The sequence below is a fragment of the Nipponia nippon genome, unplaced genomic scaffold (assembly GCF_047370975.1).
Source record: "Nipponia nippon isolate SJK-2023a ecotype South Korea unplaced genomic scaffold, ASM4737097v1 scaffold_12, whole genome shotgun sequence".
Classification (NCBI taxonomy): domain Eukaryota; kingdom Metazoa; phylum Chordata; class Aves; order Pelecaniformes; family Threskiornithidae; genus Nipponia; species Nipponia nippon.
The window spans coordinates 3,042,354-3,619,069 of NW_028262313.1; the positions used below are offsets into that span (position 1 = coordinate 3,042,354).

General features: G+C 42.9%; 10 protein-coding genes, 3 long non-coding RNA genes and 1 other non-coding gene across 41 annotated transcripts; 8 read left to right on the forward strand and 6 right to left on the reverse strand.

Moving 5' to 3' along the window:
- Positions 1-6,358: 6,358 nt before the first annotated feature.
- LOC104023538 (uracil phosphoribosyltransferase homolog) lies at positions 6,359-25,128 on the forward strand. The gene is made up of 7 exons (XM_087748394.1): positions 6,359-6,839; positions 13,699-13,741; positions 19,674-19,743; positions 22,005-22,067; positions 22,819-22,980; positions 23,761-23,859; positions 24,730-25,128. The coding sequence occupies exons 1-7, from the start codon at positions 6,535-6,537 to the stop codon at positions 24,834-24,836; spliced, it is 849 nt and encodes a 282-aa protein (XP_087604520.1). The 5' UTR covers positions 6,359-6,534; the 3' UTR covers positions 24,837-25,128.
- Positions 25,129-25,259: 131 nt separating this feature from the next.
- ZDHHC15 (zDHHC palmitoyltransferase 15) lies at positions 25,260-56,156 on the reverse strand. Of its 4 annotated transcripts, none has more exons than XR_015702523.1 (12): positions 55,924-56,156; positions 52,243-52,269; positions 49,676-49,770; positions 47,978-48,098; positions 47,052-47,121; positions 46,393-46,425; positions 45,170-45,290; positions 43,705-43,837; positions 42,403-42,529; positions 40,748-40,862; positions 34,487-34,569; positions 25,260-26,066 (listed from the first exon to the last, which is right to left on the reverse strand). XR_015702523.1 is itself a non-coding variant. In XM_087748393.1 (12 exons), the coding sequence occupies exons 1-11, from the start codon at positions 56,039-56,041 to the stop codon at positions 34,526-34,528; spliced, it is 999 nt and encodes a 332-aa protein (XP_087604519.1). In that variant the 5' UTR covers positions 56,042-56,152; the 3' UTR covers positions 25,260-26,066; positions 34,487-34,525. The 4 variants fall into 4 exon arrangements, 2 of the variants coding, with proteins under 2 accessions (XP_087604519.1, XP_087604518.1); XM_087748393.1 differs by having other exon boundaries at positions 40,753-40,862; positions 55,924-56,152; XR_015702522.1 differs by lacking the exon at positions 25,260-26,066 and adding an exon at positions 31,911-33,441 and having other exon boundaries at positions 55,924-56,155.
- Positions 56,157-70,171: 14,015 nt separating this feature from the next.
- LOC148056647 (uncharacterized) lies at positions 70,172-260,272 on the reverse strand. Of its 3 annotated transcripts, none has more exons than XM_087748396.1 (11): positions 260,086-260,272; positions 255,494-255,650; positions 245,855-245,989; positions 228,668-228,752; positions 184,197-184,363; positions 182,902-183,061; positions 181,957-182,065; positions 176,122-176,267; positions 144,180-144,251; positions 78,881-78,951; positions 70,172-71,416 (listed from the first exon to the last, which is right to left on the reverse strand). In XM_087748396.1, exons 6-9 carry the CDS (start codon positions 182,996-182,998, stop codon positions 144,238-144,240), a joined length of 366 nt encoding a protein of 121 aa, XP_087604522.1. In that variant the 5' UTR covers positions 182,999-183,061; positions 184,197-184,363; positions 228,668-228,752; positions 245,855-245,989; positions 255,494-255,650; positions 260,086-260,272; the 3' UTR covers positions 70,172-71,416; positions 78,881-78,951; positions 144,180-144,237. The 3 variants fall into 3 exon arrangements, with proteins under 3 accessions (XP_087604522.1, XP_087604523.1, XP_087604524.1); XM_087748397.1 differs by lacking the exon at positions 260,086-260,272 and adding an exon at positions 257,895-257,964; XM_087748398.1 differs by lacking the exons at positions 70,172-71,416; positions 78,881-78,951 and adding an exon at positions 106,853-106,922.
- Positions 259,918-271,399, forward strand: FGF16 (fibroblast growth factor 16). The gene is made up of 3 exons (XM_087748395.1): positions 259,918-260,194; positions 266,679-266,782; positions 271,143-271,399. The coding sequence occupies exons 1-3, from the start codon at positions 259,918-259,920 to the stop codon at positions 271,386-271,388; spliced, it is 627 nt and encodes a 208-aa protein (XP_087604521.1). The 3' UTR covers positions 271,389-271,399.
- Positions 269,295-271,441, reverse strand: LOC148056648 (uncharacterized). Its single transcript, XR_015702524.1, has 3 exons — positions 271,327-271,441; positions 270,881-271,042; positions 269,295-269,705 (listed from the first exon to the last, which is right to left on the reverse strand). It is a non-coding gene; the product is annotated as an uncharacterized LOC148056648 (long non-coding RNA).
- A 7,072-nt stretch (positions 271,442-278,513) lies between these two features.
- Positions 278,514-367,570, reverse strand: ATRX (ATRX chromatin remodeler). Of its 16 annotated transcripts, none has more exons than XM_087748405.1 (36): positions 367,358-367,566; positions 366,693-366,746; positions 354,421-354,533; positions 351,207-351,262; positions 349,329-349,381; positions 347,555-347,679; positions 346,128-346,247; positions 342,356-342,465; positions 339,251-339,318; positions 335,375-338,304; positions 331,771-331,849; positions 325,070-325,200; positions 324,370-324,546; positions 322,580-322,673; positions 321,936-322,044; positions 321,093-321,272; positions 320,580-320,721; positions 319,198-319,307; positions 314,403-314,549; positions 314,037-314,214; positions 309,745-309,882; positions 308,624-308,799; positions 306,684-306,801; positions 302,795-302,925; positions 302,413-302,501; positions 302,071-302,243; positions 298,978-299,131; positions 298,579-298,682; positions 296,359-296,467; positions 295,076-295,253; positions 293,483-293,677; positions 285,377-285,526; positions 284,062-284,187; positions 283,014-283,109; positions 282,318-282,446; positions 278,514-281,474 (listed from the first exon to the last, which is right to left on the reverse strand). In XM_087748405.1, exons 1-36 carry the CDS (start codon positions 367,375-367,377, stop codon positions 281,196-281,198), a joined length of 7,341 nt encoding a protein of 2,446 aa, XP_087604531.1. In that variant the 5' UTR covers positions 367,378-367,566; the 3' UTR covers positions 278,514-281,195. The 16 variants fall into 16 exon arrangements, 12 of the variants coding, with proteins under 12 accessions (XP_087604531.1, XP_087604530.1, XP_087604535.1 ...); XM_087748404.1 differs by having other exon boundaries at positions 324,370-324,549; XM_087748409.1 differs by having other exon boundaries at positions 324,370-324,549; positions 366,693-366,793.
- On the forward strand, positions 306,814-335,362 carry LOC148056649 (uncharacterized). The gene is made up of 3 exons (XR_015702531.1): positions 306,814-307,615; positions 332,415-332,609; positions 334,151-335,362. It is a non-coding gene; the product is annotated as an uncharacterized LOC148056649 (long non-coding RNA).
- Positions 367,571-372,498: 4,928 nt separating the features above from the next.
- MAGT1 (magnesium transporter 1) lies at positions 372,499-384,605 on the reverse strand. Of its 2 annotated transcripts, XM_087748420.1 has the most exons (10): positions 384,463-384,605; positions 383,192-383,361; positions 382,216-382,333; positions 381,015-381,155; positions 380,386-380,526; positions 379,965-380,054; positions 377,490-377,553; positions 375,368-375,442; positions 374,812-374,902; positions 372,499-374,023 (listed from the first exon to the last, which is right to left on the reverse strand). In XM_087748420.1, exons 1-10 carry the CDS (start codon positions 384,541-384,543, stop codon positions 374,008-374,010), a joined length of 987 nt encoding a protein of 328 aa, XP_087604546.1. In that variant the 5' UTR covers positions 384,544-384,605; the 3' UTR covers positions 372,499-374,007. The 2 variants fall into 2 exon arrangements, with proteins under 2 accessions (XP_087604546.1, XP_087604547.1); XM_087748421.1 differs by lacking the exons at positions 372,499-374,023; positions 374,812-374,902 and having other exon boundaries at positions 375,441-375,461; positions 377,464-377,553.
- Positions 384,606-385,380: 775 nt separating this feature from the next.
- Positions 385,381-385,496, reverse strand: TRNAL-CAA (transfer RNA leucine (anticodon CAA)). Its single transcript has 2 exons — positions 385,459-385,496; positions 385,381-385,426 (listed from the first exon to the last, which is right to left on the reverse strand). It is a non-coding gene; the product is annotated as a tRNA-Leu (tRNA).
- On the forward strand, positions 385,423-388,157 carry COX7B (cytochrome c oxidase subunit 7B). Its single transcript, XM_009476992.2, has 3 exons — positions 385,423-385,858; positions 387,281-387,405; positions 387,958-388,157. The coding sequence occupies exons 1-3, from the start codon at positions 385,822-385,824 to the stop codon at positions 388,030-388,032; spliced, it is 237 nt and encodes a 78-aa protein (XP_009475267.1). The 5' UTR covers positions 385,423-385,821; the 3' UTR covers positions 388,033-388,157.
- A 947-nt stretch (positions 388,158-389,104) lies between these two features.
- ATP7A (ATPase copper transporting alpha) lies at positions 389,105-420,876 on the forward strand. Of its 3 annotated transcripts, none has more exons than XM_087748416.1 (23): positions 389,105-389,215; positions 398,295-398,431; positions 401,471-401,960; positions 402,698-403,432; positions 405,220-405,426; positions 406,474-406,637; positions 407,104-407,265; positions 407,904-407,980; positions 408,152-408,377; positions 408,833-409,066; positions 409,366-409,457; positions 409,879-410,006; positions 410,183-410,337; positions 410,646-410,780; positions 411,643-411,837; positions 412,048-412,230; positions 412,550-412,763; positions 413,412-413,558; positions 414,002-414,144; positions 414,486-414,689; positions 415,297-415,414; positions 415,945-416,047; positions 416,887-420,876. In XM_087748416.1, the coding sequence occupies exons 2-23, from the start codon at positions 398,324-398,326 to the stop codon at positions 417,161-417,163; spliced, it is 4,497 nt and encodes a 1,498-aa protein (XP_087604542.1). In that variant the 5' UTR covers positions 389,105-389,215; positions 398,295-398,323; the 3' UTR covers positions 417,164-420,876. The 3 variants fall into 3 exon arrangements, with proteins under 3 accessions (XP_087604542.1, XP_087604544.1, XP_087604543.1); XM_087748417.1 differs by lacking the exon at positions 389,105-389,215 and adding an exon at positions 389,544-390,099; XM_087748418.1 differs by lacking the exons at positions 415,945-416,047; positions 416,887-420,876 and having other exon boundaries at positions 414,486-414,588; positions 415,297-415,404.
- A 61-nt stretch (positions 420,877-420,937) lies between these two features.
- LOC148056651 (uncharacterized) lies at positions 420,938-428,855 on the forward strand. Its single transcript, XR_015702532.1, has 5 exons — positions 420,938-421,928; positions 422,148-422,459; positions 422,937-423,117; positions 424,407-424,788; positions 427,912-428,855. It is a non-coding gene; the product is annotated as an uncharacterized LOC148056651 (long non-coding RNA).
- Positions 428,856-429,251: 396 nt separating this feature from the next.
- Positions 429,252-442,822, forward strand: PGK1 (phosphoglycerate kinase 1). The gene is made up of 11 exons (XM_087748419.1): positions 429,252-429,411; positions 432,201-432,251; positions 433,292-433,447; positions 433,566-433,710; positions 435,897-436,000; positions 436,487-436,606; positions 439,128-439,242; positions 439,546-439,725; positions 440,137-440,314; positions 440,584-440,682; positions 442,353-442,822. Exons 1-11 carry the CDS (start codon positions 429,347-429,349, stop codon positions 442,391-442,393), a joined length of 1,254 nt encoding a protein of 417 aa, XP_087604545.1. The 5' UTR covers positions 429,252-429,346; the 3' UTR covers positions 442,394-442,822.
- Positions 442,823-446,072: 3,250 nt separating this feature from the next.
- On the forward strand, positions 446,073-510,358 carry AMOT (angiomotin). 5 transcript variants are annotated; one of them, XM_087748429.1, is made up of 14 exons: positions 446,073-446,242; positions 447,412-447,523; positions 472,616-472,781; positions 474,220-475,138; positions 481,637-482,090; positions 483,904-484,048; positions 485,443-485,535; positions 488,211-488,356; positions 498,858-499,007; positions 500,803-500,993; positions 503,261-503,383; positions 504,064-504,296; positions 505,154-505,378; positions 506,423-510,358. In XM_087748429.1, exons 4-14 carry the CDS (start codon positions 474,267-474,269, stop codon positions 506,521-506,523), a joined length of 2,733 nt encoding a protein of 910 aa, XP_087604555.1. In that variant the 5' UTR covers positions 446,073-446,242; positions 447,412-447,523; positions 472,616-472,781; positions 474,220-474,266; the 3' UTR covers positions 506,524-510,358. The 5 variants fall into 5 exon arrangements, with proteins under 5 accessions (XP_087604555.1, XP_087604554.1, XP_087604553.1 ...); XM_087748427.1 differs by lacking the exons at positions 446,073-446,242; positions 447,412-447,523 and adding exons at positions 458,096-458,301; positions 458,735-459,032; XM_087748428.1 differs by lacking the exon at positions 447,412-447,523.
- Positions 510,359-576,716: the final 66,358 nt, after the last annotated feature.

A 576,716-nucleotide genomic window follows, 5' to 3' on the forward strand; every position in this document is an offset into this window, starting at 1 on the left:
AAATTGGGTTGTATAATCAAGAGGCTTCATAACACCAAAAAAAAAAAAGCAGTATTCGTTGTGTTAGAACCGTGTGCTGTACATATCCTGACTTCACCTTTGCTTTTGTTCTCTAGGGTGAATAACTGCATTGGATTTTCTAACTACAAATTCTTTCTGCTGTTCTTAGCCTATTCTTTGTTGTATTGCTTGTATATTGCTGCAACGGTCTTCAAGTATTTCATTAAGTATTGGACAGTAAGTCGTGAAATCTGGTTACTTTTTCATATCCTCTGAGTCTGGTGGGGCTGAGTCACTCTTGTTACGGTTCTGCTTTCAGTCAGTGGAGGGTCTGCATTTCGTCCGTAAGGTATTTTCCTGTGCCCTTTTTGGAGCGTAACTCCCACTGTATGTCTGAGATGCACAAAGCGAGAAGCAAAGAGCCTTCAGGAATTTCAAACTGTAGAGTTAGCTTCTGGCAAAGAAGTGATGTCCTTTTCCTGTTCTTGTGTTTGCATGTACGTACCTCAGAATCTTTGGAAACTTACCACTAGTTTCTTAGCTTGGAAAAGTCAAATGTCGTTCAAAAGAAGATACACTTCACTGAAAAAGACCCAGGATTGCTGTTCACAAAAATGTTCTGCTGCTTTTTCAATGCATATTAGCATATATCGTGACTCATAGCACTGAAATTAGAGGTGTTAGAGAGGGATAAACACCGCTTGAGTTAGGTCAGGCTCTTGGACATAAATGTGGTTAATCTTCCCAACTCCAAATCCAGCTCCTACTGTCTGGCCATATCTCCGTACTTAAATGCCCAAATTTCTACCGATTATGGAAATAATTGTCTTCTAAGTAGAAATTCTTAGCTGTCAACATTTGATGCTTTTAAAGTGGTTGCAGGAATACCTCCTACGTGTTTCAGTCACATTACAGGAAACCATTAATTGTGGGTGGGTGGTTTTCTTTTATGTTGCTTCCTGAACTGCCCGGGCATTTTTTTTTTCAACTTTCTCTGTATGGGTGTTTTAAAGATTAGGTCCCTTGCACTTAGGGCGAGCGAGCAAATAAGGGAAGGCACAGAGTGCAGATCGTGGGGTTGCTACCCTACCGGTTACTGTAACTGATTAATAGTTTCCAAAATCTTAATTTCTTGAAAAGTATCTGCTGCCTTCTCTCCTCTGGTATCAAAGTGTAACATCCTGACACTGATCTGTTCATATTTACTGAAAAGAAAAAAAAAGGTCAAAAAAAGGTGTTCATTTTCTAATCCCCATGTGACTCCTCTCTCAATTTAAAAGTTGACTGAAATAAAGTATGCTTCTTATTCGGTTATTGATTATCGTTCATATGGAAGCAATGGAGTTTATGTCCCCTCTGCTGCTAACTCCGTATGACTGTGTTGAAGTAACTTCACTTTGCTGTGCTAATTTATTAAATTTCTGTTGGCTGAATGGCTAATCACCTACATAAAATGCCTCCTGAGCTGCTCATGGGACACCAGCAGGAATTGTCTCGTAGGTTACAAGAGAGGCACAGAGACCAGAGCTCTGTGGCTGCGCATACGGGGCGTGCAACGGCTGAGAAGTCATTGTTGTACTTTGAGGCCCCCACGGCCTGGCTGCGGATGGATGCTCATGAGGATCTCTGGCACTCGGCTCTGCTGCTGCAGAAGGAAATAAGTGTTTCTTCTGCTTGTAGGATCCCGCTTGGCTTTTAAACTCCTCCAAACCACCTGTGCTCAGTTCTAATGCTGCCCGATTGCTGTAGCTACGGAGGCCAGGTTTCCTTGGCACGCCGTATATTGCAAGAGGTGCAGAATTTTCGTATATGGACAGGCAACGCGAACAGTCAGCAGAACGTGAGCAGGGCTTCAGGAGCTTGTGCCTGCTTGTTTCCCTGTGGGCACAGGCTGTGCACGTTGCTTGTGCCCAGGTGGGAAGCTATGATTGCACGGGCTCTGTTACAGACAAAAAGGTAGTAGCAAAACCCCACTCTTTCTGCTTTGGTTACGGGAGGGGAAGTGAACCAGATCATTTCTTTGTCTCCTCCTGCTTTTTATAGTAAGGTGTGACTTTTGCGTATACAAGTTTGAGAACTCCAGATAGGAGTTGTAGAGGATCTCTTTCTTTTCTCTAGGAACAAAGAATTTCCAGCTTTCATTTGTTCCTATCACTTGTTCTGTGTTGCTTTTCTTTCCAGGGTGAACTGACCAATGGACGTTCCAAATTTCACGTCCTCTTCCTTCTCTTTGTGGTGGTCGTGTTCTTCATTAACATGGCGGTAAGGACCGGGGCAGCGGGGCGGGCAGTGCACGGGGAGGCCACGCGGTGCCGACAGCAGGAATCATGGGCTGGGGCTGAGGGGCAATCGCCGCCCTTCCCTCAGGGAGCCACCGACGTGAGGGCTGAGGGAGTCCGAAGATGTAATTGGGGATTTCTCCTAATGAGTTGGGAAGCCTGACTTAATCAGTGCAATGTGTCTAGCAGTCAAACCAGAAAGACGCTCTCTCCATAGTACAGGACTATCAGCAGTTGTACGCTAGGTGCAGTATTATTTATAAAATGACTGGTTTATCGCATCAACAAGCTGATTTATTCATCTCCATCTTTGTGACGTTCATACAGACAGGTCAGTTGAGTTTTATTTTTTTAATTCTCTTTTGTCTTTAGGCTTGTTAACTGCCAAGGGTCCCATTCCACACTCCTGCGAATTGTGCGGTATCCTAGTTACTGTTCTCTGAGTGCTTATTTTTAACCAAGTACTGAAACTTCCACAATTCACACTGTTAATTGGCTGACACTGCCTGGCCAGTGAGAAATGTCTTAGATCAGACTTTAACTGTCTGCTTCGTATTTAAAGCTAATACTTGTAGTCCCCTGAGGACAAGAAAAGGAGAAGGGAAGCAAGACAACACAGAGATGGGGTCAGTTAAGAAAAGGTGGGAAGACAAATCCATTTATGCTACAGGCAAATACAACAACCAAAAAGCTCCTAAACCTTTTCTTCAGTATTGCCCCCTCCTCTCTGAAAGTCATTTCTTAGTGCAGTACGGACGGATGAAGTGCATGGTGCAGACAAAGTGTACTCGTTCTTAGTGCAGTAATTCCTTCGGTACAGGCACTAAACCAGTCTGCTTGCAAAGAAAGAGTTACACCCTCTGTGCTGTCACTCGTTCTCAGTCGTTTCCTTGGACGGAGTGAGCTGGAACCATCTTCTGTCCGTACAATAAATGGGATTTCTCCATAGTTCCTCCGGTCCTTCAGCAGAACGCGGTCACAGACCCGTCAGCACTGCACCTGCGAGCTGTTAGCAACGCTCCTCCACTTGGGCACGTTCTTTGCACGGTGAAGCCGGTTTCACATCAGCACGTCCGTTGCCAGCTCTGCTCCTTACCAGGCTATAAATAAGCAGGTGGCTTCTTGCTATTTCTTGATCAGGATTAAACACGCTCATAATCAGACATCTTTGGGATGAGAATGGGCTTCTAAGGACCAACATCAACCTTGGCTTTGAGGATTCTGTGATAAAAACTGATGCTTCAAAAGGCCTGAATTAATACACCTATGGGAATCACCTGAGCCCATTTTTATAGCTTTTTATAAAACCCCTTGGTTTACTGCAGTTCGTTCTTTCATTCTGCCCTGTATTTCACAGTTCACCTCCGTCTGCAAATGTCATTTTTTTGGTCCATTCTGGCTGCGTTTTCCCCCATTCATCTCTTTTGAAATAAACAGAATAAATTCATCCCAGTTCATTGCCTCTGAAATGCCTTGATTTTATGAGGCCTGTGGTACCGCCACACCGGGCTGGCTGTGCTTCCGCACTACCCCCTGATGTACGGCTCCTACAGGAAAAAGCTATCCAAGTCCCCACTATCAGTATCTTTAATCAGCCAGGTGATGCCTTCAAAGTGTTGAGGGAACGTGAGGAAATGAGCCTTTGTGCCAACACCCCGCAGGTCAGGGGTGCCTTTGTTTTTTGTCTTCGTGTTGCTGTTGGGGACAGCGAGACACCCCCGACGCAGCCGTACAGCGGGCTGGGGTACCGCGGGCTGTCGTTCCGCACGCTGACCTCGTTCTCCAGCCCTGGCTGCCGTCTGCCCGGCTCGGGGAAGGACGGGTGGCCCTGCTCCAGAGTCACCCCGGGCACCCCTCCGATTAGTGCAACAGTAGTCTGCCCCAGTATTTTAGCATTTAATATTTTTGTGTTCTGGCACTGGCAGCAGAGTATTTCATGGTGCTTTGGGAGGTGGTGCGGAAAAAGTCCAGACTAGATCCCTTTTAGGATTCCATTCGCAGATCTCCTCTGTGGTGAGCTATTTCCCTTCCCAGAGCATCTGATTCTTCTACCCAGCTGCTTCTGTCGTCTTTTCTGACTGCCAGCTCTGGAGCGTGCCGTGGTTTCTGCCTGGCTTATCCAAGGAGATCCTCTGCTTCTACAGCTAAGTCTGCAGAGAAACAGTGGGGTTTTTTTTCCCTTTGCGGCAAGCTACTTTAAACAGCGTAAGTTTACAAAACTCGCCGGTTAGCTTTCTGTGTCTGTAGCAGGAGCTTTGCTCTCCTGGTTAGTTGGCTTTGAGCGAAGGGGCTGTCGCGTTTCTGACCGTACGGGTGCGCGGCCTCTCTTCCTTTCTGTGTCTCTCTCGGGGTTTGTGCAGCGCCGTGTGCCGCCATCGATAATCTGGTGTCATGTAAATAAGCTGGCATCCAAAGGAGAAAGGGAAGAGTGGAACTGGAAAAAAGACTGGACTAGTCGGGGAGGAAATGAAACCAGCAGCACTGGGGAGTTACTGGAGAAGGAAGAGCAGGCAAAGGCAAAATTGGCAGGGAAAATATTAAGATCAAATCGATTAAGTACCTTATTAGCCTTAGACATGCAGAGAAAAGAAAATGATACGCATTAGCAGAAAACATGGAAATTCTGAGTTTTTGCTCAGTTCCTGCTAACGGCACATTAAAATGATTAATTATGAATTTTTCCATCAAATACCACGTAGCCGTTGGATCTTGTAAGTGTCTAGGTATATATGTAACGGCAGATTTTTCGGTGCAGAAAACGTTCTCCTGCCGTAGCCATTTTAATTCTAAAGAGCTGAAATGAGGGGATGCCAACTATCCTAGCCCGTTTCCGCTATGACAATTATTTGCTACATCTTTATCCGTAGCTTTCCGGTATTTAATTTGATCCCATTACTTCCAGTCCTCCTTCCTTCTATCTTCATTAATAATTTCTCGCCCTTCTTAAATGTTTACAGCACGGGGCACGGTCACCCCTTAGTTATCTGTAAACTAAGCCGCCAGCATTTAGCGCTCTTAATCCCTTCTTCAAAATTAATCGCCTCCTCGCCGCCCGTCTGCTGATGGGCTTTTTCAGTGCTAGAGGAGTGACAGAACGTCATTTTCAGTATTCCCCCAGAACACTAACCATCGCTCTTTGCATTTCATGGGAGGAATGTATTTCTTTCTTACGCAGTTGGTGCTTGCTTCAGAACTCGAAAACTATGTTAGGCAAAAAACCTGTCTGTCCTGAGGAGTCTGAACGGAGGGATCCAGCGCGTGTTTTCCACCTTCAGTTGTAGGCCCTTACTGGAAGCGCGTGACAGCTTCTGTCACAGCGTCCAGGCGTCGGGCAGCTGCTCTTCTCTCCGTATTTGCCAAAGAGACTGTAATAATGCAGTTGCCTCAGAACGGAGAGTTGTGAGGTTTAGCAATAGGTGTTTGTGGAGTGCTTTTGTAAATCTCCATCTGAGAGGCCGTGGAGCCTTGTCAGAGCTGCGCTACCACAGGTCAGGGTTCTTTTACCCACAGGCAGGATATTGTGTGTAGCGCCCACCCAAAGAGCTTGACACGGTGGAAATACTGGACACACGTCGTACGGCCGAGAGCCGGTGCTGCAGGGCTGAGCCATCCAGAAGGTCCCTGCACACATACACACAGATCTGACAACTGGGCATTTGTATTCAGGGGAAGTTCACGATTACATATTTGGACTTCCTTGAATCCTACCTCCTCTGAACCTGCACGAACGCTATCTCTATTACAGTGTCCAGTGTCTTGAAAGGTCCCCAAACCCAACCAAAACCCCCAAACACAGCCAAAACCCCGCAGCACAGCTTCTGTGCCATGCGGTGGGGCGAGAGGCGGCACGCGGCCCCTTCACGGAGGGGCCCCGCAGCTGACAGGGGCTCTGCGGGGAAAACCTACCGGGAAGCCGGTGGCGGCGGGAGGCGGCCGGGGCGAGGCTGCCGCCGCCTCAGGGGACCCTGAGGGGCCGAGGGAGAGACGCGAAGCGAGGGGGAGCGGCGGGGCGCGACGTCACCGCGGCGGGAGGCGCCGGCAGGAACGCCCCGCCCCGGCCCGGCCCGGCCCGCCCCGGCCGCCTGCCGTGCCTGCGCTCCCGCCGCGGCCTTGAGTGGCGGCGCCGGCAGCCAATAGAGCGAGGCCGTGCCAGCGCGCTCCCCCGGCCCCCCCCCGCGGCGGCGGCGCAAGCGGGGCCGGCGCGGCGCGTGGCGGCGGCAGGGGCCGGCGCGGGGGGGCGGGGGCGCCCCGGCGCATGGAGGCGATGCCCTGCCAGAACCAGCGCCTCGGCCCGCGGCCGCAGGAGGAGCAGCCGGCGGCGGCCACGGTCACAGCGGGCGGCGGCTCGCGGCTGATCCGCTTCGCGGAGCCCGGCGAGGACAGCGGCTGCCCCAGCCCCGACAGCAGCAGCAGCAACAGCAGCAGCAACGGGGCCGCGGCGGCGGCGGTGCCGGTGCCGGTCCCGGCGGGGGCGGGCGTCGCGGCGGCGATGGGGCCGCAGCTGAAGCTGCTGCCCATGAACGACCAGCTGCGGGAGCTGCAGACCATCATCAGGGACAAGTGAGCTCGCGGGGCGGGCAGCGCGCGGGGAGGCCGCGCGGGCTGGGGAGGGGCCGGGCGGGGCGGGGGCTGAGGGGCGATCGCCGGGTCCCGCCGCTCCCGCTCTCGGCCGGCCTCGGTGCCGGCTCCCTGCTCGGCGCAGCCTCCTGAGGGACGCGGCGGCGGACGCTGCCCGCCCGCGGGCTCCCGGCGCGGCTGCCGTCAGCCGCGGGGCCCCCGCCGAGGCCGGTAGCCGAGCCCGGGGGTGGCGGGCGGGCCCGCGGCGGGGCGCGCTCCCCCGCCGGGCTCAGCGCCAGCGCCTCCGCGCCGCGGCGGAGCGGCCATTGCTGCTGACGCGTGGCCGCGGGGGCGGGGCCGCCCTGCGCGCGGCCCGCCCGCCCCTCGCCTCGCCTCGCCTCGCCTCGCCTCGCCTCGCCTCGCCTCGCCTCGCCTCAGCGGGGCCGCGCTCCGCCCCGCGGCCCTCGGTGACAAAGACCCGGCTTGGGCGGCTCTTAACGCCTCTTGACGTGGGGTTTTTGCGTAGCTCCGCACCGCTTGCTTGCCGCATCGTCATCACGGGAGGAAGGGGTTTAAAACCCTGGAGAAAGGAAGGTGCAGCTGCTCGTCACGGCGTCGTGCTCCGGCGGGAGCTGGGCGTCGTTGCCACGCTCTGGAGATCCTGTGCCGTAGGCAGGACGGGGCGGGTGTAGGAGCACAGGCTGGATTGAAACGTTGGCGAAGGACAGGTGCTGGGTTTGGGAATAAATGGCGGGAAGTCAGGCGAGTTTGCTGAAGATTGGGATTACCACAGAATCATAGAATCGTTAAGGTTGGAAAAGACCCTTAAGATCATCAAGTCCAGCCGTTAACCCAGCACTGCCAAGGCCACCACTAAACCGTGTCCCCAAGCACCACATCTCCCCGGCTTTTAATACCTCCAGGGATGGGGACTGAACTCCTGCCCTGGGCAGCCTGTGCCAGGGGCCGACAGCCCTTTTGGCGAAGAAGTTTTTCCTAATATCCAACCTAAACCTGCCCACGTTAAGGAAAATGTAAGGGCCGAGTCCTTGCAGTCTGTATTGGTGTGTGTGGGCGCTAAGGATTTTGGGACAAGGATGGCCAGAAGAAAACAGATCACAAGGGCAGCCTGAGAGAGCTGGAAATAAGAAAAGGATTGGAGAAAAGTGAGACTAGCTGAAATGGAGTCTGGTGTTTGAGGAGCAGGGGCTGGAATAAATTAGGGAAAAAGAATAGTTTTGGAACACAAAGTTGGGGATAGAGCATGGTGGGCTGGCAGGAATGGGAGAGAGGCAGTGTTAAGGAGGGAGGCAGACAAGGAGAGAACAAGTTTTTTACTTTGGGTACGTTACCTGAAAGGAGACTGCCTGTTTTGAAGGCGTTATTTTCCATTGTTGTCACCTCATGTCACCAAGAGTCCTTGCTGCCTCCGTACCTTGTGAGACATGAAGGTGTTATTCCAGTTTTACAAATCTTAAACTGAAATGCAGAAGTCCATGCAAAATTGCGCCCCACTGCTGAACATCCAATGTGAGATACTTCGGACCGAATGTTTTGTTATGCCTTACATAGCATCGCAGATTTTGAAAGCATACCTCCCACTGATCACATTTGTAGCTTTGATTGTTCAGCACTTGGAAGGTGATATTATAAGGTATTAAATGTACCATGCAACATGACAAACGTAAGCCATGGCCATCTATTAAGAGCACAATTTACCTACTGTGATGTGAGAACACCAGCAGCCACAGAGGTGTGAAATCAAGTTTACCAACAGGGTGATCAGGTTCTGAATAAAACCTTCTCTTCCTGCAACACATTGGCTTCCTAACACCTGCAATAACTAGCACGTAGCACAGACACGGTTCTTCCCCTTGTTTCATATCTGTCCATCTGCATAGTCTACGTTTTGGTATTTCCTGGTTCCTGAGTGCTTAATGTTGTAACTAATAACACTAACACATTTTTATGCAAAAGTAATCATCTCTCAAAGACAATACCTACGTTAATTTTATTAGCTTACATGAGCCTTGTTACCTTAAATTAGTTGTGGTTTTTTTTTTTTTTTTTAATCTTCAAAGCATTGTGAGGAAAATATAATCTCATTGCAGGCAGGAGCACACGGACGTAGCGCAGCCTCGATGTAAGGAGGGCAATTGTGGCAAGACCACACAAAAGATCTCTGCAGGCGAGCATGTCTGCCTGGCAGCTTCCCTGCAGAGCAGAAAGGGAAGCTGTCAGTGGGCTGCGCAGAGAGAGAGGGGGAGGAAATCCAAACTAGGCTTGGTGATGGCTTATAAAAGGTTTTGAGGTTAGTGAAAAGGAAATAGCATATAGTTCCGATATCTAGGCGAATGCTAGCAATGTGGTTACTGTACCCAGCTAGGTTTTTTTTATTGTTGTTGTAAGGTTTTGAACTTTTGCAAATTCGTTTAATAAGTTTCTGGTTATAGTGAGCTTATCCAGAAACCAGCAGCTGATATTTTAACTTCGAAGAGATTTTTTTAGAAGTGCATCAGCCTCATTGCACATGACTTTGGTAAGGGGAAGTACAGAATAAGACTTGTAAATAATAAATCACTCATAACAGCTGCCGTGATAGCAAACTGCGCTTTATTCTGAGCATGACACTGCCCTGGCAGTGGAGATGTAACTGTCCCTTTCCAACCAGTGAGGAAAACTGGACAACAGGCTGCTCAGAAAGGCAGGTGTAGGCTTTGTATAAAAGGACAGTAGGGAAACATTATTTTTACGTTCTGTCCCAGAAAGTCAGCTGCATCTCAGTAAATAAGAGACCTCGGACTGGCCTGTTTTAGTGCCTGTCATTCAGAAAGATGCCAAAAAGTGCTCAGGTGCAAGGGTGAGAGGATTTCTTACGCACTGGTTAGAAACTGTTGCAGTAACCTTTCCCTGGGCAGGTGTAATCTGCCTTAAGACGACTGTATGACCACTGTAGCGTCCAAACCAAGTGCTAAAAGCAAATCCTCAGAAGTATCCTATTTGTGAATAAGGAGCTATACGGCTCAGAGGAGCTATTGGTCAAAAAATCCGATTTAAACTGACAAAAGGATATGTTCAGATACACTGCTTGGGGGAGAGGGAAAAGCTGTGTCATCTACAGGGCAATTAGATACCTATCACTTAATCTTTCTTTCTGGATTAAAAAAAGAACAGGTAACACCAGAGCTGCCTTAACTCAAGGAGGCTATTTGGATTACTTAATACTGCAGAAGATTGATGTTCCAGGTACAGCAGTCACCTGAAAAGGTCATGAAAAGGGCAGAAATTAAAAGGCAAGCTGGGGGGAGAGAAACAGGACAAAAGTAGGGAAAAACCAGTCAGTTTAGGACTTATTACTGTGATGTAAGGGAAGGATAGATACTTCCAGTGCAATGCAAGTTAGAATCAGGCATGCTTACGTGGAGCTAAGGATGCTCGGGCCAGGTGCAGAAGACCTCGGGGACTCTGTTTTGTCCACAGCGTGAGCTGCTGAGAAAAGTGGAAAGCTCTTCCCTTGTTCCTGAGAGGATTCAGAGAAAGAAATCACGGCCTTTCAGTTGGAGTAACTATCCAGTTTATAAAGGGAAAACCCACCTTCCTGTGGCTGGTCATCATGTCCTGTGGCAGGTTCAGAGACAGCTGGCTCAATCAGTAACAGCCGTCTGATAGACTAGAATGACCATGTATTTCTTTTCCTTTGTTAAAGTTAACAAGAACGAGGTCTGCGTGCCAGAATGGGGGAGATGGATGGATCACCTCAACTTGAGCGTGCGTGGGTTTGCTCATTTTTCCTCAGGCTTGTTCACTTTTCCATCTAGCAAATGCTTAATGGGTGGGCAGATGCCTTTTACGCTGTGTGTTGGATAGGAATTCTGAGTCCTCTAATGGGATGTGAGCTGATGCGTTTAAGTATTGAACGTTTGGGAACAAAGAGTCACGGCCCCTTTCTGAGGAGGGTATCATCCCGAAGTCATTGCTGGCCTGCACAGATGGAACCAGGGATCTGGAGGCTGAAATGAGCAGTGCGGCAGTTTGTAATGTAGAGCTCTGGTTTCTGTAGAAGCAAATTCATTAGCTCAGATTGGTAGTGTCATTTTAACCCCTGATTTAACAACAGACATAATTTAAATATAGGTATTTAAAGGCTATTGCATCTGTTACGTGAGATAATTCTGTTGTGTTCTGCTAAGGCTTCTTATTCCCTAGGGGCTGAGTGAACAATACAGGAATGAAGACAGTGAAGTGGTAGGACACGCAGTCCCGACTGCTGTACAGAGTAGGGTGATTCAGGAGCGTGTAACTCGCCTGTGACGAGCAAAGACTGCTGCAGGCAGGGAGGGTGGGATCCCTTTCACATACCACGGCCCCAGCCCAGGCACTGAAAAGAAATTAAGTCCTGAAGTACATTAAGTACTGAAATGCTACAGGTAGAACATGGTCCCGTTTCCCAGCTACATCATCTCCCCTTAATGGCAACAGTTCATCCAGTGCCTTACGTTTTCTTATAAAGGCCTTTTACAAATTCTGTTTAGGGAAGCGGCTCTTTGTCAGTCTGGCCTTCACAGTACCCTGGGTGCCTCTCAAGAAGTTCTTCCGTGAGGTAACTAGAGAAACAGGAATTACTAAAGCACATCAGACCACGACCCGCAGAGCTTGCGGCCGTGTCAGTGGTAGTAACTGGTACCAAGTGCTAAAGCAGGAAGAAACCCTGCAGTTAGTTTGGATTACGGTACACTCCCAAAAAACATTTCTTCTCAACTCCTAAGTCACACAATTGTACATCAGCCGTGCTTCCATACCTTCAGAAACAAAATGAAACTAATTTATATTGTTTAACACGATGTTCGTGGTGTTAGCCGTGTGCTACAACAGTAAGGTTTTAATGCCTCACTTTTTTAGATGTTGTCTTGTAACTTGATTAAGAAGCTGAAAAAGTTTCTAGTCTGCCATCGATCATTACGCTCTATACTTCTGTCTGGTATTTAAGGTGAATTACAGTGTTTTCACATAAGCCTTTTTTTCTGGCCCCTAGCAATTCTCATACGATGTGGGGCTTGAAATCTGGTCACAACTTCCCAGCTGCCGGTGTACAAGAGGTCTGTCATTTTCAGTGTTATTTGTCTCTCATTTTTATGCACCGTTGTTTTCCGTTGTCCTCCTCCCCTCAAAAAACAGCCATAACTGACTAAGAGTGCTCAGTGAACTGCGCATAAAAACATCTGTGTCTCTCTGCAAGGACAGAGTAGTTAATGGAAAGCCTAGTAATCTCTATTAATAACTCATATTCACTCTAAGCATGTATCGCTTTGAAGTCAAAACCGCAGTCTTGACATCGTTGGGTTTGTCTTACCACCCGTTCATGAAATACGGCTAAGTTTTCTGAAATGCCATAGTCTAGTTGGGAAGAACCCCGACGTGCCGCCTACACATTTTCCTACTTCCCTTTTTAAAAAAATATTATACACACCACAGGTGGAAATATGAACCCCTTCAAAAATCTTAATAAAATCAGTTGGTATTGATTGCAGGCGTTTGGGGGTTGGTTTTTGCTGTTTTGGGATTGGGGTTTTTTTGAGCATTGCCTTTCTGGTTAATGTCAAAGTAGCAGAAAGTTATGAATATCCTGTTATTGCCAGAAAGAAGGAAAAGCCAAAAACAAACAGCGTTCTCCATAATGTGTTATCAGCACAAGGAAAGAAATTAGATTAGGCTGACGCTCTTTTTAAAACACCTTTTTTTAGTGTGGCTAAGTTACCAGTTGCCCAGGAGATAAGCCAACGCAAACCGCTTGACTTTCACCCATGTAAACGTAAGATGTTGCAGAATCTTGGGGGTTAAATGCCAAACTCTCTTTATGGTATTTAAGGAGCCATCCAGGGTATCGTGGTTTGAAAGTGAGAGTGGGGTATGCCTGCGGTGATTAATAGAAAATTTCACTAAAAAGTACCTGCTTGTGGTGGTGATGCTTTGTCTGAGTGTTTTTAAGGCTAGCATACTGTAAGCGGTGGCTCCTTAATGGGAAATTTGTCCTACTCTTGTGTAGTGAGAGTTGGCCTTGACACGGGAAGCAAGGTGGTAAAATCTGCTTTTAAAATTCGGGCTTTTAACATGGAGTACTCACGCAGCACGGAGGAGGAGGAGGAGGAGGAAGCGAGCTTATTCTGTCATCTGAATGGGCCAAAGGCTGTGCAGTCACGTGAGCAAAAAGTTGCACCCAAGCTAATAAGACGACAGAGAGGTGTTTTCATGGGAATACTCGTTAATCCCTGCTCATTTTAGTCTCAAGATCACTAATCTAGTCACACTGTGAATGAATTCCAGATAAGATATATATCCTGCTTATCAGGTGTGTTAACTGGGTCGCAGATAAGATATATATCCTGCTTATCAGGTGTGTTAACTGGGTCACAGGGCTAGGGATCTGCGTTATCCTTGTCCCACGGTTTCCCATTGACTTAAGAACGGGCGGAGCAAAGCTCTCTTGCTCAGGGCTGTAGGCAACGTAGCAGGGTGGTGCACATCCGAGCTTGTGAGGTGTTTTGGAACTGAGCTGCAGTGGCAGTCCGACGGAAAACCTACAGAATATCATCCTTGTACTTTCATGCTTTAATTGCTGCGGGTGCAGTGCAGCGACATTGCCCGTAATAAGAGGCGAACCCCGGCGTTAGCTCACTGCATCTCAGTCTTCGCCACCAAGCAGGAAACCCATGAAGCAGAACCTCTGTGGGATAAATTTTGTATATGGTAGGAGACTTTTCTCTGAACTGCCTTTAGAATATATTGTGCTTGAATTAATATTATATTTAAGCAATGTTCTTAAAATTATTCCCCAAGTTAAAGTATAAATTATTACCTTTTTCAGGAAATCCAGTAGAGGAGACTTCGTATTTTCTGCTGATCGCCTGGTAGGTGAAGAATTTCTTCTTCTTGATATTGTACTTTGTAACTCTTCCTTAAAATGGGTCTTTCAGGCTAGAGTAATGGTGGTGTGAGAACAACTTTTCTACACAACAGAAGCTGCTGTTTGACGGCAACTTTCTGCATAGGGATTTCTGTTCTTCTGCTTTCATCTCAACGGGTTCCAGAAACCATGTTATTATCAAACACAACTACTTTGAGACAGAGAGCGGTAGTAATAAGAGAATACTGTTTAAAACCAGATGCACAGAGGCTAGAGATAATTCAGTTTTACTTTGAAACAGTACTTTTGATCTTGTGAACAGAGCTGTACAATTTCTTACAGTCTAGATGTTAACAGTTGCTCGCATGCAGAAGTGCCTCCTGCACTTGTTGTGTATTAGATTAGTAGCTCTGGGTGCATCCACACTGGGAATTTGTTTTTAGCCATACGGTAGTTACTAGCAGGGACAGAGCAATTTGAAATCTTCACACGTGTTAGTAAGTCAGAACAAAGACTGTCAGGGATGCAACATTTATCTCATTTAAATGCCATGCTTAAAGAAAACCACAACGCTCACGCCCGCACGTATACTTCCTTGTATTCGTGAGGGTGCTTGCCTTTGCAAATCCACGCTCATTAACAAGGGAAGCCTGTCTTTCCCCCTCTAGCAAAGAGAAGCCCAGAGGCCATTCAGTTACCAGCAGCGTTAGCTACAGCAGGCAGGTTGCCTGTGATGAGCCCAGTCTTAATCCATGCCTGATCCAGGCTTGCTCAGGGCTTAGATATGACCACAGCCTAAGACTGTGACTGCAGGGCTTTTTATCGTTGCAGCTTTTCCACTTTCCCCCTGCTTTTGCCTTCTTGAGGATGTTTCTTGCATTCCCATTCACCAAGAACAGTAAAGGCCCAAGCCAACAAATCCCACCACTCGTAACTCGTAGATCGAGTGACTGACCGGCGTGCCTTCTTTGCCAATAGTCCTTCATAACGGACAGGCAGAAAGTCGCAGCCCCAGCTTCGTTCTGTGCCAGCAGTTCTCAGCAGATACCATTTAAATCGACACATGTCCTTTACAGGTCATTGGACGAGTAGGAGCAGCCCAGGAAACATCCACCACCTGCGAAAGACTAGCTCAACTATGTGTTGCTCTTCCTGGGTTTTGTGGTTTCAGGTTCTTCACATGCTTAAATGTGCACATAGGATTCAGGAAGCCAGCAAAGGTCAGCACCAGCAACCCCACACATTTACGGGGTACAGGGCTCCAGGTCAGGCCCCTTCCCCGCCAGTGCTCCTTTCACAGGAAGGGTTTCTGGTTAACATTCTCATTTTACCTTGTTTCAGGTTCCCATCATGCTGCACCCTTTAAGGAGCATTCATTCCTGCCAACTCCTTTGAATTAAAGAGAAGCCACTATATTCCTAATCTGTATTTTTAAAAAGAGATAAACGATGACTATTCTAATACTGACAGGAAAACCCTTAACAGTCTTGACTGTACCTTATCGTCATTAATTAGCGCGAAGGACGTGTCCCACTTACCTTCTCACTTGCCTTGGATGTCCTGCGTCATTCTGAGGGAAGCACTGGTTTTTTCCCCTTTCATTGCCAGAAACTGCAGCTTCCAGGCAGCGAGCTAAGTGCAGGCCCTTGTACCAGCTCTTCTGTGGGCTGGCCAGCACTGGTACAGACAGGGAGCTGCTCTTCACAGAAACGCCTCTGTTTGCTGGTCATGCAGATGTTTGCTGCAGAACCTGCTAGTCTGTTTTCCATGTTGTAGGAGGAATTTTATGCAAAACAATATGTAGGACTATCTCATTTTCTGTATGTTATTCCTAGGTGTGGTGAAGAACAGTTACAAGTTCATGTGGAACATGGTCTCTACTAAACTCAGCGGGGTGCAAACATAGTTAAGACTTGCTGTGTTTTCCACCCGGTTAGCCAACAGAGCTTAATGGCAAGATGCAATACGTGAAGAGAAGGAACATATGCATGGGATTGCAGGGTAACAAAATACATCTCGTTGCAGAGAGAAAAGGTGAATGCAGTTAAGCTTGCTACTGGCTTGGCAGGTGTTAGCGGCAGTATCTCATACGGTCACTGTAGGAAGAGGTCCTAAGGAGGGATTCTAAAGATGATGAATTTCTGGCGGTACAGTTTTTCCTTCTGGCAGTTTGTTTCACACAGAAGGGGATGACACAAGTGTTCAAAGGTTCTTGTGAGAGAAGGGAGTTAACAGGCGGTACAGGTTAGCAGGGAGTTTCTGAAAGCCACTGCCAGTGCTGTGATCATGAAGCTGAAAGATGTGGGGTTAAAGTCATGAGGATGAAGACAACTCACCTTGTGTTTGTGAAGGAGGAGAGGCAGCTGTGGGAAGTAAGCCTCTAACACAGGAGATGATCAATCATTGACTGGAGGTAGTAGATCTCTGGACAGGTAGACCTCAAAGCGGTAGTGAGACCAATTTGAGAAGCGCTGGCAGAAAACTCTTCTCAGTGCAAGACGCTCACGCTGAACCCTTGGATCTGTGCTGCCCAGCACCCGTGCACTGCGGAAGCGTTTAATTGATGTCACCTTGCAGGATTGCTGTAGCACAAAGCCCACCGCATTTTTGCTGAGGCCACCTGAGAATTTTGTCCCAAGGCCTGCTCAGCAGGAGGTACACAATAAGCTAGGTCCAGCCCTGTGAAGTTAAGCTGGTGCCGCACACCAGCTGAGCGGTGTGGTGGTGTGGGCTAAGAGACCAGGCGAGTAACAGGAAGAGGTGGCATCTCCCAGCGGCACAGAGGACGTTGCGTATCTAGTTTTGGCAAGGACCAAGCAAAATCAACTTGCAGCCTGGATTCAGGCAGATGTTTGCTGTTTACACGGGGCTGACCTACAGCCTCGGTTCACAAGCACAGTGGTGCTTCTCAGGAGAAGATATATTTTGTGGTTTGACTGGAGGTCTGAGGTAGAGGAATTAATTAGTTTCTCAGCCCTACCAGCAACTCCCTGCGTAACGCTGAGCAGGTCACTTCACCTTTCTGCCCACCTGCCTCTCTTTCGGGGGGTGATGATGCATACTTTAACAGTGGTTTGAAATCCTGAGGTGCAAAGAGCTGTATAGAGGCAAAGTATGGCTGACAGCCCCTCTATCCTGCCTTCCCTTCAGCTTCCAAGAAAAGCTACAACACACTGGGTTAGAGGATCCCCCTAGGAATTACGTGGTCTTGGAAATTAGGTGATGCGTGACTATCAAATAAAATACAGTTAGATTACTGTTTTCCCACAAATAGGGGAAGATAATAATGGTCACTCCAGAATTTATTTAAATTCTGGTTTCTTGGCATTTAAATGCTTTACCTTTTTCCAAATTGCAGGCAGGCGGAAGAGTTGCTGAGGATCACAGATACCTTTTGGGGTGGCTCTAAAAGGGCACCCATTTTTCCAGTTTTGCCTGGTCAGAGCAGCAGCACCTCTGATTGCACCCTGGCTGGTTTCCCTGTTTAGGGATTACACCTCTTCTAAATGAGAGTACTGTCAGCCTGCTTTCTGTAGTTGCCTATATCCCATTTCTCTGTTCACGGACTCTGAGGAACTGGTCAAACCTGATTTTCTTCAGTGGTATTTGAGTGTGGTAAGGAGACTTTATTCATGTGCTTAATTGGCTGAGAAAAGGTAGATTTCACTAATATTTTCATATCCCTGCCTGAAATGTTTATGTGGTAGTTAGCTAAAACTCCTTGGACCTCTATTAACTCCTGGTTTTGCTAGCAGATCTAACGGATCTTGTACTAATGAAGGTTCAAAGCAAACGGTATTTCCCTTTGCTTACAGCAAAGGCTCTGGGGTAAATCTTAAACGTAGAACTGTAATAAATGAGCACGTTGACATATAATTTTGTGTATCAGCATTAAATGCTTAATCTAAAACTTCAGCATAACTCTGTAAGCCTTGACAGTTTAACTAGGCCTGCTAGAATGTAACATCCCTTTTACCTTTTTTTTTTTTTTTCCCCAATTAAAAATAGACTTTATTTTTGTTATTGATAACTTTAACTCATGGTTTGAATTTCTGGTCAAACTTTTCTACTTTGGGACCAAAGCTTTACTTCCCTGCTTCGGGTGGGGCCATAATAATGCCTGGTTTAGCTTCCGAGCGATGGCAACCACCTCTCTGGGAGAGGAGCAGGGCTGCTGGTTCTCAGGGCCAGAGAGAAAAGAGGTGGAAATTATAATCCCTGAGCGTGGGGCGGCAGAAAGCATAGTGCAAAAATAAATGTTTTATCAACACTGCAAGTTTATAGAAGAATCCTTTCCAGCTGCTGTACAAATCATTGATAGGTGTAGTAAAACCAAGGAGGTTATTTGACTCTAGACCTTCACTGGTTTACTCTAAGCTTTTGGCAGATAATGTGGAGCAATGCTAACCCTGGCAACATGACAGCAGTATGAAAAAAAGCGTTTCTTCCAAACCTGGCTCATAAGCTGGCTTTTTTTGGTGAAATAACTTTAAAAAATAAAATAAAATTGTGTACAGATGTCCTAGAAACCTAAAATTAATTCAAGGATTTCTTGGCTTGTTTACGTGAGAAGATGTGTCTTTCAGTAGAAGACTGGTGCCTTCAGTTTCAGGATTAAAGTGACTGAGTCAAACACCCTACTTGCAGAGAGACAGGAGGAAGAAGAGGAGGAGGAGGAAGGGAGCAGTGCTGGCTTCTCTACAAATGTCAGCCTTTCGCTCCCGTTCTATGTCAGTGGCACCCTTTGACCCCTTCGCTGCTTGAGTCTGACCACCGCCTCTGAATATGGCTGCCATAAACCCAACTCTAGGAAAAAATCGTCGTACTGAAATGACTAAAAATATCTTGAAAGAGGGATTGTAAATGTAAGGGACTCTTTCGAATTCCTAGTAGAGGCTGCCTGTGTGCTAGGAACTAGGGCAGAACGGAAGAACAGAAAAAAATCTTCCAGTCTGCTCTGCCCTGTTTCTGAAATCAGAAACGTCTGAAGCGAGCTTGCTTGCTCAGTCCCGGGGGCAATCACCTCATTTCTGCCATCATAGGGTGACTTTTGCTTAACAGGTTTCATCTTTGGCTTGGCAGTAGCTTTCCTTGAGCAGTTCTGGCCCGTGAATCTTTGGCTCACTAGCAGAGAGAATCTTTACATCTTTAATACCCAGAGCACCTTTCGTGGGCAATCGTTCTGGGTTCAGATACATACGTTTCGGTAACGTTGCCTGGGGTGCAGCTGCAGGGCCAGCACCAGGGGAGAGCTGGAGGTTTTCGGGCACTCGGGGCTGCGGGCGTGCGGCTTACGAGCGGCCCCGCCAGTAGAGGTGTCCCTGCTGAACTGGGCCATCTGTACCGCCTGAAAGCCCAGGTGCTCGGCAGAGCGTTCCCTAGTAACCACAGCTGGCAGGTGCCAGAAGAAGGAGGTGATAAAGAGGTTTCTAGATCTACTGACCTGTCTGTGGGCGCTCGGTGGTGCAGCTCCTGTGGCTGTTCTGGCAGCCCCGCGGCAGTTTGGTCATAGAAATAGAGATGTGAGAACAGACCTCAGGGCCTAGCTGATGGGGAACTGAGAAAGGGTGAATTTTCCCTTTTTCTCACTAGTATTTTGTCAGCAAAATGAAGTTCATTGGTGCTTCACTCATTTGTTGAGAAAAATTTGTCTGTGATGCCTATGCCAGATGTAAATAAAGTCGGTTTTATGATTGCCGATGAACCCTCCCCTTCCCCTTTTTTGTTTTGTAACGCCTTCATTTGATTTGTGACAAAACGTAGGCATCACCCCCAAAAGGTCTCTAAATTCAGTCTCTAACTGCTGTTAAAGAGACCCTTTTAGACCCTTCAGGCTGTTCAGTGTTCACCTAGTACTTGTGAAAACTACTGCCGTTAGTATCTTATCCCCACAGATAACAGATCCTTTAGGCTGACCGATCTCCTTGGTTCTACAGATCAGACTTGTGGTTGAAGAGGGACTGAATCAACTGCCGTACACAGAATGTACCGTGACCACGCCGACAGGTACGTGGGACGTGACTCCTCCCCTAGGCAGGGCTGGAAGCGGAGGCTTAACTAATGTAAAAAAAATACAGAACGGTTACAAGAATCATAGAATGGAAGGGACCCGTAAGGATCATCGAGTCCTCGCAGGGCCGCCTAAAACTGAACCACGTGACCAAGAGCATCTCCCCGACGCTGCTTGAGCTCTGTCGGGCTTGGTGCCGTGACCGCTGCCCTGGGGAGCCTGAGGCCGAAACAGTTTAACGTTCAGGGTGGAGTACAGACTTACGGTCCCTTCCGGTGTTTAAAAAGCTAGAAGGTGCGTAACAACGCAATTCAACAAAACATACAGTCATGTAGTTGTCATTTCACTAAGGTTTTAAATTGGTCTTGGAAAACTGTGATGGAAATTTAGCAGTGTATGCGCAAGATCAGTTTACTTGCCCATACTGCAGTGTTGAATTAAAACTGATGACATTTCACATGCCCATTAAAGAAAAAGTACTCGGCACAAGCAGTTTGGCCACGCCAGCCTAAATCCGTCTCTGTTTGCCACTGGGGGCCAGCCGGGAGCGATGATGAGCAGGAAATAAAAAGTGGCTGTGCTGACGCTAGAGGAAACCCATTGCAGTAATTTTGGTTTGCTCCTATTAACTGGAACGATACGTAAGGTTGCATGCACTGCTCGGAGGTCGCTGCTTAGTGCGTCAGCAGCTTCTCGGGAACTGCTCGAGTACGCGCTGTGCACCCACAGCACACTGCAAGGCACCCACAGCCCAGTCCTCTTCCCCCTGAGAATTTCATTTGCGCTTCTGCAGGGTGAGAGCAGCTCTGTACCTTCACACCCTCCTCCCCTCTGCCCTTCGCAGTAAATCATTTGTATGTCTTTACTTTTAGTTAGAGAAAAGATGGACTGAAAACACTCAATTCTGACACTAGGCAGCGTTCAGGAAGGCACTCGGGAGGCGCAATCGCTTACCTTTGTTCCTTTTTCAACAAAACGGCAGCTACTTCACTCCTGGAGCACTGGCGTCACAGCTGTTCCAGGTCAGTCGGTGACGGACAGATTGATGACCGTCTTCTCTCTGCTTCGCACAATTTCACTGGCAGGGCCCCTGCAAGTAACATCTCTTGGGAGCCCTGCAGCTCTCCCTGAGTGGGCCACTGCCCTGGCCGCGGGCAGGGAGAGTCTCGGACCTTCCCCTCCGAGCACACGCTGCCTTGGTGAAAAGGCTTGGTTCCCCGCCCTCACTCCTGGCCCCGCTGTAGAGTCTTACTGCCCGACGCTGCCTTAGCTCCGCAGTCAGCGTGTTTGCCCTTGCGCTCCAACCCCTGTGCCCAGCGAGGGAGCTGAAATGGCCTCAGCTGAGCCCTTCCCGGAGGAAGCGTCCCTTGAGAACTCGGGTGCTTCTGCATGAATTCCCGCGTATCTGCACTCAGCTCCTTCCCTCCAAGCATTTGTAAGACGCCATAAGCACGGGCGATTCCTGCTCTTCTGGGCTCAGAGCAGAACACCCCTCAAGGACAGCAGCGAAACACCCTACTCTTCCTCCTTCAAGGGAGCCTTTGGACTTTTTTCAGTCAGGCAGAGGAATACACAACGCCTGTAAGGACATCACCACGGGTTCTTCCCAGCAGCGCTGCTGGGCAAGCTCGTTACCAGCTTCTGGGGTTAGATCTGAAGAACTGCGACTGGGACAGTCTTGCTTTGCTGGTTTTATTTTGGAATTAACAAGGGCCCTGAGCTCACAGTACTGATCATCCTGTCTTTCTCATACGCATACCATTGCCCACTCTTTTCTTTCCCTGATCAAGAACACGGCGACAGTAGCGTTGTACGATCATATTTCAGTTCTAACACTTCCACCTGCAGCGCTGGGCTGCATTTTCCCGGCTTCTTAGGGGACACGCTGTTTACCTTTATTTTGCGTAGTGTCCTTCATTTAAAATAATCACAGAATACCTGTTATGAGACACACACTTGGGAACTTCTGTGACGCTTTTCGTGTCAGACTTTTAAAGGTAAAAAAAGCACCAGCTCTCACCCGTTACGGTTTCGGCCCTGTTCCCATTGCCTGTTTGCGGGCTGCAGGATGCGGTGCGCAGGTCGGTTCATGCCGCGGGCTGAGAGATGTGGAGCTCGCTGCTGTCCCCTGGGTACTGGGAGATCTCGGTTCCATTCCCACCAAGGTCACTTAAACCAGCGTCCCCCAAAGGGGCACTGAGGTGAGGCAGAAGATAGCGGTGGCTGCCACTGACGTCTGCTTTCTTTCCTCCCACAGGACACAAGTACGAAGGAGTCAGATTTGAAAAGGGAAACTGCGGAGTCAGCATAATGAGAAGCGGTAGGCAGTTACTGGTTGTTGAATGAGCGCGAATTAAACCAACTGTAAGCAGCTCCCTTTCAAAAATGTGCACCAACACTTCTCCACAGCAAAGTTTTACCCAAACCTGCCAGTTGTTGTTCCTTCTTAGGTATCCTTGATCACAGAACGTCAAGCACTGCGTTTCATTAACTTCTTAGGAGACAAATAGCTGCAACAGGTTCCGTCTGGCCTCTCCTCTAGCGACTGCTGACTGTGAGAGGCCAGGCCAGCCGTCCTCCCCTGTTTGCCGCTACCCACTGCTCAGAGACAGCTCTCCAGATACACCCCGCTCGGGCGGGCACTCACTGCCATTCTGCCCAACGCTGCGGGAGCCTTTGTATCTGGGAGGTGAAATCCAGTGGCTCCGCAGCTTCCCGCACGACATTTTGCACCGTGGTGTCTCTGGGCAGAGCTCAAAGACGTTCTCCAAACCCCAAACCTTTGTTTTGACGTTTCCAGCTCTCGCCTTTGAGAGCTCAGCACTGGTGTGCGGGGACACCAACACCCAGGAGCTAAGTAACGCCAAGGAGACCGGTTTTTCTGTCTAAGCAGGGAAAAAAGGAAAATAGCTTCAAGTGTTTTTAACAGGCAGAACCGAGGAAAAAACGATCTTCTTTTTGAAACTCTTTGCCAGTATTGGGACTGCCTATTTAATCGTAGCATCTTGCACTTGTGCCGTTTCTTAGCGTGTAACAATGCGTTGTTGGGTTTTTTTGCTGCTCATTTTGAGGAGAGGCAATGGAACAAGGCTTACGAGACTGCTGTAGATCAATCCGCATAGGAAAAATCCTGATACAGAGCGACGAGGAGACTCAAAGAGCGAAAGTGTACTACGCTAAGTTTCCACCCGACATTTACAGGAGAAAAGTTCTTCTGATGTACCCAATACTAAGTAAGTGCCTTTCATCAGTGTGTACCGCTAGACTCATCTGAACAGTGAGCTCGGCGCTGAGTTTAAAGGACAATGGCCACCGTTCAGGGGCTTTGCTCAGGTTTTTTGCTTGGTCTAGGTGACACAGTAGGGAATTTATCGGGCTGTGCCAGAACGCGTATTAGTCGGCCTGCGCCACCACGAACGCAGAGCAAATCATTCGGGCATGCCTGCGTTGGTGAGAAAGGCTGAAGCATTCACACTTGATATAAATCTAATTTTTTAAATTTTGCCATGAGAAGAGACTCAAACGGTATTTTTCTCATGCTACTAAAAGACATTTTGGGATTAATATTACAATCCTAGAAGTAAATTATTTTAAAATTAAATACAGTTAATGCTACCAAAAACCAAAAATAAATCTGGTAAGCGTGGTAAGGAGTTTGTCAGGATGAAGTAACTTTTCCAGTCTAAGATTTAATGCTGGTTCTACACATGGAGCTCTTAATTGCCATTGTACTATTTCAGATGAGCTTTCTTGCCTCGGGGCTTTAATAAAATCCACCGACTTCAGTGCTTAAAAGCTGGCAGAGTTGGCTGTGTCAGAGTAGAGATGAAGTTCCTTCATCAGGAGACCAAAGTTTTGTACAACTCATGCCTGCAGTGGTGACAGTTTTCCAGTGGGAAAGGACAGCATCACCATTCAGTCACACACCAGTGTTAACACAGACATTCTCGGGTGGCCTGGGACAAGTTCTTCAACCGGGGGGGGAAAAAAAATCTCCCTTTTTCCCCTTTTAGGTACTGGTAATACTGTCATCGAGGCTGTCAAAGTTCTTGTAGAACATGGCGTACAACCCAGTGTCATTATCCTGCTGAGCCTATTCTCCACACCGCACGGTGAGTGGAGGGGGTGCGAGGGGGGCAGAGGAGCGAGCGCAGGGGCCTGCAACGGGGAGGAGGTGCATCAGTCGCGCGCGGCTCCTTTGCAAACAGCGATAGCGGCACCGCTTTGCTCAGAACAGGGTTGGGTATGGTTTTTTTTCTGAATTGTAAAACAGAGTGAACAGCGAGGTGTTTGGCGTGGGCAGTGGAGGGGGCTAGCGGAGAGGAAAAGGCCCTATTACACCTAACGGCAAACCTGCAAATGGTCCAGTATTCCTAAAAGCAGGAATTTGCAGTGCTGGCAGGTACGCAAAACGCTTCAGCGGCTCACAAAGCACCGCCGGCCCTGCTGTTGCTCTGGGCTGTAGCAGCCCGCGGAGGGCGTTGAGCTGGTCCGCCAACCAGGAGAACGCCAGTTCTGTCAGGGGCGCGAGGGAAGCGAAGGTACAGAACTGCCCCGTCTGCACGTTAGAGAGCGTAACCTGTACGAGGGGATCCAAAAAAGGAACATCTGTTTCTGTGAGGTAGGAGAAGGGATCTTGTGTGTTCTTTTAAAAATTGGCCATGGCAGAAATCACGATCAAAAAAGCCAGCTGAACTGCAGGGAGCTATTCCTGGCAGCCCGTAACCACTTTGGTGATTAGACTGGGAGTATACGTGTATGGTAAAGAAAAGACAAATCCAAATAAGAAAACCCAGCAAAGCAATCCACTGAATGCAGGAAGTTTTTCCTCACAGCCAGTCAGCTAAGGCAGAAACATGAAGCGCAGATGGACGAACCGAGCCTGACTTACCTAGGGAATTGTGCTAATCATGCTTTAACACCTGGTGCTGAAATACAGCTGCAGGGCTGTAGTCATTGTTGCCTTTGCCTTCTCTCAAAAGGTGCCAAATCCATCATCCAGGAATTCCCAGAGATCACGATTTTAACTACAGAAGTTCATCCTGTCGCACCAACGCACTTCGGACAGAAGTATTTTGGAACAGACTGACACACTCGGAACAGACGGATAGGACTATAGGATGTTACAAGAGGTTTTTTTCTACGTTTTATTATTGTCGAGTTGGTTGAGGGCATGTTTAAAAATCTTTTTGGCCAAAGGGGGAAACGCTTGGCTTAGATGAGCTCTGGTCAGTCACTGCCTGAGCACGGGCCTTGCAGAGTCCAGCATCTCAATGCTGGGGTTCTGTAAACGGCGACACTCTCTGCTTTAACTTATTTATTCTTCTATAGCCTGCCTTGTGGCTGCTTGCAAGAGGAAAATAAAACGACTGAATCACAAAGGTGTGCGCTTCATTTCTAGAAGTAATGCTTCCGTTGCTGCAGGTCAGAGGTACAGCCCCTCCTAACGCTCCCCAGGCGACGGGTGCACGGGGAACTCGATGTCACTCTTAGCAGCCGCACTGAATTTTTGGCAGAATTTTCAGTCTCTGGATGGCGGCCAAGAACTAAAGATACAGCTCTCTGAATTTTGCTCTGCATAGGTTATTCTCAAATACTAAACCATCCACAGCTGTCTTGCTCAGTGGTACCGAATAAAGCAGCTTCCTACTGCAGCGCGCGGGCCCTGGCAGACGGGGCGGGCAGCGAGGGTGGGAGCAGCGCTGCCTACCGCCATTCCACACAAACACTGCCTGAGTTTTGTCTTTTAAAGCCTCTGCGGTTGAGTCGCTGTCGCTAGCGCTTCTACAGAAAGGAAAGCTCTGGCGAAAAGTTGGACTCAAGTTCTAGCTCAGTTCACAGAGAAACGGGGCTTGAAGTCAAAAGCCAGCCCTGGCCCTCAGGCTTAGCACCCCGTCCAACACCCGCCGCAGTCACTGCATCGATCAGATCAAACATAAAGCTGCAGCCAAATACTTGGCTTTGGCTTTAACCCCCCCGGCACCAGGCACACAAAGTCCAACGCTTAAACTCGCTAGGATCTTACCTTACTGTGACTTGGAGAAAATGTATCTATAAAGACAATCTAGTCCATTATTATTATTTAAATTATCCATATTCTAAGAAGTGCAGGACCACAAACGTCATCGCAGGCGGAGCGCTCCGTACCTCGTCAGGTGAGCAGAACGCAAGGGCCTGGGCTCTGCGAGGCCTCGAAGACGAGGGGCAGCGGTCAGCCGGTCCTTTCTGCGCCACGTGAACCTTCCCCGCTCCGAGCAGTGATTCCAATTCATTACAGCTGTGTAAGGCTCCCAGAGAGAATGTTCAGCCTGAGCGTAGGCTAAGTCACAGGAAAGAACCATTCACCAGTATAACAAATTAGCCAAAAACGGTTTTAATGCAGTCCTTGCCCGCAGCGCGGTATAAACCGTGCAGGCTTTCTAGTATAAACCGTAATAGAAAACGACAAAGCAGAAGGTACGGGATATTCAGCGGTAGAAACCATACAAACACTCAAAAATGCCAGGGAAACGTACACAAAGCATTTGTAATAAAGTCGGAATGTTTGTCGGACGGTAAAAAGGAGCATCCACGGCTTTTGTAAAAACCCATTTGAGATCCCAAGTCTCGATGCCGGCAGCAGCATTAAACTGAACCCGACAAAACGCCCCAAACGTCGTCGGCAGCCGTCCGTGACACTCGCTGGAGAATGTTTACTTCCTAGTAAATGAAGGGCTGAGAAATCGGTATTAAACAACGTAGCTCTGAGCGGCACGCCCGTAGCTGAGCAGAGCGGCGTGGATCGACACAAGATACTCGGAAATAGCACCAGCGGGCCAGAGGGGCTAGCTAAAAGGCAGCTGAACGTGACAACAAATCCATACCGTGACGTTTATGTTACCGTTCGCAAGGATTTAGCAGCTGTTGGCCCAGAGCCCGCTAAGGCAGCCTGCCGCCACGGGGCAAGGGCCTTGCGCTCCGGCGGTTTGCGGGGCCGGGAGCTCTCGGGTCCCCGGCGGGAGAGGGAGCGGGTCGGGTCCCCCGCGGGGCCTCCTGCCCCCAGAACAGCTCTGGCGGGCGGCGTCCACTCCCCCCGCGCCTCCCTGCCTTGGCAAAGCACCAGCGAGTGACGGCACTCGCTTCACCTCGAAGCAAGGTAAAAAAACCCTAACGCTGAATTCCAGCACACGGATGGCGCCGCGATTATCTCATCCTGAGACTTAATTCAGTTTTATTTTTGAGGGACCCATTTTCACAACAAACAATGAGTCACCTTCCGATGAAAAACAGCTGACTGACAGATAGAATAATTTACAAAATAACACGACCTTTTCTATTTCCTACGTCACTAGCAAAAGGGGAGCCGGTAGGAGTTCCCTGCTCCAGCAATCTGGAATGACTGCGGGACAGCTCCTGCTCGGACCGTCGGGGAGCTGGGCAGGCAGCCACGCGCTAACGTCACGGCTGCAGACGCGGGACGCCCGCGCGCGGAGCGGGCTCAGACCAGCACACCACCTCCCGCCTCCCTCCTCGCGCAAGCTCGTGGCCATAAACCCCGTATTCCTCCTCGGGGGAGGCCGAGGGCCATCGCACCGTCAGGATGCCAGGCGCTGATGCGAGGCATTTCTCTCTCCCACACATCCTAGAGGCTCCTGGATCCTCCAGAAAACATCCGGGGCGGGGGGAACACAGCAACGCTTCCAAGAATCCACTGGATTTTCCTTTCTCTTCCAAAGGGAAGTGCTGATCCGAGGAGGTGCCGCACGCACCTTCCCCGCTTTAGAAAGGGGATAGGGAGGACGATTTTGTTTACAGGCTTTGCGGGGGATTTAGCCCAAGGTTTAGCTCCAGAAAAGTTCAAGTCTAATAAAGTACCGAACCAGCAGGAACGCCTTCTAAAACAAGGCCTCATAAAATACCCGTGTGCTCTCTGAGCTGTTTGATACCGGCATTTGATGCAAGCAGCATTTCTTTTTAAGCGGAACTGGAATAAGAAGCAAAGATCCCTTTGGTTGGGTTTTTTGGGTTGTTTTTTTTTTCCTCCCTAACATAACTCTTCTACTTTTTCTTTTAACAGTAGCTGTTATCCACTCACGTTTTACAAATGCTGCTGTAAATCTTAAAACCTCATACAGAAAAAAAAAAATACCTTGAGCAGCATGAAAGCATAACCAACTTACAGGCTCACGTTGGAAATGTAAACTTACACTTTATTTCACAAGGTTTACATTCCAAACTGAAGCTAGAAAATGAAGAAAAAAGATTTTCAGGGAAGAGAGAAAAGCAACGCAGGGAAGTTGGGTCCCACTGCAAAAGCAAAAGCAAAAGCAAAGCAAGCTGAGCCTGAGCGATGAGAATGACAAACATGAAGGTTCATTACAAATCAAATACCTGGCACGACTGCTTCAAATGACACCTGCTCACCTTCATAGTAACCAAAAAACTGGCACAAGCAGAGGAAAGCTGATAATATTTTAACTATATATTCAGGAGGACGAGGAAAGACTCGCAAAGGGAGACGGAATAAGGACAACAGGAATAAAACTGCGTGACAGCGGGTGCGATCTCCACGTTCATTACCAGCAAAGGAACTAAAGCGTTAAGCCGGACGAGGACGTGGCAATGCCGGGACCGTGCCACGCTCGTCGCTGCCAAGCTGGCTGACAGACCATTACTTGTAACCAGAAAAGCCACTCTACCGTGTAAATGCTTTAACTGACGGTTTCAGACCAAGTTTATTTTTGCGAGTGTTCTGGAACAAAACAGCAGCTGACAGGATTGGAAAAACGGCACTAAAAGCAAGGTATTTTCAAGTACTATGGATCAACTTCGAAAATTTGTACCACAGGAGTCACTGAAATGAAAACGTGACCCTTCGAGTTAATTAACTCTGGCTTAACGACGAGGGTCAGCAGTACCTCCTCAGCCTGCTCATTCACCGCTGTCCTGAACGAGCCAGCTACGCAGTCAGTCTGTCTGTCCTGCGGCCTAACGACCACGCGGGAGGCGGCAGGTCCCTGAATACATCTTTGCACATCATTCTTTATATCTGAGGTAAAGTCTTTTTTTTTTTTCCCTGACACTTTACATTCATATTACGTTACAGACTTTATGCATCAGGTTCGGTAACTAATACGAAGCTGTGCTTTCAGTCCACGCCAGCAGAGAGAACTAAAAAGCTACAGCTAGCACAGACTTTGCTGAACCCCATTTCTGGTTTGAGCCAGGAAGCAAACACTCGGTGCCAGAGCGCTCTTCGGAAGCTTCCCGGTTCCTTCAGCGCCAGCACACCGCAGGCACTGGGTGCAGCCTGCTGCAGACACACAGTGCTGCTCCCCGCTAAAGGAATACCGTCTTACGCTGCTCCAACAACCCGCCGTACCAACTCAGCAAGAGACAAAACAAAACTGCGGTGCAGTGAGGCTTACGGAGTCCGAGCTCGTCGGACAGGACTCGCTGGCCAAGGAGAGGACTTACCACAATACAATCCATAGAAACATCCATATGATGTTTCGTCTATTTTTTCTTTTTTAAAGAGTACAGTGTACCTGAACGGAAATGGGAGAGAAGGGGGAGAGGTGAGGCGGCGGTGGTTAGCGGTCAGGTATTTTGGGGCATCAGTCCAGGAGGAGGGGGATGAAAGCGAGCAGCTCCAGCAGGAGCGTTCGTTCTCCCACACAATGACATCCACTTGGAGAAGTCGCTCGTAGCCGAGAAAGTCCCCGCTCACATGAAGGGCGTGAAACGCGTTGGTGACGTGCTGACGTACAACCAACCAACGGGCCAAAGGGAAGGTAGAAGATGCTGCACCTGGGTTGAACTCTCACACTTCTGTGCCCCGATTTAAGCTAACAAAACCATGGCTGTGTTCAGCCCTTTCAGAGATGCTGCTGGTGACACCTGCAACGCTGGCTGTCACGCAAGCCATACACATTGCTACCCGATGACTGCTGGCAGAATTACAGCCGGCGTCCGGCAGTCCTATTCCAGCTTCCACAGTCTCGTCGGATCCACCTCCCTTGGCTACATTAAGCTAAGCCAACAAAATTGTTCTCTAAATACAGGTGCTTCTACACCTCGAGCTCTATGGGCAGTATGAGATCCACTACGGACAACGGCTGCTTCTGACCCCGAGCTGAAAACCACTTCTTTTCTGCTTTATTCTCTAGCGTAGATCTGATGCTAAGCCAGAGAAAACGGCCCCTTGCGTGGGGTCAAGACAGTTGCCTTGCTGCTTCCACACTGCACCAGGCTGCAGTTCGACCGCTTAACAAGCGCTACAGTCGCACAACTTCAATCAGCATCCGGGTGAGGGTTGGGGGGTGGAAAACAAAGGAGATGCTGTAGTGGGTGTACCCCTTTATTTGCGCGTTAAAAAAACTACCACGTGCTTGGCCGAGTACCTTCTCTCTTCTGTTACCTGCAGCAGTGACTACAGACAGCCTGAGGAATTTCTGTCTTCCAGTGCATTCACGCAGCACATTCGACAGAACTTTACGCATCCTGCATTTATCACATTCTTTGTGTGCAACTTTCTTTCAGAAGCAAAGGACAAAAAAGTCAATTTAAAAAGTAAATAGCAGCCCAGCTTTAAAAGCACAGGTAGCAGGGGGCGCAGTCAAATTACTGCTTTTACGCTGCCCAGATCTCTAGTTAGCAGCCTTTTCAAAGGCCAAAAATACTAATTGGAAAAACCGTGTTCTCCTTAGTAGGCCATCTGCAATTATGTTTGCGGCATCAGCTGCAATACCGCACCGAGCAAAAGGATCTCAGCATCGGTATTTCAAGAAACACCAAGTTTCCCCACAGGGATCTGACTGCTCATCTCCGTGCTGCCTGGGAGAACACAGATGCGTAATGTCTTCGGCCAACGCCACGCTGTCGCTGTATTCCTGGACACCCACCTCTCACTGCAGCTTTCTGCCCTCAGCTTTCACCCCGGGATGCAGAGGAACCCGCCCGGCGATTCCGCGGCTCTGGAAGGCAGCACAAACAGCACAAATGCCAGGCGCAGCAGAAGGATCTCTCCTTTAAGTAAGCAGGAGAGACCAACGTGGAGCTTGTTCGGTCACTCAGGCACGCGTGCTCTCCACATCTTGTTCTGCCTCATTTTCACACAACTTTTGTGTTTGCTTCATGTCTCATTCTGAGGCTTCCAAAAATCTGACGTGTGAATGCTGACCCGAAGCGGTTCTGAAGCTATCAAACGATTTATTGCTTCTACCTGGCCAGGAGTTTGTTATAACCAAGTGAGGCTGAGCTGCTTTTAAGGAAAGGGAAAAATCGGCCATAACTCACGACAAGAGAAGTTACTGAATAAGAGCGAGTTACTTGGAAACCTTTAAAGCTGTTTGTAAATCTGAGCTGGAGAGCTGCGTTACCATAAAGACATCTGTTTTAATAAGAAGAAGAGGACAAAAATCGATTTTATGCGCTACCTAACGCACGGCGCTGCAGGCAGACAGCAGGCAGGGGCACTGCCTGCAGATCCTGCAGGGAGCTCTGCTGCTGCTGCTGCTGCTCGGCAGAGAAGCGGCGCTGGAGGAAGGGCCCGGCTGTGAACAGGGCCGAAGCCAGAACGGGCACAAGAACCTGCTCAGAAAACGCCCGTAGAGCCCCACGGCTTCAGACACAGCTCGGATACTCCCATCTTCAGAATGCGCTTCGGCTGACGGAGTGGAACAGAAGGTCACCAAATCATCTCCCTGGCCGTCTATACAAGGAATTCAGAGTTTTAAAAGGCACAAATAGCACCTCTGCTGGTGCTGAGTTCCTACACATTTCCCGTTGTGTGCAGCTGCCATCCTCCTCTCAAGATCCCCCTCCAGAACACATTTTGCCGGAAATGAGGTGATTAATTCTACTGCCACCTTTCATCAAACACAGCTTCAAGTCCACCATGAGATTTACATTGGAAATGCAAGTTTAGATTGACAGGAAAAATCGTTTCAGCACTCGACAGCCCTTTGAGGACAGAACCACCCAACAGACGTGGCTGAAGTGGCTGAAGCAGAACATGCAGAGTGTTCAGAGAGCGGTGGCTCTCAGGAGAAGAGAGAGTAACCTGCACTAAGCCTGGGAGAGCCCATCCTGACTCCTAACAACTACACTTCAGCAACAAGCCATTCTACAGAGGTCTCTGCCTGCTCTACACCAGACTACAGAGGCTGATGTACACGACATCTGTCCGCAGGGCAGAGTTTTATACCAGGTAGTCAAACGTCTACTCTTATGGAAAGAGAATCTCTGCAAGACCCTCTTCTGCCTCACAAACACATTTCCACTGGTAGCAGTGGCAGAGTAAACAGCGGAAAAAAGGGATTTAGTATGTAGGCAAGGCCTTTGTCACCAAAGAGATACTTATCAGGTAATATGACATGCACAACTGCTTCGTAGTCACTGTCAACACAAATGAGCTGATAAACAAACACAAAAACGAGATAGGAAATGGTAATGAATGACCTTAGACGCAGTATACTAATACTTTAAGCATGCACCTAATTCAAACATGAGTAATGGAATTGCCAGGTCTGAATCATGCAGATAAAAAAAGACTCAGGTCTAGAAAAATGCATATAATCCTGCCAGCAAATTCGCAGTTCCATTCCACAGAATCAAACTGGCGATACATTCCTTTGACTGCAAATGGAGCAAAATGAAGAAAAAATGTGATCACCTCTTAGGGCTGAAAAACCGTTAAACCACCAGTCAATGAGTTTACTTAGGAAGAAGTTTGAAAAAATTCAAGACATCAATTCTCTCTTCAGCATTACGGGACTAAAACCACCTTTGTGGCACGTAAACTCCAAACACACAGAGTTGGAGCTAAACTTTTCAGTGCACGTCTCCAACTCATGTTTTGAATTTACATCTTCCTTTCTGACTCCATAAACACACACATTTCCATCAAACACTGATGCAGGAATGAGTTGATCTTTTAGCCCTAGGAATTAATGCAAACTGCACTGTCTCAAGTTCTCTTTTGCATTTTAGGTGCCTGCAAGTAGGACTGGGCTTAAAGGGCACTATAACTCAAACTCTAAGACAATTATACCCTCCTAAAAAAGCGTTAAAAAAAATCTATGGCCACAATATCCTTGAATCTTGATACTGGCAATGCGAGTATTTTATTTTCACCCACAGCTGCACATGTATATATGCATGTTCAGCACTTTTTCTTTCGACACACTTACATCCAACTATCAATTTAGTGCCAAATTTAAGTGGGTCTGTCTCTCACTGAGTTGAACTCACTCAGACAGAACTTTAAAAACGGTAGAAAATGCCACTTGTCAGAGAAGGTTGGAGAATCAGTCTCAAAATAAATACCACCCCTAAGCATATTATGGCTTGGAAGAATTTCAAGAACTCGAGTCCCTGATGTTTGCAAAATGAAAAGGCCTTTGGAAATGCCCTTGCATCAATACTTTTTACCTATTTGAATAAAAAATATATATTATTTATAAAATAAAGAGAGCAGGCCAAAGAAGATTGGCCAGAATCATTCTATAAAACTGTTCTGTTCACTCCGTAACTTAAACTTATAAAGCCTTGAAACATCTGGGTAGCAGGATTTCTGGAGAAGCACTCTAGAATGCAGATTTCAATCAGACGATACTTCATGATGTTTTCTCATCTTGAAGATCCACTTGTTTTCTGCCCCTCAAAACTGAAGTCCATGCCAAGAGAAGGGATGTTGACTCCTGAGAGGGAAGCTGAAATTTAAATAAAGAAAAATGTGCAACAATAAGCACTGATCTGATGAGCCACAGATGGCTGTCTAATCTTGACTTTGAGCATCGTTTTAAAGCCATGTAGAACGACAGGGAAAATGCTGCTTTTTCACTCCCTCAGTAGAATGGCAGTAAGCAATCCTCACTGACTATCTCCCTAAGTAGAAAAAAGATTTTGGGGTTTTTCTTCTCAGAGGGAGAAAATGGCATCGCATCTACCGTATGCAAGAAGCCCATTTATAAAAATCTCGAGTTGCCCTATTCGTGTGCAGACCTGGGCAGTAGGTTACAGTGCTTTGCCGCACAATACAGTTATTCGACACCCGCCAAAAAGAGAGGGGCAAATTCTATCTGACTATTCCACCTCCCCCAAAACGTATGACCTGTTGTTGTACCCGAGTTTCTCCAGGGTGAAAAAAAACTAGATAAGCAAGTAAAGGCTGACATGGGCATTTACAAGTTACTTCCATTTATTCCTAACTGCAACTTGGCTGTTCTCAACTTCAGTTTCTTTCAAGACTGTATCTGCACCTTCCCAGACCTTTCATGAATCACTGAACAGACTTCCAGTCTTGTAATTGTACAAGTTAGTGGCAAGAGTCGTTCCTGCCACGTTTAGCAGAGGAGCTGCGGGGTTTGGATCCTCCCCCACAAACCGTGCTTTCGGCTCCTGTGTTAACTGTGCCAACATCCAGCCCAGGGCCACGGGGTAGCCACTGTTTTCTTTCAGGTTCTCTTAATATATTTCTGGACAAGATGGAGAAACACTGGTGAAATACTACCCTGCACAGACGCACCAACACAATACTCTGGTGAGAGGGTCTCTGCCCCCGATGGCGTGCCGCTATCACAGCTGCACCACTCCAAAGCCAGCGTGAAGGCCTGCACCCCGCAGCCTTCAGCACGAGGATGACTCTGCCCGAGCACCGTGGGGTGTGCTGCTGGTAAAGTCAAAACCCTCTAACATTACCCACCAACTTCCCTGCAAAGCGGCTGTTTCGAAGGTAATGAAGAAAGAAATACTGACCTTTCTGAGCAAGCTTTACACTGCTGCATTTTCAAACTGCTATGTCTCCCTTTCTATGGCAAGGGATGAAGCTTCACCGGCATCTATAGAATGAAAAACAAAGTAGTTAGAGGTCAGTAAATCTGTTTTTCTCACTGAGAATATATTTTTCACTAAGTGTGGGAGTGTGGTTTTAAGAAGCATTCCAAATAAAAATAAACAACCAACGACTTGTCAGAGCTAACTGAACAGCAGCTTTTTAAACTGAGATTACTCTATTATTAGCTTTATCAATTTTACAACTATGTCACCAGCTTTAAAGCCAGAAAGACAAATAAAGATCTTTCAATTTTAATGGACCATTACGGGCCTTTCTGCTTAGAAAATTATACTGGTTTGCTTCCATTGTGTAAGTTGGAGTCTGAAAACTCTAAGCTTAGAGCACTTCATTTGCTAATGCCTTACAAAAAAGAAAAACAGTGGTGAGAAAGCAAGGAAGAGTAAAACATCATTTGTGCCTCCAACGCAGTCTCCTAAAACCCTTCTGTCAGACGGGAGCCAGGGTGCCAAAGCTTAACGAACCAGGGAATCGCGTTCTCTGAATACCGTTGGGTTAATACAGCCATGGTAGAAATACACGGTAATACATTTCCTGCACTCGTGGTAAGTTTATTCCTAAACATTTTCACTTGCAAAATAAAAACGTCATTTTTCTATGAAGACACACAGTTTCAGCCCAAATCTTGGGAAACGGAAAGCTGTGGAGGTCAGACTTAAGCCCTATATATGCAGCACAGAAATTTCTACTTTAAACCTATGTAGAGAGGTTGAGGCAGTTGGGCTTGTTTCACCTGGTGAAGAGGAAGCTTGAGGTCAATCTAACAGCAGTCTACAACTACGCGGAAACTGTTTAAAATGACAACTGGCCTGAAAGCAGCTCATACCTCATATTCAATGGAAACAGCATCCTGCTGATCGTAGGCAACAACACTTCTGCTCTACTGTAGAACTGTATTATTACAGTAACTAATACCGAAGAAACTCAAAACAATTTATATGCATAAATCTATCTTCATAACCTGCCTGAGAGACGGGAAGGTTATCATGCTGTATTTCTCCCCACCTGCAAAACATTGTTAAGTGAAACACTGTCCTATTAAAAAAAAATAAATCTGTGGCAGCTATAGGAATAAGATCTAATTCCTAAATTCATACTTCTAGAGTTGTTCCCACGCCTGCCAAAAACAGGATTTCAAAACTATATTGCTCTGTAGACATACTGATCTCCCACTGTTCAGTTTTAAAATCCAGAGTTCGCTGTAAGACATGATGGTCAAAATGCACAAACGGCATCAAGCAGCGTCAGAAATCAATTTGCCACAGACCTTTCCTTAATTTTCTCCAAATGAATTTTCTTTGTGAAGGTAAAGAAAGAAAAACAAAAAGCAAACACTTGCCCCTTACTGCTCAGATACATACACAATAAATAAATTTGCCTAGGGTTCTTGTTTCCTTCTTATGCATAAAAAGAATCAGTGCTATTTCCATTATGAGGTTATTTTCCTGTTTATTAGCATAGACATCTATTTTACCATGCAAAATCTAATCCATTTATTCAGATGGGAAGTTCCAGAGAACAGCCCTTTATTCCGCATAGCTTTAGGACAGCATACGATCTGAATGTCAAAGGGAACTGATAAAAGGATATATTAGACCTGCCGGCTCTGGGACATTAGTCTCACTGAAATTTCACTACCAGCTTGTTATGGAATATCTTTTTTCATCTAATTGATTTAGCAGCTGCAGGTCTGATCCACATACAAACCATGTTGGTTTTACTAAATATATTTACCAATTAGTTTAGTCGAACTGATGAAGATTCCTACACAGGTATCCCTCCGTTGTTTCAAAACTGATTATAAGGCAGTCGTCGATGCAGGGTTTCGCACTGCTTTAACTTAATCTTTTTCTGTCAGACACAATTTAACCATTTACATCGTGCCTAAAATCCAGAGATGCAAACCTAGCCTTTTGTCTCAGTTTACTGAAGTGGCCAAGACGCCGTTGTACTGTCTGAGCAATCTCTGCTCACTTCTGACATCGAAGCAGCTTTTTAAATGTCTCAACGGATAGAAATTCAATCCCTTCAGTCGCAACAGATGACTTCTCTACTCGAAGGACTGCTATGCCAAATTAGCTGGTATCTCAGGACAGGAAGCTCCTTTAATTAGACTCCTACCGATTTGAATTTAAATTCAAATCGCATGCCTTCCGACACCTGAAGCTTCATCACACCAACAGAGATAGCGAATTCCACCTATTACTCAGGATACACTGGTTTCTGCTGGAAAGATGTTACTTAGTACAGATGACAAATTTTTGAAGATGAGAACAATCTGGGAAAGATTTGATTCATACTGAAGCCTTTTGTACAGCTTTAAATGAAACACATGTTTAAACTAATAAATCAATCTAAGATTGATGTTGCTATAAATGTAGAGAAATGGCTGTCCTGTCCCAGGCTCCACAAGACAAAGAGTGGAAGCATTCACAGTACCGACACACCCACGACCAGCATGGCAAATACATCCTACGTGAGTCCTTTGAAAAAACGGATAACCTTATAAGCTGCCAGCATGTGATTCGGGGTAGCTCTCTGGCTAGACAGATTAAACAGATGCCTATGAATAAGGGATGAGCATTAATAAATCTGAAAAAAAATCCAAATTACCATTTGGAAGCAAGTGTTTTCAGTCTCTGGCTAAGAAATGAAACTACAGGCTCCCCACAATATTTATCTCCCTACATGAAACAACAAAAGCCTTAGCAAGGCCAGGATTAAGGAAAAAAAAAAAATCCAACCAGGAAGGGCACATTTAAACATCCATATCACAGAAAAAAGGACAACCCTGTGGATAAGGTGACTGAGAAGATGGCCTGCACACTCCTGGGACCTAGACAAAGCTGCCTCCTCTCCTTGCTTTCAGTTGGCTTTGTTGGCCTCATGAATCTCCCAGTCCCCGTAATGCTCATCTCCCCCAGTATCCACGTGTGAGCTGATTTTGCAATTGTGGGGGCTTAAAAATGCCCTGCTTTCTGCAGATACGGAATAATCAGGGTGGAAGCAAAAGACTGCAATAATGCAGTTAGGCACAATAACGTTACACAAAGAAACGTTTCATCAAGCTCCTCCTTTTTGCGTTATTTCTGTGGTGTTTCTCTCCCTTCTGCACGAGGAGACCCCTCATTACCCCTGCTGCATAACCCAAGTGCACGAGCAATTACAGGTGCAACTCCAGGAGGTGAGAGACCCCACTTAAATACAAAAGGACAGTTGTTATTCGGATCTTGGTGCAGCTGGCAGTGCCATCTCCTCAGGCTGCAGGACTGAAAAATCTGAACTTTCGTGTTTCCTCAACTCCTGCTTTGCTGAACGTCCAGGTAATAGAAAAAAGGACCAACCTGGTACCTTTTCTTATACAACTCCCTCTCCCCCAGCATCTTTCGTGTTAATCAAAAATGACAGAGAGGCATTTGTTATTTGTGCTAGCAGAATGGTACAGTCAAGAGCTTAGAGAAAAATGCTCCACAAGATGGATTTTTGCTGTATCACAAAACTACTTACTCAAAAATATTTTACGTGTTATACGGTTGGACTCGATCATCTTAAAGGTCTTTTCCAGTCTGAATGATTCTATGATTCCTGAATCAATCGTGACCCTACCTGGTGGTCATGCGGAGCCACAGAACTTGTAGAGTGCAAGATTCAGGCAACCCTGCCTGTTGTGGAGCTTTTTGATGCAAGCTCCGTGCATCGCTCTGCTCGCGAAACTGGATCGGCGGCAGGGCTGAAAGCTGCACTACAAGCGTCAGCTGCCCTCAGTCCTGCAGCGCCGGCCGCAGAAGCATCCAGGGAAGGGTGTCAGCTTCCTCCCCTCCCAACCACATGCGCTCCCCCCAGTCTCCATGTGGGATTTCATCTTGCAAAATTCCGACATTCAGACTGAGAGCTGAGAGGAGGATTTGCCTGTTTGTAAGAAAAATAAAGGGAAGTGGATTTCCCCCAACATTTGCTCTAGCAGCTGAAGTCCAGTTCCACGTCACGGATTTGTAGACATAAAAAGGACACAATCTCCTTATCTAGGGCATTCTTTTATTTGCAGTTCTCACCTTTACCTCACAGCCACTGCAGAACAACTAACACTTCTCCAATCGTGGAGCAAGAGCTGCATACTAACAGCTAGCCGCCTACTCACAACGTGTGTTCAGCCTGTTTTTTCACTTTGGTCTATAACTTTGTACAGGCTCAGTTTGGCTTTTATATTACAGTAAGACGTTCTAATTTTACCAATATTACAGTTCTACAGCTTCTTGGAATAAGGTTGCAAACTATTTTTTTCACTGAGAAAGACTAATAGAATAGAACAGAATATTTCAGCTGGCAGGGACCTCCAACAATCACCTAGTTTAACTGCCTGTAAATGTCCTTTATTTTATAAGCACTATAAATTGTGGGACTTCATATAAGCTACAGATTCAGATTCTGGGGTCTGATCTGGCCAAAAATCATCTCACGGTCAAATGTTTTCATACTTAAGAATTAATTTTTTATTCAGGGAATTCATACTTTGTAAAAGTTGGAAGAAGTTCCAACTGATTTCTAAAGGAGTCATTTTAAGCATCATAAGAAATAAACAGAGATGCCGTATTTGGTTATTTTTAAAGCCAATTTGTGTTACCTTATAACTGCCAAAATGTACAGAACAAAACAGGAAGAGCAGGTAGTTTTCTAACACACAAACACGAACTAATTAAAGCAGTTAATCTGAACAAAAGCTGAAATGAGCCTCTTCAGCCCTACTGACAAAATCCTGGATACTATGTTTTCCCAGCAGCATGTGAAGTGTGCCTTGGAAAAAACACAGACTGTTTATTTTCCAGTGGAATAACTTGAACACACAGCTGCAGGTAAGACCTAACCAGAGACTGAACAGCAAATACTGGGCTGTTAGGATTCAAGAGCTCATTGCACAGTACGTTGTACACGTATAGAAACGTTGACATGAAAAGTTTCCCCCTTTAACTAAGACTACAGTCTTCCTCACAGGTTTCCAAACATACATGGTGCACCTATGACTAAAATGCATACCCTGAAAGGGAACATTATCAGCCAAGTATCTGAAAACTATTCTGAGGCAATAAAGAGTGCAACTATGGAAATCACGTCTCTGAACAATAAGGCAGTGGTATTTGGTTTTCCAAGTATACTTGCTTGATCCACTAATTATAGTAATCGGAGAATTACCTAACACTTTTACCATTCCTTAAAGGGAAAAGAAGAATGAGAATATCGTATTTCTTTTAAAGGGAACCTGTGGATGGAATCCTTGCTCCACAGGAGAAAATATGAGCCCATGCTTAACTGACTGACAGGACTTCCGAACCCTCGGACATGGTAACTGGGGTCTCTGACATGAACCCTGATATTTGGATACATACTGTACTCCCCAAGAGCAAAGCTTGGAGGTAAATATGCAAGGAAAAAATCAAGTTCAAACAGAGAAATGTAACAGTAAAGAATGATTAAACTAATTTTGGATCCATCTAACAAAAATCAAAGAATGGATTTACATATAAAGTCTCTTTTCTAATAGGACACCCATAGTATAAAAGGCATGCTTACGTTTCAGGAACTGATCAAATCTATTGTACAAACACGCCACTTCACCTAGAATTGCTCTCAGCACGTACGTTTCTTCCATGGAGATTAGTGCCTGGCTAGGCAAGCATCAAAACCAAATGAACTTCTTTACTCTTGTAATTAAGCAGAATAAAGAAAGTGTAAAGTAGCTTCCTGAAAGTATCACTGCATTCAGGTGTCTGCATGCATGTTTTCACAAACTCTCAGAGCATAAATGCACTTTAAAAAAAAACAACCCAGTCTTTTCATTTTTACAGGCACGACTTCATGTCTCCAATAACTGTGCTGCATGCAGCAACATTTACATATAAATACACTCAGTCTGCGGAAATCTCAATTTCTCTCTGCAACTTGTAACCACCTCTCTGTTCATTTACTTGCAAGTAGAAAGCTACTTAAAAAAAAAAAAAAAAAAAAAAGATCTGACTCCAAAAAGTAGGGCTTATTTTTAGTCTGTGTTCATTAGTCAGGTCAGAGCGGCCCAGTGACTTAGCCAACACAATTTTTTTATTTGATTAGCTCTTATAATTCATCCATTAGTCAGTGTAGGCCAAGACACAACTGATTTCCTTTAGCGTTACCTTACCATGAGGCTCTTCATCTATTCCATCATCTTCCCACTGCTCTTCGTTTGCTAGGAGAGGATTCTGAGCTTCACAGAAAGCTCTCATTGGGAAAAAATGGCCATCGCCCTGGCTGCATGGAAAAAGGCAGAGAAAGACACTGTAGAAAGCAGCAAGTGACTCTGATGGATGACGATTTCTGCACGTTTTATCTGCAAACAAAGTTTTCTGTTCCCTGTACTTCTGATGTTTACTTAAAATTATTTTTAAGTTTTGAAAAATACTGTGATTATTTTTTCTGGCAGCTCAGATACCAAGTTTTACTGGCGAGTAGTTTTGGTCCTCAATTCCTTCAAGCTCTCTGGAGAATAAAAGTTCAAACCTATAGCCTGGAACGCAGTAATTTTAGCAGAACTTAAATGTGCCTAACTTGGTCAAGTCGTTTGGATACAGAAAAAAAAAAAACAGAAAAAAATTAACTTATGGACAGCTAGAAGTGAGGGGGGAACTAAGGAAAACATTTATGTAGAAGGACCAATTTATACCATAGATTATTTATACCACAGATTTATTTATACCATAGATTTTTATTTATTTATACCACAGATAAATTTTATCAATTTATACCATAGATTCTTAAGGGCAGAAATTACCCTTCTGTGTTTGAACAACTCAATAGAAGATGGCCCCAATCTTAGTTAGATGTTACTGAACAGCAAATAAAAGACGCACTTTCCTGTAACCTAAACCTGTACATAAAATGGGGGAAGAAAACACACTCTGCAAAGATCTAAAGTTGCAAAAGCTTTTTTTGCTTTACTACTGCCCGAATAGAAACGTGTATCTGGATCCCAAACAAGAGCTTGAGAGTATGTTCAAATTCATGTAATGTAAACTCACAGAGTTAAAAAGTAGATGTTCCAGCTTGGTCTGCACCCCACTGTATCCCGTAACACCCAGGAGCAGAGACAGAGGAACTGTAAACTAGCTGAAGTGCCTTTTTCCTCTGCTGATTTATCTTTGTGGAAGGAAAATAACCCGACCGCTCTCCCTGCGATGACTATACACACTGGTAACGCGCCGCTGACTAGCACTTCAGTGCTAGGAACGGTAAGGCTTTCTGTGCTGATCTCTTCCCTTTAACTATACTTAAGAGTGGAAAGCAGATGGCAGGGGGGATGCAACTGGGCCTGAGACTTATACATTGCTACTTGAAAACGTTGTGAACTGCTGTGCCAGGAAGTTATTTTAAATTGTGCCCAATTACCAAAGGAATTAAATTCCACTGTACTTTACTACTGGTCTACTCAGGGCCAAAACAACATTTTCCCCTACGTTAAGAAACAAACTCTCTTTCAGGCAGAGGAGTCTGACAGATGGAGAAAGCGGCATTTTTGAAGCGAACCCCCATCCACACACGTGCCACAGGAGCCCAGGAAGAGTTCAGACACCCTGTGCAGTGCATTCAGCCCTCAAAAACCTTTCCCTTCCAGACTTCTGGCGAACAGGATTAACACAGATAATGTTTGTTGGTGCATTTACAATGAAGCAGGAGAGTAGCTAGCCAAGCCACCCAGTAATAGGTGTAATACATGAGGCTGTAGCAGATATTTATAAGTCAGTCCCTTCAGTTAATTGTATCAGCTTTTAGCACAGGCTTGATTATTACTTACCTAGAGGCAATAGGTAGTAACCAGAGCTTTTTTTCTTCTCCAAACACTTGCTGAAGATTCTTTACAAAGCCAAGATTGAATCCATTTTTATCTGGGCCATTTTGAAACACTGGAGCTGAGAAAGCCTCTACACACAGATGCAATTAGAGTGAAAAAAATGAAAATCAATGCCAAATACTCTGAAACAGGATTATGCATATTGTAGCCATCTAAAGACAACATGATTTAACAGATTATGAACTAGGATTACGAAGATATAAAGTTTGAAAAGAATAGTTTTTTCATTTTGCAAGCCTGTAAAGACTTTTGAACTGAAGGTAGGAATTTGGTCTTGCAACTGAACCGTATGGAACAGTCAAACCAAACTAAAACCGGTTTGTTTAATCTAGAGAATAGAGTTAAGAGACCTTTGCGTGAGACTTGTTGAAATTCAGTGGGTAGAAATTTCTAAGTAAAAAAATCTGCAGAATTAAGTAGGCTGGTCTTCAGTGCGTATTTCAGAGGTGGCACTGGAGATTTAAATTGCCTCATTCATTAATGATATAATTAACAGCATTAGGAACAAACATATGCAAATAGACCCTCTGTTATGGTGAGACATAAAATTGAGCAAAAAGAGGGGAGGAGAACCTAGAGTGCACTAGAAACAATTTTATCTACCTTCTAAGCTGCTGCAGAGGTCTGATGTTTTGGGATAGATGAGCTTCAGTGCCAAAGTTTCAAAGTTAATAACTGTGCAAAATCTGAATACGTGCTCACACTCTTGACACTGTGTGTTTTGTTATAAAACTATCCAAAAAGCTTTAAAAATTGAACAACATTTATCTGAAGAAAGACAAAGAAATCACTCGACAAAATCATACTGTTTCAGATTTTCATTTCATTGGTTTTACAGTCGTAACTTCTTTGCCGTTGTCAATGAAGACGGACACTGTTTTTCCCAACATTACTAAGCTGTTTTAGGATGCGCTCCAGCACATGAGCATAAAGAACCATTATTCCTGGAAAGCTGCACTCATTTCACAGCAAATGTAGTTATACATATGCATAACATTTTTATAATTGGACTTTTACACTTTAAGGCTCTCGTTTCCCTAACAAAGCTTTTGTCACACCAGCTAATAAATGCAGCCTATTTGAAGTGACAAATTTCTGCAGCATTGTGCCAAGATCGTAAATCTTCCTCCCCTCATAAGCCAGCAGGAATGTATAGGAGCAGAACATAAATGCCTTTTTTTTTCTTTTTGTCTTACAGCGCTTTTGGTGTGTCTTACTTAAAGAAGTAAAACACAAGAGCCTTACCTAAAGTAGATCTGTTTCTACTAACGAGCCAGCAATGGTAGCCAAACAGGAACATAAGGCTTACGAAGAACATGACCGCCACAAAGAGAAGGAAGAGGACGTGAAATTTGGAACGTCCATTGGTCAGTTCACCCTGGAAAGAAAAGCAACACAGAACAAGTGATAGGAACAAATGAAAGCTGGAAATTCTTTGTTCCTAGAGAAAAGAAAGAGATCCTCTACAACTCCTATCTGGAGTTCTCAAACTTGTATATGCAAAAGTCACACCTTACTATAAAAAGCAGGAGGAGACAAAGAAATGATCTGGTTCACTTCCCCTCCCGTAACCAAAGCAGAAAGAGTGGGGTTTTGCTACTACCTTTTTGTCTGTAACAGAGCCCGTGCAATCATAGCTTCCCACCTGGGCACAAGCAACGTGCACAGCCTGTGCCCACAGGGAAACAAGCAGGCACAAGCTCCTGAAGCCCTGCTCATGTTCTGCTGACTGTTCGCGTTGCCTGTCCATATACGAAAATTCTGCACCTCTTGCAATATACGGCGTGCCAAGGAAACCTGGCCTCCGTAGCTACAGCAATCGGGCAGCATTAGAACTGAGCACAGGTGGTTTGGAGGAGTTTAAAAGCCAAGCGGGATCCTACAAGCAGAAGAAACACTTATTTCCTTCTGCAGCAGCAGAGCCGAGTGCCAGAGATCCTCATGAGCATCCATCCGCAGCCAGGCCGTGGGGGCCTCAAAGTACAACAATGACTTCTCAGCCGTTGCACGCCCCGTATGCGCAGCCACAGAGCTCTGGTCTCTGTGCCTCTCTTGTAACCTACGAGACAATTCCTGCTGGTGTCCCATGAGCAGCTCAGGAGGCATTTTATGTAGGTGATTAGCCATTCAGCCAACAGAAATTTAATAAATTAGCACAGCAAAGTGAAGTTACTTCAACACAGTCATACGGAGTTAGCAGCAGAGGGGACATAAAGAAAATGGAGACAAAAGGCCAGTCTATTCCTGGAGCTGTCAGTTGGCATTGCTTGCATATGAACGATAACTGATAATTGAATAAGAAACATAGTTTCTTTCAGTTAACTTTTAAATTGAGAGAGGAGTCATGTGGGGATTAGAAAATGAACAAGGTTTTTGATATTGTTCAGTAAATATGAACAGATCAATGCCAGGATATTACACTTTGATACCAAAGATTCTGAGGTACGTACATGCAAACACAAGAACAGGAAAAGGACATCACTTCTTTGCCAGAAGCTAACTCTACAGTTTGAAATTCCTGAAGGCTCTTTGCTTCTCGCTTTGTGCATCTCAGACATACAGTGGGAGTTACGCTCCAAAAAGGGCACAGGAAAATACCTTACGGACGAAATGCAGACCCTCCACTGACTGAAAGCAGAACCGTAACAAGAGTGACTCAGCCCCACCAGACTCAGAGGATATGAAAAAGTAACCAGATTTCATGACTTACTGTCCAATACTTAATGAAATACTTGAAGACCGTTGCAGCAATATACAAGCAATACAACAAAGAATAGGCTAAGAACAGCAGAAAGAATTTGTAGTTAGAAAATCCAATGCAGTTATTCACCCTAGAGAACAAAAGCAAAGGTGAAGTCAGGATATGTACAGCACACGGTTCTAACACAACGAATACTGCTTTTTTTTTTTGGTGTTATGAAGCCTCTTGATTATACAACCCAATTTCGTCAATAAATAGCTCCCCTTAGTGGTCAGACTGAAAAGTAAAGGCTTTTTGCTTTTCACTTGGGGACTTCTTGCCATGCCGAGTAAAAGGACACTTCCCATGTGTGGAATCTGCTTTAAAGTTGGCACCACTGCTACGTTTGTCACGGGGCAGGCTCCCATTACTCAGTGCCTGCCTCTCGCCTGCAAAGGTAATCAGAGCCGGGATTTCTGGGTTACTTCATTCATTTGCAAAACTCCGGAGCCAGGCTGACCACTGCTTGTTTGTTTACATACAAAACAAACAAACCCCAGTGTGATGATAGTTCTCCATGCACAGGCCAACTCCAAAAAGGAACAAGGGAACGCAGAAAATCAGTAGGTCTTTGCCTCCAAGCTCAGGTTTGAAAAATCCTCTACAGTTTAGGATTACCAGGGAGGGTCAGGTAGGGAAATGTTTGTGTTGCTTCTGATTTCTGAAATCCAACTTTTTTTAAAAAAAGGAGTTTAAGAAATTTAGCGGCAGCAATTCTCAAAAAGGATAAAGCTGAACTCATCCATGCACCATCCCACACAACCTGTCTCTGACCATGCACGGGTGGCAGGCATCATTTCAGAAACAATCTGCATGCAAATATTATTACTGAAAGCAACCACCAGCTGCATGCTGAAAGGGTTATATGCCCAAAACTAAAGGCTAAGGTGAAGTCCCGTTAAAATCTGAGTAATAGTCCAAGAGTGAAGTAGCAGTTGGTACTACTACTACTACTACTAGCTAGCGCTATGACAGCTTTTTTACACATAGTTTATGGAACAAACACGAACAATCTGTCTTTCCAAATATCAAACATTTCAGGCAATTTCAAAGCGTAATCATTTTATAAATTTCCCAACATAAAGCGGTGCGTGGTCTAAAATGAAAGAGGCATACAGGCACTATTCTGTGGAAGAAATGTATTTAAACCCCCTCTCTTTTCGGAAAACTACAAGCCAGTATCTAGGACATACCATGGACAGTGATGATCCATTTTTAGCACGCATCTGCAAAAGGACAAGAAAGGAAAATGGAAGGTTTTTACTTGGTACTTAATTGCCAACTGCAGAGCAATAGCAAACGCCTCTGGTTTTTGTGAGATTTCTACATGACACAAACTCAAGAGGATACTGTCCCTTTGAACTTTTTAAGGTAGGTATCATTTTAAGATGGAACATTTATCCCTTTTTCAAGATCAACCAATGCCCTTGGTACTCTGCAAGAGAAAAAGAAATGAAAATGGTTTCTGCCCTAGAGGGCTTAAAACTTTTGCAAAACACCACAGCTAAAGGCCTGGAATATTTAAAAAAAAAAAAAAAAAAAAAAAAAAAAAGTCAAAATCACTTTATTTTAACCTGCCTACGTTAATCAGTTAATTTTCACTAGATGGCATGCCTTCTACCAATTTAGTGCTGATACACTTGTAGGTGTGGGAACTGCAAACACTTCAGGGCCACAAACAGCAGAAGTGCAAATGCTAATGCTGTCACACACGAACATACGCTGTTGACTGCGGCTGGAACAGAGGTACTTGGGTACCCTTACGTGTAAAAAGGCACGTGAAGGACCAGCCCATCCCCATAACTTAGTGGTGACCGTATTCACTTCAGTGAAAAACAATCCGGTAACTTACATGGCACAAACGGAACAATGGTGACATCGATCAGGTTTTATTAGCTGGCATCTATCACAGAATCGAACACCTGAAATTAAAGACACATTAATACCAAGTTCTTTTTTTCACGTTAGTTAATATTCTGCTCATTTCCTAACTATTCATATTCTTTCCTCTATCACTTCAAAAGATGAGTGCATTTGCAGCTGATTTTTGCTGCCAGGTCATAATCAGATAAGCGATGCTCATCATTCTTCTGGAGACTTGCAGATGCGGGGAACAATCCTCACTGCAAAGCATACATCCAGCTTAAAAGCGATAAAACAGAACTGTACACCTCCCTCTGGCTTCCACATTTACTGAGACTTTACATACATTCCATTTTGATAATAGCCTCTATCGCGGTTCTTTACTTCAGAATTCTTTGCCTTGTATGACAGAAATGAACGGGTCAGAGCCTCCAATATGAACGTGGATTTCATTTAAGCTTTGAAAAGAGTGCAGTACGCATTTAATCACAGAACGAGGTCCAAAAATCTGTTCACAGAATTATGTCCCGCATGTCTAAGCTAGACTCCATTTTAAGTAAAAATGACTACAGAGTTTGTCATTCTGTTACTATTACTAAATGCGGACAATGTAAGTAGGCTTTTGAATTGTAATTACAAAGGGTAGCATATTGCTTCTCAAAGGCAGCACCTGGTACTCCACTGAAGATGAAGGTACTCCACTGAAGATGAACAGAAGTGTTCAAGGCTTTTTTGTTTTCCCAAACATAAAACCCAAGAGAAAAGGCATTAAAATGATTCGCACAAGAGTTACTCAGTGCATACAGTGGCATTAGGAACGCTCTGTTGGTCGGCAGCATCATCTGGATTGCCAGCATACGCTACTTTAGCATGCTTGATTAGATTTAGAGAAACAAAGCTCTCGGCTTAGCTGACCTCCATTCCCCGTTCTTGTGTACACCGGCAACTTCCTTGCGATTTCAGCGAGAATTTGCCTCTGCACCTCCGGCCTTTCTTCATTTTCATAGCGTTCTTTGTCAGCATAGGATATATGGTACTAGAAGCAGAAGTCACGAGAGGAGCAGTTACCCATGGGCAGCAGAGATAATATTTCAAATACAGGCAAGTTTGGAAACGTTTTTACCTCCCGCTCCTTCTAATGAGATTAATCTAATGTGCAAATGTGTTTGTTAAGAAGACAAAGAGAGATAGGAAGTGCTGGACAGCCAGATTACTGTGCGATACGTCAACAAGAAACGCAAAAGTGAAATTAAGGATCACAAAACAACATACTAGAATTGGTACTAATGCTGCCTTAGATTACTATTTTTCATGAAGAACATTACTAACCATGATAAGGACACTTTAAGCACTTCCCTTGTGAGCAAGAACCTGTCCCCAGCCACAGTTTTATATTTCTAAAACTGGGATTAGTTGTTATTTCTGAATTTACATTCTTGTAATTAGTATCCGATTACAGCCATGTATATTTGGAGTGCACACAAACATCATCCTCATTCTATTTCTCCAAACATAGTGTTTTATTAGTATTTCATAAAGAGGTAAAACAAAATGCAAAAAAAAAATCCACCAATCCAAGCAACATGAAAAAGTAAATATTTGGTAGAAAAAGAATTGAAACTAATGTCTGCCTCTGACTGTCCTGTGCTCAAACCACTAAATCATACTCTTGTCCTAAAATAAGCCACCCACGTTAAAAAAACAATACCAAACCCTTACCTAAAGTATTATTAGTTAAACAACCTACTTTTGGCACAGTAAACCCCAGTTTCTCTTTACCATAGCGTATTGTGACATCTTTCACGATGCTGCTGACCAGGGAAGTACAAGCACTGGAGCTACTGGAGCCACGTGTACACCCAGCACCAAATGAAAAGCCACGTGCTATGCACATCGCCACAGTCCTCACTGCCACAGACAAGCGACAGCAGAATCTCAGCATCTTTAAAAGGAAAATGATTCTTCTATCCCTCACTACCACAAGAAAGTCTGACAAATGAAGCAAACTGAACGACTACGGAGAGGCCTACTCCAGCCAGCAAAGGCTGCCAGCGGAGCAGGCAGCACCGGGCTTTGGTGGGACACCAAATGTTCACACACGCACCACGACAGCCTGGCTCAAGAGATCAAGAAGCCCCACTACCATTACAAATGCACCCGTTTCCACCTGCACTCTCACATCTTCCGTGAAGAGTGAAAACCAAAACTGAAGGTCCTTACTCAGGAGACTCCAGTAAGCCTAGGTTAAGGAAGGTCCTCAGGATTCGGCTTGCAACTTGCTAAATGCTTAGAGATCAATGACACTGTAAATATGTACATTAATAATCATCAATCCTATTCTTCTCAAAATGAAAAATCCTATCAACTCCTGGAACGCCTGAAAAGGCAGCTTCAAAAGTTAACACCATCTCTGATTTCAACCATGCTCTTTGGGGAGTTAAAGGATTCTCAGAATGGAAAATTATTCAGTTTTTATGGACAACTCTGGGTCACTTTCCATCTCTTTAGGAAATCCAATCAGTTGTCCAGATCAACTAGGTTGACGGATTTTTGAGTTGTCTTTAGCATCCCTGCTTTCATTCTGCAATGAATGAAAAGTGCTTGGACTCTTACCTTTTTGCCTGGCTGCACCGGGAGAGTAAAAATAGACTTCCAATACGTCCACACAAAGAGCACAAAGAGAATATGGAATATTATAAGATAGGCCACTAAAAAAAAAAACAAACAAACAAAACAAAAAACAGAAGCAGAACAATGACTTCTTAAGCAAAAGTTTCATTCGTGATGGGCATAATTCCAATCTTTCACAATGAAAAAAAAAGGGGAGGGGGGAGGGAAAGATTTACAGTACCAACCAGTATTGCGATAGAGCTAAACCTTATGGTCAAAGGGTCAGTAGAATTTCAGAGATCTGTGGCAGATTTAGGGGTTACCTATCTCACGAGCCTCCCCTTCTCCACCCGATCCAATTCTGTGGGTGAGTAAGAACACAGCTGTAAGAGACTTCACCCACCGGGCAGGTGACAACCCTGTATCACTGGGAGTGACAGGATTCCCGTCTCTTCCCCGTATCCTAGGCACAGGCAAAGCAGAACTGGCTGGTGCTGAGCAGCATAACGGTTAATACTGCAATACTCCAGCACCTCCAGATTTTGGGTCCAGTTGCTACTAAATGCACTTAGAACCACGGTACCATAGTATCCGCTGTAAGACTGTCCGTGCAGTACCATACTGTCCACTTGTGCAATGCATTCTTCACCACTTGTGAGAGTTGAGAGAAATAACATGCTCTAGCAGAGCTTTACATCACCAGAAAAAATATCAAATCTCTTACTAAACATCTTTTAGAGTTGCCACAATAAAACAAATCAGGAAAACATCCCTCAAATTGAGCAAAACAGGTCTTGTGATTACTGAGAAAGAATTGTAATCCACTAGACACAACATTATCCCATGAAATCCAGCATATGTCAGAGTGATCTTATTTCAATACACAAACTTTATTTCAAAGCCTTTGGGCATAAGCAGGCATACTGCGGTTCAGAAAGCCAAAGGACAGCTATCCTTCAGCTATACAAACTATTTGATTGTTATTTCTTTAATACTCAACTCACTAAGACATTATCAAAGAGTTACAAGACGGTTTTATTTAAACATACCATTTAATCATAATAATAAAACCTCTTTTTCCCCGTTTCATTTAAGCTTCAAATTCTAGAAACTAAGATTAAAGTAACTACTACTAGTAGAAAGAGAAGTCTAAAATCCAAACTCCTCCTGACTTCTCAGGCAAGACTGACTCTGTGAAAATGTACTTGGTAAAGAGGCCAAACACAGCGCTGAGACTTTCTAATGAGAGGGCAAATGATCTGATACACCTCACAAGAACGTGACGGATTGTGTGAATCATCTGTGAATCAATGATAATGCATTATTATGCTCTTAAGTTTGAGATGTTATCCTTGTACTACATGCAGGTGGAGCTCAGTCATTTTTAAATTAATATGTAAGGAGATAAATCTTGCAACAGGTTTAATTTTGTCAATAAAGCAATACAGCAGCATATTAGAGGAAGCTGACCTGGAGATGTACTAATAGATGAGGCAACCAATAACTTTCTTCTGCTGAATAATCACTAATATCATGCTTTCTGTAGTTTCTCTGTAACAGTTTCAAATATTGGGACAGCTCTATAGTGGAAAGAGAATTTACTTGACGCAGCAATCTGAAGAATCTTTAAAGTATCAGCCAGCATTGTTCTTCATGGAACAATTTGCCAGCTGAAAACTGCTACACCTACTTCTATCCTTCATAACCCTGGAAGAAGAAATGAAGGTAAGAGGCCATCTGTATTAGCCAAACGCCTCCATAGCACCTCCAGGAAAGAAGAGAAGGAATACTACAATGGCCACTAACCCCTTGTACTTAGAACACGACTGTGGCCTCCAACAACGCACCAGTGGAAACGGTCTCGTCAAGTGATCCTGCTGCTCTGCCCGACTCATTCAGCGACCTCACGATGCTGCGCCAGGGACCTCAGAACAACGTCTGTCAGCCTGTACTACCAAACGAGTCTGAGAAGTGTTCGAGGCAAATAGTAATGAGACTGAAACCTTTGCTCTAACTCATTTGTGGTAGTAACTGAAAGTTACTGTGTTACCACTCCATGTATGGTTAGTGGTCAACAGAACCAAGCAAAAAATCTTTCGCAAAAGCCTCCCCACAAAAAAACATTAAAAATAGCTTTCACTGAAAGATGAAATAAAACAGTGGAAAAAAAATAGGCAGGCCACAGAACAGAACTAGTCTTTTCTGTTTAGGTTGTAAAATCAGCTCTGAAAACATAAAACAGAAAGGCAGAAAAGGTATGTGGGTGTATACAGATAGATATACATAGTTTTTTCTGAAAGAGTAAAAGGGATCAAAGCCTTTTCATGTTCTTCTGCTTATACTGCGACTAAACGGGGGTATTTCCAATAGTTATAGCATCCAAATAGTTATAGCATGTCTAACAACGGATGCTGTATACTTCACGAACGTGTAATTACAGGAAGGAAACACTGAAAGAGTATGTAAGTTTAAAAAAATTGATGGAAATTATTTTTGATATTTTAACCAGAACATTTGTGAATCTTTTTACACAAGGACAGAATGTCAAATAGTAAATTGAATGCACATACCTTTTTCCACAGGGTTGCTCAGAGTCACTGAAAAAGAAAAAAAAACATATGTCTACAGAACAAATAGGATTCCCAGAAAAGTTTGTGACAAATAACATTTCTATTTGAAACAGCCATTTTAGGAAAAAAAAGGTCAAATTCAACAGACAAAAAGAGAGCCCACAGTTTAGCATCAAATCAAAAGCATCCATAACAATTCCTTGTTTACTCATGCAAATCACACCCACAACAAGATGTTCAAGAACTGTTACTTACGCTGTATTTTCCCTTGTTATAAAATATATGTTGTATATTTGCAATAAGAAATATGAAAAAAATAATCCACTGGTGACAGTGATGTGAGAAGATTACCAGGGCTCCTCTAGCAACCGTCCAAGCAGCATCTCCATGCGTGTACTCATCAGCCTGTACTAGTAGCCTGCTGTGTACTAGTCTAGGTGGTCTTGATCCTCCACCGAGCCATGCCCTAATGCATTTCTGCAGCAGCATAAATAAAAAATTACAAATTGGCTCGGCTTTGGCCTAGTCAGCAACAAAGGATACACTGTAATGACTCAATTATTTTAACACTTCCTAGTAGCAGAGTTTTTACAACCCTTCCTTACTTTACCACAATCATAGGAACAGTCCCTACTAACAGAACCACTTAGAGCAACCAGCAAAGGGTACACTGCTCAGCGTCTACCTCTACTGATTAAAATCCATTTTAAAAGCCATCATCCAAGTTTAATAGAAAAGATAAAGACATCTTTCTTTAATTGAAAACAGAGCCGTTCTATGATATCGTGACAGAATACTGCTTGGAAGACAGAAGTTGTTCATGGGATGGGAGCCCCTTATATCGAGTCCAAAGCCTTGAATCTAATGGTTGCAACTGAAATGTGTTGCTCCTTGGAGGAACAGAGGAATGAAAGGAAACTAGTGGCCACAAATCATCTCCCAGAGGCACAGTAATCTTACAAAAATAAGATCATGTTGTTGGATGACTCAAAGACTTGAGAGGTTGCGCGTACCAGCGGTGACCCCTTCAGTAACTCTGTTAGACTGCACAGAAAAAGAAGCGATGGAGGGATCAGAGCCTTTTACTTCTAGCCTACAGCCAGCGCCTGGAGAGAGACTCTGCTCTTCAAGACTCACTCTATCATCTTACTTGAACAACAAACTTGGAGAATGTAAATCAGAGTAGGAACCAAGAGGTCCTGCTTTTACTAATGAAAGTAGCTTTTCTTAAGACCATGCTAACAAACAACTTTGATCTGCAAGCTCTATGATACACAACAATTAGATGAAACAAGAGACCAAATGTTTGCTGTGTCTCTGCACACTCAATTTCAGACGAACAAGACTGTTAGGAAAACTTGAGTTTTTCCTTTGGTTTGCTGCAAATCAAACTATGAAGAGTACATCAGCTTTTCACAAACACTGCTTGGTTCCCTCCTGAAGTACATGTCACGCTTGCAGCACGGCCTTTCTAAGGATTTTACTTGAGAAAAGAGAAAACTCCTAAATAAAGATTATATAAAAGGTTTTACCGCAGGACACTGGGTCATTGTTCTCACTGTGGCAGCAACCACCAACCAGACGTGAAATCAAAGCCTCCTCTGGAGTAGGACTTGTTGGCCATACCAGTCATTGAAAGTTTAAAACCCAGTGTCATGAGGTATCTCTAGGACATCACCCCCACACTATTTTCAGTCCTCAGCAGTATGCACAACTGAAGATGAAAATCAAGAATCCAAACAGAGCATCTACTATTTACATGCTTGCAACGGCTGAAATGGCAATACAAAATGGAAACCTGAAAAAAAAGAAGCCAACACATAAAGCCTTGCTCTGTTAGAAATCTGGAAGAGAGAGAAAGTCGTGAGAGCTGGTTTTCAAGTAACTACAGTTAATGTTCAAATCCTAACATAATTAATTTAGTCATTTCAACTTCTGTATAGATAACCTCCTCCACACACAAATAAAATGCATGAGAGAGAAAGATGGGGCAAAATAAAATAGACGGGTGTGGGCAAAGGAGCGATTTTAAGCTGTGATTCTAGGCAGCAAGATGAGCTCCTGCCAGCTTAACCAGCATTTGCAGAATAACACAGGCCCAATCCAACCCCACTTAAATCAGCAGAGTCTTTTCTAATAGCTGCACTGAGACTTAGAATCAACGAGTGTTAAATGTTACTGAATTTGTACAGCACAAAGCATATTTCAAAAGACTGACAGCATTTCAGGAAAATAAATTTTTTGTCACACGGTCTAATCGACAGTTACATGCACCTTGGAGATATTGCTCCATGTGAATTCTTGAAAGAAACAGCCCACATCTCAGAGATGGAATAAAATGTCATGAAGTATTTTGGGGTTTTGCCCAGCTGCCAATTAAAAGAGATCAAAGAAGCTGCATTTCACTTTAGTCCCCATCGAGAAAACACAATAGGTCTTACTGCATTGGGAACCCTAACAAAAACCTGATTTAGATTTGCTGTGCAGTACCCGAAGGCAGCTCTTTTCACAGACACATCTCAAACCACCATTCTGAGAACTCCGGCTTCCTCTATCTGGCTTACCCTGTCCTGAAGAGAAAGAGCGACATGCTCCTCCTCACAACTTCTGAAGTCCAAGCTTTTCTCTCCACCTCCACCAGACCTAGCAATCCTCTTCCAGTAGCAGGTTTCTGCACACACACTAAACCAGAACATAATAAACACAAGAACGCTTGCAACTTACTACGTTGGTAAATTTCTACATTAAGCTATACAATTACTAGCCAGTACCAAAAATTTCCTAAAATTTAGTGTTTTCTATGCTACTGTAACAATTAATCTGACTCACAAATGTGATTTAATGTAACCTATTTTTTTTTTCCTTTTCAGAATCTTAAAAAAAATGACTGCAACGCAGGTCGTATACTGATTTTTTTTACTGCTTAAACCAGAAACCACATCTGAACATTATCGTAGGGCAACAATATGGACTTTCACTGTGGCTATACATCTCACAGCCTTCACAAACGTCACTTCCCCTGGCTGACGTGAGGACATACAATACACGGACTCATGACTAAGTAAAAGGACTCGCAACACCTAGCCGGCCCAGCGAGGATACAAATCTTACGGAAAAGCAGGTCAGCCCACCATAAAAATCCCACTAATTAACCCCACCATGGACTTGACTAGTACTGAAGTGTTTCTTCCTAGCCACCTGGTCGCTTTTGGGTGGCTCTGCTGCAGCTACAGCTGCGTCGAGAGCATGTGGAAGCACTCCCAGCTCACAGTCCTGCTCGGGCTGCAGCCCCGGCAGGTTCAGGCACCGGCAGCACCTGAGCGGGCCCGCCCGGCGCCGGCCAAGCTGGCGGTAACACCTCGTCCTGCGGCGCCGGCAGAGAGCGGGAAGAGGGGCAGGAGGAGCAGCAGCCCGCCAAGCTCCGGAGCTGTGCAGGGGCCCGCCCGGTCACCCGGCCAAGCCCGGCCCCCGCCGCCGGGACCCTCAGGGCCCAGCACCCAGCAGCGGGAGGGCAGCGCCGCCCCCAGGGAACGCGGGGAGCCGCGGCCGGCAGAGCCCGGGGCCGTGCCGGCGCTGAGGCGCGGCCCGGGGGCGGGACGGGGCCCCGCTCCCCCCCGACAGCGGCCCGGCCCGGCCCCGCCTCACGCACCCTCCCGCCCCCGGCCCGGCCGGGGCGCTCACCCAGGCACAGCTCGCAGACGTAGGCGTAGTAGGACCAGAGGACGACGAGGGCGATGATGAGGACGGGCAGCCAGGCGAACGCCCGCTGGCAGCACCGCAGCCCCCGCGACAGAGCCATCTTTCACCTCAGCGCGCCCGCATCGGGCATCGGCTGAGCGGGGCTGAGCGGCGAGGGTGAGGGGGGGAGGAGCTCGGAGCTCGGCTGAGCGGCCTGGCGGGCAGCGGCGGGGCTGGGCGCGGCGCTGCGGCGCCCCCTGGCGGGGCGGGCGTGAGGAGGGGCGCGGCCTCGAGCCGCAAGATGGCGGGCGGCGGCCGTCCCTCAGCGGGCTGCGGCCGCGGAAGGCTGCTGCAGAGCTCGGGCTTCCCCGGGGCTTCGGGCGCTTCTACATCCAGTCACGGCCCGCGTGTAGCCAGGGGGTGCGGCCCTGCTGTTGGAGATACGCGAGAAATGAGACAAAGGATGTTAAGGCAGAGGATGTTAATCCACCTCTGTGAACAGTTACCAAGACCTGGCCCGAGAGAGGAAACAGGAGGACACCACAGAACAGTCCAGCAAGGAGACACCACGATAAGCACGAGAAAACAAGGCCACCGATAAAGCCGAAGGGAGAATCGCTTGAACCATGAGTGAACTATCCTAATTAACACAGGGTGTTATTCGGCTCTTTGCACACCGGGTACAAGAACCCTGGCTTTTTGGGACAACGCTGCCGTGGTCCTACCAAAACCGCTTCCAGGAGGCGGTCGCAAAGTCATCCCATCCCCTCTCCACCACCGCCCGATTAAGCGGAACAAACTGCTTTTCTGAGACGGATCTGTCTGCGTGAAATAGAGTCACGATGCTCCTAGAATTCCCAGTCACGTAGGCACAAGCCCTGATACCTCGTTACTTGCCCTAATTTAAGTTCATCTGTGGTGTTCAGACTCCGATACCTGTCCCTGGCACGCCGGGACTCGGCTGTCCTCACCTCTGCTAGAAATACCCTACAGAGAGCCCACCTCAGCCTCTGCTTCCACGCTAGCATCCCTGTGGCAGTTTACATGGCTAACGTCCTCAGATGTCTTTCCTCTGCATTCTCTCTGACTGAAATCTTTATATTAAAAGCTCTTTTTATCGGTAATCATACAATTTTGTACTTTGTTCTATTAAGCTTCTCTTGTTTTTCTTGTAGGGCGATCTTGTCCTCTGCACTGACAACACCAGCTTTGTATCGCTCTCAAATTTCCTAAGCACAAACCTAGGTTACTTGTGAATATACATGGGAAGATCAGATTCAAGACAACCTGTGGAACAAAACGAGTATCCCCCCTCCAACAACCTGATAACGTGGCATTTAATGTAAAAAAAGAAGGAAAAAAAAAAAAAGACCACCCCACTCCCCCAGTCTGCTCCACAACCCCCTTTGAAATCCTGTAGGAATCCCCCTCATTTCCACATTCACTAATGCGTTTTGAATTAAGGCTTCAGTTAATTAAATCCACTATATTGCCTCTGTTAAGGAAATTAGTTTTCTCATCAAGAGAGTGATTTATCTAACAGCATGTTCTTCTGATAAAACCCTGGTGTAATTTACCACACTTCCCAGTCACTTCTTTGTTCATCAGTTTTTTCTCTCAGAATTTCTTCCAAAACTTTCCTTGTTGTTGGTATCAAACTTGCAGGCTGTACTGCCTCTAGCAACTTTTCTCCCTTTTTGGGTATAGGTACCACATTTGCCATTCTCCTACCCAAATCCCTGAATTTAGACATCACCTATAAATCCGTAGACCACACTTGTAATTCTGTATTTATTTCTTTCAATATTTTAAGATAGAGATGATCTACAACCTCTGACTTTATAAAAAAAATTGTTCAGTAATGAGGGGACAGCTGTCTTAACTTCTTCTCTACCCTGCTCACAGTCTATACAGTCACTATTCTCCTCTTCTTCAGGCTACTAAACTCTTTCTTTAATACAAAACCTGAACTTTTTGGCACTTGTTTTAATTTTCTGTGTGTGGTCCAGCTTAACCAAGCTTTTGGATAGTCCCTGCTGCAGCAAAAGTGCTTTACAGATACCATAACATATGTTGGCCTGAGCGGCATGTAACCCTAAACACGAAATCTCACACATCTGACTCAGACTGTGAAATCCACAGTCAATGTTTTATATATATATATATATATATATATATATATATATATATATATAGTCAATGGAAAGAGAAACGCCCCCTTCCGCAGCATTCAGGGAGGGTATTCAGGACACGTACACTCGATGTTTTGAGGATTTGGAAGAGGCAGATGTCAATGCCCGCTTGCTTTCTCCTCCTTCCCTACACTGCCTAGAGCTGAGAAGCCAACAATTTTGCCAGCAATATGTTTTACAAACAGTAAGATTTAAAAATCATTCTTGTGAGTTAAATTGCTACCTGAAGCAACTCGCAGAATATCCTCTCCTAAAATCTCAAAACTGCTAATCCCATAGACGGGAGGCACGGCACCTCCATGATATGTTTTTCCTGTGTGTGTGTATATAAAGTAGGAAGGCAACCTCTCTGACAGCCAGCAATGGAACACTGTAGAAGTGAGCAGACATTTTCAGATAATGCCTCTGTAAATAAAGTTAAGATTATTTTTTTTGTTCAACAGCCAGTTTTTCTATGTGTTCTAAGATCCACATGGATTATCCTCAAAATTCTTTTGTTTCATGGGCTTCCAGGGGAGACTTAGTCATATAAACATGAGCTCATCTGAGGTAAGAGATTCCCAAATACAGCTCTTTAAAACAAAAATAATCATGCGACCTTGAAATCTTGTGATTCTTATAATGTATTTTTCGCACTTGTGGTTCAAATGGTAGCTCCCCATTTGAAATTGCCAGCTGGAGTTAGATATAACTGGTATAAGGTACCTTGTGCCCTTTTCAGAAATCAACGCGACAGATGTTATTCAAAATAAATGTTGAATCGAAAGTTAAGCTTCAGCTTAACAAAGTAAAGAAAGTCCTCCCTGGCTTCCACAGCAACCATCAGTTGCAAGTAGCCTGATTTAAGAGGGTGGTTTAGGAAGCCGTGGGATTATCCTAAGGAATATCGATATCTTTAAGTGTCATTCTGACCATGAGCGGTTCCCTGCTAATGCACCTCACCCACAACTCTTTAAGCAAAGAAGCAAACTTGTGCAGAGGTCGGAAAGCTGTGATTTCATCCACATGTGTAACGAGACTGCTTACAACTACTGTCAGAGACTGCAGCACAGGAAGGCAGATAAGAAAATCAAGTACTAGCAGCTTTAGGGTAATTTAAATAAGGCTTATCATCATCGACTTCTTCTTGAAAAACATAACTTTTTGGGTGCTTAAAGAAAGGAAGGTGGTGGTGACTCACCAGTGCCATAGAGACTCTGGGCATCAGAAAACATCGTTATAAAAAGCTGTAGTCTGAAGACTAGAGTGAGACTGACACCAGCTAAGATGGCACTGGCTTTGTCACTGGTCCAAAAAAATACCTAAAATACATCAGGAAACAATATAAACTCGGGAAACAAATGCCAGTTTTTACAACAATTTACCTATTGCAGAAAAACCCAAAGGACCACATGTACCAATTTCACCAAAATGCTGTCTTTCGTATGAGGAAAAGCTCTTGAAAAATTACACGTGGTAGAAAATGCTTAATTGTATTGTCCTGTAGAAAAACACAACTGGGAAACGCAGTTTATATTTTCAGTGTTGAACGTGAAACTGTGCACAGACTACAGTATGCGTTTTGAAATTACGTTCTAATCCAGACAAATCAAAGTTGTACAAGTTACTTTCCCCACTGTTCATTTTAAAATCTTGCTTAAGCTTGTAATATATGCAAGCCCTGAAGGTATGTGGAGAGATAGCTACGAAGCGGTTGTAAACAGTAATGAGCCAAACCTTTGAAGATATAAATTTTCAAACTGCTTTTGGCCTAGTGTGTTTAAAATAAAGGTGTAACGTTTTTTATTGTCAGACGTATTTATATCTGGGTAGGTTACACATGGTTTTGCTTATCAGTGACAGAAATATCCAAGAAGATGTGATAATCCATGACCTAAAAAGGGAACCAAAGACGACACCGTCTGGCAGCTGAGAGCCCTGGCTTCTGACCTCCCTGCTGATCTGAAAAAGGCTTGTGGGCCTAAAGGCTGGTCCGTTTTATCATTTATTGCAGGAAAACACAGCAACCCTCCCTACCTTGGTGGTATCTTGGACTATCACATACCTCACTTGTAGGTAAGTAGACAAATCTTACAACACACGCTAAATCTAATCCTATCAGATTTGGGCTTCGTATCAAAAATGCTGTACCCCAGCTCATGCAGAGGAGTTAGACCACGCTTTTCCAGAAAAATGGAAATTAAACAGCTGATTGCAGAGATAAGAAAGAGAGCTGGTCCAGAGATTGGCCAGGCAGAGCTCCCTAACCACTGAGTAATATCGTGGCTGTCATCCAGCCTGTTGTGTGCAGTTATCGCAGCATGACCTGCAGCTTACACAGCTTCCAACAGCAGTGGCAGTTTTTGCTGTAGCTGGAGTTTTTCGGTGGCCGTCACGGTTAGTTTCAAACAGGCCAGGATTCAGCAATTTTGTTTGATTGCTGTCGTATCAGAAAGTTCACAGGACTAATGGGCCAAAGAATCAGGATTACGGAATACTTTTAAAAAGAAAACGTAGATGCAACGGATCATCTTCAGACTTCAGGAGAGATCCTGTTATTTTTACTGGTGACTTCTCAGAGAGAGTCCTATTTTATACAAGCTTTCCCTTCTCTTCCCCATTTTTCCAGCGCAGTACTGGGAGATGGTGAAGGTATAATGAGGATTGACTGGTACTAATCTATCAGCAAGCTGTGCTTTTGTTATATTCAGTAAGCACTCTCCACTACGTGTGATAAGCTGCCACATTTACACATTAACGCCTTCCCAGAAACCCCAGGAATACCTATTTTTTGTTACTTTTGGCAGGACTTTGCAGCTCTGTACTGGGACTCCTGCATTTCACATGAGTTTGTGCACACATACAACGGTCCTGTCGTACATTTATCCACATAATCTGTATACAACATCACGATACTATCTCGCAGTGGATAAAGTAAACTAAGGAAACCGCTAGAACGTCCTCGATGTAAATCAGCAGAGCTCTAACGAAGCGAGTAGAGCTGTGTTTGTACGTACCAGTTTTAAGATCTCTCTCTACAGCTCTAGGACAAAAGTTAGATTTAGACAATTATCCTGCCACTAATATTGAAAACGAAGTGGATTGACTTTCCCCCCCAGCTTTCTTTGTCCTGTGCGGTAGCACCTGCCTTGCCTTTGACTGTGAGCTGCAGGCACGGTGTCGTTGCTCTCAGTCATCACCTGCTTCCCGCTCTCGCAGCTTTCTCAGTCCTCCCATCCCCCATTTTAAAATTTTATCATAACTTTATGTGGATATATGGGCAGGGTAGGCAGAGCATGTCACAAGGTCTGTCAGCACAGATTGCAAGTAAAGCTGTTTAAAATACTACAAAACTTTTAATTGCCAGCAAGTGAAAAAGTGGCCATTTGCAGCAAAATTTGTCTCGTTATTACAAATGCAGTCATTTGTTTGTAAGTGTACAGGAACATGGGGTGAGCGAGTGCTCGCACCATTAGAGGGTGCTGGAGTCCAGGCAATCCTGATCTGCACTCCAGTCCATCCAGCTCAAGAGCTGCTCCTTCTCCACAGGGACACGAGACTGACCTACGCCAGTCTCAGTGCTGGGAACCACAGAAAGATAAATCACTGGGGATGAAAAATCATAATCTTCTTTTGTCACATTTATAGCCTTGCCCAAATGTTGTTCAAAATATTTCCCCACAACTATTGTCTTCACATGCTCCAGAGAGACTGGAAATCCGATCAAACGCATTTATAGTACAGATTTAGGTTAAAAGTCACATGAAGCACCACAAACGTGACATTTTCTGTTTTCTGAGTTCTTAATTTTGCACCCTAAATAACATCCTTTTAATTAGAGAGTTGATATATAGCTTTCCCTATCTTTTAAAGGCAAAACATTAAACCAAATTTCACTCTATATACCTATAGCAAACCTGTCTTCCCCGTCCCTCTTCCTCCCCTGCAATTATCAAGTGAATCCTGAACTTCTGTCGCAGACATTTGCTATTTGACGCTGGACTAACTACAGTAGTTTGCAGTAACTGAGTCTACTAACCTAACGGATGGGCCTTTTTCTCTTGGTTCTGCAAAGCAGAGGGGGCCTTCCCCATATAGCGCCTTCAGAGAAGAACAGATGGGGAGAGAACCATGCTACAGCCCGGGAGATGCTTCTGTGGTGTCTTAAATCTCTGTATCTTTTCAGCAAATGGAGCCCTTGGCCCAGGTGGCACCCTCAGAGGAGGGGATGGGACGCTGGGGACAGACCCTGGGTAAGAACCTGTTGGGACCGCAATCCCACGTGCAGCACGTGCTGCTGCTTCTTCGGCACCACACAAACCTCAGTCTTCGAAATGTACAGGCGCATAATAGTTGCAGCACAGAAAATTTCACGAGGAGAATACAAATAAGAGAAAATGCTGCTTTCCAGTGGTTTAAATCAGCTAAGTGTCGGTGCAGGTCTCTCAACCAGAAGCATTTCCCAAGCCAAAAGGCTTCACCAACCCAGAGCCCCACTGCAAACAGTGAACGTGCTCAGAAGGTTTCAGAAGAGCATCCCATGGCCTCTTCTAATGGACTGGCCCACGCGACCCTGGCTAGCAGCCCTATGCATCCGAGCCCAATTCTGTCCCCTGACATGCAGACAGAAGCGGGAACAACGTCCGATAGAGCAGATCTCTGATAGAAGCATGGTCTTTTTGATCCCTGGTTCTTACGTGGGTCCAGGTCTTACGCTTACGCGAGTACTGTAGCAGGATACACAGTTTCTGGTTTCTAAAATAGCTGTATTCTGTGATTACTTTTTAAAAAAATCTATGTCCTTTTCAATCGCTCTCCAGTATCTTTTTTCCCTCACACTAGTGACCTTTGAAACCAGATAAACGCACTTCTAGCCAATTCATTATTTCCTTATCTTTTAAAACAACATATTGTGGAGCTTTGAGTCCTCTGACCATGCTGAAGCTTCAGCAAAACTCAGGATTTTTTTAAGTCTATGCCACCTTTCAAGAATGAGATGTACACAATTATGTGATGCTTTAGAGTTTTGTTTTAAACCATAAAAATAAGTATGTAGTCTGAGAGATGCACAGAAGAGAATGACATTTTTGTAATCTCACCAGATTTTGCAGATTGATTTTTTGCACATCAAGTTACTTGATTTTCTTTGTACCTGGTGGACATGATTTCAGAGCTGAACAGCAGTGCTGAGTGTAGGCAGGCAGCATACACCACGCGTAATTTTTTAATTTCCTGGTAGCAGCAATTCTTACAGGCACAATAGCAGGTTTGTTTATTTTTTGTTCTTCATCAGACCTTTTATTAACATTCTGTTAGATCTCTTGACTGCACCTGGTTTGTTAGTGACTGAGTATAATGGCATCTTTGCCCCGGGCTGCTGGAGACGGTGCATATGGATGGGGAAGGCAACAGATAATATGGATGCAAATTTCAAATTACTGGTTTCATCCCCGAGGCACTTAAAGAGGACAAATCTCAAGGAAACAGGGAGAACAGCATGACTGTGCTTTTAGTTCCTACTGAAGGTATAGACTTGAAAACACTGCTCATGGTCCTTGCAGCGTTTTCCTTTGCAAAATAACGGAACATACATTTCTTTCAGTCAGGAGTACCCGTACTCTCTTGATGAAAGCTTAGTCCAGGGGCAGGTCATCAAGAGCACTGTGTTTAGCAGCCAGTGCGTGAAGAAGAGCCTGGCACTTGCACAGGATCGGGATACCAGAAATCCACCATGATGCTCTTTCTGAGGAGCAGCCGTTAAGGATCACTGGCACAGAATAACACACTGCTTTGGACTAATCACTGCAAGGAGCGGTCTTTAATGAACTGAGAGGGAGGCATTTTCAGCATTCAAGTCAATGTTCTCTTGCCTACAGAACCATTCATATGGAAAAAGAACTGTCTTTTTCTATTAGGTAATTTTGTCTGTCTTACTGGAGGTTTTTTTTTCTTTTTTTTTCTTTTAAATGGTTTCATACTGATAAAAGCCCTACATACCCCACAGAACAGATCTGGTGTGACCCCAGCAGTGCACTGGTATTCAGCCTCTGAAAGTAAAACGCAAACTGAACCTTCTGAGCTGGAAAGATTTATCAGGTTTTGCACTTCCCGAGACAGAGCCCTCTTGAGCAGTAGCGTACGTACGTCTTCAGCTAACTGCCTCAAATCTTCCACTGCGTTCAAATACGTGATAAATACCAGCGCTGCAGAAGTCTCTCAAACATACCGCTACCTCCTCCACAAACTGCCAAGGGAGGCTTTGTAAGAAAAATGAGCTTCGTTTTTAGGTATTTTTTAAAATCAGTGCCATAATTACCGACTTGATGTATTTTCTCACTCTTCTCTCCACTGATGCATACCCATCTCCTGGAGGATGCTCCGGTCTCATTTACATCTGAGATTTCTTCCAGACTTCAGAGCCTGTGTCAGTCTGGTAATTAGTTTGAAGACAGAATTAATTAAATTGGATTGCTAGAATGAATTCCTTAATACCCTGGGAAGCCTGATATTTGTAATCAGCTATGTAACTGTTGCTAGGATACTGGAATTGTTTATTTTTTGGAAAAAAGATCTATTAAAATATTTGCTTTTCTAATGCTACAAATCCAAGATACACAAAAGTTTAGTTGGTCCTATGAACAATTTTTTGGGTACTTTCACATGTAAGTAATATATTAACTCTTAACTCAGAAAACATATGGAAAAACCCACAAGAATCTACTAGTGTATCTGTCAGATATATTCCTAAAAAGCAGCATGTTATAGCTGACGAGTGTTTACTTCCACGATGTTTTTCCTCTGTTAGCCTACCTGAGCTGCACACGCACAGAAAGCGTGGCACACACAGAAGACTATAAACATCTATTAAGTACCTTAGATGCCGTTTGTACATCTGACAATGACGGATCATCCTCTACAGCATAAAAAAGATCTATAACATTGAAATATAAAGGACTCAGTGATGAAGCTTGTACCACCTTCACCAGAAGGACTGGACCAAATCTGAGTTTTTCCCCTCAGGTTCTTTTTCTCCGTTTCCTACCTGCAGCCCCATAGAAAATACTGAGTAGTTCTGCTCCCTCTCTGGAGCTCAACTTTAATTACTTTTAGAAGGTTTTCTCATCCTTAATTGTCATTTATCCAAGTTACAATTATTTAATCCTTTAATCTCTTCTCAAAAGTCCATCATGAGCTCTTCCCTACTGTTTTTCTTTTCACAGCGTTCAACCACCTCAGCAGTGACAGACTCCGGCGTAATTGTGGTACACGCAGGGCATCATTTTCTAGTGGTAATCGTCTAGAGCTGCGTCTTCTCGACTGGCCTTAACAGACTCCTCCTGTTCACTGCATTGCTCTCCACATAGTATTCTAATGGATAAAATTGTTAATTTTACTGTGTTTTAGAGATAATGTCCATTTTCTTCATGATTATCTTGCCTTCAATTCCAGCGTACATTTCCTTTGCTTTCATTATCTGATAGAGACTTTGGGGTAGAGATGCTGGGGGCATAGAGGAGTCTCTAACTGATGAGATGTAATTAAAGCAATCAGAAGAAAAGACCATGTTATCCACATGGCTTTATTCCTAAACTTATTTTCAACTGCCAAAATGTTGGTGAAGGTCTGGTTGCACTGACATGGATTTCCAAAATCATGATTGAATTCTTCACCTCTGTTTCTCCATCAGTTTTTTTTCTTGTTGATATTCCATTAATCAGAGAGTAAAGAAGATTTGGTGGGTATGGTGTAATTCAAGGTGTTCTCTATTCCTAGCAGAGACGATTTCTCTCTTCTAATCTGGCACGTACTCTATTTTAGCTTCAGCTCTGAGTAACAGCAAATTCTATTCACTGGGATACAACCGAGTCCATCAGGGATGAATGTTCTGTTCGCATTGTTATGAATTTGCAATAAATCCATTTCATATAAAACTAGGACACTTTAAAATATCTGCAATTGTCGCTTTTAGTCTTCCATGTACAAAAAAAAAACCAACAGTGTAGCGACTGCTGCTGGTTAAACTCGCTTTTGACAGTCCACGTCCGTTTTCTCTTGCCTTCTACAAGCTTCAGCTAGTCTAGGTTCTGACTGCTACGGGTGTAATGGGTGTTGTGAATTATAGCTGATGACCCTGAGAAAAATGCAATTTATTGTCAGTTGTCCATTATAATCTGTGGGAAAAACAAAATACTTTTCTTGAAATGCTGTGTGAAAAACAAGTTTTGGCCCCAAATTTTCGGAACATAATATAACCACTAGATTCACTCTTCTCTTGTAATGCCGATGAGCCCCAAGAGTACTTATAAATATTGGCAGACTGAAGTAGGTAGTATTTTGCCAGTTTTTTTCCTGCTAAATTGTAGTTAGTGTTTTTAACATAGTGAAACATAACAACGCCCTTAATGCTATTCCTTGGAACTTCGTCCTAAAATTCTGTTTCAACTCGCTTGTAGATCAGCTAGCGATATTGCTGCCAAAAAATAGTTAATGAATTTGCTGATAGACCCCAAGAAGGGGAGGTCTGCATTTCAAACAGCTGCGTTTCAACTGTAGCAGGAGGAAGAAAACTAATTTTTGTACTTCCAAGTTTTATTCACTTTTGTTCCACGTATATCAGTGAGACTTTCATTTAAACGTAGCATTCAAGGTATCCTATTTCTAAAATTGTTATAAACCCATTTGTTGTGTCTGTACCAAGCTCTATTCATACCGAGGTGTACGTGGAAGAAGGCAGCTGAAGCACACCGTAGACGTATCCTCCTAAGACTTCACGTGAGCCTAGGAGCCTGTTGCTTTTCTTCCAATAATTAGTTCACAGCCAGTTCATTATTATGTTGAGATCTAAAACGTCATTTCAACTTGACTGGTATCAGCCTCTTTATCTGCACACTCTCTAGATTAACACTGTCACGGTATTTCAACAGAAGTCTTGTGAATGAAGAAATGAAATGAAAGTGGGGATATATAACTCATTTATTACCATGGCTTTGTTACTTACAGCTTCTGGCCTGCTGGTTTCCCAGTAATGCATTTTATTTGTCAAGTCTGCTCCTGACGTTTGTATCAGTGGACTGTTTGCGTCTTTACAGTTTCTGCTAGGATACCAACATATTTGGGAATACTTGTAGAGAACCGTATACAGAGCGAGTGGCCACATTGCACCAGGGATGACAGATCCATTATTAGCGCATTGAGCGTAATTAAGTTTGTGAGATGCTGGCTACTGTGGAAATGGCACAATATCACAGCTGAGGCCCGGGCAGCAAACACAGACCTGCCCGGGTCCTTAGCACGTTGAATCACAAGTCGTACGCTTAAAGTATCGGACTTCTCATGGTTGCTGTTTTGTTCAGGACAACAGCCCACACATGGAGTATTATCCTGTTTTTCAGCCTTCTAGTTTGGTTGAAGTTCTTTCTCCCTGACAAAACCTTCATCCCAAATTGAAACCATGGCTAGCGCAGCCTTCTGAACCACTAATGAGATGTGGCTGTGGGAATCCTCAAGACCAGTAAGTTTGAATCTTAAAAGATATTTGTGTTTATGTAGTGGAAATATGAGAAAGCATATTTTGACTAATGGTATCACCCTAGAGAGAAACATACTTGTTATAAATATGTTCCATTGCAATTGCTGGAAATCTAACAAAATTGCCATAAACAGGACTTACATCAATGTTTCTGCTTGACCTTTCTGGGAGAATAAAAGTACCTTCTGGGAATGCAAAACAAATGAATTTTTTGGAAACAAAATGAGTAACACAGCCCTTCCTCTTTATAAAATGGAGCCCCGATATAGCCGCTGCTGCTTAGTAACAGTTCCTCAACACGATTCATAAAAGCACCAGATGTAAAGGTGCGCACGTGTGTTTCTTAACTCCAGGCTCTGATGCAAAACTCAGAAACACTCATGCTGTGGGTGTAAGAATTTGAGATTTTAGATGAATGGCATTTTCAAAATGAAAACCATATCCTTCTAGACACGGATAAGCTATGCAACCGACTCCCCTGACATTCCTGCTTCTGCCAGTTGCTGTGTTGCTGGAGCTGCAATAGCTGTTCCATGCCGTTTCCTGGTGCTTCCCTGCAACAGCTAGCTCTCTTCTACATTTTCCCCTTAGGAGAAAGATATCCTGTCTAGCACAGAAAACTTGCTAGAAATAGTGTGATAAACCCCACAATTTTTGGGAACTTGGGTAACCTACAAAAATACTATCAGCACCGCTCCAGTTGAGTATATTTAATAGGACCAGAAGGGTACCGAGACACTTAAGGCAAATAACAGTTAGTGTTTCCGCCCGTAATGAAATATTATAGATAAATGTAAATGCAGAACGGAACTAGCACTAAGCAAATTGCATTTTTTCCACTCAGACATTATTCCAAATGACCCATTAGTTTGGATTAATTATCACAATCCAAATTAAAGGATTTCATAATATCATATACAAATAGCCAAAAAGACTATTTAGTACTGCTGCTAAACCCCATTTTTTTTTATACATTCCTAATAGCAGATGCTATAATAATAAGGAATATTATTAGCCTAAACATAAAGTGTAACAAAGCTCCTAGAAACAGCCTCATCTCTTGCAGCCAGTGACCGCTGAAGCAGTTTGATCCCTTACCCAGCTCCTCAAGTCGGTGAAGTAAGAAACATGAAGCCCTCATTGCAACATAACAGTTCCCTCATACAGTTTCTTTTAAAGAGAGAAAATAATTTAAAGCCAATTAGAATTTCTGATGCATTTATTACCCAACAATCACACCCCCCCAAAAGAAAATCACCGTGTTTGTCTTGCAGAGCCTGATAAAGCAAAGCGAGCGACTCCCCACCCCGCTCCCAAACCACGCGGAGCAGAGCTCTGCTTTGGCAAGGCAGGTTTAAAACCAGCCAGGAGCCCTGCCAGCAAAAGTACAGAACCAGCGCATTTCTAGATTGGCTCTTCTTCCGTGGCCTCTGCCAACTGGCTCCCCTCACCACGGCAGAGCAGAGGCTGAGCTCCTCTGCTTAACCCTCTGCTACAACCAGGCAGAGTCGAAAGGCTGACGCTCGCCGTCTTGATAGGAAAATCTCATCTGTCATAAACAGTCGTGGACTGGAGCGTGTGGGTTGCACAGCAGCATTCGTGCAATCGTTAGCAAATACACGCTGTTCCGATTTCAGAAGACATCAGTAGATAGAGTTATTCCTGCTCACCCCATCCTACAACTCTCCTCTCCTTCCTCTCTCTCCACACATCCGCATGTTAAAATTAAGTGGGTCTTAACAGATCTGTAAGTGGGATATACCCAAGTGTTTCCAATTTACCCTCAGTGAACTTGAATGAAAAACATTTGAAAATGAAATTCTGGGTGAAATCTTACAGCATTGCTACAGCATATGGAGCTAATTTCAAATAGCACTTTGATAATGTCATCATCTGTTAGAAAGTGTTCACCTTATACCAATGATATTATAAACTCACTTGCCTCACTCAGTCTATGTTCATCTTACAATCCATAAGAAAGCTATTTAGTGGATTGTGAAATACGAACTTTGGCCAGAGCTAATTTAGAAGGATCGTTATACTATGGATGGTGCAGCTTGTTTCTTCTGTGAGTTTCGTATTATTCAACTGTTCACAGCTAGTAAATTCACATCTAATAAGCTGCAAAAGTTATCAGATGAAACACAGCCCATTGTAATCCCCACGTGAAGTAAATAACTGATGAAAAATTAGCTCCAGCACGTGTAACAAATATTTTTGCAAACAGCATCTGATAAAGGAATTGGCTTTATTAACAACTAACTTATTCACACAATGGAGAAAATGCAAAAATCTGTTCTATCTCTGCAGGCCACAGCATTTCTCAAATGCTTACCCAGGAAAGAAAACGACTTAACTGGAAACAAACGCACATACAGACCACATCTCCTGGCAGGCACGTAACTTGGCACTGGGAACGCAGTGGTAGAAATATGTTGAAGTAGAAGGGATTTGCAGGATGTGAAACACAGGCGAAAAGGCACTTGCGCAAATGAAAGCCTTGTTGTGGGGCTGCTGTAGGATGCCCTGACACCACCGAGGAGGCCATATTCGTAAGTCCGGACAAACCATTCATTGCTCTGCATTTAAGGTCAAAGAAAGTAGTAAATTTACACCCCACTTCTGGAGACAAAACAAGGGCCAGCAACTCCTACCGTGAATCCAACTACCTTCTGGTTCTTCTAAACCCAGACAGGCAGTAGGGTCACCCAAAGGGCTGGTCCAGCAACCAGGGCAAATGTAAACGCAAGAAGGAATTTGGGCTTGCGTTGGGCCTTCCCCTCTGCCGTTGGCAGGAAGGCGGGTGGGGGGAGGCTGGCTGGGACAGATTCCTGCTCCTCAGAAGATCCCCAATCTGTAGGCAGTTCTTAAGAGCCTCTTGACCCCATATGCAATACAGGGTGAGAGTCTAAAAATCCTCGGGTTCTCCCTAGAACAGTAAGTTTTCAGGCACTACAAATTGTGTTTTCAGAAGCACTGCTTCAAATCTGGAGCACTCTCAGAAATCTACTTCTTTGCAACACACCAAAAGGAAGCCGGTTGCTGAATTTGTTTGCTCCGTAATACTTGAGACATCACCCGAGGTCCCCAATGTGACAGCAAGCCTCCTGCCGTTTCCCTTCAGCAAGGTTCCAATGAACAATACGTGAGCGAACAGTAACAACCAGGAGCTTACACCATGGTTCGGGTATGACGCACCAGAAAGGATGCTCAAGAGTCGACTGGATAAAAATCGAACAAACTATTCAGAAGAGCAGGGAGCTCAAGCAGTTGTTTGGGGCTAAAGGTGTTATAGAAACGTCCTCCCAACGTAGTGGTTGCTCCAAGGACTGAGGAGTCCACTGCAGGGTTGAGGTGGAAGGCACCAGGTACATGTGGAAGCAGGTAGATGTGCTGACATGAGAAGGAGCACTAAACTGAACAGAAATCTCATGTCGCTAAGTGCCGAGTCCCGGGAACTTCACTCCCTTTTTCTCTTGCTTTCACAAACTTCCACTACTGTTAGAAACAGCTGGAGTAAGAATTAAGAAAGGTCTTTCAAGATTTAACCCTCGGAAAATCAGTGTTAAGCCTTGTACTAGGGACCACCTCCTACACCAGAGATGGTAGAAGTTTTGTTCAGTTGTGACAGATTTTCTTCTTTTCCCGTCTTTAAGTCAGTCCCTCAGCCTGCAGCAACGCTCCTCCCGACCAGGCCGGGGTTTCTCGGGTACTGGCAGGAACAGCCCCTTTCCTCTGCCTCCTTTCTCCTTTACTCCAGCGGCAATTCCTCTGCCTCTGCAGTCCGTCACCTCCTCTTGCCAAAGAGAAAGGAATGACAAAAGCATTCAAAGAAAAAGAAGAACAGAGAAATCCCAAGCCTCGTGTGTGACACAAAGAAAACAATTCACATGATCTTTATTTTTGTAACCCTCGTCCTCCTCTCACCCCCATGCCTGTTGTTATCACTCACCATGTTATTGTTATTACTTGAAATTTGTTTTTAAAAGTGCCTGTCCAGCCCTGGAGGTGCTTGAATACACACTGAAAATATACAAAACATATGTCTAACTTAGACCCTGTGTTCCCGGAGGAAGGGCTGCTATCCTCTGTAGCGCGCTCAGCGCACTTAGGGCATGAACAAATTATAAACAATAATAATAAAGAATAACTTGTGCCTATTTATCTGTTTGGTCTATGAAACTGATCTGTCAATGACCCTGAAAACTCTCGGTGACACACACTGCGGTTGAGTTAAAACCAAGCTGCTCTTTCCATTATTTTTTTTCCGAATAGCTTGAGTCAAAATCCCAGGGTAGGTGACACAGAGCGACCCTCCTGCTTTTGATGTGAATGGGAAAGGATTTGTCTTTTTATATCAAAGCTAGCTGGGAAGAGGAGGTGGGTGGCCATGAAAGGGAAAAGCCACGAAATTATCTCCATTGGTTTATAAGAAACAGCCATTCGATGGGATTTTGGGAGGGGGAAACCTTCTGAAAAATGTGCTCGTGTGATTCCTCTAGAGGCCAGCCCATCTGAGCCAAGCGCTCGTGTGGAGGGGGGCAGGAGAAGTTCTTCACTTAATTGAGAACACACTTGTTTGCCGAGTTCAATGTCGGGAACTCCAACATTGTTTTTAAAAGACAGAGTATTGTGTAGGTGTCGGAATTCAGAAGAGGCAAAACAAAAACGGATGGAAAAAGGCAGCTGTGATGATTTAACTCTCCGAACACCTTTAGCCGTTTCCCTTCCTGTGCCCCACCAACTGGATCTCGCTCTCCTCTCTTGGCTGCTGCTAAGAGAAGCAAGCCCGTCCCCTCTGACCCTCTCCCTGCTCGCCTCTCCAGCGTGTTCTTCCTCCAGCAGCCGCCTCCTGCCTACACCCAGCCCTCCTTCCCTGCCGCCGCCAAGCCGGAGCAAGGCTGCCTGCGCGACGTACCCGCACCTCCTGGTGCTGGTCCTGGCTTGAGAGAGGATCGGCGGCACCCAAAGGGCTCGTGCAGGACTGGCAGTCAGAAAAGGAGACAAATTTCTGGCGGGTGACGTTCAGGTCAACAGTGGCACGCTAGCTTAGCGGGCAGGAGCCAGCCTTCCCCGGACAGCAATCTTTGGCGCCGCAAGATACTTAAAATGTACACAGTTCTCACGAGTCAACTTGGGAATTAGATACGCTTCACACAGTCAAACCCAAATGGTATCTTCTTGCTGCGCAGAGCCTATAGCCTGCATCTCTGATGTTCTTCCTACCTTAGGGGTCTTCTGAGCACAGAAGTAAAAGGGCACACTGACGCCTATCTCATCTGCCAGTGCTAACAGAATACGAACCCAAAAGACACATCACTAAACCCCCCCAAATCCTTTACAAACCCTGATCATTTTTCATTACTAGGGCAAAGTTTCTGTATATTAGAGGGAGTCCTGTCTAAATACAGACAATCCATAGAAAAAGGCTGAAGATAATTTGCATCCTCACGTGTTGCAGAACTCGATTGCTGCTGGTCTGACGCAATGACGGTTTTGTACTCCTGCTTTTGAGATTGACAAGTGAAGACAGGGTAGTTCCGCACAGCTCAAATCAGGTTAAATTTACCTAAATATCACTCTTATCTGCTAGGTGATGCCTTGGTCCTTTTAAATGCATTGCAAAACTGGATCAGAGTAAACACATTGTAAGGTATGAGTCTTTTTCTCAAGGGTTATAATATTCCTAGTCCTAATCAATAAACAAATTGACCTATGTTAAGGTGATGAACTAGGATTCATTTTAGTTAGAAATAATTAATCATTATTGAAAGCCACTTATAATGCCTAGGTAAGGCCAGCTGTAACGACTAGGTATGGTTGAAGCAACTGAACTAATGTAGCAACCACCATATAATTCTGATCAAAATATTCTGTATAATATTTATTTTTCTAAAATATGTAATTTTGCCTGTTCAGCAGTTACTTTCTCTTTACACAAAGCAAGCTATCTTTCGTCACAGCTGACCTGGCAGCAGAACAGCGATATAGTACTTCTGACTTCAAAAAGATAAGGAGAGACAAGCAGGTACCAATGTGGTAAAGGAGTGAGAATAGAAGACACAAGGCAGAAAGCCAGATTCAGGTTGATGTAATGTATTCTTCTGTGTGAGTCCTTTTATCTCACCCTTTATATCTTGGCTGCCTTTCTGGTAACAAATGTGGCTCCTCCTTCCATCATCGTATAGTTTAAACTGATGTACCACTGCTATTTTATCAGAGGAATTTTGCCAAGAGAGAGAGAAGAGGAAGGCGAACATTCTGAATTTGAAGATAATTAGCACAGTTTTATATAATAAATTAAATGACTAAAGCTTTTGAAAGTCTCAGTTAAAAGGTGACCCAGCAGAATACTCAGTGCTCAGTGGCAGGCAGTTTTGCTTACAATAACACTGGAGGACAAGAATGGGTAAATCTCTCCGTGTTTTAATCACACTCTTTAAATCACAACAGGCAACTGGAGCTGTATCGTGGACGAATACCTCTGCATAAACACTTTTTCCCATACAGTGCATATACTTCTTGCCAACTCAAGACAGGCAGGATATATTGCCACCAAAAACCGCTTTCATTTAATTATTATAATAATAATAATGTGAATCTTACAATTCATGAGAAGATTTTTTTTTGTTTTATCTTAAACGTTGATGCGCAGGAAGGGGAAATACTGCGGTACCCCAAAGAGAGATGTTACAACCTGCTCTCGCCTAATGTCATCGCGATACAAATATTAATTGTTACGGAAATCCAAATAGTGAGGATAAAGGGTTGGAGTCTTTAGTTAAATGCAGCTTCTGGTCTTATCTTGTGGTTGGCTTGGTTTGGAATCAAATTAGTTTTTCAAACTAGAAAACCTTTAAGTTTCAGTCCAAAAGTTGACAGTCTATTTGCCCATGTCTTGCAACCAGTAATTTATTTTTTATCAGTTTAAGGGCCAGAGTGGAAACAAGTTCTATGATTTTCTTAGATTTCATTTAAAAGCAGGAAACAATGTTTTTGTAGGCAGCTCAGTAATATTTAGCAGAACTGCCAGCTTCAAACAATGCATTAAAATAATGGAAAAAAATAGGAAGAAATTGCATTTATGCATAGACCGATTGCAAATGCTATTGTTATGCTCAGGTATAACTATCAGATATAGATATTGCTCATATTAACATTTATTAAGAGATTATCAGTATAACCAGAATATGGAGAGATGGGTTGAAATAAAAAACCTGAATCTAAACTTGTGGTATTTCAGTTCAGAATTTTTCATCCCCTTAGGGGTGAGGCTGAAGGATATGGAATCTGGACCTAGTTCTTAATTTTGTGGCTTGGTCTCTTTTCCAGTTCCCGCAGAAGCGTGTTCATCAGCATCTCCTGACATTTCTCTGCATTTTTTATTTCTTTCAGTGATAATTTGAAGCAAGCCCTGCCCTTTTCCCCCTAACATTCTGCTTTTTACATGACTGCAGCATGTAAACACTAAAAAATGCAAGCATAGCAACTCTGTGAAATACATAGAAACAACCGTTAACAGAACAGCGTTTTCCACGTTTTTATAGGGGTCCCGCAGACCTGGGATTGCACACGCGAACCAGAGCAGAGGTACACATAAACCAGAGCGTTCCTGTCCTGGGCGAACAAACCGACTGTGACTCTACGGATGAAGATTAAGGATATGAGATGTCAGTCCTGGCCTGCCAAGGAATCATTTTGCAACGGCAGGTCTGTGTGTAATACTAAGATTATAGAAGCCAATGCCTTGGGAACGTAGGTAAAAGCTTCACAGAAATGGGTAGTTTGACTCTTAAAAGATTACCAGCACTTAAAAATTGTTCCAGTAAATGGAAAATACGGGCTAAAAAATGGGCTTCCTTCCAAAAGATGAAATCAAAGCCCTGATACTTTTTATCGCTGTTTCATCATAGCTAATAAAATTGCCGTAATTATCTGGGGACACTGAAGCCTTTTATCTGTGATGAGCGACACAGCATTGTGTGTCTTGAGTTAGTAAGGTAAATACAATACAGGCCTGTGACAGCATCGCAAGAAAGAAAAATAAACAGAGATCCAGTTACAGGTGAATACTAGCATAATCCTGAAATGGTTATTTCCCCCTCCGTGCTGTGCACCTTCCCAGCCTCCAAAATGACTATTGACCTGCTTGCTTTTTCGTGTGCTTTAATAGCTGTCTACTTTAGCCCAAGCTTCTGCAGAAAGCGGCCCCCAAAATACCCTTTTTTGTTTAATCGCTGAAAGTAGCCTCATCATTTAATCAAAAGCCTCTGCTTTCATCAGCGATCTCCTTCCACTCTAGGCTTACGAGGAACAGAGGGCATTCTTCTATAACCAGCCTCTGCTCCTGAAAAATGAGGGATTGTGTAGACACTGAAGGCTGAAACTCTCCCAGTTGGCCCCAAAGGGTGCCAGGCGCAGCTCAGAGAAGTACAAGGGGAACCTGTTCTTGCTGCTTTTCAACTGTGGCCCTACTTAAATTGCCACGGGGGTTTCGCATTTCATTCTCCTAAGGTTACTGTCTCAGGCTTTTCTGTAGAAAACATTAAGGATGTAGGCCTTGCTTTAAACCGCCTTCCCTGGGAATAAGACTGGGCTCATAATCTTACAGTAACTAACAACTCACATGTTTGGTATTGTCTGTTTTTCATGCGTGAATCAACCAGCCAGATATTTAGAAAGAGCTCCTAATTTAATCTGTTGATATATATACACACATAAACACACATGCAATGGAAAGGAGGTAAAGTCAAATAAAACCAGCACTTTATACTTCCCAAAGGCTTATTGTCTGAAAATTTCATGTTCTTTTTTGACATTCGATTAAAATTCTCACTACAATCTTAGAAGGCACAAGTCAGTAACAGATATTATGCAGGAGGATCCCTTGATCTGCCGTTAAAATGCTGCCACTTCAGAGTGGAACAGAGCATCTGTTTTACACATTATAATAGTTTGGGACACGAAATGAAGGTTCTTATAACCACCTGAAGCTGTAAAGGAAAATGTAGGTAAAAGGAATTTTAATTAGCTGAATCGCTACAGCCAGAGCCCTGGGAATGCTGATGAATAAAGCTGGTAAGGTTCTGTTGCTGATGTTTTGACGCTTCTGACAAGCCCCCAAATCATTTCACATTGCCTCTAAAGGATGTTCTCACTTACCTCACCTTAAATTAAGACCAAGTCTACTAAAGCTGTAGAATCATGCCAGATTTAAGCCGGGGCAAATGACAGCAGGACTGTATCTGGCAACCGCGGCATTTACCATAGCTCTTAGCTGCATCCCAGCCGCAGCCGAGGGACGTCGTGGCTGCACCGCACTCTCTGGCGGCCAGCACGGTACAGAGTCAAAACAGAAAGGCGATTCCTGCCCAGGGGAGCAGCAGTAATTTTAGAGTACGCCTACACAGACAGGTGCAGACAGATGAGAGCTCCTCCGTCCGCTCTCTGGGCTGGCTGTAGGCAAGCCCGCTTCAGCCTCAAAACCCGAGTAGCCGTGCTGGCACGTTGCCATGTTATCGGGCCTGGAGCGGGCTCGTGTCTGGCCAGCTCCAAGCACGGAGAGAAGAGCTCGTGTCTGCACCTACCAACACAGACCCGTCTTCACCGCTGGTGCCCCGCTTGTTGACAGTGGTTAAGAACTGACAAGGAAGGGTACTATTTACTGAATTTCATTAATTTATATTAATTGTGGCACTGAAGGAAGAGGGACTGAATGAAGTAGGAGGCCTTTTCTAGTCTGTCTCTTTTTTAAAAAAAATTTAAGCACTTGTGAGAGAGAAAAAAAAAAAGAGAAAACTGATTTTCAAGGGTAGATAAAGTGCAGATACTCTTGTCTTCCCTTTCCTCCCTCCTCCGCTTTTGACAGACCTAATCTTTCTCCCCCTGAACATAACGATCCCATAACGGATCCCGTACCTCCAATTGGAAAAGGCTGTCGTTTCCAGCATGTGAGAAGATGAAGAAAAAATTACACCACAGCCTGCTCTGTCACAGCGCAAAGACAATAAATTGTGGATGGGATGATTTGAGACATTTAATATGGTTTCCAACAAATTCAACTGGATCCCTGGGTTCTCATTGGCACTAGCAACGTGCAATAGCCAAATAAACAGAATATTGCCAACACGTCCTCTCACCCAACAGATGTGCGGTTCTTGTTCTTATTGCTAGCGAAGATACAATATAATACATATGCAGAAGATGACTACAATTTAATTTACACCAGTTGTAGTATAGAAATACAAGCCACCACACAGAGCTGAAATCACGGGGATGGTGCCATCTGTATGTAATTGTTAGGGTTACGTTTTCCATTACGTTTTCTTCTGGAGGAAGGGGAGGATATGCAACTGGGTAGCAATCATAACAATCAGGCCTTACAGAGTATCAGTCAGAAATCGCACTTGCATTCGCTAAAGAGGTGATTTGCATTTCATTCTGACACATAAGAATGGTCTATTTCTAAACAATGTCACAGAAAATTATATGAAATTAAATTTTTATTCCAAATATTGTAAAGCAATAGGCCAAACAGATGGACAGGTATGGCATGACTTCATCTGTGGCATGCTAAGCTTGGCTAAGGGCCTACGGAGTACAAATGTTTCAGCAGTCCTTAGGGGTTAACAGGCATTACATTCAGCGAGGCCCAGAATTAAAAGAGCTGGCAATTGTTGCTTTTTGTTTTAACCCTGGAAGAGGCTGATAGACTGGGAAAATAGCTAGCTAGGCTAATCGGCTTGTCATTTTTAAAGGAAAACTTAAGAAAATTTAATTGCAATGACTGAAAACCAACCCAAAATACATTAAGCTTATTTGTTCTGTTGCATATATTTTCTTGGAAAGCAAATACTTAAAAAGACCCCGAATACTCCTTATAGATCTATGAATATTATAGAAAGACTCTGCCAAGTCTTTAATCTGTTTGCATCTTCCTCAAGAATTCACTAGTAGCGTACAACTAGAAACTGAGGGTGCAGTTCCATAAATATTTTCTGCAGCAGCAAAGCCACTTAAAAAAGCTCCTGATGCCCTCCACACCAGCTTCCCCTTCGCAGCCTGCGCCCGCCCATGCTCTGCAGTTGGCCTCCGTCTCGGCAGTGTCGACAGAACCATCTGCAGGCCCGATCCGTAAGCTCAAACCATGATCTGAGGGGATGGAGAAGCCTGGCACTAAACAGGCTGTTTGAGCGGAGATTATGTGTGTGGAACGATACTCTGAAGCACCAAGCCCCCCAAGTCTCTGCTAAAGACTAACCTGGAACACAGTGATTTCCTTCCAAAATCCCTGATGGCATCAGCTGCTGCAAGGGAGTCCTACGCAGGGCTCTGTAGCAGGAGACAGAAATAATTTTTATTTTAAGTATACTTTTGCTGTGTGTATTTATCTAACAGTTCTGGGTTATGCCAGTGGAGCCAATAATTTTTCAGTCCCCTCTAAAGTTTGCCCAGGTTTTGTGAGGACAATTTTTTTCCTGTGAGCACTTTTCTGTGAAACCTCAGATTTGCATGTGCTATTTGCATTCGTAGCCAGAAAAGGGGAAAAAGGGATAACTACCCAACTGCACAAACTGTGCACCACAAAATGTCTGTGCCGTTTCACATAAAGACTCTTGGATAGGCCAAAACAGGGATTAATTTCTTTGAAACTCTGACCCCTGGCAATCCCCGATGGGTCTGGAAATACAAACACTCTAGGAGAGCAAAGTTCTGCAAAGCATTCACACCTCCGATACGACAATATACCTGTCGGCGTAGGGCCATCTCCGACATCTTTCAAGATGAGCATTGCAGCCAACATGCTCTTTTACCAAGAAATAGTTAGAAAAATCTACCTTAAACAGTTTTACCAATGTTTGCCCATCCATCATTCTTTGGAAGAAAATCTCTGGCAAACCTGCTGTAGACCAAGACTTTGATGGATGGAGACTGGATGCCCTTCCAGTGAAAACCAAGAACTTCAGTTTAATTGTTTTAACTGTTAAAAGTGGCTTTTTTAGCAAGTGATGCTTGTGAGACAGTACAGTAAAAAAATTTTTGTCATGGTTAGGTTAAAAATGTCTTAAAACCCCTTCTAGACCTGTATATACACGTTCAAAAAAATTCAGGCCTGCAGAATGTAAGGGTTGAGCTTCTGTCCCCTTCATGTTAAAGTGTTAAATGTTTCCAGAGTGCCTGGAACTACAACTGGGCAGTGTGCACTTTAAGCTAACTGGCAAAGAAGTGTTGCTTTAGGCTTAGAAACACTGTCTTTTCACTTCTGGGGCCTGGATTTATTCCAGCTTAATCCAACTACAAATTGTTGTCTTGAAAAGCCTGCAGCTTCTTTTAAATGCTTCCCCCCCTCCTTGTAGCATACAATTACCCAGCAATTAACATTCTTGTTTACCAGTGGTGATTTCTGAGTTGTGTCAGTACGTGTGTGTTTATGTAAGAGATAGAGCCTTTATTAGAAGCTACATGAACTGACCCAATGCTCTTGGGAAGGATAAGACAAATTGGTGTGGAAAACTGAAAGAACTTAATGATCCAAAGGGGAGTTGAGTATTAAGACAAAGCACAAAAATAAAATATCTAATTTGTTTTTGCTTTGTTTCTTTGAAAGACCTACCACAGAGTTGTTTCCCCTACCTGATGTAAATAATTGCTTCTACAACATTCAATCACTCAGAGACTGTTGTGTTAGAACAGTTGCAGGATGATAAAGTACTTTGGAGATACGTTTACATAAAGAGAAATTAGACCTATCCTGCCAAAACAGTGACTCAGCCTAATGTGCTAGTTTATAGGCTGCCCTGGTCTTGAAAATCATGGTTCAAGTCCTGGCAACAAGGACCAGGTGAACATTGCGTTCTTCACACGGAGCATCAAGTTTCTGGGGCTTTGGCTGTCTGGCACGTGTGCTCGGAGAGAGGTGCTACTGCACGGTCAATTAAACAGTCTCACTGCCTTAAGCAGCAAACCCCATCTGCTGAGTTTCTGTGCAATTAGGTCCATTCAGCAGCAGCAAAGATCCTTCAGAAAGAACCACAGACTTTAACAACGTGCAGTATTTTCTAGGAGTATTATGCTCCGGTCTGCAAGAGGACCTGAGAGCATATAGGACCATCGCCGGATGGGATGCAGCATAGGCTGAGGCTGTCTCTAACACATACCCAGCAAGATTAAACGGAATGGGCCGGCTGCATGAGTCACAGCTCCAGAGAGAGCAAAGGAGAACGCGATGAGAGCCCCAGCGTGAATCCGAGAGGAACTGACTGGCAGCTGATTGGCATCGCGAGCACGCTGGGGAAGCCCGCTCATAACCTCTCGCTGTGAACCAGTGAAACGTTAGCACAGGACGGCGCGAGACCAGATGCTGTAGTGCACGCAGCAGTGCTGTTGATGCTTGTGACACGCTCACAAACCTGTTTTCTTAGCGAGAGTGCTGGTTCATAGATTTTCTGTTGTCTGAGATATTAAAATGTGCCCTCTGCTCACGCCTCAGCATCTACTGCACGCCAGCAGGGTGACTTCCATGTCAAGAAGGAAACCAGGCAGTGACAGAAGGGAATTCTCAAACGAATGAGTAGAAGAAGGTGAAGAAGAAACACATTCTTTTCTGCTTTGTGACTTTATATCCGCCGCATATTTAAGCTCCTGATAATACACCCTATGTCTTTCAAATAACAAACCAGAGGCCAATGAAACCATTTCAGGATGTGGCAATAAATTGCTTTCCATAACAGTTTCTATGTTGAGTTTTTACCTGTCTGTAGAATCTCAGTACCTGAGACCCCAGAACTCTGTGGTGACCGAGAAAAGAGGGAATAAATCCTGTAACATGTAACTGAAGCCAGTATACACAGTACATGAAATTAGGGCCCAAACAGCTCCCCACCGCCCACTAATGGTCCAGGTACCTGGGGAAGCGTTCTGCAGCTCTCCAATGGAGTGGTATTACCCTTGGTGCGTTTTCAATATGAAGTGTAACAGTGTGTGTGTGCGTGGCAGTCTAAAAGAAACGTTGAGGTTTGACAACAGCCCACTCTTGCAAGAAAAAGGTATCCCTGATAAGAGTAAAGTAGAAAGAGCAATGATGGAAGAATTATTGCAGCTTGTTAGCCAGTTCAAAGGATTTGTTTAACTCTGATGACTGCTAGCTGGCTTCAGCCAAATAAAAGCAACCCGATATCAACCTGCGTTCTTCCCACTCACGGTTCCTCCCTTCTGTGCCGCTGACTTCACAAGTGTCGTGGCAAATGAAATGTATGAGAGTATTTATCAGAAGAATGTTTTCTTTGCTTAACTCCTGCTAGATGCATTGGCCCGCTGACATTCACTTGTATCTTCCTATGCCTGGCATCTAGTAGCTATTCTGACTCTTTCTTCTAAAAACATATGCTGTGGGCCTACAAAATGCAGTCGGGGTAATCCCACTTGTGCATCACAACCAGCTACCGACAACTGCAGAATACCGTGATGACGCTGCAATGCTAGAAGGACATGAAAGTTATTTTAGCTGTTTTATTTAAAAATAAATACAGGTGGCAAACTATGGGAAGCCACATTTAACAACTGTCTGTTCCTGCGGGTGTCTGGACACTGCCCCAGACAGAGGTAACGCGAGAACTCCGGTTCATCCATCTCTGTCCTCCACCAGCCGCTGCCACTCCCTGCCCTGCTTTGTGCCCCCAGCTGCGTTCTTCCCCCCCTGCCGCATTGTTGGTGGCGGCACTGTGATGCTCAGGCCCATCTGCAGCCATTGGCACCTCTCTGGCCTCAATCTATTCCTTTTTTTCCTTTAATTCCCTTCTTCCTAAAGGCCTAGGAACCCTTTCTCCCATGCTGCTCTGCCCCTGCTTCTCCTGGAAAAGAAAATAATAAATCGGACTTCAGTGAACTGAAGAAATACTTTCCTTAGAAACTCCATGAGAAACCTGTAATTTCTCTAACATATTCATTCATGCTGGTTTTCCTATTTTCCTTCCCTTTCTCCTCGCCTATCAGCTACGCGTAGGCTTGCCAGGACCAGTTATTTAAACTCATCTGAGCAAGCTTCCATAAGTACAGTGACGGCTCCCGCCAGCTCCTTCAGCTGGAGGATCCCAAATGAAAGCAGCTAAACCTCCCCTCTGATGGTGATTAACGCCCACCCTGAGAACCAGTGAGCTATTTTACCATGTTAGTCTATGTTATCAATAATAACATTTATTTTAAATTTACAGTATTCCAGAAAAAAAAAAACAAAACAAACCCTCACGTCACTTTAACGTACGTGACAAAATAAAACCACACAAAATGAGAGAGAGAAACGTAGTATCGTAGAGCCTGCTTCAACACCCTTTGCTCACATTAGATAAGGCTTATTTGCCAGAATAGCTTACATGTTTAAGCAGTCAGGTTGTAAAGCCTTTTGAAAAGTTTAAATCTTTGCAAAAGCTTTTTTGCATTTGCTAAAAATTTTGAATTAAGCTGCGCATTATGCCCACACCAAAGACTTACCACGGATTTACAAGTCCATGAGAATTCCTTTGTCCATTCTTATTTCTACTTGTCTTAAAGCACTATCAAAGCTGAGTTCTAGATGATGACACAATATTTATCTAAAGCTTGGTTTGGGCTTTGAGCCATAACAGTATTTGTTTTCAGACACGGAGGTATAAAGAAGGCTCTGAAGACAATACTTCGCTCAAGTCATAAGCTGCGATAGATAACGTAATGGGCTTACAAATTTAGTGCTGCAATTTAAAGCTTAGAAGAATCTAGCTGCAAGGCATTCACTGAAACAACAACAACAACAACAATAATAATAATAAAACAATGACAAAGACCTGCATTTCTACCAATTTGAGTGCAAGTTTGCATGTAGGAAAACATTACCAAGCCAGGGAGTAGCAAACAAAAAATTTGAAACAGAAGAAGAAAAAAAGCTCTAGATCTGTAGCAACATTTGGCAAGTAGAATTTGGCACTTTGGAATCAACATGCTTTTCTAGTTAAGAGAGCAAACTATACTATTTGTACCAGAGAAGGATGAATCTTCTGGATGCAGCTGGAAGGAGTAAGAATCTCTTGAGCAGCCATATGGGTTTTCAAGTCTGCCTCAAAAAAAACCTTTTCCTGTAACTTAAATCATCTCATCTCCCCCGCCCCTGCCCCTCATTAATGAACCTTCCCTACTCTTGTTTTTCTCTCGACTAAAGGAGAACCGTTGGTGTACGTTAGAGGTGACAGCTTATCCCAGCTGTTGTCACTAAGGCCACTTAGCCATTCACAGAGCCGCAGTGCCTTTCAGACAACTCCTCTTTAAAAGCACAGGTTGCTGTTAGCTCAGCGGATGGAGAAACGTTATGGGTAGCGCAGCACCTTTCTCACCCAGACTCATCAGCTGCTGTCCATCTTTCAGAGGGCAGTATCAGCTACGGCCATGAAAACAACCCACGTTCCACTGCCTAAGTAGCCCAGAACTGTGTTTTTGCTTTTTGAGCTTAAGTACATTAAAGGTTGTACAGAGCTTTTTCAGCTGTGGGTGGAAGATGCACTAGGAGGTGAAATGATTATGTTCTTCAAGTGTGGGGTGCAGGTGAATCCAATTACAAAGCAGAAAATGCAGCTGTGATTTAGTCATTAGGAACCTCTATTGCAAATGCAGATGAGGGTACTCATCAGCATTGTGGTGAAAGCATGAAACACCCCAAGAAACAAACTGGGAAACCGCTCCAATCGTACAAAGGAAAAACCTAACAAGAATTTAATAAAATAACATAATCTCAGCAGCGAAATGACTGAGGTGTTTCATAGGCGAATGTAATGCTAAAACCACCCTTCCACAGCCTCAAGAAAAACTGTGCACTACAGCAATGATGAGAACTTGATGCAGTGTATTTTCCAAAGCGCAAAGAGCCAAGAATAATATAACATCACCAAGCAGACTTCAAAGCCCGGTTCCTCCACTCACTCTTTGCTCCTGTGCATCCCTCCGATGCCAAAGCACACATGGATCGGAGGGCTCTGCTCAGCAGCTGCTCGGGATGTTTGACAGATTTCCCAAAGTCTTACAGCACTTGTAAAAGAAGTTTCCAATAGAGGCAGCGATTTGACTGTAGCATTTACAAGAACCAAAGATAAAAAGAAAAAAGAGGTTTGTTTATTGATTGACTGACAGAATTTGCGCTTATTTCCTGGAAAAATGCATCACTGTAATTGTGCAGAATATTTTCCTGTGGGACTGCAGATGCTTGCAGAAGTACATGGAAAGACCTGTTGCTCTAGAAGGGAGTAAAGTCATTTTGGGAACCATCTACGGATAATGACAACAAAGACTTGTCAATTCAGCGCATTAATTACCTTACTCTATGAACTATCATAAGGTGACAAAGCTGAATAAGAACTACTGTATTTTCAGTGCCAATAAATTCATACTCCATCTACAAAGACTTTTTAAGAAGTGAGAACACTTGATATCAGACTGTATAAAAAGCATATTTGGCAGAATAAAGATTTACAAACAAAACTGAAAAACAAAACTCAGGAGTGTTAGCTGAAAGCCTCCCAAGTACCATGCTAGTCACGAGTAATAAATTTTCCTGAGGTTTAATGGCATGCTTCTGCTCTCGCACAGCGTGGGATACGGAGGGCTGGAGAAAGGGTGGAAGTGGCCCTGCAGAACACGCTGCAGAGCTCCGGGCTCCTGCCCTGGCAGCGGCGGCGGCCAGGATCTCGGAGCGAGATCACCGGTGGGAGCTCTGCAGACACACCAGTGCACAGGTCTTAATTTCCAGATTTTTAATGAAGCCCGAAACCTAAAGCAGATATGGGTCAAGATCATAAATTTCCATCTGGGTTGTTATTATTGTTATTTATAATTTATTGAGTTTTAGAAGTGTGTCTGAAACTGTACGGAAAGGAAAAATGATAGGACCCCTGACCTAAAAAATGTACTGTGAGCACTCCGAGAGCCAACTGGTTGTTTGGCTAGCTCCTGTGGCGACCGAGTGAACTAGGGCTGAATTCACAATTGGTAGCAAATCTCAAAACCAGGTGACTGCCATAGAGTTTGGATGAACAAAACGTTCACCCTCATCATCCCCAACACCCACCCCAAATATCCCACTTCACTGCCCACTCAGATAATTGGATGGGAAGTGGTTTCCGTTAGTCTCAAGCTAATTTTTGTTCCAGTTTAATAAAAAATAGCATCAAAAACTCGTTCTCACCCGCAAATACCACACATAGCCAGCAGCATGATCTGGCAAGGATACTGGAGCTTAGTTGTGCTCCCTACAAGACAACATTTCCAAATATTCCATTAAGGTCAGATCAGTCCCTATGTTCCCTGACAACAAAACCGGGGTGAGGAAGACTGACCTTGGCCATCGCTTTGCTTGTTGTTGGTTGTTTTGCCCGTTTTCATAGGGGTTTATAACTTGGCCATAATCTTGTGAGCTCTGGGTTGCATGTAAAAGATTGAAGGCAGAAAGCACATTTGCTAAACAGAAGTTCACCAGAAAAAAATTCTTTTCATATTAAAGCCACTGATAAAAAAGTGAAATGCTTGAAATAATAGAAGCCATATGAGCTGAGGGAAAGAACAGGGGACTTGAAGGTACCCTGATGTTCTACGCTCCAGAGTTTTCCCATCAGCTCTGCCACTGGTGTACTTTATTCATCCGTTTCCCTCCGCTGTAAAACAGAGAAAGTGGGACTCATGCTATGAAACTGTTCTGCATTTAATAGCCTACCGTTTTTAAAATGCTTTAAACATGTAAGCCATATACATACACCGCTGAGGCGGTTTCAGTTTTAAATAGACAATAAGCGACATTAGTTTAATGTCTGACAATTTATATTGGCATTTTAGAAAAACCAAACCGCTGAAGGCATCAAGCCTTGGAAAATAACCAAAAGCTTATAGCATGAACCAGCGTTACTAGGAATAAGCATCCGGCCTCTGCTATGTTGTTAAAATACTTTTTTTTTTTTTTGAGAACAAGCACAAGACAACATAGTTGTGTGGCTAAAATGCATACGGATCCTTCAGCTTGCTTGGACAAATGACCGTCCATGTCCTGTTTGCAGCTACTGCTTCTGAAAGACCTTTGAACGACCTGCTCAAGTGCTAAAATGTTTTCCGTTCACATCAGGAGGGCAATAGAAGAGGGTCAGCTCCAGACAAGATGCTTTTGAACGTTAGAACATGCCTTCAAAAAACACTGTAGCTATGATCGTCCTTTCCTATGACTGGGACCACAAGACTGCAGCAGTAGGGTGTCCTCACACAGTGACCCTGTTCTTTCCATGCTCTCTGTAATCTCCTCCTCTTCACCTTCAAATCTCAGAACGGCTGTAACCTTGCTCTCAGTCTAACAAATAACTCCAAGTGATCCCAGGACTCTTCACACTTGTCCTTTATGATCTTTCATTTTCTTTAGGCACTTTGGAGTTGGTAACTTCTAGCTTTCTGTTACGTAAACACCCCAGAGGTATTTAACTTCTCTATTTTTTCAACCTCACCTCCTCTGCAGCGTGTTTTTGTTCAGATTCCTTCAACAACGACACATTAGTGCTTTGTGTTTAGATAAAGAATGATTTTACTTCAAAGAGAAAATTCAATCAGATTCAAATCCTGGTATACTTGAGATACAACTTGCCCTAAAATTAATTACCTACACATGTCCAGCTGGAATTTTATTTTTTTCACACGGTATGTTTAAGCATAATAGGCACTATAACAATTATTTATACCACAGACTGGAATGGCTTGGGTAGAACAATGAGAATCTTTTAAAAAACATGTTTTTAAAGATAAAGCCAACTGGTTTTTCGGCTTGAAATTTAGGTTTTGCAATAAAAGACATTCTACAAAACATTATACCATTGGAAGTGCTTTAAAGAAATAAATTGAATTTAGAAAGTTCATAGTTATTTTTGTGAAGGGAAATGTGGTGGGGAGTTTGGATTCAAGATCGCACGACATCATAAGTCTTGGAATACTTGGAATTCTTGAAAGACAGTGGAATTTCCAGAGGACTAAAAGCAAGCTGATGGTGTGCCAGTTTTCTGAAAAGGATAAGTTGGACAGCCTGGCCAAATACAGCCTGGTCAGCCTCGCTTCCTAGACAAGAAAGTATAGTGATAATAGCAAGCACGGTGATTCAACCCATGCAGCTCAATTAAAGAGCGTTTATACTAATCCAAATCAATACAGGTTTACAGAAAACTATTCTGGCTGAACTTCAGCAAGAGCTGTTCATTGAGAAGCCAGAAAGACAAAAAAATCAACATGGTAGATATTAAGAGGATTTAAAATTAATGAAATGACAGTTCTCTGCATTTAAAGGAGGAGTCAGAAATACACTTGCCTGCTGATAATCACAAAGTGATTTTGAGACTACATTAAAAGGTTTTCTTGGTGACCGGGAAGAAACATAAAATCAATATTGACCAAGGATGATTGTAAAAAACATTGTGGGAGCAGAAAATAGAAAGAGCTTGGTCACTGATAAAGACTGATCTGCATCACATGGTAAGCTGGCCAACAATTTCAACTTCAGCATAGCCAAATATAATGTCATATGTTTAGCCTGCAGCCTTACTGCAGGGGCTGTCATTTGCTCAACAGCGACTCCCAACCCTTTTCAGGGATCCCAGTGGATAAGCAGTTAAACAAGAACCCCCAAATGCAAGAGCACAAGCAGACGTGGAATATCCAACATGGGAAGTGTGGTTACATCATCTCTGGGTATGGCACCGGTGCAGCTCCTACCCCAACACTGTTACAGATTTGGTATCGACAAATTCTGACTTGACCTTATTCAGTTTGGTTCAGGATTAATAACTCGGTATGTTCTGGGTAAAGGTGTCTAGGAGCTACATTGGTTTAACTTATTCAGCAGAGGATTCCACACTAACTTTGTAAGTACCTAAAAGAAAAAGAGAAATCTGAGAAACATTTTGGTCTAGAGAGAAGAATGCTTTCAAGTCTAGTGGGTAAAAGGTACACAAATACAGGCTAGGAGTTCGGGAGCAAATTTAAACACTCTGGTTACCAACTGTTGGAAGAAGTGAAGAGAGACTGTGATGAATCAGTGGAAACTGTAAGATCAGGGTTCTTCTAGTTCAACAGGGATTAATCCCTTGATCCATAACTGTTCTACATGACCACCGTAGCCCGCTTTTGACTATAATCTTTATGATCTACAAATCACCGGAATATATCACCTTCCCAAAACCAACACATGGGAGAAATGCACAATCTAGCCACATCAAAGAAGCAGGGTAAACAGCACAGGCATCGAGGCTGGCACGGTTGTATTGTGTTTATTCATATGTAGTCTGGTTTGCGCCTCACTGTGTCTCTGCGGCACTGTTCTGTGCCATTCAGGCATCTCCTATAGGAGGATCAAAGTAAACCCAGTCAGATCCGGTTTTGTTGTTAACATTTGAGCAAAACAGAATTCGGCATTACCTTCAAGAAAAAATCACGTTACGTGATTTAAATATTCAGATTTTAATAATAGAGAATGTTTTTATTACTAACACATGCAAAGAAAATATTGCAACGTGAAGTTTATGTGAACGTCACATGCTTTTATAAACTGTGATAGAAGTTCATATTTGTATTCATTCTTGTCTGTAGAACACATCTCCTATGACCTTTCTGGGATGCAGACTATTTTAGATTAATTTTTTTAAAGTTCATAGTTACCTAACAGCTTTGAGCTGGTATGAAGGCATGTGATGCAGAACATGGACTTTATAAATTTTTACGAAAGATCAAAAGAAAAGAGGAAAGCAGCCAGCATCAAACAGGCACACACATAATAACAAGTAACAAGGATAAAACTTTTGTGACCAATACTAACCCAAGGGCTTGGATGTTGAACTCTTAGTCTGAGTGCCCAGAAAGGATGGAGTGAGGACCCTAACTTGGAATTTCCTGGCTGTCGTCAATTCTGTCACAACCGTAACGTGTTTCAACATGTTTTCAGCTTTTAAATTTTTTCCCTCCTCTTTAATATAGTCTAAACTAGACATAAAATGGAAAAAATGTACTATTTCCACTGAGCACTGATGCCTTTGACATCTGCTTCCAAGTGTTATTCATCACCACACAGTGTAACAATCTGAGAGCAAGTACAATGTACCTTTTGGAAAAAGTGAGTCTCTGTGATTGCTTCTCATAACAAAGCCTGCCCTTTCCCCTGGTAATTAAAGCTCTATGTATGTTCATAAAAGAAAAGTACAACGGCCCACCTACACGTCCTAGCAAGCAGTAGCATTTGCATTGTTTCTTTTTAGGGTCAAACACCCCACCTCACAGATGGCAAAAGGGATGTCCCATACTCCCTTTTTTCATGCATAATTTCCAATACTTTTTTTTTTTTAATCTACTCCCATCCCACAGTGGCATAATTTTATGCTCACGACAAATTTTAAGTACAGAGCAAGGAAAGCACCCAACAGAATTTCTGAAAGGACAAAGGTCCTGATGAGCGTCTGCGCCATGGAGTGGGCTAAAATAGATGGCCCTGGGAAATGCACTTCGTGTTTCTGCAACAGGCAGCACCAAGGTTGCAAATACTGCAGAAGACAGAATGCAAATTCACCATCAACATGTTGGAAAGATGATCCAAAATCAATGCGCGACGTTCAACAGAGGTTCACGGTGATGTCTGTAGGAAGGAATAAATTCATGTGTATACCTGCAAAGTGTGCTGGGATGCTACTGATCACACAATTAGCATGATTCGAAGGCATGATTGCAAACAATGCACCCTAGGGTGCGATTGGCTTTGGCAGCATCCTATGTATGACATGGAAAGTCGTTTTTCTGCTCTGTTTTGCACCGGTGAATCTTCAGCTGGGAGACAGAGTCCAGTTTTAGTCACTATATTCAAAGATAGATAAATCTCGAAGAGAAGAGAACTCAGAGGACAGCCAAAAGATGATCCAAGAAAAAAATAAACAAGGTGGACCTCTTTAGAAAAAAAGAAGAGAGGGCACAGATGAAAAGAGCGTTGTAGTGTACAAAAGACTGTCCACTATCTGTACAATAAGAGACTACCAGTTGAACTTGCATTGAAAACACTAGAGACTGGGTGTTAGAAAATTCTTTCTGTGATATGGATAGTGAAACACTGAAACCAAATACCAAGTGAATAACGTAAAATTTCCTTTACTAGAGGTTTTTATGACTTGGTTAGATGAGCCTGTCAGGTTTCAGAAATCTCCCTTTTGGTTCTAGACTTCTATGGTTATGAGTTTGGTTTCCATATCTGTGAAAAAGGGTTACCAATACATTTTCTACAGCGTCAACCTCTTTACTTAGAAAGTACTGAAGAAAATGCAAAAAGAAAAAAATTTCTGAGCCAAATCTCACCAGCAAGTTCCCATCCAAATCAATGGCCTGAGTTACAAAGACTTCAGAAAACTGCCATGCTATTGCTGTTACGACACACAAAATGTAAAGGGAACGCTAGAAAAGTTTAAAGTCTTTTGACTAATCGCTAACATTTTTAGTTGGGCAATGTTCAGCTGTGCCTTTACTATGCAGCCTATATGCAAGTGATGACAGTACTGACTGCAGTAACTGATTCCCCACCTTATTTTCGCATATCACAAACAGCATTTTGTGATGGAAATACACGTAACAGATAAGACAGTATCATTCCTCATTCCAAATACAGAATTAATGCATAACACTCTGAAGTGTGCTCTGTTCACATAGACAGGCATTGCCTGTCAAGTCTAATCCCTTAATTATAATTTGAAGTCTATTTAACTTAACAACGGGACACTGTTCCACACAGTGACATCTGGGTTCAGCTCTTTTCAGGGTGCCACTGCAGTTCCAAGCTTCAGTCTAGTCTAATTGTCCTTCCATCGTTTCATACATTAAAATTTAAAGTGACTGTGTCCCCTATGTATTCGGGAATTTTCTTGACAGGCTAATTGTAAAATGATTTTAAATTTCTCTTCTCCATATGTTTGCTAAACACGTGGCTGGAAACCAAACCTTCATTACAAGTCCATCCTCAGCACTAAGAGTTCCGAAGTCACATACTGGCATGCACAACAGGCAAAGAACAAACATCAAGTGCATGCCTTGGACCTTTGATATGTAACCCTATCTTTTTACCCAAAGAAACCCAGGTTACACTTGGTCACAAATGAAATAAGTTGGTGACTGGAAGCCAGAAGATGAGTGTCCAGAATCTAAACTTTAACGAATGAAAGGAATATTGAGAAGGCCACTAATGCACCTTCTTTATACAGTGCAGTGAAGAAGAACAGAAACTTATCCAAAACCACGTTATAAATCTAATAGATAATACCCTTTTTCTTCCAACTATTTTTACTTATAAGCATCTTTTATCCTGAAGGTAGACTTGAAAAAAAAAGCACTTGATTTGACTTTTTTCTCCATCTGTTCAGTTTTAGATAAGGTCATGTTAGATATATGAGCGGATCTGTTCTTAGCAACTCAGGCTTCTCTCTGTGGTGAGTAATAGTAATAATTCAGAGGCTTTGTGTTTTGCATAGATAAATTTGAAACAACTTGCAGCTGGAATCGGCTACTGCAGATATCGGTCCATCACAGCTCCATCAAGAAGTGCTTCGGCAAGAAGGAGGTGCGTATAGCTAACGCTCTTCTCCCTTTGAAATCTCCTCAGTGTTTCCACACAAACTGAATTGTCCTTGGTTGAATGCAGGCAATTAAGGATGATCCATATAAAAAAGCAAGATCTGACTCTGCACAGTTATCTTCTCCCTTCAAGATAATACTTGCTTGCATCTTAGTTCTAAGCATCATTCTAAAGGGGTAAATGACAGGAAAATTAAACAAAGGTTACAGCAGCGATGTTTGTCATGGATTTTTACTCTCTGTAGGGAATTGTCGTTCAATTCATTACATGAAGTCTCTGGCTTCATGTGTTTGACAGCAAAACCAGAGAAGTGTGGGAATAAATGTGGATCTCCTTTGTCATATATAGCACACTGAAAAGAATGAAGTGCCAGGTAAGGATTTTTTTTTTTTTATTTTAAATACAAAGTATTAGAAACAAGTGATGGCAATTACCACTGGTAATTTAGTAAATCTTAACTTGCTGATGTGTACAGCAGTAAGATGAATTTGGACAATTTCTGTGACTAGTCATAAGTCAAAAAACAAAGTCTGTGAACAGCTCGCTGCTATGATTTCTCATTGGCCTTGCATAGGACACTCACATGCATTGTGTTGCCAAGATCTTAATACAGATCTTAGCCAAGGTCTACAGAAATCCAGAAAGTTATGCTCAATGTCACTCTTTTGAAAGAATCTGGGCTCTGACCTGGGGTGCAAATTAACTTCAGCATACTCTTTTACAAAGTGTTGACATGGAGACATTACTTAATTCTTGTACAGCAAGGGTGACTTGTATGGATCATTTAGGACTGTCAAAACAAGACTGTTCTGTGACTAAGGACTTGCTCCATGCGAGCTCTGTTTGCAGTATCAAATTGTTGGGGAAGAAACCACGAGCCTATTGCTCATACATTTGGGGAGCAGGTCAATTTAAAATCCTCTAACGCAAAAATAATGTTCTTTGAAAGAAGAAAATATTTCATTGAAATACTACAAAAAAAAAAAGTGAGGGTGTTGTAACAAAAAAATTTTAGTTGCAGTCTGTAGCAAACACCCTGGTCAAACAAAAGAACAACAACTAGCTACGCCAGTGCTCATTTTAGGGATTCATTTTCCTTTGCATTAATTTTGAAATGAAGCATTTCATTTATCCATATTTGATCTTCACCCAGGAATAACGACCCGCTGTGCTGGTAAATCCAAATAGATTCCATTAGGTCTGATGCTATTGTAAAAGCTACTGACAGAGTGACTAAATTCAGAATAAGGTGTAGGGAATGGACATGTACTTTAGAGCAAATATTAGACACCAAAAACTTTTATACTTCTTAAAGGGCAGAAAAAGGATAATTTAATTGTTTGCAGTTTGCCTATGTGAGGAAAATAGCTGTAAAGAAATGGCTTAACGTATACCAATGTGTCTTACAAACGAGCAGGCACTGCCGTCGCTGTGCCCTGTAGCTGGCCAGTGCTCCGTGACAGCAACTGGAAAGCACAGGCAGGAAGCTGTTCTCCCCTCCCATGGCGAACACACAGCTCTCCTGCCAACAGTTTCCAGGCAAACGCACATGAGCAAAGGCTCTTTTTGAAGTATAGATAGAATATTTTTGTTTGAAGAGCTTACCAGGTTTTAACATAAGAAAGGAGGTGCTTGGCAAAGTGACTAAAAGTGGCAGTGCACAGAACGCACTGGGAATTGGCATGTTTTCTTTACTGAATATCAGCAAAAATTTTGGATCTAAAAACTCCTCCTTTCCACTAAATCCAAATAACTAACTTTGGCCCAGGGCACATTTTAGGGAGTAGGGACAAAATTAAAAATAAATTAAAAAAATCTCATCTTTCAGGTGAAAAGAAGAAAAGCTGCAGTCTCTTATACACTGTTGTGGATGTAGCAGCCCTATTTGCTTTCTCTCACCTCCTCTGTGGGACCCAGCAATAACGACATCATGAACAAACTCATCAGCCCCATCATAACCTCCCTGAAGCTGCTCCCCATCATGCCAGTACCTTATGCTTCTTTAAAGCAACATCACAAAGTTGGACTCTGGTACAAAATTAACTTCTGGAATGAAACACAAATGACGTGGCACAAACATACAAAAGAAATGTTTTCCTTCTGAAGACAAAAGTCCTATCTAGCTCTTTGCTGGATCTCATGATCTTCCAGACCTCAAATCACTCGTGAGAGAAGGTCACCGTGCCTGTTGGAGTAACTTATCTCCCAGACCAATGACAAAGTTGGGAACAGGACTGAAACTTCCTGACTCTCAATCCAGCAGTCTAACATACAGACATGTTATCCTTAAGATATCCACATCTATTGCATAGATTGCTAACACCCAGATGCGAAGCTCAAACAACTCCGTCTACACAATTTTTGATAGATGTTTATCCCAACTGTATTTTGCAATCTACAACGATAGAGATTCTCCTTACGTAATCTATTCCAGTGAATAACTATCAGCATTTTAGAAAGTCTTAAAAATTTCTAAATCTGGAATTCTCTTACCTCTTTTTCTTGTTCTGTTTGTTTGCTTAGAGCAGTAGATTCACTGCCTTGCTCTTATAAACACTTACGCCGCTGGTATTGTCTCCCCTCAGTCATCACTTCTCTAGACTAGACATCCCACGATACTTCAGAAGTTCCTCACAGAAGTCACTGACTTCCAGATTTCTAATCTGTATTCTTCTCAGGACTCTGGCTGGTCCCTGTTTTTTGTGACAGATCTCTCTCAAAATTGGCGACAGGACTCTGTCAAAGACCAATGTCAGATACGGCAGTGAAATATCCTGCATGTGTGTTAGATGACTCTACTGTTGATAGATCCCCAGTTTAATGTGCTCCTTTCTTGCAATAGGCTCAGGATCATTTGATTTGCATGAATCAGTGTCTTACTACCATCCTTTCTGTCTTTGCTTCTTGCTTTGTTAGGGAACTGCAAGCTCTCCATCAGTCACTGTCTTCCTTAAATTCGTTGCTCATGGAAGCTTAGCTATTCAAATAGAATTAATAAAATTCTGAGGTTTTGAGCCCTACTCTCTTAAGGTTTACTTTCTTGTTCTCCTGTCTATCACAAAATCTCTTCACAATAACCCTTTCCTTCTCTCCATCTTCAAATGCTCTGTCAGTTCTTCCTAACATGTCACAGTCAAATCAAGAACTGCAAATCAACTTCTAAGATGCAAGTCCACAGAAGTACTAAACATTTTGCTTGTTGCTCACAAGCGGCCCTATTCACCCACTCTTTGTTTTAGTGGTTAATGCCTCAATGGGCTGCATCCCTGCTGTCCCCCTTCCTCCCCTTTTGTCATCTTCAGCTAATGTACCTGCCTCTGATCTACATCTCGGAGCGAGTCAGCTCACCCGTGATACACCAACGTTGATTTCAACACCTGCCAGATTCAGAAGTAGTATTAAGCCAGGCAGCTGCCTGCAAGTCATTCCCTGCCTCCGGCATTCTGGCGGAGCTGCCTGGCTAGTCACCCTTCTCCAAACCGCATCTTCTTTTCACTCTTGAATATGGTATCAAAAAGAGCACTAGGACCAAAAGTGACCATTGCACCTCATCCCCACAGTCCCAATCACACGTAGCAGGTCTCCAGAGACCAAAACCAAACGAGGTGTCTATTTTTCATGCAGCTAATGGTAATTCTGCTAGTCTCTTACTCGTGGCTCCAAAATGGTGCTCCATAAACCACAAGTGCATCAAAAAGGACCTTAGGATGTTTGTGAACTATGATGCCAAGGACTGAGTTTCTTTGCTTTTGAAAAGTCCTGTGAAATGAAGAACAGGAGAACTACTGTCTAGTTTAGTCATCTAAACCATTTCCAAAGTTTTCTGAACAGTGTTGTTCTATCTTTAAGGGGCGAGGGGAGGGGGAGAAGCAAAAGAAAGAATTTCGCTGTTCCTTTGCCTAGCTACATAGTGTGAGCATTATGAGCGTTGTTGTATTTCTGTTCCCTTCCCCTGGAGTGGACACAGCAACATCATGAGATGCAAAAAGGGAAAACCAAGCATGTAATTTCAGCTGTACCTATCCACTGCTGCTAGATACCAAAAAATCCTCTGTTGAGAGAGAGAAGTCGAGGTTCTGTTTGGCATGGCATTAGAGGGATAAACAAAAGGCAAAACATCCCAAAGTGCAGCTGAACAGCTCTATTAAACTGATGGTGTAGCCATTGAATCAGAAAACAGCTGGGATGGAAAATCTGATATTTCTTGGCAGTCTGTGTAACATTTTCTTCTCACTGGTGAAAAGTATGATCCCGAGGGTTTATAATTAGGCAATAATTAATCAGGCATACAAGCACCTCAGCAAATGACACAAAGCTTCAACATCTCTGAACATTCCTTCACTTCTTTCTGTTTTATCCAAAACACACTGTGAAAATCAAACTCCAACGTTAAAGACTGAGAGGCTGCCAGGTGGGCCGAGGAACTTCATAGCACCAGTCAACAATAACACTGAAACATGTGAGCATTTCTGCTCCACAGCTAATCCAGACAGGGAAGATCCACACACATGCTATGGCTTAGTAAGATTTTGCAGTTTGAAGGAGGCTATGTCAAGGACGCATACAAAGAGAGGTGCTCCAGTGACTAAGTTTGAGTCCAGATTCAAATGGGACATCCTACTTCAAGCTTCAATTTAGTCTGCGATGAAGGGAGAGCTACCTACACAGTCTGGACCCGAACCTTTGCAGAGATCAAAAGGGCCCAGAAGTCGATTTTTAGTTATAGCTCTTGGAATGAGCTACAGTACCTTGCATTGTGCTTGTGTCAAGAGATAACGTTCAAAAGCTAAATGGCAGTAATGGCTTTTCTGTAGTTGTCTGTTCCATCCCATTTTCAGTACTTTCTCAGCACTCGAGAGACCACCCCAAAGGTAATTGCCAACATTGCTCACACTCTGTCAGCTTGCATAAAAGAAATATTTTCTTTTAAGATTGCACCAGTGAAAAATACGCCTGTCAAATCAGCTCCAAAGTACAAAAGAGGATGAAGGGATAGACTACAACTGTCATTGAAGAGAATGACAAAAGATCAGGAAATTAAACTTCATCTTTTGACTTAAAGGATAACTGTTGCTTGGGATGACAAAATATTCAAACTATTCAAAACCCCTTCTCGCTTTGCTGGCTCCGTATCTCCCTTCCACTTAGAGCTGTAGCAGATGGAACTTTTTTGTAGCATTGTCTTTTCTACCTTTCTTTATAACATTTTCATGTTACCTTTTACAAGAAAGAGACCCACAGACAGAGGAGGAGAGTGCAGATGGGATTAAAACCTCCATGGCTGTGTTGTACAGGTAATTTCCACTACCTCTAACTTCCATTGGTCTGCAGTAAAAACGACCAGGCACGGTGGGAACGGGCAGGCTGACAGCCAGAGAGGTGGCCTAGGGTTAGGCTGCTTTCAAGTACAAAGTCAAGAAGGAGGCTTTGAAGATCTTTCCTAGCAATTGCTGTTTCTAACCACTAAATGGCTTTTGCCACCACTCCGAAGTTTTGGTGATGTCTTCTGGTGACAGGCAGGTGTCCTTTGATTTGCTTATGATTTCGGTGCTTTCTTTTAGGGGGTGAGGACATGTAGCCTGAACTAAACAAATTTCATTCTTGAGTCCGCAGGAGATTTGAAATCACAGAAAGACAGATAGCGATTTGGATTTCAGCCTTTGCAAGGAACTTCTGTACTGCCATTTGCACCCCAAGAGAAGCAGCTGGGAAACAGAAGTGACAGAGATTGTGCTTGTTCTGGTAACCGTATTTTCTGGCTCCAACACAGCCTGAAAGCAGGCTCTTAAATTAGTTGGCACCCAGCAAAAATGGTTTAAGATTTCTCTGCCTTGCTGGCAGTTTATCAGTGAAATGTTGACAATTACAGACCTTCATCTACAAGCTTTATGTCTGTAACTACCCATCCTTAGTAATCAGCTCTAATGCTGGTGTGCTCGCTCTCCTTCATTCACAGTAATAGAGAGACCACGGTCAGCACAGCTGTCCCCGTTACATACTAGATGCCAGTGCAAAGGTAGAAGGAGAGACATCCCAGTGAAAGCTGCGACTACAAAAAACATTCAATGAAAAAATCTGTTGGCTCATGTTCGTGTGATAAGTATCATCCAGCAAAGTGCAGTGGAAAACATCTCTGGAGGCAGAAATATCTACTGTAAAATACTGTACCTACAGAACAGGTAAAGCATAGGGCACTGATAACCAGCTTCCCTTTTCGGCCTCTTGGACTATCACGTTTCGAACCAGACACAGAAATGTCAGCTGTTGGGATTGTCAGCTAAAACTAAGAAGTTTGAAAATGAAACTTTTCCTTCATCTACAGGTGTCACAGAGCAATCCAGCCAAAACAAAGAGGATCAGGCAAGCTTTCTTGTAACGCCTTGATAACCCCCCTCCCAACTCAAACAAACACTTAAACCGCACTATTTCCTCACCAGTACTGCCTTTAGCAAGACAACGTGTGTGACATACGAAGCTTGCTACAGACTGCATCAGAAACAATTGCTACAGAATATTTAAAGAAAATGCCTTCATCTTTATCTAAGTCTGGTGGCATAAGAATAGCTTTGCTAAAACTCAGATTGTCTTTGTCAAAACAGATATAAAAATTCTAGTTCCAGGCAGGCAAAACCCAGCACACGTTGCTTCACATTGCTGAAACGTTACAAATTACAGAGGCATATAAAATGCCTTTGCATTTACCACGAGTGAGTGTGAACTAGCAATAACCATACTCCCAAACAAGTAGATGACTAATTTGACTGGTGTCAAAAATCTTGTTTTTATACGAAGCATTTCATTCCAACACTCACAAATGACTACGGTGCCACTGAAAGAGAACCACTTTTGTGGCAGACAGTGGCAACTGAAAACACATCATACAACGTTTGAGGGAAATAAAATGTTGGCAAAGATAATGTTGTCAAAACTCCACTTCTGTGAAAATGGCTCTGGGAACTTTCAAGTGCATTTCAAGTACATGCAAGTATTTTCAATTTATGTAGTTTCAACTACATAAAGCAGAGACAAGACCTCAAGATTATATTTTAAATTTTCTTCTTCACTCCTCATCCTCACAAACCACTCTTTCTTAGAATAAACTGAAAAATACTCAATTTATACTTCGTCTTCTCCAATTCACTGTTAAGACCACCTGCTATACATAAAGCCAAGGAGGAACTAAAAGTATTTTCTAAACATTTGCTTAACTGCGGGCAGGATTTGACCCAGAGGTGGAAATAACAAAGTTGTTCCTCGTTCACTGATGTGAATTTGCATGGCAGGAGTGCTGGAACAGTCGTGCGCAATCACCGTTTTGGGCCAAGCTCTGACATAAGTCAATAGAACTTGCACACTGAAGTGCATACATAAATGAAAATATAATCTTGCCATTTGAAAATTAATCAAAGTACATAGTTATTCTATAACCCGAATCTGGAAAAAGGTTTAGAAGCAAATAGTAAATTGGCTGAAAGATGCATCTTTAAAGGAAAGGAGGAAGGAGTGTCAGGATAACAAAAGAAAGTATTTTGACTTTTTATTGTCAAACATACTTTTGCTTTGAGCTTGACGTAAAAAGGATTATGTCACTTAAGAATATAGCAAAATTTATTGCAAGTTTATTGCAAAACAACTGGCGATGCCCAAGAATTCTTCAATTCTTCGATCATTCCACCCACTGCACTCGGTGGAGTCAAATCTGGTTATCAAGGAGCACATCTGTGGCTAATACTTAGTGAAAAATTCTCTTTTTAGCTAGAAAAAAAACTGCCGACAAAGCCTTTTGGAGAATATGGAAAAGAGGAATGAATACTCACCAAGTAAAAATCTTAATGCACATTCTGTTGGAACGAGTAATGTTGAATAATTATTTCTACTTGGTCACAAAAAAGCATAAACAAACCCCGAACAGACTCCAGGAAACAAGATCACTAGTTTTCCATATGCTATATGCGTTGGTATTGTACTCGGGCTGCTTCTTTTTACAGCTGCTAATGCTTTGCAGAAGGGCTGCGACTTCTCACTCTGAGCTATTGTCTTCCTGCTCTGCACACATGGGCTCTGCGGTGATTAGGCCTGAACAGGACAGCAGACTGTGTTCAAAAATGTTTCTTTGGGGAAACTGGTATCTGCTGAAGATATCAAATATGAACAACATTTAAAGCCATTACAATGTCTCTCTTGGAACTTCAGCGTTATCCAGTTTCACCAAGTTGCCAAGAAACGCTATTAAAATTTGGCAGCAGCAGCGAAGAAGCACTATAGTGCCATGAGTGCAACGGGCCTCCTTCTGATCTTGCTTACGATGACAGAAATCCAGTAACATCGGTGGAATTCCTCCTGGTGTGCACCCATCTAAACAAGTCAAAACAGGCTTAACTTTACACCAAAAGATATGCTTAAAGCTACTTTGCTACTTTCTAGGGTGGGATCACCCCTTCTGAAGTTCTGTTGATTACCTTGAAGAACTGTTAGAACTGGAAAACTCAAGTCCCCTAATGCAAAATGGGGTGCTACCAGCAGTCGTCGTCTTTTTTTTTTTTTTTCTTTTTGTAAAATCTAGTGGATTTAAAAATGTTGAATGGCACAGGTGCAGGTCACAGCAGACACTCAGAGACCTGACAAGCATAAGAAGTGTGTTCCCCCACCCATTTGCAGGCTTTCTGATGACTGAGCTGTGGTCAAAGATTTTGACAAGAGCCCACATGTAAGCTAACAGCAACAATGAAGGTGACAGGTATAAAGTAAACAGAAATTTGTGTTTAAAAACCCAAAGAGAGGAAATTATATCTAAATAAATTTTCTAATCAGTTCAAGACTTAACGACAGATATGCTAGACTAGGAATTAAATGCTGCTGGTGAAAAGGTGTGTTTTTCTATAGCTAAAATCAAGAAGTTTTCAGTGAAATCAAGGTATAGCTACTTATTTGCAGGAAATAACTCCTATAAAGCAAGACATAAGAATTACAATATAGCAAGTTGACACAATAAAACCACAAAACTACAGGAACACAGATGATGGCAACAGATACACAGATTCAGCTCAAAATAGTGAAAAAGTAACCATAAAACACCCAGCATGTAATAAAAGATGCAATCAGAAGTCGTCAAAAGAAAAAGGGACGAGATGATGAATTTGTAAGAGTTAAAAATCTTGGTATTAGAGGTAAAAGAACCGCAAGCACACACTTGAAAGTTGGTAATTTGGAAGGGAAAAAATATTCCTCATGATATAATATCTACCTGGTGGTTTGCTTGTATGATGGAAGCTTAGTTAAAAGATCACTAAATTCGTGAAAACAATACAGATGCGTTTTACTGGATTTATATAATGTTATTATTAAACCAGATAGACTTCATTAAAATGTGAAAGTTAAAAGTCTACAAGTAATAGAATCTATTTCTCCTGCTGAATTTCTCTGCTGTGCCTCCCAGGACCTGATCGTTTCTTGTGACTAGTCAAACAGGAGGTAACGTGTCCTATAAATATATACATTTACAGGTCAGTGTTAGCTAATTGCTGAGTCTTATACAAATGAACTTATGGCATCTTGAAAATTGTTTTATTCCTTAACAAGGAGTAAGTTGATATGAGAACAAATCCAGACAAAATGCTCAGAAAAGGTGACACGGCTGTTTTAAAGGTTGAATAACGGTATGATCTCAGAAACAAATCTGTGATACATGCATCAGAAATTTCTCTAGAAATAACGATTTAAAACCTGGTAAATAAAACACTAGACTATTTCCTTTCTCATCACTTTTGCTGGTGGGATTATCAGTCCTCTAATACCCTCTGCCACCAATTTCCTTCTTTATGCTTCTATTTACTTCAGTAACTTAAGCAGGGAAACACTGAGGACTCCAGGACATTTTTATCAGCCAGCTGGGCACACGATCATATGTGTCAGCAGAATTAACAGCAACATCTCCATTGCACAGAATAATTCGTAAAAGGTGTGTGAAGACTCTGGTGCTCCTGCTTACACCTGTGTACGTTCTTAACCAGAAAACAGGGATCTACAACAAAAGAACACGAAGCTCACTGTAATTCTAAACTTTGTCGAAGTTGGTCAAACCTACGAGAGATCTACAACAATAACTGAGAAGCAGCATAATCCATGAGCTGAAACATCAGTTCCAAGGCCTTTTGGTAAGCGTGTTTTTCTGGAATATCCCCTTAGAAATGTTTTCTTTAAGTTTGTTAAAACAAGTGAGGCCTGCTCACTCTCTTATGTCTTGTTTGATTGGTTTCTTTCCAAGTATGACATGATTCCAGTCCATATGGCTTAAATTAGGGTGAGGCGCTTTGCAATGCTGTGACAAAAAAGAGTAAGTCATAACAAAGCCAACCAACGGCATTAACATGTTTAGCAAGACCACAGTTATGATTGCTTAATTCTACAGACCAGAGCCATGTGAAACACAGCCACGGATCAGACGCAGCGATGGCTAGTGCAAGTTTTTCCTCCCCCACCTCAGCACCATCCAGGATATTCCTTTGCTGCCGTCGATGGTATCATTTGCCTCCCCAGTCATTTAACTTCCAATTTACACTCAGATTTGGTAAACATCTTTGATGCAGCCTCTTAGTCAGTGAAACACCAAATGGTCTGGCAAGACCTAACGATGATTAGGCACTTCTGTACTGTAATTACCCTCCACACTACCTCAGCTTTCATGTCTCAAGGTCTGAACTCATTAAGTAAGTTACTGATACCTTTTACAGACGACTCCAAGTTCACATGAACTGAAATTAAGAAGTGTTACAACTTTGGCAGCCAGGCCGTGTAGAGCAGCACAGAAATTAGTACATCCAATGAATTTAATATTGTCTCAAGACATTAGCAATAGCAATTGCAGAATAATTTGAAAACTTGGTTATAACAGAATAAAAGAAACACTCCCCCCGCCAAGTATCCAAAAACCCCAGGTCCCCAAACGCAACCGCCATAGGCTGAATTCTCATGTAAGCCTGTGGCAAACTTGAATTGCAAGGGAATGGGAACGTTCTCCAAAAGCACAACTTCTCTGAGCATGGCTTCACAGAAAAGCAGAAATTTCTCAGCAATATTTACACTGTCATCATATCACTAAGTATCTGAGATGGACAGTAAATGGTCCTCAGATTGATTCAGGAGTCTTTATCATAACTGAAGAGAGGCTACCAGCATTCGTGCAGCGAGGGGAGCTCTCAGAAGTCAGCTGGTGTTGGGCTCTGCCTCTGCACAATCTGTCAACCACCAACTTCCCAGGCAGCAAGGTACCTAATAAACAGGAGCTATAGGCTGATCAGTGGACTTGACTTCTTGTTTACTCCATTATAATACAAACCTAGCAGTTGTTGTTTACTATTCAGCCTATCACATTAAGGTAGCTGGTCTCTGTTGTCTATTCTTCCAAACCGGGCTCCTGTCCTGCTTGCTTTCTGCTCTAAGTGCCCAATCAAGCTTATACCGGCTTCCCTCCACGCGTTGTTCTGTCTGCTGTATGGATTTCCTGGTTTCCCGATCTCCGGGCAACTGCTCGCAATGCTCCTGGGAAATCACAGTTTGGTGCAGACATCAATACCTTTGGTTCCTAGTGGTTGCTCTTCTTCCTTAGGGTATGTGCCTCCCAGTCTTTTGCCAGATGCCCTGTCTTTCACTGTTTGCCTTTACAGAACATCATCAAGCATTTCCATGAAACCGTACTGCAACAGCAACGGCATTTATAGTGGTTTGAATGAGCACAACAGAGTAACTGAAAACACCATCACTAGACAGCTCAGCAGCTTGTCAATAGGTTTAACCACATCACAGACCCAGAGTCTGTTTTTACACTGCCAGCAAAACTACGTGTGACTTTTCTAAGGGGCCAGATACAAGCACTGGAATGGATCTTTACAGCTTGGCATTGCTGCTGCCCTCTGAGGAAGAACAGTATGATGAGGTGGGAGAACAGCACCGCAGCCTCTTTCGGTCTAATGGATAAAAAATGCAGGCAAACTATTTTTAGATGAAAGCATTCTGCTTGAATTAAACTCAGAACCAACTTGAAAAAGCAAGAAGAGATGCAAAAATACTTTTAGTAGAAAAATATATTTAAAATTCTCTAAAAAGAGTTTGGAAGATGCACTTCCTTGCAGACTTACACAAAGTTTAAAAATGAACCGAAAATTACCACTCTAACCTCCAAACTCCTTGAGGCTGTCTGCGCTCCCACAGGAGTTTTGAGAATGCTTTGAATGAGCACAGCGATGGCATGGAGCAGCATCCACATGTTGGCAAACTGGAGTAAATCAGTGCAAAGAAAGGACAGTCACAGCAAGAGGCTTTTCAAGAATGGTCATTTTAAAGACCCCATGCTCCTTTTACATCCTTTCAATTATCCTTTGTCAGCTACAATCCTTTCTTCTTGTACATATTCCTAGGCTTTAATCAGAGTAAAGGTCTTAAAACCTGAAGCTGGGCAGCAGAGCAGAGAGGGGAGGGCTGAAAGGCAGCCAGCCCGTGACTTCTCCCACGGGTTCCAGGCCAAACCAATCGGTTGTGCCAGGGATCACCCCCCCGCCAAGTCAGCTCTGTTCTGACACCTCAAACTGAGTTTCGGATTGACATAACTTAGAGATAAAACTTTTATTTAAGAAAAAAAAAGATGCCTGCATTACACTCTGCAGAGACAAAGGCTGATAAACTGCACGATGTGAGTTTAAAGTACTTAGTAATTGTTAGGGCTATATTACTTATCCATAGATACTTTGTTTAAATAATGCTACTTTTTTAGCACAGAAGGTGTAACAGTGCTACTATTTCATCCTATGCAAGATTCTTCTCATGAAAAATATGCTTGCAGACCTGTTTTCAGGAGAAAATACAGTAGCAGTCTGAACATACCAGGTTCATCTCCAGGCTATTCAAAGCTACACGAGTACCAACACCAGGTCATGCATCACCAGCTCACCCAATAGCACAGTTTGATCCGGATCAGGTGTGGGCACGTGATCACGTTTTTCTAAAATTAGCCAGAGCCCCCAAAGTGGAGATTATGCCAGCTTTACGTGGCTTCCTGCCAGCAGCAGGCCACCAGACAATATCGCACCTAGCGTAAAAGCACACCGCTACCATAGAGAAAACCTGAACCAGAATAAACTTAATCAGTGCGAATTTAATCTGCTTAAGCTATTATGAATACATCACGGCGAATTTATACTAGAAGAATACTTTCTTCTTATCAGGTACCAGGAATCTTAAAAACAGACAGTGTATTTTTAAGCTATGGCGCAAGTGCAAAGTGGAAGGGCCAAACTGAAAACCATCTGTTTTGGTGTTTCGCGCTAGCTGGAAACAAAATATGCAGCAGGAATGGAAACGCAGCTTAGCAGAGAAAGCAATTAACAGAAAGCTGTAATAGAGCAGAGCTTCCCATCACAAAGCGCTGCTCCTCATATCCACACAATTCCTGGAAAGAGGACAATCTGTTAAGCCAGAGGGAATTACACTCTGTATAATGAGGCCAGTTATGCTTATTTTACACACTACCAAGTGTGTAAAATTTAGTCTGAGTTAAGAAGTGTTAGTAGCGACACAGGTTGTCTGACAAATAAAGCTGATGCAGAAAACTGCCACTTGGGACAGGCTGCTGCAGTGAGGTCGGGGGCGGTTTGCCTTCCCTCGCCCTGGACCTTTCACTCCCAACCTCATTTGCAACGGAACAGGAGCTTCTCACGCTGAGGCAATGAACGTTCATTGGGAAAGTGAGAAAAATTATCCTTATTTTTGAAGCAAAAGGAATTTTTTTGACAGCTGTAATTCCATCACACAAGTACAGGGAGAGTATAATAAGAAGTACCATTTTGTTCTTATGTTCTTCCCTAGGCACTGCCTTTTGGCCCCTGGACATAGCGTCTGACGTACTGAGCTCTGATGAAATATATATACACTACACGTAGCCCCAGGATAAAAGCGACAGCATCTCTAGAGGCAGGAATCTGGTTCATCTGTCATGCAGAAAGGAATACCTTTCAATTGCTTTAGTGTCACTTAGCCACATCTTGGAGTGCTGGCTTCTTACCCGCCGGTGCTTGCCTTTAAATGGCTGGCTGGTGCATCAGCATCAGGAGTTAAGTTTACAGAAAGCAGCCTCGTGCAGCGAGATGGACAGAAGTAGGTTATAGGCAGGAATAACGTAAAGCTCTCAGCTCTGGCTAGAGAGCTCATGAAAATAGCCTGCATTTTCTTCTAGTGAGTTTTGAATTAAAGTTTTGCTTTCTTTTTTCTTTCCTTAAATCTGTTTTCAATAACTATGGAGCTAAAAAATATGAAGATAATTATAGCTGTCTGTGCAAAACAGAAATGTCAGACCTCACGTTTCCCAACTGACCTTTCATCAGATGAAAATTCCCACAGCAACCTTCTCCAATCACAGAGCTGGGAATTGTGAAAATTTGCAAAACAGCATTCTGTCCAAAAACCTTGTTCACATTGCAGATGCACAGGTGGGTGTTAGTATGATTTACATAGGAGGAATAGCATTAAGGTAGTAAAAAAGCAATCAAACTTCAAAAGCTGTTCTATAAGAAAGCCTACTCTGAATAATCAGAGAACAGCCTTGCTGAGGTACTGGTGGTGAAATCTGGTACGCTGGTCTTCTGGCTGCAGGAAAACGAACGACAGAAGCTGCCGAGAAAGTCTGAAATAACAAGGAAAATGGTATATTTTTACAACATGGCTTGCCTGGCTCCTTCCATTCATTCTGAAGTGCTGCACTGAAAGTCACCTGCAAGGAGAACACCCCCAAGAAGGAACAAGGGAAAAGGATCTCGGTACCTAATATTGTGATAGGAGACTTGCCTTGGGTCAATAAAAAATGAGAGAAAGCCACACAAAATCTCAGTCTAGCTGGAAGCAGCCTAGTACTGGATATCATAAAAAGAAATTATTTTTTTTCCCCAAAGTACTCTGTTGGCTAGATGTGCAAATATCACATAATTCATGTACAGAGGGAACAGAGAAATGTATGTATGTATTTTCAGTTGGCTTGGGAAGAGATTTAGTAACTCCAAGTTCTTATTTCATACCTGACTACAACTCACACTGCAGCCACAGCTCTATCATCCCATTTAGTTCTCCCAGGTGTATACAGGTTTCTCTCCATAAACTGCTCTGGGAAGGAATCGGACACAGCTACAGTCCCTTCTCCCTAGAGCATGTTCAAACACCCACACCAGTTTAGATAACTGTCGCGTGTGTCAAGCCGTCCTTCGACACCCCTGTGCTCACTCACACAGCAGCAAACCCAAGTGGCTGACTGCAGAGCTGACCGCTCACTGCCACGTCCCAAAGGCTGCTGTGAATGTCTGATCGCCACTCACGCGGGCATGCCCCGAGGAGGCTGAGCACTCTGCACTGCCCTCCGTTTTCATATGGCTCGTATCACGCTCCAGCCTGACCGAGAAGACCGGGGAGCAGTTTACAGGAAACTCAGAACTCGTTTCAGTCCTATAGTCATTACAATATCTGTTATCCATTGATTCTTTACGAGAGGACTGTGGCAATTACTAAGTCTTTTTCTTGTTGTAACAGATTCTCAGCTGTTATGAATTGACATAACTTCACTGATTTAAAGGCAGCTATAATGATTTACAGCTGAGCATTGGGCCCATTTTATAAGGACAATGCTTCCTGACTTCCCCTAAGAATTAGTCTTCAGATACAGAATTCTTTTTCCTATTTACTGTAGAAGAAATTAAGATCTGTTAGGTACGGTGTAACTACAGCAGTCCAGTCTGAAGGACCACAGGCTTCCCCCCATCCTACTTCATACCAAAACCTGACTTGTCCTACAGTCACCGTTCAGCGGTAATACAGCCCGGCACTCACGGGCTCTACCACAGACAGAGCTCCTTAAAATTCCAGTAACCAATGTAGGTGGGTTTGATCTTTCCACACATGGTTACATGCTTTTGATGCTCTTAAATTTTTAATTTAAAATAGTGTACGTAAACTGGATGTGTATTGTTCCGCCTGTAAAATGCAGATGCTGCTCTCAAGAGAATTACCGTCTCTTTTATGGAAGTGTTTGGCTTTCATTTCATCATGGGTTATGAGAGAAATGTTGTTCATGAATTTGCCTTACAGAGTTAAAAGACAAGATTTATTCCAACAAAATGGGCCAGATCTAGAGAGAAGTGGATCAGGTCAGAAAAAGTAAGAACAAAAGAAAGTTAATTCCTCTCACTCTCTCTTGGAAGGCAAGAATACGGTTGAAGACAAGTGTTGTTTTTCTTCGTTTTAGATTTTGCACGAGCTTATCCAGTCATTATCTTTCTAAGGGTAGCAAATCACATTTTAATTATTATTTCTTACGCTTTATTTGTATTTTCATAGTGTCTAAAAAGTATTTTCATACAACAGAGCAGGAAGATAAAGTAAGGTGCGTATTGGGTTTGAAAGAAGAAATATTAAAAAATATTAAGTCACCATTATCAGATTTGCCCGCCACACTCACAAACATCCCAACAACGCTTTGTAACACTTCCCAGCCTGTTTTCAGGTAAATCGCAAGCCTAGGAAGATTCTGAAAGCAGAATGTAAAATCCAGGCTTCAAGTGTAGTAACTACAGCTGCCCAAGACCGCACTTTCTATCCATGTCTTTCTAACTGATTTTGATTAATCACATTCCTAAAGGCAACCCACTGAACTCAAATGGAGCATTTGCCCAGATCTGTTGCCTGAAAATAACAAAAGCAAAATGGAGCATTTACTACTTCTCTTAGTAGTCAAACTTTTCCCTCACAATTCTGACAGAGCGATGTAATTTCCAATGAAAAAAAACAATTAATTTTTCAAATATGGCTTTCAACAAAGTGTTGAGTTCTGGAAAAATTTTGCTGTTAAAGAAAAAGTTCTGTCAAAATGTTGTGGCTGACAGCTGCGGTTAAGGAAAAATGGGCTGCTTAATTTTTTGCCAGACTGACAAAATTTTAGAATTCCTGCCATTTTCTGACAATTGTGGTGAAAACTTTTACCATTTTTCAGCAAACATATTTTGATAAAAGTGTCATATAGCTCATATGAGTATTCCTTGGGGAAAGTAACCACCGTGGGAGTCAGCGGATGCCCGCCTTGACGTTTAGTGTTACCCATGTTCACGCATATGAACGTGTGATGGCTGGTTCTAAACCTAGAACACCACTTTTTCCTGTGTTATATTTTTATCCAGAAGTCTCAAAGCATTTATAAACTCTCTCACCCACACGATTCTCCTCCTTCCTTGTCACTGGAATGCCGAGCATGACCGGGGCTCGATTTACTCTTATAAACCCTGGAGAGCAGCACACCAGTGCAAAGGAAACCAGTTCTTCTGAGGTCCTCCATCACAGGTCTTTTGGCATAAAATGGATAAAACAGACCACTAGGCCTTTGACTCATTTTCTTTGGTACAGGAGAACTGTAAGTTCTATCTGCTGTTAGGTAAAATACTGTGACAGATGTCATTCCAGTAGGTTTTCTTAAGTCCATAAAGCAGTTACATAGCACTAAACGTGGGCTACCTTAGAAACAATCATGGCAGCACAATAATAATTTTTAAAAATAACGCACTTGCCCACTTGCGTATTGCTGTTTACATTAGATGAGGTACAAATCTGTTTGGAAGTATCCAAAAGAAAAGGTGATAGAGGATGGAGATAAAAACAAATAAGGGCCTTAACCTCTGACTGGGGTTCCTAATGCTCCGTCATCCTTGCCAACAGTGCAAGTCTTAATCATCACATGGCTGTGATTTATCATCAGTGTAGGGCTACATTCTGAAGAAAATCCCAGGGGGTCTGTAAACTGCAGGTGTAATCACAGATCAATGCTCATAATCCCTGGTAAAAACTCTGCAATAACACTTCTATAGCCTGCAGAAGTTCTCCCACTAATATTCCTAATCCTTTCCCATTGGACTTCATGATACTTCTGCGATTTTCAGGCAGTCCAGTAGGGGCTAAACAATATTTATGGTTTAACTCTGCTGGTTTTCATTTCCAGACTAGAAGATTTTTTTAATTTTATTTTAAGTTACACCCACACACATAAATACTACCTCTTATATACCCAGGAAATGACAAAAAAAAGATAAGAAAAAAGAAGATGCCTGCACATCCTTTATTGCCTCTCCTACCATCGCATAGCCATTTAGAAACTTGTATTTCTTGTCAGACACTTGAAACCAGACCTGGGAGCACTGGCGACCTTCCACGGCTACTACTTCAGCATCACACCTTCAACTCCATACTCGCAAAGAGCAAACGGGGGGCAGGACAGATGGAAGGAAGGAAGGGCCTTCTGTTTTTTTCCCTTTTCATTACATCATACTTAGTCTTATTCTTTCTTCTAAGACTGAAAAGCTGCCAGTTTTCAAGTGTCCCTCATTAACTTTTAAAACTCTGCTAAAGAGGAGTTATTGGTTTTTTCCTGGCACTGCCTGAAATTGCAGTACCCATATAAGAGCCCTAAATCGTAATAGCTACTCAAGGCAAACCAGAAAATACTGCTTAATGCGAGATGGGAAATTGAATATTTGTACACAATAGGTTTTAATGTGCAGGAATTGTAGCTGTAGGTGATTAGGTATGCTTTTAGAAAGATAAATGACCAAGCTATTTTGAAAGAAAAACACCTTTTAAAATTCAAAGCATTGGAAAAAATATAGTAAATAAATAACATTTCTGTGCTGCTTAAGGGAGACGATTGGCTTATACAGATAGGCAGAGGTGAACTTCTGGTTGTCCTTAGTCAGCCGAACCCTGGTAGCCCCACGTCCAGTCCACACCATACATTGCAATCTGCACCAAAATCGTTCGAATCCCACTTCATACTCTGGGGAATGGTTCTAAAACTTACGTCAGAGAACCGCCTGTCTTTCCTTCTGGTGCCACCTCTATGTACTTTAAAAATGGGAAGAAGCAGGAAAGGTTCAGAATTCAGCAGCTGCCCTGTAGGACTGTTGTAGGTAGGTCCCTGTGCTCACGAGCTTTACAGCCAGATAAAGCCCCAACACCCTGCAGAAAAACACTGGCTGCAAGGCAAGCAGGGGAGGGATAAGTTTCATACTAGAAACTGGCTGAACTAAGGGGTTTGCAGTATTGATGGCTGGCAAACACAGGGTTGAAAATATCTGTAAGGTGAACCCTAAATAGCAATAAACATAAGCAGAATGTCACAGCTAGATTCTGTTCCTCCACAAATCACTGAAATACTCTGCACTTCCTCGGTTGACATCTGTACTCTCATACTCTATCAGGATTCTGGGCTTTAATTAATAATTGTTTGGGGGATCAAAGTGAAAGATGCTAAGTCAAATATATTTAAATCTCATTTTGACATAATGTAAGACCAAAAGATTCTAAAAATTTCCACCAGAAAAACCTACTTATTTGCTCTTCCTTTCAGAGTGGAATTACAGCCACATAAGCTCAGACTTTTGATATATACACATTTGTAGTTTCAGTGTACCAAGAACATAAAATCCCAATAGGAAGTTTTGTAACCAGCTTGTTTTGAAGGTGCAATAATGTATTTAAAATTTCCAGGAATCACGTGGATTTCAGAATTTTCACTTCAATTTACTGTTTTCTCACAGCTCTGCTGAGCTAGACAACAAAAAACCCCAAATTTCTATTGTACAAATATTCCATCAGCAGCACAATAATGCTGTCCCTGCATTTGGGGGAAAAAAAAATCCCACGAACACTGCCTTCAGGGAAACTGCAGCTACAGTCTGCGCTTGGTTACATCACGGTAACTCAGCTGATTTAAAGGGGATTATTCAGGATTTACACCATTATAATGGAGCAGGGCATTACAATTTGAATTTCCACTTTAGTCTCGATGAAACAGGATGGGGGGAGAGCTAGAGCTAGGGCAGGGGGTCAGTTCCGTGTAACGGAACTTGCACTGGGGCTCTGTACCATATACTCGGCATTCTGTTCATCTCTTGAATTGTTCATCTCTAGGGTCTGGAGCACAAGTCTTATGAAGAGCAACCGAGGGAGCTGGGGTTGTTTAGTCTGGAGAAGAGGAGGCTGAGGGGAGACCTTATTGCTCTCTACAACTGCCTGAAAGGAGGCTGTAGAGAGGTGGGGGTCGGTCTCTTCTCCCCAGTAACAAGCGATAGAACAAGAGGAAAACGGCCTCAAGCTGGGCCGGGGAGGTTTAGGTTGGATATTAGGAAAAACTTCTTCACCAAAAGGGCTGTCAGGCACTGGCACAGGCTGCCCAGGGAAGGGGTTGAGTCTCCATCCCTGGAGGTATTTAAAGGATGGACAGACGTGGTGCTCGACGACATGGTTTAGTGGTGGCCTTGGCAGTGATAGGTTAACGGTTGGACTCGATGATCTTAAGGGTCTTTTCCAACCTTAACGATTCTATGATTCTTTTCAGTTGATGGGGGTAGGATCCTCAAGCAAAGAGAAGGTGACCTTGCTCTGACTCACCAGCATGATATATACTCACTTAGTGAACAACCTTGATTTTATAATAAAACTATATGTTTAAAGGAGAACCTGTCAGACTGGTTAGGTTCTGTGAATGTGATGATTTGTTTCAGAAGCTAAAAAATAAACAGAGTATATTGTTTATTTTTTGTTAAATTTCCTGTTATGATAAGTATCACTCAGTACTATTTACGGGACAAACAGTAACAATAACATAGCCAAATAATGTTTGCATAGATTTATCTTTAGGCAACTGAACTCAGCTCTGGTCCAAAGCACTGTGGATCAGTGTCTAAGCCTCAGGTTTTATTTTGTCCTAGACCTGTCCAGACAGCAGATAATACTCAAGGTTTCCAAATGCCCTTCCTTTATTCTTCTGTCTCTGCACTAAATTGATTGGGTTTTGAAAGCAGAAAGAGGAAATATTAGGGAACATATACAAAGTGTTTTGAAATTGAGGAAAAAACAAACAAAGAACTTTTTTTGCAGAGGCACGGAGTCAACAGATCTGAAAGCCATTTGCGAGCCGAACTTCAGATGGATGCATTTACCTCTCTTACACCCAAGCTGTTTAACTCGCACTTGGTGAGAAATGGAATGGCAATATTTATTTACTGGACTGACTTTCACATGAGCAAAGCACGATGAGGAGACGCACCGCCACTCTCAACCCACCGTGTTCAGGGCTTGAGTTATCCTTAAATTTTGTAACTAGGAGGTAACTGAGTACCAAGATGCTGGTCTTGAGCACCAGCCAGACATTCCTGAACCCAAGTTCTGTGATTTGGCCCATCTGAACTCGCTTTGTGTAGACTAAAGATTTCTCTACACCATCAGCTTATACAGGCTGGTGTAAGGTATTTATAAGGTTTTAGGCTAGTCTCGCTTTCCTACCTAATGGAACACAGACAGCAAGCAGCATAAACATCAGCAGAAAAAGTGATGTTTTCGAATTAAAGGTCTGGCCATCAGCTTTTTAAGAAACTGTACCTCATTAAAGTCAACCATCTCCACTCCTTGTGCTTGTAAATGTCAGCATGTGTACATGCATCTCGTGAATAACTACTGTGCTGGTGATGAAAATAACTTCTGTGGCTATCGTGCTTTTCTTCAGTTAGAAGGCGGCTGTTAAAGTGTGCAGCCAAAGAATGACCATGCTGAAAGGTAGTTACCCACCTTCCACCCAGTCGTGGAGAATAACATCAAGACAGACTTGCAAAGGATCTATTGAAAACCAAACTATTAGAGTCCAACTTCTAAAAATCCCGGAATTCATGATGCTGTTGGAATGAAGTCACAGAAATAATTCAGCATTGATAGGACTTCAGACCTTCCCAGATGTACTGAACCTGATAGAAAAATGAACTCTAGCACCTGATTTTTACTTTCAAAAAAGTAATGTATCTTTTTCCTTCCTTTCCTCCTTAAATTGATTCTCTTTCCTTCCTTTTACTAAAGTGGTGAACTGCCAAACTTCCTGGAGTGAACTCCTAGATCAATATTCTACAACCAATTCCCTGGGAGTGACGTCCTTAAGCAGGAGAAGGAAGGATATCTTCTAGATGCTCACAGCCGCTTTCACAGTGCTTTCATCTCAGAGATAGGCTCCTGAAGCCTGTAGCACAGAAGCCTTCTGACTAAGTTAGATCCAAACACACCCTTCTGAGCACCTGCCAATATGAAGATGTGTTCTTAAGTTCAGGAGAAAGCTGGGGATATTTAAGAAAATAAGAGGTAAGCTGAATGCCTCAAAATGCCTCCTACAACACTTACATTTCACACTTCTCCCTGTGATGCCTGCTACGTAAGGGAGGTAGGAAGATTCATGAGCACCCAGACAGAAACTTGGAATTGCAAGAAAATACAGGATGTTCTTGGAGAATTACCTTGGGTTTAGATCTGTGGCACAGTCAGTAGCAGCACAGATGAAACAGCAGAGTTCTGCACAACGCCGGCCAGGGAGTTGCCCTTTCAAACACTGTTTGCAACGTACAAATAGATCCCAAGCAGTTACCTAACTTGCTGCCCTGCGCTGAGTCGCACACACACGTGTGCATACACGCACACTTTATATTAATAGGTTTTATTTCTGGAAAGTTGCTTGAGAAGCTGAGTGCCTAACTGGGTGTGCTGGCAAACTGCGAACCACAGGATCGTTAGGCTTGGAAGGAATCTCAGCTGGGTCAACCCCATCCAACATTCCGCTTCATAGCGGAAATGATCTCACTATCCCTAAACTATCCCCAAAAGATGGGTGTCAGGCTTAGCTTTGAATATCTCAACTGATGGGACTGGTCACCTCCCTTGGAACCCTCCTGCATTGACTAACTCTTCTTAGACAGTTTTTCCTAAGTCTTCTCTGTTCTGGCCTCATTGCCTAATCAAAATAATTGGTCCCTGTCCTCTTCATAACAGTACTTAAATATGTTTGCAGATGTTTATGTTTCCCAACAGTTTTCTTTTGGTCTAGACTGAACGTGACCCTTGAATTTTCCACAGAGATCTGAATGGTTGATGATCTCCCAGGGGCTGGGACTGGGGCCTGGCCATGGCAGGTAACACAGCTGTGAGGAGGACTCTACCATGCGTTTGAATAAGCTATCGACATAATTCTGTCACTCACAGAAACAGGTTCAAACATTCCTCTCTTTCACCACATTATGGCAAAATTTCAGTTTCTCCAGACGACCCACAATCATAGCTTATTTATGGCTGCTTTGCCTTTTGAAGCAGTCTGCTCTTAAAGAAAAGTAACTTTGGTTCTGCTCTAATATGTGGGCTAGAAAGCTGCCTACTGCGGCTAAGTGCAAGAAGCTGGTCCAGCACCCATGTTTAAAAAGGAGTTTTAACAATTAAAGAGAAAAGCCTCAGGGAAATATACCTAATAAAAGACCTGAAAGAACCTGACCTATTCAGTTTACCACAGAAAAAAAATAATGTAAGAAACAGTTTGAACGCAGTCTTTCAGAATTACTTCTATAAGGAAAAGATAAGACGTCTTGAACTTAGCAAAGGTATAACAAGATCAAATCCTGGAAGTCAGCTATATTCAAACTAGAAACAAGACGGAAATTTTTAACGGTGAAGGCAGGTTACCAAGGAACGCGTCCAAGTCTCCATCACACAGGGTTCTTCAGTCAAGACCAAGGTCTTTCTAAAAGAGGCCAGTTCAACCACATGTGGAATTCTAAGGACTGTATTATACACAATAGATCATAATATTAATTTCTGGGAATCAAGTCCCTATTAGACAATTTGCAGGTTTCCTTATGGGAAATCAGCTACAGAATATTTGAAGACAGACTAGACTGCTGAGCTGTGAGTTAGCTTCGAATGAAACAGCAAATAGCAATTCCATAAAAATTTATGAAAGGTACTGCGATCTTTTCTTCCCTCGTTGGTAAACAAGCATACTGCAGTTCTGGTAGGCAGACAGAAAATGGAGGAGATGAAAAGTAGGTGGTTTAGCCTGAAAGCAAAAAAGCCCATGGCATATTCAGAAACCTTCCCCGAATCTTTTTGTTTCCTTTTTCTCCCCTAGGTTTGCTTTACTCCTTGAGGAGGGCCTGCCGGAACATCTCCTATTCCCATTTCCCTATCAGCACAGAAATTATGCACTAATTATAACTCTCATCTGATTAAGCACAAGAGCTCCCACTTCCCTTCTGTTGCTTTGTTTCACTTTGTCTCTTCTTCCCCTCAGACCTGCTCCTCTCTCCCATCCAGCCTCCTCTTTTCCTCTCTAAATATCTGCCCTTCGGTTTTATGGGCCGCTGGTTGGCAATCACACGTTTCTGTTATTAGGAAGGTTTTCCCAGTTCTTGAATGAACACTTCAGGCAATGGAATTCCTTCCTTAACCTTATTAATGTCAAGTAGTACAGTTGCTGTGGTAATCATAAGGTAAATTAAATCAGTTTTTTTTGGGATCTAAAATTGGATTATAGACTAAGTATCTGTTAGCAATGGGAGCAATAAATAAATAAATAAATAAGGCCCCATGGCTGTAGTAATTTACAAAACATAATAGGGAAATATTGGCCTTCACTGTTTGAAATCAAAGTTTTAAAAGCGTGTCATACTGCAAAAGGTTAAGGCCTATTAAAACCTTTAATGTTATTAGTATTTTCCACTTGATGTTGCCAGATAATAACTAACAGCGGACAGCAAACGCTCTGCCTTTACTGTCAAGTATGTGTAGAAAATATCCTCCAGCTTTAAAAAAAAAAAAAAAAAAAAAGAAATTCCCTACGTGGAAGGTTGGGGTCCCCAGCGGGACCGAGTGGTGAAGGTGCCATTTTCTAGCTGCAGTAATAACGCAAGAGTTGCCCCACGCAAACAGGTGCTGCTCAGAAGCGCTCCTTCCCCCAGACAGGCAGGCAGGCACTATAAACTATGCCTCATTTTGTCTTGTCGAGCATAATTCTGGTGGCGTCGTCAGTCAAAGAACACCGGGATGGATTTCAAAGTTAAACAATAATCAATAGTGTGACGTCTGGCAGTTGGGATTATTTTTTTTCCTTGAAAAGATCTCACATTTACCCTCACCTTTAATTGGAAGCTGGCTTCAGGCTCCCATTTAGCTCACACACTGCTCCATCAGCTAGGAAATAATGTGGATAAATGTTCTTCCTAAAGTTCAACCAGAGAGCAGAGGAATGACAGATATCCCACCAGCCAGGATATCTGAGCAACATACACTGCAGCAGTCCTCTGAGAAGTTTGCTAACCAGAAAAACCGACAGCTTCAAATTTTAAGAGGTTATTCCTAGTGCCTTGGAACGCACCTTCATCAGCCCTTGTGCTCAGAGCTGTAGGACAGGCAAGGCACAACGTATGGAGTCATCGCCATGGCAAAGGCCTTGATAGAGTCAACACTCAACACCGTCTAAGGAGGACCCACCCAGTGTGCCTACACGGCCTCCCACCACGCCTGCTGTCACCGGTATTTGGCTTTATTCAAAAGAGCCCCGGTCTCAAGGCTCCACTGTACCTGTACCTCCATGCATCAGGTGAAGCCCCTGCAGGAGCTAAGCATTTTGTACTCCATCAAAGGACCCTTCTGCTGGATCACAAGACTACGTTGCAGTTTAGGTAAAGAATTGGTGAAGCTATTCACATTACTGACATCTAGTAAATGAGAATAGAGCAGCAGTTCCCAAAGAAAGTGAGATATGTAAAGAAATCTATGAAAAAAGTCTTTCTATATTTACTGAGATTTTGCATTTATGTTCTTTCTTCACACAGTTTTCTGAATCCTTTCACAGATACTTAAAGTCCACAACATCCCCAGAAGATGGAAATATTTATCATGGGAAAACTGAGATAGTTGTTTAAACAATATCAAGGACTAATGGAAAAAAAAAAGTTGAGCCCGTGCTGTGCTCTAACCACTAGGCAATGTCGCCTCTGTATTAGATGGATCGAGCTGCTGCAGCACTTGATAGGGAGGGGCTGTTCCTTGGCAGGAAAAGGCAGCAGAGGGTGTAATGCTCAGGAACTCCACTATCCCTTGCCCAGCACAACACTATAGTTGAGAGAAAAATAAAAAAAAAGATGGAAAAACAGGGCAAGAAAAGATGATCTTGGCTGAGCACGTAATGGGTATCTTGAATAACTGATATTTAAGTCATGTTCTTGTTTATTCTTTTAAGCATACTTGTGGTGAGCAATCATTCACCTGCTATAAATTACAAGCAACTGATAAGTCTCCATTTATGAGTCTCCAGTCAACAGCACTCACACTAAAAATAAGCGCAAAAGAAAAGCCATCCATAACCAACAGCTTTTTTCCAGAGCTGGACCACATAGAGAAGTTTCCAAAGCAGATCTGTGGCAGATTTCTTGAAAATTTAGCCCCTCAAAAAAGAGTCCCAAAGGGTTAGGCAGTTCAAGATAATGAATTTCACTCTCCATCCATTAGGTTGTAGTTCTTTGCTAGATGTAACTTTAATATTAAAAAAAGATTAATCTGTATGCTTGAAGCCTGTTCTTTTTAATCTTAATGAGTTTTGATTTTTACAATGTAGAACCTTATCCAGAATAGCTTTAAAAATTGAAAGAAATAAGATCAGAGAGTTGAGAATATGAAGTGGGGTTTTATCCAATGTATGACTAGATGTTTCCAACTAGTACGCCGTGTTAAGGAGAGGAAAACGAGCCATTAAAAAAAGAAGTATTTTTATAGGAGATCTTCACAAACATGTTACCTCTGCTGACCTTTAGATAAAGGTAAAAAGGGTAATACAATAATTTGGAAATTCTTAGCCTGAAAAAGGACCAATGACCCTCTCAGGGTTGTTCCCAGATTTCACCAGCATAGCTTGTAATTCCTGGGAGATCATTTGAGCCATGCAGAGACCTTACTTAGTCAGAGTCAAAATATTTTTCTGCCTTTGTAGTGGCTCTCTGAATACATAAAATGTGGAGTTTCCTTTTGTTCCACCTCCACACCCCTAGCTGGGGAGGGTGCCAGAGTAGGCTTTCATTCATGGGACTACAGATTTTCCAGCCATATTCTGTACCGGAAAGAATAACAATTGGGATTGACTTCTCCCTAATATATCCTCTCCAATTTTAAGGGTTTGATCATTGAACCATCAGTTTCCTCAGTGCATCAAACTATGCAAATTCATTTTACCCATTTACATCATAGCTCAATTTGGCCGACAGTTTCCTCTCCCCTGTTTTAAATCATGACGGTATTGATAATGCAGACCTAAATGAAGAATGCAGAAGAAATTCAGAGTTCTGGGTTCTTTCCCAGCTCCTTCATTAACTTGAAATCCGGCCTGGGCGAACAATTGGATTTCTTCATGCCACAATTTACTTTTAAGTTGGTGTCAAGCAGTAAAATATCTCTAGGATAGATGCGAGTCTCAGACACATTTACAAAAAACCCTTTAGAAGTTGGAATAGGTAGTGCTAGCTGTAAAGAAACATGGAATGACACCTGAACGAGGGAAACTTCAAAGCAGGACCTTCAGCAAGGCCCAGAATACTAATTTTAATCAGAAATTCCTCACAATTTCAGCCCCTTAGTTTTTCAGATGTAGATTCTCCTAAACCCAATTTCTGTCAATTTGTCTTTCTGCAAAACACACGAATATGAACTCCAAGAGAGAAGACAAGAAAAATTTGCTGTGCTACTACAACACACAGTCTACTCATGACTTAGCAGGAGTTCTACCGCTGAGGTTCAAGCTATTTTGTACTCCCCTCTGGAACATATGCCACATTTAATTCAAGGTTACATACTCTGGAGACAGGAAATTAAAAGAAATAAAATTAAAAGCTTATGTGATATCAAAAAATGCAAATTTGTAGCACTTAATACCCATAATAAATTAGAAGTCTAGGTTAAGAACACATCACTAGTAATACTTTCACAGATAGTTCATGATCAGTATATCTTATTTAAATTTTTATAAGGGATACCTTAAGAAAGGTACGAAAGACGATTTTTGGTTTTCTGATGTCACTTTGCTTACTATTTTACGTTTCTGAGATAAGACTACTTTCTGAGAACCATACTGACTTTTTAATATTATACTATTATTAAGCTTCTTTTTTTCCATGCACAAACAGGGTAGCTGTAGGCAGTCTAAGTTTGATTTGTATTTCTACAGTAAAACGCAATGGAATAATTTCTGACCAGGTGTGTAATTCATTAAAACAAGTGACTGCAATGCTTCTCTTGCTGATGAGCTTTTCCCTCATTAAAAAAAGGCACTTGTTGCTAAAGTTTTGAAAGAAGAAAAAGGAGCTGGATGAGAGAGCAAGCAGGAGAGAATGCGCAAGCGTGACTGATGACCGACTGATTTTATTCACTGATTAACCTCACTCCTAGGTTAAGGGCTACAACGGCAGGAGTGAGAAGTCATGCGCTCTTACTCTCTCTGACTCAATGAATCTTGAATTCTCCATAAGCCATTGGCTTGTGGCCTGCCTTCCCCATATACAAGGGAGAACGGGAACTTCACAGGCAGCTTTTGGTAGCTCACTTCAAACCCCCAGGCGCAGCTGCTCTGTTTTTGGGCAGCGTGGCTGCTTAACACACACTCCACTGCCTCTATTCTTCTCCTGCCTCCCCACTGTCTGGAAAGAAACTGGACTTCAGCTCTCAATCCATGACTGTATGCAGTCTGATTCTATGACGGAGCCTGTCAATACTCACAAGGTAATTGTTAGGAAGGGATAGGCAGAGTGCACCGGAGCAGAGCGAGGGAAGCAGGGCAGGACAGTCACCCATTCAAAACAGCAGCCCCTTGACAGACTTTCACAATATCTTTGAAAAAAAATGCCAGAATTAGACTTCTGACTGACACAAGTCAGGCACTGCACAGACCAGCCAGCTATCACTCTAGGCTCCTTGAGAGCTCAGTCAGCACTTGCATTCATTCATATTTAGTCCACGTGTCCAGCCCTAGAAATGTAAATTTCCTTTAAAATAAAACCTAATGTATAGCAGTATAGCTACAGATAGCATATAGAGTATATATGCAGTGTGCATTTTGCAGACACAACAATTGACAGAATCTGGATGTAGCAGAATCTACTTCTGAAAGAACAGGGGGCTGCCGATGATTTATTTATCACACTGTCTTGTTACAGCAGGAGAACTGTTTCTTGGTTTCTAACATGGAAGAGCAGTGCCAGTAACCCAGCAAAGTCACAGGCTCCTGTCAGCCTTTCATAAAGTTTTCCTGCTGATGCTGTCCTTTTCACCAGTAGCTAGCTGAACGCTGAGGCCAGGATCAAGCCCAGTACTCTGCCAGCCATACTAAGTGAAAGCCCAGGAGTCCTGACTAAAGCTGCAAGCAGCACCGTCTAGAAATTAGACGCGCTAATAAGACTACATGTTGACATATACAGCAACTTCAAGGAGCTCAGATTATTTCTTTGCTCTCCCCCTCCTCTCTACAGATGTAACTACCAGTATTAACCACAGTTCACTAGACTATATACGTTTGGTGTAATAGTGCAAACTATTTTCAACCTGAGCTTAGTTAAAAAGGCAAATGGTATCTCAAGGAGCAAGCTGACCCCATTATCAGACCCTTAGGGAGTTAAGACAGCAGCCAGCAGTGGAGCCAGCCAAAATGCCTTAGCTGAGGCCAGCTAAGAAGCCAGCCAGGCAAATCCAAAGCTGCTGGAAAAATACATTCTGGAGCACGGTGTCTGGGACCCTGAGCTACTATGCACACCCTGCTGCAGTGGATATGGGTGTTGGCTTGCCTACAAGCAGCGGAGAAGAGAGGGTGACCAGGGAAAGCAAGTTCGACTGGACTTACATAAGAGACCTACTGACTTTTTAATAACTTTGTTATTTGGAAGTAGCAGGTATGTTTACCAGAACATAATCTCCTACTTTACAGTAAAAGGTTTTTACAAGGAAAGGACATGTAAAAAGGGATCTTACAATATACCCTTACAGAAGTATAGAGGGCTAGAACAGGCAGCACAAATAAAGTGTGATGTACCTGTCTACTTAAAGTCTTTACAAGCTTTGGAAAGTGTATTTTTCAGTCACAGTTGAGCAAAACTGCTCTTTAAAGCCAACAGACAGAAGGACTTAGGAAAAACATGGCCTTCACCACCAAACGCAGTAGAAAGCAAGAAGATTTAATAGGATCACTAACTGTTACTCAGTCACTTCCAGATCTTTATTGAAATAATAAAGCAAGTTATTTATGAATTTGAAAACAAAGTGTAGATGACAGGAGACAAGATAATCCAGAGACACAGGATCTGTTCTCCCACTGATTATGGGACTGACCTGTATTTCGAGTGACTTCTGTTGGTGGGATCACTGCTTTAAGCTTCGCCAAATAACAGGACAGCATCATTTCGACATCTGTGACCAGTGTGGAAGAGCATGTCAGTCAAACATCAGAAGTCGATATCTAACCACGTTCGCTACCAGTGGATTAATCACTTATGTCATTATACTGAAGGGCTGACCTGTTCTCGAGAAGATAAGACTACCTAATGCATAAAGCTTGGAAACGCCTAAGCAATTACTGATGAAATTAAAAAGTCACAATCCTAGATCACAGTAAAGCTATTTATAAAAATCCTGTTCTGTTTTTACCTCTCCCATCAGGCCTCAGCTCATCACTAGAAAGCAGCATTTCCATGGGATGCCAAAGGTCTTGAAAAATCTTTGTTCCAAGGATCCCTGCTCCCTTGGCTGGGGAAGCATTTTACTGGAACCCTAAGTAGGAGGAAAAAAAACCTATGCCCACAGCAGCTACAAAATGAGAATGCAATAAGAATCTTGGGAAACTGAAAATTAGATGGAAACGTCTGATACAGCTTGGGATCAAAACACGGTGTTATGTCCATAGCCACTTTTAAGAGTATATAGCTTTTCACTCTTGTGCCATCTGAAGCTCCAGGCATAACGCCTGTCCAAGAATTCAGCCTGAGTTTTGGACCCAGCTCCCCTTCTAAGGGAACAGAAGACCATTAAGACACAAGACAGCGGGCCTGCAAGCAGAAGGAAAACAGACCGAGTTAGAAGCCTGCGGCAGAAGAGAAGAAACGGTGGTTAGAAATGTTTTCAAAGGATTGTCAGCAGTTGCAGTGCTTCAGGTTGGTGTGAATCAGTATAGATCAGGTGAAGTAGACTGTCACACCCTTGTAAAAGTTTGCCAAAACCATCACAGATTTATGTAAGATTATTAATGTCTTCATTACAAATGAACATTAACAATAATTAATGTAACAGCAGTACAGAGAGCAATCTGACATTGCTAAGACTAAGAACGGTGATAAACAGCCATGACCCTATCAAAAATGGGAAATGGGGCTTGGGGAATATTAGAGATTTCAGTTTCCCATGAGAACATAGGCAAAAATATTTTACTCAGTTACACTGAGGTAACGTGTTTGTCCCGAGATGGCCATCACCCCTGTTTGCTAGCCAGTGATAGAAGACCCACAATTTTCAGCTCCGATGGCATTTTATTCTCCTCAGCAGAAGTCAAGAAATCTCACTGAGCCAGGGTCTCCTAGTGCTTCTCCGTACAAACAGAAGTACATTTTTAAGAATCCTGTCACCAGAGTTTGTTTCTGTTAGGAGTCCCAGGTAACTGTAAATCAGATACATAAAATATAGTATAACTTGTGTAAAGGGAGAAATGGAACAGAAAACTTTCCTGCTGTCAGAAATGCTCTTTCTAATCATTAGTACTTTGGCAACAAAACATATGTGCACATACAGACAAGTTTAACGTTTACTCTGGAACTCAGATCTCTTGTACTTTAGACCAAATGAAAAACAAAGAGCAGGCCAAATTCTGACGAGAATCTGCACCAAAGTTAAGTTGATCTGTAGTGTTGAAAGACCATAGCTATTTAAAACAAATCATTTACAAGGCAATGAAATAAACTTTGGGTAAACATGGGCAACTGTTGCTTTGGCATAGAAGAGACTAACATGGCTTAGAAACATTACTGCTCTTTTCTGCTCACAAGACCAAGGAGAGAACACCACCAGTCGAAGGCACTGAGGGTTCTGACAGGAGAGCGATGGGTCTGTCAGAGCAGAGTAACAGCAGCCTGAAACGAGCAGGAGGACAACAGGCAACTGGAGAGATGGTCTTCTCTTAGCAAAAGTCATCAAGACCCTCTACCATTGGAGACCGAATATTGCTGCTTTACCTGGGGGATAAAGCATGTAGAACCGAAAGGAAAGATGGGGATGTTTCATGTGACAGCTGGTGGAGTACCACAGAGGGTTGGAAGCCTTACAATCCTGGAAGAGTATCTGGGAAAGCAGCAATCCTGTCAGGGAGCACATCACTGATTTATGCACATTTATGCTATTTCGCACATAGAACGCACTAGCATTGTTTGCAGGTTTTTACTACTAAAAAGGCGGGGTATCAGACCTGTCTCCAATTTCTAAGTTCCTCATTTATGGTAACACTCAAAAGTGGAAAAATCTCCATAAAGATACAGAGTGAACTGGAGCAATGGAGGTATAATCACAAATTTCCTTCGCTGAAGTGATAACCTCTGGCCAAAAGACAGCACAGAGACCCAGGTGCAATGCCTTCTAATCCTTTGCTGAAAAATTTCCCATTATTTAATTCGCTAAAGCCTTGAAAGTGACTTTGCAATGGCCCTCCAGGCATATATGGGAGGTTTCAGTGTTCAAGAGAACCCACTTTTAGCTGAGAACTTCCAGTAAGAGAACATATTTGCTTGGCATTGAACACGTATGCTTCCCATAGCATCGCGCTATGCTGTCCGGTTCAACGTACTTGAGAAGCAAGGCAGAGCGCTGGTTTTTCACTTAATCATGATGAAAAAAATCAAATCAGAAAGTGTTTCACATAGGGCACATTCATTCACATGGAAAATGTGGTTAATCTCTGCAGTAGTTACTTTGATAAAATTATACATTTAAATAAGACGACAGCAAAGAAGACAGTAAAGCTATTTTTTAAAGTTTAAATCTTCCTCATGGAATGCCAAAAGTCACAGATGATTACTGCTTGTCTCTTACCTTTTTTTATTTGGAGGTTACTATTGACAACGGACAGTTAAATCAAGAACTGGATAAGCGTTTTTCTAACTTTAAAACCAAACAGAAATACACTCAAAGAAGTGTAGTTCGCCTGTCTATTACTGCAAGGAATAAAACACAAGAGGCTTCCAAGTCGCATGCTGAGGCAATCAGATGTCAAAAGGGCATTTATCAGCATAACTTTTCAGGCTGATAACAACTTCAGAGCCACAGTGTAACAAATTTTAGGTCAAAGATAAGCAGCTTGTATTTGTTGATGCTATTTGCAACAGAGAATAAACATAAGGTATTTACTTTTATGAAAACATAATCCATGTACTTAACCATAAACCAACCCTTTTACTTGTTTCATTTTTTCTCACTGTGGCTGACCAAAAATTGAACAGCAACATCATCATACATCAATATCTTCCATTTCAGCCAAAGCAAATGGACACATCTCTGCCTTCCACATACATTTTCAAATTTATATCTAAACCAAAACATACATAGACAGGTCTGGAACAAACAAAAAGAAAATTTTTCATGGAAGAGGTAAGTAATGGATTTTCTAACCAGCCATATATTTTCAAGTTGGGACTCCAACACTGGAACTAGAATGGGCAGACACAGATCTTTTTGAAAGGACTATAGCAGACACATGAAGTTAGGCTAAATACACGTTTAAGTAAAAAGGGATCGGTTACTGAATCAGGGCCACAGAAAAGTGACCATGAACTTCTTAGCTAATCACATTCTGAAAAGAACTCCAAAGCCTCTCTGGCCACACTGGATTTTATTATCAAATCATTTACAGTTGTGCAAGACGTGAGTCAATATGAAAACACTGGTGTAAAAGCAGATAAAAGGAGCTATTTATTACAGATTATAGTGTTTCAGCTTGCTTTCATTGATCCTAGTGATCGCTAAGTGTGTCAGAAAAGGAAACATTCTCTTACATGTTTCCCAGAAAATCAAATGCCACCTATAAGTAGTCCTACGTGCAGTAGTAGAATATCACCAGTTCTACCTTCCTTTAAAGGTTTTTTTTCCACATTTCAATGTACACCTAATTATCCTGCTTCAACAACAACAACAAAATATCGGAAGACTCCACTCTCTTGCAAGGAAGCTGCAATTGTGTGTTGAACCATCAGGATAGCTTTGGATGTTCATCTGGCTCAACTGCACGTAGACTGCACACCCGTCCAGCTGTACAAAGCAATCATGGAAAACTAAAGATACGCCCGAACACGTACACTAGCAATGAATGGGCCCTGAAGGATTTGATGAATGAAAAATACTCGGTATTGTGAACTTACGTTGGATTTCCACTGTTTAGGGAATAAGGCTGACCTTTTGGTTACCATGCAACCTAGGAAAATGGGAACTGAGAAAGTGTGTGTCACCCTAACGAAGGGCTTGAGTCAGCTATTGCTCAGCATCTTATGGACCATCTGCTGTCTGGATACATGTCCTGATTTAAAACTGGTCCCCTGCCAAGGAAATAAAATGAAGTCTGAACTATTTCTTCCTGAAAATAGGATTAAGGAACTTTAAAAGAAAGGAAACATTTTATCATCTTGATACACCACTATAAAAATCAGCTAAAAGCCAGGAAATAATACTTAGACTAACAGAGACAAATGAACTGTAAGTACAAAGGCCCTACAGAGAACGGGTTTCTCCAGGGGATGAATTCCCATCAAAATTCAAGAATCAGAGCCTGATATAAAACAAGAAATGTCGATTGAGCTTTATAAACCCACCAAGATGAAAAACTGAGATATTTCATCATACACAAAAGCTAGTTATTTTATACGCAACAAAACAATCGAGACAGAAAATACACATTCCAAAATTCTGCAAACTACTATATGTTGTGCTGTCTCTCTTTTTCCTTATGAAGGTAAAAAGACAACTGAACCTCTTTATGGCTGCAGTAAGAACTTCCAAGCAAACAGTCAATCCATGCAGAGAACTCGTGTAGGAGGAAGTTATACAAGATGGATGCAAATCTGCATTTCCAATTGACCTCTATTCTGTTTGCTAAGTATATGAGTAAATCCATAAGGTTCTTTGTACGCACATTTTCACAAAGGTGGCCTTATCAAGCTTTGCTAAATTTTTTATCTGCATGTACACACTGCACTTGCAAATGGAGCTGCTAGGAGCAGTACTAGATACTCATGCTACGCACTCAGCCCAGAAAGCTGCTAATAAGGTTATCCCTTTAGCTGAGGGGTCTGTTGCCAAGACTTCATTTCTTAAAAGCAGCTCAATGCCTGTGGGCGTTCCCATTACCTGCAAAGACACAGAAGTTCTGGAGAGAGCACAGAGCGATCAGCAATGTTGAAGAGGCACAGAGAACACAGAGTGATTAGTGCTGAAGGAATTAACTGCCCTTTTTGTAACCAAAGGAAACCCTGTTAAGTGTAATTTAGGCAGAACCTACAATTCATATCAACATTTATCATTTGAAATTTCGTGCTCAGGGTAAACACTGTGCTCCTCCTAACAAGGAGTGGTTACCCACCTTGGGCTTTGATGTCAAGACAGTGGTCACTTTCCTTACGTATTACTTCAGGCTTTGCAACTGATTTGCCCTGCCTTAAGGCCACTTCTGCTAAATACATCTTTCTCCTTTTGCAGGCCTCTGAGACTTTATCACAAAATAGGGGGTTTGCTGAAACTAGATAGCAAATTTATAAGGTTGAGCTTCTGCAGCTCTTAAAAATACCTGCAAAGTTAAGTTCAAACATTGCTTTCTAATATAATGAGTTACAATGGGTGCAACACCACAGTTCAGTTCAGCAAGGATATGTTGGCCTAATCCTAATTTGACAAGAGTTTTCTGTCTTTCAAAACTAATTAACATTAATTACATTGATATGAGACATGCAACAACTCTACAGTGCCGAGACAAGGTGCAGAGCCTATCAGGGAGGACAGCTGTTGTGCTGTACCTAACTGCCAAAGTTAAGAGAGATGTCACAAAAATGGCAAAAATTGGGGAATTGCTCAGAAAGTGAGCTTTAGTATCAAAAGAAAGATGTTCAGCTTTTTTCTTCTTTAATGAGCAAACTAAATTTAAACCTTTGGCTGCAAAGGCTCTTATGACTTTTTCCTGAACCAGTTTCTACAGTCCCAGTATCAGGTTTATATTTGTAAAGGTAAAACGCAAAGGTAAATAGGCTGGAATAAAGGCATCTATGGGGAAGGGAAAGAAGAGGAGAAAAAGAAAGTTCTATTGAAATAAATACTTAAACAGAACAGAAACTGAACACTGACAAGTGATGTATAATGCAAGCTTCACCTGCAAAGCTATACACACCGTGTGCATCACGGAAAACCTGAACCCTGTTTGAGGCTGTGGTCTGAAGTCAGTGCTGCATGTATACAAAGAAACCGATACATAACGATTCTTTTTGTTATCTATCATCACAGACGTGAGCTTATTGATGTCCCATATGACACAATTCTTATTTCTCTAACGCTCAGTGTGACAGACATCCCAGAACAAAGTAAGGAAGAATAGAGCTTTCAGGAGTTTCCAGTAGATCTCCAAGATGAAGTATGATTTGTCAGAATCATAGAAGGACTGTTGCCTTCCAGTCTAATTGCTTTCAAATAATCCACGAAAGATCTGAGAAAGGATATTGTGCCAAAAGATAAATCTCACAGGTGTTTTTCTCCCCCCAGCACATACTATTTGTCCTGCATCCCTCCCTCTCATTTCCCTGAAGAAATTCCCACACTTTTCTTCCTCCCTCTTGGAAGAAGAGAAGGCATTTTTCCCTATTAAAAATCTGTAAAGAAAAAAAAGAAGGAAGGGAAACCTGAATGCTGTGTAATTAAAAATACTCATTCTGCTGTTCTCAAAGAGAGGAGTTGGCTGGACAGATGAAGTAGATTCCTGTTCAAGCATCATCATAAAGATGGGACCACCTCGTTTTGTTCTCAATTGTACCTTAGTTTTCCCTTTCAGTCAGACTAAGCATCCCTGACTCATTGATACTTTGGGTTATCACTATAGTATCAAAACACCTTAAAAACATTTATGAATTCATCTTCCTTGCAGCTGATGGACAACAAAGACACAGAGCATTAGGACCCTTACCCAAAACAGTGGGGGAACACTAGGCGCAGCAAAGGACTCAGTCCTCTAATCCACAGTGAAATGACTATCGAATATTTCTCTCTCATGCCCATGTTTTCACCTTCATGCTTTCATCCACACCATCCCTGCACTTCTTTCAGTCCAGTAAACACCACCCATTCTCCTATAACTCTCTTAACTGACATTTCTATTATGATCCACTGAAATGTTACACTCCACAAAAAGAAGCATTGGTAACCAGTTGCTCCGTCTACTCTGCACCATCCAGGCTGTTGAAGAAGAAGAGATTATGCCATCCATCTCAATGGAGACTGTGTCTTCCATCCTCACAGAGGAGTGTGCTGACAGCACATAAAAAGGCACCATGACTTCCAGCCAGCCAGCTTCACAGCTGGCACTATCCCATACACAACGGACACACAAAATTGCGTGGCAGGGACCAGAAAAGGATTTGTATGCTCTCGCTCAAAACCGCCCAGTTCCATAGCCTTCAGATAAAATACAATCCCTGGCAGCACTTTATGGCTCGGGCTGTGCAGCATGGCAACCCTGTTGCTCCAGAAAGAGGCAGCAGGAAATAGAACTCTGAAGTGGATAAACCTATGACTTCGTTTTGCTGTTAACATCGCAGTTTTGCACAAATACGTTCATGAAAGTAACGTACCCATATTTCTTTTCCCTTTGCTTTGAGCTGTACAAACTTTTAGCAAAATACCATTGTTGTATGCCTGAGTGGCATTTCTTATGCTGAATGTACGCTTTATGCTTTGACAGGTCTCGCAGTTACTTTTGATGCATAATTTTTATTATACACGTTTTTGGTGATGTAGAAATTCATATTCAATATTACTTTTTTTCATTCCTACCTAGTGGTTTCCTGCGGGAAACAGAATTTTCAGTGGCCTTTATCTTTTCATAGTCACATCCATTTCTTAGATTATCAGCCAGTTTTAAGCAAAATTGTCTTTAATCAGAAATGATTCCATTATATCACTTCATTTTTCCAACTGTTCCATCCACAATTCAGTTGTATTACATAGATATGTAACATTATGGTCAAGTGGTCCCAATCTAGCACTTGTCCCCACAAGAGAAGAACATCCTTCTCAGGCGGAATTCTTTCTGAATGATACAGAAACGAATGATAGTATGGCAACAGTATTTACATTTATACGTAATTATACGGCCTTGCAATACAATGCAACTTATATATATGTGTGTGTGTGTGTATACGTCACACATCATTAACAAGAACATCGCTGTATTGCCTTTTCAAAGACAATTCTAATTAATGGCTTAGATTTTACAGTTTCTTTTCAGAAAAACAGTATATTTAAGAATTATTTGTGCACTAGCATATATAGGAAATAATTAGATTTAGATTAATGGGTAATAGTTATAAGTTAATGAAAAATGGATTTTAAGGTGTTTTCAACTTACTGCAACTCCACTGGAATTCTCTCCTCCATTTTTTTGTGTAGCAAAAACAATCAGCGCCAAAAAATAACCCAGTACAAAAAAATCAGATGCAATTCCAAAGTAGCCAATGTCTTCAGCTAGGCAAACATCACTCATGGTATTAAAATGCAATTTTTAAATAAAAAAGCATTCCTTTTTAGTAGCTACTTCACTTCAAAAGCTACTTGACTTGCAAATAAACGTGTAAAACAGTGAAAGACTTCAGGAGAATCTCCAATACTAATTGTCAACTTTTTGGCAATTCAGCTGAATTTCAGCATTTGGTATCCTCAAGCAGGAGAACAGGATCTTAGCCAGAAGCCTCTAAATAGTACAAACATTTGTGCGCTTTTACAAGGCAGGTAAAGACCTAAATTATGTTGCTAATTAATTTTATATTTCCTTTGGCTACTCAAAGAAACCTGGAGCTGTTCAGCATCCATTGAATGATGGGGTTTTGCCAAGTATTCAGGTATGCTATTAACAGAACAAGCCAAAAGAACTGAGATCATGCTTTCTATAATACCTACAGGGAAAAAAGTCAAATTCAAAGCAAGTACATGCAAAGCAGATACATACATACACGAGGCAGAAAGGGAGAAAGGAGTACCAAAGCACCTAAGGCATTTAAAAACACGTGAAAAACTTAAAACTAACGTTAGTCCAGAACTAAGACAACAAACCCAAGACTATAGTTCAACGACAGCAAGTACCAACCTACTCCAAAGAAAAACATTTAAAAGAAATAGAGAACAAAACGCTAACCTGATCAACTTGCAAAAGATATAAGATGTGGTTTGTGCTATGCACACACTGTCCAAAGAGATTACATAAGACTTAATTGATTTTTGTAATTGAGCACGGCACAATAAGCCAAACGTTCCTACATACCTACACTGTGTAGGTGTGAAGCCCTGGAGAGAAACAGACAGATGCAGTGAGTACAGGCAGGACATTAAACAGAATATTTTTACCTTCAAAGCTGCTTCCCTGTCTCCTTTTAACCTGCACAGTCTTTTTTGTTTTTCTTAAAAAGATCTTGTAGTTCAATTGAAGAACATCTGTGTTCATATACACTTTAAAGATAGTTAAACCCTGATTACCACACACAAGTATTCACTTCCCTCTTCACCGATCAGCACAAAGCAACAGCATCTCTTACTTGGTTCTCAGGACACAAATGAAAGCCAGCACTGTTTTCTTCTTAGCCAGTGAACAAGTTAATCTGTTCCATTGATATTAAACAGGTATCACTTATTAACCACAATACGAGTTATCAAATATCAAACTAGTTTTTCTCCCCCACAAAGACTTAAATAACTGGTCCTCTTATTTGTCTATGCAGCTTTTCTCATCACAAGATGATACTGCAGAACTATACAGCGAACCCGTGCACTTCAGTGCACAGTTGTCTGTGGAGAGCAGTGAAGGGTGGATCTGTACTGCTGTCATATGAAGAGATTACCAAAACTTAGGTAAGTGCATTGACGTCTGTGAGTTTTTTCCTACATATTTTGTTTCAGGCTTTGGAACTGGAAATTTCCTATTCTGACTAGTATCAGGCAGCTTCAATTACACTTTAAAAAAACAAACAAACCAACCCCAAACAAAACACCACCACATTCTCATGCTGTTTCTTTGACCATAACAGGTTCCTGTTCATGTCACTTCATTTTAACCTGTACTTTCCACCCAAACTCAATATAAACTTACAGAATGTCACTGAAGTTTGTCATCAGGATGGCCCAAATCTATTTGCCTCTCACTTCAGGTAAAGAATGTTTATGATGCAAATACATCACAGATGCAGAGCCAACTGTAGTTTTACCTGTTAACTTCTGATGACACACCTGCTGGAGTAAGGATTTGCTGGGCTGCTCTTTTTAAGGCTACTTCAATGAAGCAAACACTGCTTAGAAGAAGTGGACTCAGATGTTGTTTAGCCAAGAACCATTATGTTTGAGGTTATTCAAAATAACAGATCTTTATTTACAGCTTCAGCTTGCCTGTCAGAAATCTGATCAAGAATTGCAGTCAAGTTTTCCTCTAGTCACAGGAGACATACTCATTCTTTTCACCTGTTCATACGATCCCATGTTAAGTAAAAAAAGCCATGCCTTGACTGTATTAGAGACATAAAGCTACCTAAGAAACTGCCATGGGGATCTATTGCTTATAAAGGCATATCCTTACTAAAGAGATTTCCAACTTTTCCATCCTAAATCACTTCCAAAATGATTCTCAGAGTCAATGCTCTCTTCTCATCTCATCATTGACCATGGTAATTTTGACATCAGCTCATTACCACACTATAGAGAACATCCCTACCAGCAGTGCAGCAGGACTACCACAGGGATCTGCACAGAAAAGTGCTAGAACAGAGCTTTTGCTTTCTTCAGCAACCAAGGAAATCCTTGCAGATGCAGATATACAGGTAGCAATTTTGTTCATAGTTCAGCAACCAGTTCTCCTTACTGTGTTGGGAAGTAGATTAAGATATAGCAAATCCACCTCACCACTTAATTCTTTTTAAAAAGGGTCAAAGTTTTAAGTTGCTTTCTTTAAGGCAAAATTTAACAATTTATCCCAATCACTGTTGCAGTATTTTCATAAATGCCTCTGCTACACCCTTCAAAGGAAAAGACGACCCCAAACACCTTGCTCCAACCGACTCTTCAATATTTGAATTTCAAAGGTTTTGGCCTCTGAAATGTAAGCAATTCAAGAATTAGCATCTTATCCAGCCAAACATTTTGAGTCACCATTTTAAAATCTTAATTGATCTTATATTGTTGGAATTGTCTTTAACTGGTATAATTCCATTCAGCTGAAAGAACTTAATTTCTGTTTAGATAATGTGCAGGTTCAACTATCTTCGTTTCGAAGTTTTACGAACTAAAAAAATCTCTCTTAATTGCTAAGAAACTGGATGCAGGAATGAGGTTCCATATGTCTCTGTTATATCCTGCATACTCTGCCGTTGTTCAAGCCTTACGTGTAGCAGTTCCAGACTTTAAATGAGAGGGCCAATGTTAACAAGATGCAATCCAACTACACATGTTCGGAGACATGAATAACCATCTGAGACAAATGGCCTTGAAATTACATGCTTACGGGAAACAGTTAAGCTGTATATTAAAACATACAAAATCCTGCTTTATGGTCCCTGAAGAAATGGATATAAATGTGCAAGTGCACAGAACATTTGCATCGTTCTCCTGCCCATGATCTGTTACGCTGCAACACAAGTCTGGGCTTGAGGCAACTGTGTTCCCATGCCAAAATTGTATGGAATGCACAGAAAGGTCAAGGCTAGGAATTTATGTGTTTCGCAGTTATTTAGAAATTACGGGAAAGAGAACTTGGCTATACTCCTGGCATCGCACAGGTGTAGTTAACTGAGAGCCTTCTGTGGGTCAGACTTTTTCAATCAAAATTCCACTTTATCAGAAGCAATGGCCCTGTGCATGTGACTATTACAACTCAAAAGATAGCTCAATCCGGGGAGAGAAACTAAGGGATCACCTTCAAAATTCTTTCTTTGCACCATATTTCCATCAGTAAAGTCTAGACTTTATGTTAGAGGATCATTATCTGAAAAAGATAATTAATGATAAAATATTTAGTCTATGTATGTGGAAAAAACCTCAGAATATTACTCTAAGTTTTCATTTGGTTATGCTCTTCAGTGAAAAAAAAAATAATCATCAAAATCACTCAAAAATCATGACAGGAAGCATCATTTGAACTCCTAACTGTATAATGAGTAAAATGTTTCAGAAGCTAAACGGGAGAGCTCACTGGCCATTCTACCCATAAGCAAACCTGAACTCTCAAACTTTTAAAGTGTACGTCGTTATTATTATTATTGTAAGCAGATAGTAAATGGATAGTGTCCTCTAACTGTAGCAATGTATCTGGAAACAATTAAACAATTAAAATAGCTGTGTGTCTGAATAAAAATTCGTAGACCTAATGGTGTTGGAATGACCATCAAGTGAATGCTGAGCCTGTACGTAGTGTAAGAGAAGTAGGCTCACCACAACTGCTTCAATTTGTTTAAACAAACAGATGAGATGTAGCAGCAGTTTTAAAGTGCTGAGGCTGCCCGACCAACAGAAGTCAGCTGAAAACAGTGTTGTTCTAGAGAAGGGGGCTTCATCTTACCCGAGATTTAAATGAACATGAAGAGCTATGGCCTCTACTGCTAATGAGGTGTTACGGGTAGAAGACAGTGTAGCTCCTGGCCAAAGCGTGTTAGCACAACCACGTACGCTCATGTACCACCTAGGGACTACCTAGCAAAGGTTCACGCATCAAAACAGAAGCTATTCTGTACATACAAGATTTGTCAAAAAAGGGACAGGAAGACAAGAACGGGAGATGACACAAGAAGCAGCGAAACGGATGATAGATGGAATGAAGGAAACGTGAGAACACGCAGTAGGAAAAAGGAAAAATGAGAAGAAACAACCTCGGCAATTCTCAAAGATAAGCATTAGGCTGACTCTGAACATCTGTCAGCTACACAGGACTGTAATTATTTGTGCTCTCAATATTGTATCTGTGAAAAACACTACTCCGCATTCTTACTGTTTCTTGGGAATTAAACACAGTAACAAATGCAACAGCATTCAAATTAAGGAATGAATTTTTCCTTTTGAACAAAATAAGTGCCTAAGAAATCCTTCAGGATTAGCGGCAGCTCATGAAAAGAGTGTCCCAACAACAGCTTTCCAAAGCAACGCATTCAGCTTTGTTTGTGGGCAAAGCAGCAGTCTTTCCGCAATACGGAGTGTGCTACTCAAGTAGTAATCTGTCAATGCATGGAAAGTTAAGAGTGTCTGGACAGCACAGCGGTGGGTAATGCAATACAGATGATTTCACCTTTAGGTCTCCAGTTCAAAAAAATTCAGCCCAAAAAGTGTCATCACCTGATAGTTTTTACTACTTCTATTTACAGTACAAAATTTCCCAGAGGGCCAAACTGAGATCAAAATTTCTCTCTACTCCCTCCCTCCTTGTGCTAGGCATTGTGTCTGGACTAAGGAACAGACCTTCTCTACAGATCCCATATTGTAAACAGACTACAGATATGAAGGAAAAAACCACGGGAGACTGAAACGCGTTGTCGAAATTCAGTGAGTCAGACATAAAAGCGATTCCAGCTCCCAAGCTGATGACATTCTTACTGGTGCTTTTTGTGTGTTAGGATAGCTTCTCCCCCCTGCCCCCTGAAGGCAAAGTGCACATATGTGCAGCAAGATCCGAGCTCCAAGATGCATCAACCTTGCTAGACGAGTGCATATTTTCCTTTTAGCCCACATGGAATAGGGCCGATACCTCCCAGGAGTGCTGGGCTCACCGTACATAGGCTGCAGAGATGATCTGTCCACACAGGGAGCACACCCAGGATTCCCAGACATCCAGCAACCTGGACGGAGCTCTGAATGTCCAGGAATCCTGGGCAAAGGTTTAAAAAAAACCCAAAGCTCATTTTTACTTAGACAAAGCATCCATATCCAAGATAGAACAATCTGAGAAAGGAGTCTTTTTCAACAATGTGATTAAAAGGAGCAGGAATCCGTGCTCCCACTCTGCTCTTCCAATAACAGAACCACCTGTGGTTGTAATTATACATAACATCAGTAAAAAAGCCCTTGCATGAATTCTCTTCTAACTCTAAAGATGGCCTTTCCAGGTCAAGCTGGCAGGGCGGGCAGGAATCCTGCTGAAGCTTAGATCATAGTATCCACCAAGCACTCCTCATGGACGCCAAACTCACTCGTTCTAGACAGTGACACTCTTTTCTCAGTGAAATGATAATAAAAAAAGTATTAGAAAAAACTGAAAGCCTCAAAAATGAGGGAGCCCATCCAGAATAAAGCATCAAAGAGCTCTGGGTTCTCTCTCCATACATATATATCTCGCCATATTACGTCTCCATATAATCAACTGCCTCATCTCACCACTCCGCAATAACAAGCAGTAATTCTCTCACTACAATTCTATTTCCACTGTAAATCATTTCAATTCTGACATCTTCACTGAGGACTAAATAACACGTGACCTTATCTAACTTAAATGTGGTATTAATTTTAACAAGAAAAAAAGTGGTTTATGAAATTCAGGAGCTTAGGGTAACTGGGGGGATATAGGTCTGCCTCAGGGGGTAGCATATGGATTTAATTTTCCCTACATTTTTCACCAAATTCTAAGAACTACAGTGATGTTTTGCTATAGGGTGGTACAAAATCATAAGTCCAAACCTTGCCTGGAAGAATCAGGAGTCTGAATGATGCACTGGGCAAGAGAAATTCAGAACCGTTGAAGAACAATTGCAAAACCTTACATAGACTCGATTTCTTTCCAAGCTTTTTCATGTAACTTGCAGAACCTTTAAAAAAAAAAAAATTGCCTTCTTGTTTGAAAAATAGGAATATCCTCCTATTATGAAATATAGATAAAGCCCAATTCTGCTTCCAGTTGTGCTGTTGAAGTGTGGAATGAAGTTCAAGAAGTTAAGCTGCTATGACCGTAAGTCTAAAAAGTAATCCTTTGAGACCTTTGAGATAATTTGTCAAAAAACTTTCTGATTCTTCAACAGGAACTTTCTGAACTTCAACAGGAAGGACACACCCCCCACACCCCCCATTCTAAAGAAAGATCTTCCTGTCTTTCTATACATACAGTTTTCTCTCTTCTGTTGTTTTCTCCTTAAACATTTTCATGCCACCTAGCAGAGACTGCTGCATACTCATACCTTCCAAAAAAAGGGAAGTCTTGACTTGAATTAGCACTAGCGCATATGGTAAGGACAACCTGGACACACACACACGCACACACACTCTGCTACACATTTTATAGGTACATTAATCAGAAACACCTCATTTATTCCATTGCTTTTACTTGTGCTGTTGGAAAAAACATCTTCATTGTCTCATTTTAGGAAGTTTTCAAATAAATTGTCTGAAAAGCACTTATTTTTGTTTATCTTAACACCTTACCTATTAATTTTATTGCATTTCCCCTAACTCTTGTACTGTGAAAAAACCCCAGGGAATAATCCTTTCCTGCTTGCCTGTAACATGCTCCTCCCTGCGCTCCCTCCAACCACCCGTCCCAGTCCGGACAGTCTGAGGCTTCTCCAGCTCTCCTCCATCCTGCACCTCTCATTATCCTTGGCCTTTTTAAAGATTTTCTACTTCTGTTACATCCCAAGTCAGAGGAAACTAGAATCTGGTAGAGATACGAGTGTAACTGGGATTTACATAATAGATTGTGTTGCTTTCATGCTATGCTCCAATTCCTTTCGCTACAATTCTTAATGTGCCATTTGTGGTTTTGATGACTGTACTGCTAAGCACTAAACCAATATTTTCATAGACTTTACCAAATCACGCCTATTTGGTACTAAGGAATTAAGAATATATCCCTCTGTATATACATACTGGCATTTTTTTTCCATCAAATTTGCACCAAATTTATCAACACTGATGAAAACAAAAGCTGAATTTCACTTAGTGAGCACTGCAAGTTAGATGTGACTATTTCTGCTGTTTGACTGAAGTGCTTTATGAATCCATCACACTGGGATTTAATAGAATGACCCTAACTTGTATCCTTAGTAGAACATTCACAAAAAGCTTGTATCGAAGTCAGTCTACCTGCAGTGGGCAGGATACAGCCAACGAGCCCAAATTCACACTACGGTTACTCCACCGATGGCAATGAGGTACATCACAGACAGATCTGGCTTCGAACATGCATCAGTCAAGAGAGTAAACTCTAGAGGACATTGTGGTGCCAGGTATACAAACCAAAAGTAGGTTCTCCCTTTGTCCTGACAACGTAAGGCACAAAATAACACATCGATATAGGACAGGTGACCAGAAGCAAATAGACTGAGACCATCTGATCACCATGACAGGTGGTCATTTAAACTGCTTTGTGGGAACAAGAGAAAGAACTTTAAAATAACAAAGTTTGGTCTGCAGGTCTTTTCATACACCTCCTTCTGTACAGCAGGTGCAACACTTAAGAAAGTCTGACTATAGGACTTCAAAAGTGTAACGAGTGTGTGAAAAAAAATAATAATAAAAAAATTCACTAGACAAATTCATCAACAACTTTAAGATGAGATCTTTCAGTAAAAAGGTGTTTTAAAAATAAGAGGCTATTACTGTGTTTACTAAATCTGGGTAGAAACAAGGTAGAGAGTTTGCATTCTTCCTTCCCGCTAAGAAGGTTGTATGTCATTCTGCAGCCGGTTTCATCAGCTGCCATAGAAGCAGCTGTGACCACTTCCATCAGGGAGCTGAGCTGTCTCCAAGAGCATGGTTTTCCATGGGTAGGAAAAATGATGAGACCTGGAGCACCTCAACTCCCACAAAAAAATCCTGTGCCATGTCAAAGCCAAGACAAGCACTTTGTCCTACTGAAAGCAGACGCGTCTCTCCTTCAATTCATGATATAGCAAAAACTCAGCTCAAAACAATACCAAACATAGTAACACAAAGGCTTATAGAAGGTAGGGCTCCTTACACATCATCTCTCCCCTGTGCCCACCAAAAAAAAAACCCCAAAAAACCCAGACAAGTGCAGGAAAGGCATCCTGCTGGACTATTAAAGAGCTTGGAGCCAACAGTCAACACATTAGGTAACCTCATTATCCACTGCCTAGTGCCAAAGGCAAAACAGGTGCAAGGATACCAAAGCATGAGGAAAGCACAACCTGTTAATAGAAATCTGCAATTTTAAGGGCATTAAAATATTTCCAAATGTTCAGAGAAAAGCCTCACAGTGGAGCAGACGTTTATTAATGGAAAAGTAGAAGAAAAATGTGAATTGCTGGAAAGATGCATCATACTTAAGACACAGTTTGTTTTTCCCCTTTTTGGGCTCAGACTGTTAACACTAAGACTTAAGGGCTTGAGCTTCATTTTGTTCCCCACAGTGAGGAAGAGGAAAGAACAGTCGCTGTCTTTTTTGTGTCACATTATTAAGTTTATCGTTTCGGGGGAATGGAACACTCTTGCCTTTTTCAAACTCGATAAATAAGATTGTTCAACAGGAGAGGTCATATCACAATTGCCACCTTGCCCCTTCAGCTTCCACTAATCTACCATTTCCCGTTCAGATCTGGAAATAACTGCTATCAGAAATAACTACTAACCAGTAGCAAATTCTGGTGAAGTTCGTGAAGTTACACAGCTGCAGAGTCAAAGTAAGAATCAAGCCTTTTTCTTGAGCAACCGCTACAATCAGGTCCTGGAATTGGTACCTTGTGTATCAAAATACCTGGGCAAGAAATTAAAGACTAGTAGAGTTCCAAAAGTCATGGTTTTACAACATCACTTTGATCCTCCGATACATTTTCTCAGACATTTAATGTCATTTAATTTAGTTTTGTGCATTCCCTCAGTCCCCACACTCGAATTATGCAATGCCCTTCCATTTGCTACAAGGCACAGAAACACCTTAACATTGCTCTTAATGAGCAACATTCTTATGAGACTGAAAGCCTCAGATTTTTATTGTTATTAATAACCACTTTCAAGATAAAAGACATCAAGTTCCAGAATTGCCATGTAAAAATAGTCTTCTATTTCAGTTTTGTATTCAAAATACAACTTATTTTCAACAAAACTTACTTCCACAGGCCACCTGCAGATGCTGCAGGACACTGATGGAATTTCAATTTCAAAGGAAACCTGATGTTCAGAGCTTGTAGTATGAAGACCACAGTTGTTTTATTTATAAATTTTATTTATTTATTTCAGTGAAGCCATCGGATTTGCAGACTGAACTTCTACTGGAGGGAATGCATGTATGTGAAGGGAACATTGTGCCACCTGAGGGTCAAAAATCTCGTAAGAATTATTTACTAGCACTTTAGATACTTTTTCACATTCAAAACACAATAATTCTGTCTAATTAGTCTTTAACAGCCATGATAAATTGGTTGGCAAGTACATACATACAGAAAGTGTAGGACATAAGGTGGGGGGGAAGGATAGCTTTAACAGTTCAGACCAAAAGCCTGTCTACCCCAGCATCCAGTCTGTCCTAACTGATGGTCGAGGGAAAAAGAAACAGGAATAGGACCAGAGAGCAAGTGTGTGAATGATTAACAGTGAACCGCAGAAGTTCTCAGCCTAACAGCTGATATTTATACCCAGGACTCTCAGTCTTTCCAGTGCTTGCTTTCCAATAGATCACAAGCTCCTGAATCATTTCGTGAGCACACCGTGGGTTGTGCAGTCCGTGTCATCTCTGTGCTCTGACCAGCCACCTCACCCTCAGTGAGCACAAAGCAGGATCGACATTTCAATACCCCTCTCAGTTAAAATAACGTGAAAGATGTCTAATCATGCAGATTCCCAGATTAAATCGGGAAGCTCTAGGGCAGGAAACTATTAACCACATACTTGCTCTCTTACATGTGTATATCTGCCCTTTTCAAATAGGGCCAGAGCTCTTCAAAAATTCACAGAATATTTTTCCCTCTTCTGGCAAAATTCCAGGTAATTTAATTTGCTTGGTTCATCTGTTGCTCTTCCCTATATCATAAATGGACTCACACTGTGCTTCCTATAATGCAGAATACCGAATTCTAACATACTACTTGTTAGCTTTCTTCAGGAGTATGGCTTAGTGGCTTAAATGGAAAACTGAGAACAACGAAGCCTAGTTCCTGACCTCAGCCATGTAACTGTTTGCCGCGGTTGGGTTTCTTGGGATTGTTTGCCGAAATAATTTAGAAACGCATTTTGCACATTCTTTCCTTGCCTGTGAAAAACGTGAAAGAAATTTTGGAAGTTTCATTACCTACTTATAAATACTTAAATTCACTGGTGGAAAAAGCTGTGCTAAAACAAAGCGAGTACTTCTTGTTACATGCTGTTCAGCTGCGCTGGGGGTTCTTACACAACCATTTGTGAAAAAGTTTTACCTTGGAAGGAAATACTTTTTGAGCTTCTGATTCCTGACTGCCGATCTCCTCACGGAACTATTTCCAGTAGGTACATCTGCTATTTAACAGGCAACCTTTAACCCTTCCACTATCAATCTACTCTGGCACAAACCTATGTGTCATTATTTCCACAGAGTCGTGTAGACTGCTTTATTGGGGGGGGGGGGGGGGGGGGGGGAAATCTTTTCGGAAGTTTTTGTTGAAACATCACTTTGAAGACTGTCTACGTACAACTCGGAAATGCCACATTTGGTTTTTTTCAGCTGTCGCTGTATTTCCCCCAGCTTTTAAGAACTCATGAACATTCTTCCAATTAAAACTCCTTGCATCCAACCCGGTCAATCCAGAAAAGTGCCAACTATAGATTCTCAAGAAGCATCTCAAGCAAATTCTATGTTTCCAATGATGTTAACCTTTATTTCAGTGTGTTTCAGAACAGCTCCTTCAGAAGCCGCAAAATCATGAAATAAAAAAACGAGATAAAAGCCAGCAGTGCTTTTGACTGAGGAAAGAAGAATCATCTCTGTGTATCAAGCTTTCTCACATGGATTTAGTGTAACGAATCAACAACTCCTGTTACCCCTGCTGCACAAAGGGTGGAGAGATTGCAATGGATGAGATGAGAACTTTGAAAGGGACCATCAAAAGACAGTACAGGCAGCAATGTCCTAACAGCACGACTATACGCACGGCTCTTGACATCCTGGCAACCTGCATGCTAAATAATGCTAGCTAAGCCCAAACTGGAGCTGAGAGTCGTTTACGAGGAAATTCTATCAAAACAGAAAGTGCAATGGAAATCACAGACGAACAAAATCACTGTAAGTAAATCCTGGCAGTGAGTCTCCACTTCATACACACGTTTCTCTAATGTTTCTCTTGACTGACTGTTGTGCTGAAATAAGTTCATATGACAAGTCTGATTTTTTTCCTCTACAGATCACCATACTTTTCCAGCACAAAAACCCCCGAGTATAAATCATATACTTGCTGAAATGCTTAGATTGGCATGTTATCTCATGTAAGAGCAAGGTACCAAGATCTCAGTTGTAGAGATGTGGTATTTTTTTTTGTTAGGCAAATTGGACTGATTTTTTCTTTATATAATGCTTCTGTAGTATATTCAACATTTTTCCCTCCTCTGAGAAGAGATACAGACTGATAACTCAGTATGTGTATAGTGTTCCTCACTCATGTATTTCAAAATACAGATAATTATCACCACTTTAATAATGAAAATCCTGATACAAAGATCTCTCTCTTCTCATTCCAGCAGTAGAACATGGAACAAAACTTGTGAGTCCGAGTGCTCGGTCCAATATGTTCTCCAAATAATTTACCTCCCATTATAAAATAATTAGACTGGCTCAGACTACAAAATGACCTTAAGGAAAGTTCAGGAATTTTGGGTCCTAGGATGTGTACCAGACTCCCACGCCTGCTCAAAACAAGTCTTAACATCAACAGTTCAGCGAACGTTGAAACTAAAAAATTCTGTTCTCCTTTAGTCCTATTCCCTCCACCACAATAATCTCAGCATTTATTTTCTCCAAGATAGTCCTTGTTTCAGCATCCCCTTTCCTTCCTTCCCCCACTCACGTCTCCCAAGCTCTCCAGCTCCCACCCACGCTGCTTTCCTATCAGTCTGGATAAGAGGCAGCATGTGCAACATTTACACTGGCTGACCAGCTAGCTATTGTGAGCCAGCTCGTTGGCAAGACGATGCCTCAGAATGGGTAACATTTGAATTCTGCATACATGCCTTTTTGTAAGAGCACCGATTCACACATCCTTCCTTTATTCAACTCCTCGTTTCCCAAAAAACTTACAGAAACTTAATTCCCTTGAGATAGCAAGCTGAAAAAGAGTATATGATATCACACTGTCTAGAGACAGGGGTGGAGGTAGATAGGGTAACTGTCTTTAGATATATCACTGGGCTGCTGCAAAAAGGATGAGTATTCAATGAGTAGGGTGAGAAGAAAGAGGATCGAGTTTCATCACAAAATATTCAGATTAGACATGTAAGAAATGATCCAACAGTTCTAGCTTAATTAGCTAAATTGCTGATAGAATGCTGGAAGGGCATCACTGAGGCTTTCAAGAACAGGGGAGTTGAAAGTGCTGGAAGAAAACCAGGTGTAGTTTAGTTCTACTTACTTGGTGGGCAAAATGTCTTAAGAACCCATCCATCCATATTTGCTGAGATTCAGTTCACATTAAGAGAACAGGATACACAGAAAGGTGGGGTATAAAACCACCATCAGGCATAGCATGAATTTCTTTGTAACAATCCGTAGTGAACCAAACAAAATGAACTAAACCCTGTCATCATTTCTGGTGGATTATGAGTTAAAGCATAAAGAAACAAACAGTTGTAAGAACACAGAACTCACCACAGTGATTCTCTGTGGGTTCAACATCTTTAGCTCTGTCTGACTCCAAGTAAAAAGGTTAAAAACCCAAATCTGTAGGGAAGAAAAAAATCAGTTATAAATAGGTTCTGAAAATCAGCTCGGTTCATGTCTTGTATTCTTTATTCAGAACTGTCCACCTTATTTCTCATTGGCCTATCTTACCCCAAGCCATTAAATATTCAGGCAGGGGTTTCTTTTGTTACTTTACTAGTACTATGGTTTTTCTCCCCACTTGGATAAAATTATTAAATGAATCAGTTTCCCTTTAAGAGCTGGATGGCCCTGCCAGCTTAGCCAACATGAAGCATTTCCAAAGAAGTTTCTTGCTCATCACAGTAAGGAACGAAATATTTTAAAACCCCAAACTTCAAAATCCCAGATGGTCTTGAAGTCCTTTTTAAATAAACTGCGTGAGTTTACAGTCAAATCTGCCCAAGAAAACCTTCTAATGGAGACTGAAAACTATAAATGTTCTCAGTTTATTAAAAAATGATTTGACACCAGCAAAGACTATTTCAATTTTTCCCCCCTCACATTGCAGAGCTAGACACACTTCTCAAAATATTTGCTTTCAATAAAGTGACAGCAGCCCCTCAAGAAGTGTTATGTAAGAGCCAGTATTTGATTTTTTCGTTATATTTCATATTATATTGTCTGTTGAATAAAATGCTTTAAAAACATTAACGTAATATAGAATTTCAGACTCTTAATCATTTTGACAGGTTTTCTGAAACTCTTCAGAGCAATGTTTGAGTAAAACCCCCACGTAATTCACAGCACTGAAATAGGTGCAGAACTGGGGGGAAGGGGAGAGAAGGGCTAGAAAGGTCGCCGCTCCAACACACACGCATTCATTAGAAGAGAAAAATGCTTAGAAATTTGGCACAAGGAAGAGTGCTTAAATGAAGTCTGCCTGAGGGGATAGCCCTGACTTGCACTCTTACCAACTGGATGGATATCATGTGACCGTTAACAAGTATTACGTACCAGGTAAAAAAATCTCTCTGTAAGAAGCCACACCACCGTGCAACGCTATGTACAGCTTCAGGGACACCACTTTCCGAAGGGGAAATGTTTCTAGACTGATGCACAGTCTACACACAAAGACATCCAGACAAAAACAGCAATAAGGCGAAACCAAAACGCACTATATGCTGTGCTTTTAGGATGTTCGTTAAAGGTGAATTTGAATCATAGAATCATGGAATACCAGGTTGGAAGGGACCTCAAGGATCATCTGGTCCAACCTTTCATTTGGATTTGGATCCAAACTTAATTACAAATAGTCAGGGTTTCAGGTCAGCTTATTTTGAATGCTGATTATTTTACACCTTAACTCCGTTTTTTCAGTCCGTGTCTTCATCCCAATGTATACTTTAACTTTTAGACCTACGTTCAAGTTGTCCTCATCTCGCGTCTTAGCTCTCTGAAAGGACTATTTAATCATTTAAATGCCAGAGTCCACGTGCCAATTTATGTGCTCTCATCTGAAAATCAAATCCACAGTCGAAACACAGCAATGGACTCAATGCGTACTTGATTTTCCAAACCACAATTATTCAAAAAATACCTCGGAACCAAAACAAAGCAGCCTTCGTTCGCACTAGAGAAAATTCTTGTACTGGCCTGAAGCCCTCGGTATTCATTGTCCCCCATAATGCATGAGTAACTGATTTCAAATATCTATAAATAAAACACATCATCTTTCATACACGGATCTACTATAGTTCAAACACTATAACAGGGGACATACATGTAGCTGTCAAATGGAAGTGCTTTATAACTTTTTGTTTTATATACTTCCCCTTTTGGAGAAAGTTTGAATGAGAAGAACCTCATGTGTTGCTTTTCAAAGCATTACAGTTAGCAAAATAAACTAAAATTTCAGCATACATTTTGTAAGTATACATTGCAATGTCAATATCACATTCAGATGGAGACAACTCCCTAACAAACTACTGACAAGTTAACTAGCCACCTTCGCCCATTTTTCTTTTAACTTATGATAGAAATGAATATTCCATATGAGCTGCTTCCCCCAGAAAATTCAGCTCTGATTCAGCATCTGGAGGCTGATGAAGTATTGCTTTTGCCCATTTTCACAGCTGCAGCTAACTAGCAAGAGAAGGTCGAGTGATTAACCTGAGGTCACCGAGTGAGTCAGAGCAACAGGATTACAATCATTAACACTCCTGGCTGCCAGTCTCAACCCTTGTTCTTCTACTACACGGCCTTTACCAGCTTTAGCACACAAAAATGATGGACTAGTTAATGCCAGACAGAGAGAGAAAGGGCAATTTTCCCTGTACGCAGCGATGTCAATCCACTCAGTCTTGATCTGTAAACACTCTTCGATTCCAGCTCAGCTCTGCCAATACATCTCACTTTGGGCCCGTCAAACACTGGTATTCGTGCCGTGGGCCCCTGTTGAACAGCGACTGCCTGCTGAGCCAGATGGAGAGGTGGCTGTGGAACTAGACAATTAATTGGAAAATTCAACACCAACTTGCACCTGCATCCAGCAGTTCACTGACACCACAGAAAGCAAAAAGAGTCTGATCAGAGTAATACAGATGCAGACCTCATCGCTAGGCTGGAGACACTAATGTTAAACAGTATTCTGTTGCACGGTATTTTTACAACAGTTAAAATGGCATTACCTAAGTCATAAACAAAACCAATCACTGTCAATTAGCACCAGTGCTATAGTATATGCAAGCCAAACCAGAAATAGATGGTACATTCATATCCTGCACGCAGCAATACCTGACTGTAAATACCCATGTATACCATAGCTAGAATGACAAATACAGCTTCATGTAAAGGTTGCTTCCTCAGTGGAGATTACAGCAACTCCAGATTAAGGTTCTGACAATCTTATTTTCTTAAATCAAAGTTAAGTCATAAATACAGCTCTGACTGCAGTGCCTCTTGACCTGCACCAGCTAGCTTTAATCAAATTGGTATCATCATTCATGAAAACAGGGTTGCAGAGGCTTTGCTCACTGAGACCACTGACGACGCATCCATGCTGCTCTGGATTCGTGGCTGTTGGTGACCATGGCCTGCAGACTGAAGTTTGCTCGGTTGTGTCTATGTGGGATCACAGGCAAGGCTCACAATACTTTGAATCCAAAGTTGCATGAAAAATGTTCTCCTTGTAACCCAGTTTTGTACATCCAAGAGGCCTGGACAGTCCTGGAACTGTCATCTTTTGTCAGATTTGAGAGCACTTATCTGAAACAAAACTCTGAAGCATCTGTGGCTCACCTCCTGATGCTTTGTAATATCATTAATCAATCACATCTGATACACTAGACTTCCTCCATGAAAACTAGAATCAATTTCACTGCATTGATTCACTGCCAAAATCCTTCAACTGGTGTCATAGGGTAGTGGCGTTTGTCAGGCGACAGCACTGTGCAGGATACAGCTTTAACAGTCAACTTATGCTGCTCTTCAGCCAATGGCATGGGATCATGTGGAAAGATTCAAGAACTGAAAACAGATGGGAAAGACATCTAACTCTTGAAAGGATAACACGTTTATCCTATACCAGTGCTCAATTTATTTTAGGTTTTCCTAAGGGCATTACAGGTACAGCTCAGAACAAATTATACCTGCTTAGATGCAAATATAGAAATTCTATGTTTTCGCATCAATTATAAATGAAAATATTTTAATAGTTATTAATTACACACACTAGTGCTATGCAGCTACCATTAATTGGTTTTGATCCTGGGATGAAGGAAGAGAGAGAGAGAAACTGAAGACTATGTATATGGCAGCAGTGGATAACTTTTGCAGTTATGAGATAAGCTTAGGATGAACGGGGGACACAGGACTTAGCTCAAAGGAAAATAAAAGCAACTCTCTTGAGCCTTCTACACACAGATCGACCCTCTCTTTTTCTCTGCCAAGCAGCTTGACACACTAAGCACTGCCTGCCTTTTTCAGTATCACCTCTCAGAATCCTGGCCAGGTACAAGCAGCAAAGCGGGAAAGAGTCAGATGCAGGCCAAGAGAGCCAGCAGATTCACCCGTAGGTACCCTGAGGGCAAAGGCCACTGCTTCTCTTCACTCTCATGTACGCTCTCTTTTGATGGTGGTACTTTCCAAAGTGACATCATCTTCATTTCTGCTGCTGCTTCAAGGAATAGTATCTCCAGAGAGTTCAGATCTCAAACAAACGAAAGCCCAGGCAGCTAAGCACGTACAAAACAAATGAGAATAGTAGTACTTGTATAGCACCTTTTATCCTAAGATCCTACGATAAAAAATACCAAATAAACCAAATAGTGCCTTTAATTTGAAGGCAGTTCCTTCAATTCGATCATTAAAAGAATAATAGAAGAACAACAAAAATTCCATTAGCACAGTGCACAGGTCCTTATTTACAAGTCATCTGTCCCCATTCCAGTCCTGGGGTTGGTCTTTTAAGCCAGACACACCTGCCTCCAACTGGCAAGTATTCTGAATTCTTCAGTTCCCAAGCATTCAGGACTTCAGCAGTACAGTAGTCACTAGAGCTCTTAAAATTCAAACCGCACGCCAGTGCTTGATCACATCTACAAACTATATGTTCCTTCTCTCAGCCATCCCCACTGGAGGGTGTTCTGCACGGGAAAGAGAACAAAGTACAGCCTTGTAAGCAGGAGGACTGCTTCACCAAAGTAGAAACATGACCATCCAACTCTTAACCAGCACCGGATCAAAGAAACACTCCCAGGAACTGATCTCATTCCCATCTAACAGAACATGTACAACAAAGCCCTTAGTTCTTAATTAGCATTTGTATTAGGAAGATCCTAAATCAACTGCTTAGATGTCAGTGAAAGACGGGTGTACGTTTGTAATAACAGGTTTTTTACAGAAGAAAAGCCAAAGGGTTTTCTGTAAGTTGCACAAAGAGCAGACATTTCACCTGCTCCCATGTTACAGCAGTAACCCAACCCATTGCCACGCAAGGTACCCCATGCCCAGTCACTTCAGCCTCCTGTTTGAGAGGAGGGCTGAGCCCTACTCAGTCATGATGGAGAGCACCTAGGGCAGAAGCAAACACCTTGCACCTCTCTGCTGTAACTAATTTGGACATATGGAAGGAGGCAGCGATGCCTGTGTTCTTTTTGGCCTAGGAAATACCATCTGCAGCTGTGAAATTCACACGAGCACCAAGTTGGTTAAGAAAACAGATGGCAAACAGAAGCAAACGGTTAAAATGTTCCCTCCACTGCAACACATGTGAAATCCCTTATTCCAATGGGCTGCAATAAACCTACGACTGTCAGTGCACATATAACATGCTGAAGAATTTTTCTTCACAGGGAAATAAATCTGATTTTTATCTAAGCTGGCAGTAAACAGGGTCAAATATTTAACTGTTTCTGTGGCAACTTCCCTATTGTTTTTCAATTTTTAGGTTTTGGTTTTTTGTTGGTTTTTTTTTTTTTAATAATGCTAACAAAGTCAGAATGCTGCATAGCTACAGATCACAAGGATGTCAACAAAGGTGAAGAGGGTCTGTGGCAAACACCAACTGTCAAATGAGGAAAGTAAATGTTTATCGTAAAGAGCAAACTGTGGTGCCAGACAGAGGAACTTAGCTTCACCAACACTGGATTTGTTGTGCATGGTTTAGTCAAGTGATTTATATGGATTACACCACATTTTCCCTTTTTGTAGCTTGCCTTGATAATCAAAAAATCTTTTTGTAATTTACATTAATAGCTCTGCAACATTGTGGAAAATATTAAAAAAGACCTTTATATTTTTGGCACCTCCTACTGCAGAGGACTGCACACAATCAGCGCTCTTTTGAACTGTTCCAAAGGGTTTGGCAAGAAGTTGAGGTACACCCAAAATGTCATGAAAGACCCTGTACTGAAACCTCAGAAAAGCTGGTCAGTGAACGTCCAGGTCAATAGTTTTCTTAGGTCCAAGTCCGCAGCACGCCTCTGCCAGCAAGAAAAAACATTACATTTACAAGTCACTTCCATTATCTTAACTCCGTGGGTTTTAATAATAATACACATTATAGAAGTGTTATTTCCACGGTCAGTGCATCCCAAGTTGGGGAATACTTTCAGACCATAAAAGGACGTCACCACAGAAGACTTTAGAATGAAATCAATTAAGAACCAGGCTTTTTCAGCACATGTTGCTGCCTCAACCGCACAAGTAAAACAAAGCACAGCAAAGGGCAATATAGTAACCCAAGAATGGAATTCAGAGAAGCCTGAGTTTTTGATCGTAACTACTGTTCTGACCTTGAACAAGAGTTCTTTTATTTTCCTATTTACATTTTCTTCTCAATAAAAAACCTCCTATCTCAGAGTAGGGTTGAGTGAGAGAGTGAAAGGAAAAAATGGAAGGTTTTGTAAATTCAAAGAAGTTAGCCCTTATGGAAATCATATGGATGCACCATGCAGTGCTGGTAGTGTTCGGTAACACACTCACAGCTTAACCTACCGAGAACTACTGTAAAATTGCCATCAAGACCGGTATGCTGGAAAGAAAACAAGAAAAAAAAAAAAGAAAACACCCACAAAATTGAAAGAACGTTAATAAAAGCTGGATGGTTTTGATCCATCTTACCTGTCAATTCATAAAATGGTACTTAAGTACCCATCCAAAGAAATGCATAAAATGTAGGATGAAATGCATGGTGGGTAAGAATGGGAAGTGTGTGAAGCTCAGTTCACGGCCCCGCATTCCACCTGAACTGAAGGCAAACTTTTTCCAAAACTTCCCATCAGGATTATGTGGCTTTATCACTTCTGTAAATGCAAATATCTTGCTTTTCTTTCACCTCTCTTGCTTCTTCTTTGGGAGCTTCAGGAAAATCTGAATCAAAACAAGATCTGTGCCAGTCTTGGGCACTAAGCAGACACCAAAAGGTATCTGCCCATACACTGTATATTTGGAACTGTTTAACAAATTGTAAAGATATATTTTACTCCCTATTTGTTTTTACTAGTAGAAGAGAATGTAAATATAATGACTAATGTAAAATGCACCAGGATGTACTCAAAAAAAATGCTGGTCCACAGAAGAATCTGTTATTTCCCATGTCATTCTCAAACTAGCAAGAGGGCTTTGGAGCACTGGTTGAGTTTCCTAAAGAAGATTAACTGAGAAGTGCCACTCAGAAACATCTTTCTGGTGGAAAACACTGCTCCAGAAGTGCTCCTCCACGCTCTGCCAGGGCTGTTCACACGCCACGAGGAGGACGAGGCGGAACTTGAAGCAAATATTTGCTGTCACTAAGGTATCAGGCCTATGGGCTACACGAAGCCAACGCCTAAACTTTCTGATTTAAGAACATAAAATTTAAGCTTTCATTGTTAAGCTAGAGCCAAATCTTGTTCCAAAGATACACAAGACCTATAGCAGCTTCTCCCAGGGCCAGAAATCAGTAACTCTAGTAGAAAGCTAGGGACACCTATAATTTCCCTGTATACATATTTCTTTTTACATGCAGTGAATCATCCTAGAAAAACTCCTTCCAAACACTTTGAGACTAGCTGGATACATGATATTTGAATAACGTAGTATTTGAACATAATGGAATAAGAGGAACAAAACTGACTTTTACAGACTGACCCAGAAAGGAGAAAAATCTCAAACAAACAACAACCCTTAGTATCTTAGAGGTATCTCTTTCTCACGTATTGAATATTAAGGAGAAATAATCAGGTGGAGAATAGGTCTACATGTTTAAAAATAAAGCCATAGGCATCAGTTCCCCTCATGAAGTGTAACAGTGATCAGATCTGTTCACTGCACGCATCAGATAAAAGCTGTGATGAATTAGCACCAAAGAACCAGGCACTGAATTTTCTCTGGTTCTCACTGTTCTGGATCGTTGGGATTCCAGGAGTTAGCCAAAATCTAACTACATATGAACAGGACTGACTTCCAAATTTTTGCAACTATTAAGATACCAGTTACTGTTAACATCTGGATCAGTCCAGCTTCAGAATCCACCCAAGGCTAAGCTAATTCCATATTTAATCATAATAATTCCAAGCTCAACAGTGACAATATGTAAACCTTGTCCACATGCTGAACAAGAAGACGACAGAAATTTCTCTCTTAAAATAAAATACCAGCGATTAATAAATCACATGTTTATATCTCTTTGGAGGAATACTTCTAATACAAAGCAATTCCAGCCAGAGCATTCCATGCCAAATCAAATACTCATATGAAAAGAAAAGGCAATTTCTGCCAGTTCCTATGTCCAAAAAAGCTTTAAAAATTGGAAAAATGAAAGCATTTGCCCTCTTTCCATGAAAACCCAGAGTGCTGGGCACCAGGAAACAATGTTCCCACTGATCTCCAGTAACAGAGGTGAATAATAATAATTTCAGTGTTATGGGAAGTAATTTGATGCATTCCACTGTGTTAAAAAAAAATAAAAAGCAACTCCTTTTGATACTGTAGAGACTTCCCTAGAAGATAACTGCATTGTATAAGAATTCAGATTTCTTTCCCCCCCCTGTATTGTCCAACTGAAGATAAGATGCTTATCCCCCCAGTTACAGAGGATTTGGGAAAGCTGTCAGAACCACAACAAAAAGAAGGCAGAAGCAAATTAATATTTCTTTTTGAAAAAAAAAAAAAAAAAAAAAAACACCCACCAAACTTGGGTATCATTTTCCCTTACTTGATGGGAAGCTTATCAAGATGATCAGCTTACAAAGCTCAATTTCAGAAACCAGTCAGTTCCAGGGAAGAAGAAAAGCAGTAGTTGCAGAAACATTTTAGTCAAAGTACTAACACAGAGCTGAATACTAGTGGAAATGGTATCTTTCCCCCCCGATAAAACAAAACAAACAAGTATTCTCCAGAAATACTAGAGCAACTTTGGGAAGTCTATGCTTTTCAAGTAAATTTGAAACTTAAACAAAGCAAACCAAACAGCCGACAACAATTAAAAAAACCCAACAAAGAAAAAAGCCACCCACAAACAAAACCAAGCAACAATTAAAAATAAAATGTACCATAACTGACAACCAGTACTTTTCGTTCTGTCTCCATTTCTCACCAACCTTACAAACTGCAAACCCATTTCCTTTTTCACATAAATGAAGAGAATATTGATAAGGACAGCCTCGACAAAGAATATGACAAGTTTAGGGGCTTTTCGGTGAGAGTCAGATTCAGCTCCACATGCTGGTGAAGCAAAGGAGTCTGGAATACACATCTTATGTTTTTTAGAGCATCTCCAGAGATAAAATTTATTTAAAACTTTGTTTTTCCATCTAAAGTTTCATAGCCCTCTGTTTAGGTACTCACATGTCCATGCTTTACCTTACGGTATAACTGCAGCAACAGCAGCAGTCCATACACATCTGGGGAGCCGTTCCAAAATAACTCTTCTGATTTTGGTGACTTGGAAAGAGATGCAAACACCTCCTATTTTTTCTTTTGCAATCAAGGAAAGTAATTTTCCTGAAAAACCACTTCCCAACATACTGGATCTCAGACAACTTTCAGCAGTCATGGGAATCTGAGATATTTCAAAGTTGCCTTTGCTCTCCAAAGATCAGTTTATCAAACAACATGGCCCCAGCTATAGCCCATTCTTCACCCACTGGCTTGACCCTGCTTCTCAGTGTTTTTCTCTACCTATCTTTCTTTCATTATGACAACTTTGAGTTTCTAATCTCCATTTTGATAACAGAAGTACGTATCACACTCAAAAACTAAAACAATCCCAGGTTGAATACCCAACTAGTGAAGGTTAGGCTCCTGACAATATCATTCAATTAAGACAAACCTGGCTTTTTAGACTAAGCAATTTTGAACAGATGACATGCCAAAATATTCAACTGATAAACACTAGAAGTCACACCATTTTTTTTTTTTAAAATGTTCCCTTGCCTAACTTCAAGTTCTCTAGAAAAAAAATCCACCATGCCATAAGCTCCACTGTACGAAACGTGAGCCATATTGAGTCAGTTCTGCTAAAATCTGTAGGAAATGCCAAGAATAAGTTTTGTTGGAAATGTTGTTTAACAGAATTACTGAAAAAACACTGATAATATTCATCTCTAATGGCACAGAGGAAGGCCAAAGAGAGTTAAGAAAATGCTATTATTTCCTCTCCATTGTTAAGGCTTTAGATTCTGCTGTAGCAGAAGAGTCAGGTGCTCTGCTGAAAGCATCACTTCAAAGGTAAAGACAACCAAAGAGAGCTGGCATTTTTCCTCTGATCTTGAAAAAGCCAGCTGGAAATGACACCTGCAATAGGAAGACCTTTTCTTTACCAGTATCTCTTCTAGATGTGTTCTGCTTACCTATCTGCCCATGGTGGCCTGTGGTGCAGACAGTGTAGCAGAGAGCTGGGTATTTTTTGAGTATCTGTGGAGGCAGATCAACTGTGATCATTCGACTGGAGCAGAAGGGTTTTTTTATGCACTCTACACAGCTGTAAATGATGATATAGGCAGAACCGAGAAGAGAAACACATTTAAGATTGCACATTAGATCAGCTCAAAGGTCCATCCAGCCTATCTCAAATAATTGTCTTAATTGGATATCTAGTAAGGAATGAAATCAAGGTAAGTATATCACACTTCCCTTCTTTCCCAGCCTTGACCTATTTTCAACTCCAAGTTAATAATCTTCAATAGGCTTCTCTTTCATGAGGTTGCTCTGTCTCTTCCAAAACCTCCATAAGCTTGTAGCAGCCACAACGTCCTTTGGCAAGTTCTACAAGTCTCCTACCCATCATGTGAAGAACCTCCTTTTCTCCCACTTTGAATGGGCCCCTATTAGCTTCATATGATATCACTTAGTATTATATCAGAAGTAATAAACACTTGAACCCCTCTGTGCCACGAACAACCATGCAAATATCCACCATTTTATTTCCTTCCAGACTGAAGAGCTCATTCATTTCTAATACTGATGCTGTTCCACTCTTTTTTCCCCACCTTTTTTTGTCCCTCCCTGTTACATTTTCACTTCTTTCATGTCCTTTTAGAGATACAGGTAGTAGTCAGGAAGAAGTAGGCAAGTCACAGACTTATCTCTAATCCAATACTACCAATTCACAATAATTGATTTACTTTCTTCCCCCAACCGTTGCCCGGTACTGAGAAGATCTTTCCATGGAACTGTTGTCATCGCCCCCAAGACCTTGCTTTTACGTGGTAGGGATCACATTTTACACGTGAAGGTAGCGTTATCATTTCCCCACATGCATAACTTTGTGCGGCATTTATTTATGCTAAATTGCATCAGCCATGGCTAAGTCAGTCTCAAAGTCTGTCTTAAATTTGTCATAATCTATGTTATTTCTCTCGTAACACGTTAAGATGGCACATAATCCTATACACTGTGACACAGGCTTGAAATTTTCAGGACCAGGTTTATCTGGGGTGATTGAGTATATTTTTAGAAAGATATTACAATGAATTATTTGAGAGAGAGAAAGGTTTATTGCAGGAGGATATTCAATTCTACTTGCTACTAGAAAAACACATCATGATACAAACTTCCAAGAGTTCTCAGAGGTTCATTGCTTTATTTCAAAAGCAAGTCACCCACAACTCCCCTTCCCACTGCACACACACATCTTTTTTTCCCCTGTAGAACAGTGTTAAAATAGCTGTACAGGAAACTGCAGCAGAAAGCTTTGAATCCCTCTCTCCTACCCCCCCTAAGGCAGTCAAACGAGCCTCGTAACTGAACACAAATGGTGCGGCTAGCAGGGGCTGGAACGCCCAGCTCGCCTCACACGAGAGCCCAGTGGCAAAACCAGAGACTCAGTCACTCTACCTTTACGCAACACAGGGAACCTTCATTTTTTATGCAAAGTGGAGCAGCTTTAACAGGCGAGAAAACAGTTCTCTCACTTTTCCCATATTCCACGTATAAGAGGGAAGAACAGATGCTTTTCCTGGTTTACTTATAACAAAGACACAAGGGTTAACGAAACAGTTTGTCCACGGCTAACTCTTATAAATGTTCTCTCAGTATGGCTATAGGTCAAAAAAAAACAACCCCAAAGTCTCAGAATACTTCGTTTATGGCTCCCAAGACAGCTCACGCAAAAAGAGCATCAGGGTTCTCAACTTGCCAAAAAGTTCTTCCAGCGTGCTCAGAAACAGGAATTTAGGCTCCTGTTAAAAATATTGATACGTCTGAATTTTACACAGCTCCTCGGTTTCACAGTACACAACCTACAGTTAAGCAGTGGAACACTTCGCTACAAGACACTGTCTATGCTAAAAGTTTACAGAGGTTCAAAGGAAGATCAGAGAAGTTAACGAAAGACATTCAGAGGGTTTTACAGTACAATCTGTCTGAAGCAGTTCTTGAACCCCAAATTCTTGGGAGAAAGTTTGGCAGAAGTATCCCTAAAGTAATATTGTAATATTTTTCCCTAGGCATTTGCTTTTTGCTGGATAAAACGAGGTCCTATGCTATAAGACCTCACACCTTATCTAGAGTAATTAATAATTCCCGTGTCAGCACCAAGGCAGATAAAGAACGTAGAGGCTCCCGTGCCAGCCCGTGCCATTTCCATCCACGAGCAAGCAATGCAGCCTGGAAGATGCCTTGGAATTCAGGTCTTGCAGCTCACTGGTTGGACCAATCTGCTTTATCAGCCTGCAGGAATCAGGCTGGACAGTTATCTGCTGGTGATTACAGAAAGACCGTGGAATGTCTAGGTTGCTTTCCCAACTTTATCCCAACAGTTACGTGCTTTACAGAACAAGCCAGTTCACTTCTTTATGACTAACTTTCCCCATTGGGGTAAGCTCTCACCTTTACTTTAAAGCAGTTGTGCATTAAAATACAAAAAAGTTGCAATCATAACACATAATCTTTTTTCTTTAGTTATGAAAGCAGACGGATGTCTTTTCTCCCTGTGTTATTCTGGATTCTTCTTTAACAGCTCTGAAAATTTAAAGCCATCTGGTAGCAGCTGTGTCTTGACTGCACACCTGTGCTTGAGCTGAAGTGGGGAAAAGTTCAATAAGGATTATACTGTAGGTGCCAGAACGTCTCATTCATTCCAGAAATATCGCACAGATTTAATATTCCCTCCGCTTCCCCCTTAACTGGTTTGTGCTTTACTCAGAACGTACAGATAAGAAAGACAAAGCAATTTCTGGAGAGCACAAAGCCTTTGCTGCTAGGCGTATACCAAAAGTTTCCATGAATCTCTGTTGATCCTGGACCCGCACTTGCAAAGCTATATTGATTCAGGACAAAAATAAGTCTTTGGCTGGGCACCGTGGCTTTCCATAGATATCTCCTCATCAGCAAGCCAAAGCAAACTGTACTAACAGTGAAAAAACACCATTCTGAGCAACTAGACAATACCAAGCTTGGTAACGTCTGCAGCTGCAGCAACCATACAGTCAAGTGCAATTAGGGAGCACTCTCAGGACAGTGTCTCTGATTATTTCCTTACCTACCCCCTTCCTTTAAATTCAAGAAGAGAAAGCTGTGTATGCAGAACACACAAAGAAGAACCTACCAACCTGCAGAAGTTCAGAACAGGACAAGCTAAGTAGGTCACTAATGATTCTTTTTGTATAGCACGGCACCACTTCACAGCTGCTGATTCGCTGACTTTAGTCGTCCTTGCACGGACACACGTTCCTGTAAGCGCTCTCTGAAGTTAAGCAGTCTAAAATACGGGATCTCCCCCATACTTTAATCTTATTACGCTAGGGCTGCTTGCCATAATCTAGCACTGGCTTTATGCCATTGACTGTAGCTTAAATCCCTCCCCAGAGCAGTTCTCATCTTGTTCCCACCTCTTCTTTATCAATGCAATGCCCTGCAGTTTCTCCTCCAACCCAGTGCTCAGCCAATGCCCTAGCATGGTTCTAAGAATGCTATGTTGTTAAAGGTATTATGATTTTAATTCAAAATAACCCCCAAACTAGCTGTAGATAATTATTACTGACCCCATGGCATCTCTGCTCCATCCATCTTTTCACTGCCACCATCATCAGTAAGGCTTTGAAATAAGCAGCATTCTCTCAAACAACAAAACACAGAAGCTGAGCGAAACCCCAAGCATTTTTTCAAGGAGTAGGACTATAAATGTAAAACCTAGCAACATTTCAAGTTAGGTAACTATATTCCCTTTTATGGTATCTTTGATTCTTGTGGTTAATAACTGTATAGATCTCATGAGCGTTCAACAGCTGGCACAAAGTGCCGTGGGATTTTTCAGCATTAAACAATCTGCGTGAGATACAATTTCCTTCTAAGCCCCTCATCTCTTTATTAATCCATCAAAATGAAGGAATGCAATATCTAATCTAAGTTTAGCTGCTCTCAAAGTCCTTCTCTAGAAGACACTAGGCACACTTAGATGCCCTCTCTCTTTAAAATCCATGGGCACTTCCATTCTAGCTGGTAGTGATAATGTGTCACCTGCAAGAGTAAAGTAAAAAGTATTTCCCAGTAAGAACATAATCTCTTTAATACAATGTGGCTTTCCAGAGGTGGAAAAAAACCAAATCTTTTTCTTCCAAAAAACCAACATATAACCAAGAACAAGTTTCAATATGTATAGCAATTTTCATCAGAAAGTTGTGTAATCCAAAATTCACCGTTTCCTTGTCTCCCATGAAAATCTTTTAGCGCAGCAATTGAATTCAGAAAGCAAAAGGAAGGAGGTTAGGTATTTCTCATAATGAAATTTAAACTAAGCAAGAGTCTTGGGTTTGGGCAAAGATGAAGACAAGAAAGAAAAGTAGGCTCTTCCTTGAAGGACAGAATGCATCATATGAACTTCCAAGAAAATCAGATGGGGTTTCCATTCCTTGTTAAACAGGAGTATTCTATTCATCAATCCCATCCTGAAATGAACACTGCAACGTTATAAATGCTTCTCATTATATACAGAAGGAGCCCAGGCCAAAACCCCAGACTCTTGCTTGTTAGAAGATTGGTTAAAATCCAAAACCAGACTTCCAAGCTGCCTGTGTTTAAATGGCCAGCTCTCCAGGCAACATCACTGAGCTCTGGGGTGGCTGAAGCAGACCAATTTTTCAGTTTCAGCAAGGTCACTGCCATGTAGAGCTCTAAATCTCAGACTTTATTGTTCCACCTACCTAACTTTCAGCTAACCGGTCATTTGCATGAGAAAATTTGCCAGAGCTCAGTTTCCATTTTCCACTGAAAACTACCACCCGAGAGCAAATTTAAAAAAAAAAAAAAAAAGATGTACTTGGGCAACTTCGGGGTGTGCTGAGCTGGGATGTTAATCAACCCAAGCACCCACTACAATTAAGGTTTCTTCACAGCTGGGTGCTATGAAGAAAAGGAGTTTTGATACACCTTTGGTGTAGCTCTGATGAGATTACCACCACCACCACCCCCAATTAACTACATATTCACTTACAAAACAGCTTGGCTTGTAACACATCACAAAACCCTGTCACAGAGGGCTACTTCATCATCGTCCCTGGCCTGACTCGAACCGAAAATGGGGACTACAGGAACAGGCGTTCACAATACACTTGGCATTCAGTTGGTTCATCTCCTTCATAGCACTCTTCTTCCCCACAAGGCTGTGTTCTCAGAATGACCTGATGATACAGCTCAAAGACCACATTTAATAAGCTTCTACTGATAAGTCCTTCTCCAGTGTCAAGATCTCCTCTGCCATACTCACACTGAAAAAAGATTGCTGTGTAGACCTCCATGCCGCAGTCTTCATTAGACCTACACTATTATTTCTGAGCTACACAGTGGCTGCCCCACGTAGCAGGGTATAGCACTGAAGACAATCTCATACTTAGGTTGAATGTTACAAAATTAAATCCTTTTGACTTAAGTTAATAGCCAAATGGGTTGAGCAGCACTCCAAAGCCCTCACTCATTCAGTGTTTCCTTCATTTCCCTTCTTTTGATGAGAATGTCTGTTCATGAGAATGAACCTTGGTTCAACCTTGATTTTCATAGCCTTCAGTAACTTGCTCCAAAAGAATTGTTATCCGAAAACAGTATCCATGTACTTCTTGAAGGTTATGCAATGCCACAAGTGATTCAAACAGATGAAAAATCTGGCTGTTCATTGGGGGCAGGATGTTAAACAAATCATAACTATCTGTGATATATTCATCACCACAGAACGTAAGCATCCTTCACTTTAAAGTATGTGAGATCTTCTACAGTAGAAGTTTAAACCAAAACTACTTCATATGCATTATTTCATTCTATTCCAATTAATTTTGACGACGCTCCATCATGACATCGGAGTATGAAGTCCCATACTAGCACTGACAAAGGCAGCACTACCTTCAGTGCGGTAACTGGGTTGTGGTAGCACTTTGGGACTGAGTGTAGAATCGTGCCCCTGCTGTGCTAGCTATTGTAGAATGGAACAAAACACAGGACTCGTACCAAATAAATTATCATCCAAGTACTGTAATTCCTATTTTGCATTTGTGAGAAGCGATTCACTTGTAATCACTCAGTAAGTTAATACGGAGTGGGATTCAGCCAAGCTACAGGGCTTAATTCACTAGTGCTTATAAGATACTTTGAGATCCTGTAATAGGAAATTTCTAAGAGGGACAAGAGATTAAAGTAAAAGCTTTAAGACTGTCAAAATGCAACAGTTGCCATTTGCTTCCACACAGATCTACTTGGGAAACGGTTCCAGAGCCAGTACTTTAATGGCTTACATACTGTATTTTTTTCAAAAGCCATTAGGGCCTTAGAAATCCCATAGTGGTTATTTGGCATGACTGGAGAACTTCTATGCCAGAAAAACATTCTGCTCGCCAGGATGAGGTAGGGGAGGCTCCTCTTTAATTGGGTTGGTGACCAGTTCTCTTAAGGAAGGGCTTTTACTTCGTTATTCGAAACCACTTCCTTGAGGATAACAAGGAGAAAACTTAGCATGTGAGCAGCCCAGTCAAAAAGCAAACACGCAGAAACATGCACTATCAGATCAGAGGGAAGCTTCCAATCTGGGTTTCAGAGACCATCAGAATAGATAAGGGGAAACCAGTTTTGGATGTTTTTTTTTTTTTAAAAAAAAAAAAAAAACAAAACACAACAAAAACCAACAAACACTTAAAAAGAGGTAAAAAAATACATTGAAGAGATGTCAAAGGTACTTACAGATTTTTCTTCCATTTTAATGTCCTTTCAACCTTTCAAAAAGAATAAGTTAACTTCATTGTACAGAAAGAAAAGGTTGTGCTCATATTTATAAAGTTGTTCACAAGATTCTGCTTTAAATGCACATCTTCACTCCCAGTTCCAACATCACCAACAGTGGTGTTAATTAAAAAAAGTTCAAAGGTCACTGAAATCAGTGTTATCACAGTGACATCACATCCTGATAAAGATCAAAACTGACATCTCTCTGATTATTTAATTCCAGCTGCTTCTGTTGTACCATTAAATCATATTTAGCCATTCGCTTAAAAAAAGAAAAAAGGTGAAGCAGTGTATACAAATTTAAACAGTTGCTAAACTCACATCAACCTGTGATGCACTCAAAGTTTAATAAAAAAAACAAAAAAAAAATCTGTTACTTTTTTCATTTTCCCAATTCAGTAGGTTTTTTTCATGGAGCTCATGGACAGAGCCACCGAAACACCGAGCAAAGTTGCAAAACTTGGAAGTCTGGATTATACTGAAGAGTCAAGAGATTCCTCTAGCTTGGATTAGCTCGCAAACTCCTAGATGCTCATTTTAATTGAAGCATGATGGTTTTTTTCCTCTTTTTACTCACACTGCTTTTGCATCAATACACATATCCCAATCTCTTAATTTTCAAACAACATTACGAGGTAAAGAATCAGATCCTTTAAGTTCAACCTGTCGTGACTTCTCGTGTATATTTTGCATATTCTCCTTGCAACTCAAGTCCAGGATTTCACAGTAATTCTCTCAAATCATGTAAAGTTTAGGGGAAAATGGTTTCATCTTTCTCTTCCATCCCATTCCGCAGCACTTCGAGTCAGCAGAAGGCGGCTCATTCACCATCAATTAATTACCTTCAGAACTTGCAATAGGCTTTTTAAGCAAGCCCTTCGCGAACAGGCATAACAGAGCTGCAGAAACCGGGAGGCTGCAGTAGATGTGTTGATTAATGAAGCACTAGATGGCACCCTCGCATTCAGCTCTTAAGAGGTTTTTACAGCCCTTTTCTCAGCCAGATTTGAAAAGAATACAGGTATCTGAATTTTATTCAGGTCAAGAATAAGGATTTTTAATTCTTTACGTGGGAATGCGTCTTAGGAAATACCATCTAATATAGTAATGCCAGATTACAAATACAAAAATTAAATCGTTATTCTACTCTACATAGGCAAATATTAGTTCTCCTAAATAAGAAAATTTTAGAAATTAATAAGCAATTCCATTACTGCAAGCAGTTTAAGAGCAGCCTTCAGATTATAGAAAAATATTATGTTGGCATCTTTCTTTTCTTCTTGCCACTAAGCAGTCAAGAGAAAAGTTGTAATTAATTTCTAAAAATCCACCTGAGTGCCTCTGTAAATGCTGGACAAGTCAGCAGAGTTGATGGTATGCAAAGATTTAGTCGTCCTGAAACAACAGGGTCTTTTTGTGCTTTGCCAAACAAATTGGCATGCACCTATTTCCAGTGCTATCAGGATGCAAGAAGGCACTGTTATCTCTAGACAGCACAGCGGTAAGAAAATTCAGGCTTCGAGTAATTAAGTGATATGGTCAAAACCACAGAGGAAATCTGTGTCAGAGCAAGGAAATGAAGCCATTCCAGGTCAGTGACTTACCCAGGAGACAGTCTCTCCCTCTTGCTCCCAGCAAGTCTTGGGACTTGCTTAAAGTGCCTGTCAAACAACCGGTGGCAGGCAAATTCCATTCAGGACTCATACAGAGCATCAAAGGATTTGAAATAAGGTAGCTGGCCTGCAGGTGGATCATGGCATCCTTTTCAGAACTCTCTCATACAACCAATACTCTCCTTTTCTGAAGCAAGGACAAAACAGAATGTTCTATCTTGTCTCTGAATTATTGCCATGACACTTCATTATGGCAGAGAAAGCAATACCAAGAAGATGAGCACAGAATTTTAGGTATATTCTAGATCACTGAAAGAATAAAAGACCGCGGCAGCCAGTCAACACAGAATGCTATTTTATGGTGGCATTATGGAAAACAAGACTAGTAGATAGAGAATGGCTTAGGAAGCAGAGAAACTGGAAGGAAAAAAAATTATACAAGCAACAAGAAATGTGCTATGGTATTATTTAAAATAATAAAAAGCAGAGAGATCTAGGCCTTGTTAAAGTTTAAATTAGATGATTGAAATTGATTTTACAAAAACCACTTAAGTTACACCAGGGTACATGAGGTCAGAATTGGACCCAAAGAACCTAATCTCTCACCATATCAACAAGTTAGCAGGTGGTCAAGACAGTCCAGCTGGAGAATGGGCTCAAATTTTCAGTGAGCTAATACACACTAATCTTTCACTTCTGCGGACCTGGATTCAAAACTTAAGATCATGAACTAAAATTAGTCCGCTGGTTCCATTCTAGTCCCCATTTGTACACGGCACAAAACCACCATAAAAAGTGTCATGACTGGCAACCTCCCTAAGACAGGCCCAGTTCTGGAACAGCAGGAAATGTTGTAAGTTAGGACTGAAGCACACTGGCACAGCTGTGTATGGAATTTTATACTCCCTGCCCACATAATGCTTGCCAAAGCCAAATGTTTTTTCTCCTTGACTTCTGCAAGTGCCACATTCATGCTGAAAAAATAAAAAGAGAGAAAGGAAAGAAAAGAAATACAGAATGAATCATTGCAGTCACTGGAACCAACACCGTACTGATTCACCCTCTGTACATCTGCAGTAAAGGCAGTGATATTGCATAGGGTATAAATTTACACAGAGTTTATTTTCGGTATCTAGTTTTGGGTTTGGTTATTTTGGGTTGGTTTGTTGGTTTTGTTTTTTTTTTCTTTAACATAGTACATAGCTTCTTTTTGTCCCATAATAATGGTGCATGTTGCTAAAACTGGGTCTATAACTTTTGAACTGGACTAAGTCAAAGTACTGTAAAACCAGAAGATTCTCCCACTCAGGTGACTGTCCCAGCTTAGCTGACTAGTGACCCAACCTGGAAACATGCTTGAATTTATTAACATAAAATATTCACAGTTATTCACGACAGTTCACTGGACAAACTCCAGCCACATAAAACAAAGATAATCAGCCACATGTCAATAAGGAAAAATCACATCCAACTCCTAAGTCCGATATAACATCATTTATTAATACAGGCAGTCACCTTCAATAGTTAGAATTGAAAAGAAGGGCTCCTGAACTACTCCCTGAACTACACCCTATCCCTCTCAAACCATTTAGTACCGAGACATGATTTTTGCAAGTAAAATTTCTCCCATGCATCATGAAACTTCCAGCCAAAACGGGCAGTGAAAATAAGGTCTTCAGTAACACATAAGGTAATATAAAAATGAGCAGTTTCAGGCAGTTAGGAGATCTTTAAGATAGCAATGAAGGAATGCACAAGACTGAGTTAAAAGGAAATAAGAAGGAAGCAGCTGATACAGGAGCTTAATGAATTGTTCTATTTGACAATTATCAGCCATAAATAACATGACTCCACTGCATCACAGAATTGAATTAGACTAGCTGACTGCAATTAAATAAAGCAGGACCGTAACTTTTGCCAGCAAAAATACAAAAGCCAGATAACAGTAGCAGCAGTAGCTGCTGTTAATCCCAGGAAACAGTTTCTCTCCTTTTGCCAAAGCAGCCATTTTCCCCAAGAGCAATTCTCATTCCGAGGCCAAGGTGGTGCTCAAATATAGAAAGTAACAACCACCTTCCGCAGAAGCTATCTGCTTCAACCCTGCCCTTCCAACGCACTCAAGCGGGGAAAGAACCAAAACCATTTCCTCTCCAAAGGAGGAGGACTTGGACTTTTGTGCAATGGAGCTCACACACATAGCTACTAACGTAAAAATGTGCATGGTCAAAACTAGCAGATTAAAAATTAAATGTTCTACGAATACAGATTATATTTTCTAAAAAAGCTCTATGTTCCTCATCTGGACTAGATTTTGAGAATAGCTTCTATTTAAGAAAGTTTTGTTAACTGCTAGATAAACAGGACAATCTCTCCAACTAAGTTTTGGGTCCTCACTTGCAGTTTTTTGGTCTTTATATCGCTAGAGTTTGCTTCAGTTTCAGAGATCCCAGAAAAGGTGTTCAACAAACACCAACAAGAAACCTGGAATTTCCCTCCCATTAATGTATTAATACACTGCATAGTCCTTATTAACGGGGTGGGCTTCACTGGCTATTGGTATGTCTTGTAGGCTCCATGCCTCTAGAAACTTATCTCTCAGGAAGAGGAAAGCCTAAGGTAGACGCGTAGGACTGCAAAGCAGAAAGAGACCAGTTCTATTTGCGCAGCTACAAAACCCAAGAAATAAATAACAAATAGAACCTGAAAGTGGCCACAGAACTGAGATGTTTAAGCTGTGCATTTGCAACATGCTCACTCTCTTGCCATTTAACTTTCTTCCTTAAGTCATACTCCTAGAAAATCTGGAAATAAAAATATCCTTTCTGTGGATTGAGCAGGTTTGACAGCGGAACATGATTTTTCTGTGGCCCTATCTAAATGAGCACAGATAACGCTTTGTTTCTCAGAAATGTTTCCAAGTGAAAAGTCAAGAGCTTTTTTGATATATCTGAAAGTAAAACTTGCAATGATAAAAATGGACAACCCCATTCTGGAAAGCTCAGTTTTTACTTCAAGTTCACAGTTGTTAATTGTCTTGTATTGATGCAACACATGAATATATAAAAGCAACAAAGCCTCCAAGAACAGAAGCCAAGGAGTTCTGCTGATATCCTAATTAGACAACGTAATAAAAATCCCACATAACTCTCTAGAAAAAGCCCCAAATACACACAACACTGTCAAAGTGAAAAACCAGAGATCTAGATTTTAAAAACTATTTTTAGTTTATATGGCAGGAAACCCTTCCCAGTAGCAGCTCCCTCCTCCGTCACCTCGGTGCATAACAGTTTTAGCTGAGCAGCTTTTGGCTAATTCACACCATTCTACCTCAAATGCTTACACAGGTGTGAGCTGCTGAACCTGGCTCTTTTGCAGACAGCTGTGGCAGGAAACGAAAAATACGCTCGGACTACAGACCAAAAGCAAAGTAGGGAAGAAAGGAAAAAATCAATTGACTTCTGCTACCAAGTAAAAACTTTACAGCTGTTTTAAAAAGGTACTGAGCTACCAATTTGCTTTTCTATCACACCAGTTATTAGGCACACTCCTGGCTTTAATAACCATTTTCTGCTCCAACCATTTGTGTAATACAAAGAGGAACACAGGGCAAGCAAAACTTGTTTAATTAGAAATGCTGTTTGCTAAGCATTCAGAGGAAGCTACAGAATTGTGTGTTTCACCATAATGATATTTAATCTAATGAAAATTTTCTTAAAATAGGATTTGTTTCCCTTACATGACATGAACATGTTGTTCATGCTAATTACAGCCGATTCACACAATAAAGCAGCTACCATAAAATTAAAACACGGATATGTGAACAAGTTAGCACAGGGTAAACTAGGTTATGAACCTTTAGGGTACATCACCTGTGCTGTGGTAACGCCGTGTAAATGTTTTCATCCCATGGTAAATTAAAAGTAGCTGATCCTTATTCAAAGAGCTGTTGAAAGAATTTCTTCTCCTTTGCCAGCTAGTCCTCTGGCTTTGAACAGATGTGGTCAGAAACCATATGAGACCAAGTCCTGGCAGGAACTACAAATCAAGATACTACCATTAAGCAAGAAGCAAATACCAACCCTACTTAAAACGCTGTAAACCCTATCACAGGCTTCAGCGAAAACACAATTTTGCCTGCTCTTTCTGGGTTTGTTTCTTAGAAACTACTTATTCAACATCTAGAAAAGTGACCTGGCCATTAAACCGACATTTGTGTGGTTGCAACGCAACAGACATGTCAAAAAACTTCGGTCTGAGAGAGTGCTTTAACTCAAATTGTTTCTTTACAAACATCTTGACATATGGAGAACATTATCCTGGCGGCTCACGATGACCTATGGTCTACATGACTAGCGCTGTTATAACAGCAAGAAACATGTATGTAGTTAGAAAGGAAAAGTGAAGAGCAGGTTGAGTGTGTACACAGATATACGGATAAAGTTTCCATCACTCTCTAAGGAATTTTGACATACAATATACCTCTCTTACTCATTCTAATAGTTTATCTGAATCTTCCTAGATTACCCTATAAATGTTTTTCCTCACATGCGTAACATTTTGGATAATAGCAGTAGTACTTACCGGAATGAAGCGTTACTTCTGTAAGCTTGGGATTGTGTCTAATATAACTAAATATGAAGTCTCTGGAACAAGCCTTCTGATAACCCAACCAGAATATTACTACTTACTATTGATCCAAGAACTGAGCTGAAATTTGGAAATTTGAATTATTTCAGTTAGAATGGAAAATATTTTAACTTCCACAGCTATGATTACAGATTTCAAAATAAGCTTCAGATATTCCCTTTATCTTTTCTCAGAAGCAACAGTTATACTACTATTATCCCTTGTGCCCTTTGAAACACAATAATTTATCAACACAAAATACAACCTAAAAAACCAATCCCCTACAAATCACCTCCTTCATCTGAGCCACGTTATTGAAGCTTTTAATGCCTGAATATACCTGGAATTTTTATGAAGATATTAGTCATAATAATATACCAGTTCATTCATTCATTTTCATAGCTACCAAGATTTCTTTTTAAATTCCAGAAATCCATTTGAAAACCAGTTCAAGTGTTGGATGGGCATAAGTCCCCAGACAGTGCCTTTATCTGAAGCCAATTAGATAGATAACTCAGTTTTGGAACTTCTCTTCAGTAGTATTGGATGCTCCAGCCTAGTAACTCTTGCTGAACTAGTACCATATAGAGCAAAGATCTCATTATACATTCAGAGTTTAACCCTCAGTGATGGTATTTAACTGGCCACTTAACTAAAGGTATTGGTACTGGTATCTCAGAATTTTGCTTTCTGAGCTTCATTGCTGTCTTTTCATTGAGCTGGGAGAGGGCTGCATGTTTGTGACACTTTGCTCTGCCTCACTCTGTATTTGTAGAAGTCCTTGTTCTAGTAATCCATTTTTCCCACAGGTATAGCATCTAACTGACCTGTTCCCTTCCATTTTTTGCATGACTGATACTTTTCCTTGTTTTCACAAACAATAGATTATTTCTGTAAATCTTCACATGCATCATGAGCTGGATTAGGATCAGGTATGAAAAGACAAAGTCGTACAAAAATAGTTTCCAGCTTCCATCACCCTCATTAACGACAATTTCTTCTAACTTCTCCAAGGAACGGTTAAAATCCAGTGGCAAGTTCTACGGTCTCCTGGGGGCACCTTTTGTGTCCCCTTCCTGATCTTGCTCTGGAAGTCAAAACGCAACTGAGCAACAGCAGCTAGACACCTATTCCCTAGAAAGGAAGGTGGCAAGATGGGAAGTTCTCAAGCTGCAAGATACTGAATCAGACCTAACCAGCTGGTCTCCCACTTCTCTTGCTAGTATTTAGCTATGTTGAAATTGACGGCTGACCTCAAAACCCATAGCCAGTGCCGGCATTACATGGCACAAGCCTTTTCACAGAGTAAATTCTGCAGCATTGCTTGACTTGGGTGACTCTGTCCAGCCATTCAACTGAGATATGATACAGGTTAGAATCAAATACATTAAGTCAGTTTTGCATTATTTGGACTTGACCAATTTGACCTCTCCCCCTTGGAAATCCCCTCGTTACCAAAACAGTTCAATAAATGTTCCATCCCATTTAAGTTCTTTTACTTCCTTAGCCCTTTGACATAGCTAATCTCTCCTGAGAAGTCTCTGGTCTCCTGTTTGCCACTGAACTTCTTTACTAACAGGAGGAACCACAGATCTGTCCCCAACATTTCGCACTGATGCATTATAGCTGGGTTTCGCCATCTATCCAGACACTGCAACAAGCACTCTGTGGTCCTTTCTGGGAAAACTTTACTCATTATTCTACTTCTCCTCATGAAATCTCCAAGTTTAGTCATAATACTTTCTGGAAATTTTTGAGCTTCTCAAGCATCTCCTGATTATCATTTCTTCTTTGTGACCTAAATAAGTTGGCAGACTTCAGGGTCTTAGACATCTGAGTGAATCAAGACAGGAAATCGTTGATAGAGCCAAGTATCTTTACTGCACACCCTCCCCACTCGTAAAGATCATATGAAGTTGTGTATTCCTACATGCAGCAGGAATAAAGAGTAGTTGTCTGTTCACCAACTCCAGCGTCTTTCTAGGTAGCATTCGCTCCCAGGCACTCCTTCCTTCTCAGCTTTCCCTTCTTACCTACCAGAGCTCTTATGACTACATCCGTTGTCTCCCTTCTGCCACTTCCCTCCATCCTCTTCCTCACTTTCACCTTCAAACAATGACATTCTGCTGCCCATAGCTGCATTCCACACGCATTTGCTTTGCAGGCTTGTGTTTGGAGGGGAAGCCTCTAATGCTCTGGTTCTCCTATTTAGTTTCATAAAGGGAAATCTGCTGAAAGCCATCCCCATACACTTTGGTACCCACCTATGACAGCCTTCAAGCACGCTCATGTTCACTTGCCACAGCTCAGCCAATTGACAGTAGGCTGGTAAGCTACAGTAAGTTAATTATAGTCCTGATCTGAGAGAACGAAGCTCTGTCTTTGTGTCCTCTCTTCTTCTGGAACTAACAGTAGCACTGGTTAGCACCAACCTGAATGCTGGCTTTTGTCACTGCAGCATTAGTCCACAGGAACCAAGCCAAGCAGAGAGACCATCTTTTTGTGTTTGAAACTAATGATTGGAGAGTTCGATCCCAAAGCACCTACTCTAATTAATTAAACTGTAGCAACCCCATTACGACAGTAAGACAAAACATGTTAACTCGCTTCTTTCACAAGAGTTTAACCAAAGGCATTGCGTACCTTGCATTTCTGACACTCTACATCCATGGACGTTGTTGGGTTCATTGCTCATACGACAAGCAACGACTTGATCAAATTTACTTGGCTTGACATGTGCCCCACAACTATGTCTTTTATGAACTATACTGTCGGGTTCCTGAGGAGGAAAAAGAATACAGTACTCCTCCCTCTGCTGTTTAGACTGAACATCATGTCCCCAGGTCTGGCCAAGAGCATCCCAGCAGTGCATAACGTTCTGTACTAGACTCAGCTTCACTCAATGGGAAAATTAAGAACGGAGACTAAAAATAAAACAATTTTTTTTCTTTTAAGTGCTTGAGAAAGTGAGCATCTCTTTAGCTGTCAGCTCAATTATTTCTGTTAGGAATTAATTTGCTGATGTTTCCACAACTACAGCTTTCCAAAGCCCACACAAGAACAAATTACAGGGGGGAGGGGGAAGGGGAGAGGGGGGGAAGATTTTTTCAGATTATTTACAGTAGGGGTCAACAACTGGGAAACATGGATTGTACAAGAACTACTGCAAAATGACAACCATTAACATGTTATTCTATAGAACGTTTAGATACTATGAGTATTAGATTTAGATACTATGAGTATTTTCCAGCTGAAATCCAGCCAGGTTTTCTTCTATCCAGTGCTCCGTGTTTAGTCCAGGAACATCAATGATGAAAATCTAGACAGCGTTACATTGTGTGAACTATTAGATGTACACCGATGATACTTGATTTTATATTGCCTTTGGCCTAGTCAGTTCATAGAATTTAAATGATCTGAATTCTGGCTAGCATCCGCTGTCGAATGAGTAAACAGTAAATCAAACTTCAGACTTCATTAGAGAGTTGAAAGTCTGTTTTCCTACAGACCTGGTATACCACATGATGCAATCAAACACATTGTTATCTGTCAAGCATCCAAAAATGAACTAAATGACTCATAAAAGCAATAAATAAGATACGGTCTCTGCCCCTGAAATACCTTACATTGTGAAATTAAAACAAGACCCCCAGAAAGACTAAATCCTGGGGAACCAAGTTAGTCCTGTAATGGAAAGGAAGAACATGGGTTGCACAATATGGTAAAACACACAGACACACTTCTACAAGGGAGTAAGGGTGGACCTTCAACTGCCCACAGCTGCATTAGGCTAATAGCCCCTGTGCACGTTTCCTCCCCGCAGAAAATGTGAGTTACCTTATTCAGTAATTCTGTTAAGACGTTTTCACACTGTTCGTATTTCCTTGGGCAGTAGATTCCAGTTTTTCCCCTGGCTGAAGGTGTGTCTACGTCCCCACTTTTAGTGTAATAACCTACAAATCCCTGAGGTTGTCGTACGACACTCCCGAGTTTAACTGGGTCTTTGTTAGATAGCAATCAACAGGCATTTCCAGCAAATCAGTGCTAATATCTCTTCTGACTACCAGTTGTTCACATACAAATAGCTCAATACAGTTGAACTTTGAAAGCTTTAACTTTAAAGCAAAAAAAAAAAAAAAAAAAAAAATCCTAGTTCTGTTCAGCAATAACCAAAAAAATCATAACTGCAGAGCGTACTCAGCAGGCATCCCTATGATTTACAATACAGCCTAATAAAATTATGCCTCATGGAGAAAAGGGAAGAATCTTACTCTACCCCACCATGCCTGGCTTGCGCGACAGCCAGCAGCTGCTACTGAGATAATTTGCAGAAGGCAGAGTGTATTTCAAGAATGCATTGAAACATTCAGACACGTCGTACATATATATGACCATACACATGAAAAGAAATACATGAAATAATTACAGACGCCTCCATTATACTTACTGTTTACATTTTGCGATTAGGTACTAAGCCTTTTATATTTCAAATATACATGGATTTATTTTTTATTAGGAAGGTCTAGCAGTTGTAACATAAACAATGCTTTCCCATTCTGTTAATTCAGACTTGCTGAGGTTAATCACATTTAAAAAGTATAGGTATTTGGACAACACCAGGCACAGAGCTCCAAACTTCTACTTTGGTAATAACAGCCAAGGAGTACTCCCGTGGCACTGGGAACTGACCCTGCTGGTAGGGACTTGTCCCTTACTAAATCACACCCTCAGCACCTGACAAGTATATCCAACGTTAAATGGCTCACGGTACCAAAGAAGAGTATTGATAACTACTTTGAAACAGAATCAGCTAAAATTTTGCACTGTTATGAAGTCCGAAACTTTCACTATTGCCAAAACCATTTTTGCATTTATAGCCATTTTTAAACATTATTTAAAATTATCCGAGAACCATTCTTTATCCAGGACTCAAATGGAGGATGTGAAGAACAACTATTCAAATTTTTGTCTTATCTCCATTGTTCAAGTCTTGACATAGACTTCCTCTGCTGTAATCTGTCTGAAGTCTTCCCTCAGGACAAAAATCAATGTCCTGATACGCTTTGCACCATTATAGAAGGATTCCCTACGCCTTCCACCACATATGCTTCATGTACCCTAATTAATCTTCATAACCACTTCACTTAAATGAGTGATACTTTCAAACAAGACACTGAAGCATAGCAAGGTCAAAAATGTTCAGCAGTTTTAATGAACTGATTCAAGATGCCCAGGACCATATTTTTCAGAGTACCTACATATCAAAAACATAGCTCCTGTTGATTTGCTCTAGTCAGACTTGTACACCTTTCTTAGCACTTGTATGTGGCAGCCTCAAATCACGTACCTAGAAAGCCACCACCACGCAAATTCTGACAGCCCAACCACTTTGCTTTGTACGCCTCACCTAGCGACACAAAACACCACGATGGTCGGCATCAGCACGGAATTGATTTCTTGATGACAGTGTTCATCCCGCTACCAAGAGATGATCCCTGTTCTGCAGCCCCCGTCAGGCCTATCCATCAATTCTAACAGCTGCCAAAAGCGAGGCAAGGACCCTGCAGAAAACTAAGCTCTTCAATATCTGCACAGTCTCTTCCTCAAAGCAGGCCCCTCAGGGGCACCTTAACGAGCATCAGTCATGGAAGAAAAAAAAAAAAAAAAGGTAGATTGAATGTATGTACGCCAAAAAGCACACATACGTACAAGGGGACGGGAAGATGTTTTGTTTAGCATTTTATAACTTTTATGTGCTCTAATCTGCAACCTTAATGTTTTTTCAATGTTATATTCTGAAAAAAAAAAACCAAAACAAAACAAAAACAAAGTCTCCCACGTGGCATCGTACTGGCACCTGCACGATTCATCATCAGCTACAGCCTTTACATCTACCACACAGACCTCTGCCATTTGAGCTGAGTACCTGATAGTAACAGTATAGAGCCATCCCTGATGTATAGCGCTACGAAAGGGGACAACACACACTTACAGCTTGGCCAAGTATCTGCAGATTTTCACTGAGAAGGAAAGGTTACATCTCTAACACAAAAGCAAATGTCAGCTTTCTATATCAGAACAAAGAACTGCTAGAATTTAAAAACAAAAACATGAGGGGGGGAAACAAACAAAAAAACCCCAGAACACACTAGAATTTTTTAGCACTAAATAAATAACATTTTTCTTTAGTCTTGGGCACAGAACTGGCAGACCTGTTTTTGCTTACGCTTTAAAAATACAAAAAAAGAAAAAAAAAATCAGAGTCGAATGGACAACTAGCATGCAAAATGTCAGCCCAAATAGTTAATATTTGGAAATATATTAAGCAGCTGAAAACATCTTCTGATGGTATGTGTCAGGCAAACTTAATAATAGGCAGCTGAGCCACGTGTGCCTATAATAAAATTGCTATTCTTTTGTGATTCCACAGCCAAAGAGTTAGTGTAATTTGCCTACAGACACAAATCTTCCAAAATAGTCTTTTCAGTATTAGTATCAGGACCAACCAACTTATCTTAAGAATACATAACATTATATAAATGCCATTTTTAAAGTAAGAAGTGTCCACCAAGCTTAGAACAAGTAATACTCTGTTAACAGCAATAAGACTTCATAAGACTTCATAAAACTTCAGAGGCTTTAATGGATTTCCTTTCCAGACATTAATCAAACAGATTTTCCTTAGTGGATGTAGAAAGCCCCTGCACCACTAGGTACCAAATCAATACTTTCACGCTAGTAAACAAGAATAAGAAATAAACCTGGTCAGAAGACAGTAGACACCGAAATCTCAATTAATAAAACGTTATTTTAATATATTCCTAGAAACAAAAGACTTAACTTAGACTATCGCAGTGGTATTTCTCACCAGAAGTAAAATGCAAAAGGAAAAGAATCTAAGTGAAAGGTACTCAGCATTTTTTCTTTCAGATGCAATAATCGTAAGGCCAGTCTAATTTATCCCAAGTGATGTGTTATTCCCTTGGCAGTCCAAAAAATTTCTCCAGAATCAGGCCCCGGGTATTCTCTGCTACTAGCCGTATTCTTTACAATTTTGTTTTAAAGTACCTATACTACATGACTAGGCTCAGCGGTCCAAATAGATGGGATAGAGCAGGTGGTATCATAAAAGGAGTCACATAAAGTCTAACAAATAGAAATACTCCCTTATGTTAGCACACGAGTGAACTACATTTATTGGCCCTTAACAGGACAATCCTTAAACCCTCCAAAGACCACCCGATTCATGCTCCCTCTTGGATAATTTCAACAGAACCTAATCCTTTTACTACTGAATGCTTTACATACAGTACAGCTCTTTGCAGTTTACCAACGGTTTGCACTCAAGTTAGCGTGGTTCAGAGCCGAGACCTATTTTCACTCATGAAAAAGCAAACGTACACTGAACTGGAGCTACTCTGATATCCTATTGACTGAGTATTAGCAAGCATCTGGGGAGAAACAGCAAGGAATTGTCACCTCACAAGGAACTGGCAGTAGGGGGGGGCGGGAAGGAAAAAGGCTCTCCCTGCCTTCCCAAATGCAAGTCTACTTTTAGTGTTCTCATCTGCCAGAACCCAGTACAGAAGGCAACGAATACTCCACACTAGCAATGAGCGTATCTTCAGCCAAGAGGTAAACCCACACAATAAATAGTGTGCAGAAGACTTCAAGCATATATAGATACATATATGTGTGTGTATATATATGAAAAAAGCCTTTCAGCCCCGTATTTAAAAGCGTACATGGTTTATTACCATCAAACGAGGTGTAAAAAAGCACAGATCTTGGCTGGCTAAAGTTGAGAGCAACACTAAGTGCCCATAGACTCTGCCTGCCTTGAGAAATCAGTTCCTGCTGTAAAATAACAGACTTTAGCACATTCTGTAGAATGACATCACCCAAAGCGGCCTGCCAAAAATCTTACTTTTACATTTCTTCAACAAGAAGATTTCCTTTCACCACTCTTTTTTTTGAGTTAGTCAATCGTTCAAAAATACAAAAGTTCTAAGTATTTCCAGGCCTATAGATTAGCAGCTTTCAATACAGGCAAGTGACTATGCCTTTTAAAAATGTTGTGTATATATATGTATCTTTTTGCTGGTTCTTTTTAGTAGATTTATATTTGCAACCGTGCTGAGCTAAAATAATACAAGTTGATGTAATTTCCATACTGAAATGATTTTTTCCTTTTGATTTATCACTATCCCACTGAAGAATACTCCATTTTATGTGAACAGTGAAAGTATGTCTACCCATTTAGCAAGTTGCAAGTAATCCACTGGAAATTACTGAACACAAACAATAAAATAAAGCAGTCAAACGAGAAAACTTTTGCATTTTCAAGGAAGCTGTTTAGAGCTCACTGGATGACAACTACAAGTAATGCATTCTACCCTTCCAAATAGTATAAACAAACAAACAAAAAAGTCACTAAGTTAGTTGCAGAAATTATGGTTCTTTCACTGAAATGTTCAAGATAAGCTCTTCACTTTTTCACTTCTGATGAGGGATTTGCATCTTACCTTTGTAGAAGCCACAGCTGAAGTACGCAGTAGTTTTGTTTCTTTGGTACTCATTATTCTCAGGTGCTACTACTTTCTCCATCAGTAAGTTGTAAAAAGTCAACACCCTCACTGCAGAAATTGTGTCTTCATTACTAGGTTTGAACCTAAATAAGATAATTCAATATTAGTTAATGCCGTAAAGGCTGGGATACTTTCCCTTTTGAAAACCTTACAAAGGAGAAAAAAAAAAAAAAAAACAACCTGCAGGGTGTTCAGGCTACGAGTGCAAGTTCTGTCACATATGCAACCCAATGCTATTTCTTTGGCTTATAAAAATAAAAACTTTCTCTTTTGTAGTTCTTGTTTTTAAGCAAATGAATAGAAAACTACTGAAATCCAGAATTTTTTTTGGACAGGAGCTGAACTAGTCATAGTCCTGAAATTGAAGCACTTCTGTATGGTACAGAAAATAAAGCAACTTCAGAGAACAATTCAGTGTTATCAAGGGGAGAGACAAGATAGTCCAATGCAATTTTTTAGTGTTTTAATCCAATGCTGCAATGTCTTAAACATTGCCAAAATTCTCATACTCCTAACAAATAGTTACATCTTGTATATGTGCACAACATCTTTCAAAGACAGAACTTTGGAGGAAACAATATTCATTAGTTATTTTTCTCATTTTCCACAATGACTTTTTAATACAGATTGATTACATTAGGAAAAAGTAGAGCAGATAATGAATGCAACTGTTTTGGTTTTATTGTAAAGTAGCTCATATCTAATGTTCTCCAAGAACATATGTTGCAGTGCTCATGCAAGAAGTATTTTAAAAGGTTACTTTTTATTTATTTCTTTATTGTTAAAGAGTCTAGGCAATAGTAAATTAAGAACTCCAAATTTGCACTGAATTAATTGGTCATCTATGACCACTTTTTAATGTGAACCTTGAGAAACTTCCACAGTTACTTTGAGTTATGAGTAAGTGAAGAAGAAGAAGGTTTTAAGAGTCTAATTTCATGATGTGCAGCTCTTCCTTCTGTATGCCATCCAATTACAATTACCCTAGGCATGCTTTCTATTGCCTGTCTTCAGATGATTGATAAAAGGCTGATACCATGAAACCAGCTTTCTGTTTTCTTGTGACAAGGAAAAAAAGCATGAATTCACATCATATTCAAAAACACTGATCCCAGTACGGCTCAGTGAAGCGAATGGAGTCTTACATAGGCATAAAATGAACTCTCATTTGTTCTATTAGCTCCGCAGTTCCAGGCAACAGAGGATCAATTTAGATTAAGTATGTTTATACAATGGAAGGTATTTTTGAAATACAGAGGAAAAAAAACCACATGGGTCTATAGCACAGAGAATGGAAGCTTTGATTCAGTTCTGTATATGATATAATATTTAGTAGAATTACAGTCGCTTTTGAAGTTAAAACAACATCCTTGCATTTACAGTGGCTTTACTTGCAGATTGTAGTCCTCTATCTTGAATGGGCATCACGGCAAGGTAAGATTAAAGACAAACTTTATAAAACACCATTTTGTGGTATTAACTGTAGAAAAAAGAGGAACTTTTCCCTTCAATACTTGTCAAGGCTGCTATAAGAACTTCAGTGCTAACTGCTCAGGTTACACATAATCCTCCAGCTGCGAGGCGACAATTAGCACCAAAATCTCTAGAAAAGCTTTCAGCTCTCAACAGGTGCCTCACCATTGTGTTCAGGTTTAAATCAAAATCTGCCAGAGTGAATGTCCCACCTCCTGCCACCCCTCCCCTTTGAAACAACTCTTATTACAGCCCCTATCAGAGCGGCTCCACTCTCATTTTCTCCAAAAAGACCAAACATGACTTTCACTCTTTTGTTTGAGTGCTTTTTTCCATTATCCTTCTCCATCTCTCTGACTGAGAGATCTGAAGGCAGGAAGTGGAATTTATTTGTTGTGTATTGTGAGTCTACCACTTGTCTCCTGACTGGTGAAAACAGGAGCAAATCCTTTGAGAGCCGTATAATTATACTGACAAAAATCAGAAAGTCTTTCCATTTCTCTAGGCAGTTTCAGAAATGACAGTCCAGAAAAACCTCAGAAGTACCTCAGTCTGTAACATTAATATTGTATCTGTATTAAAGTGTGAATTACAGATCTGAATTTCTCTGTAATATTGTGCATTATAAAATTTCCTTCCCTATCAAAAACCATAAATATTCTTTAGATTAAAATTTGTTTCTGTCCTTCAGAACACTTCTCAGAAATTTTCTCTTTTTTTCCAATGGAAAGGCGCGCTCTATCCAGAAGGAAAATTTACTGGGAAGAATTCCCTCCTTACTAGCCAGTCAAGCTTTTCTGATCCAGTAACAAACACTTTTTGGCAAAACGAGCAATTTATAATGAAGAAAAAGAAAATGGTTATGAGACATATCAAAAGATGTAGTAAAACATGATGGCACTTAAAAGAATAAAAAATCTTGACATTTGATCTGACTTGTTTCCATTTGGAGACTAAGATTGATAATACAAACCAGATATTTCTTTGGTGCAATTCAGTTTATAAAGTCAAGTTTCCACAACACAATGAGAAAACAGCAAGTAGATTAATCATACACGATTTCCAGTTTTGCTTTCTGCCCTGCATCTTGCGGAGTCCTTTTGCCATTACCTTTCCGGGCCATGCTCTTGACTGCTCCTCCCAGTTTTTTGGCTGCTTTCTGATTTCTTTCCGCTTCCTGTGGACAGATCCCAGCAGTTCCCACCCTGCCCCTGGCAATCAGTCCCCAGGGAACTCAGCTCCCAAGACTCACGGCCGATGAACTGTAATTTATATCTCTGCAAAAACCCCACGCTGAAGGTTGCATGCGTGCGAACACTAGCCATGTTGCTGGTACAACAGCACTCAGTTCTGGATCCTACTCTAACCCAATGACCAAGTGGTACAGGGGATTTGGATCACGGGGTTATACAGATCTGGAATAATCAGCATGCAGTCTGGACCTACTGCAGGACAGCACACCCTCCTGGAGCTGAGACTTGCAACCTGTTTACCATGATTGTTGTCTAAAGTATTTCTGCTCAGGAGAGTCTCAGACAGTATTGGACTCTGAAAAAACCTAACGATGTGACAGTTACTTGGAGAGAATGGTATCTAAATAGTGTGCTTGTACTTGCTAAGCCTTTAATACCAATTTTGTATTATTTTTTTCTCCATCAATTTAAATTTAGTAATAATTAATTCCTAATTGTGCATTTCTTTTTTCCCCACCTTGGATCTGAAGCCTCCCCTGGATCAGAAGTGATGAATACCATGGGAGGGAGGGTCACATAAACATCATATGGCCACAGCTTCAGTTGCATGTGGAAGGTACACTACCTATCATAGCAGCCATTATCTCACGGTCATAACATGGAAGTAGCTCCCAGTTATGCTGCAATTTCCTGCCACTCCTTTAGGATGGCTATAATTCATCTCCTGTATTGAAGCTGGTAGCTAAAATAACGGCAATCTTCAAAGTCAGTACACTGTGGACATGGCCTTACCCAAAGCAAAAAAAGACAGAGAGGTCTGCTTGGAACAAGGGACAGCTTTGGTAAAGCAGCTTTTGAAAAGAGGTGCAGATGAGACAAATCAGTCTGAGAATATCAAAACAGAAGACCAGAACAGAGAAGAAAAATCGATGTCGCTGACAGTTTCCCATTGGCAGGAATAAGCTCCTGTACTGAAAGAAGTATATTCACGTAACTGCAGCAAATCTAGTTTTCGCCACTCTGTTTAGTAGAATTCATAAGATCCAGTTCTACTAAGTAGCAGAATTAAACTTTTTCTTATTAAAAAAAAACAAAACAAAATTCAAAGTCTTAAATTTTCATAGCTCAAAATTGACTCAAACAAAAATGGCATAAATACTTAAATGTAAACAGCATATTCTCTGTAATTGCCTTGGTGCAACTAGTATCACTTTCAAGAGGAAGGCTTGGAGTCTTTCATTCTGGAAACAGCTAGAATGATCATGGACGACTTCATTTTTTTTTTTTTTCTCCACATTATTTTAAAGGTAGTAAATTCATTGACACTGATCTCCTCCTGTAACATCCTTAGGTTTCCACAAAGCAGCAAATTCATACTGAAAAGAAAATCTTCACCTAGATGTTTCCAACCTGCTTTCCCAGAGAGAGGTTTTGTGAATAACTTGACATGGTTGCAGGATGACACAGAGAGATTGCCCTGCCTTCTTACTTCATTAGGCAGGTAATCAGCAGAACACACGCAAAGCCAAAAAGATAGGATTTTGACTCCCAGCCATCCTAGCTTTCATGCCAATTACAAAGATTAGTGGACAACCTGAAGTCATCAGTATATGTTTCATTGGTAAATACTTATCTTTTTTAGGGATTCACACTGGCTGTAGCACACACCCTATACAGGAAGACGAATTTCACTTTGCTGAATTGTTATCAACAGCTTAGGATTCACTAGGAGCCTTAAGTACAAGCCAAGATTTAATTGTCCTAGTTCTTCAGTAATTGTAATAAAAAGTCAGGTCTCTGATCCAAATTGCTTACAATCTAAACAAGAATGAAAACAGCAAGGAAACACTGAACAAGTATTGACCGCTATAGACAGAAGTAATCTCAGGAAACCAGAAGCTTATTGCTGTTGACTTTTTGTGCAAGTGAAAGAAGAAAGTTAGATTTATTTTGGGGTGCTTCTAAGGCGCCTCTCCAAAACAAAACGTAAAGGAAGCAAAAGGGAGAACAAAGGTACTTTATCTGGAAACGCATTGAACAAGTGACAGGGTCATGGCTCAGCACTGAAAGAGGGGTAAAAAAATAAGGAAAAGACAATAGAAGTAAAGACATCAGAAAGAGAAAGGAAGAAATCAGAAAGAATCTATCTAGGGAAAGAAGTGGACAAAGGACCAAAGCAAGTTTAAGGAGTGAACTGAAAGCGGTGCAAGGATTGCTGGACTTCAGGTGTGCAATTCCACTAGTTTACAGAACTTCAGCTGTTTCGCTGAGGAGAGAGCAGAAGTGATGGATGCCGCCCAGTGTAGGATAATCCTAAAGTCAGAGAACATATGCTTTGAGTTTAATCCAACTGCAGAATCTGGCAAACACGCTGCATTTATACAGGCAAATACATCAACTTTAACTTTTTAGCAGCTGTGCTACCCTTTAATTTCTTGTACCCTGAAGTGTACAATTGTACCCCTTTCGCTTACCTCTAAAAAGCGGATCACTTAGAACAGCCCAGCCTTTCTATCTGAAACCAACTAACAGCTCTTGCCCACTGGAATTTTCTTTGGGATGTACTGTTATTTTCCACTTGTTCTGCCCATTTTCTTCTTAATCAAATGCACATTGAAGTGTCTTCCTAGGAAGGCTGAGCCATACCAGCAGGAACCAGGATTCTCTAGCTCAGCTGGCAAGCTTCTCCCTAGGAATCCCAAATTATCCCAGATCCAGAAAGCCTCCTCTCTTTCACAATTCAAGCTTCTCCTCCCAGACCCACCAGCTCTCCTAGCTCTGCTCTAATACCTCCATGCATTTCAGCATTAACTCTACTCAGTATATCAGAGCCGACTGCCATCAGCAACAGTAAAAGACCACCACTAATTGCACTTTTCCTTCCAGCCCTCAGCTGAGGATTTTACTCACACACCTCAGGTCCCTGCTCTGGAACTCTCTCCAGCAAAGCCAAGCTGCCAGGCCTCTTTACAGAGTTCAGCAGGAGGCAATATCTACACCTCTCCCCCCAAACCCAATCAGGCCTTCACACCAATTAAGCTTATTGACACCAGGTTTTATACATTCCTTCCCAATGACGGCACACGCTTTCTTAAAGCGAACAAACCTTTTAACGTGGGAGCACAGCACAAGGTCCCAAAAGGTAAAGCAGTCAGCTCTGGCACAGCAGCCCAGTTCCCTTAAGCCAACGGGCAGAAAAGGATGTTGCAACAATGCTGTAAAAAAGGAGAAAGCGTTAATTTTACACCTGTTGTTGTTTTCTTCCCCTGGCAGCTGAGGGACAGGAGGAGCTGCATGGAGGTGAGGAGTGCAGAAGTGGGAACCCGCGTTTGAAGGCCGCTGGGGGCAGGAGAAGGGCATTTGCCGGGGGCAGCAAGTACAGAGGAAGGTGAAGCCAGCTCCACTCCTGGCCCCTTGCTCCAGGGCCCCTCCGGCTGCCCACCCCGAGCCCTGCTGCTGCAGGGGGTAGGGAGGAGTGTCCCACAGGTGACAGGAAGGGAAAATTCCCCCAGCGTCGTTTAAAAGAGGAGCGTGGGCCCACCACCACTACACATGAACGAGCTGAGAGGCGACACTGCCTGCTTCCTGTGCCTCAGGTTTCCATTTTACAGACGCCACTAGTAATACCTCGCTGTGGCAAAGCTCTTCTGTAAGCATCAGCTGGCTGGTGGTAGTTCTGATTACGGAGGCATTTCCCAGGCCAGCTTCTTTTACAAATGCATTTATTCTCTAGATCATACAGGAATAAGCTGCTGTACATACGCTGCAGGCACCTGTAAATCATACCTGCAGAAAGCTATTACCTGCAGGCCTGGTTTTTTGTTGTTTGTTTGTTTTTACAACTCTTGAACTTACACAAACCCCACTGACACGGGGCTCAGTGCCCCTGAACACCAGAGCACAGGTAAAACTCAGCCAGCTCCTCATTAGTTAAAAAGCAGGTGTCCCCTGGCAGTGTCCCACGGACTCATCGATGCAAGTGATGCCTTTGGAGCACAGACCGATCTTGCATCAGAGGCACATCTTGTGAATGCAGCACATTTCTGCCTACCTCCAGCACACGGAGGAAATTCATCTGGCGGAGAGCGTCGGAAATGGTCTTTGTGCAGCACGTCAAACAGGCTTCCAGTATTGCTGCACTGAGACATTAATTTCAATCTTGTTTGTTCAGAAATGACTACCGCCTGGTGTTGCCAAGAAAACCCGGCTCTCTGAAACGTACAAGCTCTCATTATTTATTAAGATATTTTTTGGCGCCTCTCAAGCTTTGCATTTTGTTTTCATTTATCAGACTGAGCACTGGTTGGCTGTATACTGAATGAGACCATGACCCCTGATTCACTCTTCCACCAATTCTCTTCATATCTCTTAATTGTCTTGATATAGCCAGACTTCTGCATGGTAATTAATGTAACTGTGAACTTCAACACTGGAAATCCTAAAATGATTAGATTTCTGGAGGGTGAATGAACCAGTATCTGCAAATGTAATGGTATGTAGTGGTCTGAGCGCAGAACTTTAGACTGTGAACCACTGACTTCAAAACCTGGGTCTACCTTGCTATTCCATCTCTGTCCTTCTCTTGGCAGTAGAAGGAGAATCTATCTCTTTATTTACCTACCTCCCAAATTAGGGGAATAAATCTTGAATGTGACATACGTGCTAACACCGTAATTAGCAGGAAAGACTTTCCTTGTTCATCTCAACATATTCAACAACAGATGCCTATCACTTTAAAAAGACCAATCAAAATTTAAAAACATATATTCTGGGCAGAATATTTTTAAAACATAAAGTATTCAAGATGGAATTGTCTTGACAGTGCCTGCTGTAGAAAGACTGAGGCCAGCTCATTTTGTTTTAAAAATTTAAATGGAAAGCTTGTAGGACTTGCTTTTGTATTTTTCTGTTATACAATAATAAAAAAAAAAAACTGTTATAAACAAAGAGTTTTCTTAGTGCTGGTAAATTAAGCCATCATTTGTAATGCCCACGAGGGGGAAACTTGGGATTTACTGCTTTTGGATCCAAAGTGCCATGGAGCATTAAGAAGAATCCTGCAAAGCTGCCTGACCTCGGGCTTTGTGGAATTCCCTGTCTCACAGCATAACGAGGCTACAGCCCCGCTTCGGCCTTGTAGCAGTACCTTGAAATAGGTCCCACGGGATTTTGGCCCACAGAGGGTAGAAAGGTGGCCGCTGTTTCGATCAGCTAATCTCTAGTTATTGTACAGTGAAACGTTAATTTATGCAGAAGAGGCGAAAGACAAAGATAATTGCCAAAGCAAATCAGGATGAATGTTTTCTGTAAAATACACAGACAGAGCACATATAGAGAAGTACAAACCTGAAGCTCTTACATGATTTCCAAGGTAAATTCCAACAAGCTTCTAGGGAAAGCAGAAAATAGCCCATCATGTTGCCATAGCAAAAGTGAAATTGTCCGAGTTTTGCTCCAAACATTTAACATCATCAGGATTTATTTTCTGTGTGTTGTGAGACCGCAGATGCAGGCTGTAAGACAAGAAATATTCCACAACAGGAAAAATAACTATTCCATAGCATCCTATTCCAAGAGAAAGATATTTCAAAATTCAGGCTTATTTCAGTCTTACTTTAAAAATAAAATATAAAGAGAATCTGGATATTTTATGAATACATATGTTGGAGCCAGGCTAAAAATGTTGGTTTTCTTGTTCTTCAGACTTTCAGTTTCAAGCAAACAACTAAACAGCACTTGCATATGCCACAAGCGTCAGCCTTTCTTTCAAAGCTTAACAAGAACAGAGCTGGATCTCATCCATCGTTTTCCAAGAGATTAGGTCCCAAAATCCCAGTATCACATCTTGTAGAGTTACTGATATAATGAAAACCCAAAATTTTCCATCCATAAATACGTTAACACCCAGCTCTGCCAAAACATCGACTTTCTCAGTCGAGGAGTGTTAAATGATGCATGAGCATAGTTTTATACTCAGACAGATACATGAAATAAAATCATAAAATGTTTTAAGGTCATCCTAGGAAAATGATAGCAAACATGACTGGAAAGTACAGACCGATTCCTTGAGAAATTATCAACTAATTTTTAATCTTTTCATGACCATTATGGAAAGAGCTGTCTGCAGAGTCGGTCAGGATGGTTTGTCACTGTAAGAACCTGTGCTGCTATTTTATGTTGCTACTAAAGAGCAAGTCTGCAGGACCAAAACTTTTAAGACACCTGGTCTCTCAGCCACCCCTCTGACTATATGGTAGTGATTTTTTGACAACTGAAAACCAGCAATTACCATGCCAGCTATCTGTGAAGGAAAAAAAATATTTGCGATTCGGGCAAATCATTAGTCACATGAAGAATATTTTAATTTTATAACTTGACTCCCTATGTCAAGTAGGTAAAAGTAGAGACAGTAAGTCAAATGTTGTTTGATTTTTAGAAAATATTCAACAGTTCTAAGGTTTCATCTTTAAAGTGGTAATAAGATCTACTGGTTTACAAAGTGTAGCTAGTATGCATGCGATTCATTTCAGATAGAAACAGTTATATGAGGGCCAGGTCTTGAGGAAACAAACGAGTTACAGAATTGATAATTTGCCAGTTCTTCGGGGTTCAAGCCCTAGGTGAAGTGGGAACGTAAATATGTCACAATATAAATTTTCTGCTGGTGTATATGAAATCACTTTAGCAATCACAGAACAGTTTCTGGTGAACAAGCCCCTGCCGTACAAAACCATACTGCTGGCTTTGAATGTCCTTTTTGCTAACAGTCTTGGCAGCGAAAGCGAGGACTCACTGATAAGAAGGGACTCTTATCTCCAGAGGTGGTCCTCAGGTCAGAGTTGAGGAATGTTGGCTGGATAGCATGGTGAGCATGTGCTGCCGCTGCTGCCTAGCATATGTTTATCTGTTTCTTCCATGAGCACCTAATGCTCCGTGACATAATTAGGACCAACAGTATAGCTATATACAAAAAGAACCAAATATTTCAGCAACACCAACATCAAGAACTACACTACTAAGAAATAAAACATTTTTGAACCTCAGGAGAAGAATTAGAATGGAAATAAACTCTCAGACATGAATTTTGAATTCATTTTAATTCAAATTAATTTAATTAATAATGGGAGAGTTTTTCTGAAACTAGCAACTGTCATATTTCTTGCACCTTTTTCCCACTATTGGAGGCAGAGTGCCAGCCTAGATGAACAAAGGCAATTCCTACGCCATTGCCAAAACTCACACGCACCTGTAAGAAGCTTATACCTGGAGATCATTCTTAAGTTTCTAACTGTCAGAGTTATTTGAGCAGCAGAAAGCAAATGCGGTCACTAAGCAATTGCAAACCCCGTTTAATCCAGAAAGACAGAACAAGCAAACCCAAGTTCTTTTTAATCAAAGGCTGAGCCATCCAGCGTGACCATCTGAGTGCCATGCAAGTGACAGGAGGTGGCGGGGTCAGAAGCAGAAACCCCCTCAACAGTGACTGTGCTTACGGCACAACGGGTTGCACAGGTAGCCGTCGGGACGTTACCTGGAGATTGCCACTTTATTAGCAGCAACGGTGCGTGAGGAATGACCTGCGTAGCCCTTGGGCCCTAGGGAAAAAAGTATCCCAGTAGCTAGAAAACAATTTTCTTGTTTTTTACATCTGATGTGAGGTCACTCAGACAAAATATACCTAACTGTAGAAATTTGTACGTCTCTTGTTTTAAGTCATCTGTAGAAAATCTAAACTGAAATCGTCATGATTTTTAAGCACTTGGCAATATTGCTTCTCTCTTTTTCTCCTTCACTGAGCAGAAACTAACATACCACTGTGTCGATTAAGGTCAGGCTTATCTGAACAGTCTCTGAACTACTAATTTTTCTCTCTCCCACATGTGAAATCCAAACCTGTTGAAACTGGCCTCTCTTTCCACAAAACAGGATGTGAAATGAGGGCTGGTAGCCCTGAAAGCAATGAGAAAACTCAGAAGTTTGCTTTTGTTATGGTGTTAACAGTCGAAATATCACAACAGATTTTTAATATACCAAATAGTCACGGAATATTACAAGATAATACAAATCCAGGACATAAAAAATCAGAAATTTATATCTGTGACAAATGATGTACTTATATACAATTTACACATGCATATACATATACAAATGTAGTGTGTTTGTGTGTGTATCAGGAACTAGTTGTATCTACCTGCATATATGTGAGCTGTTTTCTTTGCTTAATATCTTTTGTGCACAAAAATAACCAGCTGTCAGGTCCTTAGAAGAAACTGCCACAAAAGGATAGTATTTAACAAAAGTATTCTTACCATACAGCCATCAACTTATATCAGGGTCCAACTATGAAAATAATTATTAGACATGTAGTAGGGCTTTGATAATGGCTTTTAGAATGTGACTGTAAAATTAATTTATGGTTTGGTATACCATACTTACCACAGTCATTAAAATGCAAAAAAATCAACATATTATGCATACCTTATGTTTATGTGAAGGAAAAGGCTAACAGAATGTATATCTATAATTTTCTATGCCTGTGTCCTCTTGTATATTCCTCTGTTCCAGTGTTTGCTACTTGATCAACAACAAAAATGTTTATTAAGTCACTTTCAAAGAAGTACATGAGTACGCTTACAAATACAGTGCTCTGTTTGTATATCACATGCATACAAGCTTCTGCATGTATTTAGCATATACGTATGTGAAAACATACACAGTGATGGTTTCAGACATACACATCACGCGCAAGTCATTTCATGCACACAGCTAAAAAATTCGGAACAAACAGCTGCAGTGTCAAGGTGCTGCTTGCTACTTGCCCAGCCTTGATACATTTTGCAAACTTCTTGCGTGTTTCCAGGATGTTCCTACTAATCCTATTGAAAATAAATGATCACAAATAACCAACATGACCTTTAAAATGAGATGACCAATATTTTTAACTATTTAAACATGTTCTATTCTGCACTTCAGACAATTCATCAGTTAACTTTTGCAGGCCATCATGGTAGTTTGTGATCCAATTATGTAAATACTTTTTTAAATTTTTCTGTTGTGGATTTCTGAGTTATGCGGGCTGTTTACATCTGTACAATACTAGCTTTCCTCCAGAGGGACAGTCTGGGTGTCTCTTAAAGGGAATGCCTGTTGTCTTATTCAGAATCAGACATCACAGACAAGCAAAGACACCATCGTTTTGGACATAGAACATGAAGTGATGATTAATCTTTTCCCTGTGCATTCTTGTCAAATGCTTACTTCACCTCTCACTTTATTCAGTTCTCAAAAACAAACCATCTGGTCTACAGGTTTGTTTTGTTTTGTTTTGTTTTTTTAATATGTTGCCTAATTTTTGTTAGTCATGAAGAAAAGCTGAAACCAATGGTGATGTGACTGCACCAGGTGCCTGACATTGCATCATGCTAGACATTATCTTGCAAAACAGTCAAATACTTATTTTGGCTGAAGGTTTTTTTTTTCCAGAGTAGGAGTGGATATTCTTACACACACACATACACGTATTATTTTCTATTCTACTAGACAGAGGGCCATGAAATTAAAGAGAATGATGCTTAATAAACAAATAGAAAAATGTGTTCTCCAGAAAATGTAAATATCAGTCTTTCACTTGTACTTTCCTGTATCAAAATTATGTAAGGAATTCCCTAATTCTGTACATAATATACATAGTCCTCAGTCTACATAAACTGCTCATCGACATAATCGGATATCTTACATAATGACAGGCACAAGCACGGTTCAAGGTAGGAAAGAATAAATGGGTAATATTATGTCAAAAAAAAACCCCAGCGCTTACAAAGAAAGACTGTCTTGAAGCTCTTAAGCACACTAAGCCATCTGGCCAAAGATGAGAAGCACTGCCTTTCAGGAAAAGCAACACTTTGCTTTGATATATGGACTTGTCCCACAGTTAAAATTTTATTCATTACGCAGATGTTGAGTTAAATCATTACAAATAAACAAGCCCATTTCCCTATCTGGGCATTCTTCTACCAAATAAAAAATGGTTTTCTTTGTCTCAGGTGAAGTCCCCTCCAAAGTGACATGTCCAGATAACAGTGTTTACTTGAATGATTTTACCATGCAATTATGCTGTTGTACGTTCACAGCTTAGCTAAGAGATCCAAGATCATTCTGTTGCCATTGGACTATGATGTTGGACAGGCACTTGCAAAGGAAACTTCATCTAACCAGGGCGCTACATCTTGATTATCTCAGCCATCTCTCTCATGGTGTGATGGATCATCTCTGTCTTTCCTTTTTGGCTACACAGGGAACCTAGACAAACAGATATCTAATTTTTGTCTGAAACTCAGGTTAAGTGTCCGATCCCTTTTTAAATTGGCTGCTGGAAAAGCAGTCCTTCTCTGAAAAAAATGTTAAAAAGTATCAGCAGGAATTACATTCAAAGTGCCAGGACCTTTTGTTTGCAAATAAAAGCTCTTGGCCCTCTCTTTTTTGAGACCTCCAATAGGTTTGTATGTTCGTGTTGCACATTTTCATTAAATTCTAAATCAATGCTTCTGCTTCTAGGACTGTATAGAAGTTGAGACACCCTTCTTGTTCTTTTGTTCTCCTTCACAACAAACAATCAGCTAAATGATTAAATTATGCCCAAGCCCACACATTTTTGTTAGCCAATAGTTTTTGGTATTAACTGTCACAGTACGTACACTGCTTTTATAGCCTTATTTTTATGTACTCTCTTGAAATTATATGTCTCTTTGGTTCTAAATCAGTGATTAAACTCTTAGCACTATTAAACACCTTTAGTGAAGGCAACTTTCAAAGGACTATGCAGTGACAGTATAATGTTTCACTGTGAAATTTGGGACTGTGGAGCCATGACAGACACTGTTACACAGTAAGTTTGACCCTAAATGGCAATCCAGGACAGATAAAAATAAATCCTTCCTCTATCTTTCTTCACCTTCTTTCTCCCCTTTTCTTATTTTTCAGGTTTATAATGACCTGCATCATACATAAAAACAGATTATTCCACTTTCTCACAAATGTTACTGGATTTGTACTATACCGCTATTAGAAGAGACATTGATTTCAGGACTTTCCAAACACAGTGTAAAATGAGAAAGTAGCCCCAACTCTGTGAAACTAATTCCTAAACAAAGAATAAATGAATAAAATTAAAATACATGTAGCAAAAAGAACTATTATAAAAATTACAGATTTACAGCAACAGTTTGTGATCAAAGGTTTCTAAGTTGGTATTGCATGAAAGCTCTGCTATGCTGTTGAAGAACATTACAGCTCTTCTATTGTTCTCAAACACAGCACAGGTCACAGAAGTAGCATAACAAATCAATTAATGTCCTACCTGCCTCCTTCACTAATTAGAGACTCAGTCTCTCTCTCTCTCTCTCTGCTCTTGATATTTGAAACTTCTCAGAAGGTGAAGATTAAAGTAGCAGCTCTCAAACTTTTCCAGAGGGTTTCCTTTTTAAGCCTTACCTTCCCTGACAAGTATGGATTCAGTTGAGGTGAAAGAGCATTAGGAAATTTTCCCATTTCTGGTGCTTTTATTTATTTTTATTCACCCCTATAAACACAGTCTGTATAAACACTTCCACAAAGGAATCTCCTTATTATCTTTCCTCCGATTTGAGTTCTAAAAATATTGAGATAATCGAGAATACTAATTATTCATGTTCCTCCATGTTCCAGGAAATACGGCCACAGTACACACACAACAAATGCCCTATCAGTATCTCTGGTTTCGTAATCATCCTTCAGATAGAAACCAGCATTGCCTTTCCTTTTTTTCCATAAGAGAAATTCTTCAGTACATGTGTCTGAATTCACACCTGATCTTTTAGATACATGTTTTCTACTCTCCTTCCTCGTCATTCCACTCTGAACAGCTAGGGCTACTATGTCCTATCGTTATTTGGCTGCCTATACTTTCCCTACCTTCAAGTCTCACTTGGCAAACCAGGACAAATTAACCTTTACCGTAAGTACTTTGCTGGACGCTGCACGGCTGATCACGTGGAGGGGAGCAGCTATGTGGTGCACAGCCTTCTCCACCTATGCAGGCAGTGGCTGGACGCAGCCCTGTTAGAAGCTACCTGTTCCAGTCCCATGGACTGAGCTGCAACTTCTTTCTCCACGCTCCCCTGCCCATTACGTAAGACAGCAGACCAAGCAGAACCTTGACATCTGGACACAAGGCAAAACTGAATACGAGCTTCAAATCTCACTCATCATCTGAATAAAGCATATACAACCATTTCCATCCAACTTATTCTAAGAATACCAAGACCTTTCAGATCATCAAGTCCAACCATTAACCCAGCACTGCCAAGGCCACCACTAAACCATGTCCCTACGCACTACATCTCCCTGTCTTATAAATATCTCCAGGTATGGGAACTCAACCACTTCCCTGGGCAGCCTGTGCCTGTGCCTGACAGCCCTTTGGGTGAAGAATTTTTTCCTAGTATCCAATCTAAACCTCCCCTGGTGCAACTTGAGGCTGTTTCCTCTTGATGCCATTGGCCCTCTTGGCCACCTGGGCACACCGCTGGCTCATATTCAGCTGGCTGTCGACCAACACTCCCAGGTCCTTTTCTGCCAGGCAGCTCTCCAGCCACTCTTCCCCCAGCCTGTAGCGTTGCATGGGGTTGTTGTGACCCAAGTGCAGGACCCGGCCCTGAGCCTTGTTGAACCTCATACAGTTGGCCTCAGCCCATTGATCCAGCCTGTCCAGGTCCCTCTGTAGAGCCTTGCTACCCTCCAGCAGGTCAACACTCCAGCCCAACTTGGTGTCATCTGCAAACATCTTGAGGGTGCACTCGATCCCCTTGTCCAGATCATTGATAAAGATATTAATCAGAACTGGCCCCAGTACTGAGCCCTGGGGAACACCAGTTGTGACTGGCTGCCAACTGGATTTAACTCCATTCACCACCACTCTTTGGGCCCGGCCCTCCAGCCACGGGGTTTTTTTGTGCATTTTTGTCCCTGTCTCTGCCTAGAGACAAGCAAGAGTGTTTATGCACCTGATTTAGTGGCTTCATTCCCTAGCTTGTGTCAATACAGCCTGCATACTGCAGCAAAAAGCTTGCTTTGTGACTTCAGTATTGCCGCAACATTTTAAGGAGCAAAACGTGTAAGAAGAGAGTATTGCAAGGCAGTCTCGTATGACCCTCTATCTCCCCCCCCCATCTTTGTCCCTCATATATTATACTCTTGGTTAACTACAGTGTTCCTCTTTATAACAAAACAACAACATGGCTCCTCAAAATGTTCTACAATAACAGAAGATCTATGAAAACAAAATGCATTTGCTAAAATGTAAAGTTACCACACATGTGAGATGTCACCGCATGGACCAGACTACTACTCATCTCTTGCCAGGCTAGAATGCGAAAGGATGGGCACGCCCATTTCCCTTGAACACATCTTTCGTGCCAAGAGAATCATCAGTCCGTACCAGCTGATCTCATAAGCTCCATGAAAAGGTTACTTGTCTTTTCTTAAAATCAAAACCCAGTCTTTTTTTTTTTAATCTGTGTTGCCAACATTAGAGCACAGGGATCTAATCCAACCTAATTATCAAGTTAGGGTTTTGTTTCCATTACACAACTTTTCTATGTGTAATATAAGAATTTGTTCTTTGTTGATACAGATTCTTGGACAAGTACAGAATTTGCATATGTACACACAATCAAATGCAACACAGGGCTGAACCCTGCGCACGCACGTATCGCACAGGAGTAAGGGCTTCTCTGCACATGAAAACTGTTTCGGAGTGATGCAGAGAATGATGACACCTAAGTAAATGCCTGTATATACAAACCCGAGACAATAAAGTAGGAGCGCTTTTGCAGGAATTCTGGGTTTGGAAGGGTTAATCCAGAGCTTCACTATCCTTTGAACACAGCACTTATGAACCACAGAGGCTCTGTGCACTTGCAGCATTCACTGAAGCCAGTGGGAGTCATGGCTTCTTCCAGGAGTGAGCCATACACACATAAACTAAGTTAAAATATATTGTTTACATACTGCAAACCTAATAATTCACAGAATCCCTGGCATCGTACCGCAGGATTTTCCTTCAGACACAGCCACTTCTCCAGAGCTAGTTTTTCACGTCTTGGTAGCAGTTGACCCTAGAACCATTTTCAGACATAAGTCAGTGTTTTCTTAACCTGCCAGTGCCCTACTGTAAGCACGTTCATCATGCAGCTGCGCTCTTAGTCAAAGCCCCTTGGGAAGGAACCGCAATTGCTGAAGAGTTTCACTAGTGGGATTGCAGCAATGTTAGTGCAGTGCACCCTGCTGGGCTGCACAGAGACTCCTGCACGCCGCACCCGCCTGCGACTGGGGAATACAGCCCCGTCCGAAAAACGCATCCAGCACATCCCAGATGGGACCAGAGCTTGCCCTTTCACTATTCGACTGCACTCACAATTTTCACGTGTTTATCATGAAGCTAAGCAGATACATGCAAGAATATAAATAGCAAGCAGAGCACAGCAATGCTAGCATTATTTCTGACGAGTCTCAAATGAGCTACTTTATTTTTATTTTTTCTCAGTTCAGATGATTTTTTTTTCCCTATGGGTTTATTCATTCCTTCCTAATTCAAACTATCATAGAAGTTAAAAACTGAAAAAGTATGTTAGATCAAGTTAATCCCCCTAAAATTTATCTCAGCCTCAAATATCTTAACAGATACTAATTACAGTATTAGTTGATTATTAGTTTTATTTTAACTAGACCCTTACTCATGGCAACCTCTCACATAATGGTCCAAATTCATTTCAAATGTATCAGCTCCTAGCTGGAATAGTAGTTTTGAGAAACCAGTGGAGAGTTCATCCATTAAACCAGCGTTATGGACCAGTTAGCGAGGGCTTCTATTACTCAATATTTAAGGTGAGTGATGTAATTCCACCATAAGTTAATAAAAAAATGGGTATCTAGAGGGAAATTCTGACATCATTCTCAAAAGAGCAAGTCTGTTTAGTTATCTTTTTCTATGAGCAACTTTTAGACAGAAAAGTGACCTTTAATTCTAACTTTTCCTAAATCTCTCTTAGATGACACCTCTAACAGTACAAAATGTTTTAATAGAAAACAAGTAACTTGAGCACGATGATTGTATAATTATAAAATATTCTGATTTTCCAAAAGCAGATGGAAAAAGCTTACGTTGACAGACATTTTTCAGGAAATGTTAGAAACATCTTTTCTATGGATTGAAACAGAAAATGATATAATAAGAAAGGACAGAATCCAATTATTCTAACATTTTATTCCTGTCAGAAGCCAATTTTAGGCATTCCAGTGAAAGGCAAAAAAACAATTCTGAACCATACAGAGGCTCAATGGAAGAAGTTAAAAACCGGAGCAGGTGTTGGAAAATTGTATCTGCCCTTTTTTCTGTTTGTTATCCAAAAATGCAAATTGCTTTTTACCAGAAACCTTCCAGCTACACTTTAGCTTGAGAAAATCTAGCATCTATTCATGCTAGTGCTGAGAGAGAAAGCCATAAATGTCAGCACACAGCAGTCTGATTTTGTAATCACATGTCTCTCAACATCCTTCTACATAATGCACAGGACTAGGTAATTACAGAACAATTAAAAAAAATCTCATAATTAAATAAAATTAGGATAGAAAAAATAGAGAAGCAAGGAAATTTATGAATTGGGGCTGCCAAATACTTGTAATTGGCCCCATTTTCTTTAGTAACTGCAATATGTAAATACCAAAACTACAAGAAATCAAAAATTTACACTCACATATAAGATCCTTTAAAGTTAAAAAGCATATCGGCTTTGTTAATGGCATAAAGAGTCAGAGCTACTATGTCTAGGAGCCTAACATGCAAAATTCACACTTCCATGGTCATGAGCAGAATCCCTTCCTTGTTACAGACCCCCCCACCCCAGTCCTCAAACTTAAAACAGCACGATTTTCTCCGTTCCTAGGTCTAGCCAGTGTTGTTAAAAGTGCGGTTTTCTCTTTAAAACTTGTTGTTACTGCAGGATGGGTCTATTTATTGAGAAGGGGAGCAAGTGAGCCGCTTACACTAAGCAGAGTTTGACCTAAGGTTTCATGCAGCACCCATCAATCCACCATAGCTCCACTGACATCAGCGGCCCACCCCTGCGTCCCTGTGTCATGCATCCTTCTGGCAGATAGCTGTGCCCGTGAGCCACAGTCTCAGCCTGAAGTACACCCTCAGAGACCCGTACAGACTTTGACTAATCTCACAACGCCCCTTAATGGGCTGGGCAAATAAGACTACATAGTCCCGAGCACTCATATCCTTCCACAAACACATTCCACTCCTGACCTTCAGTACCTGCATGCCATTTCAATCACGGGTGGTCTTCCAGCACATTGCAAGTCAGACCCACAGCATCCACTGAAATTTCTGTTCTGGGCCTCATTTAAAAGCGGCACTCTTTTTATTACTCAGATGAGTAAGAGATGAAGAATGAAACTACTGAACTCCCATCCTTCAGTACCTTTCCAAAGGTCTTTGTCGCACCTGATCCCTTCACCCTGTATTAACTGGCCTTTGTTCTCTTTTGCTTTAGTGCATTTTAAATACCTAGCAGAGGGCTCTGAAGTATTCACACAAGCATGTGATGTAGCTTTGTATCTAAATAAATAAGTGAAAGGAAACCAGGGCTACCAGAGGTGCAAGACTAGCATAAATCTCAGTGGACCACCAACTTCCTCTCTTTCTTTCTTTAACTATGAAATAAGCGGTATTTCTATAATCTAGCATTAGCTTAAGGTTGTTGCATTGTATGCTTTGACATATTTTAATATGTCATCTGGAGATAATTTCAAAAAGATACAAAGTTTGCTGCCCTACAGATTACCCATGTATCTCAAAAGAAGGAAGCGTACTCATTCTCCCATATATGATGTTGAGGCTTTTTCTTGCTAGTCTGTTAAACATACATTTTCAATTCTGGGTGCTTTATTTTACTTCCAGAGCTGGACAGTCTTGGTTATCCACAATATCTTGCATCCGTTCGGGAATTGCTTGCACAAGATTCCCTTGATGACAGTTCCCATTAGCACACATTCATTTACACATACTTTTTTTGCATTTGTGAAATTCCTTTCTTCAAGTGGATATGAAAGATTATTCCTTTAATAGTCCCTTCCCTACAGGTAGATAAGTCTCCTTCGGGGAAGCTGTCGCTCACCATGACCGCTAGATCAAAGGGGCTCCAGCAGAAAGACTATCTCTGAATCTGTGAAGGGTCACTTGTCCTCTAAGCCCTGGCTGGCATTCTCATCAAATGATGGTGCAAGTCCATCCCACCTGTTTTAACATTGCAGCGTGGCTGGAAGAGTGGTATTTTCAGTAATGCTGCTTCAGGCCAGTTTACATACTAATCAGTTACTTCATAAAATAATGCAAAATTTGTTTGATCAGTGTATCTTCCTTCTGCTTCTGGGCACTAAAACACAAAGAAAACCTTGGCTAGTCGAAGGTTGCTCTATGGCCAACCAGCATACCTTAAACCAGAAGTGATTTCTGGTCCCTCTGAAGATCGAGTGCTGACGTTTAACTGAAGGCAGACCCTTCCTAGAAAGGCTATGCTACAGGAGTTGTGGCAACTGGAGCATGGTCTTTGGCAGAAGGGAAGTTCCGGGTCCTAACTTCTGTGAGAAGGAATATCCCATCAAGGTGTTCACTTCAAACCTGTGCGAATCTCATTGGAAGTCATGAAAGTGGGAAGACAAAGAGTTATCCTGAAATCTTTGTGCAACTCCACAGGGCATCTTCAATGGTCGGTGTCCTCACTCCATCCACATGATAGGTTTCCTTTTTCTCCCAAGCTGAAGGAAGTGTGCGTCCAGAACATAAAGAGGTGATTGGTGACAGCCCACATGGCTTCACTAAGAGCGAATCGTGCCTGATAAATTTGGTGCCCTTCTACAACATGGTTACAGTATTGGTGGATAAGGGAAGAGCAACTGACGTCATCTACCTGGACTTGTGCAAAGCATTTGACACTGTCCCGCACTGTCCCTAAATTGGAGAGACATGGATTCGATGGATGGACCACGGGGTGGATAAGGAATTGGCTGGATGGTCGCACTCAAAGAGTTGCGGTCAATGGCTCAACTTATAAAAAACATAGCATGATAAATTTTTACTTTGAACCTGCTACATTTACAAGATGGAAGCAAAACAAATACAGCAAAAAAAATAAATTATGAGCCAGGATATGCCTTCCTGTTTGTCAGTTCCTCCACTTCTAGGATGTTGTTCTATTCATTCCTCCATAGCCCTCTGCAATAGGGAGAAAATGGAGGTTGCAATCACTCAGCAGAATTTGAAGTCTCAATGAAAACAGAAATGTTGCTCACGAATATGCATGGGACTTAGACATGATTATGAAAAAAAATTAAATCTAAAGTTCTGAATTTTTTGCAAATAAAAAAGCCACGCAGAAAGGAAAGCTGGTTGAGCTGGGCCCTGCTGATACAGGAAAAAATCCTGAAAAGGAACTTCAGAAGGCAAGGTTGGCACCAGTGACTAAAAGGTGTTTCTGCTCCCAAGTGACAAGCGGGCTGAAAAAATCATGAGCATGTCCAAAATGTCAATTTCTTAGCCCACATAGAAGTCAAAAAGATTAGCAGTTCCCAGGTTCTGAGAGAGGCAAAACGTTCAATTTTTAAGTTTTTGAAATTTTCCTTACTGACTTTGCAGCAAATTTGCAAAATCAATAAAATTAAACAGCTGAAAAATCCCCATCCTCAAATATAGTAATAAGTAAAAATCAATTCTAGGTTCGCCCCCAAACTTTTATATTTTTGCCATTGGAAAGTTTCCAAAGAGCAGAGGAATACACAGGACTTGGTTCAGTTGTAGCCCCTTGCACAATTTTAGATTCAGTCCAGCAAACAGCCATCCAACTAACTAGCTTTAAAAAAAGGAACACTACTGAGAAGCAAGTTGAGAATAAGTTTAGAATAACATTGTTTGACTCAGACAATCTTATGCAGTTATTCTTTCAATTCTTCAGTTTGGAAATTTTCGGGAATTCAGAAGAGCCAAGCGGTATTTTTTAATCACAATGAATTTACTTTTTCCTCACTCTTTATATTAAAACCATATATTACACTTACAGGACACTTTCATCCTGAAGGACTGCTAAGGTCTTCACAGATTTTCTGACTTTTGAATCTCCATCAGACATACAAAAAGCTTTCTCACATTTTTACTTGGAGCAGAGCAGACACAACAGAACCTAATTCCATCTACATTTACAGCAGCAAACACCTGTTCATACACCTCTAGCAACCAGCTAAAACCAGACATATTTTAAAAAAATATTTTTGTATCATAGGTGCACTTTTGTGAATGGGATCTGAACACACTGACATCTGTGGAGTTTTGTCTGAGTGAAAGACAACAGTTTTAGCCTTTCTGTATTATTTGTATTAATATGTAGTGAAAACAAGTGGTATCTGAAAGGTGGAACAGGGACAAAAAGGCCTAGTAACTACTAGTTCACAGATAAGGGTAAAGAATACACTGAATTTCATTCATGAGCCCCTCCATGGTTAACAAAGTTCGAATCCTTACCTTTATTAGAAGGTCACAACAGTTATAAAGCCACAAGAAGAGGAAAAAAAAAAAAAAAAAAAAAAAAAAAAAAAAAAAGCTTTAACAGCAGCAATATTTACTGCTCCCTTTCTGTTCCAAATTATCAGAGAGCTGAGTCCACTTATGAAATGCAGGATCCTGCCTCTGGAAAGAACAGTTTGTAAGACTGATGCCAGATGGACAGCCCTAGCCACTGTTGTCTTTTCTTGATCGCTAGACAGGTTCTCCCATTGACTTTAGACAGAAAAGACGATGCTTGGAACATCTTAAAAAGTCCTTAGCATACAGCAGAATTAGGACCAGTTAGACACTGTTGCACTCATTATTTACTGTTATTCTAATTCTCGAAAAAGTCCATCAAGTACTAGGCAGCCGGAGTAGACAATTCAATTGCCCAATTTGCCTGTAGTTTTCTTCTTTCTCTTTCTACAGTTGAGCCTGAGCTGGGAATTCAGCTGCAAGCATTTCAACATTGATGATTCACTGCTTGAAGGACCTCCAGGGAAGTCCTACAGTACCTCCAGACAAAGTTCTCGCCTCTGGCTTTTCTTGGCTTGCAGGTTTATTACCCACTCGAGAGTTTAGACTTATAATACATCCAAATACAACTTAAATTCCAGGCTCATACATGTGCTGATGGACCCTGGAGCTCCTAATTATAATTACATATTCATATCAGCTGAATGAGATGCTAAATTACAGCCTTGATCCCGCACTGTGCCTCTGCACAAAGGCACAGCTGATGTTGATCCTCAACTGAAAAAATGGGAGGGGGCACTGGAAGATCCAGCTGTTGCTCATTTGACTCAAGAAAGAAAGCGTTTACTTTCTGACGTGAAAAATGATGAGAATAAAATAATGTGAGCAAAATAACATTCCCCACCCTGTCATTTACAAAAAAATAGCTAATGTTTTCAAACCTAAGGCTGTAACAAAAGGACAATGGCATAGAATAATGGGAAATATTGCTTAAAAGTAAGCCTTTTTTTCAGTCAATGCACATTTTTATACTTTGTTTCCTCCTTGAAAGTTTGGCCAAAACAAATCTTCCTAAAGTTAATTTCTCTCAGGAGTAATAGGGTCGATGCAGCATTACACATTCATGCTCTGGATTCCCATAAAAAAAGTTGTTACCATAGCAAGAAGTATTGTTGCAAAGACAACACACACAATGTAAGATTAAAGAAAAAAATCTCCAAAAATATTTCCAATGCTCGACAATAACATAGGATATTTTCTCCTAAGTACATAAAGATGAGAGTGTGCTACTGCTTTGATAATCCCACTGTGATGAAACAGACTGGCTCCTTTAAGACTCATTTTTCAAAATGCAAATTTCTAATTTTTTTTTTTTCGAAGTCACATCAATTATTGTTAACATTATGTATATCATGCTGCTGCCTGAGACCAGTCAAAGATTGGAGAGAGATATACTGTGCAAGGTACTGTACATAAATTGGAAAAAAGGTAGGGCATACCTTATAATCTGGGTTAATTTCAGAAAAAAGAGGAATAAAGGGGGGAAAAGGGTGAGTTGGGGTAGTAGGAATGGAATGACAAGGCAGCAGTGATCTGAATACCGATGCTCATATAGTTTGGCATGCCACTACCTGGTCAGCCAGCATTGTTCAGTAAGCATTGCGATAGAAGCTAGTTTTAAGAAAAGTTTTACAAGAATAATAAACTTTTAGCTTTGTAGGCTTTCTTAGACACCTCACAACATGAGAGAAAGCATGGAAATGATTGCAGGAGTAGACTATCGTGGGAAAAGCTTGCATTGCTGGAAAGCGAAGACAGCTGTAAGGAATGATGCAGTACCATCTGAGACATAGAACAAGGTGAAAGTGGAAGAGAGAAGAGCAAGACAGCCGAACATGGGAAACAGGATGAAGAGCCAGGAAAATGATCTACGCAGCAGAGTTTGAATGGACTCTGCAAGGGCGAGGTTGCAGAAAGCAAGACCAGAGAGGAGGACTTTGCTTTAACAAAACACAAACTGAAAGGAGCCCAGAAAGGCCTTGGCATGTGAGTGTCCATGTTTCTGTAAAGGGCAGGTTCTCTGCATGCCGTGCTGGAAGAGACAGAGAGATTTACCCACAGATTTACCCTGTGTGAGTCTACAGCAGAGAAGGCCAGGCTAAAAAAGAAACCAAGATACGGCCTTTGGCAATAGGAGAATGCTGCGTCTGTTCACGGTGGTGAAAGGAAAAGAGACTGCAAAAGAAAGTGCAAAAGTAGGGACTAGGATTTGAGGGAGATGATCTGAAAAGAGAAATGAAAAATTAACATGCAGAATAAGGGCACATGAGGGGAGAAGAGTAGCAAAGAAGTTCAGTGAAGAGGGCAGCGATAAGAAGGAAGATGGGAGCATGTGATGTAGGAGAGGCACATGGTGAAAGCTGTAGGTGAATGGCAAATGGACATAAGTGAACAGTTACACCCCACAAGCTATTAAAATAACGTTTATGTTCTTAATTAACCATCATAAGACCTTTGACTTCACACTGTAAACATTATTTTAATAGTTTGTAGAGGGAAGAAGGGTATTTATTGACTTGACTAAATTCTTTAAAATGCTTACGCTGGAAATCAAATGTCATCAGGTAGAATTCCACCACACTGGGTGGTCAGCCTACCCAAGATACACAACATACTCTGCTTGACTTCGCCACTGGAAAGAGACAGAGAAACAAACCATGTCTTTGGGTTTCAAGTGCAGAGGTGTAGTGGTTATGAAGCACTTCTGTCCCTGTTTCTCTACACTCTCTCCAGAGCACCCTTTCCAATTTTTCACTACTAATTTTTTTCCACTGTTTTGATATCCTTGCCTCCCTAAGTTCTTCTTCTTTCCTCTTACCTCTGTGCTGTTGCCCTGCCATTCTTTCCCTCACCTGCTGTCCTTCACCTTTTGCACTACAGTAAGGCAGACTCCTGCTTTTCTCCACTGCCTATAGCACCAGTCAGGAGGAGCACAGAGAACTTGGGAAAGTTGGTCATTCCTGTTTTCTCATCTTCTGTCCAGACTTACGACAGCTACAGTGCAACCACGGGGATGCAACTGCTTGCTAAGTCCCCTTCAGCCCCTGCTCAGTTTACCTGCCAAGTGGACTGCATGCATGCTCTTTCCATGTTGGGGCTCTCTGGTGGCATCTCCCAATAACATACTTGGCAAATTCAAGACTTCTCCCCTGAGCAGGTTAAAATTGTCATTTTCCAGATTAAAATAAAAAAAAAATTTGGCCAAATTTCAAGTCCTCACTACAGACCATGGAAGCATTAATATTTCTCAAAAAGACAGAGTTTCTTATTTATACATAACATATGGGCATATATGCATGCATACCTACACATATCCCTGTAAACATGGGCAAAACAATATCTTCCCCCCCACCCCAACCCCAGTTGGAGAAATGGCCGAGCATTTTAGAGTAAACTTTCAAAAATATTTGCCCAGGGCAGACAGCATGGAAAATTTTGGCCCAAATGATTTAAGTTTGGCAAAGTTATAAGCAACAGAAACCAGGATCTTATAATAGAAAGCGCTGGGCAGCCTTACGGCAGACATCACTATTTGTGCTGCTTGTAAGACTTCATTTTCCCTAATAGGAGCTGCATGGCAGGGCTGTAATACCCTGGGGCTTCCTGTCTTTAATTTCCTTTGAATATAATCTTGGTCTTAAGCCTTCCTTCCTAAATAACCTCTGTCTTTAATTATTTTTTTAAGCAAATTACAACTTAACAAGCACACATTCTCTTAAGACAGAGCCTCTAATTATCAAAATGACAGTGCTGCTTAGAATCTGAATTTCACAGTAATTCAGTGACCAATTCGATAGGTCAGTAAATAATTATACACCATCACTGCCAAAAAATAATTAAATAGGATGTTATAATAAGTCGTTGTGTATACCTACACCTTGCATTACTCAGTCACCTGGATGATTCTTGCAGAGGAATATTCATAAAGTCAGCAGCAGGGAGGTATATATGCGCAGTCTCAAGTGGTTGCACAGTTAACGAATATTTGGAAGCCGTATTAAATTATTTGGGGATAAATTCTGAAAGTGTTTCTCAGTCCTTATTTAGGCAAGACTGTCACAAGTACACCTAAGAGGCATCAGGATGTGGCTCACCACCGTTGGACACATTAGATAAAATTATTCTGCTAGAAGTAATTTTATATTAATTGTCTTGCTGGGAATAACTTTTAGATCCTTAGAAAGGATGGTCTCTTTTTGTAGGACTGGCTTCGCAGATTCTCTAGACTCACAGTACTGATATGTTGCTTCATCCTCTGATGTGACATAAAATAGTCATTGTTTATGAAGCCAGGGTCTTTTAAATCTAAGCCAAGTGTGCTGCAGAGTCCTTAACTCCAAAATCTTCCGGGGCTGCACGTTTTAAGCTAGAATATAGCATTTTGAGTGCCTGTCAGTTGCTTTGGGGCTCTATTGTAGCATTAGTGCTCAGAAATTTCAGCATAATTTCCTTATGCTGCTTAAAGAAATGTGCCCAGCTCCATCTCTAAACCACCATCATTATTAATCCATGCGTTTCAAACAATTATTACATAAATCACACAGTCATACCCAAGCGGATGAGACTTAAACAGTGAACCAAATAAAAGTGGGTACTATCTAAACTGTTGGGTATTTAGGAAAGAAATTCACTCTGGCTACTTCTGAGATCAGTTACCTCCCATGATCTACCGTCCCCTCTCCAATTTTTCTCTTTGCTACTGCACACATGCAAATACATACTTGATTTAGTCTAAGAGGAAAACAGCCATTTTAGTGGCATGCCCCCTTTGCAGAGGCTGTCAAGAAGGTTTTCATTTGTTGTTCTGGATGCGGACTGCCTGGGGTGGCTGCAGGCTGACTCCTGAAACCCTCCTAACACTCCTCTTAGTGGCTAGCAATGTTTAGTAGTTAACAACTTCGGACCAACGTGACCAGTTGAGCTAGAATTGAAAACTTCTGCATTCCTATACCAGATTTCCCTGAGTTATTCATACAACTCCTCTACAATGTATTTTTAAAGTTATTCTTCATGTGATATTAGGGGCTTCTGTACATAAAAAAAAAAAGTAGCTTCCCTTTAGTGACTAACAAAATCATACAGCAATATCCTTAGAAAAACAATTGCCAGGTGTTTCAAGTACTTATTCAGAGTGAAAATGAGCCAAAAATCTGAAATCTTTCCTTTAATTAATCTGCAAAATTATCGATCAAACTTTTTAATCCTCGGTTTGAATATGAATGAAAATTCCTGAAATACTTGAGTTGCCTTATTCAAGGTAAAGACCTGACTCAAGGAAAATTGATCCATCTTGAAAGCAAACTAGAAAATAAGGGCTACACACATCTTCATGTGTGTTATGCTAGTCTAAGTAAAAAGATGACTAACATCACCCTAGATTCAACTTTCCACAGCAATTAGCTAAAGTATCTCAATTTATCTTTCCCTGACAGTTTATGATTTTAAGGAAATTTGAGATGTTTGGGTTGTTGGTTTTTTTTCCTTTTAATGGACATTTTAGCACCATCTGCTGGTGTTAAAACTTGCTCTGGAAACTAAACAGCAGCTACCTGCTTCATTTTAACTTCCTTAAGACCTACTTCTGGCTCTTATTAGGAAAGGTTAATTGCTTGCTTTTCTGCTACAGATCCCAGGATTGGATAAGTAATTTATCTGAATGAATCACGCATCCAGATGGAGTATACCTTCTGGAGGCCATATATCATTAGCAATACACTATTAAAGAAATACCTCATTTACAGCTACATGCAAGAGTAGATGCGATTGTTTTTTACCGTGTAAAAACAAACAAAACCCCCCTTCATTCCTTAAAGGGTAATAGAAAATTTTTCCCCTGATTTATTCTGAGTTGATAGTGGTATTTAGACTAAAGAATTATGCTGTGATATTGGAAATTTAATGTCTGGTGCACAGTCAAAAACTGACCTGCTAAAATTACCTCTGACTGTATCCAGTTATATAATTATATGACTTATCCCATCTAATTAATCCAGTTGCTTTTTTATTTCCTAAGATTGCTTCTGGCTCAGGACCAGTTCTTTCCTGTTGCAGAACCTCTTGGGGCACAGATAGTCTGAAAGCACTTTAGGAAATGGTCACACTAGGTCTCAGCTGCCTTTCTACAGCACCTGTCCTGAATACGCGAAACATCTCCCACCTTCACTACAAGTTTGATCTCTGCCTTGGCTAAACCAAGCTCACAGAATTCCTCTCTACAAGACTTGCCAAATGCCTGGGTTTGACTGACAACATCACAGAGCGCTGAGAAACCTGCCACAGACTTCATGGACTCCCCAGAGGGAAAGGTTAGTATCAAGGCGTTTGAGTTCAGGCAGCTCTAGCAAGTAAATATGCCAGGGAAAAGTTGTTCTGTTGTGGCTGTTCTTCATGTCAATGACTCCTATGACATGAAAAACCAGGAATGGACCTGGGGACCACTTTTTCAGTCCTGCCTTTCAATACTCAGCATTAATCTTTGTGGCCCATGCTTCAGTCTCAGTTCCATCCTGATGATCTCCCACCCACTATCATCACAGCCCTGTCTGCACATCTTTCATGTACCCCTTACTCTAAGGAATACACTCCTCCCTCCCTCAGGTCTCTTCTGCAGTCATTAGTCCTCTTCTCAGTTGACCCTTCTTTGTGTTAGAAACTCCTCCATGCAGAACACCTATGGTTTAAAGCTGAAATTCAGTTGTCTGAACCTTAATAGGACAGAGAGAAACAATCTCTCCAAAAAATACATTCCAGATTGCTGTAAAAAGCTGATGTAAAAGCAGCAGACAGGATGAAATGTCAGTTTAACAGCATGGTGTGTCAAGATGTTATGGGCTAGCAACAGCGCTGGGAAATGAGTTCCTTGTACTGCAGTAAGGGTATGTGCATCCCTTCTACTATAGACATAAGTAGGCTCCAGTATAACAGTACCCTGCCATGGTCAACTTAGGCAGCAGTTGCCCCAAGGAAGCTAAATAGCCATGAGACAATCAATTATTTTTTGCTTTCCTTCCAGCCATACAGATAAGGTTAAGCAAAGCCCAAACCCTGCTTGCCCATAAATTCTCTATCCTAAAGAGTGGTGACTGAAGACTTTACAGATAGATGTTCTCGGGTAAGTTTTCAAAGTCGTGCTCAAAAGGGTCAAGTCAAAAAATAAATCCCGTTATTTGTTAGAAAGATTTGTGTGTACACCTCCCACATTCACTGCTTTGAAATGGACCCCTTAATGTCTGGAGGGGATACAAAGACTATGGCTCTTCTAAGGTTTCAGAAGGAGGAAGAAAGGCCATGACCTTTAATAAAGATTATTCTGCAGAAATAGGACTACTTGCCTTTGCATAATCTTTTACAAAATAAGCTTGACGAAAGGTGCAATGCAGTAATCTAAAACAATTCCTTAAGAGCTGTAAACAACCAAGGAGGACCTTGAACATATTACATGCATTGATGGAAAAACCATCATCAAGAGGTTTAGGCCAGAGATGGTTCCACTCGCAGTACCTAGCTTCTCTGGATTGCAAAATAAAGAGGCATATTTAGTACAATTAGCCCAATTATGTCTGCCAACACTGGTGAATGTCAATTCAAACTCATTTCTCAATTGCTTCTTTCCACATGAATATAATTCATATCTAATTTCCATCAAGATCACTGAGACTCAGAAAAAGGTTTATCAAAAAGAGATAATTTGGGCGGGGAGGGGTGAGAAAACTCTTTGCTGTTTCAGCAAAACAGAAACCGTTGAAGCAAATTAATTTGGGCAAATTTCCCATTAAAACAAAGCCAAAACCTTTTGGAACTCTCCAAATGTCCTTTGCAAAATATTTTGAACAAATGAGTTCCTTTGAATTACAATTTACTTCTGCTTTTCAAAATTAAATGAATGTATATTCAAATGAAAGGTCAAAGTTGAAATGAAAACTTTCAAAATTTAATAAAATTAATTGCCCTGATCTCACAGATAGCATTAGTGACAGGAAGCCACCCTGTGCCTTGGGAACGCATTGTGCACGGAGACTCAGAGAGCAGGGATCTCCTGAGCTCCACCGCACTTTCTTCCAGCGGCTGCAGGTACATGGGAAGTGAGAGTGCGATACACTGCTAGAGATGTCCTGTAAGGTCATGTAGAAAGTTAAGTGAGACTGACAATAACTGCATTAGAAGACTGCCAGGTGCATTCAGAAAACTGGAGTGGCTTTCAGTAAGAGTAGGAAAGCATCTGAATTACATGCAGCAAATTTATCCAAGGAGAAATGTTTCTCATTACATTTGCCTACTAACAGACATTTACATTAGAAAGTATACATAATTTAGCAAATTTTTTTAATATCTGAATGTGGCTTCTATAAGTCCATTGAGAAAGTAGGTAACTGAAATACATATAGAATTCCCAGTTATTCATCTAGAGTTCCGATTCTGTATTTCTGATGTCTTGAGACAGAGGATGGGATATTGCTAACAATACGTGGTACAAGAGATATAATAGATTATTTGTTTCATTAAACTACCTGACTGGTCAATTATGGAACACATTTTGCATTTTAGAAGTAGTAACATTTTAATTATGTGAAAAGAACAGACGTTAGATGAAACTAAATTAAAGACTTATTTTATGTGTGTTTCTCATTTCTTGTCTCATGCTATAGGCAGAAGTAAGAGATTTCAGAATAATGGCTGTGTGTACTGAAAATCCCCAAACATCCCTCAGCCCTGATCCTCTATCTCAGAGAAAGGAACAAGACTTACTATTTGGGTTGTCAGAGGTCTTGAAGCAGTTCCACATCAGCCCACGTCCTGTCAGTGTTTGGTTTCAGGTGTGGTCACTTTGTGAAAAAGAAATGCCATACTTGCACATCTGATGGGTTCTTTCACGTTATGGAAAAGAAGAAAGAAATTTTTTTCCATGTATCAAATAATTTAATGAAAAACTTCTGGCTTAATTGCAATTTTTTCTACTCCAAGTAGTGCAGACTTGCAAGGCATTAGGATTTTCAGAGGCCACACAGAAGAACTTCAAATTGCAGTAAAGACTATTTCTAAATCTGATAGGTTCTCCTCCATCCATGGCTTCTCCTGCCCTATCTTTTGGGGCTTTGTGCTAGCTCAGTCCCCTTATCCTTACATTAGGCTACACAATGTACTCACATAAATAGAACAAAACAGTTTAGGTGGTTGAAGCATATAGTTTTCAATCAGTCTTGCCAAAGGATAGGTTTCACTGAGTGAACAGAGATAGTGTTGGATCAATTGCCAAATACAAATATGCCATTTTGTGGTTATTCACTTTCCACTGTTGATTATTAGCAAGTAATTACTCATCTTTATCTGTCACCTAACTCGGGCACTCATCTTCCATGGGTATCTTTGCTGCTACTGGAAGAACACTAATAGTCTCCCATTCAACTTTGATATGATAAACTACATGTTTCCTCTTGGAACTAATCCAGCTTCCACTGGAGGCAACACAAAAAAAGACCATTAATAAGTTATGAGAGCCTTTAACATGTAACGAGTATTGCCCTGGAACTTTTATAAGTTCAATTCCTAACCAGCACTATTGTTCAGGTAACTCCTGGCCCTCCAACCTGACACAACAAAACTAACATTTCACCAAGCTGTTAGTTAGTTAGTTAGCTCGTTAGACAGACAGACAGACAGACAGACAGACAGATATTTTGACTGAGAGAACATCCAAATGTCCCTTTCACAGCTGGAGGTCCCTGTTCCTTACATGGAAATCCTGAGTTTGGTCCCCAGTAGTTACCATGGTAGCCATATTCCTAGGTTACTGTGCATGGATAGAAGATGCTACATGAGAGCAATATATTGTCATCCTGGTTCAGAACTTACAGGCAAAGTGAGCTGGTAAATGTTAACAGGTAATATTAGCATTTCACATCAGTAAAACTGTATACACTATGACAAAATTGAATAGCAACAAACCCCTACTTCCAAATATGTTCCTTAACGTAAAAGTATTTCTTAAGTTGCATTTAAATCAAAACGTAGTTGCAAAACTTAAAACTGGATTTCAAACTCTTTAAGTTCATGGAGAATGTATAGATGGCACTTCTCCTTCCAAAAAGTACCCTTTGACTGTGATCAGAAGAGGAAAAGCAAGGCAAAGCTCAAGTATGAGGTGTACACAGAAATAAAAAAAAGGAACTACTAGTACCTTGCAGTGAAGCCATGCTTAAGGTGACAATGAATTCAGCAGCAGCAGAATATTACTTTCATAAAGGTTTTTATTAACACAATATAACCTGATAGCAGAAAAAGAGGGCCCCCTCACCCCCGGTCATCATGCAGGTGAAAAAAATTAAAATCTTGAGCAGAAATCCCTTCAAACCATCATGAAAAGGTCTATGCGCAGCCTTGGTATAGTGCAATGAAATTAAAAAAGATGTCATGTAGCCATGTCAGCCACATCTGTGACCCATATGGTGCATGTAACAAGAGCATATGTCTATACCTAAAGAGAACATTATATGCTGTATAAGGCTAGGGCAAATGTAAAAGTGAAGTAGAACACCTTCACATTACAAACACAGTTTGTTATTTGTGTCACATCAAAGAAAGAGTCTCTAGGAATTATTGGCCTCTGAAGTCATTTAATTATGATTAAGTGAACTAAGAACTAATGTAAATGGTATTTTATACCCCAGTGAATTAAAGTATGAGATCTAGTCAAGGTGAATAAGATTTACAGCCAAAACTCATGCAACCTTACAGTAATTTCATGACACTTTTACTACTAGCCTAGACATTTCAGTTCTTGAAATAATTAAAAGTACACAAGCAAATTTTATTCTTTGGACGCTTATAATAAACCACGGACAGAAAATAGAATAGGTTGCTTCTCAAGTGATTTATGCACTTCTACTGTTATTAGAAAAGGGACAAAGACAATGCAGGGCAAATACAACCTCCAGAGTTTACAACAACAACAAAAAAAAAAGATAAAAAGAAAAGTAAGCATAGTAAGATGCCCACAAACCTCTCTCATTTGGACTAAATCTGACCCAGATTAAAGTCTCAAGACTCATCTTTGGCTAATCCCAAATACCTGTCTGCTAAAGAACACATTTGTTATGTTGAGACCCCAAGCAAGTAAAGTCAGCCAACTCACTCTAAAGATACTAAGGGTCTTCTCACAGATTTTTAACTCTAAGGAAAACTATTCCCAGGTATTTGTCTTCAAATAGAATTAAGAGTGTCCAAGAAGAAACGTATAACATATCAATGAATAGTTATATTTCACAGCTTTTCCAGCTGGAAGTAAACTCATTTTCCAGTGACAACTGTTAATCCACTCTCTTCTAGAGTCTCTGTTTGAAAGGCTCCAGGTAAAGAACAGAAACTTGGCTGACAGAAGAAAGTACCAGATGGCTGCTAGGATGGGAAAAAAATTGAAGAGAAGAAAACAGTGAAATGTGAGTTGTAGAAATAAGGGTTGAATCACAATCAAAATGTAAGTAGAGAACCAGAGCCTTCGGATTTTAACAGGAGCCATGTTAGCAACACAGCATCTACCCAAGTGGTAAACCTGACCGCCTCAAGAGGCCCTTAAAATGCAACGCAGCATTAACAAATTGCATAAATTATATGTATAAAGAGTCTCTTTTGGCTGATGTGGCCATACACATTTGCACAAACCTATCTCCTCATACCTGAGATGTGTAAACCTGAATACTCAGGCCATACCAGCATGTGTCTTTTACACAGAAACTGTGCATTTTTCAGTCTTTAAAAAAAGAAACGTTTAAAATTCCCAATAATCTATCTGGGAATCAAAGGGATCAAAATTCATATACTAAAAAAGCACTAGTATAAATGTTCATTCTGTGGTAGTAGACATTATCTTTAGTAGAGAATAGTGTGGAAGAAAAGGAACTCTGGGACCAAAATTTAGCTCTAAAGATAAAACATGTAACTGCCTTCAGAACACAAATGAGAGTCTGGGTTACAAAATACACATTCTTGACGTATTGATCGCCTCCTTCTAGCTCTGACACTAAAGTTAGTAACACTTTTTTTTAAAAATCTGTCTCATTTTAGCTTTCCTTCAGAAATACTGTCCTAAAGGAAGCTACTAGTACTGCATTAACATTCACGAGTATCCAGATTTGTATCAAATTTTGCATATTTGTAGAGTGCCCCCCAGTTGGGGACAAGCATGGTGACTGTGTGACACAATCCACTTAAAGAACAGGGCCACCACTGTCAGCTGTGCTGGGTGACAATACCTCAGGCATCCATTTTATATCCATCCTGAAAAATTATTGTTTGAGGGGGATTTTTTCCAAATAGTTAGGCTTACAGCTAATGCTGTTTATGAAATAACAAGTGCTGCATATCATATAGCAAGGACGGTAACAAAATGGTTGTTCTTGGCTAGCTCAGGCACCCGGACTCGTCACACCCATTCTGAGGTACACCCTTCTGCCACCTCTTCCTAGACACAGCACTGTAGAACAGCCTTCCAGAATATCCCCGTTTTCCCTTGCCTTTCTTCATTTGCCTTGTCCTTCCATCAGATGATCCTCAGCCCGAGTGGTATGAGAGACTTCATTAAAAAATTCCAGTTGAACCGAACTAGCTGATTCTTACTGCCAATGAAATTGCTTTTGCTAAGAAGTCTGTGTAAAAGACTAGCACCTGGAGACACTAGATCACTCAAGGGATTGGTAACAGGCTACAGAATATTTAGCCTCTAGGGTATTGGCTTAAATCCAGAGTCAGGACCAAACTTGAAGCATCAGTCTCTTGGGCAGGCTGCCACATGACACCTTTAAAAATTATACCCCTTCACTCAGGAGAGCCCCTACCAATCGTCTGCGGAGAAACCTTCTCCTCTCTCCAGTCTGAAACTTACAGCTGAGAGCACTACAAGTTGGAAGGCTATAATTTAGAAATGTGCAAAATGTTATGCCAACACAAAATAAAAGCTTTAGTGCGAATCTATGAGCAACCCTATGAACTAGATTTAGTGGTCTTTCAGAGAACTGACGTGTAGACTCATGAATTTGCTGCCAATACATACTATAACACAACAGACAAATGATAGAACTTCTCTATGCTCAGAGCACAGAGACTACATGCAATTATGCCAAGTCTTCTATTTCCTCCATACTGAATCTTTATGGATCAAAAATACAACTAAAAATTCATAATAATTAATAAACACAAAAAGAAGAAAAATATTTTAAATGGAAATTAAAAGGTAATACGGGTAGAAACCATCAAAACTAAAAAACACTTAAAGCCAAACAACACAATGGCAGTTTAGTCTGTTTTAAACAAAAGACATTCCCCTGCACCTTTTCCCATACACAGCAGCAGCAGCTGTCTGCTCCTTCTCTGTGATGGTGTTGGAAAGAAAATTCCTATGCCACTCCCTTCCCTCCTTCTGTGTTATCGTTGTCCACAGCAGATTTCTTCACACCCTTCATTAAGCCTGATCCTCTTACTCTTTGAGCAAAGACAAAATTATTTCCATTTGATGTTTTGTATCACTGTTCATCTCAATGAAAATACAGTAACTCCCTCTATTAGTGACTCCCAACTTAGCAGGTCTGTGACTGTACAGTATCAGTGAAAGCACAGCTGGAGAAATAAAACCCATGTAAATAGCTGAAAAGATAGGTAAAAGTCTGGGCAGTTATCCAAAAACACTAAACTACAGACTCCCAACATCTGGTTCAGGGTGGATTCCAAGAAAGACAGAAAGACAGAAAAAGAAAGACAGAAAGAAAGGATTGATTTCTCTGTATATTTTTTACATAAGGTTTTCGTTTATTTTTTTAATTCATCAAAAATTTTACTCAATTATTGTGGTTTCATTTCTTCACCTTACTGCATCCTGTTGCTTCACTGTTTTAGCCATATTAATCAGAAGGAAGCAGAGCCTTGGACAGGAGTTATAAGCAGCACTCAGTTTCATACTCGCATATTTCATGTGATAAAAGCAAATTACAGATAAAAACCTCTAAACCTTATTATCCAGCCTCTCTCTCTTTTTAGCTAGGACTCGGCTTATGACACATGCATGAGAAGCCTATATCGATTTCCTGATCTTTCAGGCAAATGGTTGCAACAGAGCTAACCCTGCCAGTTACTCAGCCTGTCTGAGCACTACAGACCCCAGAGCGAAACCCACACTGCAAAGGACCAACATGAGGCACCCGTGACTCTACCACTTTGACCACCACCGTATGAAGAGTAATCTTCTGCTTTGAACAGTTTTATTAGCTGAGAGCTTCTGCTGAGGAGTTCAGAGACAACATAATTTTCAAAAGCTCATACATGACTTAAAATCATAAAAGCCCTCTGGTTTTCAGGGATATTTCTGCCCTTAAGGTACCTGAGCGCTTTTCAAACTCCTGCCTCACCATGTTAAATGAGCGTATCGTGTATTCCACGTATGACTGCCTCTTCTGGCCATACAGAATACCCCAGGCTATCAGCACGTAATGTCTACCAACGATACATTCAGATCATCCTTACCCCACCTTGCTCAACAGAGAGCTCAAGATGCTGTTCTGACAGATGGCTTGCCTCTCTAGAAAAGTCCTACTGCTTTAAGGACTCTCTCCCAAGCAGAGAGCACTCTGCCTTGTCTGGGTGTCTTTAATCAACAGGGGGGTTTGCTTTGCGTTAAGTGACTGGGAGCAGACGTGTTGCTGGGCTTCCACGCTGCTCGCACGCCAGCTTTTGTTTACCAGGACTCCTTCTCCGGGGTACCAAGCCACCTCGCGGCTGTGCGGCCGTGTTGCAGGTAGGGGTCTGTCCCTCTAACCGCTGCCAGCGGCATCCACACCTCAAAAACTCTTGATGTGTGCACTCACAATAATCATTAAACGCACAAATGAGACAATGAGAAGCTCTGAAAAGCCTCCAAACAATTTCAGATTTGCCTACTTTGTGCTTCAACGCTGCCTCACTCGGAGCTGAGCCACGAGTGCTTGTGTGCTTTCCAAGTGTTACTATATGCATACAAACAGAAAAAAATTCACATGGGGTAATTGTGTGCCCAAAGACTAATTCCCCCCCTACACCTAGGCAAGGCATGCATTTTCTTACTTTCTCCTCTCTCAAAGCAGAAAGAAGGTTCGGGACAGCGTTCAGGACTTGGCACCGAGCAAGTGCACAGCCAGGCTGGACACAACCGCCTCACCTCTTTGCCAGTGCTGTGCCCTAGCCAGGGGCACCAAAGAATTTATTTCCATCAGAAGACCTTTTATGCAACAAGCTAGTGGCTTCCAGGTAGTATACACTGCCAGTAAAATGGCAATAGGCCACTACTCGTGTCTCGTAATCCGCGATGAGCTTTCCACTTACGAAAGGAGGCAATGACATTACTGAAATGGGAATCCCATTAGGGCATTGACAGGTAATAAAAGGAGACGAATTCTGTCCCTCGGAAACAAAGTCCCTGAGAAATAAGGAAGCTACCGTTCTTGAAGATCTGTGCTATTTATTCTTTAAGATTGCAGCCTAAGGGGAGTAATTACATATGCATATTATTCAAACCTGAATTCTTTTCTTGAAACTCTCTTTATAAATTATGCCAGTTTGCAAGACTATCTTTTCTACCTGCTCATAGCTTGCTGCCACAGAAAGATCAGCTTTCTCCCCTAGCCTGCCCTCCTCCTGCCCATGCCATCTCACTTCGCCCTTTGCATCAGTCCTGGCTTTGAACTGACCCTTTAGCAAGCACACTCAGCTCTCTAGACCACCAGAAAACAACTGGCTTTCACTCTGGAAATACTTGACTGATGTTCCACTGCCCCAGGCAGAAGAAAGAGAATAAAGCAGCTTGCTGCATAGTTGACAAAGCATGAGTGCTTTGAAAAATGACTGATAGGCCCTCCACCCCATACCTTTGTGCTGCCCACATCAGTCTGAGTGCATACGTTCACACCCGGGCACCGAGATCACACACTGAACTAAAGGAACGGTCACAAATGAGAGAGGTAATTTTAAATCAAACAGAATTTCCTTCTGAGTTACACTAACAACACTTTATAATGAAAGCGACAGAGAAGATGCATGAAAATTCCCTGATCCAATCCAGTGCCTTTTACCCCATCTCCTGCAGTTATTAGACTCTTCTGCAATCGAGTGATCTGGCAGAAAGCTAACCCCAAAAGACAGGACAGGACAGAAAGTTTTCACCTGAATTTCTTTCCAATGAGCTTGGAACTGTCGGATTGGTTTGGAGATCGCAGGTACGAGCTGATATGCAGGTTGTGGGTTAAAAACGGGGGGAAGGAGGAGAGGGGAAATGTCTAAATACAGCCTCCATGACTCGCCTTGTCAGGCAGAATTAATTGAAGCATTTCACAAATATTTACATTAGACTAGGTAAAATTCTAGCATTATACAGAATGTATTTTTGCAGTCCATGAGCCACTTGAAAAGATGAATCATGACAGTCAAAAGCACATCTATATCCTTCCTTTACAAGGTTCTTGCTTTACAGGCAGGTTTATACACAAACAGGCCAAAGCGCTAGCCGAGACAGCACGGCTTCATCCTGTACAAGGAAGGCAACGCACCAAGTCAGTGAAGCTTAAAGGAAGTCACTTTTTTCTAAATCTCAGCCCTCTGGCTTTTCACCACCTGGACACCAGTTCTAAAACGATGACCTCATCATTTATCATTTTACCTTTCAGTGCTTTACTTAATACATGACCTGCTCAGTAAAATATTTGCAGACTTGGTACTCTGGTACTTTATCCCATTACAAAGGCACGCATAACATTTCACATCTCTCTCATGCAGGTGGTCCTCTGTTCTAACTCAAGGCCAAACAGAATATAAAGTTAGGCCAGTTCAGCAGTATAGGTGAAGGCATCTGAACCGAGGGGAGGGAGTACGGTAACTGCAGATGCCAAGTGTGGCTATACATTTCAAAGATAGTGCTAATTTATTTATTTGGCTTACAGTGACCGAATCCATCTGTCCAGTACAGATGATCAACCACAAGACATCTAAGAATCACTATGAATCAACATTTTTTTATTAAAATTGTTCACATATGTACCAAGGAGCCACAGAAAGGTGTATTAAAAATGGTCTCGTTCTTTCAGGCAATTCCACTCCATTAAATTTTATGCGTACACATGTCTGAGAAGGAGAAGAAGAGAGGAAAAGGAAAAAAAAAAAAAGTATGTATCAGATACTTTTATGTTCTCAGTTTATTTTTAGAATGTTTAACAGTGCAAAATGTAATGCCTTTTTAGTCCATTACTCAATTTTTTTTCCTCCATTCCAATAAAATATTTCCCATACTAGATGATCTCTCTCTCTCTCTCTCTCTCTCTCTCTCTCGTTTTATACTGGATGATCTAGTTGCAAATATCTTCAGACACAGTGATTTAGATTTACAGCCAGCAAATAGAAGGTATCAGTGGAAGTATCTAGACAGCGGAGTTACAGTACATACAGGCAGGAGGCATTTCTTTTCAGCTTACTTACAGAACGCGTTTGCACAACTGGTTTTGATTTCTATTTATATTCCTCACTAAGGAGATAGATGTGAAATTTGGTGCTTATGGCACTCAGCGCTGATAGGTACTGGGAATGTTGCCACCTTCAAAGATGACACTGTAAACTGTGGGGACTCAGTCCCACACAGGTCTCTCCCAAAGGCAGCCTGCCCTTTCAAAAAAGAAACGCAGCAGAGAAGAGTCAGGAAGCAGATTTCCTCTGCAGTCTAGCTTTCTGTAACACAGCCCTTCAATTCTGGTACAGAGCTTGCCTGAGCAAAGACTGTCACAAGAGCAAGAGGGCAGATCCAAAGACACACAGGTGACAGAGTCTACGAGTGAAAAGTACTTTACACAGCCCTTTATTATGAAAGGTTGCTAAGGCAATTGTTGGGTCCACAGTGACTTACTATTCTTTCTCTTTTTTTCAAAGACTCAGCTATTGTGCTCTCAAATTAAGATTTGGCTTCGGCTTTTAGAAAGACATGAATAATACTGAAACCATATTGCTGCACATATGACTTATGATTGCGGAGCTCTCTGGGTTATATACAGAGGAAATGTCTGAAAAGGCACTGGCTGACACTTATCATAGAATTTGGAAATGGAAATTACAGCAAAAGAAAGTAAATTAGCCAAGAACTTTAAAAGAAACAGGATATAATGATCAAATAGATGACATCAAATTAAAACCCCAGATCAGGAACCAATGCAAGAAACCTCAGGAAGACATGCTTTCAAGCTGGTGACATCATATTTATGTATGTCCTATGTCATTCAGACATATTCTGGTGGTTTCATTAAAGATACAAAGCATATGATTTTGAACTCCTGTGTTTTTTCTCTGTTGTATATTATCAGCTTTCCAGGGCTTTGCAGACTAGTGAAGTCAGTCAGTCCCCATTCATAATTCTGTTGCTCCAATTCTACTTACAGCCAATGTTGGAAGGTAGTGCTTTCCAGTAGCATGCTTATTGTGAAGAAAGAGTACAGCATTTTTCAAGACATGAGTTAATGAGTCATACTGTTTGTGTTTCCCAAATAAATTAATAACAACAACTAACAATTCATTCCTAAAGTTCCTGCATGCCCAAAATTCCAACTGACTGCAGCGGGAGCCAGAAATGCTCTGCAGCTTTGAAAACGAAAGCCGTCCTCTGTGTTCCAGCAGAAATTTCTACAGGTGAATCTGATGATGGTTAAAGGTGACACTTAAGATCTTTGGAAACTAAATTTTAAAATTAAAAATCCTAAACCAGTAAAACACAGTAAGCTTATTATAGAAAACAGTCTTTTGAGACTATTACTCCCTTTACCTGTGCAACCTGCCATTGAGTAGCAGATTCTATATTTACTAATGTTATTGGCATTGACAACAACATCATTACAATCACTTATGACCAATTATTCCTGACAGATTATTGACAGCATTGGTAGAGCAATCCAAATAGAAAAATGTTCTCTTTTATGAAATCACCAGCACCTGGCAAGAAAAGCTGAAACCTAAACTCATGTCCTGGATGAATCTATTTTAATGACACTATTTTAAATGCGTGTAGGTACACTTTGTCCCTAAAGCACATCTTTGTGCAAGAATCTCAGAGGTTTGCTGTTTGGGCATTTGTTTGTTTAGGGTTTTGGGTTTTTTTAAAAAGTTGGGTGTTAGCATTCCTTCCACGTGGAAAGAGAAGAGGTGGCTCAGGATGGTGCGCAGGTTTGCCCAGCACAAGGCATTTCAATGAAAACAGCAGCAGCAGCCTCATATGCTGGGCTGCAGCCTGCAACCTTCCATCGCCCATATTGCTGACCGGGACTGCTACGCAGTTCTTCTGGGTGACCAGTTTTTAAGGTTTCAATTCAGGAAAATACAGTAACATACAAAGTCACCTTGGCTTCTGCAGCTACTAGATAACTGCCTTAGCTCTTGCCCTGAAAAGGAATACCCCAAGACTGAGAGTCTCAGTGTTTAGCTGTTAGAAACAAGAGAAATGGAACCAGAAATGAAGATTGACTTGTGTACAGTAAGCCTGGATGGTGGGTGAGGACGGCGGTGCTGTTTAAGTGAGGGCAGCTGGCAGTTCACCTATGTGGGGAGAGGAAGGTAGCGCAGCGAGGGTTGTGTAAGCAAAGTCACTTGTGGAATGTGCAGAATGTACACAGAGGGTGTGCCCGGAGCGAGGGCAGCACCGGAGCAGGGGGTGCAGGGGAGAGCCTCCCAACCCACGTGTAACAGGTTGCCTGACAAAAGGCGTTTCCAAAATGCAGCCCATGTTCTCTGCCCTTGGACTCAAAGCCTCAAAAGTCATCAGATACTAGCGTGGACAATACAGTGCGTTACTTAATGCTACTAAGATAATCATAAATGAAATAGTCAACATTTCTCCAGTGCCCTCATCCTCCTTCCTGAAACAAGCAAGACTTCTGCAGTTGTTGGCAACAAAGTGCAGGCAAGATATACAATCAAAGGTAAAGTAAAAACTTCATACCATTTCTGGAGCAGCCTGGTTTTTTTGCTCTTGCTGCTTTGGATTTTTTCCATGACTAATTAACTACCCCCCCCCCACCCCACCCCCGCCAAACCTAGCCAAAACCCCAAGCAAATAAAGGGAAAAAAGAGAATATTTCAATTTTCAATAAGTCTGCTCTAACCACTGTAATGCTCCGTTTGTTTTCCTCTTCAGATGCCACTTGAAACAATCAAATCCAACTGGCAAAGGTATTGAAAGTAAGTCCACTTTAAATTTACAGATGTTTGTAAAGCAAGTTCTCATGAAATCATGGAATAAAACCTCGTCCAGCTGAGAGACAGATTTATCTAGCTAACGCACAAACCCAAGGATCTGTGGAAATTTGTGTGTTCAATGCATTTGCTAAGTACTTGACCACCAGCTTTGTGGACCTGCTATGGGCATACAAAAGCGTGCATGAGTATCCTCTGACTTCAGTACGAAAGCAGTTAGGGGCAGAATTCCACTCCTTCCCGCACAGTACAGGAGCGCATCCTGTCAGTGTTTTGTGACTGCCAACAAGAAAACCAAATTAAACTACCTACAGTGGTACTTGAACCAGCTCGACTGATCAGAACTACCTATAAGAAAAGTTCACACGTTGAATGTCAAAGATGAATCCACAGAGGAAACATAACGCATGAAACACATGTTCCAGACATGCTGTTCAAAACAAATCTGAAAAAAAATAAGGTCAAGGGACCTGGAGTATTTCTGACACAGATTCTGCAAGCTAAGTAGTGAAATGGCATTAAATAAATTACATGGTTTCAAATTACTCGCTATGCAACTACAAACTGCAGAAGAATATGGCTCTTCAGGAGCACCCTGCCTATAGCAGGACAAATGTGTCTGGAGAAATATGCAAAGAAGAGCAGAAACTATCAGATACTGTTTAACTGTTGGCCAGGACTGTTCTGTCCCGTAAACATCGACCCACCTCTTCTTCAGGAGCAGGATTGTGGATGGACTCACTAAGCAGTTCTGCGCTGAGAAATTGCGAAGACAACCGTTAGCAGGCACCGAGAACAATACCTACAGATCGCCTCATTGTACACAGGCCCCCAGCAGCAAATGGGCACAGACATGCAGACCCACAGGCATCTCTGAAGCCTTGTCACGCTGGCTCTGGGCAGACCTCAGTACAGGATTGGGGCGCGAAGTACATTTAATTTAGAACCAGATGTAGTTCACAGCATTTTGTTAATTTTGCACGTCCAAAACTGCACACAAGACCACCATTTCCAGAGATAGCATCGATTTTTTTCAAAAAGGATTGTTCACCGTGCATTCAACTTCTGTTAGAAAAGGGATTCCCACTTCTTCTGGAAATTCCATATTCTCAAGTGCCATTTTTCATAGAAATGGCCTCATTTTTGAGTTCATAGAAAGCAGAAAAAGCAATAAAACCTTTAGATGGCGAGGTGATTTTTCACCTTGCTAGAAATACTTTAGCACAATTCTAATTCACCATCATCCCACGAAAGGCTGCCTGTAATACACTGAAAGCCAGCTTGGGCTTTAAGCCAGCAAAGCACTTCTCAGCACGATTTCAGCTTTAAGCTCAGGCACTGTACCACTGACTTCAGTGAGATGACTTAAAAATCATTACAATTAAAAAGCTTAAATGGCTTGCTAGTTTAGAGCCTTGGCGTGAACTTCCTATAACGAGTATGGTAGCACACAGCTATACCATTTGGAGTTTATAATGCCCTACCACGTGACCCAACCTGAATAAGGCCCTACAGATGAGCTCCAGGTGAAATTTGATGGGAGTGGACAATACTTGCAAAAGACGTTCAGGAGAGGCCTTTGTATTCAAGAGTCTCTTATCCCAGCATAGGTGAGAGTATACTTTATACATCCCAGGAGGAAAATAACTTAGTCAGAGAGCTCTCAAAGAACGATAAAGAGTACAGACAGGAAAGCTATTGTGCATAAATCCAGGTGGAATCATAAGTCTTTCTCAAAATGCTGAAAGAATAAATCCCCCCTCCCACAAACTACATAAGAAGATGTGGTTCCCATTCACAACTGAGTGGCAAAGCAACTTCCCACATAGTCACATCTGCCTCCTTTTTCCTCTGTTCCATCGCTTAAATTCTGTCATGAAAGTAAACGCAAGAGGGGGCAGGGGCTGTATACGCACATCGTTAGGGGAAGGAAAAAAGGAGGGAAGAGGATTTGTACCTTAGATGTTTGCATATGAATTTGGCTTCAGCCTTCATCGCGTTTACATGCCTTTGAACACTTTCTGTTTCTTTCTGCATTCTTCACTGCTCCGTTTTATTTATTTTCACCTCCTGCTTCTCAGATCTTCTGCCAGACTGCTTATTTAATTCTACTTGTTGCACTAAAAACACCATTGTTGTCATCCAAATTACTCCCTGAACATAATAAAAACCTCAAAATAACTCAGATGACCAGTTTTCCATCCTTTGGTCTCACTTGAAGTACAGTATAAAAGCCAGTACTTGGGAGCTCTGAGAGTTTACACAGGACCAGTCCTAGGTACATGGCATTTTAGTAGGCAGGGGAGTTTTTTTCCTTCCCTACCCATCTTCTCCTTCCATCAGTTAAGACTGCTCAGAGTCCCCCCCATCTCCAGCCCAGTTAGCCCCTCTTCCAGTGTAATCCATTGCAAGACTTAATGTTTTTTAAATAAACTCAGTACTTCTCAAATATTGAGGTGGCCTTCTGTCACAGGTTAGCTGAGAAGCAAGATAAACTAAGATCACCTTTACTTTTAGGGATGAGGGAAGAAAACTATCTCCCTAAGAGTCTGTGGTGAAGCAGTAGGGCACGCTGGCTACAGATTTCCCATTAAGTCTCCTATGTTCCTCTCCATTCAAACTGCACAGGGGAAAAATAGGAAAAAAAAAAAAAAAAGATAAGAAAGGAAAAGAAACACACACGATAGGACCAGTATTTTGCCCAAACCTGTTTTGCCATTATCTGCCCTCATTCTCAGCTCTTTCCCGTGAAGGCTTCCCAGAGATGAGAAGGGCTCTGAAAAGACCAAACATTCTTTTGCTGCAGATCAAATATCCATCCTTTTACCAGTTGATCAGGATGGAAGGGAGCTAAAGCGAATGAACACAGCAGTCCATGCCACTAACCCCATCAAGTATTCATTTCATGCATCATGGGGAACAAAAGGGCAACGTTGTTCTGTTTGAGGAGCTGGACAGTCCTCAATCGAAAGCTTCTGGTGCCAACTGTGCATCGGGGTACTCTGCAGCATAATGAATAAGAGCACCGGCAGATGAAGACACCCAGCAGATGAGACAACATGATCACAGGAGGGGACCTGGTCAGCCTGTCAAATTTATAATTTTTAAATACTATTTTTTGTGTGTTGTTTTTAGGGAGAAGAAGAACAAGAAAGTGGCAGATGCTGAAGGAAGGAATTGCCAGAGGAAGGAATGACAGTATCTAAAGCACTCAGAAAGCAGTACAGACTCTACTTAGTTTTCTTACAAACTTCAATCTCGCAACCTCTCAACAATAACAAAAATTCTGAAACTGCAAAAAAAGAATTAATCTTTTCTTGCTGGCTTTGTCCAGTCTGTCAGTACTGTATTTTTTCAAGGGTAGCTCACTGATTACCCTTCAGTCTTTTTCATTTCCTTGATTTGAACTAGATGGCAAATAAATATCATAAGGTGAGTTTAAACAGCTCATCAGTGAGAAAAATATTCACTTGAAATATAAGCAAAACACTTCAACTGGGACTATAATAATTTTTGAAGCTGTTCTAGCTTTTAAAGGACTGCTTTGGACCTTTTCTTACAGTCTCAAGGACTCCCATTTTATTTTTTTCACATAGAATTTACAATTATTCCTACCATTTATGTCATCCAGTAGTGCTTCTAAATTAGAAAACCAGACTGGAACTTCAACAGCCTGTCTGAGTATTAACCAGCCTCAGCTCCTCCACTCTGACAGAGCCCTGGCTGAGAGATAAAAAAGAAACACATACCTGCTTGTTAAGAGCTACTCATGCCAACTCTTCCTTCCCCTTGCTACTATGCACTAATCACAAATTGGAAAGCATTTTAATATTGTCAACACAAAGGGCTTATGCAAAGAGAGAAATAAATCAGAAAAGTAACAAAATCTTTGAACTTATGTTTATGCTGCTTTAGCAAAGAACTAATTGACTAGAATATACTCAGGCTGCTTTCTAGTCTGTAGATACATAAGATGCTATTGTAGCAAACAGTGTAGTTTTAAAAGTAGGTCCTTAATAATAAAAATTGTGATTATGCCCAAAACATTTTAAGCATTCACTTTTTACGTTCAGGATCCCACTTGATTTTGCCATTCGCCGATTTGGTGAAGCCAAATTGTAGTTTTCTGCTTCATTTTCTGTTCATACCAGGTCACTTTTTAGCCCTGACACTAAACACAGCAGGATCGAGTTTAAATTAAAATATGCAGTTTCCAGTGGTCTTGTGGATGTATTTTCCAACTCACAGATATTCCCACACATATCAGACTCTGTAAAAAGAAAAACAAAAAGCAAAGTCTAACCTGCATTTTAGTCCTAAGATATCTGCCAGTAGTCCTTTAATCCTGAAAGATAAAAGCACAATAAGATCACTACATTTATGAAGAGCAAAAAGCCCTGAAGAGCAAAAATAAAACCATAAAACTGTGGGGTTTTCTCCTGAGTATTTTATCATGCACTGAAATAGCCGATTGCATCAGAATGTCTGAGACACGAGCAAAAGCTGTTTTGACATTGACATTTCCAGCCTCAGCAGAAAAATTATCCTGTCATTTGAAAAAGTATTTACCACCCTGTAGCTGCTCTTTCCCATGCCAGTGTTTCTGCCCTCTCAGAACCGAGGAGGGATGCCTCTTCCTTATTTTAACTTATCTGCCATCAATAAGGGGTGACCGATAGAGAAGAAGAAAGTAATGTACATAGCTGCCTCTCCACATCTCTGAAATCCTTTGAACTAGAAGCCTCTCAAAGCTTTCACTGAAAGGCAGGTTTTTGCACTTGGACCGGGGCTGATATCCCTGAACCATAATATTTACATTCTTTCTCTTTTATATTGCTTTTCCTTAGCACTTCCATGAGACACTTAAAAATTGAAGGTGAGACACTATAACTAGACAGAAGGCTACTTAGTGGCATAGTGCTCCCCGTGGCTTGTCCATGCCTATTCCTTTTTGATGAGTAGGGGAAATACCTACTAGGTCAATTGCTGCATCTCTTCCTGCTCCTGCCAGTGCAAGATTACTACATCGCACCCCTCCACGCTGGCTCGCGCCCAAGAGACTACAGTATCACTTGCACAGGTTATGTAACGAAGGCTGCCAAGAGCTTTATGTAGCTTGCTGACTTGGAAAACTGAATTGACTCTTCTCACCGAGGATCTATTTCAGGTGCTTCCTCACTTTATCTGACTTTCATGTCACTTTGTCTGCTGTCCATGACTGTTCTGGGAGGTTATCTGGCATTGCAGCACTTCAGCAAAATTTTAGGAATTTGCTCTTTCCTAATTCATGTTGTCACTATTTTTCAAGTAAATTTAGTTGTCTTTTCAATGTCACTTTCCTAAGGTCTCCTCATAGTAACTAATCTCTTGAATACCTAAGTCTAATACAGAAATAATAAAAAGTTTCATTCTATCTAAGGCCTTTCATCCCGGAAAGCTTCCTGCATATGTGATCTGCTTCGCATGGGGCATCTCCAAACTCTAACTAGTGTGGGAAGAGCGAGACCTGTCAGCCTTCTTGCTGCCTTTTCACCTTTCTTAACAAGTTGCTAATACTATGACACAACTAATCTCTGTGCAGTGTCAGAATGAGGTCATATCTTAATACTGCTCTGAAGAATTACTTTTATTTGGCGCACAATTTATATGCACATGTTTACGGTGCCAAGGCTGCATCACATACATGCATTTCAGTTAGGGCAAGGTAATTCAAACTCTGCACAGCTGAAACACAAACCCATGCTATAACTAGAAAAAGAATGAAAAATAATACTGTCTCCAGCTGAAGGATAATACACAGAAGAAACGGTTCTTGAAATTACTAATATCACTCATCATTTCTTCATAAACCTGCATTTACACAGCTTAGAAAGCAGCAATGTTAAAATGCATCTGATGCTTTTTCATTCCAAATGCATTTTTTTCTATAAATAATGTTTAAATGTGTTTAACTGTATTTCAGCTGTGAAAAGGTAAAAGTGACCAAATGGTTTAACTAATTTTGCTAACTTGATTTTAAAAATCCAGATATTGGCCTAGTTTTTCACATTTTCAAAAATCATAGCTAAAATGATTCTTCTAAGAAGTTTTCCATTCAGCTACCAGTGCAGAGGTTTTTGTTTCTTCATACTCTCTTTCTTACAGAAACCAGCAGAGCCATCTCTACTCACACTTTCCAAGACCATTTGTGTGTTTTTTGTAACATACAAAACAAATGAAACACATCTTGGAACAGAAAAAAGAATAATAAAAACTTCCTATCATGAAAACAAAACTTGCACTTATTATTAATTACACTCTACAGTCTAGAATATTTAAGGACTTAAAAAGAATGGCTTACCACGATTAAAAAAAAATCTGTTCTATGTAAAGTATTATACATAAGTATACATACACAATAGAAACACATAAATTATAGTTTCTTACCTGAAAGAAGACTGTATAGTATGCTAGAGTCATTAATTATGACATTTATGCTGTTTCCGTTACAGTTTCACCATAAATATATAAATGTATGCATGCATGTGCACACGCACATGTATATTTATCAGCGTTGGCTGGTGATCGCGGTTCTGGGTCAGTGAAACAAACCTTGTTGCAGTTCACCCTTCAGTCATGTTTACGATGACTGCAGTTTTCCACTGCTTCCCATGCACATTTATTTATTCCACGAAAGCAGAACATGCCTATGCTCAGAAGCTTTTCCAAATGATTTTGAGAGTATGGTATAAACAACAGTGAAATCAAAATAGTTCCACTACAAAATATCTCAGGTACTCAGTGGACCCAATACGCTGACAGCTAAAACATTGCAGGCACAGTTGCTGATTGTGCCCATGGGACCACTACAATTTCTGCAGACCCGTATGAACACGAACGGCAAGGGCTGCATAGTTTAAAATGCTGAAGACCCAACGCCATTTAAGCATCCCCTCGCATTAACAAAATTAGCAAGAGCTGCATGTGGCTCACAACTTGAACACTTAGTGTCACAATGATATCCTGCATCTGCAGTACATGGCTAATGAATTCCCACTATTAGCTATCAGTCTTTCTGATATCCCTTACAGGGTCCAGGTATCCTTGGTTTCATTTCCACTTCTATTTCTTATGGTCTTCCCATTTCTCCCTCCTTAAGTTTGCTTCTTCCTTGCTTTATTTTGTGACTGAGTTTTTGCTGCTCTTTATGCTTGATTAGTCTTTGATTTTGTCTGCCAAATGCCCTCTCAATTTAGATTCCTCCTCAAAACCATTAATTTCTCCACCTCTACCCTTTCCTTTAAACGTAACCAATGGCTTGTCTCTTTTAGGCTGCAAATCTTTTCACTAGGGCTTACGCTTTCAGTGTTTATTTGTACAATATCTGATTAATTTGTAATCCTTTGAAAATTCTTACTCACATTTTAGTAGGTTTTTTCCCCTCACACTTAGGAAGTGATACAGTGTTTGTCTTTTCTGAAGCCAGAGAGATAAAATGGTCATCCATAACTAGATGTACAAAGCACAGTGGAAAAATTAGGTGGTTTCAGCCAGAAAAACTAACAATCAAGAACCTTCTGGCAGGTCTGAATTTTAACTTAAAGCTGCAAAATACATCATTTGAGACAGTTTCAAGTCTTGACCAAATCTTTACTGGAAATTACAGTAGCAAAACAAAGCAGAGTCTCCTGAGACACCCTCACATCTCAGCAAACATTGTTAATCACCTGGCAGCTTACAAGCATTTATTTCACATAAGAGGGAATGTTCCAGATGATTCTGGAATTTGATGGAAAAGGTTGTTGAATTCAATAATATTAAAAACTCTGGCAGCACTAGTCAATGTCAAACTTGCTGGGCCCAAAATATGATTTCCCTTAAAGTATTATTTCCTTCTCGTAGCATTTAAGTGCCGTAAGGCTCCAACTTACACTTGTTCTTTGCAAGACCAACTGGCTAGAAATTTTACAGACAAAACCCAAACAATTCACTGTGGGGCCCCACCATAAACAAAGTCATATACGAATGCTATTTTTATTACAAAAGCTGTAAAGGTTTCCTGGAAGCTCATCTGTGAAGTGGCTGAATACTACATACCTAACCAAGGTTTCCATGATACTGCCTCCAACTCTATGGACTTTCCAGAAGACAGGGAGATTTTGAATATCCTTCTTCTGTTCCAGTAGAAGTGCTCAGGTTGGAGGAGAGTATCGTTAGCCAGTCTCTTAGGAATTTCTGATTCTGATTAAGCATTCATTTTTTCTTCTGGAGACGGCAGTAGCATCCATGCACAGATCACTTAATTGCCTTTCTGACTTTTCATTTCTGAGTTTTCATTTGAGTGGCCAGAGAGAACAATATTGCCTTTAATAAGTGGAAGATGTGACAGAGAGAGACATTTTTGCACTATGTGACAAACCAGTTTCATTCTCTCTCCTCCCCATCTTACATCCTCAGCATGAGGAGTTTCCATTTCTTCTCCGGTCTGTTTTGCAATTGCAACTGCTGTCAGTCACACTTTCACATATAGGTCACCAGCCCTGAAAAACAGTGGGGGCACACAATAATCCAACTCTCATGAAGCCGACCTTTCCAAATAAGTTGATTTTATTTTTCCAGACCAAGCTTGTATCAACAATATCCCACCAAATAAGTATAGTTGAGGAAATAAAGAGCCCAAACGCTATATGGGCAAGCTGCAACAATGCCATTAATCTGCTCACCTGCCTGTCTTGCCTCCTCCCACCCCAGCCCCACATCAAGTCAAGATCTTTCAGATGTCTTTAGTGTTTAGTTAAACAAAGAAGGTCTTTTCCTCTGTTCCAAGTCTTAGCTTTCAGTTACTTGCCTAAATAGTTAGAAGTGACAGTTTTTAGCATATAGCCTTTTGTCTCCTTTCTAGCATTATGCAGACCACCCAACATTTCAGCTCCTTTACCCTCCCTTCTCCTCCTACAGCTTGCTGCATCTTGGGTTGAAATTTCTCAGAGGATCAACAACACAACATGTTCAACTTGTAATAGATTCAGCATGCCATAGATGAAGCCCTGATCCTTACTGGTCCTTGGATGCTATCATAATACAAAGTGACACCATATATTTTTGGTTTTAAAATAAGCTTCTGATTCATGCTCCCCTGTTATTGGCAAGACCACGTGAGCGTGACAGAAATAAACTGTGTGACCTCCGTATCAGCAGGGGATCTGTTTTAGGTTGTACTCAGAGAGCAGAAATGGGAGAAGGGGGAGCCAACAAGCAGCACTTCAGTCTTCAATCTTCCTCCCCCCCACCTTACTGTATACCTTAGTCTATTGCAGGGCTATGCTACCACCCTCCAGGGCTTCCTTCTGGCTTAAACTTCTGTTTGTTTCACAGTGTCATCTCTCAACACATTTCCAAATTCTACAAAACAAACAGCATTAGTCTATTATTTCTTACAATCTAAAGATGAGTCTCAGAGAGCAAGCTACTGTCAAGTGGGCGAGCTCTAAATGTCTTTCTAAACAGAGATTACTTTGTTGAATAAAAAGCATTTCAGAGCCAAGGAATGATCATGTTTATTTTCTTATATCTCCTTGATGAAATAGAACTAATTTCTCTTACGTTCAAAGAGATTTTGCTCAGAGAGCTCAGTTTTTAGAACTGCAACTCTTAGCATTCCCATTAGGTTCTCCTTGCAGTTTAAACTTTTGCCAGCAAAAGACAGAGGAACCTGCTGGGTGTGGTCTGATGCATGTCCAGGAGGTCTCTCAAACCACATGTTTCTGATGGTTCTAATCTACGATTCAATCCATCTAAAGGAACAAAAGCTGTGTGAAAGGAGAAAAGAACTTTATCTAGAAATGAAAGAAAATTCAATCAAGTGTCATTTTCCGAGACATTTAAAAGGTGCTGCATCTGCCAGCAGGTGCTAAACACAGGAGAGCCTTACCCAGTGATCAGTGCCTTCCCTCCAGTGTACAGATCATCGGGTTCTGGTCCTCATCCACAAACCACAAGACCGGTGAGCAGCTTTTCTAGCAGAAAACATAAAAGCATTTGCCTTTAAAAAAAAACAAAAACCACCAAGACAAGACAAAAAAGACCATTCCACAAAAACCCCTCTTGTCCTTCAGAACCATTTAGGAATCCACTTGTTAGTCTTTTCTTCATATTTCCAATGGTAGAAATGTTAAGAATTACAGGGCAATAGGCATGTTTGAAGGGTTTGTATGACATGATGCACTCATTTGTGCAGAGCTGCAGGTTAACTTACACAGGGAGGTACACAATTTGTAATGACGGTATCACAACATTTTAGGGGGATTCAATAATACGCCACTACTGTACCTCAAGTACTTGAGATTAAACCTGTTCAAACCAGTAAATACAATTTTCAGAATAACCATGTTTACAATAAAAAAATTACATACTGGATTGTTCCATAGTGGCCCCAAATTACAGTGTCCAAATTTTGGGATCCCACAGAAAATATCCTACACCAGGCACTCGTAACAAGAGAGTAAATTCACAGCTGAGCCACCTGCCTGGACACTCTGCACTAGTGCCCCATCTCTCTGCCAACCCAACCTCCCCTGGCTCAGGCAGCTCTTTTCCATGATACCACACGCCTTTTGTCTGGCTCTGCGTTGGGTCTACACCGCTCTACTCTCCACGTCAGGTACAGCAGGGTTTTGTGGCCCTTCCTCTTGGCTGTAGCGGACTGAGGACACTGCTGTTCTGTGTGCACCAGAACAGGAGAGTGCCTGATCATCGCAGACAGGCACCATTAAACGCCCAGGGAGAAAAGCAGGTCTGTCGGTTCCCCTGTGCTGTGAGCCTCTCCCTGCTGCATCCCCTGAGACGCCAGGCTCAGTCTAACCAGGGAGGTGGATGAAAAGGATCACTAGCTTATTTTGCTACATCACAGCACATTCCTAGGACCCCAGCCCTTAGGGGCTTTACTGAACTTGCTGTGTATTACACTCAGTTGGCTGTCTCATTAAACACTACATTTGGCAAATTATACCTACCTTAGGCCATGTCTACACTGTAAAGCTTTGCCAAAGTTATGCACACCCAAGGTCAGCTCAGGGCATGGAAAATGCACATCCTGTAGCTGACACTGGTACGTTGGTGAGACTCCAGGGACTGATATATCTGTGCTAGCAACAGAGCCCACGTCAGCGTACCTTCTACTGTTTAGGAAGGTGAAGTCCCTAAACCAGCATAAAACCTTCTGACAGTATATACTGTGCCTCCACGAGGTAGTCTGTCTTGTAGCCACAGCAGAATAAATAGTTTTTGCTGGGTGCACAAGACCTACTAATTGCAAGTTCTACTTTGTACATTCCTATCTGGCTTCTCTTTGTTCACTTTCTCTTCCTTATACACCATATAGCTCCCTAGTCTTTACTTTGGAAAAGACTCACACAGTTGCCTCGGGATGTAACAGAAATTCTCTGTGAATTTTTCATGTTGTGTTTACAAAATACACAGGTTAAAACATGCTTTTGGAGCTCAGTTTCTTGCAGATATCAATTATATGAAGGCTCTTTTTGTTAAAAATATTATCAACATTTCACTGGGGGAGACGTGTTCAATACCAAGAATGCAAACTGATGGGAGCCAAGGGAGTCAGTGATACGCAAAGAGGGCAACACCAGGTCTTTTGGATTGTCACTGACACATCATGACAAACATTCCCAAACATGTTCTGTGCAAAATAAACTGTGCCCTTTCTCCTTAAAATAAACATCCTTGATATACTTACTGAAACCAGGAATGTGCCATTACTAATGATAATGTAGTGCAGGAGACAGCTTTTCTTAAGGTTACCCAAAATATTTTTGCTGCTTCATCAGACGTATTGTTAGAGCTCACCAAACCCAGAGCTGTGGTGCACCTGTTTTCTCTCAGACACATCTTATTTTTCTTCCTTGGAAGTCCCAGCTGGCGTCCAGGTTTTCTTAAATTGCTACCAGAGCTAATTGCTAAATTGCTACCAGAGCAATGCCCCAGAAGATGGGGAATTGCTTTCTGTGGTGAAAGGTGAACAAATAGGTGGACTCGGTTGACCAGAATGGCCAACGAGATGGAAAGAGCTGGTGCTAACATCAGTGTGGGAGGGAAGGGGGGGATGTAGCAGCTGTAGCCAGGCAGGCAACCACAGTAGTTTCAGGGGCTTTGACTTGGGGGTGCTTGAAGCAGGAAAATTTTAGGGAGGCTCAGGGGACAAAGGAGTAGCTTGGGGCTGGTAAAAAGCTGGCAAACAGGTGGTTCTGTTGGGAGTCGCTCAGCTATGAAATCACAAACTGAGGGAAAATATTTACTGAAGCCCAGATTTGCTCCACCTGAAGGCACAGAAGGCAGTCTGTTTTCTTCATTTGTTTTTTATTTCTTTTGCTTGTTTGGATGCTCTGTGATATTATTCCAATATTATTTTTGAGAGGTTTCTCATTTAAGTAGATACTGAATTCAGCCTAATGGAATGGCTTCTCAGCCTGTGACTGGACTTTCAAGCACTGCTTCAGTAACAGAAAAATTAATCTCACACTAGTAACTGCAGCAAACCCAGCAACAGAAATAGCAAATGGCAAAAGCTAAGAATAGGCAATGGTTTTGAACTTGCAGCCAGTTAGGGAAGAGAAACACTATTCAACTCACTCAGCAAACTCACAACTTGGTAACAGCTTTGTTGAAACACTTGCAAGGAAATTATTGACCACAACACCATGTATCTTGTTAAAAACAACAACAACAAAGAATACCAGCACTAAAACCCTGTTCTAAGGAGCCTATAATACTAAAATAATGACAATTTAAAAATTTAAGTAAATCTGGGCAATTGTATGCACATGCAATAGAAAAGACTGCTTCCCTGTGGTAATCATCTTAAGAGGCTATATCAACATTTTCACACTCTGGCTTCAGGAACCGCATCAGGAAATCAAACAAATATTATCCCATGTGTGCAGTGAACTTCTTTCTTCTGGCAACAAGCAAACAAGAATTATTTTCTTAGCAAACATACAACAGACAAAAGCGCTACTGAGAAAGACCATAAGACTAAGAAAAAAAAATAGTGATACCGATGAAAACAAAAGTTTGGGGAGAGGTAATTGAATGCTTTCTTCCTTCCAGTCACAAGTGGCTGGAATTTACACACGCCAGTTATTATGGCTGGTGTTGCACAGAGGCAGCTTTGCAAGGTGCTACGTGAATGGGACTCGGATCACCTCCATGGAAACGGCGATGAGCACTTCATGCTGCTGGGGGGACCTTGTAATAAAGAGGAACAAATAGATGATGCAACCAGACATCTATAAGCTCAAAATGCCCAGTCAAGGCTAGATAGGGCTTCTCTTCAGGGATCTGATCTCAAGAAAACAGCTCTGCATGAGAAAACTTCTAGACTGATAAATACCAAGACTTGGTATTTTTCAGCAAATACACTGCTCGAGGGATTTCAAGGAGTATCATTATAAAGCCTGCACTGCAGGGCATGCTCCCTGCATGCACACTTGCAAAGCATGTTAAAAGGTAATGTGTATTATAAGGGACAAAACTTGATGAAAGCCTCAGTCCCACCACACTGAACATCGATCGTTACCTCTAAGAACATGAGCACAGTCAAGTCATGTTAAACTTTGCCTGCATCATGTTCCCATGGATTTTACACATGAAAGAGAGGTTGGGACATTGCGCTAGCAGGCAAGGAAAACAGCGGTAGAAATGGGTTAAAAAGTTATTTTAGGGTGGGTTCTTTCCTTAAAAGTCTTCAATCCGAAGACCATTAGTTGCTACCAAACTAAACCACCCTGAAAAAAGCATAGGGCATTTGTTGCATTTCTCTAAACAGCCCAGCATCTCTAGATTTGTGTTTGCCAGTTTCCCTTCCCGTATTACCTCCCGTATGTTAGGGAATGGAGTCCTCAACAAGCAGGATTAGTCTCCTGTGAGGGTAGTTACATTACCAACAGTAATAAACAAGCAGTACGCATTTTAAACTTAGGAAGATTTAAAATAAGATTCAGCGAAATGCTCATTCCCTGCCTTCATTTTCAGGAAAAGGGAAAAAAAATATCTCCAGGGGAATTAAGGGGGAGGGGGCAATTCTTCCCTAGAGGTTCAAATATATCTCCCAGGCAGCACAAAAAAAATGCTGGTATTCTGTACCACCCAGTGCCTGCCCACTTCTATGCCTGATTACCCCAATAAATCAGAAAACCTGTTTGTTACAGGCTCTCCTTCCATTACAGCTGTTGCTCTGGTTAACATCTTCTGAATCATCCAATTCATCAGGATCACATACATGGGGTTTTAATCCTTTGATTTTTTAAGTTACTTTGTTCTGAATTTTTCGCTTCATCCCCTTACTGACAGAGGAACTGGATAAAGATAAATAAGTCAGAGTAGCATTGTTTTTCTCCCCTGCTTTTTATTTTGCAAGGAGAAGGGGGGGGACGGGGACAGGGTAGCTCTCCATTTCACAGTTCTTTAGTGGTATCACTCAGCATTGATGATGCAGCCTGAAATTCGAAGAGTCTGAAAACCAGTGCTGAACTTCTGAAGCACAGTTAGCCCTATTGTGTTCTCCCAGTCATTAAAATGCTATCTTTGAAAAATGTATATTAAACAGACAAATAGCTTGGTGGTTATTCCAAGCCCTCCATCACTACGAAGCCTTTCAGTACTAATTTCTGTAAAAGGAACAAAACCAGGAATTGAGTTACAACTGAAGTGTAATTGCCACATAAATTATACGGAGTGTCAAAGCTGGAAAGGGAAATGGGGAACATAGTAGGTCAAATGCTTGCTAATGGGCTATGGAGTCATTCACCTGCTCAAATCAAAATCAGACATGAGTACGCCCATGGAAGGACACAAGAGAACACACTCTCTAACACTGTTTCTCTCGGCATGATTTTAGGATTAATGCACAGAAACAAACACCCACCGTATTCGTTCACATGCCGTCAGAAGTCACTCTCAACATGTTTGTAGGCTAACCCATTTAGTTAGGTCAACTTGCTAGGTTACTGGCAAGCAAAGAATATGAGGAGACCAGACTGCTTTGAGAACAGTGACAATAAGAACCTGCACCCCGTTGGGGGACTTCAGCAGCAAGGCCACCTCCTCCTCAGGGAGGGCTGAAGCAAGCTCATACTAAGTCCTCACTGAAGAAAGTAACTTCATCCTCTGCCTGCCCAGTGCCCAGCATGCAGGAATCCCGGTCTCTCGGCACCTCCGCAATATAATAAATCATAATAACAGCCCGTAACTAAAGGGAAGACACCAATCTTTAATGGTGTTAGTTCATTTTCACAAAATAGCACATGTGCATGCAAAAATATGAGAAAAGGGGAACGATGACTAAACCTCAGATTGTTCCGTGATTTTACTATTGATCTGACACCCTTTGTTTTGAAAATCAGACTGCGTATTTCTTTGTAAAAATGAGCTCTACAGAGATTCCTGAGACTGAGTTGTTCCAAGTCTTAGCTACCTTCAGGATAAAGGATTTCAAACCCAAATATAGACTATTTATAAGAGCAAAAAAAATGAACTTTGATAGAGAGGGAACCTCTCTAATATTTTACATACCTCATGTTGGATAAGATTTGCACCAGCGTTTAAAAATTCTTTAAGAATAAAATATCACAGCCTTCCTTTTCTATTCTCCTCACCTGCTTTTTTCCATCTATTTTTTCCCCTTTCAATAATGGCAAAACCTTATGGCATTACAAGAAAGTATTTTATTGACCAGTATAATGGATTCAAGATCTGAATCCAAGGTTACTAAATGAAAAAATACCTGTCTAGCCATATTATGTCAGAAGGAACGAGTCTTTAATTATCGAGTTCCTGTAACTATGATCAAGGATTTTGCTTCTGATTCTTTTCCCAAGAGCCATTAGGAATATATGGATCAAAAAAGAAACGTCTATGGCACCAACAAAAGTACAATTTCTGGCCTCTCATATTTAAGGTAGAGAAAGACAGACAAAGAAAACATGAAGAAAAGAAAAAAATAAAGCACATACATACACAAGGCTTCCTTGAAAAATCTGTCTGGTATTTGCTGCAGAAAGATTTAAATAGCTGCTTTTGATTGAATTTATCTCGTGTATTAAGCACTCATAGAAAATATTTTGTACTAAAGACTTCGAGCTCTTGCGCTGATTGGACACAGTTGCACAGTATAAATCTCACTTGTAGTGGAAAACCATGAAATAACAAACCAAACTTGAACAGAAAGAATTTTGTAAAGATCCTCAGAATCAAAGAAAGCAGTTTTTCCACAGACTGTCTCCTACAAGGAGGGGCTCAACAAGCAATATATCCGGGTTATCAGTAACAAACTGTAGGCCCAGTCCTGCATGAAGCTGAAGTTAACAGAGCTGCTCAAGAAAGACATTTAAGACTTTTCAGGAATGCACCTGTATTCCACAAATGACAGAGTGAGAATAATCTCCTCGAACAAATTAAATCAGTCATCTCCTGAGTTAAAAACACTGTCATTAGGAAAACACATGAGAGAGTAATGAATAAAAGCAGCAACGCACACCATTTCCCCCATAATACTTTCATTTAATCTTGTAGTCTTTCAACAAAAGACTCACAAATACTGAGAATATATTGCAAAGGCAGGTTCTTCTGCCTGACGACACTGTTATTCACATAGCATTATATCCATTTGTATAATGGATAAACTCAGGCACAAAATAGTTGATGTGTTTTCAAACACAGCTTTAGGTTAGTAACCTACGTTCCAGCAGCGCTAAGGACCCAGAGCTTTCACTGAATTAAACAGATTGACAGCACAGGTAGCTGCATTAAGACTATTAGAAATATGTAAATAAAAAGCAACATTTTCACTCTCAAACTCCAAATGGCTGACTGAGAAGACAATACTGGTATCGAGAGAAGAGAGAGTACCCTCCCTTTACCAGAAAATACCACCTGCTTGTTAGTGTAGGAAAATTCCCTCAAACAGAAAAGAAAGATTCAAAAGTAGCAGTACCATGCAACATCCACCTCCAGCTGGGGAAGACAAACATAGGCCAGGGCCAAATAGCATACCGTAAGAATAAAAAGACAAGACCCACACCAAGGGAGACAAAAATGCGGCCCATAGAAAGGTAACATAAATAGTCCAGCAGGAACATTTATCAGACTGTGATGAAGCTTGGGCTGAGAAACAGAAATGGCATTGCTCAGAAAACAGGTTGGAAAAGATGACACTGTTTTTTAGAATCACTTGTTGAAAAGAAAGAAGAAAAAAAAAAGCCAAATAGCAACACGTCCCTGAATATCCGACTTCAAAAATAGAGATTGGACTTGGTAAAGGTCACTATTATTCTTTATAAAACAGGAAAGACTTTTTACTTTTAAGTCTATAATTAGACTTCAATGGAAAGTTACATTGTAAGCTCAAGAAAATTGCCAAACTTTCAACCTAATTTGAAGAATAGTACAATCTTTATTCAAGTCTGGTCTGGACACGTGTTATATTTTAACAAGTACTTTGCATTGGAAAAGTTCTCAGTCACAGCAAATTTTTAGTACCATTGGAACCAGATATTTCAAAATATGTAGAGAAACAGATCATTGTAAAAGAGACCTCAAAAGTTTTACCTTGAAGCTCTCCAGGGCATCCAGGTATAGTGGGGATAAGAATAATAAAGGCCTACTGCCTACCTCCATGCCCCCCACCCTGTGGGATTGCTTATTTTGCAGTCCTCCAGCAACGTCATTGGCTCATGGAGGCCTCGGTGGACGATGGGTCCTCATCACATCATCATCATAACTTTGTACAGTTGGCAGTCTTTCTTCCAAGGAAGTCAGAACACACTTAGCTCAGATATTGAATTTCCCTTCACCTCTCCAGAGTCTGGTCTTTCCAACTCAGGGTTAAGCTTGTTTGCAATTCATGGGGAAAGGGATTGCTGCTATTGCTGTTGTCTGCACTGCGCATGGCTTATGAACAAAGAATTCTGGTTTCTAGGGCTCTTGCAACTCTTTAAACAGTCACTCCCTAAACGAAAATTTCCTGAAATCCGACCCTCCGATCTGAACCTCTTGAAAACTAGGGGATGAACAGTCTGGATTTAAATCCTCAAAACCAAGTATCATGCTTCTTTGTTTTTAATTTATCCAGACCTCAATTCAGAAGAAACCCAGATTGTAGCATGGCCAAACCAGAGTTGTCTTAACAAATCTCATCCCAAGCTGACAGGACCATCCGTGAAGGAGAAAGTTACTCCTGCAAGATTTCTGCCATCTTCTACTCAAATCTTGCAAGATCGAAGGCAAGATTTCAGCAGCCAATAATCTCAGACTCAGCCAGATCAGCCCAAACATGCAGACCCAAGCTAAACACCACCACTTCAGGAACTCTGCAGTCCCACAGCACAGGGAGCTGGACACTCCTGCAATCAACAAAGCCATAAGCGCTTCATTAAAAATTGCGGTATCTTCCCCCTTGCTTGAACATAATAGTACTAATGTTAACATGTACTTTACTACTGTGTACTATTACATTCCATAAACATCTAATACTACTCAAAAGACCTTTATTAAAGTTTAAATATAGCTGCCACTCTCTGCTACTTTCCAACAGGCAAAGAGACTCTTCAGAGGCGGTTTTGATTTTGCAGACAGCCGGGGTCTACAGTGGTCCACAGCGGTCAGACAAGAAACTGAACTTTGGGAGCTCTGCAGTAGTCCCTCCAGTCATCATAAAACAGCTTTGATGGGATCAAAAGGAAGTTGTATCAGATGGGACTCATGGGAAGTTACATCAGACCTTTATTTGCCCAAAGAAGGTCAGCAAGTCAGAGGGTTCAGAAACAGCACGCAAACCATGGCACACATTGCAGGGCGTGGATAAAGAGGAAGGATCTTTCAAAAGAAAGAAAAATAATTGACATGGCATATTTCATCTGACTACAATTTTTCTCTATTTCCTGGAGAAACCAAAGCACGCAAAGAGATAACAATTTGCACACATTCATGCATAGCGAGTGTATCAGAACACATATCTCTTGGTTTGCAGGACACATCCTCTCTCTCTCCTAACATGCTGTTTCTCCATTGCCTGGAAGTGAATGCACTGGAGACTCTGTACTTCTAAATCTCCTGCTTTACGTGTTACCGTGTTTATGTTTGTTACCCTATTGCTGGAAAACTGAAGCGTTTCTAACTGCTGGTCTTTTTATTCACAATTCTGTTCGGTTCCAACTAGCTGTGAATGTATTTACACCCTGGAGTTTATTCGTTGGTCAGAGATCCACAGGAGACTGTGGTGTGAAAGCAGCAGGCCTCCTGGCTGACTTCCCAAGAAAGAGGTGGATCCCCTGTTCTGGCACACCCAACACCTGTTGAGGGACACTGAGCTCATAGGGTAGGGGGTGCTGGCCCAGCTCCTCCTGACACTCTGTACGGAGATGGCCACGTTACAGATTTGAAAGCACTAGCAAGTGCAACATCTATTTCAACTTCTTTGCAGAAACTCACTACTAAAAAGTGCAAGGTCCTGCACCTCGGTCGGGGCAACCCCCAGTATCAACACAGGCTGGGGGATGAAGGGATTGAGAGCAGCTCTGCCGAGAAGGACTTGGGGCACTGGTGGGTGAAAAGCTTTCAGTACTTAAGGGGGGCCTATAAGAAAGATGGGGACAAACTTTTTAACAGGACCTGTTGTGATAGGACAAGAGGTAATGGTTTTAAACTAAAAGAGGGTAGATTCAGACTAGATATAAGGAAGAAATGTTTTACGATGAGGGTGGTGAAACACTGGCACAGGTTGCCCAGAGAGGTGGTAGATGCCCCATCCCTGAACACTTCCAAGGCCCGGCTGGATGGGGCTCTGAGCATCCTGCTCTAGTTGGTGATGTCCCTGCTCACTGCAGGGGGTTGGACTAGGTGACCTTTAAAGGTCCCTTCCAACCCAAACTGTTCTACGATTCTATAAAAAAAAAAAAAAAAAAGAAATCTGAACAAGAGATGGCAGTCTGCAGGTAACAGCATTAACTGTGTTTGACAATGGAAGTGAGAATGAATTACAATTTATTATTTGCAGCAAGGTATCATCTTTGCCAGTTTTTCTGCTTGCAAGATGAGATTTCTATACACTGTCAACACACACCAGGGTTCTAATCTGCCTAAATACTTGATCAAGACTAATTGGCAATAATGAAAGAGCTAAGCATATTTTCACAGTACAGCAGAAGCCACCCAATAGTCCTGCACACAACTGCCAGGAGTGAATTCTGGGGGCAAATGCTCCCCCGAGCAGTCCAAGAAGAGCAGGACCCATGAACTGCACTGGTCCCTTCAGCCTCAGATCAACACCCTCTGGTTGCTGTGGAGAAACCGAGCTCAGCATCCCTGTCCTTTCAACTCTTCCACCTCCCCACTGAAACTGCCAATAAAATGGGCTTGTTATTTACAGGCAGTACCACAGTAACAACAAAAATCACTCAAGAAACCCCTTCTATTGGTCTCCCAGAAAACAAGCGTTCACCAGTTCTTTTCGCGTCAGTTACTATAACACAGTATGGTGTTTTTTTCAGCCAAGAGTTTGGATGGACGTTCACTAGGGTGAAGACTCCCACTGTTACTTAATAACCTCTCCAGAGTTTGAAGGTCTTCCTCCTTTCCTATCTCAATATCTTTAAAATCCCGTATAATGTATATAAGCTCAAATTCTCATACCACTAGGAAAGCATAGCTCAGGTTTAGAGAGACCTATTTAAAATGAGAGATGAATGCACCAGAAATTCTATTCTGCTGTTGAAAGGCACACTGACCTTGAGGCTTGCAATAATGTCCAGAATTAGCTTGTCAGCAGCCCGGAGATCCAATCTCAGTTTTCATGGAACTGTTCCCACAGCAGGTAGATAATGCCCAATCTTCAAAGTAACTATGTCTCAAGTTTATCAAACAAGCAGAAAAAAAATGACACACCAAAGGGCCTATTCACTAAACAGTGGCTAACATGAATCAGCCAAGCATGAGAAGATCTATTTTTCTTGCTTGGGTGACAGAAATGTTGCACTACAAAGGGCAAGAATACAACTTGCCAGTAGATTAGGTGGGTTCAGCATGGACAGAATGAATTATTTCAGCCCAATCGCAAATCTACTTTGAACATCAGAGTTTAGAATTTGATTCAAGTATTAAGTTCAGATTTGATTAGCAGAGACCAAGAAAAGGAAAACTAGAAAAAAAAAAAGAAAAAAGCTAATGAAAAATGTACACAGTCTCAGCAGCTCAAGAAAAACAAATTCCCTTAAGCCAGTGTAACACATGCTGGACGTTTCTAATCCATGAATGAAAAACTAGATGCTTCCGGACTTATTTAAACAAAATTCAACCCCCCTTGAAGAAACAAAAAAACTACAGCATAGGCTTGACGCCCATGAAACAGGCATAAGGCCCCATAGTTTGGTGGGTCTGTAAAAACAACACAAAACCCCCTAAAAGTTCTCCGATGCAAAGAAGACTTTGTCTACACTTCAGCTGAAGCCTGGATGCATTTGGAGCACAGAATGATTAACAGCCATCATCTCGAGCAGGGGTGGCTAAGCCATCCTTAGCACAAAATTAGTATCTGTATTCCTGAAACAAGCAATGAGGACAAACCCTGACTCCTGCCAAAGCTTCTTCTGTCCACAAAGGAACGGATCTTCCAAACCCGTGCATGATTTTATGTGGATTGCTGATGCTTTGTCCCCACACAAGATTCTCTTATTGCTAAATCTTTAGCAAAAACTTCTGTATTTATGTTCCAAGGAAGGTGAGTTTACGCCTCAATCCTCATAGCTTTTGCAACATACGTTTTATTCACTGATGCCACTGCAGATCACCACACAGGCTTCATACACTAGATGCAGTTTTCAAGTAACTTACTGTTTCTAAAGTCTTCATGAGGAATATTGTAATCCTCACATATTTTGTTCATCTCAAAGCATCGTTCAAGATAGTTTTCAGCCCTTGGTCCCACTCCTAGACTTATCAGTCTGCCAGTCCGGGAGGCTCCTGCCTCTTCTCTTCCTCTTCTTAGCTGTCCAGCATGTACATGGTGTCAGAGAAGATCAGCTTCTTGTCCCATAGCTGAGACAGCAGTAGCAGCTCTTTGCAAGCAGATGGAGATGCTGCATAGCAATCCCCGCTCAGTCCACAAAGGATGCATGGCCAAATTCACAACACAAGCACGGAGGGCCAAAAAAAGGCCAGTACTTTGACAGTGGCTGATCAAAATCCTTTTGCACTTTTAGGTTTAGGGAATAGGAGAGATTATGAAGGGGTTACACTTTCTCTCTGCCAGGGATGAGGGAGGGTGTCTGTAGTGAGAGGTAAAGCTTTGATGTTAAGCAACACGCAAGTATTTGCCATAGCCTCTGAGCCTGACACTAAGCTGACCAAAGTAACCCACTGAAATCAATTAAATGACATCAGTGTAAAATCACCACAAGTGAAAAATAAAGTCCACGGGCTCTTCAGCCTTATTGAAGAGATTTGCCAACAGTGTAGAGACATGTTTAATGTCTTCTGTGCATATCTAACTCGTTTTGGTGTCAAGTCAGCTAGGAAGAAATAAACAGTAAAAGAAAGCAAGAAATCTGTGAAGGCATGATGGGAACACGTCATAACGTTTTCATTAACAAAGGTAAGGGAAAAGGTAAAAGGCACATCTGGTGCTCAAAGCCAGAGATTGAAGCCTTTAAATCATTCCAGGGCAATACAGACAGAAGTTTCAGTGCTGGGAGAGATGCACTACAGGAAGCACATTCTTGCCATTCATTCTTTCACAAATTTTCCAAAACCTAATTGTTTCAAAACCAGAATTAAAAAGCCTTTACACACACATTTAACATTGTAAAGGGACTAAAAGTTCAGTTAGGCTGATAACAACCTGGAACAGCTCTGTTAATCTCAAGTGGTGGAGCAGATGGCCAAATGTTGACCTCCCATTTGAGGGCCAAAATCTCGCTGGTGAGCGTACCTCTGTCCAGTCTCAACTATGGCTCCATTTCAGTCCTGAACCTTAAAACATTCTCCTGGTTCAATCCAGATCTAGACACTGCATCCCTCAACACATCTTGCTTGATAAACAGAAAGTACTTTTTGCTAAGAATACACCAATACTCAGATAGAAGTTACAACATGCAAAGTAATGAGATGCTATATAGTAGGCATCAGGCAGATGATGCTTGCCCTAATATGTTGGCAGTGTGAAAACCAAGACAGAGAAGACAGACAAAGAAGACCAGAGGGAGAAGCTAAGTTAAAATAATTTAACTTACTGCAGCTTACTGATTCTGAGTGTGGCCAAAGATGTGAATTTAAAGGAGGTTTCTGAACAAGAGAAGTGATGGTTTAGGAAAGTACAATGAAAAAGGGGACTAGCATTGAGATAGGAATGGGAGGACAACAGCCTGTAATACAGAAGCTGGGTGAGAGGAGAATGTAGAAGAGATCTGACAGGAGACAGCACAGGAAGAAAATCAAGAGCTTAATGCATGTTAACCACTTATTCAAAACACAGTTTTGTCCCCCGTCTCTCAAGGGCTAACTTTTTTTTCTAAAGCTTAACAGAATTTAAATTCTAAAAGAAGTAACACAAGGAAATATATACATGTTTTCATCTAGATTGAACTCTCAAAGATCACAATTCAATGAAGGTACAGTAGAGAGGAAACAAATGATCTTGCAGTTACACTAACATGGGATTATTTAGGGGAAAAAAACCTTCACTCTCCTTTATAATTCAAAAACTTAGAAAACTGATTCGGTTCTATAGTTGGGTCATGCTATTTCCTGCTGTTCCCATTCGGCATAATCAGAAATACTGCCACCGAGAGAAAAAAAACACACAACACAATTCATGCTAACAAATACCAATGCAAAAAAGCTGAAAAACAGATTGGGTCAAACCTGCAGCCTGAATGCATTTGTTTCTATCCATAACTAATGATTACTATTATGGCAACACCCTGTATTGAGGATATAAAAACAACATCCTCTCCCAAGAAATGACTCAATGTCTTCACTCTCAACTATCTGTGAGATTCCTTGGAAAGAATTTGAGATCCTCAATGCACAACTCTATTTCATCCCCAAAAGATGTCGGACTTCGCAGAGCTGCAGGGGAGTGCTTCATCACAGTCTCACACCTGTCCCTGCACCTTATGGTAGCCACTGCAGCTTTGTAGCAGAGAAAACACCTCTCAGTTTCAGGTTAGGCTCCCAATATTTCTAAGCATCTTCACTGCGAATGACATACATAGATAGAAATTTCAGAACATTAAAAGACAAGTCAAATGAACCGTGATTCTGAGCCAACACCCATTGCACTCTACTGGAAAGCTCTGCGTTAACTTTCTTGTCTTCATGGTTCATCTGTTTGCACTCTTTTCCAGGATTATCTAGAAATACAGAGGTACAGGACTAAGTGCTACCTTGTTTCAACACTCACTCTTTTTTAAAATTTTATATAACTTCAGTTATATTAACCAGAACTTTCTTCTTATGCACATTTTACAAGAAAGAGTAGTTTAGAAAAGGCTATAGCACCATCTTTTAGCTCAATTAACTGCCTATAAAATAGAAAGCCCGTGGCTCATTCCTTTTAATCTGAAGTTTTGCTCTTTACATCAGAGAAAGTCTACTGTCTTCCCCATTCCATCTTCAGATATCATCTTAATTCAGATCTGCCAATGAGTCTTCAGGTAAAGAATCAGAGAGAAATACACAAATGCAGTAGAACCTGACCTCTACCACACTGAGGCTGAGAACCCCTTTCTGCTAAAGCAATTCTTCTGGGCTTGTGAAAAGATACACAAAATGCTGCAAAATCTGCTACAACAGTCATTCAGAAAAGTGCATATGTTTCAAATGCAGTTCCTGGGATATATCCCTAGAAATAAAAGCTTTTCTTAGGCTTGGCAGGTCTTATTTGCACAGACCCAGGGTTCAGACCGTGGCTCCAATCATGCCCAACTGGCCTCCATCCCTCAACATTTACTTCACTTAGTGCATGGCACCTACTACCCCACTGGAGAAATCAAACTGAAAACAGCATTTAAAAAAAAAAAAAAAAAAAAAAAAGTGTTTGGCTCTCAATTTGGGCATAAAGTATAACATTTGGGAGCCAAACGGATTATGCTGCATATGCACAGAGTGAATAGTTGAAAGGCTTTCTAGCCTGAAAGTTCTCAGATGAGGTAGGTAGTTCAAAGGAATGCGCAGTAGCTATTGAGCCTGCCCTGTAGCCAGCCAGGATGCAAGTCCAAGCTTTGGCAGAAATCTGAAAGGAGATGGTGCGGGGGGGAAGACAGCATATGCGAGAGTTTCCCTTTGTAAAGGGCTTTTTTTTTTTTTTTTGTAAGCACAGCCGAAAACTCAGAAGGAGCACAGACTATTTCTGAGAGCAGGATTATGCCTGCAAACATCACAGGAGGAATGAGAGGACATTAATGCACTGAGCAGGAAAGTGGATTGGGGGAAGAAAACTGAATTTAGGGAAAAAAAGGCGGGGATAAATGGGTAAACAGTGGAATTTGAGGGAAGAAGTGACGGAAGAATGGGCACATATTGCACAACGAGTATTAGAGGCTTCCTGTACCCTCTTTCCATATGAGTTGAGGGGGGTAAGTGTCTTTCTCCAAATGAGACAGCTTCTGAGGAGCCCATGGCTGGAATCAGTGCATGAGAAAACTCTGGCCATAGCGGGTTTTTTGTATCTTTTCCCATCCTTACTTCCAGGCCAGGGCATTGGTGTGGTCTTTGAATTTAAGCGCAGAAAAACAAGTAAATACATAATACACATGCCAGGAATCTATGTGATTTAGCAGAGAAATACTTTTTCTATTTTTCCTTATATTAGGAAGCATTTTAGACGCTGACATAAACCAAAAAGCAAATGAATAGACCTTCTGAATTTGCCTCTGAAATACCACATTTGTCAGCTGAGTACTCAGCTGAAATTTACTTTCCAGGTAGGTTCTTATCTGCCAGACTAACAGTTCCAGAACCCAGAGGACCCCTTACTGTCTTGAGTAAATAATTAGTGTATAGCTTAATTTCAAGGTAGAAAGTTGAGTTAATTCCTTTCCAAATACCATCTTCAATGTGGAAACATACTTAGAAGGATACAAAGTCAAAGCAAAATGGATTCCCTGAAACTGCCCGAGGATAAACTACACCTAATATTCATTCGCTCAAGAAAGATGCCATCTGGCTTCTAGGCTTCAGAGCAAACATACAGCTGAAGGCACGAGCACAGCGTATCACGTGCTCCACAAACAGCATTCCCATGTTCCTCTGATTACAGTACCCAGAACACCTACTGCTCAAAACTGTCTTATGCACTTAGTCTCTTCAAGCATGTCATTCCTTGAAGGTGGGCTGTAATTCACATTTTAGCCTACGTTGACTTTAGTGACTTTCCATCAGACGGGTATCTGTTTCCCCAGGTTTGATATAAACTCTGAGTACCCTGAAGTTCAGGGTGTTCAAGCTTTGCTTACTATTGAAATTCTCAAAAAAAAAAAAAAAAAGGTCAAAGAGAAAACATCAGGGGCAGTCATACTTTTATCCATTCACGAATTTTGTTACTTGAATACATAGGCCAAATTCTGCAAAACATCTTTATGGCCATCTCTTCAAATTACAGAACCCTATGTCAGCTGCAGCAATTGAAAATGCAACTGAGACTAGAGCTGTTTTAAGGCCAGCCAAGTTGATATTTCATGTAATCTTTCACAGTGATGAGATCATATTCTACTACCGAGCTAATTCTATAATCAAGATAAGTCCCTGTTTTAGAGGGGCCATGACTGACACATTCCTTCCTTCTGCCTTAAGGCACAATCCTGCTTCTACAGCAATCAAGCGTCCAAAGTTTTTTCTATCATTTCTTCAGATTTTAGAAAAAGAAATACTTATTTTGCCATTACATATAAAAATAGCAGAACCAGCTAATTTAATGAATAAAATATCCTTGAAATCCCAGGTCAGATTTTAACTTGTGTAAATTTAGCTAATTTCCACAGTGGCCCACACTCCGCTTAACTCCGCACGCATTGCTGCTTCAATATACAGAAAAGGCTTTTTAAGTGCAGGCTACCTTACTGCCTTCCAGGTGAGGCTCTTCTCAGGCAGCCTCTAAAGAACTTGCACTGCAGATCTTTGCACCGCAGATCTTTGCACCTTCTTTGCAAGCGCTCCAGCCAGGTTCACCCAAGTATATTTAGTTGTTGATCTGCAAAAAGGCAAATGTGTTTGTAATTAACAGAGTCCTTAGTTTACTGTATATAAATCAGAAAAAGGGAAAGATACTGTTAAATGAAGAGAGCTAACAAAGGAATTATTTTGCTTCCAATTAGGTTCATAAGGAAAAAGCCTTTTCAATGACTGGTTTCCGTTGGATCTAACTAGATGCTCTCATTTGTTTTGCAGGGGTCCAAAGATTAGCCCTTCATTAGGGCAAAGTTAAGTGAAATGGCTAATTTAAAACTCATTCCCCTACTCCATAGATTTTTGTCTTCCTTTTAACTGAGAAGATTTGCTGGTAGGTCATTTATCTTCTCTGACAGATGCTGCTGTTTAGCTTCTGATCACTTTGTAAAGTGCACACACACTCAAAACCAAAAGATTTCAAGGAAATTTTATGACATGGAAACAAGAAAAAATGGCAGCTTCATAATGGTGTTGATTTTTCCAAGACATTATCCTGCCACAGTAATTAGCTAGCTATATTCTGTTTGTTACAAACTCTTCCTTCACTTTACTTTTTTTCCTGTCTGTTTTATATTTCAGACATAACTAAGCAATCACTCGGATCAAATAGGTACAGTCAGTATTTGACAAGGTAGACAGACTTCCAAAAAGCTCTTAAGAAGCACTCTGGAAACTCACATAGGTAGACTGGACACACAACAAACTTGCCTTTCAAAAAGTATTAAATAAAAGCATTGCTAAAAGTACCGTTTTTAAGGACAAGTACAAAACAGTAACTCTCACCATTTGTGGCCCTTAATATAATTTTTTCTTACTTTTTTGTGCAAACTATGTTTCAGAAGGCTTCAATAAGGAAGAAAGCAGCTCCTTCCACAATCACACATGAAGGAAGAGAAATGCTGCCCTGCCCTAATTAAATTCTACTAGAATTACTTCCACCTTCTCAGACTTGTCCCATCTCACTGCAGTTTCTAGTTCACTTCCTGGCCGAAACAGCTAAAGCCTAGGTGCTTTGGTAAACCACTCCTTCATTAACCCTACGGAGGCAGTGGCAGTACCCAGGCAGTTAGAAGAAAGATCTTGCTTCAGGATGTAAAGTTCTCGGGCATCATTCTAGGTAAAGCATGCCGTTATTCATTGCATTAATGAACACAGCCAGTGTTAGTCACTTACTCTCGCTACACAATAAGGCCCTTAACAGCATACAATCACACATTACCTCTCTTCTCTGAACTATGATACTGAGAGGGTCTCCCTTACCCAAAGGAAAGCTGAGTAGAAACACGCTGATGTTGTTTTGCAGCCCTGTGTTATTTGATTAAATCCCCATTTGTTGTGTTCTTTTGCCACTGCTTTTCTCAAGGCTGTATCTATCACACAGCTGTTCCACATTGAGTTGGGGAATTCATTTGGAGACTCAGGAAAGCAATAGCTTGGCAATTCCAGCACGGCAAAGGCAAAGCTGAAATGCCTTTATGCAGCACCTGCTGAGGGGACCTTTTACTGCTTTCATAATATGGAACAGGAGTTTGGCCCCAAGGGGAGGATCTCACTATACACAGGCAAAACCCCAGGTTCTGCCTCATTATAGTTATTGGCCTACCAATTAACTTGCTTCCTGTGAGAGCTGGGAGGAAGGCATTTTGTTCATTGAGATATGCAGGCTCTACAGTTTGTGAAGCTTTTTACTTTAAGGACTGTGTATGTCCCTAATTGGCATTTGTCACTAGCCATTCAAAACACTCTTCCTAGGCCAGATGCTATACAAAGCATCACACCCCACTTTTTACAGATGGGTAAACCAAGGCACAGGACAGGACATCTGACCACGGTGACGCAGCGCGTCCATAACCCAACCCAGTTCTCAAGACTCGAGGCACTGTGTGCCATCTGCCTCCACACAGCTTCTCTGATTGCCCAGGCATCAGATAACTATTTGTACGTGGTTTTAATAAGGAGTGTCAGAAATACTCATTCCTGGAAGTGTTCTGCGTTTGACAATATATCTGGGACGCCCAGTCCTCTGTGAGTATAATTTAGAGCATTTAAAATGTCTTTCTGGTACATCATTCAGAGTCATCCATTGGCAATACCATCTGCAACAATAAGACATTCTGTTTGTAATGACTGTAAGAGTGGAAAAAAAACATTAACAAATGTAAAAATGCCTGAAATAAAAGTTCTCCTCTAAATAAGCTGTGTAATACTTGCAGACTATTTAATATAAGCAGCACATACGATGTAGCACATACCTAGAAAGTGTTAAACTGTGCTACTGTAGTAAAACTGTCAGCCTTGATTATTTAAAAGGTGTCTACCTGTAGGCTTCGCTTTCATTCACTGTTGTTATTAGTACATCCCCCATGTCTGATCAGACTGGCCAACGCTCTGCTCTGTTCATATTACACTTGGCCCCTGCTCCTGATTTATCAGCCACAGAGACAAAAGTCTGGCTTACCCTTTCTGAACAACAAAGATTTATTCTTGATGGCATCCCTCTGCAGTCAAATAAAATTCATGTACACACATCTCAACAAATCCACGCTAATGCCATAAACATACATCAGCATTGCAGCCGAGACAATGACTACCTGTTGTGATAAAAGATGGCTATCACGCAAGTGTGGCAGTTGATTTTAACATATAATACAGTTGACAGTGCATGAGCCATAGTTTCCAAGCTCGCTTGTTCCTTCCTGCCCACCACTTTTCTTCAGGTTTTTTTCAGCTCCATCTGCAGGCCCCATCTCATTCTCCACATCTGCAACTCCCATTTGAACTCAAGTCTAGCCCATATTCATTCCATGCATCACTGACAACAGGAATACTATCTAGTCAATCTCTACACCGGAGTTAAACAATTTATACTGCCTTCACACCATGACAGAAAGAACGTTTATGCAATCTTTGTGTTTCTATTAAACATTAACATGCTAATATGGGCTAGATTCTAAGCTACATTAACAAGTAATATGGGCTAGATTTGAAGCTCACTGTCCCTGGTGGACATGGGGAGTAAAATACTTGTCTTTAATGGAATTACTCCAGAATCTGTCCTTTCACAAACACTACAATAATTTTAAAGTTTAAGGGGAGCTTTGCGTGATTCAGAAGCTTTTAGCAAGAGCTTTTTTAAACCAAAACATGCTTTAAAATAAATACGGTCTAGATTATCTTTGATGTGAACCCATAGCTGAGATTTGCATTGCTTACCAGATTAATTAGACTAGCCCAAATTTTTAATACCATTTTGCATGCCTCAGAGAGACAGAAAGATAAAGATTTACTTTTCTATGAATGGGCCATTACTGACTGTGAAATTGCTTGCTGTTATCTACAGCAAAGCTCTTTGTGGTCTAGCTGTATTTGTTCTGCATAATGAACAGAATGCCAGTGGTTTCCATCTACATACAGCTCTTCACTCAGGGCACTTTACAGAGACGGCTGACTACCTTTACTAGTTAAAAATGGAGTTACCAGAGGCAAAGAAGATTTGGCGGTCAAAAACCAAGTCTGTGGCAGAGTCAAGAATAGAACTTAGAGCTTCTAAACTATTCCCAAAGGCCTGTTTTAACCACTACACAGCACTATGCTAGCAGGGTGCAACCACAGGTCGAGTTCTGCGCCAAAGGGAGAAGCTGCCTATAGGGTTGTCGGCTCCACTGTAGCTATGTATGCGCGCGCACGCTGCCGAGCATGTGTACACGCACATTTCCTTCCCATCCCCCAAATCTTTACGGAGCTTTTTTTATGTGTCACAAGAGAATAAATGCCTGAGACATTATCTGCCCATTCCAAGAGTTCAGAGAATGTGTATGACATCATGGGCATGACTCCCCCACTAATCACATTATATGCTGTTTAACTTAACACTGCTAAGCTTTGTCTGATAACATTGTAAATACCATTTTATTGTAAATTAGATTACACAAACCTCCTCAGAGTTTAGGTCAGTTCTTGTGTGAGGTCCTTGTTCCCCCTCCTCTCTACTACCCCAAACTGAATCTTTTTGGTGTCTAAGCCAGGGCATTTCTACAGAAGGAAGCACAAGAAGAAAAGAAAGCTAAGCCATTATCTGTTTCTAAGTCAGCACTGCAGATTGCAGTAAGTGGACAGAAGACTCCATACATCTGTTCTTTTTCTCTTTCTTCCCTTGGAATAAAATCAATAGGTTTTGTTTTTCTCTGGATGCTGGCTGGATTTCATTATAATCTTCCTGTGAGGTAGCATATACTTGAGACCTATCATTTCCTTCTATCAAGCCTAAGCTGAGTTATTCCAGTTGGTAGCCACTGTGTTCTTATCCAGGCCTTAAGGTTTCTGATTTGTTTACAAAGAAAGCTGCAGAAGTATTATTATATTTTCATTTTTGCATTTGATTCTCTTTTCTCTAATGAAAGAACCAGGCTCTGACTACAGTAAACCATAGCCCCAGCATCAGCAAGATCTTCAGAGCGACTGACACACTGATGCTTCCCACTTTCTGAGAAGGATATTTTAATTTTAACATTTTGCCACATTTGTTGCTGAGGGAGATATCCAAGAAGTTTCTAATCTTTTGGAAAACCTCAGCAACAGGATTTCCCAACATTTTTAGACTACTGCATGAGAAGATGCTCCTCATCTCTCTTCCCTAACTTTATCAAGGCCATAAATGTCCCATGCTATTAAAGCAGAGGTTTGAGAATCCAGACTTCTGAGGTCTCGTCTCAGCTGTGCTCAGCTCTGTGTTTCTGTCATCACTACAGTCAACACCGGCTCTTAGTGTCAACCTGAATTCTGCTTCCCATCCATAGGCAAAACTGAGGCTGGTGATGCTTCAGGCAGAGCTATACCACCCAGGACCAGAACTACCAGCTCTCAACACCAGAACAAGGCTTTCATTTTTGATGTTGGAACCACTTCTCAGGAAGGATGCAGACCAAGCCTTCGTGCCTTCCCCACCTCCCATACTTAGGACAGATAAATCCTATCACAATTAACTGAGAAAGAAAACATAAGTGAGGCTCATCCTTCCTCAGCACAAAGCACCACATGATGCAGTTGTCTTTCACTTATAGGATCCCCAGATGAAAAAGGCTTTGTAGCCAGCTCAACCTGTGCTTGTTGCTCAGGGCCCTATACATCCTTAGGGTAACTTTCTTGCAAGACGTAGTATTAAGAAATGCTAGCAGCTCACCAAGGGAATGCAACACAATCCAGGTGACTGCTCAGACCAAAGCACAGCTGCCACAAGTGTTAGTAAGGTACCAGTTAACTGCACTGAAGACAGATTCTCATGTCCTTGAGCAAACCACCTGCCTTTTGCATTCCTACATGTTCCCATCTGGAGAAGGGCAACAGCAATGCTATACAAACACAGCAAAGGATGCTGTAAAATAAACATTTTGAGATCTCACATGAAACTCAGTCTACCTGAACCGTGATTACTATATACTGCATTTGTATAAGGTTAATGCTATAGAAACTGGATTCTGTTAACTCCTGATTTCTCATGACAGATTCTAATGAAACTCATGTTACGAAACTCAAGTAGCTGTCCTGAAAAGAAACACATCTCATCCCGAAGGAGGTTAATGCACATTTCAGTGGGTGTCAATCAGATGCAAGCAAGGCTGTGCTCTCTTGGATATGTCCTCCCTGTCCTTTGTTCGCTTGCAGAACTCATCAAAAATACGCCTTTACAGTGGTTTTCATAACCAATTAGTTCCTCTCTCCACAGAGATATACTGATGAAGCAACATGATTTGTAGGGCAGTTGGTTGCTTGATCATGGAATTCTCATACAATTAACATTTAACTAGTCAAGTTTGCAAAGTACCTGGCTGCTTTTTTGACAACAGAAAAATAATGCTGTATTTTAATTAACTAATTCATTAGAGAAAAGAACAAACCTAGTAAGGTATAAAGAATTTATATACAGAAAAGAATAATTACAGAATAAATAGCAGATCAGGTTATTTACATTTTAAAACATTTTCTATGTGTTTCCTTATAAGCATACTGTACAAGTTAGTACCAGTACTATATAAATGAACTTGAGCAATGTTACTCATGTGAACCATTAGCAGTTAAGCTGAAAAGCTTCAGTCATCAAAAATGCCAAAACTGTAGCCTTTTAGCATAATTAGGAATTTTCTTTTTTAATTTATTTTATTTTTCCCTTTTCTGTCCCTCTGTTCTTTATTTTAGGATGTCCCATCTAATCACCCACTTCCAGAACAACTTTGAGCTCAGACTTCCTCACTCCACCTCACACACTAACATATTTCAGTTTTAGTTCTCCAGCGAGAGAACCGGTGTCATTACCCTTAAAGAGGGATACAGACAAGTTCAGCTACTGGGCCAAAAATCCCAAAGCAACTTGACCACAGAAAAATACAGAACTCTGTTCCAATGTGTAAATCTGTGCCTCAGTCTGAACAGTTCACAGCACCAGGAGTTGACTGAGGTATTTAAAAAACGGTCCCAGGTGATAAGGCGATAGCAAGAAAGCTCAATTCATCTTTGTATCTATGTTTAATACAGAAACCTACAGCCTTTTTGCAAGGATAGTGAATTTAAGGCAGCAGCACAGATGAAAATAACAAAATGATATGAGGATTAACTGATAATCCCCACAGGTACCACATGGGAAATTGCCAGACTATTAACTATGGTATGAAATATGGTATGAAATTCTTGGGCTCAATGATCTTGGGGGTCTTTTCCAACCTAAATGATTCCATGATTCGAAATCTAGCTCATAAACGAGCCTTACTGCAAGACGAATGAAAGAGAGAATAAGTGACATGACGGGTGATAAGATCATAACCAAGAGAAACAGGAGTTCAACGTCAGTGATGCAGGGGGCTTCCCCAGCGGCCTCTGAGTAGGGTCTGTGACGTTACTGCTGCTGTTTCATATTCCATAAATGATCTGGAAATGCCATAGGTGGGTGGCTGATGATACAAAGCCATTCCCAAAAACGAAACCTACAATTTATTCAGTGAGTGGGTGTTAAAATAATAAATTTAATTCAAAGTTCATAAATGAGAAATAATGCATGAGTAAAAAGGTATTCTCGCTGTGCTTTAAATCAGCTATTACCAGTCATGAAAGAAATCCTGGAGAAGTGGATAGTTCTCTGAAAAGATTGGCACAGTGTCAGCAGTTGGGAAAAACCGTCCTGTTAGGAATTTTTAGGAGAAGAATGAGAACAAAGCACGAAATGGCATTATTACTCTGTATAAATCCATAGTATGCCCATCTCTTCGATACTGAGTGCAGTTCCAGTAATTGTGGAAATAGAAAGTTACAGAAAGGGCAAGAACAACGGTGTACCAAAGCCGCACAAGAGATGTTGGAAAGCCTTAGCATAGGGAAAACTTAAGCAAGCCAGAGCCTTTCAACCTGGAAAACAAGGAGAATAACAATTAAGTTCTAGACAAGCTGTTACAGCATGGAAAAGGTAAACAGCAATGATTATTTTAAAGTAGTCTTAACAGAAAAAATAGGGCACCAACTCAAACTGGCAGGCAGCAAGCGGGTTCAAAAGCAAACAAAAGGAAGTTCATTTTCACACAATGCCTAATGATGTTGTGGAACTCATTGCCACGGGATGTTATGGCAGCCAAAAATACAAGTGGGTTTCAAAAAAACGATTAGACAATTTTATGGAAAAATGTCCATCAAGGAATATCAAAAACAATGATACAGCTGCAGCCTCCAGCTCAGGAAGGTCTCTAAACCAGAAACCACTGGACGCTGGGAGGGTTTACCAAAGGAAGTATCACTCCATACTCATCCTGTTTTCCATACACAAGTTATTAGCCATTATCAAGAGGCAGGATATGGGGCTAGACAGACCTTTGCTGTGACTCTTTTTCATATTTGACCAATCCTAACTGATGCAGATATAAACACATACCCCTCCATGGTCACGGACAATTCTGTAAAAGGCTGCTATAGTTAAAAGGCACGCACTTAGAAGAGTAGCATAATAAATGACAGCATTTTTTGAGTAGGACTAGAACTGGCTTTTGTGTTGCCCTAGGTATGTTCTGAGCCTATGCTTTCCAGAGAGGAGTTACGATGTTATCCTCCTTTTTATTACCTAACTACAGCAAAAGAGACAAATCCAGTAGAAAACTAGCTCCAAATTTCAGCTGTAAGCCACACAATGACTTACATCCTGGTGACTGAGCGTTTCTTAGCTTAAGAAACTCTGGAGAACTCCTGAAGTAACTGCCTATCAAGTTTGTTGAATACGGCCACGCCGCACAAGTGCTTTACAACACAGATTAAAACTTCCAGTCATGCTCTAGGTCTAGGATAGAATTTGAAGCCACGGTACGCCTGCAACAGTAGAGTGAAACAGTCCTTTAAGATCTTGGTCCTTACAGACTCCATTACCCTGAACATGCTTTGCAACTGGAACGGCCTCCTTATCGTCTCCTTCTCCATCAGCGAAAACAGAGAAGGAAGTGACTCACTGGTAACTCGGCACCCCACCACCCCTTAGCAGCCATGAGCCTATGAATCAGATGACAAGCCTGCTACAACACATTACTTACCACTCTTTTCTTAATTGTTAACCAAACCATGGTTGAAAAAAAAAAAAATTTAAAAAGACGACAACAATGAAGGGATTTTACCAGGATACCCTTATTCTAACTTGTATCATGCCTCTTGGTTCAACAGCTGGGAAGGAAATGCTGCTGTCTTGGTATGAAGTTACAGCATAAACTACAACACAAAAGGTACATGCAAGACACAAACACTGTGGAGAGAAAAATTGTGCATCAATCAGTAGCCACATGGCAAGTTGCATTGGTGTGTAATGTACCGAGGGGTAGAATTACACAGGTACATATTCTCTGGTACACCTGGCCAAATACCGAAGGCCTAATGACTCAGTAGTCCTGTAATTCTAGCCCAAATCCCAAGAAAAAAGATTACAAATGGAGACAACTGCATTATGCACTATTTGACGCCAATAAAAAAGCCTTCCCCATTCCTCATTCAGCATCTAGTACTTGGAGATGTATTACTGTGAATAATTTGAGTCAGGACTCAAACCTGTGCTTAGCCATGCAAGGAAAGGTGTAATTTTTCAGGGATAATAAGTACCCGCGATTTTCAAATGGGACAGACCCAAAGCAAAACTGCGCACGAGAGTCAACAAAGCTTGGACGTTTGTTTGCACGTGCTTGTCCATATCTTGTTCCCCTAAGGAATACAGATCTTAGTTACAGCAATTCTCTCCAAATGGGGGTTCTTGTGAGTCAGAGGTGAGCCAGAACGATTCTGCTTCCTACTTGTTAATCCATACTGGGATTCCTAAAACCAGCAGATCCATGTTTGACACTGAAATAAACAATAACTGGAAAAGGTGGGTACTTCCTCTTTTGAAAAGCCTGTCATTTATTTAGGCACCTGATCCCAAGACCCAGGTAGGCAAGTCTGGACTTCTATCCTTAGACTCCTACCTTCATTCTGCCACCAATTCTAAACTTGTCACAAAAATATATACGTACTTCTATACCTTGACTGAAATTGTGTTGCCTCATTCATGTTGCCTTCCATTAGAAATCCTTCCACAAAACAGAGCGGTGAGATTCCTCTGGTCAAGGACTCTGGTTCGTTACGCATTTCTTAATGCAGTATCCAGCACAAACAGGGCCTAGGGCCTGGAAGTGGTACTACAAAAGATAATAATGATACTAGCTTAAGTAAAAACAATCAAAGATAAAAACCAATAAACCATCCTCTGCTCCCCTTAAGAAAATTTGTTTATACGCCCCCCCCCAAAGGAGGCTGCCCTATTTATCTGCCAGGAAACCTCAGACATTCCTTGCATGTGCGGCACAGATGGTCGCCACACAACAAAAGGCAGAAGGGCTCCCCGCACTTGCACGGTGGACGTGTCTGGTTTCTGGATATACAGAAGCTTCGTCAGAGCCACTGCTCCAGCAGAGCTGCTATGCATCCAAAACCCCAAACAAATACAGAAAGCCATCAATATCCTTTGAACAACATCTCTTAGTGGAAAAAGAGACTGTCTGGGAAAAAGGAGATGCACAGTGACCTTGGTTGTGAGTCTTAATTCACTTAATTCATCAGCGTACATAAATTGTTTTGAGATCCCGAGGTGGGAAGTGCTAAGGAAGCAGAAGTATTATTTATTAAAGCTCAAGGCTCTGTTGTTTCTTTATCCTCAGATATTCTTCACATCTGATTTTTCATTCATGGCCATTGCTACTTCACATTTTTTTCAGCCATCTTGATCTCTCCTATACCAAATGGAATTGCCCCAGGCAGAGGATATGCAGTATCTAGATTTGCTCATTGCATTTATTTATCTTACTCTTTTTTAATTAATTTACTGCTTTGACCCCAGTCCTGCTCTTCCTTTGACTTTATAGTCAGATATCAAATGTGACTGCTCTCCATGAATAACAATTATTTTGCAAAAAAATGCCATTAATATTTTTACTACCTTGCTAAACATACACATCTACAGTGTATGGGAAGGGGTCTGCAAGGTCCATTTTAGCAAACTGAGTATAAATATCATTGCTAATTCTTCTGTAAACTGAAAGGCAGAGGAGTTTGGCAGTAACCATTTCAGTTCCCAAGGTAGACAACACAAGCTGTAATCAAAGAATAAACCTGGGGGAACTGCATGAACTGACACAAAGCGGAGCAGAAAATTAATTCTGTAACACATTATGTCCTGTGACACCAATTATATACAAGTTTCTCTCCTCCTTCAAGAAATTACTGAGTGCAGAACTGTATTCTATGTGATACATGAAAAAAATCGCTAAACATGTTTCTTCTTTTGAAGGAGTTATTCTAGCTTTCAGTATTTAAAATACATGCTCATACAATACAGGACACAAATCTCTCGTCTTTTTCCTCAGCTTAGTAAAAACATAAATAAACCAGGAAATTAAAGACAAAAAAAAGAGAAGAGAAAGCTACCTTTTCCGCATCCTGTTGTGCCTAAATAGAACATGTAGTACCAGCCTGTACAACTTCTCAATAAAATGTATTGTGAACACTTCAAAAGCTGACCATAATCATGAGAGTTAAGTGAGGAATGTCAGCTTGGACGGAGGATTTCGCTGCTTTTGTTATACATTAGTTAAGCACGCAGGTTTGTGGTTTTTACTTTATCTTGGATTTTACTGTAATGTAATTGAACTCTGTTACCTTTTCCAGTATCCTAAGTGTTGCTCTAAGAGCCTGTATGGATTTGGGTTTAAGGATATTGTAACAGATCCAGAGGCTATGGAAGTCAGTGGCAGAAGCCTCTGCAGAGTTTGGTTAGTCCTGTGATGTGGAAGCTGGTTTTTTCCCCTCTCTTCTTAATACCCCTGGGATCAACCTTCAGACGTGTTCAGAAATAAGGTTACTGCTATGAGTCCAGTGGCAAAACTCACACTTGCTGCAGCAAAACCAGGCTTTACAGAAGAGCGTATTTGATTGCAGTGGGATCTTTCACATTATATGAATTTCATGCATTAAATTCACAGCATTTACAGGATTATGTCCTGTAAATTCCGGGCTTGGGGTGACCCGTTGTTGTGTCCGTCTGCCCCATCTTGGACCTCTGCCATTTTCACCAAGGCACAGTTTATTTCCCTCAGTTGCCTCATCACACCTGAGTCTTCCTATAGATACTACAGGAATAAAATCATCATCTTTGCAGTGGGAGGCTTGAACCCCTCAGACAGTGCTATCTCCATGTAACCATACATGATAAACAAATAGCCAACAAACACACTTCTGTAGATTTTACTACCTCCGGAGCAGACTATATTTCTATAAAAACCCCGGTTTTAGGCTTCATCTGTCAAGTTCTGCATCAAATACACCCCTTTTACAGCCACAGCTCTGACAGGAAAAACCACCCCCCATTTAAAAACCAGATTCCTCACCCACTGCAGACGCACGTGTGGGTGTTCCACGTCGTAATATCACAATTTCCTTCATATCTTCGCAACACAGCACTGCCCGGGCCTGTGGGGAGAGGAGGCTGCATGCCATGGCCCTTTTAACCCTCCCTCTGGGGCAGATGTGGGGAGAAGCACCTCGCTGTGGGGTGAGACCTCCTGAGGGGAGAGACCCACTGAGGGGGTATCCACCATGGGGGAGAGACTCTCTGAGGGAAGAGACCTGCTGAGGGGATACCCACCATGGGGTAGCCTTGCTGAGGGAAGACTTGCTGAGGGGATAGACCCACTGAGGGGATAGAGAGACCCACTGAGGGGATACCCACCATGGGGTAGACCTGCTGAAGGGAGACCTCCTGAGGGAAGACTTGCTGAGGGGACAGAACCGCTGAGGAGAGAGACGTGCTGAGGGGAGACCTGCTGAAGGAAGATACCTGCTGAGGGGATACCCACCATGGGGTAGACCTGCTGAGGGGAGACTCGCTGAGGGAGAGACAGGCTGAGGGAAGACCTACTGAAGGAAGATACCCTCTGAGGGGATAGACCCGCTGAAGGGATACCCACCATGGGGGGGACGCACTGAAGGATGAGACCCACTGAAGGATGAGACCCCAATGAAGGACGAGACTCCACTGAAGGACGAGACCCCACTGAAGGGATACACCGTGGGGCAGACCCTCTGAGGGGGACACGACCGATACCTCAGCTCTGGCCACTGCAGCCCGGGGCGCCTCCAGCAGCAGGGCTGGGGACAATTTTGCGGGTTTGTCTGTGGTTCTCTCTGGCCCCTGGCGGGGCACGGAGGAGGGCGTGGGCGACACCTCACTTCAGGGATATGAAAGCCCAGCCCGACTCCCCAACTCCCCGTCGCCGGGAGGCGACGACCAAGCGGCGGCCACCCCGGTCCCCAGCGCCCCGGGCCGGCGGGGCAGTCGCGGCGGCGGTGGAGCGAGCAGCAGCGCCGCCTGGCGGGCAGGGCGGGCGCGGCCGGGGCGCAGGGGGCGACGGCGGCGGGGCCCTTCCCAACCCTCCCGGGCCCGCCGGTGGCTGCGCCCCCCCCCGCCCCGCCCGTCTCCCCGAGCCTGACTCCGTCTGTCTGCAGCGCGGCCGGCAGCTGCCGTTACAGATACGGTGTCGGCGGGCCGGGGAGAGCGCGGAAACACCTGTTTCCAACATGGGGAAGGTGGGGAGGGAGCCCGCGGCGGGGCCGGGCAGCGCCGCTCGCCCTCCCTCACCTCCCGCCGCCTGTAAAGCCGGCGGGATCGCTTTTCAAAAAGATCGCTTTCAATTTTTACACATTCATCTGAAAAACGCGTCTCCAGCCCTCTCCTCACGTGTTATTTTTTCCACCGTGTCCGTTTGGGGCGGGGGGGGGGTGGGGGGGGTGGGATGGCACGGCCGGTCCTGACAGACCCGGCGGCCCCGACGGAGCCGGTCCGGCCCGGCGGCTGCGGGGGGACGCCGGCCGAGGGGGGCCGGGCGAGGGCCGGCGGCTGCCGGCGGTGCGGGAGAGCCGGGGCGGGAGCGGCGAGGGCCGGCAGCGCCGCGCCGCATCCCCGGGTGCGTGCGGGGGCTCCATGATTTCATCGGCGGCTTGGCGGGGACCTGCCAAGAGCTGTTATGCCTCACTGCGATGTGTAGCTTTTTCCTGACATTTTTTTTTCATAATAAAAGAGGGAGTGAAGCTGGCTTTTTTTTTTTTTTGAAAGGAAAAAAAAAAAAAGCCAAATGGATCAGAGAAGAAGGGGGGGGGGGGGGAAGCAATAGCCAAAGGGGATGCCAGTGAGGTGTGGCTTGCATTTAAATATCCAATATGTCAATGTAAGGGGAGTGTGTACGTATATAAAGTGCAGTTTGCATCCGACCGCGGGCCACATCCAGCTATGGGAGGCGCGGGGAGCGTGGGGCCGGGCCGGGGCCGGCAGCGCGGGGCCGGGCGGCCGCAGCCCGCGCTCTGAGGGGCCGCTCCGCTCCGCGCCGCTCCCGCCCGCCCGCGGGCCGCGGCCCCATGGCCGAGGTGGGCGGCTTCCTGGGCGCGCTGGACCCCGACCTGCACGGCTTCCCCCCCGCGCTGGGCGCCGGGCTGCCCCTCGCCGACTCCCCCGGCTTCCTCAACGAGCGCCTGGGGCAGATCGAGGGGCGGCTGCAGCGGGGCTCCCCCACCGACTTCGCTCACCTCAAGGGCATCCTGCGGCGGCGGCAGCTCTACTGCCGCACCGGCTTCCACCTGGAGATCTTCCCCAACGGCACGGTGCACGGCACCCGGCAGGACCACAGCCGCTTCGGTAAGGGCTGCTGCGGGGGGCGGCCGGGCCGGGCCGGGCCGCTCCGCTCCGCTCCGCTCCGCCGCGGCGGGGTGGGTGCCCGGCCGGCCCGGGAGCAGGTGCCCCGCGTACAGAACTAATTACCCCGCTAATATAAATCATCCCGGGACGGATATAATTAGGCTCCTAAACAAATGCGCTCACTCCCCAGCAATGCGGGAGGTTTTATTTCCAATTTCCTACTCTCCCGGCGCTCAGCCCTTCTGCAGGTGCACAAAAACGTGCCTTCGCAGGGGAAAAAAATTAAATTAAAGAAAGAAATCTAAAAAATTAAAAAAAAAAAAAAAGCGGGGGTGGCTAGCTGTAGCTGTGCCTCTGAAGTTAGCGGCGAGGGAGGCAAAAGAAAGGGAGTGCGTTGGAAAAAGAAATTCCTAGCTTTTTCCTTCTTCTTTTTTTTTTTTCCTCCTATTTTTTTGGCCTCTGCAGATACTTGTGAGCTGATTTCTTTTGCTTGCATGAATTTCATTAGAAGAGCGTCTCCCCAGAGCGGGCAGGGATCAGTTGGCTGGATGGGTGTCAGAAGCTCGGTTTGGGGAGGTTGTTGGAAAGGAAAGGGGAAGCTGAAGGGGGAAAAGAAAGCTTAGGGGACCTCGGAAAGAAAGGAGAAGATGGAACAATAGGCAGAGCACCGTGGATTTACCTTGCCGCCCGGGATACGGCTGGAAGACGGCAGCGCCTCTATCAGTGTCATACAAGAGCAGGGATTTCTAATGAGACTATATGTAATCTCCAAAAAATGCATCTCAAGCCACAGGCGAAGAAGTACAGTAAGTTTGAGCGCAGCTAAGAAAAATTCCCGCTACTTCAGCATCTAGTGCAGGTGTCTGCGTAAGCTATCAACAAGTCCCGTGCCGGTGATCTCAGCTCTGTTGTCAACAGGTTGCAAGAAGTGCTCGCAAGACTTTTGATAGTTTTCAAGTGATTTAAGTCCTCGGTGAAAGGAATTCTTTTTCTTTTTTTGCCTTTACTTGTTTGCAACCGGTCCTTTCTGATACTTCAGGAACGCTGCTGCTGCTGTTGTTGGTAGTTTAAGGCAGATTTTTGGAACAATTGGGGAAGCTTATCTCCGTACCGCGCTTTCCGTAAACACCAGGTGTGTGCATAGCCTGTCCCTGCCTAAAGCAACAAGAAAGTCATAACCCGCAGGTCAGAGTCAGGTACTAATAGGCTCGTGGGGCAAGCGTGCTTTAATTACCTCCCGAAAGACACACATCGCAACCTTTCATGCTGCAAAAAAACGATGGGTTTCCACATTAAAAGAAACTGAAAGCAAACCCATTGCATCTGTTTGGTTTTAGTTCAGTCTGCCACGTAGGATTTCTATCAGTTCTTTTTACTTATCTTTATACAAGTAAACAGCCAGTCTCAAATGGCAGCATTCGTTTCCGTTCCGTTTTTTATAAAGATTGAGTAAAAGAAGTGTATTTCCAAACAAACTTTGGAAAAACGCGTTAAATGGGCTAAAACTTTTCATAAATTTTGCACGCTTAAGCTGAAGTCACACAGTGCGTTCAATAAATTGAAACATTGGCATTCCCTAAGTGTTTTAGCAGTCAGCATCCAGCTACGTAAACTAGACCAGACTTCAGATATAAAAATATTATAGTTTTCTGCTTCAGGGTTTTCCCAGAGGCAGTGTAAAATAAATAGTTATTTGTTGTAATTGCAAGACAAAGCCCCAAAGGATTAGCCTGGAATCCTCGTGCTCAGATAAAGTTGGACTAAACCTCGCTTCAGCAGAGACTCAAAGCAATAACGTATTGGCACACAGTATTCACCATCTGCATTCAGTAGCCATGAATATTTAAATTCCAGTGTTACTGGTATGGTTCGTATTAGGATGTCATGTATCAATGCATTCCTAAATTTTGCATGCAGCAGTCAGAAAGCAGTAACTTATTACAGAAACAGGCAGCCTGAGCGATTCTGGGGAACGACAAAACTGTGGTGAGGGATACAGAGCTAGAGGAGGCTTTCAGGGTAGCGGTTTAAAGCTGCCTTAAATCTAGGGGCATCTGGGGAAATACTCAGAAATCCAGTTTGGTGGATCAAGCCCACACGGTTGGAAAGTGCTCCCTGATACTGTGAGCAGATAATTAATGTGCTCCATGGATGGCTCCGACGCTGCAGCAGCGGCACGTGTCCAGCTGCAGATGGGCTGTAGGGTGGAACCCGACTTTGCATCCCCATCTCCGAATACTGGAAGGGGTTCAGGAAAAGATGGACAGCATCTGCACCCTCCCATGCGCAGCCATCCCAAAAGTTACCAGATGTGCAAGACATCCAAGTCTTCCAGAGCAGAAAACGAAGAGCCAGAGCCCTGGTGATGCAGAAGAGAGTGCCAGGGTGCTAAGGGAGGGCTTCTGTTGTACCACCGCATTCGGGGATGTGCCCATGGGACACAGGGGAGGTCGCAGCATCGTCTGCCCACGCTGCCTGAGCAGTCACGGTAGCTATTCCCTCATCTGTCGAGGACTGGAGCGTTCCTAAATAACACCTGTCTCCTGGAATGCGATATTTTATACTTGTAAAAATACAGATGCACGCAAGAACAATGGGGCGCAGCCTATTTTTTCTAGAGGAGGCCTAATGCAAAATTTGGCGAAGGTCTCCAGGATCGTTGGAAGAAAGCTCACTCTCACAGTAGAGAAGTGCCCAAATTTGCTCTCTGAACTGGCAGCTCCGCCTAAGTCATTCCAGAAAGAATAAAGTGTTTTCAAGAATGAATCTGTTCTCACTGCATCTGTTAAGAACCTTCCTGTGCAAAGAAAAAAAGGACGGTCAAAATCTGGCGGGGGTTTGGACTGGCATTAGTGCCCCTATGAGAATCCTTCTGCGAAGGAAACTGAGAGAAATTCGCCAGGAAAATCCCTGCCAGGATGGCTAATTTAGCCCATGGCTAAATGGCTCGTTTTCTGCCTCGTGTCTGTTTTACAGCAGCATTAAACAAGTGACACCAACGGTGCTACTCCTAACTGCAAGCGAGGAGAGAAAAAGGCCTCGAGTTTGTACGGCAGACCACTAAAGGCAGCAAACGAAGCTCTTCCCGGGTACGAACCTGCTAATGGCTCTGTAACACAGTCTCCTAGAGAAGCTGATGAAACCTCCAGAGCAAGTTTTGCTGTGGATTTTGACATTCAGCCCCTAGTGCACCTGTTGCTGAACAGTTGTTGAGGTTTTTAGCTGAAGCTTTAGGTTTGTAGCCATTAATACAACATCTGATGTTTCTGTACCCCTGCTCCTGAATACAGTCATGTAAGAAGAGACAGGTGCAAGGAGCTGAATTGTGCTTTGAGGGATGGTTTATAGTAAGGCGAGAGCGTGCGGGTCTGGCCACGGCAAAGCTCGGGAGATTATTCAGTGCTTTGGTGGTAAATGAATCCAGTCGGAGCCTTAATCAAACCTCTTCAAATACTATCTAGCAAGGTTGAAGGAACAAACAGAATGAATAATCAAAGCACGAAAAAAAGAGGCAAGTCCTAGGGGAAAGAAAAAAGGAAAAGGGAAAAAAAAAAAAAAAGAAAAAGCATGTTCTACCACAAAAACACACCGCTACCATTGGAAAGAAAATTCTTGAGCTGGCCCCAGTGGCCGCTCCCTGTGCTGCTAGAGATCAGATGTACGAAGCTGCAATTTTGTCTAGCAATTGGAGTGAGTTAAGGACAGGATGGATATCCGCCCACATTTTTTCAGCCTTCACTCCGTCTCCTGACTTTTGTGGGTTTAAATTACGTTCTTAATGTTATTTCAACATAGTCGCCTTCCGTGCACATCTCTAAGTGCCACTCAAAGATCAGAAAAGGGGAATATTGCAAGGGATATTGTCAGAAGAGATTGTCACGGGCACACCTTGAAGAAATCTCGTTTGCAAAACCAGCCAATATTCACCCAGTCTGCACCAGATGAGGGGTGTCTCGCCCACCCGCTCCGAGAGGGAAGACGCTACTGCTGCTCCTGGGTTGCTCCTTACCAGGTTTTTGGAGACCTGGGCTCACATACCATGTCCAAAGCATGCTTGCAGGTATACTCAAGCTCTCGGTTTCTAAATGGGACCAGCAGTGTTGTCCTGCTTCCTAGGGGTGACAGAAGACAGATTAAAACAATATGCTGGTGCTGAGGACTGTGTTTGTACCTCTAGGAAGGTTGATCTACTGCTCTCCAGTTATCAGATATTTTTCACTTGAACACCCACTTGTCTCCAGCCTGGGAAAGACTCCCCTGTTCCTGGGTATCCCTGTTCTCCTTTTCCCCTATATTGCTTTTTACACTCTCTAGTTGTTGTCAATCTTCCTTCGCTCCCTCCTTTTCAAGCAGTGGCTGTCATCATTTCTGTCCTGCAGACGGGAAAACGGAAGCCCACCGCAGTTCAGTAATTCCCTCCACGTGTCGGAACCGGTGGGTAGCGGAGGCAGAAGACCACCCCTCATCCTGCACCTCTTCCCTCCCTGTCCGTGCTTCTTTTCAGATAAGAAACCACAACTACCGGGGAGCGAGCAGAGCAGAGCCAGGGTCCTGGTTTGCCTGCCCGGCTTGGGAAGGCTGCCTTCCCTGCCTGCGCTGCCTGCTCCCGGCGTTTCTGAAGGCAATATGTCCCCAGGCCGGGGCGTGGAGCTGGGCATATTTCAGCCTGCGAAGTCCCCGCACTGGTCCATAAAGCATGGTTTCTGTCATTTGCTTCCCTGTTTGTCTCGAGGAATTGCGGCTCCCAAGTCCATGTTTCATCTCCCCCCGCTCCCAGCACCCGCTGGCTACAGGGAGGGCTGGATTCGATGCGCAAGCCCGAGTGGGCAGGGCAAAAGGAGGACAAAAAGTCTGATATAAGGTAGGAAGACTAATTCTTGCACCCAGCTTAGCTGCCAGCATCTGACTGATGAGTCTGTGTTAAGCGAAGGGGGGACAGAGGTGTCCATCGCCATCTGGTCTGTCCTATATTTAGGCGGTGATGCAGTTATCCTCTGAGAGTTATCGCATCCGCGCCTGGCCGAGCAGAAGACACGTGCCCCAAGCTGAGGGGTGACCAGGAGCTGCGACTGCCACCGAAGTCAGCTGGCTCAGGTGGCCCCTCGTCACGCGGTGATTTTAGACTCAAGGCATACTTTTAAGAGGAGCTCTGGGAGGTAACCCGATCAGAGCGGCCACCGCTCAGGCCTGGACGTTTTGGGAGCTATATTAAGAGATCTGGAGCCACGCTAAAGGTTAGAGCAACTTTGTCCTCCTGTCAATGGAGACGTCTTGTCCAGTCATTAGATGGGATGGTGAAAACCCTCTTCCTTCATCTGCTGCTGCCTCCCAGCTAATTAATTCAGCACCGGACACAGGCAATGACTGCCCACGACCTCTAGCTAGGGAGCGTGTGATATCCAGAGCCTAACACAGGCCCACCAATGCCTTCAGGAGGTTTGCCTGTGAAGCTGGAAGGTCTCCACCACTTCTGATGTTGGCTTTGTTCAAGCCAGTTAAAAACGCACCTACCTGGGGGCTGTTTGTTTTTCGGTGCTTCACCAAGGGTTCTCCTGTTCCAAGTCTTTCCTCCATCAAAACAGCTGCCGTCCCCCTTGCCGGCAGCGGGCGTGCAGCAGGCAGCGCGGCAGACCCCCCTGATTTCTTTGCCAGAGGAAATGAGGCTGCCCCTCGTTATTTAAAGTATCTGACACCATCGCTGTAGGCTGAAGCCCATGGCTAAAACGGTTGCTCTCGCAGGGCCCAGGATGGCTAGGACAGATGCTGCTGGACCGGGAAGGGGCTGGCATGAGGCTGGGGCAGGCAGCAGGACATACGGGGCAGGAGGGGTGACGGAGGAAGGACCGGCAGCTCCCCGGCTCCGAAGGCTGCAGAGGAAGATGCATTTCTACCTGTGTATATTTGAGGTTGGATGTTATCCTTGTGGCTCCTATATACGTTTGGGGGCGGCGAGTACCCCACTGGAGTGCCAGGATGACGATGGCCCTCACAGACATCTCTTCTAGTGCTTTTTACTGATTTTTATTGAACTCATCACTTTTAAACATGTGGGACTATCATCTCAAACCAGAAACCCCATGGTGACAAAAATCACTCTCCTTTTGGTGAGGAATAAAACCCAGCGTGGTAACAGCCTTCTGAAATTTCTAGTGGGGCCAGGCACAAATTTCTACATCTGCCGTCTTGGCAATAGTTAGGGAAAAAAAAAACCCCAAACCAACAAAGCCGAGCAACCCTTTCGTCATTAGCAAAGGTAATTCCTCTTGGGCAAGTCAAATTCGCAATGCCTGGGAGAAGCCCAGAGTGGAAATGGGAAGATTGCAGGCATATGGAACTACAGATTTAAGAACTGTGCCGTTATAAATAAGGAAAATGGGGTCTGTAGGAAGCTTGGGAAAGGCTGGGAAAGGCTGGTTTGCATTTGTCACTGGAGCCTGGTGTTGGTTTTATTCCCTGTATGATTTGGACTTCGTTTCTCTTATAGGAATTTTGGAGTTTATTAGCCTGGCAGTGGGGCTGGTGAGCATCCGTGGGGTGGACTCAGGACTCTACCTCGGCATGAATGAGAGAGGCGAGCTGTATGGGTCGGTAAGTTTAAGGTTTTGTGCTGATTGCAACACTGTAGAACAGACACAGCAATACGGGCTGCGGGGCCTCATCGCTGTCACGAGCTGTGTCTGTCGCAGGCCTCCGAAGTCCTTGGGCTGCCACATACCTCCATCCTACCCGTGATGCCACTGTTGTTATAACATAAATGACATATATGAAAGAGGGTTGCGGAGGGAGGATACACTCGTGCGGCGAGAGCCTGTGGTGGTGCCCAGCCCCGGACACCGCTTGGGGCAGTGCCTGGGGAGCTGCCGGGGCTTACCGAGGTTTTGCCTTTCAGGAACGGTGTGGCAACGGTCAACTGAAGGCAGAAGGGAAATTTAGCATAAAACCAGGGGCTGCTTGTGTGTCTTCATTGCCTAACACATCAGTTTTATTCTCCACGTGATCAGGATCTGCACCTATCTGCAGATTTTACATTTATATTATAGCTCTTTAACTACCGGAAGCTGAAGTTGTGATCCGAGTGTTATTTTATTATAACATTCTCTACAGCTCCTTTTAGGAGTTTAGGGGAGTTGCTCATAATTTTCTAGAAGTGCCCTTTTCAGACTACAATTTTCCATGTTTTGCCAAACCCCAAGTTTGGCAGACTCCCTGTTAGTTTTTCACTGCACACAAACTGCTGAATAGCTATAAACTCTTCCCGACATCACCTGTAGCAGATTCCGCCTCATCCTGTGCTGCTGTAGGACAGCGAAAGCAGAAGATGCCCCGTTTCCAGCCCAGGCTCCGGTTTCTAGTGGCAGCTTGTGAGTTTGTCGCTTGCTCCCTTGCTTTGGGCCATGCCCTTAGAGCCGTGGCTCGTGGATTGCGCTGCCGCAGCCGGGACCGGCTCAGGTCCACCTCGCTGCTTTTCTGCCCCACATTACTGAACCTGCACCACCCTGTAAACAGCTTTGAACACGGGCAGGTGCTCCGATAGCCAGCCCCAAAAAGAGAGCGTGTCAGGGTTTTGCTGGATGAAATGCTCGCACACGGAGCGAATGCTGCTGCAAAGCTCAGCCGGGACTGCGGGGAAGGGGTGCTGTGACGACCTTGGCGTCACGCATCAAGTCTCCATCAGCCTAAAGAGAGCTGAGCTCTCCTCTGCTTCTTTCTGCTTAATTAAGTGTTAAGACTTGCAGTCAAAATGTCAGGTCTTAACAGCTTGGCAGAGGTGCTTCCTACAGGTTAATTTAACTCTATTCCTAATTATTTAACTCAATATAAAATAGTTATTTCTAGTTAGTGAGAAGAATCACTTCTATTTTGAAAAACTAATCGCATTCTAGATAGATATGGCCATTTTTAAGTTTCCTTTTCTGTAGCTGCTGCACTTCATTGGTGCTTTTTCTTCACATGCCCCTCTGCCTTTCATCCAAGCCATCACCTCTCTGTGATCTTTTTTTTAAATGCCTCTTTCTAGATCACTACCCTGTGTGAGGATACTGATTTTTAAGGACAGATCATAGTAAATTTAAACTGAAATAAAATAGACCAGTTGCAAACCAAAGCGGAAGGCACATACTTCCTCTAACAAAATCAGATCAGTCTCACAGGGTAGAAATTTAAACGCATGTACTCTGCATATAGAGAAGCCCTCAGAAAACCTTTGCTTAGCAAACAGTAACAGTAAACCACGAGTTTCCATCATCTTTTCTTCTCCCGTTCCCATCTGAGGCTGCCACAGACCCTTTTGGTAGTTAAGATGCAGTTACTGATGTTTATATGAGGTAATCAACTACTAGCATGCACCGACAACTGTTCTTTTTCCACTTAATTTCTATAACAACATCTACCCTAAACAAAAGTTAAATGCGGAGACAGTGGTTAAATTACAAATGTGCAAGACAGATAAAAAAATAAAATCACCAGGATTCCATAAACCACAAAAAACCTTAAAGCGCGCTTCAGGGAGCGGGGCTGGAGCTGCACCCGCGCGGCAGCACCTCTCCCGTCAGACCCCGAGGCTGCTCAGCCGCTCCTGGCCTCGCGGCTTTGACTTGGGCCTGCTGGAGAGCGGGACGCGAGCCTGCCCCTTCCCTTCTGCGCTGTCAAACCCTGCAGCTCTGATTATGAATCAACGGTTTCAGGATGGGTTAATTAAATTCTAGGGCCTGTGTTCATGTTAGGACACAGAAACAAAAACAGGATAATGTTTCCGTCTGGAAACAGAATGGACCTCAAGACAAAATCATGGGATTTTTCTGTCTGTCATTGCATCTTGTGCCCCAGGCAATACGCTGAGCGGACGCTGCCGGGACGCCGTCGGACCGCTGATCCAAACTGTGCAGAAGGCACGAGCTGGGTCCCCACTTAACCCCGGAGTTCTAAAATCTGGGATACGTGGGTTGTACAACGATGGCTTTTCAAAATCGAAAGCCACTACAGTAATTCTTAATTAAAGGTCCGTAAAACAGCACCTAACGACAGCATTAGCATTACAGTGGTATTTTAGGAGATTACAGTACAGCGGTATTTTATCATTTTCAGCAAGTTTATTATTTCCCTCTGTGCCCATTTTGCCTGATCTGCGTGTCGGTATAGCCGGAGCCAGCCAGCCCCGCCGCGGCACGTGGAGTCCCCTCGGGACAGACGCCTTTTCTGCCTGTCCCTGTTAGCCTTGTGCCAACGTTTGCTAAGCTTTCCACCGATTTCAGAAACGCAACTAATACTTAGAGCAGTGACGATCGCAGGCAGCGCCTTGCGCGCTGCCCGTACGGCGTCGGGCTCAGTGGGGACATCCTGGGGCTTGGAAAGAAAGAAATGGCACCTTGCAGAGTCACCCCAGGCTCTCCAAACATTTCACACACACTATACCTCCAAACAACCCAGCGAAGAGCAGGGAAACTGGGGCAAAGCAGCAGTGCCCGAGTTCCGCCAGTCAGCGGTGTCCAACGTATTCGGAGTAGATGGCATCCTAGGGGAAGAAAACAAAAAAAAAAAAAGCCTGTATTTATTGACGGATCTGGGAAGAGAAACCCACGGTTCCCAGTTCCCCAGGTCTCAGATGGCAAGGGCTGCGGCGTAGGCTTTTGGAGGGCTCACGACTCACCTCAGGGTTTATTTAATTAGCAGCAAAACGTTCAAAACAGGTTCTGAGCGCAGGTGAGCTCCTGGATCGCATTACAAAACATCTACTGCAGGCCATAACATTTACTTAGCGCTCTGTATGCCGTAGATAAGACACATTCCCTACCCGAATAGTTTACAGTGTAGGTACAGTGTTTGTAATGGTATAGCATCCTACGTTTTGCAGGCTTCCTTTCATCTGAACGGACGGCCCCGTCCCCCTTGGCAGTGCCCCCGTGGGATGGGGCGGGATGGCGGGTCCCTCTGCCACACAGCACGGCGGCGCTGGCAAAGCCACCCACGTCCTCGCGGGGCAGGGGGCCGGCCCCGCTCCCCGCTGCGCCTGGGCACGTCCCTGTAGCTGGCACAGGGGAGACGGGAGGGAGAGGGAAAGAGCGACGGGCATGAACCGAAAAGCCATCGCCAAACGGCGGCTGCCGACAGCCCCTGGCTGTAAGGGTTGGAGGGAAAGGCTGGTTGTGGCCGCGGTGACACCAGTGCCATCCATTTCCCCGGCCCAGCGTGGGATGCACCGGCCGTGGGCTGGCACACACTCATCCCATCACCTATCGCCACCATAAATCTTCCCTGGGGTTAGACATCCCCGGAGCGCCGCTCCCCATCCAGACCTCCCCGGGTCTTGTTATGGCCTCACATCACAGCTCCCTGGCGCTTCAGAAGATGAAAGGCCTGAGGAATGCTTTCATTCGCGTTGCAGTGTATACTATTATGCGCCTTGAACTTTCAAAGCGGCGCTCGCTCCTGTTTAAGCCCTTCAGATGCGCTGCCCGCTGCTTCTCCCGGGGTTGCCTCTCACCTGAGAGCGCGGTTTTGGGGTGTGCGCGGTGCCTGCGGACGGGGAGGCTGCGGGGGGGCAGCCCTCGGCACGGGACACGGCACGGCCGCCCCAGCAAGCTCCAGACTCACCCCCCGATTGCAGAGACCTGGCTGTCAGGTTTAGAGTTTTCCTATGGCTCTGTTTTATTGTTTTTTATGGGGCACCTTTGCAAAATACACACCCACCTTCTCCTCCTGCTTTTGTCTCCTCCCTCCTCCAACTTCAGAGGTCTTTGAGTCCCAGCTTGTACGGCTCGTGCCCATTTCCAGCCCTCACCCAGGGGAAACGTCCCCGGCAGCGCAGTCCCCGTCCTCAGGGGAGCCAGGAGGAGGTAGAAGCCAGGAAAACTGTAAGAAAACAAAAGTGAAGGAAAGAGGAAAAAATGTATTTTTTTAATTTTTGACACCAATGTCTTTTTCTTCCCCTCCCGCCTCCGCCCCAACGCAGAAGAAGCTCACGCGGGAGTGCGTTTTCCGAGAGCAGTTTGAAGAGAACTGGTACAACACGTACGCCTCAACCCTCTACAAGCATCCCGACTCGGAGAGGCATTACTACGTGGCTCTGAACAAGGACGGCTCCCCCCGAGAGGGGTACAGGACTAAGAGACATCAGAAATTCACCCATTTCTTACCCAGACCCGTGGACCCTGCCAAAATACCCGCGATGTACAGAGACCTCTTCCACTACAGGTGATGGTTCCTGCAGCTGCCCCGTCAGTGTACATACTTGGGCTCCCAAGCTTTTTCCCAGAGCGCTATATTAATCGTCATTCCATCGGTCCTGTAAGTGTAGATGACGTAGGAAAGCACTTACATTGAATTCAGACACTGCTGTTCCTCCTTGTTTCAAGCGTATATCGAACCTGGGTTATTTATGGGGGTGGGGGTAGGGGAAGGGAGGGAACCCTACATATAATCTTTCCTTTTCATTCACTTTCTTTACCCGGTTGCTACAAGAGAGGCCGAATATTCAATGTTACGGTTGCTTAGAGGAACGAGCAGGCGAGCAAACCTGATCACCGAGGGGGGAAAAAAACCTAAAAACGAAGAGAAGGAAAGAAAACAAAAGATCACCGAACTTCTGCAGGTGCTGCTGCTAAGCTCGGGATGGTTACCTGCGAAGAAAAAGCCTTTGGAATGGTACCCTGCTTCAGCAGCCCGGGAGTTTGCTACGTGGATGATGCTACATGGACCGGTCCTGACGCGTGGGGTTTTTCCTGCTGTTGGGGTGGGAACGGGGCGAGGAACATTATTCAGATGTAAGCATGGATACTGTGCATAAGGACAAAACTATTTATAAAATGTATATGATATTTATTTTATATATTTATTTATTTCAAAATAATTTTATTTTTAATGAGAGATGCTATGACCGGATTTTCATCAGGAAGAATAAGGTCCTACTGAAACAGGAAAAAAAACGAGGTTTAAGAGCTTATTGGCAATAAAATTGTCTTTATATTGTAGATTCCTTGCTAGCCCTTTTTTTTGGCGCTCTGTAACGATTAACCCGGTATTTCCCCATCAATGTGAATCTTAAGACCACCTCTAAAAAGGCTTCGTATGGTAAAGATAAATTACCTGAACGCCAGACTCTTGACCAAGGATGTCATCAAATTATACCCGGAATGGCCCTTGGAAGCGTGACCCCCCTGAAGCGACCGGCTGGGTGCCTAACGAACCATCATTTCCAAGAACTGCGAATCCAGCCCTCTCCTTTACTCTGATACGGGCAAAATACGTCCTCGGGCGATGCCAAGCACCAGGCACAGCTCAGCTTTTGTAGCTGTCAGACGGGATCGCCCCAGAATGCGCGGCACCGTCGCTGCGGAGGGGGGGACCGCGCGGGCACGGTCGGCATCCCCGGGCTCTCCCTCGCCTCCGCGGCCCCGCGAGCCCGGGAAGCGCCGGCGCAGCTCTCGGCGTGAGTTGTCGGCGGCTGAGACGCTTCGGCACGCGACGCAGCCGCTGTGGATTAACCGTCCTGTTGAAAACCAAGCGGAGAAAGGTTTGGAGCATCTGCTGAGAGTTTGGATGGACCCATCATTCCTGCAATAAAACCACCACATCTCACACGAGACTTACTGAAGCGGCATGGAAAAATCAGTGAAGAAAAAGTAGAAAGCAACAAAAGCAATTTAAAAAGCCTCATTTATAGGCAATTACCGTGGAGGAAGATCATCCCTGCAGGCAGTGCTTGGAAGTTCACGGCTGGGTGGTATTTTCCTCTGCAGAAGCTGCCTGGGCACACAGTCCTTTCCTCTGCCCCGGCGCAGATCCTGCTTCCTGCTGGCCTCGGCCAAACCGGCCAGCGTTCCGGCAGCCCTGAGCCAGCCCCGCGTTTCCACCCGCTGCCGGTGCCGTGCCAGAGAGCCGCGGCCCTTCTCGAGTCAGGCTGGCTGGGCCGGGGACGCTCGCGGTGGAGGCTTTGCTCTGCAGCTCACCCAGCAGCCAGCACAGGCCCCCGGTGACGCTTGTGCCGCGCGTCTGCCCTCGCTGCCTGCTCGGGACGTCGCAAAACGGCAGGGCAAGCTTCCAGGAATGATCCCGGTTTATTTTTTGTCACCTGTGATGGGGAGAGAGGGTTTTTAGCACATGGTGGGTGCAGGAGCGTGGTGTTGTACGGGCTCTTTGCAGCACGGATGCGAACTTGGTATGAAATGTGGTTCTCCGGAGCGTGCAAAAATACACACAAATACAGATGTAGTGGCTTTGAGGTGAGGTTTTCCCTATCACAGCTGCGTTTTCGCAGTATTGTTTCTCAGCCTCCCTCTTGCACAGCAGTTGAGGTAAAACCTCAGCTCCATCAGCTTCAGTCCATGGATTCCCAGAAGGGTTTCACTGACCCAGGGACGATCCACGCCGGCTTCTTCACGAGCTGTGCCGCTGGCGCAGCCCCGGCGCCCAGCTCTGCTCCCGGCCGTCTCTTGCCCCCCGCGCCACCTCCCACGTCCCTGCTGCGTCCCTTCGCTGTCCCGGCCGCTCCCGCGCCAGGCGCAGAGGGAGCAGCAGCCACCAGACGAGGGGCTGCGGATCGCGGCGAGGAGATTACAGCAGCTTTACCTTGAATGATCCAGACATGAAGGAATTTAATCCTGCGTTTGAAATAAAAAGTGTTTATTTACCTTCTTCCTCTGAGTCACTGCTGAAACATCTCATCCTCAGCCGCCATGTCGGGAGCACAATCGCTCATAAAGTGTCCTAAAATGTACTTTTGGCCTTCCCCCGCGCAAAGGGAGAGCCCTCAGACCTCCAGCTCCGCTCTGCTCCCCAGGACGGTCCTGCCTCCCTCTAGCCAGGGCTTTCCACGACGCCTGAAGTAAATCTAGCGGTTAAGATCCTGCTCCTCTTCTTCAAAACAAAGGTCAAAACCTGACCTCAGCAATGCCAAGTACATTTTTCACCAGCTCGAAAGGGAGCTGGTTTGGCCCGTGAGGGCAAGGCGATGGACTCGTTTGTCGGATACCCGAATTGAAGAGCTGCCTCGGCAGAGCCTCCTGCTGCGAAGGGATGCGCAGGCGTGAGGGATGGTGTAAAACACCTTTTCAGGAACTGGGTTCAAGAAACAGATTCTTGCAAAGAACAAAATGCACAAAGAATTTACTGGAAACCCTTCAGTAAAGGTTGGTGTCATCTCCCATGGGGGACGCGCTCTAAAGGAGTAATTCAGCGTTGCTACATCCCGCCTGAATGGTTGCTTTCAGCAGGAATTGACTGGGTTTGGTTCTGGTTCAACAAAATACTTAAAGAAATGAGTGATCTGACTGACCCGGGACCTTAATAGCAGCAGAATTAACAACCACAGCCTTTGGCTGCATTTTGGGTGGCGGGGGAGCAGTCAGGGACGCGCAGCGGCTGCTTCCACACGGACGCGCTCACCTCCGTGGCCGGTCCCTGCGGCGGAGCGGGCTCTCGCCTCCTCCAGCCGTTACCCCGCCAGCTGCCGCTCTGCCCAGCGAAAGCCAACTGGAGGCGCCGGCTGCTCCTGCGGCTCGGGCGCTTTTGCAGGGCTGGCAGACGGACGCTGCAGCTGGGGCAGCGGACGGGGCCTCAGCCGAGGTGCGTCTGCTCCGGCGGTGGCGGAGGGGCCCCAGGGGCTCCCCCGCTCCTGCTAGGGACGTTGTAGAGGAAAATACGTTTGCGATGCTTCAGCCTGAGAGACTCCCTCGTAAATTAGCAAAAGGAAATGTCAACGTGTGTTTGGGATCTCAGCTCGTATCGGTTCTGTGCGCTTCAAAGTTACAATGACCAGGTGAAAAAGCTCTCCCAAAGGGAAGGCCGAGGCCGTGATCCTGCAGAAACCCCGCTGCCCCCCTCACCCCCCAGTGCCGTTTTATACACAAAAAGCCGTGGGTCTGAAAACACCGCAGTGAACAGGACAAAAGGCATTGCTTTCAAGCCTTCTCCTTCCACCCGAGAGGGGTGGGCACGTTGTAAGGGAAACATTATCCCGGGAACAGCTGCGCAAAGCAGGAGGGAGGAGGTTGGCGGCAAAGAGGTGGACAATTTCTCGAGTCTCGCTACGGAGGGGTGCAGAAATGGAGGGAAACCCTCTGCGTCAAGCCAGCGTGGCGCTGAGCACATCACAGCGCAAACCCAGCAAAAGCGTCCGTCTCCCCAGCTTTGGCGCACGACCCGAGGCGCGGGGACGGTTTCGGAGGGGGCAGAGGAGACAGACCTACAAGTGGCAACGCACAAGGACGCCCCGCGGAGACGCCACTGCCTGCGGGGAGCTCCCATGGGTGGGACAGGCGGCTCACGGCTCCTTTCTCCGTGGGGGGAAGCAGCGGAGGCCCCAGAGACTTACCTCCCCTGGAGAACACGATGGAGGGCCCAAAACTGCAGAGGGAGTTCAGAAACTCAGCGCCAAAAGGTGGGGAAGGTTCCCTTCTGGTTAGGTGCTGCCCCAGCTGGCAGTACGTCCAGAGAGATGCATCGCAGCTGCCGGACCGTGGCCGAGATGTTCCCAGAAGGGCACCCAGGGATGGAGCATCCTTGAAGGAGAAGGGCTGAAACTCTTGTTGATGGTAGACAAAGACATCCGCATCCTTGGGATGGCGCTGGGGGTAGATGACGACCCCGGGTACCTCATCCAAAGGACAATGTCCTCTCCCGCAACCCAGCAGTTGGAGTCGACTCATACTCGGGGGTCTGGCCGCAACACCAGCTCTCCCGGTGCGGGGAGCCGTCTGCAGGGCAAAATCCGGCTTCAGCTCAATCCAGAAAGCTTTCTAACGACAAAGGTGCTGCGAGGAAATAAAGCGAGGTTACTGAGCGCTCCCCCTAAGCCACAGGACACACGATACACCGAGGGTGGTGTTTGGGTTACCCGCTATCTCAGTATCATTCATTAACCAGCAGATGCGGGTAAATTCTTTCTCTGCTCTTTGGAGAACAAAAGAGCGCCAAGGCCTTGCTGGAAAACCGCTTGGATGGGAACCAACGTAGTGGGGACCTGTGCTGAAAGTAATTAATGGGCAAACAAGCGACGTCGGTGCAACGTGCTGCTTCGGCAGGTGGTGGAGGCACCTGGGGCAGCCGCCGGAGAGGGAGACCCGGTCAGAAATGCGGGCACGGAGCCCAGCTCCTGGGATGGCGGTGGCACGCAGCAGGCAGTGCTTTCTATGTGCTTGCTATGGCTGAAGCTCTACAAACGCAGACCCTGACCCTGCTTTTAAGGAAAAGACAAAACACAGCTGCAGCCAGGAGGGGAGAACAAACAGCAACACCCAGCACCAGAGCCTGCGATCCACGCACCGACGGCGGCCAAAACGGCAGCATAAAGTGGAATTGTAGAGAGAAACTTAAACCAAGAGGACTAAGTCATGCGATAGGGAGAATAGGACTTGATTATTTTTTTTCCAAAGCAAGTAACTGCTTTGGAGGTGTTAAATTCTCAACACGGAAAATACCAAGGACGCAGTCTTGTACCCGCGCTGGCTGGGTTTGAGTAAGAGACCTGCAAAGGCAACTCCACCGAGGAGTCTCAGGCTTTTCCCTCGCTCTACCAGAAAGCACTGAGCACCAAGCCGCCGGCGACAGCGCGGCAGATCACCACCGCGACCCTGCCAGCCCACGCGTCCGCCTGCGCTGCTGCCAACGGGCATCAGCAAGAATCCACAGAAACGAGCAACACGCTTTGTGCAACTGAATTATAAAAGGTGTCACTGGATTAAGCTTTGATTAATGCCCCAGGTATCAATTACTGTTTCACATTCAGCATCGCAAATAGTTTTCGTCTGCACCGGTCATTAAACACAAAGCCGAGGTTGTGTTTGAGATCAGACCTCGGAAGCGGCCGAGCACGGACCCCGGGGGTGACCCACCTCCCCCTGCCCTCCTCCAGGGCACCGTCCCCATTTCAGGCCTCAGCCCTTCCCCAGCACCCACCGTCAGGCATCACCGCCTCGCCGGGCACAGCGGGTACAGGAGCCGCCACCAGATGGAAAATGGCTTTCTGCACGTCTGCTGCGCAGCGGCTGTGCGCGCGGAGGGGACCCAGGGCCACGCACGAAGGAGGAACCGCTCGTCCCGCGCGCGCAGGTCTCCGGACCCTTCGCCGCAGAGCGCCCGGCCTGCCGTCGCCGGAGGAAGGTTTGTGCGCGCCTCCGAGCCCCGAACGCCTGTGCGGCCGCAGCTCGCTCTCCGCCTTTCACGGTAGCGCCGAGGACGCGCTCGGGGGGAGCCCCGGCGGTGCTCCGCGCTGGGACGCGTCTCCGGGTGCACGGAGGGCACGCCTGGGGTTATTTCAACACCCGCGCAGGTCTGGGAAGGGAAGTTCAGATGCTGCGGGCTTACGTGGCTGATGCTGCAACACCAGCGTTTTCCCAGCCATCTCCAGCTGGGAACGTTTAGGACCTTTGTCTTTCTATAAACGTTGAAAATTTATCCAACTCCAAAGCTCTTTTAGCTTAAACCGATGAATTTACGTTTATTTTACTGCCCAGAGCGGTTCCGCTTTTAAGGTAAAGACAGAGCAACCCACAGGGGAAGCATTTAGCACCTGACACATCAGACGTCGCCGTTCGGCGCTGCAGCACCTCGCAGGCCTGCTCTGGATGGGGGCCGCGGCCGGGGCCGCTCCCCAGCCCGACACGGACAGCCAGCATCCCGCCTCCGCCACGCGCGCCAGCCTCCCACTGCCCTCTATCCAAGTATTTAATCAAGTTACAAGTTACAGGGATATTTAAAACCACGTTGCCCACGCTGCCCCTTCTACCACAACGGGATTATCTTCCCACCAGACGCGATCGCCGCAGCGCCCGCGCTCCCGCAGCTACAGCACGGCCAGCTGCTCCTCCCCGGGCAGAGCCAGCCGGGCCCTCACGAGCCCGCGGCACTGGCCAGCAGCCACAAAAAAGCTTCAAGTACAGGGAGCGAGCGTAGGGGCAGATGTAAACCACAACTGTCGTGCGATTTTTTTGCGTAGGAAAGGTTTTTTTGCCCAACAGGTGGGATTTAGTAACTAAGAAAGGGAGAAATACGAGGTTAAAATACGCAAGTAGGTTATTCTAATTTGACCAAATAGAACTTCACCTCACTCTTAACGATTTATCATTGCTGGACGATAACTCGCCCTTCGTTTTTAACAGACAGACCGGCTGCAGAAACTACTATTAATTCACAACTTGAAAACCTGGACCGCGACTCTTTTCCCTAAATGAAATTAATGGCTCCATCCAGTAACAGGCACCTCGCTGCAGAAAAAAACAAGAGAGCTTAAACTCACGGCACAGCGCAGTTCTCAAAAGCCACGGTCGCAGCCTGTTATCCCTGCGGAGTTAACGCTGTATTGCGAATGTAGCACAAGGCACGTTGATGTATTTTGGTCACTTTATTAAATGAGATATTAAATAGTTTAAGTTTCAACTACTAAACAGCACTTTGAATGGTGAAAACACAGATAGTATATCGTCATACTTGAATGCTTCTTCTCTTTAAAAACACATTTCCAGTCCTTATATATATTACAAAACAGCCTTATAGGAAGAGGTGACACCTTTTCTATAGTACTTAAGATATTTAATACAGAACTGAAAAGCCATCTAATAGAAACAAAGGCAAGTCTTCACAGCTGTATGATTTCAGCAGCCAAAGCTGGTTGATGGACTGAAACATTACTATACAACTGGGACGAAACATATACAATATCACAATACTAAGCAAAAACGCTTTACATCCAAAGGAATAAACAGGTTACAAAATGTGGAGAATTTAGCAGGCAAAACTGTATTACAAGCAACATTTTTATTCGTCATCTTAAGCCATTTCATCTAGTTAAAACATCTAAAACAAATATAAAAATGAGCCTTTTATTATCTTACTGACGTATGTTCTGTCTTTAAATATTTGTTAAAGCTTGATGTTATACTCAAAGCACATTGTTATGCAGCTAAAATGTCAAGTGAGAAACATGTATGCAAAGTGGTCCAAGTTTTATTTCAATGCTTATCTCTGATTTCTTCTTATGCGTTAGTCTTCTGTTATCCATAGTTTTGTCCAGAATGAAAAAAAATGTGCCTTTAAATGTTGCCTAAAACTTCCACATTTAAGTCTTTGAGTTACTGTAAAACTCCATTGAACATTCCCAGGTTTGGTAGAAAGTACTTCTCTTACTCATGACGTGTAGGAATAGCGGTGAGAGTTGCCCAGAGTACATTTGCCTTCAAACGTTTGTCTCGGAGTCTCACGTTTTGTTTCTTCTAGTGTGAATACGTCTCTTTTTGCTCCCCTCCCCCCCAATTAAATTTAATTGCAGAGCTGGCAAAGCACTAGAACATACCGAGGTTCTTGTGTGGTATCTTGTAATAAAAGAGTCCAAGACAGCAACTTGTTAGCTGGTTTTGCAACAGATCAAACAAACTCTGTTCAGATCACAAACCAAGTTTCAATCACAAAATGAAATGTCGCCTAAGATTTGCATATTTAGATGCAAAAACCACTTGTCCAGTCAGGGCAAGAACTCAAAACTCCTGCAAGAAACTTTCCAGAAACCAGAACAATTTCAGTTCGCGTCAGCAAGTCAGTGGAGTCCAGCCATACCTAGAGCAAACGCCTCCAGCCGCTCCGTTCTCCCGAGTTCTCTGTAGTCGATACACCATTGCCTCAAATGTTCCTGTCACTTATTTTTACCCCCAGATTATAAACTTTTTTTTTTTTGGGGGGGGGGGAAGAATCAACCAAACTATATTCAAAGAAAAGCCCTATTTGTATTTAATTAGATCTTCACAACCACAAAAAGCGTGGGTAAAGAGAGTCCTAATGATATACAACAAACCAGAAATTTATCTCTGGTCTACATTAGAACAAAAACAAAACCCAAAACCAACCAAAAAAAAAAAAACCCAAGCTCTTTGTGTACTAAATCGTGTTTTCACACAAACGAAGGGGAACGGGGAGGAGTGCATAACCAAAACTCTTATCTAAGAGAGGGAAAAGTTACTTCGCCGTTCTGGCAGCTCTGGAAGTTGCTACAGCACTTTCTTCGTCTCGATTTTAAATCGGCAATGGTTCTGCCATTTTAACGCTGTTTATATAACAGGGTTTGACCCTGGCCACCATCACTATTTTAAACCCCAAAATACCAGGAATTTACATTTTCTTGGCCCGTCTCCCATTGCCGGCAATGGGAAAAGACAGTAGCACCAGCATTAAGGAGTTAACAGAAATGTGCTTTGTATTGGACTCCGCATAGAGTAAATTAGCGTGTGAAGGAAAAACATCTCCAACTCCAAGATCACTATTTGTTATTCCATCACATAAAACTGAAAATAAAAAATGGCAGAAGACTAGGGAAGAGCAATCGCCTTCCCCAAGTCACTATTTAAGGCTGTATACACAGTTTCTATATAACTGCATGACTCAAAAGTTTCAGAGCAGTAGTATTTAAGAATATTGCACTCAATTCTGTTTCAAAGAATATTTTCAGTTCCTGTTTCATTCAGCATAGATGATATAGTATGAGTCCAGACCTCAGTCAAAAGGAAACTAGACTATTTCTGTTTTAATATTCCCACTAATATAAAGAAATGGGTAAGCAGAAAAGTATTCCATAATTTGAGGAATCAACTCTAATCAAGAACTCAGCTGTTTACAATTCACATATGGTATACTGAAACATACAGACCTGCAGTCCTTCCTAAGCTTCTCAAATCTGATGATGGCTTCGCAGCTACTAAAAGCAAGCATAGGAGTTTAGACAGGAAACCTGTGGAGATGCTACTGTTACGGGAGGACTTGTTTTCACTGAAAACAACTGGTTATCTCCTGTACTCAACATATGTAAGAAGATTCTAGGCAACATCACTGACAACAGGGAAAACATTATGTCCTATTTAAACAAAGCTGAAACACTAATATGGAACATGGCATTTAAGGGGACCAACCAAACTTTTTTTTTTTTTTTTTTTTTTTACAGTTGAGTTCTGTTAAGCCATTGATTCCTAAAAAAATAAAAGTTCTTTCTCTGATTTTAACAATCCTTTAGGCTTTTAGTGCAAAATCACATTGATTTCCCTTGGGAAGGCCCTGGATTTTTGCCTCTCATTGGGGGTGGTGCTCGTTGTAACGGTGGTGGCTGCATACCACCAGACACTGACTGATACATTCCTCTCATATCTATCTGTTGGTAGTTGGAAGGATTCATGATTAAATTTGGAGGCTTTGGCATCATGAGATGACTCATTGCTGCTTGCTGGTAAGACATTTGCTGCTGTTGCTGCTGATTGTACTGCTGCTGTAGTCTTCTGTTCATAAGTATCCTCTGAACACAACTGATCAACTGTGAAGGGAAAGCAGAGCTGTTATAACTGCGTGACTCGTCTCAATGCCGCAAGTATCAAGTTCAGAGTTAAAATCAATTTGTTAGGGACAGCATGGCTGAAGGAAAAAAGCACCATTGTTATCACCATCACTAATGTGATGGTATTCACAAGCTGATTACTGTAGAAACCATTTAGTAACACCATTTAGGGCTAGGTTCTCTTAATGACTTGCCTATTGTGTTGCACGCAGCGTGCCGGTAAGTTGCTACGGCAACATGCACTACACGGTGAAATTATTCCCAGGTATAAGTTACAACGTTATTTGTCAGGTACCATTTATCTTCCCTTTGAAAGTCCTGCATGCGGACTGTCACTAAATGTTTGTCTGCCTCAGAGAAAACTCTTCCCATTGACATGATCTGGGCAACTTTCAGATTTTGCAAAATAATTCTCAGCTAAAAAACCGTTACCGGTCCTTTCTAAGATGTGTGTTTCCTAAGTTGCTTTCTGAGCTCTGGGAGTCAGATTTCTCTTTAAGCCTCGTGACCTTCAAGCAAACTACTTCAACAGAGAAATCTGGCAAGTATTTTTTTTATATGAACTTCTCACGGAGCCTCCTTCGACGAGGCTGAGCAATGCAACCCAACACACCGCAGAAGTCACCATCTCCTGATCTTACGTCACGTACACCGTTACACAATGCCAGTAAATACTTGACCCACTGAAACGTACGTTCTGGAAGTAGATATTTATGTACCTGAACATACAGTTTCATTTTATGAATACACACACGCAAAGTCCATACTCAATGTCCCAGTTCAAACATGAACAGTTGATCAAACAAATATTAGATATTTTACCATCTGTTGTTTAGTAAGGACATCGTTATAGATGGCTTCTCGGCGCTTGACATCAAGCTCCTGGCTTGCCTGTCTGCTTAGTGCCAGGGCCTGTACTTGGCTCTCTGTGAGCGTTACATTTTCTTTCCACTGAAAAGGAAAAACAACGAAAACCTTCTTGGCACCAGTCATTTTAACAAAAGTGTAACAGTAACTGAGGTCTTGCATTATGTTCAGAGTTGCATCAAAAGTTAAAACACAGCCCAATTTCCAGTAAATGCAAAATTATACTTCACCAGGATCGGAACTATGAGTTATTAGTTCCTCTAACTGCTAATTAAGGTAACAGACCTCCAGATTACTGGGAACAAGTGAGAAATATGGCAGCCCAAGTTAGACAGATAAAGACAAGATATAGGAAATACATCTTATTTGTGTACAATTATTATTCTTGTTTGTAGAAAATCAGCATTTTCAGAGCATGGCAAATAATCATGGATCTAAACTGCTAGTCCTCTAAGGCTCTATGTCACCTAGATGCCATTAAAGGGTTACAGCAAGCTGCAGGGATAAAGGTCAATACAAACTGGAAGTTATATTCATTAATAATGCAATTAATTCGCTGAATGACCATATACAATAGTAATTTCTTTGCCTGATAATATTTAACGTTTTCCCATCTCCTGACCTAAACCTACAGTTATCCATTTCACTCACTATGGTTGAAATGATGTCTTCAAGGGGCTGAATTCTTGCTGCAGTTACACTGTTGGTTGCTTCCACAACTTTCTCTCTTCCTTGATTAATAAGGTCCTGAGAAAACAGCAGAAAATTAATTATAAACCACAGATACAAAGAACACATTTCTTTGCCAGCCTTTCCTAAGTTTTCTTCATCTTTGCCTCGTGTACCTAGACTTTAATTACTTTTTTCTCTCATTTTGCACAAGTCAATGGAGTCTAAGCTTCCACACAACTGAACTTTAGCATAGAGTAACTGAACAGCATGTATAAATCTGCCAATTTGTACGGTGGACAGTATTTATAACAAACTATTTTTGTACCCAAAGGTTTTCGGATCATCACAGGAGTGCTACATTTCTATCCAGGCAAATTTTCTGTGATATCGACTTCGATGACATTACAGTTTCAACTCATTCTACATGCTCAAAATATTATCTATTACACTAAATTACCTATTTTAGCATAATACTGGCATATATTGTGTATTATTCCTCAGGCACATTCATCACAGGCCCCCCTGATTTGCACACTTTGTTAGAGGTTTTCGATTCTTTGGGACCGACTCCTCACCAGACACTAGTAGGTATCATAAGAGAACTGTGCTTCAGCTCCGGCAGTTTACAGCCTGGCATCTTGTTAGGAAGAAATGCCCTCAGCTACTTCAGCTGAGATGGCAAACCAAGACCTGGGATAACTGAGGAACAGAGCGTGCGTTCCTCTCTCCCATTCCTTCTCAGACAGAAGACAGATGGAGGCAGAAAGTTAGATGTGGTAATTAATGTCTGCAAAGAATGCAGTTAATTTTCCAGAATCCTGAGATATTACACAGGTATAGGTTTATATGCATACAAGTTAGACTTCAGTGTAACTACACACACACACACAAAACCCTACTAAAAGTAGGATACAATTACATAAATATCAAGATATTTAAGAACGTCATTATTCGTTATTTGTGACAGAAAAACACATGCACGCTTACAGCAACACAGATGTGTTACACTACTTGGATTGCTACTTACCTCCAGCTGTTGATTACTCATTGCTGACAGAGCACCCAAATTGAAAGGAATATACGGCGTTTGAGAGTTGAAATTTGTGGGAAGCATATTGGTCCCAGTTGGCATGTTGAAACGCATAGTCAAGCCCTTAAAAACACAAAATGCACTTGTATTTGAGTAGTTCTGATAACTCATGATCTTCTATAATAACCCATGAAATACCATACGCAGACAAATCAGCCCTTAGAGGAGACTACAAGCACTGCACGTTGCGCACGAAGGCTAACCTATCTCAGCAAACTGAAGATCCTTTCCAAACCTCAATTCAGAAGGACATTTTAATCACAGAGGAACCTAACTTCTAGTCTTGAGTAATATGGGAGTTTAGCTGAATTATAATTATTTGGCATACTAAGAAAAAAAATGATCAAGGCTTATTAGTATATCTTAAGTTGCTGAAGATGCATTTTTTATATTGCAAACTCACGACATAATATTGAGTTTGACCTGACTGTAATCAAATTTTGAAGAAGTGAAATGCATAATTTATTAGCAGGAATATAAAGCTCATCTGCCACATGGATTTCTCATAGGGCAATTTCAGTGCTTACTGCATTATATCTGCCTATTTCTTCTCCCTCACAAAACCTTCTCCCAGTACTCCATTTCATTTGTCATTTGTTCACTCAAGACGTTCAGTGGCAATTTATACATCCACTTTTTGTACTTTCAGATTACTGATCAGATCTGAATACCAAACTTTGCCTTTCCAGGAATTTTCTGCTATTAGACTCCAGTTACACCAAATTATCATATTCCTTCTACAGTAAAAAAATCCCAAACCTGTAGCCAATTTACAATTTTCTTCATTCTACCACCTGCTTAAATATCAAAGAAAAAAGACACAGGGAATAATAGAAAAAAAAAAAAAGTAAGCTTTTAGGTCCTTTCTGGTAGACGCTTTTATGTTTGTGGGATCGTGGCAAAAAATTCTGAAATCAATTGTATACCTTTAATGGAGCTAGAAATTTTCCTCAAATGGTAAAAGAGAGGTTTTACACCGGACACCAGTTGAGTTTTATTACGAAATACAAAAAAATGTGTGTATAAAAGGAAAAAGTAACTTTTAAATTAAAGTAACAAAGCATACAGAAGACCAGCATTGAAAGAGCAAACAAGACACGGTATCTCCGTTTTTCATGTCAAAATTTGCTTTGTATATAAATGTCTTGGCCTATAAGAAAATTAATTTCCTCAAAACAAACTGAAAAGCTAAGTGGTACTTAAATCTGGAAAGGTTATTTTCATGTATGTAAACCTGACTGGATTGCTTTACCTTCTTTTCTGCTTCATATTCTGCCCATGCTGCCTTCCTTTCTTCTTCAGTGAGCTCCTCTTCCTCCTTATGGTCCAGGAGCGAATCATGTTCGTGATATCCAACTATATACTCTTTATTGATTTGAAGCAGTTCTGCCAGAATTGTATCCTGTTGAAATGAAGAGATGATAAAACGAGGCGTCACTCAGTAGCTCTACTATATTTACTCTTTGTACATGCCTAACTTACTGCTTTGACCCAATTTCACAAATAGCAGCTCACAGCACTTCACAGCGAAACAAAATTAAAAAATAATTTTAAAGTACAATTTTCCTCGGAGGGAGGGTAATGGATTAACAATCTGCTGCAGAGATGACAGTCCGATCACTTAATGAGCCAGAGGAATGCACTCTGATTCCACAACAATAAATGCAGTTTAAGAACCTAAAAAGAATGGAATGTGCTCAATGATTTTTCCTTTGCTGAGGCTGGATACCTGAGAGGACCTATCAATAATCTCCATCTATAATATATAAAGGGCACCTCTACTGGATTTAAAACACTAAGTAGTACTTTGGTCCGTCAACTGTCCATCAGCATTCAACAGCATTCAACAAAAGAGGCTGCTTTCTTAAAACCGTTAAGATACACGTCGAGATAAATAGTCCCCACCCGCCGGGACTAACAAAGATCAAGGCACTGCTATGAACCGGATTTGATCAGCAGGTTGCAATTTAGACCTCTCTATTCCACAATACCCCTAATGCTTAATTGCTTTTAAGGTTAACTGAAATATTTACAATGTCCTTTATAATGGCAAACTATTGTGAAGGTTTTGGTCGCAGGCATACTAACATTTTATATACATATAGCTGCATTTTATATACATATATACACACACGCATATATATATATATAAAAGAAAGCTCCAATATAGCTCAGCATTCAGTCTAAGATTTCTAATACAAAAACAAACAAACAAACAAAAAACCATAAATCCTATTAGTGTTTTTTGAAATGCAGAGTTACCAGCACGTTGAGTATTTCCTAGATAAAGCAAAAACAAACTAGCTGCTAACCAAAATATTAAGTTGCTACTGCCCTTGTCTGGACTACAGATGCCACATTATGATAGATCATTATCCCAATTAAAAAGTGATATAAGAACAGATAGAGAAAACGAATGTGAAAAGCCGGTATTTCAAGGTAGGTAGTAATGGTTTTGCAGTCCTCATTCTCACTGAGTCAACATTCCAGCCTCCAGTTTTTCAAAGATGATGCCTCTCTGTGTTACAATAAAGGTAATGCTGCGAAGGATGAAGAGAAACACCCTCTATACGACTATTAAAAACTGCTCATGCTGCACCGCAGGACTCCCCTTTTGGAGATAATTAGTGAATTTTTTTTTGTTGTTAAACACACTCATATCACTGATGAGCTTGCCGAATTAAGAAAGCTCCGATATGCCTCAGCATTCAGTTTAAGATTCATAATGCAAAACCATTATCTCATTGAACTTTTGGACCACTCCGACATGAATTACGGTGAATACACTGAATATCCTTTTTGCAGTAGGATTACATGAATACCTACAGACCCACTCCACATCATGCCCTTATTGTGCTAGGCATCTGTACAAACAGGAATATAAACTGTCCTACCCTGACATTTTATAATCTAGACAGAACAATGATCGGAAAGAATGGCTGGTACCCACAAACAAACAGATTTCTGCAACAACACTGGGAACTGCATGTGGAAGCCCTGACCAGTGGTTTTGTCACAACAGCTACAGAAAGTTGTTTCTGTGTGTGTTTAAGACTCAGTTATGTTAACCCATTAAATAAGCCAGTCTTTGCTTCCGCCTTGCACTACCTGGTCTCCCTAAATTTGAATCAATGCTTTCATTGCCAGCTCCTCAACAAAATATTCAATGTAGCATCTGCACAAGGAACAAATAATGGTATTTTTGGGGTGGTGGGAGAAAACGCAGAGAGAAAAGGGATGCGATAATAGGATATGACGAAAACGTCTAGAGGAAGTGGGTGAAGAAGTCAAGAAGCTGTTACAAAAGTCCGCTAACACAATTAAAGCGCTCTCAGCATACCGTAGCTGTACATCAGTGTGCGGAGGGTTCCTGGACATGCATATGCATTAATTTCCATGGTAACTCTATTATTGAAAACAATACTGGAATATAATCCACACTCACTTAGCCAACAGAGTCTTCAAAATGTGGTTTAAATTACATCCAACTGTGTGTTTGCTTTTCTTTGTCTAAACTTTATTTTGCATTAACTTTAATGATGGAGCTTGAGAACTGGGATATGGAAGGTACTGCCATTTAGTCTGTTTAATTTTACAATGAAAAAAATAATAAATTCGCCTTACACACAAAAAATCATCAGAATAAGTATTCCTTTTCATTTGTTTAGCTTGTTGATAGAACAATGATTATCAATGGGTTTATAAGCTTTAAGATGAAATCCTGGTGATGAATGAAAAAATGAAGAGAGACTGAGAAAAGGGTTTGAATTTTAAAAAAAGGTTTGTCTTTTTAAAATCCTGATGGAAATTACATGCTATGGAGAGATAAATGTATTAGAAAGGACATCTTCCATGAAGGAATGCAAGTTATGTTGTAATTCATAAACAAGTTTTTCTCAACCAATTGAACATTTAATATGAAGGTTAAAAATAAAAATAAATTTAAATAAGTAGCAAATTCTTCTGATTGTGAGATCAACAGCCTTCCAAAATTCAGAAAATTGTCCCCTAGTACGGAACTACAATAAAACACATGCCCTGGCTATGTCCTGAGGTAGTATAAAATAATGATATACTATATCCAACTGAATCCGAACTATTATTTTGATCTGCTTTTCCAATCTGCATTACATGACCTCAACTGAGCCAAGTTTTCATTTCACATAAAAACGTGACTGCGACTCTAATCCACGCTGATCTGGGGAAGAACAGCAAGGAACAGAGGGTGCGATAGTGCCAGCTCCGAGGGACGCATGGTGCCCCCCATTTTGTCTTTGTCCAGCTCCTACCTCACACATACCGCTCCGAAATACCTATCGCCCTGGCCAAGGTAAGCCACGAGTACTGCACTTCTCGCTGAGCCCAGCTATCGGTATTTGTGGTGAAAAAACTTTTTCCCGTTAGCTGCGTATCAGCCAAGTCTACCCCAGTATACAATCCTTCGGGAGCTGAGTGTTAAGAGTCTGTGAGAAACTACTTTAAAAAAAACCCCAAACAATAGCCCAGTCATAAATCACACAGATTTAAAAAAAGACTCCAGATCCACTGTTAAATTCAGAGCAAACTAAGACGTAACACCCGAAATACATTCATAATACATTAAACAGAATTTTCTCGCTTTACACCATCTTTTCCTTTTGAATTGCTACTCTACAGAAATAATAACAAAACCTGCTTATGCCTTTAGTCTGTGTTAGATAATGAGTCACTACATTTGCATAAAGCTCATGGCCTATATACAGTAATTATTTCTATACTTAAATACAACAAATGTGACTGACTACTCAGTCTTAAGACACCTGTTACACCTGTTTGGGACTGAATTTCTAAAGTAGTCCTTTCCAACTCTACAGGGATAGCGGATGAATGAAATCAAGCAGTGGAAGTTAAGACTACTTTAATAACTGATGTGAACAACACTCATAATAAAAATATTCCGTTAAACCCAAGTATTTACATTGTTCAAGACGCAGACGCTCTTTCAGAGGGGTGAGGGCAGAGAAATGGCACTATTAGGTTGCGGTTGTAGTGCAATAGGCATTTTCCCCTGAGAACCGTACGCCCTGGCTCCTCCGCACTCCTTGGCAACCTGAAGGTCTTGTTCAGACCGCAAAGGGCAGAAAACTGCTGCTAAAATTAAAACTTGACATGAAACTTTGATAAGCTTCCAAGAAAACTAGATACTGCACATTTGCCGTGCGACTTTTTATATAAAATAGCAACATTCAACATCTTCCCCCCCCTTCACAACACTTTCTAAGAAAACTCGTCTTTGACTAGAACTTGGATTATCGCAAAACCAAAATTCTCAAGGATGTAGTTTAAAAATCAAGTCGTATTTGTTTCTTCACTCACATAACGGCTTTAATTCTGACTTTTAACACGATATAGAATGAATTTTCCTAACCCATTGAAAGCAATACAACTAAAACCCATTTTTTTCTTACATCAAAGAAGCTGAAAAGCGTGTTAAAACTAGGAGTTACAATAAGAACCCTAACGCTCAGCTCTGAATCATTCCTCCTCAAGATACGTGATTCCTACAGAACCTTCCTACTCTGGGGTGTCACTGAAGCCAAGGAGGTCTCTGACTTAGCAGACATCCAGCAGAAAACCTGTTATCCCTCCAGGTTTTTCCACACTCACGCTTAGAGGGCTGGAGAAAAGATGGAAAACATTTCACCCGATTCCTGTTCGTAATTCCCTCTAAAAAGCACGCTTGGAAGGGGTCAATTCTGAAATGCATATTTTTCAAACACCTTTGTACCCACGTTCTGAGGAATCTGTGCGTTCAGAGCCTAGCTCTATCTCCACGTGACACTTAGTATATTTACGTGGTTTTACTGTGCATTTCACACCAATGCTAAGGATTACAAAGGTAATCCCTTACCTTACGGTCTGCACAACACCAAAATTACACAGCGATAACATTGTTCAACAGACTATGCTTTGAAGATGCACAAGAGGCCTGAAGACAAAGAGAGACAATTACACACAAAACCTGCAAAAGGCAGAACTAAAGCCTTCTTTTCGCCTAAATGCCTATTTTGCTTCGCTGGTAATTATAAAGGAACAGCTCAGTCTTTGTAAGCAAGGGGTAGACAGCTCAATGATGGAGGAGTAATACAGGTAAAGTTTTAGCGGCCTTTGTATCCAGCTAAGAGCTGCAGAGATCAGGTTGGGTGTGCTGAACTTACCACGAACAAAGCATCCGAATATCATGCAACATGATCTTGAAGAAAATGTTAATCTCCAAATGCTGTGTAAGTAATCGATGTTACAATAAAATGTTTTCATAAGCACATTAATAGTCTTTTAAATCAACTTTTAAAAAAAATGCTATGTGTTGTTAAATTCACTTGTTAAGAAGTTTTATAATTACAAAGCTAAATCATGCATCTCTGCTAAAATTACAGTGAAATAAGAATGAACTTTCTGAATGAATAACCCTGCACTATTTAGAAAGTAACATCCCCTGCAGTATTTCCTACAGCTGATACTTGGTTTTGATTGTTTACATATGATTTTAGAGAATTGGATAGACCAAAAAAAAGACAGAATAGGAAATAAAACATAAAAGTTAAACTTACGATATTATAAATAAGGCACGAGCCACAATTCAATTAAACACATCACAGGAATCAAGGAAGGAGTCACTGCAACTACTGGGCTAGCTCAGTTTTGTGTGCAAAGCAAGAACCTAATTGTGGATAAAATGAAAATAAAATATCCCAATCAGCTCACCTTCATAGGGAAGACAAATGCAGCCAGAAATAATTTAAACAAAGTGGGATCATCCAAATAGTAAACCTAAGTACCAAATGAAACAGAGTGCTCCGATGTAAATTCCTTTGTGACGGCCTCCTACCTTGGCGCGAAGCACTACTCATCCAGGCAAGGCAGGTCAATGCCAAACCGGCAGAGAAGTCACCCTAAATCTAACTATTCGCCTGGCATTTTTCCTTGGCTGAACCACCCAGGATTCATCCACGATAACTCGCCGCTCAGGCATATTTGATGGCCTTACAGGACAGACTTCATCCCTACCCTCAGACTCCCTGCCCAAATCGCAACCAAGACTTTACACGATGACAGCTACTGATTTTTATTAACACTCCTAGAAGCACTTTCCCCCCAACATTTTGAAGAGGTTTTCCCCACAGCTATACCAACGACACGAAAACACCAGCTACCACGCATGCCGCAGGCTACTCGGCCAGCCAGCTACAACATGCCGTCCTTCCTAGGACACTTCACACCCTCGCTTCCCAACTTCTGCAGGAGTCGAGGGAACTCAGCATCCAGCATGATTCCTCCTCACTACCAAGACTAATTCAGGGGAACGAAGAAAGGGAAAGAGTATTTGGGGGTTAACGGCTAGCTTCCCATATTCTGTGAGGCCATCAGCAACGCAAAGCCCTGCTTTCAACAAATAAATACAGAAACTGCTAAAGTAAGAAGAATCTACCTGATGATTTATAGCCTTTTCAACCAACAAATAAAAAAAAAGAGATTAGAAATTTGCACACAGTATGTACTAAGGCGCACATCTTTAAAAGGATGAAATTCTATTCAATACCATTTGCTAAAACTATGAAAAAACCAAAGGGAATTCCAGTACACACATTTGCTCTACTTACAGCCAGGGACTAGGTTAAAAGCTTGTATTCAACTTAACTTACACGAACCTTACACTGATGGTTGGAAGGGAATTAACATGGAACTTAATATTTAAAACTGATTGATAAAGTAAGTTTGGAGTTTGTAAACTCTCTTTTACATTATACTTCATTAATTAATTGATTTATTATTGTAAAAGAAAACAAGTAACTTTCAAAATATAAATATTGCATTGGATTGATCAATGCTTTGAGTAAACATACTCAGTTGCTTCGTAGGTTTTCGACCTAATTTTATTTTCTTAAAAATAAGTAGCAGCAGCAGCAGCAAATGGTGATGCATTAGCTATGAGTTTGTGGAAGCATAAATGTATATGGCATAAAATAACCAAAAACGTAAAAAAGATAAAATAAATACTATTCATTACAACCTAAAGGAGGATGTTTTAGGACTTAAAACCCCTGAATTTGCCAAAATAAAAATGTACAATGTAGTAAAAAGGTAGAATAAAATTTTCAGTTATCTACAATTTACTGCTTACAGTGAGAAACACTGTAATAAAAAGAGCTTAGATATAGTCATTAAAGTTTGTTTTCAAGGGTTTTAAAATGCATGTGTAACAGTGACTAACACTTATAGGGCTAACACTTCCTAAATCCCCCCCCGGCAGCTGCACTGACTCTGTAGGTGGTCTAACAGACTGTTCCAGAGAATGGCTTAACTATTAAGAATGCCAATGTGATGCCTGACCACAATTTATTATATTATAGTAGTCTACAGATAGTCTAGAATGGAAAACACACCATTTTTCCTTGGAAATTAATAGATTTACAAACTGGGAAACCTCCCTCCCCACACCCAGACACTGCATGATGACCTAAACACAGTACTAACTCAGAAATTTAACCAGTTAACTAACTACGGGCCACATGTTTACGTGCTACTGTGTACTAGCTAGTCGCCTGGTAAGAAGCAAAGATAATTGCACAACAGCTTAATGATGAATTGGTCTTTAGCAGACCACATAAATTAGACAAAGTACAAAACCTTAGCCTAGTCCTAAATACAAACTGACTTGGAAAAAAAAGAATAACTGAACCAGTTATTCTTTCCCCTGAAGTTTACTCCTGCCTGACTGTAAAAGTTGTAGTTTTTACTTTTAAATTCAGTTAGCAACTTTTTCAGTTCCCTAAGTATCACATAGGATAGTGAACCACTACTACCTAGAGCAGTGACAGTGAACCCCTACTACACATGCCACATCCATTAAAAATAGATTTAGGCAGGCCACAGTGAAACCAAACCATTGTGATCTTGAAAGTTCATTTAGCGCCAAGTCGGGAAAAGGTCTGACATCACTACTTCATATTATCTCGAGTACAGAATGTCAGCGTTCCAAGTTGTGTAAATGGTGTAAGTGATTGTCTACAAAAACTGTGTGAAAAAGTGTATTTGTTTGTTCTGACTTAAAATTTTTGTCTTTTAACTGAAGATCTTTTTCTTATACGGTCAATTACATCAAAGGGAAACTCATTATCTAGGTCATTATACCATTCATTATATTAATTACATATTTTACTGTGTTACTTGCTATTCACCTCCATTTGAAGTGAAAAATACTGCTCTACAGTGAAAATAGAGCACTCTTCTCCTTCCAAGATCAAATACCCCATATGTCCTTAAACAGATGTAAGTTACTTTTATAGCATATAATTCCTAGTGATGTGCATCAACTTACTTTTGGCAACATTGGCGTATCTCTCTTCTTTTTCTTTTCTGAATTAGGATCATCCAGCAAATCTGGCTCAAAAGTGTACAGCTCTGTAAGTTCATTCATAGTAAAATGACGTTCAACTTGCTGTTGGTCGACAACCCGGAAAGACAATGACTGCTTTGTTACCTGACGATCATAGATCTTATCTTCCATCGTTCCCTGAAAAATGAAGACACTCACTGTCATACAAATGCCAGACCTTCTTGTCATATAGGGAAAAAAAATAATAGATACAAAAGAGCTAGAATAACAACGTAACAGTGCTCTATTTTCCTCGTTTCTTTGACCCTGTATCTACAAGTTACCTGAAAACACTTTGTTTGCTGAGAAAAAAAAAGAAAAACCACCTCGTGGAAGTGCACACAAAGTAACGTGAATTGTGTATGTGACAGATGTCATCTAGCTGTTGACTAGAGTAAGAAACGTATTTTTTCAGTAGTGTTTTGAAGAGATAGGTTTTTGCTTCAGTTCTCCAAAGTAGGATTATGACCAAAAAAATGGCAATTTCCCCAGCACGTACCTTATTTTGCTGCTTTGAGCAGCCTGTAAAAAGGAAAACGGATACCGTACCACTGGGGTGGAGAGGAGAGGGGAAGGGAAGCAGTCAAGTCTAATTCATCACAGCTGTGTATGAAAGAATTAGATCTTTGATGAAAAAAGGAAAATTACTTTTTTTTTTAAAGAAAAAAAAAGACGACTTTGAGAAGTATGAGAACAGCACAGCCTGTTCTGAACATCGTAATTTAAAAAGGATATCAACAGTTCAAAAGTGCACATAGAAAACTACAAAAATAGACTGAAGCCTGAAGAAAAAACAACATGTCTGACACTAACATGTTACAAAAAGTAATCTGTTTAAGTTGGCAAGTAAATAGTGACTTGATCAAGAGTTAAGTACTGTTACTGGGAAAAGGTCTTCAGTCTAACACCTCAAGAACTAGAAGATGAAGCAACGTACTTCCTAACAGAAATAATGGCATTATCCTTAAAAAACACATAGATCAGTGACCATCAGAATTATTACACATCTTTAGTATCTGTAGGGTGTGATACAAGTTTTCAAATCATGACTGGATGCCTTTTTCTAAAAAATTCTCCAGCTCCCTGTGTTTTCATTCCAGTTGGACCATCGGGGGCCCACGGACCAGGGGTCTGTAGAAGACAGCCACACTGAGCAAGCCTATTGCCTAACAACGACCATCCTCTATGCAGTCTATTCAATTAAGAATTTTTAGTGGTGTGCAAATTAAAAAAGCTGAGAACACTATTCGGAGTCTGGACGTGTGAATCACTGCTAGAATTCCAGAATTTGTGTTACACAAAGTGTCAGATGAGGTGAGCTTAACAGGAAATAATTTCAGTTGTTATTTATTTTACCCATCTTTCCTTCAAGAGCTTTTTCAGTGGCCAAATACTGCTATCAGATTAGGGCTGGAAGATGACTGCATCAGTGTGCACCACTACTTCAACACAAGTCCAAATAGTTACAGTCCAAACAGTTAGTTTACAAATTTGATTGCAGGACCAGAATATCACAAAAATATCACAGAAACCTACCTGAGCCAAAAACCTGTACACAAACACAGGTTTGTTCTGCCCAAAGCGGTAAACTCTGAAAATACTCTGGATGTCATACGATGGGTTCCACGAAGCGTCAAAGATGATTACTCTATTAGCAGCCACGAGATTAATTCCGAGGGAACCTGCTTTAGTGGATATAATAAACAAGCGGCCTCTGCAATAGAGAAAAGTTGCAAAATTTTAATGTTTTGGAAAACAACTACTGTTCCCATGTTGCTATGTTACTATAGAGTTGTTCATACACTGAAATAACTCAAAAACTTCATTAAAATACTGTATTAAGCATAAAAGAGATGCAGGCTTTACAAGGACAACACTTTTACCAACACATAAGCTCCCAGAAATATAGATCAGGGCCTTTTGCAAACCAACTGTTAAGAAAAACTGGTGGGTAAGAAAAAAGTTTTGGTTTTGCATTTTCAAACTCTAATAAATTTAGTTATATCAAATTAAACCATAATTTTAAACAGGCATATCCCATGCTATTGAAACTGTTATCCTGGCTAGCAAACTTTCAGGATAACTCTACAATGACACTGTCTCTTTGATGCATCTGCTTTTTTTCAATACCATCTCACTCAGGTTCAACTGAAAATGAGCTCTTGACAGATACCTGGCAGAATAAATTATTTAAGAGTATTAGCACTGAATTAGTTTACTTTGTTCCATTTAACTTTTTTTTTCCCCCCGTACATTGTAAATGACTGCAACATAACTACATATTTTATTTTTTAAGCAAATCTAGGAAGGCAAAGCTCCTTAACTTGATTAAACTTGTACAAGTTTGTATCTATCTACCTATCCGAATCAGACTTGAAAGTCCCATCTTGTATGAGCAGCGGACGGCTGGGAGACAACTCTGGAGATAGCTAGGAGAGCTACATCCTTCGACTGGCCAAGTGACTTGCTGTCTCCTGGCCAGACCCCACGGGGCTCTCGCCTCCCCAGGTCCTTATATCCTGTCAAGCAATTGTAATAAAAAGACTGTCTCTGATCCAAATTGCTTACAATCTAAATAAGAATGAAAACAGCAAGGAAACACGGAGCAAGTATTGATCAGCACAAATGGAAATAACCTCAGGAAACCAGAAACCTATTGCTGTTGCCCATTTTCTGCGAAAGTTCTGCACCAGACAACACTGTGATACTTGCCTAGCCTTAAGGGGTCATTAAGCTAATACAAGTAACAAAGAAACAGGGAACAAAAGAAGGAGAAGGGGGAAAATTAAGCATATCATATATATCAGAAGACATCTCACCTCACGTTAGTTTCATCATTAAATTCTTCAGCCCATTTCTTTCTTGACTGAGCTGTAGTTGAACCATCTAAGCGATAGTAATCAATGTTTCTGAACCATTTTCCTTCACCTATAAACGTTAATACTCAAATTATTAAAATGCTGATTGCCTAAGTAACCAGACTGGTAATACTGGATATACACAACTCTCTAAATAGCAAAAGAACAAATATGAAACATAAAATATACCATTTTCTGACATTTTTAGAACAATGGGAGAAGACCATAGGTTATTCAAGATAGAGACTGTTTTTGGAAGATATAGGTGCTTGCCACAGGCATGCCTTGAAAATTATGTAGTGAAGCTTGCGTAACAAAATATAAAATATGTAACATGACAGAAAACAATAGCAATTGCATTTGTGATGAAAATGATCATGCACAAGCCTGCAACAGCTCCTGCAAACCCTAAACCAATTTTATCTAAAATGATTCAAAAACAGAATAAAATAAATGTTGTCAATATCATTTTACCTTGCAAAAAGTATCCGGCATCTATCACTATCCACTTCTTCCTAAGATTTTATTTTTTACAAAAACATCAACTGGTATTAAACGAAACTCCTCAAAGCAATTTTATACTGATTGGAATTTAAAGATACGAATTTATAATCAAATTCTGTTCCAAGATTAAATTTTAATTGAAGTATTTGAAAAGACCTGAGCTTTTCTGGGGCAGTTCCTCTTATTTTTCACTATTTGTAGTTGCATATACACGTTTGTAGAGATACGCCTTTACTTGGAGCCAAAGTTAATTTTAGAAAGTAACTACATGTAATCTTTAGGCATTATAGTACTAATTGTATTTTTCTAATTGATCTGTGTAGCTTCATGTTACACAATTAGTATAAGAAGGCTCTCCCATACAAATAGCATTCATAAGTAAATGCTCAAAAGGAGATTTCAAAAGCCAAGGTCTAATAATTTTGGAACTGAAATTCAGAAAAATCTTTTTGAGTTTAATTACCTTGTGAGTTATGGCTACTTCTCGCCAGATGGGGGGGAAAAAAAAATAATTACAGCTGGTAGAAGATTTTCTTCTCTCCCCAATTCACAAGAAACCTTTCATTTTCTTTGGCCATCAAGGTATATGTACACAAAATGAACCCCACTGTGCCATCAATTATAAAGAAAATAGCATTTTTAGGAGACAGCACTGCTCAATACAGTCAATTATGAGAAACAGATTGTTGAGTTATGTCAGGAAGGTCTCTATATGGTGAATCTTCCTATGATACACAGTCTAATTGCTTACCAAAAGAACTACCACAAATGAAAAAAACCCACCCCTTAAAACATTATCTCAGACTAAAGGCACAAACTCCCTAAAATACAGACAGTTCATAACATCTCAAGATGACAAATGTTCAGAAGCTAAGGAAGCAACAGCCAGAAACAATAAATCTGAGAGAGAGAGAGAGATACTGGAGATCTTCATCTAACTATGGTGTTGATATCACTAAGTCACATTTCTCTTCTGCAACTGTTCAGCATATTTAGACTCAGAAGTAAGATATTTGAAAGGAATGGCAGATTCAAAGGAATTCTTCAATCAACATGTACTGGGAACTGACACTTCACATAAAGATGAACTACATCATCATCGGGAGCTCTGGGAGGATCTCAGAGAGTAAAGAGAAGAAACAGCCTACACAGAGGACGTGTCTGGCTAGCGAGAAATTCCTTGCCATTTGAGCACCACTAGGATAATAATTAATTCAATACTTTGCTCCCTTATGAAATCCATAAAATAATCTACTGCAGTACAGATAAAGCCTAAATTCACATTTTGCATGTTCTACACACAGTTTTCAAGGAGTCTAATTTCCTTTCATTATCTCTCTCCCAGTAGGAAAGATCAGAATTTGCCACGCATCAGCACAGAACATCACTTTTGTACAGAATTTAACAAAATGCCTTCTCTCCTTTCAGATGATGAACACTTAAACTGCTTCGGCTATATTAAGCACAGATGATACAGAATGAAATCAGATGCAAGATTCCATAATGGGATACCAGAGACCACCTGCAGAGGAGACCAATAATCCTGCCAGCCTCAGGAACGGTACAGAGCATAGAATACTTCCAATGGAAACAGTTATTTCAAATCCATTCCCTTTGGACTGATAGAGACTTGTAGAAGAGTTATTAGCTTTGCAATTGTTCAAGGTTAACGCTCACCTTTATAAATAGGAGGCTTCTCTTTGTCAGTTTTCTCCCTGTTCGCCAGCTCCAGAAAATCTTCTATCAAATCCAGAGATATTAGGGACTGGCTAAACACTAGGCTGAAAACAAAAACAGGGAAACACAAAATTCACCTCTGAGGTTACTTTAATTATTGTATTGTTTTATTTTTCTTCCCTCCTCACTCTGATACTACCTTCGAAACAAACAGCCTTTCTAGACACAAGGACTTTGGTGGAGTACATGCATGTATGGGAAAACTCACGTATAAAAATGAATGTAGCATGCACACTTGCTTCAGAAAACTGAGCTACAGCATTATGAAGACTGAATGAAGAACACTGTCAGACTAATATATTTATAAGGTCATTAAAAATATTTCTAGAACTGACTTACACTTTGTCTCCAAGCTCCTCTGCCATTCGAAGAATTTCAAAGAGGAGCACCATTTTCCCAGAATGTTCCAACACTTCAGCATCCGCATCAGTGACAAAATCTTTGTACCAATCTGGCGCTGGGCTACCAGGGTTGGAAGAGGATGTAGCTTTACCTATAAAAAACAAAGTAAAAAAAAAAAAAAAATTAAAAGATGAAGGCATGGTCTCCATTTAAATGCTTTGAAACATCTGAACTACAGAACTGTTTCCTCATTACTAGCCTTAACTGGTATGAAAAGAGTTAAATAGGCAAAGAAAAAATTGTGTTTGCACTATTAGCAATTACCAGATTAGCGGTTATCAATAGCACAAGTCATCAATAACAGTCACAAATCCCCTTTTTGTGTTGCAGGATATTTGGACAAATAGTTCTACCATCTCCATCTTTCCCCAAGAGTATTTATCAACAGCTTTGTTTCCAACAAGTACGCATCTTCGAACACTCATCCATAAATGTCAGAGCCACTGACAAGAAGCTTTCCATAAAGAAAATTATTCTGAATCTCAAACAAACACCTGAAATTGTTGGAAAAAGAAAGAGAGTGGTCTTCTGGGTTACCTAGTTCATCTATCAAGACGAACTCTCTGGAAGAAAGCTTCCAAATGTTACAATAGTACAGGTGTTTAAGATGAAACCAGTAAACCACCTCCTCTTACTTCTCTTAGGCTCAGAATTAGGAGCTTTTTTCCCTAAGCTAATTTAGAAGACAACATTAGCATATAGGGGAAAAAAAAACCAACTCCCCCTGCCTTTTACATTAATTCACAATAGAGGGAAAAAACCAAACAAATTCCACCATCATATGCTGCCTTTTTGCGAAGTTCTTTAAGGAAGTTTCTTGTCTGCTCATCTGCTAAGACATTATTACACTAACAAAACCTGTAAAATACATACATGGGAACAATCCCATTTTTAACATGTTACTATCTTACAAGTTAACTTTGTTAATTTGACTTAACCCCTCAAAAATGTATAAGTACTAGAACGAATTACAAAATTCAGTTTGTCATTGTAAAAATACACCAAAATCACTATGCACCTAGCTGAACAAGTCTGCTGCGGTCTGTATCACCCACGCAGAAGGTCTTTACATTCCGATCTTTAATGATACTCCCATTATGTTTATTCTGAATTCAACCAGGAGAAAGCATATATTCAGCATTATAATCAGAAGCAGAAAGGCAGACAAGAACCATGAATTATCTTGATTTACATTACTTAATTTCTTTTATGATATTTCTATGATCTTCACTTTAACCTCCTTTGCATTAGAGTGATAAAAATTAATTAATTAGATTTATAACACTAACTTTTTTCACATACAGACTTTGATCTACTGAAATATTTACTTACATAATAGGAGAAGTGTTCTATCTCATGAACAATTCAAAACATTTACATTTTCAGACTACGCACCGCAAATCAATCGTGAGACACCAGTAAATTGCAGGTGCAAGACAGAACTGATCTTGACAGAACTCACATTTGAGCCTTCCTTCATACAAGCTTTTAAAAAATGTATTTTTCAATACTAGAACAAAGAATGAACAAGTTAACCAAATAAGAGACCTAGATGTGCTGAGGGAAAATCCTGTATACGTGACCTGTTTATTTCTATCTTCACCCCTAAACTTTGCAGAAGGGCCTCCAACACCCACAAACCTTGTCCGGTGCAGCATCAAATGTTTGTTTAGAAATTCTGTACCTACATTAAATTGAACAAGGCTGCGTGAGAGAGGTAAACATTTAAGTCATCCAGAGAGAGAAACTCACCCTGCCTACAATGCAAGTAATTACTTTAATACATGTAATCTGTATGTGTATGTATTTTACACAGACACGCTGTCCCAGTTTTGGCTGGGATAGAGTTAATTTTCTCCCTCGTAGCTGGTATAGTGCTGTGTTTTGGATTTAGGATGGGAATAACGTTGATAACACACTGATGGTTTGGTTGTTGCTAAGCAGTGCTTACACCGGTCAAGGACTTTTCCGCTTCCCCTGCTCTGCCCGGTACACAAGAAGCTGGGAGGGGGCACAGCCAGGACGGCTGACCCAGACTGGCCAAAGGGCTATTTCATACCATATGACATCATGCCCAGTATAGAAACTGGGCGAGATTTGGCTGGGAGGGCGGGACTGCTGCTCAGGGACAGGCTGAGCATCGCTTGGCGGGTGGTGAGCAACTGCATCATGCATCACTTGCTTTGTATGTTATTATTACTACCACTAATTTATTTTATTTCAATTATTAAACTGTTCTTATCTGAACCCATAAGTTTTCTCACTTTTACTCTTCCGAGTCTCTCCCCCATCCTGCTGAGGAGGGGGGAGTGAGCGAGCAGCTGCCTGGTGCTTAGTCACTGGCTGGGGTTATACCACCACACACACACACTCACACTCTTCCCGTTACACGTTTACAATATGTTTGTCATTGGGATGGGGACCAAAAAAATTTTCACCTTAACTGTCCCCAAAAAATCATTTACTTAGGGAAAGTCATTAGACACACAATAAATGATACAATCAGAAAACTAGCTCTATGATACTAGATACAAGACAAAAGCTAGATTATTAAAGGAGAATCCAAAAATGAAATGTACAGATGCTAAGTAGTTTGAATAACAATCTTTAAAAAGGTCTTGTATTCCTGCTGCATTATATCTGCTTGCTCAAAATCCATTTCAAATTCCAGGTGCAACAATGAGTGACAAGCATTTCTTAATCTTTCCATTAATCTTTCACCAATATGTTTAAAAAGAGATGAAAAGCAGCACAGTTCCTTTAACTTTGTATCATTTTGTACTTATAAATTAAAAAAATTAACTGTGCCGCTTCCCTGCCACAAGACCCCGGAGTTCTAAATTGATGCCCCTTGTTTTTCCAGCACGAGTACATTATTAGAAGTAGCGGGAGCTGTTAAGCACAGAAGCAGTTCATGGAATTAAGGAATTTGCCATTTTGCAACCAGGCAGAATTCCTGACAGCCCTCTCAAATCGCCTTTTGCAAAATGAAGCCGCCTTGTGTTTTACTGACTTGGATATTATACTCACCTTCATCTGATTTTGTAACAGATGGAGGGTTGTTTACAAGTTCTTCTGCATTTCCTTCTCCACCTCCACGAGATCTTGAATTCCAGACTTTAATGACTTCAACGTCATTATCACTGCCGCTTCCGCTTGAGCTACACTCTTTCTTCACTTTTTTCCCCTTGGATTTTTTTTTCCTAGAAAGGTAACATTGTACACCCCATTAGTTTTTAAAAAGTCTACTGCTAGAGAACATATTCTAACAGATACATAAAACCGAAAATCAACATTCGCTTTTATAGAAATCACTTAAGGTCTATTAGGGAAATAAATCCAACAGACAACAACAGATAAAAGCTCAATTACTTTGCATAATCATCAGAACTTAAGCTCATTGAAGTTTCATCGGAATCTGAAGCTATGAACTCATCCAGACTGTCTTCATCAAAATAGCCCTCAAAAGAGAAAAAACAGAAATTTTATTAAGTATGCTTATCCAGACGTTTTTATTAAACCTTTAGCCATCTGCTTATTCTTCATTTAAACAATGGTAAGTTCTACAAAGGATTGGCCTTGTAAAATGTTTTAAAAATGACACATACCCAGAAACAAAAATATGACAAAAACAGCAGCAAAATTACCCCACAGCAACAAAGATTTCCATTAATTTGACGAAACTTTACCTAGCATTTGGCAAAGCTTATTTGGAAAGTTCTCAATAGAGAGTATTTTGATATATCTAATTTACCTTATTTTCTTTGCTAATATAGTCCAGCTGCAAACACCAAGGGTGAGTCCAGATTCTGCTCAACATCTGGAAATCCTGGAATAGTTTAGCTCCAGCTTTGCCTCTTCCACCTTCATTGCCACTACCTACACCTGACAATAAAGTTCAGGTTTTAGAACGAAACCTTGAAGTAAGTTTGCCACATACCGTTCCCCCTTTGAACAATCCGTTAGTGCAGTACTGAGCGTTCTTTCCAGATGCACATCATATTGTAACGTCTCTTGTAAAAGAGGTCAAATTACTGAGTCACAGGCATTTTTTTCCTAGTTAAAGTTGTCAAAATTAGATTTTCCCCTTTTTCTTGATAATGAGAAACATGATTACACTTTTACATAAAAGCACATTTCTCCTCAGCATAGGAATGAATCCAAATCCTCTTAAAAGGACAGTCATGTCTGTTTAGGTTTGACAGAAGCAGCCCAAGGTAGAAAACACAAAATAAAATTTGCATTTAGGTTTCAATGAATTTGGCTTACTATTTTGTGCTACCTTTATTTAATGATTTGTAATGCTGTAGTATACTGTTACAATAACGAATCTAAAAAAGCCCAGCCTATTTTTGCATTGTCCAAGCACAAATTAGTGCAAAGCAGTACGATGTTCACACAGTTAAAAATTTCTTTTTTGCAGTCTCAATTTCTCATTAAGCAGCACATTAACTTTAGGTTCTTGAAACAGATTGTTTTTCATGTTTATTATATGCATAATTTAAGGCATGTATACCTGCAAGAAAATAGTATTTCTTGCATCACAGTCATCAAATGTCTACGGCAAAACAGGCACAAAGCTTATTCGGTGCATCTTCTCAATGCACAAGACAATCCCAGTAAATGTCTACAGAGTACAAATATTTTAACAAAGCAAGTCCTTGCTACGTTTCAATCGTACAACAGCTTCAAGTATCTTCCCATTTGTGCTCCCCTATAACTGTGGGAAATGGAATTGTAGGGAGGACAGAAATTCTTAGACTTGACTTCCCTAAACCTGAGCTAACATCACAGAGAAACTTGCTGTTAACAAGTTTCAAATTAACAAGTCCTATACACTTCTTAATTTTCTATATTACAGAAGTGAAGGAAAACATGTATCATTTTCATTAAATGAACGAAAAACTTGGTAAAATCACATCTAAAATGCGTATTTTAGTTTATGCCTGCTACAGTGCACAGAAAAACGTCATTTTAAAAATTTGCAGGTGAAAAGCAGCAATTCCCCTTCTATATTTATCGTCAGTAGCAAGACTCCCTTTTTTATTTAATGAAAATCAGAAAGCACGTCGTCTTCTTTTGAAATACAAAAGTGATGCAAAGAATTAATGTGGGCATCAGCAACCAGCACAGAGATCTGCTCTGAAAACACAAGCCATGGTTAGCTTAGACAGCTTTTTCCTCTCTAAAAGAGGCCGTTTGTCTTTCCTTTCTCGTTTCCCCTCTTCTTTCTCATATTGTCCCTGGCACCGACTAAGCTGACCAAACTGGCAGGACACTAACCCAAGATGAAGACAGAGAAAGCAGATAACGCTTTCTACTCCTGTAGGGAGTTTAAGCAGCCCACAGAGGCCTGGGTAAGTCATGAAACAGTAAAACCCCTTGTGACAAATGCAAGCTTAGCTAAACTCAAATAATTTTGTTAAGCCCTTAAAGTCTAGGCAGATTAATGAAACAACCTGTCAGGCAGTGCATTTTCTTATAGTTAATTACACACACAACCTGTTAATAAATTAATGGCTTCAACAATGTCGCAAAGTTGCTACTGGAATAGGCTTTTCGCCACAGCAAACCTTTCCCTTAACTTTAGTGGCCACTGGACCGGGGGCTACTTCGTCTGATCTGCTGCCTGCCTTATTAAAAAAAGGTACTGAAAGCCATTGTATGTAAAGACTGCCGTAGAAAGGAAGAAAAAAAAAACAGTTGTAAACATACAGCACTAGCTCTAATGCTAATCAATGGTCTGTAAAAGATGTACATTGCCATCTAAAACCACGGCAGATGAAGAAAGCCAATGTTGGGAGAGTCTGAAATGACAAAACCAGGCCTGCTTTGTATTGGAAATAGGCTAAAGATAACCTACCAAACTACTGCAACTGTCGTGATTAATAAGTTCCTATGAAGAGCTAAAAGATTTAACCTAAATCATTTGATGCATGCCTGTAAAGTAAATAGCTAATGCTTATCATTGTTAAGCTACTAGCTTTTGGGAGGCATTTAGCATGATGCAGAAATAAACACAACACAAATAACCTGCTTTTCAGAACATCATATAAAGAAGAGTGAACACAGAACAGACTGCAGTACAGAACTGATTAGGAACCAGCACTACACATAAAGGTTTGGGCTTGTTTATATACTGTTTTGAAGTACTATTAATGTAAGAGGAAGGGTTTGTTTGTTTTGGTTATATTTTTTTAAATAAAACACAACGTTTTTACTCCTTTAGAGTAAAAAGGGCAAAGGGGGCAGTTGGCATCTAGGCATCCAGTTATTACTGGAGGTATCAGTAGAAGTGAAATTACTTTCACTGGTCCTTCAAAACTCTTTCCTTCTGTAACTTAACCAGAGGCAGCAGACAACAGGACTGGGGAAATGAAGTCTAGCTGGCAGTTTATCTAGGAGATCACAAACTGCACTATCCAGAATCTAAAGTCATTAAGACAACACAGTGAATTTCGTACTGCTATAAATCATAGCATAATTTGAGATACAATTCATCTTTCTTGTAATTAAACTTGGGAGAGTAACCAGAATAGAAAAAAAGTAGTTTAAAAAAAAAAAAATCCACCAGCAACAGACAGGCATTTTGAGACAGGTGGCTTAGCAAGTGGAAAAAAATATAATAAACTGGCACAACAGACTATGGAATACATTTTGTAATCACTGCAAAAAGCGAATATACACTTCAAGCTTTAGACAAAATCCTAACAGTGTCTTAAACATTCTTGACTATGGAACTCAACCCTGATTGTTAAGTCAATTATTATAAATGGTATTTAAAAAATCAGAATTGCTCCAGAACCCAAAAACTGCTGCTGAGGAATCTGGCTGCATGAAGCATGACGGTACAGAAAACCTCACTAAGAGTTCCTTGAGATTACCGTTCTAGCAGTCTATGTGGCACATATGTGTGTATCATTTAAAAGTGCTGATATTCCAATACTTTGATATACTAAAATTACAAGCTGCAGTGGCTTATCTCTAATATAAGTGAACAGCACACCAGCCCACAGCAACATATTTTTTTTTTATTTATACACCTATTCAATTAAACAAGTTTACGTTTTATTGGGAAGATGCAAGTCCCCAAGACAGACCAGTCAAGACCCCACTGAAAGCTTATGAAAAGCATGGTCATTGCAAAAACCAGACTTGTGGGTTTTGAGGACAAAGGAAGAGATAGTTCCACAAAAAAGCCAGTATTTGACAAGTAACAGCTTCAGCTAGCGATGACAAAAGGAAACTGCAAGGCTTGGCTGTGCACTTACACCAGTACATCTCAATTTTGCATTCTCTCCCTCCAGTCTTACAGTCAATATCTTATGTCTTGGAAGAGTAAGACATTAAATCAATTATGTTTTAAGTTTAGAAAAAGAAGAAAAGACAGATGAAGCAAAACCTGAAGGTGGACTACTGTTAAGAGATGCAAATATTATTATTCCTCAAAAAAATATTTTTATGTGCAACCAAATGTTTTCCTAGAATTCAAGTTTCAGAGCTAAGGTAAATATTACAGGAAGCAGAAAAGCACATCTGTAGAGCCAATAATACATATTAAAAAACCCCTGACCTACCAACTATGGCAAAAAGCCATTAAATGACCATCAGTCTTGTTACCTGACAGAATTGTAAGCACATACCTGTCAAATGATCCAAGTAGTACTGGTAGAGTTTGCACTGAATAGGTGTCATTCGAACTTCTAGAACATACTCATATTTTGGTGGGAGGAACTTTGTTAATGCTGTGTAATCTTTCCTCTGTAATTTTACAAACAGTACTTTAGTTATATAAACATGAAAACGACTACTGAGAACTTAAGAACTTCTGGCATCTTAAACAACAAAGCACCATGCATAAATTACAATGATTCAGATGCTTTCCAACCACAAAGGGAAAAAAATAGCCCACTAAATACAATCCAATTACAGGCACTGTCTGCAGAAGCCCATCTTACCTAGTAAATGTGGTTGTCTGGTCAAAAGTATATGACCTGTTAACCTTGTCCCAGTTCCAAGTCCTTGCAAAGCTGACTGCAACTTCAGTAGCTGCTCTGGTAACTACTTTTGTGGGTTTTTTTAAAATACTAGAACTTTTTTTTTGTGAAAGCGTGGCTAAGTCAAGCAGCTAATATCAATGTTTGTATCACAGATGAACTCACTCACACTCAGGTTAACCGTTTTCTGGTTTAGAGTACATAGTTTCTGAGTACTTGCTTGGAGCAATGCAAAATTTCCTTGTTTTCAGTTTTTTTGACTCTTACGCTAGTCTACTTCTCTCCATCCAAAGCCAGCTCCCTGCAACAGAGGAGCCTGCAGGCAGCTCCCACTTGCTACTGGTGATTATGCCACCTGCACGGCCTTGTTGTTATCTAGAAGCGCAGCACGAAGCTCTCACAAGAACATCCTTCAGGAACAGAGTTGTTTTCTTCTAAGGAAATTACAGAGCAGCTTAAATGACCAAAAGGGAGAGCTGCGCTCTACGGACAGGATCTGCTCCGCGCAGCGCGCTGTGAGAAAATCCATCTGGGCTCCGTCTGATGCTGCACAAACGCGGGGTGCCCAGCATCTGAAGGCACGTACGATTTACTTGCTATTTATGTTCCTCTTCTCGTTCTGTCTTTTGATTTGTGTTCCCGTACTGCTGAATAGACGTGTAGAATTATGTACGCTATCCTCTCACTACTACTCATATTTCCAAGATTGTAATTTTATGATAGGACGTCTTTTACCAGCCTTACACACTGCCATCAACCTTTTTATGCCTTTCAAGGAGAAAGAAATATCTGCTTGTGGGACTATCCCACTATGCCCACTTGGACTATTTAATCAACTACCAACACCTGCACAGCCAGGAAGGGGCACCTAAGCATCACACCTTTGATGAGGCTGCCCGTGCCTGGGTTTGTAGAGGAGAAGAGCAGTAACATCGTGCTGATAGCATGCAAGGTGCAATGCCACAGCAGGTTAGCTGAAGAGCAAGGAATCCAGCCCTCATTCTGGAAATCTAGGCAGTTTTGTTTTGTTTTTTTCATCTAAGGTCTTTAAGGTAACAAGTTCTTCACCCTTTTGGACCTGATTAATCTTCTCTCCTCTTCCCCACTGTTCCAATTCTCACAAATCAGAAAAAAAAGGAATTCAGAACCAAGTGACAAACCATGGATCACCAATTTTCTGTGCGGTTTTTAAGGCAGTTCAGTTTTTAAATGTGTCTTCTTTAAATGTGCATATGGAATTAAAAGAGAATATTTCAAAGCAACTGATGTCCTAGTCTACCATGTAATTTTCTAGTCTCCTAGCAGGAAAACAGCTGTATTCCCTAATATACCTATATGTCCTGCTTAGGATACACTGACATTTGGATAAAAGCTATGACATTTTTGTTAAGTTTTTCTAGTCACAATAAATAATGCAGAGATCTAGTAATTAGCGAAAATATTTAAGTCAAGAGTAATAGCTGGATTCAGTGGAGCTCTCAAATAGCAAGTCTACAGGCCTTTGAGTGCTTTTATCAGAATGAGATGAAATAATGCCTCCCCCTCCCTGCAGCTAGTTCAAGTAATTATAGTAAAACTGTTCTTACCTGAACGCATCCAGCTAACATCTCATAGAGAATATGTGCACGCTTCTTCATTACTCTGACATCTACCAGAGTCGAGTCTGCACACTGACCGTTCTGAATTGGATTTATAAATCGATTTCGGAATTCCTTAATTGAACCAAGCAAATTCTCCTTAATAAAGTTAACCATGCAGTGATCTAGGACAAAAAGATCAGACTCCCGTTGTTCAAAATGGAAAGTACAGTACTGGGATTAATTCTAACAGAAAATAAATGTGTCATATCTCAAACCGAGAACTTTCTGTTGAGCAAAAAAACCCGAACAACCCCAACTTTCTCCACAAAGGGCATCTTAAAGTGACACACACTCTAGGCACAGATCTAACTTCTAAATTGCATGTCAGATTTAAAACTACCTCATCATGTTTGTTACACAGTTTGAAAACTGCCCTACACCAAAGCAATCATATAATAAATTTGTATTTGCAAAGATTTTTAAATAGATTCAAAAGCATATTAATTAATAGGAAAAAAAACATTACAGCATATTAAAAAACAGGAGCAAATGTTACAAGCTAGTTTATAATGAAATTCCCAAGACAATAACATAAATCACTGTTTAGTAAGTTCACTGAGAACACTGCTCTGCAATGGTTTAAAGCAATTTAAATTGATGCTGTTGCAAGACCTGGTCCACCCATTTCCCCTCTGAACATTCTCTCCCTGCCCCTCTTGACATGCTGAGACTCGTCTGATCCTTTGGTTAGCCAGATCAAGGAACTAAACTGTCAGAAAGCTATTCAGTTCTGCATTGTTAATTTTCTGATACTCCTCATGCAGGCTCCCTGAGGAATCAGATGTATGTAAGGCCATGCCAAGGGAAAGGACGGAGGGGAGGCCAGATTCCCAACGGCTTCATTTTAATTTGGCTTAAACCATCATGGAGCCACATCTTGAGACAATGACTTAAAATGCAAAATGCAAAACCAGATTGTTAGGGTTTGTTTAGATATAGAAACCTAGCAAACAGCTTCACTGTATCAAATTCTTTTCTTCTAATCAAGTTAAATCTACCTATATATTGCTGAAAGTCAAAAGTATATTCGAGGAAATAAACACTTCTTAAACCAGAGAACTACTCACATTCTATAAGATTATTTTGCAGTGGTGTTCCTGTAAGAATTATTCTTCTCCTAGATCGAATAGAATTCATTGCCTTAGAAACAGCAGATGCTTCGTTTTTTAGTATGTGCCCTTCATCACAAACAACAAAGTCGGGGCCTAGAAAGAAATAACATTAGATCTCTTCCATCTTTTATAACCACAAAGAAATTAGCAGCCTAAAGAATCCAAAATTTGTTCTACTAATGTTATTAAGTTTTTTTTAAAATGTGTGTGTGTTTCATGGTGGGTTTTTTTAGCACCGTTAAGGTTTTCACTCATCCTTTGCACAAGCATTCACAGTAGCCATTCTGGTAAACTACGGGCTGTTGCTTGTAAAGTCTTCATGGGAAAGATTACATACAGCTCTGCAATATATTCCTATAAAAATTATCTATCCATGCAGCTCTTGTGTGTATGTCTACATTTCCATTCACCCTGTCAAAACTTCATAAAACTGTGCCTTAAATCCAGCTTAGGCTGCCATCTACTGGTGCTCGGTCAATTCTAAAGAAAACCAAAAATCAGATAACCAGTAATTTTTCATTAAGGCAACAGGTCGGTATCAATGGGCATAAACTGTGCAATCAAGAGTCTTATCTAAGAATAAGACACAATCAAATCTGATTTGAATTACAGACAAGTGAATTGCCACCTTGTAGCTCAAAGTCACTGCAGAAATGTCCTCAGCTTTCTTCCAGAAGATAAGCCCAAGGATTCTAGACTGCTGTTTTAGGTGAGTTGCACAAGGAATGTCAAAACCACACCACAACACATTTCCACGGTACGCAAAGCGACTCTAATAGAATTATTAAGTGTTACAATTTGGCGTTTAAGGTAAATACTACCAAACTTGGCAAAACAGACTTACATACCCTAATGGTTTTCAGATTTAGGGCAATTTCTGGAAGCTCTTTCCTTGAAAGGAGAAGTAAAAGATATTCTAGGATCCAACTAGTAACTTAGAATGAATGTTTTACCAGATCTAAACCTGACCTCAATTCCAGTGCTATCAACCATGAAGTCAGCTTTGGAAAGTGCACCTTTGGAAAACGCTATATACAAAGCCATCAGCTGGGTTCATCTATTCAGCTCTAAAGAGGCTGATATTTGAGGTGGCAAAGGAGTATTTATCAGCATGGACAACCTAATCTTTCGTAAGTTACTAAGAACAGTTTTCCTCAGACTAACTTTAAACTGCCTTGTAAAGAAGAAAATTAACTCTAGGACAGTGATCAACAGCAGAGAATCAATTACCCCTTTGACCGCTTGCATGATTTAATGCCAGTGCCAGTCATCTCAATTGTGCCATTTTACGTGTCAAAAAGCGATTTGAATCTTGCATGCTAACAGAAAAGGAATCAAGAAGATTCCTAGCAGGAAAGAAGATTTCCAAGCAGGAAAAAAAAAAATTGGCTATTTAACCAAGTCTAGAAGACAATTAGGAATTGTCCCCATATTATTTCGCAACTTTTGTACCTTCCCCAGTTTTGACAGCATGCAAAACACTGAATGGCTACACACAAAGCCTCCCTTTAATTTTAGGCAAACATCTCTTCATAGTGACAGATGCTTTCTCTCCTCCTCATTCTAGTATCTCCCGAAGAGTAAGGATCTTGCAAGCAAGCTGTTCATGCAGTGTACAGTACTACTGAGATGGTTTGGAGCCGTTTTCTGGAACTGAAGCGTTTGCAAGGATTTGCAACGTCTCCCCACCAGATGTGACAGCTTGCACACTAATATCATTCTCAGAAATAGGTTTGATCTAGTACATTATGTTTACAATCAGAATCAAAGTACATTAGAGAAGAAGGATAATGAAGACTTAATGATAGATAGCAATCAAAATTGTGTAAATACCCCAGAAATCAGTTTCAGTAAAGACTATGATTCATTAACATTAGGTGGTTAGTTAAACACAAAACAAAACAAAAAAACCCACCTCAAAAACTGTTGTTTAGAATAAGTGATAGTAAAAACATGAAAAAACTATCTTAGTAAAATTATTTGTGGTTTGTTTGGCAGGCATGTAGCATTGATATCTTGAACTAACATCTTGGCTACAATTCAGTGGCAGGGATTTTCATAAATTTGTGGGTTTTTCCTTGTTCTTAAAAAAACATGAACGCAATTCATCATCGACAGAACATTTCTCAGAATATTATACAGGAATGTAAAACTTAAAGGGACCTCAAGGGAACATTCAGTCCATTTTCTTCATCTGAGATAAGAGTTATGAGAAAGGGACATATCCTCCCTGACAGAAGTAGGAAACTCCATGACCTCCCTCTTCTGCTAAAACACTGCAATAATACCTAATTTAAACGATCTCTGCTGCAAATCTACACACAGTTCTCCCTTTCCTCCTATGACTGCTTCATACAACTGCCAATTAAAGCACAGTTTCCAACTTAAACAGTAATAGAACTTTTATTAGTAGCAACAAGTAAAAAATTACAAAGTTATTGAAATGCTGCAAGCAAAGCACAACAGCCATCAATAAACCAAAGAGCATTTCATCATCTGCACAAAGCATTGTGGGAAACCATTCGTTGCTCTGCATGCGTTTATAATCCTGCTATTATTTCACATAGCAGAGCTGGTTAATTAATGAAATCACTCCTCCACCCATAAACTTTGGCTAAACCTTCCCTTTCTGGTCCCCTCTTCTGTCGTATACAGTGCAATACAAGCTTCTACTATAGAATACGTCTACCCTAGCAGTATTCATTTTAACCAGACAGATATCATTAAATTATCGCTCAAATACCAGATTTGCAACTTTTTAAATTAAAAATGCTCCCAGAGGCAAAGGTTTTCCTATTTACAGTCACAGCAGTAAGCCAGCACATAGCTTCATAACTCTTTTACTGGCAGCCTGCCCTATTGCCAGTGCTGTGATTCCCGAAGATAGCAAGAAACAAATAACGGTCATTGCAAGATACTTCTCCTCAATGTAGCAAATCCAAATGTCTCCAAAAACTAATGGATAACAACAGATGCACACTTTTGTCTTTTTGTAATCAGTGAAAATAGAGAAAGATTTGAAGCAACATAAAAATAATTATAGAGTTATTTCAAGATCAGTTTTCCTAACGGTCTGATTCCATCCTACCAACCAACTACTCCAGGAAGAGAATAAAACAGGGGGTTCCATGTCCATATGAAATTATGCAAAACCTACAAGACTCAATGCGCTGCAGTTTCTGAACTTGATTAAATCTAGAAAAGTCACTAACCTAATCACGAACACTGCTCTATCATGTTACAGATATAGCTTATATCTAAGCTGTCTAAAGAGGTTTGGAAGTAGAATAGAACCACACCTATAAGCAGGATGTAAAACCAAGGGATTGACAAGAGATGGGATAGGGAAGGTTACACAAGTCACTGTGTCTCCTCTATAAAATTGCATGCCCAACATGCCACCTTGCTCCACAGTCCAATATTTTTGAAGTTACATATACAAATCCATGACGGACAGGACAATATTACTATAAAGACATAGGAAAAAACCCACAAAAATCAATCACTGTGAGACTGTATAACATTTTATCTCATCATTGCACCAGAACTGACCCACTGAATACAAAGCTACTGTCCTGTCAGGCTACTGTCCCATAACCACTACTTCAAGACGGCAGTTCACACCTTTTCTTCTCTAGCTTTGACTTTCCTGGCAACTTTCTCAACAAATGCAGTATCCTGAGCAAATCGGACACAGAATAAGACTGACAGCACATGGTTCCCCGCCTCCTCTCCTTTTTTTTGTGTTTTTAGTAACTGCAGCATTAACAGAAGGAGTCAGAAAACCCACTGGAAAGAAGTGCATTTTCTTCATTGCTTGAATAATGCTTGTGAATTCAACGTGATCACAAAAATAGTTCATCAGCTACTGTACTGGAGCTTCCCTGACTCCACAGCAATTATGTGATTTAGTGAGTCAAACTGGCAGACAATTAATTAATGTTTTAGCTGCTCAAACAGGCTTTCTACAGAGCTGGAGATGCCAATTCCAACTGGCCAATGCCAATAATCACAAAGTTATTTTTCCCATTAGAAGAATTCCTTTGTCTGTCAGAACAAAATTCACAGCCCTACTATTATTTGAAACTTCACAAAATCAAGCACACCAAGTACAATTATAAACCAGACCAATGCTGTATTTCATCAATCAGAAACAAAACAAAAAAAAAAAAAAAAGAAAAAAGAAAAAAGAAAAAAGAAAAAAGAAAAAAGAAAAAGAATGCATACTTGTATTAATTTTCACTTACCTGGATCAACTAAAGCTTTATTAAATATTTCTTTAAGTTTTCTACTCTTCACATTCCTGCCTTGTGCAAGATTACGATACATCTCATAGCCTATTATCATCACACCTCCTTCATCTTGCCAACGTTGGAGCATATAGCTTCTCTCTTGAGGGCGCTTCACAGTTGCTAGTTCACAGACCTTTCAAAGAGGGAACAATATGCTTGAATTTCTCTTAAAATACCAAAGTACTGGTGTAACTTTTAAATACCTAAGGCTCATTAATGCAAGTAGATTTTCACACAGCCTATATTTTGAGTGGTGGAACTTTCCAATTACGCAAACTGTTCCGTTATTTCGTTTTTAAGAACTCTTTTTAAGCCTTATACCTCTAATTTTTCGTCATCTTCTAAACCTTCTTGCCATTTTTCGAACTCATTCAACCAGTTCAAGGCAGTGTTCAGTGGACACACTACCAGAGCCGTCCGAAAATCCAGCTTGTCACACAGCAAGACTGTGTGAAGAAAACTGACTACCTGCAAGAGGAAAAAACAGACAAAATGCCAAATAAAACACTGAGTATTAAACACCAGGAAAGAAGCATACGAGTATATATTCACATATAGAACTTACCACCAACAGTCTTGTTCAAACATTCTTTTCCTGTTTGTTAAACAACTCACTGCTTAAAATTTAATACACATGTATTTTGAAGTTATACACTTATTACTCTGTGTTACATGGCTGCATACATCCTTCACATACTGAGATACACACAGTTTTGCATCGCATCAGATAGCTGAACAACTTCATAAATAAGGAACCCTCCCTTTACATGTCGCCAATCATTTTCATAAGCTAAAAATTCCTATTAGGTCACTTTTAAGCTTTCTCCCAATACTCGCCTCAAACATTAAATAAGTTCACCTCTTTGGACTTCATAAATGTATCAAGTTTCTTGAAAGTGAACTTTAGCCTTAAATCAATGTTTTCCAAGTTTTTTTCAACATATTGGCAAATTCTCTCAAAAGAGCTCTGAAGCAGGTTATTGAAACGCGTTCCAAGTATTCAGCCTGCAGTCAGACTGGCTATGTATTGCAGATGGTAACACCTCCTTGAGGCCTGGGAAAAAACCTTAAATCTTTTGATGTCACTCCGGGTTTCCGCTGCCTGTTTTTGAGCAGTAGCAAGTAAAGACAGGACTAGAGGTAACCTGTAAAAACCCAGGAGCAGAAGAGTCAGTGATCCCACGGCAGCTCCAGCTCTCACACCAGACTTTTAATGGTGAAGACTGCATTCTAATCCACATAACTGTACAACATCCCGAAAGTTCTTTCCAGATCAAGTCTTGGTATCTGGCAAGATTTAGTATGCTGTACAAAGTAATTTCAAACTGCATAACTATGCTTGGAACACTGGGCAGCAAACTGCTTTTAGATGCTGCAATACGAAGGGAATTACTGGTGGTTTTGCGATCAAGACAAAGCATCGCATGTTCAGATGCGAAAACTACCCATGAAAGATTAATCACAAAAGTCCTATGTCCTGGACAGCCAGCAAGTCCCTCATTGCCTTATTTCCCTGATACTTCACTGACATTCTTCTCTGCAGTTTGCAAAGTCTGCTAAAACTTACTGTTGATTTAGCTCTTGAAAGAGCTAACAAGTAATGGCATTACGGAGTACAGTAGAAGGACTGGCAAACGACCACATAAGGAAAAAACCAACTATCTAAGGTACAAACACTAGCCATAAAAATACTTGATACATATTTGTAACTGTGGCTTTCTTTCATTTTCCAGAAGTTACAGCCACAACGAATGTCATGAACACATCTGGATCACATGCAAAAATAGCTTCTGCTGTGAAATGTTTCATCAAACTAAAGTATATAAAGTATAAGCGTACAAAGTCACCCAAACTGCATTGCTACATTAAAGCACAACAGTTCTGCAAAACATTGCAAATCTCCAGTAAAAGGTGTAATTAACTCCTGAAGAACCATAACACCCTAAGCTAGAATTAAGCATGTAAAAATATACTCTTCAAAGGTGACTTTCAAATCATGTATGAAAGTCTTCTTCTATAGGACTGTACATTGTCAAAATATTGTGTCTGTCACCCCAACTTCCATAAACAAAGCAAAACTATGTACACTGCAGCTGGAGTTCTTAAAAACATACGGTCCACATGCTGTGCACCACAACCAACCAAGGTTACAGCTTGTTTTACCTAAATGGTGCATGTAGTGAATGACCCCGGTCCCTCTGATCACCTACAGCTCTGCGTTACTCAAAAAAACCCCCAAATCAGAAAACCACAAAAACCAAACTTCCCTTGATTCCCTTGAGCCTGTTCTTTGCAGAGGAATCTAGGGGACCTAAAGAATCTGAAGACGTTACGCCAGCCTAAGTGCTCCATGACTATAGCCTGCAATTCGCAGGTCAAGAAAGACGACTCTCGGGATCAGCAAGTCCTAAAGAAAATTTGTCTGACTTAGGTCAGAATAGAGCAGGATTAGGTATTTTTCATGTAACTTCACTTTCTGAAGAATCCTGGGTAGCAATGGTTTAGAGGGAAGACACAAGAATAAGGAAGCCATCTGAGCCAGTAAGGCATAGCTAACGCTGGCAAAGAATAATGGATACCTCCTGCTAGATTCTCTCTGAAGATTTTCTCTTGGAGCACATTTCAGGTCTCTAAACATAATAACGAAAAACTTCAAGCCAAGCCAAGTCAGCTATCTAGCAGCATCCAGGTGTGCTGACGATGCTAACCACCAACTAGCAAGGCAGATGTGAGCCCTACAGAGAGTAAAAATTCCTGAGACACCTCATTCCAAACACACAGGTGTCAAAGACTAACTGCATGTGAACAGGATCTTACAGCATTTTGTTTGCTAAGTGACTAACAAGGTCATCAAAGCTGGGTGTTGTCACTTGCAGACTATGAATCTAGCTATGGCACAAAAATGTTGAGACATCTTTCATACAGCTTGGAATTCCAGGACGTTGATATACTGACCTCTCTACGAATGAACAGATCTTGAGCCTTCAGATCAGGTGATAGGGCTTCCCAATCCAATGGGGAAGCTTCTACCACAACTGACCAAGATGGAAGAGGATGGTGAAATGGCATTTCCTCACAGACGCTTTGAGGATCCCATCCTCACTGTAGGAAGAAAATAACCTCTTTGAGAACCATCATCACCATGCTAAAGAGACTGTACTCCAGGGAATGAGTAAAGTGCATCCATATTTGGAGCATTTGAAGAAAGAATTTAGAATGAAGTGTTGCGCAAGTGCTGGCTGCTAACGTGATCTAGACTTGCCGGTCACAAACTCACCAGAGCACTAGGCAGATCTCCTGTCAAGTGACTTTATAGCTAAGAACCACTCCTTGCACAGGAAGGCCCTGATTGATCCAGAGTTGAAATCGGTTCTAATCAATTCCAATTCAATTACAGCAGAAGCCGTAAGTTAGATTTCTAATGATTCAGCTCAAGCCAGAGATCAGAAAGGTTCACAGTAATTCATTTCACTAGCCAGTTGTCCTGATAAAGATATAGGAATATCTCCCTCCTCCAGAAATCAGGAAACACAGCATCAATGAAGGCCAATGACAGGGAGACCAAAGTGGCCCTGCTTTTCTGAGGGCCTTTTCAAGGCTGTTACCCTCCTTTCTTCTTCAACGTTCTCAAACACTCCCCTTTTTCTTTCCTAGAATCAGAGGGAAGGGTTCTTCTCTCAAATGACTTCTGCTAAAGAAATTCTTGGGAACAGACTGGGCATCAGCACAGTAAGACAGGTAATTCACCCCAGTTCTCTGCTCATATTATTTGTGGTGATGCTACATCTGGCTAAATGCAAAACCAAAATTTTGGATAGACAGATAGACACTTCGAAACAAGCAAACACGGAAGGAATTCAACACTCCTGACTACCCTGAAAAAGGCACTAGCATGAATACTGAGAGGCAGGGAATTCAAGAAAATGGTTTTTGATCTTTTACCTCTTTTGAAGGTCAAGGGCATAAGCTTCTCCTGAGGCCTGCCATGATTATAAGGGGCCCAAGAAAAAGAGCTATGAGCATTGTTTTACAGCAACTGCTTGGGTGATCAGTTTCAGAAGAAACATTTTAAGATGGGGATTGAGCTTCAGATTTTAAAGACTAAAAGAAATGATAAGTTGTTCACTGTGCAACTTTTAACATGCCAGAAGAGCCACTTGACCAAGAAACATGGAAATCTTTTTTTAAGAAACGCTACAATATTCTGTTTTAAAGGTTTTTAAAAAGTAGTCTTCAGCAGTGGAAAGGAGAAGGAACATGCGCTGAAGTGACAATGAAGGCTTGAACCTGAAGATCTCAGGAAGCAAAGAACTGTAAAGCCAAAGAAAAGAAATAAAGATGTGAAAAAGGGGTTGAAAGTATGCCCTGTAGTTAACTGCCAAGGCAATGAAAGTTTCTGGTCTTAGCTGTTTGTGATGCACAATGACCCCAAAATACAAATGTACGTATGGACAATTACTGAAACAGAAAACAAATGCCCCCTGTCCCTCAATCTGGAAGACTCTAAATTGTAGCAAAACGTTTCTATTAAAACACAAAGCATCTGACTTTAGACACTGAAAGTCTGGCATAAAAAGAAAAACAAACAAAAACAAACCCAAACCCTGATAAACCTCTACTTTATCAGTGCAACAAATGAATCGAAAACCCACTGAGGTTTAAGCGATTTAAGGAGCAATATATGAATGAGGAAGACAGTAAAAACCACAACCTGCTTCCGATTAATTATTAAACTGTCTCAGAAACACGGGTTCCAGAAGCCTGTCTCCTACTAGCTGCATTTTCTTGTTCTGAGTTGCAAGGGAGCTACACATCACTTACAATTAAATACGACCTTTTCACATGAATATCAATGATTACCTCATTTAATTTTAGGTATTTTAAAAGCAGAGAAAGCACAAGCATGTAGCAGAACTTTCACAACTGCATACTATGAAACCAACTTCTTTCTCAAGACCTCTTTACAAAACGTTTTCCTCCAGCAACCCTCGCTGAGTCACTGCCTAGGAAACAGTAAGTTTTACTATGTTCTGAAAGTCATTAAAATTGCCTTTTGCTGGATCAGCTTTTGAGAGCAAGCTACAGAACAGAAAACAAGACGACTTTTGTTTCTTACCTGTAATGTTTTCCCCAGACCCATACAGTGAGCAAGAATGCATCCAGAACCAGGAGATGTCTTTGTTTTTTTTACAGATTCACAACAGCAATCCCACATGAACTGAACACCTGAAGAAAATTATTGAAAATTTTCTTATTAAACATTCATTTTATTAAAGTTCACCTGATAAGAGATAGGTGTGATCACTGTGAGATCCTGATAACTCTTAGTAAAGCAGTGCTCAGGATAATGATTTCATTTCTGTCCAATAGGTTGTATGTGGGATGATCTTTGTCTTGAACTTAATTATATTCACAGTTTTCACTGAAGATGTGGCAACTGGGTTAGAAAATATTACTGTGCAGACTGAAGATGACTGCCATCTTGGGGAAAGGGAGAAAAGAGGAGACAGAACGAAAAGTGGCAAGGACTTCATGGAAAGACTAAAATGATCTTGGTAAATGAGCAAAATTATCTGAAACCAACTAGAAGAAATTCTGCCAAGACAGATCAGATGTGAAGTTCTATACTTAAAGAGGAAAAAAAAAAATCAAGTTAAGAGCTGTGACAGCTGAAAAGGGAAAGGAAATATATGCTACATAAAACACATTAACAACATGAGGGTCTGATGGGCGATTTTTTTGTTCTTTGCAATATATTTATTGGGGAGTTGTATTCTGTTACACAATACTCAGCACAGATGAGGCTTCAACTTGACTGCTGTGTCTGGTTCAGGGCACCTCCCTTGAAGAGTTGAAGCAAGTACAGGTTGCTTACTAAAATGGAAAGGTTGTAGATTACGAACTTTGAGGAAAATTTAAAATAACAGAATGAGCTGTGAAGAAAATGACTGGTTATTCTCCTTTTCTCCTTCTTCACTAGAAACAGAATATGGAAAGAAGCTGGCTTGATGTGCAGTCATGTCAGGTATCAGAAAAAAAAATTCTATTGAGAAAGCCAGGAAAATACTGTGAGATTTTTAAATCTTCACTGAAAACTGTAAAAAGTGAATATACTAATTCCTCAATAGAATGGGTACAGATACTTGCCTCCAGCTACACAGGTAGTTCTGATCAGTGCCACTTTGCCTCATGAAATTCTGGAGATGACCAACAAATTCATGACAAAGTTGATTCTGCCTCAGTGCCGAGAATTAGATGATTCTGAGGACCCTTCCAACTTTACATTTCTAAGGTTCTTTGCTTGTAAAACAGAACTATGTATTGCTGATCTCATTTACTTTTGTTCAGACGTTCCAAAAATAAAACATTAAAACCTGACATTCTGGCATTTGCCTGCCAAGGAGATTTTTCATACGATTCTAATTCAGGTTGCATAAGGTCCTGTGCCAGTGGAGGGGGAAAAAAAAAATATTTTTTTTTAAAACTCTCTTTCCTTACCATCTACTTGGTGAGGTTTCAGTCTGGTAACTATATTCCTGTGAACCTGCACTAATGGTTCTTTGGTTTCTTCATCTTCATCTAAAACCAGCTTAGTTGTAATGGGACATTTCAGAGGTGAAGCATCTTCTATCTCTATCACCTATAAGCAGAAACAGGGCATCATAGAAATACTTCACACATGAGCAATACCAAGCATTTGACAGACACAAGCTTTAGCAAAATTGGAAGTCATAATTTATTTAGTAAAGAGAAACCTTGAATTCTTTAGTATGCGTCACAACTTACTTTGGGAGAGTGCTTTTCCCCATGGAAAGTAAAGCAGCATGCAATTGAAACAGCTTTCTAAAGATCTCAGTAGTCTTAAATAAAACTTACCAACGTTAACCTGCAGGAAACTACAAATAAAACTTGTGGCTTTACTTACTGAATTAAATTGAGGTAGAAGTATGTCGTCTTAAACATCATCAACAATTCAACTTCCTAGCATTTTACAAAGAAAACAGAACATACCTCTCTCAATTTCTCTCTCTCCCGTTCTCTTTCTGCTATACGTTTTCTTCTTTCTTCTTCTTCTTTAAGTGCATTTTGTGTTTCTGTTCTAAGCTTATCATCTTTAATAATTTTCCTTATTTTCTTCCTGCCTTTTCCAGGAGATTTTGAATCATCGTTGTCCTCATCCTCAGAATTACTCTATTACCAAGTAAATAAATGAAGTATTAGCAAGAATCTTATGGCGCAGACCATCAAATCCTTGATTTTTAGACAAGCTCCTCCAAATTTTTATATACACAGGTGGAGTTTAGCTCGTAAGAAAAAAGATACTTTTTTTAAAAACAAGTTAGCCAGCATAACAAAAGAAGTGCCACCTTAACCGTAATGTATTCTGAGATATTAAAGGTAAGCCCAGCTGTACAAAGGCAGTACTGAAGGCACTGCTATCATTTGATAGTAACTAATGACTATTAATAGAGAACTACTTTTCTGTTCTAGTGGTACTAGATCAGATCAGCTCTTACCTACTCCACATAGGAAAAGAAATCCTAACACCAGGAAAGCCTTAATCTCCTATTTGTGTCATCTTCTACATTTAGTTTAAAAATTCCAGTTACTTAAAATATATCATGCATTTTTATGAAGATCTAGACAAGAAATGGTTTTAGTTAAACACTATGTTTTTTCTCCATAATGGTGCCATTTTACAAATTTTAGCACTGAATTAACATTGAGAAAAGTTATAATTTTTTACTGTACTATGTACAGAGCTGTTTAAGATACTCGGGGGGTCCCTAAGCAGTTAGCAGAAGAGACAGGAACTCCTTTTCCCATTTATTAATTCAAAACACAATATAGTACCTTATTGTTGTTTTCACTTGAAGAATCCTCTTGAACCTTTATACGCCTTCGTTTCTTTTTCTGTTTGTAACTGCGCTGGTTTTCTTCCACCTCAGCTTTCTTGGCAGATCTATCAAAAAAAAAAAAAAAAGGCAGTATTACTGATTAACAATAATAATTCATTGCCTCACTGAAAAACAATGATAAAAAAAGTACATGAACTACATTGCTAATTAACAGAATACATACTCCTTTTGTGCAATCAGGGGTTTACTTCCAAATTCCTTTCTCCCCCTCAGCTCACTGGACACACGTAGCAATGGTCTATTCCAGACAACCCTGAAGAATCTCAGGGAAACTTTTCTACGGCAATCCACCATTCCTCAATTGACATTGACATATTTGGTGTAAAAAGGCTCATTTTTTGTTAACCTTTCTTTCGTACTGGCTCATCAAATTGCTGTGTACCACATACCTTGGTACAAATGCAAAATTCTCATGTTTGCTGCAAAGTTAATTAGCAGACACCAAATTACAGACAAGTATCATCAAAGGTTTTAAGGACTGATTCAAAGTCTTTAACTTTCACCATCTCACTGCCTAAACTGCACTATTAAATACCAAAACCCAAACACAGGGTAAGCACCATTAAGTTTTAGTTATACCTTGTTCTTGGACGTTGGTCATCTTCAGACTCACTGACTTCTTCACTAACTGCAGATTCATGAAACTCGGAGTCATTTGAATCATCGCTGCTCACTTTAAAAATAAAGTATAATTTCACGTTGAGTATTATTGCAAAGTTAGCAACATTACATATCTTCTAATTATACAACAACCTGGTTAAGATCGACAAGCACTGTGAAAGTTCATTTCAGATAGTATGGGACCTATTAAACATACTAATAAGAAGCAAGAGGAATATAAGGGGTACAGAGTAGAAAAGCTTAACGTGTAAGCACTAGAGGATCAGGACTAGAGTCCTGACAGACGGCATATTACGCCAACAAGACTTGAGGTCTTTATGCATGAATACATCTAAGGGTAGTTTACAAGCAAATGACAGAAAGCATTATATTAGAAAGCATCACATTTCAAAGACAGCGGGTGAGGAGGAGAGAACACAGTGGGGAACAATACAGAACTTCAGAAAACAAAAGATGATTTTTAGTTAAACAGAAGCTTTTGTTTCAAACGTTTTAGACGTAATTTTATAATACTTCACAATTCATGACAACAACCCTTATTTACTAACAACATATGCAATTATATTACTGTATTTATGGCTTGAAGTTTCTTCGGGTAATGCAAGTTTAAAACTGACTCAAAAGACAATTAAAAATACACCTAAACTAGCAGCATTAGGTAATACTTCCGTAACTACTTTTAGGAGTTATCACTGGCATTTATAGGTAATTAAGACCAGCATGCCATTTAACACCTTTATAATTTCAGTTTGACCTTGAACACAGTGGAAAGCTTAACTGTTTTATGAATAACAAGGCTTAAAACAAGGATTGTTTTACATACATGGGGAAATGTACTATTAATAACACAGGGCTAAAAAACGGCGAGCTGAAATAAAGTATATTGTTCTACTTGAGACTAGGGAACTTAAAAGACTTACACTAAAGAATCCTGAGAATTAGCCTGGCTGCCTCTTATTTGCACATTGCCACTGTAATTTACAGTTACTCTTCTTGAAAGAAATGTTGTCGGCAGAGTTACAATTCCACAAGGGAGGAAAAGCATGAATATACATCCAGATAAAAATGAGAGTTTTCACGAAGGAAAACGATAAACAAATTGCATTGCATCTTTTAGTCTGTGGAACACCGCACAAGACGGCTAGCATTAGTGCAACACCAAGAACAGGAAAGTACCGCGCACCCTTACTTCCACCGGCCAGGAATCACTACCAACATCGACGCTGACCAACATGGCAGTCAGCATTTATCTTTGCTATCGCTCCTCTCCCCTGCTCAAAATTATTAAATGCAAGGGGCTGACGGATTCTTTGTTCTTGCATCATTTCACAGTGCCATCTGGTGTTCAACTAACGCTTGCAACATTTAAATTGTAGGATGGAGAAATCTGTGATGCACAAGGGCCTACTAACAGCCCAAGCTAAAGAGAGAAATTACAAGGACAAGATTGATTTTCACCAGTTGGACATACTGGGCTCGCCTCTGTTATTTAAGATTAATATTCTAAGACTCGACAACATTAATCCGACTCAGAGGATATAATAAGCAGAGAGAGCTGCATTTGCATTCAACATTTTAAAGAAAACCATTCATCAAACACAAATAAGAGAATTCTAGATTTAACACACAAGGAAGTTTATACAGAGATTTTTAGAATTACGGAGTTTCAGATCTCCCTTCTGACATGCTTTGGACTTATTTTACAGAAGCAAGTACTTTTTGTGACAAAACACGTTTGGATTATGTACCTTTCCTTCTATTTCTGCGCTTCCCTTCTTTTTTGTCTTTTGGTTTCACCTTTTTTTCTTCACCAGATTCTCCGTCACTGACCGTCAGCTTGTGCCTCAGCAGTCTGTGTCTGTATCTAGGCTTCTTTGATTCTTCTTCCTCCGAATCTGATTCAGAATTATCTTCCTTTTCATTCTCTTCTGTCAGAGATAAGAGTCAGTACAACATGCATACTGGTCATTTTTTCTTACTTAAATTTGGCAAGAATTAAAATTTGAATTAATTTAGGCTAAATTCTGTGCTTTTCCAGGAAATTATGGGCAACAACATACCACGGTTCCCTGAAATCTTAAGTATTTTACGCTGCCTGAACACTTGCAATGTCTGTTCCAATGGCTGTAAATGTTAGTCAAATCTCTCCCATGCATTTGCACACTTTACTGTTCTGTATAGATTATTCCTCTCAAATCCCTATGGCTTCTGAATTGGTTACAAAAATCAGACTATTAATAAAAAAATACACTTACAGATGAGTAAAAGAGATGATAATCCTCATGATCATGTACATTGGCCTCTATTTGGCAACTACCTATCAACATCAATGACATTTTTTTGTTGAAAACTGAAGAAACTTTAATAATTTTAATTTTCCCCAGTGACCTTTGCAATTATGACAAGCGCTACAGCACCACTTTTTCCCAGATGCTTTTTGGTGCTCACCATCATCTCCTGTGTTTTCATTTTGCTTTCCGGTTTTCTTTTTTCCTTCATCCGATTCATCATCTGAAGATGCATCCTCATCAGAGGAAAGATTGGCTTTGATTTCTTCTAAAAGCATTTTCTTGGCAATTCTTTGAAGCAAAACAGAAAAAACTATTTATTCCATTGTTCAAGTAAATCTGTGAACGATAAGTGTAATCCTATACCACTCAGAACGTCAAAAAAAAGGTTGAAAGCTGAACAAAAAAAAAAAGACACGATGAAAAGTGACTGTGGTAAGACAAGATATATCAGCAAAAATCTCATGTTAAATGTAACGTGTTAACTTGCTTTTAGAAAGCAAATCTGCAGAATGCTTCTTAAAAAAGAAATTTCATGCTTTACAGCAAGACTGGGGATAGCTATAAAATGTACAAACCTAAACATTTGATTTTATTCATGGTCTATTTGTACGGACGCTTTGTCAGTTCTGGGATAGGCAGCTATATGAATTCTAACTGTAACAAGAGCATGAAGATGCTGCAGACCAAATTCTAATACTCAGATCATTCCCCCCCAAATGGTTATCATGCTTACTTGATTTAAATCAATCAGATTAATTTCCTGAGGCACTGAATCTACCTGACTAGTGTATATGTAAACAGGAATAGTTTTAAAAACAGGGTATCACTGAACGCATGTTTTAAACAAGGAGAAAAAGATTATTGCAATATGCATTAACTCACAGGTTTAAAAAAAAAAAAAAAAAAAGGCATTTATTACCCTACATCTACACAGCTTGCCTTCAACTGTGTTACCATGCTAATTGCCTGGGCCCACCCTACTGCAAAAGAGATGCTGTAGTAATTGAAGCAACTCATGATGTCTCAAGACGAACCGATATTAAGTGCCTTGGGGAAAAAAAGCCACACCGAATCCCTCATCTAACTACCAGCACTTGCCTTATAGCAACTATAGCAAAAAAATCTATGTGTATATATACACATACAGACAAAGAAAGTTTTATCAAACGTTATAGGACCTGAACTTCAAAGAAAAATTACGGTCTTGCGTCCTGTTCCACAAGCTGGTCGCTCAGCTTCTCACAGCTTCAGCACAAGAATGTTTTCCGCTAACGTACAAGAAGTTACTATGGAAAAATGATTTCTTTACATGCTCTTGCAACATAAAAAGAATCTTATATGAATCTATCCAAGCCAAAATATAAAATATGTCAAAAGCACAGGAAAATAGTGGACTTATCTGAGAACTCATACTTCCAGGGGGAAAAAAATCCTGAAAAAATGAAACCAGGCCTTCCTCATATAAATATTATCCTCAGAAATATTATCGTTTTCCTTCCATGGTCATCAATTTTAAATGAATTATTTTTTTTTTTCCCTAAGTCAAATCTGGTCTGTCTTGCCTTTCAGGAGAATTAAGGTCTACTGTATGTACATAGCTCAGAATGGGAAAGCTTTCGTACCAGTCAAAACAATAGTTCAAAACCCGTGAAACTCAACCACAGCCTAGGCTTCACTTGGAAATGGCAAAGGAATAGTGCTCTCTTAAGTACAGCTTCTTATACCTTAGAAAATCGTTACTTTTATGTAGAACTATAAAATAGGTTTTAAAGAATCTATTTCTTTTTTTGGCATGTAACATGCCCCTAAAACAAAGGACCTTTTCAAAGGGAATTTTCCCAAGGTATCTTTCCTAACACTTCATACAGTATTTTTTATTTTTTGAGTGGTACTATGTTCTCCAAAAAGATTCTAATGCTAATGTATATTCAGTTATTATTAAAAGATGGAAGTCAAATGATTTAATAAACATTTAAGATTGCTCAGTGAGTCACAGACTATCCCTCAGCATTCAAAACACCCTCCCTCTTTTGAGAAATGGCTTGCAAAGAAATAGCTGACTCAAACTTTGCAATGCAGTACTCTCGGTAAGCTTTAATTCAACATACATCAACAGATCACCGTGTGAACCCAATACTAAAGTCCATAGATAAGTAACCCAAATGTTTTTTGCATTAGGTCCTTCCAGAGGACTTGGAAAAGGGACTCAGGGTTTTGTTGTTGTTGTTTGTTGGGTTTTTTTTAACCCCACCGCATCATGTATAATAGCAACAGGAATGAATAGCTCCTTACATCAGAAATTAAGGCTATATTTCTTCCATCTTTTAATGGTCTGAAGAACTTTTTCTTCACAATGAAACTGCTTGGAATATCACAGGCTGACTTCTTTTTAAAAGCTTTTAACATAAATTATTAACCTTGAATCCTACTCCAGGAAATGCAGACAGCAGCAGTTTGGCTACTTTTTTCATTTAAAAAAATATCATCACCAATGTTTTGCTTTGGGAGAGGGGAAAAAAGTAGAAACGCTAAAAAGAACTGCAAAATTTTGAAGTTCAGTCCTGAAAGTACTGCCTAGTAAATGCTGCCTTTGACTTATTTCAGATTGTCCTCAATTGCATTAGCAGAGTTAACACGAGTTGTATGTGATAACAATACTTACCTTTCATCCAAGTCACCTTTAAAAATTTATTTATATATTTTTAAACAAAGGTTGACTTTGGTTCTTAACAAAAGACGACATACATTTTAATTGTTCTTTTATGAAATATTTTTAAAGGGGAAAAAAAAAAAAAAGGCAAATCTATCATTCACCTAGAAATACCATGCACAAAATCTACTATCCATCAACACAAGATGCTGTTATTTTCCTAATCATCATCATAACCACCGACCAGATTGGGTAAACTTTATTAGTTTCTAATTAATTATCTGTAATAATATTGATTAATAAGTTATTGCTTTTATACTCTGAGATCGAAAAGCAGACACACTTTTTAGCTAGGATAAAGATTCAACCACTTTGAATCAAACTGAAATGAACTGTTCAGTGAAAAAAGCTACATTCAATGCGTTCTACTGGCATGGTGTTAGGCTAAAAATGTAAGATATTGTTGAGACGTTCAGAATTTAAAAGATTCCTATTTTTAATGTAACTACATATCTGATAGGAATTAAAAGTATAAGCAATATTAGAACCAAGGAGGTTAAGCCTTGTAAATGCTTCTGAGAAATGACTAACAAGTGGCTTATATGAATTAGAATAAAGTGAGTACTAGACTCTTGAAACTGGTCTTAAATTTAATTATGTGTGGCTCAGGATAATATATCACATTTCTATTTTAAAAGATATAAACCCATTTAAAGTGACCAGGTTTCTAAGCTAAGAAACTTCATATGCTAGCTTTAATATTTTAATATTGGCATTAACATCCAACTGCAAGTACCAAGAAAAACAAGCTATGATAGTGTGAAAACTCCCCCACTCACATTCTTCCAGAGAAACCCATGAAAATCAAAAGATATCATAATATTTACTCAGGTCAAGGACATAAAAGATATTCTTGGCCAACCAGATGTAACAGTTGAATACTATAAACAAATTTAATTAAGAAGCACAGGGAGCTGTATGACCTCCAGCATAGGACTTCAGGTAATTAAAAAAAGAAACAAAAAAAAATCCCTGCATTTCATTCATTTCTGCCACTGATCTGCTGTGACCTTGAGCATGTCATGTTGCCTAGCCCTGCTCCACCTTATCTAAACATATCGTGAGATTTGTATAAGGGACATTTTCCCAGCATGTAGGTATACAGTGCCTGACAGAACGGGGCTGTAATCTCAGCCAGGACGTATAAAAGCAGCTCTAGAATAAAATAACAGTATATATGTATAATTTTATATAAATCAGGATTTAAATATATTTCACCTTTGTAAGAATGACACCAACAATATACATTTATAAATAATGAACTGGTTACTACGTATTTTTTAACTTACGCTAAAAGAAAACATTTTTAAAAAGAGACAGGCAAACTGGAAGTTATTTAGGGGTTGCTCAGTCACAGAACAAGACTACTTTATCCTTCAGACATTTCGGAAAAATGGAATAGTAGGTGCAGCCTCTCGTGATGTGGAGTTAAGTCCACACGACAACTTGCACCATTCTCGTTCATGAGTTTTAGAGTGCCAATACGATGGACTCATTTACAGATTGCCAAAAATCTTGGCGAGACAACGCTACCACTGTAAAAATAATTTTTCTTCTTACAAAGTAATAATTTTAAATATTAGTTAATTATCATGACATATTATTACCAATTAGATTATATCAACTCACACGTAGTGTTCATAAATACCTACTAATTATATGTAGAAATAAGGTTGCCCAAAACAAGCCTTTGGGGTGGGAGGGAAGGCATTTTTACGTGGCTCATAAAAGCCACCAGTCTTTCAGCTAGAGCGCTACTGAATTAAATGGGCCTTTGGTATATTACTAACAAATTTAGAACCATTTAAAATATATTTTGAGAGATGAATATTTGGAGGAAATGTCACACGTTTAAAAAAAAAAAAAAAGAAAAAAAAGGTGAAAACTGCCAAACACCTTGTTCTAAATACTGTACTGTCTTTGTTGAAACAGTCTGATTTTCAAGCTGTCAGAGTTGTATTAAATTAAATGCTTGGACAAGAAAAACGTTTTACAAAAATTTATTGCAACCATCAAATACTTAAAGGCATTCTGCATTAAATACACTATTAACTTCTTAATAAACAAAACTACTGCAAACATATTAAACAGTACCATTTAAAAGATCAGAAGGACCAGTAATAGATAATTACACAACATAAGATGAAAGCATACAGAACTGTATGTCATATTATGACCCACTTGGATATTGCATTTTGGCAAAGATGATTTCAAGACTATTAATATTCATGTCATGCACATCCAAAGGTATGCAAATAACAGAACATCTAAACTAGAGACTTGCAAACACCAGAGTTCCCACACTATAAATATCCAGTAGGTACTACATACCCTCTTTGGCCTGGAAGAAAATAGGCAACTTATCTGAATAGTAGGTAATCTATTTAAACACTTTGTGTTGAGTAAACAGAAGAACAAGCTTTTAACTTCTTGAAATTTGTTCCATCTTTTTACACTTTATATATCTGATTTTGGTGCCAAGTACAACACGTGACTGCAGTTACCAGTTAACATGTCTGAAGGTTGACAAAACTGTTTATTGACAAAAGACCTCCCCATCTCACAAATATATATTAAAAATATTCCCTAAATAAAAACTTCAACAAAGATTCAGTTTAGAAACAAAGTACAGAAACTGATTTTTAAACCCCAAATTTGTAGTACTGATTTGTTTGTTATCGATTGGGTCAATTCATTTCCCAGTATAGCTCTTCAACTAATAATTAAGATCTGTCGGTAACATTTGTACGGTAAACACCGAACGTTGACAAAAGTGTACTGGCTTAGTTATCAACCAGAAACGCTTAAGAAACAAACAAAAAAGGAAAAGAGAAGGAGGAAAAAATATCAAAACAGGACTGAAATTAAATCACCATTTAAGAAAATCTCATATTACCAACGTTTACATGTTCTGCTTATGACCCTGTGCTGTCAAGTCCCTAAAGAGCATCTTTCTTTAAAAGTTGAATTATTGGATTAATTTTGATGGCTGAAAACAAGCAAGAACTACATCAGCAGCAACATTTTGATGCCAAACTAAAGGATATAAACCAGTGTTTTTAAAATTTACTTCAGCCACAGATCAAAACATACAACTCTGTGAAACAAAGATACCATATTCTAAACTCATAAGGCTCAGAAGCAGAAAAAGACTCCATCAGCAACTGTGCAAAGCTATGAAGCTGGTCCCATACATGCTATACGGCAAAAAAAATCAGTTTCTGAAATACTGTAGAAAAATTTGTTGAACAACTCTTTAGTCTAACTCCAATAGCTTCCAAAAAGAAACTGTGGCTCATAAAATACTTCATGTTGTGCATTCACTCATCAGGAAATGAAGCTTTTACATTTTCTAGCCAGGCTAATTTTGATAACTACAATGGTACTGGTAAAATATGACGTCTTAACTAACTATCTTACATAGATTCATTTTTATTGAACTTGAAACTGAAGCAATACGTATAAGCCACAATTCTGAAAATATCTATGCAAAGACTTAAAATTTAGATGTGTAATTAGTCTCTTTGATACCAGTTGAGCCTATGCACAGTGCTTGTAGAATCAGGGCCTTAACTATCACATTAGTCACTTCAGGTATTCTTCAGTGGATTAGAACTCAGTTTAATTAACAGCTGAAAATATCTAATACTGTTTTCTCCACATTTGTGTTCTCTCTTTATTGAGAAAAGGTGTTTCAACTAAAAAAGCAAATTGTGTAACAGTAATAACCAAGTTCAATCTGAAAATATTTTAGTACTGCATATTGCACAGATGCAAATTTTTACCTTCTATTCATATAACTAGCTGAAATTCACATTTATCAGAAGTAGCTTTTTACCTGCCTGAATTACTTGTCACAAACCTCACACTTTCAATGGGAACATAAAATGGACAGTGCTGCAGTGCATTTATAACACACCCTATGCAAGGTGTGTTAGCTAACACTTCTAAATACTTTCTTTGCATTTCTGGATTTTGGCCTCTGTTTTCTGGCCCCTTGTTCAAACTTGCGGGAAGCCCGTGAGCGAGTCTTTACAAGGCAGGCAGCCGTGGTTTTTACAACCTGCTTGCTCTTCCGTTGCGCCGGTTTGCGCCCAGGCCTAGGGTGTGTTATAATCTTTTTTAAGTCCTTACGGATGGTATCATACCTATTCTCAGGATCGTCATCATCATCATCTTCCTCCTCCTCCATTGGAACAGCCCTTGATTTAGTCTCTCCCTCATCTCCTGGAGGAGGAAGGGGAAACAAAAAAACAGAAAAACATGAACACTTAATACATGTAAAATCAGCGATAAACAACACAGCACATGAATTATTGTCTGCATCGGGAATCCCCATATAAAAACAGCTTGGTAATACCACCACTTCTCTACAAGCAAACAAAAAAGCCAGTTACCTATCTCGACGCATAAATATTTGTATTGGTTTTGTATTTGTATCTAGGTTTTGTATTGTATTGTATTGTATTTGTATCTAGGTTTTCAAGCAGCACTTTTACCCACGTTATGCTTGCTACTGCACACAACTTGCAAATCTTTCCTTATTACATCCTGTGAAATTTGGTTTTTTACACCAAAACACACAAAGACTGAATACTCCACCTGGGATTCAGAAATTAAGTTTCCTAAGAAGTTATTAGCTCCATTTCAGAAGGTCCACTACTGAATTTGTGTAAATTGAAAAGGCGGCCCAAACAAATATATTACAGACTCACTTACCACACTTATGAGCTACCCTGCTGCCATTAGGAAGTACTCGAGAACAATAATCCTTGCCTATTTTTGCTTTCAGAGTATCAAATACAACGCATGTACAGTTGTTGTGTATGTGTGAAGACTTATGTTTTGAAAACTACACGTGCTATCCTTACTGCAAATATCAAAACTCAGCTGCACTACATGGATACTGTCTCATATGGAAAGCAGATTGAACCCAACAGCATCGGACACGTAACAGAGGAAGAACAGCACAGTACGATACCTGCCTGTAAGCTCCTCTGCACTCTCCTGGCTGAACTGAGAGGAATTCAGATTATTTCTAGCACGCTCCCAGACCTTTCCCCTTTTGTTTCTTTCGTTCTTCTGACTCGCACGTAAGTCAAATCTTCTAGTTTGTAAAATTAAACTTAGGAACTAACACCTCAAAATCCTAATGAGCTGAGATCCCCTCATTCATAACTTCTACTGTTTGTTTTCTACCTGTGGGGAGTGGACTAAAACTAGGCTGCGAGAGGCTTGCTCCAAGTTGTTTTAGCGTACGCTTGTCCTGGAATTACCACTAGCCAGATGTCTGACAGGACTGTGCAAGAGGTAATCACAGAGAGTCCCTCGCTCTTGGACTTACATAAATAGAAGTATCCTTTTGGTTAAACCAGATTCTAAGTCTCATTCAACGATCCTACCTACATAGCTTGTTCAGACACAGAAGACTCCTTTATTTATTCACCTATTAGGCCAAAAGCAAATTGAAGAGAAAGGGCAAGTTTTCCTCCTTTTAAAATAATATAACAAAGGCAGATTCTCATAGAATCATACAATAACTCATGTTGGAAGAGACCTCTGGATGTAATCTACTCCAACTCCATCCTCAAAGCAGAGCTAACTCCAAGGTGAGGTCAGTTTTCTCAGGGCCCTGCCCAGTCAAGTTTTGAGTGTTTCCAAGGACAGAGATTCCAAAATTTGACAGGGCAACCAGTTTCAGGCTTTGACCATCCTCAATGTAAAGAATTTTTTCCTAGTATCTAACTAGAGTTTTCCTTGCCAAAACTTGGATCCACGGCCTCTCATCCTTTCGTCATGCACGTGGCTCAGCCTTCTCTATAACTATCCATTAGGTGATTAGAAGAGAGCAATTAAGACTCCCCGTTTTTAGCATTCTCTCTCCAGGCTAAACCAACCCACTTCTCTCTCAGTCTAACTCATTAATCATCTCACATCATCGTCTCATTTTTCCCAATTTGTACGCTGTTATCCGTCTCTCCCATCCAATAATTATCCAATCTTTCTGTGACTTGCAAATAAAACAATCACCCCCACTGCCTCAGGCACCTTCTGATATATTACAACCAACTTTTTCCTCCTGGGCCATTTCAATCCCAAGTCTATGAACATACACTGTACATGAGCAAATTTATTTGTATTTTTTTTGATGGTCCAGCGATGCTGCGAACTGCTGCACGTGGGTTACTGTCACTGAGCACCATCAATCGCCTGTCTATGGGGAGCGTTGTAACAGCCGTGGCAGCTACCACATGCAAGACGCGAGTTCATTACTGTGCAAACCATTTGTTATTTGCAATCTCCCCCAGCAGTGGCATCACTGGGGAAAACATTGTTTTGGCAGCCATCACGGAAAAGCCCTAAAAGTCCCAGTAATACGTGCAGAGATGCAACTAAACTTACTTTATCAGAAGACCTTGAAAAATAAACATTACAGGGCTGTATCATATACAGAATAAGAAACTTATTTTCCAACTGTTATTCTGCATTGATGCGAAACACCATTAATCAAACTTTGCTTTCTTACAGGACTCTCAAATCCAAAGCAGCGTAGCACTTGTGAAAAGCAACCTTTGTATCTGCAAAGATTAACAACTCTCCAGAAACTAAACTGCAGGAAAACTTAGGGAAGAAGTGCGTCAGCATCAAGGTGGTAGGAAAACGGAGGAACATTATGTTTAATTTAAAATCTGGGTATTTTGTTTGTTTGGGGGAGTGGGGGTTGGGGTTTTTTTGTTGTTTTGTTTTTTCTTTAAGAAACTACAACTAACAATTGTCTCACTTTGCATTTAGTGTCTGCCTATAAGGGCTTTTCGGGAAAGCCAAAATGCAACTATGTCCCTTCTGCTATCTTCATAAACATATTGCTGTTTTATTCATTTTTTTGTTTAGTTGCAGCTTTGCAAACTACTGTATCTGAGCCAACAGTTACAATACAGTCATGTACAGAAAGTTCTATGAAACATCATTAGAAGCAAACAAACAGGAAATGATTTACCTGTCACAGTAATTAAAACAGCAAATAGATTTCATTTTTTCTAGTTGAAAATTCATTTATTAAAGACACGTGTACTGTCCATGTAATGTGAAAACTACCCTTCCTTTCTAAGTGCTTTAAAACCAAGTGTTCAAATTCAGCAGTTCTGAAATTCTTTCTAATTTCCTAAAGATATAAGACACTGATGAAGTAGATCCATCTTGGCAAGAAAAAGAATTATGACTATGAAACCTGCTATGAAAATAAGCAATGACAGATTTCTATTAACTGACACCAGCTTCTCTAAGGCTACGTGGGTCTCGTGAGGCACAAAGATCACCTACTTGATTTTTAAAACGTATACTGCAATGCCACAAGTCTTCAGAGTCATCTCTAGCACATAACCACGAGCTTGTGTTCACTAGATTCCTACTGCTTCAAACCAGCGTCTGCTAAATAGTACCTGGGCAGCCAAAGCGAAGAACAGGCTTTTGAAAGCTGTGCTGCAACGAAATACCTGCTGGAATTACAGACTGTACCTTCTCAAGCCTCTCCCTTTGCAGTAATGTCCTTTTTCCCACAAGTGGCAAGCTGCACAAATTGAAACGGGTGCTTCCAAATCAGTATCAGAAAACCTAACTGGCTGCAAACGTTTAAATGTGTAGTTACCTACTTATGAATATTTTCACTTCTGGAGTATTAAATGTTACCCAAATCTTATAAATTTCCTCTGTTAGTATGTCAATAATATGTGTAGATGAACATCTTTTGCACACCTGATGACTGACAAAATCCTGTACCAGCCGACAGCATTAAGTTTTCAGTCACCGGCATAATTTTCTGCTCATCACTGCTTCCATCACCTGTTGAATTCTGTTCATCATTTTCTTCCTTATCAGATGAGGAAGAGGAAGTGAAAACCACCTTCTTTTTTGACACTTTCTTTTTTAAGTTACTCTTTTTACTTTCTTTCATTGACCCTCTTTTAATCTTTTTCTTACTGTCTTCATAAGACTCCTCATCAGAAGAGGACAATGAGTCATTCTGTTCTTTCTTGGACATTTTCTTTTTGTGACTTATTTTTTTCTTTTCTTTAGTTTCAGTTTGTTTTTCACTCCGCACAGCATCTTCAGAAGAACTCTCCTCTTTTAGGGGAGATTTCTCAGCATCAGAGGATAAATCAATCTGTACTCGTTTAGATACTCTCTCTCTTAAATTCCTGCTTTGCTTTTCTTTAACCGCTGGTTCGTTTTTAGTTTTGTCATTTTCAGAAGAATTGCAACTTCCTTTCTCTGCAGATGACTTTTCAACATCAGAAGAGGAATCATCTTGTTCTTTCTTGAAAGCTTTCTTTTTCAATTTTTCAGGTTTCTTCGCTTTGCTTTCTGATCCTTTTTTATTCTTGAATCTCTCTTTTGAAGAGTCAAAATTGTGCTCTTTCTTTGCAGATTTCTCAGTACTCTCTGAAGAAGAATCTTCCTGGGCCTTTTTCTTTTTCAAATCCTTGTTCTTCTTAGCTTCAGTTAGCTTTACACCTTTAGGAGAATTCTCCTCTTTCTCCAGTAAAGACTTCTCAACATCAGAAGACTCATCATGCTTTCCCTTCACAGTTTTTTCTTTTAAGTCTCTGTTTATCCCTTCTTTAGCAGCTGAGCCTTTACCAATTTTTTTATCTTTAGAAGAATGATTAATCTCCTTCTCTGGGGAAGACTTTTCAGCATCGTCATCTTCAGAAGATTTCTCTCTCTGTTTCTTCAAATTCATCTTTCTCTTGCTACTTACTTTTTTCCTCTGCTCTTCTTCAGAGGAATCATAACTGTCTTCTTTTCGTGAGTATTTTTTCTTAGCTTTTTTTGCAGACTCGATTTTACTCAAAATTTTTATTTCTTTTTCTAACTCCGAATCATAGTTTGAAGAATCTGAGTAATTTTGTCGTTTCTTTTTAGCAGCAGCGGAATTTTTAGCCGATTTGCCTCTTTTAGCATCTAAATCGGAACCAGAACTAGAACTTTTTCTTTTTCGTTTTCCGTTTTCATCCTTTACTGGTTGATTCTTGAGAAAATTTGAAGTCTTCTGATCGTTTGTTGGTGCTTCACTATTGCTATCAATATCTGAAGAACTGTGACTCATCATAGCTACCTCTTTAAGAACAGCAGGCATCTCATCAGAATCTGAGCTCTGATCTAATACATATGGCTTTTTTGATTTAGAAAGTTTATTAGGGCTAGGACCATCAACAGTACTGTCAGAAGAATTTCTTTTATCGTTTTTCCTCCTCGGTTGTTTTGATGATTTTCTCTTACGTTTTTCATTACATGTGTCATTGCTATCTTCCTCTGAATTTGACGTTAAAGGATTGATGTCTGTTTGGCGCCTCAGAGGTGTGGTCTTCACACGCGGTGATCTCCTGAGATCAGATTCCTCTACAAGTGAGACAGTTTCGTTCTCCGTGGAAGCTTCGCTGCCAGCATTATGATTTTGTTTTACAGAATCACAGTTTTCTGCTTTAGGTATTACATCAACATCCTTACTCCCCTTTTCTAGATTGCCGTCTTGATCTTCAGCTTTAACTGTAGACTCTGAAAGGGAAACAGGAGTCAATTTTACAATCAGTTCCTTTGTTCCTTTAGCCGATGATTTTAACTTAGTACCGCCTTTGGTATCTTTCATAGGAGTGTTCGATTTTATATTTGAATTTAGAGTCTCATGATCTGTTCCTGTATTTCCATTGTCTTGCTCATCTGATGCAATCTGAATCTCCATAGCAGATTCTAGAGTCTCAAAAATATCTTCAGGAACAGATGAGGGAATGGACACTATATCCATGTCTAAAGCCTCTGTACTATTAGGTTCATACTGAGGTTCTTCATTTCTGCCAGACCTTTTATCTTCCCCAGAAGTACGCTTGTTATCTGTTTGTCCCACGGCTGGAACACTTTGATCCATGGGCTCACTGTCAGGCTGTTCCGATACAACTTTTTTCTGTGTCTTTACGGTGTCATCCTCTTTTAACGCCACGTGTTCCTTTCCTTCGTCTTTTTTCACCTCATTTTTTTCTGATCTAACATCAGGTTTTTTCTCTTTGGTATTTTTATCTTTGATTTTAATATTCAAAGCTTGAATCTCCAGGTTCAGACCTTCTTCTAGTGCCAGATGAGCTTTTTTCATGTCACTCAACACAGATTTAAAAGCTTTTAGCTGGCAAAGTTGCACAGTTGGGCTTATTTCTACATTTTCTGCAGCATTTTTCAAAAAGCTTACAAAGCTAGAATTCAGATTTGCTGTAGTTTCAACCAGCTTTTTTGTTTTCTTAAGCAAGTCTTTTGGCACCATTAGTGCTTTATAAGAATATGTTAGTGAACCTGAATATGAATCATCTAGTTTTTTTTCTTCACCATTACAATTTGAATTATTTCTCTTTGGAGAAAACTTGACTGTATGGTCATATATTTTACTTTTTTCATTTTCAACTCTGATCTTTTTTTTGTTTTGTTGCAGTAACTGTTCTAAATTTTCAAAGACACTGTCACATGCAGTGACCAAGTCCAACAAAGGCTCTGGATGGCAAATATAGCAGTGCCACTGGTTATTTTCATCCAGTATAGTCGACAGTTCCTTTCGACCCAGGTTACGCAAAATGCACTTTTTACAGAAGGCGTTATGGCAAAAGTCACAGCAAATCAAATTTCCACCTTCAGCACACCACCTGAAATGAGATATAAGAAATATGAGTCTTATCTCCATATCAACAAGGTGACAAATTTGAGAAGTTTACATGTTTTTCACTATTTGATAAAGAATTTGCATTTTAAAAATTCAGGTGATAAACAGATAACCATTAACTGAAAACATTATTAAAATCATGACTGAAAAGCACTCAACTGAGAATTGGAAAGTCATAAGATTAAGGTATTAGATTAACAGTTCACAAAGATTAAATGGTCAGTTATACCCAAGCACAATTTCAGCACCGATTTTAAATAAGAGAAAAAATTAATTAAATTTTATTTTCCACGTTTCTTCTGAGAATTTTTAAAAAAGGTGATTTCTTTTCTTTCACAGCAAAACAAATTATCTGAAGTCTTTCTAGCCTTAACTGGTATATTACTACTGCAGGCACGCATGGGGAAAAAAAAAAAAAAAAAGTTTTTTTGATCCATGTCTGGATTGCAGTGTCTTTGATGAAGACCTGAAAAGTGGCTGACAAGTAAGCTCACAGGCATCACAGACCGCACAATTTTGACTGGATTACACATTTAGCTACTTGACATAAGGACAGAGAAGTACTTTAGTATTTCAAAAGTGGGAGATGCATCTGGAAAAGTAAGTTTCTGTGGCTCACAAGGTTTAGAATGTCAGTTTCTAGCCCCACCTTTGAAGTATTTGCAATTTGTAACTTGTGCATGCTACCTAGTTAAAAATGTGATGTCTTACAAGTGTTTGCTATTGGATTTCTTTATGAAATGTCTTCCTGTTAATTACTACAATAACAATCAAATATTTACAAAAACCCTGGAGTTGAGCATTTCTTGGTGGGAAACAACTGTTGATTAAGCTCTTATGTACTGGTCTTTATCTGTCTATAATTTCATTATTGCAAGAAAAACAAAACAAAAGAGCTGTGGGCGTTATTTCCATTTTTGGACACTTACCTACACTGTTCATCCATTCCATCTGAATCACGGCTAATGTCATCGCTCATGTAATACTTGTAGCAAGTCTGTAAAGAAAGAGATAGGACAAGGAATTTTTTTATTAAATCTCAACTGGACTTCAGTAATTCATATGATTTCAGTATGCATTAGAAGCAAGCCATTAAAAGCAGCAGCTGCAAGGTCTTCAGCATTCTAAGCCTTTTACATTTGTATTAATCTAAAAACCATCTTCCACAGATACATCAGGTCCTAAACCATGACTTCTTATTTAGATGGCTCAAGGTTTATTTGAAAATTAAATAGGCTTTTGTTTGATGGCTGCATATTTGCACATTTTAGAACATCAACTGAATGTCTCTCTTCAAATCTGTAAGTTTTTTCCATCTATTTCATAGGTAAATCAACACCACATCTTCCCTGACACGATTAATCCTACCTAAATTACAATTTTCAGCTGTATGCTCCTTATGTTAGCAACTGATCCCAGAAGGCTTCAAATAAAAAGGTCTTCAGTATTTATCCTGATGTTAACATCCAAGGCTTCAACTTCCAGGTGCAAACTAAGCATTTTCATTGAAAAATTGGTAACAGTAAGAAAAAAAATACACACAACTCAGCTAGTAGCAGCAGTGGCTTCAGTTGCTGAATTCTTTAAACCGAATTTTGAAGGTGTGGGCTTTTTTTCCAGTTGCTAGTAAAGGAAGTTCTCCCAGACTTGAAGCTCTACTTTGAATAGGGATTAATACAAGCTATTAGCTAACTTCTGTCCTTTTACCCAGTGAATCAGTGAATTCAGAATCCAGAAGAGGCTTCAGCACCTGAATTTAAAATGATGATGGCCCTTTATCTGGAAGGGAGTTATATACCTGTTCAACTAAACTAAAGAAACAAAAACAACAAAAAAACCCCAGTAAAAGCTGATGTTTGGACACTTGACAGAACATGCATTGTCAAAGGAAAACAGCTTCTCAAGTCTGGCTGCTCACAGCTTGGCTAACTGTACTCTGCACTGGGTTAAAAACTGGCTGGACGGCCAAGCCCAGAGAGTGGTGGTGAATGGAGCCAAATCCAGTTGGCGGCCGGTCACGAGTGGTATTCCCCAGGGCTCAGTACTGGGGCCGGTTCTGTTCAATATCTTCATTGATGATCTGGATGAAGGGATTGAGTGCACCAAGTTGGGTGGATGTGTCAATCTGCTGGAGGGCAGGAAGGCCCTACAGAGGGATCTGGACAGGCTGGATCGAGGGGCTGAGGCCAACTGGTTGAGGTTCAACAAGGCTCAGGGACGGGTCCTGCACTTGGGTCACAACAACCCCATGCAACGCTACAGGCTGGGGGAGGAGTGGCTGGAGAGCTGCCTGGCAGAAAAGGACCTGGGGGTATTGGTCGACAACCGCCTGAACATGAGCCAGCGGTGTGCCCAGGTGGCCAAGAGGGACAACGGCATCCTGGCTTGTATCAGGGATAGTGTGGCCAGCAGGACCAGGGAGGTGATAGTGCCCCTGTACTCGGCACTGGTGAGACCGCACCTCAAATACTGTGTTGTTTTGGGCCCCTCACTACAAGAAGGACACCGAGGTGCTGGAGCGTGTCCAAAGAAGGGCAACAAAGTTGGTGAAGGGTCTAGAGCACAAGTCTTAGGAGGAGCGGCTGACAGAGCTGGGGTTGTTTAGTCTGGAGAAGAGGAGGCTGAGGGGAGACCTTATTGCTCTCTACAGCTACCGGAAAGGAGGTTGTAGAGAGGTGGGGGTCAGTCTCTTCTCCCTAGTAACAAGCGATAGGACGAGAGGAAACGGCCTCAAGCTGGGCCAGGGGAGGTTTAGGTTGGATGTTAGAAAAAACTTCTTCACCGAAAGGGCTGTCAGGCACTCGGACAGGGCTCAACCACACAGGGAAGTGGTTGAGTCTCCATCCCTGGAGGTATTTAAAAGAAGGGTAGACGTGGTGCTCGAGGATATGGTTTAGTGGTGGACTTGGCAGTGACAGGTTAACGGTTGGACTCGATGATCTTAAGGGTCTTTTCCAACCTTAACAATTCTATGATTCTAAGTCTGGGACTGTTTACGTAAGCAGGAGAAAAATAAGGAAAGAACTAGGGACAGTAAGTAATGGAAGACACGGAATATGCAGATCAGGGACTTCCATTCCTCTCTCTCACATTAACATAAGGCCACGTTCAATTAAGTAAAGATACAGCAAATTTATGGGAAACAACATGTGATATAATTATCCAGCAGAGCTCACGGTCAAGAGCTGCTATCGAACCCAACACCCTAAACAAGTTTCAAAAATGAACCAGAAAACTTGCATGCATCGCAAGAACATGTACAGCTGCATGTTAAGGATTTTCAAGTCTAGGAACAAGAGAGTTAGGACTCCAGTGAAGATTGAAAACAGTCACCTTGTAAGCTGATTTTTCTCTACAATTACAGAGATATGCAAGAGAGATATCACTATATCTCTTTGAAAACTACAAGAGGTCTCCAAAACAGGAGGTAGGGATGTTTCCTTCCTCCCCTGTTCCCCACCTCTTCCCACTGCAGGCAACTTAGGGCCTAACTGAAGCCACCATGAAACCATGTAGCTGAAGACCCAGATGCTGGTTTTGGGTTATGGACTAGACCATCATTACAGAGGCTGCCAGAAATCAAAACAGTCCAGGAGCGGTACACAAGTGAAACTGAGATGGCTCTGAAGCTACTTTTCCGCTTCTTATTCCGACGTTGTTTTACATACAATGCTTTACCAGGAGATCCAGAATTTAATCTGCTCTTGTAATACATTATGAGCAGGCAGAAATTTCAGACAGATCATTTAACATAAAAAATTCACTAAGATTATAGCCTTAAAACTGCAAAAATAAATTACAAAGAAACTACAATGAGTTTAAAAAGGGTATAAGAAAATAAGAATATAAATTTGTAAGCTGTATTTGCCTTTTTGTTTTCTGCTCTTAGTTTCCCTAATTGTAACAGTTAATGACCGAAAAGTTTATTGGCTAATCAACAAGAACTACTCCCACAAAAATCCCACCCAAATCAACTAATATGACATTTCAAACAAAAACAAACAGTACAAACTGTAGAACTGTTTACCACATACCTTACAAATAAGAACTTTCAGTGTAGGATGTCTATAGATTGAATCCTTTTGAAAATGGTTCACCTGTTGCCCACAAGCTGTACAGCTTACAATTCCATGTAGTCCTTCCTCTACAGAGAGGATTATAAACCACACATTAATTGTTTTCAATTTTTTTTTTTTTAAGAAATCTGTATATACCTATTTCATTTTCTTACAATATTTTGGCCTGTCAGGTTTTTCATACGCCTTTATTACTTTACCACCCAGCAACAGAGAAATCTTGCTGTAACCACTCGCCATCTAAAGACTGAAAGAATTTTCCTCTAATTTCTATTTTCTACTTGGGGCCAAGATACAGTTTTTTTCCTTTGAGAGATTTAATTTGGATTAACTGGTCACCTCATGAGAACACACCTAAATAAGAGTCAGACTAAAACTCTTTCAAAGCAGCCCTGATATTCTGTACAACCTTCCTCATTTAATCTCTGTTTATAAAATATCATTTTAATTCATGTTTGTATTATGGTATTTCTTTCACATACAGTTTTAGTTTCTCAAAGAAAAATATGGGAAACCATTTCAAAAGATGCATGAAATCCTTATAATAGTGCCTGAAAAATCTTTTTTCACTTTTTGCTCCCTTCTTGGTGGTGGGTTTTTTGCGTTTCTTTTTTTGGAACTACAATACATATATTCTCACCATCTTGCTGATTGCTCCCACAGTTTGCGTACCACTCTTCTGCCGTACCTATATTCGGTCAAGAAAGCATTTCTTTCATGTCAATCCCCCAATTCACTTTGAAAGGTGAGGGGTTGGGAGGCTCGCTACATGCCAGGCTGTTAAAGCAACTAATTAATACTATGAGACCATTTTGTTTTCAACAGCAGTGATGCTTTAAAGAAAAACATTTGTGAAAGCTCATACACTCCATTCATACACTTTCAAAAACTTAATTTGGGATCAAGCAGGTAAAGGTTAGATATGGGATCACTTAACTGTGACTTGTCCTTTGCTGTCATGTTCAGTAAGTAGTATACGGAAATTAACTCAAATGGTTAACTTAATGGCTACAGTCTGAGTGCAGACTATATATATATATATATATATATGTATTTTTTTAAAATAATCACTACCACAGATTTAGAACCAAGCACCAACACCACAATGTTAAGGAACTGAATGAACATTTTCAAGACACAATACAAGCTACTAGCAATTTGCTATTAAAGCACAATCTCAACTAGCTCACAGGCCACTAAGAACAACTAATATACCCTTACAGTTCAGTGAAAATAGGAGGTCTGAAATCTTGAATACAAGATTTGTTGTGTTCAACCTCAATGCACGCATGACGGCATGGACTGCAGAGCTCGCGGACTTGCAAAGCACCTCTGATGACCTCAAAAATCGCTCAGACGCCTGTTTCAAATGCTGCTGGTAGACCTCGAATAAACGCATCCATCACACTATACTACTTGGAAAAGAATACTACATTCTATTATAGCAAGCAGCACCCAGGCTTTGCCAAACGTCACAGTCCTTAATTGGATGTAAGAAGCACAGAGGGTAACAGCCAACTGAGGGAGAACAAGCTCATCACTGCCACCTCCCAAGCCGCTTTCCTCTCTTCTACAGCTTTAGGGGGCACCACTACTGCGTCCTTCCTAAAATCTGCAAGTTGGCACCAGAAAAAAAGGTCTCATTTATGAAGCAAACCTTTGTAAACCATGTTACTACTACAAATGATGATGATCCAAAGAAATTAAACTACTAATTCATAAATACTGAGAAAATACTTACTTAAAAACCATTCCTAACTATGAGTTTATTAGCAAAAATACAACCATAACCACTCTGGGGACACAAAACTTGAAAATAAGAACTGACACAATGTCTCTTACAGTCTTGGATAAGAGCATTTGGATGCTAGGAAGGCAAGAGTTCTATTACTACTACTATTTCTAACATAAACGGGACATAGAACTCCTAATAAAAATGCGAAGATGGACTCCGCAAAGAACAAGACAGACTGGCATTTTTTGTTTTATTATTATTATTTATTTACTTGCACCACGCATGGAATTCAAGATCTCAAGTAGTTGGGACTACGTGCTTACCTGCTTAAACCAGTAATGCTTAACTTTGTATGTGCGCAGCCTGGGCACCTCATTCTAGTAGCCAGAGAAAGGTGGTGTAACTAAACTTGCTGCGTGCAGGTGCAGAATAAATGGATCTGCACTACCTCTTCTGTACACATCACAAAATAAAACTGGTTTGATACATTCCTAATCCAGCTGCTCTTGAGGTAGACTGCAGTCATGTCCCTCGCCTGCCTACCTTTCCTGGTCTGGAAATGGGGACAACACAGGAGCAGGCAGTACCTATCCCATTGCCCTGAAAGTTGACAGGAGCTTAACACATGTACTGGATAGCCTTAAAATCAAGTCAAAGATTATCAGTAGTGACACAGATACAGCTGAGGTTGCCCTGGATATGGCTTAAACAAACTCTTGATGTCCCTTCCAAAGCTATTATGTCAGGCACCAGTACCTGAGTAACCAGTCCAGACAGACAAAGGAAAGCCTGCATTCTCTAAGGATGAAGAAAAAAAGCTGGAAGACAGGCTGTATGAATTGTCCTGGGGATGCAGACGAAGGCCACAAAGCTCAAGCAGAAGAGTCCTGTCTTTTTAACACTATACCCCTGAAGATTTATGTTGGACATCTTGTAAAATTGTTATAAACACAAATGGAAAAAACATTCCTATATGCTGAACAGGACATCTTGCATGAATAGAACGGAACTGACTTTCAAAGATTAATAATTTAGAGAAAACGTCAATGCTCAAAATGTGATTAAAATCATGCATGAGCCCGTATGTATGCACAAGCATATTTCCACACAGTCACATTTTACTCCTCTTCAACCACAGATGGAGAAATAGCACTTATTAAATTATAACAACACTTTAAAGAGAGCGAGTATCTCAAATGGTACAATGGGAAGAAGGAATAGCGTGTACCAGAGCTGTTTGTCTGAATATCCTGGGTACTGCTGTAGGTATGTGAACTAAGATATTGCTAGTAGTATTAACAAAAATATCTGCCTTCTTTGGGGCTACGTTGCACATAATCCTCCTTCTCCTTTACTTTTTGGAAAAAAATGAGAGATGAATTTCTGTTACCACTGTTACCTACCTAACTTCTCCTCAGTTTTAGCAGCAGCTATGCAAAAACAGCTGGCACGGCAGCTTTTCAAAGATAATCCTTAGAAAGGCCCACTGATAGGCAATTTCCCACAATTTAAAAACAAAACAAAAAAGTCTTGGAATTGTTAGAGGTTTTATGTTTCTTGTTAGCTCACTGATTGGTAATATGCCTATACACGTCCCTGCTCAACTTTTCTTGGTGAGTCAGTGAATGTTCCCGTATCAATGGTGTTCCAATAGAATTCCTTAAAAAAGGAATACCTCTAACACCTGATTGCAACCAAGCAACCATTCTGAATACAAAGCAAGAAGGGTCCATACAGAGTACCTAATGATGCATCCTATAGCTACTGAAAATAAGAAGTTTAATGAGAACTAATCTTAGCTTTCACTGCTGCACTGCAGGGGCAGCAATGGAGGCTAATTTCAGCCAGCTAGAATCCTTAATGAACAAAAAGCCAGAAGAGTGGAGGTATTTTTAGGATAATTTATTAGAAATATGAACAATTTTTAGATGTACCAAATGTGGTCATAAGCAACAATTTAAACCCGTTTTAATAAATGTTTTAAATTGTATTTACCTCCACGCTTTTTGGGAGCTTCAGGTTTCATTTTAACGGCATTTCTGCTTCTAAATTCAGGCCCTTTAAAATCATCTTTGTCTTCATTCAGCACTGGCTCAGGCTGTACAACCACTGTACCTAGAATAATTTTATTTAGAAATTGGAAACCATTACACATCCAAATGAAGTGCAAAAGTCCTGTTTAAATAAAAGCCAACATAGTACCTTAAAAAAAAGTGCAATCTGTTGACTAAAACTCAACAAAGTTTTGAATGCACAGATGTTCACAGGAAGGAAAAAAAAAACAACAAACCAAAACCAAACAAAAAAACCACCACACACTTCAAACTACGTCTGCTTTGCAGTTTTACGACAAAAGCCAAAGACTGAATGGGCTATGAAGAGCAAATTCTGCTCTCTCTGCCCTGATGTGGGATGTGCAGAACAGGACTGTCATACTGCTGGGTGTGTGTAGCACAGGAATTTGCAGTGCAATGCTACAAATAAAGGACTTCGGTTAGGTCACTTAAGTCTATCAAAAGCCTTAGAGTAACTACTTTTTTCTCTCTCTTTTCTCCCTTCTATCCGGTTTCCCTCATCTTAATTTATTTCAGCAGGAAATAAATGAAAAAGCAATAGAATAAAACCTGTTATGTCTTTAACAAAATTCAGAAATTCACCTTTTTATTTAAACACAGAAGACTACTAACCAAAATTATGTGAAGGAAAAACCACCTTTCCTACTTAAGAGCTCAGAGTTTTAATACTTTTGTTGTGAGGACACTGGAATAATCTAACGTTCTGAAAAAATAATTTTAAAGTGACTGCTTTAAATACTGCTACTCATGCAGTAAACAATAGCAGTCCCTCCAATTCTTCCTGTAACTTTCATAGGTAAGAAGTGGAAGAGATTACTCAAACTCACACTATAGTTAAGAAGAACAGGACGTAGGCTTATAGTATTAACTGTTTTAAAAGGGTGCTTAAAAATAGATCCAATAATGACATTTCCCCTCCAGATTTAATTTTGCTTTTGTTGATCTAATCGTTAATCACCTCAAAGACAGAACAGTAAAATGAGTAAGACTTGTAAGTGACAGAGTTTAAGACTTCTACAAAAGAACAGAAATAAATTATTTCCCCTGTTTCATGTTGGTTTTATAAAGATGTCAGTAGACATTTGAAATGAACTCACCAGCACACCCTGGTGTACCCAGATTAAAGTATGCTGGGGTCAAAACTAAGGTGCTTGGTTTTCTCTTTTAAATGCGCGTGCACGGGGAGGGGGTGTGCGTTTGTGCACGAGCACGTATGTTTATATGTAAAAGCCAACAGGACCTACGACAGGCATTTTACTAATACATGTGCATTCTAGTCAATGATTTATGCTGCATCATAACCTTGGCTAATTTCTGAATTCAGAAACAAAGAAAGACATGAACTACCTTTAGGCAAGCTTTTCATATCAACATCGTTTTCTGAGTTTTCATTTGAAATATCTTCATTTACAGTTTCATCTAAGATTTGTTCATCATCTGATCCAACATATTTTGTTACAATTGTAGGTTTCCTGCATAGACAGAAAAAAACGCATACCGTGACAAATACTACATATTGCAATACAGGTAAGCCTGGCGCTTTGCAAGCAAAACACCATACTAATTGGGGAAACCTATGTTCTTTTTAAATTCATTTAAGACATTATGAGGTGGGATGCCCTGAGTTATTACGATAAGTAAGTTGTAGGCTAATTGTCTTGTTAGGAACAGGAATTCTCCCCTCCTATGTGAAATAAAGAGATCTACTAATAAAGTATTTTTGTTTCACAGGCTTGCTGTATTTTTTTTGTAAAATCAAGGTTTGATGTGTTTTTAAGAAGGTATGCAGGAAAGTCACACTTTTAGGAAAAAAGCCGGAATGAAACACAAGTGAATGTCTGCTCTGAAATTTTACACATCGTTCCAAGTTTAACAGGCAGCGCAAAGAGAACACACAGATATTAGCAAATGACAAAAAGCTGCTTGGCAGAAAAAAATGCTTGCAAGGAAATAAAGGAAATGCAGAAAGAAATTAAAATGCTGACTGTTGAATAAAACAACCAGTTGCCAGAATTTCACACAAACGTAATTTAGAACTGAATCCATTAAAATGAATTAATTTATTATGGCAGGGCAGGGAGAAGGAAAAAAAAGTTGAGCATAATTTGCAGTAATCTGAAAGTAATACATGAACTACTGCAGGATACTGTTTTTGTCAGTATCAGGCACAGTATGATAAATGTAGGAGTGAAAATACCTTTAGTGATAGACAGGAAAGCAAAAAACCAAGACTGTAAAAATGATATAAATGAAAGAGTTCAGCAGGACACTGGATTCAGAGTATGAGCAAGAAATTAAAGCCAAATATAAAACCATGCTTGCAAATATGGAATCAAGACAAACGGAAGAAGGAGAATGAAGGATATTATTTAATTCCAGCAGACATGATAAAATAAACAAACTCAGATAAAAAGGAGAGTGAAAAGAGATATACAATACTTTTAAAGAGCAGTAAGAAGGCAGCTGTTGAAATTGTGCATTTAGAAGAGCTCACCTATCTATACGGTATACTAGGATTTAAAAAAATCATGAAGGACAACTTGAATGAGCATCAGCTGAGAGCAAAAGATGAGAAGGAGTTTTACTAGAGGTGTCTGCTGTTACTTAGGTCACAAATAATTTGTCTCCTGTAGGTTCAAACTGGTTGGTCAACAGTCAAGTCCATACTTTTTTTAAAACAAAGAGCAAAAAAGGATTAAGCAGAGATGAAGCAAATGGCAGTTTCTGCACAGGACAACTTAACAGCGCATTTTGATTCTACAGTTCTCCCAACAGTAAGGTACATAAAGCCTTTTTTCCATGCGATCCAATTTACATTTTTGGAAGAATCCTGCATGTAGAAATAGCAAGAGTGAAGCAACAATTTTATAAACACTTTTGTCCTGAAGATACAGGATAATCTTCTTGTCTTTGTTAATAAAAATCAAGCTTTATGATCTTAACCTTTGACACTGAAAGATGGTTTGCATTTTCAGTGCACTATAAGGCATTTGTTTTACCAGCACTCGGCTAACTTGATGGATTTATACTCATGTATACTAAAAGTATCTGGCATAGTGCATGGACTTTTCTATAGTTTCATATGCCAAAAAGTGATTTTTTTTTTTTTCCCCAAACCAACCTTTTTGAACGTGATGATCCTAAGGATTTGGTTCTTTCTGAAGAACTACTGCCCTAAAAACAAGAAAAAATTAAGAAGTCAATACATTTGTGACCAAGTGACCTGTCCATAAAAACGGTTTCTTACATCAACTAGAACACATCTCGGAAGTCACCAGCACTCTTACAAAAAACCAAAAACAAACGAAAAAAAGCAGGAAAAGCATGAACAAAAAGTAACACAATTTCAGTAGTCATGCCAGCTCAGTTAAATTAAATCTATGGAGTTTCAGATCAGTAGTAAGACTCCGAGAGGTCATTATTCTTTTAAAAATAGATTTAAAAGTAGGTGTCACCAAACTCGAAGTCACTAATGTTCACTAACCTCCCTATGCACATATCTTAAAAGAAATTAAGAGAGGGCACTGTTGTAAGTTGAGACATTCAGAGAGAAACACTGCACATATCTCCAAGCACTGACTCTTCATGAAATTGAGGAAATTCTCTCCTTGCAATTCTCAGCTTGCACTACCTGCTGAAAGGTCTCTCAGCGTTCTGGAGAAGGGACTGAGAACGGCTCATGATCACTGGTCGGTCCTAATCATGAACAGTTCTGGGGCCTCCCGCTCTGTGTATCTTCGCTGCAACGTTAACTTGCATGATTAGCACATGGAAGAATGTCCTAACTCTCACATACCCACCTACCTCACATTGCTGTGCTTTTTCACTTTTTTACAATTCACCGGGATTCCGCACAGCGCAGTAGCTTATGCAGGTCTATGAACGTTTTTCCCACTACATGAAGAAACCATCATCCTTTCTGACATACAGATATGGAGGGTTCGTGGAGGCTGGCACTAGGGAGCTATCACTAGTATGCACCCAAGAACAGCCAGCAGAATGCAGACATTTGTTACCTGGCTCACGTGCCAGGAAGGGCTGGCTGGCTGTACAGGAAAACTGATTTTTTAAAGGTTTGTGCATGCATATCATAACTAGGTTTGGGCAGTATCAAATAAATACCTCCATTTACTGCAATAAAGGCAAACTAAGGCAGGACGCTGGCACCTGTGCTTTCTCTACATCTTAACAGATTGTCAAACAATGTTTTCAACAGAAGAGTAGATATTAGTAAGACATACCACATGAAAAATGTCTTTGATGCACATAACACACATATAGAAGAACTTTGCTCATGTTTAATAAAGATCCTGTATCTCTATCCTTTTTTCTTTTTTAAAAAAAGGAAGCATATTTGCCTAAAAGGACAACTAAGTACCTACTGTTATCTGAGTAACAGGGTGTAAGTATAAATACAAGGTAGAGACCTATTCTTTCAAACCAAAACCAAGAGCCTGTTTACACATAAGCCAAAGAACAGAATAAGGATAAAAGAATATTAACCAAATTTCTTTAAAAAGAAAAACTCGCTTTGCAATATACTCCATCTGAATCAATTAACAACACTTCGCATTTCTTAACAAAAACGCAATCGCATACCTCAGGTAAGTAAAACCTAACTCTCTAAACTGTGTTAGAGACATTTTTCCCAGGAATTATTGTGCATCAGGAGGACAATGAAGTTTCCCAAGTAAATTTGTGTATTTCAGTAATTTAGAAATAAAAAAGGGGGGCTGGTGTGTGTGGGGAAACAGGATTGTTTGCATATGCCTAAATCAAAGTGAGTATCATTCAAAATTATAAATTTAATTTAAAATTTATTTTAAAATATTTTACAGCTTATGTTTCTATTCAGCAGATATGATGACATTTACTGCATGGTTCTGACAATATTCTTTAAGTATTTATTATAAAAGCAATAAAGTGAACTCAGCATTTCCTATACTAGCCGTTCTGCACTAGTCATGCAACTGAAATTCAAAAGCTTTTTTATTCCTACCTCTTCTCTATTGTTCTCCATTGAAGTTGGACTACTTTTAGGTTCTCTGCTTTTACCTATGGAGAGAAATTAAAGGAATCCATTGAAATGCAAGAAATATTAAAACTTCTTCATGTTGTATGTCATAGCATTGTCTATGTTTCACCAACACGAATAAAGATGGCTGTATGACTTTCAGAGACAAACCGTTGCACCACAAAACACAGTCCACTGTATGGCATAAATGTTACAGAAACCATTTAGGAATGACTTTCAGTTAAGTCGCTGATAGGCTGAAAGACAGCCTTCCCATTGGTGAAGAAATACTGAAGAAATGGAAGTGCAACTGTATATGCAGAAATAAGATAGATAGTGCATTTTTTTAATCCGAAAGAAGTTACTTTAAGTATTTTCTCTTACGCATCTTGACATTAAAAACACAATATTAAATCTGGGATCATGGAACCAGACAAAAATCCCATTTGATACAGGGTACGATAGAGAATTCCCATTTCTCAATCTTGGGAACTGTGGAACATAAAACCTGAAGACACGCGACCTATTAATATCTGTTCCATCCACCAGTCCAGGTAATGGAAGGGAAAGTTTCAAGTTCAGTAACTCAATGATACTTGCATGAAGTTGCTCAGAAGGCTTAGTAATAGCAGTATTTTAATAGATGCACTACTGAGAAACATGCAAGTAAAGTGGTAGTATAATTACAGGATACGCATCATGACCATTTGTGATTTTAACACGAGACTGCTAGCACTGCAACTTACTGTGGCCTTACGCTTCAGTTTGGGGAAAAACAAACAAACAATTTTCTTTTACACTTTAAAAAAATTAAATCACTTTGATTAGAAAATTTAATGCTGGGTATTTGGCCTAGGCTGAATTGTTTGTGCAAATTTCAGCCAAAATTATCCAGACTTTTCTGCGTGTGAAGCTAAGGTAGGTGGGAATAAAAAATGGAAACATAGTTTTTGGCCCTTTTAAGTACCTGAAATTTCTTCTTTGAACTATTACAGGCATTCCCCCATTCTGAGTAAAGAACCTGAAATTTGACACTTCTTCTGGAGACTAGAGACTGCCCACCTTCTTCTCTCGACCAATTTTACCCAAGTGATAAATCCATGGGAAATACCAGTTTGCACCTGTTCAGTAGAGATTTCTTTGATTCTGGTGGTTACAATGTCTGTAGATTCTGCATTCAGACCACACATGCGCCATTCCCAAAAGCAACTGACCATACTCCATCATCAGTTTCTACGTGTGACCAGACTGTACACGTGTCACCCCCACAGAATGGCCGAGCCTGCTGCATCCCCTCACAGCTCCTAGCGCTGACCCAGCTGCACGTGCTCCGGCCACTTCAGGGCTATGGGAACGCAGGATTTCCCCTGTGACTGCTGCTCCAGGGCAGGGGCTGGCCACTTGAAACAAGAGCAGGAGGTCAGTCCCACCTACGCTCTCAGGGATTCTGCTGGCACCCACGAATGTAGAGGAGGGAAAACATCCAATTCCAATGCAGACAGGATAAAGAAACATTATTAAGGCTGTAAAATCAAGTACTCAAAAATTAAGAAAAGGCAGAATGAAAGTTACCAGTGCCATTTCACTTTACTTGTCATTCCTAGCACATAAGCATTATGGTGCAGTTCAGCTCCACAGCAATGCACAAGATGGAAGTGCTCAGCGAGCAACTCCTTCATATTTTAATTGACCTGTGTGCGTGGGAGGGACATGTTCCAGCTCTCTTGAGCCACGCTTAACCTTCTTCATCATCTCCCTCCTCACAACGCTCTACCTAGTAGTTCACATATCCTCTAAATGCTGGAACAAAACAAGTTCCATTACTATATAAACCGGATTCAGCCCCGATCACGTCTATCACTGGTACACTGAATGAGCATCCTGTGGATTAAAAAAAACCCCAAAAACCAAACCACACAGGACAGTTGCTGAAGACGCTATCATTATTCACAGAAAGTTGGGAGGGGAGGTAAATTTGCACAGTTAATTCTGGCATTTCCTAATATTTAAGTGTTTAATTCTTGACTTTTCAACTTTAATATCTCCTTTTTTAAGAAATAAAATCTGAGATCTCAGAAACAACATCGAAACCTGTCTGCTCTTAATTTGTAAGTATACCCCTGTTTCAAAGTAAATCTGTGTTTTAAGGCAAGGAGCCAAATTCTACTTCATAACTACACAGGATAAAGGGAAAAGATTTCTCTCCTCGCATGCTCCTCAGCAAAATTTCACTTTGAGATGCATCTACATCACAGTTTAGTTTATTATTCTGTTGCAGTAGCACATAAATAATTTCTTTTTCCTATGTTAACAGTTCAGTTTGATGCTGACAAAAGGAGGTTAGCACCACATGGCAGCAGATTCTCTCTCAAGACAAAACATTAAAAGATAATAACTGCACACCAGAAAACCCACGTAAGTTTATTACTTAGGACAACAGCAGTTTGAAAATAAACTCCGTAACACAGCCAACACACTCTCATTCTCCTGTACTCTATCACTTCAGCACAACTTTTAGCTCATTAAACAGTAGAGACTGAAAAGTTTTGCACCTGTATCCAGTCCTAGTTAAACTAGGAAACAGATTTAATCTTGTTAAATTTGGAAACAAATTTCATTCAGTACTGCTATGAAATAATTTCACTTTTTATGACTGTAATCAAAACAAAGTGTTTAAAATTCGTTACCTTTTTCTAACTTCTAAGTAAAAATTTCTAATACCAAATTTGACCTAGTGTGGGACTCAAGGTTTTTCAGAAGTATTACTTTGTTTTCAAATGTCTCCAGATTACATGTAGAAATCTTTTTCAAGTAATTACGAAAGCGTAATCTCCAGAACTTCTTCCACAACCACGAGGACTGCTTTACTTCAGCAGAAAAAAACAAGATACTGCACTTACACATTCAGGAAAACTGAACAAGGAACCCCTACCACAGCAAATACATGCATGTTTGCCATCCCACGTCTCATGGAAGGTAAATTACCAGTAGGATTAGCTTTTTTTCACATTTAGAAAAGATTCCCAACGGAAAGAAATATTGTATCAAAGGCCTATTGTATATTTATTAAGATACCACCACTTAAATCACATTAGGACTTTGCATAACTGCCCCAGTGAAGTGAAGTAACAACACAAAGTTATTTGACTTTAGAATCATATATATATATTGAAAATAAAAACATAAAATGTCTTTTTACCTATGGTTTTGTTTTTAGATAATGCTGGAGGAGAGTTTGCGTCCTCAGATTCTTCCGATGACTGAGCCAGGAAGTCATGAAGTTTCTGCACCAATGTATTCAACTTACTTTCACTGTTAAAATACAAGTAAAACTTGAAGTTACCTATATATCTAATTTAGCAAGCTTGAAAGAAATTATGTTTAATCATAATTAATACACACCTACAAAAGAAGCTCAGTTATTGCTTAACATTTGTTTCTGCAAGAGAATATCAAAGTAAATAAAACCCATACAATTTTGTTAAACCTGGAGTGAAATAGGTGCAGCCTTATTGACAAAAACGCACTAAGGACTCTGTTAACAGTAATAATAAAAAGTCTATTTTAAATAGTTTTTACTGTTTAAAATTATTTACAAAATTCAAGGATGTCTGAGTGGTAATACTGCTATGACACGAAGATAGCAAAAAATGAATTTAAGATTCTACTTTGTCAAAAGCTGACCAAAAAAAAAAAAAAATCTTTATTTTATTACCAAAAATGCAACCTTTGGGCATATAAAACCCTAGAAATAATAGGAAAATTTCACCTACAACCTTAGAAACAAACAGGTCCACTGAGTATGACAGATCTACATGCTTATGCAAAGGTTATATTAAATCAGCCACATCGATATACACTGTGTATCCTGTATTAATTTTGTCAAAAAACAACCATGGAGGATCAGACCATTTCTTGATCTGTTTGTATGAGTATTCATAATTAATTTATAAAAAAGTAGTACCCTGGAAATTGTCACTAGGCAGTTTTAGACACCAGGAACTGTTAGTCTTGTATATATACTCATTACAGTAAAAAGGTAACACTTTTATCCTATGCTTTCGTTAAAAAGCTATACTGCTTCATAATCTACATATTATTCCCTCTCATTTTACGTTGTTTATTTCAGATTTTCTCCTCCCAAAGCTTCTACAATTTCCTGAGACAAGTGCCTTTTTCTAGCCGCATGCGCGCTGACTGAGGCCACGGGCAGTCACCCTTCCAGCCCCCCTGTACCAAAAGTTACCGCTCTCAGCTGTTTGTCACTGCTGCCCTCCCAGACGGACGCTATCAGTCCTCCAGAATCTGCCAGCTGACATGTCTGAGTCATTGCTCCTTATCTGCTACCAGATACGGGTTTTCAAACTGCTGAACTCATAGGTTAACCCAGTTAAAGCATACAGGCTTCCATCCTTTTCACTTTTTATCTCCCCCCCATTACTTTCAAAATAGTCTTTTGACAGCACGAAGGAATAAGATTTTCTGTCCCTGTTTTACAGGTTGTAGGGACTTTTGAATATTTATCAGAAGCTCAATCCACTCGCCTTTACCATCTCTACTATTTCTCTGAACACATCAATTTATTAACTTCTGACTTTCAATTTAACTGTTATTGCTAAAAAATAAAATCACCTGTGTCATGAGAAGGACATGCAGGTGAGCACTCTCTTGAGCAATGAGTGAAAGGGTATCATCACATTAATGCAAATGACTATTTAAACCAGTGAAAATAACCACATATAAAACAACATAAAACATCCATTAAAAAAAAAAATCTGTAATTTCTTTAAATCTTCTGAAGTACTCAAAATAACACAAACTAGCACTTTGTAATGGGAAGATTTTCTGCATGAGTAAAGGACACTTTTCTTTTGAGACTACATGCATACCATCAATCACTTGAGCAACTTTGAAGGAGCGTAACAAAGCCTGTTTTACTCTCGAGTGTATCTTAAAATTTTTCTCTCAATCTGTCTAAAAGTCTTTCCCTCTAATTACTGGACTCATGCTGCTACAAAACTGCCAGTCCCTAAACCTGGGCTTCCCTTTTTGTCATGGATGGAGGGCATACTTGGAAAACATTACAGAAAATGGTAATGGTACACTTCAGTTTTAACAGATTGCATGCTCTACATAAAAAGGAAATTCAATGACAATTTATTCACATTAAGTTAAAAAAAAAAAATTCAAGAGTTGTTCAGAATTATTTGATAGTAAAAGTACATAAAAAGATTTTATATCTATTCCAGATGGTCTGAAGAACTAATGCACATTTAGAAAGGCCGCAGGAAAGTACGGTTTTGGTAGTAAAAACAAAAAAACCCACATGTGGAATTCTGCTCATTTAGTTTATAAATAACTTGTTTTGGTAACAGCACTTTAGAAAAGAAAATGGGAACTACAGATGAGTTATAATATTATTGTTCTCAATACAAAACATTCAGAATAGCATGCCTCTTTGTGACTAACACTTGGAATATTATCTACGACCATTTATTAACTCTTAGCCTAACTAGCCTAAAATCATCGTTTTCAGAGCAAAATGTTCACGCTGACAAACAACAACCAAAAAAAAAAATCTACAAAGTAATACTAAGAAGTCTTCTCAACTTGTTTTTCCTCTTGATTATTCAGCATTTTGTACCATAAGCCTGTATTAAGGAATACGAGGTCAAATGTAAGTAAAGGTGTTACACTTACTATACTTCACCACAAAGAAATTTTAATTTAGGGCAACGCTTTACCTGTTTTTGTACAAAAGTGATTTTATGTCGTGCATTTATAGGTGAGAACGTATTATCTGTAATCTTTTTTAAAGCTTCTACTGCAAAATCCTTATTCTTTGTAATATATTAATAGACCATCCACTATTAAATTGAGCACAACCTATAAAATGTGTATTTTTTTAAAAAACATAGGAGCCTAAACATTTAGAACCCTCTCAGAAGCACTAAGTGAAGCAAACAGTCTCCCTCTACCATACAGCAACAGTCCCTACTCTATTTACTAGTGTTTTCAGGCTTGCATATTCTAAGCAAATGGCTTCACCATCAGTCTAGAGCTATTTCAACACTGTTTAGCCTAATTAAAACAGGAATGAAAGGAAAGGTGCCCTACTATTATTGGTTTGGCCACGAACCTCATTTGTGACCTTGGGAAACTATCTTATAAGAATACCATTTCTTACCTAAATTCAGAACAAGCGCTGTAATCTTAAATGGTAAATGCCTGGCTCTTACTAGGATAAAAAAAAAGTACACATTAGGCACACCACATACTAGACTAAATGATTCTACAAACCAATACAATATATAAGAAGAAAATGAAGGGGTAAGTGGTGTCCTAATCTAGACACAACGTACTTAATTCAGTCTGGCTGTTGACTGCTCTCCCCTTGTATGTGCATACCTGTACTGTATTTGCGTGGCAAGGTTTTGGTAGCGGGGGGCTACAGGGGTGGCTTCTCTGAGAAGCTGCCAGAAGCTTCCCCTGTGTCCGACAAGTCCTGAAGGACTGCACCCCGTGGAAGGGACCCACGCTGGAGCAGTTCGTGAAGAGCTCCAGCCCATGGGAAGGACCCATGCTGGAAAAGTTCATGGAGGACTGTCTGCTGTGGGAGGGACCCCACGCTGGAGCAGGGGAAGAGTGTGAGGAGTCCTCCTGCTGAGGAGGAAGGAGCGGCAGAGACAGCGTGCGATGAATTGACTGCAACCCCCGTTCCCCGTCCCCCTGTGCCGCTGGAAGGGAGGAGGTAGAGAAAATCGGGAGTGAAGTTGAGCCTGAGAAGAAGTGAGGAGTGGGGGGGGAAGGTGTTTTAAGATTTGGTTTTATTTCTCATTACCCTACTCTGATTAGATTGGCAATAAATTAAATTGATTTCCCCAAATCAAGTTTGTTTTCCCCATGATGGTAATTGCTGAGTGATCTCCCTGCCCTTATCTCAACCCGCGAGCCTTTCGTTGGATTTTCTCTCCCCTGTCCAGCTGAGGAGGGGAGTGAGAGAGCGGCTTGGTGGGCACCTGGTGTCCAGCCAGGTCAACCCACCACATTACTTCATCGCCTGTGTCAGCTAATGATCATGCCTCTGCAAAGTGAGTCAAATCACCTTGGACAAATAAAATTTTAAGGGCAGTTTTCATTTGGATCCAACTTGCCACACATTCACATGATCATCCTCTCTGATGGCAGGTGAGGTGCTGAAAATTCATAGCCAGGGCAGGGGAAAGAGCAGGGCTGCCCATTTCAGCAGCAAACCCGGGCCACGTTGGATTATACTGCGAAACTGCACTGGAAAAACCTTGTTATTGTGCTCAGTTTCTATCTACTTACTTCAGACACTTCAAAAATGTAGGTGGGGAATGTCCCAGTTATTGTCAACATCTGGAAGAATAGTTTTAGAACTGTATTTTCTTTAAACAAATTAATTTCTCATTCTTCCACAGGATCCTACCAAGTTTTAGTCTAAATAAGTGCGCCCATCTGAATTTCAAGTGGCTCCTGAAAGCCAGTGAAACAGGAGTGCTTCCCAGCTTTCCAGCTATCTCAATGTTGACAAACACGCTTTTGCAAAATTTTTCCTATCTTAAGTACTCACCTTCCTTAAGTTCAACACTTGTCTAAAATTTTTCTATGTTTAAACTTTTAAAGTAGTTCAAGGGCACAAGTTTTTTAATTTAATCTTTACAGTTGCTTCAGGTTAAGTCCCAATCATTTTTCACTTTTGAAGTGCAATGAAATACTGCAGAACAAGTATTAAGCAAAGTTAAAGACTCCTTAGGAAAAAAAAATTAAAGAAAAATAAAACCAGATGGGCTTTTAAACGGCCGGTCTGTAGACTCCCATCCTCTGCTTCAGACTGTATCCCTATGTGAATACCATAAATCTGAGAGTCCACAGCAAAATCTGAATATTTTAATTATAACAGTGGGAAGAGGAAGGGCAAGAACTGACTATGTCTGCCCTAGAACACAGGAAGCTTTAGTGCTGATGACCCAATATCCATGCTACATACATTTCAGGAATTCAAACTAGGTGTAGCCTGGTTCTGCAGACTGAACAAGCACTAGCACTTGGAGCACATCAAGAATGCTGGAGCACATCCTGCAGCTTAGTTCCACCTGGAAGGAATCCAGTTTGTGCACCCCAAGCCCCCCCCGCATTATCAACAAAACTGAACGAGCAAGGACAATCCGGAGACTTTTTTCAAAAATGCATGTCTTAGTTCAGATGCTAACATGGATGCACCCAAAGTTCTGAAGGAGATCACAAGATATTTTTCCACAGCATTTCTATGTCTAATGTGTTACAAACATAATCTTTTAAAATTACTCTTTTATAGTAAATAAAGCTGAAATTGATGTAATTTAATTAAACATACAATTGCAAAACTGCTAGTAGGCATCCTTCCCCCCCAAAATGTGTAATTTCCTTTCATACTACCTAAGCCTTGATATAATTGGGCCAGTATTCTGTCACCTGCAAATCTTCATAAAAGTTTTTCCTGATAAGAAGGAAAAGTGTTAGACTTACCCCAATTCAAAGATTTCAGTTACAAGAGCAGAACCTACACAGTCGTTTCATACGAAACGTGTCAATATTGTGGCTGAACACACATGAATGAAATAGCTTAAGACTGTTGGAAAGAGTGAAATATGGCAAAACCTACAACAGAAGTTGTTTATTTTCTCATCCCTAATCAGAAAAGGAGTGAACACACCTGCAATACCCTAAGAAGCCCACCCCTCTCAGAAAAAATACATAACCAGAAAATAAAATTGGCCCACCATTGTATCAGTTGAACAAGCAAAAGAATATGGTTTTATAAAGGTGGGGAAACAGAGCACTTCTATCCTAGTGGTTGTTTAACTCACAATGGTTTTCCAAGGGCAAAGCAACATGATACCGTATAGCCAATATCAGATTAATATTCTATAACTTATTTATACTGATATACCAATTACGCCAAAACAAGTGAGGCTTTACAATCAGGATTCACACAATCCGTTCAAGTTGGCATGACCCAGCTCTACTGCCGAAGGACGCAAACCCTCATGTCCCAACACACACACCTGAGCCAGCCACACTCTCAGTTCTCTCCTTTCTCCTCCACTTCAGTCCAAGTATTTGTTTTGACCTATGCACGGAAGCTGATCCATACTAAAAGTAGCCATTTCTTCTACTGAATGTGGATAATTTCCCTAAGCTCACTGCTCCTTGATAGGAATGTTTCTGCAAGCAGAGGTGATAACAGTCTGAGCTGGGAAGGCAGGGACTGTAACTTCAGTGGCAGCAATATGCTATGTGAGCTTAAACTACCAGGCAGCAGCAAAATTAGAGTTGGTCAGGTAAATGACACGAAGAAGAAAAAAAGGAGAGTCGATGACCTTTGGAAGAAGGGGCAGGTAACTCAAGAGGACTACAAGGATATCGTGAGGTTATGCGGGGAGAAAATTAGAAAGGCCAAAGCCTAGCTGGAACTTAATCTGGCTACTACCATAAAAGACAATAAAAAATGTTTCTATAAATACATCAGCAACAAAAGGAGGGCTAAGGAGAATCTCCATCCTTTATTGGATGCAGGGGATAACAGAGTAACAAAGGATGAGGAAAAGGCTGAGGTACTTAATGCCTTCTTTGCCTCAGCCTTTAATAGTCAGACCAGTTGTTCTCGGGGTACCCAGCCCCCTGAGCTGGAAGACAGGGTCAGGGAGCAGAATGAAGCCCCCATAATCCCAGGGGAAATGGTCAGCGACCTGCTGCACCATGTAGACATCCACAGGTCTATGGGGCCGGGTGGGATCCACCCAAGGGCACTGAGGGAGCTGGCAGAGGTGCTCACCAAGCCACTTGCCATCATCCATCAGCAGTCCTGGCTCACCGGGGAGGTCCTAGTCGACTGGAGGTAGTAAATGTGATGCCCATCTACAGGAAGGGCCAGAGGGAGGATCCGGGGAACTACAGGCCTGTCACCCTGACCTCAGTGCCAGGGAAGGTCATGGAGCAGATCATCCTGAGTGCCATCATGTGGCTCATACAGGACAACCGGGGGATCAGGCCCAGTCAGCATGGGTTTATGAAAGGCAGGTCCTGCTTGACTGACCTGATCTCCTATGACAAGGTGACCCACTTAGTGGATGAGGGGAAGGCTGTGGATGTTGTGTACCTAGACTTTAGTAAAGCCTTTGACACCATTTCCCACAGCATTCTCCTGGAGAAACTGGCTGCTCATGGCTTGGATGGGCGTACTCTTTGCTGGGTAAAAAACTGGCTGGATGGCCGGGCCCAAAGAGTGGTGGTCAATGGAGTTAAACCCAGTTGGCAGCCGGTCACAGCTGGTGTTCCCCAGGGCTCAGTACTGGGGCCGGTCCTGTTCAATGTCTTTATCAATGATCTGGTCGAGGGGATCGAGTGCACCCTCAGGACATTTGCAGATGACACCAAGTTGGGCTGGAGTGTTGACCTGCTGGAGGGTAGCAAGCCTCTGCAGAGGGACCTGGACAGGCCGGATTGATGGGCTGAGGCCAACTGGTTGAGGTTCAACAAGGCTCAGGGCCGGGTCCTGCACTTGGGTCACAACAACCCCATGCAACGCTACAGGCTGGGGGAAGAGTGGCTGGAGAGCTGCCTGGCAGAAAAGAACCTTGGGGTGTTGGTCGACAGCCAGCTGAATATGAGCCAGCGGTGTGCCCAGGACAGCTACAGGAGGTCACCCAGAAATATGTCCAGTCACATTCTGAGTACCTCCACAGATGGAGGCTCCACAATCTCTCTGGATGACCTGCTCCAGTGTTTGACCATTCTCACAGTAAAAAAGTTCTCTTGTGTTTAGATGGAATTGTACCACATTAAACTTATTGAATCAGATACAGCCAGAAAATAGCTGAATACCAAAGCTCTCTCTGAAAAGAGATGTAGGCATCTAGCACTTCATTAAACTCAGAGATTCTATGCTTAAGACTTCGTTAACACAGATTCACTCTTTTACTTTGTTTAGAACTGACTTTAAATCCACAGGGTCTTAATCAAGTGATACCTAGTACAGGTGAAGACACTCGATGATGTGGATGAAGTAACTTTGGAGCTTAAGTACAGCATAACAGGTTCATACAAGTAAACAGAATTATTTCCTCCAGACACACAAGGGGAATGAGAAAGCAATGGTTCAAAGTCACTAAGAGACCCTTTATTCTGTTCAAGGAAGATTACACAATTTCTTTTTACTGAGATGGTATCCAAACAACCATATCAGGATTTGGCTGAGAGTTACTGTGCTTCACTAAAAAGTAAAAATTCTTTGTTTTTTAACCTGTTTCTTTAACGGGAGCTTAAAAAAAGAAGGGCAAAAAAAAAGCTAAGACAAACAATTGCATTGTTAGGTTGGCTTGAATGCCACACAGAAGTCTGTAACTTCAATAACAAAATAATCTGCAACCTGAAGAATACTGACTGAAGTCAACCCCTTGAAACTCTAAATACAGTATTTTCACCTTTATGAGACAAATATCCTAGCAAATATTAATTCAGGAAAGGAAGCTCAAACTAGCATATATAACATACAAAATAGAAAGTTGTATTTAAAAAGCTTAAACATGCTTTGTTTAAAGGGAAAGCAGGGCTCCACGTCCTATAGCATCATTCCGCTCTAACCCTACAAATGCCTTCTCTTTTGCTCCATTTGCCTTCTGCTTCCCGGAGTTTATCACAGACTCTCAACAAGACATGATTCACTACAAACTCTGTCAAAGAATTAAAGCGTGTCCCTTCTAGTCTCCCAGATATTCCCAGTCAGGTTTGCCACAGGTTTTAAGGGTTGTAGCCCATCTGAAGCGTAGTTTTTATTTTACAAGATAAAAGTCATCTCCGTTTGCCCCACTGTCAGTCCTGAATTTATTGCCTAATTTTTTCGTTTTTGCTTCACACGACAGATTTATTTGCCCAACAAGGCTTCTACAGCTGAACCTATTAAGGGCTACAGTTGGACCTACTAAGACAGAAATTCCTACAACTGCGCAGCTTTCAGACTTGCAAATAAACTGCCTAAATAGCACTAAAGTTGACACTGGTCAACCACCTGTGTAATCAAGTACTTGATTTTTTCAAGGTTTCACTCCTTTCTAAAATTAAAAAAAATCAACATCAATCAGTCCATCATCCATCTTGAACGACAACTGCCTGGTGGTTAGATATTGTAACAAATTATGAAAGCTTTATACTTTTCCTTTAGTAAATCAGGGCACTTCACCTACCATCTTTTAAAGTAAATATAAAACCTCCCATTATATTTGGCACTGAATTTCTACAATTTCTTCTTTCCCCTCCTGACTCACCACTGGAACAACCTGCCACTGACCTATCCATGAACTGATTCATGTTTCCAAATCACCTGCAGGCACAAGCTGAGCTCCAGTGATATGAAATGCGATTTCATGACGTTCAGCAGTATCCTTGGGCTTTTCTGCTTATAAAGACACATCTACAATCCAATCTAAAAAACACACTTTGTCACAGACTGCAGGCATTTGTTTTTATGGTGAACACAGCACTTTTTAGTATTATTTTTCATATTTACTTCTGGTGAGGTATATCCACATAAAAAGCACTAACTTTTCCTCCCTTCAAGCAGAGGGTGCAAGCGCTCAATTACAATGGAACTGGGAAATTCAGGTTTCCACAATGTTAAGGCCATCCTTAACACTGGCCATCCCATGCAAAAATGGTATTATACACCCTTTGTCACACCTAATTATTTCATAGAAAATGAAGATACCTTCAGTTAAGCCCTATAAAGAACCTGACACAAAGTTTACAAAACCCTAACAGAGACGGCATTGTACTAAAACAGAAATAATGAAGTCACTGCAGTAAGTTCCTCTCAGAAAATTTCATTTAAGTAGTGCAAACACATCGGCTCTGGGGCACACCTGGCACAGAAGACGACAGCCAGCCTAAAGTTTTACTCTTCTTGGGGGAAGAGTCAAAGAATCTGCTTATGCCCATTCCACGTAATTGTGTGAAAGATGAATATGCAAGACTGCTATTGACTTATTTCCAATTACATTACTGTGGCATTATATGACATGCCTCAAACAACCCTGTAATATCACTCAGAACAAAGACATTCAAGTGACTCAAAAATTCAGAAAATTTAACAAAAATGTTAAGACGAAGTTACCAAAATATCCTACTGAAAGCTGAAAAGTCTACACTACATAAAAAAAAAAAAGTGAAGTTTATTTTGCCAACTTAGAAAAAAATTGTACCACTACATTGACTAGCAGATGGTTCAAGTGAGTAAGATTCAAAACTTATCTGCTTTTGCTATTGTTGTGCTTATTTTGTACAATGTATGAACTGACTGGTAGGAACAGGTTAGGTCACTATGACAAAGATTCCTCCACTTTAAAAAAAAAAATTATCACGTTTTTTGGGCAAAGGTTGCAGAGAAATCTTTATAAACATACACAGAGGCAGCATTTATTTTATAAGTTTCTTAATAAGTTACTCCAGTTTTCATTATGTTTTTCAGCATTCGAAACTTTTCATCCTGGACATGGGAGACTCCTAGGTTCTTAATATTAAATAAAAGTATTCCTCATAACAAATGTTTAAACTTCATAGCCAGCAGACTAGTATTGATTGATTACTTTCCTTTTAAACCCTTTAAGTCTATCTTCCAGAAGCACTGGGAAAAGATTTGCCATCGAAGCTCTGTTGTTTGCATATCTTCCAAAGAATTCTAACAACAATCTCCTAGCTTTATTTCTGTACACATTTTACATGAGCAAAACTGCAGATAGCAGAAGATGAAATGAATGTGCAGGGTGACAGAAATGCAGGCAGCTGACAGGCCAACAGGACTTGTGGGAAATGGAAGAGAGAGAACGTGTGTGTGTTTCTTTTCCCTCTCATTCTCTCCAACTCCAACTTTAAGTAGAACTTGAATTGACAGAAACTATGAAAAAGCCCACGCAATGTGTTCATCAGCTTATAACCCTGAAACCATGGTACCCTACAATGTCCTGCCTAGTTCCTGGCATGGAACTGTTCTTGTAAAATAAAGCCAAACTGTTCAAGGTGAGCTCTATACGGGATGAGAATTATAAAAACTTTAGATTGAATAAGAACATGAAGAGAAGAAAAGTTTGGAGCACCAAAAAAAAAAGATATTATGCCTATCTACTTAAAAGTATTTTGTCACTGGGCCTGCTTATTACGTGGGACAGATCCGACCCAAAGACTACATACAATCTCAAATCTATTTTGTACATACTTTTTGATCTTCAAGATCATACATAATCTGAAATAATCCAATTTACCTTTCTCTCTGCAGGTAATCTGAAAAATGGCATGGAAAACGTATGAGCTTCTGTATCCTCTTCCACTGAAGCACCAACTAAGCAGGCCCTTAGTACTAACACTAACTCTTGCACTAATGACAACGTAAGAATATAGAAAGGGCTAAGTACAAAGCCTTCATAATGTAGAACGGGAACAGGCAGTTCAAAAAAAGACAAAGCAGAATATGGGAAAACAGGGAACAAAATACAAGTCAGAGTAAAATAAAAAGCAAAGCAGTCCAAATGGAAGAGCATTTTTCAGAATGTGCAATATTAATTGGCACCATAGAACAGTCAATAAATATTAGTAATCCAGACCCTTTCGCTATTCAAAAATCAAACTCTACCCTTGATTTTCAGGGACTGGGGAAGAAAAATGAAAAAGCCTTATTAGTATTTCAGTTGACACACAAAATAATCTATTCAACACAAAAGTGGTTTAAGCTGTCAAAGTACTTTAAGAACACAGAGGGGAGAAAGTAGGAGTGAGAAAGGGGGAAGAGAGAGACAATTCCTATCTTACAAAACAAGGATGAAAACATATGCAGAAGAAACTGCTAACTGTTGGGAAGTCACACACCAAATAATGTATATTTGCAATGCTCATAACTTACATCCAGCATGCGATCAACATCAGTAACGGTGATAATCTTTTAAAAATCTCTTTTTCTTGGAAGCAGAGTACATATGCATTACTTCCTCAGAAACGTTAAGGCTTTAAAATCAAGCAACACAAAAAAGGAGGGAAACTACCATCCCTTTAACTCTTGGCTGAAACTAAACAGCAGTTATGAACCAGTTAATATGAGTCTAAAACTGGGTGGTAAAGATACACAAGTATGACCACGGAAAAACTTTATCCAAGGCTCAGCACTTAAGACAGCATGATGCTTCCCTTTCTTAACACTGTTTGATTTTGAAGATATGTGCAACATTCGGGAGGGTCAAGTGACAATACTTTATTGTTTACATAGTGCCTTAGGCATTTGGAATATTTGTGAGTGATGGCCTGTGTTGATCAGACCCCTTGAGATACCGATAAACTGAGAGCACACAGAGCCAACTATTTATTAATAGTGTAACACGGCGTCTTTCTTAACACTGACTTCACTTGGGTTTTTGTCAGCTTACTTACTTTACGCAGCCAAACAGGAGCCGTTCGTAATAATTAACACGGTAGGAGACAGCTCTTCAAGGGTAGAGGGAGATGTTTGTAAACCAGCATGAAAACAGATCCTCCACGGGGGGATCAGCGGGAGAGAAAGGACTTTACTACAGCGCAGACACGTGGGGCGAGGGCGGGCGGGCGGACGGACGGACGGAGGGCACATCCCCTCGCACCCGGCGGCGGGGGCATGGCGGCCGGCGGCGGGGGGCGATGGCGGCCCCGCCCCTCCGGGCCTTCCCGCCGGAACGGGACAGGACGGCCCTGCCCAATCCGGCCCTGCCCGCCCCCCGGGCCCGGGCCCGACCCCGCCGCGCCCGGCGAAGAGGGGCGCGCGTGCCGCCGCGGGTCAAGCGCCGGGCCGCGGCCAGACGAGCCGAGGCGAGCGCCCGCCGGCCGGCTGCGCCCGGCCGCCTCCGCCGCCGTCCCCTCCCTCTGCGCTGCCCACCCGGCCTCCCGCCGCCATCCCGCCTCCTGCCCGACACCGCCCGCGCCCGCCGCCCCGGGCCCGTCCCGTCCCCGCCCCACCCCCGCCGCGGGGCCGCGGGCCGGGCGGTGCAGCCGCGGAGGCCGCCCGCCAGCAGCGGCCGCCGCTCCCCCCCCGCCGCCGGGCAGGGGCGGGCTCCGGGCCGTACCTCACGGGCTCTGCGGTCATGTCTCCGCCGCCGCTGCTCGGTGCGGCCGGCCGGGCCGGAACCGGGCTCAGGCGCTGAAAGGAGACAAAGCCGTTATTGCCACCATCGCAAGCTCCGCCGCCATCTTATCGGAGGGAGGCTGAGGGAGACCTGCCTCCTGCCGCCTTCCTCCTTCGCCGACTCCCATTGGCTCCTTGCCGCCCCCAGCGATTTTCTAATTGGGCGGCTCCGACGGGGCCTGTTGCTAGGGTCGGTCACGTCACCGTCCCAACCTTCCCCGCTCTGATTGGCTGGCGGGAGGGTTACATCACCGGCAGGGGCCTGACGTCACGCACCAAGTCCCGTGACATCATTTCAAAACAAAGTGTATTAACGACTTTGCCCAGCAGGGGGTGCTCCAGCCTATGGGTGCCCCGACGGCCTCGGCCATTGTGGCGGGAGCCGAGCCAGACGCATCCCCTGCGGGACTATCATGGGCGACAGGGGACGGAGCGAGCGGCGACAGCGAGGGTCGGGCCTCACCCTGTCCCCAGCCACCCACTTCATCGTCAGAGGACTGCGGCTTTGGGCGATTCTGCAACCTGGCTTCAACAACATCAAGTTAATCGTGGCATTTAAATACAACAGCCACACGAAGAGTAACACTGCAACGCCGGCCAAACTCTTAGTAACAGCACCAGAATGACCCTAATCCCCTGCGGGGACCAGCCATCGAACTCAAAGCAGACCAGGACATGAGCACAGAAGCGAGCTTGGGAGGAGACAACTTCCCAAGTACAGAATAAAAAGACAGCAAGATATGAACAATGTAAGCTATATTGAGAATTATCGACGTTGAATTTGTTGAACAGCACCCAAGTTACGCTCCTAGCTAGAGCTTCACTTAAGCCCAGCTTTGCTAGAACTTTTTTTAAATCAGAAAATTCTTTAGATAAGGAAACACATCATTTGCAGCTTCACATAAGCATGCCAAGATAATTTTCCCTGCTTGACTAGCTGCTTCTACGTTCCTGTCAGATGTTAAAATCTGTATTGAGAAGAAGATAACTGGAACACATCCCTATTCAGGGGGAAAGAAGTTACATGCTTTCATGAGAAGGCTACCGAACTCCACTGGCTGGGGTTTTCGAGTAAACTTCCATCTCCCCACATGATCAAAACAGAATGGACCACCAAAACCAAGTCCAGTACCACACAGAATTTGAAACAAGTGACAAGTATTGTTCACTATAACAGACAAGCAGTTTTGGAAAATAATATATTTTTCTGCAGAAACTAAAAAAATGTACCAACTCCCCTGGTTTCATAAAGCAATGTGCAAAATACAAGAAAAAAATCCTAAGTGAACGTCTTGTCACCTTATGTATAACTACTCCTTAATATCTATTTCATTCTAAAAGGCAATGATAATGGAATAAATAGCATGTTGGCACTTCAGCACACACAAGCTTACACATCCCAGAGAAATTGTATAAACTGGTCTAAACATAATTTGCTTTAGAATTTAACATTTTACCCGAGAACTGCATCCTGTATTTGCTGAATTTTAGTAATACCAAACAGCAGATTTAATAACAGCTTTGTTAACAAATGCTATCTCGTGGTCAAGGCTACAGTTTTAAAAGACCAAAGCATTACCTGCCTTCTAGCTAAATTTTGGAAGGAAAAAGATAAATCCGTGTTAACTGGCTGCTACAAATTCCACTAAAAAATTGCAAAAAGCCGTTTTATTTTTCTGCCACCAGACAGATGAATTAAACCAGAAGCATTACCTATCCTTAGCTCCGCACTAATATTCCAATTGTGTGATTAAAATAAGAACACAAAACATTATTTTCCGCTTCAACGGATTTATTCTGCTTTATAGACTACTATCCGACTGATTTAGAATAACTGCATAGATATATTTATTACTTTTACTCTGTAATATTTTTTTCTTTTACTATTTTCTCGGGAGATGGAAGAAGGTATTTGAAAGCAGTTTAAAAAACCAAATTTGATTGCCTCCAATTCATAACTTATATCTAAAGTTACACGTAAAAAAGAAATCCTATTGTGAGAAAAGGTCAAGATAAAGTAAGAACGGAAATGTTTCCATCGCCCAACAATTACGGCAGAAGACAAAACCTGATACTATCATCATGAGGTTGTCAAAAACCAGATTGTAAAAGCACACTGAAATCTGTGTACGGACAGATACCGCGTGCATCCGTAGAGAACCATTCTGCACATCTAACATACCTACAGTTACGCTTCCCCAGCACACAGGGCCCCTTCCCTCAGCGCTCTACTAACAGACGCTGCTGGCTGCTCCAAAATTCCTGGAAGAATGAGGATTCAGAGCTTAGTTTGCAGGACAAACCAAGGGCCACTGTAGAGTCTCATCACACTGATTATTTTTTTTCATAATGATAGTAATTAGTTTTCTTAAGTAGATATTAGCCTACTTTTAAGAAAAATGGCTGAAAGACATGTATAGTAATCAATTGACAAGAGAATATTTTAATAACTTTATGTGCTCCTGACCTAGAAATACAAACTACATATACATCTTTTTCAGATTATTATCTGTGATAAGAGTAGCACAATTAATCCAGAACAATGGAACACTATGCTTAAATTAATTTTATAGGAATGGTCAAGATCTGAGCTTTTAAATGGAGTAGATTATGTGCAATGAAACTCATTCTCTATTCGTCAGAGAAAAACCAGGATAAAAACTGAAAACAAATGACTGCTTACCCAAGAGCCTGGGTTTGTTCTTTGTTTTGCTCTTATTCTGTTCCCCTTAAAGTTCAAAGCGATGGTATGGAATCAGTTGAGTAGCGGTTTGTATTTGCTAATTAAACCGTTGCAGCATGAGAAAGCAGTAAACATCAAGGTCCAATACAGAAAAAAGTGCCAGTACTTTTCCAAATCCTTTGTGAGAATGAATTTCTCATAGCAGATGAAAGCACTTTGAAATTTTAACTTCTTAAAAAAAAAAATCTTATTTCAGCATAAGTGATTTTCTGTTATAGACTGGATAATTTTTGAAACACACTATCAGAAACCATTGCTAACAAACCATGAAGGAACACTACAGACCATTCTTTTCTCCCGACAAAGTTTGGCTACAAGATGCCACGATCTAGCATAATCTGATGTCACGGGCAGCACACCCAAACAAGCACATGTGATTCAGGCATCTGATTTTCTTTGGATGTTCCAAATGTTTAGAAAAATTAAGCAATTGGTTTTCTTCACTACTTCTAAAACTTCTACTTTGATTTGTCAGGAATATCGACTAGGAATAAAAAAATTACTGTGATGCTTACTTTTACACTTTTTAAACAAGGCTCAGAATAAGCCTTGCTGGACATTTAGTTACATCTCCAATAGCTGTGACCATAAAAGCATCTACATTTTTCTCCTAAAGCCTCTAGGCAGCCATCATCTCATCACATTCCCCAGACACCGATGGCTATCCCATTGCCTGCCAAAAAGTTGAACTTGTTCTTACCCTCACGTCTGAATGTGTATCTTAACCACGTGACTCAGCCACACGGACATCACCAGCCATGGGATTAATTAAGGTTATTTGCACAAGCACCAAGCTATACCCAGCAGTTGCAGACCTGAGCGCATTTTCTATCTTGTTGGAGGACTAAATAGTTCTGCTCCTGAAGAGCACGTGCTATTGAAGCCCCTCTGTTAAAGGCGTCACTGCAGGAATGACTACCAGGCACCACATTAAGAAGCACGTTCTGTGCTGAACACTGCAACGGTTTGAAGACAGGAGATTCCAGTAAATTGTAGATAACACAAACCATTGCCTAGATTAATCCAATTAGATTTACTATCTTGCCTTAGGCTTAGCTCATCAGAGAACTCCCTAAATTATTTCTAGCTATTATTCCAAAATAATTTTTAAATACACCACAGCCCCTTCTCAAAAGCAGAAAAAGCAGCAATCTTTGAGGCCAGCCACATTAACGAAACCACACAGTCCATTTTCGGCTACAGAATATACCATTTCCTCCTTTTATTACAGTAAGTGTTCTCTAAAGGTGAGCTTTTACAGTACTTCTGAGCTGTTTAATGACTCACTTTCTAAAAGAGATGGCCTCATCAAACTCCCAGTTTTAGCATACCAGCTCTCAAATGCATTGCCTCTTCCACCTTTGTTCTACTGATCCAGAACTGTATTACACTAACTAGTGAGCGAGATACGCGTGCCAATGCTCCCAAAGAATCACTCCGGGTACCAATTACAGCTGGCCATTACCTCTCAACTGATGCACACGTCAAATCTGTCTAGAATTGCATGCTCCCTAAGTCTGCTACAGGTCCTTGCAAGCACTCATCTTCTTTTGCTCCACTATCACACTTGTTCCCTCCTCCATGCACTTGAGTTTCAGCCTAGAGAGCAGAAAAACTTGGAAAAAGCAAGCATTATTTTCATTTCATATGTCAGCATGGAAAAAGAGGAAAATCCCAAACTCTCAACAACTATACCACCTTAAGTGGAAGGCCAACAGGGCTCCACCATCCACCAGCACAATGTGCAACTGTTTAGTTCATATATGATTAGATGCTTTTTAGAGAAATCAAATAAAATATGCACCATGTCAGAAAAACTAGTAACAAGTCTGAAAGTTTAAGAAAAAACATTACTACTTTAGAATGAGTTTGTAAGCCATTCTCACCTGCACTGCTAATGACTGAAGTACAACCAACCTAAACGTTTACTGGAAGGATTGTACCAATAGGGCAGGAAAATAAGCAACAGGTACAGCAGTCCAGAGTTGTTCCAGGCAAATCTATAGTGCTAACTAGATTCCACCTCCAGAAACACTGTTAGTGGATCTGTCTAGGACTCCAGGAAGCCAAGATTTTCACCGCAGGACAGCTGTCAAAGACAAGTAAAAGCCATGCAATCTTTATGCTATTAGTTGGCCACATGAGAAGATCTCCAGTATTGACATTTTGGGCTGTGATTTCCCGCATAAACACATATATGCTACTAATCCAGCCTACTCAGCCATACTCAGGCTATTTACCATATACAGACATTTTTATTAACACATTGAAGCAATAGTGGAAGAACAGGTTTGTTTGGTTTGTTTCATGTTGAAGTTCAAAAGACACAGGAGCATGGATTAGACTAAAAAATTTTATTGAAACTTGTCCAAAATCGAGTCAGGCACACAATTTATCCATTCCACTAAGGCTTGTCATTCGGTATGGCATAGAAAAATGCATCTCAACAAGTTGAAACATCAAACAACTAGATTAGTGAAGTTAAGGCACTTGAGATATGTGTTAATTTAGCAAAATTGCTAAGAGTAACATTCTACTTTGAAAGATATAGTCCTTTCCGAGATTCAATCTAAAGCGTCCAAATCCTGTAACCTCTTGAGACAAGGGTGAGGCAGAAGCAGGAGACAAAAGTCTCATCATAATTTTCCTCTGACTAGTAACCTCCAAGGCCACCACAGCCTACAGAAGGAAGTATCACTGAATCAGGCTGCAAAGATTTCCCGTAGTACAGGTGCTGAATTACACAACAGCTTGGGCTGAGGCACAATGTCTTTCACTCAAGAATCCATAAGGCAAAGTATCTTTGTGAGATGAGAGGAGAAAACGAGAGAGCAAAAAGCACATGCATTCAATCGTAAGGCTAACAAATCTTCCCTGGGGTAACAATATTTATCCTGGGATTAGATATCTCCACGCACTCCCATATCCCCCCTAAGGATAAAAACATCGAGAAAAATAAGTGGAGAATGCAAGAACTTACATAGTGACCAAAAATCCGATACCCGTTGGTTTGTCAGGGCTCCGACCAGTAACTTGAAAGCCAGTTAGAAACCTTTAATTCATGCTACACATAGCTAGTCACCTTGGTAGTTTTGGCTCCTATTTTTGAGAGTGAGAGTGTTGGTCAGTATAAGAATTTTTTTTGGCTGTGAGCCAATGTTTACAACTTAAATGTTGCAGTTTCAGCATTTGGCAAAGAAAGTTTTTAAATGAATAATTGAATTAATAACTCAGTTCTACCTGTTGAAAATTCTCCCTTCATCTGTGAAATAACCTCTTGCATCATGCAGCAGTTAAGTACTCTCTCAAAAATGAGATACAGCTCTAGGATACACACATTCCACACTGGAATTTGGAGTATGGTCCAAGGGTTGCACACAGACTGAAGGAAAAGATTTCCAGGTATATGAAGATGCTTTCTCAACCATGAAAAGGCATGACAGAGAAGCTATTGTCACCTGCTATGCACAAACAGGAAATAAAGTGATAAATATTTGAAGGAAAAAGAAACATATGGGAAACAGATTATCCAATTGAATTTAAAGTATTGTTTCTAGTTAGTCTATGGAAATGTAGTTCTAAGCGTTAAGTTCTGAATTTCACTAGAAGAAGAGTTGTTTAAGAAGATGTAAAGCTTATGAAAAAGAGATTGCATCTTAATACTCTGTGTCCTTCAGAGCAAATTGCTTGTTATATTTAAGGCACTGCATGTCGTCTTTGGTTCAGTGTTTAACTATCTCATTCAGTGTAAAGAGAGGTAGCACGAACCATACGTATTTAGCTCTTCCATTCCATTACACGCAATTTCAGAGTCGCCACCTTTCTGATGTTACAGATTCTGGAATCCTTTAACTCATTAGGAAACTGCAGGAACAAAATAACAAACATTCTTATTAATTTTATAAGAAACAAAGGTGTGCAACATTCCACTTAGCTTTCAAATATGCCAAGAAAATCAGAATGAGAAACTTGGCCTGATAAAACCTCGAGGTAAGTAGCTGTGGAGAAATCGCTTAAAAGCGAGTCTTCTAGTAACTCAAAAGCCAAGACAACCACATCTTACCTACAACAAAGTTAGCAGAAGTACATAAGACCATTGCACAGACCAGAATAAAAGCTGACCAGTTATTAAACAGGGAATAGGTTCAGCTCTCTTCTGGTCTCGAGAAAAGTCTTGATGAAACAAGTTTAAAGCAGTCAACTAGTATGTATGTAACATGTAATGGCATGAAAAGGAGAATACCACAATATTTCCTTTGGACAGACTGGAAAATCATGATATCCATCAAATATTGTTATTTCTGGTCATTATATTGACCAATATTGCCACTCTTTGAGAAGCAAGTGGAGCATTTTTAAAAGAGTATTTCCCATCAAATGAGATTTCTGAAAATAGGCCCTTTGCCTATTTCTCCATTCTGGTTTATATTAATATTACCAGACAAGGAAATACCAGTCAGCAAGAACAGATTCATTCATAACCATACAGTCTAGATAAAAAAAAAAAACAACAAAAAACCAAACTTCTAGTATCACTCTGAATCTTTAAGTCTTCATTTGTGTTTACCCACTTCCTTCAAAAAACTCTATGGTGTTGTAGCTGTATTGCAATGCACAGGAAAACAATGACTGAAGCAGCATCAAAGACGTACCTGTACGGGTAGCCATGGTATTTAGATCTGAAGACAGACAGCAACCAGCTGAAGAACACCACCACCAAGCCAATACCAGCAATACACATGACTGCAAGAGATGCAGAATAAGATTCTGGGAATGTAACAGCTGTCCCCAAAAACACCACAGTGACAGAGGTTTCCAAAAATATTCTGTAATATTTACAGATTTGGTCAGATAAGACCTCTATTAGAGTCACTGAGAGGAACGAGATTAACACCAATTTTCTTTCAAATTCCTACTGTAAATCAATTTTATACCATTGCTTTAGGAGAAAGTAAATCCCTTCTTCTCTCCCTTACCAGCAAAATGCTGCAAAGCATCTTTATATCCCCTTCTCCCAAAAGGACTTTGAGCCTATCTTGCAATTTGCTAAGCAACCCCAAATGGTGCCGAAAAACCAAATGATTCACTTCTGCTTAGAGGTGGGAAGTGTACAAAAACTCACAGTGCAAAAGCATTTCCGTTAAATAGTGTAATCAAATATCTTTACTGAATATGCCTTCCCTTAGAGAGAAAAGTATTAGTACTTACTTTTTCTTTTCCCCACATCCATGTCAGAAGTAGCAGCTTCGTGGAGGAGTACCATTCCTAAAGTAACACCACCATCTACGAACGCTGTTTAAGGCTAAATCAACAAAATACAATAGACTCAATACAACACACTCATTCCTAATCTTGTAAATTCAGCTCCCACTCCATACCTGGGGCATTAAAACTCACTGGAAAATTAAAGACTTCCCAGCCAAACCAGCAACTATGGAGGGGAAAAAGCAACCGAAAAGCATTCATAATGTCAACTTTTAAGAGAAAATAAATACAAAGTTTAAAGTATAAACTGGAAAGTATAGTAGGTCTTCACACAAAATTAAAACCATGCATTTATTATCTCGGCTTGTCATGAAACAGCATTCCCTCCCAGAGAGCTCAGTCCACTCCTACTACTGTTCTACTCCACTGGAAAATCCCCAAAGGAATTCAACTTCTGCATTTTACTCAGCTAGTAGAACAAATAAAATGCTTGCAATATTTAATCTAACAGGACATCTTTCAAGCAGCAATATTTCAGTCTTTTCTAATCCTTAAATTAAAAAAAAAAAAAATTAAAGCTTGCAAAATTAAGGAAGCACAGAGAACTTAAAAGGCCTGACATTTGCAAAGAATGAATCCTAACAAAGCAAAATAGTGGATCCAGTGGAACAAAAGACAGAATTCCCAAAGATTTCCTTCTATTTCACTATAGATGTTCAGTCCCAATCCTCCTCCTGAAATGAGAAATACTTATCGTTGACTGCAATGGGACCATTAAGGAATCTTTCCATTTCAGATGCGGTCTACCTTCAGCACAAGAGAAAAGTGACTTCAACCTCCAAGAACCTTGCCAACTTCTACCATTTTAAATGTCTCCAGGTAGATTGGGTCCACAATGTGATGGATAGCAATAACACAAATAACCATCAACAAAAGCTTTCTAGGTTGAATTTGACTGAGTGCATCAGAAGTACAGCAATAATTAGAAAAAGATTAGAAGTCCCCCTCCAAATGGATGTTTTAAGTTTAGAAGAAGAAAATCTTTGATAATGAATACACAGCAAGAAAGTAAAATTCTTTTAACACCAGCATATTTAAACATCAATTGCTGACTTTATATTATTCTGTTACAAAAAAACACCAATGCATCACTTGCTGAAATTGGGATTTTGAGCAGATAAAACAAGAAGAGAAAAGGGAGAAATCAGCAGAAGTCACTCTGTTCAAGAACACTGCTGTTGCAACTGAAGAGACTTGTTAATCATTGTCAAGCAGCAAAGAGGACAGGTACTTTGAATGAACCTTTGAAATTATGTGCCTGTAATAAATCTGCTATTCTGTATACTTGTGTACTATAAAATGTAAACAATTTGGGACTGTGAAGCTGCGAGAAAAAAGATAATATTAAATAAAATTAAAAATCCTGAATAAAAAATACAAGAATGCACAGGCTGACACAGGTGATGAGACAAGGAAGAAAAGCTTGAGTCAGAGATCACTGAAGTTACAGATGATGGATCAAAAATACACATGTGGAAACAGAAGAACACTGAATTTTAGAGTATTCTTATGACTCCAAAGAAATATTTTTCTACAAATGAGAAAGGCAAAAGCTCTCAACCTGCAAGTTTCCGCTTGCCTTTCTTGATGGCATAATACTGGCGTGGAAAAATCCTGAGTCATTAGCATGAACGAGTGGTAAGATTGAAAGTAAAGAAAGTAAGCAAAGAAGTTAAAGAATTAAGATCAGTAATAGACAACGGAATTCAACACCAAAGCAAGAATTAAGTAAGTGAGACTGAAAACATGAGACGTGCACAGAGGAACAGGGGCTATCCTGAAGGATCTTATGGTTCCACACAGATCCACATCTTTAACGCTGTATTCAGTTCAGTCACTAAGCAAGGAAGAAGGTGGTGAGAAACCAGTACACATTTTTCTGTTCAACTTAAAGATCACTGGCACAGGAAACGCATAGTTGTCAACACAGATAGGCTCCACAGGCTTCTGCATCAGTATTAGGTGACAGCTACGAGCCTTGACAAAGTACTCTCATAGAAAAGGCAGCAGCATAAGCTAACAGAAAAACCGTCACCAACCACACGCTTCTCAGTAGGAAGGATACTAAACAGAAGAACAATGTGTGTTTCTGCCACAAATTGGGCTTGGCTGCTTCCATGGATATAGTTCTGTAAGAGACAAAGAGTAATTGAATTTAGAAAAGACTGGAGTCAACTTTGACATGATTAACAACTGCTGTAGAGCTTGGAAGTGGGTTTTGCACTGTCTCTTTCAGGAGGCAGAACAGAAGTTGGAGCATGAACAATTTCATCTGTTGACCATTGATTTTTGTGGGGAGCTGCATCAAAAATCCTTCTTCTACTATTACGCATAACCAGCCCAAAGTACTGTTCAGATTATAGCAAGTGCAGCTACAACCTTCAGGATCCAGATCCCCTGTTCAGCAGGGCAAAATACCCTAATTATGCCCTCCTGCACCCACTGTGATCCAAGCCTGATCCGTTCCCTGAATTAGATTCTTAGGTTCCGTATGCTGCTCCTCAGCTTAGGGACAGTCTCTTCAATCTGTGCGTGAACCCTGCTCACTTGGCTCCAGAACCAAGCATTTGAAATCTTTTTCATGGCTTACCAGGAAAAGGAACATCGCTACCAATACCATTGAAGCTTTATTCTCCAGTCTCAAAAAGGCTTAGGAATCATGTAAACAGAAGAAACAGAAGGAAGTGTTTTCAAGAAAACATTTAAAATATGAGAACTTCCACTCAGTAAGTTAGCTCAGTTTTGCTTACGTGAATAGTTTACTAACCAACTGGGGTAACAGAAAATTTGAAATTTGTGAAAGAATATTATTTCTGAATCCCTTATGGGAAGCTCTACCCCTATTGTTGTTATGTTATATGTAAGTAGAAAAAAAAAGTTTGATAAGCAGATCCACTTTTTATGGAAGAATACGGAGGGCCTGACCCACCTAAGCGGGCATGAAAGGACATTTCACCAAATTAATTCCCTTCTGAGTAAAATACACGAGAAAAGCCAATGTGATGTGTCAGCACCTGAAGAGATGCAACGCTCTCAATACGTTCTGACATTTACCTTTACCATGTATCTCATTCTATATTATGTACAGAGCAGTGTATTTCAAGTGATGTTAAAACTGGTTTTTCCCAAGAATGAGATTTCATAAGTCTAAGGTCACTAGACATTAATTTACCTCAAGAATCTCAGAGAAAGATGGTTTTACGTGGAAGTCATTAGATGGGTGTATGAGCTAAAAAGACTAGGTTAAACATGAAATTGCCAGGCTCAGCAATAGGACTGTTTAGCACGTAAGACTCAACAGAAACACCTTTATTTTGCTCTTAGCAATTTAGAATGATCATGTCTCTTCAGCACTAGAGATACAATATACGTACAAGACAGAGGAAAGCAAATGTCACAGGTAAATAAATGCTGAAAAGAAAACATGAAAACAAATAGGAATGGTCAAGAGAGGCACAGGAAGTCAGAGAGATGGAAGGGATCAGGTAATTTAAAATCATCTACCGTCAGAACCTCAGCAAAAAAGCATTGTCATTATGCTTCCTCCAAAATGTATCACTTCTTCCACTTTTACATCTTGGAGAGATGGGGAACAACAGGAAGGATGAAAGAAATGCTTACCTTAGGTTCTGAAGCAAGGGGGAACCCCCCCATCCAAATAACTTGTTAGCAAATAGGTTTGGTTACTCTGTATGCTATCCTCTTTACCCTAGAGCATTATTTCAGTACCTTCTTCGCTTTTTGTGATTATTAGAATAGTCAAAGTCTGCGCACACAAAAAGACCTTGAACTCTCGGTATTAACACAACAAAAATAAACTCCGCGGTAACCCTTTTAAACCAGTATGTCCCGTTTACAGCAGAGTACCGCCCATACGGCTGCTGTCTAATGCTTTATTGCATGGAAAGTGAGTGCTTTGAGCAGTTTCTAACAAGAAACTGAATATGCTGCTAGACAGTAGATTAATCTTAATATTTCTCATCTGATTAAGAATTGCACTTCTTAATCTATCTCTTAGAAGCTTATTACTGAGCACAGAAAGCAATACACGTAAAAAACTCCTAAGCAACACTTGTCCTTACTCTTAGAACATCACATCCATACTCTTAGAACTAATGGAATTCTAGGTAATTGTTGAAGTTACCACACAGCAATTACACAACAGAGCACTTTGTTTTGGATTAAGATCAGTATTTTGTGATTTCTCAGTAGTAAAGTACGAGTTTGCGAACAGAGTTTATTCTTCTATTTGAGCCAAGAAAAGGATAAAGCTAATTGGAAGAAAATCTAAATCTTGACAGAGCTCTAACACTCCGTCTGTTTCAAACAAAACAAAACCAAACCCCTCTTTTACAGGCATGTTTTAAGAGAAGACAGATCCTCTCTGAACTCATCAACAGCTCTAATTTGCCTTGCTCGCTGCAGGACAGGTTAGCCTCGCTGACTAGAAAGAAGTGAAGAACAGAATTTGCACTCTGCCTTGCCTCATTCTGGAGAAATACCACAGAAGTGCAGAAAAGAAAATGAAGAAAAGACTTACCACTTGTCCTGTATGGGGATTCTTATGAGCATAGGGTGGACCTCTAATGTGGTTCCACATCTGGCCCGATGTCATTGCTAACACAAAACACTGGAAAGGAAAGAAGAAACACTATTTAATAAGGATTATTTTTTTTTTATTTCTTACCCAATTTATTTTCATTTCATACCAAAACATACTGGTTTGGAATAGAATCTTAGGCTAGGCATTGTCCTACCTTTTATTTGTATAAAAAGCATCTAATCAAGCATGAGATGACAAGACAAAGATGAAATAATATTATCAGACTACCAAAAAGTAAAACTAAATGCACCTCATTTTCCTGTACCAGGTTTAAGCATCTTTAAACACAAAAGCTTTTAAAGACTTGAATTGCTACAAGACTCATGACAACAGGCAGACACGAGTTATAATTACTCACCAAAGCAGCAAATGCCCAACCGGTTTTGTTATACAGAAAATCCAGATTGCTTCCACGCAAATATACGAGGCCTCCAATGACAGCCAGCAGCAGTCCTAACATCAACGGTCCAGCATAGTTTGGTGGCCTTATCACACGAATCTAAACAGAGGATATTTAAATTATTTTCCCTCAACGGGATTATACATTCTACCCGCACTCCTGCTAACAAAACCCGCAATATATTAGAGTGGGAAAAAAATACCAACACACAAAAATTTTCTATATAATAAGTCTGACTAGGGAAGTAAGTAATGCTTTTCCCCCCCATTACTGTAAATTCAGTTTTATATACCTTTACCCTACCTAATAATTTAAGGATTGTTTTTCTTCTATAGGAACAAAAGAGGAAGAAGGAAGGAGATGAGTTTTACCATCTTATCAAATACAGAATTACACAAAATATTAGAACACAGAACGTAAGGAAACTTAAAGATGTAGTCATGTGCCCAAACTAGGTATCGCAGACAAGAACTATTTAGAGTATCTGAGATTAGATCATTAGCCACAGAACACATATTTCATAGCTGGAATTACATCATAAGGGAGTGCTGCAGAGGTGGTGATGGGGAAAGGCTGTGCATACTTACATTGACATCAGTTCTGTCAGCCACCCAACGAGCAAGCTGTTCAGCTGCAAAGCCGCGCACCTGGAGTTCGTATGTGTCACCCCGTTTAGGCTTCCCTTTAGCAGGAAAGTTAATGAAGGTTGGAGCAGAATTCATGTTTAGCTGTATTGAGAAAATTCATGGAAGATACTAAGTAGACCTTTCATGGTGCTGTAACACACAATCCTATTCCTTTTGTATCTTGCAACATCATCACTAAATCAATCAGAAAAAAGTAACTATTCAATAAATAGATTTCATTGACAATGATTTTAAAAAAAAGTAAAGACAGCACACAGTAGCTTGCATTTCTGTATTTCATAAAAGCAATCAATATATTCCTGCAATTTCCCTTTTGTGTTCCATGCTGTTTTCTTCTTTTAGTATGGAGAAACGAAATTTTTTTTAGCTCTGTCAATAGCTGTTCCAGATGTCTTAGTAAAAAGAATTGTTACTTCTGAGTAGACTTTTTTTTTTTTTAAACACAATCGAGCATGCTTTCTAAACTGATTGACATTTCTTTGTTAGTACTCAGATCTATAGCTACAGATTCAAAAGATTCAGAATGGTTAAGAGGAGATTATAATAGGTAAATGAAAGTAGTTTTTATAAAATGCAATTCTATCTTTTCCTAACACTGTTTTTCGCCATAGCATTTCAGGGTTTTTTAATCTGTTTATAAATACTACTTTTGGGAGAGAAATCTGCAAAATAGGAATATATACAATAATCTATAAAGGCCATAGCTTGATGAATTTTTGGTGTAACACTATGGGAAAATTTAACAAGAATAACAACTTCTCCAGTCCAAAAGCTTCCATTTAATAAAATATCATTGCCTAAATTGTGTAGCTTTTAAATACAGAGGAGCATCTCTTTCTTCATAGAAGAATCCCATTAAAAATTACACTCTAAGTTATTATCGGAGACAAAGTCAGAAGAAACAGTCAGAGAAGGCAGATCACTCCTTGTGCCTATTCCAGATTTGTCAGTTCTGTTAAAGTTATGCCAACATTCTACTGCCCTCTGCTCTTCTCATTTCTTCTGAGTGGCAGCTTTTAACTTTTCAAATATTTCTTTAATCATTGTAACACTAAATTTTGCACACATCTTTACCTTCTGGCCCTCAGTCTCCAAAACCCAAGTTAAAAATAATGTTAGAAGAGAAAAAGAAAGACATTACCATCTGAAATACATCTGAGCCTTCATCAAAATCTACCATAGCAAAAAAAATCTTATTGGTAAATGCACTGGAATATCGCCAGGAGTTTGCCAGAATCTGGTATTCCTCATCAGCTTGCCTGTAAAACACACAAAGTGAGATGCTGTATCAGATGTCTGTCCAGAACACAAGTTACAAAACAGCTGAGGGAGCTGTAGCCACCCGCCCCATTAATGGGTGCATCCCACACACCCCTACATTAATTTTCTAGTGTTAAAGTTTAAGGCCAGACGCTTATCTAACAATTAAGTGAAGCATTTGGCACCGCTGTTTTTTCAAATGCAAGGGCAAGTCTCGTTGAGTCCATGAACACAAGCAGTGGTAATTTCTAATTGAAATTTGAAATGGAACCCAGCAGCTCACGATTCGCTAGCCCACAAAGCACCATAACAAGTATAGGTATGCCCTCTTTTCCACGTCAGAGGACAGGAAACCAATTAATTTCAACTAACTAGGTATAAAAATCATCTTTACAGACCTCTGCCACCTCCAGATTAATACATGAAAGCCATAATGCGGTTAAGGATCCAGCATATTACAATTGTAAATAAATAATTGCCAATCAACATATTAATTAACAGCAACTTTTTAGACTGCATAGCCAGAAGTAATTCTACAAACATTTCTTCAGCAGCTATGCCAGGAAAGTTGAGTTTTCACCCCATCTTTCTCCAGAAGCCTGTCAGCGTGCACGTTGTTTCCGCAAAGCAGCAATTATTTTAGGAGGGAGATAAATAATTAAGGACTATGTTGTTTTCTCATATACATATTACATGTATATTCCCACACATTTGATTTCAAAGATAATCCTACTATAATGTGCCCTAGCGTATTCCTCCCATGTACATAAAAGTTTTATCCTATTCTTTAAATTTAATTTCCTACAAAGCATATGATGACTTTCAAGTTCTAATTTAGGACTAAATTAAGCCCATACTTGCACACAACACACTGTCTGTGAGGCTGAAGAGCAGTGAACATCACAATCACCGAGTAATTTCTGGGTGGTGCCTTCACAAGGCGTCGAAATTTGTCTCCATTCATTCGAATAACAGATCTTTTACTAGCCCACTCCATTAGCTGGTTCACTTTTTCTGATAACACCATCTGAAAATAAAGTCAGAGAAATTGTTGGGTTTTCCCCCCCCAGTCTCACAGTACAATCTTGAAAGTTTTTAGATTTGATGTAATTCATAAGAACACCAACCACTTGATGTGATACTTCATTAAGATTCTTGAAGGCATTCATAGATCCTTTTGACAGTCACGCTAATATTATTCATTTACTTTAAGCACTTAGTATTACACACGCTTTAAGCACTTGGTATTACACATGCTGGTGAAGACTCTCAGCTCACTAGTACTTTTTCATGTTGCTAACTGTAAGATCTCTTTGAGACGTACAAACTGCCCCAAATCACTCCTCAGTATTTATTCGATACTAAGCATCACATTCCGTTTCAGAAGATTTCAAAGCTTGGTGTGAGCAGAATCAACACTAGAGACAGAAGCACTATGGAAGCAAACTCAACATCTGATTTTCAGTGTTACTGGAAAAAGCTTGGTTCAGTACATGTTTAGAGAACTCGGGAGCGCTCAACACTAAGCTCTTCTTTAAAAATGAGCCAACCAATTCTGTAACATTATACAAAGCAGTATTAGGTAAGTGAAAAACCCCCAAATGTAACATTTATCATAGACTATTTCTGTACTCCTTATTAACACCCTTCTTCAGATAGATACCGTAGGGTAAATAATAAACTACCCTTCTTTGACTTACAGCTGACACAAGTATATACAGCGGGTTCTATTCAAACCTTAGGAGTCAAGTGTGTGGAAATAAGCGACACCTTTGTGATTACAACCAGAGGCAGTCGGCGCCCCCACCCTCCCCCTCCAAATCTCACGTAACGCTCTTACGGCGTTTTTTACAAGAAGAGAACCTGGAATTAAACACTCTCGAAAGTAAAAGAAAACTGAGAACGGTACGATTCTAAAAAGACAACTGCTCCGCTCGGCCCCCAGCGTGCCCGCGGGCTTCCCCTCAGAGCCTGCCCGCTGCCGCCGCGGACGGCCGAGCCTCAGGCTGCGGAGCCCAGCGGCCTGCCCGGCCCCGTCCCGTCCTCGGCCCCCCCGGCGCTCGGCGCTGTACCGACTCCGGGCAGGCCGGCGGCCGCGGGGGCCCTCCCGCCCCGGGCAGCCCCTCACCTCCTTCCGCTTCTGCCCCGCGGCCGGCGGCCCGCCCCAGGCCAGCAGCAGCAGCAGCGCCAGCACCGGCAGCGCCGCCATGACCGCCCCGCTCTGCCGCCTCCACCCTATTGGCGGACGCCGACCCACTGGCAGCGCGGCCACGCCCACGCACTTCTCTATTGGCGGAGGCGCCGGCCCGCGACTCGCCGCCGGTCTCCGATTCGTTGAACCTGTGTCCAGCCCAGACTGCCGGTAGCCCATAGGAGCGAGGCAAGCTGGAGCCGTCCGATTGGCGGAGCGCTGAGGGGGGGCGGGCCGTGCCGCGCTGAGGCGGGCCGGGACCCCCGGGAGATGGCGGCGGCAGTGGTGGGGGTCCCTTGGCCGTGGCCGCCCTGCTGCAGCAGCCGCTCACCTTGAGGATACACCCGGGCTTTCCTCAGCGCCTGCGGCTATTTAAACACCGCAAACTGCTGCACTACCGCAGCGTTCCCGGGGTCCCGGGGGGCGGCACGGCGGCGGGAGGCCAGGCCTCACGTCGGTAAGCGCCAAGAAACCAAAAAAAGGAATCAAGAATAAAACTCCAAGGGACTTAACTGATAGCTCCTCAAAGGCGTACGCTTGCTTAATTTTATACACGCACGTATATTGCTAGGTCGTGCGTTAAAAAGATTGTTAAAATCCTAAGCGCACTCGGGAAACGCTTAGCCGGCGCGTAACGGGTTGGGGGCTCCCAAGCGTAATCGCCACAGAAAAACGGGGTTTTACTCGCGCCTCGTTTTTCCTTTGTTTCTCTATTCGAGGACCCGTACGCTATAGAAATTACTTCTGGCGCCGCGGGCCTCGCTGCAATTTCTATTTGCGCTAAAACGTCCGGCTTCGGGTCTTCGGTCCTTTTATGAGTTTAAATTCGCAGAGCGGGAAAAGAAAAAACAGACGTGTCAGAAGTGGGATTCGAACCCACGCCTCCATACGGAGACCAGAATACCCAGCCCGCCACGGGAAGGCGCGGAACGCCTTGAGTCTGGCGCCTTAGACCACTCGGCCATCCTGACACTGCGGCAGCAGCTGCCGCCGGCAGCTTCTTACCGCGTTCCCCGTGGCCGCGCCCGCCTCCCCCTGCTCCCCGGCCCTTCGCGGAGACCGCCTCCGAGCCGGGGAGCTGGAGAGGAGCCCCTGCCTCCCGCTCTCTCCCGGCTACGGAGCTTCCCTCGCCCAGCCGCAGCGAGGAGGCACCCTCCCTCCGCAGCCCCATTACCCACAGGGCTCCGCTCAGCAGCGCGGCGCACGGGCCACTTCCGGCGCGACCATTTTGTTTTTCACCGCTCGCCAAGGGTACCCGCGTCCCGCCGGCGGTAGGGTGGTACTCGGCTTGTCAGCATGTTCCCGGTGGCGAGGGCTGCTCTGAACCTCACCGGTAAGCAAGGAGGAGGCTCTCTGGAGTATGGAAGTGCTGGGGGTGTTTGGCGGGAGCGGGCGGTTTCGTCAGGGGGCCTCCCCCCGGTTTCTTGCCTTCCCTGGGAGGCCTGTCCCTGGGCTCGCTTCGCCCCCGGGGAGGGTCGTGAGGGCAGCTGTCTCGTCGTCCTTCCTCTGCTGCCTTTTTTTCTTGCTTTTTTTGCTTCTTTTACCTCCTAGTTGCTTTTACTTGAGCTGACCTTGGGTTGCCTTTCTCGGTGCTTTTTCTCCTTGATGGTAACTAAAGGCACATCCAGGTTTTGTAACCTGAGGTGGCAAGGTGTAGTCAATGACCAACCCTTAAACTCGAGGGTAAAGTTATCTCTTCTGGGATGGACTCCCCAGTGCTTAACCCAGTCCTCTCAAATCTGATCCTGGTTCATGATGTGCTTAGCCCGAGGTGCATGCACCTAAAATAAACGTGCTTAGCAGTGTTTCTCTCGGTAGATGTTCAAGCTTCTTTTTTCTGTTTAAAAGAAAACCAAACTTGTGCAGCCTCACAGAGTATGCTAGGGATGTAGTAGCATTATGGGTGTTGCCATCACCTTCTCTAGTCATGTTTGGGTAAATGTGAACCAGTTGATCTGAAACAAAAAGATGATGTTTTGTAACGTCTATCTTTATGCACCGATCACTGTCTCATCAAGTGCTTTGTACACAACTACTAAACAATCTCTGTGTTTTGAAGCTGGTGGTTTGATTCTTCCCTTTGTCTTCTCCTTAATAAGTGTACCTTTTATAGCGTACATTTGTAACGTACACCATATGTTCTGTCATCTGAAGAGATCCTCCTGTATTTTACTCTTTATTATTTACCTCCCGCGAAGGCCCACAGTTATTTCCACTTCCTCCTTCGCATCCCTTCCCTCCCTTCAAAAATCTTGAAGGAATGAGAAAGGTGTTACCCATACCCACGGTCTTCAACCCCGTAATTTGATGATGAGCTTCATCCTGAAAATGCTTATATTGGCAACGTAGATATTTACATATAGAAATCTGAAACCTTGAAGTACTAAACCAAAATATTTTATTAGAGAAATAGTAATACTTAAAAGTGTGCTTGAAATTCCACGCTGAGGGCCCAGAGGAAACATCTTGATGAAAAAGGTAACTTAGAGGATTTTCTTACTGAAATTAGACTTCAGGAATAACTTTCTAGAGAGAAATTGGGAGAGCTGAAACAAAATGCAAGGCTTTCTGTATATCCTGTGTTTTGGAATCATTCCAGAGCTCTAAGTCCAAAAGATACTTTTTTTTCAGCTTTTTTTAAACTCTTTTAATGCTTCGGCTTGCCCCTCAGTTGGTTGGAGATGAGGATTGTGAATGGTTTGAATGTGTATTTTAGTTGATTTCTGTACTTCTAATTCTCTTCAACATTCGTTAGCTCGTGGCATTCAGCGTACCGCAGTAAGACAAGCTCATCGCAAATACGAGCCTGACTTCCATGATAAATATGGAAACCTGGTACTCCTTGGTGGAGCTGTAGTTTTTACAACTGTCTGGGGATATGTAAGTCGTCCTTTTTTCCCACTCTGTTGTGGCTATAGCTGTAAACTTGCAAGCTGTTAAGTTTCACAAGGGCTTACTTGTTTGAAATAACGTAGATGGACAGAATTTAGGAGCTTTTTACATAAGTGAATAGTAATGTGATAGAGATGAAAGTTGTGTTAGTTCATGTTTTGAGTTGTTACACAACTTTATGTGTCAGTCTATTGCTTGATTTTAAAATGTAGAATAAACACAAGTGTTCTCTGTTTTACTTGGGATTTCTAAGCTATACAGGTAGAGGTTTTAGCAGAAAAATTTATAGATGAAAATGACAGTATGGTGATGAGGTTTTACATTCCAGATTCTTCGTTCTAAAGCTGGATGTTTTGAAATAGAAAACTGAATTATTTAAATATTATTCAATATAAATATATTCCAGTTGCTTAATTAAAAGATGAATGAGATGTCATGTTCTAATACAAGAAATCTAAACTGAAAACAATAGGAATAGCCCTCTATCAGAAGGTTTCTTTGATTTCAGAGTTAATAATCTTGATTTTTATCCTCTTACAGGTGTTCACACAAGCTGGAATTGAGTGGGGCTTGTCACCTGTTGGCAGAATCACTCCAAAAGAATGGAGGGAGTAACAGCCTTTGCTTGTAATGAACTGGTCTAAACTTTCACTGAAAAAATGATCACATAATGGCATTTGTTCCCTAATTACCACTTGTACAGTGGTGTTACTGGTCTAATAAACATACCTAGAAACCTGTCTGGCTCTTCTAGGTTTCCTCTATGCTCAGTGTCTGCTGAAGTATAAGAAATAGTGTAAAAATTCAAAATAATTACATCCTATCCTAGGTAGTTCCAGTTGTTCCTGTAAAGGTCAGTCGTGGATAATGGACAAATCCAAAACATCTTCTAGTTGTGCACGTAGCCAGATGGGCGTGCTTAAACGAACCTGACGTGCGTTCCCGCTGCAGAGTTCGCATCGCTGTACCTCTGACTTCTGCTGCACGTCTAGCGACAAAGTTTGTATTTTCTCTCGAGATCTCCTTTTCTTCCACAGAAGTATTTTTGTGTCTTGAATCGCTCCGCCAATAAGCTGTTTCTCTCTGAGGCCTTTGAGAGTTGGGAAGAACTTTAGTGTTCCAGTCAGAGATGCTCCGCAGAAGTAGGCAGCATCCCAGTGCCGCTGCTCAGTGATGCTGAGAGAAACGTAACTTTTCTGATGACTTCTTGTGTAATCGAAAGTCGTTAGGAAATAGATTAGGGGTGGATGCAGACTCTGTAAACCTCTGAGCCAGTTTGAATCCCTGAAAAATACAAATATCCTGCGTTTTGATACAGCGGAGATGAAGGAAATGGCTGCCTTCACTCGCCTCAGAGATTTTAATGACCGGTTTCTTCCCGACTGCTACTTTTTTCCCGGGGCGAAGGTGAAAACGCCCGTCGGCCCAGCAGGCGCGACCCGGTGCGGTGTCCGTGCCCTCGGCCCGCCGGACCTCTTGGAGCGCCGGTTGCCTTTGCAGGGCTTTGGGCGGCAAGGCCTGAAGCCGCGGGTTACAGCCGGTGGCCTCGCACGGGGGAGCTGACCCGCGGCACCGGGGCGCTCAGCTCGCTGTAAAGCAAGGCGCCGGTGCCTGCGGTACCGGTGGCCTGAGGAGGGGCGGGGCGGGCCCCGGGCGGGCGGTGCCGCCGCTTCCCTCCGCCCCACTCGTGTCACGTGAGGAGGCGGGCGGGCCCTGGTCACGTGACGGCGCGCTCCCGGCGGGGCGGCGCGGCGCGGCCGTGCGGGGCAAAGTGGCAGGCGCGACCCCGGAGCCTCCGGTGAGTGCGGCCCTGGGCGCCGGCGGGGCTGCCCCGCCGCGGCACGGCCTGCTTTTTGTCGTGTGTGTGTGTCCCTTCCCCCTCGGTCGCGGGGCAGACGGAGCCGGTACGCAGCTCCTTCGGGGCTGCCGCTGCCCAGCGCCGGCGGAGCCATTGTCACGGCGTCCCGGGCTGGCGGGAGGAGGGGGACGGCGTCGGGGCAGCCCACCTGTGGCTGCGGGGAAGGGGGTTCGGCCGGCGCTTCCCGCGGCGAGGCGCGAAGGCGGCAGCGGCGGGACGCGCTACGTGTCCCCTCAGCGGGGGGAGAGGCGGGGGGGGGGGGGGGGGGGTCCCGCCGCGCCCCCGCCTGAGACGCAGCGCGGGAGCGGGCCGTCCCTCCGCGACCCGCGGCCGGGGCGGTCCGAGCCCGGCAACAGCAGCTTCGCCTCGGCCGCGGGTGCCTCCGGCCACCCCCGCGGAGGTCTTTCGCTTGGGAGGGGCGAGGAAGAGCGGCGAGGTGCCCCCGGGCTCCGAGACGCACCGCGCCGGGTGGCGCCTCCCGGGGGAGCTGGCGGGGGGTGCGAGTGGGGCTGACTCGGCCTCTCGGAAACAGGCCGGGGCTCTGGATCCAAAACACGGCTCTGAATCCGAAACGGTATTTCCTGCTCCGCCGCCTCTCCCTGGGCGAGCGGCTCCTGCCTTCCGTTTTTTCGGCAGTGTTGGGCAAACGCTGATGGCAGGGAGTCGCATCAACGCTCCCTGGTTTCTTTGGGATGCAGCCAGTGCCAACAGGTTGAGCCGTATCAAACTCCCCGTTTGAGTTTGATACTACTGAAAGGAAGCTTAGTAGGCTGTTCTTATCAGCGGACATCCACATCGGAGATCTGGTCGCTTCTTGGTATGCGGTAAGTGTGCACGCACCGATGGACTTTACCTCGGTACCTCTTGCACTGATGGTGATCTTCAGAGAGAGACTTACGGTGAATTTGAATGCACAAGTCCCTGAGCCTCTTCTCCAAGGTCCTTTTTTTCAAATCTGAGCTGTGTAACTTGTACCTCTGAAACATCTTACATAGCTTTTTGCCTTGTGATGGCTGCACCTTGTGCACAAGTACATTTTTCCAATGTTTTCATTAAAAACGCAGCGTAAATATTCTGGAAAAGGGCAAATAGTTGTTTATGATGCTTTGGGGTAAAATCTCACAAAAATGAGCAAGAGCAAATCCAGCTTAACTATTGCCTCTTTGTATCCATGTTCTGGAAATTGCACGTAATCATTGTTAGTATAAAATTCCTTAAATCTTTTATGCAGTCACCAAAGATTGCATTTCTGTACTTAAGTACTTGTTGAATTGTATTTGTGGATGTAAATAGGCCAAGAAATCATTTTTTCTGTTTGGTAGTGTGAAAATTAGTTGTGTATATTACAATGCACTGTGTGAGCACAAACACAGTTTGATTAGAAGTTATTAATTATAGTGTATTTTGTTGTAGAGAAAAGACCTGAAGCTCTTTTCCTTCCCAGGTGATGAACCGGGAAAGTAAAAGCTAGCATTACATGTCATTTACTGTTTTATTCTTCTTATTTTCACTTGTATAATGCATTCCACATTGTTCTGCCTTGTATTTTGAGACTAAGCTCAAGAATGAGGAGCCCCAGTTGGCCTTAGTATGCTCACATAACAAGGGTTTATAAATTGTATTCTGTTCCTAATATTTGCTATGATTCTTCCAGGGGAACATTCATGTTCTCCAAAAATCTGACTTGACGAGGTAGTGGAAGGACACGAACAAGTAAAAGGATTTGCTAAGAATTTCTCAGGTATTAAAAAACTCTCGTTAGAAGTGAATTAGAATGTTTTCAATGTGTACTTTTTTTTTCATCCCACTTGTATAGAAATCGTCCCTCAGAGCAATTTCCGTAGTCTGCTGACCAAGCAAGACTTGTTAACGTCTTGAGCAACATGAATTACAACCTATTGAGAGTATCACGTAGCTGTCCGTGACAGACATTTATTACAGATGTGCAGTTTCTCCCTCAATGATTAAGCCTCATATATCTAGTCATACTTTCAAATGTATCTGTTTGCCAATGAACGTAATAAAACCTCATTCTTCCGCGTTACACCAGATCCATTCTCCAGCACTTTTGTAAGCCCAAAGATGAGATGATACAGCTTTTTCCTTTCATGCTGTCCTTCGCTCTTTCTCATAGGTCTTTTAGGGACAGGTACCTTTTTCCCACTTAATGTAATTAGTAGTTTGTCTTTCTGCCGCTATAAATAAAGCGAGCTATAAAATACGGCTCAGCCATTTAGAAATTTAATAAAGTCCAAAGGCTGTAGTTAAATCTGACAGATTCTGTTTCTGGCGTTTGTGTGATTTTTGCCTAGCTTTGACCTCTCTTAGTTTCAGCAGCTATAAGTTCAAGATAATTATATATAGAAAACTTTGGTGAAGACTGAAATTGTACACTTAGCCAGAAACATCGTGTGCTTCTTGGTTGTGTATCCTTACTGATCCTAGAACAGGCACAAAGCATGTTTGTGGTGCACAGTGCTTTGTTACACTGTGATGCCTGGGTTAGCTCGGATACTAGGAACACTAAAGTGGTTTTTTGAGAGGTAAAATGAGAGTCTGTGTTTCTACCAGTGTTGTAACTTCCTTTCGCATTGCTCATATTTTCTTTTTTCTTTTTTTTTATAGTGTGAGGTTGTGAATGACTTAACTTTGAGTTCATCAAACCTTATCCTGCTTCAGATATTTTACTTACAAAGACTGCTGTTAACACATTAAAAAAAAACGGTTTAGAGAGATGAATCTGAGTTTCTCAGTCACCTTGGGCTTGATCACTGTTTAGTGGGAAGTAGAAATTGTTTCTCTTTCTGTTCCTTCGTGCCCTTAATAGAAACACTAGTTGACTTTCTTCAAGGAAATGAAATGTTTGGATTTTAACTTGCGCATGGGCAACCCAAGGGATAAGCCTAAAAAAAAACATGCAAGGACTTATGTCTATTCCAAAATATCGTTTTGGTTTTAATTATCCTTTGTACACCTCCCGTTCTGTCACTGGGCATTGCTCCTCCACGTGTAGCCTACCGTGTTTGGTTCTGCGCTATTGCAGAGCCAGGTTATTTCTAGGGCTCTGCTGCTTCATTGATAGTGTTCGTGTACAAAAAAGGAGGTACTGCTGCCTTGTGTACTGCAAAACATAGGTGACAGTAATGAAAGAGAATAGAAAATGGGAGTTTCTAAAGGTATTAAGCAGTAAATGGTAGAGTAGAGAATACAAAAAGCTTTTACAAAGTTTGTTCAAAGCCAAGGCTCTTTGTAAGATGAAGCCGCTTTAGATTATATTCCAAAACAGCAGTAGTTGAATTGAAGCCTTCTGGTTTCTTGTATTCTAAGTACATAGATGTTAGATTAAAAGGGGCGGGGGGCTGCCATTTGTTTGCATTGTCAAATCCTAAAATTCTTTACTAATTGATGATGAAGGTGTTCTATAGATGGTGAAATGCATTGGTTAGGAATAAAACCATTATTCTTCTCTAAACCGCTGTGTGGTCCATAACTTAGGTAGCATCTCACTTAAAAGAATATGTCCATGATAATTTTGGATTACAAGTTAGTTATTAGCAGCCATTTGCCTTGCAATCAGTCGTAATAATTGAGATCTTAAGTGTCAGCTTATAAAATGTATGTTGTCCACCTAGAAAGCTTTTTAAATATTACACAAGTTTTAGATTTGTTGATTGTTTCAGCTGCATCCTGCCAGAGCTGTAACTGTCCCTTGTACCACTGTGTACAAGTGTTCTCTTTTGAGCTAATGTGTATATATACACACACGTGTATATATGCATTATTATATATATATATATAAAAAAATTTAAAATAGGGGGAGAAAACAAACAGACATATAGTGATGGGTGGCAAGAGTGAGGAAACAGGGTGTTCCAGGTTCACACCATCGCTGAACTTGAGTACATGGATTGCTACACAGCCTCACGCAGATCTTTTGACTTCTGCATCCATTTTCATGTGAACTTGGTGAAATATTAACACATATAAGGATAACTACGATTAAATTGTCAATATTTGTACACCTCTTGTGTGCATCTAGTCATAACTTATCTGTGCAGCAAATATTTTTCAGGCTACTTAGTCATTAATTTTTCTTAATTTAGTGTTGTCAGAAGGAGGAAATTATGACAAAAATATTTCTTTTAAGTTTCAGCCAGAGTATTTCTACCAGGAAGCACCCGTAAGGGAGGCAGAGCGTTAGAAATGAAATAGAATAACAAGGTAGAATACTGTCTCGGATGTAAGCATGTATTAGCTTTTAAGTTTAACTCATCCTGGGCTTTTTTTAAGGGGAGGAAAAAAGGGTGTGTGTATACTTACAGTCCCTATGTATTAACCCTATACTTTCTTCTGAGAACAAGATCTCTTTAAAGCATCAGGAGCACTGGAAATTTGGCCTTCAGAAATCTCAGTAAGGCTGTACGGGAAGCTGAGACTGTGAACGTGCTGTTTCTCAGTTCAATGGCAATAATATGCTGTCTCTTCACATCAGTTACATTGTTGCTTACAAACGGCTCATTTTCTACTTTAGATTTGGACACATCTCCCTTTTTTAGAGAACAGCCTGTTTTTAAAAATGGCACGAAAATTGTTAGCAACTTGCAACAAAGCAAATAAAAATCCTTGTTTGTCGCCTTCCCCGCTAGCAGAGAGCTGTTAATGGTGCATGTATCATATAGATCCAGTAGCGTTTCTTAATTAAAAATCAGAGAACAAAAAGAAGAGACAGTTTGATCCAACAGATGAAGTCTATGATGGAAGTACTGGATTCAGTCCTAGTACTTTGGGGCCACAAGGGGTAAAACAAAAAAAATAAATCATTTTCTCTTATGCCTTTATGCTTTTTTGCATGTTTGAATTACAATCTGTTCCAGGAAAGGATTTTCTCTACTGTGTTTATACAATGCCTAACGCCACGGGGTCCTGATCCGTTGGTCCTAGTCTTTAAAAAAAACTCACCAACCCAACAATAAAAACTTCCTTGGGCCAGTGGAATGGTTGAAGCCTGATTGCTTTTGATTTATTATTTAAACCCAAACACAAATAGCAGATGAAGTGTTTTATTTTAAAGGAAAGATTGTGTCTGTGCGAAGCATACACTTAAAACATAAACAGAACATTCTATTGATGTAATAGGATTCTAACATGTTTTATAAATGGTTTGGAATTACTGCTGTCAGAGTATTTTCTTCCACTTCTGTAAATATAATCCATCATATTTGAAGTCAATTTACAAACTTCCTTTAGTTAGTTAGGCCACTAAGGCAGAATAGCTCTAATAATTCCTGTTTCTCTTTCCACATGCTACCTTTTAAGTAGGAAAACATGAGGCTGTGTAAAAAATGATGGAAGTGATTATATGGGAAATGAACAGCAGAAGGGCAAGGAAACAAACTGAGAAAATGGGGGAAACACTTTGTCCATAACAAACTATAATAATAATAGATGTTAAAAAAAAGTATAATATTTTTACATATGTAAGCAGTTAATTTTTTTTAATTGCATTTGTGGGCATTTGGTAGCAGTGCTGATGGCTACTGTAATCACTTTAATAGTAGTAGTTCACCATATTACATGCATGGCTGCTGTTAGTTGACATATGAATTATGGAAAAGACTTTAACGCTGTATCCTAGGTTCTTGTAATAATGAATATTATTGTACTGTAGCTCGAGTCTCTTAAATCAAACAACAGGCAAGATCATAGAATCGTAGGCTCATAGCATGCTTTGGGCTGGAAGGGACCTTTAAAGGCCATCTGGTCCAACCCCCCTGCCATGGGCAGGGACATCTACAACCAGATCAGGGTGCTCAGAGCCCCATCCAGCCTGGCCTTGAATGTTTCCAAGGATGGGGCATCTCCCACCTCTCTGGGGAAACCCGTGCCAGTGTTTCACCACCCTCGTAGTGAAAATTTTTTCCTTGTGTTTAGTCTAAATCTACCCTCCTTTAGTTTAAAACCATTACCCCTTGTCCTGTTGCAGCAGGCCTTGCTAAAAAGACTATCCCCATCTTTCTTGTAGGCCCCCTTTAAGTATTGAAAGGCTGCAATGAGGTCTCCACGGAGCCCTCTCTTCTCCAGGCTGAACAACCCCAGCTCTCTCAGCCTGTCCTCACAGGAGAGGTGCTCCAGCCCTCTGAGCATCTTTGTGGCCCTAAGCCAGGAGCTGAGCAGACTTTCTCAGACTGGCAGACAGCGGTACCCCAGCTCCCATCCAAGGCAACATCTTACCAACCTTTGATTATTTCAGACAGCAGCTCACAGCCAAAGTATTTCCTTACTTTTTTTTTTTTTTTTCAAAATACAGTAATAGTGCAGTTGTCAAGGCAGTTCAAGTCGATTGTGTACCTGAAATGCTTTTAAATTCACTTCTATCCAAGCCTTACTAGAGGATTGACTCTGTCTATGATAGGCTATTGTGTCTCATGTTAGCTAGTTGTATGTGTGTGGTTGTGCTCACAAAATACACTGTAAGTCAAGTACTTTTTGAAACTTTATTTGTATTTCAGCCTTGTGGGAATATTCATTGCTCCCGGACTGTGGAGTTACAATTATGTCTTTGTTTGCTCTATATGGACTGAGTGTTCCTTATGGAGGAACTGAGGTAATCAGTAAGGATCACATTTCAATATGATGACATGAAAGCGTGTATTTTCTTCGGTAGCTTTATAGTGTTTTTAAAGATATCTTGTACCTCTGAGTGTGCAGATGAGCCTGAGAAGGGACCTACAATATGAAGTTTGCTTAAAATATACTCTTCTGCTGATTCGTAATTCTCTTGTGTGTTGGGTGACAGTTCTATGTTTCTGTGCGTGTGTGTGTGATTCTAAGAACTCGGATCTTGTAAGAACAGGCGAGAAGTGAAATCTGTAATAACTCTTCAGGTAGAGTTGTCTTCTTTCTGTTCTTAGCAGGGATGAGTTGTTGTTACTGTTTTCTGCTGACTATAGCATAACATGGTGCCTTCTTTAATAATAGTAACTTACAGTCACTGTTTTATCTTCTGAGGCAGCAGCACTTGATTAGTACAGCCGGTACAAGTGTTAATGCTATTTTCTTGGCCAGCCTTAGCAATAATCAAAGCTTTCGGTGCCTGAGGCCCCACTTGTGGGAGCCCTTTCCTCTGTCTCCCAGCACTGAGACCACATCGTGCTGCAGTGTGTCCTGCGTGCGCCCACCCCTGCATCCAGACGCAGGACGAGAGCAGGACGCAGCTTTTGATTCTGATCCCGCAGCCACCGACAGTCTCAGTTGTGCTTGCAGCCTTTATGCTTCCTAACTTCATCCGTGATTGGGATGGAAGGATGAGGCATTAGCGCTTTACGATACGTTCAGAATAAATACTTGATGCCTTTCAGGAAAGTCAGATGCCGCAGGTTGTTCAAGGTTCTGATCAGATTTAAATACCTGTGGGAGTGCTGCTCAGGCTCTCCGCGTGTGTCAGTGAAGAAGATTCCTACGTGGTTGCATACGGGTGTTCCAAGTCCTTATGGCTACGACGTTTCCTTTATGCCTTGCTGAACATTTCTGTCCATTAGCCAGGCTTGTCATTAATGTGCGCTAATTCTTGGTTTGTCTAGCCATTTAGTGCGTAGCTCTTGAACAAAACTCTTATTGCCTGTCAGAATACGAAGGTTCATGCCACAGTTTAGATGAACTAGCTGGTCATTTGAGGATTTTAGCAGATGCATTAGGAAAATAAATTTTAAAAATCAACTTCTCAGACTATCTTTCATGTTGTTTACATAGTTAAACTTTTTTTTCTTTTTCAACCTAGAAATTATACTTAAATTCTCCCACAGGTTAGTGGCTGACAGAAATTTGCAATGTGTTCCTGGCTCTTCACACAAAAAGGAGTTAAAGGAAAAATATGTATTTCATCTATTGGAAACTTCATTAGTTCAGAGGTTTATACTGTCTTGTTGATTAACCTTCAGCATTTAGTTTTGTGCATCGGTGAGGTAAACCTGTTTCTATGATGAAACATCCTTGTATTCTTACATGGTTTGTAGCATGTCTCAAAGGAAAACCAGACACTTTCAGACCTTCTATAACAGGGAATAGTTCTGAAATGTTGCCAAGGAGCAAGAAAATTAATTTTATTAAACATTGTTAATACTTAACGTAATTTAGTTTTCCAAGATAAGTCCCCAGGGTAAAAAAAAAAAAAAAAAAAAGAGTTAAGCATGTGCTTAACTTTAGCTGCTCAGTTAATCATCAAAAATTGCTCTTGCTTCCACTGCAGCCAAACGTTCAGCAGTTGACTGTGATCATTTTCCTGGTCACTAACCTCTCTGTCATTGGAAAAAATAATACAAATTTTCACAAGGTTAAAAAAAAAATCTGGAAATCGCTTCTTTTGCCCTCTTTTCCCCTCTGTTACTTAACAGTTTATGCATTGGACAAAAGAAGTCCTTTGCATTAGGCATTATTTCTACAAATTAATTTCATTTAGGTTCAGTCATTTTTTTCCGGGCTTGTTTTTATGAGCAAAAATAATAATGATAATCTTCAGAGGAGCAGAAATTAGGCTTTTCTGAATGAGATGTGGAAAAAGCTTGATTTGCTTCCTCAGGCTAATTTCAGTGTCCCTTGGTTTTGCTAGTGTAGGATAATATATGTGATATAAATGTGGAAAAACATGATCGTCACCTGTGCCACTGTGGCTTATGTGCCATCTTCTACCATTCTAGCATTCCAAGAGCTGGCGTCTCTCTCTTTCTCACTTGCTTCTCCGTGTAGTTTCATCTCACACACCAGTGAATTGCAGCTTGCTGGATGTGATGAAATGATCTCGATTGTAACACAAATGAAATAATAAATGTCTGAACACTTTCCCTTTTTGAAAATTCATAGGAACAAATACCTGAAGTTCTCCCTCCTGTTCAGCTTTGCTCAGATTTTGACATCTACTAGACTTACATGTGGCCAAGTACATCATCTGTTAAATCCCTGCTTTGATTTCAATTCTTTGTGAAATGATTCAAGAATAAACGTATTAATTGTTTTCGGCCAACAGCAATGAGAAGACTGGAGTAGAATTTCACAATGGAGGCAAAATCCATAGTCATCGGCGTGGAGGGGATGACATGCAATTCCTGTGTTCAAACCATTGAACAGCACGTCGGGAAGATGAATGGTATCCATAACATAAAAGTAAGCAACGCTATCGCTGTTTCTTACAAAGCTTTGTTCTTGTATAAGAAACCGTGATAAAGTATGCACCAAGGGAGGAAAATATGTGGAAAGAGTATATTCTGTACGTTTCGTGGGAAGCTGATGTTAGAAGTGCATTAGTGTATTTCTGGTGTAAGAGAAAGGCAAGTGCTTACTTTACTGCAGTGGGAGCTAAGTCATTATCTGTTACTCTTAAGTAATCTTCTGCTTTACGATTAATTCAGTATTGTGAAGTAATGAGAAAAAAGTCAAAAAAAGACAAGAACAGAAAATATTTCAATAAGATAAAGCAAAAGCCCTAGAACTTGCACTGGTGAAAAAAGCAAGCTGTCCTTGTCCCTTATACTGAATAGATGTCAGAATTTGCTCACAAGTCTCCAGGCCTTTTCTTTCAAAGTGATAGTACACAGAGGTCACTTGCACAGGTTCACAAGCATTTGTGGGCTTGAGGTGTCCAGGTAATCATGTGGTAGTTGACCCACCGTGAAAAATAAAGCTATTTGTTGTGGTTCATGAAATAAGAGTAGCAGGTAATCCAGGTGACAAAGGAAAGCCTTGCCAGCTCTTTCAAGCATTAGAAGTTTCCTTTCCTTTGTACTGTCCATGGGGAAATGAGAGAAGGAGCAGCAGCACTGCGATCTTGAACTGTTAACAGAGCTACTTGGCTCACCCTTAATCCAGACTTCCTTGATCTGACTTGATTTTAACTTTTTTTTTTCTTAGCTCAGAGGAGATACCAATATTTTGTTAGTATTTTTTCTATCGTGGGCAAAATATTGGACTGTAGAGTATTCCAGGGTGAGCGGATTATTCCTACACAATACATCATTTTACAGTAGCTTTAATAATGGAAACAGTTTAAAAGCTGGGAGATTCCCATTAGTTTTGTGACCTCATTTGTGCTAGAAAGAACAGTCCTAACAATAGCAGCAACAGAAAATTGCAGAGTTCAATTACTTAGTATCTAGGTTCTGAAATCACATTGTAACATTCTGTAGTGGTTGATTTTACTCTAATGAAAATAATGTCTTCCTGGTTTCATCAAAAGATAATTTCTCTTTTAGTGGATATGTCTTAGATGAACACTTTCCTTCCCAGAATCGAGTACACTGTCTTGATTTGGGGGGCATGTGACTGTTACCTCTGGCTGGTTTTGAAGGGCTCACTGTGGCGCGCCGTTCTGTGCGAAGGCAAAGGATGCACTAGATAGCACAGTTTCCTTTTGCCTGAAGTAGGCGTTCATGTCCGCACGCAGGAGTTTTGGTGAACAGCAGCGATATTTACAAGACGCATCATTTTTCATCTTCCTTCAACTTTAATGGAGCTTTAACGTGATAACGAGGCTATGCTCTGACACCAGAACCTTGGATCAGTGGACAGACAGTTTTAGAAATAGGGATGCCGCTGTTAACCTCTGTGGCATGCTATGGTCAGATAAATCCCTAGGTATCCGCGAGCATAAAGTCAAATGAAGGCTAAAAGCAGCCTGTAAAATAATACCCCCAGATAACCTGACTTCAGAATCCTCCATTTCTCCCTTATTCTAGCAAAAGATTTAATCTCCTTAACCTTGCATTTTTATTGTTTCAGCTAATTTCTGAGAACATACAGATAACTTGAGATAGGAGAAGGCAGAGAGATTCATACAGTTGAAGACAATGTGCATCCCATAGTGTCTTTTACGTAAGGAATGAAGCAGGTTTTTAAAAGGACAGTATTAAGAGTTTTGCATTTAGGTTTTAAGGTAAATACCTTATCCCAAAGCTGAATTCTAAAACTACTCTTGGCAAGAAAATATATTACAAAAACTTAGTCTGAGTAGAACAGGACTAAAAGAAACTTTAAGAGGTCATATTTAGTAATTATCCTCATTACAGCATCAGAACTTCAATTTAGCCAGATCATTTGTTTCAGAAAAGTCTCTGGGAATGGTAAAACAAGGATTTGTTTAGTGATTATGAATTAGGTCAGCAAGGGAGATGAATGTTAGATGGCTAATACAGACGAACAGAGCTGCATTTAGGCTGTTTTGCCTCCAGCTGCAATGAAACCAATAAATGTCCATGTTGCTAATTCTACTAAGGCCCATAATGGGGACAAAAATGAAGAAAGGTGGTTCTTAAAATGATTTAACCGGTCTAATTTAATCATGACTGTGGTCGTTAGGTTGTACCTTTGCCCAGAGGACAGATAGAATTGAATGATAATGTGCTGGGCCTCTGGCAGGCATTGCCTTTCCCTTTTGGAAACTGCAGTAATTGTGTTTGATATATCATCCGTTGGGAGCAAATTAAATTGAGGATATTTGTACCATCTGATGTGAAAGGTTAGTACCAAATCAGGACGTCTCTGGATCACCAAAATGTACAGAAGAGAGGAAAAAGAGCTTCTTTAATGTTTGTCATATATCGAATTTTGAAACTGAGTTTTGTTCTGTGAAGTCTGATGCACTTTATTGCCCATAACAAGTTAACAGCCTGTGCCTAAGATGTCTAGAAATACTGGACTCCTTTCACTGCTACTTAAATCTATGGGCTTTTTCCAAAGAGTGTTTTGTTCCATCCTTGTAGCCTAAGGGTAATTACTACTAACTGCAGAATTGTACGTGCGATTAGAATTTTTTCTGTGTGTTGTTTTGCTTTTGGGATTGAATTGGGTTAGTTGTTGTAATTCAAGAGAGTTTGGCTCTGGAAGTTTCATTAAATGCGTTGATGCTGTCTGAATGTCATAAGTAAAAGTGGATAGAGAGACTTGTAAAGGATTCTGAAACTGGTGGGGAAAAAAAAAAAATCTGTTCTTTCTAGCCATGTTGTTGCACAGATGAGCAGAAGTTACTTTATGGTGGCTATTGGTATGGCTTTTCTCTTCCAGGTGAGTAGCGATGGATAAAATTATACTGGACAAGTATTACTAATATATGCAAGTACAAGCTATTTCTGGTCTCACGCAGGGTATAAGTTCTTATCTCTTAGTATTGCAGTTTGATAAATAGTTTTGTTCTTTTTTTTCCCTTGCAAGGTATCTCTAGAGGATAAGAATGCAGTCGTCATTTATGACTCAAAACTGCAGACTCCAGCAACACTGCAGGAAGCAATATATGACATGGGATTCGATGCTACGTTACCTGATTCAAACCCACAACCTGTTTTACCTGACACTATTTTTCTTGCAATTCCTGCTCAGTCAGCTCTAACGTCTAAACAGATTTGTAGTACACTACTAAAGAACAAAGGTATCGTGGATGTTAAAATGTCCTCTGATCAAAAAACTGCAGTGGTGACTTTCATTTCTTCCATTATAAATGGCAAGCAGATTATCCAAATGGTCCCAGGAGTAGATTTAAAAATCTCAGCACCAGAGGTAACGCCTGGAACTTGTGAAGATTCCACCTGGTCTCAAGCAAGTAGCGTTGTGCTGCGCCTGAAAGTAGAGGGGATGACCTGTCATTCCTGCACCAGCACCATTGAGGGGAAGGTTGGCAAATTGCACGGAATTCAGCGGATTAAAGGTAGAACCTTAGTGTATTTTTATGTAAATTGCTGACCGTGCTGTTCTCTGACGGCATTGTGGAGATATCTTGGCTTTAGATTAGATAGCTTAGTGTGACAGTTACTTTCCGTGATACCGGGTATTTATTTACATGTTTAACTTGGACTGGAAGTGAAGAAAGGGGCCCAAATTGTGGTGAGGCTGTTGCTGTTACATGTGTGACAGTATGGAGTGGTTTGTATTCTGGTAGGGAGCCTGGAGTAGTCATGTTCCACGGTTTTATTACCAGTTACAGAAATCTCTAATACCAGATGTCTTCTTTTGTGTTGTAATTAATATTAGTTTATATGTTCTGTTCAATTAAAAATTAATATTGGCATATATGTGATTGTGTCTAAAAGGCAAGGCAAAATTAGCTGTATAAATAGCTTTGGCATAAATGTATTGCCACAGACCCCTGATAAAAGGATAAATTTAGTAAGAAATAGTAATGCCATTTGTGAAAGTCCTGGGGAAAGAGGGAAAAAATTGAGGAAAAGAAGAGTTGAAAATTGTTGTAGTACTAGACAAAAAATGGTTGAGAACTAAATTGTTTGATATTTACCAAACCAATTAAATCTCCTTTCCATTGCAGTTACATTTCTGAGCGTTTAAAGCATTCTTGGAAAGCTTTGACAAGATTTGTTGCTCTTAGGGCAACGTGCTTATTATGCTTAGGGGAGTAATGCACACTTACTTTTATTTATTAATTTTCAGTGTCCCTGGACAATCAGGAAGCTGTTGTTGTCTACCAGCCTCATCTAATTACAGCCGAAGAAATAAAACATCAAATTGAAGCTGCGGGTTTCACAGCATCTTTCAAAAAGCAGCCTAGACCCCTCAAGCTCAGTGCTATTGACCTGGAAAGGTTGAGGAATACTCAGACCAAAGGCTCTGAGACAGCGCTGAAAGAAGACTCGAATGTGAATGATACAAAGACAGTCGTCCTCAGAATTGATGGCATGCACTGCAATTCATGTGTCCTCAATATTCAGAGTACCATATCAGCACTCCCATCAGTAACAAGTATAGTTGTTTCATTAGAGAAGAAATCTGCCATTATAAACTATAACCCAAACTTAATTAGCGTAGACATACTGAGAAAAGCCATAGAGGCAGTGTCTCCAGAGACATTTAAAGTCAGCTTTCCTGATGAATGTGAAAATGTAGCACTTTTCCCCATGCTGGCATCTCCACTGAAGCTTCCTCATCCAGCTTTGAAGGATGCCGGCCAGCCACTTACTCAAGTTGTTGTGATAAATATCGAGGGAATGACTTGCAACTCTTGTGTGCAGTCCATTGAGGGAGTCATATCCCAAAAGGCAGGTGTAAAATCTATTCATGTCTCTCTCACAAATCGTAATGGGACTATAGAATATGACCCTCTGCAAACATGCCCAGAAGACTTGCAATCCTCAATAGAGGATATGGGATTTGATGCATCTGTATCAGGTAATGACACGTTAAACTTTTAAACTGAAATGGATTGTGCAGTTCTGTTTAGGGTTTGGTACCACCCAAGGTGAAATTTAGCAGTTGACATACACTTCGTGCTTGCCAAGAGAAGCTTTATATCTTCACTGTCAGTGAGATAATTAAATATATGTGCACTTCCTTTAATACATCAGATTAAAAATGATTGAGGTATCTGGAAATGTAAATATGTCAGATAAATACTGATGTTCAAATGGTGCTCCACTTTGCTATATATGTACTGTATAATATTCATGGCATGAATATGGAATTGGAGCTTTGCTAGCTGCGAAAAATATTACAGATTGCTGCGCAGAAGTTTCTTTAATAGCAAATTATCAAAGACTTGGCTCCTGTGGAGTAACTAGTGAAGGGATATTTAACCAGGCTCAGGGTGACTGAGGAGACAAGCATCTGAAGAGTGTGGACATGAGTGAGGAAGTTAAAATGATGCTGTTGTGAGTTAACCTTGGTAGGCAGCTGAACACCACCCAGCCACTCGCTCGGTCCCCCACGGTGGGATGGGGAAGAGAAGGGTAAAAGAGCGAAAACTTGTGGATTGAGATAAAGGTGGTTTAATAGGTAAAGCCAAAGTTGCATGTGCAAGCAAAGCAAGGAATTAATTTGTTACTTCTCATCGGCAGGCAGATGTTTAGCCATCTGCAGGAAAGCCGGGTTTCATCATGCGTAGCAGTTACTTGGGCAGACAAATGCCATCACCCTGAATGTCATCCCCTTCCTTCTTCTTCCCCCAGCTTTACGTGCTGAGCATGACGCCATACGGTGTGGGATATCCCTGTGGTCACCTGGGGTCAGCTGTCCCGGCTGTGTCCCCTCCCAGCTCCTGGTGCCCCCCAGCCTCCTCGCTGGTGGGGTGGGGTGAGCGGCAGAAAAGGCCTTGACTCTGTGTGAGCGCTGCTCAGCAACAACTAAAACATCGATGTGTTCCCAACGTTGTTTGGTCACAGATCCAAAAGACAGCACGATATGAGCTACTATGAAGAAAATTAACCCTGTCCCAGCCAAAACCAGTACAGATGCTTACTGTGATGACTGGTACACTAAAAGTAATTGCACAGTGGGAGCAGATGGCTAGACAGTAGAATGTAGAAGACTTACGGTGAGAATATAGGAGAATATTAATAGGAAGAGAGGCTTCCTGAGGGGACAGGGAAGCTCCGTTTCTTGATTCAGTAAGATTAAATTTTGAGAAATACAGTATGTGAGCTATTTTATGGCAATAACTGAAGAAGTGGTCAGGTGCTCCCATTTAATTCCTTTCGTACTGCTCCTGCATAAGCATAGCATCTCCTGAATTGCTGTAAGAAGCAGTTGTCTGTAGTTTGAGAGCCCTTCTCTAAGGTCAAGAACACTGACTTTGGTTATGAAACATGCGCTTGCTTACAAATTCAGCTTTGTGCCCCAGGTAAAGTCAATAAAATTGTGTGTAAAACTAAGGTTGCAATGCAGAGGTTTAGCTTACAGCCTACAGAAGAGGACAAAGGATGTGCAACGGAACAGACAAATGCAATGAGGAAAGGCAAAAGGAAAAATAGTAGCAAAACAGTAACTCACTCAGCGGCCCGACCCTTTGTCTTGTTTTCTTTTGCTTACTCTTGACAGATGGATGAATCTGACAAAACATGTACAATTACCATTTTTTGGTCTAAATTTACAGCAACATGTATTTATGGCTGGTGTAGTACCAGCTCATACCTCACTGCAGTGGCTATTCATAATGTCATGAATTGCAATCTCCTTTTCAGCAAAGGCAGAACTACCTATGGCAATAGCTCAGCCCTCGCCTGACGTGCAGCTGGAATCTCACAAAACCGAGCCTCCCTCCAAAGTGTCGCCAACCCACCTTGCTAGACAGGAGACAAAGACTATATCAAAGTGCTATGTCCAAGTCACAGGAATGACATGTGCTTCATGTGTAGCCAACATTGAGAGAAATTTGAGACGAGAAGACGGTAAGATAGATGTCAGTGTAATCTGTTAAATTTCTAAGCGCTTCTTTTAGGGAATCCATGTCATTTTTGTGCAGCATTTTTAATGTGGGGCTTGTCAAGAGAAGGACCATTGCTGGTGTGTTTCATGGGTGAGAACATAGTCTGCTCGCTGTCAGTTCATGGGATGAAAACAATGTCGTTCTTGCTGCTTTGTGGGCATGCTGGCTAGAGACTGCCTCTGCGAAAGCAGAAGTTGGAGTGCTCCAAAGAGAATATAGGGATCAAACACAGATCCTTTTGAAACTAAACCAAATCTTTTTTGCTAGAGGGATGTGCCCACATCCGCAACTTAAAGGCAGAAGTATACGTGCCTGTATTAGAAAGGGAGCTATTAGAGCGGGACAGTATTAATATGGATTAAAGAGACATAAGTTCATTTTAGCTCTGCGAGTCAGGACAACTATGTCTGTCTTCTGACAGTGTGATGATTATATTTGCAGGAGCAAATAGTCGCATGACTATGATGTAATGAAGAGTCATTAATGTAGACTGTGTTTAATTATTGTAATGAAGATGGATGTGTTCCAAGTTAACCTGGGATTTAATTTTTTCACCCTAGAAAATGAATTAATCTAAATCCTTTTCATTTAGTGTACTGTAGGATTGCACATTGTTAGATCTACCCTTTCTCATACATGTTCTTTCTTGAAGAAAAGGCTTTTAGAAATGCTAAATGCAGATCAGAGAAGTATTCAGAACTGTCTTTTAGAAGAACTTCTTTTAAGTAAAAATAGGTCATCTTTTCATATGGCATAGATTGAATGTTTGTAACTGTTAAAAATATGCAACTCGTGTGGAGTAATACTTTCATCTGTCACACCTACACTTAGATGCTGTTGTTGCATCGTTGATGTATCTTCCAAAAACGATGACATTTTTCTTTAGGTGTACCTACAATCCATATTGTAGCTTTCTCAATTTCAATAAATTGCTATCGTGCCATCATGTTACCGTAAATGCAGTGCTTTTCTTAAACATGATCTGCCATTTCAACATTTTGCTTTTTAGGAATACATTCAATACTTGTTGCTCTAATGGCCGGAAAGGCAGAAGTAAGGTATAATCCTGCTGTCATACACCCTTCAGCTATTGCAGAGCTCATCCGAGAACTGGGATTTGGAGCTACCGTGATGGAAAACTGTGGTGAAGGAGATGGAATTCTGGAACTTGTTGTAAGCTAGTAATTAAAACCAACCACTCCTGTCGTTATTACTTTTATCTATTAGATGCGCTTGTCTAAGCGTTTACTTCCTAAAGTGTTAATCGTATAATAGAGTTTAATTTACAAAAAATAAAGTCTAAGAGTACATCAGGTATGTATCACAAACTATATCTTGTCCTGCAAACTGTGCTGGCTCACTGCTATGCTGAAGTCAGAGAAATATTGCTCTGAGCTTGAAGAGCCAGCAGAGCTTTAGCAGAGCTTTAGCAGACCTTAATAACCTTGTCGCTATGCTATGCTTCCTCTATAGTGCTCTCATCCTTAACTAGAGAGCTCCATCTCAGTGCTTCAAACCCCAGAAATATGCAATAAGTAATTCAGGATAGTCATAAGCACTTTTTCTTTTCCTACTTTTTAAGATGCTTTTACTGAGGAACCTGTGGTTTTGATAACAGGAAGGAACCTTTATTTTACAGGTGAGAGGAATGACATGTGCTTCTTGCGTACACAAAATAGAATCCACCCTCATGAAGACAAATGGTGTTTTATACTGCTCGGTAGCTCTTGCAACCAACAAAGCACACATTAAATATGATCCTGAGATTATAGGTCCTCGAGATGTTATGCAAGTGATAAAGGTAAGTTTCATGAAGGCACCAAGTTTCATAAAACATCCAGTGTCCTTTGAAGAGTTACATACCCCAGAAACAGAAGAGAAGGGAAGACTATTAAAGGAAAGAAAGCTGTCTCTTGCATCTGCTATCTTCTTAGTGCAGGTTTCTGCAGATAATAGTGTCTGCTGGCTCAAAAGCAATGCTCTATTATGACTTTGCCTAAGTATTTAAACAGAAATACTAGGAACGCCAGGCTGTGGTAGAGTTGAAGATACCAACTATAGGTTTGCAGAAAAAAAAAAAAAAGCATATCCATGACTACTGTAGCAGGAGAGAGGTGAAATAAGTTTCTTGGCTTTCTCCCTCAATTTCTCTAGTCCTGTGCTTCAGGCATGACCATTTTGGAAAGCCACATTTTAGAATAGCATTTTAATGTTCTAGAAAGGTTGATTTCTACATCAGATTGCTTTTCTCTCTTTGCAAGGTAACTAAAAATTAGTAAAAATCATATCAAAAATGTTAATAAAGTAAATCAAGTGTAAGGCTGGTGCCATCTGGCAGTAACTTTATACACAAAGTGTATAAGTGTAAAGTAACTTTATGCACAAAGTGTCTTTAAAAATCCACTGTTCTTTTTTTAATTATTATGCTTTTTTCCTTAGGATTTAGGTTTTACTACTTCGTTAGTCAAAAAAGATAGATCTGCTAGTCATCTAGATCACAAACAGGAAATAAGGCAGTAAGTATTCCTGAACATATTTAGATTCTATAAACATCTTTGATTCTTCTTTTTTAATTAACAGTAAAGTTATGATTTTTTTGTGTGTGTGACTGTGCAGACTTGCTAGCTAAAACGTTATCCAGCACTTGACTGCAAAACCAATTTTTTTCTTCTTTTTTTAAATCTGAGGTGGAAAAGGTCTTTTGTTGTGAGTCTCGTGTTCTGTATTCCTGTCATGGGGCTGATGATTTACATGATGGTTATGGACAGTCAGCTTTCAGATGCTCACGCACATCACAACATGAGCAGTGAGGAGATGGAGGCCCTTCACTCCTCCATGGTCCTGGAGTACCAGCTCCTACCAGGATTGTCTGTTATGAATTTTCTGTCGTTTTTACTCTGTGTCCCTGTACAGGTAAGTGGGCATATGCCAACTTCTAGTTTATTGGGCTTAAGCACTCAAAATGGAAGGTGGTGAAGAAATTAAATTTGAGAAGTGACTGTAATTGTGCTGATTCAAAATGTTTTTGAGGTTATGTGCTTCTGCTGTTGCCACAATAAGTGGTGCTAGGGACCGTTACGAACAGGCCAGTCGGTGTAGAGATGCTGTGCAGCCAGGCAGCATCTGAGGCAGCCTGCCTAGCTGCGCTGGTGGGCGCGGGGAGGAGCTGGTGGAGCTGCGTGGAGGTGAGAAGACCTGAGAGTGCTGTGGTAGAGATCATAGCCCTCGGCTAGAGCTGGGATTTTGTTCAGGAAGAGATGGAGAAGGCAAACACCACACGTAAAATGGGTGTCTCCCTCTCTTATGGAAATGCTGCTGCTGTGTGTGACAAATGCGTGCGTAAAATACAACTGATGCTCTTATTACAGGTGTTTGGAGGCTGGCACTTCTATATACAGGCGTACAAAGCACTGAAGCACAAAACTGCAAATATGGACGTGCTCATTGTTTTGGCAACCTCCATTGCATTTGTCTACTCGTTTGTTATTCTTCTAGTTGCCATGGCTGAGAAAGCAAAAGTAAACCCTGTAACTTTCTTTGACACGCCTCCTATGCTGTTTGTGTTCATCTCATTGGGCCGGTGGCTAGAGCACGTTGCAAAGGTAAGGAAAATAAAAGCCCATTATATTGACAAGCTGCAAGACACTAAGAATCATTTCAGAATGTTGTATACCTTTAAAAAAAAAAATCCCATGAAAGAGCTATGTTAGATTCTTTTAACCTTCTTTGTTGTAAAATCATCTATAGTAACTGAACTAGTAAAAAAATGAAATGACTTAATATAAGTCCGTTTGCAGAAAGTATTTTCTTAATAGGGTAAATTGCAACATATGCAGTTGTCATTTACCCAGCAATTTTTTTCAATAGCATAGTCAGAAAAATATGAAAATTATTATTCTAGGGTAAAACATCAGAAGCACTGGCAAGACTAATTTCATTACAAGCTACTGAAGCTACTATTGTTACCTTGGGCCCTGATAACGTTCTTTTAAGGTATCTTGCTTTGTCATTTGCTTTTTCTGTTGTTCCTTTTCTTACTGCTAATATGCTTAATTCACAGACAAATGTTACTGTTCTATAGAACTATGAAGCAAATAACTTCAGATTTGCTGGCAGGTTTGCCAGATATAAATGTTAAAATGCAGAAAAATTAACGCTGCTCTGATATGTTTCATTGGAATCTTGCTAATTTTTGCTGTTATAAGAAAATCAGTGGATTTTTCTCAGCTGGAAAGTAAATAAAATCATGATAAAATAATCATAGGGCTCTTTAAAATGGCCTTTCTTCTGACAATTTTTGTATACGTTAACGGTGTTAATGAATGGGGTTATACTTTGTGTATAGTGACAACTCCTTTTGCCTGAGTAACTTCAGCTAACAGTCTCTTATTAAAACCACTATACATCATTCTAGTGAAGAGCAAGTTGATGTCGAACTGGTTCAACGAGGTGACATTGTCAAAGTGATCCCAGGAGGCAAATTCCCAGTGGATGGTCGTGTTATTGAAGGACACTCTATGGTAGATGAATCTCTTATCACGGGTAAGCATTTGCTTTTTGCAAGTGTAAAGACGTTTTTCTTTTCCTTTAAACGAGTCTAAAGAAGGGAGATTGAAGCTGATGTTACCTTCACTCTCCTAATTTCACGTTAGGAATTGGTAGCTATTATAATATTACTGAAAAATATACTTCAGTATCTGTTGTTGACCTTTCCTTAGGTGAAGCGATGCCTGTGACTAAAAAACCTGGCAATACAGTTATTGCAGGTTCTATTAATCAGAATGGATCACTACTGATTTCGGCAACCCATGTTGGAGCTGATACAACTCTTTCCCAGATTGTTAAACTTGTGGAGGAGGCCCAGACCTCAAAGGTAGAGTATTATCAAATTAAGCATTTGGGTTTTGTCTTATCGTTCAGGCATCAGCATACAAAATCATTTGAAGAGCGGTTAAGATTTTTTAGATTTGAATTGCAGTTGCATAATGAAGTATCTTGCTGAATAAGGACTTTGATACGGTCTACTGTTCCAAGTCTCATCGTCTTATTAAGTAACTATGTAATTATAAAGTGTGGTATGCCAAATGTGCTGCAAACAGAAGCTGTGATTGTATCTATGTCTGAAGGCATAGAAGAGCGTAAGCGTAATGTTGCTGGAGCTGACGTGTTTCTCCTTCCTAGGCTCCTATCCAGCAATTTGCAGACAAACTTAGTGGCTACTTCGTTCCTTCTATTGTGGCTGTCTCTGTGGTTACCCTTTTTGCCTGGATTATAATTGGATTTGTGGATTTTGAAATAGTAGAAAAATACTTTCTGGTAAGTAAGTCGTCTTAAACACCTTCTGAAATATTTAAAAACTAGTTAGCCTACAAGTCTGTTAGACTGCAATGGTTCCCTTTCTGAATTATCCTTGCAGGCAGTTAGTGACTATAGATATTTTATTATTATTGTTATTATTATATTTTTCATATATTTTTACACTGTATCACTCCTACATTTATACTTAAAGAGAATTTGTAGTAATTAGTTAACTCCTGAAAGTTAGTATTAGGGGAAAAAAAAAGTTAATTAAAAATAAAAGTAAATACTAAGCATCAAAATTTCCCAATTTCTGTCCGTTCTCTGTGGGGAAAAGAAGTTCCCACACAAGCTTCAATTCTGCATCTGGTTTTGTTAGCATAGCTCTGTGTAAATTCGTCTTTGAAATCAGTGGAATTGATTGTCATCACAGATGCCAGAGGAGGATCAGGATCCTAACTTGTAGCTTAGGGTTGCTTAGATCACAGGTTTCTTGGTTCATGGCTATTTCTGATTAGAATTTATTAGTTTCCAGGAAAGCAATCTTCATATCCTCTTTCTTTGTTATTGTACATATTGCTAATAGAGTATCTTTTATTGCATTACAGAGTACAAGAGTTTTCATAGCACGTGGTAACTTATTTAGGAAAATGTCCTATAAATAAAACAGATCATGGGTATATGCAGTATAGAACAGAACTTAGTCATTAATTTAGTCATTAATCGTAGCTTTGCATAATGTGCCTGTGCTTTACTTTTAAATTTTAATACTTTAGCTTTTATATTTGCAGATTTTTTAACAGCAAAGGCAACGTGTAGTTGACTACATTGTTTCTATTGTTCAATTTCTTCTATTACTAAAATACACTTCTGTCACTAGGGTTACAATAAGAGCATTTCTGCAGCCGAAGTGATAATCCGCTTTGCTTTCCAAGCCTCCATCACAGTCTTGTGTATTGCATGCCCCTGTTCTCTGGGATTAGCCACCCCGACAGCTGTGATGGTTGGTACTGGAGTAGGAGCTCAGAACGGCATACTGATCAAAGGAGGAGAGCCATTAGAGATGGCACATAAGGTAAGAAATGTGGGTTATTGTTACAAGAACTTTAAAGACTGGGATTGGCGGCATTTTGCCAATTGCTGCCTGAGCAGATCGTTACGTGTACATCAGTACATGTTAGTAAGAGATGCATGATCGGTACATGTTAGTAAATTTGATGGTTTTCTGAGGAAGCTATATACTAAAGCTTTGCTCATTGAATGAGGTCTTCCTGTTTTGCTGCAGGTAAAGGTGGTTGTATTTGACAAAACAGGTACTATCACTCATGGGACTCCAGAAGTGACGCAGGTGAAGTTTCTAGTGGAGGGTAACCAACTACCACATAATAAAATGCTGGCGATAGTGGGGACTGCAGAGAGTAATAGCGAGCATCCTCTTGGAGTAGCAATAACAAAATACTGCAAAAAGGTAAGTTATTTATACAGGAAAAGAGTAGGTTGTGTTATGGAAGAACCTCTCTTGCAGTACTTACTACGTATGAATAGTCTTGAGTTATTTAGAAAGTAACTGATGTATTCCATTGGGAAAGCTGAAAATTGTGGAGCCACGTAAATCACTTAATATGATATTAGATGTACTGGATACTCAAACTTAAGTTTTGATGATTGATTGAATATTTCTGCTCCTGCTAGCATTAGTTTGACTGCACTTTATTTTGCGGGGTTTGTAAATGCGGCATGCTTTTATATATTTAAAAATTTTCTCAGTTTGCATCCTTTTTCTTTAGGAACTGGACTCGGAAACCCTTGGGACGTGTACAGATTTTCAGGTAGTTCCAGGCTGCGGCATTAGTTGTAAAGTCACCAATATTGAAGCATTACTCTACAGGAAAAATAAAATGGTTGAAGAAAACAATATTAAAAATGTGACACTTGTGAAAATTGAGGAAAATATGGATGAATCGGTGCAGCCTGCTTTGATTATTGATGCTGGACTACCAAGTAAGCTAACTCTGGTTTATAGAATAAAATGGATAATTTTTGCTTTTGTGTCTTTAGGATCCTTAAGAATGAGGTCACTTTTTTCTGCCCTGGAGAACCGGATTCATCAAGGCACACGTGAAATAGTTGGTCATGCTTTATTTCATGCTCACACATCACTCAGGACATTTTGGTTAAATGCAATTTGAAGTTGTGTTGAATATGGAGCTGGAAAATCATAGAAGAATCATCTCTCACCTCTCTCTGTGTTTACTTGGCTTCATCCCAAGTTACCATTTGCTAGCCAAAATTATGTATATTTGCACAACTGACTGGTTTTCAATCAAGAACAGCTCATTGTTAGATCTTTCAATTATATTGGGCTGTACATATAAATTAGAAGCATTGAGAAAGGGACTTGGTCCTTTGACCTGTGATTCTTGGTCTACTGATGTGGTAACTACCGATTACTGGACAAATGTCAGTGTCTTTCTTGTCAAGAACACGTGAAAAGATTGGTAGGGCAGAAAGTGTTGAGGAAGACTTTCTTTCTGTTTGGATTCTCTGTAATGATATTTCAGTGCATACTGGGAGAACCTGGTTAGGATTAGCTGGAGGGAAGCTTCCTGGTTATCCATGTGATGGTAGGATTGTATTTTCTTCCTTCAGCTACTATGACTTCTCAAAAATACTCTGTTCTCATTGGGAACCGGGAATGGATGAACAGAAATGGCCTCCTCATTAAAAATGAAGTTGATAAAGCCATGACGGAACATGAGCGGAGAGGGCGCACAGCAGTTCTAGCAGCTGTTGATGGTAAGTTCAATGCTGTCGTTTTTTTTATTCAGAGGTTGATTTGTCACTATTGAAATAGAAATTAATAAGTAGTAATGTCATAGCAGTTATACCTGAAGCAGCATAATGGGATGAAGAGAGATCATTAGCTAGTTTTATAACACTTCTCATATGAGAAAGACCTCTTCCTGCCTTTCTTAGTTGACAGGAGACTTGGACACAATGCAGAGACTTCAAAGAGAGCAAAGGGGAAGAAAGGAGAAAAAAAGAATTTTTTGTGTTGTTGGACAGTCCGTGCTCTGTATTGCCTTAAACATTGCTGCCCTGATACCTGTTCTCATTCTGCTTTTTATAGTCAATATTAACTGTTTCTGGAATTGGTCTTACTGAGGAAAAAAAAGTTATGTTTTTTTCGTAAAGCAATAAAGACCTTTATTACAAACACACTCTTTCTGTTCTTTTAGGAGTGCTTTGTGGCTTGATAGCTATTGCTGATACTGTGAAACCAGAAGCTGAGCTGGCAGTCCACACTTTGAAGAGTATGGGATTAGAAGTTGTCCTAATGACTGGTGACAACAGCAAAACAGCAAGATCTATTGCCTCTCAGGTAAGCTGTTACACGTGTGCGTGGGTTTGAAGCTTGCTGCGACCCACTTACAGGAAGCATGTTGTGTCATGTTGATATTGCTTGTGGCTGGCATAGAACTGGTCTATTGTGAAAAATGGTGATGTAAACAAATCCAGAGTAAGGGGGGAACAAAAGAAGCCTTTTTGAATGGAAGCAGCATCAACTTTGAATTCAGAGCTATTTTCAAATCAGATGGGTTTGGTCTTTAGCTCATGAGTGATAACATGGGTTTCAGCCTTCCTAGTCACATTATTAAAGGCAGAAGCTTTGATAACTAGTAGAAAAGCTGCAAGATGGTTTTGTACTTTCTCTCTCTTTAGGTTGGCATCACCAAAGTGTTTGCAGAGGTTCTTCCCTCCCACAAAGTAGCCAAAGTGAAACAGTTACAAGACGAAGGAAGACGGGTGGCCATGGTTGGAGATGGTATCAATGACTCCCCAGCTCTTGCTATGGCCAATGTGGGAATTGCTATTGGCACGGGTACTGATGTAGCCATTGAGGCAGCTGATGTGGTTCTAATTAGGGTAAGAAATAAGAGTGCTTCATTAAAATGAGATGATAAGAGGGGTTAGAAGGCCCAGGATGTCTTGAATGATTCAGACCACTGCTGAGGTGTAGAACCTTCATAAGGCAGGAGAACTGGAGCAGAGAAGAGCTTGTCTTCATCATGTTTGTTTAGTGTAGTGGTAATTCTCCTATGAAGGAAACTTCCCCATTTTCTGGGTACTACAAATTTGGGGGTAACTAAAGTTTGAGAGTGAACAAAGGAGGAAAATGTGACCTGACCTTTGGCAAACATAAATTATCTTTCAGAACATACCACTGTACCACCAAGGTTTTAGTCACTTCTTCCTACATATCAACACCACCTTGACAGAAACTGTGGTCTGTGTCTAGAGCTCTACTGTGTGGTGCTGTTTACATTATTTGGGTTATGATGACGTCTGGAATAAGGTTGGCGCTGATTGTATGGGCTCTATGCAGGCAAACTAGAGCAACCTACAGCATACTTCCTACACATAGCCTGTTACATCCAGTGTATGGTAGTTAGCTTTAAAATAGGAGTATGATCACACCACATGTATGGTTTTTTCTCTCTCTGACTTCTCCAATAAACATATTAACTTGCAGGATGACTTGATGGATGTGGTAGCAAGTATAGATTTATCGAGAAAAACTGTGAAAAGGATCCGGATCAACTTTGTCTTTGCTCTAATTTATAATCTGATTGGAGTTCCCATAGCTGCTGGTATGTGAATGTTTCCCTGCAGTAATAAGATTGTGCTTAGTGAGTAGAAGATTGCGGTGATTTACTATTGTGTGGAAGGGTATCTGTTTTCTTTATTTCTGACTGTCAGTAAGCACAGAGTTCTCTGCTGGGGGACGTTGCAGTGGTATATTTGTGAGCTGTCCTCCTCCTGCATTGTGGCTATTATGGATATGCTCAGCACATCAAAATAACTTTTAAGATAAAAGCTTTATTGAATGAGCCTGATCCTGTGAACAGCAGTTTACTGCAAGGCAGGCAAGACATGCCTACTTCTGAATTTCAGGCTGCATAAGCGACACATCTGGCTGTATTTACCCATAGGTTCTAGGTGAGATAGAACACAAATAATTATGTATTAAATATATTTGTTATTTAACACTAAACTAAAATCCTATTATTAGCATACTGAAATACGACTAAAATTAGACAGTCCATGTGAAATTACATACGTTAATATATGAATAATGCTGTGTTGCTGCTCTGAACTTATTGCTGGTTTTTTTTTGTAGGTGTCTTCCTGCCCATTGGTTTGGTTTTGCAGCCGTGGATGGGATCTGCAGCAATGGCTGCCTCCTCTGTTTCTGTTGTGCTTTCTTCTTTGCTGTTAAAGATGTGAGTATGAACAATTTTGTGGTTTGTAATCTGGATTTGAAGCTCAGGTCTTTCACTTTGAACGGCAGAAAATAAGTGTGGGACTATGACAGATTTCAAAGCTCTTTGGTTCAGGCAGGTCTGCATCTAGCAGCAATTGGTTTTGTTCTTGCTTGAGAAGAGGAGTCAGTTGGTCCAAAGTGCTTCAGACAGTAGTGTTTAAAAATGTCATTTCTAATGTGAAGAGAAATGTACAAATCAGAAGTGTGTTCGGGGTGGAAAATTCCTTAGTGGCCTTTGTATATTTGTGAGAAACCTCGTCGGGACGTGCTGGCTTCTGAGACAGTGCAGCTGTAAACACCACGCTGACACCGAGGATTGTTGCAGTAAGCGAACCAAGCTGCTGCGTTTGTCATCGCATTACTGTTCCTTGCTCTGCGGTGAGGAGTAGTGTAGCACTGTGGTGGGAACGGTATCTTTTGCTGTTCAGTGAACACATGAGGTTTCAGAAGAAGGAGAGTAGAAGAGTTGGTGAACGATGGCTCCAGCGGTCCACTCTCAGTAGATGCATTTTGCCAATATGTTTTGCAGATGCTTAGCACCACCGACGCAGTTAAATACCGAGCGATGCGTGTCAGCTTTACCTGTTCTGAGTCCTGGCCGCAAAGCACTGAATTAGCTTCTGGTTGCATAGGAGCCTTGCAAAATCTGAAACTTCCATCACTGTATAATCGGTCAAATTATAAAATGTTTCTGGCTTGTGCGTGATCATAGCATGCAGGCTAGTTTCTGTCCATATTTTAGTTCACTATACTTCAACCTGAGCTGTATTGTCATCTTTTGTTTTTTTCCTCCCTTAGGTACCAGAAACCAAGTTCTGAAAAACTCGAGTTCCGGGCCCGTGGCCAAATGAGGCACAAGAGTCCGTCAGAAATCAGTGTTCACATTGGAATTGATGAGACTGGGACAGGCTCTCCTAAACTGAGCTTAATGGATCGAATCATCAATTACAGTAGAGCCTCTATAAATTCCCTCTTTTCAGACAAGCGTTCTGTGAACAGCATAGTTCTTAATGAACCAGATAAGCATTCACTTTTGGTGGGGGATTTTGGAGAAGATGATGACACGGCATTATGAAAGACTTGCCCCTCCCAACCCTGCTAAGCAAAAAAAAAAAAAAAAAAAAGTGAAGCAAAATGAAAAGACAACCAAAACAGCTGTCTAGAAGTCTGTGCATGTATTCATCATTTCTGGAGGTCTTTTCAGATGTATTTCTTCTTTAATGTAGAAAGCTGGTTTATTTGCAGTTTATTTCCAGGGTCTCTCTTTTTTTTTTTTCTTTCTTTTTTTTTTTTTTTTTTAAATAGACTTACCAAAAAAAGTGGTGCAGGGGCTGTTAATGCTTGCGAACAGGGCTGTGTTACCATTCCATAAAGCTTGCAGTATAGATTTGGATTTTTTTTTTTTTCCCCAAAATGTCAAAATAGAGTTGAGGAAACTGAGGAACAGAAACTTATTTCCCAGCCTTAAAGCAGGCTACTTTATGCATAGTCAAGTTTAGTACTGTGTTAAAAAATTACAAGTTACTGCATCTGCAAAATACTGCAGGTTCTGGGTTTGCAGATAGATAGATGTGCCTTACTTCAAAACTTCCAGGACCCCTCTTGTTTCCATAGCCTGCCTTCTACCAGAAAGAGTTCCTTTCAAATGCCTTTTCTTTTTACAGACATCTGGTTCCAGCTTTTCACACTCCTAGCTTCAAATCGCCTCGCCGTTTGTGATTTGGATTCCCGCGAGGCAGAGATAACGGAGAGGTTTTGGGGTTGCTTTCTAACGTCATACCCACATTTAACTCTCTACATCCATGCCCCAGTACACTCCTACTACTAAGATCGTCTGCTTGAAGGTTGAACGGGTTGGGAGGTTTGCTTATTCCCAGCCTCTCCTAAGCCAAAAACTCCTGCAACATATAAATATGATATGAATGTGATGTGGTATTAGCAGAAATGTTTAGCTTGTAGGAAGGCAGCAATGTAGTTAGTGCTCGCTACCAGTATCTAATAGCACTCCTTAAACGAACCAGAATAGTTTGAATGGTGTCACGCAGACTACCGTTAAAATCTTTACAGTTCAGTCTTTGCAGATATCTAACACCGTCAAAGAATTTATTGTGTGTCGGGTACTGCACTAACATCAGCTGCTTGTAAAGATAAGTGTCTATATACCAGGAATGGTCCAGAATCCACTCCGTAGGCTGGTCCAGACCTCCTTTGCTGGGGATGTTCAGATCCAGACTTTGTGAATTAAGACAGTCCTCATTTGTTACTGAACTGAAATATTAAAACGCAGGGTTTGGTCATTAAATCGTTAATATTAAAAATATTCTCAATGAGAAATAAAGGTGTTCATCGCCCATTAGCTAGCTACCTGTTTGTTACTTAATAAACCTTGCCCTTTAAGTCCTCTGCTGAGACAGCTATCTAAAGCAATTACTAGGTTCGATAATGTTGAATTATATTACAAAATACAGCCCATGGTGTAAACATGTAATTCCAGTCTCTGCTTGTGGAGGAGAAATATTCAGTTTGGAGTACGGTAGAGAGATCTGTGTAAAGTTCTCGTTTTTAACTTGAAGTCTGATGTCAGTGCATAGAGTGCCTATGTAAAAAGTCATAAGTAAATAACTTTTGCATTTTATTCGAGAACTACCAGAAAAATACCAGTGTATGAAAATAGAAGAGTTGTGCTATGGAATATGTTGCTAGTAAATCGGTATACTTGTTATATTGCAGTGAGGAGAACAACATCATTTGTTGCTGCCGCTAGTTTAAGAAACAAAGTATTTCTGTTGCAGGATTTAGGTTCTTAATATCACTACATGAATATAGATTTTTTTTTTTCAATTAGATTGTAGCTATATTTATATATTGTGGGGTTAAGAAATGCTGAGATACGTTACTGCAAAGCTGTTCCATAAGATGTTTTTCTCAGTTTTCAGCAGCAAAGCTGTTTCTTACAAAGCCGATAGTTACCGAAAAACTGTTTGATCGTGTTATGATGGTGTTTCAGTGCTTCACGACCACGCAAACTGTTTCCAAAGATTTAAGTTGTCTCGTTTATCCACGCTCATTCTCGGTGTTGTTCTTGGCGAGATTCTGCAGATGAAAGGGAATTATTCTGCATATTTTTGTCTGGATTGTGCTGATGGGTGGTCTTAATCGTGCAGTGAAAAGGCAGATCCTAGCATGCTTTCGGATGGGAGTTTCACTACTGCAGGTGCTGGTCCAGCCCCTGGTTATGGTATATACGGTATGTAAATGACAGACATCATGCTCTGACTGCAGGAAATAGAGTAGTAATTTAGGTTTATATTCCTGATTGGTAGATAAAGCAGAATGAAGAATTTCTTAAATTATTTCCAAATATATTTTTAGAGCATTTTGGCTTTGACCTTCTGTTGTCCACATTGTCCGTAGGTTGAATGCTTACAGTGGGATGCTGGCTTTATCACCAACTTTTTCCCAATACAGATGTTTTTCTAGGCTTTTCCATTTTCTGTGAAACCCAGCATTTGTTCCAGTTACAGCAAAATCAGGCAACTTTTCAAAACCAGGGTACTTGCTGAGGTGCAGAGATGATTATCGGGGAATAAGGAACAGTAAAGTGCTGGCTGAGAGGGAGTGGGGTAGCAGCTTGTAATTACAGTCAGGATCAAACTCGAGAGAGAGGGAATAACTAAGCTTGAAGACCAGTGTTAGCTCCAGAACGAACGGGTATAAGGTGGTTGTGACAAATCTAGGCTTGAACTGAGATGAAGCTTTTTAACTCCAACAGCCATTCGGTTCTGAGACAGCTTCTGTTAGAGCGGGTATGGGTGGAAAGCAAATTGCTGTCATGTTTCTGAAAGAGGCTTCTATGAAGTGATGCCAGCAAAAGCAGCAGTCAGGACTTACTGACCCAAGAAGTCCCTTTCGATCCAGTTTTCCTCTCTGGGAAAATCTGTCTGGACTCGTCTTTTGAACTTGAATTAGTACACAGTGCATTTGAGTAATGTATAGTTGATGAAGAAATTCAGAGTCCGGATCTTTGAAAATAGGTTGTCTGTCCAACACCCTCCCCCCCCCCCCCCCAAAGGTGTGATAATGACTTACAGAGTGTTTAACTTGTGATTAAAATATTATATAAGGTGCTTTATGTTGAAGAACCAAAATATTTTTCAGTTTGAATGTACAGTGCAAGTGAAATAATGTGCAGGCGAAATGTTTTCCCAAATGTAAATGTTTTAATATGTAAATATGTTATTCCTTGTTGGAGACAGTTGGGATTTAGGAATTTAAAATATCACTTTGAAACACAGATATACAAACGAAATTGTATTACTAGTTTGTCTATTTTATTGTTTTCTGTAACTAGCTATTTATAAAACCTGTGCTCTATTTAAAAAAACAAAGTACGTATGCTCGAAGCTTTAAAAATTGCTCTTTGAATCTTACCAATAAACTTTTAAAAGAATAGACACTTGAAATTTTATATGAAAAAGAATGTGAAGCTAACAAAACACCATGGAAGCAAGCAAGCATTTTTATTTATTAAAAACTATGTTTATTTTTTTGCTTAGAACTTCCAATGAAATGTTTTAAACTTGAGATTTTTTTTTTTATTCAATTTTGCTATGAAGAATGGAGAAATGAATGCTGTTGAGGCATGTTAATTAAGTGCTGTTGCATTTCTTTACATCTAGAAACATGTAGTCTCACACTTCCTATTCTTTTAAGACTGTGCCTCCATCATTATAATGGCAATTATAAGCTATGTAATAAAAATATAACATCCGAAGACTGTTTTAAATCATGTTCTATGATCGCCTTTAAATATTTCTTTTGCTGACTTAACAGATTCTACTGCCAGCAGTGCAAAATTTCTCCCCACTCTTTCCTCCGCGCTGTTCAGTTAAAAGGCCAAACATGGCGCCTGGGGGACGCGATGATGCTGGATCGCCCTGCGGCAGGTCGAGATGGGCTCGGACAGGATGGAGGTTCTGAAAGCAGCTTTGCGTGCCATGTGCGCTTCATCTTCCCCAAGTAAGAGCGCTCTGGGTGAAACGGGAAAGGTGAAGCACTGCTGCTTTTTGCTTATTCGGCAAAAGGCTGAGGATCAGGCTTGCTTATGTGTGTTTCCAGCTCTGCTAAACTGCGTGGCCTTGAGCAAGATGCTTGGCCTACATGAAACTGTAGGGCTGTTGGCAAGTTGGGAAATCGTGGAGTAATCATCATGTAAAGAGCATCGCTGTATTACAGAATCGTGGCATAGCTGAGGGTGGAAGAGACTTGCTGGAGGTCCCGCAGTCGAAACCTGTCGAAGCTGGTGAGCTACAGCTGGTCACCCAGGACTGAGATTTTTAGTATCTCCGCAACCTCTTTGGGCAGTCTGTTCCGGTGGCCAACCACCCTTACAGTAAAAAAGTGTTTTCTTACGTTAGGATGGAATTTCCCGTGTTTCAGTTCGTGCCCATTGCCTCTTGTTCTTTCACTGGTGCTACTGAGAAGAGTCTGGCTGAAGCGCAGCGGTTTATGCAGTCGCTCCGTGTCCCAAGCATGAACTGGTGGGGAAAATCCAGTGTGAGTGCTCCTGCGTTCCTCTCATGGAGATGGCTGGGCTTCCATCCCCAAAATGATCAATTTGAGTCGAAACCTCGCACAAATCTCCTGCCAAAGCCTAGAGATACTATCCTGAACAGTGTTTGAAGCAGTGAGGAGCAGTAACAGGAGATCCCCTTCTTGGCTCCCCAGCTGACCTTGCAGAGCAGGGCCTGGCTGCCTGACTGGTCCCCAGGCTGTGGTCTCGGATGGCCAGCGCATCTCCAGGGGCTTTTCTACCTTCACTTTGTCAGGATAGAAAAAAGGTGTGAAGCCTGAACAGGTCTTCTATTTTTGAGTTTTCTAGAAGCATCTCTCAAGCATTTTAAGTAAACGATGACTGAATGCTCCAGTAGTCCTTTGAGCTGGTTTTCTTATTTTCGTTTAAAAAATGAAATTGCCCTGAAAACTGCCCTGTCCAAAACACTTCTTGTTCCCTGTGTTTGCCAGGCTGCCTCTCCACCATGCCTTATGCCTGTTTGCAGGTAGATTGGCCAGGCCGGCTTCTGGAGTTTTGTGGTGCCATTTTTATTGTATCGCCAGAAGAAGAGTTCCTTTTTGATTTTTCTGGATTGCCCGGGCCAGGGTCCTGCAAAGATCTGCTCTCTCCCTTGGGACCCCAGCTCATCTCTGCCTAGGGTGGCGCTGGTCTCACTGGGAGGTAGTGCGGAGGTTTTCAGTGTGATGCTGCGTGATGGAGACCTCGCTGCTTGGCTGCAGCTGGATGGGCAGATCCTGCTGCACCGGGGAGCAGGCTGGGAGAGAGAACCCACGAGACCACGAGCGTGAACGAGGAGGTGAATATCTGAGGCCAGCTCTAAATGAGCGAGGCGTGGGAGATCCCATGGGCTGTCCAGGCATGTTTGGTGACCGCTAATTTTAAGCAGAATGAGTCTTTGTTTTCACTAGCTCTGCTGTTGTGTAGACTAAGTTTGCATCCAAGTTTTTCCAAGATGAAGAATTTTGCTTTCGATTAAGACACAACCCTGTAATTTCATCATCTCGGACTGACTCTCATTGGCCTAATATGCCCCAGCAAGTGTGGAAACCTACAGTTTTTAGCACTTGTGGTTTTAAAAATACAGGCTTGTTGCACAGAAATAGTAACCAAAACATTTAGGTTTGTTTAATTTAGGCTTTTAGTTATTTGGGGTTAAGAGAGTGTGTGAACCTTCTTGTTTCAAATTGAACAGTCTGTTTTAGCTATGACTGAATTTAAAAAAAAAAAACAAACCAAAAATTCACCAGAACTTTATTTTTGCATATCTATCCAGCTACAGTTTTGCAGCAGATTGTTTAGTGAAGTGGATCAAAAGCACCTCGGTCTGCAGCCTCAGGCTTCCGTCACTGTGCACGGGATGGATACAATACTTGCCATGCAACTTGTGTAAGGGAGGTTTGCCTACAGCCTTAGTCAGTCTCCCGAGGTACAAAATGCATCTCAGCCTCAGTTAGGTAAGATCAAACGTTTGTTTTCTAAGACCTTTTGGTTTTCAGCAGCTTTATAGTCAGAAGGCTAAAATGGAATAAAATAGGCTGTATCAGTGAAAGTGTGTTTTGAGATCTGGAAAATCTTTATCTTTTGAGTCTCATAGAAAGCAGCCCACTTTCATGAGTCAGTGCGGGCTGGCCAGCCTAGCTGCAGTGTCCTGCATTTTACCAGCGCACAGTTCCTGCATAATTTTTTTTTTTTTAACCACTCCCTAGATGCTTTCATTTTAGTATGGTTACATTATCTTCTCCTAAGATGCTCTTTTTTTTTTTATTTTATGTAACGTTTTTGGAAAGAATCTCTGCAGTACAGTTTGACAAGCCCTAATGGTCAGACTTTGATTCAAAATTCAGCATCTGTCTTGATACCAGAGCTGTGCTACTGGCAATGTTGGGTTTTTTTTTTTTCCTTCCAGTTGACTGGATAATTTAAGTAATAGTTGTGAATTTGTATCATGTCTACTAGGTCAGGAATGAAAACTGCTGAAGAGGTAAGATTTTTTTTTTTAAATCCCATTAAACACATCTCTCAAATGTTGTAAGGAGAGCTTGAGAGCTGTACACATACATGCTCAGATGCAAGAAAAAAAAGACAATGTGTATAGAGCAGGATTCCTTCGCAGTTTCAGTTTAACCCCCCCACCCAATTTTATACTCGGACAAACCTGAAGCCCTTCATTCCCTGCTAATGTTAGAAACGAGATTGCGTACAAGCGTTTGCCAGCCTGCTGACGTTAGGCAGGTGATGGGAGCAGCGAGGAGACGCACACGTTCATTCTCTGGCTACAGCGGTGCTGGAAGCTTGGAATCTTGCCCATGCTTCAGGCAGTTTTTTCCACAGTGCCAGACTGGCTACTCAAACTCCGTATCCCAACAGATCGTTAAAAGCAAGAGCTGGGAAGGATTACAAAAACCAGACAGAGCTAGAGCTGGTGAGAACATACAGGATTTGTGCTCACATAAACTTTAATCTTCAGAGTAATAGTCAGTTTGTGGGTATAAATCTTAATATTTTTGCCTAATTTGTCCTTAAATTCCAATGCTTCTACCTGGTAATGCTCACAGTGCAGCGAGTGCTTTACGATCACAGATGGAGGCAGAGGCCCTGCCTCGCCCTGAAGGGCAAGGAAGTTTGCCAGCAGGTAACTCCACATTTTATTTAGGATAAAAAGGCGAACGCTAACCTTGTGCAAGCACACTGTAACAAATCCCTTGTCATTTCTCTACCTCTTAAGTCTTTGCTAATTCCACAGCGCTGCAGCTGGCTGATAATTTACAGAGTACATAAATGAACGCTCCCTGCTGTAAAATGCTCGAGTTCAAAGTAGGCACGGTCACGTATGGAGGTGAACGCAGTAGACATCCACGGTGAATGCAGAATAGCCCCAAACCAATGACGTCTCCTTTGTCCGAAAGGCCTGATCTGCACGAGCAGCAGAGCGCCCCGAGGAGCTTCTTCCCATTGCGTGTTCGGAAGACAAAAGCCAAGCAGAGCTGAATCGGTGCCTCCTCCTGGCTCCTCTCTTTTACTTGGTGCTGGGACGGCTCTTCAGTGGGGCCTCACCTCCGCAGCCTGCCTACCCCGGAGCACCCGAACTTTGGTTTGTGCTGTAAGAAATGGCCCTCATTAAGGAGGTAAGAGAGGAACTGAGGAGAAAAGGACAAGATCTGCTTATTCCTTCAGCGCTCAGTGCTTTGGGAACTGAGCAAATTACAAATTAACAAAGCACACTTGTAAGTTCCAAAGTTTAAACTAAGTGCAACTTAAAAAAATATATTTAAACATGGTAAAGAGGAAAGCCTATGAGGGCATCAGGTAACTAGAAATAAGGAAAGAGCATAGAAAGAGCATCTGGCAGAGTTTTGGGGAGGAATTTTCTCACCGAGAAGCAGAAAAAAACCCTTCCATTGCACCTTGCAGGAACCGTGAAACCACGGAGAAATATTGCTAGAGCGTTAATATTTCCCATTGAGTTCTCACCCACCTTCCCCTAGAGGGCCCTGTTTCTTAAAAAGTCCAGAAGCAGCATCTGCTTCATAAAACTGGGGGTGCTGGGCCGGGTGCTGGGCTCAGGCAGCAGCCCCGGGCGGGGGCAGGTGCCCCAAGCCTCTCTCACCTCTGGTTTGCTCTGTTCGCTGACCGCGGGGTTCAATGGCAAATCTATTGGCAGGGTATAACTGGGGATTTGGCTTTTTATGGGTTGGTGATCATTGTTCGGCTAATTTGTTACCCATTTTTTAACCAGGCGGTATTAAAGGTCTAAGGCAAAAGATAGGAGCTGATTGCATTAAAACAGATTAATGCGCAGTTAAGATTGATGAGGGGAGTATATCTGATATTTATATTGAATATCAAAATACATGCCCCAAACACCATCAGCTTCGATTATCCAAGAAAATCTGTATTACAAATCAATTCAATAGCTTTTAAATAATAATCTAAAAAAAACCCCTTATTTTTAAACTGTGGTATTAAAACCCCATAGTGAAATATGTGATACGTGAGTCAAAGCCTTTTAATATAAATAGTCTTGCTCTAGACTCATTCAGTGATGCTCTGTTTCTGAAATCTAGGCAGATAAGGTTGAGAGCCAGCATTTGGGGGGGGGAAAAAAAGGGCAGGCTATTTCTCAGTCTCCCTCCTGAATTTCTTCTCTCTCTCTCTCTCAAGAATGCTCTCATCTTTCCTACAAGATAGCTGTGCTTGAATGTTGCACTACTGCAAGGAGAAAAGAAAGCTTAGAACTTTGTGCTGGAGCCTGTTTTGAAGTGAAAGCTTAAAATGCAGTGGGTGGTTATGAAAGCAGGACGTTTCTGAAGACGGGATCATGCAATACTGATGAAGATGCAGATTATTGGTCTCCGAACCACAGCCCGCCAGTTTGATTCATAGAAATATGCAGGCCAGCACACCAAAGCCCGTGATCTGTCTAAACTTGCCACAATCCCATGCCTTTTGGCTAAACGAAGCGGGCGGGATCGCGCAGGCGAGGGCTGTGTCAGTCTAAATACAGCTCCTGCTTTGTGTTCCTAGACATGACTTCCTCGAATGGTCACAGGTCTAACACCAGATCTTTTGGGTTTTTTGTTACCAGCCCTTTGCCCTCCTGGCTTTGTTGTACTGGTTAATTTAAAAGTACAGGTTTTGAACTGTTTGCATGGGCTTTTTTCTTTAAATATTTGCAGTATATTCTAAATATTTCACAACAGGGAAGACAGAAAGGTGACTCAAGCGTGGAAATGAGCTTTGAGTCTCAAACACATGTCTGTAATACTTCCTCTTTCTTTGTAACTTCTTTACATCGCATAAATTCCGGTGCCCTGGCCATAGCCCGTCTGGAATTATGTTCTGCCACCACAAGTCGTTGTGTGACTTCCTCCCTATTCCTCTACCTCATGTTCTTCACCAAAAAATGGAGAAACAGCAAGCAAACACAAAACCAGAGGACAGCTTATGTCCATAAGGTGTTCGTATGGCTGCAGTTCTGCCCACGACAATAGATCCTTATAACTGCGCTAAGCTTCCTATTTCTAATAACTACAGACTTCTTTTGCAATGCTCTAGTGGCCTATTAGATGTATACAGTTGTAGTGGAGCTGGTCCTATTGAGTAGAGTGTTCTTGGAGATTTTTTTTTTATTTATTTTTATTTATGGCTTGTTCAGTCCTTTTTTCCTGAATGCTCTCTTGTAACTGGGAATTAGCGAGCGTCCCAGTGTCCCCTCTCCTGGGTCAGCTGTGGTATTTAGCTGTCTTCCACCCTACATTACCGTGGGTGCTCAGGTTACCGTGTTCATGCCAGGCACCCTGACATTTCTCCTCTGTGCTTTTTTACCCCTAGGACATGGCATCCAAGCTTTTTAAAATAGTCTTGTACTAATGAATGAATCCATTTACCAGGGAAAGTCATAGGCGCCGCAAGGATGGGGTTGTGGACTGCAGCTGAAAGGAGCCTTCCTTTCTGAGTCAGCATCAAGGAATTTAACCGTTGCCTTTGAAGAAAGCAGCACAGCACAAAGTAAAATGGGGAGAAGACGACAGATTAATTTCAGAACAGTTAAACAGTTACAGCTCCCGTAATCTGGAGTACCCCTTCCTTATCTTCTTACCCAGAGTCCCTTTAACGTGAGCGTTTATTCATCTGCTGTCGGTTGTGCTTCAGGCTCTGCGGGTAAAAGCGGCTCTTAGCCTCACGCTTGCGTGCAGGCAATCCCCGCTCTTGAGAGAGCTCTTTTGCCCAACAAACCTGGAAGAGGATCTGAAAAAGGAGCGCTCCCGGGCGCTGGGAAGGCTGGATGCAGGACCAGTTTAGGATTTGACTCTTGGGCCTTGGTGAATGTTGTGTTAGCATCGATACTTCCAGGCGTCCCTGCCCACTGCTGGTGATGCTGCCCGTGCTGTCCAGGTCCTCTGGTTTACAAGGACCCTGCTGGCTACTGCGAGTTCAGGGCTCGTTTACTAATGCGCAGGAGGAACCCTTGGATACGCTCCACATTTACTCTGCAGTCGATATTGAGACCATTACTGGACCTAATTTAGTTTGAACCCTGATTGTATGATTTATAGCTATAGATGATAAAATATGGTGACACACGCTGACAAACTAAGGTCTGGTCTTCTCCATCCTAATAGGTGACCACCTAACAGGTGGTTTCACATCACCTATTCGTTTGTTCCCACTTGTGTTATTTCAGCTTTTATTGCTGTTGGGATTGCCGTATAACTTGGGTAAACTGATGTCTCTTATCTGTCTTGGAGGCCCATCCAGGCTTTCCCGAGGCTTCCGACAAGCCTTGCAGCAGGAGGCTCCTGCTCTTGGTCTCTGCCCCAGAGCCCACGCAAGCTGGATGTTTTCATCTACAGGTGAGCAACGCATTCATTTGGCTTTCTATGTATCTTCATGTTTTGTTTCTTGTAAGTGCACGCTTGTTTTCTTCTGTTTTGCCTGCACTTCACTTGCGTGGTGTCGGCCGTTCCTCTAAGGTTGGCCATTCTCAGCGAAGAACCGCTTTTGCCAGGTGCTCAGCTTGCCATCACAATTTTCTCAGCAGTGTCTGTATATTTAGTGGATGCGGCAAAAAAATAAACCTGCCAGCAAACAGAAAGGCCTAGCTATCCTATGGGTGAAAGTCAAAAGTCCGTGAGCTCCTTTTTCATACAGCATCCAGCCCGTTACATTGCGTTACTTTCATACAGCGTCCGTCCATTACATTGCATTATTTTCATACCACATACAGTCCATTACATTGCATTATAGGCTACACAGGTAAGTGCACCTATGTTGGGCTAGGCAATTTTTTGACCGCACACACAAATCGTACTTCTGGAAAGTGTATCCCTTTGAACAGTTGTTTTTTTTCCCAGTTGCCTTGAAAAGTATTAAACTGCCTAGGTCATTTAAAAATACCCTGGGTTTTGTCTTGTTCTTGTAGCTGAGATGCCAGACCTACGCAGGTGTCTGTCCTTCATTTGAATTGATACGTATTCAACGTTTATGGGTAATTTACCCTCAGATAAGATCCAGAACTATTCATTTGAATGTTGAGGGCTTGGAAATGAAAGAGGATTCATTTCAGCGAAATCTGATCAAGTACATAGGAGGAAACGAAACAAATAGGTGCTCATTTCCAAAAGCTGGAAGAATAACATTGCACCAAGAGGAGGCAGGCAGGAACTTTGTTTCTGTGTTTCAAAACAGTGCTTTGTTTTCCAGAAAAAGCAGTTTGTGTGATGCGCTGGCAGGTTTATTTTTAATTCTACAGTCAAATCTATTTTTGAAGCTGTGGCTGGATCTCTGACTGCCTTCCAGGATCCCGGGGCTTTGGCCGGTCTAGGAAAACGCTGCGGTAAGAACCTGCACGTACCAAACGCCACAGAACCGGCGATAAGGGTTTGCTGGGGGCCGCCGAGCCCGCGGGCGACCGGGCCCGGCGGCGGGCGGCTGCGTGCGGGACGTGACTGAGCCTCCCGCCGCAGCCCGGCCTCCGAGGGGGCGGGCAGGCCGCCGACGGGCAGGCGGCTCGACCAGTAGGGATGCGCGTTCGGGCGGCGCGGCCCAATGGGTGGCGGGCAGGGGCGGGGCGGGCCGGGTGGCGGCGGCGCCGGCGGTCGCTGCGGCAGAAGGCGGGCGGCGGCAGAGCGGATCGCAGCGGCCGGTCGGGTCGGGTCGGGTCGGATCGCATCGGGAGCAGCCATGTCCCTCTCCAACAAGCTCACCCTCGACAAGGTGGACGTGAAGGGCAAGCGGGTGGTCATGAGGTGAGGAGCTGGGGCCTGCCGCACGCATTCCCGCCCTGCGGTGAGGAGAGGAACGGCCCGGCCCGGCCCGGCCCCTGGTGCCCTTGTGCCCAGGGCGGCCCTCAGCGCCGGCCGGGCCCCGGGGTGGGGGGGCGGGTGTTGCCTCCCGGGGATGGTGGAGCGTGGGGAGCCGCCCGCGGCCTCCCGGGCCCCGGCGGGGCCCACCTGCCCCCCCCCCCCTCCCCGGCTGGGTCCGGGCAGGCCGCCCCGGCGCGGCGGGGTCCGGCGGGCTCCCCGCGGGCAGCTTTCCCCAGGCAGCAGCGAGTCATCTCTGTCCTCGGCGGCTTCTTGTCGGAGCCCGGCGCGTTACTTTCTGTGGGGTTTTGGTTTCGGTTTATTTTTTTTTTCCATAGGCCGACTGTTGGAAAGGCCCCGCACATGCTGAATTCCCTCTGAAAGAAACGTGTCTGGTTCCTTGAGGGGGGGATGCGGCTGGCGGGGAGCGGCGTGGGTGCAGGCCTCCCTGCCTCCGGCAGCGCCCGGGTGGACGGTGCCCAGCCCTGCCCGGGGTGGGGAGCACCGGCGGGCCCGGGGAGCCGAGGCCCGGGGGCTCTGCCTTGGTCCGTTCCTCTGCTCGCACATCTGTCCTGCACAGGCGGTTTGGGGGCAAAACTGGCCGGTCTACCGTATTGTTATTCAGGAGCACTACAAAAAAAGGTTATTCCCCCAGTTTCCTTCTTCCTTCCTGCAAATCCAAAAAGCGTTGCAATGAAAAAGTCAAAATATGGCTCTGGCCAGCTACCCAAATGAAATAATAATTCTTCTTTTTGCAGTAAGAGTCGAATCGCAGCTATTCTGCATATCCTGGTGTAGAACCCTAACGCAGGAATTTATAGCTTAGTTATAAAACATGAAGGCCAGCTGAAAGCCTAGTGTTGGAATTGCTGCCAAACACTGGGAGATAAGGGCGCTGAGGTGATACATCCACTCTTACTGTGGGATTCTTTGTCCAAGGTCACCGTAATGTGACTAATATGTGTCTGTTACCTTGCTGGGTGAGTAGGCAGGTATAACAAAATTATAGATTCTCTTCCCTGTAGTCTGTCTCGGACAACTTGCTCTTTTTATCTTGTCTCTCTGTTGCCTTGTTTTGAAGTGGTTCCCTAGAAGTTTGATTACCAGAAACTAGTCCCTGTAATGAGTACTGAAGAAGCTAGCTCAGAATTTGCATGTGCTTCCGAAATCTGGTACAACAAAAGATCTTTTTATCTCTGTAACGACTGATTTTTTTTTTTTTTTCCTGTCTGACTGTTTTTTCCTTTTCTGAGTTGTGTTACAGAGTTGTGTCCGTGTCTTGCGTTGGCAGGGGATGGGTTAGCCAGCTCTTAGTCTCCGGTAGCTAATGCAGATATCCGTCTTTGTAATTCTGTGCTGGGCTACTAAAACTGAGTGAAACAGCAGGTGACGTGCCAATCTTTGTGTGTCCTGCCTGCATCTTTTTTACCTGAGAAGAATCACCATGTGCTCTCAGTATTACTAAAATCGATACTTCTTTTTCTCTTCTCATATTCATCATAGTTTTGGCATACTCATAACCTGCTTATCTTCCAGTCCTAAGGCCAAAGCTTCAAGAGAAACTGGGAATGGGGAGGAGGAAGGGTTCAAGGGGAGCTCAGATTTCAGTTCTCCTGCAGTGGGGAAGAAGGGTGAGCTGGGTCTTTCTTTTGTGGCTCTGATGGCTCTGTAAAGCAAACTATTCTTTTATTGTCTCATTGTAGAATAAGAGCACGGTAATGGTGTTTTTCTTTCCCCTTTCTAGAATTAGTCCGCTGTACTGTGGGGCTGCCAGTTCAATTTCTTTCTGCTCAGCTACTCCTGTTTTGCCTGGAAGCTTTTGTTGCTCTTTCCATCTGTTTCTCGTGCTGAGCAGGCTACAAGAGAATTCAAGCAACTTCCTGAATTTTCTTGTTCTTTAATATAGACTCAGAATGGTGAAGGGTGAACTGTAACGCCATATTTCACTGTCCTCCTTCTGATATGCTGTTACAGTGGGTTAGATGTTCCCTTGCGTAGCTCTGTGAGTAATTTCTGCCTTTAGCTGTTACGCAACACGGCTTCCTGCTGCCGCTAGTGAGCACATGGCACAAGGTACGCTGGTGAGAAATGGCTGACGAAACTTCTCCCTTCCGTTCCTTCATCTGGCACGAGTAGGGAAGTTGCCTCTGGATCCACATCAGGTCTTCCAGTGGGAATGTGATAAGCCACAGCACTCGGCTGCAGAGAGATGAGAGCTGCAGAGGACAGAAATTCAAAGTTGTAGGCGATAATCGGACAGCTTCCTTGAGCCTGCCTGCTTGCCGTAGTAGTCCAACGAAATATTTTAGAGGCCTCGTTAGAGAACACAATGTCATTTTTCATTATTCACTCACCTTCCCTTGGAAACTCCTAGTCGGTGATCTGCGAGCGTGTTGTTTAAAACGAAAAGGTTGTGGGGAGCTTGCTCGATCCCAGTTTTATTTCCTGCTTCAGCATCATTGCTGCTGAGGTTGTGAGCGTTAGGATGTATTGGGGGCATAGCTTTACTAAGTCATTCTACCAGATATTTGTTTTCTGTTTGTGTTCTATTATTACAAGCAGAAACGGCTAATAACGTACTGATTTCAAACCAGAACTTGTGTACAAGGCAGAGCTAAAAATCTTACTCTAATTGTAACATTGCTTTTCTAGCCAGTGCCTTTACTGGCAGGTTTCCTCACTCTTTGTAAAAAAAAGTTTGTTGAGTATTTAATTTTATTTCTGGTTTTTTTTAGGGTTGACTTCAATGTTCCAATGAAGGATCACAAAATAACCAACAATCAAAGGTGAGACGTAATTTCCATCCCAGGTGGAAGCCCTGAAGTCTGTTTTCTCTCCGATTTTAGCCCAGTTCTGTTCAATCCTGTTCCAGTACCTGGAATGCTGCCATGATTAAGGTGTCTCAGAGAAGGTCCAACAATTGTTAAGTAAAACCCCTGCAGCTATTAGCAAACTACCCTAACTACAGGGCTTCTCACCGTAGCTGCTGTGGAAAGCACATAGAAAAAGTCTCTTAATTGTACAGATCCTAAACTTCATTCTTCAAATATGAAGTTATGACCATTTCACAACCACATCCCTTTGGCCGTGTGTGAAAATTGGCTATATTTGTTGGTAGTATCCGGAAGACTTTATGCCTCCTGGTTACCCTGTGGTTGTGTTAACTTGTTGGCTTATGTTAGAATAATTGTTCTAGCGCAGCATACAAAGACACAGGGTTTAGAAGCAGTGATATCAAACGTCTTGTCTGTCTGTCACTTGCAGGCAGATGCCAATTTTGTTCACCACAATACGCTCACTGCTCAACATTCCCATCATTTCTTTATTGGTTCAGGATCACAGACTAAACCAGGAAGCCCGGTGATGTTCAGGTGTGTCCTGGCATTTCTTAGGTACAAGCAATCAGCAGAATTTAGATTACAAAATGCATTTTACTTCGTGTCCAACATCGCATGGAAGATAACAGTGAAACATGAAAACATGCTGGGACGGAGAATTTTGTTGATGCTTTCTCGACTGCTTCAGGATTGTCACAGCCTCTAGGAGAAGAGTAGGCTGGGTTAGCTCCACAGGGAAGGCTGTGCTCTGTGGGATGTGGTTGGTCTCTAGACATTTGTTCTAGCAAGGATAGGTTGCTAAGAAGCCCAGTGTCCGTTTTGGAGACTTACTGGTGGCGATGCCCTTCTGTCTTTTGATGAGGGGTAGGCTGAACCGTGTGAACGCCAGTGCTAGGATGGAATTCTTATTGTGTAAGTGGTCACTACGTCTGCTTGCCTGGTAAACTCTACTTGAATCCTTTTTCATTTGTTCTTCTCTGCCATTACAGAATCAAGGCGGCTGTTCCTACCATCAAGCACTGCTTGGATCATGGAGCCAAGTCAGTGGTTTTGATGAGTCACCTGGGTCGCCCGGATGGTGTTCCCATGCCGGAGAAGTTCTCCTTGGCCCCAGTAGCTGTGGAGCTTAAAGCGCTCATGGGCAGGTGAAGTAGAAGAGCAGTCTGGCTTGCATCAGGCCCTCTCTGTCAGCGGACCTGGGTGCTTTCCCTTCCAAAAGGAAGAGTCGCTGGTGGGATGACAGCATACGTCTTGTGTTTGCAGGGAGGTCTTATTCCTGAAGGATTGCGTTGGTCCTGAGGTGGAGAAGGCTTGTGCTAATCCTGCAGCTGGCTCCATTATCCTGCTAGAGAACCTCCGATTCCATGTAGAAGAAGAAGGAAAAGGGAAGGATGCTTCAGGGAACAAGGTGAAACTTCAAGTCTAGCTTTTGTGCATGCCTGCTCTGGTCTTACTACCTTGTTTGCCACAGATGGACAGGGAGCCAGCAGTCTGTCTAAAATGCTGTTTATAAATTTGCTCTCAGAAGGATGTCGGAGATCTTTGGTTCAGCGCGTCCGATCACTTGTACCATGCGGTGCAAAAGTTTCAGTCAAATGCATTGAACTTCCAAGATGAAACAACTTAAGTGAAAGGCTATAGCTGACTCTGCCGAAGGTGGCGTAGTCCGTAAAAGAAGGCAAAAGGAGGGAAATAGGGCTGTGCAGGAAATTGGTTTCTGCTTATTAGACTTTATTTGGGGGTGTCTAAAACAAAAAACAAGGTCAGTTGGAGATGGTTTGTTGCCACTGGGGCCATAAGAATGAAGCTTCTTTCTTGGTTACCTGGCTAATGTTTTAATATAACATTTAAACATTCTGCAACATAGGGATTATCAAACCCTTTTATAAGCCTGTCTGATCTTACAAGTAGTTATCTAGAACCCGGCTGCCTTGCACCTCTGACATTTTCTTGAAGGTCAGGAAGAATGCTTGCTCCAGACAGCTGCTTTTCTTAGCGATGGTGACCCCGCTGACTTTACGCAGGGAGCCTTGGCTCCTTTCAGATTCAGTGCGTGGGGTGGAATGCCGACATCATGTGGTGCCCTTTATGGGCTGACACAGGACTCCTGTAGCTTAGAAAAATAGCCCAGAGAACTAGTAAGCCTTTGCAGATGGCAATGAGAAACGGAGCAAGTCTGGAATTATTCACTGCTAGAACGGTGTGCCACTGAAAGCCAGTGTGGTGGCAGGGAGAAGAGTGGGGCAAGAATTTAATTTGCTTTGGGAAAGGGTTTTGTGCATTTCTGTAATTCTCAGGTTATTTAACGGGGTGTGTGCATACGGAAGCATGCACTGTAGTTGAGCGCAACAGGAGAGGTGCTGTTGACAGACCTGTTTCTCGTCCTAACGGAGGTGAAAGTCGGGGCTATGGAAATAGTGATGCAATACAGGACTGCAGATTGGTGCTTAGAAACTGTGGCTTTCCAAGGCAGATGAAGTGGTAGTGTTCCTTCAGAGCCTCTTGTGTTCTGCTTACAGGTGTTACTGGTTTTAACAGGAGCACTTAATCTCTTTGTGTAAAGCCAGGCAATTTACCAAGTGAAGGAGCAGTTGACAGCATTGTTCTATAATCTGTCTAGTCCCTTTGGCTTGTCTTCTGCTCGGGCTGTGTGAATAAAAGGGCACCCAAAGCCGTGCTGAACCCGTCTGCCATATATTAGAGTACCTTCCTGCCATCGTCCCCGTGGCGTTACATCTGGGTGCTAGCAGAGGCCTCCCTTGGGATGGTGAGCTGATAAAGCAGAAAGGCATGTGGAGAGGTGATCGCTTCACTGCCAGTCTGGGCCGCTCTTTAAGAGCAAGTGGCTGTAAACTAGGTCTGAGCAGTCACTTACTGCCAGAGTGAGCTCTGCTGTCTTTTCGTGGTGGGAAAGAAAACTGAACTACGTGAGCCGTCCCATGAGGATTTGGTAGGATGCTTGGAGGGTGGAGAAAAAGTCTTTTAACAGAAATGTCTCTGTTCTTGCCCGTTACATGCTAAGCTCCACCTTTCCATTGTTGGCTGCTTTCACTGTGGCCTGTTGTAGCGTGCAGCCTATTTATAAGTTAATCCTCAATGCAGTTGCTAACTCAATCCTTCAGGAGCTCATCCTTTTACCTGTGGCACTTGGAGACCACACTTTCTTTGTTCAATAAGCGAGCATGAGTTTGTTTAGTCTCACCTCAGCCTTGCCTTGTCTCCACACACCCTTTCTGTGTTACCTATGTTCACTGCACAAAACTGGAAGTCTGTTGGAGAGAGACTGAAAGGTTGGTAGTGCTGCAGTTCATTCTTGCTCTGTTGATGGACTAGAAACTTGAAAGTGGGAACAGTACTCAGGCCTGTAAGAGCAGTCTCGGGGAGTTTAACGTGGAATTTAAACCATTAAACCTTTTTGTTGCTCCTGCTGGACTGCAGGAGGAGCCCAGTAACCCACAGGATGAACTGACGAGTCTTTCCACCTGGCCTTTCTTTGCTTTGGGTTTACAAGTCAAATTGCTGACTTCAACTTTAGTTTCAGAATCAACTCTGTGTACCTGAATAGCACAAACTTGTCATTCTTTCTCTTTTTAGATCAAGGCTGATTCTGCAAAAGTGGAGGCTTTCAGAGCCTCTCTTTCTAAACTGGGAGATGTCTATGTCAATGATGCTTTTGGAACTGCCCACCGAGCTCACAGGTGTGTATCCAAAAATTACTTGCTTAGCACTTGTATAAATTGTCCTGCAGTTACAGCAGACCTCTTTTCCAAAAGATTAATAGCTCCAGATGGATTCTTGTCATGGAGTGTGTTTAGATATGCGTACTTGCAAACTCCGGTGGTCCTCTTTGAGCTTGATTTCATAATCCACTGCTATTGGAGGAAGACATCCTTGCTCTTGCTATGCTTATTTGTTCCTCAGTGTTTTGGATCACTAGTTAACAGTGTAAGTGTCTTGCATATCAATATGTTTGTGCAGAAGCAATCTCAGAAAGTAAACGTGTACAGCCATCTTACCAAACTAGGAAAACAAATACCTCATGCTTGTTTTCGTGCAGGTGGTAGCTATTCTCATTGCTGCAGCTGACTAAAGGATTGGCTTTATAATGCTGTGAGACACAAGGGTGTTTGGAGCTGTTCTGATAGAAAGTGTTTCCTTTCCTCACTCTTACCTTTATTCTGCAGCTCCATGGTAGGTGTCAATCTGCCTCAGAAGGCTGCTGGCTTCCTGATGAAGAAAGAACTGGATTATTTTGCTAAGGCCCTAGAGAGTCCCGAGAGACCCTTCTTAGCAATTCTTGGAGGGTAAGACTCAAGAACACATCGACTCCCTATTTCTCTTTAACTCCTCTGTAAGAAATGAAAAGTCATTTCGGCTTGGTTCCTTTTAACTGTACCTACAGTTCAGGTTTGTAGATAAATCCTGCAGTCTCTGCAAGATGAGGATTAGAGAGGCACTAACTGCCCATGTCCGCTCCTGTGATGATACTGTCAGGGTTTGCTCATCATATCTCCTGACCTCTTACGTTGCCCCAGTTGAGATAGTCCACAGCAGTTTGTTGTACAGATGAAGCAGAAGAGCTGTTAGATACACACGATGGCCCTGAAACATTGTCGGTGACCTTTCCTCCACGGTTCAGAGTACAAGCATCCTGCAGGCTCAGCACTCTGTAAGTTGACACGCTCTGTCATTATGCAATGGTGACCTACTGTAGCTGGATGGGCCTCCGCTCTTCCACAGCAGCTAGCGTGCAAAGAAGCTGGAAGGTGCAGAACCAAGCGACTGCTTGTGTGTAGAAATAATTTCCCATCGCTGCCGATTTTTGTCACGTGTGTGCCCAGTTTAGCACTGTAGTTTTATGACAGTGTATTTCAGTTCATCAGGTGAATTAAAACCCTTTGCTAAGTAACACAAAGCTGGGACATGGTAACGTTCCTGTGTTCTTGATAGAAGTATGTGGCTTATTCCTGCTCTTTGCACCCATAAATGTGTGTTTTAAGAAGTAGTATTCAGTTCTCACATAAAGTTTTAAACTTCTTCTGTGACCTTGGTTATACTGAACAATGCTTTTTTTTCTTTTTATTAGTACCCTTCCAAGGTTTACAGCTGCAGGTGACCCATCACCAGGTACATCACCAAGGGAAAGTTTGTTAGTTACCTTATCAGATGTTCGAGTTAGAGCAGCAGCTAGGATGGCCAAAATGTTAAAATATCAGGCCTGTTAGTAAAGTCTGGAAGTGTTGTAAATCCAGTGGGAACAAAATAACCTTTTTTTGAGAGGTGCCTAACAAGGGTGACCAGCATGTCCCAGTCTAGGAGCTTGATCTGAACTCATTGTGTGGCTAAGGGCTGATGGATGCCGACTGCATCCTAGTGAGTCGCAGGAGGAGCTCTGAGAGCAGTTCAGAGCCAGAAAATACCTTTATCTGTTTGAAAGCCCCACGTTTCCACTGGCGGTGCAGCTGGTTCCGAGGTGGGGTGGCAGATTCGAGCAACTCTTGCTCGATTGTACCAGAGGGAAGTCACACTTGGAAGCTGCATGTGGTCCAGCCGCAGGTTTGCTACTGCTTATATATAACAGAATTGGGCCTAGAAGGTGAACTGGGAACAACTGTAGTAGCAAGTAAAGTGGAAGTGAAGTGTGTTGGCAAAGAAAGACTATGTGCAGGAAAGTAATTCAGTGCCAGGAGCAGGGTATGTGCAAGGGAAAGAAACAAAAATCCAATTCACCTTCACATCTCTCTTTGCCTGGAGCTGCACAGGGCAAGATGGGCCCTGCAGGGTTTTGCTGTGGCTCTGTCCCATCCCGTCAACGCTTCTTCAGCAGCTCAGCTCCCACAGTGTAGCGACATGAGCAACTTCACGGCTAAACTGGGGTTGGGGGTTGGTGGCTGGTTCACACCAGAGCTCTCCGTGGTCACTAAGGTTGGATTTGTAGAAGCAATACTTATTTCTTACGTTTAGGTCTGAAAGCATTTTATTGATGAAATTAATATCGTTATCCCTGTTTTGGAGATGGGGAAACTAAAGCAAGAAGAGGAAATGGTCTTGTCTAATGTCACCAAGCAGGGCATGGTCAAACTAAGTCTATAATGCAAGTCTCCCGAGTGCCAGCCTAGGTTTAGCCTCAGGGTTGTTTCCTAAGGTCTTTCACAAAGCTTTCTTTTAGATAACAACAAAAATTCCATACATGGCATTAAAGAGGGAAGACGGGGGACTTGTGCCTATTTGTTGCCTCCTCTGCCGTTCCTATATAAAGTAATTCTGGCATTGTTGTTCCATTATCACTTGTATCTTGTGCCAAAAGCAGTCATCTGTATCACAGATCATCCCAGTAGTTTGAAGCTGTACCGTGAGTGTGATGGGGTGCCGGACCTGGACGGGTTACGGGAGCTGGTACAGAGGATCCGGGGTTCGACAGCGGTGGTGAATGGCAGTGTGCCGATCTCTGCCCTGCCGTGCTGGACAGTCAGGAAATCAGGCTCTAAAGTGCCAAACAAGGTTTATATTTAAATAGGAAAAAAATGGAGGGCTGAATAATGCTCTTGTAAGTTGATGTTTAATGCTGGCCTGCTAAGTTGCCAAATTCCCTTTCTGCCCACTCCCAACAACTCCTTTGTGGGATCATTCTCTCAGAATGGCCTTGACGTGCCACAATCGCAATATTGCCGTTACTGCGTAGCAGTTGATTAATTCTGCTTCGATCCAAGAAGTCCTTGTGAGGCTCCACGCTGTCTTAGCTGAAGGATACTAGAGAGTAAGTTCTGTCTGGGGAGTTTTGGGCAGTGGCCACACGACTCATTGTTTTTCCTTCTCTCTCACCAGAGCCAAAGTTCAGGATAAGATTCAGCTGATCAGTAACATGTTGGATAAGGTCAATGAGATGATCATTGGTGGTGGAATGGCATTCACCTTCCTCAAAGTGATCAACAACATGGAGGTATGAAAAAAGCAATTCTGTCTCTGCTCCTAGTAACGACCATGGTCAGAATGTCCCTTATATAGTCTGATATTGAGATCTGGCTATCTCGACTCTCTGCAAGAGTCGGGAGCACCGAGATGTTATTTGACAATCACTTTGCAAAAATCGGATTACTGCCTATGTCTAGCTAGGTGCTTTAAGAAAACAGTCTGTCCAGAATTGCTGTCTGAGCAGTTCAGCTTGAGTGCTGCTGTTCCCTTCTGTAATGACCAGTAGCTAAACAAATGCCTCTCTCTTACTTTTCCCAAATAATTTCTCTAGATTGGCAACTCTCTCTTCGATGAAGAGGGATCAAAAATTGTCAAGGACCTGATGGCCAAGGCAGAGAAGAACGGTGTGAAGATTACTCTGCCTGTTGACTTCATCACTGCAGACAAATTTGATGAGCATGCACAGACTGGAGAAGCCACAGTGGCTTCAGGCATTCCTGCTGGCTGGATGGTAGGTTTTAATGGGCAAGGGACTAAAAGAAGTAACAGGCAGCAGCAGGGTGGGAAGGACACCTCTCGAAGGAGTAGAAAGAGTAATTGTGATCCTTTGCAAATGTTTCTGAAGGCAGTCAAGCTGCGTAGAGTGTGTTGGTTTAATGAAATTGAAGCCCTGTTGTTTGTCCTGAATTTTTAAGTGTAAAGTAGCTTTTGTGAGATTTGGATTAAAACAGCAAAATTCTTCCAAAACCTTCAGATCTGAATGCAGTGAAATCCCTTTTCTTTGACTGGGATTTAAGTAGAGTTGGCAAAAGTTCCTAATCCAGGGGCGAGGGGGAAGGTTCTGAGGATCCCAGCTAGGCACTGATGGTTTGAGATGAGGGTCGGCAGTAAGTGTACCTATGGCTTCTCTTACTTGTCTTAGGGCTTGGACTGCGGCCCTGAAAGTGTGAAGAAGTTTGTTGAGGTTGTGGGAAGGGCCAAGCAAATTGTTTGGAATGGTCCAGTTGGTGTCTTTGAGTGGGACAAGTTTTCCAAAGGAACCAAAGCCCTGATGGACAAAGTGGTAGAAGTGACTGGAAAGGGCAGCATCACCATTATTGGTAAGTAGTTGTATGTGTTTGTTCTTGTCTTTCTAAATGCAACAAGGAAGCTTCTGCTTGCCGGTACAATGTTAAAAATCTTTGTAGAATTGTTCTTCTTCCCTCATGTTTTCATCTGTCCTTCAGCTTGGAGACAGGGCTTTAAAAACGGCTGTATGTACTAATGCTGAGTATTTGGGAGCAGGACTGGCCCGTAGCAAGGCTATGGCCCTTAAGCTGAACCAAATCTGAACTTCTTCCATGTCTCACTGATTTTGTTTGTACTACAGGTGGTGGAGATACAGCCACTTGCTGTGCAAAGTGGAACACTGAGGATAAAGTTAGCCACGTCAGCACGGGAGGTGGCGCCAGCCTGGAACTGCTAGAGGGTAACTGTTCTTTTCTCTTAACTGGTTTGAGCAAATTGGGTAATTCTGGGTGCTCTACCATGTGCTGATACTCAAGAAAGCACAGCAATAGGGTGAATGTCTTTTTTGTTCCACCATGTGGAGCAGTGAGCTCCTCATTGCTGCTCTTTTGTAGTCCTCCTACAGGAAGAGAGGAAAGAAAATGGAGTATTCTTGTGAACAGCACAGTCTGCCCCTCCCGGAAAGCAAAAATGCTGGAATAGAAAATAAAACGGCCCTGAGAGCGGGCTCTCTTTTGTAGATGATCCCCTGAGACATGCTAACCAGACTGTGTAAAATGCCCAGTTCCTGTTAGGGAAATCTCGTCAGAATAGTCTTGAATTTTTGCCAGCGCTCTCCTTTTCAGCACATTGTTTGAAATTCCCTGGGTTTGGGGAGCCCTCTAGTGATCACTTCTGAACCTGCACGAGGGTCCTTCGAATTCAAAATGGTGAGCATTTACAGGATTCTTCTAATGAGTTACATTGTACTCTAAATGAGTTTTCATTTCCTCTGGTAATTAGCTGTTTCCCAATATGTGTAAATTATCTAATGCTGTCAGCTTCTCTGTAGAAGAGAAACTGCAATAAACTGCATTGCAGCTGTTAGTTTCCAGCAGTTGTATGCGAGACAGAGCTTTTGTTTCTGTTGCCTAGGGAGTGATGGTAAAGGGAAAGAATGCAGATGGTGAGAAGGAAACACTGTGCAACCGATTTATTCAAAAGGACAAACTTGTCTAAGTTTTGGCCCAAAATGTGGGTTTGTGTGTGTGATCTTTTAAATGTAACGGAAGTCTAGCTAATTAGAAGAACTTCTGAAGATTTTAAAAAAAAGAAAGGCAATCCCCCCCAAAAAAAAACCCCAGCAAACTAGCGAGTTGTGAACAGTGTTAAAATTCAGCACTGCCACACAGCTTGAGCATTAGAAGGTAAGTTTTATAAAAAAAAGCAAAACCAGAGTGGTCTCTCTTCATAATTAAAGTCGAACAAAAAGCTAAAAATGCTTTAGAAAACATTGCACTTTAATAATCTGGGCCCTCCTAGTCAAAGACGAGCATATTCCCTGGTCCCGTCAGTGGGAATGAGGCATCTAAATATCTAGACCTGGGTGGTTTAGTCCCAGTAAAAGACTTGAGACTTGTAGGAGGCTTTGTTTCTTAATTCATTCTTAAAATTTCCACCACGCACTCCAAAATTCTATTTACATGCCACTAGGGATTAAAAGAAAGTATGCAGCAACTCCCTCGATCCAATCAAAAATCTGTTTGCCATCAAACTTAATGGAAAAAGATCTTTGGTGTTTGGATCTGACCCTAGCAGAGACTTGGATAGAAATTTCCCATTATTGTTAATTGAGAATTGATGACTGTGGTACGTTAAGAATCTGCTGACATACGAGTGCAGCTGGGCTCTGGATACTCACTACAGCCCTAAAAAGTATTGACTGTGTGGAACAGTTTAAATGCAACCCATATGCCTTAAGAGTCACAGTCGTCAACAGGAATGTATGTAGAGCCAAGCTCTTCCATTTTTAACCTATAATTTCTGATATTTTTTTTAATATGCTTAAATGTTGCAATTGCAAGTGTAAAGCTTAGTTGTGTGAGGGCAGAGGGGTTCTTAACTTTATTGCTATTTTTTAACTGCTAACAGGTAAGGTTCTTCCTGGCGTGGATGCCTTGAGCAACGTGTAGAGAAGAGAGCGTCGCCCCGCGTCCTGGTCCTGTGCACAGCCCCTGAGATTCAACACTTCAGCGCTTCTGTATTTCAGCTCTGCGACAGGCAGATCACAGAATGTAAACCGACACCGGACAGGGTTGGAGGAGAAGACAGCAATTTTACGACTGCAGTTTACATGATGTGGATTTGTCCACTGTTATCCCACTTGAATTAATGTAGTGAGTTTAAACCGTTGTTGTGAATCTAGAGTGTATATATTTATATTTTGCCTTTTCAAAGAGATTAATCCCTGTTAGACATGTCTGTTTCTCAGAAAGGAGTGCACTGTTTAGCTTCAATGTTCTTAGGCATTTTCATCACTTGACACGGTTCAGAAACAAGAGGGGACTCCAGTTTTTTGGAGGCTGATTGTAATAGCTGCTGAATAAACATATTTAAAGTGCTCCCAGATTGTATATGGTCCTTCTTTCAGATTTTTAGAACGGTCTACATTAAAATATCTTCTTCCTAGCATCAGGAGTCAGAGATATTTTTCCCTTTTGCGCTGATCATAATATTTGTAAATATCCTTTTATTTTTGTCCAGTGGCTCTATAAGCACCCAGTCGTCATCAAAGTGAACTTTGGTAAGGAAGTAAATTGTTACAGATGCGCAGTTATGTTAAAACTTCCATGGCATCAAGTAATAAAGTAAGACGAAATTTTGAATGTGCAAGTCTAGTTAAAAAAGTGCAAATTTAAAAGTGTCTCATCTAGAGAACTCGCCTCACAGTAGGCAACTAATGGATCTAATCTGAATATAGGGGAAACTTGGAAGACAGAGACAGGTAAAAACTGAATCGCAGGCAAACAGAACTGCAGTGCGCCTTTGCTCAAGTTTGTGGTCCTAAAAGCACTAAAACTAGCATAGTAAAACCGCGCAGCTGGACAATTAGGCCTGTGTGTGTGGCTGAAGCACGTTGCAAAACCGCAAGTATTGTCAGTGGAGGACCACCAACACGGTGCAAATGCATGAAGTTGCGATTTCCATTTTGACCGTCGAGCGTTGGCTCCTGTGCTTGCTGCAGGACCCAAATGCGAGCACAGGGTGGCTCCGAACCAAACTCGGAACTACTCCAAACTCGGCTTGGCTTCTCAGCATCCAGAAGCGTGTTTTGGATTATGTTAGCCGTCATGGCTTCTGCTCCTAAGAACTGTAAGAAGATGCCGTGCTCCAGCTGAACTGCCTGTGTATCTTCCTGCAGGATCAAAGTAAGTGATGTAAAGCAGCGACTGCCTGTTTTTATTCCCAGTGAATTCCCGGCAGTATTGTTAGGGTGCTTCCCAGGAGGTTTTGCGTGGCCTGAATAGTATAAAGCAGCCAGGACGAACCATGGAGAGAATCTTTGAGGTAAGCAGTGAGCCACAACACAGAGTATGCTTTTAAGTTAATTTGTATGCGTGTACATATATTACCAAAACAAAATGAAAGCATGTGTTATAAACAGGCACGGCGTATTTGCCAAATTTTACTTGGTCACGGTGGGATGCGAATTAAAACCCAATAACGCTGAAGCGTGTATAAAGCTGCGTATGGAATATATACTCATTACATTTTAAAGCTACAAGTGTCTGTTGCAAAGAGAAGAAACTAGAAATAATGCAAATGACTGCGGCGCTGTGGTTTTCTCCCCCTCCTCCCCTCCTTTGTAAATCTCCCAAGCATTGTCTGATTACGCATGAATGATGCAGATTTTTGCTAGGATTGCTTTCTCGCTGTTACTAATGTTTTCCAGGCAGGGGTGCAGACCTCCGACAGCTGCAGTAACGAGGCAAAGAAAGGAGTGAGCTTGTCGGCCACAAAAAGACGATGGATTTTGGAAATCCAGTACTACAAAAACAAACATTCCACCATGTTTTATAACAGATCATTCTTGTCTGGCTCTGGCAAACAAGGCCTCTGACAGCACGGCCCATTTTAGTGTCACTCTTATACCCCTGTGTTGCTGGATTCCCATGGAGCAATAACAGACTTGCCCTCCATAGCCCCTTTCGTGGTGTTTACAGTGAAAGGTTGGTGTGTGGCCCCTGCCTCTGCTGGGTTTTTTTTCCCCTCTTCATCAAAAGCAACAAAACAAAGCTATCTGTAATCAAATATGGCAAGGAGTAGTAATGCTCCGTGAACACACGTGTCTGCACTTAAAAACGTTTTTCCAACTGACTGGATGCTTGCTACTCACATCTCTAAAATGTCCTTTTGTTTCCACATGCCTTGTTTTAACTAGTGCAACGTTCGGGTCTGCGTGCTCAACATCGCAAATCTTGTACCGCAAGGCAAGAGAGAGACTCGGCTTTACGGGTTGTACAGAAAAATGGATGAAACATCTCAACGTGAGACGGCAGGAGCTGTACACTTGATGACCGCAGCTGATTACTTGAGTGACAGAGTTTCCAGATATTTTTTTTTAAGCTTTACCTATTACTATTTTTTAGTACCTGGCTATTGCAGTGATAAAATATTCTTAAGGCATCTAGAGGTTCCTTCCCTCACTAAATTTGACATCCTCTGGAGTCACACCGGGCTTCCTAGATGATTTTTGCATGTGTTCTGACAACTTTTCTAGACATGAATCTTTGGCAGTTCTGCTTTTACATTTTTATTGCTTTTCTTGAGAGTGTTTTTGAGGCAAGGAATGTTGCTACTTAGAAACACGGTGGAAGACCTTAGAAGACAAAGCTGTCCCAGAAAGCTCATGATGTTAGGAAGGTAATAGATTTAGCACATAAATCTCATAAGAGGCAGGTGAAATAAAAAGTGAAGAGCTTAAATCCTCATGCCTGAGATTATAAAAAAATTCAGCGTGGAAGACTTTAAATTTGTTGTCAGCAAAATAAGCTCCTCTTAGGCTGAAATATATGAGCTCTCATACTGGTGTTTCCCTGCATAATTTACAATCTACCATTAACTACAGGAGGCAGAGAAAGCCTTGTAAAAGCGTTTACTGTGTTGTAAAACGCGCAATCAATGGTACTTGAAAATGTTACTCTCAGTAGTAAAAATGGCAGTCACCCTGTAGCAGCGGTGACTCGGTGGCCACATGCAGGGACATCAGCCCTGATGGGGCAGAGGGGGCCCAGGACATCCTTAATACTTGCAGCTCTGGCTGGCCCGCAAGCCAGCTGTGGCAAATGTCCCTTCGTAATGGCTAAAACATCAAAACTTGTTTATGGCTCTGCCTTCCCAACGAGGAAAGGGGCCTCCTGTGGGCAGCAGCCATTTTGTGAGTGATGCCATGATAGTGGGGAAGGCATCCCCCTCTCTTGGAGTGAAGGATGAACATCTCCCTCCCCTCTTTTTCCGTGTGTTCCCCTTGACGCCTGCCTTCTGGGTGTGCCTCACAGCCCAGACGGTGTTTCATGCTGTTTCACGGAGGACTTTTGTGCCCTTAGCCCCCAGGTGCCTGCGTGGCCCAGGCCTGTTGGAGAGGAGCGGCCTCCATGGAGCGCCCGCCCGGACCACCTCTTCTCCATCGGCCAAGAGGTGGAAACCTAAAGGAGCCTAGAGACTGCCTTCCGAGCGAGGGCCGTGTTCCCGCCGTGCCCTCGGGCGGCGAGGCCAGGCGAGGCGGGCGGGCGGGCGGGCGGGCGGTGAGGCGGCGGCGGGGCGGGAGGACTACATTTCCCGGCCGCCTTTGCAGGCGGCGGCCCAGCGGGGGCTGCCGGGTGCCGTAGTTGCAGCCGCCTGGTGAAAGTTAATAACTGAATCTGGGGTAGGCACTTCCCAGAGCTCCTCGGTGTCTCTCATTGCCATGCCGGCTTTGTCACCTCGGAGGGAAGAGGAGCAAGATGGATGAGCGGGCGGCCGCCGGGGCAGGCGCCCGCGGGGTAAGGAGCGGGTGTGGAGGGGGGGAGGCTCGGGCCGCCGCTGCGAGGCCGGCTGCCTGAGGGGAGCGCGGCTGGCTGCTGCCCTGCCGGCCGCCCGCGACGAGGAGGGGGCCGCGGCCGCCCTTGCGCGGCCGGGATGCCGGGCTCGGGGGCAGGTGCAGCGGGGAGCGGCGCTGGGGTTCCCCCGCCGGAGGGGCTGCTGAGGCGGGGGCGTGCGGCGCCGGCTCCCGCCTAACGGCCGCTGTAGCCCCGGCCCTGCCCGCGCCCCCCGCCTGAGGTAAATGCCGGCCCGCTCCCCGCGCTGCCCCCTCCTCGCACGTCCCGGGACGGGGCTGCGCGGCCCCGCGGCTCCCCCGAGGCGGGGGTCCTCCCTCAGAGCCCGGGGAGGGGGCTGCCGGGTCGCTTCTTCGCGGAGACCACCTCCTTCCCCGGGCGAGGTGGGCGGGCGTGGGGCAGTTCTGTGGCTCAGCCCGCCAACCCCGGGACCACGTCCAGTATTTGGGGGCCGCCGCAGGCACCCCCGGTGGTCTCGGGGTGGTCTAGTCACAGGCGAGCGGCGAGGCTAGGAAAAGGCTGTGAGGGCTTGCAGGGGGGACTGATGCGTGTGGTAGTGGGGACAGAGGAGTCGGTGTGAAGGAGAGAGCAGAGCCGTCTTGTCCCTTCCCAGGTCCATTTTCAAGTCTAGGTAATGCAAGGGGATGTTTTGCTACCTACGGTCCTGCAGAGGAGGTCCAGGGCCTCTGCCCCTGCCACAGCTGCAAGAGATGGTGCCTGCTATGCCCTCCTCTTCCCTCCAGAGTCCCCGTCCCTGCCAGCCCCAAACACCCACAGGAGCTGATCCACCCCTGCCCAAACTCTAAATTAAGCAGAAGTGACTCTAAATCCTCCTGCTTTGATCTCTGAGAGAACAAAATGCCGGTTTGTGGGTGATAATCCCCAAAGAGTTAAAAGCTTTGGGTTTGCATCGTTGCCTGGTAGAGAGTGGGGATCCCACCAGCCCCTCGAGGCTCTGGGTTTAGCCATCCCCGCTGCTACTTCATGGTCTGCCCTCAGGTTGAAAGATCATGCCTTTCATGAGCAGACTGATTCAGGTAGGCCCATAAATATCCACTGTGACATTGACCACATGGTCGAAGCAGAAGTACAAATCCCGTCTGTCTCAATTCCAGGGCACTTTTTGAGGAAGGTGAGAGCTGGAAGGCCAAATCTTTAGTGTGGAGGAGCTGTGGTGGACACAGGAACTTGGGTGACCTTAAACACCCATTGCTTTTGCTCGATGCTGTAAGTAGCCAAGAACTGGCTGAATTGCCAGCATACGGTAGGATAGCCCAGCACTTCCATAGTGCAGGCTCCTGGGGGGCTGTTCTGTCTTCTCACGACATTTGGGCCCAGGTTCTGGCCCTTGGCACCCTCGCCTGGAATCTCTCATCCTGAGATGCATAAAGAAGATCCCCGTTCAATTTTCAGGTCAAAATTTTCAGTGTCCCCTCTGATAAATGATCCTCAATTCAGCCCCAATGCAGTACAAAATAGAAAATTCCATTTTAGTTCACTTTTTTTTTTTATTCCGCTTTTTAATGATAATTTCTCATTAAGCATCTAATCCTGTCCTAGCGTTTCTCATCAGTAAGGCTCAAGGTGCTTTACAAAAGAGGTAAAAATATGATTATTCCAATTATCCTTATTAAGGCTTAAGGTTTGGGCAGCTTCTGCAGATAATATAGGTCATAAATAATTAAGAGTACAATCTAATTAAAAGAAATCCCCAGTCATAAACCAAAGTGCCACACTGAAGAAGCCAGTCTTCAAAGGCATGGCCTCGTAACCTAATCTCCCTGATCAGAACGGTATCCCATTAACCTGCAAATCTTTGCTCTCACATCTTTGTCTGCCCCCACAGCAGGTACTTCCACATGCCTGTGCAGGACCCAAGGGAGGGAGAGGGCCAGGGAGTTTCAGTGACCAAAAGCAGTCCGGACAGTGTTCTCCTATTAACGTCCCTTGTCTTGTCATTTGAATAAAGGTCTCATGTTCGGAGGCTTACCAAAATGTACAGCCTGAACTGAGCAAGGTTAGGTGTAGAACTGATTTAGTTTTTTAGCAGAAATAATTATTGGAAATTAGACGCATTGCTCATACTGGAGTCCAGAAGATACAAAGAAGGTTGTGGCCTGGATCCAGTTCACACATGACTGAAATAGAATTCTGACCCCCAAACTTGCTCTGAACACCTCGTCAAATTTCATCAAAGTTGGATATGAGCTTTCATCTTTGGGACTCCAGGCTCTAGATTGCTAGTGCTACACTGGGGCTATGCATCCTGACACCTGCATGTCCCCACTGGAAGTTGACTATCTCAGGACCGCTGTTTATCTACATAATTCAGCAGTAGGGCTACGCGGATGAAACCCTTGTTCTCATTCCAAATACCTGCTGTCACATATTACTTATTCTGTGGGAATGTTTTTGCTCCGATTTGTGGTTATGCAGTGTTCAGCGATGACCTAATTGCAATGTTCTCATTAGGCAGAGAAATTTCTGAGTTTGGCTTTATAGTTCGCCTTCTCAGTCAGTAAATCATGGCTCCGTAACGCCGTCTACCATCAGTACTGTCACTTTAGCCCCGTGTTTTATGAGGAATCATAAGGCTGTTGAAGGCACTTTGAAGCATGTGTATCTACAACAGCTTCTCACACTTTATCGTTGTAATGTCTAACTTAGCTCAGAGGAAGCGTGCACCATCTTATTGATGAAAATGCCTGAATCTGATGACCTATAGCAGCTTTCTTACCACTAAAGAAACTCCACCTGTGTTAGTTTGGTGTTGGGTGATTTCCTTGAAAGCTGGTGATATAGGAGCAGCTACAAATAAAGCTGAAAAAGGCCAGACTGCCTTTCTGTCTTGTGATGAGGCTTAATCTTGGCCAGGGAATGCTGGTGTAATTTTCAAATGTAACTCAAAGGGATGTTGATTGCAAGTTACATTAAAATGCGTCCCTAAGTCCCTTAGGGTCTTGGAGATACCTGTATCTTGATCTATCTGTGCCGTAATTTCTTCATTTGTATTGTGTTAAACTGTAATTCAGTCTCATATGCTGGAAGCTTTGACTAGTAAGGCATGACTGGAGCTCCGAGTAATGCTGGTGGTACTGGAAAGGTACTACAAATGATAGAAGGGAACCTGCAGAAATAAGGAAGCAGGGAGTGCAGACATTTTGAGCAGCAGAAAGAGGGAGGGTGAGAACAGAAGAAAGGGGGGAGGGACAAAGGAAGGAAAAATAGAGAAGAAAAAGCAGGAAGAAAAGTGAAACACCACCGTTCTGGGTGACAACCGGTGTTGTGTGGGTGAGGCTTTGCAGCTGAACCAAGTTTCCCTAAGAACATTATCATATGCCACTTATGGGAGGGAGGAGAAGGGAAGAGGGTTCCTGGAGAAGTGCGTATCCACACAATGGAGCCTTTGGTTTCTTCCCTTGCACATTTGTAGAGCGCTCACGTCTTTCCCTTACCCCAGGAGACATTCCCATTTCCTTTCATTTACCAGTGTTTGGAAGGCGGAAGGAGATGAGGCACTGTTGGGTTCCCTTATTAACTTAATCTGTGGGAAGCCCTACATAAATCATTGAATTTCCTAGTCTTGATAGAAGGAGATATTTGTACAGTGAAGTCAAACAGAAGATCGAGGTTCCTGCATAGGGAGGCTTTGACGCTGTGCCAGTCCTGTGCCTGTGACTCTTAACGCGTGCATTTCTTTGAAGTCTGAAGTTTAGGAGTCTGCATTAATGATCAAGGGACAGAGCTGAATACGGAATTCGTATGGTACGAAGGTAAAGGTGTGGGTATGAATGTGGGAAGAGAATATTTAAGAGCAGTCTGGCATGTATAGTTAGTAATATTAAAAAAAAAGTAATCATGTTCATTTCCTAAAGTTACTCAAGTTCTCAAGGCTTTTAGCATCTTCTCATTCCTTGTAGATCAGTGATCTCTTGCTGGGTCTTGTCATGTCCAAAATATTAAAACTTCCTTGAAAAGTAGAAAACTTCAGGTTTGAAACCTTTTGTCCTTTTCTACAATGGGAAACTTGCTCTGATCCCTTAGGCAGGAATCTCTGTTCCTCATGCAGTGTTTTAGAGCGCTGTGCTTGGCATTTGGCTGTCGCTCTGTCCCACTCAGCCAAGTGTTGGTGATCCTTGAATGCTTAACAAGTTCCTTGGGACTCTGCAGACACGAAACTCTTCTGAAGTTGAGATTTGTTAGGAGCAGAATGCATTAGAACAATTATTTCTGACTTTGACTTATGACTATGTTAAAACTCACTCATTTTTACCACTGTGTTTGTTCCTTTTAGGGCTCTTAGCTGTTTCTCTAATGCAGGAGCTGTTCTTCCCATTTTTTACTTCATAAAGTAAAATAGTAAAAGTAGAACACTGTGTATCTTGCTACACTTAATACACGGATAACTACTGACTGAAACAGTGAAATAGACCCTGGGTTTCAATTTCTGACCTGCTATTTTAACTGTTTTTTCCAGAATTCCACCCTAATTGCTGCTTTTTCTTGATTGAGCAGCAAATCAGTTCCCCTCTAAGCCTCAGGATTACTAAAATGCAGATTTTTCTGAAGAAGCAAAGGTCAGATTTTCAAGACTCGGCTTATATTTAGGGACCTTATGAAGCAGATCCTAAGGTGGTATTTATGTCCTACTAGACATGGAGCTACTTTCAAAATACGGGCCCTAGGCACCAGGGGATTTGCAGTCTTGCTCTGGATGTCTCCCCTGTGATGGAGGGGTATAGACCTACTGCAGGGCTTGGGGAGCACTGGGCTCTCGCTGGTACCGCTCATGCTCCCACATCATTTAATTTGGCCGCTCCACCTGATACGAGGGTTGACTGTGCCCCTCAAATGGAAACACTGGAGACCTCAGGCCTCTCCCGGTGAATGACCGGGACCCCCTTCTCCAACCTTATGTCGCTGCTGTAAACTGAATCTCTTCAGCATCCCAAATACTTTGAAGCCATCCTCGTTAAGAAGTTCCTGAGTGCCTTGCAGGCATTGACAGGGAGGGGTGGCAGGTCCGGCCCCAGCAATGCAGAGCTGAGCCGGGGCAGCCATTCTCCAGTCATGGCTTTACTCTGACTCGAATTGATAGGGCTGCATTATGAAGTCTCATGTATTTTTTTTTTTTTTAAACATTGGATTTCTTTATGTGAGTATTTAATACCATAGTGTAAGTGAATATTTATGAAGGTGTCTGAGGTCTTTGGATCAGATATGTCATATAAAGCTCTGATCCAAAGCCCACTGTAGCCCAGCTAAAAAATCCCATCTCTGACATTGTTCTCCCCTCTTGCCCTCAGGGAATTAAAAAGACAAATTATTTTAAGCAGTTCAACATGTACTGAGCTTTAGTTTGTTAGCACAGAAAGAGTATAATGTCTTTCCAGGGCTATGAACAAAAAGCTACCTTGAAAAATGGCCATTGGGAAGCAGACCAGCAAAAGCCAAGAAACTTGAGCCCTTTGCTAATGAATACTCTGTCCTTAACTCACATTGTCTCTTTTGTTTCCCACACTTTCATGAGCTGCACATGGATTCAATTTGCCAGTCTTTAACCCTTCTTACTGATGCCTGATCTGTGCGTAGTTTGGAAACTGGGACAGCTGTCACTTAGGTACTTGGCTTTGTTTTTATTTTTTTGCTCCTGATCTGTTTGTCCCCGCGCAGTCTCTGGCTCAGATGCGGTAAAGTAATCCACGAGGGGTGTGGACAAGCCTTGCGTGCACGCCGGAGAGAGGGAGTCAAAGCTTTTCCAGCTTCCCGGCAAAGGGTGTAACAGAGACAGGGCTGGGAGCAGGTTTGCTTTGATTAAAACACGGTAGCGTTTCCACTGTGACTACCTTAGGGGAAGATGTTGGTGCTACACTAGGGCTTTTTAAGAAGAGCTGTTTTTCTTGGCATAGCTCTAAAATTGATGGGAAGTCGGGGTGGAGCCAAGGGATTTGGCATCATGGGAACTTCACACCAGCTTGTCTTTGTGCTACAGCACAGCAGAAGTGCTTTCTGCAGAGAGAAGCATTAAACATCAGATGTTTATTTGCGACACTGAAATTTATTCCAGTGAATGATGATTGCCCATAGTAAATACACTCCTTAGTAATCACTGTATTGTTTCCAGAAACATAACTAGCTCCTAGAGTTGCCCTTTGCTAAATTGATAGGGATCTAATTAATCATCCATTTAAAACAGAAATGGCATTCCATATCAGAAACATAATGCATTTCACTGCTCATTTTTCCTCTAGATAACTATTGAACAAAGGTCACCAGCAGAGAGTGCTGGTGCTCTTCCAGAATGTGGCAGCAGCTTCTGAAATTGATTGTAAAATCTAATCAGATGTTGTTCCGTAATTCTATTTTTAGTTTTTCATTTCTGTGAAAATGAAATGTTAATCAATTATCTGTAACTTGATATCTTGCTGTCTCTAATTATCAATCTTTGTGTAGCGTAGCTTACTACAGGAGAAAGATTGTTTTTAGGAGCACAACTGTGTGCTCAGAAAAATTATAATTGCCACTTTTTGAAGCAATTATTTAGCAGAATTTCATAGATTTTGTTCCAATGCATTTGACCTTTTTTGTACATAACATTATTTCTCCTTTCATTTTTCTCCTTTAATTTCATGTTCAGAATAATCTGTTTACTATTCAGTACAGCTTCTGTGTAGCAGGGGAAGATGGCCCGGCTCCTACAATTAGTAGAGCTCTGGCATCTATATGGCGTTCGCTGTTTCACTGAGACCATACTTCTCACCTTCCCAGGCAATGGAAGGTTGCTTTCAGCCAAAGGTTACTTTTGGTTGGGCTTCTTTCATTTCTCAGTTCTAAGTCTGATTCTGATATCAATATTAAAAATGAGTTGCAAAAGCTCTAAACCAAAAATCACCCCCTCTCCCCCGTCCCCATGGTTGCACTGTTATAAGTTCTGGAGACTTTGAAGAGATTAGGCTTTTTGGTTTTGAATCAGCTGTGGTTTTCCCCTCTTAATCTTTATGGTCATTGAAGTATCAGGATTATCAAATCTGTTTTTTGCTGCAGAACCTGCTGTACATCTCGCGCTCTTGTGATTTCATACATTCTTTAGTCATCAAGAGCAAACACAGACTGTGTTGAAGTGCAGGGCCCCCATGCCTTATTCTTACAGTTCACTCCAGTCCAAATCCATTGAAGTTGAGGGAATCTTTTCATTCATTTCACCAGATTTTGAAGAGATGTCTCTTTTTAAAGAGACATGAGAGGCAAGAGTGCAGAGAAACGAGGGAGATGGTCGACTTTCATACATCAAGGTTGTTAACGTACAATAGTCATCAGTTAAAGGCTTACAGGTCCTTCTTTGGGAGAAGAAGGATGTCTTGTAAGGAAATCCCTTTGTCCAGACTAACCCTGCTGTCCTTATTTTGCCAAAACTACATTTAAGTCTAACAGAGTGGGATGTGAATGAGTTTAGAGCAAAGCTGAAACATTTCATTTGTTTTTCCATAGTTGGCAGTTGTTTATCACTCTTCTGGTTACACAGCTTTCTTCCGAAATTCTGCATAAAAAGGGGCCAAGGTTCAGCAGTTAGAATAATTCTCTTTACAGGTGGTACCTGATCAATCAGCTCATGGGTGACACATGACTGCTGACCTCTATACTGCATTTCACTCTGGTAAGCTGTTCCTTTTCTCCCCCTTCCCATGCAGGCCCTTTCTTCACCCAAGGAACCATGCCGAACTTGAGTTACACTCCATTAGAGGTACCATCCAGACAGACATACTTTTAAAAACCTTCACACGCAGTAGCATACAAAACCTTAGATAAGCGGGAGCCATGTTACAGTGTAAATCACAATATAGACAGGACGTGAAGTTGGCTACGCAAAAGTCTCTGTAGCAATTACTTTTCTCCCAGAAGTTATGTGGTCATTGAAGTTCTATTATATAGAATAATAAACTTGTGTAGAAAGACACAGCAATTACTTAGTGAAGGACAGAGGAATACATAGTGCATAACAATTCTTGCTCTTGTGTTTCAAAAGTGGAATTTTTCTAGTGATTCCGAGCATGTAAAGTTTCATGGTAGTAATTTCTGGTGTTGTTGGGCTGTGAATACCTGTCATTGCCATCTGTTGGTGAATGATAACTGGTTTTACATATAATTTGTGCCTCAATCTCATGTCTATCAGATGGATTTTGCTTCTCTTCAGAAATCATAGCTGGTCGCCAGCTGTACCCAATGGCAGGACCCGAGGGAGCCTTTCAGGGTTTGTTACGGCTCGGAGCTGGATATAGCAGCAACATCAAATTCTCTAAATACAACTTAAAAATGGCCATGGCCACCCTGAAGGCCCTGGGTGCTGTCCAACCCGGTGGTAAAATGGCAGCAAAAGCTGCAATGCTGTACGTCCAAGTTCACCGTACGTGCGGGCAGCAAGGCGGGTTCCGTGGCCTGCGCCTCTGGGACTCTACGAGTCTCGACTGAACTCCCAGCATGACTTTGGACAAACCACTTAACCCTCCTGTACCTCGGTGCCTTCTCCACACCTTTCTTATGATTCTTACACCGTTTTGAAATCTCCTAATCTTGTTTTGATTTGTATCCCCTAATGTATTTGTTCGTTTACTTCCTTTTCTTCAATGAATATATGTCAAGCTGACTATTTGGCTTCTATGGCAAGAAATATAAAGTAATCGCCCTTCTCAGAATTACCTATTCCTTGCTCTTGCTCACCTAGTGAACTTGGCCTCATCTCCTCCTCCTAGGCTTTTTTACCATTGCTTGCATTTTGTTTACTGTAGGGCCATTATTTCACCCAACAGCGTACCTACAGACTAGACAAAGAAACACACACACACCCCCTCCCCGCTTTGGTGGTGGTGGGGATGTACTGTCTGGTTCCGAGAGCTAAATGGCACTTCTGAGCACTGTTAACAGTTTATTTTTATGTGCAAGAAGAAAAGCTCTGTTAAGCTGGCCGGAGATCAGAGATGCACGGAAATTAATTTACACCCCTCTCAGCTGCAGTGAATGGACGCAGGGCCGAGCGGTGATTTCTCTCTGTACACGAGGGATAAGATCAGCAGCTTCCTGAGCTCCAGCTGCTGTGGACAAAGGACAGCAGAGTTACAGATTCCTGGAGGGAGGAACTTTAAGATGGAGGAATTTTAAAGAATGTGAAGGACAACCTCTTAAAAAATTGTAGGTGGAGCAATTCCAGGTCATCCAAACACTTCGTAAGCCCAAGATTTATTTTCCTACTTTGAACTAGTTGCCGTTGTGGCGTTTATCTTTTGTGCTTTTTAACACATCTACTGTGACCTTTGTATGATTGCATAAATTGGCCCGAATACGCTGGAACAGTTATTAGGAACCCCTTTCTTGTGTTGTTTCCTGAATTCCCACATTGTGGCGTGATGTGTGTATGGAAACTGCTCGCTTCCTCCGCTGGCAGCCGTTCAGATGTGTGCTGGAGCTCCTGAGGACTGGGCTGGGCGGGGAGCTGGGTGCAGGGAGGATGCAGGGGGGGAATGTTTTAAGGAAGAGAATGTGGATTTCATGCATCTTCGTTCTTTTCCAGTTCCGATAAAGCTGGTATCTCCAATCCCGCGGGCTAAACATGAGCGGCGTGAGCGCTCTGTAGAATAAACAGCGGCAGATGAGTTGAGGTTCATATGCCTCGGGCAAGGCTAGCTGCTTTTCAGTGTCTGCATTAAGCAATATTTTTACTTTCCTGATGACTCTACCTTCTCTCTTTACTCCCCACTATTTTCTTCTAGCATGTGGGAGGGAGACAGGATGTGTGATTGAAGCATACTTTATAACTCTCTAACCGACTGAGGCTATGTGTGTCCCTTACAGCTCCACCCCACAGCATCTAGCAAATATGTGCTTCATTAGCTTGTTCTGCCTTGTCTTTTTTTTGCGTTTGCAAACTGTAAGGTTATGGGATGTTAATGAGCCGTTTACGCGTGTTCCTACATTTGTTCCGATGAAATCTTCCAATGAATGAATGTCAGTTACGAGGGGAAAAAAATAGATGTTTATATATGCCACATTTGGGATTTCTGAAGTTTGACTTCCTGAATTTTTTTCCGGATCTTTCTTTTCAATGTTAAGAGTTGGGAATGTTGGAAAGGATTCGTTTGCTTAGAGCAATTACAAGGTAAATGGCTGAATCGTGTTATCTCTTCTCACACAAAGAGCCCTGATGAACTCCAGTAAGCCAAGTTCCACAGTGCAAGGATTTGGCCAGTTTTTGCACATTTAGTACTTCTGGAAACTGGTGTCATCTTATGGCCAAACCTTACCAAACTGGGACCACTTAATGGGCTTAATATTTGCGTGGTCAGGCCTTACTGTATTAAGTCAGCTGTGCACACACCGTGACAGCTTCTCTCTTTTTTGGTTTGGCTCTTTCTTGACGTGACAAGTTAGTGAACGGGGGACGAGTAGAAGCTGTCACTGGGAGTTCACGGACAGGAGAGACCTGACAGGGGGAGGATTCGAGCACATTGTATGCAAAAGGCAGAGGAGGGGGTGGGTTGTGAAGGCAAGGTACCATTGTTTGTACACAAATATGTCCCTATTGAAGGACCAGTTTGTTATCTGGGGCCTTGTTTAGACTGGGGATTTGCCCCTATTACAGGCATCGGGCTAGGAGAAGTTAGTTGCTTACCCCTTTTCAGAACAAGAGCTTTGCCCCTCGGATACCGAGGTTGGTACCCCTGCAGGGAGGACTGCGTTATTGCCGTTACCAAGTGCTATTAGATCTTCCGAAGCAGGGAGACTGGCTTAAGCTTTTCTTTTTATCAGCATTTTGGGATCCTTTTACTGGCCCGCTTTGAATGGGGAGACAGGCACAAAGGTGATACGTTCATGCTTGTCTTTAAAGGTTGTTACATGGTTTTGAAGTTGAAATTCTACAGTGTGAGTCCAGGTGCTAAAGCCTTCAAACAAAAACCACCTCTGAATGTGGCTACCATCTTCTATCATGCGGTAAAATGATGAAACACAGCAAAATCGTGATTGCGTTTGGGGAGAATACTGAAGTGTCTTCCCTCTCCTCTTTCCACACCAAGCATTAGATCCAGCTGTGGCAGAGTAGTAGAGGTCCGTGGGTGTTTACTGTTAGGATAGACTGAGCCTTGGAAGACTACGTGATGTATATCTTAGTTTTAAGCAGAACATTATACAGAGGGAGCTCCTTTAATATCCCGCTTTAATGCAGTTAGTCATGATCAGTTCTTGCCACGCTTTCAATTATTTTCAGCATCTGGCCAGCAAAACGTGGGCGAGTCAGATCCTTGGCCGGTGTACGGTGGTATAAACCCATTTAACCCCACTGACTTAGCAGAATGGTTCTGAGACTTTGGGGCCAGCTCCTGCCAACGCTCCCGCAGGTGGCCAAGCGACTCGGCACACGAAGTCCTTACAGCTGCAGGGCTGAGCGGGGCAGATGGGGCCCAAAGGCGCGGCCGGAGCTGCTGGGTGCCCGCTGCACGGGCAGTACGGCGGGGCGCGCTCCCCGCCTGGGCCGGGCCGGAGCCCTGCCTGCCTGCGGCCCGCAGCTCCCCCGCTTCCCTCGGGCTGCGGCTCCGCACCGCTCCGGCGGGGGAAGCCTCTGCCAAGGTGCCGGCTCCCGCGGGGCGCGGCCAGCGCCGCCCTCCCGGGACGGCACCGGCTTCCCCGCCGCCCCGCACACAATAGCGGCCGGGGCAGCCCCGCGCCGCCGCCGGCGGGAGCGCGGTGAGGGGCGGGGGCGGGGCGGAGGCGGTGCCGGCGGCGGGGGGCGGGCGCCGGGGCGCTTCCTGCCCGCCTGGCGCAGCGCCGTCCCCGCAGAGCGCGGCGGAAGGAGCGGAGCTGCGCGGCCCGGCCCGGCCCGGCCCTGCCCTGCCCTGCCCTGGTGTGCGCGCCGGTGGGAGCCTGCTGCCGCGGGGAGCCTGTGCCGGGGCACGCTGCCGCCCCAGCCCCGCGTCCGGCCCTGCGGCTCCTCCGTGCTCGCCTCGCCCCGCTGCGCACAGGTAACCGCGGAGAAGGAGGCGCGGAGCGGCGCGGAGCGGCGCAGCCCAGCCCAGCCCAGCTTAGCCTCCCCCGGCCGCGATGCTGCGGGCCGCCCTTCCCTGCCGGGGCCGCGGGCGCTGCGAGCGCCCCGGGCGGCGCTGCCACTGACAGCGGAGCCTGCGCCGGGCCACCTCCAGCGGGACGCAGGCTTTCCCTTCTTTTTGTTTATTCTGCCATTCCTGAGATACCGCTATCCTCCTTCCAAGGACTGCGGGCAGGTCCTGCCTGACTGTGCTGGATTTTTACCCATCTATCTTGATTGCCTGTCTGAAAGTATATTTATTTTTAATAAAAGAAAGAGTGGAGCCACAAATCCGGTTGCTACCCCGTTCCCCTTTCTGTGGAGTCCAGTTTATTTCTGCAGTTAAAAAAGTTTACTTCCCCCCCCTCCAGTTTTATTGACACTGAGGATGAAGAAGGATTTGCAAGTGAAAGCGCCTTGAAATACAACATCTTTTAGAGAGAGCTTTGCAGTTCGCCTGTTGAGTTTCGAATTCCACCCTTTGCCCCTGCTGAATCCACTGTTCTGCCCTTTACTCTCTGGGGTAAAAAACCAAACAACAACAACAAAAACCCGAGGGGGAAAAAAATACCTTTGGCAGCAGGGAAGCTTTGTGTGGCTGACCCAACGAGCTACAAGTGTCCAGTTTCTGAAAAGAAGAAAACCCTTTTGTCTTCAGCAGATCAGTAGGTAAGAGACGTGCTCATGGCGCAAGGGTCTCGGCATTCATTCTTGCAGCCTGAACCTGGGAGTTAGACTGGCTCTCTTCTCTGTCAGCTTTTGCCCATCATTTCTCTCTCCTCTAAAGATTACTCTTCATCTTGCAGAATTCTTGCAAAAAAAATACACTCATCCACCCATTTCACCACTGGCCGTAAATAGCCAAAATTAATAGTGATGTACTTGTGTGTAATTGGATAAAGTAAAATTCTGTGGAAGTCGCTGAAGTGGGTTTGTGTCAGGCTGTGTTTGAAAGCAGCCGGGTTTCTTGTGGTGCTCTTTTCTTTTGAGAAAATAATCGCAGTCATTGTGCTTGTAATCCACGTGTCAAGATTGTCTTTGCTCGTCATGCTTCACAGCGAGCCATGTATGTGCATTTACGTGTGCACGTGTGCAAACAGGGCTTCCACAATCAGTTGAGATTTCTTGTTTCACACTGGAATTTGTTTTACATTAAGTGCTTTACTGCCGTGTCACAAGGTGTAAAAGTGTTGAACCTGTAATTAACACGCCTTAACAGATTACTGAACATGGCTAGGAACATGCTTGGCACTGTACAGAGTGAGTATGAGGATATGTTTTCTTTGTTTTGAGATTTTTTTTAAAGTAAGACTGAAAGCGCAGCAGGGACATGTGCACATAATAACTGGATGGAGGCCCAGTCTCTGTGCAGGGAAACATATTTTGTAGCATACTCCTTTCTCTAGGGGCCAAGTGCTGAATGTGTGCTGTTTTCCAAGTGATAATACTGCTGTGAATTTCTACTTTTTCTTCTCCCCCAGCCCTGTACCCACATACCTGCTCCCCCACGGCCAGAGTTTCATTGCTACCAGTCTTTTGTGCAAGGGAAGGACCTGTGGAATTTCGTGTGGCTGGTAGTAGGACTCCTCTTTGCAGGGAGGATTATATTGTTCCCTGTGGAAACACACAGCGTCCCCCAGCAGGAGGATCTGGCTGTTTATGTGGTGAAACCAGCCTTGACATCGTGCTCTTCCCCACTGCGTGGGTTTTTCCTGTAGATGATACAGGAACTGCTAAATACTGGCCTGTTGTGGTCCTTGGTCCTCTTTATTTTTTCTCCTCCCACCCCCTTCCTCTCCCCTGAAGGGATTTCTGTGGGGAAAAAAAGTGGAAAAGGTGTCCTGTTCTTCCCTTACAGGGGGATGCAAGTCAACATGCTCTGAGCTGATGGACCCTCGGAGAACTGAGGTGCAACAGCCAGCGGGGCACCTTGCGAGGGGACTGGGGCAGGTGACTGAGCAGGATCCATCTCGGGGGAGAGGACACGGCATAGGTTTTGGCTGCTGTCTCGCTTTTTTCTGCTACCCTTGACTTTTTCTGGGGACTGAGCCTTTCTGCCAAATCAGAGTGGGAGCACGAGAACAATCTTCTTGAGCTTGTCCTACACTTGTGCTGCTCATGTGTGAGTGATGGGCAGCATCACGTCGGTTTTTCAGGGCTGGTATAAAAACATGAACCCTACCATCAAGACCATCACCCTGTTAAATCTTTGGGTCAGACTTTCGCCAGGGTTACCTCAGCGACTGCTCCTCCTAGGAGCAGGGTCGTGAGCTGACGGTGGAAAAATTTGTCCTATAGTTGACGCTGCAGGTTCATCTGGGGCACTTGGTCTCCCTCTCTTTTTCTTCAGGACACTTACTTGCAACATAACCCCTGTCCTTAAAACAGGGAGCCACAAACACAACACAGAATGATTTGTTTCTGCTGTAGCGCTTTCTTGAGGAAAGGGCAGGAGTTCCAGGAGGAGGGAAAGGGGCGCCTGGTCTTCCCCCAAGCTCGTTGTCTTTCTGGTTCTGGAGGTGTTTTGCAGGCAGCCCTGCCTGTGCTGGGCAGGAGGCTGGAAGCCGAAAGGAAGCTGAGCAGCGCGGAGTAGGCAGAATGGGCCATACAGTGGGACATGGGATTGCAGTGGTGCTGGCACCTCGTAATTTTGGTATTGTTTGGCATGACACATTTAAATTGTGATGGTTGGTTAACATACTGATAGCATGGTTCATCATTCTACCTATTTAGGGTGACACATCACGCCAGATTGTGCCATAAACGTGGGAGAATCAAAGTATTGCTCTTTCCTGAAGCATGCTTGAGCGACTTTGGACTAACGCATGCTTTGTAGCACAGAATGCCACGTCTGGGCCACAAGGTTTTCATATGCCTGTAATACAAATGTATAAAAATTCTCTATAGTCTGTAATACAGCTCAAAGGGCAGCTGATGTAGACGTGCTTGAGTGTTAAGGTCAGGAGATCACATTCCATAGGTTACTAGATGAAAGTGCTTGAGGAGGGTATAGCATAAATATTTGAATCATATAGAAGGGATTGGTGCAAATCCTTTTGTCCCTTCTCCAAAGATGTTCTGTAGGCAAAGCACCGTTAGGAGAAAAACACCACCAAACAACAGAAAACTTGCAGCTTCTTTGTGCTAGAGAAAGCGGGACAGGAACATAGTGTATTATTGTTGAACTCCACTAAAATTCTTCTCGTGGGATACACCATCTTCAAGAACAGCTAAGAGAACTAATGTTTTTAAGTGTAAAATGACTCATAATGCATGGGCTCTTGAAGTTGGGTTTAACATTGTATGCAAACATTGCCAGCTGGTGGGGATCTTTCTGGATAAATAAGAACTATATTTGTACAAGAAGGCTTGAATGATGTATTTCAGATGCATCCTGATTAGCATAAGCCATTCACTTTGCAAAAGAATAGCAAGAATCCCAGAAGTGTAGATAATTTAATAGTTCTCTTGTTCTCTTTATCCTGTCTTTCATCAGCAGACTGACCAATCTTTTTGTTTTTTTAGAAATAAGGTTGCATTGCTTTACTGCCACGTTTTCCTAACCGTGACAGTGAAATTGAGAATTTGCAGCCCCCAAGTTCTCAAAACGTAAACGCTTCTCCCTCTTCTATCCCTTCCTTTTGTCTCCCGTCGAGTGTAATGTGATTTTTTTTTTTTGAGGGTGTTGGTGGTGTTGTTGGTGGGTTTTTTGATGGAACAACTTGCACCATTTAACTCTGTATAGCACAATGATGTCTTGGTCCATGGCTAGGGCTCACTGTCACTACAATGAATGAACAGCTGAAGTAAAATTATTTTCTTAACATGGAGCAAAATCTGTGTAGGTTTAGGTTGTTGCCGTATTAATATATATACAGAGATGAGTCTTTAATTCTAGAATTATCAACAGTCCAAGTGTATGTTAATGTGTAAATACTTTTAGCTGTGAATGAATTTATCTGTTCATACCTCTCTTGGGGCAGAACTCTGTTTTGCAGTTCTTGCTTCGTTCATACTGACAGCTTTTAAAGAGCTGCAGAACTGTAACCCGACGGGAAGACAAAGCCCAGTGTAAGAAAGTTCTTACATGTTAAAGACTTTGCATTGAACTAAAACCTGGCTCCGTACACCTGTGAACTACCAGATTCTCCATTCAGTGCAGAATGTGGTGTGTGCTAGGTTCTGTTCTGAATTAAAAAGAAAACTATGACCTTGTTCTTGGCAAAAGGTTCTTGGATTATTAGATGTTCCCACTTTGGGGTGAAGCGTAAATGCTTTCAGAATAAAGTAAGATGCCTGTTTTCCCCCAGCTAACTGTTGTTACACGTTCCCATATTTCAAGGGATTTTCAGACGTTTACTTTTGAAGAAGTCTTCTCAAAGATTTCCTAGTCGAAACAGCCTTATGGATTTTTTTTTTTTTTTTTTCTCCTTGCTGTTGGGGACGATATAGTGGCAGTGGAATGTCCTTGGTTGCCAATGTTTGCTGCTAGGTATCCCCCTTCCATGGAGACCAAATGTTTATAATAGTGTGAGAACAGCCATTCTTGGTGATGGGCAAGGTTGAAGGGTCTCTTTCTCCTTTTCTATCCACTGAAATACAAGAGAGGACTTAGGTCTCTTGGTTCTTCATAGAAGTGTTCCAAATTGCCTATTCCTGGGGTTATAAAGTTTCAGGAAGCACTAGAGGATTTGTCAAAATGCTTTAGTCCATTGTGCTGAATCTGGGCCACAACCGATTTCTGTAAGCTCATTTTCTGCTTTCAGGAATTCTTTGCTTGTCTTACGATCTGATGCGTTGTTAGTTTCTAGATTAGACTTTCATCTACCTCCTGTGCCTGATCTTCTCTGTGCGTGTGCCCCATATATGGCATCATCATATTGTAGGCTTTAAATCATCGTCTTTATGAAAGAACAGGCACATAGCTGCCCTATGAGTCCAGTTTGGTTGCAGGAGCTTCTCAGTTGTTAAACCCTTTTAGACAGGAGAGAGTGTATTCCCAAACAACTCTGGAATGCAGTGCTGGCCGCAGGAGGGATTGCGTACTGCAGCCTCCATGCTACCGCCGTACCTTCAGCTTTTGCAAAAGTATTTGGTTCATGCTTCGACCGGATCTGATGCTGAAATGAACTCTGAAGTCAGCAAATATCCAGATCTTGCACATTACTTGGCTCTCCAGAGTAGCCTTGCAATTGTAATCTTCAAGACAGAAAAAGAAATCTCAACAACTTTGGGGAATAATAATGTAAAGGAACTCCTAGGAGCAATTCCTTTTTAAATATGCAATATAATATTTGTCTTACTTGCCTACTATGCCTGTAAGTGAAAGGAGTTTTTCAGGGTTGATGAAATTTGTGTTTACCTAGACACTTAGGTGTATTTTTTTTTAAGTAAGAATATATTTGAAATTTACCTGTGTATAAATGGCCATTCAGGGCAAACCAGACATTTGATGTAAGCGGGAGATTGGTGAATGAGGAATGAATAGGTGAATGAATAGGAATAGGTGAATAAACAGGAATGGAAAAGAAGACGACATGAACCAAGCAAAAAGCTGAGAACAAAATAAAAAGGCCTGTGGAAACAGAGTTCCCAAAGCCTTAAAATCATGTCTTAGCAGAGTAGTGGTTATGCGAGGTGCTTGGCGTAACTGAAGGACGAACGTGTGTTGGAGACTCCTGTAGCGCCTGGGGATCATGAGTTGTGGTCATCCTTCATGATGGTTGTTCGATGCGTCATGCTTTGTTGTGAGCAGCTCCCGTATTGCTAGGTTGGCACTGGAAGAGGGAGTGCTCGCTCCTGTTTCTAATAGCTGAATCGTCTCATATTTTACTGGCACGCAGTCTGCATTCTTGGTCCTGCAGAAGGGGTTCAGAGATAAATACTGCCATTCATACTTGTTGCTTTTTTACTTTCTCATCCTCTCTCAGAATGACTTGTCTGGCTTGGGTTGTGTCTAATCTTAAAATAACCTTTTATTTTTTTAAATACTAAATATTTGAAAATCTTTGGGAGTTTAGAGAGGGCTTTGGTCATTTTCCGTGATAACTACTGCTGAACTATATAAGGTTCATCAGTATTGGTTAGAGTATAGAACCAAGACTTTGTTTAAACCATAAAAAAGTTCACTGATCTAATAAAATTGGTTTTTAAAGGCTTTGCTATTATTTGTATTAGTAAAGCACTTACAGTGTGTAATTGTAGACCAAGATGTTGTTGAGCAGTTCTCTTACAGGAATGTCTATGAATTAAGCCAATTTAAGTTTTTGTTTAATGAATTAATTAACATTTGTAAGACCTTGTCTAAGAGTTGTATCACAGTAATGTTTGTTTGCTTTAAAATGCTTTGTGTCTCTATGCAGCTTGTTTTTTAAAGAATTACTTAGTTTCTTAGGATTATTTACTGTAAGCCTCGGGGAAAGTAATTCCACATTTCAGTGACTTTGTTCACTTCAGGGTTTGGTGGACTTTTCCTGCTGCTCTAATTTGGGTGGTTCTGTGTCCAGCTGAAACAGATTTTATTGCTTCATACTAGGGCTAGCCAGTCTTATTGTGGGGCTTGGGAAAAACCGGGTGGGAAAACATATCTTCCTAGTTTTCCCATTGTCTTTTTGAAAAGACACAAAGCTGAAACCTCCTCCGTATTTCTGGAGACACAGAACATAAAAGCAGCGTAAGATAGCCTGCGGAGATGCGCAAGGAATCGGTAATCTGTGGTTTACTGAAATCATCACAAATGAATGCTGATATTTCTATTGGGTAAAAAGAAATTTGAAACACTTTTTACTGCAGAATGATAAAGGTTGAAGAGAATGAGAGCAATTATGTAGTCTATTCCACCCTTCCTTTGGGTAAGATCAGGAAACCGCAGAGAGCAGGCAGAAAAGGGTACTCCAAAGTTACATGAAAAAAACCAGCTTTTGCTGTTGCCGAGTTGGGATCAGGTGTGGAACACTTGGATCTTGTTTAAAAGAAGTAATAAAAAAATCTTAGCACCCATGGGGGAAGAGTGGATTTACCACCTGGCGAAAGACCAGTCCATTTCTGATTTGGGGAAGTAGGGATGGCAAGAGAAAATTTGTATGGGAGGCCACTAGCCCCATCCCAAGCTGCTCAGGTGGCGTTTTGGAGGGATGTTTCGATGGAGCAATCTCAAAAGGCTGAAATGGAGATCAGGGCCCAGGATGGTGCTTGTGGGAGGCAGACGGTTCCGAGGGAGCACTGCAGCTATGGTTGCCTTGTGAGACACAGAACAGCAGGTTTTCCAGCCCGAGCGAGGCCCTGGCAGTCACATCCCTTCCCTCTTCCTCAGGCAGTGCAGAGCTCGATGCATGTCCTGCTGCAAGCGCTGCGGGCATTGACTGCAGCTCGGAATGAGAGCTGGGCCAAGGTTAGTTATTTTGGATTCATGCTTAAGGAGCAATGTGTTACCTGTGGTTTCTGCGTGCTCAGTGCAGTTCATTTTAGCACATCTCTGTGCTTAAGTGCATAAGATCGTGGTGTGTTATTAGTTGCTGACACTGCACCATCAAAACACGAACATGCAGATTTCCTTCATTAGGGGAATATTGTGTAACTCCAACTTGTTGTTTCTGCAGCTGCTAGGGATACCTTGCAGAAGCATCTTCTCCAGTTGTAGAAAATACTCAAAGTTCCCTGCCTTCTGCTTGCACAAGTTCTGGGGTGCCTACATCCTCGATCAAAACTGTGTAGGCAGGATCTATGCTTAAAGTATTTGCTGCTCCAGTTATTATGGATGATCTTTCCAGTAGCGATGAAGTTTGTGCTAGCAAGGAAGAAGTTTTGCTGGTATGGTTTACACAAGGTTTCTTAAGTAATATACCTAAAAACAATTATTTCCTAGCATAACTGCATCTGCTTTAGAGTGGTTGCTGGAATAGTTACATTGAAAGAAATCAGTTCCCTGGGTGACATAGTTGTGGCAACAAAAACATACGTGTAGGCCAGGACTTAGCCAATCAACGCTGCGCTAAAACGAACATACCAGTATCTTCCTCCCAGTGTGGTGGTGAGGCTTAATTAATCATTTTACAAGTCATTAAAGGTTTTTACAAGGTGCACATGAAAAACCCAGGTGGTTATGATAAAAGAACAACACCAAAACCACTTTACAACATCGCTGCTTTCTAAAAATTTGGTGGTCTGGATCTTCTGTTGGGTTTTACTTTAAAAAAAAAAAAAGCAGATCCATCTTTTTAACCCATGCTACCCATTGAGATCACAAAATGGGCTTGCTTTGTGGTGTTGGGTTGTCCCAGTACCGCATTAGGTTTGTTCCCTTCCCTGAGCCACAGCATCTCAGAATGAGCATTGCCAGCTCTGTTAGGCTGACTGACAACTGATCAGTTAGCTGTATTTTAGCTGTTTCTTTTTATAAAGGAAAAAAAAAGCAGCCCTTTGAAAAAAGGAGGGCCCATGCCTGCTTGCTTTCCGTATTCTGTGACTAGTCCCGTTAAATTCTGTAAAATTGCTTTGTGAAATAAGAAGAGCTCCTCCATATGGGGGCTTAAAATAGTTCAAATTGTGGTAATGCTAGAAAAAGCCAGAAAATTCCATGCTAAAGTTAGGCCATAGTGATTGTTTTCTTCTCTACACCCTTCTCCACCTGCAGTTTTTATTTGTGTCAGCTTATAATACAAACTATCAGGATGTCACAATTGACATGAGGAAAAACTACCTTAAAGTAGCATGAAACGGATAGATCTGTTTGGGGAGCGTATTTCCATTGTTTTCAGGACTTAAGCTTTTAGGTTTGAATTTGGACTTTATTTTTCATGTAGATGGTGATTCTAATCTTTTTTTAATCTCACCAGCAATTAAAACAGCCTGATCCTATCGGTAGGGACAAATGATGCACTGTCAACGTTTTGCTCCCTTCTGATAATGCACATGAAACTGGTTTGCGTGTTTGAAGATTACATTTTACCCTCACATGGTTTTCATTATCTGAGAGCCCCGAGGAGAGGCCTGGACTAAATCAGTGAAGGAACAGAGAAACCACACAATGCAATGAAAATGGTGCTGAAGCATACTTGGGATAGTTGTGGGACAGGGGCTGCTGACGACAGAGGCAGGGCGCTGCCTGAGTGCTAGCAGCAGCAAGAAGTGGAGCATTCTTAAAAGACAAAACAAAACTTGATGTTGAATTGAAATTGTGGCTTGGGTTTACAACAATTCCCCGGTTCTACAAGGATAATTACTGGAAATCTGTGAAGTTCGAAGCAGACGGATCTTGCTCGGTATGCTCTGGGAGGCAGTCCTCTGATATGAGACCTGATGTGACTAAGCCTGTGTAAGCTTGGTCTGGTTTTATCAAGAAGACATCTAAAAGGTGAGATCTTGGCCTTTATGGAGTTACTAGCAGAGCTTCCGTCGCCTGTGCTGGAATTAGTGTTTCGTTAGATACGCAGAAATTGCAGGACATGCCACTAAAGGGTTGTCTCTCTGCAGATGTGTGAGTAGTGCGTGGTGGTGCTGCGTAACAGTTCAAGTAACTGAATGGTGTGATGTATTCACTTAGAAATATTCCCAATGAAAACAGCTGAATGAATATACCTAGACTGGTTTTGCTATTAGACCAGTATATTCAGAATAAATCCTCCTGCCCCTCTGACTTTTGAAATTTTATGGAGGAACTTGAAATTCCATAGCATTCTTATCAAAATGCTTAAAAGCCATGAAGCACTCCTATTTATACCAGGCTCTGTAAGTGTTTATTCTTCTCTTTTTTTTTTTTTCCTTTGTAATATAAAACCTAAGTTATGTTGGTGAAGATTATAGGTACTTCCCTGTGAAGAAATTGATACTTTATAGTGAGGGAGCAGTAATTCAAAGGTCAAGTAAGGTCTTTTTGGTTTTTTCCTTAGAGGTGTTATTCAGAGGGGGTCTTCCTAGCTTGAAGTCTTGACTTATTTATCTCAAGCCAGACCAAGCGACTTGCTGCTTTTTCTTCAGGCCTGCCAGGCTTTCTTGTGCTGTTCTGTGCCCAAATCTCAGTACCATGAGCGTTTGAGGAGAATACTTAGTGGTTCTTGGCGAGGCAGTCCAGTCCTTGCTGAAGGTGGACTCGGTTTGGCCCGGAGAATCGTTAGAACCGTGATCAATCTTCGTGTGTTCTGGTGGCCTCTCGCTATAGTTGCCTGATGATCTAATATAATGGGTATGCATATTATTTGCACCCCTCCGGGTGACATTGTTCTTGTTTTTAGTTAAAAGAAGGAAGTTTTTCTTGTTTGCCCAGTGACTCTGTCCTTCTGGAATGAAGATGAGTAATGTTGGCCCTGCTCCATGCACCTGCTCAGTGCCACCCTCCAGGATCACCTGAGCCACAGTCAGCAGATCTAGGCAAGCAGGGACGGGATGGTTGAATGAACGCTGGGGAAGTGTTTACGGTTGGAGTCTGAAACCCACTTTTGTTTAGGAGCAGGTGCTAAAATGCTATCACAGCTCTGGGATTCGTTCTGCGCCGCCTTGCAGGTTTGGGTGTTGGCGCCAGACGTTGGGAACCTTTATTCTCAAGGACTATCCTAGCGTGTATTCTCTCCCTTCCTCCTCCTTGGGTAGGGCTGAAATGAAATGAAGAGCATTCAGTGATAACCTGCAGTATTCCTTAAATGATTTTGGACCTCGCCCTTGTGAGTCTGGTGCTCCTAGCCACTTCAAAGCGAGTGTGTGTGAAGAATAGCCGCGTTTCCAGTGGTCTTACAGACACTCATGTTAAGCGAATTTTGCAGGATCTGGCAATCAGCCTGCTGGGTTTTGCGTAGGCCATGTAGCAAAGGCATATTTCTATTAAACAGCGGGTGACTCAGCATGTGAGCTGGTCTCTGCGATTGCCCGGGGACTTCACAGCCAGTCCTTTCTGTGCTCTCTCTGTTTTGTGTTCCCCTCCTCTATTACCATGTGCAGGTACGTCTGAAGATAACTCTGCACCTAAAAAAACAGCCTAAGACTTCATCTAACTGATAGCATCCCATCACCTGCTGCCAACCAGGATAAGCAGTATCACATGCACATCTTTTAAGAAAAACACAGAATTCCTTAGCAAAATTTACTACTTGAGTTTGAAGACTGTCACTGGATCGTTTTGTGTAGGAGTGACACGAAATTTAGCAGTAAAACTGAAAGTGCTTAACTGTACTCCAGCCCTTTTGAGGTGGTGAACCTGTTCCCATCCCACCTGATGCGTAAGCTAATTAGCTTCTTGGCTAAGCAGTAATTCTGGGCAAGTATGTACAGGCTGTCCTCACAGGGACTCTTGCATTCCTCTTAGTTTCACAAGCTAAAGAAAGATGCTTCTCTTCGCTTGTGAGGTTATTATTGCTCCATGCAGGTTAATTGAGCTATAGCGTTATAGCCACTCATCAAACAGTGGTGAGTAGCTCACTTGTCTAAGCTTGTTTATTTTTATAATGCTGAAAAATATTTGCATGCTGTACAGAAATGTGCTGCTTTGGTTCCTTATAGCCTGGCAGTATTATCATTTTAAATTCTGCATTAATCTTCCTTCCTCACGAGGGACTGGCAAGGTTCCTGTGCATAATTACGTCATGTTTGAGACAGAAGCCTCAGCTACTGAGTTTTTACACAATGCCCTGCAAACATGGGTCTTTTCTTCCTTAAATAGTATCTACACTACCTCCCCTTTTATGCCCATTCTTGATCTCAGCAAGGTTACGTGCAACACTGTTTGCAATTCCTGTGTTAGTTCTACCAGTTCTAGACTGATGTTTTGCTCAAGAACATGCAGATATAAAGTTACCATGAATAATTTCAGACTAGAAGTTAGAATAAGGTAGTAAGATGATAGAGCTGTGATGCTCAGGAACGAACTGCGAAATCGGTTCAGCCTGGGAAATCTACCTCACAGTGGTTCCTTGGAACAGAATTTTCCACTTGAAAAGCAAGGTCTTTCAAGGCTTTGTGGTTATGAAGAGTGCACCATCCAATCCATAAGCCAGTACAGTGTTGCAGAGTTGTTGGTAGTCTGAATTCAGCCCTATCCATCGTAATATATTTAGGCTAAACCCCCAAATATGTCCGTTTAAAATGCCTACAGAACCTATTCCAATTTCCTTCCAGCTCTATCATAACAACTTTTCCAGTGCACCTCACTAATTCCCATCTTTGGCACACCGCAAACTGAAATTGCTGGAAGAGCCTAGCAGATAGAATTTGGTGTCCAAATAAATAACACATGGGCTTCGGTACTGATTGCACTGCTCATTTTTGTGTTTCATTACATAAAAAAGTTAACTCACTGGTTCTGCCATGAGTTTCCAGCTCGCTCAGAAAGCAGATTCCAGGAATGCTGCCACCCAAGTTAGTTGCACAAGATTTTCTTTGTTAATTAAAAATAATGGGATAAAACTGGAAAAAATAGGCTTAATGCTAGCAGTTGGTATTTAAAGAAAGTGGATTTGTTGGCCAGAATATCTTCATATTGTATCTCAGTCCACCTTTTGTTTTGGATTTCCAGGCTGATTCCTAGTTTACATCAAAACGAAACTTAGTAGTATTCAGTTCCAGCAAACACTTTCAGTGTGAACTGTGCCCGCCCTTCATCAGATCAGCAGAATAAGCTTGTATTGCTGTGAAGTGAAACTCTGTGTGTGAAATGGTGGCATACAGAATTACTTCCTTGAACCTTTGAAGGAGTTAAACATGCACAGATTGAATTTGTCTGTTGAGAAAATCTTTAAGGCAGAGAAGCAGAATGTCAAGCTGGGTTGTATCTTTGTATTAAAAAAATAAACACGCACACACACACACCCCCTTAGATTTTTCCAGTTGAGACAAAAGAAATCTGGAAATTTGGGTGGAAAGGCAGCATCATATTGCATAATAAAAGCCTTTTAATGCTCTAGTAAAAAGGGTTGCTTAGGGCAACTTTGTTTTTTTAAAAAAAAAAAGAAAAAAAAAAAAAAGAAGAGTCAGTGATGATACTGGTATGAGGGGGACAAGGAATCCTTAACTTCTGTTGTGCAACACTGGGAAAAGAGGCTAGAAATTGCTCTAGTTATCTGCTATCTTAATGCCTGGTTTAAAGGTTCTTTACTGCATATTTGCTGGCAGCTGTTTTCAATATATCCCTCTCGAGCTAAGTCACCAGTTAAGAATTTGACATTAGATGGTTTTTTTCAACCACCATCTTGAAGTACCATACCACACAGCACAGCCTTGTTCCCTAGTTAGATATTGTTCATGTGCCTTGAAACTGCTGTTGACACCTCAAGTATTTAACTTGCAGATCTGAGATAATTTTTGTTGGGTGTGGATGTGTGCCATAATAAGACAGAGACAGAAGTATCCACGTCTGCATTCCTTCACTACATCTGTTTGCTTTATTTTTTTGCAACATTCCAGGAAATTAAGTTAAATTATACATCTCAATTAATATTTTTAATTTCACGAGTTCTGTTTTAATTGCCTGCTCTTAAAGTATAAGCACACCGAATGCACAAGTATGTTCCACTTCTTTTGCCTTTTTCTTTAGGACACCTTCAGTAGCAGATTTAACTGCCTCTTGAGTAACACACCTAAGTACACGTTTTTCTATGTTCTCCTGATTCTCCCCTCAATGGTTAAAGTTTCTTTAGTGCTTTATATTCTGAAAGGGAAAAGTAACGTAATTAAAGAATGTTTGGGGAATTCGACCTGTGCTCTGCAGTGTATTTCTGGCATATACTTTGTCAGTGTCCTTTTCTTCCCCTCACTTTCCCAGTCTGTAAAATAAGGTTAATATTCATATGCTGATCAGTCTCGCAGTCATTTCTGAGGCATAATTTGTTGAAGTTTATAAAGCATTTAACCATATCACCTTTCATCAAAGGATTTCTGCTGATATAGTTTGAAGTATACAGCACCACTGGAAAAGGAGCCATAAGCACAGGGTATCATCATCTGTGCCGCAGCTTTCATTCTTAGCAAGAAATAAAACAATGGAGTTAAAGAATTAGCGGGTTTTAATCACTGTTTCACTTGGAGGCACAGATGGGACAGAGCATTACTTGGCAACGTTTAATCTTGGAGCAGAAATTGTCATGATTAAAGCAGCAGCTGGAGTAGATTGCTAGGGACAGGGGGGTTCATTCATCCTAAAGGGATCAAAATTGTTGGGCTCTGGGAGAAAACAAGAAGCTACAAAAGGAAAATCTGAAATATGGGCCGAGGTTTATTATTTCTAGGGTCTTATCTGCTGATTAAAATGATGTTTTCAATGCTTTCCTCAGAATTATTTTGGAAGCGAGGAGAGTATCAAGTGATCTGGCCTACTGAAGAGGAGACTGAAGCCATCTCTGAGTGGAGATTTTGGACTTGCGGGAGGAAGGCTCTGTGTGTCCCCCCATGTGGCAGAACTGCTTCTCCTGACCAAGGAAGTCAAAGTGAAGGAAATAGGTATGTGCCACTTCAAAGAGGATTCCAGAAGAATCATGTTCCGGGCCAGTTAACAGGGCCTGAATTCCTAGTTTGGTGAGGCAGCCTGGAAAGAGGTGGATTTTAACTTTCCCTTCATTAACGTTGGCAGAAGGGTTCTGTCTGCTTGATGCCCTGAGGCCTTGTGTTACCAGGGTAGACTCCTGCGGTAGGCTGGCCTGGGGAAGAAACTGGGTGGTTGTGGAGACGCCGAACAAAGCAGACGCTTCAGGTCCCCTGACTCCTGCAGTCCTTCCCTGGTTCTGCCACGGAACAAACTGTTGGGAGCAAGTTACCTTTTGCTAAGGGACAACGTTATACAGAAAAAGGGTGTCGATGTGCTAGAATACCAATGCGCGTTCTGCTGTCAGGGCAGAGCCACAGCTTAGCCAACAAGTAAAGCATAGCCTATTCTGAACTGTTCTAGCTCAAAAGTAGCTCTGCTTTTAGTTAAATGTCTCAAAGGTATCATTAATTTTGGATATTTCAACTCATGCAAGGCCAGTGGGTTTGAGTTTCCATGACAAATTCCTGACTCCACTGGAGACCAAGCGAAGTGTAATCACTGTTGGTCACTGACTTAATCTGTGCTTAGGATGTGCTTGACATTGGCTCTTTGTGTTTCTCTCATTGGTACACAGTGTTTTTTCCTGCCGCTCAGAGGTCTTTTTCTGTTCCTTAGATCAGAGAACTCTTTTTCCTCCTCTTGCATTTGCATGCATTCAGCTGACGATATTTAGATGTGCGAGGATTTGGTTGCCTTTGTATAGCAGGAAGTTACAGAGTCCTCGCTTGCACCAGTACGTAGTGTTTTCTGCAGCAGGGAGACTAGGTGCTGATCTCACTCTGGGTATTTCATAACTCTAAAAACCTGCTGGCTAACGAGGTATTCATTAATTGCTTTAAACGATCTAAGCTAAGAGATTTCTTTACTTCCTTTGAACCATGTACTATCTCAATGGGCCTCTTTTTTCTTTTTTTTTTTTTTTTTCCTTAAAACTGACAAGTTGCTGATTTCACCCTTTAATCCTTGTCTGCCTGGAAATACGGGAAGTGTATTTCACTGTTGGTAGCCCTAAATGTAAAGCAAACAGGACTTAGGCATTTTTACCATCATCCTGTGAATTATAGGTCTCCTTTCTGCCTGAAAGCAGCCTTGCTGTCTGAGGTATTCAGCATGCATCCCTACAGCTTGCAGTCGATTGATATTCCTATAAACTTGCAAGTCACCTTTCATCACCTTTCAAGGCTTTGCCCCCTGGCATGCAAGTCCTTCTTAGGTCAAGGGCCTTAATGACCCCCATTGTTATGGGAACCTTTGGTAATCTAACCTGCTTTTTTTCTGTATTTCAAGCCATTGCTCTTAAATGTCTCTTGCTTGATCCACTCAGGCGCTAATAACCGTGTCTCCTTTCCTTAGGTCAAGGGCAGCTTTTACATTCCACCCAAAAGGCACCACAGTTTGAGATGAGGAATTCAGAAGAGCAAGCAGCTACGACAGTTTTACAGCGCCTGCTGCAGGAGCAGCTCAGATACGGAAACCCAAATGACAACCGTAACCTCCTTGCCTTACACCAGCAAGCCACAGGAAATGCCCCCCCTTTCAACAGCACTGGGAGTCCAGCATCTCAGAACGAAGGGCTGAGCTCCCAGGACCACCAGCTTGTGACTCATGCTGCCCGTCAGGAGCCCCAGGGCCAGGAGATACAGGTGGACAACAGCATCATGGAGAAGCAGCTCTCCCCGCGACTTCAGAACAGCGAGGATCTCCCGACCTATGAGGAAGCCAAAGTCCAGTCACAGTATTTCAGGGGCCAGCCGCATGCTAGTGTCGGGGCAGCGTTTTACGTAACAGGGGTCACCAACCAAAAGATGAGGACTGAAGGGCGGCCCACGGTTCAGCGGGTGAGCCCAGGGAAGGTCCACCAGGATGAAGGACTTAAGGACCTCAAGCAAGGGCACGTTCGCTCCTTGAGCGAGAGGCTGATGCAGCTCTCCTTGGCCACTAGCGGTGTCAAGGCCCACGCGCCTGTCACGAGTGCGCCGCTCTCCCCTCTCTCTCCACTTTCTCCTCAGCAGTCCAGCGACCCTTATAAAAATTCTGGCTCCAATGAGTTCTATAAGAACTCAGTGCAGCCCCCTTCCCAGCCCAACATGAAAGGAATGGAGCAGCGGGGTCCTCCTCCAGAGTATCCTTACAAAAATGTGTCCACCCCGTCTATGAACTGCAAACCTCAGGACTCGGGACATTTCTATAGTGATCATCGCATGAGCCAGCAGGGAAGATCTGATGGGCCTATGATGAGGTATCAACATCCCCCTGAGTACGGGTCAGTCAGGTAAGCAAGATCTTAAAACAAACTCCATGACAGCCACGTAAGGGAAGACAGTATAAAACTCAGTCCCTTGCCCTCACTCCTGAGGCAGGTTTTCTTTCAGCAAAGATCTCACCTTTGTTATGTGAGATGACATATTGTGTTCAGCTACAGGCTGCGTCTGGAAGGACTGTAACCTGTAGCTTACCTAGAAAGGCCTGACTCTTAAAAAAAAAAAAAAAAAAACACAAATGAAAAAAAAGCCATGAAACAAAGCAGCTTGATTTTATGGCATGGGGAAGTTTAATGCTGAGGCTCCAGAGCCTTACAAAAGGTTTGCTACAAAAGCCAAAGTTATGGTGTGATTCATTGTGGAAACTTGCAGTTACTTACTGCAAGACTTAAGCTGTTCTTTAATTACATCTGCCCAGACAGAAGATTTTTTTTTTTAGGTTTAAACTGCATCTAAATGCTACATAGGAAAGGAGAAAGTGAATGAAAGCAATAAGGGTGCAGATAACAAAAATCACCCGAGCTTCCTTTAGCGTTTTTCAAGTTTTATTTTCGGTGGACCACAGCGTAGGAGTGGAAAACGGAGTGTGCTTTGTGCCTCATCCCAGACTTGCTTGTTTAGCTTTCGCTAATTTTCCTTGCATCATTTGAAATCTCAGCCTGTTCTGGTTTCCTCTAGATAAGGAGCTAGATTTGGCTTGAGCCAAACACTGATGTCCGAGTGGGTGAAGATGAAGTTTTATTCAGGTGGGCTAAAAATACGACTTGACTTTACCTGTTTCCTTACCGTCTCATCTCTGCCCAAGACCAGGTGGGATTTGGTATCATGATTTTGGCCTCCTTTTGAAGCTAAGAGGGTAATATAAAGGAGCAACAGGAGGGCGTTGCTACATAAGTAAATGGTGAGGTCTCTCTGCGTTTGTGTTTGCACATATTCCGTTGTGTTTTGAGGGGAGCGTGAAGAAGAAACCAGTCTGTATTTGGGAACAGAGTCTGAGCTTTGGGGAATTTGAATCTGCTCAGAACCTTCCTAGTCCTATGGGGAGCTATTTTCAGAGTTTGTCCACCATTGTTTGTGATCTGAAATGACTTCAGCAGCATACAAGCCTGATGAAAAGGCCCTTTGATCTGGCTAAATAAATAATAAAGAGGCCAGGAAAAGGGGAAGTAAAGGGTTTAGGGGGGGTAATGATTGTAGAAGCTCGTTGCAAATGTTTTTGAAAATTCAAAGGCCTCAAATCTCTGTGCACACAGGAAGGGGAAACAGATCCTTAATGGTTATGCTGCATCAGAAATACTCATAATATTATATATAGTGAGTCTGAGACATAGCCTGCTTGCTGTTTAAGGGAGAGGTATTTGAAAACACGCCAACAGTCAGCTCCTCTAGACAGGGTGATTTTTGTCTGTATTGGATGGATCCTGGCTGCTTTGAAAGAACATGGGGGGGGAAGGGGAGGGAGGAGAAAGGTTCAGCTGGCAAGGTTTCCAGTAGGGGAAGCAACTGAAATTTGTCTTCAAAGCATTGGGAATCTAATGAGGTTACTTTTTAACCTAAATAGCTGCACAGAGAAGAGGTTTCCTTTGCAAGCAAATGCTGTAGCAGTAGAACAATTGCAAGACTAATCCATAAATTACAGAGCAGCGTAGCAAAGGAAGGGAGCGAGTCCTCTATTCCCCTCCCTCTCCCACACACTTTAAGAGAAACTGTCATTTAGACAAGAAACCTTCTGTGTTACTAAAGGTGCAGCTGGGTAATGGTGTGAGGATTTTAAAGGCATACAACTTTGGGGAGTGCGTTTGCCTCGCACCAGGCAGTGCTAACGAGCGTCTTTGCAGCCTCGCTGGAGGGATAAAGTATTTTCAGAGACTCCGCTTTTCCTGCGCTGCAGCTCTGTGTTTATCGGGATTAATTTGGGTTGGTAAATGTGTGCATTTTTTGAACTGTGCGTCAAGGAAACAAAGCCCCTTCTTTCTGCCTGTGAAGCCACACCCTTTTCTGCGGGTTTTTCCCCTCATTGTTCGGGGGAATTTGAGGGTGACCTAACGATGCGGTTAAATAAAACTCGTTGAGCAAGATAAACATTGGGGAATTCACAGCATTCTCATGCTTCACCCTCCCCAGTCTGGGAAAGGAATGGGCTGTGTGGTAAGTTTAAACCAGTCTGCAAACAGTTTGCCTCACCTGCTCTTGGGCGGTGTAAGTTTGGGAACACGTATATGTTCGTAATGATGTTGGTTTAATGTAAATACTGGGCATGCCAGAGGCATCTGTGGTGTTATTTGGAAATTTTAAAGAAGGTTCAGAAGAGGGCTGGCTGCATGTGAAGCTCCAAAATCCTGTTCTCTCCCCAATATCTCAGCTGCAGTTTAGCATTGGTGATGAAAACAAACCTTCAGGCCTAAGAGGAGAAGACGGGTGCCCTGGGCTCGGTGTCCTGTGGGCTTGCACGGTCTCCTATGGCAGAACAGCGAGAGACGAGGGAGAAGGGGCTGGTGTTAACGTAGTTTTGGGTGCAGGGGAAGCTGTCTGTCTGATTCAAGCGCCATCCTCTGTTCGGAGCCCAAATGGCTGAGCTCCTGCTGTGGCGATTAATCCCATTGACTTCACAGAAACGTTTTGAGAAGGAGGACTGCAGAATTTGTCCCATAATTAGTAAATCACTTCTGTCCATTGGGTTCCCCTGAGCAGCATCAAAGTGGGCGATAATGAGGTATGACTAGGAAGCAGAACAAAAATGCATTGGTTTGATTTCAGCTGTCTAATCGGCTGCTCCCTCCTGCAGTCAGCATTTCCCAGTTTGTGCAGGAGGGCTATGGAAGAGAGGGGAACTGTAGCTTCTTGGACACGAAACAGGCAGGAGAAGCTGGAAAGGCAGAAAAAATTTTAACGAGCCAGAGACCTTTCCTGATCTCATCATTCTTCTGCCCTCCCCACTTTGTTGCTCTACCCGCCAATCTTCTGCGTGACTTGGTGTTTGCAATCCTGGCAGCCTCAGGACTCCTGATGGCTGGGTTTGCTTGCAGAGCTGCCCTTACTCCATATCTCTGTCTTCATGACTTAAAAGCTAATGTGACCCTTGTAGTTGCAGAACCATAAATCCAGGTTTGTACTTGGCCCGCGTGGTGTGTTTCTGCGATACGTGCCAGGGACTGTAAGGGAAGCAGAGATTCTTGGGTGATACAGACTTCAAAATGAAGTGGCCCTTAAAGTTATGTTTTCAAACTTAAACACTTGTGGGAATTATTGCCCTGAGTTTTTTTTCCTGTGTTTGGGGTTTTCAGGTCTTTCTGACACTGAGGCAAATGAAAGGAGATTGCGTAATTTTGTTTTCCATGTATGTTGAGAGTCTTCCTGCATTTTTGTGTGAAGAGGTTAGTTCAGATATAATTTTGATTACTACTGCAGGGTTACTAGAGGACTCATTCTCTCATGGAGGGAAGCTTCTGTTACCATTCTATCAGCAATTCTGTTAGGTGGCCCCAACAGTGATTTGTACCTTAAAATTTTGCAGTCTGGCTTGAAAAGTCCATTTGGGTTCATTTACCTTTCTGAATCTCTTGGTCCAAAATTGGTTTACCAGAGAAATAAATTCCACAATTCTCATGTTAATGTGGGGGATCTCAGAGCCAGGTATTTTGAACCCACAATATATGCAGAAGTATTTTATAAGACAAAATTGAAAGTAGTGGGGATGCTAGAAAGTTCTTTGAACATGTCTGTAAAAGTTTGCACACAAGATCTTAAAAGGTCTAATTGTCACTGTGGGGTTGCTAGGATTTTTTTATAAAGATCGGATGTATTACCCCAGTTGCACTATCTTGTTTAGCTGGGAATATAAACGCATTTGTGACATTTTGGAAGCTCTGATGCTGCTGGTAATGCAACAGAACTAGAGGCTCCCAGCTCTCATGTTGTAGCTTGAACCCACAAGACTGGTATAATTTCAAGATGTGAGAGGCTTTGGACGTGAGTGCCAAGATGCTGGAAATCTTGGAAATGTATCTTGTTTAGAAATACTCAGCCATGATTTCCTAGAGTTGTTCTTTACAATAGGTTTAAAAAAAGTGTCATTACCAGGCATACCAGTACAAAGACTGTCCGTTCAGAATTTAGCTGCTGCTGTTGTTTTTCTTTGGCCATCTTTGTCTTCTTTTCATTAGTGCTCAGGTCCTGTGGAAACGGCAAAATTCTGCCCATGCGTCTCTGATGGCAGAATGACGAGATGCTTTTAGTCAAATGGCTCAAATTGTTCACATTGGCACCTAAATAGTCCTCATTAGGCTTAGAATATTGACACGCTGAGATCAGCGGCTTCAGTTTCTCTGAGTAGCTGCTTCAGGTTGTTTTCAGGCTGGAAGAGAGAGTATTTTGTAGGTTCAAAATTGGAAAGGTGGTTTTTTGCATCCATGAGACAGACTGGCAACGTATCTCTTTTGATCTAACCTCTGTAGGTCATCGTAGATTAAATGTCACAGGAAGGTTATTCCCTAATTAATTATGACATCAAAACAGAGGTCCGTGACGTTAGGTAAAGGATAAGCTCAAGGAGATGAGTGGTTTCTGAAGATGCAAAGTTTTAACTCTGCACATAACTGGGTGAGCTAAGAAGGGAGCTGGAAACTACCTGAGACAAACCAGACGACCTTGAGCATGGCATGTGACGGTTTTGCCTCATTCTTCCTTGTGAGAACTGGCAAATAAAGCTAATGAAATGCATGCAGCGATAAGTAGAGCTGACCTCCCAGGAGGGGACGAACCAAATTGCTGCTCCTAAACTGAACGTTCCTGAGGAAATTAATTGCACATCTCTCTTCTGCATGACCCCTGAGATCCTCGCGCTGCATATGATCATTTCTGGGGAAATGCAGCTCCTGAAGTGATGTTGCTGACAGGGACCTGAGTGTGAGAAAGAGAGAAACAGTAACTAAAGCAGTAATTATTTGTTTTTTCTTAAGTGACAAAGGCTAGATTTGTTTCCCTGTTAAGGAATCTGAGCATCAGCTTGGAGGTTTCTGTGCACCTTCTCTGCTGGAAAGCAGGGAAAATGAGACATAAGATGCATGATATTGAAATAGCGAACCCTGCGCTGGGCTGAGAACTTAGGAACTCCTGTGTGCGCTGCCAGCCAGATGTGAGTAATGCAGCCGTTTCCTCTTTGGACAGGTATGAAGAGTTGATGCTCTTTCTGCAGAGAACAGGAAGGATGATGCTGAGTGTTTGCACAGCCCGTTGCGTAACCCTTTAGTTCGCAGTTCAGCTTCATGCTTGCTGTTACCAATTGACATGCCACTAGTGCTCCTGGTGTGGCGGGAGAGCTATGCTGCGGGTTGTCTTATACGTCCAGTATCCCTACTGCGCTCAGCAGAGCAAGCGTGTAGGGTCCTTCCTGTGAACGCGGACAGCCGTGGCAGTGTTCTGTAGCAGCTATGGCCAGGTGGAACAACACTATGTGCTTTTCCAGCTGCAGGGTTGAACTGCATCCCAAAGGGTGGGAAGTTTTATCAGAAGAACAGGAGTGTTTCAGAACACGTTGAACTGCCAGACTGGATCTGCACCAGGCTGAGATCTGTGCTGAAAAAGAGACTGGCTGCGGCATGGAGAGGGAGTGACTTCAATTGTTAGAATAAAGAACATCCCAAGAAGTTAAAGGTTGAATGACTTTGGAGGAGGAAGCAAAACTGGCCTCCTAAGGTCATCCAAGCATGATAAATCCACACAGTCTTCTCGGAGAAGTTTCTTACTTGGCTGATACAGCAGAAGTTAAGCTGGGGATCTCCAGCGCCTGGGAAATGTGAGCTGGCGTAGCTTGGAGTTAGTTCTGTGATAGATTCAAGTATGTTATAGATTGCTAGATCTGTCTTTGGTATCCTATAGAGATTATTGTTAGGAGCAGTAAACATACCTACCATGTAGGACTGAGGGTGGTTCTGAATGAAAAGGCTGCTTCTGACTCTTAGGTTGGTTTTCAGATCCTTTAACTGTCTCGTTTGACCAGGCTGCAGCTTGTTGGTTGGTATTTCAGAAAGCTCAAATCAGTGATGCTGGCATACTAACATAGAGCTTAGCCAATCCCTTTAACTCTGTATCCTGAATTGCAGAAGAAGATTCATTGTGTTCTCCATGAGAGATGGCACGTTTCAGGCCAGAACAGAAGAGCCCATTCCTAACAGTCCTCAGTTTAGCCGTTTTAGCCACAAAGCATGGAGAAAAGTTATAAAAATAATTTTAGTCAGTAGTTGTTGATGGAGTTTCTCTTAGTGTTTCTGTACAAAATAGACTCAAGAGGAAAGACCTTTGTGTGCTTAGCATATATTTTCTGATAATGATTTGATTTTGAAGCATTTTTTTAAAACAGACTTAAAAAAATGAGGAAAACTTCACAGCTGAGTCTTTTGTGTGGGAAGACCTGTGCATAGGAGCTGCACAGGTCATCCCACGCCTTGTCACTGGGTCTGTGCACCATCTTCTGCATGACTATGATGGAGCTTCTGCTCTCTGTTTTCCAGGCAGAACCCAGACGTGCAGCTGCAGTTACAACAGAGACCACCTCACCACCACAGCCCGACTTCTTCCTTGACATCCCTGGGATCTTTGACTTTGCTTCAGTCTCCGCCGCCATCCAGGCTGTCCCCTTCCCAGCATCAGCAACCTCTGACTCCAAGCCAGGGAGATCCTGGCATTCTGCCACGGACCCAGCAGCCATTCTTGTCAAACCAAGTCCATCAAGGAGATTTGTACCGACTATGCCAGCCCTTCCTAGGCCCGCAGCAGCAGCAAGGCGATTCCTATTCAGTAATGTCCCGGGCTCAGCAGATACCTTCCCCATATCAGCAGATGCAAGTAGATCCTTTTGCCATAGTTTCCAGGGCCCAGCAGATGGTGGAAATCCTGTCAGAAGAGAACCGGTCTCTACGACAGGAGCTGGATGGGTGTTATGAGAAAGTAGCCCGGCTGCAGAAGGTGGGTGGTTTTGGATATCAGGCACTCTCCGGTGTCTCGTATTGTCCATAATTGAATCATCTAATCTGCAGCTGTTACATTCCTTCCTTAAGGGACTGATTATCTATTTTAGTGTCTTTTATATGTAGACTGATTAGTCTGTATCCTGTCCCTTTGGGCAGCAGCTTAACTTTGTCAGAAGGTAGAATTCTGCCTTCAGTTTTATTCTAACAGCTAATTGACTGTGCTCAAAAGAGCATCCTCATCGGCTGTCTTGAAGAGGCCGACTGCTTGGCTTGCTTGGTTAAATTAAAGCTAGTGTTCTCATGTCCAGGATAGCAGCAGGCTTCATTTTCCCATCAGTCTAAAAGACTTTAGAGACTGCAGGAAGGGCCTGTTTGGAATGACATGAGACCATAGCCACTCAAGGAGACAACAGGGGACATTGCTACAAAACCGGTTGGCAGGACAGTGTGCAAAACAAGCGCTGCTGCTATGGCTACATTAAAGACATTTGGACTGCAGGACTGAAACTAACACTTCTTTTGTTGCTCCCTCAATACCACACAACTTCCGTGAAAACTTAGTATCTTGTTTTGGATCGAGCTATTTGCCACCTTTGGCTTTATGAAACAAGTAGAGTAAATCATGCTAAAACGTTTTTAAAAAAATATCCCAGTGAGAGCCATCATTAACGTGCATGTGTAGAGGTACTTTCATTGCAGCCTCGTAGAAATAACTTCTTGGTGACCAGTGGTTTAAAGGTGTGCAGCAGGTGTGTGAAAAGGCTGATGCTACTTGTAGGTTAGGACTTCGTGGGCCTCGCTGTGCTTTTCACACTGAGCAGTCTCCAGGGCCGTAAAAATGTGTGGCTGCTTAAAACACTTGTTTGAGTTCAGGTGACCGGTGTGGCTTTCCACACTCATGTATTCCCTATGTTACCTCTTTCCAGGGACATATGCTCGTTTTGTTGTATTTTTTCTGGAAGGTTCCTGGCCAGGAAATGCTTTAGAGAAATGTTTGACAGCTTCCTGATAATGAAAGAAGGATAAAAATGCACTTCCCTCCACCCCCCTGTTGATCGCTTGCTGTAGACAGTGCTGATGGGGTTTGCTGTTATGTGGATCCATACTTCCATAGCAATGCAAAACCATGCCTGGTCAGGAGGGTTAGAACTGAATCTCCTTCTGCTCTGGGTGATCAGAGAAGCTTTACACTGAAGGCTAGAAGGAAGGACAAAACGTATTTTACTGCAAATGTTTCCCTCCCCCCATTTAGTAAATTGAATATTTAAAAGCACAACTAAGTTGCTGAAGTGTAAACATAGAACATCGGGAGGTTTTATTGTGAATTTTGGACCATAACAATTACAGATCTGCAGAGTTCATCAGTAATGCAAGATCTGCCGCTAGCATTTTTTTTAGCATAGTTTTGTCTGCCTTTCCTGTTTTATTTTACTTGCTCAACTTGATATCACATTAGCTGTTTATATGAATGCTTTTTGCCCAAACTAACAGTAGTGCCAAACTGCCCCAGTCTTAGGAAAAAATAGATGACGTTTGCACTTCTTCAGATTGCTATATCTATGCTCTGATCGTATTGGGGAAACAGAGCTAGAGTCTGGAAGGAGAGTCCAGATCTTCGTTTCAGCCATTGGTATTCTTTATACAGAAGGATCCATCACAAACCCGAGACTCTGTCGTTTTACTTAATGTATAGGTGTAGGTTTCTTGCAATAAAGAAAACTTGAAAGAAAGTAATCTCCTTTCTGAGACTGAATGAAAAGAATTGTTAGTGATAAAATAGTAAGTGCTTGTTTTCACTTCCACCGCAGCTGGAAACAGAAATTCAGCAAGTTTCAGAGGCATACAAAAACCTGGAGAAATCATCCTCTAAGCGGGATGCCCTGGAAAAGGCTATGAGAAACAAGCTGGAAGGAGAAATTCGTAGGCTTCATGATTTCAACAGGGATCTAAGAGGTGAATGAAGTAAAACTTCTGTTCTTCAATGGTTTGTTTGTTTTTTTTATTGTTGTACTTACTTGGCAGGACAGTGTTTTGCTGCAGAATTCCCTGTGTCTGTTGACGCAGCTAGAAGATGACAGGATACTCGGGTATATTCAGAGATCCTAAGCTCTTGCTGGGAGTATGAAAAAGACAGGTTTAGGAGAGTGCTGTAGTCTCCCATTTCCAGCCTGTTTCTCATTGAGAAGAAACATGTGATAAGCCAACTACCATAAACCAGATGCAAGCCTGGAATTCTCTCTTGCCTTGTATCCTAGACGCAATTTGTACAATTTGTTCAGTTTATACAAATGGAAAGACGTTTTGCTGACTGCCTAATCCCACACCAGGCATGTTCACTTTATTTCCTGTCCAGTGACCCTTTTGCACTGACATACAAACTGCAGACTGTCTGTTCTTCCTGAAGGTCTTGTCATTTCTTATCAACATAGGCATCTGGTTTTTTGGATCTCCCTTCCTTTTCCAGAGTGAGATGTTATTTAGCGTCTGGTTCTTGCTAAGAGGCTGAGGCAGTATGATGGCTGGCAGTGGAGAGTGATGTTGAATGGTATGTGACCTTAACATGGGTCACAGTTGAAGCACTAGTTTGAAAAGCGAAAAACATCTGCAATTTGAGATGTTTAAAGGTGCACAATCAGTCTTTTAAACTGTAAGTTTAATTTTTTTATGAAAGCCTTCTGATTGTCCTACATGTCATCTGCTCTCAGTGCCCCGAGTCTCTTACTAAGACTGTGTTCTCAGAAATTGTTTTGCATCCGAGAAGTAAGGCCGTACAGTGCCCAGTGCTATCGAGAAGGACAGTACACAAAGGCCTGCATTAAAGACTCTTATTCATAATAAAACACAGCATAAACATTTCATTCTTATTTTCGTAGACTGGTATAAATTTCTAACAGCCTGCAGCAGCAGAACTGTTAAGCTGTCCTTAGGGTTTTACACTTTTCCCTAAAGTCAGGTAATTTAACAGTGATTTAATCTTCTGACTATTAAGATTTAGTGGAGAATTGTAAGGGAATCTTTTAATTGCATGGGGAGATTTATTTGGGTGGAAAAAATAAGATGTCTTAACATTTGTAAAAACTGAAAAAATAAACTTCTTATGTGTTATAATTGTTTAAAGTAATTTCTCTGGAGCTTTATTTAACCCGTTGTGTCTCACTGAGAATATTTTCTCAAGGACATAATTAGAAACATTTCAAAAGTGAGTGCCAGCTTCTGATAGGCTTTTTTCTTTTGGCTGTGTAGAATTAGGAGATCCTGGCTTGCATTAGAAATGTCCTGAGCAGACGTGACTTAATGCTCGAAAGTTTTCAATTATTTAGTGTCCCTTTTGTTGAAAAATTTTGCAGAACGTATGGAGACAGCCAACAAGCAGCTTGCGGAGAAGGAATTTGAGGGGTCTGAAGACAATCGGAAAACCATCTCTCAACTCTTTGCACAAAGTGAGTTACGGAATCATTATGGGTCAGTAGAAATGCTCCGGTCATCCTGGGAAGGATAATAATACAGCAGGTTAGCGTAGTTCAGATCTGTTGGTTGTCTGCCGGGACAGAAATCAAGGCAGTGACAGTTCAAAACTGGCAGTGGAGAAAGGAGGAGGGATTCAAGAATTCCTTTTCTGTCAGTATGTAATGTCCATCTGATGGCATTTATTAGAGATTTCGGAGCAAATGTAGTTTGCAGTTAAACTGTAAAATTAGTGTTTACCCCATAATGTACAGGATAATTTGCCCACCTCTTTTTTTCCCCTGAAAGCTTTGGAATTAAACCTTTCCAGGCTGACGAGAGTTCTGGCATGAGTTAAGGCCAGTGGGACTGGAACCTGGTAGGTGTCCTATCTCTTTCCCCTTTAATTTGCCGCTGCCCTATCCAGTTCAGCAAAAATAAAGGGGGTGAACACTGCCTGCAGTATGCTGGGCTGGGTAAGGGTCATGAATTCTGTCCACAGCAGTGGATTTATCGCAAGGCAAACCAAAATGACAGATGTGAAATGCTGCTTTTCCTTTGTACTGAAATGTCTTGAAGCCGACAGCGGCGAGCCAACTTTTCTCTCATCCCATAGTGTACTCCACCCTTCTGACAGTGCTCACTTTTCTCCAATTGTTATATAAAAAGGTAATGCAATAAAATTGCAAAATAGAGATTTTCTGTGGTGTAACACACACTGTTTCTATTCTGACAAATGCTGGTATCCCTCTCTTGTGTTGTCTTTAGCTTATTCCTTGCAGCTTACGTTGCAAGCAGATGGCTGTCAGGGTGTGAATTCAAAACTCCTGGTGGTAGTGGAAAGTCTGTGAGTTTAGTCTTGCATTCAGACTGGTTGGGTGAACTTTGAGTCCAAAGGCTCACCCAGAGAGGTGGGAATGTCAAAGCTGTGAGGCCTTACATTCAATTTCTCCTTTTGGATGAACATGAAAACCATAGTGCCACATTCCGTTGGTCCCAGCATTTCTAGGGGTGCTGTAGGCACTTGGCAGGTGAAACAGTACTCATTTGGGGAAAAGTCTGGAACAAAACCTCGAAAAGCCTCGCTGCAAGCACTTACAGATTAGCAAACAGACTGCTGGCACTGATTGATACCTGCTGGCATAATGCCACCCAGTCTCATCTCTGCCCATTTTCTGCAATACATTTTAGCATGCTGACACTGTCAGCAATTCATTTCCTGGGTGGAGGAGAAATACTGGGTTGGGAGAGATGGGGAAAAGAATAGGCAAGTGGTGACGTTAGCCTTCGTCCTTGTGTCTTATGTCACAGGCTTGCTCTGAGTTGCAGTTGGGGTTTGCTCTGCAAAGTTCTGGGTGCTGCTGGTGGACAGGTTTGTTTTGCAACCTGTGTGTGGGCTGCGTTGATTCCCTAGCAGAAGGGAATCTTTAGCTACTCCGTGTTGCTAAAGCTTTGCTCTTGGCTCTCTGCTGGCAGAAGAAAGGGAATAATTGTGGTCCTGTAAATATAGTTCTGCACATGCTTGCACAAACGGGCCTGTGTACTCCATAGGCAGTCTGTCCTAACACCCAGGATCTAGTTCCTGTTTTTCAAGCCTTCCACTCCTTGTCCTCATTCCTTTGTCGTGGGATATTGGTTTCTGGAATGCAGTTTCTCTGGTGTCATCAGCGCTGGGTGTAGATCACTCCAGGGAGTATTCTGTGGTTATGTATCCAGCAAGTGTGTTAATGTTATCATTGTAGCTGGTTGGCTTGAGCTGGGAATGCCAACATAGACAGAGGACATCAGCTCTGTCTTGTGGCTTTGCTTTACACCCCTGTGTGATAATTTCTCCAGTCGCCAATTATTTTATCCTATTTATTTTTTCATGAAGGCAGTTGCTCTGTTCCTGAAACACACAGCATAGCTGCTCCCACTAGGTCCAGCTCTTTCTGGAGAGCAGCAGAAAAGGACCAGCTGCTGTGCTTGGGTGGCTTTAAAGCATCAGACATGAACCCTCCGTGCTGGGCAAAAGGCTTTCTTGAACTCCAGGTCTGCTTTGAGCAGTGACAGAACAGATACACGTGCCTCAGTTCTGGCCCAGGGTGTCATTTTCAAGGGCAGCAGAGGAAGACTGAGGAGTCCTCATTGCTCGCTTGTTTTCTTACTCGTCTGATGGTACTGCCAGCAAAGTGGGACGCCTGGGTGTTACTTTGAGAAGGAGGACAGCTGCCCCAGGCAGAACAGCCTTCCTGTTTGTGGGGTCAGCGTGAAGAAAAGGAGCACAAGTTTTTCAGGCACAGAAGTCTGCCATCTTCTCTCCCCAGCCTGGGATATTAAAATTACCCAGTTTGTTTTCCACTGCTGAAAGCTCAGAGGGAAAGAGGTGCCAAGTTTCACTAACCATCTGCATAATCAGAACAAATTACCTAACTGTACTGAGTGATGCACGTTCTATTCCTTCTTGCTGGCATTATGGCACATTGTTACTTGAAGGTACCATGCTTGTTTTTAAGGGTTACACGTCCTCGTCCTTGAAAGCCATGTACTTCCCCCCCCCCAGCACTAGATTTGCATTCTCTCTCGTGGGAAGTTCCAGTACAATCTTTCCTTCACCTCTGCAGGGAAAGACTGCTGAAAGCTGAGTAGAGACGAGTGCTGTCCATTGATAACTCTCACTTTGTTTTGATAGACAAGGAAACACAGCGGGAAAAAGAGAAACTGGAAATAGAACTGGCTGCTGCACGCTCCACCAACGAGGACCAACGAAGACACATCGAGATCCGAGACCAGGCCTTGAACAATGCTCAGGCCAAGGTGGTGAAACTGGAGGAGGAGGTAAGGGTGCTAGGAGAGAGAAATTAGGGTAGCTTGGGTTCCAGTAAAAGTGACTGTGGGAACGAGTTTGTCTTGTGCAAATTGTAAGGAAATCTGCTTGCTTCAAAGCTATTTATGTCAGCTTAGCTTTGTGTTGGTTCGCTACACCACTGAACTGTGCACAGATAAGCCACAAATCTCTATTTCCTTGGAAGTGCTTTCGTCTAAGCAGCCATATTTTGTTTTCTTTTTGTTTCAACTGATAAAAGTGGGCTGGAACTGAAATCCCAGCCCTGGCTACCTCCTGAACTTGGCAGAAATTCAGATCTGGATGGACTTTTAACTAATATCAAATGAATGCAGCTTGTCCCCTTGCCAGGTGTTCCACTTACACCAGGGTATCGTGGTGCACAGTGCAGATCACTGTATGTGCCCAGCATTCGTAATAAGCTGGGCATGACCTTGGTTGTTTTCTCTCCCTTTCCTCCCAAGAGGGGATAATGCATTTGAGCTGTTTAGCTGGGCAGCTTTCACAGCAGTTTCTTTTGTAGCCTTGTCCCTGCTCCTCACACACGGCTCTCGCCTCGCTGCCCTTCTGCGTCATAGTGTCCGTCCTCTTTCCTCTGGCCCACTCCTTTCCTCTCAAAGGCTCCATTTCCCACTCCCAGCCTCTGCTTCCTTTACTCCTACTCTTCCTCCGCAGAGAGCCTCTGGAGGAAATCTCATGACCAAGCACACTTCCTCCACTGCAGATTTGTTCTCTCCTCCTTCAGTTCTGCCATCTTCCTGCCTACTAGCCCTCACCATCACCCTCAGCTGAGCACAGCGCCTATATCCACCTGCGTCTTGCTGTCCTCAGAGACATTCCTCAAACCCTCCCCTCCTCTCCTTCTACTCCTTTCTCCATTCAGGATCCCATTGTGCCAAAAGAGGAGTAATGATCAAATACAAAGTGAACATATTCCTATCTTATCTTGCCTGCCTTCCTCCTCTCCCAGGTACAGATGTAGCTGGATTCTTAATTTTGCTCTTCTCTAAGCTCTGTATTTGCCTCAGTAGCCCTTCCCCTGAACCTTCCTTTGTTTCTTTCCCTGGTGTCCTTAATTTTTGCCCCTTGCAGCACCTTTCTTTTAATCTCTTCAGCTTCACTTAAGCCATCCCTCAATCAGTCCCCTTCTGGATCTGCTCTGCTCATTCAGGATGCTCTTGCAGGGTTACCTGCCATCATACCTTATTAGCCTTTCTCCCCAGTGCTGCACCTCGCTTTCCTTTCTTCACCACATCAAATTCAAGCAGTTCCTCTCTGCTTTCCAGGCCCCTCATGGTTTACCTAACCCTGTTTCTCTTCTCCCCTTGTTGCTGAGAGGACGTCTTCCACCTTTGTCCTTCTCAATTTCCAAGCACCTCTTCCTCCCCACCCCAAATGAGCACTTCTGTGCTTTCTCCCAGACTCCTCGCCTTCGCTGCAAACACCGGCAAGGCCACTTTGAAGCATGCCTTGCTGTGATGCTCACAACATGGTTGGCAGGGGTAGGCCACAGTTCATGCTAACCCAGAGACTGTCTCCTTGGCCTGCCCTATGTGTGTGTTTCCGCCTGTTGTCTCCGGTCCCAGACTCAGGGTGTGAGCTTTGAGGGCACGGAGCTTTCATTCCTACAGCACTTAGCATCACCAGGCTGGGATCCATCACTGGGAAGCCAGGTTCTGTGCCGTACAAATTATAATAATAAAAAAAGAAGAACAGAGTCAGAGGAATGCTTAAATATCACTGGCCACGTTCAGCCTTGTGCACAGTTGACAAGTCCATTGATTTCACTAAAATTGCAGCACCTCCTGGCAAGGCTGACTTACACCTTTGTTGCTCAGGGGGACAGGGAGCATTAGGTTGTAGGGTAATTTAAACGTGACATAATTCTCTTTGGCTCTAAAACTAATCTGTCATTTCATCCTGCAATGTATTGGAGCTCTTTGTCTTTCATTCAGATTTCAGCAGCTTATTACACTAAAAGTCTGATGTGTGACTAACTTTAAGTGCATAGGACATCCTTGTGGCTTCCCTGGAACCATTCACATGCTTGGAGTCAACGTGTAGAGAGGTGCTGTGGTCAGCCAGCAACACACAGCACTTGGCCAGGTTGAACCTCTGTGTAGGGACTAATATTGGCTCCCTCACAGTAAAGTTGAAGCCTTTAGAGATAATAATAATTGTACATTTTCTTTTCAAAAGACCTCTCTCGTTTTACTAGAAGAATTGGGTTCAGTGCTTTTGCAAAGTATTTCTGCCTAAGTAGAATAGTAAAATAGGTAAGTAACTCTGGACTAGATTGCATGATAGCTTAAAACCCACACATATGCTGATATAGAGTGAAATGCCCTGGTCTCGACTGCATGAGGGCTTGTGGTCGCTTGCATCCAACCTTTGCTCGAATCCCAGGGTGCGCAGGAAGTGCCACCCTTCCTGTTGTAGATAAATATGGAAGCGTCTCAGTGAGGGAGCAGGAATTAACTCTGCTTTTTCCTAGAGGTGAGGGGGAATAAGGGGAGACAGAAGGGGTAAAGAGTCACTTTTGCAGGTTTCCCAAATCACTTGTTAATGAAATACTTAGGATTATAAAGCATTTGTTGCCTCATTAGTGTTAAATTGTGGGAACTTCTCAAATCCCTGAGCTGTTTGGTAACTTTCCGAAAGACAGCCAAGCAAGCTGCTCAGTGCTCAGGGCACCATTTAGAAGGGACTGTAAATGTCAGCCTGAGTTAGTGACATTCAGTGACCAAGATATATGAACAATTTGTCAATTATTTCTTTTATTCCTGCCAGCTTAATCTGAGTTACGAGTCCCTGTAATTGTCAGGAATTTCCAAACCAGTCCTGCAGAAGAGGGTGGAGTTTCTTACGCTAAGGTTTGGCAGCCACTCTGGCTCAGGGCCTGAGGGGGGTGTGCATGTTTCAGTTGTTGCATCCTGTAATGTAAGTTTTCAGCTTTTTTTTTCCCCCTTCCGTTTTGACTTCCTATTAAGCAGAGTTACCCTGCCTTATATTCAGCAGATCCTTTATAAAAAGAATATTTCCATTCTAATGAGTGCTATAAGCCATATATCACTGCAGCTGAATTTAAATGTTGCATTGGAATTGGAACTTCCAGATTCTTTTTAAAATCCTTTACCTGAATTGCCAGTTTGGGCAAACCCACCCATCTGTAAAATGTAGATACTTGTCTACTTTAATGGAGCTTTGAGAGCTTTTATGTATATTGCATTTTAGCATCCAAGTTAGAGGGAAGGAAGAGATAAAGGGATGCTAAATGTGATGGAGAGAGGAATGATCTTGGAGCTACCAAAGTATAGTGTGAAGCAGTTGGAAGCAAAAGTAGACATTTGCAGAATACTTTCCCTGGTCGGTTAGCAGGGGTGAAACGACTTCAAATTTAGAACAAGCTGCCATTAAAGTTTTAGATAGCGTGGAGTTTATTTCTGCAAAGTGCTAAAAAGGGTGAGTGATCATGGGTATTTAAAACAAACTTAAATATGTCTGTGAACAGACTTGCTAAGTATGTATATGTTTTATATGTAATATTTAAACTTAACTACTTCTCTGCTATACATAAAGATACCCTGTAATTAACCCCTATTTTCACTTCTCTGCTTTCATTCTTCCCTTAGTAGATGTTCCACAGTTATGCATAAGTCAGCAGCTTATTAAAATGCTTTCTAGTGAAGTATCAGTCTGGTTTTTAAACTTCAGATTATTTTCATTACATGCAATAAATTTGAGATAAATTGCATACATTTGAGGTAAAATCCATGTTGGCTTGAAAACAGATATCAGAGTCAGGAATTGTTAGTGATAATATTTGCAGCTAAAGCAATGAAAAATTCTCATTTTGGAGCACGGATTGCCCTGATGGTCTCAATTTTGATGTAAACATTTGAATGGCTGCAGTGTGCAGCAGGTGAGTAGCTGGTAGGTGGTCACAGATGGCCTGTATGTGTGAGCTTTTAAAATAGTCTCATTACAATGCTTTCACCAACATCTGCTAGCATACACCTTGAGAGCCTTTAGCAACCAGAGCAGCTGGTTAAACTTCGCTTTGCTCTGGGCCAAAGGCAGAATTGCTGGCTTTACAGAAAGGACCATCCCGAGCAGCCTGAGACTCTGGGTGAAGGCTGGCTTGCTGTGAGTCCTTACCAGGCTTGTAATATTGCAGGAGGGAGTTTGATGCTAAATACTTTATCTAACCACAACTGGTGGATGTCGAGGGTACAATTGCTACTGTTTTTACACTTTTTTTAAAAAAAAAAGGAATTTTCAGAACTTTTATTGAACTTGGTCGTTTCTGCTTACCCTGGTTAATTCATACCATGGAAGACCACACTTCAACTTAAAAAAAGTTTGTGGGTTTTTTTTATAGTAGTGTAACTTGTACTCCTTTGCTCCACCGCTTTACAAGCCACTGTTTTAATGAGTGCCTTAAGGAGACACCTTTGAAAAACAGTGACTACCACTAAGAAGATATCAATATCTATGCTTTGCCGTCCTCATGCACACACCTTGCAATGGAAGGAGAAGCCAGGCATCCTCTCTAATGGGTGCAAATTGGGGGCTGGGGGAAGGGAAGAAGTTTGAATGAAATATCTTGTCTAAAAGTGGCTTGTATTTAGAAGCTATAAGATCTTTCAGCCATCAGAATTCAACATAAACCAGATATCAGAGCTAAGATATTATATCTGTTTCCCGCTCAGCTATTGTGGAGAGCATTAGCGCACTATTTCTGATAACACTGAGGGTTCTGTCTGTGGGGAAATGTAGAAACGTTCATTTCCAAATGACATCTATTGTACTTCATGTGCTGCGTCTGAGATACTTTCAGAACAGAGCTCTGACTTGTAGGGAGGAGACCCAAAGGAGAGTCTGTGTGCTTGAAGGCTCGTCTGTTTTTTGCCAGTCACTTCTCTGGGTCTATAAAAAGATACTCCTGGTCTCCACAGCTTTGTCTTACTTAAATGCTTAGACTCTCTACGTAACTACTCCTTTCAGGACAGAGATGCTGTTAAAGGGGACGCTTTTTGGATGGCTTATCCTTCATGGATGGGTAGGGAGGAGAGGAGAGAGGACCCCCTCTCTTCCCTGCAGCTAGTATGTGTGTGTGTCTTTAATGGCCTGCATTCTTCTAACAACGCAGAACTGGCTTTTTATTGCCGTGTCGCTACCTCTCATATTGTGCCTGTTAGTAATTTTCCAGAGGTGGCTTTGAGAGTTCTAACTTATTTTAACACAAACGGAGAGACATTATGACATTCCCATGCAACAAACACTATTCCCCAGCAAGGGGATAGTGTTACCAAATTGCTTCAGCCTGAGTTCTCGCTGAGGCCAGTGGCGCCTTATTGGGCCTGAATTCAAACAAACTGAGGGTTCAAAGGCATCCTAGAGGAATATATTCCAACTGCAAGAGGGAGAGGTGGTTTAAACGTGCTTGCTGTCTTTTTTTTTTTTTACTACATTTCTGCCATAGCAGGCAAATTCTTGTGGGGAAGCACATTTTCAGCTGCATCTGAATGGATTCAGCTTTAGGATAAACCCAGAATGTAATGAAAACACCCTGAATATATTAAACAAAGGACTTTGAAGACATCAGAAATAGTGGGTGGGAGACAAGCAGATGCTGACGAGTGTTACCAATTTGCTGAAATAGGAGCTGTCCAAGATGAAGAGGGTAATGGCTGGGTTTCTCAAAATGCCTGGGAGGGTTTCTGAATCATTGCTAGCTATGCAGGAAGTCGTCTTCCCCAGAAAAACTCTTTGCTGAGTAACGCATCTGGAAGCGATGAATCTCTTTACAAAAGATCCTTCCTTCCCTCTCACCTGCTATATCCAGGACTGCGTTTGTCCTGCAGAGGCAGCTCCAGTCCGGAGGATGCCACAGCCTCTGCCTCCCTTGCTCCTAGTGACTTGGCAGTGAAAATTCCTCATTCCTGTATGCCCCTGCTCCCTCTGCGGCGTGCATGAAACCTCCATGCCCTCTTCCGAGCCTTTCTTCTGCAAGGAGCTGGGATCCCTGAAAGAGATTGCATGGTTTGTCGAAGCCTAAATCAAATGAAGTAACAGGATTTGTTTGGCTTTTAGAATGTTAATCCCTTTTCTGCTGGGCAGTTGTAGTAATAATCAAATGTCCCTGTTTCTGACAGGAACGCTTTGTCCTTGGCCATTGATTTTAGACCATGCAAATGCTCTCTGTAGCAGTGAAGCCTGCAGGTTGCCTGCTGCCAGGCATTACGTTGTCTTAGGAAGTCTTTTCTCCTGCGAAAAGACTCTGAGGACTAGTTTCAGTTTTCTAGCTTTAGTGAATTTGTTTAATCATTTCATCCCTGTACGTTTAGAGTGGTTGATTCATTTTCCAGTGCTGGAAGTCCTGCAGTTCGGGGATATCGGTGTGCGAACATTTTCAGGCAGTAAATCTTTCTGACTAACTTGGAAGCAGATTGCTCTTCAGGTCAGCCAGACTCTTGGGAGCAATGAAGCCACTGAATCCCAAGGGTATCCTGCTCCTCCCAGCTGGCTCTCAACTGCAGAAAGCAATCTTGACAAGGGATAGAGGAAATAAAATGAAGACAGAAATACTTGATCGGGAGGCCAGGGAATCTTTCAGGGGTATGCCCTGCATCAATTCGCACTTTGGTGTACTAGATTTCTGCAGAGTCCCAAGCCAGTCCTTGCCGCCTTTATTTTTCTCACCCTCAGTCCTGTTGCAGAATTTACATAAACATCGTAGTGGATGTGAACTAGAGAGTGACTGCTCTTGTTTACAATGGTCTAATGAGAAAATCTTGTTGATAGAGTTAAAGCCTGACCTCTGATACTTGGTTAGGACATTTTCCAAAGCAGTCAGGGATTGACCTGGAGAAGATACGCACACAAAGTTGTGCCATGTGCTGTAGGAAACGCTGGGAAGGGATTCAGTCACGCTGAAGCGCTCTGCTGTACTTCCAGACGTGCACTGACATTATTTGAGATCTTGCCGTCTTAAAGAGGTGTTATAATAAAGATATTATTATGAGTAAAATGCTCTGCATTTTCAGAGCACCCTTCAAGGCAAAACAGTTACAATGCATTATGTCAGCATGAGCTTGCTGCTTAGTTAAATGCAGTACCATCAAAAGGAAAATTACTATCTTGTCAAATTTATTTAAAATTATATACCAAAGGGAGTGACGGCATCCTTGTAAAGCTTCAGGAATGAACTCTTATCTAGAGCACGTGTTCACTGCAAGGCCTGTTCCAGAGGAGAGAATGCCGGCGTCCTTTGATGCCATCTCCCCCATGGTAGATGTTCCTGTGGCCCTTGGCACTGAGCAGCCAGTTTGGGTTCTTTGCTGGAAGAGAGAGGGTGGGGAATCCATGGCAAACGACCAAGAACAAGCCTCAGCATGCTGCCTTTTTTTCTTCCTCCCATCTCACTTATGTCTGCAGCACCTTGGCAGTACTCAGGAAACTCTGTTTCCAATTCCTGTCTTAGGAAAACACGATCGTACTCTCAATTTATGGTAATGAAATCCCTCTGTGCTTGGAAGAATTATTCCTGATCCTCTTTACATTGAGAGGACAGATCAAGTCAGAAAGATTTTAAAAAAAAAAAAAAAGCAACCTAAAAATTAGACTTCAGTGCTACCACTCCTGGAGAATCCTGGTTCACAGAAAGGTACGGTGTTCCTCACAAACACTCGCAGTAGCAGAGGTGACAGAGCTGGAAATGAATGACACCGCTGGAATATGCAGTGGGTTGACTGAGTGCAGTGAGTGCATGAAATGAAACAGTCTCATATGTAAAGGATAATTGTGTCAAAAGACACATTGGGAAAGGTGGCTTGTCTGGAGCACATGCAGCTTTAAAGCTTACTGAACATCTGCGTTCCAAAAAACGGAAAATTATTTGAGAGATTCCTGAATTAATTCTGGTTTTAAGCCATTAAAGAAAATACACACACAACCCCCAAATTTTCTAACATTTCTACTTCTTCCTGATGGTGGAAGATGAGGTGTATTTTGTGAAGGGGAAAAAAAGGTTGTCTTTATGAAAAGCCACTGAACAAGCCGTGCCTGTACTTTAGGTCTGGTGCATGAGTTAGGCATGTGCGGGCAGTGCTGGTAAGTTGGGCAACAGCTCGTGTTGCAATGTTTCACCTGCAGGTTCGGCTGATGGGAGCACTTTCAAAGTGAACGTTTCAGTGGAATTTCTGTGTTCCAATTCTTTTTTGGCTGGGCTCTTGGTATTCTTTGAATGCAGGCCAAAACGCTAATCCATGCATATGCATACTCAGGTTTATTAATTATGAAACTAGTAAAATGTTGTCAGCGGCTACCTTTTGCAAGGAGAATTTTACCTCTGTGTTAAAAAGCTTTTCAGAAATTCAAATTTTTTGTGGTAGGTAATAAGAGACCAAATGTCTGTCCTTCCTTCCGTAATTTTTTATATAGAAGAGCAGGGGAGGAGAGCTGGTTTTCAAGAGATTATTATTCAGCTCGATGCATGATATTTCACTGCTAGCCAGTTTATTAGGTTGTTCCTTACTCTTGTCCAGGTCAGTAAGCTCATATGCAAAACCAAGACATCGGGTGCTCTCCATTTCTAGGTTCTGCTGCTGACTCATAGTTTATCATTTTTGGCCAGTTACATACCTACTATGAGCGCTGCTGTTAATCTAAGTGTAAAAGTAGTGCATTAATAAACACCTTATTGGAGTCTGAGAAAGCTTAAATCAGTGTTATTAAGCACTATGATCTGGGATAAAAAGATCTATTAAGTATACCATTTTTATTGATTTTCTGCAGAGCAGCAGTGGAATATTAGGTTGTATTAAAATGTTCTTGTCCCTCCCATTCCAAACAAGCTTGAAATCTTGAGCAATCAAAGAATAAAAATACCTTTCTACTGTACATGCACTGGTGGGAAGGCCTTTGGCTGGATTACTGACTACTCATTGTAACTTTTATTATAAAATATTTGTTTGGGGAAAATCCTCTAGGGCAGCAACATTCATGCTGTGACATTAGATGCCTGCTGACTTTATGAAGAGAAGAAAAGGATACCATGTCTGGGATTAATAGTGTTTGGAGATTTTTCTCTCTCTGCTGTTCGCATTGCAGTCTCTGGATTGCCTCAAGGAACAGGAGTATGAAAAAGGAGAATTTTGAAGAAACACATGATAAGACCTTTTTGGAAGGAAGGTGCGATGTAAGGACGGCTCATGTTGTTGAGATCAAAGCCCAGCAAGCCTAGTATCCTCTCTGTGCCAAAACTTACAGCAGATTCCTAGGGAACACTATCAGAATAGGGCCAGCAAACAGCGATACTTTCCCAGAATACTTTCCGCTTCCAAGAAGGACTTCCTGAGCCAAAAGTGGTGTCTTTTGTCTTTTAATATCCCTCAGTGGACTTTTCTTCCATGAAGCTGTAGAGTAGCTCTTTGAACTCACATAAGGGAGGCTGTGTTTTGCATTGTGGTGCTTCTCTAGACTTTGGCTCTGACTGTTGGCAAAAGTTGCCTTCTTCCTGCTATTTTTGTATTTCAGGGTTTATGACAATCATAGCTAAAAAAGCAATGCCCCAGATTTGCCGCAGAAGGCCAGCTAATTGTGATTGTTAGTCTTTTCCTCAACGGAAAATTATGTCCATAGGTGTGCAGGATTCTATATATTAGAATAGAGCTGGGCCCTGGGTGTGTTTTATTCTTTTTTTTTATTCATATGTTAGCTTGGCTTTATTCTGCCTGAACTGTGGATTAACCTTGTTAAGACTGTTACTGAGGGTCTCAGTTTTCATTGCTTATCGTGAGGCAGGATAGCAGCTTGGTTTGCAGGATGAACGATGGAGGAGGACGGAAGGGCGGGGGCAAGGAACGGAGCAGGACCTCTCAGCCAAGGTGACCGAGATGAATGTCCAGACTGCTAGAATAAACCTGGCTGCAGCGTGGAGAGAGCACAGGCCATGTCTCGTGTATGCTTTGATCCGATTCATTATTTTATTGTTACGGGGCTGGAATAGGCTCCTGCAAGTTTTGATTCCGTTTCTGCTTAATCTCATAAAAACACTGCCAGCGATTTTCAATATTGCACTGAATAGTGGTCCCAACTTGTGGACCAGCTCTAAATGCTGTCTTTGCTACAGTTAGTGTGGTAACATGTGCCAAGTCACTTAAGCAGTCTCTATTATGAACCCAGATGCCCTTTCTAGCCCATCGCCGCTCTCAATCATTTGCAACAGATAATTACCTCGGTTTCCCCATCATTACTGCGGGGTCGCTGAGGACAAAAAGAACAAATATACCTAGCAGGAAAGCAGAGATGGGAAAGACCTGTAACGTCCCGAGTGTCGAGTCCAGAGTAGGAGTCTGAGGCACACTGACAGCAGTCATCTGGACATGTTCTTCCCAGCTGGTGTTTCTGTGCTCTGCAATGTGTACAAAGCCAGAAGTTCACTCACTTCTCATGATTTAACTCATGTTGCGTTTTCTTCCTTTGTTTCAGCTCAAAAAGAAGCAGGTCTATGTTGAGAAGGTGGAGAAGATGCAGCAGGCCTTGGTTCAGCTGCAGGCAGCGTGTGAGAAACGGGAACAGCTGGAACACAGGCTGCGGACCCGGCTCGAGAGAGAACTGGAATCTCTCCGGATGCAGCAGGTACCCGCTGTTTCCTTGTGCCGTACTAGGTTTCTTGTGGGATTGTACGCTATCCCCTACACCACACATAAAAGAAGGGCAGTGTTTTTTTCCATCTTGTAAAATGAACGCATTTTTCTTTTGATAGCTAGAATCATGGATTTGCTGGCTGTTGTATTGTTTTTATTTGATTTAATTCTTCCATTCCAACCAGAAAATTTAGGTAAGAGAGCAATAGGGGATCCATCACATGACAAGATTCAAACATAGCCATATAGCTAGATGGTGTTCTGTCTTTAAGCAACGTGGTTATATTTACTTTTAAATTATTTAAAAACTATTGTTCACAGTTTGAGATTTTATATAGAATTCATTAACAACTGGCCTGAAAAGAGGCCCTTCAAAAAGCTTTTGCATTTAAAAAAAAACAACCAAAACAGCAAAACCAATTCTATGAATGCAGTTGATGGAAGCGGATGGGAGCTTCACGTGGAATATACTCTTACGATTGTAACGTGAGTCTTTTTTAGTGAAAAAAATGCATGAGAAGTAGATGTGGTGTTATGAACTGGATGTGAAGTTTTAGTTTTATTTCAGCCTATGTCAAACATCGGTGAGCTGTCAGGTTTGTAAATTTTACTGGAAATAGGCTGCAGGCCTGTGTTCTAAATTGCATTTAGTTTCAGGTTATGTTTATCCCCGACTTCCACCTCTGCATAGGAACGGATACTTACATCTTACTTGTATTTTTGTATTGGTTTTAGTAGGAGTTACAGTAATTTGATAAACTTTTCTGCGTTACCTTTGGAAGATTAGGTACTCTGAACCCCACAATTTTTGACATTGAGTCTGAGTCAACACAAAAAAATAGCTTTCTTGTCATGGTTAAGAATTCTGAGCTGAACATAAAATAGCTTGTCTGCCCAATTTCTTTTCTTTAAATTTTTTTTTTAAATTTTTAAGTCAAATATCCGGCCAATCCCAGATGAGACTTCCATGTAAAACTGTGGATTTTATCTGTTGAACTATTGGCTCAGCAAATCTCCACTCTTTCTTGTTTTGAAAGGGAACACTGCCTGTCTTCCAAATCTTGCTTTAGAACGGAATTATTTTTAATCCCCAGCTACTTAATCCACAGGTATACACTGATCATATTGATTTAATAACCAAATCCTTTAAAAATGTTTTGGATGTATTTTTTTTAAAGGTATGATAACTGTTGCATACTAGTTAGTGTTTTGCTGGAACAGTGTTGGAAGAAGTCAGTGTTACTTTAGGCCTTATGGATGGGCTGTAGACATCAGACCTGAATAGCATGATCTAGCTCTCAGATGCACATGAGGGGCTTTGCATGTGGAAAAAGGTCTCAGGAGGAGTATTTTCCATCTCAGATATTTGCTTGTTAGTATTGACCAGCTCTGGAATGGCACCAGGAAGCACTCTAGCATGGGTGCTGTGAGTTAAGCTGTCTTTCTTGGGAGCAGTGCTTGATGTTTTAAGACTTTTGAGCTTTAACATTTGGAAAACAGAAGGAGCCTTTCTTGCATTATATGAGCTTGTTTCCTGGTTTTGACAGAGTGAGGCTGAACTGCCCCTGCACATGTTTCAGGTTGAGCTCTAAAGGAGACCATTACCATCACCTAGTCTGCCCAACATGGCATAGGCCGCTGCATTTCACTCTGGGGGGTACTTGTGTCAAGAGTGCTGCTCTGTACCAGCCTCTGTCCCTCAGACAAAAAGCAAACAAACCAACCCTGAGTTTTACAGATGCATCCTGAGACTTTTGTTTGTTTGTTTGTTTGCTTTTGGAAATCAGCGCCAGGGTACATCTCAGGCTGCCAACGTCTCGGAGTACAACGCCACGGCGCTTATGGAACTCCTGCGCGAGAAGGAGGAAAGGATTCTTGCTCTGGAAGCTGACATGACCAAGTGGGAACAGAAATACCTGGAGGAGAGCGTGATGAGACAGTTTGCTTTGGATGCAGCTGCAACTGTGGCTGCTCAGAGGTAAATGAGAGTTTTCATAGTACGGGGATTATTTTCTTTTTCCAGTTGAATGTCATATTTCCCACCAAGGAATGTTGTCACACCACCCTCCCATGATACCTCGCCTTGTGGTCTGAATGGCTTCTCAGACTTCTGCATGCAGGTGGAGCTTGGCTGCTTTTCCTGGGAGCTGTGCAATTGCCAACAATTAGAAACTTTTTTCCAGGGGAAGATTCCTCCACATGCAGGAGCCATTTTTCCAGACTAGTATTGTTCTGAGCCATTCCTAGAAGCTGTTGATCCAAAAATAGGTGTATGAGAAGGGTTTTGTTTCTTTATTTTTTTAAATAGGAATCAGTCCTCACTGAAGTCATGTGAGATGGGGTAAGCTTGGTGATTCACATCATTCACCCTGAATGGCTTACTTGTTCTCCAGAATGTTTTTGCAAATTACTTTGTGGTATTGTCCTCAACATGGTTACTAACCAGAAACATCTACTAGGAAATTCTGCTCAAAACATTCTGCTGTGTATGGAGAGCACTGCTTGTGGGGGTGGGAAGGGAAGGGTGTCAGAAATTTGGTAGCAAGCTCACATTCCAAGACAACTGTACAGAAACGCTTATTACGGCTGTAAATAGGCCCAAGTGCTTCAGCTAGTTGGTAACCAAGAGCTGTTATTGGAGTGCAGCTCTTTAGCGTTAGGTATTGCTTACATATAATTTCATTGTTCGCTAGTTTCTGGTTCTTGATGGCAGATTTTATTTTAGATTGTTTCATGAACCAGATTCAAATAGGGATGTTAGCGTAACTGGCTTCCTAGCTCATAAGATCATACTAGAGTTACAGGGGTAAAGTAGCAGATCTGCTGTGTTAGCGTTTAAAGACTTGACTTATCTTGCTCCAGAAGCAGGCTGTTATTTTAGGGTATTGATGCTTCTTGTGCACTGTTTTCCGCCTCCCCAGAGATTCTCTAAAGGCTTTTGCTACTGCTTGTCCTTAGAGGCCATCATATATTTTCAGTGTGCGCTGATAAGTAGGGGTCTGGTCTATTGTTTGTCATGGAATGAGAGGGGATGTGTTAGGCTTGTTTAGGTTTTGTTAAATGAACAAGAATGCCCTCCAGTCAGGAAAGAGCCAACCTCTGTTTTTCCATTTCCTTCTAGCTGCTGCTCCCCTAAAAGGGAGTATTCCGTTAGTGTCTACACTTCTGCAAGCTTATATGCAGTTGGCACCTGTAGTATCTCCTTCAAAAATATAGGCTGTGAGGGACTCCACTAATTTCAGTGGCAACCTCATCTACACTGTGCACAAATTTCTTTCCCTTTTCTTTGATAGTGGAAAATAGCATCCCTTAGGAAGCTGAGGTTGCAGGAAGGATGCTTTACAGCACAGGCAGGAATTTGGGTCAGGTTAGGTATCTTTGATGAATGACCTTCTCAAGCCCTTCACATTGGTGCTTTGCTATTCCTGATCTGAACTTTTGCAGAGTTAAAGGTGCATTTACCAGACAGTTCTTAGACCTGCTGGGTCTGAGAGAACAGATTTCTTATTACAATGAACTGGAGCTCTTGGTAACTCCAAATTTTTGTGTGTGTTTGGTTTTTTCTCATTATGTTAATGCATAGCTATGTCAGTAACATGCTCTTAATGTTATGAGTCATACAGTGATACAGAGCGGAGCACAGCGACTCTGTTCTGACTGAACAGCAACAAGTAGAATGAAATATTCATTATGTTTTGGTTAGTGGACTGAACAACTATCACAGTGTTAACATCAGACACTATATGGAATCAGTCTAAAACTGTTTTCAGCCCACTCCACATTTTTTGGACCAAACTGCTTAGGATTGCTTAAGAAACTTCCATGTCTAGTTCCCTTTGATACTCAGATTCCCTGTATGAAGGGGAAGGGAAAAAGCTTTACATCTGAAGCAAAGTTTGCGCTGTTTCAATTGCAGAAAAGCACCGAGTGTTCTATACCATCCTTCCCCCTCCCCGTGTCCTTGGATTTGCCTCATCGATCAGTTTACGATAGTACAGTGAATCAGTTAGATTATAGACTGGCCCGAGATGGACAGTAGATTCAGTGTTGGTTTAATGACTTGCATATTTTTGTAATCCTTCTTTCATTAGGACCGGGAGTTGGATTTTTGGAAGACACTGAGCCAACCTAAACTCAAAAGAAGTGGATATTCTTGTTTGTTACTTTTTAGCAATAATTTTGTGCTGCTAGGAGGAAAGCAGCAAACTTAGCTGGTCCTTCATCTGCTCTACTGCTTGTTCTCAGGGACACGACAGTGATCAGCCACTCGCCTAACCCGAGCTATGACACCTCGCTGGAAGCTCGCATTCAGAAGGAGGAGGAGGAGATCCTGCTTGCCAACAGGAGGTGTCTCGACATGGAGGGAAGGTAAAATGCAGTTTGGTCCTATCTGACTTCTTTAGGACAGGGATTTTAAATTAATTGTCTGGGTAGATGCCTCAGAACGAGAAATTCTTGTGCCTTCACCAGTAGCAATGATGTAGGAGGCCAGACGCTCATTTGGCCGAGGAAGTATCTACATAGCAATCCAAAACCTGTCTTGATACTGAGGGCTAATGCAAAAAAGTCTTGTCTTAGATTTTTTGCATCTAGCTCATTCCTCTTCTCTGTTCAGGGCATCTTCATGAGACCCCAGGCTCCAGCCACCTCTTAACAGTCTCACAGAACTGTTTTCCCTGAGGTTGGGTCCAGTGCAGACTCCCCAAAGTGTGTTAATCCTCTTCTTTCTGTTGGTCTCATGTCCTGCCCATCTCTCTCAGCTTTGTCTCAAAGCCCCTTCCATGGCTGTTTAGAGCAGCTTCCAGTAGCCAAAGGTGGGTGGGTATCTCGGTGCTCTTCTCTCATGGATGTATAGAGGAAGGCTCATGCATGATCTGCTCTGGTGGGCCAGTGAGCAGCCAGTATTCAGGGCAGTAAGCTCACTGGCATCCAGCCCCTGCCTCCCCAAATGCCTAAGGGAGCCCTAGTCACAGCCATGGGGGCACTGAGGCCTTGTCCAAGGAGACAAGAGTACAAGTACATTGTTCTTCTTTCTACTTCTCAAAAAGGATTAAGACTCTGCATGCTCAGATCATTGAGAAGGATGCCATGATCAAAGTCCTGCAGCAGCGCTCCCGGAAGGAGCCGGGTAAGACGGACCAGCTCTCCTCAATGAGACCTGCCAAGTCGCTGATGTCCATTTCGAACGCTGGCTCGGGCTTGCTGTCCCACTCATCAACACTGAGCAGCACTCCTATCCTGGAGGAGAAGAGGGAGGACAAGAGCTGGAAAGGCAGCCTAGGTAATATTTAAATAACAGTGGCAATTCAGGTATGCGAATCACTGCTTAGAGGGGAGGCAGGAGCAGCAGAAGGAAGAAGGTGTGTTGGACAGACAGATCAGCTGGCCTAGCGTGCAGTAAAGCTGACTGCAAGCAAGATGGGACACATTTGGAACAACTGCTTGTTTGAATCACTTTTGGGAAATAGTGACTTCTGATGTCCAGGCTCTGTCATTAAAATGTGTAAGCCTTTATTCCCAATTTGGTACCTCACTTCAGGGATATTTGAGATATAGTTTTCAGAGTTCCCAAGTGCTTGCTTTCAGCTGGCTTGTTACAGCTGCCTGAAGGTGTAAAATCTTCTCAAATAGGAGCAGAGGTACTAATCAGGATTGCTATCCTGTAGTGTTGTGCCTGCACTAACATGACTCCTGTCTGGAATGGTTCAACACCATTGTTCAGAGAAAATTAGTGGTAACAAAGCAAATCTTCGATGATTTTTTTTTTTCTGGGGGGAAGTTAGGCCCAAAGGCCCTCCCTATAAGACTAAAAGACCCTGAAATGTAAATGAGAATCTGTTGTAGCTGATTTCAGAGTGTGCAGATTTACCCTGCCATAGATGGGCCACCACTTAGAGAGAGGGAAGTAAGGTGTTAGTGCCCACTTGTGTATCTTTGCATGCAGCAACACAAGGATAGTGCTATTCTTCAGGTACTTCAGCGCCCCGTGGTGAAAGGTGCTATAGAAAGGTAAATTAGCGCTGTCTGCTGAAGCACGGAGCGCTTTCCAGATCCTAGAGCGAGTACTACAGAGCAGTGCAGAACTGATACCAGTTAGTTTTCTGGGATTGTGAAATTTCCTTCCCTTTTTCCACAAAGGTGTTCTGCTGGGAACAGAATATCGCTCCGAATCCATTCCCTCCACCCCCTCTCCTGTCCTTCCTTCCACACCGTTGCTGTCAGCCCACTCGAAAACAGGCAGCAGAGACTGCAGCACCCAGACTGACCGGGGCAACGAACAAAGCAAAGCTGCACCTTCCACTGCAGCTCCCGCACCAGGACGACTCCCCAGCACCAATCTGGCCTACGGAGCAGACAAAACAGGTAACAAAGCTCAGCTGCTCTCCCAGAGGGGCCCCTGCCACTGGCTCGCCATCAGTTCTGCTCTGTGGGGCAGGCCCTGCCATCCCTTTTTCTGCTCAGGAAAAGGGGGTTTAGTTTTTGTGAGGATAGATGGGTTTCAGAGGGAAGCTGGACAATGTTCTGAGGGGTCTCAAACTCTCTGAAGGAAAAAAAGCCTTTAGAGTGGTAGCATAAGCATGGACATACTGGGTAGAGAGGTATAGTGAGCTTCAAGAATTGGAGCAGGGGTATGCAAATCCCCGAGCAGTCTCTGAGTCAGTGTCTACTCTCAAGTAAATAGCGAATAGCATGTGGGGTTTAAGCAGCATATGAAAATGGGCTGTAGAAACTGGCCATTGCATTTTAGTGGGTATTCAAAGCAAAGTGGACTCGGATAAGGGGGAGGAAGAAGAAGGGAAGGTAACTATCGTGATAAAGCTGTCTCGTTATTGTACTGTCCCAGTCTCAGGACCGACTTCAGCGTTGGCACAAGTAGATCCAATTGACAGTGACTGTCACAGAAGCTGAATTTGCTTCCCACAGAGCTCCGAGCTGGCAAGAGCTGCTCATTTTCCAGCCGACTCTGCCAAATCAATGCAGATTACACAACCTTGCCTCTTCTACTTACAGACACATTACAATTATGTTGTTCTTTATGGAAGAGTGAATTTGGCTGGCCTGCTGTGCATCTTGCCCATGCTATGCTATTTAATGGGTATCGAGGGAGACAGGGGAACAGGTTTTGTGGTGAAAGTCGACACTGACTGCATTGGTTTAAATGCAGTCACTCCAGTTTTATATGCTATTGTGTATCAGTGGGAGATACCCAAAGGGAATTTGATAAAATATCTTTATTTGTTTGGCTACGTACATGAAGAATTGAATTTTTTAAAATGAAATAAGGAGTTGTTAGCTGTCTTTTGGCCAGTGATAGAAGACGAGTTTTAAAATGTTAATGTCATTTTTCTGACCTCATTGAAGTTACAGCTTTTGATTGTCTGTCTCTTGTTTTTCCTCACCACATAGATGGGCCACTCTTCCACTCCAGCACTCTTGAAAGAAAAGCCCCTGTTCAGACCATGGGGCAGGACCTCCCAGATGGAGAGATGGTAGAATACCTCATCTGAAAGGCTGTACCAGGATCTGAGCTGGGATACAGTAGCAAGAAATTTTTAAAAGACATTTTTCTTGGGAAAAAATTGTAGTACCTGAGTAATAAAAGAACACTCAGCTGTTTGCTCTTGTATATTATGTCTCAAAAGTATGGACAGGTTAATTTATAATTTGTTCTAAATTATAAAAAACCCGTAATGCTTGTTCTTTGAAAGTTTCCCCCTTTATTTTTTAAATACTGGATCTGGTAACATCTGGAGAAAAAACAAGAACTTAGGTGCACTACAACTGATATTTCATTTCAGTATTTTTATAGACTCTTAAACAGAAGTACCTGCTCTCACAGCTGTTGGTTAAATGTCGAGCTTGAACGCAGTAAGGTGAGCATAGTGGCCTTATAATGATCAGAACCAGGGACTTCGTTGTGAGCGTCACTTAATGGGTTTAGAATACAGGTGTTCTGAGAAACTTTTATAAATTTGAGCTGTGATCAAGGGAGATTTCTCTTTACACTCAGTGTAAGAACTCAGAATAGGTATTTCACATTCATAGGCTGGAAAGATTTCCATTTTCAGTGTGGTAACACTGTGGGGTACTTTTTTTTTTTTTTTACTTCCCAAATTGTGTTATTTCTTTATTAAAAAAAAAAATTACTCCGGTGATTAATGTCGCATTTCACATTTTTAGTTTCATTGAAAGATTTGCCACACTTTTATACTTAAGTACTTTTTCAATAATTTATACAGTGGATAGTAAATAATATATTGCATTCATGTTTTACGTAAATTAAAAAAGGAGAGTTTACAGGCTCAGTCCTGATCTGTTAGATCAGATTTCTGCCATTGTAATTCCATTGGCTTTAGTGGAACTACTCCGAATTTACCATAGTGCAAGTGGCAAGCCCTGTTGCTTTTCAGTGTTAGCAACTTAATCTACTGCATCTGTGGAGATCTTTCTCTGTAGCAGATTTTTCTAGATTTCAAATGCCCTTTTACTTTGTATGTCCCTCCTTCTTGGAGAAACTAGATTCTTTTTCATATAGCAAAGCCTCAGAGGGAGAGCTTTAAAGAGGAGCTCTGTGTGAAGTTTCAGATGGAAAATTCTCTCCTTCCAAAATATTTTTTTTTCTTCATCTAACTGGAGAGAGCGACTTAAAGTCCCAGAGGCATTACAGAAGAAAGTTACACATTTAAGTCACCAGGTTCACTTTCAGACTTTTGGGAACTAGCACAGATGCAGCAGTGCTTCGGTTGCAGATGCTATAAGGGAGATATTAAGACCAATAGAAGTAAATGAGTATTTTTTGTTACTGTCTTTGCATTTTATTAAAACACTTCAATATTAATTTCTGTTAAAAACTACTTTTTTCTACTTGAATGTTAAAATATTTAATTAGCCAGTGGTCACATGTTGGCAACCTGGCTAGCCTCTGCTTTCTGTGCTGCATTAGAGTAGCCAGATTTTCATTTCAGATCATTTCAGCCCAGAAATAAGGAAAATCGGCAATTAGTCATCAAACAGCTAGTGAATGTCCTCAGTTCCTACTTAGTTGACGCTATTGATATGGTGTCCGGTTGAAATGGCCTTAGCCGATCAACAGATGTAACATGAATTTCACAACGGAGGGTTGGGAGGTGGAAGGAGGTGCCTTCTGTCTGCTGCTCGGGTGCCTTAGTGCTGCCTAAAGATCAGCTGTGAGCTGGATTCTGCTTGTCCTCTAGTGATAATCACGTAAAAAACAAGGAAAACACTTCCCATCATTTCTAGCAGATTTGCTGCTTGTTAGTGTTCTTCAGGCTATATTCTTAGACCCACAGACGTTAGAGATGGCAAAATGCATATGGTAAGATATATGAACTAAGTCCAAATAGCCTGGCTTTACCAGTGACTGCTCTAACAGGCAGCACAACCTCCCTCCCATCACCACTGCTTAAGACACTTCAGAGCTGCGCTGTAAGGCTTTGACTGTCTCTGCCGACGTCTTTCTGGACAGTGCGGTAGACCTTCCCTAAGAGTATTCTAATAAGCTGTCTGAATTGGTTCTCCACCCTTCTCCAGACAAACTGTTCACAGCCTCTTCCTTCTCATCCCTGAGAATGTCTTACATTTATTTCTCTTGGCTTAATTCCATCCCCTTATATGAAGTAATGCCCACTCTGGATGATTTGAAGTGATTTCTCTTCCTTCTCCACAGTTATTGGAAACTCAGGAGCAGCTTTTCTCCTTAGCTCAAGGTGTCCATCTTTCTGCCATTTCGGCATAATTTTCTGTATTATATTTTGTGTTTGGGGCTTAGAATGAGCAATAAGGGAGATCACATGCCACTGAGTGTCTGTGTGAGAGAGGGGGAGAGATGTTTGAGTGCTTTTCTGTTCTTTTAAAGTCAGGAAAAATTATATTCCATCTTTACAAGCATTTCTCAGCAGTAGGAAAGAAGTTTTGCAGCTGTAGGGCTCTAGATAAACCGTTCCAACTCACTTGATTCACATTAATTCTAAAACGTCTAGGAAAATTTGGATCCTTTACAAATAAAATCTCTTTTAGGTAACTGATATTCCCTAATCAATATTGGCTGTTCAGCTGGACTAGGTAAAAGTAATTTGTTTATCCTCCTTGCAGCTCATTGTTTTCAAACTGAACGCCTCTGTAATCTATTTTTACAAAGAAAAAATGACATTAATAGCTTTCTGTGAATAAAATACAGATTACGGACAGCAACTGTCTCCTCCAGAAATGGAAGCCAGGCGGTCTCTGACAGCCCAAGCCACCAGGATTGCAGGAGCCTTAGCAGTTCTATCCCCGTGGAAGTAAATGTGGAAGAAGATGGTGCAGTTTTGCGTTGTTTAGGTCAGGTTCTTTGCCCTGTTTTGTAGTTTTGATTTCTTCCAAAAGCAAAACCCCCAAAACTTTTGACATGGAAGTTTGAGGTCATCTTCCTGTGCTGACAAACTAGGAGCCATCAGCAATGTATTCTTTCCCTCGAGCTTCCTCAGAGCCATCCTGATGTGAATGTAAAAGAGCTGCTTGCTTTGAGGAAGATGTGTACTATAGTCTTCAGTCTCTCTGTACAGATTTTTATTTTGTTTTTAAACAGAAACTGCTTTAAGGAGACAAACTGCACACCTAGTTCCTTTTCCTTCTGTAGAGCTTATTTCTAGTAGAAAGTGATTTTTAACACAATGATTGCAATGACCTTCTTTGCAAACCAAAATTTTAGACTAAGAGTTTTTCTTAAACTCGGGTATTAGAAGCAGAATTGTAGCTTTTATAAAGAAAGCCACATATTCTTCTTTGTAGAGCAGAACACGAAAATCGAGTTTAGTTATTTTTCCTCTTTCCTTTCGCTGCTTACAGAATGGCCAAACTCACAAGTCCTTCCCTTGGGCAGTTCCTTTGGGATTTGACGGCTCCGGGAACTGCCTGAGATCTAGAGGCTTTTGTTGCCATCTGGCCCGATGTCATTATTACCTTCAGACAGCTCCTACCTGGCAACTCTCGCGGGGTCTAGAGCGGCAGTTTTCGGTCTGTGGTCTAAGGGCTCGTGGGGATCTGTGAGTTGCTCCTCGGGAGTCTGCAAAGGGTGGCTGAGGTCAGCGCTGCCAGGGGGCTGGAATTCTGCATGCGTGGTCTCTGCCTCTGCTGGCAAGTTGGCAGAGTGAGAGGCTGAAAACTGGCATTAGCTTTGCTTTGGTTTTGAGGCTGCCTGAGCGAGGGGACTTGCAGAGTTTTAGGCCAGAACCATTTCCAAGGACACCTCCTGCTCCAGGAGCCCACACCGATGACCAGCAGCGCCCGAGACGTGAACCAACCACATCCCGTCGGCCGCAACACCCGTACAGTGAATCCCGACGACCGTGGCCAGCCGGTGTGCTTTTTCCATCGCTTATAAAATGGTGGCGATATAAAGTCGGCGCGGTCAGCACAAGCGAAACCCCGGGGGGGTAATTTGGCTTTCTCTCCCTCCCCGCGAGGGCTGGCACAGGTTAGCCCGGGATTCACTGTGCTTCTTCAGGCTGCGGCTGATGATTTTGCTCCGTGGCAGGGGTGGGGGGCGGCTGGCTGTGGGGAGGGGGGTCTCTTTTCATGTATTTGTATAGGAACTCCTTTTTTTAAAAAGCTAGCATTTTTATGTCTAGAAAGTAAAAAGACATTGTAAAATGTAATTGTACTGTATTTATGAAGAAAATACATTTCTTTTCAAAAAGATCGTATTCTAAGTTGGTTTTAGAGTCTGACTTCCAACAACGTCATCTCTTAGGCTTTCGGCAGCATTGAAACCCTTCTGTTTTGCACCGTGCTGTCCAACCCTACTGTTAGGGCTGTGCTGGACTACAGAGATTTAAGAAAAAGGCGACTACCTGCCCTCCTAACTCGAGCAGAACCTGGGTTTCTTCGAGTTCTGAAGTATTTGAACGCTTGATTTCATTCAGCGCGGGCTCTGCTCTGGATCAGCAGTGGAGATGCTGAAGTAAGTGGGGAGCAGGCTGGAGCAACGTCGCTCCCGAGCCTTGCCTCGGGGGAGAGCTGGGAAATAGCTGCCCTTCTGCTTTGGCCGCGGAGCAGGGCTCGTCCCCCAGAGAGGCGTCGCTCGGGACTCCCCTCCTGGCTTCTAGGTCCCTTCCATTTGCGGAGGAGGAGCTCTGGGGGGCAAATGGCTCCAACCCAGTTTCCCTTTCAGCAGGGTTGTGGTCTAAAGGGCGAGAAATGAGGGACCGGTTAGCTGCTTCTCTTTAAGATCTAAAACATCAAAGCATAAATAAAATACTGAAAGTTTGCCGTTTCACAGCCTTAGAAAACATGTCAAGAGAATGATCTTTCCTATATAAATCTCTATTGAAGTGAATCGTGGATTATTTTTTCCTCTTTATTTAAACCATCAAGTTTATTTTGTAATTTGTGACTGAGCTGTTTTGCAATTCAGCTGTTGAAACAGCCCTAAAGTCTTTGAAGATTATGGCAGCTTTTATTCTAGGAAAGAAAGCAAAGAAGTAAGTGTAAATATGCACTAAGAGATCTTGTAAATGTCTGTTGTTATGTTTGTAGTTAGCTATAAAAATATTTTGTGTGTTTTTAAAGAATGGATCCTGTGTTTTCAGTTTTTTTCCACTGATTTGCTTGTTTTGCAGTAGATTTTCTTAGCATGAAAACCTTATTGATTATGAAACAAAACCAGTCTTCACCTTATCTAGTCCTCACTGTTGCTTGGCCTCCATCTTTAAGTTTTCAGCTCCTCATTGGAGATTTTGCAGGATAAAATAACGGTTCATTCCAGCCTCTTCCCTTAAGCATCACTCTCATTTTTTCCTCCGACCGGCCCCGCAGCTGCACACAACACTGCTTGCTTTCACACCTTTTTAATAACCAGATTAACAGCCCTTGCTCACCGTAACCTTGAGCTGCGGTGACAGTGCCAGTCGTCTCTCCTGGACCGTTTTTCAGATGTCTGAGGGCAGCAGCGTGTGAGTAACCTGCCGCCGTGTGAGTATTTTCTACATCACAGTCTTCAATAGACCACCGTGCTTTTTGTTCATATATTTTTAGTGCGTTTTGTTGCCTCCAATTTATCTTTCCTTTCTTGTCGCGCTGTCGGCGGGAAGGAGCAGGGATTACTGGGAAGCTGGTTGAAAGTGGTCAGCCTTGATGCGTTTTCACTGTTGACTTTTGAAACGGGTCTTAGCATGGTTGTAGCCTCCCCTGGTTGCCAGTGCTGTAATAAATACCGGCTTGACAAATCCGGGGGCCAGTGGTCAGTTTAGCACATACATCCCCTACGCTTCCAGGCCTTTTGATGTTGTTTCTATAAATCTCTCTGGCATGCCAGACTAGAAACGAGAAGACCAAAAAAAAAACCCCAGCCAGACAAAAAAACAGCTACAGAAGCTTGCTAATAGCTGGCTTATTTAACAAAACAACTGTGGCCCATCTGCAAACTGGTGTGAGCGGAGCGTTTGGACGTTTCCCAACGCTCCTGGTAGCACGACGGGCTGGCCAGCGCGGCTTCAGCCCGGCCACCTGCCGGGAGAGGAGGCTGGAGCGAAACACCCGCTGAGGACAGCCTGCGAAGGTCCGACTGCGGCTCCGTGGGCAGCAGCGAGAAGCCGCGCAGGGATAATTTGGGTTTTCGTCTCCCCTTATCTTTCTTGGAAGCGTGTTGAGCAGCCCGCTTGGACATAACCATCTGCCAGATGCTGTCCTGGGCCTTCCAGGCGGCCGGACGCAGCCCCAGCCCCGCGCTGCTGCGTCCATCTGTCGGACACGTGCGTGGTAAAGGTATCTCCTTGAGTCCCACCTCCTGCTACTCCGCCTGCCAAGATCTGGGGCTTAAATGGGGAGAAAAAGATTAAAAGGTTGGTTGTGTTCATTTGTTTTTTTCCTCTCAGTTGGCTCAGCCTTTAAATTAAATAATCCTTTCCTCCCAAGCTTTACTAAGTGCAGCTTAGGTCCCGGTCAGTTGTTTCCCCGTCGGTCCCGCTGCTCCCCGGGGCACTGGAAGGCAGTTAGGAGCTGACACGGCACATCGGGAACGCAGCGCAGTCCCACAGGTTGCACCACCAAATGCGTTATTTTATTTATTGTAAAGCATTGCCTATCGCTGCTTTTAAATGCCTATGAAGAAAAGCAAAATTCCATAATAACGCAGGACCTTTCTAGAGGCAGCCTTCTGCCTCCCCTTCCTGCTTCCCGAGACAAACAAAATTTCAGCATTTTATATATTCTGGAGCATTCCTCTGCATTCTCTAAGAAAGAGTAATATAAAATGGCAGCAAAAACTGGCCTCATAAAAGTGCCTTTAAAGTGGTATTTATATATAGTGACATGTTTGAATGAGATAATCTTCACTTTGTATTTTGGAGGTGAACTTTAAAGGAAAATGTTCATTGATCCCTTGCCAAGAGGAATGCTAACCTTTTAAATATAAGGCCTTTAGATGTGTGTGTATATATACACACAGATATAAATACATACAGTATATAAAAGCTGGTAATTTTGACAACCTCATTGTACAAGATGAAATTTTCTTTTCATCCCTAGTCATTTTTTAAACATAAATGGTCAGTTTTGGAACGTCATTATTTCTCTGCCCTTCTGTTTTCTGTTGCTGCATTTTAGAACTAAAAAATAATACGAAAGAAACCCCCCCATCTGCAGCATTTCAGTCCTTTATTCCAGTATTTTGGGGGTGTTTTGGTTGCCTTTCCCTCGCTGACGGGCCGAAGCACATGAGGACGGGACAGGGATTCGCCTCCTGCCAAAGGGGCGTGTGGAGACAGAGCTATTGTGGCTCTTCATGCGCCGAACACGACCTGGGCTTCGTCCTCACCGAGCTGCAGTGCCCAGAGCAGGGCGCTTAGCAGCATGTGGCCTTTTGCCTCATTAGGTTTCAGGGTTAACAATGCTCACCTAGGCTTCGCTCTGCTTCAGGCCTCATGCAGCACCACTGCAAGCACCCAGCACAGACTCTGGGGCCGAGCTACTTCCATTTGTTTCTCATTTTGAAAGGTGTTGCATTCAGATCACGAGAGCTAGTCACAATTTTTATTAAATTACCATTTTTTGAAGGTTGGCAGGAAGAAGCTATGTGCTGGGGCTGCCCAGGACCGAGTCAGAGCCCTGCCAGCCGGCAGAGATGCCGCACGGTAGCCACCCCAAAGGGACCTAGCCCTTTCTTCACCTCCAAACACCGTGGGCTTTTTTGATTCCTTTGTTTGAAAGGCTTTGGGTTTTCTGTGCCCGCCCCGCAGAGAGGCTGTTCCCGCCTTGGGGAGAGGAACATTTCTGCCTATTTCCCTGCTTGCAAAAGCTCCCAGCGTGACTCCCAGCAGCTCCTGAGCTGCGTTTCTGCTCGCTGCCCGGCCGTCCCAGCCCAGACCCCAGCCCCAGCGCTGCCTGCAGCAGAAGGAAGAAGAAACCACAAGCATTTTCTTCCTGGAGCCAACCAGCATCAAAGGGGCAACCTCTGGTGAGGGCTGTGCGACCGCTGCGACTGGCATCCTGCGTGCTCCGGGAATGCGTCCCGTCGGCCCGTCCTGCTCTGGGAAAGCCCGTGGAAATGTGGTAGGTCACTTGATGGGTTTTTTCCAGCTAAACTTTCATCTTCATTCAACTCATTCCCATCCCTTTGCCTTCCCCACACAAAGCTGAGAGCAGTCCGGACCCTTTTATCACCCTCAAGAGCTTTCCTGGAGGGAAATACTTACCCTTTCGATTCAGCTCCATGGTTAAATCCTGAGTTGATGGAAAGACCCCAGTGCTGAGCAAGCAGGAGGGAGCTGGTGTTCGAGCATCTCTGCCACTTTCCAACCTGCAGCGACGCATTCAGGGGCCGGGGGAGGCAGCCGAGTCTCCTTCCAGGGGGTTAATCATCAGGCGGTGAAGCAAAGGCTTCCCATCAGAAGTCGTTTACAGAGCACGGGATTATGGTTTGCACAGGCTTTGAGATTTTAAATGCTGAAGAGTTCCAGGAATGTCACTTCTGGGTGGGGGGGAAGCATTTTCTGCCCTGCCGCACGTCCCGGCTCCCCAGCCAGGCCATCCCCGCACCGGGACGGCTGAGAGGGCACCAGAGGCTTAGAAAAAGAGAAAACAGAGGGATTGGGAATTGCTTAATTAGAAACAGTTTTCTCCTTTAATGTTCTGCAATTACTTTGAGGTCAGTAGAATTATTAGTGTTATTAATCACTGAATTTCCAGAGAACTGAAGTTAATAGTACCATAATTGGGGCATACCATACAGCCGTAATTGCTCAGTGCCAGTAGGCAGCTAATTAAGGCTTCCAGCCCTTCTCTCTAGGCAGATCTTCTGTCTCCTAAGTCTGCATCATGGATAACTCAGCTGCAGAGGGTTAAAAGTTGGGGTAAGCGCACCGGCAGCCATGGATCGGCGAGGCTGAGTCTTTCAAGGACTCTGCCCGCATTTCCAACCCTGCCGATCACATCTCAGGCCTTCGGGTGGCTTCGGCGTGTGTCCCAAGGTGGGCAAGGAAAGGTGCTCTCTGTGTGAGGTCCTCCAGGTGGAGCCGGGCCAAGGTGCTGATGTTTTGGTCCTGAACAGGCTGGGAGAAAGCCTTTCTGTCCAGGTTTGTTGCTTAATGAGGTGGTTGAGATAACCACCTACAATCTACCTGCAAGGAGGGAAAGGGGATTGAGATAGTAAAGTATTGCCAGGCTCTAGCAAGGAAGGTAAAAGGCACCTTTCAGTGAGAAGGAGCGAAGCTTGGGGGCTGCAGAATGCTGAAGTAAGGGATTTCCCAGTCCTTCATTTGAAGGGGCAGTTCCTTCTGGGTTTGATAACCCTCGGCAAGTCTCTCAGCAGTAGAGGACAGCCTCGGCTTCAGCCTCTTGCGAACGTGCCGTACCGTCGCCCACCGCAGGCGCCGGGATGGATGATCTCCTGAGGTGCTCCAGAGCCAAGAACCACAAGAAAAGACAAAGAAGAACAGAAGAAAACAGGTATGTTCACTAGTCCTGCTCTCTGACTCCGGCACCACAGCAAGCTGAGGGTTAAGATGAAGGGTGAGCGCTCACGGAGCTCGGGGTGGATGGGATAGATGCGAAGGGCTGGAGGAGCTCAGGAAGACACAAAACCATTTCTGCATCCTCCAGCACAGCTTGTCTAACTCTAGTCTACGCAATCACACAGGAGACACCCTCTTCCTCCTACCTCCTGCTTTGCAGACCCCCAAACACTTCAGCCCCTTGCACTGTGCCTGTCCCCAGGCACCCACCCCTCCTGCCGTGTCCCCAAGCCCCGGGCTGGCTCCAGGGGCAGTTTATAAACCCGCGGTGCCACCCCCTCGCCAGCTGCAGGGAACCAGCCCTTCCCGGCAGGTCCAGCCCCTCGCTGCCCTCGCAGGTGGGATCCCGTCCCCGTTGAACCCCCAGCCCCAAGCTCTTGCTGCCCCAGCAGCTTTTGCCCTGCCCCAGGCTCTGCCCGGGGGCCACAGGGTCTCGCTGGCTGTGGCAAACAGCATCTGCCTTCGCTCCATGGTAGAAACTTCTACATATCGATGCCAGAGAGTTTCCAGAAATTTGAGAACACGTGAAAATGTTTACATCCTAATTCTAGAAGGAAATAATAATTGCAATATAATTGCATTAGTGCCAACTGCAAATTACCCGGGAGTGGAAAATGAGGAGGTTAAAGCTGACTAAATAAACAATACAATTTAAAGTTGCAACAGCCGGCATAGCCATGCGTTACAAATAAAACTCAGGTTTAACCTGGAGAGTCAAAACAGTTTGAGGTGGCTTGTACAGACACAGGGGGTAGCGCCTGCTCTCCCCCACGTACAGCCCTGGATGAATGCTGCTGAGTGACACCCTGGGGTTACAAACCTGAGATCCAAACTTGGCCCATCCCACAGCCCGTTAACATAACGAAACCTAAATTTCTGTTGTATTTCAAACGCCCGGTGTGTTGAGGATAAGCAGCCGTGCCATGCCACCTCCGCTCCTGCGTGGCAGTTTGGGGGTTTAACCCTCAAATGCTGCTGCTGAGCCTTCAAAAAAGGCACCCCAGGCCTGGATGGAAAAAAAGCGCTTTATGGAGGAGCTGAGCAAATCAGGCTTGAACCGACTGTGCTCCACATGTGTAGGGAAAGGCTTCAACGCCAACACTTGTATTTATTCTTTAATTATAAACCAGGGGTTCGGGGTGCTGGGCCGCACGCTGCCTGAGCAAGGCATTGCCAACAAGATGATGCTCGGCCGTACTCGTTGTTGCAATGGCACAAAGCGCTGCTCAGCCCACGGCCCTCCTTCACGAGACGGGTATGTTGATGGGCATTAGCCAGCTTTCAGGCCACGGACCAGCGAAAAGGCACATTTTCCAGTGTCCAGCCCTGCAGGGAGACGGGACTGAGCCGGGACAGGTCACCCCGCGGGCCCCCCGTGGCCGCGGTGCTGCAGCGGCTGCGCCGGAGGCACCGCTGGAGACGTCCGTCTGCGCCTGCGGTGCCTTCCTCTCTTTTTTTTTTTTTTCTTTTAATGTGAAGGAAAGGAGAAACGAAACCATATGTTTGGGGAGGCCGGGGACGGATTCCAGGAAAGTTTTGTTCTGGGTTAACGTTAAACGTTTCACTGGCGCTTTGTCTCTGTGTGTGAGCGTGCGCGCGTTGTTGGTCTTCGTTTTAAGGGGGTCATCGTGGTTATCCCACAGTGCGGAAAGTGAATAAACCCCCAACAAAGCGTTTGAGCGGCTTTCACCGCTAAATTCACCCCCCCATGTTTTTTTCTTTCCTTTGCATAGGAGCCATTGGGAAAAGGAAGCAATGTTTCTCTTTGAGGCACAGAGCTGTGCTGAAATTGTCTTTATTTTTTTAATTATGATGGGTTTGAAGCCCAATCCCAAACTTTGCTGGAGGGTTTAAGTTCCTCTTGTAAAATTTCCTAAAGCCTCCAAGGCGGGAGCGTGGGATCCCTCCAGGAGCGGAGATTTCCCTGGAAAGGTGCCTTGTGTTTCGGCTGGGCTGCGGCTGCCGGGGCCGGCGTGGTTGAAGAAGCCCGGTTGGGAGCAGAGGGCGGCGCTGCCGGGGGGGACCTGCCCAGCGCATTTTGCAAAAAAAACCCCCAAACCTCTTTTTGGTTCCCCTCCTGATTTTCACAGAAAAGCATCATTTAGAAGGAAATCTGCAGCCTGGGGAGAGGTGATATAAAAAGCGGCTGTGCTTCCCAAAGGAGGGGTTTCTGGCTAATTCGGAGCATCGTTACTGGGGGCTGCCTCATGTCCTGTTGTTATTTGTCTCATACTTAGGTATTTCTCTGGCTTCACATCATTTCTGCTCCTCTGAACCTCCCCTGCTCTTTCCTCCAGCTTTGCTCTACTTCTAAAAATGCCAAAATTTCCAATTTTTCAGGTTTCCATTTTGAGTTTCCCCTGCAAGCCACAGGCTCCTCTCCCACCCCCAGCACTTCTGCTTCGCCCACCCTGGGACAGGTCCCCATGTCCCTCCGGACACAGGCGGCAGCAACACGAACCTCATCTTGACTTAGCGCCGGAGATGGGCATCTTCCCTGTCTTAACCACTGCACCCAGCAGGTCCAGTACCAGCAATCCCAGCCCGGGCTGGCCCCCACCCCCAGCGGACAGGGTGGCAGCCGTGGCCCTGTTGCAGACAGGCCACTTGGCCTTTGGGCTTCGGTATAGCATAAAATGGGTATTTACGGCAGTACGGGATCTCGAGCAGTTATAATGCCACAGCAAGGCGAGAAGCCTTTGGGAAGAGCTGAGTTTCCCAGGGTCGGAGCCATGAACGTGCTGCAGCGACGCTGGACCCATGGGAGCTGCAATGGGAGCCTTTGGTGAGTCATGGAATCACACAATGGTTTGGGCTGGAAGGGACCTTTAAAGGCCATCTGGTCCAACCCCCCCTGCAGTGAGCAGGGACATCTTCAACCAGATCAGGTTGCTCAGAGCCCCGTCCAACCTGGCCTTGGATGTGTTCAGGGATGGGGCATCTCCCACCTCTCTGGGCAACCCGTGCCAGTGCTTCACCACCCTCGTAAAAAATTTCTTCCTTAAGTCCTTCTTGGCAGGGCTGCTCTCAGCCCCTTCATCCCCCAGCCTGTGTTGATACCGGGGGTTGCCCCGACCCAGGTGCAGGACCTTGCACTTGGCCTTGTTGAACCTCATGAGTCCCACATCTCTTTTTCTTCTACTTTTCACCATTTGCCTTGTATTTCAGTTGTGACTATTTCTGATGCAAACTCGAGGCAGTTTTCATTTCTCACTGGTTTATGGCACCAGAAGACCCCCCCCCCCCCCCCCCCCCCCAGCAGAGCCCGGCCCTCGGTGCGGGTCAGCACCCATGGGTGCTGCTTCTGCCCTTGCTGGGGACAACGGCTGTAAAACAACTGCCTTGCAGCTATTTGTGCTTTGCTGGGTAGGCACCCTCAAAGCAAACGCTTCGCTGCTCCGAGGCAGAGCTCCCGCTGGAGCCAGCATTTGGGATTTTGGAAAGCAGCATTTATTCCAAAGAGGTTCAAGCAAGACACTGACGTTTAGCAGCAGCATTTGAGCTTGCGAGGGCATTTCCACCTGCAGCTCAGCACAACTGCTCAGCACCTACAGCAAGAAACATAAAGGAACCAACTGCTGACTTCCCTAGACATCGGTGCTTTAAAAAAAAATAAGTATTTCATGCTTCATAAACATGCTGAATGAGAGACACATCTCATTTATCACCTAAATAGCGCTATCAGTGTCCGCTCTGCGCTGCGGGCTGGATTCTGGTGCCGGCGATGGACAGTGCTCTCAGCACAGGTGATAAACAGATCGATTAGAAAATGCAGCCCCAGGGGTGTGACAAAGCAGCTGTGGTTTCAGAACCTTGCTGGGACCCTTATTAAATTCATTTGTGCTTCTGAAAACAATTGGTGCCTTGTAGGGTTACTTGTAGCTGCAAAATATTGGCCTGAAGAAGGCATGAAACCTGGTGCTGCCCCAGGAGAGCAGCTTGGGGGTCTATCGGAAGACCAAGAAATAGGGAAATCTAAAATGCAATGAACTTTAAAAAAAAAAATCTAAACACCCCCTCACCCTTCTCTCACTGAACACATCAAAACCTGAGAACGGGAGGCAGGGCAGGCTGCCGCGGGACAGAGGCAGGTTTGCACCGGTGTCGCGAAAGAAACTTTACAAGTGATGCAATACCGACATGATGCATTTTGGGGGGTTGCATCTTTGCAGCCTAACATTTTTTTGGACCATCTTTGCGCTTGGCCATCTCATGAAGCAGAGCCCACGAGCCACCCCCAGGCAGAGACATTAAGCTACGCCCGCTGGCCACGGCTTGAAAACAAGCGCAAAAGCACCCCTGCAACAGGGCTGCGGCTGCGTCACGCGGGGCTCGTACCGGTTTGTCTCTTGTCCCCGCAGCCCTTTGGGGCCCATCCCGGAGGCTGCCCAATCCAGCTGGAATCGGTCCTTTCTTTCCCTGCCGGACCTGGCACGGCCCGCAGTCAGCGCCTTCGCTGCCGCCGCAGCCTCCTCGCCCCGTCCCAGCCGCCGCGGTGCCTCGGGGCGGGAGAGCACCGGCGGGGTGGCTTTCATGGGCCACCACGGCCATCTCCAGCCTTGGAGGGAGCCAACCCGTGTCACCCTGGCCGGGTGCTGCCCGGCTCGGGCTGGGTGTTTGGGGTTGAGGCCACTCATTTCTCAAAAGCCTCTAGATGGCAATCGCTTGCAGCTCTGCCGAGGCGCTTCTTCCCAGGCTGCCGACACGGAGCTCGCTCGGAAAACTGTGGCTTGTAGAGCCGCCGGCTTTATTGCCAGCGACCCTTGCTCTTGTGTCCTGCCTGGGAAGCAATAACGCTTTGAGCCTGATGTTATTTCTGAGCATCCTTTTTGTGTCGCTACCTGCTCGTTTGCTGTGCAGTGGGGTCCGGCACCTCCCCGCTGCTGCAGCTCCTCTCCTGGGGACCCGGCTCCCAGCACTGCCCTTTGGGAGCAAGGAGCAGGAGGACAAGCTGCAGAGCACATCTCAGCCCTGCCATCAACCCCGCCACCAGCATTGGTGTCCCGCGGGGGCCCAACATACCTGGAGAAAAATAATAATTAAATCACCCATTTTACTCCTAGCTGGCTAGAAAAGGCTTTTCCCATCCCATCTGAACTTAAAAGTGACTGGACAGGCAAGGAGGGCCTTGCAGGCTGTCTCACTGCAGTGGGGGCCAGGTGAGCTGAGCCCAGGGCACCCCAGATTTGGCCACCCCCAGCCAGGAGCCGCTGGCCGGGTGCCCCGTGCAGGGCTGTGGTGGGCAGCTGGGTCCTGCTGCAGATGGGTGAGGCTGGGGCAGCTTCAAGCCAGAAAACAACAAATATCGGCCTCCCTCGGGGCTGGGCAGAGCATTAATCACGGCACAACATCGTCAAGAGCAACGACACTGCCAGAGCGCTGCCACACGTGGCACCGCAGCCGTCCCTGGCAGTCCCTGGCGATGGACACAGTAAATTGCATTTGTTGTGTTAAGAAAGGAAAGTGCTTCCAGCCCAGGGGACCGCTCACAGCAGCTGCCAGGCAGATCATATGGCAAATATTGCCAGTTTTCTCTGATAAAATATAATCACAGCTTACTTCAGCCTCGGTGATGGGAAATGGGGACAAGCAAGAGTTACCTTCCAGCTTTGTTTCTGCATGCTCACACTCATACACAGGCACTTTTGCTCTCTAATTTCCATCTCTACTTTCTGCAGGGTACTGAGCTGCTGCAGGAGCAGGCAGCAGGACAGTGGGCTTTCACATGAAGACCCTCAATTTGCTGTAGCTGCTGCATCCTGCCTCCAGCTAAGGACAAGACTTGGCTCATCCCGCAGCCCCGGCTCATGCCGCTGCCCCGGCTCATCCCGCTGCCCACCATTTGCCCTCAGTTTCCCAGGTAACAACTTTTCTACAAATACAGGTTCAGATTTTTCAAGGAAGGTGCCTGGACTCTTGCACTCTCCTGGTGCACCCACTCTTTTCACCCCCATGAGCACCATTTGCAGGTGGAGGTGAAGCACCTGTGAGCCAGGGTGGGAAGCAGCAAGAGCCCCGGCAGAGCCCTCCAGCACGCTGGGCACAATCACCAATTACCCCCCAAAAAAGGGGGCTGCTCATTCACCCGGGGTCAGAAACGGGACGATATGCTGGGCACCAAGGAGATTTCCCAGCATCTTTGGAGGACTGGTTTTCCCTGGGGAGCCGTTTAGCCCAGGGCTGGAAGTTCACTCGGCACCAAGGACAAAGGGCCGCAGAAGGGAGCAAATAGAAAATGATGAACCATTATAGAAAATGACGAATCATTAGAATAATAAATAATGCAGTAAGAGGTAATTAATTATCTCTGTTTATGCTGTGCTGCCTGGTTATTGATTTAGATATGTTTTCAGCCTAGGCGGCCCTGACTCCTTCAGGATTTCATCTGTGTTTTTCCATCTTCCCTTTGTTAAAGCCCACCGTGCTGCAGGTCTGTGCCAGACTCGCAGTCTCCTGGACCAGGAATGAGTCCCGTATTCCCTGGCACAGACCATCCTATGCCAGCGCTGGGCACTCCTGTGTCTTTCGGCACAGACGTGGCCACGCGTGTTAATATCAGACTGCAGGGACAGAAAAATAACCCGCGGCTGAACCCTGGGAATGACAGCACGGACGTGGTCGCATCCCATCCCTTGCTGGTGCAGTGATGTCAGAGATACCAGATGTCTCCGTTACTGCCCAATTTAACAGTGCCTAATGAGGTCACTTCCATAAAAGAGGCAATTATTTCCTGGGAGCCATTTGCTAACATAATTAAGTCTGCTCTTATGCCTGGTTTTAGCGACTGGCTAAGAGCAGGGCTCTTGTGAAGAGCAAAGCAAGGAGGGACCGATTCAGCAATCCCCACCGTGATGTGTCCGCCCATCCAAAACAGGAGCTTTTCAGTTTCTCTTTCCCAGAAATGCGTCGGGTCGGCTCCAGATGGATCCGACTGGCAGCCTTGGCATCAGGAGAGGAGTTTCCCCAGCAGCTACTGGTTTGGGCTGGAGCGGTGAGGTCGGGGGTCTCCGCCAGCGTGGGCTCGGCCGTACCCAGGAGCGTGGGATGCGGAGCAGCCTCGCCTGCGGTAGCAGCTCAGCTCGGCCGGCGCCGCGCTGCCCGGAGCACGGCTTAGGGCAGCCAAGCAATTTACTGCTCAGATTTGCTAACACGTGTTCACCTGTGACTGCAGCTGCTGCTGCGCCCTGGGCGGGTTTTTCATCCTCTTTCCCTGCAGAAGCGATAGAAAGGCCGTTCCAGGGATACGCCACGTGCAATGTCATTTGTAAGTGTGAAAGATGGGTTTTAATGACGTCTCGGATCTGGTATCTTGGAGGCAATGGTGCCAGGAGGAGTTTCTTCCCTTCTTTTTTCTTAGAAAATCGACTTAGTACGGATGTCACTCTGAGCATTTTTATTAAAATAAATAGGAAAGGGCTGTGCCCCCAGCAGCCATCCCACTCCTTTTCCCAAACCTGATGGGTGAAACACAACCACGAGCATCTGCCAGGGCAGAGCAGCCGCAGAAACAACAGCTCCAGCCCTTCCTGCTGGAGTGCAGCTTTAATTAAAAAATAAACTGTCAGACACCATAAAAAATTAAAAAATAAATGCCTTTAACATCCATCTGCAAGTCTCTGTGCAAGCCTGATGAGTCAGAGCGGCCGCCGCTCCCTGCCTGTCCTTGAAAGGCTCCGTGTCCCCACGCAGGAGCCCGGGTCCCGCTGCCGGCACCTGATGTTGTCCCCGCGCGGGGTGGCATGCGGGGAGCGGGCCCACCTCCCGATGCGGCTCTCAGCAAGAAACGGGAGCCTGAGCCCCTCCTGCAAGCTCCCAGGAATGCTTTAAGTGCTTGCATTTAATTTTATAAGTATTTTTCAGCTCCCTCGTGGATGCAGCAGATGTCACCCAGGTGAGGAGGAGTTTTGGGACCACACAGCAGGGCCAGTGCGGGGGGAGCTGCCACCGTGCCAGAGAGCAAATGGGACAACAGGTAATGGGTGCCAGGGCTGGCCCCACTCTGTTTTGGGGGCCACAGTGATGGGGACAGCCAGCAATCCCACAGGAGACCTTTTCATCTACCTTATCTTGCTCTTAGTGCCTTGATCCTTTCCCCACACCAATAACTGGGACAGTTTATCACTGCTCTGCAAGGGGAAAGATTTAGAAAATTACAGTGCTGCTTCCCTGCCAGGCCACCACTAAATTATTTAATCTCTTCTGAAAAATCAGCCTGGTGTCTGTTGTGGAGGGGAACTCCCCAAGCTCCGCCTGGAGCCTCGGTCTCTCCTTTTACAGAGCTCTTTTTGCATTCGTCTGCTTTTTGCTATTACTGCTCCCAGTAAAGGCGGACATGCCCGTGTCCAGCACGCTGGCGTTGATAAAACTTGCTCATCTCCCCAGCGTGCTGCTGCTCTTGTGTGATTATTCCTGTTAATTACTTCCTCCGTAACAGAAGCCAGATGCAAAGCCGCCAGCTCTGAGCGCTGCTTGGCTTCTGCCCTTGCATCTGCAGCCGCTGGCTTTGGAGACTCCTCTCGGAGCAGCAGCTCTTGGTGCCGTTGGCCGGGAGGACAAACAGGCACTTCGCCGGCGCTCCGAGCCGTGGCCATATTCCTGCTGCACTCACCCAGCAATGCCCTGAAGCCTCCCCTACAGCCACTTCCAAAATGTTATTCCAAAATATTTCCCTTCCCAGTGTTTTTCTGGATATTTGGGTGTTGGACGCGCAGGGATGTGCTGGTCAGAGCAGAGGAGGCCGTGGCGGGGTACCAAACCCCATCGCATCTGCCCCGAGCTGGGGCGCTCTGCCCCTGGGCACCTGGGGCACGAGCCCGACCCCTGCAGTTCCCGGCCACCGATCCGTGCGCTCTGCCCGCACCCAGGCAAGGAATGGGTTTTGCAGCAGGCGCAGGTGGCTGTGGGCAGCAGGTACATTGGCTGAGGCGGAGGGGCTGCGGGGGGAGCGATTGCTCTGGGGTCAGAGCAATCTCGGCATGGCTGAGAAAATAGGTCCATTAAACCCGAGACCTAACAGAGTTTCCTCTCCCTCCGGATCGATTTGCTGAGTGTTTATTGACCGGCAGGAGCGACAGGCTGTCCCAAGTACATCAGCTGTTTCTGCTTCTCCTTCCTTCATCCCAGGCTCACTTGGCTCTTGCTGATCACTTAGCCCCAGTTTCCACATGGGAAAAGCCCAGCTCGTGATGAAGGGCAGGGAAGAAGATGCTCAGCAGGAGCATCACCGAGTCATTTACTCCCTACTCACTCGTAGGAGCACACATGCCACAGCCCACAGGCTGTACCATGGATCTATTCCAGGAGAAATCAGACTAATAAGCTTCCCAGCAGGGCTGTGAATAGAAAGAGGATTTTACACCTCAGCTTGCAGCTTGCCCTGCGCTGAGCTCCCCCTGTAAAGCAGCAGAACCCACCATGGGTTTCCTCTCGGGAGGCTGAACGGTCCTTCGAGGGGCCAAAGCCAGCAGTGCCCTCCCTGGCCCGCAGGCAGGGATGCCTGCCACCAACGCCGCAGGGACAACGCGCGTGCAAAGCGCTCGCACAAAATGGTGGCGTACAAAGCGCTCGCGTGAGCCAGCTGTGAAGGAGCGCGGGATGGGGCTTATTTGCAGGCATGCTTTCAAGCAATGATGCGATCCGGGGAAATTTGCAGCCCTTTGCGAGCCGAGGAGCCCTGCCGGGCAGTGGGACACCTCTGCCACCTGCACGTCATTCCCCACCCTCTGTGGCCGGTGGACAGGAGGCATCACTTGTCTCAGAGGACAGGAGCATTTAAAGCAACTTTGCAGCATTAAATACCCAAGACCGACAACGGACTCAGCGTGAGAGTTGCCACCCACTCAACGTCTTGGACAGGTTGGAACACCATGGGTTTATCCTTGTCCCCAGCTCTTCTCTGTTCAAAACAGGGTGCTTGTGGCAGTCAGCAGCCGCAGGGGAAGGCAGATCGAAAAGGCAGGACTCACACAAAGCCTCCCCCCGTACAGCTCCCTGCGCCGATGTGGTATAAGAGCAAACTGAACCCCAACCTGAACCCACAAACAAAACAAAAGGCTGGGCTCTGGGAGCTTAAACCAGAGGCCACACACACCTGGGCAGATTTCCTTCCTTGCTGGCACCTTGTCACGGGGGAGCTGACGCTCGCAGGCTTCTCCGCCGTGGTGGGTCACCCACGCTGGGCACGGATCCTGCACACGCACCATGGCTCTTCCCGAGGGCTGCCCAGAGCCTGCCACGTGCTGCTGGTGTCGGGGGGATATGGGGTTTTGGAACTTTCAGCTGACCCTCCTCTGAGGCCCTTGGTGTCTGCTGTGATTTTCTCAGACACTGAACATCATCTAAGTCAGAGGTCTTCTTTTAAAACATCAGCTTTTCTTCTGAGCTTCCCTTCTTCCTGCCATGGGCCTCTGTTATCTTGTCAATAACTTCCTCCTTGGAAAGGCGAAACCTGGGTGCTTGCTGGGAAATTTAGGGGGTTGCACGGGTTCCCTGCAATTAATCATCTTGCTGGAGAGCCCTCCGGCCAGCCCTCCGCTTTCAGCGCTGCAGCTCAGCCCTGGCAGTCCCCCGATGCCGTCACACCTGGCTTTGGGTGCAAGGACTCGCGGTGGCACCCACGTGCTCGGGGCCGGCAGCCGGGTCTGTGCGGAGCTCTGTGCCGCCGCTGCGGTCCCAGACGCCTCCTCTGAAACGAGGCTGAAAAAAGAAAAGGCGTCCTGGTAGGATGAAAATAGGGGCAGAGAAAGGGCCACCCGCTGCTGTCACCGCTGCTGTGGTGTGCTTCGTTAGCGTGAGGTTAATTAGACACCGAGCAATGGTCTAATCAGCAGTGACATGGTGGGCTGGCAGGAGCGAGCACTGCCTCTGCCACTAGCGAACACAGCTGCTGCAAAAGCTCCTTGCCCCCAGTCACTGGTGAGCTTTAGTTTTTTGGTGGAAAAACCCCCACCCAATGAAAATTACTCCCTCCAAAATGAAAACTTTCAGCCCTTGCAGGGTGAGGTGAAGATCCTGCACTGGGACCAGGGACCTGCCAGCAGGACGTTCCCCAGTCCCCCAGGGAGGCTGGTGCTGGCTGATGCTCAGGCCAGGGATGCTACAGCAATAGCTCTCAATTGACCTTTTTGGCTATTTTGACAGATTTTTTTGTTTCATTTGTTTCCTGGAGAAAAAACAGGTTTTTTTGGAAAAAAAGCCACAACCTGACATGGCAAGTACAGGCACGGGGTGCTGCGGGCCACCAGCTCCTGGGCGCCTGGGGCTCTTTCTGGTGCTCCAAGACCTGCTCCTGAAAAATGTGGCCTTTGAAAAAGCCATCAAGATTTTGTTTTGGCCTTTTCCAAGAGAAAAAGGAAAATGTGGCCCTTCCTCAGCAGGACTTGCTGGAGGAGAGGAGGAGAGACCCCATGGAGGGGCCAGGTGGGATCCATCCAAACCTTGACAGGGCCGGGAGGCTTTGCTGGGGCCGGGTGCTGGGGCACATCGCAGGAGGAGTCCTGGGGGACCCTCCAGCACCGGGGAAGAAACCCGTTCTGGGATCTGAGCTCTCGCTGCTGGAACCTGGCTGAGCACAGCAATGGGGGACTTGGGGAAAAAATAGTGATGGTGAGTAAATAGGTGACAGCAGAGGAAAATGGGGGGTGGCAGCAGCACAGCTTCCCTGGCACAAGTCGGGATAAAAGCTATGTCTGATGGAAACGTCAGACCTGGTGCTGAGCGATGATTTAATAACTTTTACGGGCAAACCCATCACAGCCGGTCTCGCCGCTCGGGCAGTGACTCTCTGACAGCGCCAGCTGTGGTCCGCTGCTGGAGACGAGAGGTGTGGTTCTCCCCTTCCCCATGGCTCGGGAAAGGCGAATCCTTGGGGGAACCTTCATTTTTTTCCCTTGCAAGGGATGCAAGACCCAAGCGTGGCAGCAAGGCTTCCTGGGCAGGCTCCCGGGGCTGGCATTTGGGGAGAGAAAGGGAAATCCCGCATCCAAAGGACCCCTTCCCAGGGCAAGGGGAGGAGTGGAGGCTTTTCCTTTTTGTCCCCCTCCTTGTTTGAGGATGCACCTGAACGGCCACGATGAGGCTCTCTTGCTTTCCATCTGTAGTTGGCTTCACATAACCCTTTTCCAATGGTTTCCAGGGGGAATATTTGTGATTATGGAGTGAAAAATGTGAATACTCTGCAGTATTTTCTGAAAAGTTGCCATCTCCATGCACAGCCCTGCCAAAACACTCGCTCGCAGAAGCGCTCGTGGGAAGTGAGGATGCGATGGGAGTGGATCCACCTCCCGGCACGGAGAGAAGGCGCTTTGTCACGGATAGGGAGGGTGGCACCGAGGCTGCTCCCCCTGGCAGCCAGAGGAGCGAGAGACACGCCGGTTTGGGCAGGGGGCCGGGATGCCCTTGATGCCCAGGTCCTCCCTTCTTGCGCTCAGCCACGGCAGGGTACCAGCACTCCACTGGCAGCAGGGATGCTCCACCGGCCAGATCAGCACATCAAAGCCCCCATCACCATCCAGCTCCAGTGACGGTGAAACACACCAAGTCTTTCTGGGCTGGCTTCTGCCAGTAACAGAGTCAAGCATCACACAGCAACAGCTCCTCGGGGCTCCTCGAGCTCCAGCAGCGACACCAGCACTGAGCTCCAGCAGCGTGAATCACCCCCGTGCCCCAAGGAGGTGGCCCACGTGGCCTGCGGAGCAGGCGTTTGCTGGCAGAGCGGCGTTTGGAGGGCTCTCTACTCTTTTTTCATTATGGCGCTTTGCATACACTTTATAATGCAATTTCTGGAAGCAGTAGTGAAGAGCATCTGCCGCCAAACACCTCCCATGGCCACCAGCACTGTCGAGCAGCACTCGAGCCCAGGGCAGCAGCCGAGCAGAGACACTACACGGAGCTGGAGGGCGTTCAATGTCTCATCCTTCCTCAGTCCTCACTGAGCAGGAAAAGGGAAGGGGGAGAGGGGGTGGCTGTGTCTCTGCAAATCCCGCTCCATCACAGAGCAACATAAATCACCACCAGCCGGGGTCCCTGAGAGCCTGCTGCTGAATTTCCCATCTTTACAGGGCCGGAAAGAATATAAAATATGAATTTCATTGCTAGTGTTTGGCACATCCTTCTTGCGGTGCTTAATGCTCATCTCTCCCTGCAGAATGAGCTTTATGCATTTCACAAGGCCTCCCCAAGTTTTCATGTTGCCTGAAGGGAGAAGTAATCCCCCTGGTTCATTGCAGTGACCTTTAGGAGGAGCATAAGTACCCAGATGAGATGTATGTACGCGTGAGGTCTTGCTGCCATGGTGTAAGGCAAAAACCAGGTGCCACCGTGGTACTGATGAGCTCCGCGAGCCCGATGGACCAGGCTGAGGAGCAAGCTCAGACAGGTGAAGATGCTCACCCTTCTGCTCATCAGTCCAATGGCGCATCCCGGGGCCAGTTATGCCAAGGCAGACTCATGGCCAGATGGACATGACTGTTTAATCTGCGCCGACATCAGCAGTGACACCTGAGCATTTACAGCGCTGTCAAAGGGCAATAATCCTTCACGTCCATAAAAAATCCAATTTTTCTTGGAGGGTGAATGACTGTCAAAGGGTTCCTGGCAATTGCTCTGGATATAGGCTGTGCCAGACAGAAGCAGCAAAGCCCGGCTGTTCCCTGGACATCTGCCCCGAGCTCCAGAGCCTGTCAGCAGGGCCTGAGCTCCCTCTGCAGAAGGGCTGTCCCATGGGCTCCTTCTGTGCAAATTCAGTCCTACCGTATGGCTGCGGGCCATCTTAGTGCCCCATGCAGACCTCTAGCAGGATCCAGAGCAGCTCCTGTACTATAGTCAAGTGGTGAGTGTAAGTACAGAAAGATTTATCAAAGGGACCTGGCACCAGGGTCCCTCTGGCAAATGATTTATTTTTTGCTTTCTCATACCTGATTTTTCTCCAGGGATGACATGCTCAGGTCTGGTCCAGCAGCAGAAACCAGGGCTCGGGCTCCCCAGTGCACCCGGCCGCATCCATCCTGCCCCGGGGCAATGCTGGGAGCAGCAGCCCGTGGCTGGGGAGGTGGAGGAGGCTCCTGCCCAGCTGGGGCATCTGCCACCTTCATGGGGGCCATGAATCCCCCTGGGGTCACTTTGTCAGCCTGCACAGTGCCAGCTGTCTCGGGACAGACACCCTTTTGTCCCTGTTTTCTCTCCCCTACAGGATCCTGCTGCCAGGCCTGGCAAAGCCCCCGTGCCGGAGGGGTGTCCCGCAGGGCTCGAGATGCTTGAAAGCACCGGCGCTGCTGGAGGGCAGGCCCGGGCACACGCTGAGTGACTCACAAACCTCCGCTCTTTCCCAAATTGGGCTAAACCCCACCACCTCTTGGAACGACTATTTGCGTAAGTGCGTTTTGGGTGGAGGCTCAAGCTCTGTTCTCCTCATGGCAGCAGTGCTGCTGGGTACAGTGGTGTAAAATACGGCTTTTGTTGTTGAGGTTTGCTTTCCTGGTACAGATTTATTTTGCGTGACAAACCCTGGAATACCTCTCTAGCTTCCCATTTTCAAGGGGGCTGTTGCAAACACCCTGGCCTTTTATGCTTGCCCCAACACAGCTCAGCTGAAGGTCTCTTGTGCCAACTCTGGCCACCAAACCTCCTGCAGAGTTTTTTTTTCTCAGCTCAAGTAGACTCGAACCTGTTTGCAGAACCTGCAGATGTCCTGCTCACAGGTCTTGCCTGAGCTCCTCTGAGGGGTTCTGCACGAGGCCACAGCCCCAGGGAGACTTCATGTTCATCCTCAGCTGCGTTACGGCTGCTCCAGACAGACCTGGCTCTCTGAGCATCCAGGTTTTGCCTTGGATAGACAGGGATAGTGACAGTGGCGAACCCCTTCGGCTGTTTTAGCACCTGAACTCCCATCCTCATGCTCCTGTTCCACTGGTCCGTCCATGCCGGAGGCTGGCAGCAGCGGCTGGTCCTTTAGTTTGGGACCTGCTGGTTAAAACAGCTCCCAATGCCCAGGCAAGATGCATAGAGGAGAAACCAGCCTGGTGGGAGCTGGGGGTGAACACGGAGCTGTAAATCCCCCCAGCACAAGAGAAAAGGAACAGTTTGGAAGTTGAATTATAAAGTCAAAGTCTGCACTATTTCCCCATAATTTAAAGGGCAAACCCAGCAGCAGCCTGCCAGGGTGCCAGCCCGCGAGGGCAGCCTGGGTCGGACGCAGAGACACCGTCTCGCCCCATGTCTGTCCCTGCTGCCCGTGCTCTTCCCAGGTACATCCCGTGTGGATGCTCCCTCTGCAGTGGTGCTCCCAAGTGAATTGCCATGGAAACAGAGAGCCAAGGCAAACAAAATCTGCTTTGAGCAGCCACTGAGGGGGTCTCGGCAGTGGACGGGCTGCATTCATTCCTGCTGCCTTCAGCCTCCCTCCCAGGGGCTTACAGCTCCAGAAACAGCAGGGACAGGGCAAGGAAACCTCATCCCAGAGCTCCCTGGACATGTTCCAACCTTGCCCAGGGCGCTGAGGGTTAATAATTCCCTATTTCTGTGAGCCGGTGGGAGTTTGCAGCGATTTCGGTGTGCGCATCAGACTGATACTGCCTCTCGCTGCTGTGGTGGTGGGGACCAGATGCACGACAGAGCCGAGGGGTGAAAACTTGTTAAACCGTGGGGTCTCAACTGCTCGTGCATCCTCAGAAAAAAAATTAGTCCCTGCTAATTTGCTCAAACTGTTGTATGGGCATAGGCATGACCGTATTTAGAGTTGAGATCTGGTGTCATTTTCCTTTCCAAGTGGCACTGGTGGCTGGCTGAAGTCCCCTGTCCCAGCTGTCCCACACTCTGCTCTACCCTACCTTGCTGGTGGCTGCTGGAAGCCCGCCGATGCACCAGCCTTGGCCTTGCTTGCCCCAGGCTTATGGCCAGGAGACAAGGAAAAGCGGCTACAGGATGGGAAACAAGGTCTCTAAATTATTCTTTAATAAATCTCAATGTCCTATTGCCCAAAAGCTCAGCAGGGTCAAGGGACCCATCCGCAGGGCACGGGCAGCCCCTGCCTGAAGAGGAGATGCAGTGGGAGCAGAGAAAGCCCTGCACGGGCAGAGCGGGGACCAGCCAGGTGCCTCCCCTGCTCTCCAGCAGCACTTTTCCTCCACTTTAAGGTGCCCAGAAGAGGAGGCTTTCCAAAACATGAGTTTCTGTTCAATCGGGAATTCCTCTGAAATCTGCCTCTCCTTGTCCACGCTGGGTTTCCAGCCTCCGGCCTCTTCAGGGCACAGTCGTTTAGCTGGGTTTCATCGCTGCTGCAGAGCTAACTTTGCCTTCTAGGCACTTAGGTATAAATAATCTTTTACTATATTAATTACTTTGCACAGAAGGATAAGACATAAATTATAACCCAATGGGTTATAATTGCATGTTCTTAACACGTGTGCCTCGTTACTAATTATCCCCATTCTCCCAAGCCGCTTAAAAAGCAGAAGCATTGAATCACATCTTCCAGGGAATAAAGCTGCGAGGCAGGAGAATGAGCCCCTTCTTGCCACCAAAGCGGGGTGAAATACTGCCACAAATACAAAAATAGCCCCTCCTTTCCCCAGATTAAATTTGCTGGAGGCCGGTGCCTGCAGCCCTCCTGTGGGACGGCGATCCCCGCAGCAGCCCCAAGACCTTCCTCCTGTCCCGTGGGGCTTCGCTCCTGCCTCTTTCCACTGGCAAAGCAGCTTCTCTTGGGTTTATACCAAAAAAACCCTATACTGCAAGCTTTTTGACTTACACCTGCTAGGAGGACTGTGGCTTTCCAGCAAGTACCCTTTGGGGCAGGACGGGTGATGGCTGGCTCTGCAGAGCCTGCAGTAAAAAAACAGGCAAAAAATGTCATTGTCATGGCTATGAAGTGACCCATAAGCGACCTGCCATCTACACTTGGTTCATTCCAGGAATTAGCTAGTAAAATAGTGCTTCACATCCTCAGCCTGGGCAACAGCACCAGACATCACCATGGGTTTCGTGCTCACCATAGCCCAGGTAACACCAGCAGACTCCTGGTACCAGCAGAGATGGCCTCGGGATGCCAAAGGTATATTCAGCTCCAGACTTCAAAGCTCCAGAGCTGTCAAGTCCAGACTGTTGTTTCTGCTTACACGAAGTGTCTTATATTTCAGCCCACGCAGAAATGGACATGCCACAAGAGGACAAATTTGTATCTGCAGCGGGCAGCGTGTCCTGGGCTACAGGGACCCAGAGCAATGCTGCAGAGCTCAATGAAGCCACATAGCATTTACTCAGCTGCAAGATAAATCAAGATCTTGACCTTAGGATAGCTTTTCATAGCCTTCCTCAGCTATCTCCCACACAACCTCCTTCTGCTCCCAAAAGCTTTTATTCTGTACTAGGAGAGCACACAGCCAGCACACCCCAAAGCCTTCCCCCCCTCAGCTTGCTGCAGAGCCCTTTGGCTCCAGCCCCCATTTCTAGGCCGGCTCTCTTGCAGGACAAATAACACCTGGAAGCTTTTTGGACAAATTTCCAACTTCAAGACACTTGAAGTCACAGACTGCTCTATTCTGGTGATGACATTCAGAGGGCAGAAGCAGACTTGGCCATGCTCGCAGCAGGGTGCAAGGACCATGCTGAGCCCTGGTTTTATGGTGCCAAGTTGGGCAGTGCCTAAGGGTTAGGCTGAGACCAAAGATTTGCAGAGAAAGGGGGTAGCTGAGCCCTGATTCCCTTTTCCCCATGTACCCACCCGCATTGCTCTGCAGCTCTCCAGGGTTCGGTGAGAATCGGGGGACGAAAGGCGGGGAGAAGCCTGCAGAGTCAGGGTGATGTGCTTCCCGAAGCCGCGCTCCCCGCAGTGCACGTCTGAGCCTCTATCCGGGGATTTTCAAACACACAGCCCAGATCCCGTTATAAAAATAGTTGCAAGTGTTAATTGCAGGCAGCGACAGTTCAGCAAGCTCCTACCGAAACCTCAGCTGAACCTGGGAACGAGCAGATAAAGTATGATCCTTGCACAGCTTGCGGGAAACCATGGATTTTGTTGAAAGGGACGGATAGGCGGGAGAACAGGGAGCACGTTGTTTCTGTTCTTTTCATGGCAGGAATACAGCATATTTGCAAGGTTATCTTCCTCTGAATTTGCCCTCCTCTCATAACTCCTTTATTGCCAACAGCTTTGTCGTACAGCTTTCCTTGACAGCGTTTATTTTTAAGGACATATTCCATCATTTATCCAATGTATCACGGAGATACTTGGACTTTCCATATGCGGTGCGAGAGGCACTGCCAGCCTTGCTGAGAAACTGCCCTGTCCAGGGCGGGCACCCATCCCCTCCTCGCTGCAGTCCCTGCTCCTGCGAGCAGCACAGCTCTAACGAGCCTGGAGAAATCAGCTTTTATTATTAGTCAGTTGGAGAAAACATTTCAGCAGCTCTTGAGACCACCTCCCTGTGTGAACGGCACATCCCTGCTTTTGCTGAGCCTGCTTGTGGGGAGCTGCGGGATTTTTTTTCCCCCCTTTTATCTGAATTTCTGCAGGGGCGAGGAGCAGGGGGAGCAGCCCCGGCGCCGGCTCTCTGCCCCCCACGTGGAGAAATGTTGCTACAAGCTGGCTTAAAAACAATGCTATTTTACGTTGCAGCTTTTAAGACATGAGTAAAACACACCTAAGGTCATAAAGATCTTTTTGTGGTACCACAGTGATTTCATGGGCAAAATGCTGCAGATGGAGCTGAGGAGCAGGAGGGGATTTCTCCATCCCTGGTGTGGGTTCCTCCACCCCTGGTGCAGCTTCCCAAGGGAAAACTGGTGGCTGCATCCCTCGGGGCAAAGGTGAGCAGATCCAGGCGATGGGGACCCGATGGGGACGTTCGCCCTCCTCCTCTGGCCACAAAGGGGGCAAAGCTCCCAGGGACATGGGGGCAGTGGCGGGGTGCCACGGGCGATAACCCGCAGCGCTCAGCAGCCTCCCCTTCAGATGGGCTTTTGGAGACGTCTGTGACTGAGTCTTGCCGCGCACATAATTGCCATTTCAAATAATTATGTCTTGAATTAAAATAGCTCCTGAGCAGCCTGCAAAGCATTTCATCTTTAGATACCTCAGCAGGGCTCCGCCGTGCAGGTGGGAGCCGACGCGGGGCCCGGAGGCGGCTATCCCAGCTGAGACAGGGCCCACATTTCCCAGCCCCACGAGCTTCGGGTGCCAGTGCTATCGCAGACAGAAACCAGGGGGCTGTGGCCAGTTTGGGGGATTTCTGAGTTTTTTGCTGCTTTGAATGTGCATCAAAAAATGGCATCGTTTGCCATGGCTGATAAAATTTTCATTCCTTTCTGTGATTTCTTTTTTTTTAATTTATTAATATTTGAGGAGAAAGCAAGGTAAGTAGCAAGTGATTTCCTGTACTGATGGCAAGCAGCTTCCAGGCAGTAAAGCTGCCGTGCTGCTTTGGCCCTCTACAAAAAAAAAAAGACATTAGCATACCTGGATTTATTACAAGTTTAGCAAAAACCCTGAGGATGAGGGGAAGCTTTGTCATTTAACTTGCAGAATTTCCCGAGAAGAGAGTTTAACTAACCTATGAGTGATTTACACTTGCTGAAAGTATCTTGTCAAAAGACCCCAAATTTTATGCGGCTCTCTCCTCTCGAGAGGAACATGATACACATTTTTCACAGACTGGTAATTTAATGAAGCAACTTTTTCTTTTGGAAAGTGCAGACAAGGTAGTTTTTGTTGGCCTCCAGGCTGGCAGAATTGCTGCTGATATCGGCCGCGGCTCGAGGCTGTGATCTGTCGTCCCGACGGACACCCTGAGCCGGCGCGGAGGCCTGTTAAATGCGTCTCAGCTGGCCTTGGGCTACCCAGAGCTCAGCGTGCGCAGGGACCGGCGCTGGGGAGAGCTCCTTGCCTGGGACGGCTCAGGAGCTCTGTGCGCACTGGTCCTGAATATTTTGGCTCCTTTCCCCACCTCTGCCTCCGCCGTGCCTCTGGCCACGTCCTTCCCTCCCTTCTGCACATGGCAGTGGCTCTCGTGGTTGCACCAAGTCACCTGGTTCCAGCAGCTGCTTCTCCTTCACAGCTGCTGGCCCTCGGTCCCGCGCCAGTGCCGTAGGTGGGGGACGCGTCCTGCAACGGGGAGGGATCAACAAGCCCGCAGTAAGCTTCCCCTCCGCTTCTGTTTGCTTTTGGGCTTTGAAGGGCAGCAAATAATTATTCCCCACTGCTCCGGCTTAACACATGTCTTCATTTGCTATAATTACATGACCATTCTGATTTATTCATTTTTTTAAATTGCAACAGCGGCAAGTGAGGGGTGACAGGCTCCTTGTCACCCCCCCACTCCCATTGCAGCCGTAGGCACGTGAGGAGGCTTCGCACATCATTTTTCCTAATCACGTTGTACCGCCGAAACGCGTTGCTACAACTACAGGCGTTGGGTGCCAGGCGGCTCCTACAGCCACGCTGCAGTTATTGCCGCTGGCTCGGTCAAACGCTGTCAGCAGGGATGTCCCGGCTGGGACAGCGCGGGGCGGCTGCCCGAGCAGCAGCAGGAAGGTCTGGGCATTTAATAGTCCCTTCGGTAATTAGGATCTGGTAAATAAGTGACAGTAAGCGCCCTGGCTTCTTTGGCAAGTTCCCCCAAAGGTTGCTTGGTGGGGGTGCAGCACCCTGGGTCAGGGAAAAGCCATTTAACGGGGAGTGCCTCCTAGTTAGAGATGATGATTTGGAGTTAATTCATTATTTAATTAAAAAGCAGCTTTCCAGCTCGCAGCGCATCCCTTTTTAACACCAGGAAAGCAGCTGAGAGCAGTGGCTGTCTCCGTGCCCCGGCAGTAGGCTACGAGCATCCTCAGTTTGGGGGTACCCAGCTCTGTGCATCCCCAGGAGTTCCCTGGCTTGAGACACAACTGATTTTCCTCAACCACTTTTCACAGACCTGGGAAGCAGCAAAAAGCACCATAGAGCACTGTCAGAGAGGTCACTTGCTAAGGGTGAGTATTTTAAAAGCACTATTTATGCACAAGCACATGGAAATAGCTCAAAAATCATTTGAGGAGGTGGTGTGTCATAGCTGGCTTTCAAGCAGGAAAAAAAGGGGTAAAACCCACCAAAGAAAGTATTCCCTGAGGGTCTTTCACTTGTTTAAAGCTTTGCAAGGACCCGGGGAAGAGCTCCAGTCTCTTCCCCTGCTCCTCTGCAGAAAATGAGCCACGTCTCCTTTTTTTGTGTACATACTGGGGACAAGTTGCGCAATTATCCTCAACTTAACCCCCTGCCCTTTCAATGCTCCCATTTCCAGAAAACGCTGTGGTAATTTTATTTGACCTCAGCTCCCTGCATCGCTCCACTGAGTTGATTTGATGCGGTTCGATATTTTCGTAGCGCCGGGCAGGATTTGCGGCAGCCCACCTACTACGCCTGCCCGGCGTCCCTCCGACCTGCCTGGATGCGGTGCTGGCGGGGGCTCCAGAAAAGCCCTCCTGCAGGTCTGCGGGCATCCCCTGGGAAGCGAGGTCCTACAGCGGAGGGGGGGGGTGGCATTTTTGGGTCCCAGGCCATGGGGTCTGCTCCGCCGGGACTTGTCAGCCTCTACGATGCTGCCATCACCCTGCATCCCTGGGAACAGACACATGAAACAACGCATCCGAGCAGCTGAGGCAGGAGAAAAGGTTTTGCTGCAGGAAAAAAGGTTTCTGTTTAGTGACCGTGATCATTTCCCCAGGCCTGTCTCACTGCTCATCCCCAAATTTCCCGCCTCCCGCCCATGCCGACTGGCGGCTCCATCCCTTCACGCACCCAAGTGGGGTTTATCTTTTATTCATCCCTGCACACCAAGTGCCTGCCAGGCTGCCAAGGTTGTCCCTGCTTTCTGCATGGCTCCGGCTTTGTTCAGGTCTGGCTGTTTGAAGGACGTGGCACGAGCATCACCTGGGCTGCCACTGCATTTGGGGACATTGTCCAGGTGAAACCCAGGCTGCAAAAATCATCTTTATGAAAGAAATGTCTAGAGAGTGGATCTGAGGTGAGACCAGTGCTACAGCGCTTGATTTGTTGCTTGTGCAAACTAAAGCAGTATTTTATTGTGGCTTCTTCATTCCAAATGATAATTTTTTTAGAAGTGTTTGCAGTTGTGGAAGCAGGGAAGTGAAACCGGGGGGGTTTAGTCACTTGCAGCAAAGCAGAAGCTCCTGCAAAGCCCCAGGCGTACAGCGAGCCCCTGGGAAGGCTGAGTAGGGTCTGTTCCTCTGGCTGCTGCCCATGGACGTGCTGGCACACGATAGAGGGTCCCGGTCACCCCCTCTCCCGGCTGCCCCCCAGCCCCGGGTGATGCCCCAGCAGCTCCTGGGCTGTTCCCCCACCGCTCCCAGGGCAGGAGGGGACCTGTGGGGTGCTGGTGGCACCCAGTGGAGCCAGAGCCCTCCCTGCCTGGGGTGCTCAGGATGGTCCTTGCAGCAAGAAAATTTCCATTCTTTGTCTCTTCCAAGGAAAAAGTGATTTATTAGGCTTTACTAAGGTGTGCTCTGGTTAGATTATAGCTATTGATTCCTATAAATACACATGTAGGACAAAGCAACTAATCACATCTGCGCTCAGCCGACACGGGGCTATGTTCATGCGGAGACTGGTAATTTCAGCACAGCTATCGATTTCCCAGCCAGCCTCATTTCATCCCCCGGCACCGCGCACAGGAGGACGGTGCCTCCGGGGTGGCATGGAGCTGGCCGTGGCAGTCGCCCGGGATTTCCCATCGCTCCGCCTGGCTTCCGAAAGCCCTGATGGGCTCACATTTCCTTGTGCACTGGGTGAAATCTCATCATGCCTGGAAGTGGGTGGATTTGCAATGATAGCAGGGCATCAGAGGACTCAGTTTAGGAGCAAATGACCCTGGGTGCAGTGCATGCAATGAGAGGGAGCGGGTGTGCGGCGAGGCTGGGCAGTGCTGGCTGATAAGGCTCTGCCGCTTCACCCATTTATTTATTTTGCTGGTGAGATGTAAAGTATTTGCATTTGGGTGAGAGGTGATGGGAGCTCTTGCTTATCTGCCTCTCCATCAAAGGGCACTTTGGGGAATGGTCCTGGAGCTGTGAGGCGGTTGCTCCTGTGGAGGCGCAGGGAGAAAGGCTGGAACAGCACCAAAGTTACACTCCAGATTGCAAACTAGTGTTAAGACTTCCAGCAGGCAGAAACATTTCCCTTGAAAGCAGACAGAAAAAAATACCAATACACCCCAAACAGGGGTGATGCCTAGACTCGGTGGAGGCATGGGGAGGACAAACCCAGCCACTGCCAGCACTGGGACTGGCCCCTGCCCTCGCTGGCAGCTGAGACAGAAAACCAGCACCTCCATTCCCCCCACTGCCACTTCTCATTTACCCCAGGGAATTGCCTCCTGTTAAAAAAAAAAAAAAATCTGAGGGCTAACAATTTTCTACCCCTTTTAAAAAAATGATTATTATTTTCTTCCTTTTTCTGAGCAACGAAGCGATGGAGCGAGGGTGCAGCCCCCCCTCACCCACAGCCTCCCCCCTCCTCGCCAGCCTCCGGCTCCCGCTCCTCCTCCTGCCTCGGTGCTGCCAGGCTTTTGCCCTGGCCTCTGCTCAGGATAACTCCCCACAGCGCCATCAGGACACCAGCGTCTTTTGAACCCCTTTTAGCAGCTCTTTGGTTGGATCTGGTGCACCAAGTGGCACCGTCATTATTTCGGTGGTTGTTGCTGCAGCAGCTTGAGGTATAAAGCCAGCGGCTTTCCAAGGGTGGTATTACTCACTGCTCTCGCAGAGACCCTTATAATTCATCTGTTGTGGAGGCAGAATTTCTCGGGAGTGAGTTCCATTAAGCTGTGTGTAAGGGTTAATTAATTTTTAATGTTAACAACCTTTTCTTTGTATCACATGGCGGTTCATCAAGTTCTGGAGGGGAGAAAAAGCCCACCTTCTCGCAGCAGCGGCTCGGCTCTTTGCTGCGAATGTCTTTCAGCAATTATATATGTGAACGTAATTTTCTCTGCTTTATAGCTCTACCCTGTAATCTAGGGAAAGTGACATTTTCCACTGCACAATATGGGTTAGGCTTTCGTTCTGATGATGTTGCCTTTGCCAACAGATTTTTTCCCAGGGGCATATGGCACGCAATGTTACATCTGCTCCCATTTCCAAGAGATCCTCTACCCTTTGTTGAATTTTTACGAATGCTATCAGTCTAAATAATCCAGAAGGCTGCTATGGCAACAAAACGAGAACTCAGTTTCTCTCTCTTCCCTATTTTTCCCTTTTTTTAACCCTGGAGTACAAGGGAGAAGGACGCTGGCTGTGTCTTCCAGAAGCTGGCAATGATGGTGGTGGTGCCTTGGGATGGGGTTTGGGTCCCGATCCAGTCCCACCGCCCTCCCATGTCTGTCGGTGTTGTCCTACATGCAGGAAAGAGCAGAGCAAAACACTCAAATGATCTCTTTGTACGAGCTGCATCACTCTGGTTTCGGAGCTGGATGCGAACTTTTTAACACTGAACGTGCCTGAGTGAGTAAATGAAAAGCTGCTCATCGCTGGCTGCAGGAAAATCCCCTTATCCCACCCGAGCGTCCCACACTGTCCCACCGCAGCAGGGCACAGGGAGCCCCTGGGCCAGCAGAGGCGCAGCTTCCACCTATTCGGGGGAAAAATCTGAATTTCTGCAGATGTAATAACTAACTTCTCTGAAAGAGTCTGAGGCTGAAATCCCTTTGAACAGCTTTCCCTCTCCTGTTCCCCTGGATTCTCTAATTGCCTTGTTAACCAAACCATGCTCTGTTCATAGCATTGCCCTTGCAGCCTTGCTATCTGTTTTGATCATTTTTATCCCCATTTCTGTGCTGCTTCCATGGGAAGCCAACTAGGTGGGTTTTTCTATATCAATAGCAATGGGAGCCTGGTCCTACATCTAATCCTCCTGAAGGAGGAGGACTGAAGACATGTATGTCGTGCAAAAACTTGTTCCAGTAGTTTGAATGTGGAGCTGTTCTGTGTCATCTGGAGATAAAAATTGCAGAATGAATGAAAGCCACAATCCTGGCTTGAAATAGCCAGCAGCTCATGTAGAAATTAAAAATCAGTGAGGTGCAGAGCAGATAAGGTCTGCAAGGGACTTTTCAAGACTGTCTCCGTTCATTAAAAGCTACTTCCAGGTCGTGGCCTCTTAAGATCTCAGACACACAAATTCTCTTAATTTCTGCTAGGAAAAGCAGCCAGAGCTACAGTCCCCCGTTAGCCAGGACCCGTTTTTGAGCGGTTGGCACCTATTCACAGGAGCGGGTTTTTAAGGAGACTCCTAACATTGTGTCCCAAACACAACTTTTGGGAGTTTGACCTTACTCATGGGGTGCTAAAACTTTCGAAAACCCCGCTGTGAAGGAAAAAACCAGCACACGTCACTGGGCAAGGGTCAGCTCAGGCAGTGAAACCGCTGAAGCAGGGCATGAATAAATCAGATATAAATAAGCTTTAATAAAGCGACTAAAATGATCCACCAAGACGTACATTAATCTTTCTCCTGCCAGCTCACCTTTACTGCGCACGTACCCAGGGAAACAGAGGGAGGAGAAAGTACAAGGTTTCTGGGTTAAATATTTACCACCGATGCTGTTAATGACTATTTTTAAATCTGTATTTGCATTTTTCATGAATGCAGGAAAATGAGCCTGGAATGATGAGTTAGGGATAAGACTTGCTTTTGCTGGGACCTGTTTGCAGCAGTGGCACTGTGCACCTGAAGCAGCCCTGCTTCATCCCTCACTCCAGTTGTTTTGTTAGCGAAGCTCCAGGAGATGCTACAATCCCTTAGCAAAACCGCCCGATTTAGCTCTGGGACCTCGTACCGACTCCGCACGTGTGCATGGCCGCCCCATCCTCCCCAGCAAGAGCTGTGCATTGGGATGAAACCTCTCCAAGAAAAAAAACATAAAGCTCATGGCCTTTCCCAGTGGGAGAGCTCCCCAAGGCCGTTTCCCCACTGTCGCGTGGCCACGGCCGAGGGTGCGGAATCTTATACAAAAGTGTCCTGCAGCTTCCAAACCAGCACCGCAGAAATTCGGCCGCTGAAGCAATTAATTTAACAAGCAAGGCAAAAATAGGTAGCGGTTCACTCACAAAGGGGAGTTGGGCTGAGTCCTAGAGAAGATGCAAATCATTTGGATAATTAGTAGCAGATAAACTCGTCTGTGCACAGTGTGGATAGGAAGGCCGCCGCATTGCGAGCCATTGCTCTCATCTGGACTTTGTTTCCTTGGAGGGAGAGACCAGGACAGGCAGCGCGGGCACGGCTGCTGCTGGGGGTGTCCCCAGGGGGTTCCCACCCGCAGCTTGGTGGGGGGCTGCCGTGGTCTTGTCCCATGCCCGTGCGTCCCCATGCGCACTCCAGCGAGAAAATCCCTCTCTGTCACAGCTATAAAGCATAGCCCAGGGCATAGTTCCTTATTTTTTGGTAATATTTTTTGACGTGAGGCGGTCAGCCCAGGGCAGAGGGATGCTTGGGATGGGTACTCAGGTACTGCTGATTATGGCTTGGAATGAAATTTGTTAGCAAACCATTTCTAATTACCGGCGCTTTCAGGCACCAGCTGTCGCACACACACGATGCCAGGCTTCGCCGGCGGCCGGCCGTCAGCCAGGGGCGGCGAGCAGCGCTTCCCCGGCACGGTCCCTTTCCCCCCAGCTCCATCCTGGCCCTGACCCGTGGGAAGAGGACGGGCTTGCAAGGGGTTTGTGATTTCCCGCTATCGGGCACTAAATGCGTCTGATGCTCTTTGAAACACGCACTCCTGCTCAGGAGAACCCTCAGCCATAAGAAACCTGTCAGACCTTTCTGGTACAAAGGTACTAAGTTAATAAAAATTGTCTATAAAATCAGACACAAGGCATTGCAGTTTTATTAAGATCTAAACTGTGCAGTCTGTTTTATTACCGTCCTTTATAAATTATCCTCCCAAACCTCTTGCTTAGGTCTATAACTAAAGACAGCCCATATCCAAATTTATTGCATTTCAAAGAGAGTGAATTACCTGGTCTACTGAAGGGGATGGCTCAAAAGTTAAAACCTTGATCAAATTGAGCACCTCCCAGGGGAGCAATGACATTGCCCAGCAGCTGGTTTGGGGGACATGGTGCAAAATAGGGTTCGGGGGTGTCTGGCACAGTGCGGCACCTGCACGTCTCCAAACGCTGCTCATTTGCAGGGAGAAAAATACATCAGCTTACGGAGAGGAGCATGGGGACAGTGGTCTTGCGGTGACATCAGGTGGACCACGAGGGATGCCTGGAGGCCACCACCGTGCCGGTGACACGGGGGCAATGGAGCTGCCGGAGCCTCATGTCCCTGCAGCGGCTCCTGCTACGGCGAGGTAGGTGTACTGGTGACGCGGGGCTGCAGCGCTGGGGTGTCTCTGGGGTCCGGTATCGCCCACAGCAAAGCCAGGTCACCCACTGGGCACCCAGGACTGTCCCGTCCCGATGGAAACGGGCTTTTGTGCATGGGCAGACCACAATTTCCCACTTCAGTAATGTGGGAGTTTAAGACACTCAGTATAGACTGAATGCTTATGATTTATTTATTACAGCCCCAGTGTGTTCTAGATAGTGAGGGAAATAAGTCTTTGGCCACGTGCGGGAGAAAAGCTGGTGGAAATGGGGCAGGAGCTGGTGGTTCAGGCCGACGCTTGCCCTTGCGCCGGCTGCGGGGCATGTCTTGTGACAGCGCCCGGAGAAACGGGACTGCCTCCTGATGTGCCAGAGGCACGCAAAGCCAGCGAGGATGCTTTTGAAATACCAACAGAAGAGCGGTAATTACTAGTATATTCTGTATGCACGTACACACGCACATACAGATATGTGCATAGATGTATGCAGGTCCTGGGTAAGAGCAAGGCTGCCATGAGCAACCCTACGAAAGCAAATCTGGGCATGGTGGGAGAGAACAGAAACCCCCAGCGCACAGACACAGGGAGGAGCGGCGGGGGTCCGGGGAGCTCGGTGTGCAGGGCAGGACCAACGCGAAGGCGGGACGCGGGGCCAAGCCCTCATCGCGAGAGCTAAAGAAATCACCGTGAGAATCTCGCACGTGAAAACTGTTGCATTGTGCATTTCTGAATGTGTTGGTGAATGAATTATTCAGAGCAAGATCATCAGTGTGAGAATTGGTGTTTATTAGGCTCATATAAATAATAATTGTGTTAGCTAGGAGAAAATGTTTAATATTAATAATTTTGTAGCTGTGGCCGGCATTTGCATATTGCGTGCAAGCAAGGTTGGTATATTGTGGAAAACCAGAGTCTGTGTTGATGCTGAAAGTGGCACCTTCACCTTGTGGGGCTCAGCTCTGCCGCTCTCCATCACCATAGGCTGCCTTTACCCATACAAGTGGGCCCTGCGGCTTCCCGGAGGACTCAGGGGGCTTTGATGGGATTATTCAGGTAACGAGGGACCTCCGCAAGCGCGGGCTGCAGCGTGCCCTTAGCTCACTGCTGCAAGCTGCTGTGCCTCCGGGAGATGCTGCTGGCCACTGCTGTCCGAGGGATCAATGACATGGCTTAAAAACAAACCACCTCCTCCAGACAATACTTAAAGCTATTATAAAGATGCGGAGAAACCTGAAGTTTGCCGGCGCTTGCCTGATAACACCTTGCCCCGACAGCAGACCTGAGCAGGCTCTGCAGTTTTTAAATGCTGATTTCTTTCTCTATTTGGGAAAGAGAAATGCCTGTGTCATGACAGATCCCGCTCTTGCGTGGCTCGCTGGTGCGATAAATGCTTTACAACCTCTTGTAGTGCTGCTGGAGATTTTTGCATATCCCAACCCCTTCCCATACGGCAACCTGCCCGGGCAGCAAACAGACTATGAAGCCAGAGCCACTCCTGTAGCAGCCGGCCAAATGCCACCATAAATGAGGCGCAGCACTAAAACCTGCTGAGGCTTTAGCAGATGTTAGTGCAGCACCTTCCCTTCCCAGGCCAAACCTCTCCGCAGCGGAGCTGCTACCCAGGGCCGAGGCGGTGGAGGAATGAGCTCCTCCTGCATCCCACCCAGCCTGCCTCAAAATGGTTTTCAGCTTGTGCCTTGAGAATAAAAGAGTCACCTTGGAAATTGTAACGCGAGCTGGGTTTATCTTTAAGAGCACAACGTCTTTTAGTAAATTGGCACTTGCTTCCCCATGAAGCTCCCGACTGCAGCGCTGGCCGGGGAAAGGGCTGTGTGGTTTATACCTGTTTTCACCCAGCTGCAGCCCAGGGAAAACCTGTCATCAAGCTGCACAGACGAACAGTTTGTTAATGAAACCTCACTATCTGGGGCATCATTAACTTCCAGCGTCACCCACCCAGCATCCCGTCCTGCACACACCAAATGCAAACGAAGGCACGAGCAGGAGTGTGCAAGATCTCAGGGTGTATTTTGCCAAGGGTCATTGAACGGAAAACAGGTGCCCTTTGGGCAGCAGAAAATGGGTTTCAGGCTCAAGATGCCTATGTATGTATGTGTATACACGCACATGTATACGTGTACATATATACACACACACATGAGAGATTTTTCCTCCCTCGGATGACTACCAGGCTCCACTCTCCTGATTCATCCCCCTCAGCCGCAGAGTACTGAACGGCTCCGATTGCCGGCCACTGCTGCAGATAGATGTGATCTGCCCAGAAGGGACGGCAATTAATCATTTTTGTTATCAAAAAGCAGTTTTTCTTGAAGGTTACTGTGCAATCTAATCACAGGCCTTTTCCCCTCCAACAAGGTGCATCTGATGGATATAGACGTGGCAGCAGAGCTCCTGGTTGGACCGAGGTTTTGCAATCATCTCCCTGCAGGGGTATGTTTTTGGTGGGATTTGGGACGACCTTGTGCTTGCTGTGAGCTGGGAGGGACAGGGTGGGGGTCCTCCCTCCCCAGTGACACCCACAGGGGTGTTAGAGGGGTTTTGGGAAGAAATGTGGCTTTCCCAAAGGCCTCCTAAGCATTGTTTTTATCGATGCCTTCTTTGGGACTCCAGTCACAAAGCTCCACTGTGTGCAAGAAAAAAGGCATCAATGCTCAAATCCAAAAGTCCCACAAATTGGTGGGGCCCTGTCTGATTTCCTCCATCCAAATTCTGCTTCCCTCTGCCAACTGTTCACTCATTGTGAGATCCAAAAATACAACTGTCCTACTGTGAACTTTTGCATAAAATGTTTGAAAAACTGCTTGTCATGTGCAAAAGCCAGGCTGATAGCACCGGTTCCTTACAAGGACAAAATCAATTGAGTTCTCACAGCCCAGTGCAAACACTGAGTCATCCTCCAGCCTCTGGACCTGTTCGGGATCCCAGTTAACCACTTGCTTGTTCCCACAGCAGCAGCAAGGGGGGAAATTCCCAGGTAGCACCTCTGGCACTCACCAAAATAGGGATTTAAGATGCCACGCGATCTCAGTGACATGGGGTGTCCTCCTGTGTCATTGCCAAAAACCAACGTGGGAGCAGGAGACGGAGGATGAGAAAGGTCCGTGCTGAGCAGGTGGGAACCCTCTTCATGTTAAGCACCAGCCTCATCTCGCACCGCAACGCCGAAATCATCATGTTGCAATGAACTGGTTTCCCTCCAGCCTGCCCCTGCCCAGCTCTCCACCCTGCTCGTCCTTCCCTGGAGAAATCCATGGTTTTTCCTTGCAAGGACTGGTTGCATCTACTGGCATGCAGAGATTAGCCTCAACCCTCCTGTATGGAGCAAAATCTGGATTTGCTGCAACCTCCTTGGGGGTGCTGTCCTTGCGGCTCTGGCTGATGCATGGGTTAACAGCAGTCTCTTATCTTGATGGACTCCCAGTTTTTAAGGATTAATACTTCAAGAAAAAAAAACTGAGAAGAAAAGGAAAGAGGAGCCATTCTGAGCTCGGGGATGGATGCCAGTGCAAAGCGAGTTTATTCTTTGCCTGCAACACTGAAGCACGGAGGGGAAAGCAGCAACTGCTGCCTTGGCTCAGCTATGCACCAGCTGTGTGCGGGCACCAGGACCCCAAATGGGGCTCTGCAGCTGCGGAGACAGCCGGTTAGATGCTCTTTGCAAGAGAACATGATAAAAAAAAGTATTTAAAATCGAGAAGTGATCATACATACAGTGCTTATCTGGTATCCGAGTGCAAGAGCGAGCCTCCCGCTTGCTCTTGGCCTGATCGAGTTGGTGCAGTCGGGGCGTGCTGGGTCTGTCCGAGCACCGGGGCGGATGCCCTGTGCCATGGTCCCAACTGCAACACCCAGCATCTCACCAACACTTTGCATTGTATGAAAACGGCCCACCGTGGCACGTTTGGAGGGTTTCTAGAAAATAAGGATGCGTCGGGTCTCCGTCGGCTGAGCATGCTCACCTCATGACAGGTTATAATTTACAGTTTATAACTTCACTTTGCTTGAGTTGTGGTTGAATACCCAGTGCTTCGTGTGCCGTCTTGCTTTTTAACATCACTTCTGAAAAGCCAGAGACATTTTCCGTTCTGCACTCCCTGAAATGGCAGGATTTCGGCCTGACTGATCTTTAAAGCTCCCTCATGATAAAAATAAATAGAAAGGAAAAGAAAACCCCATGCTCTAGCACCTCCTGCCCCATGGGCTCCCAGCTGCGCCCTTCGGGAGTGGCAGGCAGAGGTGGTTCACAATGGTGCTTGTGAAGAGGCAATTTCTGTAATATTAGGCAACTATCAATGATTTTGAGAAAAAAAACAAAACAAAATCCTTAATTGTGCAATGGTTGCTCAGAACAACTCCTGTGATGGTTGGTTGCCACTTCCCGAGGTGCCCTTTGGTCCCTGCCCTCCCCTGCCTGCCCTTCCCTGCCTGTGCCGCAGCAGCCCAGCTCCCGCCACCTTGTGGGTCTGAGCCATTGCGCTGCCTTTCCCTCTTGAGTCACATTGGCTTCGATTCCTATTTCTCCCTTTGATTTTCTTGGAATGAACTTTAAATGGCCTCCTCTGTGTCTCCCTGGTCTTGGGCTGGAAGGCAGTTGCCATGTGCTAACTCCTCTGATTGCATTTCTTTTGCTCATTGTAGCTTTTTTTCCTTATATACCATTTTTTCCCCCTGTTTGCATCTGTTTTCCGATGCTGTGGTCACGCAGGTATCATCACGGATAACCCCCTCGGGGCTGAGCCTGCCTGACTGTGTCAGACCGCCCGGTCCATCGGGTTTATTCTGCTAAAATCAGAGGCAACTTCAAATCCAAAAGCACTGGCAAAGGAGCTAGTGAGCATCCAGCCTCCCCCAGCACCATCACAGTCAGAAACCACCCTTCCCATAACTACTCCAACAGCTCCAAGCTATAAATCCCATCACCATCTTCCCCTCCGTATACAGGGCTGGAAATCACAGGTGTCATTCCCAGGTGTAGCAGTGCCTACATGAGCAGAAGCTGTAACTACCATCCCAGAGATGTATCACGGCCTAAGGAGACATGACTGAAAAACTGAAACAAATTAGGAAAATAGTGATAACTATAAACAATATTTTTTTCCTGAACAAGTTGTATTGCTGTCAATGTGACTCGGAGGTTTTTCATTTATTGTCTCTGATTTTCTCATTTCTTAAAAAGCAGAAAGGTCAGGGAAGTGGTTTCTGTCACAGCAATTCAGAGGAGGAAATTTGTTGAAGGAATTTTTCAAAGAGGAAAATACAAAAGGATTGCTTTTCTTAAAAAAAAAAAAAAAAAAAAGATGCCCAGCAATAAAAAAATGCCATAAAGCAAGCAACTTTCTGAAAAGATTATTTTAACAACATTTGACAACAGTAATGGTGAGTTATTCTGAAAAAGCGCGTCTGTGTTTTCATGGCAGCACGAGGAGGGGAGGACGGGGCGGCGGGGAGGCCGCTTGTTTGGCTTGAGTATTTTGGGAAATGGGGAAACTTTGAATAACTCGGAGAGCGAGGATGAAAGGCGATATATTTCTTGGTAAAACTGCTAATAAGAGCAAAGATGTTTATCAGCGTTATGTTCTCTGTGTCCTGAGGACCTTCCCGTATTTCAGCCGAATTTCAGAGCCTATGCAAAACTGAATGGAAGGAAGGGAGCAGAAGTAAAGCCTCCATGGATTTATGTTGTTAAGCTGGGAAAACGATGGCAACAGGCTCCAGGCCAGGTGATATGGGCTGGAGGAAGCTTTGCTGGCTTTTGTGCTGGGTGATTCTGAGAAACCTGAGCTATAGCCATCTTAAAAGCGAATTTCCTACTTGTCTAATTGCTTAGCGATGTTGAAAGACTGTCTGAACAGTCCATAGGGAAAGATTAGGCTATGCCCTGCCCCTGGGGATACGGGCTGGCCGGGGTCGGATGGGGCTCTCCTGACCTGGGCTTGCTGGGTCGAGCAGAGGAGCTTCCCCGTCCGGGAGAGATGCTCACACCGCGACCAAGCCGGTGATCTCTCCCTGCAGACATCTTGTCTTTGGGAGCTGGCTGACTTCAGGGCATTTTTGAAGTGCCATTTGTTTAAATTTTGCTGTTTAGTCTAATGCCCCTGCTGCAGGGCTGACGTGGCTGTAGCACTGAAAATGCAATTCTAGCTTAAAAATAACATCCTGGTGGAGGCCGTCATTTTAGGTCCATTTTTCACACAAACTTATGGAAGAGGTCTCGTTTAATCCATTTCTAGATGGAAGTGGGGTTGGATCTCTGTATACAGTGATGTGGTACAATTAATAATACCTTGTAACTTGCTGTGCCTGCACGCACAGGCTTCTCAGCAAAGATCTGCTTGTAGATAAGACGGAGAGTTTATAAAGCAGCATAATTAATAATCCGCTACATTACTGCCTACCCATCCTTCCTGCCAACCCCCAACAGGCCCAAGTAAATGACGATTACTAGAGAAAATGACACAGAAATATGGCTCCAGCATTGTTCCAGAGAGTGCTAATGTCTTTTTAGAAGTTATTTGGCCATTAGGGGTGACTGGGAAGGGGACCGCTCCCAACGGAACAGCACTGCTTGTCCTCCGAGCCTGCCTCACCGCCATGTGCTGTTGCCTGCGTGATCCCGATGGTAGAGCAGGGCTGGGGCTGATGGATGTCTGCTGTGCTTCATGTGTCGGGAAGTGACAATATAGATGGATTATCCCTAATTTTGAGTCCAGTTTAGCAGATTATTTCAGTCAATTCCCCTCTAGTTTCTAGCAGGCAACCAAACTGTTTTTGCCTTGGGTTTTCCTTAAGTAATGCCTTAATTTTGGGCTACTGTGATCAATAGAAATGAGGCCAGCTTTCAAGGTAATTAAGCCCCTAATTAAGCACCTGAGCACCTCTGCAGTCTGTCCCAGGATGTGCAGAGGGGCTGGTTGCAAAGCCCACGCCTGCGGCGGGCAGAGCTTGGGGGGCAAAAACCACGACACTGAACAACAACCGTCTCCTGGGAAGGAAAACAAACACCTACAACTTTTATTTTCCAGCTGTATTAATTATTCAAGAACCAAGAGAGAAGCTGGGAAATATTAACCTGGTTCAGTGAGAGGAAGGATTGCTGGTTTGAGAGGAAGGCGGAAAGGGGCTGCGTTGCGCGCCAGGGTCCCTGAGCTGCGTCCCCCAGGGGAGACAGGCACCCGGACGAGCCAGCGGCAAGCATGGCATCTCCCATCTGTTAGGGGAGATGAAATCGATCTTTAAAATAAATGATGGGGGATGGATTTTGTTTTGCCACATCAAACACTGCTCCCTCCATGGGGTCACCTTCCCCCGTAGGGTGGATCGCCTGGAGGAGACCCCGCATGACCCCCAGTGCCTTACCTGGGCTGGATCTGTCCCCGCCGGTCGGTGCTTGGGGCCGTCTTTGGCTTTTCTTTTTAGAGAGGGATGCAAAGAACCACTCACCTAAGTAAACCCAAGGGGACTTGGGGCTGCTGACGTGGCAGTCAGGTTTGCACTGGGGGGGAGTGCTTTCTCCTAAGGGATCGCGGCTTCCTCTGCTCAATAGCCAGACATGGTTGTTTCATACATCTGGTGAGAATATTTAGGCTTTTAGACACTATAAAACTTGTTTTCAGATAAAAGAGTCCATGGAGCCCAAAAATGTGCTCCCTCCCTGAGACCTTTCCCAATCCCCCAAATTCAATCCACACGATAACTCACCCAGCGCCAGCGTCAGGTTTCACCTCATCGTTCGCACTTTCCCCATTGCGTGGGGCTGGGCTGACAATCTCCTCCTCACTTCCCCCCGCTCCTGCTGGGGACAGCAAAATCTTTTCCAGAGCTGTAATTTGGACATAATGTTCCTCAAGAGACTAAAGAACAGCAGGATCAAATTGGTGCCGTTCTCCCGGCAGGCTGCGAGAGAGCAGAGAGTGGCGGCCGGCGGGGGCTGCTTGGAAGGATGGATGAGGGGCGAGGTGTGCCAGCCACTCCTGCGAGAGCTGAAACTAAAATATTGCAAATTGTGATTGTTTTCTATCGGGTGGTTTGTAATATCTCTGTCGCCGTGCACCCTGCAGCCCGCCAAGCGGGAGGGAGAGGCTGGAGGCTCTGGCTGCAGCGCTCGCGTGCTCCGTCGCACCTTTTCCTGACCCAAAATCTTGCCTGGGAATATTTTCACAACCCGAAGGAGAGCTGAGCCTCCTCTGTCATGTTGATTTCCAGGCAGCTTAGCCCCAGCTTGTCTTAACCAGCCTGATATCTCAACTAGATTATTCCCGCAGGAATAAGTGTTTGTGCCGCGTTTCTGTTGCAGCTGCCAGAACCACAAATCAAAGAGCTTTCCTCCCCAACAGATCGAGCCCTGACACCGAGAAAGGCGTTTTCCAGCAGCGCTAGCGGAGAGCATGGTCCCCAGCCAAAACCATCCAACGCCCAGCGAGGGCTGAGAGCATCGTGAGAGCTGCTGCTGTCTGTAGGCGCTATCGGGAAGTATGTCCGTATCGACAGTTTCTATCGTAGGTGCAATTGCCAGCTTTATACAAAGCATTTTCTTTCCAAAGAAGCATTTTATTTTAGCTGCAGGTATGAGTAAGAGCATTGATGTGATTGCCTGCAACACAGGACATCAAACAAGGAGGAGGCAGCAAATGTAATGAGACCTCAGGCCAGGAACAAAATTTGATTTTGAAGGATGAGGCTCCGGGGGATGCTGGGTTTTCTGATACAAAACACTTGCCTATGCCTGGAAGCAAAGCCTGAATCTCTGCAGCTCTGCCTGCTGGGGAAGAGAGGAGGAAATGAAGGTAAAAGCTTGCTCTGATTTCATTAGGGAGGGAAAAAGGAGAGGGGAGCAAGGCTCCGCACCCCGACTCAGCCGCACTGGGCGGAGGCGCTGGGGGTTCATCTCAAGGAGCAGAAAACAAATGTTTTGCTGATATCCACAGATACCAAACACACTCCCAGAGCGCAGGCGAGACTATTAAACAAAGGCTTTTTTCCCTTAACACCCCATTTATCATGATTCAAATTTTGGTAGGAGCACTGAACTTGGTGCATCTCTCACCCCAGGCCCTGCAAAAGGCCCAGCCCCGCAGCATCGCGCCGCCCCGAGCGTGGCTGAGGCACCGGAGGACGCAAACTCTGCCGTGCAACGCTGATTTCTGTGTGGGGCGGGAGGAGCAGAGCGCCCAGGAAGGAGGGCACCGCGCCGCAGCCCGCCGGCTCTGGGGACGACTGGAAACCAGCCTGCCACTCCAGAGCCAGGGCTACTGGCATTTCATGGGGGATCGACTACCTCGAGGTGAAAAAGAAACCTCCTGGGCTGGCAAACCACGCGAGCGTGCAAAGTAAAAGTCTACACTGACCGCCGCAGCGATAGCGGATTTGTGCTAATAAATTCTGCCCGAGCTGGGATGATTTTCTGCCATTCTCATGAGCAGAAACGAGTCGAATCCCATGTACTAAATGGCATTTTGGCACTTAGCAGCAAATGATGGATTTCTCCCCCCTCTCCTCCCTAATGAGCTCAAAGCAGTCGATGAACAACACTGGATCTTTAATTTGATAAGAAGTGCGTGAGAAGAACAGATATTTGTTCTTGGCAGGCTGCTTCAATCAGTTCAGCATTTAAAGCGATCAGCTTCAGCGCAGTTATTGGTTCACCAGAGCTCTCTTTGCAGCCCCTGAGATGTTGCACTGAACCCACCCGAATGCCTTGCTTGGGTTTCTGGGTTTGTCCCCTATTACAGTCTTCTCCTGGCATCCCACAGAGCAATTCTCTCCCCTTGGCCAGGTTTTCTCCAGCCCTGTGTTTGCACCTCTTGGCTTCAGCTGGGATCCGCGCCCTTGCTCAGGTATTCGTATATGCACCATATATATAGCTTATATATACCAACACCTTGAAGGTGGCCATATGCAAGGGCTGGGGGCAGCAGCAGCGGCCTCTTCCCTCGCTTAGCTTGTTTATCTTGGAGAGGGGATGCCCCATCACCCCAGGGGAGCAGAGCCACTGCCAGCAGGCACCGGCGGAGCAGGGGGTAGCCCCCCAGAGATCATCCCCTTTTCCACACCAGCTTCACGCAGGAAAAGCCACATGCCGTGTCCCGCGTGCAAGTGGCAGCGTGGCTGCTTTGGCTTCTGATTCCCTAAGCCCCATGAGGCTGTTAGGCAGTTATCTGCGGGCTGGCTGGGGCTTTAGCTTCTGTGTAACTCTGTTTTCCACAATGGTCTGCCGCTGTGGGTGGAAAAAACCCCTGAAGTCATATGGTTTTGAAGTGCCTTAAAAACCGAGTGGGAAATGCCGCACACGCTTTTGTGCAAACTTTAATGCACGCTTTAGTGTACATTTTTGTGCATGCTTTTGTGCACACTTTAGTGCGTGTTTTTGTGCATACCTTTGTGCATGCTTTTGTGCACACTTTAGTGCACACTCTTGTGAAAGGGGGTGCTGGGATGCTGGGCAATGCAGGGGCAGGATGAGCTTGGCAGAGGTCTCTGGGAGCTGCTGGGAGAGGGTCCGCATGGGGCCCTGCCACGGCAGCAGGCAGAGGAGGAGCAGGAGCATCACACCCCGCTGCTACCCAGGCTTCGGCTGCAGCAATGTCAGCTGCAGGTCCTGGCTAACAAAGGGGAAAGGGGCTGTTAGCCAAATGCTTGGCTTTCTCCTAACAGCCCTACTGAAATAAAAACAGGCTGGGAAGACAAGGAGCGACTCGCAGGTTCAGGGCGCAGGGTGGGAGAGGGGCGTCCCAGGCGGCTGAGCACTCCTGTAGCTGCTTCCATCGGGTTTCACTTTATTTTGGTGGCAAGACAAAGGCGAAGCCTGCAGGAGGGAGCACAGAGCCACTGGTGCCACCGTATTTACACAGGGGAAAAAAAGGTGGTTGAACTCGGAGGGCTGGGACACCCTGTAAGACGTGAATGCCCCATTTCTGGGCTGAGCATCCGCAGGGCTGGTGGGGTGGCACCGGGGCCCACCTCACAGCAACAGAATCCCAGCCACAGCATCCCTTAACCTGGCAGAAACCCGGCTGGGAAGAGGGGGTTGGGTGCCCATCTCCTTTGACAGGGCTGGACAAGAGTCATAGCTCTGCTCCTCAGTGCAGAGAAACAGCGAGTGAAAAGTGCTGGTCTGTGCTTAAACACCGGGGAGGGGAGAAGGAAACATCCAGGAGGAGATGACACTTACCACACTTATCACTCAGCACTTATTGACAAGACTAATTTGTTCCTAAATGCTGCAATAAAACGATTCCCAGAATAGTGCAGCTGTATGATTACAGGGAAAGTAATAATTAAATCTTATTTATTGGTTTTCATATATATGCATGTGGATGTGTGTGTAATGTTAAATATTGTTGAAGCAGGAAGATAAAGCACCTAGAAATCTTGAAAACCATCTTCAGGCCCCAGCTTTGCTGCTGTCCTCATCGGGGCCAGGACCCAGGTCTAAATAATCCGTCCTGCACAGCTGCTCCTTGCCAGATCTCCAAGTGCTTTACAAACGCGAACACATCTGTCCTTAGAAATTGTCTCACAAAGCAAGGTGGGTATTTTCGATTACCATGGCATGGGCATGGGAGATATTACCTGTTACAAGCACCTGGTCTAATTTTCTATGACTTGTCGAGCAACCATGGGATTCAAGTCTCCATAGAAACATCTGTCATTTTATAAATGTTTACCCGTGAAAAAATAAATTGGTGAGAGATGCCTTGTGGACCTCGTTTCTCCTGCCAAACTGATTAAAATAGTACTGGGGGGAGGAAAAAAGACAAGAAAAAGCTTTTGCTGTTCTTCTCAACAATTTAATCTTACCAGCTGTCACACAATGCAAACCATGCCCCAGGCTGCTTTTGGGTACCTGTGCTCTTCTGCTTCCCTTCTGACCTCTCCTTTTTGATAGCATCTCCTTAGAGCTCCCTCTTGTTTGTGTAGCGCTGCTTTAGAGGGAAGTGATGTGCCAGCTGTTAATACCAAATTACTGTTCATTCCAGAAAAAAAACATCTCCTCCATCACAACGACGGATCCACGGGCTATTGCAGAGTTGGGCGGCTGGGACGCGCGGGGCTGGGCGGATTGGAAACCTGAATCAAAGCCTGATCTGATTTAACGATTCAACAGCTTAGTTTCAGCTTTGGCCCCTTCAAAGCAGAGGGCAGGCTGGGCTGCCAAACACCAAAGCCAGATAAGCAACTTTGCCGTGGAAGGCAGTAATGCCATCAAAGGCTTCGGGGATCCCGGTCCCTGGTTAGAGCTCAGGGTTCGTTTGAGTGTTACGCCTCATAAACTATTTTAATTCAACAATATTTTCACTTTATCCCCTCGTCTTCTGTCTTCCAAGTAATTCCCATTATTAACTAGCCACAGAGCCCTGGCCTTGGGAGAGCATGGCTCTCCTTTCCGTCTCTGCTTAGCTGGAGGGATGGCAGCCCGTCTGCTCCTACCTCTGTCCTAAAACCAGCGTGCGGGAGGGCGCTGTGGTGGGCTGATCAGCAATGGGTACCTTTGTGTTGATTTTATATATACATATATACAAAAGGAAATGGGGAGAAATTTCCTACCTGGCGAGAGGGTTCAGGCAGCAGCAGAGGTTTCCCAGCGGGGTCGCTCCTGCCTCGCCAGATGCCGGCACGCGGACCTGATTCCTCACCCTCCGGCTTCAGTCCCCAGAACAGCCAGGTCTTACGCTTCAGAGAATATAATTGTTTTTAGGAGGGCCGGACAGCAGCCCGCATGGTGCGGCCGCACGTGGTCCAGTGTGGCTGGAGGGGCTGGGATGCTGTGCAGCGCCAGCAGCCGTCCGGGCCAGGCAGCGGGTGATGATGCCAAATGTGGCACAGCAATTCCTGTGTCCTGATGCCTTTGGGGTTTGCCACGGTACCAGTAACTCTTGGAGGAATTTGATATTTGCTTACCTATGACAAAGTTAGGGTTTGATACAGTTAAGAATAAGCTTTGCTGTAAACTTCAGGGATTCATCATATCTCTCCTTGTTTACGAGACAGATTTTTTGGTATGTTTTTAAGGTGAACCATTGAAACCGGGACATGTGACTCACGGGACTGAGCCCTCAGCCCTGCTGCTATCCGGGGTGTAGCATGGCTCTTCTCCCGCACTAAACCCCCCAGGTGAATTATCCTCCCGATCTGGATCAGAAACACGCTGGGCTGCATCCCCAGCAGTGCCACCAAGGCATGGCACAGCGTCAGCTCTCAGGGTGCTAAAATGGAAGGAAAGACAGCGGGGGTGAAGGCCCAGCCCCGCTGGGGTGAGGCTGCCCCGTGCTTAAGGCACTCTGCTTTTGCAGGAGGGCTGGAAGAATTCGATACGTGTCTCATTTTCAGCTAAGATTTTGCCATGAAATAATAAGTTTTGCTTCCAAAAATATTTTTCCTGTCACTTTACCAAAGCTTCGCCTTCAGTAACTCCTTGCTCTGTCCCTCATCCCTCACTGCCGGCAGATAAAGCCTCCTGTAACGCTGTCTCTAAGCCAGGTCCTGCCTTGCAGCCTCCCCAGGCCCCTGTAAAGGACAGGTCCCCTGTGCAGTGCCGTGCCGTGCCATGCCATGCCATGCCGGGGGCATCTACTGTGTCCAATTTGCGCACCCACATGGAGGGGAATCCTGAAATTATTTGCAAGGAATGGACCTACGGAGGCTCCCGGTGACTCAGCAGAGACCCCCAGGCCCCAGCTTAGATGCTTAAAATCATGGAGTACAACCTGCCCCAGCCATGTAACACCTGGACAGTATATAAGGAAACAGATATTGCGCTAAGAAAAAAAACTTCTTAATTGTAACAGTTTCATAGTGAGAGAATAAATCATTTGACCAACATTTTCAGACTGACTGCAGGACTAAACTCTTAAAACAAAAGAAAGAAAAACAAATTAAACAAGAGTCTTGAGTGGTTTTTTTCCCCTGACCCAGAATAAATGATACCTCAAAATAAATGACATAACACTTCATGACTTATTGTTCTTTAAAAAATCATTAAGTCAACAACTGTTAGTGCTGCGTCCTGGGAGCAAACTTGGGAATGCCATTAATATTAAAGTCCAGGACATCTGTCAGCGTAAATGCCATCTCTTTCCAACTCCTTATTTGCAGGTTGAAAGTAATTTCTGCAGTCAATACATATTTGAGTCACACTTACAGAAGAGTGAAAAATATCTCCTGGTTTATGGATGTCAAATTCTCCACTGGAGATCTGTGCTGAAATAAAGGATATTTAACTTTGAAGAAAACTTAAATTCTATTCACTGTGCCCCATAGGCAGTTACTTTTAAAGAAATTAGGGTACCAATAGTTGTAATTTAGAGTCTCTTACATGTATAATACAAAGCAATGAAAAATAAGACGTGCTCAAGTCTGCTCAGTGCCTTGAGAAACATACTTTAAATTATTCAGAGGCAGTTTGTCTCGCACGCGCCGTGCACGAAGCCCCTACATCAGCCCCCTGCTCTCAGGAGCTGAAGGCAGGGGAAGGAGGACGGCTGCGAGCATACCTTGGCTGCTGCCGGAGCCCGTTTTTGGAAGAGTGATTCCTTCGATAGCAGCCAAGAGTTGAGTGACTTAGAGCTTAGAGCATGCACAGTGTTAAAAATCCTTTTCTTTTTCCCTTTTTCCCTGGAAAATTGCAGACTGTAGCCTGGAGGTCTGTACTGCACGTCAGCCCGTGGGGGTCCGACATGAGACCATCATCCTCCCCACCGGCATGTCCCAGCTCCCAGCTGGAGCTGTGCTTACTGTCCATTCCCGACAGGGAAGCATTCCCTTCACTGGGAACGGAGAAAGCTCTGGAAGTGTTGGCAAAGAGTCCTGGGGTGCAAAGCCTGGGAGCTTCGATGGAGGAGTGCAAGCAAAGGCAAGAAAAACCCCATTTAAAGAGCAAGTTGTGGGCACAGCATGGCTCAGGGCTCCGCTCAGCCCCTACGAACGCCGACAAGAATTTCACCTTTATTTTTAATATGTTCAAACCCGGGGCCATTGCAAAGCTTTTTCATTACAAGATTTGGTTCTGAATTTGCACTGGCAGCCCTTTAAGGGGATGCTTCCAGCACAGAGAAACAAGAGATCTCACAATGACTGATGGAAATATAGAAATATTTGGAAACATTAACAGCAGGGTCAGACTGGAATGGAAGCTCAGTGAAGAGGAGGTCAAGCTCAGTAATTTAAGTGGAACCAGTGTATCAGCAGGTCCTAAAATAGAGCTGGGTTGGTGACACTGCTCCAAGCTTCCACTTTTTAATATCATAGTAGGGTTTTTCACTAGGATTTCTGGCAGAGTTTCTGTTTGCGACTCAAACAAACCCTTACAGAAATCTCTCTGGGACTGGCAGCTCCTGGGCTGCTTCTGCAGTGCAAGACCAGAACCAGGGCTTTGCCTGGAGCCGCACGACTCCAGTGTGGCCCTGGCCGCCGTCTCAGTGTGCCCCTAAAGAGGTCCTTGAGGAATGAAAGCAATCCGGTGGCCTTTCTGCTTCTCTCCCTCTGCCACTTGAGCAAGGAAATTCATCCTTCAGTTTAGCAAGAGGGTTTATTATATCGCATAGTGTATATTTAGGCAGGTAAACCTGCCTTTTCCATGGAGCGGAGGATAATGTCAAAGTACCATAGCCCATGACAGATTATGGACAGGACAAAATCTCTCATGTGGCCGAGGCAGATAGTTCCTCACTAATTCCCTCCAGGAGCCCGTTTACTGTACACCAATTGGCATGAAATAAAATCCAGTCTAGTGAAATGGAGAGGTTATGAAGACTGAATGAAGCACGAGAGCTGAGCTCTGCTCTGCTGCCCCGCTGCTGTGGTCCAGCCCTGTTTGCATCCGGGAAAGAGGGAACAAGAAATCTAAAAATTAGGCCTAGTATTAACATCAGGCTTAATATTTTCAAAGGTGGAGGGAAAAAAAGGTTCAGCTTAAACCTGGGGCTATGGATGGGGTTAGTTCTAGTTTAGCGCATTGTCTCTCTCAAGCAGAGCCAGCGGGAGCAGCAGAGCCGCCCTTCGCAGCAGGGACAGACGATCCATCGCCTCTCGGATCCGAGCTGGGTGCCTGGAGGAAGGTGCAAGTGATGGCCATGAGCAGCATCCCGTCACTGCTTTCCAAGGACACAGCCGCCGGCAGTCCCCGAGGCTGTCCCCATGCAGGGACGTGGTCCACACTGTCCCAGAAGGAGGGCACGTGCGTGGCATCCCAAGCAAAGTGATTGCCCAGAGAATACAGCACTGAATGCCGACAATTAGTATGTGCCTTTTAGTTGCATAATTGCCCAAAATATTCAAAACAATTTAATTAAATAAACAAATATCGGATGTCTGATTTTATTTTAAAAAGGCTGAGGTTCCTCCCTTACATTTTCCAGGCAGTTCAATAGCAGGTGATTTGGAGCTGGTTTGGGCTGGCTTTCAATTTTTATTTTTCCCATTTCTACTTTATAAAGATGCCTTTGAGATGAGAGCTGGGGCCACCTGGGTTACTCACCCAGCCTTTTCCACTAAGTTCGAAGATGCAGATGGGACAAAAGTTCATTTTATAAAGAAGGCGGCCTCTAAAAGAGGCTGAGTGTAAAGATGAAGCAGGGAATATTTTGACATTTTATGCAAAATGTGCTACAAAACAAAAACCTCACCCTTGCAGCGGAATACAGAGACTCCTTGGCATCACCAAGCCGTTCCTGGGGAGGGCAGGATGCTCGTGAGGGCACGTGTGCCTCTGCTGCTGCCACCCCCTGTATTGCAGGCACGGGCCCTAAATAACTCTGGTTATTTAGAGGCTGAAAAGATGTTAATAAATATTCTCCTCCTGATTAAATCAGTTTAATTGGCTTGACTCGCATAGGAATAACGGTATACTTCATCTCCTCTCTGGGCATTTTTCAGACTATGTACAGCAGCTGTAAAACCAGTTTTTACGATCTTCCTTCAACGAAATAATGAAATGAAATCCCCAACGTTCGATGTACCAGCCACTATAATTCATAGGTGAAACAAGAACGTGTGTTTGGGGCACAGCTCAGGACAGAAGGCAGGTTTTATTTATTGGGTTTGGGTTTTTTTTTGATACTGCACATTATTTCATTATGTAACCTCTTGTACTGTGTTCAGCATGAATTCATGGGGCATTATTTGAAGCTTATAATGTAAAACCAGTGAAGTGTGTACTGGATGAGTGTTTTATGTGTGTGCACAATTACTTTGCTGAATCTGTTTTATCCGCTTTCAAGTGCCTCTCTTTCATAAATCCCAATGTTTTAAATAGCATTTTTATTAGAGTGTTTATAGGATTTAAGCAGGTAAACTCTTCTGAATGAAGCTTTCTGGGGATCTCTGGCATTTAAAAAATTAAAGTAGTATAGCGGAGGCTGGCTTAACTCTCCAAGCTCTTTAGCATGCGTTACGTGACTCGGATGCCAAATTTGAGGCTCTCTCTGTCCTCTTCGGTCCCATGACCAAAGTAGCTGGAAGAATTTGGATGAATTGTGAGAGCGATAAATCCGAGACCTTGGGATCTCTCAAATTGGCCAAGGGCAGCATCACCCCATGGCAGAGCAGCGCAGCAGCGGGGAGATGGCGTAGGGACGGCTGCTTTCTCTTCCCAGGGCACAACGGAGGTGGTACAAAGGCAATCGGCACCGAGCTAACATTTCAAACAATAAAAATGAAGTTGTTTTAGTCCTAAAGGCAGCAAATTACCTGGCTGGGTTGCTGCGTGTGACAGCCAGCATCCATAACACTAACATGCAGTGGGATTTTTGGCTACTGCCTCTACTTTTCCAAACCGCTCGTTATTTGTTCAATCATTTGTACATTATTCTCTTTTAGGGAGAGTTTTTCATGATGTAGTTGTGTTTATATGCACTCTTATAAATGTTCCCTGATCAGGGTGGAGATGGGACTTGCAAGATCCCTCCTGTTGGGGCAGAGATGAAGACCTGCAGCGTGTGAGCTCCATACTTGCTAGTGTCTTCGGGGTAGCAAAGCAGGGACGAAGACAAGTGAGACAGAGCTGTGAGGGGGGAAGGATGGTTTTGGGAGTCTGGTTTGGTCATTAACTCTCCAGCCTCACCCTCATCACCATTCAGACCCCCTTCCTATCTGGTACTTGTCCCTGCTCCCCTTGCCTCCCTGGGGAACCAGGCGCATCCCCAAATCTCTGGGATGCACTGAGCATGAAGACTGACTCCAGCACACACATGCACACATGCACTCACACACACGCGTTGGCTTTCTCTGCTGTGACCCGCCTGGCCCACAGCAGCAAGCACAGAGCCTCCTTGCACACTTACGTTCATTTTTGCATGCCCAAAGCAAACAGTTTCTCTGCAGGGAGCACACTGCAACATGCGCCGCAGCAAAGCCGTCATCAGTGCAATTCATGGCGGTGCTGTGAGAGAGAGGTTTGTTCCTATCAGCTGTGGATGCGGTCTGGCTTCTGTTCCTTTTTTTTGCCATATTTTGCTTCCTCCGCGCCGGGAGGCCTCGCAGGGACCTGTCATCGCTCCGGGGCTCTGTGTGTCCCACCCGGGGGGCAGAGCAAAATGGCCTTGTGATGAATGAAGAAAAACAGTGCTCTTACGCTGATGAGCTCATTAAATTAACCCTTAAAAACGCTTCAGCCCATATCGATCAGCGGGGCGCAGGCAGCTTCTCCTCCCTCCCACCCGGCCAGCAGTACAGCAGTAGCCAGGGGACAAGTGCAACCAAAGAGCCCTGCTCGCTCCATTAAACACTAAACTGCTGTAATGAAGTGTGATGGCAGTGATAAATCCTACCATTAGCTCCTGCCTTTGGGACACGAGCGCTGGCGAGGCCGCAGAGAAGGGCTGGGACCCTCTCTCAGCCCCGCTGCCAGAGAGAGGGACAGGCAGAGCAAAGTTCCCCGGAGTCCCTGTCCCAAGCAATTCATTTGCAATCGAGCTGTGTGAGGGATGCACTCAGCATTTCTGCACGGCATTTCAACGTGCCTGTTTACTTGTGCTCCCCTCACCATCAGAAACTTCTGCCCGTTGTATTTTACATCATGCTTCAGCTTGTAAAAGCTTTCCAGAATACAGTTTGCTCTTGCTTTACATGTTACTAGGTTTTTCTGCTGTTTTACAGCATCTGCCATAATATGTGTCTGCTCTTAATACTTTGGAAATTAGTGTATAGTAATAACATGGTCTGGATTTCCTGCATCTTCATCTGTATGGATTAGAGATACTGCAGTTCAGTGGTAATAAAGTCATTTTAAAGACAAAAAAAAAAGATATGGGAAATATTACGAATGCAGGAGCTTAAAACTGAAATTATTATTATGGTGTATGTTATTTTATCTCCGTGAAATAGATAAACACAGAAAACCATGGCCCTCTAATCGGGAGCAGTCAAACAAATCGTGTACTTGGACAGAGACGCAGCTGAAGCCTGGGAAAGACAGACGTGTTTTAGGCATCTGCTTAATGATCACAGCGCTGGGATTCGAGTGGCAATGGTGGTACAAGGCAGGTATTGGCCAGTTCGGTCAGATGGGGACAAATGTGGCTCTTGGAGACAGTGAGATGATGGTGGGGTCGGGTACTCAGCCTCCCCTATGCCTTGCAGGGCTTTGTCCCTGCTGGGGGGAACGCAAACACAAACATCTTAAAAGCCACCAAATCCGTTTAAAGACCCAGTTTGGCAAAGACTGGGAGCTTATGAGATGCTTCATCCCTGTTCATTGAGTACTTAAGCCACTTTGGAGGTGTATTTATCTATAAGCACAGCCGCAAATCCCATGGAGTGTGGGAGATGGGATTCCTGTTCATACAGCTAAGCATGTGCTCAAGCGCTTTGCTGAACAAGATACCCAGAAGCTTGAATGGATGGTGCGTCTCTGATGAGAAAAGCAGGATCAGGCCCTCCATTTGTAGTGACTCATCTGACTTTAAATTGTGGCAAAACCACTACTTGTATTATACCTAAAAGCCCTCCTATTTCCATCAGATTTTTCAGCTGTGGCAACAAATCCAAAAGGATGTCTGGAGTTTGTAGGCTGAATGTTTGCCTATTAAAAATACATGTCTACAAGAAAAGCACATTTGTGGGTTGTGTGGCTCAGGACAGGAGGAACGAGCACACGTTCCCAGGATTTTGAGTGATGGAGGCCAGCGCTGTGCCTGGGGCACAACCAGGAGCCCCTGCCTTGGGGACACGGGTTGTGGCACTGACTCCACATGTGGGGACTTGAGCTCAGACCCCACCAGAGACGTACCCCGATGGGTGCTACACTGAGTGCATGAAAATGCAAGGCAGAATCTGGTCTGCTCTGTAAACAAGGAATTTTCTTTCTTTCCATATAATTCATCTGAATTTCTGTGCTTTCTGCCCATCCATGATAGGATGCTTTGAAGACAGGAGAAGAAAAAGTGATGGATGCATGTGGTTGTAGAGGACAAATGTCAGACTGGGAAGTTTTGATAGATACTGAAAGCCCATCTAGGTTTTAAGTCAACTATAAATTCATTTTGCGGCAGACAGATCATTAGAGGATGAGAAAGGAACAAAAAAGCCCAAACTCCTTTTCTGGCGCAGATGGAGGAATTTTTCACATCACTTGGAAACTCCTGGGTATGGTACGGGATGTCTCACGTGGCCACCGAGATTTTCATCGTATGTGTTGTGGGGAATATGTTTCCCGTAGCAAACACACACAGCATGGCAACTAAGCCCCATTAATCCTTATTTAACCTGCTAACCATATTGTCAAATCTTCTTCCAATACTAATAACGGTTAATGTTTTACTTTACATTGGGCCCTTCCTGCACCTTGGGGTCAGTGGAGCCACATTTGTCACCATGCCAGCTGAGCTAACGGGAAAGCCGTGTCCTGGCAGCGCCGAGGAGCTGCTGAAGGATGCTCCTTGTTTGGGGAATCACCACTTCGCATGCCCCAAGCACCGGCAGGATCAGCCAGATGCCAGAGGAAGGCAGAGGTGACAGTTAAGGCCATGAACATCGGTTCAGCTCCTTGTTTTCTTGCAGACTTTGTGGCCATTGGCAGGTGACACACACCTCTGAAGCGGCAATAACCTTTCCCACCTCCCGCCCCTTGCCACTAGGGACTGTAGGTCCAGGCAATGGGGCTGGAGTCACATATAGCAGCCCATGCTGCACAGCTCCACTCTCAGCAAGGCTCTGACACTAAGGAGCAGAAGAAAGCAGTTAAGGAACAAGGTTTGGCAATTTTGCTAATTCTCAGACCCTATATTGTTATTTATGTAGTCCTATGGAGAAGGAGATTCACAGATCCCGCTGCCCTCTTCCCCAAGCCCTGAGCTGCTGCAATGCCCCAGTGCACTGACCAAAGAGCTCAGCCATATTCTTCCAGCAGCGTGCCTTGGTCTTCCTGTGTTTGGAGACCAGCGATGCCTCTAAATAACGTACTGTCAGTTGATTAACAAATATACTACCCCAAGCCAGACATAGTGCTAAGTCTACTCCGCCAAATCCATAGTGTCTCAATCGAAATGCAATGATATAGCATTTATCCTGCCCTTGTTTATTATTTCTGAGTTGTCTTTAACCGTATATCTCATTTAGGGCAAACCAAGTCACGGCTAGATTAGATTACAGCAAGGAAATAGGATTATTTTAAGTAGATAATATAAAACATGTCTATGGAAACTCCATGCTAATTGCATTATCTTTGGTACATTGTGAGAGAATTATCTGTATTGTATTAGGTGGTGGAAACATGCCAAAATGCTATATGAAATGTGTGTGGGTTATAACGACAAGTCAGTCATTGGTCACAAATAAATGAAAAGGCAGGAGATGTTCATGTTCATCATTTCTGACTTTCATTTTGTCGCTCCGCTCCCAAGGTCATGGCTGTGGAGAGCAACTGCACACCGATGGCTTAAACACAGAGGTGAAGCTCTTGTGATCATATCTGCCATCAGACAGCCCTTTCAACTCCAATCCTTGCCGCTCGGAAAACGTCAGAGACGGCTCTAAAGAGCACAGAGAGCAAGCACCAGCAAACACCACTTGTAGTCAATGGTTCTGTTTCATGAAACATTAAAGTTTCCATCATAATTTGTCCAATTTGGACCAAATGACAGTGACAAAATTTGTAATGATTTTTTTTTCTCCTGCTGACAACTGGCTGGGAATAACGCAGACGGCTGTCAGCAGCGGCATGGTGTGCTTGGAGCTGGAGCCCAACCAAGTGTCATCAGCAGGATCAGAGATAATTTATTTGACAGGCTACTAATGAACTTAAATATGACAACAAAAATGACTTTCTAATCTACCCGAGAATTTAGAAACTGAAAAACCCGATTAGGCTCTCGGTCTGGGGGTCACACTGCCCTTAGCTGCACAGCTCACAATCGTTGAAGATTCAGAAGAAAATGGAAAAAATTACTGAATCACCAGGAATTTGGCTGAGAGAGCCAAGAGTCAGGCTGTGGACCTGGCAGCCCAGGTCCCTCATCTGTGGCTGTCTCTGCCAAGTCTCACCGTGCAGCTCTGGACAACTGACCTCCATTTTCTCCTGAAGGTGGATAGCAGCTATGTTCTCCTTAAAAAAGCTCCGTTTGAACACAAAATCAAATTATTGTTACAGCGGGAGACTGTACATTGCAGTAGCAGTGGGGGAGTGAAGGTCCTATCTAGGTCTTGCAGGTAATGATATCTTGCTCAAAAAGTGCATTTTTTCTCTATCCCCTGTCATTTCCTTCGCTATCATAATTGCCCAGTTCTTCAGAAAAGGAACCTCAAATAGTCAGCCTTGCTCTGGGTTTTGATGACCAGCTGAAGCAGGAGATGCACAGAGTGGCTAGAGGATATTGGGAAAAACTCGTGCCATCTAGGAATATTTATAACAGTCATTTATTGAGTTCAGGCAGCACAGAGGCTCCTGGGGCACTTGGGATGGTGTCCACAGACTAATCACATCACCACTGAGTATTATTTCCTCTCTAGAAGCATCTGCCTTCAGGTTGCCACCACACCTGGTACCCCCATGTCCTGGTCTTTCCCCTCCAGGTTGAGTTTTTTTCCAGCTTTGCTTGGCTTGGAACCCACAGCCAAGCATCAGCGTGATGCCAACATGGCCAATGGGAATGCTGTGACTGGAAAGTCCACTGTGCCAATTCTTCTAACGTTTCAGAAATAGGCAGCAAGCAGTGGTGGGACTCGTGCAGTTGAGAGGACCCAACGCTGGGAGCTGAATGGTAACTCTGCCCTGTGGTGCTGGAGGGTTTCCACAATGAAACTTCTCGTTACCCAGGCATTAATTAAAGACTTGGGGGGAGTTCCCCGCTGATGCCAGCCCTGGCATGATGCTATGGCATTGCACCAACCAAGAAACCCATGGGAGCAGACGAAAACACTGCTCCTGCAGTGCCTCCCGCCAGAAGCTCGCACAGCCGTGGAGCTGCTGTCCTACTTCTTGTGCTCTGCTTGCACCCGACCACTGCTCCAGCCCCAAGGAAAAGCTAAAACCCAGCACTACGGACTTAAAAGCTATTCTGTTAGCGGTAAACTCTGCTGCCTGCCAGGAACGTATTTGGGACTATTTACTCTTAAAATGTCCTTTGGGAGCTGATTTCTGTTCCAGTGTAGCTGCAGAGTTTATGAAACGCAAGGATTGAAGCCGGAGCAAAGAGCCTGCATCTGAAGAAGCACATGCATAGAAACACAATATTCTCTGTACACCACAACGCACTCACAGTCTTCTCCTTCCATTTCGTGATTTAAATGCTCCAGAGACTTAGAGCATTCACAGGGCAAACACAGCACAGACAGGGCAATGGGAGATCCCTTCCCAACGGCCCCAACAACATGGCCCAGGAGGCACTGCCCCATCGGGTGAAGGGCAATCTTGCCTCCACGTCTTTGAGCCTTTAGTTTTCACAAGTAGTTATTTTAATATAACATCATGTCAACAACGGCATAACTATCAGAAGGCATTGATTTCTGCTCATTTGATTCCTTCCTATGGTCTCACCTAGAGCCAGGAGAGTTTTGAAGGTGAATTTATTCATCATAAAACATAGATCAGAGGACTAATGTTGGTGAATCTCATTTGAGCACATCTAATAGCTTTGGCTTGGAGGAAGGGACATGGGGAATTTTTTTTTTTTATGATTTCACAACCTGTTCTACAGAAAACCAACCCTGTTTAGTTTTCAAAAAGACTGAAGAAAGCAACATCAGCTTTTTTCTTTAAGCCTGTGGAAATACCTTAGGTCATTATTTTCTTCATTCTCTAAAGCTTTGTGCCGTTCTGGGTTCACACCACACAGACGCTTCCCCCATCTCCCCCCAGTTTTTGGCTCAGCCGCCAAGGCAGAGAAGCTGGAGCCCTCTGGGGCTCCCCAGGAGACAGAAACCCACCAAATGCTCTCCAGGGCAGCCCAAAAAAGCCCAGAACATCAAAGTGGTTCAGCAAACCGTCCCCTTTTTCCTCCAAAGCACTCGGTGCGGCAGCGATTTCCTGGAAGACAGCTAGCAGGCACAATTAAACCCGGCTTTCAATGAAATTTTTGCAGTTGCTACCCATGCTGCTCTCAGGCCTCATGTATTAATTATTTCTCTTTCCAGGCTCTTCAGCAGGCCTGTTACAAAAAGAAAAAAAGCAAAATTAAAAGCACATTCCCCTGATTAAATCCCCACTCTGGTCCTTCTGGCTTCAATGACCTCCCTGTGGCTGAAAACCCTCATTTTACTGAATTCTACTGCCAAGCTGCTACCGCCTGCGTCATGCGGGGAAGGAAAGGATGGGTGCTCGGTGCTTGGGCTCGCCTGGACTCACGTCAGCCCTGTGGAGAAGCTGCTCGAGCAGTGGCCCCAGCACCCAGCAAGCCAGGACGGTCCAGCAAGAGAAAGCCTGAGAGAGAGACACTTTAACAGACCAATATTGCCTGGTGGGGCTTAGCCTGGGGATGTATTTTAAGCAAGGAAATAGGATTTCTTTGCAATTTTCTACTACTTTCCCATTTCGCTCACACGGCAGTTCGCCTGTACCTACTTAACCGAGCCAAACACAAGCTGTTGTGGCTTGATTGAGAGCTTATGTGGGTTTTCTTGCCTCGGTTTCCAGATGCATTTCTCCGGGGCACAGAAGTCAGCGGGGACGTGCGGGAGTCGCGTGTAGGTTGCTCCAGTGTGTGCCAATAAAATGTTTGCGGCTCATGAGGTGCTTGCCGGGAGCATACGGGAAATCTGTTGCGGAGAAAGGATTTGAGAAATGTTTGTGCGAGTTTACAAACTTTTTTGGCAAGTGAGGGCTTTGTACTCCGTCACCTATAAAACAGGCGTCTCGGGGAACAGTGATGGGCTCTGTGGCAGATATAAATCACAGCTAAGCTGCTTTTGTTCTCAGATCCTATATTGTTATTTATGTAGTCAATTATAGAGCCATGTGCTAAATTGTATGTCTGATGCACCTCTGACAACCAGACCGGCACGTAGCTCACTGGCCCAATGCTCCCAGCTCCCTCTCCACTTCCTCACCTCTGGTGGTTTTGCAAGACACTTTTCACAGAAATGTGCCCTTCTTCCTACCTAAAAGTAACATTCTGTATCAAATTACGTGTTGTTGAAATCCAGCTTGGGCGATATTCTGCCTGTAGCCATTGGCGGGTTTCGGGTCTCATTTTGTAGCTCATTAAATCTGGGAGTAGGAACCTCTACCACTTGATACAGAAACGTTGTCGTTGAGGTCCATAAAGATTTCATCTAGTTTTGGATGACAATGAAACATGAGATTTGAAAATCATGGCATTCCATGACAGCTGCTCGTAGAAGTTTTCTGGTTTTTAATGTCAATCTGTGTCTCTTGCCAATGCTTTATTCAGCAGAATTTGCTGTGATGCCCTTGCCTTCTAGGAGAAATGATGAAAGCAATAGCCTTTAACTCAGCAAAACATTTCCGAGGAAGAGATTTTTGGTAGTATAGCTGGCTGCAAATTAACTAATTTTTTTTTTATTAAAAGCTTGTTGTTTTGAAGATAAACTTTCAAAGAAAATTTTCCATTAGAAAACCTGCATGAAAGAATGTCTCCATTTTCTATGTCATTATTAACAACACTGCTCTATGAGCAGTGGAATTAAGATATTCATCAAATACCTTAATTATCTAGATATCAAATATCCAGTTTCGAATCTGATGTAGAAACTGTTCTTTTAAAACTTTGTTTTTCAATAAGAAGATGTCATTCTTGGGAAATAAGGATAAAGTCCATTATTTTCCTTTAGCTGTACATGAGGCGTAAAACATTAAAAGCATTTTCAAAATGTTGATTTTCTCATAAATGTGACAATTCCAACAAATGGTACCTTCAGAATATATGATGTATCATTACAGGCGTTCTGGATAGTGATCCTATTAAAAATATCTGTTGCCAGCACGCATAGAAAGCATTATCAAGCCCATATTCCCCCTAAACATTTTACGGGCCAGTGATACGCATTTGTGGAGCCAGAAAGCCTCTGGCCTTCTTCCACTGAGTTCGGTGGAGCTGGATGATGAAGATTTTGGCTTGACAAACTGCAGTATCAGCCACCTGGATAAGCGGCATGTTTTGCAGGCGCGCAAGCAGTGCCCTGAGCTCTGCCCACAGCTCCCTCCCTGCCAAAGGATCCACCCCTGACCTCGCCAGGCTTTCCCTGTCCCTCCTCCAGCTCCCAAATCGTTTCTCCGTGTTTCCAGTCCCCTCTCCCTGGTTGTGGGTATCATGGTGGGGGACTGTGCCCATGCCCAGGGAGCCATCCTCGTGTCCCTGGCTGCTCTGCATGCAGAGCCGGTTTCGTTCTCTCTGAGCTAATGCATGGGGCTTGCGAGGGCTCATGGGGAGTTCCGCAAATTTCCAAAAATGTCAGGATTGAGGGCAAAGGGGAGGCAAGTTTGACTACCATGACTGAGAGAAAGAAATCTCTGTATTTGTCAAGATCTCTTGGCTCTTTAGTGAGGAGGTTTGCTCCTGACCTGCGGTGCCCTGGTCCCTTCTGGAACCCGTCACCAAAAATGGCACTGAGATACAAAGTCGGGGATGAAGTGGCTGTACTAGACGAAGGAAGGAGGGCAGGGATGGCAGGACAGGCAGGCCTGGGGGAGGTTTCCTGTGGGGAGGTTGCTCCCTGTCACCCCTGCTTCACCCAGACACCCGCTCACGGCACCCACCAGCAGCCTGGCAGCGACGGACAAACCGACAGAGATGGTTACCAGAGCATCACCCACTTTTGGTGCGGATGCCCTGAAACCAAATCCTTCCTGTGATGCCAGGCATGGTGTTTAGATGCAACCTTGCCTCTTTAACACATGACCTATGTGCAAAGTTGTAGGAATACCCAAGGCATTATCTGCTGCTTCAAATGCTGGTCGGCAGCACCCAGAAGCGCTGGGCACCTACTAACACCCTCATCCCAGCACCGCCCACTGCTCCCTGAGACAAACTGGTGCATCTTAAACCACAAGCAAATTAAAAATTGCAGCACGGCTGCAGCAAGTCGTGTTGCAGAAATCTTCCAGTTGTCCGCACCAGCTCTTTGCCTTTGCCTGCCTCAAAGGCAGACAGGTCTTCCAGTCATCCTCAGGATTTCTGCTGACGATTAATGCACAGCAGGAGCATCTGGAAAGCCTCAGATGAAACAGACTGCAGTAAATGGATCGCTTTTGTAAGTGAGAGTGAAAACGCTATTTTGTCCATTGTGAACAACCCAGCTGCTCTGGACCCACCCCGACATGGGCAAAAGTGGGGCTACTTTTATTTGAGGGCCACCTTTTTCAGAGATATTTGGGGCTTTCAGAGGACACAGCTGAACCGCACACCAAGGGTATGCCATGATTGACTCCTTGTATTGTGCTGGGAGATCCTTGGACATGGGACAGTGGAGTCATCCTCTTTTCTCCACCTTGTTCCATTTGCAATGCTTTATTGCAGTTCCTTGGACTGCAGCTGGACTCATCTACAGAGAGCAGGTGGGCTGGGAGAGTAAAGATAAAGAATGTGCTTTCTACTCAGCTTTTAAGCAAGAGCGATAACTGCATTTCAAAGGATGTCTACCAAGAAGTTGGGCTGTTACATGTGTTTAATTAACTTGAAAAATGGGCTTTTGCTTTTCTGTGTTATTATTCTTTTAATATCATTCTGCCTTTTGCCAGTTAAATATATGTCAAGAGCTGCAGCTATTTTGCTTGGAGCAAGAAACCCTGCTTCCTTCCCTGTTTCTGTTGTTGTTCTCTATATAATATTGAAAACATAAGGCACCACAAAGATACAGTTCTGTGACAGTGTTTACTCTCTACATGCTAACAGGCCCAAGTATATATAAATGTGCATGTACGCATACTAGTGTGTGTGCATATATATATATATATACATATATATACACACAGACATATACTGCTATGACATTGGAGTTGGGTAGGTTTTGCCACAGACACCCCAGAGAAGCTCTGGGGTCCCAAGCTCTTTAGAGGGATGCTTCCCAATTCCTGTACATGGAAGATAGTAGTCTCCAGTCTTGGATTCTTGCACTTTCTTGCTCTTATAACAAAATCATGACAACTGCTGGCGGCAGTTAGGGAGCTGTTTTCACCTGAAAGGGTGAGAAACTCTGATTTAGGGGGAGTTTCTGGTGCCATTTACATTTTGTCTTACATTATCCACAATTTAATATGAATGAAATCGGAAATAAATCCTCCTTTCTTCTTACCAGTAAACCAACTTTTTCCTTCCTTCACTTTATTCCTCCACAGCCTTGATGCTTTTAATTCCATAGAGCATCCTCAGCTGTAGCTCGCATTACGTGTGCCGTACAAATGAGAGCCCAGTGGTAGCAGAAGATTTCTAAAGGCACAAACGCTGCTTCGGTGGGTACGCCAGGGATGACAAAGACTGCCAGGATGCAAACCAGGGGGTTTTGCTCTTTATCTAAATTCAGGGGGTGAACAACAATCACAGGATGAATGAATACATGATGTATATACACGTACACGTGTACAGAACCACTGAGAATTTTTTTATCGTGCAGTATGTCTGAAACGTAATTGCAGATAAGAGATCCTACACTTAGGAAATGGATGTAATATCAGCAGCCTCTGCTCTGCCAAGCCCGAAGCCTTGGGGATATATCCGATCCAGTGAAATTCAGAGCGCGCCATTCAGAGATGGGATCTAAATTTGGAATTTTTCCTGCTTCTTTCTGTTAGAAGTTTACTACATGGGAAATAGTTTTCCAGATGGCAGCAAAACTCACTGGTCTGACTTTGTCAAAATGTCTATCACCATCTTATCGCTAGAGCCTAGGAATGGCACTAATATGATAATGGGGATCTTTACGTCCCTGGCTGATTAGGTGTGAGCAAAGACTGATGACTCCTGTATCATTAGGGATTTCCTTTCCCCCCCCCCCCGCCTCCTCTCCCCATTTGGGAACATCAGAAGAAATGTTTGCTAAACAAGAAGTAGTGCCCTGCCTTTTCCGTGGTAAAAAGTCCCCCCCCAAAAAAGGAGGATCTAAATTTGGAATTTATATATAAAGAGCTGGTGCCACATGAGTCGCCCCGTAACTCTCCGCCCCACAAGGCAAGGAGCCTGCCAGCGGGGAACGTGCCAGCGCCGAACACCCACCCCTCGTCACTCTCCTGCTGCGCACAAAGCTCTGCAACCAAGACGCTTCTCTCCCATCACCTCCGGGGGTTATGTTGACATGTTTTATGTCCTTTAATAGCACCTGCTGTTAAATACAAAATGACAGCAATATATTGTAGAGTTTATAAAAAATCATTGAGGGCTTTCATATCAAGAGGCAGCTCTAAAGCTGGCTGTGGGTTTTACACACACATAGGAAATGCATATAAAGACAAACTTCTTTTTTTTAATTGAACTTTGCTATTAAAAGACACTCAAAAAAGAGAAGCAGGGAATGTCTTGAATTCCAACAGCTAATGCAGAACGAAAGATGTGATGAACAATCACGTCATTATATGTCAAAAGTGAAGTTAGTGTCAAAGGGGTGAATCTTCTCATTAAAATCTAAAAAAATATATGGATGACATTCATTTAAAGTGCGCTCTTATGAAAAAAAATTAGCTCTATGTATCTGCTTGTCTTCTGACTTGATACCGCCGCATCCAGAGCTAAAATGTTTGCTCAGACTGATCTCTGAGACTTTTTTAATAACGTATGTTCATTATGGATTATTTTCCAATGTGTTGTAAAGTCGATGGGCATAATACTCTCTTGAGGACTTTTATGTGCCATTTTGAAACAAGAGCTGCACCTCAGAAATTCTAATAGAACTTGATTTGTGGGTAAGAGACAACACTTCTTTGCAGGGAGCGTTCAGGTTACAGCTGTCTTTTCTCCTTCGCCCCCACTGCACCTCCTGAGCGGTGCAGAAACCTCCAGACCGATCCGAGACATGCTGAATGAAGGAGTTGATAAGCTGAGAGCACACATCAGAAAGGCTTCCAAAATTAAGAGTAGGCAGGTTTAGTGAGGAATAATACTGATACACGCGTTTTGGGACTATTCTTATTTTCATATCTGATTTTACAAAGTGGTCCCCAGCACATCCGATGACAAGGGACGCTGCAGGCTCACCATGCACCAGAGACTTTCCCACTGGCTTCCCAGCTACAAATCGACTCCAGAGAATACTGCCTGTGAAGCCAAATGATACTCCAAGAGGAGAAGCAGGGCAAATGTCTGCCACAGCTGCCCAGTGCATCAGCTTGATGCTTCAAATTAAGGGGTCTAACAAGGACTTTTGACCAGTGAGGGGCTGACAAGGCAAATAAATTAATCGTTTGCACAGCTCGGAAGCAAAGAGGTGACTGAGCAGCATAGCCATTTGTTATTCAGAGTAATTTCCCCAGTTAGGTGGCAAACAACTTGCACTTGTGAAGGATGATATTTACTGGGGGAGTGGAGCTGTCACAGTGCTATTCGGGTCTCAAATTAAGGCCACCAACTTCCACTGCCGTGGTGTGCTGGGGAGGGAGGGGGTCACACCGCATGCTGAAGCTCCCCTCCCTCCCCAGCATCCTACCAGGGTTACCACCAGCCTGGAAAGGGACTTGGCGAGCTGCCAGATCAGTATTACTTACACAACTGAAAGCAAACATAACGATGCTGAAAAACTAGATTTTATGTGGCACTCCTTCACCAGCTCATTCCTGGCTAAATTTGAAGTAGCTCTACAGCAGGGGAGACACTGAGAGAGCAAACACTCCTGGCAAAGCTCGGTGGGACCCTGCAGTTTGCCCAGGCTTATCCCAGGACAGGGACCACTTTGGCATCAGCAAACGTTTCACGTGTTCACTGAGACGCCAGGGACCGAAAGAAGCATTAAAATCAAACATTCATCTCTTCCCTGGCTGCAGGGAGCAGAACCTCGCCACGGCAGAGCAGCAGCCGCTCTTCACAGTGTTCCCAAGGACCAGGTAACATGAGCATTACAATTAGTGCACAGAATTAATTCATTCTTGATTCAGCCTTTAATTTCAATGTTCTCCAAGGGGAATCTTTCTGAGACTTAAGACTTGAAAGCAGAGCACAATGCAAGAAAACGAGAACGTGTTCAATATAACTAACAATGCAGACAACTTCCTCCCACATAAATTATATTATATACGGGAGCTTATTTCATCTTTCACTCTGGGGGATCATATTATGAATTCTGTTTACTAGAGCAGCCTGAGACAAAACGCTTGCATTTCCTAACATGGAGGAGCCTGGCAGATTCCCTTGCGCTGTTCACAGCTCTTGGTCGTATCAGCTCACTTTTCTGCTTTACTGTGTGTTTCTAGTAGTACCACAGTGACGGCAGAGCCTTCAAAGGAGTAAGAAGTGCTGGACTCTAAGAAGAAGTCCCAGTATAAACTTGCCTCAGTGGGAAGAAAATGATCATCTTCCCTCATTTTGTTTCATGTACAGAACTAAATGAATCAGATAATAGAAATCACAAGCTGAAGCAGGCAGTGATTTGCAGGAAAATTTGTTTCCACTGCTTTCGAGCAGCATAGGCATGGAAAAAAATGGACCAGATCAGAGACACTTGCCCAGAAAGGATCGAATGCATTTGACTTTTTAGGATTAATTTTCTTTTAAGCTGCCTATTGTAAGAAATGTGGTTGTGTAAAGGACAACATAGTTACATATGAGGACCGATGGGCTGAAGAAAAAGCAAAGCTGATAGCTTAAATGGATCAGTTATTTATCTTTAAAAACTAATTTTCTGGAGGAAAACATGTCTTTCCACAATGATGCTAACCTTTGGTCATGACTCCCTGGTCGTACTGGAAAGTATCATCTAATGCATGGAAATTAGGCTGAGTAAAAGTGGCAAAAAAAAAGAGATAGCGCAGGGGTGGGAGTCTGTGTGCGTCTGCTCCCCTGCCCAAATTCTGCTCCCATCGCTGCACCAGCTTAGCTGGTTTTGTATAGAGAGGATGAATGAGAAAAATCATCCTTGTATGTTAACCTCGATTTGAGCTGGGGGAAAGTCTTGAAAAGATAGAAGGTTTTTGCTTTTGTTTGCTGTTGAAGGCATGGCAGATTGACAGCACTGGAGCAAATTTTGTGTTAGAAGGCTGAACTACAAGTTCAGTGTTGCTCGAGGATTAAGGTGAGAGCACCTCCCTTGAAGCTCTCCCCTACAACTCTCACCATTACTGAAAATGCTTCTCAAGCAGCAGTTACGGTTAGGGGGAAGTCTAGAGGCCATCAAGCGCTCTTGGTGTTCTGGGAGAGAGAAGGTTTGATCTGCACAAGATACAGATGGTTAAAAACTGTCTTTTCCTTCTTCACCAATAATTGGCCCCAGGAAACAACAAAAACAGCAAAAGCATCCCAATCAGACTGATTATTTTGTTTGCTGCAGGCAAAATGGCTGAAGCTGTGGGTGTCTGGGATGTGGTGGGTGCCCTGCGCATATTCCCCACCTCGGGCAGGAATAACTATCCAAAATTTCCCAAAGGGGGTCCTGGAGGGCTTATTCCCACTCACCCTTTGGGGACCATCCACTTGGATGCCACATTGAGTATCTCCCTGGGTACGGAGGTGTCTGGAAGGTATTTAAAGCACTGGCACTACACACTTACTGCTTCTAATTGTATTTTCAACTTAAATTGGTTTCATACCACATGAGGTATGAGAGTCCGTGCTGGTAGGGAAAGCTTCTGCTAATCTGCAGGAAGAGCTTCATCTCTATATATTCCTCATGCTCATCTTTCAGTCAAGTGACTACAGAGTAAGACCCCACAGAGAATACATCTGCAGAGAAAATGGTTACAGCAGCACCTTTATGAAAGGTCTCTGCATGGATTGAGGCAAATCATAGAATCAC

What these genes read in the sequence shown, in the direction of transcription:
- ATRX (XM_087748404.1), bottom strand. Translation starts at nt 367,377, where the DNA reads ATGACCGCAGAGCCCGTGAG. An exon ending in TGAAAGTTCTTATTTGTAAG is followed by an intron (nt 339,319 to 342,355) that starts GTATGTGGTAAA and finishes CTTTCTTTACAG; the next exon opens with ACTTGCTACAAGTATTACAT. An exon ending in GACCAACGTCCAAGAACAAG is followed by an intron (nt 322,045 to 322,579) that starts GTATAACTAAAA and finishes TTTTTTTGATAG; the next exon opens with ATCTGCCAAGAAAGCTGAGG.
- COX7B (XM_009476992.2), top strand. Translation starts at nt 385,822, where the DNA reads ATGTTCCCGGTGGCGAGGGCTGCTCTGAACCTCACCG. An exon ending in GGCTGCTCTGAACCTCACCG is followed by an intron (nt 385,859 to 387,280) that starts GTAAGCAAGGAG and finishes AACATTCGTTAG; the next exon opens with CTCGTGGCATTCAGCGTACC. An exon ending in TTACAACTGTCTGGGGATAT is followed by an intron (nt 387,406 to 387,957) that starts GTAAGTCGTCCT and finishes ATCCTCTTACAG; the next exon opens with GTGTTCACACAAGCTGGAAT.
- LOC148056647 (XM_087748396.1), bottom strand. Translation starts at nt 182,998, where the DNA reads ATGTCTCAGTGCAGCAATACTGGAAGCCTGTTTGACGTGCTGCACAAA. An exon ending in ATTTCCTCCGTGTGCTGGAG is followed by an intron (nt 182,066 to 182,901) that starts GTAGGCAGAAAT and finishes CCTTTTTTACAG; the next exon opens with CATTGTTGCAACATCCTTTT. An exon ending in CTGTGCTCCCACGTTAAAAG is followed by an intron (nt 176,268 to 181,956) that starts GTTTGTTCGCTT and finishes TATCTTATTTAG; the next exon opens with GTTCAAACCTAGTAATGAAG.
- MAGT1 (XM_087748420.1), bottom strand. Translation starts at nt 384,543, where the DNA reads ATGGCGGCGCTGCCGGTGCTGGCGCTGCTGCTGCTGCTGGCCTGGGGC. An exon ending in GCTCAGATGTATTTCAGATG is followed by an intron (nt 381,156 to 382,215) that starts GTAATGTCTTTC and finishes TTCTCAATACAG; the next exon opens with CTAAACATGAATTCTGCTCC. An exon ending in ATCCCCATACAGGACAAGTG is followed by an intron (nt 377,554 to 379,964) that starts GTAAGTCTTTTC and finishes TGTCTCTTACAG; the next exon opens with AACTATATCCATGGAAGCAG.
- LOC104023538 (XM_087748394.1), top strand. Translation starts at nt 6,535, where the DNA reads ATGGAGGCGATGCCCTGCCAGAACCAGCGCCTCGGCCCGCGGCCGCAG. An exon ending in TATTTTCTGCTGATCGCCTG is followed by an intron (nt 13,742 to 19,673) that starts GTAGGTGAAGAA and finishes TTGGTTCTACAG; the next exon opens with ATCAGACTTGTGGTTGAAGA. An exon ending in AGTCAGCATAATGAGAAGCG is followed by an intron (nt 22,068 to 22,818) that starts GTAGGCAGTTAC and finishes GCTCATTTTGAG; the next exon opens with GAGAGGCAATGGAACAAGGC.
- ATP7A (XM_087748416.1), top strand. Translation starts at nt 398,324, where the DNA reads ATGGAGGCAAAATCCATAGTCATCGGCGTGGAGGGGATGACATGCAAT. An exon ending in AAATTTGAGACGAGAAGACG is followed by an intron (nt 405,427 to 406,473) that starts GTAAGATAGATG and finishes TTTGCTTTTTAG; the next exon opens with GAATACATTCAATACTTGTT. An exon ending in ATGGAATTCTGGAACTTGTT is followed by an intron (nt 406,638 to 407,103) that starts GTAAGCTAGTAA and finishes TTTATTTTACAG; the next exon opens with GTGAGAGGAATGACATGTGC.
- FGF16 (XM_087748395.1), top strand. Translation starts at nt 259,918, where the DNA reads ATGGCCGAGGTGGGCGGCTTCCTGGGCGCGCTGGACCCCGACCTGCAC. An exon ending in GCAGGACCACAGCCGCTTCG is followed by an intron (nt 260,195 to 266,678) that starts GTAAGGGCTGCT and finishes TTTCTCTTATAG; the next exon opens with GAATTTTGGAGTTTATTAGC. An exon ending in GAGGCGAGCTGTATGGGTCG is followed by an intron (nt 266,783 to 271,142) that starts GTAAGTTTAAGG and finishes GCCCCAACGCAG; the next exon opens with AAGAAGCTCACGCGGGAGTG.
- PGK1 (XM_087748419.1), top strand. Translation starts at nt 429,347, where the DNA reads ATGTCCCTCTCCAACAAGCTCACCCTCGACAAGGTGGACGTGAAGGGC. An exon ending in AAAATAACCAACAATCAAAG is followed by an intron (nt 432,252 to 433,291) that starts GTGAGACGTAAT and finishes CTGCCATTACAG; the next exon opens with AATCAAGGCGGCTGTTCCTA. An exon ending in TTCTTAGCAATTCTTGGAGG is followed by an intron (nt 436,607 to 439,127) that starts GTAAGACTCAAG and finishes CTCTCTCACCAG; the next exon opens with AGCCAAAGTTCAGGATAAGA.
- ZDHHC15 (XM_087748393.1), bottom strand. Translation starts at nt 56,041, where the DNA reads ATGGCTCTGTCGCGGGGGCTGCGGTGCTGCCAGCGGGCGTTCGCCTGG. An exon ending in ATTTCATTAAGTATTGGACA is followed by an intron (nt 43,838 to 45,169) that starts GTAAGTCATGAA and finishes TTTTCTTTCCAG; the next exon opens with GGTGAACTGACCAATGGACG. An exon ending in AATAGATGAAGAGCCTCATG is followed by an intron (nt 34,570 to 40,752) that starts GTAAGGTAACGC and finishes TTCATTCTATAG; the next exon opens with ATGCCGGTGAAGCTTCATCC.
- AMOT (XM_087748429.1), top strand. Translation starts at nt 474,267, where the DNA reads ATGAGGAATTCAGAAGAGCAAGCAGCTACGACAGTTTTACAGCGCCTG. An exon ending in CCTGAGTACGGGTCAGTCAG is followed by an intron (nt 475,139 to 481,636) that starts GTAAGCAAGATC and finishes TCTGTTTTCCAG; the next exon opens with GCAGAACCCAGACGTGCAGC. An exon ending in CTACGGAGCAGACAAAACAG is followed by an intron (nt 505,379 to 506,422) that starts GTAACAAAGCTC and finishes CTCACCACATAG; the next exon opens with ATGGGCCACTCTTCCACTCC.